General features: G+C 40.0%; 4 protein-coding genes and 3 long non-coding RNA genes across 16 annotated transcripts; 5 read left to right on the top strand and 2 right to left on the bottom strand.

Annotated features, from left to right (window-relative positions):
- Positions 1 to 17916: 17916 nt before the first annotated feature.
- Positions 17917 to 30535, top strand: vdac1 (voltage-dependent anion channel 1). Its single transcript, XM_037748889.1, has 9 exons — positions 17917 to 18053; positions 23209 to 23278; positions 25126 to 25175; positions 25631 to 25783; positions 26011 to 26063; positions 26633 to 26860; positions 27644 to 27794; positions 28465 to 28522; positions 29480 to 30535. Exons 2-9 carry the CDS (start codon positions 23209 to 23211, stop codon positions 29569 to 29571), a joined length of 855 nt encoding a protein of 284 aa, XP_037604817.1. The 5' UTR covers positions 17917 to 18053; the 3' UTR covers positions 29572 to 30535.
- A 2384-nt stretch (positions 30536 to 32919) lies between these two features.
- c17h5orf15 (chromosome 17 C5orf15 homolog) lies at positions 32920 to 42624 on the top strand. 5 transcript variants are annotated; one of them, XM_037748553.1, is made up of 4 exons: positions 32920 to 33083; positions 38504 to 38968; positions 39038 to 39723; positions 40834 to 42624. In XM_037748553.1, the coding sequence occupies exons 1-4, from the start codon at positions 32969 to 32971 to the stop codon at positions 40966 to 40968; spliced, it is 1401 nt and encodes a 466-aa protein (XP_037604481.1). In that variant the 5' UTR covers positions 32920 to 32968; the 3' UTR covers positions 40969 to 42624. The 5 variants fall into 5 exon arrangements, with proteins under 5 accessions (XP_037604481.1, XP_037604480.1, XP_037604479.1 ...); XM_037748552.1 differs by having other exon boundaries at positions 38504 to 39010; positions 39041 to 39723; XM_037748555.1 differs by having other exon boundaries at positions 32922 to 33083; positions 38504 to 38593; positions 38906 to 39723.
- Positions 42625 to 43183: 559 nt separating this feature from the next.
- On the top strand, positions 43184 to 44102 carry LOC119476270. The gene is made up of 3 exons (XR_005203982.1): positions 43184 to 43314; positions 43385 to 43448; positions 43771 to 44102. It is a non-coding gene; the product is annotated as an uncharacterized LOC119476270 (long non-coding RNA).
- Positions 44103 to 80033: 35931 nt separating this feature from the next.
- LOC119475235 (sporulation-specific protein 15-like) lies at positions 80034 to 81986 on the bottom strand. 2 transcript variants are annotated; one of them, XM_037747733.1, is made up of 2 exons: positions 81630 to 81986; positions 80034 to 81467 (listed from the first exon to the last, which is right to left on the bottom strand). In XM_037747733.1, exons 1-2 carry the CDS (start codon positions 81954 to 81956, stop codon positions 80049 to 80051), a joined length of 1746 nt encoding a protein of 581 aa, XP_037603661.1. In that variant the 5' UTR covers positions 81957 to 81986; the 3' UTR covers positions 80034 to 80048. The 2 variants fall into 2 exon arrangements, with proteins under 2 accessions (XP_037603661.1, XP_037603660.1); XM_037747732.1 differs by having other exon boundaries at positions 80034 to 81530; positions 81639 to 81986.
- A 16058-nt stretch (positions 81987 to 98044) lies between these two features.
- On the top strand, positions 98045 to 125347 carry LOC119476041. The gene is made up of 3 exons (XR_005203932.1): positions 98045 to 98173; positions 113656 to 113791; positions 125068 to 125347. It is a non-coding gene; the product is annotated as an uncharacterized LOC119476041 (long non-coding RNA).
- Positions 125348 to 153091: 27744 nt separating this feature from the next.
- Positions 153092 to 467481, top strand: fstl4 (follistatin-like 4). 2 transcript variants are annotated; one of them, XM_037748469.1, is made up of 19 exons: positions 153092 to 153103; positions 161515 to 161522; positions 173390 to 173480; positions 186160 to 186233; positions 254220 to 254379; positions 265900 to 265933; positions 331208 to 331450; positions 392099 to 392289; positions 396868 to 396988; positions 432631 to 432797; positions 437351 to 437471; positions 441876 to 442037; positions 447241 to 447375; positions 448052 to 448078; positions 450026 to 450144; positions 452433 to 452582; positions 456322 to 456429; positions 462972 to 463081; positions 463285 to 467481. In XM_037748469.1, exons 5-19 carry the CDS (start codon positions 254230 to 254232, stop codon positions 463985 to 463987), a joined length of 2541 nt encoding a protein of 846 aa, XP_037604397.1. In that variant the 5' UTR covers positions 153092 to 153103; positions 161515 to 161522; positions 173390 to 173480; positions 186160 to 186233; positions 254220 to 254229; the 3' UTR covers positions 463988 to 467481. The 2 variants fall into 2 exon arrangements, with proteins under 2 accessions (XP_037604397.1, XP_037604399.1); XM_037748471.1 differs by lacking the exons at positions 153092 to 153103; positions 161515 to 161522; positions 173390 to 173480; positions 186160 to 186233 and adding an exon at positions 238438 to 238742.
- On the bottom strand, positions 452469 to 563104 carry LOC119475609. 4 transcript variants are annotated; one of them, XR_005203835.1, is made up of 5 exons: positions 562842 to 563104; positions 505844 to 505905; positions 504898 to 505092; positions 468009 to 468076; positions 452469 to 452604 (listed from the first exon to the last, which is right to left on the bottom strand). It is a non-coding gene; the product is annotated as an uncharacterized LOC119475609 (long non-coding RNA). The 4 variants fall into 4 exon arrangements; XR_005203834.1 differs by lacking the exon at positions 505844 to 505905 and adding an exon at positions 453329 to 453524; XR_005203832.1 differs by lacking the exon at positions 505844 to 505905.
- Positions 563105 to 572252: the final 9148 nt, after the last annotated feature.

The following is a 572252-nucleotide window of genomic DNA, read 5'->3' as shown; positions in this document are numbered from 1 at the left end:
CAAAAAGCTAACAGGTTTTCCTTAAGAAAAGCACGGAAAGCTTGCAGAGACCATCTTTTCAGTCTCTTTTGGAAATATAAGTGTTTCTATCCATTTCGCAGCAACTCAGAAACTGTTCTCTTCAAGGTTAAGAGACAAATCCTTAAGTAAGAGCTACAGTAATATCAATTACTGATTTATATCAGTGGTAAAATTCCCCCCTCAGATCACCTAACACTAATGATTTCCTAAATTTCCCAAAATGCCTGCATATAATAGACCTGAAGTTTAAATAAAGCATAATCTTAACAGAAGAAGAGCAGATTTTTACACAAAAACAAGCAGCTTTCATCCCCAACTGTCACATTTCTTTTGGCTGCATTGCTTTCAGGTCTTTCAAAGTTGGACATCAGAGGAAAACATTTTTGTTTTCATTAGTCTTGGGTTAATTACAAAACATGTTTCTACTATTGATGTTTTAGAATGTTGAATATTGGTTTCTTATTTAACTCAATGAAAATTGCCCTGAAAAAAAATAATCAAATATATATATACTGATCTGATATTGTCTTAATTTAGCAATTTATAAGGAATATAAAACTACACCAAACAATGACATCCCCTGCAGAAATGTATGTATTTTAACAGCATCAATGTGTTTTATAATTTTTACTTTAATTAGTTATTTTTGGGGGTCAAAGGTTTGTGCATCCTATGAACAGTTTTAAATGACACGCTGTTTTAGTGGTCAAAAAAGTCAGACAGTTGTCGAAGGACATTGGCTTAGGCCCTCGTAACTTCCCTGCTGAAATTACCTTAAACAAGACAATCAATATGTATCATGACATTTTACTGTACCGCGACTCATTTAGTGAAGATGTTACAGTATTACAGTAAGATAAACATGTTTCTGTTTCCTCGCCTTGACACATTAGTGTGATTTTTAAAGAGTTTCTGCTTTGCTTCTTTAGTGAACAGCCTCTGTTGGTCATCAGTTCAGGTGGTCAGCCGCTGCTGGCACAGGGAGCAAGACTGACCTCTTGAGGTACAAAATGGAAATTAATCTGAATGCAGGCCCTCAGTCGAAGGCGTGAGCTCCACCACATCAATACAGCAGAAAGATGAGGAGACGCTTATGTTGTTTATGTCGAAGAAAAAGCTGCAGTAGCTCTGGTATTAATCTCTGTTGAAGTTTAAAGTTGCTCTTTGGCTATTAAAGTGTGCCTCACTGACAATAAAAGACTGTTTGTCTTCAGTGCTGGCAAAACTCACAAACAGTATTTTTTTTTAATCAGAAGATACTTTTTAGATGCAGTATTGAATTGTTGTTAAGATGGTCAAACTATAACTTTCAGCATCTTTCAGCATGAAGAAAAGCCTCTCATTATTCCAACTGCAAAATCAGAAAGCACATTATTCATTGTACCAGACTTTGAAAAATGATTTGGTCCCATCTGGGTTTGATCGCAAAATCTTCACAATACTTTTCAGATTTTTTTTTTTTTCTCTCATGAAGGGACATGTAGCGTATGAAACAGAAACCCCTTAGGATTTATGGGACATTTTACTATGGCTGGAACGCTAATGTATTACATACTCACACATCATTTTTATTGTGACTTCTGTCACATGAAAAAATATTGACGCCAGAAGAGTTATGACTCCGGGCTGCTCGGAGAGGCCGATGAGTTGGTTTGTAAAAACCTGGTTTATACTTGAAATGAAGTTTTACGCAGGCTATTATTGACGGAGGACGTTTTATGATCCAATTCGAGGACCTTTAAAACCCACTTAAAAAACACTGCATGAGTTCAGAATTTGCATTATATGGTCAATGACAAAAATCAGCAGGGGTTTCTTAGTGTTTGAATGGAATATCTAGAGATTTAAGACTTTCATATGACTCAACACTGCACGATGAACTAGTTTATGGTGAAACACAGGATATTTACATGAATTCCTCAGAGAAATGTTGAGGTTTTTGAATTCAAATAGAGTAAATAGAAATCTGCATATCGTAATTTGGGGCACAACATAATTCTTTCTGGAGAAAATACCTCTAAAGATGAATCAAAGAACTTTATCTTTACAAGCATTTTCTTATTTTCTTATCAAATCTTTGCACTAAAATTATTTAACAGCTGCTTTAAAGTCATATGAGTTGTAAGAGAGGACAAACAATGCATATCTATACATTTCAAATAACTATCACAAACTACACAACAGAACTGGAAATGACTGTAGAGTGGCTAAAAAGCAGAATATTCTTCATTCCTCTGCTGCAATTGATCCTTTTACTGCGCGGACTGCAAAGTGTTTGCCGATGTGCTCGTGAGAACTGTCAGAGGGCGATTTACACGTCAAGCTAAAGCAAAATATAATCCACTGATATGAAATCTCTGAGCCACTGTGCCGGCTCGGTCGGCCTGGATGTATGAGAAGCAGAGGCCTTGTAATCTTTTCACTGTGACTCGCTTCTTGTGTGCGACACGGGAACGGGGGGGTTAATTACATTAATCCAAAACAAATAAACGTTTGGCAGCCCTTGAAAGGCTGCGGGAAATGGTTGGAGATTGAACCGACTTTTGAGTCCCCAAACCTCAAGCTTTGATGGTTTGTACTTGACTCAGAGACTGAGAACACAGATTGGATATCCAACTGGAACTGAGCTAGTCCTCTCTGGCTCGCTCGCCTTCTCTGCGTCTGTCTTCCTCTCGCTATTTTCCTTTCCTCTCTTCCTCACCATTTTGCTTTTTCTCTTTTTGGCCATTTACTACTTCCTTTTTGCCTTTTTCTCTTTCACTTATAATCTCTTTTTGCTCTCTGGTCTTACTCCTTCTTTCTCTATTTACATTTTTACTTTACAAAATATGTGGAAAAAACATAAGAATGAAAACAGCATTAGCTGAATTAAAGTGAATTTTCTTTTTGGTGTCTTTTCAGCAAATGTGCTTTCTCATTGAAAACGGACACAAGAATGTTTTTTTGTGTGTGAAAATCTCCCCTTAACAGTGGTACATATCAATACAACTTTGTCCTAAATTACCCAGAAAATGTTCTTCTACCTCTTCTACCCTTTGTTTGTGTGAACAACTGATCATGATAACAACAAAAGTTGCTGCGTAGGAACAGATCTGCCTCACTTTTAGTCATGTTAGTTGCATCAACAGAATCTGGCTCTTGAATGGCAATCTTGGTCCACCACTGTGGTTCAAACTGAAATATCTCAACAATTATTAGATTGATCGCCATGAACAGACATTCATTTGTACTCTTTCATTTAATCCCCAGAGGATGAATCCTTTTTACTTAGTGATCCCTTCACTTTTCTGCCAACATCATGACCAGCACCATGAGGTTCACATTTGTGGTTATGAGTAAAATAAAATGTCTTGACAACTATTGGATATATTGCCATGAAATTTTGTTGACACATTACAATAACTTTGGTGATCCTTTAACCATTCCTCTAGCGCCACCATCAGGACAAAATTGTAATTTGTTGAATACTTTGGTTAATGACCGAATACCTGCAAAACTCAGCTGTACTTTGTGTTAAGTACTAATTATCAAATGTTAGCATGCTAACACGACTAAAATGGTGAACATGGTAAACATTATTTGTACTAAACATCTGCACCATAGACCGTATATAAAGATGGACGAAATGACAGCTCCACAAAAGTGAAGCCAAAACATCTTGATCGCCCCCTGGTGGCTGGCTGCAGTATAGGTCATAAACCCCGCCCCCTCCATGTTAGTGGATGGGACGTGGGCCAAACTAAAAAGTCAAAGTACACGTCAAATACATTTTCCCCAAAGATGATTTCTGTCATTTTAGGTAGTTCTTATCACGCTAATGTATGTTCACGTGTTAATTTTTTAGATAAGCTTGGTTTTAATAAGTTATTTGATGCTATAAAAATGCGGCGAGACGAACTTAGCTCCTGCCTGGTTTGAATTCCCCGTCAGTCTTGTTTGTCCTCTGAGAAAGAAAAATTGTATATATAATCTAATAGATATTATTCGCTGTTTACACAACTTCATTGTCAGGCCTTTGTTTTGGTGTTTTTTCATGGCGCCGTGCTTTCTCACTGTGACAGTAAACAATCACACTGACTTGCCTGATGCTTGTTCACAGCCAACAAACCCTATAATGAAAAAGGAACGAGAGCCAAACCCAAATCCTGCACATCCTGTAACCTATGGTTGTGACATATTTCACTCTACCATACAATAAGTGTGCGAGAAATAGATGTGAATGGGACTCTTCTCACAGTATATCATCCAACACTTGTGGACCAATCTTGGGAACAAACATTATTCTCCCAGGCCCTGTTGTTACAGAGTGTACTTGAGCATGTTCGGGGTCATGATGATGATTTATAGTGATGGCACACTGGAAGCGCTGCACAACCTAATTTGTTCTGGTTTTCCTGATTGGGAAGATTATAGGGCCCTAGTCGCGATGGCGACAAATGCGTCACCACACATATCTCCACATCGGCTCTGTCTCCTGGTCGTTATAAACACACACAGAAACAATCGGAAACATTTCTTCTTGCATGGCTTCTGGTGAGATTAGGCTGATATGGCACTAATTTGAATGTCATGGTGATGTATGGCTGTTGAGGGTTTGAACATTTTTGCGTTAAACATTTATTTGGGGTTTTGGTGTGTAACTGCCCTGTTGTGATTGACAAAATGTATTTGTCTGGGAAGAGTAACTGAGGTTTGAGGTCGCATCATGTGAAAATAAAGTCAGTGGGATCAAGGAAGAACAGAGCTGGTCTTTTCGCATTGACTGAGCTGAAAGATAATAATGTACTTCATCATAACTAAAGAAGCCTGACTGAATGGAGATGTGACTTTGACTATATGAATTACATCTGCCATAGCATGTAATTAAAGTTTTGATGTTATATATGATACCAGCTTGATTAAAAAAAGGAAACTGGTTTGTTTATGCCCTGGGAAAACATCCGAAGGCGTATTATATTGTTATATAACCCAGTTGCATTTTTTTTTTACGATTTATTTAAATTTTCATTCTCTGCTCAGGTAGACATTACTCCTCTATATCTTTACATAGCTAATAGTGTTTGCTGCTATATTAATGCTCTGGATATCGTATAGAGCACCTTTACAGGTATAGAACATATATAGACACCAAAAACATCCATTAGTGTTGGCTCAAACACTCGCTAAAAAAAATTGTAAAACGTACAACTGATTGTATATGCATTGCTTTTGAACTTATGAACGATCTGCTACTTAGATGTCACTCAGACTCAACAACTACAGTTCCCATAATGCCATTTTCAAAACTGAACTGTCAAACAAAGACTACTGGAACAGGAGCTATAGCTAACAGAAGTGCGGATATCGACTCATTTTTTAGAAAGGAAAACAACCCAAAAAGTGTAAAAAATTGGAAACCTCCCCATGATGCCAGTTTATACTTCCACCCATTTTAAAATCTTTACATTCGTTTGAACATCATATTATATTGCACTGGAGGAGTTCAGAGTGTTCTTTAAATATAAAAACCTCCCTCTTTAGCTTTTGACTAGAATGTTTTATGGCCTTTATTTAATTATTTATTTTTGTATTCTTGTTTGCAAGTGTATTTATGGCACGTTTTGTTGCACCTATCTCTGTCATCACCAACTTTGAATGAAAGTAATTTGATTTGACTTCAAACAGTTGCCCACCAACAGATGTTTGTGTATTGTTTTATGGAGAACTTTCTGGTATTGAAAGACACAGTTAGAGAGACAATACTCTGTCTTTTTTGTGTGCGTAGATGTGTTTGTAAGCATACGTGTATCTGCATTTGTGTCTATGTGCCTTTTGTTGTGTGTGTGGCTGTCTGTACGTTAGCTTGAGGTGGGCCTGGCATTTAGATTTAACTGTCAGCATCTCAACAAACAGCATTGTTTGCGCCCAGACAACAGTTCTGTCTGATTTCTTCACATCTCTTTCAGTTGAAAGCGCTCTTCACATCTACAGTAGATGCTTTGTGAAGACGCTGAGGCGTGTGTCTTAAGGACACACAGAATTACACAACCAGTGAAAGATCTCAGCACTGATCAGACACCCGTCTATGGAAAATGTCTTTTTACCACTTGAGTGTCACAAACTGTAACCTCCTCTCAGGTAGCTGTTAATGGAACTGATTTTAAGTAGAAGTTAAGTATAAGATATACATTCAAGTTGATATAACTTCATTTATTTATTTTCTATTTATTCTTTCAGATCAGTTTAGAGTTTATAAACATGAGTCTTTCTGACCGGATGTGTTTTGACTTGACATGATGAGTTGAATAAATATACTGCTGAGAGTTCACTAAACTCATTAAATTACATTTCTAAAGAAACATACTTCCCATCATACATTTTTGAGGGTTAAAACTCTCCAGAGACCTTTCTTTTTATAGTTTGAAGAAAAAGCATACATAATGGAGACTTGCTGTGTAAATATACGTTAAGATAAGTTGTTTCTTTTCATAATAATGAAAACAAAGCAAACCACAATATGGAGGTTAATATTGAATTCAGTCCCCAGACACACATGTTTCAATAAAGTCACTTACATGTTGTCTCTGGCACAAATTGAATCCATCAGCAGCCACAATGGTAAGTTATTTATGTCTTAAGAAAAACTCTTAAAGCTGAAAAAAATGTGAAAGGAAAACAAATCTGTTTATAAGTTTACTGTAGGAGCGTGACTGAACAATTGTTGATTATATTCAAGGAAGTTGTTTTCTCAACTTCAGTTAACTTCACTCAGTTGGTTTTAAATTTTTCAAAACTCACAACTTTGAACTGATGATTCAACTTTAGTTCAGTTAACTCACAGTTTAACACAGCAATACAAATGTTAACATCAATGCATTAAAGGTGCTAAATGAGAAATTGAGGGCATATCTATTGCTTCTCAACGGCTCTTTACCTTAAAGATATTAAAGATATATTTACTACCAAATCTCGACAAGACTGGCAACTACACATGTTGATAGACAAAGAAAAAAATACCTTTGAAATAAAACGAAAAGCTTCAACATAGTTCAAGTTACATAATCAGGTAAAATCAATATGCTTTTCGTGCAAGATTGCACAACAAAGTGCTTCATAGAGAAATTAGAAAAAGATCAATGGAGACATAACGAAATAAAGAAATAATGATAGTAGAACGAATAAAATAATGTGAATAAAAGAGACTAGATTAAAACTGTTATAAAATGAGTCTGCTGAAACCTAAACATTACGTCTTGAAATTAAGAAAGAAAAACAGATCCAGTGGGAGGGAGAACATTCGTTAAGAACAGCTCATGTTTAGATGTCCATTGAGTGATTTAAAAACAAATTAAAGATGTTTAAATTCTAAAATGCAACCAATGAAACATCTGCGCCTGCATTTGCAGTTTATCTAGACTTTTCCAGAAGAGAAAGAATTACAGTAGTCAGCTGGTGATAAAAGCATTCATCTGCCTTTCAGTATCTGGCTGCACTCCGGAGAAGATAAAAGGCAGTTTTGGTTAATGTTCTGATGTGAAATTCAAGTCAGGATCAAAAAGCACACCAAGGTTACTGGCTCGGGGCTCAACGCTCAGTGCCAGGGATTTTCAGTTAGTCTCTCTCTCTCTCTCTCTCTCTCTGTCTCTCTCTCTCTCTCTCTCTCTCTCTCTCTGTCTGTCTGGGCCTTTGCTCCAGTAATTAACCCCAGTAACTTCAACATTTGAGCAAAGTGTCAAAGAGCAACAGCGATCAGTCAGCAAACCACGCTCAAAACTAAAAAAGATATTTGAATAAAATAATTTCATATTAAAGAATGCTTTTCAAGTCATTCATTTTATACTTTGATCTACTGCTGACTGATTTTAAACACATACTTTATTACCTTGAGTGAGAGAAACCAATTAACCAAAGAAATTCTTTGTGGACTATCACTCATTTGCTTTTGTCGACTAATCGATTAGTTGATTTAAATCGACAGATCTGTAAAACTGAGTTTCTCCACAAAGAATTACACAAAAGCACCACTTTAAATCTTGTGTTTACCAGAGATGTGCTCACAAGTTTCTTAGAAATAAGTCATTCAGCATGAAAAAAGGATAAAAAACGACTAATCGACTTAAGAAATGTTAGTCGACTAAGAGGGGGCAATGTAGTGATCAATAAGTAATAAACTGAAGAAAGAAGCTTTTGTGCACTTGTACAGCTGGAGGAAGTATTTTTGTTTTCAATAAATTTCACTTATGTAGTTTGACTCACAGGAAATTATCTAGATTTTAAATGACATTAATTACAGAGTAGATTACAACTTTATAAGAACCAAAATGTTCCAGTTGTGGCGTCAGACATCTGAGATGTGAACTATAATCTCACTTTAATTCACTTTATTTTGTAACTTTGTTAATTGCTTGAAATAGGCTTTGTGTTGATGTATATGTTTCATTTCATGGAAAATTTGTAATTTTTACTTTCAGTAAATTTAACTTTCAGGTAGGAAGTGTTTTAAACTGGGAATTTCCCAAACTTTCGTTGAAGTAACCGTCTTAATGAGTGACATTTTGGTACTTTTTCCACTTCTGCTCTCTACAGTATCATAAAAAACAGGGGAGTTTCATATCTGATCCTGGCGTTTGGTGTGATCAGCTCTTAACCACGGTGCAGGCGAAATCTACAAAACTACAAACAAAATGAACCACAGCCCTACCTGCCAGGTAGCAACGTGGTAGTGATGAAATTCAATTTCCTCGGCTGCTCCCCGCCTGCCTCTCGGGGCTGTTTTATACAGTAGAAGGCACAGGCACACAGAGATACCACACCATCCTTTACCTCCTTTGATGTTGGCGAGGCACCTGAGGGGGAGAATATGGAGAATTTGTTGATTACAGGGTCCTGTATTCAGTACACACATTGATGCTGGGTGCAGTGAGGTAGTGTATGGCAGGAGGCTCGGCGTGGCAGTTTGAGAGTTTGTGGTAAAAGTGCTGGCAGGGCCGCAGCTCTCTTCTCTCTCTGCCAAGTTTCATATTGTGATTATCGATGGCAGATGTGAATCAGATACAAGCTTATCCTGATCAATGTGGCCAGAAATATAGGCTTTAGTTGGAGTCATTTGAAGTATTGGATGTCTTTTGATGAACGCTTTTATCCAGAGTGCCTAAAACAACCACGGGAGGTTCCCAGCCCAACCTCATAGCAGAGCTCTGTCATTACTTACAGCAGGTTTGTCTTTAAAGGTGACTAATGGTCAGTGTTCATTTAACTATGACAGTGTCACACTATACCAGTGTTTATAAGTGAAGTCTACATTTAGTTTAGAACAGATGTGAGCGTACAAACTGTTAAGTCAACACCATAGAGTGTATATATAGAGGGACGACGCGTCTCCACTTCCTCCCGCTGTAAGTGAAGCCATAATATCGGGAGATGCCATCTTGAGATTTTGACGTCATTTGGAGCCAGAGCCTCCGCAGTAGTGATCGGGAGGGCTGGAGCCGCGGTATCGAGGTCCCGCACACACAGCCGCCCGAGCCAATCACGAGCCAAGCTTGTTAGTGGGAGCCACCAAGCTGCTACGTTAGCACCACGGCAACTAGTAACTACATTTATGATCAAATTCACACATGCTCTATTACACAGACTCGTCACGGTTATGGAAAGTTAAAGTTACACCTCGTCTCTCGTACAATTGCAGAGAATCCGGCTCCGTAACTAACTCACTCAGAGCAGCTGTCAATCACAGACGCCAATCATGACATCTCATCGCCTTTTTAGAGCATCAAATAACTAATTAAAACCAAACTGTGAGGATTCCTGGACAATAATTCTCATTGTTTTGTGTTGTTAATTGATTTCCAATAATAAATATATACAAACATTTGCATAAAGCAAGCATATTTGTCCACTTTTGATAAGAGTGTCCGTTTAAGGTACATTTTGAACAGATACAAAATTTGCAATTAATTTGCAATTAGTCACGATTAAATATTTCAATTGATTGACAGCCCCACTATAAATGAATCTTTAAGTGAATACAACTTATTGCACTAAACTAAAAGTTGCAGTGCGTTAACTCTACATCTCATCCTTATTGGGTAATACTGCGTTCGCAGCATGGCAATCAATGCACTGAGAGGAGTATTGGGCAATGCTGCAGCATCACCTCAGTTTCCACAGAACAAGGCGGCAGGTGTCTGCCTGAGCGACACGGCAGTGATTATCATCAGTACATCTCTGCCAGGCAGATACTGAGAAAATGACTGTTAACCAGCTTACGCTACATTTCCTTGGACGCCATGAATGAGAGATAAAGATCGCTGCATCTGCTACGTACAACGCACCACACACAAACCTTATATCTCTCTCTCAGCCACACACACACACACACACACACCTATGCACACACACAAACACACCCTCACAGTGAGAGTGAGTCACTGCTCCACAGCAGCGCTCTGACCACAGTTGAGTCTTGACATTTTCTCATGCCTCCAATCTATTTACCAAAGTTCAGACAGGAAGGAACGCATCTCTCACTTTTCCTATCATGTCAACCACTTATAAACAAAACAAGGCAAACAAACACATGCATCTTTAAGTTGCTTTAATTTAAAACCACAAGGACAAACTGCTTGTTTCCAACTTGTTTTAAGTGATTGAGCAACCACCTGCCTTTCATTCACTCCCTGACATTTAAAAGGGCTTTCAAAAGAATTCAACACATTTGAGACAAACTTAAAGCTTCATATTGTTTTTGATTGATTTTCACAGGAAAACAATGCCTCACTGATATAAAACTCTCAACAATGTGAAGAGGAAGAAATACCGAAAGCCAACAGATCTTTATTGTTTAGCGAAACACATTGACATTGTCTCTGTCTGTAGACATTACATCACTGGGCTTGTCACAGGACAAGTTGTGGTTGGTTATTTATACAGAGCAGCACATTATTATCAGCTACAGTTAAATGACTGATTTGTCTGATGGTTAGAAATACAACAAACTATGAAGACAACACAGATGTGATATTCCAAATCTAATCCTTTACTTTTTAAAATGAGCAATTATGTTAAAGGTATTTCTTTAATCAGTGGTTTCACACAAGGATGTTGGAGATTATGTTTTGAGTCCTGAAATAATACTTGTTGAAAGACATCAGTTCATGACATGAAAACCAATTCGCTTTGCATCAGTACTTTTCATTTTGATGCTTTTGGACTGCGCCCAATGAGCGATTTTATTTATCCATTTGGACCTGTCATCCTTTTCACCGTCCCATTTGATGGCACAAATTTGAAGGGAGTGGATGGAAACTTCGAACCATTAAACCTTTTACAAAAACCTTTTAAACATGCTGAATGTTGCATTTGATCCCGCAGAGACGAAGGTAAAAAGGTTACTGGTTTCGGACTGTTTGAACACAGGAACACGAGTGAAGTGATTTATGCCCCTGTATTAACCAGACGCTGGGTTATGGACTTCCACGCTGGGCTGGAAAAAGCAACAGCATGCAGTGAAGTCACTGACTCATAAGAGAGGGTTTGGGATGGATGGATGGATGGATGGAGGGAAGTGGGAGAGGTAGAGGAGCTTGGACCCTGTGTGAACCACTGAATTAAAAAAAGAAAGAAAAAGAAAGATGACATACTGCCTTATTTGTCCATATGCTGCAAATTATGGCATCTGTTTACAATTTATTTTATTTACTTTGGTGATGCTTGGCCCGGGTTGATTAACATTTTCTGTAGTGTTTGTTGTCTTCTGGAGCGGGATTTGATTGGCACTCTGTGACGGCTGTTTGAAGTGAGCGTAGCGTTGGCTTTGAAGCTTGGGGGATGAAAGCAGAGCATCCAGATATGACTCGAGGATAATCTAGAAATGAATTTTGGCTCGCCTCTGAAGGCGACCGACAGGCGACAAACATGTTACTAGTTGTTGATTAAATGTTACTTGAGATTCAGTGATGCAGGGACATAAAATAGAGATGGAAACTTCTAAATACACATCAGGAAATAAGTTAAATATGTTTGTTTAATGACAACAAGCTGTGGATGCTGGTGGAGGAATGAGCCATCTCTCCTCATCCGTCGTGTGACAGCTCTTTTTATTTATGAGCCATGCTGTTTACAATTGGGACTTTAATTAATGGTATTAATCACTGTTTCCCATCATAGCTGCCTTCAGCAAATCTTGAAAACATTAAATTCTCCCAAACAAAATTGCATCAAAATGTGACAAAAACCTATAAGGAAAAAAGTTTGTAATAAAGCCAGTCGGCACTGTTTGAAGAAGTAACACTCTTGAAGCCTTTAAAGCTATTAAGAAGCAAATCTGCTGCAGCTTGTCACAGGTAAAAGTAACTCCAAAAAGTCTATACTTAAGTAACAGGAGAAATACACTAATCCGTATTTAATATTCAATGTACTTAAAAAAAAAAACACATGTTCAATATAAAGTCCTCCTGGCAAGTGAAAAAATATGTTTGGCTTTGACTTTTCTCTCCAAGTTAATCTTATAAACTAAATGTTTTGCATGTTAATCCTTTTCCATAAAGAATCAAGTAAACGCAGGCTCTTTGACAAATGTTTCTGAGCAGAATATTTTGCTTGCAGTTGAGTCTTAAACTAGTGGAGATAAATTGGAAACACTTGAGTGAAGCACAAACTAATAAAATATAGTACTTCAGTTTGTAGTGCAGTATGTGGGAGAAAAAAACATTATAGAACATTTTAGTTACTTATGGCAATTATATATACTATATAAAACAATAAAACAATGTTGGATGTAGAGCGTGGGTACATTTTGTTAATATAATTAAAAGTAAATCAGATTGTTGTATTCATCTATACATTTTAAATATATTTTATCACTGACCAGTGAAAACGTGTATCTCAAGATTTGGTCATTGGGAGCTTTTCAGATACACTAAATGATTAATTGTTCCTTTCTTCTGTTTTATTCTCTTATTTTTTTAAGACGAATAAACCATTTAAAAACTCATTAGATTGTCTGGAAAAACAAACAAACTGAAAATTGTGCTCTTTTTCTTTGTTCATGAAAAGTTGGTGTTTTTGGAGGTACATTTTTGTTATATTTAAAAGGTTTGCAAATTAATCTCGACCCACAAAAAATCTATAAAAAAGAAAAGAAAAGTTAAAGAATTAAATTTTAAATGTTGCTGAAACAGTTCATAAAAGACACCGTGGAGAAGGGACTGAATTAAAATGTGATTCTTCGTCTGCTGCTAAGCCACAGTGCATTCATTTCTCCGAAATACCCAACTTACTGACACCAGTGATCCTTTTCACATTGTTACCAACACTGACATCTACTGTCTAAAACTGAGCACAACCTCTCTTATAATCAACCCACTCACTCTATCAAATGTGTGTGTTTTTTTTAAAACTGTTTTAATACAAGCAGAAGCCCAGTTGCTGCAGGATCCTGTATTTGTCTCCTTGTTTCAGAAAATAGAACGGATGTTGCAATGTTTATTTTTACCATCAAACTGTTGACAGAACTGACAGATAAACTGGCTGCTTATATCAGGCAGGGGAAGTTTTGTTTATCAGTGGTTTGAGTATATTTACTGTGTATATCTACAGTCCCTTATAGTAGCAAAAAGAAATATCAGGGGTGAGCGTATAACAAATAAGAAGCAAATAAATGAAATTTTTAAATATTTATGGGTGAAGGAGGTGCAGGATTCTCAGAATGAGTTTTTTGCTGCCAGCTGTACCCGTTGCAAAGGAAGCACCTTAAGGGTTTGGCAACGTTCCCCTAACTCAACCACACTGCTGTGTTTCTGCGAATTCTGCACACAAAATTAAACTGCAAAACATTTCATAACCCAGCTCTGCATTCACAACCAGGAGGGAAAAGCAAGTCAGTTGCTTTACCCTCTATTTTACTTGTGAATATACGATTCACCTGACTTTAAAATCTGATATTTTTTGTAAGAATCTGATAGTAATGTAAAATAACAACATATCCGTCATAAAATATGTCTGTGTAACTATATCAGTGGAAATATTTATCTTGTGGTAATGCAGTTGTAATATTAATATTATATATGATACATACATATAAATCAGACTGTTGTGTAAAAGTGGCAATACTACAATTTAAAAATACTCTGTTTTAAGTAAAAGCCGTGTTGTAACCTTACTTAAGTAAAAGTAGGCTACATGAGCAATATCAACAAAATGTACAAAAGTAAAAGTACTTTATGCAGCAGAATGATCATTCTCAGTGTTATATATATTATATTATTGGATTATTATTACTATATATACACTATACTTTGTATCGGCTACTGTTGGGTAGGTTGATAAGATAAGATAAGATAAGATAAGATAAGATAAGATAAGATGAACCTTTATTAAGGGTAATTCAGGTGTCAAAGCAGCAACATCAGCAAACAGAGTGAAACACAGGAGAGGTAAAGGTATACAAACATTATAAAAACAATAATAGAGATATAAAAGATACAGAGTGAATGGGTGAACATAGTGTGTGCAGTCCGTCAATAAATAAATGTAGTATGTGCAATAAATAAATGTAATGTAATATGTACATATGTGCAGTCTATAAAGTGGATATGTAACAATAACATCCTATTTATACACAGAATACCTACATTCATGTAAACTATTAACCTGGAAATTCACCAGTAACTACAAGTAAATGTAGTGGAGTAAAAAGTACATTATTTGCCTCTTGCCTCCACACGGCTCTCAACATGGCGCTAACGGTGCAAACAGTGCAAACAACGGCAAAAGTGCTGACAGAGCTAACAGTGTTTACCTGGGGGAACCACAGGCTGGGTGCTATGCGCTTCCACGATGACGCTGTCGGTCTGGATGGCGTTTTCAGCGGTAACTTGCTGTATGAGAGCAGTGCAGAGCAGATGCAGGGACATGGCAGCCGGTCCGGCTATGTAAACAAAGCACAGAGAAACAGAGAGGAATATTCTTTTGTCTTTGAAATGCACTGTGCACATCATGTTGGTAGGTCATTCTGAGCGGTAGCTCTATTTCCCCAGCATAACCAGGGCAGCGCAGTCCCGTGGGAATGATGCACGTTCATTATGCCGAGGAAAATAACTCTGATTCGGCTACTCGTGAATTTAATAACTTTTATGACATAACAATTTTAATGTGGGCTATTTGAGTGTTCCTACTGGGAAGTTGATTTACCTAAAAAAGTCCATGGCCACAGCGGGTCGGCCCGGCGGTGTCAACAAAGCATGGAGAAACTCGGATTACGATTACAACCGAGAGCAACTTCATTCTCTGCTCAGGTAGACATATACTCCTCTACATCTTTACAGAGCAAATAGTTGTTTAATGCTATATTAATGCTCTGGATGTCGAATTTAGCATGGCCACCATAAAGAGTGACTTTATACCACAAGTGAAGTGAGTAAAAATACTAGCCGCAGGTTGTGAATGACTTTCATCATTTAACAGCAGAGGTCAACTTTGAGCTCATCTTGTGCTGCACAGATGTGATGTAACATTACAGCTGCTGAGAGGAGCCTATCTCCTCCTGTCATCTCCTCTGTTCCAGTACAGTTTGTTTAACTGCATGATGTGATGAAGGTGCAGGAGGCTGATCTGCAGTCAGCTGTTAAAGGGACATTTTATTCCCAGGGATGCTGCGGAAGGAGGAGTTGCGTGCTGCCAGAGGTCAACCACGCATGCGTCAAAGTACACAGCCGATATCAGAGAGAATGATGCTAACCGAAACACTTCATGCTATTTCCGGTTTCGGTTGTAATAACTTATGGCAGAGGAATGAAGGATAAAGGAGGACGGTCTGCAGGACAGATATTAATGCACACAGTGCACTTTCATAGACTAAGCTACTGGAGTTACCCTGCACTATACTCATTTTTAACAGTCTCTTCTGCACTATATTCACTTTTTTAATAGTTCTGTATCACAGCTGTTACCCTGAACTATATTCATTTTTGACAGTTTTCTTCATCTCCTTGTATTTTTATATCTGGTATATTTTTTTGTACTTTGCACTACTAACTTTTTTACTGCCTTTTTACTAACATGTTTTGCACTATGGAACTGTGATGCTGGAAACTTGAATTTCCCTCGGGATTAATAAAGTTACTATCTATCTATCTATCTATCTATCTATCTATCTATCTATCTATCTAGTGTTAAAAGTGCTGACCTGTGTTATTTGTAGCCTATATATCACTCTATAATATATTACAGGATGCCTATAGCCTGGAATTAACAGCAGCCAGCCAGACAGGCAGGTACACATGCACAGCTGAGGTGTGTGAGCTTTGCATTCAAAGTTTTAGGAGCAGTGTCGCAGTCAGGATGCTCCTACGTATCATGCAGCAGGATAAAGAGACACATTCTGAATTTCTATAGTGAATGAAAGACACTAGGAGATATTGGGCTTGGGGATTGGATTTTTTGTTTTACTATGCAATTAAGTTGTGTGGGAATCAACTTAACTCCCTGAGTCACACACAAAAAAAACATTACTACTACTACTACTACTACTACTACAAATAATAATAATAATAATACAAATTATACAAATTGTCAATATTTCTGTGTTTTAAATATGGAATGCACACAGTAATATGTGTAATTTGATTGTAATGTGATTATATTTTGTATTAATAATCTGAAACTGTAAAGTAACTAAAGTTGTCAGATAAATGTAGTGGAGTAAAAAGTCTAATATTTCCCTCTGAGATGTAGTTGAGTAGAAGTAGAAAGTAGCAGAACATAGAAATACTCAAGTAAAGTAGAAGTACCTCAAAATTGTATTTAAGTACTCAGTTACATTCCACCACTGGGTATATTTTATACTGTTGTGTTTTTTTTAAAAGCATTATTTACTCTTCCTGTTGAAATAAAATAAGTGTTGATTTGTTAACTGCAAAGAAGTAATGTGTTTTTGATACCTTCACTTTTTTTGCATTAATGCCACTAAGGCTGAAATGCTGAAGTGAACCATCTTGTTGTTTGTTTTGAATGTTGTATCTTTGACGATGACAAGTTTTTTATTTTTTATTTTATTAAATAAATTCAAATTTACAAACAACATGGCTCATAGATCGTTGCATTCAAGTAAAATGACAAGGTGCATACAGAACAAGAACAAATAAAATATGTAAAATTATACATGAAAATAATAATAAATTAAATTAAGGGATATAAGGTTGTACCTGTAATTCACATTCTTCTGTTATGCTAAGCAGTTTGCATTTTTGTGCATTTTTTTTCATGACTTTAAGGGCTTTTATGTAAGAAATAAACTCAGAATGAAACACATTAAACCTAGGTTTCACTTTCATATACTTGGATTTGTGCAAATAAAATTTTCCAAGAATGAGAATGTAATTCACCAGAAAGTCATCTTTTGTTATTGTCCTGTCATGGACCTTAAACAATGTCCTTTTTGAGAGAAGTTTCCCAGATGAGAAACTTTAGAGAAAAGCCAGTCATGTACATCAAGCCATAAAGCTCCAGAATACATACAATGAAAAAATAAATAAGTAGTTTCAGTATCATCACAAAATACACAGTTATTGGTTTCAATTCCAAATCGTTGTCGCAACAAATCACTGGATGAATACACTCCATTTAATACTTTAAAATGGATTTCTTTTGCTTTGGGAGTTAAGGGGAATTTTAGATATTTAATTGGTAACATGTGAATAGTTTCTTTCTGATAGATTTGTAAAATTGAGTTTCTGTAAGATACTATATGGTATGAGATGTGATTAAACATATTTCTAATTGTTTTGTTGGGGATTTTGATTTCAGTAAAGTCACTGCCAACTACTAAAAGTTGTGGGAGACGAGGTGTGATAGGAGTAGGGTTTGTTAAAATCCCTCTAATCAATGACGATGGCAAGGTTGCCTCAGCTTGCTTGCGTGACTTGTAACGTGACGTGATGACGTCACGCCGTCATTACGCAAACACCTCCCTGCTCTCTCCCCTCTCTTTCTCCTCCTCTTTGTGCAGCTGACAAGCCCCTTCTCCACCAGGACAGGAACACACACAGAGAGAGGTAAGTTATGTAGCCTATCTACTACTGAAATGCAACATCTTCACTGCTCTGCTCTGTCACTGCTCTCAGCTGGAGGACTCTGACCTCTGCAGCCTGGAGATGTTTAACCGGAGAGATGCAGCAGAGATGATATAGTAGGCCTCTGCAGAGCTGCTGGTAGCATGGTGTGCTAATGCTGCGGTCATTTGACAGACAGTGCAGGAGTCAGTGGTCAGCAGTTATAGTCAGGTAGCAGAAGTAAAAGAAGCTTAACTATCTTACTGTTTTACCCTGTTGACTCTTAACTGTGTCTCTTCCTGTTAACCTGCCTTAAGGTGTCTCTCTGGAGACAGTTGCCCGCTGTCCACCTTGATAGAGAGCTAATGCTAATCTGTTAGCAGGCGAGGTGCAGAGAGATGCTGCCTCTTCATATAACCTCTTTGTCTTGAGTCAAGCTGTGTTCACTCTACAGAGACTAGACTTTCAAATCAATCATAGGTCTGTATCACAGCTGGATTTCCCCTCAGTTATACTACAACTAAGGTGGTGCTGAAGGGCAGTGATACATCCTTAACTTAGTGCAGGGGTCAGCAACCTTTACTATCAAAAGTAAAGTCATTTTAGGCAAAAACAAACAAACTAAATCTGTGTGGAGCTGCAAAACATTTGAGTTTATAGTCTAAGTATATAGTATATAAGTCTAATGCAGTGAGGGGGAAAAAATCAGAGATTTCCAGAATAAAGTCATAATAGTATGAGAAAGAAGGCGTAATATTACGAAAATAAAGTCATAATATTACGAGAAAAAAAAGTCGTAATATTACGAGAAAAGAGGTGTAATATTACGAGAATAAAGTCATAACTTTACGAGAAAAAAGTCGTAATATTACGAAAATAAAGTCATATTACGAGAAAAAAAGTAATATTACGAGAAAAGAGGTGTAATATTACGAGAATAAAGTCATAACTTTACGAGAAAAAAGTCGTAATATTACGAGAATAAAGTCATAAGTTTACGAGAAAAAAGTCGGAATATTACGAGAAAAAAAGTCGGAATATTACGAGAATAAATTCATAATATTACGAGAAAAAAGTCGTAATATTACGAGAATAAATTCATAATATTACGAGAAAAAAGTCGTAATATTACGAGAAAAAAGGCTGAATATTTCGAGAATAAAGTCATAACTTTAAGAGAAAAAAGGCATAATATTATGAGAATAAAGTCATAACTTTACGAGAAAAAAGGCGTAATTTTACGAGAATAAAGTTGTTATATTGGGAGAATAAAGTCATAACTTTACGAGAATAAAGTCATAATATTACGAGAATAAAGTTCTAATATTAAGAGAATAAAGTCATAACTTTACGAGAAAAAAGTCGTAATATTCCGAGAATAAAGTTGTAATATTACGAGAAAAAAGATGTAATATTACGAGAATAAAGTCATAATATTACGAGAAAAAAGTCGTAATATTACGAGAATAAATTCATAATATTACGAGAAAAAAGTCGTAATATTACGAGAAAAAAGGCTGAATATTTCGAGAATAAAGTCATAACTTTAAGAGAAAAAAGGCGTAATATTATGAGAATAAAGTCATAACTTTAAGAGAAAAAAGTTGTAATATTTAGAGAAAAAAGGTGTATTATTACGAGAATAAAGTCATAACTTTACGAGAATAAAGTCATAACTTCCCGAGAAAGAAAGTCGTAATATTACGAGAATAAAGTCATAATTTTACGAGAAAAAAGGCATAATATTATGAAAATAAAGTCATAATATTATGAGAAAAAAAGTCGTAATATTACGAGAATAAAGTAATAACTTTACGAGAAAAAAAGTAGTAATATTACGAGAATAAAGTCATAAGTTTACGAGAAAAAAGTCGGAATATTACGAGAAAAAAAGTCGGAATATTACGAGAATAAAGTCATAATATTACAAGAAAAAAGTCGTACTATTACGAGAATAAATTCATAATATTACGAGAAAAAAGTCGTAATATTACGAGAATAAATTCATAATATTACGAGAAAAAAGTCGTAATATTACGAGAAAAAAGGCTGAATATTTCGAGAATAAAGTCATAACTTTAAGAGAAAAAAGGCGTAATATTATGAGAATAAAGTCATAACTTTAAGAGAAAAAAGTTGTAATATTTAGAGAAAAAAGGCGTATTATTACGAGAATAAAGTCATAACTTTACGAGAAAAAAGGCGTAATTTTACGAGAATAAAGTTGTTATATTGGGAGAATAAAGTCATAACTTTACGAGAATAAAGTCATAATATTACGAGAATAAAGTTCTAATATTAAGAGAATAAAGTCATAACTTTATGAGAAAAAAGTCATAATATTCCGAGAATAAAGTTGTAATATTACGAGAAAAAAGATGTAATATTACGAGAATAAAGTCATAACTTTACGACCGAAAAATTCTTATCATGAGAATAAAGTCATAACATTACAAGAAAAAAGTCTGAATATTATGAGAATAAAGTCATATTACGAGAAAAAAGTCGTTATATTATGACAATAAAGTCATAACTTTACGAGAAAAAAAGAAAATAACATGTAAAATTACTACTTTATAATATTGACTTTATTTTCATAATACGACTTTTTTTCTCTTAAACTTATGACTTTATTATCATAATATTACAACTTTTTTTCTCATAAACTTGTGACTTTATTCTCGAAATCTCAGATTTAATTTTTTCCTCAATGTGGCCCTAATACTCCGTCGTACCGTGGTACCATAGACCTACAACAATGATAAATAAAAATGAAAATGTAAACAGAAAACAGTTATTCTTATTTTAAAAATCCACAGGGAGCCACAGGAGAGGATCTAAAGAGCCGCATGTGGCTCCCGAGCCGCAGGTTGCTTACCCCTGCTCTAGAGAGACTAGACTTTTCAAATCAATCGTAAGTCTGTATCACAGCTGGATTTCCCTCAAATATACTACAACTAAAGTGGTGCTGAAGGGCAGCGATACATCCTTAACTTAGACTGACAATAACCTGATATTTTCAGGTGGAATTTCATTCATTCATTCATTCTCACTGTGTAATATCATTTTCCACCTGTGCAATTTTGTTAATAGTCTGTTTATTGTCAATACTGTATATACTGCTCCCATTTTTATACTTCCTTCTATTTAAATGGTTCATATTTTGTTACACTTTGTTTAGCTCTTTTTTTTTACTGTGTTAGCTGATGCAGCTGTTTTTTGCACTATCCCCTTTGCTGCTGTACACTGCAGATTTCCCCACTGCGGAACTAATAAAGGAATATCTTATCTTATCTTATCTTATGCTAGGTCAAGTGTAACATTTCACGAGTGGTAGTAGTCCTCATCATGCTATGGGATTGATGCCCTCTTTCTTTTGTAAAGTTAGTTGGTTTAACTGTTATATGAAGATATGTTCAACCTAAGAGTAATTACCCCAGGACACCTCAGTGACAAGACTTTGTAGGCATCATATATACAAGGTTGTCCTCTACGGGCTCTGACATGTGTGAAAGCTATAAAACTACTCAGGCGCAGGGTGTGTGTTGGCAGACTGTGTATGGGTGTGAATAGCTAAGTTGGCATGCCATTTGTGTACGTGTTAACAGGCACTGCAGATGCCTGACATTAGTCCAGTTCCTGTCCAAGTGCTTCTTTATGACCGCAGTACACCCATGATGACTGGGGTTCAGACAGAGGGCTGTCCAGGGGGGGCATCCTGAATGATGTCTAGAGGTGGACATGGGCCTTAGGACATGCCAGGAGATGTCAACAGACATTTGTTGTGTCAGAGCTGATGTTGCACTGTTATTTAAGAGGCCAAAAATTGAGGAGAAAATAGTGGCTTGCAGCAGAGAAACATCCGGGGCCCAAACGTGCATATGGGTACAATGCTGGAGCAAAAGGTTGGAGAGTTGTTGAGGAAAGGTGAGGGTGCCCTTAAAATGCATTGAATAGGCTTGAAAGAAAGGATTTGAAAGATTTTCTGATGTTATTTTGGTGATTGGCAGGGTGACTCTTTCAGGTAGAGCAAGCCTTAGCTCATTCATGTCATTTTAAAAGAAACTTCATGCAGAGATGTGCTCATAAGTTCCTTAGAAACAAGTCAATTGGCTTAAAAAATGACTAGTCGACAGATAAAAACAACCGAGCAGTTGACTAATCAACTAAAGGGTGCGACCCTAATTTTATCATGCAGAAACAGATATTGCAATACTGTAGAATAGTTGCAGTCCTTGGGATTTCAAGATGTGTTAATTGAGAAATTGTAATCCGTACGTTTTTTTATTCACCTGGTTCAAATTCCTGTTCTATCTACTATCAATATGCACATGTATGTTATCAATAGGCCTGCGTAACAACTGTACCCTGATAAATGTTGTGCTATTGAATAATGGAACCTACATCTATTCATAATACATAATGATGAAATAGACATACATAATGATGAAATGGACATGTCTTGCACAACAGGCTTTTCAGGAAAATGAAGGACAAAGAGGTTCACACATGAGCACAGCCAGTCCAGAGCGTTAGCAAATAGTCTGCTTTGTGCTTCAGTTTGTGACTCTCATTGTTGGACTCTCACACTTGGCTTCTTCCACTTTTAAACATCAAGTTTGATTCAGGAAAATGACTATAGTGTCAAAAATGACCTTTACTTTCCCTAATTTGTAAACTAGTGGGCAACAGAATGGGCACGGGGGAAGGAATCGATGAATACATTGGCAAAGCTTTTAATTTTAGTGTATTTAAAATACCCAAACTGGAAATTAACAGCTAATGCCAAAATGTGACACCTGCATAAAAGCTGCCCTCTGTGCTGATAGGAATGCAAGTTTGAACGAATATGTTCCTGTGTGTCTTGCATAAGACAATAACTTGATTAGATTTGTACCTTTCCTATGCATCAGTGACCTCCAGTTGCTCCCACAGCCTGCCTTCCTCTGTCAGCAGCACGGAATCACATCTGATCTGTCATTCTGCTACAGCGTGTCTCCCTCTGCTCTGTGACTATCGACTCTGGCTGTCCTAAAGCTGTAACACACAGAGAGAGGACAGCAGGGATGTCATTTCTCAGAGAGACTGTTACATTTCTTTCTTTTTTTTCTGCCTAGTTTTTTAGTCCCAGCCTTGATCATCCTCTTTCTCTTTGCAGATGATGGCTGTACCTCCCACCTACATTGACCTTGGAAAGTCTGCCAGGGATGTTTTCACCAAGGGATACGGTAAGCACCAAGCAGCCAACCACACTCACTTGTTTCATCAACATTTACAGCAGTATGATATAGAGGAAAAGGGGGTTTGAATCACAATAAAACACTGCCATGATGTGTAGCCATGATGAACTAAAGAGATGAAACATACCTCTGAAACAGAAAAATATATTTTCAGAAAGCAGAAATCAGCCATTCCCTGTGTATTAAATGCATTATAAAATACTTAAGCTTTCACATACTTTAGTCACTCTAATAGGGATGAATCTATGTAACAATGTTAATGGAGATAAAGCCATTTTATAACACAGAGAAACAGCCGCATGTAGTACGTACATATGTGCTTTTATTTAATTATAAAACCGCATTAAAGACTTGACAAAGCTCGTCCAGAGCCACAGATTACATTATAGAGCTGTTTTCACAGGCTTTGTAGTACTACCTGTGAGTTGTGCAGCGTTTTAGTACAGGGTATTTGCATGTTTCCACATGTCATTGTCCGATTGCAAAACCTTGGTGAAATATTAAGCTCTCTGGCACCATGATGGAGATGGAGAGCATTGGTAGCCTCTACCAGCTTAGCAGTTTTACCTTGTTTGTGCTAATGCTTCTCTAAATATTTAAAAAAAAATAAAATGTGAGGCTTTTTATCGCATGTTCGCTTCTTCATTCGTGAAGAGGGTAGCAGTGGTAGAATTTGTCTCTAGTTTTATTTCCACATCATTCTTCATACTATCTTTTTTTAATCACTATATACACACACTAAAAGAACAAAACCTTCTTTTTATATTGCACTGTGAAGTAATCACGGAGATTTCTTGCATGATCGGGTGTGACACTTCCTCTTAGGCATTGTAGAAATCCAGCCCCTACGTAATGTTCAACTCAATGCCCAATGAAAGCAAATCATTCAAACCAGTTGCTGTACTGTTTATGGCTTCCCACTAGCTGAACACATGTTGAGGAGTAGTTAGTACAGAGCCTGCAGTTGTATACAGTACACACAGCTGTGCTCCAAGGGTTACTGAATAATGTCCACCTAATATCGAGGGAATTCCCAGTTGTCGCAGAGCAGACTGATTCACTGCAAGTTTGGCTGTGACTGTAATTCATTACTGTTGGTTTCAGTGCAGACTTAGGCGGTGGCCACGTGGAACAATTGGGAGTTCATCACCTTCACAGAAAAGCCTCGAAACTGAGAGTAGTTGTGGAGCTGGTGACAATTTCATAGGGTGGAAACTGCAGCTTTAGATGACAGTGATGGCTAAATTATTAGAAGGTTTAGCGAGGGGGAAGCTGGGACGAGTTAGGAATCGCACCAGGCCTGAAAGTACATGAACGTGGAGATCTCTGGGTCATGTGAAGTGTGGTTGGGTGAATCAATTGATGGCTGTAATGCTGGGTAAGGCCAGGAATGGGGCTTCAGGCTCGAGCCAGGATCTGTTAACCAGCCTTCTAGCTATTATTCATATCTGACAGCACTAAAGCTCTCGCAGAGTTTACATCAAATCAATACCAACCTTCAGTCAGTGGCATATAAATAACTTTAAATGCACTCTGGAGGCTGATAAATGGCTATTTCACAGACATTAATCAATGACTTGATTTAATGTGTTTTAAATTATCTAAAGGGATTATTTGAATGTGTATTAATATAATTATAATACAATTTTGCATGGTTAATAATACTGGCATAAAAGTAGTACTTGTTTTGCAGGGCTTATCTGGTGATTGGGTTTTAAAAAAACCTGTTTCACTTCAATAATGAAAGGTTTCAGAGTGGTTATTATTATTGGATGTTACATTTGTATTGTATCCTGACATCATTTTCATCTTTTATTCAATATTTTCTGTTTCAGGCTTTGGGGTCATCAAGCTGGACTTGAAAACAAAGTCTGAGAATGGAATGGTAAGTCGTCGCCAGTCATTATGAGATTATCCGAGCTTCCACTCTAGGCTGCAGCCATCTTATCATAGCTTAAGAGGCTCCTGGCCGATAACTAAGTGGCTGGTTATCTGATCTCCTACAAGTTGCCAGGACACATTGGCCTCGGATACCTTCTTTTAAATGGACTTTGAGAAGATGCTGTAAAACAAACAAATATACTGTATGTCTTAGTTCATTATTCCAGACACACAAAAGCACCACTTTAAATCTTGTTTTTACCAGAAATGTGCTCATTAGTTTCTTGGAAACTGACTGAAGAAATGTTAGTCGACTGAGACCAAAATGACAGATTAGCCGACTAATCAACTAAGAGGGGGCAGCCCTAGACATTAACGATAAGGTGATTTTAACATGGTAATGTATCTGGCTATGTAGCCTGTCAGTACGACTCTAAACACCGATACTATCATCTGCAGGAGTTCACCAGCACAGGCTCGGCCAACACTGAGACCAGCAAGGTCGCTGGGTCCCTGGAGACCAAGTACAAGTGGCAGGAGCACGGACTGACCCTCACAGAGAAGTGGAACACCGACAACACCCTGGGGACCGAGCTCACCCTTGAAGACCAGGTTGGTGATTGGGTGTGGGGACCAAGACTATCTAAAATGTGTAGAAAAAGTGTGATTTCCATTGCAATTGCAGTAACAGGCCTGTAACTCAAGTAGTGGGTGCCATTTGCCTTGTTATAAATCGGACTGTAGTTTCATCTGATGAACAATTAATGCTAAAGTCGATCAGTTTAATTACTATGAACTTTTATTTTTTGTTTGCTAAATCTCGCTCTCCTGTTCCACAGTTGGCAAAGGGGCTTAAGCTGACGTTCGATTCCTCCTTCTCGCCAAACACCGGGTAAGAACAGCTCCATGAGAACAATGCAAATGTAGTTAATTTCAGTGAGAATTCAAGAGTTCAGTGGGATGAAGTCCAGTATTTCTTCATGCGGTTTTAGAGCTACAGTGACTAGGTTTACACAATTCATTGCAAAATAGAACTTCAGTCATATAATGAAGACCTTTTATGTCTTACTTATGGCCTAATTTGACCTTTCCTGGGTCATTTAGATGAATCAATGTAGATAATAACATTTTAACAAGCAAACATGTAAGCTACTTGGCCATTAAAAAGATGTTGCATTTCAACTGCTACACAGAAACAACATTTCACTAACATACAACTGCTGTTACATTTAGGTAAATGGATAAATTGTTCATTGCAAAGAGCAATCGTTTTAGACATTTTTGTCACACCGCCTCTAAAAATGTCTGTAAGCATGTGTGACTAAATGGTTGCAGTCTGTAGCCCTGATAAACTGCACTACTTTTTAGTTTCAGTGTCACAGCAGTGTGATGTTTCTAGCTCTGGGAAACCTTGGCCTCTGACATTAACAACATGTTCTCTCTGCTGGACATTCCTGCCAGCAAGAAGAGCGGGAAGGTCAAGACGGGCTACAAGTGCGACCACATTAACCTCGGCTGCGACGTCAACTACGACATCAACGGTACAGCCATCCACGGCGCAGCGGTGGTGGGCTACGAGGGCTGGCTGGCCGGCTACCAGATGACCTTCGAGGCTGGCAGGAACAGGATCACCCAGAGCAACTTCGCGGTTGGATTCAAGACGGACGAGTTTCAGCTCCATACAAATGTGTAAGACTACATGAAGCAGCAGATGGTCATTAGTATGCTAGCATGCATACTTCCATTGTACCACACACAATACCTTTCTGATGTCCTGTTGAACCAATGTGGCTTCTCCTCATCTTACTATTAGAGTTATGTTATCAATAGTCATGGCTTACAATGACAGGTAAGCAAGGATAGTAAATGTATACTATACTATAAAACTATACATTCTGATATTAGGTTAGAGTTTCTGTCCTGTGGTACTTGAACATAAGTTATAGGCTTAAAGTTCTAGCTATAAGTGAAACAACTTGGTCCAGACGACTGACCCTGACTACGGTTTTCTTGTCCTTGTCTGGCTGACTAACTTGTTGCCCATTTGGCTGTTTGCCGGGCACCCAGGTGCCTTGCAGTTATTTTTACACCTGGGTGATGGGATTTACTATATTGCAAGTGAGGCGGAGTGAGTGGTTGGCAGGCATGAAGGGTGAAAAGGCAGAGTGAGGTTGTGTTGGACATTTAGAGAGAGGGAGGGACAGGGCACAGTGTTAGTCTTGTTTCCTGCTGTGCCCCTGGTCAAGCCTGTCTGTTTCAGTCTACAGCTGAAGTGGTCATGTGAGGTCGGACCAAGTATAATGTAGGCTTTTACGTCAGTGTCCTTGTGCCCACCTGAGGAGCTCTTTAACACACATGCAAGATTTACAAAACCATAATTTCTCCCTTTAAGGGGTAAATATCACCTGTAGGGGAACAGCATTTGTGTAGCATCAACATTTACATATATTCCAATGTGTTATTTTTCCTCAGAAATGATGGCACTGAGTTCGGTGGTTCCATCTACCAGAAGGTGAACGACCAACTGGAGACGGCGGTCAACCTGGCCTGGACTGCCGGGAACAGCAACACCCGCTTTGGCATCGCCGCCAAGTATCAGATTGATCCTGATGCGTCTTTCTCTGTGAGTAGTGTGTAACCTGAAGTAGTAGTAGTTGTAGTAGTGGTATAGTCACGTGTTGTATGATGACAATGTCACTTTATTGGTCCCTGTTAGGAATTCCTGTTTTAACCTACTCACACTTCACAAGGAATTCATAGTGCAGGGTTTAGATTCTTAAACTCGCCTTGACTTCAGAGACAGTCTAGGCCTCTACAATATGAATCACAACTAGTCATGATGTTGCTCCTTTCAACACTGACTCACAATCTTTGCTGCATGTCCTGCCTAGCTGACCAACTTGGAGGGATGGATTCAAGTCCACATCACGTTTAGTTGTGCCTGAGAGAAGCTTCATCCAAGCCAGAATGGCCAATGGGAGGAGTGTGCATGCTACAGAAAAGCCCAGGCTAATATCTTATCACATTAGTCCTTAAATCCCAGAGCCAATTAGTGTGAATGGTTGTTTGTTGGTGTAATTATATATATTTAACTATTATTAATATGCTAATAATGAGGCCAACATGCCTTTCTGATGTGAGACTGTTTTAGTGGTGGCACTTACAAATTACAATTCAGATTTTAACATTTTGCTCGGAGCAGGCAATACATTACCCAGCATCGGCATGATATATTTATCATTTATCAATATGTGTTGATCTTTGTATGATTTTCATCTGTGGTTTCCACGCAGGCCAAGGTGAACAACTCCAGCCTCGTGGGCCTGGGCTACACTCAGACTCTGAAGCCAGGTGAGTGCACTCTGTATATAACTTAGGGGTCAAGGGCCAAAACACTGACCGTGTTTACAAAGACCACAATATTTCAATATTTACTCAATTTAGACAACACTGTGAAGCAGAAAGCACAATTTAACCATGGAATTAAGATGTGTATGTGGATTATTCCAACTTTAGCCATGTACAGAGTACACCTTGATCATATTACGGCTCACTAGCATGGCATTTTCAAACTGCTGGAGAATGCATGTTACTACTTCTATTATTCTACATTGATGCCCAGATGAAAATAGAACAGTTATTTGAAGTTTTGCACAATGCTTGTGAAGGGTTATTTATAGCCAACAACTACAGTCTCTCAGGGGTAAACAAGAGTAGCAACATTACAGAAAGATGGGCTTTGAGATTGAATGCTGGGGGGGGAATTGACATGATGGTGGGATCTTCGGTAAATCAAGAATGGAATAGTTCAGTAAAGCTACGTTCACACTACATGACTTTCAAAGTCGTCAGATCGCAGTACTGTTCACACCACACAACTTGTTGTCTTGTAATCGCGAGTCTTTAAGTCGTTGTGGTTTTCACACTTCATGAGAGACCGGTGACAGGGCGTCACACACTGCAAGATCTTTTATGAGTTAACGGTAAATGACATTATACCATACGTGAGACACATTGCTGGTGTTGTTGTTGGCATTTGTGTTTACAGAATAATCTGTTTCCACCGGTTTCCACACTCTTTTTAGTATTTATTCCTCTAGGTACAACAACAACAACTTTGCTCCATGTTGCAAATGCAGCACATACGGCCAAAGTCGTGTAGTGTGAACTAAGCATAAGCAACCTGTATAATCAAAATACAGTTTCAGACTGTGGAGGATTAGGTAGCAAAGAAATGTATAAATGTATACACTTCTATAAATTGCCTTTTCCGTGCCTGGCTTATGCTGATGTGTTTTTTTTCTGCAGGCATCAAGCTGACACTCTCTGCTCTCCTCGATGGCAAGAACATCAACGCTGGTGGCCACAAACTTGGTCTCGGCCTCGAATTCCAGGCGTAGGAGGATGAGGCAGACGTTCTTCAAGTCCTCCTAGCTCACACGCATTCCCCACCAAAAAGAAGAAAAAAAAATCCAAATCCTTTATCGATTAGCCAGCCCTCACAAAACCCCTGTATCTCCTAGACATGCTACAGCTGGAGGCAAGACAGCATAAAGGTCAGATCGTTCTTGCAACGATCTACCACTTTTAAAGGACCACTTTAAGGGAACATTATATTTTGACAATAAAGAGCAGAGTTCAGAACAAAACTACAACCGTTTAACAGAAAGTTTTATCTTGAATTGTGTAGCTTGCAAGGGAAAAGTTGAGTACAGTCATGTCGGCCTCACTCTTTGTCATTTCACTACACAAAGCTTTAATTTGTATGTCTCTGCTTTCCAATGCAGATCGAAGGGAAAGAGCAGTTTGCGTACAGTTGAGTAGTTACACCACCAGATGGTGCTGTTGCATAGCGCCATTAAGCACTCCTCCCTCAAAAGTTGTAGTGGTGAAATAACTGTTTGATTTTCACACTTCTGCACTGGAGAGCTCTCATGTCTGTCTTGATATATTATACTTAATGGGAAGGGTTAGTTGTCCCTGATGTAAGCAGCTGTCATTAGCTCTAAGAGACACTACACCCCTATGTGGACATTCTGTGTTTTCGTCTCACTTGTTTTTTTGTGTCTGTGCATTTGGTGTGAAAAATGTCTTTTGTTACATATAGTAAAAAGAATATTATTTTATTGACAGTCTTGCATAGTTTAATTCACATGTGAAGTCTTACGAAGGAAGGCAAAGACCTGTCAATTCTTCCTAGTCGAGCAAAGGAAAAGGAAACCATTCATGCACACAGTTACACAAATAATAATGATTACAGTGGACAGGAAATGGTAGTCTTCCACAACTGGTTATGGGAATCATGCTTAGCGTATTTGACAGTATTGTCATTCCTTGAATTAAATAAAGAACATCTTGAACCAGTTTGTATTTTTGGTCTTCTGCCTTTTGTCACTTCATGATCTTTTCATGACTAATTTCAAACCATGTTTATTTAATACTCTGTGAAAAAGCTTTTGACAGCTGAAGATCATTTAAAACTTGTTTTGAAGAAGGAGATTACATGGTAACTGTCTGATTTTGATATTGACTGGGATCATAAGGTTTATTTTTAATTCACCCTACAGTACTAGCAACTACAAATGATCTTAGATATTGATTAATCTGCTACCAGTTTTTTTTTTATTGTCTGGTCTGTAAATCGTTTTGTCTATAAAATATGAAATAGTGAAGAAGGCGTTTCATAATTCACAGAGCCCAAGGTGACAACTTTAAATTCAAAACAGTCCAAAACCCAAAGATTTACACTGACATGAAATAAAATCTGCAAATCTTCACATTTTTGCTTGACAAATGAAATGATAAGTGGATTGGATGCGAGGAAAATGTACACAGATCTTTGAACATGTTTGAAGTTGTAATTGGATGACTGACCTCGCTCTGTCTGGATCTTGTTCAAGACGACTACAGCATCACTTTCCCACAAATCCGGAAGAAAACCCTATGATGGATATTTGTTCTCGGCATGTTTGGCATTGGCTGGTATGAATATTCCAGGATTATGTTGTTTTGACATGATCAGGAGCGACAAATGAAGCCATGACAGCTGATTTTGAACAATTCCTTGTCTAACTTTTGTTCTGACATATGGTTTCACTAAACAAGGTGTGGAATGTGACTGAATAGCTCTTGAAATTGATGTTTGAGAGAGAACCCTGAAAAGGTGTAAGTCTCAGCTATGGATGGATTGTCCTTAACCATAATGTTGTGATTGAAGTGCTTGAGACCTCTTTAAAACATACTTATTATTGTTTTAACATATATTTCATGACTTGTCCTAATTTTACGAAACTGATGACATGTTTCAGAAGCTGTAAACAGAACATTATGCATTTTTTGCTTGGGGTCAAAGCTGTAAAACATGGTGAAATTTAATTTTCATATGTTCCATTTCCGTGATTGATATTGACAGTATTTCTTTATTAAGTACAACCCCTCCCAAAAGTCTAATTGACCCCAAACATACAGTATGTGAGGTCACTATGTAGGATAACTTTGTCTAACTTCTTGGAAAACAACAGAGCCCATTTTTGACAAAGTTTTCACAAAGTTATCAGTTCAGTCTTTGCGATCAATGTTTTATTGGTAATAAAGCATAATTATATAGTGTGGGGTTACAAATTGATAGATCACCAATAAAGTAAAAGAATATAATCACAAATGTCCATGTACTAATCAATACAAAATTGGCAAGCAGCTACAGAAAAAGAAAAGAAAAAAAACAAACAAAAAGGAAGAAGAAGAAAAAACAAAAAACAAACAACAACAAAAAGTTATTTAAATAAAACCTTCTGCGCCACCCACCCCCAAATCCCTCCCTTTGGGTCCATCCCATCCCACCCACCCTATAGACCTTGGGGACATGGAGAACAATTATATGAAGGATTTAATTTTAGTGATTGCTTGTTTCCAATGTGATATATTTTCCTTTTTTGCAGTAGTAGCCATCTTTGTATATTGACAAAATGTGAAGCTTTCCATCTGCAAGCTACTAGTCGCTTTGCAGCTGTAAGGCCGGCTAACCAGAGACGTCTCTGCTTAACACAGAGTTCCAGGTTGGAGCTGTCATTAAGTAACAGGACTTCAGAATAAGGAATTGTTTTTGACAATATGTTTGATAGCATCTCTGCAACCTTCTTCCAGAACTCTGCAACCCTCGGACACTCCCAAACCATATGAAAAAAAGGTACCTAATGCATTTTGAATTGAATGCAGTTTAATGCTTTTCCATATGGATATAAAGTCAGACAAAAAGAACAACAATTTAAGAAAAAATATTGATCAGAATCAGAATCAGAATCAGAATCGTATTTATTGCCAGGTGTAAGAGGTATACACTAGGAATTTGCTTTGGTTATGTTGGTGCAAGTCAAAACAGTATAATAACAGAAGAATATATAAACGCTAGAATAAAATAAGAATAAAAAATTGAAATTCTACTAATATACAACATACAAAATAAGTTATAAACAAAAATAAACATGATAAAAACAGATAGTGCAAATATTCCAGGAGTGCAAACAATCAGGTATCAGAGGGAGAGATGATTTTGTTGTTATTGTGGACCCCAAACAATGAGGAGCAAAGCAAACCAATATCAACAAAACAATGACATCAACAAATGTTACCAAGTATTTGAAGAGAGGGACCCAACATGACAAGCAACTGACATTAATTATTACAGACTTCATGCATCCACTTGTCATCATGACTAACCACGTGACTAACACACACGTCACACTTCCTGTATGTGTCCACGCTAAGCCCCGCCCTCTTCAGTTACTCACGCATCACAACATGGCGATGTGTAGAAAGATGGGTCGGAGAAGTATCTGTGCTCTTTCTCTGGTTGTTCTCCTCCAACTGTTATCCAGCGGCTGTCTGTCAGCTCCGGTGAAAACCCCGGCGGAAGGTATGTTACACCGAAGTACCTGAGATGATGACTTGTCTTGTTCTATTTGTATAAACCAACCAACAGCTCTGCTAGTTAGCTTAGCAGCTAGCTAGTGTCACATAGAGATAACGTTACTGGAGCTAGCTGGTTAGCACGTCATGCTAACAGGGTGTCAGGTGAGAGACGATGACAGGCTGTCTGTGTGACCCAGAACACTCTTAACATAGTCTTGTTTGTTAACTCCACTCCTTATCAAAGTATTACAGTACAGGTCAACAAAGTAATTTCCCAAATATAAACCGTTAAGATCTTATTTGTACGTTTAATTCCCTGATTTGGCCTTAATAACAAGTAACTTTTAGTAACTCCATAAAGTCATATTAGGGTCATAAAAACAATCATCTGCAAACTAGCAAACCTGGAAGTAATATTTTTCTTGTTTCTTTTTCTTGTTTTAAAACGTGACTGCTGCGTGGCGAGAACCGCTGTGAAATGTACCCTTTTTTTATTATTATTTTTTTTTTTTATTTATAAATTTGTAAATTTTACATTTTACATTTTTTATTTTAAATTTTTAAATTTTTTATTTTTTATTTTAAATTTTAAATTTTATTTGTTTTTAAAAAGAGACGAGGACAGGCTGTCTGGATGTCCCGGAAAAGTCTTAAAGAATATTGTTTTGTTAAAAAAACACTTTTTTCTAAATGTTTTTTTAATTTTACTAATTTTCTAATTTAAAATGATTTAATTTAATTTTTTTTTTTTATTTTTATTTCAACATTTTTGACATCTTTCCACAAAAAGAGACGATGACAGGCTGTCTGCATGTCCCGGAAAAGTCTTAAAGAATATTGTTTTGTTAACTCGAGTCCTTATCAAAGTATAATATAAATTTAAAATGTTATATAAGGTTTTAGAAGGTGACTGCTCCGTCGCGAGAACCGTTGTGAAATGTATCCTTTTTTCTATTTTTTTATTTTTTATTCAAAAAGTTTTTTTAATTTTCTAATTTTCTAATTTAAAATGTTTTAATTTAAAAACATTTTTATTTTTATTTAAAAATTGTTGACATCTTTCCACAAAAAGAGACGATGACAGGCTGCCTGTATGACCCGGAAAAGTCTTAAAGAATATTGTTTTGTTAACTCGAGTCCTTATCAAAGTATGACAGTACAGTTCAACAAAGTATAATATAAATTTAAAATGTTATATAAGGTTTTAAAAGGTGACTGCTCCGTGGCGAGAACCGTTGTGAAATGTACCCTTTTTTTATTATTTCATTTTTTTTTTATTTATAAATTTGTAAATTTTTAAATTTTAAATTTTAAATTTTTTTTATCTTAAATATTTAAATTTTAAATTTTAAATTTTAAATTTAATTTTTTTTAAAAAAGAGACGAGGACAGGCTGTCTGCATGTCCCGGAAAAGTCTTAAAGAATATTGTTTTGTTAACTCGAGTCCTTATCAAAGTATTACAGTACAGTTCAACAAAGTATAATATAAATTTAAAATGTTATATAAGGTTTTAAAAGGTGACTGCTCCGTGGCGAGAACCGTTGTGAAATGTACCCTTTTTTTATTATTTCATTTTTTTTTTATTTATAAATTTGTAAATTTTTAAATTTTAAATTTTAAATTTTTTTTATCTTAAATATTTAAATTTTAAATTTTAAATTTTAAATTTAACTTTTTTTAAAAAAGAGACGAGGACAGGCTGTCTGCATGTCCCGGAAAAGTCTTAAAATAGTATTGTTTTGTTAACTCCAGTCCTTATCAAAGTATTACAGTACACTTCAACAAAGTATAATATAAATATAAAGGGTTATAACGTTTTAAAACGTGACTGCTCCGTTGTACATTTAATTCCCTGATTTGGCCTTAATAACAAGTAACTTTTAGTAACTCTATAAAGTCATATTAGGGTCATAATAACAATCATCTCGAAACAAGCAAACCTGGAAGTAATATTTTTCTTGTTTCTTGTTTTTGTTAACTCGAGTCCTTATCAAAGTATTACAGTACAGTTCGACAAAGTAATTCCTCAAATATAAAGGGTTATGTAAGGTTTTAAACGTGACTGCTCCATGGCGAGAACCGTTGTGAAATGTATTCTATTTATGAATTTTTGACATCTTTCCACAAAAAGAGATGATGACAGGCTTATTACAGTACAGTTCAACAAAGTGATTCCTCAAATATAAAGGGGTTATATAAGGTTAATACGTTATTAGTACATTTAATTCCCTGATTTGGCCTTAATAACAATGTTTATATTAACTTCAACCTTACAACTAATGTTTACTTCGACCAGTTCACTTAAATGTCTATTATATACTGGAAAAACAAAGTTCGGAAACTTGTGTTTGGTGGATTATTTCTCTGTTGTTACAATGCTAATTGGCATTGTATTTTACATCGTTGGAAAGCCTGTTTATTTACCTTCACAATGATATCCAACTTGTAAGGATCATGCATTTGTGGGATGAGCAGCACAGCACATTAATGATATGTCACGATCTGCTTTCATGAACCACATGATACCAAACATAAATGTTGCAAGCAGATACTGATGTGATTCCAGGCTAAAAAGGGATATTGTAGGGAATAGCTCCATTAGTAATGCCAGATCACAAGACTTGCATGACAAATCTTATACCAATGCATGACTTGCATTTCACATATATAAAGTTGATGTGGATAAATATTTCATGCAAGTTAATTTGTAGAGAAAATTGTTGGGATGCACCTATACCGGATCAGATATCGGGCCTATGCTGACTCAAATAGTTGGATCGGATATCAGTGACAACGGGGCCGCTCTATTCAATTCAATTCTAGATTCAAGAAAAATTTGCCAAAATGCTCTGCAAATGGTAAACACATATTGACAAGAGTCAATTCCAACAGGAAAATACACCGTTTACCATTGGCAGAGCATTTTGGCAAATTTTTCTTGGGCGCTACCCACATAATCAGCTGTGTTGCTCATCCCACAAATGCATGATCCTTACATGTTGGACAACATTGTGAAGGTAGATAAACAGGCTTTCCAACGATGTAAAATACAATGCCAATTAGCATTGTAACAAAAGAGAAATAATGAACCAAACACAAGTTTCCAAACTTTTTCCCCCCAGTTTATATAACCCTAGTGTCACTGTAGTTAAAGTGTCTACTTTGTTATGCCCTGCAGGGGCTCCTTAGCAGCATTGATTTGTGGTGGTCAGATAAAGTGGCTTGTACCAGATGTGCTTGTACCGTGATGTACCGTGTTATAACCTCCTGTAATGCTCTCAGGCTCTGTGTTGCATAAATGGACTTTGACTGTAGTTTATTGGCTTAAATCTGTTGAAATAATGTCAGTGGTGTTGGTTTCTTTGCCTTTGTTCTCTATTCTTTTCAAATGGAGATGCCATTATTAGTTAGACGTGTTTGGGCGGATGTCAGGTTGCAGCATTGTGTTATCTTGGAAAAATCAAGTCTTTGGCCTATTTCTTTTTCATAATAATGGTTGTGTCACGCCATCGTTCTCACCATACTCACTCAAAACAGCTTGTCTCTACATGTATTATTGTGCTAGAGATGCACTATTACAACAAAAATACATAGACTGCTAGTTAGGAACAAACATTTTCCATGAATGGACTATGGCCTATTTTCTCTACAAATTACTTGCATGAAATATTTTTCCACATCAACTTTATATATGTGAAATGCAAGTCATGCATTGGTATAAGATTTGTCATGCAAGTCTTGTGATCTGGCATTACTAATGGAGCTATTCCGTACAATATCCCCTTTAGCCTGGAATCACATCAGTATCTGCTTGCAACATTTATGTTTGGTATCATTTGGTTCATGAAATCAGATCGTGACATATCATTAATGCACTGTCTTTATACGGTTGATGTCCCTTTAGGTTTTGTCAGGGAAGGGAACCAAAACAAAATGTTTGTACAAAGGGAGGATGACCTTTTTCTTGATCAGCCAGTAACCTGCTTAATATTGATTTAGCTTGAAATACAAATAGCAAATGACTGCTGAGTATAGCTCAACTGGTTGGGAATGTTCAACCAGCCTTAGTCTAAATTTACTGGCATTAATAGTGGCTAATTTGGGGAATTATCCGTGCATCATATGGGTTTAATCTTAATAAAACTGATCCAAGAGCCAAAAGAGTGAAACATTATAAGCATACTTTAATATTACATTTGTCAAGTGTGACCCAGCTGCTCAGTCTTAAAGCCTGACTTTCCTACATGCTGTTTAATGCAGCAAAGCCTATAACGTTAGCTGCCACAAGGATCTCCTGTTCAGCGATTATTTATGCTGGCCATGGCCCATGTGTATGAATAGTCCCTTTCTTCTCTTGGGGACGTCTTAACCCATACTTCAAGTCCCTAGTGTTCTCCTCCCGTCCCTTCCTAAGCAACGCCCCTTAGTCACACAGGATGAAATAATGTCGACACTTGTTGGTTAAATGGTGTCATTGATTCAGGAAGGCTGGCCAGATGCATGAGACGGAGTTCATCTCCTATTTAAAGACACAGTTAGAAACTGTAGAGATTAAAATACTTCATTTTTTATTATGAAACAGAAATGTTATGTCGGTTATACTTCAACCTTTATAAATTTAAACAGGTTAAACAAATTGGAAAACCTGGCAAACACTAACATATATTCAAACCCCCTGTTAAAAGATCTGTCAGTCTAATTGAGAGTAATGAAATATGTTGAATGCAGTGAATTACAACAAATAATATAATGGGCTGACAAAGGCTTTATGACAATATGCAATGACATATCACAGTGTTTTAAAGGATAGAAGTAGTCATGGGGATAAGGCAAGTTTGTATGTTTTCACACAATCGCACACAAACAAGTTGCTGTTTTAGTACAAATGTCCACTTTGTTTTTTTGCAACCACAAGTGACACGAGAGGGTGGAGCTAAGTACAACTGAACGCTGAATAACACCTTTTTAGGCGACCAGAAAGGTTAAAATTAACTTTCATGAACTGAAAACACACTGTGAAAGGGTTAAAGTTGTAAGACGAAAACACGTCTTTCTATACAATCTGACTTCTTTTTGCAACCAGAGGAGTCGCCCACTGCTGGCTATTAGAAAGAATGCATGTTTATTGGCTTCATTTCTCAGATCCTGAAGTTTCCCACTGGTCGCTTTAGATGAAAGTGTAGTTCTTAAAATAGGTTGAAACTGAAAACTCACAACTTGATTTTGGACTTATTGCATTATTAGCAGGAAGGCTTAGAAAGTGCTCAGTAAAGAACCCCTCCTTGATTGAAAATACATGTTTTGTTTACAATGCAAATGTTTCAAGTTGATCATTTCACATGTTTTAAGGAGTATTTCATCAACCTTATTTTTGTAACCTAATATATATTGTCTTGCATTATTCTTCCCTCTTACCTTACAGCACAAAGCCAAGAGAATAAGGGGGGAGACGCACCTTCTCAAAATCCTATTTTGGACACTGTGAACAAGAACGCAAGCGACACAGCACATTCGCCATCTCTGAACCAGAAGGCAGGTGAAGCACAGCCTCCGCCATCTCTGAACCAGAAGGCAGGTGAAGCACAGCCTCCACCATCTCTGAACCAGAAAGCAGGTGAAGCACAGCCTCCGCCATCTCTGAACCAGAAGGCAGGTGAAGCACAGCCTCCACCATCCCTGAACCAGAAAGCAGGTGAAGCACAGCCTCCGCCATCTCTGAACCAGAAGGCAGGTGAAGCACAGCCTCCGCCATCTCTGAACCAGAAAGCAGGTGAAGCACAGCCTCCGCCATCTCTGAACCAGAAGGCAGGTGAAGCACAGCCTCCGCCATCTCTGAACCAGAAGGCAGGTGAAGCACAGCCTCTGCCATCTCTGAACCAGAATGCAGATGACACACAGCCTCCGCCATCTCTGAACGAGACTGCAGGTCAAACACGGCCTCCGCCATCTAAACAGAGTCCAGCGGCTTCAACAGATCCCAAGAACCCTACAACACCTGCTGGCAATGACTCCACAACAACAGAAGCAGAGGCTCCTAAAGACAGCCACACAACAGCCATTGGACCAAAAACGTCTAAAGAGCATGTGGACACAAATCCAGTCACCATCATTGAGGAATCTGATAAAACACAGCCGCAAGGACCTGTCAGAAATGTGGACACAGTAACAGATGAGCCTGAAAATCTCCCAGACCAAGTTGAGGCAACCGATGGACCTGCTGCTCCTGAAGCCACTCCAGCCTCTAGTCCAGAAGAAATGGCCAAACCTGTAACAGAAGAGCTACCCTCCAACGTTTTGCCCCCGTCGACAGAGCAGGTCACCGAACCAGACCTGCTGCAGACCACTGACAAAGTACCAGCACCTCACATTGATCTGGATAGTTACACAGAAGGGGGCGACGATGACGATGACGACGACGACGACGAAACCTACAGCGAAACCGACATATATGAAAACAACAACGACGACGTCAAAGACAAGAGCATGAACAGGATACAGCCAGACAGGATGGAGGAGGAGACCCATTACAAAGGAGCAGACAGCTACAACACAGAGGACGAGGACTCCCACTTCTTCTTTCATCTGGTCATCCTGGCTTTCCTGGTGGCAATCGTTTACATCACCTATCACAACAAGAGGAAGGTGAGTGTCGGCATGACGACAGCCAGGCGACTGCTCAGAGATGATGAGCATTAAGTTTTGTTTGCACAGCGCTGATATTACTTCAGCTTTACCTGCTGGTACCAACACGTTTGATAACAGCTTCTCAAATCTGAGTTTTACTGTTTTTTCCTTTGTTATATATTGTGTAAGTTAGGGCGTTTTCATATTAGCCACTCTCCCAATGCTCAGCTTTCACATTAGTCGTATTGGTCCGTACCCGAGTACATTTGCGTCATCATCCACGTGTATTTGTTTATGTTGAGATCAGCTATTCTAGTAGCAGAGCATCGTAAAACACTATTCAAACTTGACAGAAACAAAACTCACCAAAACCGTCGTCTTAAGTCTTTCCAACAATCCCCAACTCTGGTTTGGTCGAACGAAACCCTTATTACATTGAGTTTAATGCGAAAATATGCCAGCTCTAAACTCTTTCTATTTCTGTCTGTTGAGCAGCTGAGCAGCTGAGCAGTTCTCGTTCTTCGGAGGCAGAGCATTAAATTAGCTAAATAAAATAACAAACCGCTCAATCCCATTGCCTACTATTGTTTATATTTTAAGGAACCTCTCGCCTGCCTTACTGCTTTATCACCCATGGCCGTGCAGTTCTGAGGATGGCGCATGCTGCGAGCATATACGGATGATCGGAGGAGAGCGGCGGCGTTGAAAAAAAAAAGCCCTTTCAAATCTACTCGCTGACTGCTGTTTCTCGCGTTAAAAAGCAGTCCACTTCCGTATTTTGGTACGGTTGGCTTTCACACCTGATACGAACTGTACCCGAGTACACATGAATCGTACGTCCAGACCACCTTTTTAAGTAGACTCCAGTGCGGATCGACGAACCGTGCCTGAGTACGGTACAGAGCGTTCACACTAATCAAACCAACTGGACTTTGGGGTGTCAAATCAGTAGAGAAATGTTCTATATTTTATATTATGCTGGCCCCATGCTGGGTTTTTACAGCTGAAGTAAGGATTCCAATCATGTAGTCTTTCATCTTTTTTTGCTAGCCTGTCAAGAAATAGTTTTACTTGATCAGCACTTGTACATTTAACAGATAAACTTTTTTTTTCCCTCCTCCTTTCCAGATCTTCCTCCTGGCTCAGAGCCGGCGCTGGAAGGACGGTCTGTGTTCCCGCAACACCGTGGAGTACCACCGGCTGGATCAAAACGTCAACGAGGCCATGCCGTCCCTCAAGATGACCCGAGACTACATTTTCTGATCCACGCTCTGAAGAACAATATGTCCAGACCTGCACAGAGCCGGTTGGCCTACCTGTCTTGCCGGTCGCACTGTTGACATGCCGTGCTTTGTCACGGAGCCTGATTGATGCTTTCTCTTGCTTTACAGGCCAACCGGAGAGCATTATGTCTTTGGAATAGAACTCTGTTTGTTCAGGATGTTTCTGTTGTCTGCATAGAGATTTTTACTTTTTATCTGTTGTTCTTATTTGTTATATTGTTTTAATGTCATGTTTTCTCAATGAATGACTTCTTGGGATTTATTATTTTGCTTTATTAGGGGTCTTATATTTTCTTTTTTGGGAGTGTTTCAGCCTTATGGTCCCTCTATTTTGTTTTCCCTCTTGCATACTGTCTGAATATGTTTAATAGTCACTTTAAGAATAGGAAGAACTTAGGTCATAATATAATGCTTAATTATAACAGTTGATTATTTACCCCAAGATTAATAATATACCTCTCTCTCTCAGCAGTTGGCCAAGATATGAACTGACACACAAGGAATTTAAAGCACTTGTGTCATGCATACTTTTGTACTGTAAAGGTGCAAGTATGCAAACAAAGCAGCAATCTAGGAGAAGCTGATACATCAGATATATGCAGTCATTCCAAAAACTGTCCACCGCTCATGTTGAAATGGTCCGTTTGTCATAGATCTTATACAGTAAGAAGTAAAGTACTGTAAACTATAAACAATGAAGCTTTAGGAAACTTGATTTTAAATACACATAGTCAAAATATTCCTTAGTTTTTCATATAATATGAATTTGATGTATTTTTTTTTCTAACAAAAAAATAAATCACATTTTCGCTAAAATTTCTAAATGTAGTTCAGACTTATTTCCAACTGTTTCCTGTCACACCTTTGCAAAAAATGCATATTAGCCTTTTGATTTTGATTTGACATTAAATAAGGGAAGTAAAATCCCTATTACATGCTGGGAAATTAAGCTGCACATTAAGTTAAAAAGGCTGAGGGGTCTGTTCTTGTGCTTAAGCCATTTAAATGAAGACCGTTCAGTTTGGAACATATTAATATAATGTGTGGGAGAAGACTTTCCCCTTGTTCATCAGTTTATATTTTACTCGTCTTCGGTACCTCTTCTACTTCTACTGCCCAGATTTTGCTATGCAGGAATCCTGGGGCTGGCCCTCTTTGTTTTATGACTTCGGTGAAGTCTCTATCAATCATTTATGGTCTCTATTGTGGCAAAATGTGTTCTTCCCTCACGCTCACACAGAACTTTTAATTATTTTTAAATTTGCACACCCTGTGTGGCCTGATGTTCACATGAGCAAAGACCACAAAAAAACAAGAACAGACCACATTTGTTTTTTTCTCTGTCACTCATAACTTCCTGTTTCTTCACAGCCACATTTTTCTGTCTGTTGCCGTGTCATGCCTTCAGTTGAAACGCCATTATTGCCACATGAATCCACATATTTGCTATCAATATCTCGTCGCCTTCTGCCAGTTGTTTTCAGCTGTCTCGTCCGTATATAAAGGTACAGTGGTAGAATATGAGGGGAGGAGGGCTCCTGCGTAAAGGTGAAGGATCAACACTGCTCTTGCAATCAACAGTAGAAACTGTACAATCTCTTTTTTTGTCAATAAAGCACAAATTGTGTACAGAGTCCTCCCTTTCGCTTTCATTTATGTGATCGATGCTTTCATGTGTGACCTGCTCAAGTGATTAATCTAAGATACTCTTCTTCTTCTGACAGATTTGTTTCTTTTAAAGTCAGATTAAGAGAGTATTTACATCACGGAGCCTTCTGTTATCTAGCTTTTTTCTTTGCAGTAAATGCTCAGTTTAACTGTGTTGGCATCGCCACTTTGATCACCTTTGATTGTAAAAGGCTCAGTGGTTGGCTTTTCATTATGACTTTGAATTTGTGGTTAAAAGCTGTTATATATTTAAAGGCAAAAAGTACAGACAAATCTACATTTAACAACAGTTGGAGTGTACTTCACCTGTGAAATACCATGCAGTTTATAATCTTTAATGATGAAATAAAACAAAAAACAACTGTGATTGTAACTGAAATGAACTGAGACCCAATAGGCCTTTTTCACAGCAGACGTTTTGACTTCTCATTTTAGGAAAAACACAGGTGTTACTAATAACACTAATGATGTCTCAGTGAGCCAGCATGCACAATACTAGGACCCTGAAATCAAAGCAGCTGAAAGCAATTCAGCCGTCATCATTAGCTTCATTATTTACACCTGTGCTTTCCCTACTGTGACATATCAAAATGTCTTCTGTGGAAAAAAGGCAGACGGCAGACTTCAGTATCAGGACTACTAAAAGGAAAAAAATAAGGTATGTCACCACAAGGAGGCACTACACACACACACACAAATATCTGATCAGACACAAACCTGTGTTTCAGTTGACAGATTTCCTGCTGTGTCCCTTAACAAGCTGAATGATGGCGGAGTCACACCACATGCAGTGTAAGAGACAATCAAAATGTTGCCTGAGTAAATGAAAATGTGAATTTTGCAACTGCTTTTCCTCTTCGTGTGACACAAATAACACATCAGCATACTAATTTGAGGAATTTGAGCTGGAAAAACCTGCCAACACCTTTTGTAATGATGTGTGGTGGGAACCATAATGTGCCACGATTACCCAGAATCTCTCAGAAACACCAAAAGGGAGGAGAACTGAGCCATGTGTGTGTGAATCTTTAATGTCACACAGCAACCACTGAGATGGATTTTCAGGACGGCTAAAAGTATAAAAAGTTTATCGAGGCATGTGTTTCTTTTAAAGTTGGTAAACAGCGGAGAGTGACAAGACAGATGGAAGCAGAGAGGAAGAAAGACAGACCATTGGACATGCATATCTTTGAGTAGTCTGGCGTTGATGAATGGCTGCCACAAGCTGTTCCTATACAGCAGAATGAATACTACACACCTACACTGAAACATATTGGCTGGTCAGAAACCAACAAATCTCTCTTAAATCATTCAAGTGTACTTTAAACTACAGAACCACATAAAGGAATTAATCCAACAAGTTATATACACTGTAAAAAAAATGTAAAAATTACGTTTCATTTGTGATTATATGTAAAAGGTCTTAGATTTACAGTATTTTTGTAATCACAATTGTAATTATCTGTATTTAAGCTTTTCTTGATCATTTTTAAAGATAATTATTCAGTTTTTTTAGATGTTTATGACTCTATTTTAACAATTCATTTATGTTAGAAGAAAAGGATTTCATGGAATTCTAAAAATATTTCTTGTAAAAAATACAGATTTTTTTTGCAAAACTTCTGAGAGTTAATGTAAATTTGGGCTTTTGCAACGTAAAATTCCATGTTTCATTTTTGATTTATATGTAAATGGTCTTAGATTTACGGTGTATGACTATTCTAACAATAAATATATGTTAAAAGTAAAATATTTCTTGTAATATTATAGTAATAAAGGCTAATTATATAAAGATAATTACTCTTTTTTTTACAGTTTATTTATGTTAATTAACGGACAGTATTTTTCCGTTTTTTAACAGACATTTTCTGGCGCCCCTGCTGCCGGAAAATTTCCATTATTTTACACTTTTCTTTTTTTAAAGTGTACACCCAGAAAAAGTTTCTTACTTCAAGGTTAAAAAAATTTCTCTTCAAAACAGTCTAACTTCTTAGCGTGTATGTGTGAGGGCAGTGGTCGAATGTAACCAAATACATTTACTCAAGTACTGTACTGAAGTAGACAAGACAATCACTCAAACCATCTTAATTTGGTATAATGATAGAAACTGAGGTTGGATTTGCGCACAATTACATATGAACCTTTTTGACATTACATCTCAGTTTCTGTAGGATGGACAGAAATATGTGCGACAGGTGTGACCCCCTTTGTGTCAAATCAAAACATCCTTTTTCAAGACCCTGAACTCAAGACCCTAGATAAAAAAGCAGGAAGTGATGTCTGCTGGGTGCGTGTGATCGGCAGATAAGATAACTGCGCTTTGTGGATATTTGTACAAAGTTATGCCAGGCGAATCTATCTGAGAGACAGCAGCAAATTAAATCTACCAGCCGGAAAATCTCACAACTACTTTTGATCACTGAAGGGTGAAACTCTTGACAATGGTTATCCAGTAGCTTTGGAAAAAGGGTTTTCTGACTTTCATAAGAAATTTCTCAGGAGACCGACATCCTTCAGTTGAGGTTCCTAAAAAAACATTAAGGGTAAAACTCACTTGATTTGTTATGAGTTTTCCTTATAAAATAGAAAACAGATTTTCAGGTATGAACTCTCTCTCAAAATGGGTGTAATATGCTGTAATGAACTCCAATCTTACACCATAAAATACTTTAAAATAATTTGTTGAGACACCCGGTGGAGTCTCTAATTTATTCTAACTGAATGACATGATGATTAATAGATGATTTCTCACATTATCTATTTCAGTGATCACACAAAAATACACAGAAATAAGGCCAATACTCTCTCCATCCATATGATAGATGTTCTGAATTATGAAAGGTGTCATTGTGGTTGACTACTTTAAAGGTGCTATTGAGTGATTCAGCCACTAGATGTCGTATTCTCCCTCCCTCGTTCTATTGCATTTATTTCACTACAAGTCGTTGCCACCATCAATCGCAGCCAATTATTTTTTTTTTCGACACTAACTGAAGACCCAGAGGTACCACGTGATACCAACGTCGTTATATTATTGGCTTACAAGCTTTGTTAGAAGTGGGAACCAAACATCAGATATCTACAGAGACAAACAAAACATTGATTTTGGACTCGCCAATTTTTTTAAAAATTATTAATTCATAATTATATTTTTTTTCATGAAAAGCCATATTTTTATTCGTCACCCTTCTAAAGGCTTTTGAGATGTATTATTTTTTTGTCTACATACAAATGTTATCAAAAAGACCCTTTAAAACAAATGAAACAGAAAACATCACACATTTTTGTTTGTGGCTTCATGAAATCAATATTTTATTGGTTATTCTCTCATGTTGAGGAGATAAAAGAATATCTAATACTGCTGAAAATCGTCTTAAATTTATGAATGCTTTTGTTTGAGCTAATTCTAGCAAAAATATCCTGGAGAGTGTCTTCATTATGACAGTAACACAGGTAGCTACAATGTTCAGGCAAGTATGGTTATCACCAAACAACTCATAAACGACAGTAATGGCTTTAAAGGGGACCTAATGGGCTTTTTCCCTTTCCTTTTCTTCCGTAACGTGGTGATGTCACCAAGTAACACATTTACATAACGCCTGCCTAGCAGCTAGTTTGGCACGCCCTCAAACAAAGCTAGTTAGAGCGGAGCTGGAGCGGAATCTGAAGAGTTTGGTTCAGATGACCAATCATAACAGTGGGCCAGCTGACCAATCAGAGCAGACTGGGCTTGTTGGGAGGGCGGGGCAGGAGCTCAAACGGAGCGTTTCAGACATACGGTGAAAAGAGGTGCTGCAGCACAGCCGTTATGAGAAAAGTAAAACATTTTTTGAACATTAAAGCATATAAACATGTTCTAGTAGTAACCCAAAATGCAAGTATGCACTTTAAAATAAGCGTAATAGGTCCTCTTTAACGGCTGCAGATTTACTATCTGAAAGTTTTCTTTCCAGCAGAGAGACAGATCACTAACTTCTTCCCATGGAAACAGGCAAAGCAACCTAAAGCACCACTAGCTTTATGGGAATAATTCACACAGCTGGAGCACATCTCTGACCAATCGGATTGCTTGTGTGAAACTATCCATCAAGGGCAGTTCTGACGGGTATTGACCGTTTTGGCTTCTCTGTAATAATTTCTGTATTTTCAGCATCTGCTGGATTACGTCAGACGCTTTTTTTTAACCCCATTCCAGCAGGTATACCCGCTTTTCACAGAGACGTCAATATATTGAGCCGCGTGAGGATACCTGAAGGTACAGCAGATAGAACAGTTGGGTTAAGGCCAGAGCTTATCAAAGCACACGCTGTAGTGATCAGATCGTGTGGTCAGGCCCATTAGCTTCCTCCTCAATGGGAGAGATCAAGGGGAAGACTCACACTCACCAGTCCTGCTCAAGACCAGATACTGTATGTGTAAGTGTCTGGTGTGTAGGATACTGTTCTATACAGCGGGATGGAAACCGAAAGGTAGACATAGTATGGGACAGTGCGATGAAGTCAATTCAGCAATTGGAGATCCAAAAAAAAGGTTATTGTATCTGGTCTCGCAAAAGATATTGTGCTGTCACTGTTGAAATAACTTTTATGGTACAACAGGAAAGAAGCATGATAATTTGGTTTATGGAGACTCTGGGAAATTATATTTAGGGAAGGAAAGTAAATGAGTAGTTATCTTTCCTCATCAGCTCACATCAAGACGCCCTTCATCCCCAACTGATCCCATTTATCCGGTCAGCAGCCACCAGTAATACTCTGTAAATGTGTGTGTGTGGTTGTCAGGAGGTTTTGAAAAACAGCAAATTGTCTTTTCAACCCTGGATTGATTACAAGAACAAAACTTCAGCGCAATATGCTGGTGTTCCGGCACAACTTCACCCACTTGCAAGGTGCATAATAAAAGGGAAGGATAAAAACTCACTCCATCAACATTTGTAGTAATGAAAGGCTGTTAGCCCCACAGGTCTGAAACGTGTCTCATAATTAAGTTTGTCTCGCTCAAGTGTTGCTGGAGTTTTTCAATATCCTGTGTTATAGCACCCAGTGCAGCAGTGTTACCTGAGTAACAGGGGATCCAACAGTTGTGCTGCGTGCATGTTGTGGCAAAGTTTATTCTCAGAAGAGCTCAGCTTAAAAGCTAAAAACATGCTGGCAATTAGGCCTAACTATAAACTCTGTCATGGAAATTTTCAAAATCAAAAAGGCACTTGAACCAAAATATATTATTCTAGGTCTATACGACCACCTGAAATCTCATTAGAAAAATAGACAGATACATATACAGGAAACTACTACTAGTGATTAAACTGAATCCACCTTCATTTAACAACTGAAAATTAAATTCAATGGAAACAGCACTCTAGAAATGGAAAAAATAAACTCAGAAATCAAGAACAAGATTATTTACAGCGGTGGAATAAATGGATTAAATACGAGGATCACAATTAAGCAATAATGAAGGACTCAGCCCTGAAGAGTCTCTCTCTCTCATATATATATTTTGTAGGCCTATTTATGTGTGCGCCCTGTCACGAGCCAAACATATTATATATTTTTTTTATTTAAATTTAATTTAATTTTTATGTTATTACTTTCTTTATTCCTTTTATTGTTTTTTTATTTTCAATCATTTTGACTTTTTTACTATAAAATATATAAACATTGTAGGAATGATATAAGTTTGAACCACATCAGATGTAAGTAAATGTAAATTTATGTTAACTCCTGCTCTCCTGCAATAAAGTATAAAACAGAAGAGCTCAGTGAGTCTCCAAGTTTCCAACTCAACAGAGGCGTCTCAAAGCGGAGCATCAGCTTCAGACTATCTGCACTCACATCTGAAGGCACATACCTCAACACCAATACTCAACAGGTCTAACCACATCTGCTGAAATAACCACATACGAACTGCAGGAACAAAGCGTCAAACACATAAACCGGTTCTGGTGTCTACGAAACTGTTCTCCTGCTTCATGCTGAGATGCTTAGAATGCCACAATGCCTCCTGAATGACAGGATGAATACTAAATCCACGAGTGGGGGTACTTTTGGTGGCTCAGAAAGTGAAAATATATGGCGGACGGGACCTGCCAAAATCAAGAATACATGAATAAATAAATAAATAAAGAAAAGACTTGATAAATAAATGACACACGTTGATTGACAGCCTCCTCATTTGCATAATGAGGCAGAAAATCATAAAGAAATGTAAACCGAAATGTGTAAAGAAATGTATAAAGAAAAGAATACAGAAATAAACAAGTTTGGGGAAATAAATAAGTAATAAAAATAAAAATTAATAATAATAATACATTTAAAATCAAATATAAAATAAATAAAATAATAAATGCAAAAATAAATAAATAAAAACTAAATGGAAAACAAATACATAAATTTAAAAATTTATAAAAAATAAATACATAAATTAATAAAATGGAAAATTAAACAGAAAGGTAAATAAATAAGGGAATTAATACAAAGATAAATAAATAAAGAGGTAAATTAAAACAGAAATATCAATTTATGTTGCATTTTATCAATTAGTTAATGGCTACATTTATTTTTAATATAATTTTTGCTGCGTATATCAACACATTTACATTTATTTATTCACTTTTTTTATTTTGGATTTTGGCAGATTCTGTCCTCCATATAAAAACAGCATGGTGTAAAGAGTGGGATTTTAGGTGACGGGCCTTTGTAAAGGCAAAACAATGGAAGCTTTAGAAGTTTCTGTTTCTTGGATGGACTGGAATTCATTCAAGCTTTCAGACGTTTGGTAGCATTTCAGGCAGCACTGTGAGCTGAAGTTCATGGAAAATAGAAACATAAAAAGTGGTAGCGTCGTCCTTCTTTACCTGTGTGAACCTGCAGAGTGCCTGGGTTACTTTTCCAGCTTCCTTTATGTTTAATTTCCTGTCTGTGTGTTTTCATGGCACAGAGTCTCCCAGGAACTACAAATAATAACCATTCCTCCATTCGGTTTTATCTCTCAGAGTTTTGTGTCTCTGTGTTGACAAAGCTTAACCGTCCTCGTTCTTTATCTTCTGCTCTGAGTGGAGCCTCTTTCTTCTCTCTGCGTTCAGAAGGAAAATACGGAGGCCGTCATCTGTACGGTTTTGGAGACGGGAGAGGATCAGCAACAGGCCAGAGAGGCAGGGAGGGGATTAGATTAGATGGAGCAGAGGTATCCAATTAGAAAGATGCATTGTGCTGCACGTACAGGACAGCATTATGAGAGGGAAGAGAAGCTTGAAAGTGTATGTATGGTGTGTATACTGTGTCCTTCATCACGTCTCACTCTCTACTCATCATTCCTCTGTCCTTCTCAAGTTTGTTAAGACTTGTTGCTGCAGAGGGAAATGTTACACTTTGGCGGCCCCAAGTGGCAACTGGATAAAACTGTTATTTTTTTTTTTTTTTAAGTTTCCATTATCCACAAATAATAATATTATTTAAATAAACTGTGACCTCCTGGGATCTACATAACTTTTCCTCACAGTGACATAAACCTGTTGAGTTCCTGCAGGTCACTATACAACATCAGCATTTAATGCAAAACTGTGGGCCCTCAGTTAGAGGAGATGTTTATCTTGTTTGCAACCATAATATTTTTTTTTTATTATTCCAAGGCTGCGGCTGGATTACTTCACAATCACTGTAAGTCACTTGGTTTGTAGAAGTTAGATTAAATACAAATTTGTTTTTGAAGAATGCACCACGTAAACTTTATTTACAGTAGCCGACTTCAAAACAGCAGTTACAAAACCATGACAAATAAAGTTATAAATCGTGAAAATGACTCCCACAGATAACTATCACCCAGCTTACTACTATGGAGTTCATTCTTTCAGTTTTCTGGCTTGCATACTCTGCTCTAATCAACCTGGTTTCCAGCAGCAGTATTCAACAGAACAGTTCTGATAAATACACTGTACCTAAATTGCAGAGTGATAAGTGACTGTTTTAAGAAATACTTGTATACTTATATTGATCCCCAGAGGGAAATTGGGAATCTAGCAGCTAAAGAGACAAAATAAACAATTGAAGGTCCAGTGTGTGACATCTGGCGGCATCTAGAGGTGCGATTGCAGATTGCAACCTCTCCAAGGTTGAGGTCGAGTGCCAAGTGTGTAGGAGAACTATGGTAGCCAACGTGAAAATGCGAATGGCCCTCTCTAGAGCTGTTGAAAGAGTAGCGCATTTTGAGAGTAGCAGAGCCAGTGTGTAGAGTGTGTACGTTGGAAGTGAGTGGTGAAGCAAGAGAGAGAGAGCAGGGGCGGCGGCGAATGTGTTTCAGAATATCAAGTGAATGTACAGTGGAAGTTGCAGTTTGTGCAGAAATAAATGCTGCAGCTCCTCAAGACCAACAGAGGTTTCCCATGTCTTAACGTAACGTTATCGACTCCGGCCCAAGCAGGAAAAGTTAACACAATGTCCCAGTGTCCACTCTGGGCTACTGTAGAAACACGGTGGCCGGCTCCACGAGGGGACTTGCTCCGTATGTAGAAATAAACGGCTCATTGTAAGGTAACAAAACACAATGATTCTTATTTTCAGGTGATTATACACTAAAGAAAAACATACTTAATAATGTTATATTCAATTTCTGCCCCCTAAATGTTACACACTGGTCCTTTAATCATCCATCCCTTAATCTGGAAGTCTTGTGGAGGGGCACATCCCAACAAAAGGTCAGTAGACGCCGAGAGGTCATTTTTGCCTCAGGAGCCTCCAGTGGTTGAATCCGGCCATTGGTTTTCACACACCGGGCTCATCGACTTCTCTGAGTGAGCCAACACAATAAAATCAGTTGCAAGAAAAATCATTTTAAATATCCTCACAACAGACGTTTGAAGTGCACCTGTCCCTTCCAGCAATAGACTCAAACCTGCAGTTTAAAGCGTTGATGTCTCAATTTCCCCCCCCTATCAGATCCTTCATTATGCAGCCTGTTTTAAGTCCTCTTCAAAGTTCTTGTCACAATCTACCTCACACTGCCTTTTTCCTCTCTCTGCACTCTGAACATTTTATCAGCCCTTGTCATTTGTCTTTTTTATCTGTATCTTTTCTCCACTCGAGGGAGTTATTCTATCCATCAAACCGAGATCCGAAGACTCTCGCTTTTAAATCTTTGACTGTGACTGCCTTCCCCTCAGACGGTTTGGATCTGAGCATTTCATTTCTGTCTCATTTTGCCTCTCTGTCTCTTCCTCTTCCTCTCTTTTCTTTTCTTCTCTCTCTCATCATGCGTCGTACCTCTCAGCTCCGTCTCAGTCTCGTATACTCTCCCTCTCCACGCTGTTCCTACTTTGATCTTCCTCTCCCAGCCTCTGATAAGCAGCCTGTTTGGTGGGGATATAAGTGTATGTGTGGGTATTTTTAGGTATGTCTCCTTTGCATTAATTGGCCCTCCTGTATTTGGCTTGCTCTCTGCAGTACTTCTCGGCTTTGGAGGAAACATTCTCATCCTGTTATCCTCTGGCTATAAGAGATTTTTGCCTGGGGGCTTTTATTACACTGATCCCAGTTTTCTGACAGAGACAAGTCTTTGCTGAATGTGAATTATTTTTAAGATTGCTCTGTGGGAAATTTGACAAGTTGTTCTTAGATAATTAGCAGAATAGTTCTCTGTAATTTATGCACATTATAGCTTACACTGATTTCTCTGTCCCGCCAGGTTTTAATTAGCGTGGATTTTGTGAAGAACCTGGTTGATTTTTTGACTAATTTATTTGTATTATTTTTTAATAATAAAAATGTAGTTTTCTTTTTTACAATGTGATCCCCTGGAATAAAAGAACAAATATAAAACAACTTTGATATAGCAGCTACTTTTCTACCAATAAATAGCACAACATTACATGGACATTCAGCGTGTCATGAGGACATATTTTAAGCTTTTCACGCGTCATTTGTACGCCACACAACAAAACTACTGTAACGCAGTTATGTTTAGGCAACAAAACCACTTAGTTAGGTTTAGGAAAAAACACCACCAAAAAATCGTGGTTGGACTTAAAATTTGTATGCAAACTAAGTAAAATCTGTACGAAAACAACATAACAAAAGTACGGAAAACATGTCACGTCTCATCACTAAAAAACACGTGACAAATGTCACTGACGTAACTTACAAAACAAAACACCGGTCTCCTGGTTGAAAGTCTAGAAAGAGGTCTTTCTCTCTTTTAATTCTACGTCGTTAGCTCTGAGCATAGCATATTTACGTGGCTGCGTTTACATTGCAGTCAGTACAGACACACAACACAGTCTCACGGCAGTTCCTGAAATAGTCACAAAATTTGATCTATTTGCTTTGTGTACATTGACACAAATTTCTTTTATTTTGTACGCAATTTGGAAGCGTAAAGTCGTGTTATTTGTACGCAGATTGAAGAGATCATGTTGGTAATCCAAGAGAAAATACATTTCCCTCAAAACATATTCGGTTATGCAGTTTAGTGTTAAGGGAATGTAATTTTGTGGGAGACAGGGTTGTTTTGCACATATACAAGGACACTCACGTATGCACATGTGCAAACATGAAAAAACACATTGCTGCCACCGGTTACGTGCTATTCTATCCATTAACAGTTGGTGACAGTAACGCACTGAGACAAGTAGAAATGCACAAAAGCTTACAGTTTACTCCCAAGAGGTTGAATCCTTTTTATATAAATTACCTTTCCTCTGATTCAGCTCCATTGTTCAGCTCGTACAATCGCACAGGATGTACAATCAGCTCGTAAAATCCTCAAGATGTTCCTTTTGACAAGTAAATTGAACCAAATTAGACTGACATCTGACCTACAGCCAAGATTCGACCCTCAATAAATAGGCCGTGGTGGACCCGCGGTGAGAAGAACGAAATAAAAGAATAAGCATACTGAGGGTTATGTTCCTTTAGCCCTCAGCAGTCTGTGATTCTGGATAATTAAGTACACCTACAAAGACCTTCAAAGACTTGAATGCTCAAAAGCACACAATGGCACACAGCTTCCTCCCGAACAATCTTTTCTTTTCCTCTCCTCAAAACCTCTCCTGGCATGGGGGAAAGTGACGTTGCATTCAATGTTGGCGCTTTGGAAATCCTGATACACTGTTCATACAGACCATGCTTGGTTGGATTGAATTTGTTTCCTTTTGTTTTTTTAAAAGAGAGTTTGTTGTTTTTGAGAGGTAAGATCACCTTGTCTCTCAGGTGTGAACATTCAGCTATGAGGTTTGCAGACATTCACTTTGTGTTTGTTCACACCTTCCACTGAATGTAAAAGGCAAGATTGAGGGGAATTAATTAATGAACAAACAAGATAGAGTCACACAAAGTTACAGCCTTTTAAAATAAAGAAAACTGCATCCAAGGTTAAACCACCAGCTGGTCCAACCTGACTTAGATATATTGGATCAATTGACCCCACTTTCAAATCAACATTTGTCACCTTAACAGAAACAACAAATGTCTTCCATAACTCATTGCTCTGACACGCTATGGATAATCCTTTCATTCAATCCATCTTCTAAGTTATTAGATGCTCTGAGGTATTTTAATATCCATAAATCGTTGCTACATTGATTTAAGTATGATAAGCCATAAGCAAAAATGAATATCACACAGTTTCTGTCCTTTTCCATCTTTTAACTCTGCGTTGAATGCTTTTCTTTTCCATTTTTACTGCTGGTATATGTTTTTTCCATGGTATTTATTGGTATTTATTGATTATGTTGCATGTTTTTCAGCAGCACTTTGTAAATTTGTGGACAATAGTTCTTTATACATAATGCTTATTAAAAATGAAGCTGAGGCAAGGAGAAAAACAAAGGGAGTTTCAATCAGACGTTCTGGTGGGTATCAGACTGACGCACACACACACACACACACACACAGTGTCTGTTCTTTGTACAGCGTGCTGAACCCTCTCCTCGCCCTTTTGCTTCACTTTGATGAGGGCACCGTCGCTGCACAATAGAACAGAAGGTGCGGAGGATAAAGCTTCTCTGGAGCAGGAGAAAAGAGAGAAAGAAGGTGTGAAGTGAGGCTGAGAGAGAGAGAGAGAGAGGTAGAGAGAGAGAGAGAGAGGTAGAGAGGGAGAGGTAGAGAGAGAGAGAGAGAGAGGTAGAGAGAGAGAGAGAGAGTGCTATTAATTTTCACTGTGCAAACTCATTTTTCACCTTTGGCCCTTGTGTATCACTTTAAAAAAAGTTGCTCTGATGTCCTTAGAGGACAAAAAACTGCCATTAAATTATGTATTAATATTATTTTCCACTTTTACTGAGTTTATTTTTTTAACCAACTTCAGTGGAAACCAAGCCGATCCCAGCTGACATTGGGCGTATGCGGGGTACACCCTGGACAGGTCACCAGACTATCACAGGGCTGACACATAGAGACAGACAACCATTCATGCTCACATTCACACCTACGGCACATTTAGAGTCAACAATCAACTGCACCACCGAGCAGCCCTTACACAGTTCATTTTATACTTATTATAGGAGCTGAGGTAGAATGTCCAAAATTTAAAAAAAATGTATGCCGTGTGCATTGATCGAAAAATGAAACCAAAAATGTCCCTCGTGATCCATAAGTGTTAAAAATTGGAACCAAAACTTAGACCTTTACAGCCACTGTTAGGCTGTAATATTTAATGTAAGAAAGCAAACTGTAAGACGGATCAAAGTTGTTTTTGATCCAGTGGTGGTGAAGTAAGTGTAAAGACTAAAGGGTCTCCTATGTTATGCCATCCTATATTAAAAGGGTTTATTATGTCATGAGCACGAAAGCGTTATGAGAAAAGGGTGCGTTTTTTTTATGAGAGAACTGCAAGCAAAAAGGTCAACATGTTGATACACCGGTGACATTTCATGATGCCATGTTTAGCGCTGGGCGAACAAAGACGTGAAAAATGAGCCGGAGAAATATAAGAAACTGAGTCTTTATTTGTTTGTTTCTGACCAGGCCACAAAAAAGTCATGCCATCATGCACATTATATAATAATAAACTATGCACATACATCATTCTGTGCAAGGTCAAACACTGAAGTGACAATAAGCAAAACACTGTGTGTGTGTGCACGCATGCATTAACACCAACTTGCACACACGCCACGTCTGCCATTGCCTTTTTCCGCCCGTGAAGAGGCCTTAATTGAAATGCAGCGAGCGGTTTGGCACGAGAGCGACAGGCCTATTAGATATCGCTCTCTGTCAGCCGGGGTTAGCTGGCGATGCTTTATTGCTCTGCTAAAACCCAAACACTAAAACAACTGCCAGGCCCCGCTCTGGTCAAGGAAACCATTTCATCACCTGACGGCAGCCATATAGCGGGAGGAATTATGAGAGAGGTGTCGTGGCAGCCGGCAGCATGGGGAGAAAAGTGGGGGAGACGGGGATAAGTAGGGGTGAAGGAGGTGATGTAATTTTCATAATGGAGGCGACGGCAATGCTGGAGCAGAAGGAGGGGCGAGTCTTTCTGCTGCAGTAAAGAGAGAAAATTATAGTTTGAATTCTAAAATGAGCTTTTCATTATTTCACTAAATTAGGGTTTTGGAGTTAAAGTGAAAGTTCTTACCCTTAATTATCTTTGGTTTCAAAATAGTAACAGAAGAGATGATTGTACCTTTAAAATATTAAACAGTGAGCAGTGACGTTTTACGGGAATGGAGCTCTTTCTTCTCTCATGCAGCTTTAAACTCTCATATTGTCACTTCTCTCCTTGCAGTTGCCTCTTATGAGGTATTTAGCTGCAGTTTGGTTCATTATTTATGTTTTTGGAAATATTAACACAATAAACAACAATATTGACATAAACATTCTGTAATGGGGGGAAAACCATTGGAAACGCTCCGGTGACTCTCGGTGGCCTGATGTTCACAGAGATCAGCTAAAAGCCTCCCGCACATGAGCACAATTTATCAAGCTCCCTCCATTCACCCCCAAAGGGAAACATTTAGCAAGAGTCTGTGATGTGTGAAGAGGTGAAGAGGAAGCAGAGATGGATAAATCTATAATCACCCAAAGCAGTGGTTAGCCGACTCTATCGGAAAAACGATAGTGTAGCCAATTGGTTCCCTCTGCCGTAATGAACCTCTGTCTGCTGCTTCATTTTTATTTCTGGCCTTTGCTTCACTGAGGGGAAGAAATGCAGCTGAAAGACAAACTCCCCCAAATGACTCTGACTCAGTGTGTTTTTAACCTTCCAAGTGAGCATACAGTGTCTTTGCCTTTTCTAGCTGTTGAGCAGGAAGTCAAGTCTCAAGTCATTCAAGTCTAAAGTCAGATCTCCAAAAGATCATTTAAAACATTTTCTGATCAAAGTTGAGTTGTATTAATTTTTTGTTTATGTAACCAAGAATACAAGAATAAATGTACTGGACTGCCAAACTGTGAGGCCTACCTGACAGTTTTTCTGGGATTTTTAGTGGCTTCAAATGGGGTCACAAACTTTCTAATTTTACAGCTAAACAGTACATTACAAGATGTTTCTGAAAACATTTGAGGTGAGAAATAGACATTACAGTAACAGAATATTGATTCATATTTGATCAGCGCTGCCTAGTTTGACCGTTTGATTGGAGTTTCCGAGTGATTGACAGCTGCTCAGAGACGGCAGACTCCAGCTCGGCTCTGATTGGTTGTTTTCCTCCGGTCTGTGAAATCTTGCAGATGCCATTAGGAGCACCGGAGGACACCGGAGAACACAGAGGCACATGATTTTTTTTTCAGATTACCTGTCTCATCATGCACTACTGTTTTATAAGAATATTTTTTTATTTGCTCCATTTCAACCCACTGCAGCTTTAAGGCCTCTGTGAATACATTTGACAGATGGAAACTGCAGTAAACCTCCTCCATGATCTGTATTTCCAGTTTATTTTTAAGCTGATTTCTGATTCTCTGTGGATCCACATTGTGACACCAGGGCAGTGCGGTATGTCGACTACAGAACAGCATCCCTGAGGTTTGGCAGTGCTGCGTGGACTCAGCGTCTCGCTGAAGGAAACCTGGACACTCAGGGTCAAAGCGAATCAAACCTGAGGAGTCACTGTCATGCTGCGACTGATAAAAGACTCAAACACCACACACACCACAGCATTACAACACACACACAGCAGTACACTGGGATGTTGCCAAAAATATCTTCTCTGTTACTGCTGCTGTGCACATTTAGTCTGGCTCTAAACATCCCATCTATCTTTGCGTCCTTAATTGCCACATATCAGAATATATATCAGAATTGAGTCGAGGCAATTCACTTCTACACCATCCCCGATCGCACTGATTGTATGTGTGACTGCAGCCTTAATCACAATGTGCTCTTAACTTGTGCTGTAAGATAAATTGCCTCTGGAAAGAAAGTTAATGTTTCTGTAATCTGCTCCCAGTCTCACAAAACCGCTCCAGGAATTAAATAGACTGTATTTTTGTATTACCATTGTCATTATATCACTGTCACTAATCTTACGTTCTGATCTTTTTTTTCCTTATAACCTTTTACAGTATTTAACAAATAATTATCTTTTTTTTTTTTTTAAAAGGACCTGACCGAGGTTTTACAATGACCATGATTTTTTAATAAGAAGATTATTCCCTTTCCATGTAATTACCTACTCCCTGACCCTTGGCGTAGCACAGCTCTAACATCACTATTATCATTCTGTCCAGCTTTCTCACTTCATCCACAGCCCCTAGAGGAAGAGCCTGCTCACACTATTCCCTCGCTCGTCGTCAGTTCACATCTTAGTAGCGTCAGATTCCTAAATAATCATCATTATAATGAAACTTTAAAGTGAATAAATTAACTCATTTGCCCAGCCTGGTCTCACCAGGCACTACGTAACTTACGTACGTAACTCAGTTTACGTAACAAACGTTCTTATTTCAACCTAAACCATGATCTTTTTCCTAATTTTGTTAACCGTGTAGGTGCGCAGAGAGTTGAAGGCAATTTGAACTAATACTGTCTCTGGGTTCCTTCTTGACGCTCTCAAAAAGGTGTTTAAGTACGGCTCAAAGATTGTAATAAAAGTGGGAGACCAGAGGAGTTTAAAAGTAGTAAAATGGCACATTTATTTACAAACTAACAATAGACGACAAAACAGATGTGGAAAGTCAGTAATCAGTTATGCATGAAGCATGTGTGGGTGTGTGGAGGAGAGAACAGAGAGAGCTCCGTGTCGAGGTCTTTAGTTTATCTTTTGGTGCCTTCAAAAGAAACTCGTGAGCTTGTGTTTACAACATGGGAGGTCGTGTACATGATGTGCTTGGCGTTCAAGTGGTCAAGTCATGAGAACACCACTGCTAAGGCTATATTAACGCTACTGTCGGCGTCTAGAAGCCACAAAGGCTAACAATTTAGCAAGCAAGCAAGTGGGTAACATAATGCAGTAAATGAAAAAGGCATAACAACAGAGGAACAAGATGAGGCCGTTGGAAATACTAATATTTTCCTCAGACCTATTATAAAATTACGAAAAAAAACAACAATGGCATCTGCAAGATTTCACAGATTAGAGGAAAACAACCAATCAAAGCTGATCTGGAGTCTGCCGTCCAGCTGCCGTCTCTGAGCAGCTGTCAATCACACGTAAACTCCGACCAAACGGTCAAACTAGGCATCAAAACCACTATAGTTTGGGTTAGAAAAGAAATACATGGTTGGGCTTAAAACTACTACGTTTGTACAGTGAAAAAGAAAATGAACGTTGTGAACACGGGACATGAACAAACAGCTGATTGTAATGTGGCTCACGAGAGACACGAACAGCAGCCTCCTGGATGAAAGCCTTGTGTTTGTTAGCAGTTATGTTCATGTTAGCAGGGCAGAACCAGGCCATGGGCTGACACTGGTTAAACGTTGAGGCACTGATACTGAAGAACTGAATGCTCTACAACTCGTTCTCACTGATCTTCGTGCAGTTGACCTCACAGTCACTTTGCAATCCTGTTAAGAAGCAACTTAAGTGCCAGCTGCACCCGAAGCTCTCCTCTCGTCTTAGAGTGGGCTACAGATGCTGTAATATGTTAAGTGAGTGGATAAAGAGAAGATAGGAAATTAAAGGGAAGAAGATGAAAGAGTGGGATGGCCGAGAGTAGAGAGGTAAATATGCTACAGAATGATGCATCAGATACTAATGTAGGATAATGCAGATTATCCATTTACAGAGAGGAAACAAAAAGGAAGTGAATTGTATTTTCATGTGGCTTGATATCAGCTGATACTACTCACAGTTCTGAACACAATGAAAATGTTATTAAGCTCTATATCAGCTTGAGTATTTCATTAAAAAAGAGTAAATGCTTCTGTGGAGCACTTATCAAACCAAAGAAACAAAATTAAGAAATAAACCAAATTTAAAGCTCCACAAGACAAGAATTGTGTTCAAAATTAGCCCTCAGTGAGGCTGCTGCAGATAATGCACACATCGGCAAGTTAATGTTACACAGAGTTAATTTCACTTATTTTTTACTGCCAGCGGTTGAAACGTCGTTGCATAAAAAAACAGCCCAGTATTTCCAGGAATTGTGTCCATATTGGGACGATTCAGCACCTCACGGTCATAGTGTGCCCTGCATGTATATGTAGCGAGGTGGAATGTAAAGGTGCAGAGGTCAGTATGGTGGATGGGCATGTAGTCCGTCAGATCTTTATACGGAAGACTGGAGTTTGCGTTCTGCACTGATGTGAAATTTGTGACATTTTTATTGACCATAACAACGTTCTTTCCCGAACCATAACCATAACCTAAAGCCTCGGTTATACTTTCCCAGACCATTCTCATTCCCAGGGCGTCAAATACTGAGGCTTTGACACGGCCGTCGGTGTGTGATTCCACCGCACAAGGCACTCTTTAGCACCGGTATGAAACGCAACGGGAATTCCATTAACTACAATGTAAAACAATCCGCGGCAACAGTAAACGCTCAGAGAAAGTGTGACGCTGTGGGGCATGACACTGATGGGGTTGATCAAAATGCGTAACATCCCAAATTTTCTCAAGAAAATTGCAGTTTCATATGTAAAAATATAAAATTGAGGTGAAAATCAGTTATTTTTAACAGTTACTTGACAAGGTCGTAGTTTCATAGCTGAAAGTCTAAAAACAAGACAGCTCTTTGTTACCTGCTTTTGAGACCTCTATGTATTTAGCCATTAGTGAACTCCAGTTCTCCAGATGACCTCTATTATTGTGCCAGCTGTGGTTGCTGGGAGACCTGTAAAAAGCCACTCCAGTGAAGCTGGTGTCAGATAGAGGGTACGCCACTCCCCCTGAGATTTAGACCACTTCTGGGTTCCACTTTAACACGGCAGCTGTTGCGGTGGCATCACGCGCAGCGCCGCTATCGCTTTCGACTGGCGACCGACAGATGCTAAGAAAAATAAACAGTGGGAGGGAGGGGGAGGACATTCTCTGAGCTGTGTGAAGGCAGTCACCTGAGGCAGATCAGACGCAGGAATGGAGCCAGGCATTAGCGTCATGAGGACAGGTATATTAGAGGTAAATGGCAGCCTGTAAATGCGTTAAGACAGTGGCTTAAAATCGAGTCATTAATGTGTTACTGCTTATTAGAGCCGCCATGTGTTCCAGCCTCAGGGACCGGGGGCTCACATGCACTGCGTGGTTTTACACTGTCAGCTATCTTTTTATAAATGTGAGGACAATTTCAATGCCGAGGGGAAACACAAATTTTACCTCCTTCAGTGGCTGAAACCTGATGCTGGTGGTCAAGCGAAGAAATATCCCAAATTAGCCACCGCATCTCAAATATCAAAATTCATTGTTCCTCTATTTTCAGGCAAATGGCAAAGACCCTGGAATATATACATTAATATACAGCATAACACACACATGTGGCACATTTAGATTTGAGTGTGAAAGTTAATTTTTGACCTAAAAAAAAACCCTCAACATGTTATCGGTTCATCTTTTTCATATTATTTTGCGCATCCTCACAAACACAGTGGGATCAATTTAACAGACTGGGATTGATCATCAGGTTCAGATATTGTCCGGAGTACTTAATGTGTTGCGCCTGGGCTGAGTGTGCAGGAGGCAGGACATGACATGGATTACACGGCGGTGATGGAGCCGGTTTGTAGTTTAGTCATTAACAACCAAGTCTTTTGCCGTTTCTTGAATTTGTGCGACGATTTCGGCGTCGGCCCTTACCGCCAGAAGTTCCAGAATCTTCTCGTCTCTCCAGTTAGACATTTTTGTTGGCGTCTTCATGTAAATGACCCTTCTTCTTAACCCTTGGATGTTTGTTTTCTTCTGGTTTTGTACCAGCCGCATGATAGAAACGACTCACTCGCTTTGTGTGTTTGTTGGACCTGCCCGCCCTGTGTGTGTCTTTTTGCTCTTTAAAGTGGGGGTAGGCAGAATATTTTTGGCATCATTGGGCAAAAAATCCATAATAACCTTTCAGCATATTGTAATTCAAGTGTTCTGAGAGAAAACTAGACTTCTGCACCTCCTCATGGCTCTGTTTTCAGGCTTGTCCAATGGGACTATTGGGGTTTTGAAATAATGGGCAGTCAGAACAATGGCACGGCACCTGTGGTGAACTAGTTTGTATCTGTGTCTCCTATCAGGTGGTTATGATCAAGTGTTTGGAGTGGGTGATGCCAAGGACTCAGGGGGGGCTTTGTTTTCACTTTGTGAACTTTGTGCTGATCACAGCAGCCTGCAGAGAAACAATGTTTAAAACAAAATCCAAAAGTTGTTTGTTATTAGAAACAAGCTGGAGACCTGACTGACCAAGAAAACTAATGAGAGACCATTATATAAACTAATTAACTCAATACAACTTTTGAAATAACCTCAAAAGGAAGAACTTCATCACCACCTACGCTTGAGTCTTAGTTGTAGTCTGTGTGTTTGTGATGGGCCAGATTTACCTCTGAAAGCCCAGGGCAAATTTGTGTCTTTCATCTAATTTGCTCACACAGTTGTGAATGTAATTGGGGCCTGATCTGCCCCCCAGGTGCTCTGTGCATGTGAAGGTGACCTCAGTGGGAGCAGTTCAGTGGTGGGATTTATATGAGAAGAGACATGATTATGTGTTGATGCTGCACAGACAGGCTAATTAATGAATGTTTACACAGGCTGCACTTCAACTCCACCTGAGAACAACCGTCTTTTACTTAAAGGGACTCCACTAAGAGTCAGAAATTGCTTGTTAACGGTAACACCTGTGGCCGTTAAGTCAACGACAGTCAGCGCCCCGTCGCTCGCGCTTGTGCTCGCATTACGTTGACACGAACGAGCATAGGTCAAAACAGTGAGGCGACACAAATGAGACTGAACGTGATTGACAGTTAAAAACACAATATCACTCTATATTTCACATGCTTGGCAGTAATGTTAGTTAACCAAACGAAGGTCCCTCCATGAATCAATAACCCGACCGATGTTGATACATGAAGTGTTAAAGACAATTGGAGGAAATTTAAAATGTAGATATGTTCCATTTTTTCATTATAAAAATTTTAGTAAATATAATTCACAGTATTAAAATATAAAAATAAATTAAGAAATAACAAAATGTAGGGAAAGTAAAATGATTATTATATTAAATTATTATTATTATTAATAATGATAATGAAAATGATAATAATAATAATAATAATAATAAATACAAACAACAAAAACAATCGGGGGTCTGCTAAACAATTGGAGTAAATTTGAAATGTTTAATGTTTAGTTTTTTAATAGTAGTCAAATAAGTTTTAAAATATGTATCTTTAAAAATATAAAAGGAGTTTTGTTTTTTTAAGCTATATCATTTTACGGATATAATATTTTGCTAAGATATTGATCAAATTAACCATTTAAATTTCATCTGCCAAAAAATTAGGATTGTACTTATTAACTTGGTTATTGCATTTGTGAGCATTTTAAACCTTGTGTACTTTCTGAGAAGTCACAGTTTATTGTTAAGAGCAAAGAAAATCCTTCAGTAAAACCCCACATCTGGGTGACCACTATACCTGAAACAAGTGAGCTCAGCCCAGGATTTAAGACTAACAATCAGCTCACTCAATGGGGCAGAGCCGATGCATTCACACCGGGGAGCTGCCCAGTAAACCCATCATCTTACTGGTGCAGAGCAGAGGCTTTCTAAAGGGCACCTCACCTCAGCAGAGGAGTGCGCCTCTTTTTTAACTCAACTTCCAGCTCCCACCAGGTTCAGATCTCACTATTGTTGTAAGTCAATGATGCTGTTGTAGCATTTATTTAGTTATGTAAGTTTAAACGCCACTGATTGCAGGAAAAGGTGTCATCATAGCATCATCCTTCTGTCGTCCTGTGTGATACCACTCTGTAAACAAGCCAATTACAGCTGCTAAAGCATTCGACTAATAGACCTTTGAGCATGTTGCTACATACTATTGCACATGAAATTAGGTAAAAACAAGAATACTTTAATATATTGAAATCACACGTGAAGACACACACACACTCTGCCATAGAATATTTGCTAATTAATGCATTATTTAGCTTAATTAATGGCCTCATTAGAATAACTGGTTATATGTAACGGTGATTATGGCAGGACATTAGTCAGCTCAATGGCATCTTGTTTATGGTTGAGAAGTAAATTGACCTAGCAGGAACATTAAGGACAAACGCTACAATTTCCAAGTTTTGATCAGGTGCAGGACTTAAAGATGGAATCTGCGATTCTCGATATTCACGAAATATTAATTCACTAAAGAAAAAAAAGTTTGGGAAACACTGTCCACATTAACACCCCAACACAGATGTGGAATAAAACAAAGGGAATTGTAAAGGAGAGTGGTAGATGAGGTAGTTAAAGCAAGAAGAACAAGAATGTGAGGAGACAGAAAGGGACAGAAGGAGAGTACAGAAGGAGATAGGAGAGGTGGGGACTGACTGTCAAGCAGGTGTATATAAAGATGTAACTGTGGAGGAAAAATGAGAGCGAGAAACGGCTGGATGGAAGCTGGAGAACAAACAAAACAGAAGCAAAGATGTGTGTATGTGATGAAGTGTGTGTGTGAGCCTTCTGCGGTATTTGAAACACCAGGAAACGGCATGTTTCTGTGTTCCAGTCTGCTGTTGTCAAACCCTGCTGAGGCTGCTGGGTGAGAGAAGCATGGGATAGCAGCTGTAGCTGTGACTGTACGCTGCGTGTGTGTGTGTGTGTGTGTGTGTGTGTGTGTGTGCTGTGAATGCATTCTTGTTTCTAGCCATCAATGTGAATGTGTGTTTCTCTCCGGTGTGTATGGGCAACCTAGAAACTATACTACTGGTCTAATTTTACCACACCAAGTCATTTTAGATGAGATAGATGTTTCTAAATAGAATTAGTGGACAACGTAGAGGTGGACATGTGGGAAAGGTCACGTCAACATGAGGGAGCAATATTTTAATGAACATATGTGCCATATCTTCCAGACGGCTGCGTGGCTCAGCAGATAAAGGGGGTCGTCCTCTAATTGGAGGTTTGGTGGTTCAATCTCCGGCCCTTCCTGGCCACATGTCGAAGTAGGGTGACCAGGTGTCCCACTGTACGAGGGACTGCACAGCATTTTTATCCCTTGTCCCACATATTGAGACGATGTCCCACATTTTCTTTGGCTCTAGTTTTCAAAAGTCAAACCACTGCAAGACGGACGCTTTCTAAAATCTTGCATTTATCCAACGGCTGTGAAGAAAGCGGGGGAAGGCTGTCATCACGGTGCTGTGTTTGCTGTCAAACTGCGCACATGTGGGTCAAGTGCAGGTTAACATTTCACCGTCTTTGCTACGCCACGCCCAACGGAGAAAATTGAGAGTCGCCGCAAAGTCACAAGTTATGCAGATTAAGGCAGAATATGATGGAAACTACCACAAAGAAAAGGAAGAGCAGCTAGATAAGGGGTAGAATAGTTAGATAGACATTATATCAAAATTGTAGACTACCTCTCAGCCTTGGTAACATGTCCCCCATTGTCCCACACAAACATACTCTTTGTCCCACATTCGGTTTGTTGGGATTTGGTCACCCTATGTCAAAGTGTCCTTGAGCAAGACACTGAACTGTTAAGAGTCAGGCCTTGCATGGTATCTTGTTGCTCCCAGGTGTTCTATTTATATAGCATTTTTTTTGGGATAAAGGTGCTATATAAAAAAAAGCACAATATAAACGTGTTTACCAAGTTGTAACATTTTCATATTGTACGTATCTGTAAATCAGTGGGCTACCTCCGGATAAGTGCCTTAAACTTGCCTTTTTGGAGGGAGGATTAAATGAGGGATGGCTTGGGTAAGCAAAATGGATTGAAGGAAGGAAAGTGGAAGAGAGAAGAAGGGAGATTGATGAAGGAGGAAGAAAAATGGAACACAGAGGGAAGGTATGTAAAGATGATATGGAGGCAGAAGGTAGGGGCTGAGTGATGGAGGGCGGTAAGAAAGGAAAGACTTTAAGTACTCAACAAAAAAAGAGGAGGCATGGAGCAGCTGTCAGTGAGACAGTAAGAGGAGGCCGGGAGGACGACTGTCAACACCTCGCTAGTCAGTCCTGCCTGGACGAACACAACTCCCTCTGCCCTCCCTCCATCTATCCCAAACACACACAGGAATACACACAGTGGAATTTAAAAACACCCGGAGACATTCAGATGTGTCATGAGCACATGTATACCCATATGTATTGTACCTGTCAGGGTAAACAACTTCTTTCTACAGGGCATTTGTCCCAAGTTGATGTGATTCTTGGTGCATGTTGGTACTTTACAGCTGTGGTTTTAATGAACTCCTGGTTGACAACTAACATGAAAACAATATTTTGTCATGTACACGTTACCTGGTCAGTTGACATGACAGCAACATGCTTCAACAATTTCAAAAGTGTGGTCACCTGTGCTGTAGTCAATGTATCCTCATACAACGCTCGTATGATATCTTATGAAAAGTTATTCCTCAGTTTTCGGGTTTTTTCCTACGAATGTCCAGCAACATGTGAGGCACGTGTCAGTTTTTGCTCCAGTCTTTTCAAAATAAACTTCTGTCTTCACAGGAAAGAACTTGGGTAGGTTTAGGCAACAAAACTATATGGCCGGGTTTAGGAAAATATCATTGTTTGGGTTATAAAATAACTTCGGAAGTGGTGCAACTTATGTAACATAATGGAAGTTATGTGACAAATAAATCAATGTTGACTTTTGGTTTCAACCGGGACACTAATGTCGGTCTTCTGGGCAAAAGTCCGGTATTTTTTGACATACTAATCCATCCCATTCGCCACTATTTTGATTACGTCAATTACACACTATTTGATTTCGTGGGATATATACAAATTACAGTGCATTACTTTTCATAGGTATAGCTATGTACAGTGTATGAGACCAGCCTGCCATTGCTATGTTGTAAAAGTGAAAGCGAAACTCAAAAGCAACACGTGCGTGAAACTGAATGAAGTGTTACATTTTTAACACAAACAAAAAGGCTTCTTTAGGTTTAGGCAACAAAACCATTTAGTTAGGTTTCAAAAGTGAAACCTAACGCTTCTGAACACAGAGACAATTGCACGTTGTTGGTTTCCCATGGGACGTGAACCCTGGTCACCTGCGTGAAAACACAGTTTTTTGTCTCCCATCCATCACCCCCGACCTCCATCTCATATGGCATTTCAAACTCTCAATACTACAGCACCCGACTTCTGCTTCTGCTCCTGTCATAATTACTACGGTTGCTAGAGGTCGCTGTCGTGTTCTTTTATACCTTCTTTTGGTGATCGACCATGCAAATAGATGATAAAACCTAATAATGGGTGCAGTAGGCCTTTTAATGACCCACATATGGAGCTTATAGTGACCGATAACACCAATATTTAACAGCCTGACAACAGTTTAATCGGCTGTTCTTTTCCTAATTCTCCCTCTTGCTAATTTTCTTCCTTCTTCCTGTTAATTAGTTTTTTCCCTCTCTCCTGATTTCTTTCCTCGTCTCCTATCCTTCTTCCTCTCGCTCGCTCTCTCTCTGTACTTTCCTTCTTCATTCCTCCCCCTTCATTTATAGCTTCTCTAGGGCATTGCTTTTTTTTTTTTCCTCCATCCTCCTCACTCCTGTCATCATCCTCAAGTAGAAAAAAAGGGGAGGAGAGGCATGGGAGGGAAGACGAGACGAGAGAGGGTGGGATGACTATGATTAAGCCATTAAAACAGTAGGCTAATTGAATTGACAAGCTGTTAAGTAATTGTCTCTATTTGTTCCCATCCATTATTCAGCTCTTGACTGCTGTTATGACAGCAGCCTGATGCTTATTATAAGTCTGCATGTGTGTTTTGTGTGTGTGTGTGTGTGTGTTTACTTGAGTAGTACTCTTTGAATTTCTCATTCGTCAAATGTCGACGCTTTGTCGCGGCCATTTGCGTTCGATTCTGCCGCACAAGGCACCCTTTAGCGCCAGTAGGCAACACACAGGGCTGTCCATTAACTACAATGTAAACCGATCCACACCAACAGTAAACACACAGGGAAGGTGATGTGGTGACGTAGTTAAAAGAGTGAAAGAGACACACAGGGCAGGTGGGAGGGGAGGTGGATGGGTCCAACAAACACAGGGCTTTTATTCAAGAGACCGTTGTTCATGTCCAATGCATCAGCTGTTCGTTCGTGTCCTGTGTTCACAACGTCAAGTCACATTTTCCCTGTAGAAACATAGTAATTTTAAGCCCAACCATGTTGTTTTTCTTAGACCTAACTAAGTGGTTTTGTTGCCTAAACTTAAGTAAGTGTTTTTGTTGAATTCATAACATTAAGCATGTGTTTACATGCAACCGAAAAGTGATGCCGAGGGATCTGACAAAGCGTCAGTATGTGACAAGTTGAGGTGTTGAACATACACAGAAAGCAATAAACACAAAGGGGACTTACATTGATGCTCTGGAGGGGGTCGCTCATAATGATGAACCTTCAGAGTATGATCAACCGTTGTTTTGGTTTCCTGGCCTGCAACTTTACTGTTTTGGCTCACTCTCGCCGCCCTCACAGCGTCGTTTCCAGCCGCAGTATATAGCTGTTTTCAGAGAAAAATCTCAAAATCCTACTGTTCCAAACAGTACACAGATGAAGTCATCGACCAGCTGGTGTAGAGCGTTCAGCAGCTAAAGAGACGAATAATTCCCTCTGCAGTTGGAGACCAAACTCAGCTAAAAGGAGAGTGAATATTGGACTTACACCTGTCAGGTGGCCAGTAACACGACTCAAAATGAATGATAATGTTTCTCTTTTACAGCTTGTTTCCATTGCCCCCAGCTGGCCAAAAAGGCGTATAAATAGCACGACATTACACAGACATTTTGCGTGTCATGAGGACGCATTTTAGCCTTTTCGCATGTCATTTGTACGCCGCCTTTTGTGTGTCTATTGTACACCACGCAACAAAATTACGGTTTTCGCAACAAATCCACTTAGGCTTAAGGAAAACATCATAACTGCGGAAAACACGTCACAAAAGTCACTGATGTAACTTGCAAAACAAAAAACAAAATTCCTCGCTAACGTCCTATGTTTATTGGACCCATCCACCTCCCCTCCCGCCCGCCATAAGCAGTCGTTCTCACTTATTATTCTACTTTACTAGCTTTGAGCATAGCATATTCACATTGGTGTGTTTACATTGGACTCAGTACAGACTACATGGTGTAAAAATGACACATCAAAAGCAAGAAAGGCATTCCTAGTGCACGCTAAATGCCTTGCACATTCTCGTGGCATTCATACGCCTTCTCATGCAAACGGGCTGCTTAAAATAGTGGTTACCAAAATATGTTTGGCCAGTGAACCATTAAAACAAAGCAATAAATGTTTCAAAAGGCTTGAATATTGGAAATTATTGACATTCACAAGAAAAACAACAAAGAAAAGGTTAAAATGATAAATATTTGTGCAGCAAGAAATATGTTTTTCTGCTTTCCTATCATGTCGATCATTTTGTGACCCCTCTGATTTATCCCGTGACCCCTTGTGGGGGTCCTGACCCCCAGGTTGAAAATCACTACCTTAATAAACCATACCAGCAAAATTGATGATTTTATCTCCCTGTTAGCTGTTAGTGTGTCGCTGTAATGGTGTCCGATACATTTTGATTTGAGGGCACCCTCCTTTTCTCATCTGCCCAGTAACTTCTCCATCTTTACAAAGACTACAGTACAAATATCACCAGTATTAGTGGTCTTATTGTACATATGTGTTTGTATTAATGGAGTGCGAAACAATGATGTGAAAAATAGGAATGTGGATATCATTTAATAGGTATGTTGACCAACAGGCACAAAAATGTTCCTGTCAGAAAAGTTTTCCTTTCAGAAAAAGCCTTGCTTGTTAATTCCAGTCACACTCTGTCTGTAAACCCAGTGAGCACAAACAATCAGGAAAGCTTTGCCTCTTCCATACTTCCAGCTGCCAATAATGAGTGACACTGAGCAGTATCTGGCAGCTCATTGGCTCGTTTCTTCTGCAAACTCATCATCTCAAGGCCCCTCACTGCTACACTGTGTGCACAGCCAAGGCTAGTGAGTTCACCAACAATAGCTGGCAGGTGTAGCCTCGCCGAGAAAGGAGCCAATTGTTTATAGTGAGACAGCTTAGTGAGAAAGGCAGATGCACACAAACGCACCAAGTCCCTCAGATGTGACTATTCACAACGTGTGCAGGTGTTGAGAGAGAGAGAATATGTAAATACAAGAGAGAAAACTAATGCAGAAACGTACTGTGTAGCAGGGATGGAGAGAGAATATTTACATGATAGAACTATTAAAGGGGACATATAATGTATATACTCATTTCAGGTTGTATTTAGGGTTTCTACTAGAATATGTTTGCATGCTTTAATGTTCAAAAAACACATTATTTTTCTCATACTGTCTGTCTATATATACCTGTATTCACCCTCTGTCTGAATCGCTCCGTTTTAGCGCCTGTCTCTTTAAGACCCCCTCCTGAAAAAGCCCAGTCTGCTCTGATTGGCTTGTGAGAAAAATATGGTGCACCTTTGCAAAGGTAGTTCTCAATCTGTGGGCGATATATTCTAATGAGCCTGTATATGACATAAGAAGGGGAGCAAAATCTGAATGACAGCCCAAGACGTCGTATTTATTTTTAAATGTGCAACAATTTCGGACGAGAAATACGGAGTGCAAAGGCCTAAACACAGTATATATCTGTGAACTGATTAGAACCAGTTGCTGTCACTTCATCAACTGAATGAAAACATACTCTACAATGTGTGTTTTACTTCTGTGTGTGATTGAGAGAGACGCGGGGGATACAAGTATCCTCATCACCCACATGGGTTAATGATCATCAGCACTCTCTTCAGATGCTCGTCCAACAGCTCTAACATGATTATCATTTTTAATCCAGTGGTTTGCATTCAGCTGCTGACTCTCATTCCTGTTCTCTCAGTACAATGTGAGAGCTCTCACCTCTGCTCAAGTACTCAGGATGGAGTAGTTAACTGAGACGCATAATGAAGAGGACAAACAGTAGACTAATATGATGAGGAAATATCCAACCACAGGGCTGGCATCACGGTTCAGAGTGTTCTATACCAGCCGATTAGACTGTTGTCAGGCTATAAAATAAGCATTATCAGTCGTTATAAGCCCCATAGATGTGGGCCTCCTCCACCCACTGGTAGGTTTTATCATTTATTTGCATGGTAGATCACCAAAAGAAGATATAAAAGAACACAACAGCGAACTCTAGCGACCGTACTAAGTTTTTGCAGATGAATATGTGCTTCAGAAGTCTTTAAACAGCAGTAGAGCAGCACCATTCTGAGTCATTCAAGCCAAGCTCTCCGTCTGCAGCCACTGCTCACGGCTTCACCTCTCTCTCATCCATTCCTTCAGCAGAGGTCAGAGGTCACAGTCAGCTTAAGATCAGTAGCTCTGGAGCTAACAGGGACTCTGAATTTACACTGAAGGACACATCGGCAAAATGGATGTCTATACGACACCGGGTCACCTGATGAATGATGATCTCTACACTGCCCTGATGCTTTATACTACACAACTGACCACTGTGTGTGTGTGTGTGTGTGTGTGTATACGTAACCACCCATATACACACTTGCACGATACAACAGTATGGGGACCCACTGGTAAAAACATCGCTCCATAGCATTACTAGTGGTCAAAAATGAAACAGAGTGCCTTTAAGGTTCAACTGTTACAAATAAAAGGCACAACTGAAACACTATATGCTATTTATGTCATCGTATGGCACACTTTCCAACACATTTTCTGTTTACCATGAATGCTGCTGAGCAGCAGACGAAGATCAGATTCCTGCTTATGCTTTGGTAAAAATCACATCCCACTAATTAGCTCTGGATTTGAGCCAAACTCTGTATGCCATCTGCAGTCCTGTCACGACGAACATGGTGCTGAATGTTTCCTGACCCTTTCCTGCACAGACTGAAACAAGCCCCCCCACGCGTTTCCAGATTTATGACCGCCTCAATACTTTCGGGCCACGTGGTTTTTGCTCCACAGCCGTGATAAATGGCTGCCTTTCGGTGTCCTGGAGTTTGGTAAAAGGCAAGCGGAAATCATGGGTGGGAAAGGACACTTGGGAGTAGTGTTTTCATCTGTTTCTGTGGGAGCGCTGTATAGCAAGGTGAAGGCAAGGAGAGGGAGGGGAAGTGGTGAAGGAGGTGAAATCGGTGATGATGGAGAAGAAGATGAGAAGTAGAGGAGCTCTAGCTGTATAGAAGGCGAATGTTGAAATGAAAGTGGATGGAGAGTAAAGAGAGAAAGAAGATGATAGTTTGAAAACAAGGAGAGAAACGAGGGAAAGATATAGGAAAGACGAAGTAGAGAAGAGGGAATATATGATGGTGGTTGAAATCAAAGGATGAGAGAGTTGGGAGACATTGATAGAACAAGGTGTTTTTGAGTGGAGAGTTCAACAGGAGAGGAAAAGAAGAGTGGAAGAGCACTATAGTGGACAAACAAAGAAGACGGACCAGTGAACAAATGCTGTATCATTACCCAGCAGTGATTCGATTATTCACTGTCCGGAAGCGTCGTGCCCTCCAGAAGGCAACGACTCGGATTTGGGTTTTATAGGATGTAGGAATATAAATGCTAATTCAGGAAACAGGAGTCTATATCTCCACTGAACAAAAGAGACGCAGAGAGACAAAGACAGGTGCACACAAAGACACACCATGCATTTACCCAGCATGCCGTTCCCCCTCTGAGCAGTTCCTATCTACATGCTTTTTATTTTGGGAGGAAATTCACTCTACCCTTGGATACAGTCTAAAAAAAATGTCCAAGACACTTTTTCCTTTTTTTTTTAAAAAAACCCTCTGTCGGAATAAGCTTTCTGGAAGCTACATTTCCAATGCGGTTGTGACATGAGATTAAGTTCATCTGTGGCGTGGTGAAGCAGCAGCGGCGGCGGCGGCGGCAGCGTGGTGTTGGTGTAAACAGCATTACCTCTTCCTCCATTCGGAGCGCTCCATGGCTGTCTGGGTAATTCCATCTTCCGGGGGCAAACAGCGTGGGGTACCTGCCACGGACGACTATGTGAGCTTCACGGCTATGGGCAGATAGTGCGCCTCTGCATGTTGCCTACATGTTGGGGGCAAGAAATGATCTGTTTCAGTGAGTAAGAAGCTCAAAGAGCTAAAAGGATTACTGGCAGGGAAGGAAGGAACATGTTACACACAGGTGGATCAGAGTAGGACTGCAAAATAATGCCATCACGGAGCTGTTAGACTATTTTTTATAATGTATGTGTGTCTTAAACAGTTTAGGTTCTCCGTGGGATGTTCTTATCATCGTCATTTGAACTGACTACTTTGAGGTGAAATTGAAATTCACCAAACAGAACAGAAAGAGAGGACAAAGAAAGTTTGACTTTACCTTCGATCAGTAACACAGGTATTAAAAACCTTTAATTTTTAAAGTGTAAGGTCCCTTAAAACAGGCAAAAACACCTCAATTTGTACATTAAAGGACCTGACATCTTCAATTAAGATGCAAATTTGAGGTTAATTAATGGATAAATGAATGAAATGATGTATATAAGAAGGTATACTGTATGGTAATGGAACACAACTAGAATGTCCCAAATTTGGCAGTTAGTACACAACAACATTGTTTAATACAAAGAAATAACAGGGCATGTGCTAATAGATGTCAAACAGGCCGGAAGCCATCAAAGTTTCCGAAGATTGATTTGTTTTTGTCTGAGCCGTCATAAGAGCTGTTACTGTTTTTGCACACGTTTCAAGTGTAAGCAGCTCTTTGTCACCGCTCTTGAAAAATGAAGTGATACACAGTGGCATTACTGCACACTTGACACTAGCGTGACATTGCTTCTGATTGTTGCAGCTGACCGCCGGCTGTTTGGGCTCACATACTCAAAATGCCTCTCATCATATGGGAGGAACGAGCCAGAGCAGAAAAGCTGCAGGAACATGGAAGTAATCAAGGAAATTGGCTTTAGGTTGTTCAGCTTGCTGGGGTCGGGTGGCAGGGGCTGGATCTGCCTCCCCACCTTACAGACACAAAGCACAAAACTGAATTTGCAGCCCGTTCGCACGAAAAGGAGTATGAATGCCACGATAAGGCGTTTAACGTACAATGAGTATACCTTTCTTAATTTTTGCGAGTGACTGTTACATTAAGTTCAAGTTTATTTATAGCACATGTTCATACAGTTCAAAGTGCTTTACAGGGGATAATACAGTATGTTCATTTGTTTCCTAGACCTTTTCTCACATTTCAACAAGTACAGGTGCTGCTAATAATGTTAGTAATGGCGTTCTGGTTCACTGACATGACTGACACACCGTAATGGAACAGAAGCATCATTAATCATCATCATTAATATTAGTAACACCTCTGCTTTTTCCCGCCTCGACATGTCAAAGTCTGATGTTCACACATTAGCTGATTCATTTTGCATTCAGGGTTGGAAATTCCTCCTGGTAGACCGTAAAGCAAATGTTAACAGATTCATCACGAGGCTTATGGTACGCGTCCAACAAGATCTGTTCTTTCCATGCTTCCCATTCGTTGTCTATGTAAACAGCCGTGCAATGCATTCTGGTCATGTAGCGCTGCGTTTCGAGTGACGTTGGCCGCTCCTCAATTGCATAAAGTTGAGGTCTGGGCTACTTTATGCAACTTAGAGGCGGCCCATCAGGCGTCCAATGCTTGGAAGCAAGGTGAACCCTCATGTCCAATAACGCCCCTGTGGACATGTACCATTAAGGTGCTACATACCTGAATCTTAACCAAAAGCTATATTCTATACAAAAAGAGTGTATTGTACACACACACACACACACACACAGAAGTGCACATAGCAGCGTGAGAATAGGCCTTTATACATCATAGAGTATAGTGTGCCTTTAAGCATTCCCTGTCAAGTCGTCACTCCTCCAACAAGCTGAAGAAATGTTTCATCATCACACTTTCAAAGGAGTCAAAATAATTGCTGAGGACAAGAGAAAGACTGAGGGGGAGAAAGAGAGAGAGACACACACACACACGCACACACAGATGTAAGGGATAATGTACAGCGTGCCGGTCATTATCGTGAAAGAATCCCTGACAGGAAGCGGAGGGGTCTTTCATCGCCCTGAAGGGGATTCTTTCACAACAATGACCCACTAGCTGTACATTATCCCGCTTATTACACGGTTACTTACTGAACAAATCAATATTTTGATTCAAAAACGGCCCGCCAGAGTCCGACCTCAGAGCTACGCCCATAGCAACGGTCTGTTATACAGAAATCAAAGAACGCAGAACGTAGTGATTGACCAATCAGAATTGAGTATTCAACACAGCCGCACCAACCTCCAGCAAATCTGTGTATCTGGACACAAAGTTGTCGAGAGTCAATCACCATGGCTTCAAGTTGAAGAGCATGCAGTTCCCATAATGGCCACTAGATGGTGTGGCTCCAGACATTATTTTTCCAGCTCTCCGCGGTTTATTTGACTTCTCTTAATTGTTCCATTAAGAACAAATTAAATGCTGGTGTTTTTGTATGTTTTATCCCATTTACTAGTTGGAAAGATATTCACAGATTCAAACTTCCCGGATCAGTAACTCATAAGAGAAATGTTGTTAAAACACAAACAAGGGCTCTTTCTATCTGTAGTAAGGTAGACAACGAGCTACAACCTCATTTTAATCACAACGAGCCGTCCTCCGAGCTGGACACATAACATTGGTCTCTGTGTGCAGCCGGCTGTGAGACGAGTGGATAAGTGGATACGATAGTTAGAAAATGCCATGAAATAGAAAGAGCTGATCATCAAGGAATTTGTGGCGGATGAGAGCTTTGTTTGCTAGAAAGTTGTGCTAGAATTTTACAGCGTGTTATAGATTTATTGTCTCCAGACACACTTTATAAACCCATACGGCTGCAGTGTCATAGCATGCTTGAATAGCTTCTGCCTCCCACTTACCGTAGCTGCTGACGTAATTACAGATATCTGCAACGTCATTTCGCCTAGTCAAAACTCTTATTCAAGATATCTCAGGTGTCAAAGGCACATAAATACTTCCTAAAATACAAAAAATGTTTTCTCTGAACAAAATCCATGTGGCTTGTATATATCGGAAAGCTCTTTGTATATTATCGCTTCCATGTTTGCCGGATTGACAGAGTGAAGTCTCTCCAGGAAAAATGTCCATGGAAATATTTATGAATCGCAGATTTTCCGATTTTGCCAACATTGATGCCCTGAGAAAAACTGATACTGACAGGAAACGTCTAGGAAATTGCAGATTTTTGGCGCCCCCATGAATAATGTCTGCTCATACCACTGGAAAAAGTTGCCTCATTTTTCTTCCTTTTTCCCGGCGCTCCGACTATGGCCCACTTTGATGTCCCTATGTTAAATATTGAATGTACATCCATATTTCACTAACTGGGCCCCAGAACAAGACTGAGGGCAGGATGATAAACATTGCCAGGGAATTTCACTTCTCTAATTGCCCAGAGTTAATCTCTCTTTCCCTGCATAGTGCCTTGACCTGTAGTAATGGAGCTGCTGGAGTCCCACGGTAAATATAAATAGGAGGGTGAGAGCGGGAGAGGAGAGAAATACACCAACACTGTAAAACATTTTAAGTGAGTTCAACTTTTAAAACATGTGCTTCCTCTTTGCCTTAAAATGTGAATTAATGGAGCTAGTATTAAATAGACTGATTAAAGTCTGCTCATTAGCTGCTGCTGTTGGCAAACTAATTAATATTTTAGCATGAGTTTAGTCCCATCGACAAGTTCCAGGTCAGTTCTTCATTTGCCGCAGTCTTTACGGTGCCATTGTTCCAATGACCTATTATTCTGAAACCCCAATAGTCCCAAAAATGTCCCATTGGACCAAAAGCCCATTTGACCGAAAGCCTGTTATCCCGAAAACAAACGACCATTGTTCCAGAGGCCAATTGCTCTGAAAATACAAACTGACGTCATCGGACCTCACCGGTTGCAATATTTTTTTCCTACCACGTTGAAGGCATGATATGCCCTACTCTGCTTCTGGTTGCCTTACCCTGATAATCTTCCCCAAAATTTAATTAATGTCACTCCTGCTGGGTCAGGCCTTCGCCAGCAGGAAAAAAAATTGGGAGGGTCCAATGACGTAGTTACGCTAACTAACTAACGCCAAGTACGTAAGTTACATAACAAAAGTAAGGTAAAATAAGTCAACCTGACTTGGTTTCACTCGGGACACGAACAGCGGCCTCCTGGGTGAAAGTTCTGTGTTTGTTTGACCGATATATCCCCACCAACATCCTCCCTATGCGGACTTTGTCGTTCTTTAAACTACGTCACCTGACTTCTTCAGAGGTAGCCCTGCACGTCCTGGCTCCAACGTGACCTCACAGAAATATGTGAAATGCCCACGACTTCTTAACAGTGGTGGTGGCACGTAATGTGTTAAATTACAGGCCGTCGTCACGGAACAAATTTACGTTACTTGGTTAGGTTTAGGAAAGAAAACATAATGGTTTGGGTTTAAAGAACTAGGTCTACACTCAATGTTGACTTCGGATTTCACACTGGACACAAACACCTGTCTCCTGGGTGAAAGTCCCGTGTTTGACGCCCGACCCCCGACCTCCTCCCTACGCAGACTTTGATCAACACGTATTTCTGTTTAACCTGGGAATTTGTGTGTCCACCATGACAAAGGATTCTGATTGACTTTCCAATGGCGTTGTTTCCGTTGTGCCGGTTCGTAATTTTTGCACCTAATGCACTGTAAAGAGGTTGTATTAATTTCACGTATTTCTGAGAGATCAGGCTGCTGGCTCATATTGTTGGTTATAGACGAAGTACAGTGCATTACTTTAAGTACGAACAATGAATGAGAGCAGCCTGATTTTTACAAAATATGGAAAATCACCAGCCTTATCCTTTTAAGTTTTTTTTTTTACATGAAATTGACAGACCTATTTTATTACATACAATTGTGTTTGATTTCACTCATTCCCATTATGATGTTTTACAGTGAAGCAGCAGGAGGGAAGAGAAAGAGGTAAAAGGGGGGTAAAATGAATTATTAAAGAACCAGAGAAGGAATACCTTCAGGAGCTGACTGCGGATATTTGTCTAATTTCATTTGACGCTGGGGGCAAAGCTTTCTATTTAAACACCTCTAAGTGCTAATGATGTTTGCATCATTAAAAATATTAAGTGGGGCCTGTGACACATAGCTTACCCCTGATCCAGCAACTGGGGAAAGGAACACTACACTGTAAAAAAATCCATTTTAACAAGCAGTATAATATAATGCTTCCATAAAAATCACACCAGATACATGACTTTTTTAAGACTTTTACATTTGCAGTTTTTTTTTAGAAACACAACAGGTCAGTCTTGGCAGATGTTTTAAATTGCTGTGAAGTGCAGTACGTACAAGTAAATTAGTTGTCAAGACGGGGACGTTTTTGTTTTTGTAGTGTATTGCCTCCCTGTCAGGACTGGCAGCATTTGACTGCAGTTTCACAGGGGTCTCCTCATCTATATTCATCTGAAAGCTTTAAAGATTTAAAGTGATGAATAATATCCTTCTGAATAATAATAACCAGACCCCTTGCCACTGCTTCACTCAATTTGAAAAAAAAATGGAAATACTTAATGTACTGTCCAGTAAAATCATGTTTTAGCGAATTAGATTAATTACTGCTACATTTTGATGAGCTCCGCTCCAACAGATAGGATGCATGAATATTTATCTCTCTTCTGGTACAGAAATATCCTCATGCGGTGGTTTTATGTTTAAATCATGACTGTGAAAGAGTGACTGTGAAATGAGTGAATTTGGCGGTCTCTGTCGCCCGTCCCCACGGCGAGTTCAGAGGTCATTGTTGATGCACTTTGAAAGCTTTGATGCATGAACACTAAAGGGTGGTCGGCAGAGAGGACGATCACTGTAAATCTGAATTGTAATGATTGCAGTAACAGTGAATGAATGTTATCTTGGTGTGCGTTCTTCTCTCTCTCAGCTCTGTTCTAACAGAAGTCAGGTTTTAATGTATGCAGCCAGCCTGAGTGACACTACGAGAGCTCATCATTTTATATTGTTTGTCTTCCTGTGTAGTTCAGTAGGATATTTAATAAGGGATGGGACACAAGCAGCCGGCTGTTTTTCCCTGCTGAGGAAAAGGGGGGCTGGCGGGGTAGGGGACGGTAACTGTCCCCAGCACGAAAAACAGCCACACCATGGGAGGGTTTTCATCTTTTTCATTGATTATTGATAAAACCAAATCCAATATTTTCTGATTTTGTGGGTAAACTGGGTCACTATGACTACAAAATGAAAAATGTGAAGTATTGAAATCATAAAAGATGTAATCTCAACAATTATTTGCTCCTTACAGTTAAACATATAATACTACACTTTATTTCTTATATTCTTCCTTTTTGAACAGGGGAATCACCACCCCGGTCTGCTGCTCCTTAGGCATAGTCACCGACTTCCACGCAATGTTGAAGAGACGTGTCATCCAAGACAGCCCCTCCTTTGCCTCCGTCACGGCAGTGGCTGCTGCTCTTCGGGCCTGTCGGTACCTTGCACCTGCCTCCGGAGTCCTGCGAGATATCACATCCCGGAAGGCCTCCTTCTTCAGTCGGACGGCTTCCCTGACCACCGGTGTTCACCACGGTGTTCGAGGGTATGACACAACTGTCATATTTCAGCTTTTTTTGTGAGAGGTAACCGGAGCACCCGGAGTAAATCCACAACAAAGAGGTGAGATGAGGTGAGAAATCATTTCATCCACATCAATACACCGTTATGGAGAGCAAAAACATGACAGCACTGTCATGTTTTTGTTTCAGCATTTTTGTGGAAGGAAACCGGAGCACCCGGAGTAAACCCACAACACAGCTCCTCACATGCTGTTCAGCAGCTGGATTTCTTGTTGTAGGATGTCACGCTCTCGGCTGATGTTCTCTTTCTCCGCGTTCGTCGCTTTGCACTGATTTTGTAAAGTTTCTTGTCTTTTCAACCTTTTATGGAGCACCCGGCTCTCTCGTCGAAGTGAATCATTTTGCTGGCTTATGGCATTTTTTTGTACCTTCAGCAACTGATGTATGGCCTCCAATACTTTCTCACTTTGGAGTCTGCTGTAGAGCGCCTGGATCTCGTGGTCAAGTGAGAGGTTTTGATTGCGCAATAATTCATTTTCTTCTGCAAGGATAGCATTCCTGTCTTTCAAAGCTTGTTCCTTTGTAATCGTTTTGTGCAGCTCCTGAAGTTCTTTATGCAGGTTGTCATTTTGGTGAGTTAGAACCTTTTTCTCTGCTTTCATTGATTTATATTTTGCTTGCAAAGCAGTTTTGTTTATGACCTCCTCGTTGAGTGCCTGGATTTCTTCTTGGAGATTCTGATTGAACTCTCTCATGGCTTCTATCTCGTCTGTCATAGTTTGGCAACTGTCTTCATGGTCGCCAATACATAGAAGCTTTGAGTAGAGCTTTCCACGTATTTTGAGAAGCTCTGTATTTCTGGTCGAGACGACTTTTTCTTCTGATTTAATGTGCCTGTTTTTCTTCTCCAAGTTTTCTTTGTTCTGGACCTTTCTTGTAATCGCCTGAACTTGTTGTTCGATGTTATCATTTTGTCTGCTCAATAAGTCCATGCTGCTCTTCCTCTCCTTCCACATGACTTCCCGAACTTTCAGTTCGTCATACTTTTTGGTTTGCTCCATGAGTTGTTGTTGCAGTGCGTCACTTTGTTTTCTGAGGACCACATATGATGCTGTCACCGTGTTATCCATTTCCTGCAAAGACTTTTCATTACGGATGTTTTTGCGCATGTCCTGAATACGTTGTTGGAGTTCGTCGTTTTCCTGGCTAATCGCCTCTTCCTCTGCCCGATGTGCATCGAAGACTTCATCCAAAGCTTCTATAGTTTGACGATTCTTCTTGAGCTCCTCGAACTCCTCTCTCATTGTGTCATTTTGGAACCTCATGGCTTCAATTGTGTCCCTCTTTGCATCACACCTTTCCTCCGAAGACAGCCTTTTGTGGAGCTCCTCAATCTCTTGCTGCAGAGCCTCATTTGCTCTCAGGTGCTCTGCTTTGTACAGCGTCAGCGTATTCTTTAGCTCCTGAATTTCTTGTCTCAAGTCTTTCTCAATGGCCTCTTTGGCCAAATTCAGAGCATTGCACTTTGCAATCAAACCTCTTTGAGTTTGGACACTTTCACGGAGCTCCATTAGTTCTTTTTCCTGACTCTCACGGTGTTGCAGGTCATCAGGTGGTTGGTCAACTGCTCCTCCTACTGCATTGTCTTGGTCAGTAGGATCTGTCTGCTCTTGTTGGTCAACTCCTCCTACTGCATTGTCTTGGTCAGTAGGATCATTGTCTTGGTTAGTAATATCTGTCTGCTCTTGTTGGTCAACTCCTCCTACTGCATTGTCTTGGTCAGTAGGATCTGTCTGCTCTTGTTGGTCAACTCCTCCTACTGCATTGTCTTGGTCAGTAGGATCATTGTCTTGGTCAGTAGGATCAGTCTGCTCTTGTTGGTCAACTGCTCCTCCTACTGCATGGTCTTGGTCAGTAGGATCAGTCTGCTCTTGTTGATCAACTGCTCCTCCTACTGCATGGTCTTGGTCAGTAGTATCTGTCTGCTCTTGTTGATCAACTGCTCTTCCTACTACATTGTCTTCGTCAGTAGTATCTGTCTGCTCTTGTTGATCAACTGCTCTTCCTACTACATTGTCTTCGTCAGTAGTATCTGTCTGCTCTTGGCTTGAAGCCATGCTCTCAATGTCTTTAGATACCGTGGAACCCATTTTCTGCTCTCTTAGAGTGCTGAAAGTACAGTTTTCTTAAGAGTGCTGAAAAAACAGTTTTAAAGTGTGTCCAATATTTGGCCTATAGCTGCATTCACGGCTTCACAGCTTCCTTTGAAGCTGATGATGTCTTAAAGTCGTACTTTAAGACATCATCAACATTCTGATGATGTCATAAAGTACAGCTTTGACCAATAGTAAGCAGTACTGTGCTTTGTAATGTTGCCCTAGCAACAGCTTTAGACCATTATACAGTTTTGAACGTAAACATTCTAAATGTGTCTCGGTTGAGTTCCAGTCGCAGTGTATGTGAATGACATCAGCTGACAGGAAGCAAACATGGACCAAAGCTGTTGCCTAGCAACGCTATTTCGCTGAAATGCGCTAAAACGAAGCGTTCCAGGGAGTCCTCTGCAGCTAAAAGTTGAATCATTTACTTTCACTATAATTCTATGGAAAATGGGTACAAACGAGTCTCCCCTTTACAGACATGCCCACTTTATGATAATCACATGCAGTTTGGGGCAAGTCATAGTCAAGTCAGCACACTGACACACTGACAGCTGTTGTTGCCTGTTGGGCTGCAGTTTGCATTGTTATGATTGGAGCATATTTTTTATGCTAAATGCAGTACCTGTGAGGGTTTCTGGATCAATATCTGTCATTGTTTTGTGTTGTTCATTGATTTACAATAATAAATATATACATACATTTGCATAAAGCAGCATATTTGTCCACTCCCATGTTTATCCGTGTCAAAACTGACTAACAAAATGAAACTATATATTTGTTACCCATTTTTAAAGGTTTGTTAAGGTACATTCATAAATAAATAAATATAAAAAATGTGTTACGTTAACGTTACGATTTTTTTAACAGTGTCGGTGTGAAACCATGTGTGGCAGTTGTCGCACTAGACCCACGACACCAATCCCTCCGAACTCTCCGGAGGGTCAGGTTCCCTGCACCGGCCACACCACCGAACCATCTGCTCCATTTCTTCAGTGGTGTGACCTACTCACAGAAAAAAATATATATATGTAAGAAAATTGTCTGATCTTATGGGCTGGCATGCAAAGACAACAATAACAATAAGTAAACTACCGGTGGATGTCGTGGGTCCAGCAGGCGAGGACGAGGAGCTTGATGACAGGGTTGTTGTCCGGTCTTGAGAGTCTGTATAAATAAGAGACAAAGCCTTACATGTTTTGCTTACTCTTCATCATGGCTCATGATACCAACATGTTAAAATGTTGCTTTCTGTTTTACAGTTTATATAAAGCATTTACAGTGGGAGAGAGAGGAAGGAGCTTGGGACCCTCGGAGGCCTGCTGCGGTTGATGTTGAAGGCACTAAAGAATAATCATATTTTATTATTACAACATTAAAATGCATACTCCTAATAATGTCTATACATCACAATAGTAAATCAATTTTGATATTTACATTGGGAGGCACAACAGGCTGAGGGACCGGCGTTGGAAAGGCCGGAGCTGGTGGCTGGAGCAGCCCCGAGGGGCACTGTTTTTCTGCGGCTGGGGCGAGAGGTGGTGAGGATGAAATTTAGGTGTGCTTGAGCACCCCTAAAAAGAGTTTAAAATTGTCAATGCAGTGTATTACTTTTCGTAGGTGTAGCTACGAACGGTGTATGAGAACAGCCTGGCTTGTGACAGCAGTGCAGGCAGCAGTGCAGTATTGCCGGTACATAAGATGAGACTTTAAATGATGGCTGCATGTGCAGCTTTGTGACTGTGGCGGTGATGAGGCAGCGCTGCCAGGTTTCTTTACGAGTGCAGCCAGCAGGCCTGCGGTGACTCCCGGCTCTCTGTCAGTGCTGTCCACAGCTTTATAGGACAGAGGTAGATATGGAAGTCTGAGAGGCTCATCCAGGGGTCGTTATGGACGTCGTATAGGAACTCCTTCCCCCTGAGGACACAAAGTGGAAGTGAGAGAAGGCTAGAAAAAGAGAAAATGTGTGTGTGCATGTTGTCTTTATGCCAGAATGGATGAGGCTCTGGCTCCGAGACAGTGGAGAAGGAAGTAATGCTCTCTTTCCATCACCTGAGGGCTGAACCTCTGAGGACAAGTGTGTATGTGTGTGTGTCAGTGTGTTCCTACCCCGAAGCCAAAGCCTTGTATCCTGACAGATGTCTCTGTCTCACCTGCTTCAGCGAGACGTCGTCATCCTGAGACAGCCGTTGAATCTTTGTTTGACCTCTCCGGGGGTTAATGGGAGGAAAGTGTTGAAGTGTATTAAGAAGACCGAAGATGTGTGGAGCAGAAACGAGATAACGTGATAGATGAGCAGTTTGTCAGAACGTCTGGTGATGGTGGCGTACATCTTTCATGTGCAGGTGCAGACGTCCATTTGCCAGTACAATGTTGAGTATGCAGAAGTACGTGTGATCTGTTTCAAGAGAGGTACTTCCACGCAGTGAAGTGGAGGTATTTCAGCTGAGGTGTATATAACACCTCTACATTCACAGCTATTGACTTTTGGGTATGAAATCATAAACTGCTTGTCCACTATCAATGAGTATGTTTACATGCACACACATTAATATTACGAATATGACAATATTCCGAATTTTTTATGGGTCAAGTGATATCCTGTTTGGATATTCAAAATTAGGCCTTATCTCAAATGGAGCATGTTGGATATGCCGATATTATTCATGTTTTAGGAGCATTCTTTGGACATATATACAGCCCATTCATAATATGCGTCTCAATTGGGGTTTTTACAGCAGTTTGCGACACACGGCCTCTTGCCTGTTTACGGCCAGCTTGGCCAACTAGCCGACAGTTTGCAGAGATGCATGCCCAAAAGAAAAACCCACATTTCTGGTGGGAAATTATAAAAGACTTGGATATCAACAGCATTTTTGATTTTCACAAATATTGCAACGCCGACCTTTTCAAGAAAGTGGTTGAAGGAATGAGAGAGGGAGGCTGTGTTTGCAAGTCCACAAATTGTTATGTTAATCAGAGTATGCACGGCTGCATGTAAACAGGAATATTAGAGGACTATTCATTGTCATTAGCGATGAAAATAGATTAGTAGGAATATTAATAATAAGGGCAAAAACTGCAATGTTTTGTGCATGTAAACGGCGTCATTGTTGCACTTGATTCAAACATGTCACATCCAAATGTCAGCAGCTGCCTGCAGTAATAACAGTGGAAGAGCTGGTTGTGTGTCTAGTGCATTGACTTATTAATGAAATCTTCTATATATAGGATGTTCTCCAAGAAGAATAAGAAATGTCACTCTGTTGTTGGGGCTGTGTCTCAGTTCAGCTTTTGTTTACATTTGAGCGCACACTTAAAAACATATAAATATAGCAGTGCATACTGAGCAGTATCGTGCAGACTATTTTTATTTTGTACCTCTGCTCCAGTTACATTTTAACACCTTGACACGATGCTGATAGCAATGCTGCAGGACGGGCTGATGATTTTTCCAGTAATGAAATCATTAGATGTTAACGTCAGCCTCGTACCAGATTGCAGTCTTGCAGATTGAACATTCATCTCTTGCAAGAATATGGATCTTCTCCTCTTCCTCTCTTCACTTTTAATCCACACCTCTCCTCTATCTTTAGAAGAGTAGAGTGAAGAAGATGCCTCTCAGTGTCACAATGCCCCCCTGGTCAGTTTCTCTGTGACAGTCCCTCTCTGTCGGCGCTGCTGCTGCTGCTGCCGTGGGATTCAGCAGGACGGAGGCCAGTTTGCAGCTGACAGCTGCTTGCGTTGCCGTTCACCTCCAGCTGGATGGATTTGCGCGGCCAAGACTGTTAGTTAGTTAAATGAAGCCCTGAAGGAGCATGAATGAGCTCGCCTGCAGCAGCAGCAGCACTCCAAAGCAGCCAATAGAGGAAAGTTATCTTCCATTCAGAGAGTAAAAACAGATAGAGACGCTTTCTGCTGTCGCCTCTGGGAACAGGGATAATGCAGGAGCAGGGTAGCGCAGAGACGGTGTATGCACAATTAAACAAAACATTTCAACGGCAGCACTTCGGAGCAGCCATTAAAAGAGACTTATCTTCAGTGGAGAATCTAACGGAAATAGATTCCTGTCAGTTTTGGGACAGGGTTACAGGGTGATTGGACTCGTACGCACAATTAAGCAAAATGTTTCAGGCCTACTGCTTCAATTCACTGCATCCGGGTACTGAGTCGGGTAGCGAACAATAGAAACGGCAGCAAAACAATCCACAACCACAGAGCCGGGAAGATGTACATACTGTGCATACAGTAAATCTGATAAAGGTAAACTGAAATCCAGTCACAGACATCTGTAATCACTGAATGTTATTAGATAGGTAGAGGTTAAGATTTTATTTCCCAGAAGAAGAAAAAATGATGTATATTTTAAGTCTTTAAAAAGGGCGAAAATTAGATTAAAAAAAATTAATATCACAAATATCCCTGTACAAATCTGATCATTATTTGCAGTGCAAACTCTGAGAAAGTTTAACCTTTTATTAACTTTGAGGGATCAGCAGCTTATTCACGTATTCTGCACATTTTTCTCTTCACATTTTAATTACATGAATCCCGTTTTGTGTTCGGCTTGCTGAATGTAGACCATATTTACTGTGAAACTGCTTTCTTGCTACAGAAAACACAACTTTCAGAGGGAGGCTGTACTGGACCAACTGAGCGTCCTGGCTGGATTTAGCTTCCTGACCTGCAGCTGTTGTGCAGACGTGGGGGCATCTCTGGGTGCTGAACTCACATGTTCATAAAGCACTAAAGACTTAGAAGTTGTATTGTAGAGTTTAACTGTGAATCTCCTACACTATTGACTTGAAGATGATATCCTGCAGGGTAAACAATAGAAGAAGCCTCTGAATGGGCCATGGGTCATGGTGTAAACAGTAAGAACATTTTTTTAAAAGTGGAGGAGTTTTATTTACAGTCTGCCAGATTCAGACTAGATAATATTTCCGTCCATTATGATGATCACTATGTCAGACTAGACGATTACAGAGTCATAAATTCTTGCCATGACTTGGCTGAGATACATGACAGACTACACGTTGGTCCCAGACCAGTTAAAGCTCGCCGTCTTTCACTACGCATGTGATGTCATCGGGAAAGAGGTACTAGGACAGAACGCGCAGTGGAAGGCACGTCGTGGCTTGACGTCGTGAGATCCAGACAACCCCGTCTCACTTCCAACGCGTCTAGTAGCCTGCCGCTGCTTGGTCAGTGGCTCTCGGCGTCTGATACAAACACACCGAGTCACCCTTTAGCATCTGTATGAGATGCACCGGGCTTTCTACTAACTCCAATGTAAACCTATACGCATCACTATTAGACGGTCAGAGAAACTGACGTAGTATAAAGAGTGAGAAAGTCAGCTTAAAGCAGGAAGGAGGGGAGGATGAACGGGTGGAACAAACACAGGACTTTCACACAGGAGAACGCTATTTGTGTCCCGTGTGAAACCAAGTCAACGTTGTTATTTTACCGTAGTGATGTTACGTAACTTCCAAACTTTACTAACGCCAGTTACGTAACAAGTGTAGTTATTTTACGTAACAAATGTACTTACTTTAACCCAAACCAGGATGTTTTCCTAAACCTAACCAAGGGGATTTGTTGCGTAAGTAAAGCTAAAATCTAAGTAAATCTATGTTGGAAGTTTAATTTGAAAAGACGCTGTACGCATGTAACAAAAAACTGTACGTTTCCTGTGTACACTGGAGTTTCTTTTGAAAAGACACTATGCATGTAACTAACGGAAGGTGACACGCCATCCCTGGGCCCAAAACTGACACTACTTTTCTCCCTAGAGTGTCATAGTTTGAAGCTTAGGGGCGGTGACCAAGCAGTCCCAGACAGACACACTGCACGGGATGAAACGATTGATTGTCACATCCGACACCCATTGTCGTTTCTGATCCTACTTGACGCCCTGTGTTAACCTCGGTCTATAATCCTTGTGTTAGCCTCGGTTGGTCTATTATGGTCAATTAAATTTTCAATTGAATTTTATGTATACAGTTTAGCGTCAAATCATAGCAGAAGTTATCTCAAAATCCATTATGATATACATTCTGCACAGTGTAAAGTTAATTGTCCTAAGTCCATAGCGTGTTGTGAGCTAACTCTTCGAGGTGGCCTCTTACGTGAAACTACTTGCACCAGAAGAGAGGAACGTCTTCTCTTTTTTTTTTTGCTAAACTTCCACAGAAACCAGCTTTGACTGATAGCCCTAATGGCAGCCGGCGATAATGTTGACATAACAACTGAACGGCAATCATTACTTCATCATCCCGAGACGACTAAATCGCCTGTCACTCGTCTTCACTTCGCAACTTTAAACAGAAGTGTCACTTTATTGACATAATTTATATGGATAAAGAGCCCCTTACAGTTGCCTCCTGGCTGGAATGAATCAACTGATCTCTCACACACACACACACACACACACACGCACACACAAGCTACGCACAGTCTCACCTCTAATTTCCCATTATCATCCTGCAACGCTTTTGAATTATTCATGGGATGCCCTCACTGTAGGGAGAAAGTGAAGAGCGGAGGAGAGGTGGAAAAATGGAAATGAAGTGGGAGGGTAAGAGGAAGAGAAAGAGAGAATTAGAGGTGATAAAAACAGCGGAAACAAAGAATTGATGTAAAAAAAAACAAGAGAAACATCAGCGCACAGGGGGAACAGAGGAAACACAGAGAGAAAATGAAGGTGGAGAGTCAAGGAAGGAAGAGGAATAGAGGACAGCGAAGAGATAAAGAGGAGGTGATGAAGAGTAGCGGCAGACCACCGGTGGGAGGAAACAGGAAAACAGTTTTTCTGCACGCAGGACAGGTAGATCAGATGTCCCCGGGAGTGGATGAATAAAGCAGACACGTCTGTCAGCTCATAAATTGTTCCAAATTAGCAGAGCTTTCATTTAGCATATGCCCGCTTAAACTGAAAAAGAAAGGATGGGGAGGTGGAGAGCAGGGCTACGAAGATTTACTTCCCTTTTTTTTCCCCCCCTCCGTCCCGATGGTCCACATGATTCTCTCCACCAACTGTAAGCAAGCCTGAGGACTTGTGCCTCTAAACTGAGTCCTGTCTGAATATTCATTGGCTTAATTTGCATAGCCCACAGATGGCGAAAACAGATGCTCGTTACGGCAAGTGTCAGTTTTCAAAAATTTGCTTTCATGACAAAACAAATAAAGCTATACAGGAGGATGGAGCGGCTCGAAGCCTCCTGGCAGAGCTGCCAAGTGTGTGTGTGCGCGAGACAGTTGACGCAAGAGAAACTTTTAAGCATTCGTGTGTCCATGTCTATACGTGCAGTGTGTGTAGTATCAGTATAGTATGTACAATATAGGCATAATAAACATAACCGAAGGAGTTTCTATTTGCTCTGATTACCAAGAATAACGTTAACGTTCTTCTTACGTAAAAGCTCTGCCTCTGGAAAAAAGATTTATTGAATACGGTGTCGAGTTAAACATTATTTCTTGTCTTCAATGTCCCATGAAGCTTTGTTCCTGCACAACGGCAGGGTATTAACAGTATTTCTGGAGCTATAGACAACTGTATCTGTACCTGTTTACATGTTATCTAGCAGGACAAAGGGAGAAAAGGCACATAGGACATTGGAAATCGAAATGGATCGAGGACCCTTTCAGCGTTTAATCATCATCAGCGTTGCATTGTGGACTGATCAGAGTTAAAGACCTGAGGGCAGACAGAGACGAGGCTAAGCAGGAACAACACGCCGCTGTGTAAAACACTTGTTCTCTGCTTGTACGTTCCCATCTGACCTATCTACGGTAATCTAACATTGTTTTTTTGGAAAAGTTAATTAACTGCTCTGTGCTTTTGTTACAAGAGCGCTGAGAGGTGGCGGGAATAAAGCACAAAACACACATCAACAGGAGCACAGAAGTGTAATTTAAAGCATAACAAAAATTAATATAGAGTTTGGTCCTTTGTTCAGGAGTGATATCTCACTACTTTACATGACTTCATTTTTCACCTGAGGACTTTGTCTCACTAGCACTAAGCCAAGAATGTGGCTTGAAGAGGTCTCGCTGTTTTGGTATCTCAACAGCGAGTTTCTCTTCTGTTGTGACAACTACAAGACCTCAAGAGAAAACATGCTATCACCTGACAAGAGAAGAAGTCAAGGTACAGAAGCCAGGATGAGCAAAGGCAGAGGTGGAGTGTGAAAACAAGAATACGAGTCTAAAGCCATGTTAACAGCTCTGTGAGGCTGGACTTTGGCACAGTGGTTCTTTTAGAGAAGTGCTAATGTCAGCATGCTAACATGCTGATTGTTAATTACACTAAACACAAAGTACAGCTGAGGCTGATGGGAATTTCATTAGTTTTGTGTTTATGGTGGCTAGTTGTCCGTTTTCAAGCTGCGTGTCCCGAGTCTGTAAAAAACCAAAATGTCCAAGTTTTCACCACAACTGAAATAATAATAATAATATTATACTTAAACAATGCAACATGCGTCTAGATTAAACACTTGTCTGCATGTGTGTCAATCAATCAATGTGTGGTTGTCAAGTCTGTTGCTATGCGCATGCATGAACGTGCAGTACACCAGCCCGTTTGCACTAAAAGGTGTGTAAATGCCATGATAATGCGCAAGGCGTATGCATGTTGTACTGACTGCAATGTAAACGCATCTGCACATAAATGCTACAGCAAGAGTTAGTAATGTAGTGAAAAAAGCAAGAAAAACCAGGAGGTGGATGGGCCCAACGAAAACCTTTTAACCAGGAGACTCGTGTTTTGGACCGTCGTTGACCGGTGTTTTGTTTTGTAAGTTGCGTTAGTGACGTTTGTCATGTAACGATTGTCACATGTATTGATTTACGTTTGTGACGTGTTTTCTGTAATTGTGTTACGTTGGTCCTATAAGTATTTTACTTAGTTTACGTACTTACTTTAAGCCCAACCATGATGTTTTCTCTTACCCTAACTAAGTGGTTTTCTTGCCTGAATCTAACTGCGGTTGTTTATTTGGTGTACAAATGACACGTGAAAAGGCTGTGAAATGAAATGAAATGTCCGTGTAATGTCATGGTATTTATGCGCCTTCCCATGAAACCAGGTTGGGTACACCTAAGGGTTCCGGTATGAATGGAATGGTAGAGTCAGAGGAAAGGTCAGGGGATCACCAAAGTCAGTAGGATTCATCCTCTAGAGACCGTGAATGTCTGAACCAAATTTCATAGCTATCCATCCGTTAGTTGTTGAGATATTTCAGTCTGGAACAAAGTGGTGGACCGAGCAACCGACTGACAATGCCATCCCCGGAGCGATGCTGCTAGCACGGCTTTATAATTTATTTTGCCAATTATGTTTAGAGGGGAACATTATTGCTACCTTAAATAATGTGCACTGGCAATGTATAGTGTATAGTATCCACTGTATAATGTATAGTACAATTAAGCATTCATGATATGGAATAGCCTTCGGTAATGACAAAGTACTTGTGCTCATGCTGCTTCTCTGAAAAAAACAATGCATAAATGAGGGTTGGTGGCTTTAAACTGTTAGGTCAATCCCTTCATCCCAAGCTATATGCAACCACAGCGCACACACACACACACACTCACACAGGAACCCAGCTCCAGCTCCAGCTCCCCTCCAGTAGCTTTGTGCTGTGTGAGCACACAAATGAAAATGCTTCCTGCAGAACAATTCATTTGCCACACCACACAGTTTCCTCTACTGCACTGCTGGTCATGAGTGATTTTACACGCTCTTTCTCTCTCTCTCTCTCTCTTTCTCTCAGTTTTTCTTTTTGTTTCATCTCTTCTCTTTCTCTCTCCTTGTTTTTCATTAAATTCAATCTCTTTGTTTCCTTTTTTTCTTTCTCTCACCTCTCCGTTTGCTCTCTCCCTTCATCCCATTCTCCATTTCCCTCACTTTTAGTTATTTTGTACTTTTGCTGCATTCAAGTGAAGTTGGAAATTCCCACCTGGGAAACAATGCAACTAACATGTTAAACAAAGCATGTTGACCCTGTAATTGTGCAGGCTGTTCTCATACACTGTTCGTAGCTATACCTACGAAAAGTAATCCACGTAATTGTGAACCAGAAGGGCAACAAACACCGCCTAAGAAGGAGGTCGGGATGGATGGGTGGGTTCAAAAACACCGGACTATTGCCCAGGACTCTCCGTGTGAAACCAGAGGTCAACGTTGATATATTTATAACGCCACTTCTGGTGTTGTTTTAACCCAAACCACCACCTTTGTCTAAACCTAACACATATTTTAAAATTTTGTCTTTTGAATCGAATACAGCACAAATCTTTCAGCCCCGTCTTTCCTCTCTTTGGTCCTCAAATAACTCAACCTTCTTTCCCTCTTCTTCCCTCTCCTGGTTCTCCAGCAGCCTGTCCCGTCCCGTAACACTGCCACGATGTGTAGCTTCTTTAGGATTTTAATTAAACACCCTTATGTGTCATCAACCCCTCTGGTGAGCAGCTCGCTCTTTAATTAGACCCGACGAACGCCAGGGAGGAAGACACACACACCTCACCGGTTTGTGTACAACTGCACAGGGGTGTGTGAGACTGTGGAGGTGGTTTGGTTAAGGATAAAGTCAGTGTTTTTCTGTTTGTGCATGTGTGTTTGTGTATGTAAAGGTCTGCTGCTCACTTTTTTAGGAGGGTCTCTGCAAACCGTTTTTGTGTGTGTACTGTGAAAACAGTCTCTCTGTCTAGTGTGCATGGTTTCAATGTGATTTGTGTTTTTGCATGCAGGCTGTGTTACTCCACTGAATGCGAAGGTGTTGCTCTTTAACACCCCCGATCTCATGCTTCTGTCATTTTTACAAGAATTTTCTAATTGTGGCCTCGGGATTGAGAGAAAAATCAACACGCCTATGATAATATCTCACAGTTGGCACTGTTCACAGCTAAGAAGGAAACATAAAAGTTGGCGGCTGTGAAACTTGCAAATGCAACTAAAATTACACAGTGTATTACTTTACCTTCTGATTGTTGTTAGTTATTCAAAACCTGCTGATTTTCTTCAAGAAAAGTGCAGTGAACGTACGACTTTGCAAAAGAGAATTACAACTACGCACAGTACGAGTACAAGGGAATTAAAGTAAAATCGAAACAGGAACCACTTCTGCATCTGTTCGGTTTAAATAGATTCATCACATATGAAATGGCAAACGTGTTGCTTCCCCTCAAGACGTACTGATGCGCCGCAAATGGTGCAAAATTAAAGGTGTTATAAAAGTTAGAGGCAATCCATAAAACTGACAGTAGCTTCCACTCATCTGCCAGTCAACTGTCCCATCTGTTCACTTCAAACAGAGCATACAAAGTACGACATATTACAGCAATTTGAGGTGAAATCACATTTTAAATACAACCTTTTTTAAATATAGCAGCAGAACTAAAAGTGAACGCAGCTTCTTCTCTTCAGTCAGTGGTCATATCTGTTTAGTTTGAGCACAATTTTAAAACATTATCTATCTATCAGTTGAGAAATTAGTATAGGAAATTAAAGAAAATGTTCTAATTGCTTTTCTAATGCTTTTGTTATGGGACAGTTATTTTTTTAAGTCATAACATTTCCAACAGCTATAAGCCTGAATGCAAGCTAAAATTAGTGATTGACATGGACACTTTTTGCAGTGGAGTGCAGTTAGCTAGACATATTTGTTCTGGGTTAGGGGATTTGGCTGTCCTTCCTTTCACACCGGCCAACTTCGCTCCAGAGCAGAGGCAGCAGCATGAAGCCCAGAGTACAACTTTGCCAAATTTCCTCCACCAGTAGCTCTGTTTTCCCCGTGCAGCCTCCTCTCATTTCCTACACTGTCCTGCACCACGAAGCACGCCAACTTTTTGGGCACACACTTCTATCTTTTTCTGAATGTGCTGCAGTATTGGTTTGGCATCAGAACTGTTGCAGGTTTGACTAACTTTCCTGTGAATTTGTTAATTACAAAACTTGTCCGTCACCAACTTGTAAACTGCGTGCCTAAGCTGTCGAGACTGATCCACTCGGGCTGGCACTACCAAACCCTGAAGTGTTCTTCCTAACTGGATCATTCTCTGGTCTGAAACAGAAGATTTTCACTCTTGTCCTCACTACTTGAGAACGAAGCCCTCATCTTTTAGCTGTGATAGCAGACTCTCTGAATGTTCAGATACATTTCACAGGACATTAGACATGTGACATTATTCGGAAAAAAATATGAACGAAAGACAAACAATATTTTGATCCTGTTTGAATTGCGCCATGAATCACACATATGATGTTTGTCAATTTAAAAAATAATTATGCGAGTCAAGAAAGTCACAGTTTGTTGTAAAACTGTTGATGTATAAGACAGTGAAAATCCGTAATTAGAAAGACTAAACAACCAAAAGTCGCGTAAGTGACGTCTGAAAACTGAAAATGCTTATTATATTTATAAAAATTGTATTGTTCAACACAGGCCATTTTGGTAGAATATGACAACAGAATAGAAATAATTTTGTTTTACTTTTGTACGGCACTTTGTAGGCGGATGTTTTACCGGGGTCCGGTAGTCACTTTCAGTCCAAAACGGCGGAAGCGTAGCTTTGCTATTGGGCACTGATATTGCGATGGAACGAAAAATGTACTTTCACTTCTTTTTAATATATGTTCTTTGATGATACAACGACAAACTGCGACTTTCTTGACTTGCAAAATTATCTTTTAAATAGACAAACATCATGTGTGTGATTCATGGCGCAATTCAAACGGTGTCAAAAAAGTATTTGTCTCTCGCCGTTGACTACCGTACATATTTTTTTTCCCAAATAAGGTACAATGGGAGGGGAGGGACTTTGCATCCCTATAGATAATGTGCAAATAATGACATTTACAAATTCATAAATACACACTAATATAGATGTTTAGAGTTATGCAGAGGGAATCTTCATTTCACATCTAAACTCAGTCACAGTATCTGTTTATAATTCATATCATTTATTCATCTTGCTTTGATTTTTAGGAGAGGTCTTTGTACAAGCACGTGTGTATTAGTAGGTGTAAAGTGCAACACGTATCGGCGTTGCATCATTTGACAATGATGATTGAGCAGGCGGACTTCACACAGCAGGTTGCATCTTTGGATCCAAACATAATTGACTGATGGAGTCTATGCTTTCACAGTGCAAATATGATGAAGGTCAAAAGCTGAGACACCGTGCCTCCATTTTTTGGCCATGAGAGTGTTGCATCTTTTGTGTGTTTGTATCAGTCCATGACATCTGTGAACACAAAAGGCCTCATCGAAAGCATCACAAACACTAATGCTACCTCAGTGGAAAGTATTAAATTATGACCTGCAGTGAGCGGGGGCAGATTGTGCTGCATGCACATAAAATCAACTAAAACTGCTGCTGTTGTTTGTTTAAAGTGAGACCTGAAGTTAACATATTGTGTTTTGTTTTATGATCAATATTTAGCCAGCCTGCTTAGTCACTTTCAGATGACGGATGAAAAGAGACTTAGCCAGCAGTAACGCATTTGTTTATCTACGGGAAAAAATGAGCATTGGAAAGTGTTCCGTGTAAATGACTTATTAGAGTCCTTACAGCCGCAATTTAGCATCGTGACTGATTTTCAATATGCGGCCACATTCACACAACACAACAAATTATCCGGCGTTATATCCTAGGTGTTGATTTTTCATTAACAGTATTTTTTCAGTCGCAATTGTTTGGAGATGACAAGTGTGGAGTGGAGTGTTGTTTGTCCTCTCGTGAAAGCGAAATGGCTCCGAGGTTCAGCTGTTGAAAACTATCAAAAGCTTGGAAGGGTGCAAACGTAGATAAACACTGACACAGTGTTGACTTCTATGCTCGCAGAGCTAAATTAACGCTGACGATTCTGCAAAAAGCAAAAAAAAGCTGCAGAGAGGAAACATGGAGACGGAGCAGGAACAACGGTGACACAGATCTAAATAAGCTGAACTCAATGAATCAATTTAGAGCATTTTAAAGGGATAGTTTGGGTGTTTTTGAAGTGGGGTTGTATGAGGTACTTAGTATATTTTAAATGCACATATCTTTACATTTGCCAAAAAATACCTTGATTGACATGAGTTAATGATGTCATTACAGAGCACGAGATGCCGGCAGTACAAACTTTAGGCTGTCTGTCTGCAGTGTCAGCAGCACATCTGGCCGAGCCGGAGACGACATGCCACCTCCGCTTCCTCAGCTCGCCCTGACAGTCAGGGGCTAATGACCTGGAAGGATACACAGTCCCTCTACATATGGGCCTCTCTGCTTGTGTGAGTGTCTGTGTTTTTGGGTGTGTGAGTGCACATGTGCAGATATTTGTGCACGTTCAACTTGGATGAATCCACACCTCTGCTCAGGTTGTTGGGTATTTGTGTGTGTGTGTGTGTGTGTAGCGCGTCTATGTAGGTGTTTGAGTGTGGATAGCGGCCTGGGACCTTTTCTTCAGCGCTTGGAGAGCCCCAGTGCATCTGGGCCTGTGGTCCTCCCTGCTAGCCGAGTAATTAGGACAGGACATGCTGACCAGTAGCACCCTCAGCTGGGACCACTGACAGAACAAGGACAGATGAAATTATACACCTGGATGCTTCACAGGGATTTTTTTTTCCAGTGTAGTTTGATGATCTAAGACCTAAAGTTGGTTTTTGACCCATTTAAAGGACAAAATTAATGTCACCTCATGTCACAACTGGCCATTTGTGGAGGGTTTTTCTTTCCCAGCTGTTTTATATTCGAGTATTTTGTTGAGCTGGAGCGCTCTTTTCAAAGGTCAGCATGAATAACTTATCATGGAAAACAAGTTCTGGGGAAAACTTATCACAAAGGTTTGCATAAACTGTGTGGGGATATGTTTGTAATGCCAGATCGTGCAAGGATGACATTCAAACTGTTTGTGTTAGGAAATCTTTTTTATTATTATTGCCACACGTAACCAGAGAATACCTTTGTTTTAGTTCCAAACAAATAACATAGTGTTTGTCGCAAGAATGATGCACGAAATCCAAGTAAACCTCCACCAAATCATTTTATTTCAAACAGATGATAAAACCTGCATCATCTTATACTACTTGAAATATGTAGTCATACTAGCAAAACAACAGTTAAAGAGTACCTATTATACCTATTATACCTATTATTTTGTTTTTTTTACACTTTCCTTTAGTGTGTTGTATAGTTTTTTTGTTCCGTAACGTGGTGATGTCACCAAGTATTTGCATAATACCTGCCTTGCAGCAAGTTTGGCACGCCCTCAAACAAAGCTAGTTAGAGCGGAGCTGGAGCGGAGTCCGAAGAGTTTGGTTTGGTTGAAACCTGAAAATGTGACGTATTCTCATACAACATGTTATATGATATGTTACGAAAAGTTATTCCTCCTTTTTTGTTCATTTTCCTACGAATCTCCAGCAACACGTGTCAATTTCCGCTTGTTAAATGCATACAGTATTTTCAAAATAAACTTCACAGGAAACAACTTCCTTAGTTTCAAGCGATAAAACTAAATTGTTTGGATTAGGAAAAGATTTACTTGGTTAGAATTAGTCAACAAAACTACGTAGTTAGGTTTAGGTAAAGATAGTAGTTTGGGTTAAAATAACACCAGAGGTGGCGTAACTTAAATACGTAAGTTACGTGACAAATAACGTTGACTTCTGCTTTCACACGGGACATGAACACCAGTCTCCTGGTTGAGAGTCTGGTGTTTTTTGACCCATCTATTCACCCCGACATCCTTCCTATATGGCGTTTGCTGCTTTTTATACTTCCTCTTTCACAATTACGTGGATTACATACAAATTGATTTTGTGGGATATACACGAATTACAGTGCATTACTTTCCGTACAGTGTATGAGACCAGCCTGGAAAATGAGGTACAGTCTTAAGTTATCGTTTACCAGTTTATTTATTAAACAATTTATCTGTTAGGATATACAAACTTGTTAAAGTTGTTGTTAAGAACCACGCTTACATCTAGTGATGTATGGTGTGTGAGTTTTTTTGCTAGTGATGTTGGTGCAGGTCATCTGCTCATTCATTGAACAGGTGTGCATCATTAGGCACATTAAGCCACGAGGGACTGAACACACTCAAGTTGAGGAAGAAAAGGTGAAACTCATCTGCAGCAGATGACCTTTTATTATTGTTAGAGAGCATCTGCGTGTACTTGTGTATGCCATAGCTGAAACTAAAAGTCAGCAATATCGAGGTAGGTAATCAGTTAACTGTTTTGTTTGTATATGCGTATTCTTTTAATGCTTGTACCTGTTCAGCTCACACCACGCTTGTTTGAGCAGATGGTAGGTTCCAGTTGAGCTCAAGCTAAAAAGGTTGCTAATAACTGGTCTCTAGTAGGAGGACAGCTTACTGAGAGTCTTTTCATTTGTTTATTCTACTTCAGCTTTATGTTTTACCGTCAGTTTCATACACATTTCTGTTCACAAACAAACCCCAGCCTGCAGTTGATGCTCATCAGCCCTTTAAAAGTTTCCCTGCGTGTGCCAAACAACATATTCAGTCCATTCATATTCAATGCAGTCTTGGAAAATATAAATTTTTGATGCTCCTCTCGCTTTATGTTGACGTCCTCACTGGGAACAAAAGCAGAAATCTGTAGTTATCACAGCACTAGCAGTACATGCCCAAACATGAACTCTGACTTGTACTCTCTGTTTTTATTACACGCTGTAACATCCCTCCTGTATATGATGACAGAAAGCTTTCATGTACCATAACACACTTTCCTTTTGCTTATATATATAGAATTATATTGCGACTGCAATGCAATAAATATCCCCATCAGTAAATCACACGTAAACCAATTAAGGCGTGTGACAGAGAAAACACCCTTAACTGTCGCGGGCTCGCGGGGGTCGGCTCCTCGGGCCCCCCTCCTGGCTGAGAAATGTGATTTGGGAGGCATTATCTCAGTGTTTTGTCATTGATTCCCATGATTGATCCCGGCCCCCGCTGGGCGGCAGGCTCTTCCTCTTGATTTAAAACCAATTATGTGATGATGATCTCGCGCAGAAGGCTGCTGTGAGTGTGATGTGTTTGGTTGGGAGAGTGGAGGAAGGAACAGGATAAATCACCAGACGGTGTTGGATGGAGCGCACTTTGCAGCGTATTTTATCTCTCTCTGTCTCCCTCCTTTCCTTCCTCTCCACTCATTTTGAATTCTTAATCAACAAATTTGTCTGTCAGGGTCAATATTATGTTTTTGTCTACTAAATGAAATATAAAAAAGGCCCTTGGGATAGTTCGGGTGTCATGAAGAGGGGTTGTATGAGGTACTTATCAGTGTATTACCTACAGTAGATGGCGGTGCGCACGCCCCCAGCTGGGCGAAACAGACAAGTGTTACTGCACGGTAGCAAAGTAATGTACTGCTGTGGACGGGGGTGGCAGCAAAACATATTTTTTACCTTGCTATCTGACTGCTCTTTCCAACGGGAACTGGAGTCATTGTAGCATCAATGCTCTTGCCAAAGCCACCAGACTCCATTGAAAAAACCTGTAATTTTACCTTGCAGAACACGGGAGTTGCTGGTCTACCGCTGCCTCCATCGGTTTGTATGTTTATGCTATTGCGGAACTTTGATGAATCCAAACTAACAAAAGTCACACAATAACACAAACAAACTAACCGACCGAGGCAGAGGTAGACCAGCAACTTCCGTGCTCTGCGAGGTAAAAATACAGTTTTTTTCAATGGAGTCTGGTTGCATTGACGAGAGCCTTTCTTTCAGGCGTCTAAAATACGTTTTGCTGCCGACCCTGACCACAGCAGTACATTGCTTTGCTTCCGTGCAGTACCTCCTATTTGCTTCTGCCGATCGTCATCTACTGTAGGTAATACACGGACTATGGATAACTTTGTTGCCTAAACCTAAAACACCCGGACTATCCCTTTAAGCTTTATGCCCCTTAAGTGCAACGGTAATCATGACATCCTGAGCATCCTGCCTGCAACACCCACAAAGAGACGGAGCTGCACGACCTCCTCTCATGAGTTTTATTTACTTGGTGATAAATCTCGAGTGAGTATTTTACATCTTCTCCATATGAAATCCCCCTCCTTGATCTAATATTCATGAGAATTAATCTTGGATTAACACAAAGCCAGTTTATTGCTTCACTGCCTTATTGAATGCCAACTAAGTAATTGCACATAACCAACGCAGAATTCCCCAAGCAATCACAAACCCGACAGAGACCTGCGCTGATTAACTAAAAAAACATGTTGCTTGGCGAGGATGAAATCATGAGAAGTTATTATTTTTTCTCTTTCTTGCTTTAATGACTCATTTACAGTCGCCCTATTTTTGTCCTCTTTGCCATCTTTTTGACAAGCCGCTGAAAGACCTCTCACCTCGTTTTCAACCCCGGGGTGAAGTGGTAACAAGGAGGGATCGAGTTGACATTTGCATCCGCAGGTTCATAAATCCTTAAGAGCTTATCTGGCATTTATTAAAGAGGGCATCTATTTCAATATCAATGTCAATTAGGATATTGAGACTATAAGCTTGCCAGGGAAAACAATCAAATAAACGGGATTTCATTGATTCTTATAGCTGCAAGTTTGCAATGAACTAACAGCGTCTGTTTGGGTGTGTGAAGGAATTAATGAGAAATGTCTCGTGGCTCACAAGATCAGATGAGTGAGATCGTTATGTTTGGACGACCTGACCTATTGGATGACTCTGATGGTGCTCTTGGCCCTTTAGCTTCTTACAATCGATCTTTTGTTAAGCATCTTTTGTGTGATTTTTGACAGCTCCTTTAAATGTGATAAACTGATTAGTTCAGATGTCAAAACTGCAAACCGTGAGGTACGTTGAATGTCAACGTTTCTGAACCAAAAATATGTTTAATAGCCTCGTATCACGCTTGCAGAAATGCAAAATGGCAGTTAATGTTGTGAAACCATTAGGTTTAGGCAACAAAGCTACTTAGTTAAGGTTAGAAAAAACATCATAGTTTGTGTTAAACCAATAACCAACCCGATTTTATGGGAAGCCATATAAATAGCACGACATTACAAGGATTTTTAACAGGCACTTACAGATACGAACACATCACTCCTGTGCTCGCCAATTTACACTGGCTGCCCGTTATGTTCAGAATAGATTTTAAAATTTTAATGATCACTTTTAAAGCATTAAACGGCCTTCTCCCAAATTACATCAAGGATCTATTGACCCCCTACGTGCCTGGGCGTTCCGTTAGATCAATGAATGCAGCTCTGCTGGTTGGTCCCAGATCTCGACTCGTGATCAAAGGTAACCGGGCCTTTGCGGTTAGAGCCCTCCGACTGTTGAACACTCTGCCTATTGAAATCAGACTCGCTACTTCATTACCATCTTTTAAGTCCCTTCTTAAAACTTTTTTTTATGGGAAAGCGTTTTTGAATAATTAATATGATGCTGGCTTTTTATCATCCCTCTCTGGCCATTTCATTCTGCTTTTTAAAAAAATGTATTCTCTCCCCTGATGTTTCTTGTTTTTATGATCCCTTTATTATTTGTATTTTATTTGTTTTTTTGCTGTTTTTGTTTTGTTTTTTCTGAAAAGCACTTTGTAACTTTGTTTAGAAAAGTGCTATGTAAATACTTTTTTATTATTATAAGGACATTTTGCGTTTTAGCCGTTTTGCATGTCATTTGTACGCCTCTTTTTGCGTGTCAAAACTACACTAGCAGTTAGGTTTAGGCAACAAAACCATTCACTGAGGTTTAGAAAAAACATCATGGTTGGGCATAAAATAAGTATGTAATCTATGTAAAATACTTACGTAACAGAAGCAAGCAAAACACATCGCTAACATAACTTCTAAATAACTCAACAACACTTTGGGACACAAACTCCGGTCTCCTGGTTAAAGGTTCTGTGTTTGTTGGAACCATTCATCTCCCCTCCCACCCACAATAAATAGTGTCTCTCACATTTTATTCTACGTCACTAGCTCTGAACGTAGCATATATATGCAAATGTGTTTACACATTGCAATCAGTACAGACCACATGGTGTACAAATGACATGCCAAAAGCAAGGCATTCTTATTGCACGCAAAATGACTTGTGATTTACCATGTCATTCATATGCCTTTTAGTGTGACCGGGCTGTAATAACATAACAACGTAACTACTGCAAATAAATAAACAACTGCCCTTAGTGGACTTTCTAACGTAACAAGCGTAACAACGTTATGTAACAGGCGGTAAGTCAGCGTTTACTTTTGGTTTCACACGGGTCACAAACAGCGTCCTCACCTGGGTGGAAGTCCTGTGTTTGTTTGACCCATCCACCTCCACTCCCATCTGCCCTGAGAGGACTTTTTCGCGTGTTATTCGTTATTATACCAAGACGTAACTTTCAATAACAGTCACTTGTTGTACTACGTCACTTGTTCTGACTGAATGCAAAAACATCCACATTCAACGTGTCCGTGATTTGCAGAAACGTACAATGCCAACATTTTTTCCTGCCGACTGGACTGTACAATAAGATGCTGCAGAATGCTGTAGCAACATAGAGACCTTTGTAAAGTAGTAAAGTGCTGACAATCGGAGCATCTAACATATTATATATATTCTTATGTACGGATATTCTGTTATTTCCGGATATTTCTTTCCAGACATAAAATATCTGATAATAACAAGGGACTGCTTTTTATAGGCAGTGCTGCTGTCTGTCTGAACATTATGTTACGGTGCGTTCATGCTTGGCTATGTGGGAACATCATCACCTGGGGGTAAACTGCTTAATGAAAAAAATATCTCATGTTCATACAATCTTTTGTTTAAAATGTCATTTTTAATTGCTTGTCGTCTTATCTAGCTTGTAGCTGCAATTCTGTTTGGCAAGTTTCACATGTTGGAGCTTCACACTGACTCACGAATGCACCACACATGCTCATGTTCATGAAGTGGATTTTGTGATTTTTCTTTTTTAAAATTCATTCTCTCTCTCTCTCTCACACACATACACACACACACACACACACACACACGCTCAATTTCCCCTCAAGTTGAGTTCTGCCAATCCACATATCGTTCCAGAAAAGTTAGCACTTACAATTCGCTGGAGATCCTCCTCTTATGGAGGAATGCCATAAGGGGTCAATTACAGCGAGTTAGCACCATCAGGTATTAAAGCATTCCCTTTCATCAGCTGGAAAACGTTCCTCCGCTTCCGTGTTAGTCCGACATCAAGCCCTCCACTTCCCCTCAGTCTTATGTTTCTGACAGATGTAGTTAACCACCGAGCTCTTGAGGAGCAAAGTGCTCGTTTTCTTTTATGTCGTTTTCTCCAAGAAAAACCCTGACATGGTGAAGAGCAGCTTCACACAGTCTGTTGGGGAAGATACGTAGAGATAATCTACTCTCCGTGCTCTATATGAGCTGCATTCTTCAGCTGTTTACGTTGCCTGTTTTTTATCCATCATCATGATGTTTTTATGCTGCTTTCATATCCAGGAAAAGACATTTTACTATCATTGAGTGCTTTTACATACACACTAGTATCCTGTTTTTTTGCTGAGCATGTACATATTCTGGTTTCAGAAACTTGGAAAAGCCTTTATCGTGGTTTTAAGGATGCTTTCACGAGCCATAGACTGTTAGTCTACTTCGAATCAGAGTGAAATTGATACTTTTGGTTCATATTCTATTTAGTCTGGTTCAGTTTCACAGTGCACAAATTAAAGTGGACCAAATAAAAAGATAATTTGCTTGTACGAAGGAGTGAATTTATCATTTTCATCTCTAGAGCTGCCACTTCTCTGCAGGGAATCACAGGCTTTGATATATTGCTTTCAAAGTTTTTTCACTTTGATTCGGCACTGACCTACTATAGTATGTGCACGAATCCCTTCTCTTCCAGTTTATCTCCAATGACTTTATAAATGTCGCTATTTTTGTGGACTTTATTTTGCATATTCTGTGTGTTCTCTTTGGCCCAGATGTCAAACAAACATCAGACTTCTGCAGAAGTCCAGGTCAGTCCTCTCCCACTCATGTTAACCTGTCATTTACCTGTGTCCAGGTGTCTCAACAAATGCACATTTTGGTTCAATTACGATTACTGTGTTCATGGCTGCCCAAACGAACCGCACCAGAGTTCAATTAAAACGGACTAAATGTTGGCTTGTGAAAGTGCCCTAACAGTACTTTGCGCCATGTTGAGACGTTAGCCAGTTTTTGTTATCATCCTTTGCCATGTGTGCACGTGTTTTGTCAACTCAAGTTATGCACGTTATCGTTAGTAAAACTAAATGGTGAAATTTAAAGTGAACGTCTGAGTTGTGTAATTCAGAGAATGAATTGTATTGTCGCTCTTGTTTTCCATCACCAGTGATCAGATGGAAAAGCCAAATCCAGAAGAGGTCACACAGCCAGAAACTCAAATTCATACTGAAATGTTGAGGTAACTAAAGACAACTAGATCAAAACCAGGAGTCTGTTATGGACAAAGTGTACAGGGATATGAATAACCGAAGGCCTTTACTACAAAGCAAGATTCGGAGTTAGCAAGGTAACTTCAGGTTAAACCCTGGGTTGATGTACAGAGTTTATAACCACTGTCGTAGGACCACTTAGCATGGTTGTTAGGGTTAGTTACCTCAGATAAGGAAAAGATACCCTGGGTAGGTTGAGCTCGCTAGTACAGGTCTCAGGTTTCCATGTGAACATCATATCCTGAATATCATCAACACTAGGATAAGAGTCAAAACTGGTGTGAACATGTAAACATACTCAGTGAGACTTTTCTCTGTTTAAATAAGGGCTTGAAAATACAGTAGATATTTTTTTGACAATGTAGAGGCAAAGCACCACATGAAAATGGGAAGAACTGTGTTTTTATCTTGAATATAATATGGGCCCAAAGGCAATTACTCATCACAATAGGCGAAATGTAAAACATGTGAAATGTCCAATAAAATAGAACTAAATAAAGAGCAGCATATCCAGTCCAGTTGATAAAAGCAAATCGGTATTTTCGTAATTTTGGATGTTACACTCCACACAATATTAAAAAACTAAATCTTCACCCGAAAATGTAAATACAAGAACTTCAGCACAGGAAAATAAACTCACTGATTCTTTCAACATGGTGTGACAGACAGGTCAGACCTGCGAGGAAAAATCCATTTTATCAGCAGCCACTCTTACTTCTTGTACTTTACCAAGTTCTTTTCAAGGATGGACACGTGCTCTCTAAATTACAGAGTCTGCACTCTCATACAGCATATGCTCACTCACTGCAAATGTCTTATAACCAAGGAAACACATATGGTATTTATTTATGCATCACTTTGGCTTAACAAGAAGACTTTTACTCTTTAATATGACCTTGTGTGTTTGCCTACCAGTCATATAACATGGACCTGACCTGCCACAGACGGAGAATAATCTGTAGAAATATAGCTCTGTGAGTGCGATGTAAAAGATGATGTCACATGTGGTTTATTAAGCCTAGATGCTCTCTGTTTAAAGCGATGCTCTGGTGGAGGATTAGTCTTAATCCACATCTGTGAAAAGAGCCGCGGGCATCGTAGCACTTGATGAAATTATTGACCCGGTTCATGTTTTTCGTTTTATGTGTCAAAATTGGATTTCTTTGGGTTACTGCTGGATGGTGGTTGTGTGTAGATAAACATGCTTTCAGAAGGGAGGTCATGCATTTACAGTGGTTTTTTATAGGGTAGAGAGCGTACAGTGCTAAGCAAACATGAGAGCATTAGTAATTTCTTCACATGCTTTAGATGAACTGTGTTTAGGTTCAACTGACAAGCGACCTCTTGCTGTCCTCTCACTGCTAGCAAAGCCGTAAATACTTGATGTTTTTATACCACAGCAAAAACCTTCAGGATGAAGATTAGAAAACCATTCACTTCAATAACAGATGATTTTGGCAGAGTAGGCTAATGTGGAGCTTCATTGTTTAGTTCAGTTTAGTTCACTTTTTCAAAATCGAATGTTTTTTTTTTTTGGTTTTAAGGGCAAATGTATGGTCAACACATTCTCACTCCACCAACTTGTCAAATACCGCAGCTTGGTCAAAGCCCCTCGGCATCAGAGACCAACCCTCTTGCGTTACTTTTGGACGGACCAGAGACGGCGTGCCAATATACACTTGTTACATGCATAGTGTCCTTTCAAAATAAACTTCTGTTTTCACAGGAAACTTTCGTGGTTGACGTTAACTTCAGCGACTCACGTGACTCACAGGGCTGAATATACTAAACGACTCACGTGACTGACGACTGACGTGACAAAATAAGTCACACGGGACATGAACACCAGCCTCCCGGTTGAGAGTCTTGTGTTTGTTTGCCGCTGCGCCTGCATCCTACCAACAGTCAGCTTTGCCTGCTTTTTAATGTGAGCATGTGAGCGTGTACTGAGTAGCTCACGGCCAACACTCTGCACTGCTCTCATGCGACGGGTATAGCTGATAACACTGTCCTGACCGACGGCGTTGTTGTGGAAGCGTATTTCACCCTTCCTCTGGTTCCCGCTCAGGTTAACACTCTCTCTGTCAGCACTGTTGCTGTTGTTTTCACTGTTAGCTGTGAGCCGCCGACTCAGCCGTCGCCATATTGAGAGCCAATATAAATGCTCCCAATCTCGCATTTAGCACCTTTAATGCATAGTGTTATGTGCTAAAACTTCAACCAAACCTTATCCAAAGTTGTTTTTGAACAGTCTTGTGGGCCATTTTGAGAAACACTGATCTATTTCCGTTTCGGTAGAAGGTTGGTAATCATCTGCCTTTGAATATAATCTCTCCAGAAGTTAAATAAAGGTGCCGACAGACTGAATACTAATATTAAAACACATAAGGACAAACAAAAACCCCTCTAATGACAGAAATAAGGAAAAAGACAGTTCTATTAACAGTAGGATGAAGTTTGTTCAACAGAGCTATTGACAGCTGCAGCGCCGCTAATGAGTCATCACTGGGAAGCCTGATATAAACAAGTCAACAACAATCTTAATAAAAAAAACACAATAAACTCCTCAGTCTGGATGGTCCCGGGGGTGAATGTGACCCAGACTCAACACAGACTTCTCATTGTCTTAATGATACTCTGAAAGCTCATTTGACTCTTGAAGAAGAGAGAGGGAGAAATTGAATGAATAATTTACCGTAATAAACGAAAAGAAATGGATCTTCATTTTACTTTATTGCTGAACCTTTTGGAGAATAGAAAAAAGACTCTTCATTAAGCTACTGTTTAATAGGCACATCCATCTAAATCCTACATCCGGCTTAATGGCAGCATGCTACTATTTATATTTGAATGTTTAAATCCCAGGCCAGCGTTGGATGTGGCATTTAAATCAGATGCTCCCTGCTCTATCTCATATTTAGTTGAGATTATTAAAATTTAATCATAGGTGCTGCCAAGATTTCCTTTTCATCTGATTGCAAAAAAATAGTCAGATATAAGAAGATATTTCTTGTCAGTGGTCATGAGGTAAAAGTATCTGTGTGTGGGTGTGAGTGTTTCAAGTTTGACAGCTTTCCAGTCCGTTATTGCCAAACGATTCTCCTCATATCTCTTTTAATAGAATTATGCCATATATATTATATTAGACATTTGCATGCATAGTTACTTTTACTTCAAAAGCCAACTTTGGCAAGTATCAGGAATAGCTAAGAAACAATAGCTGACATATGGAAAGACAGTGCTATTTCTGTTAGGGTGGCTGGAAGTGTAGGAAGTGCTACTTTTTCAGGACTTTGATATGAAGACGGGGGTTTGTGTCCTGAGTCCTGTGTGTGTGTGTTCAGGTTAGGCAACAAAGTAAACTCATTCTGTCTCAGTTTTGACTTTGTTAATATCAAATAACCAAGACCACAATCTTTCCTTAACCTGCTTTGAGTACGTGTGGTTTAGTTGCTTTGAGTTGACATTGTAGCCTACTGTAAGAGCTGATATTGTAGGGAATACAAATGAAATAAGTCAGTGAACAATCTGCAGAAATGTTCTGTATGTACATCTTGTGACTTCTTGTGGCAGATATGTTCATTAAAAACATTTCCTCTTTATGTTGATGAAGCAAGCAATGCAACATGGTTGTGATTCACCCCAGTGCAAAGTTTTTTCTTGGGCCCTCACTCCCAAAAGTAAGTGCACACAGGCATGCATACACACAACCACTCAAGACAACTGAAAAGCAAACAATTGCTATGTCAATATGCAACTCCCATCCTCTGATCAGCACCACGGACAGCAGCCGAAGGGCCGCTCATGCGCACATACAGACACACGGTAGTGATCGGAAGGTAACCCACGCGTTGAGAAACTCTTGCGAGATGGTTAACGTTAGGCATTGATCTAAAATAATTAAGGTTAGGATAGGTTGTAGGGCAGCGAGTCTCGCAAGAGTTTTTGCAAGTTTTTGCCAGATTTCACAATTTGCGGGTTACCTTCTAGACTCGACTCGGACACACCAGCCTCTGATCAGCACCACGGACAGCAGCCGAAGCACCAAATTGATCAAGTCAGTAAAAAGGGCCCAGCTACAATAATAAAACTGCACAACAATTGTCGTCCTACATGGGCCCCTGACAGCTTCTTGGCCCCTGTGTGGGTTCACCGGTTGCACCGCTAACATAGTGATATTATATAATAAAATAAGAGTACAATAGATATAAAAGAAAATTATCCAACCTACAAACCGAGCCCAGTGTTGCCAACTGTTTTCCAATGAAAAGCACTAGCTCCAGAAGTCCCTAAATCTAGAGAGAAAGTAAGTCTCTTCAGGCCTCCCTTCAAAACCACTCCCCCAAAATGATCATAATTAATGTAATATATCTCCACTCTGGCCCTGTTCAGACCTGGTATAAACATGCGCCTTGGGTGATCCGATCACAAGTGGACAGCTCCAAGTACGTCAGTTCACACCTGGCATTAGAACGCGTCTCCACATGCATCTCGAGTGATCACTATAGCGATCGGATCTCACCTCCCCGCTCTATATGCAAATAAACACGTACATAATTTCCGTTTGCAAGGACCAAATGCGTAGGTCCCCTGTTTGTCCACTGTCTCTGTCTCTGTGTGTGTTGTTGTTGTTGTCTGGGCGTGGCACTCCGTCTCACTCTCACTCCCAATCTACCTGCACACCTGCAACTCAGTCACTCATCAGGTCAGGACTGCATTTGTGAGACAGTTTTCTTCATTTATCACCTTTTTTTGCCTTCAGGCAGTTGTTCACTAAATACATGGCACAGACTCTTTGACCCTCACAGCAGCTAATTAGAAAGGTGAATATTTTATACATAAATGCTGCTGATAATTAACAGCTTTAAAACCGTCTGCTCTGTTGAAGTTAATGTCCTGGTGGAGAGGATTCATTCATTACATCCCCGTTTATCCTTAAAAGAACATCCTCAATGTCGCTGAGTCACTTTTCATCTACAGACCTTTTTTTCAAAGTGAGCGCGGCTGACATCAGTCACCATCATAACAGTGAGAAAATAGAAAAATATGTTTTGTTTTTAGTAGCATTCTTTGTAAGGTGGCACTAAAATAATGCAGAAAATGTAGAATAGTAATGTACATCATGTTTATCTGTAGTCTGACTTTGATCTCATTCGTCTAATTGACTTGTTCACCTACTTCAGCTAGAAACTGCAATAATCAGAAGTTGTGCGTGGGTTAAATTATTCTGCAGTGTTTTTATAAATATCTTAACAAGTCCTCGTACCTGAATAGAGAGCATACTCAGGGGCAAATTAACACTCCTAAAGTTTGTACAGATTCAGGATAGAAACAAGAATACCAAACTTCTGTTCAAACAGTGTTAATTATGTTAAAATGTACCTGCTAATTGTATTCCCACTCTGGCAGAGAGCAACAGCAGGCCAGATATTTGCAGAAAATAAAGCTGTGCGGTTTCTGCAGAGCATTTGTCCAAACAGCATTCTGTAATTCAGAAAATGGAACGATATTAAAAGTGTATGTCACCCTTGACAGTTTACGAGGGCAGAGTGGTCCCTGTGGTGTTTTCCAAAGTGTCTGAAATGTGTAATGCATTATTGATTAGTGCTCTCAACAAACGATACAGATAAAGTGTTTATCCAGCAGCATTTATTAGCTCCTCCACAACAAAATACCTGATAACACGATTTATTACTCGTAGCAATGTAGTCTCCAAATCTAGCAGAGGTTTTAAAGGAATATAAGACTGATATAAAATCGTTTTTTACATCTATTCTGCAAACAGACCAAAATTGTTTTCTGCAGTATTTATAGGAATATATTATTTTAAAATGGCAAGAGTGACAAATGTGAAATTTGTGAAACACTTTAAATCAAACATGCCTTACCAGCAGGTTAATCATTTAACATTGATGCACGTACAAATGCACAGCAAATGATGTTTGACCTTTTCACTAAGAGCGTTGCTGCAGCAGGAGAGTTCAGGCTCGAAGGAATAATTTAATTCCTTCTATAAGTGATGTTAGATAACAAATTACAGTTTAGACACAATATTTTATACAGCTGAAAGAGAATGCATGGCTGCTGACTATTTCTCTGTGGTTCAGATTAGGGCTGCAACTAACAATTATTTTCATTATTGATTAATCTGTTGATTATTTTCTTGATTAATCGATTAGTTGTTTGGTCTATATAATGTCAGTAAATGGTGAAAAATGTCGATCAGTGTTTCCCTAGGCCAAAGATGACGTCCTCAAATGTCTTGTTTTGTCCACAACTCAAAGATATTCAGTATACTGTCATAGGAGAGTAAAGAAACAGCTGCCTTTTTACACATCCAGCAGCAACATTAGCCTGTTTTCTGTGTATATCCACCCTGAGGAATGTAAATCCTGTCGCTTTGTTATTGACTCCTCCAACTCCTAGAAACATATCTGACTTTTTAACTGCTAAATGCTCCATTATATTCATAAACTAGTCACTAACTTTGTCTATTTGCTGTTTTGGTGCTGGGCAGGTAGCGTAAAGGTGTTTTATCAGAGCTTTTTCACTGAAAACAGCTGTCTGACGCTGCTGGAAACAAGGTTAATGAGAGCAGTGAGAGTGAACCAAACCAGTAAAGTTGTGGGTCCAACAATTAAAACATTGAGCTGAAAGAAGTTAAGAAGCTCTGCATAGCTGAGTGATGATTCTCTGTGGGTTTGTCAATACGAGCGACCCTTTTCACATTACACACTGATGAAACACGGATAATTGCAGCTTTAACAACTATTTAGTGACAATATAAATTGGATTCTGACAAGAGCATGAATTGGGTATTTTTATCTGTTCATTTTTAGGCGGATAAAACAACTTGATAAAGGTTAATGTATCTTTTTCTAATTACTAAAACATTTTCTGATAGAGCATAACTCTGAACTGAATTAAGAATGTTTTGGCATAAATTGGGGTTTGCAGGATGAGTCTGGTCTCAGCTTTATTATAGTATGTATTATATATAGAGCCTTGTAGATACAACCACCTTAATACTTAAGTCAGTTTCTGGCAGACAGCTGAGCATACATGTCATGAGGACCGGCTCTGCCTCTGCTGAAACACAAATTCACTAAATTAAGCTTGTATGTGATAATTTAGCAGCTTTGGTTCCTGTGGTGAGTAATTTCTAAAGTGTTTTATAAGCTGTCTGGTCTCCCATGAAGAAGAGTTTTCCCTTTAATCTTTCTCTCGATTCGACTCTTATCAGCTTGTTAAATGTGTGTTATCGGTCGTTATAAGCCTCATAGATGTGGGTAAGTGGGGTCTGCTCAAAACGTTCTCATCCCAACTTGTCACATGCTGCCGCTTTGTCACCACCTTGGCGGCAATTTAGGATTTGGCATCAAAACCACTTAGTTTTAAGGAAAGAATGACATGGCTGTGTTTAAAACGACTTTTTCTAAAGTGAAAATGAGACTAAACGGCGTGAACAGGGGACACGAACAAGCAGCTGATTATAAAGTAAAAGTGAGACTTAACACACAGGATGCGAACAACGGTCTCCTGGATGACTTTCAACATTACAATCAGCTGTTCATCCGTGTCCCGTGTTCACAGTGTCAAGTCACATTTTCACCGTACACACATAGTAGTTTTAAGCCCAACCATGTTGTTTTTTCCTGAACCTAACTAGTGGTTTTGTTGCCTGAACCTAAGAAAGTGTTTGTGTTTAATTCACAACATTAAGCATATGTTTACTGCGACCGAAAAGAGACGCCGAAGGGTCTGACAAAGCATCAGTATGTGACGAGTCGGAGGGGAACGTTTTGGACAAACTACGTGTAGTTGGTTTTACACGGGATGCAAACCCTGATCTCCAAAAGTGTTTTGTGCCTCATCCATCGCCGCTGGCCTCAGGGAGTTTCACACTGTCTCTTCTACAGCACCTGACTTCCACTTTTGCTCCTATCATAATTAATACGGTCACTAGAGGTCGCTGTCGTTTTCTTTTCCTTCTTTTGGTAATGACCCATGTCAATCGATGATAAAACCTACTAGTGGGTGCAGCGGGCCCCTTCTGACCCACATCTATGAGTCTTATAACCACTGATAACACCCATTTAATGACCTGACAATAGTCTAACCGGCTGTCCAGTTCTGTGGAGAAGACATTATGAGTCTTGAACAACTGTAGCGTGAAACCGGGCTACATCATTATATTCATTACGTAATATAATATACTGTTGAGGTGCAGTTGCAAGCAGGTTTTTAGCCTGCTTTAAGACAGAGGGCATAGCACAACACCTTAGAAATGTTACTCGTCATTACACTGACATGAAAGGTGGAAGGGAACAGCATTAAAACTCTCAGGTGCACAGCAGGCGCTGCCTTACAACCTCAAAGCATCAAGGTCATCATGAGCAGCTATAAGCAGGCAATCCACTTTTATCAGGATTGCTTCAAAGAGGTTTTCATTCCCAACCATAATTCAATAGCTAAAAGCTGCTGTAATTCACTTTCTATTTATGACGCTGAGTCTGCTACCCTTAAGGTATGTTATATAAACTTGCTTGACAGAAATAACCAGAGTTTATCAAACTGAAGTGACTTGTTCATGTCCCAGCTTGCACATAAAAGAGTCATAGTCGGTTACAGTAGGAGGTGATGGCTGTCTCTATTTTTCTCCCTGCATCTCTCTGTCTCTGAGTGGTGATAGAAATACCCACTTTCGGGCCCAGCAGTGCAGACGGAGAGATTCCCGGGTTTTCGCAGGTACAGCTGCCCCCCCTGGGGGAAGCAGCCCCGGCTATGCCTTTAGACTGGCTGAATGCATCGCTCAGCTACTTCTCCTTTTCTCTCAGCTGGATATCTATGGCTCATTCACCTTGTTGAGAGCGTAAGGGCACACGGAAAGAGATAGTGGGAGAGCAGGACGGAGAGATACTTTGTCAGCCAGTCAACCTGTGTGAGGTACACAAAGAGCCGAAGAAATAGATGGTTGAGAAACGCAGCCGGCACAAAAAAGCAGAAGGGCACACAAAGAAAGGACAGAGGCAATAAAAGGGAAGAATGAATTCATCTGAGAGATGAAGTTGCTCTATTAATAGGATGGGTGACCACACTGGTCACTGCCAATCAGCGCCTGTAAATCCTACTCCTTACTATTCAACCTGAGGTGTGCCGTCTCCTCCCGCCGCCGCCTCCTCCTCCGCAGACAGATGGTCAACAAAACCAATTAACCTTTCTTCTCCTCTCAGTTTCTCCTCCTGCACCACCATTCACTTCTCCATTCAGGCCTGCCCCTGGGGGGGAAGAGGCTGGCACAACCTGAGCTTTTCATCCAAGAAAAAGACCGCCACCCAACTGGACGCTGAGCATGGATCACACAGAGAGGTGAGTCAAGTTGTACCGTGTCCTCCAGAGTTATTGGCACCCTTGAAAAAGATGAAGCCAAACAGTCATAAACAAGAGCCAAAACATCTACTGTAGTAAGCGATACTTTTTATAGTGTTGATGTTAACAGTGAGTCTAAAATCAGATTGAGTATTCAGTGTCCTGCAGGGTTATTCTGAAAAAGGCAAGCGGTAGATATGGAGGATGTAATCTGCCAAAATCAAAAGTCCTTACCACAGCACCCGGGTTCAAATCCGACCCGCAGCCCTTTGCTGCATGTTGCCCCCTCGCTCTATCCACTGTTCTATCAAATACAGGCCAAAAAGCCCTAAAAGAAAATTTTAAAAATAAATAAATGAATAAATATGTCAATGAATGTAGCAAAAATAATATTAAAAATAAATATAGCCATTAATTAATTGATAAAATGTGACATAAATTGATATTTTTTGTTGTTGCTTCTTTATTTATTTATCTTCATATTAATTCCTTTTATTTATTTACGGATTTATTTTTATTAAATTTGAATCACATCTTATCAATTGATTGATGGCTACAATTATTTTTAATATTATTTTTTGCTACATTCAACTACATAGTTATTTATTTATTTATCGAGTCATTTTTTAATTTATATTTTATTTTGGCAGGTTACGTCCTCCATAAAAAGATAGATAGATAAATTGGTAGGTAGATTTGGAGTACAGCATATGAAGACAATGCCCTCAAATTTAAATGCCCATGACAGTATAAAACAGAAGTGTTGTAATATTTTACCTTAATGAAAATGATTTCATAAAGCGTGCAGGAAAGTTATAAAACTGTAAAGATGTCTACAGTAACAGCATACCTGGCAGGCTTGTTGTGGATTAGTCAAATAAACCATGACGGATAAACAAGACAAAAAGTGAGCAAGCAATTTTCTCCGCCTGAGAATATTTATTCATGCAGTTGCACACAAAAGAAGTTTCTTTTAACGTGGTACACTTTCAGAAAGATGTGTGATATCATTATTTGGATAGCTGCACACCTAATTAAATTCCCCCCTATTTATTTTTGGCCTAATTTCACTTGCATTCAACATGACGGCTCATAATTTGAGTCTCGGTGGAGGTTGCAACTCCTTATGATGATTACAGTCATTATCTTCTCATGCTGTGATTTATGGTTCATATTGACTTAGGCACCTTGTGCACACGCCTCCAGTCATGCACCTTCAGGCCTATTCAAATAAAACTTGAAACTGATGACGACCTTGTGGAAGTAGAAGACACTTAAGTGTTGCTATTTCTGCTTCATGTTACGTCCTTGGTGGAGGTTTCTTTACATTGTACATTTAAAAGAAGAAGAAATGGAGGGTACAATTAAAGAGACAGAGTTTTATTGTGTTATATCAATAACCACAAATCGAAGACACAAACAAGGATTAAGAGGGGATTTTGGATGTTGAAAAGAAGAAGCCAGGGTGCATAGTACAGTATATACAGAAACTTTGGGATGCACTATCATATCTCTTGTGTGTATTTTTAGGGCAATAGTTGCTGAAAGAACATTGCTGCAACTTATTTTCTGCAACATTCTCTGAAAATAAATGATTCGTCATTATAAATAATTGATTTGAATCAGCGGGCAACCCCCGGGTCTGAGAAGTGAAGTCAATAGGAAAGTGCCTTGAACTTGCATTCTTTCTAATAACCAGCAGGGGGCGACTCCTCTGGTTGCAAAAAGAAGTCTGATTGTATAGACGTCTAAGAGAAAAATGAGCCTACTTCTCACTTGATTTCTTACCTCAGTAAACATTGTAAACATGAGTTTATGGTCTCAATCGCTAGTTTCAAGTCTTCTTCAGTACAGCACGATGTTCATTTAGTAAATTATGGTCCCATTTTGAGTCAAATAGACCATAAAGCAGGGTATGCTTTAGAGCGTGGCTACATTGTGATTGACAGGTCGCCACCATGGCGTTGTCCGGTCTGGGAGTTGTCCGTGTTTTCATCTTCCAAATTTAACCCTTTCACTGTGTGTTTGCAGGTCATGAAAGTAATTATAACCTTTTTGGTTGCCTGAAAAATTCAGCGATCGGTTGTACTTAGCTCCGCCCTCTCGTGTCACTTCTGGTTGCAAAAACCAAGATGGCGATGGCCAAAATACCGAAATCAAGGCTTCAAAACGTCAGTGTGACTACGTCTATTTCTTATATACAGTCTATGATCTGAATCTGGTCTTTATGGTTGACTTGAAATTACTGTTGCATTTCTAGCCCTAGTTGTCTGTCTGTCTGTCTGTTGGTCCAACCCTTTGGTCTTGACTGAAATATCTCAACAACTATTGGATGGATTTAATGGTGATCGTCTGACTTTTATCAGGCTAAACTAACATGTTGAACACGGTAAACATCATCTAATCATCAGCATGTTCCAATCGTCATTGTGAGCATGTTAGCGTAATGACATCAGCATCAAACTCAATGCACTGCTGTGCCTACATACAGTCTCACAGAGCTGCTAGCATTGTTGTAGACTCTTGTCTCATCTTCCTATAACAAGGCAATGCTATTTCATTTGCTTACATGGAATGTCCCAAATAGATAAATTAATAAATAAATAAATTGAGGATTTATTTCCTCCCCTTAGTATCTCTCTGTTACATTGTCTTTGAATATGGCATTTCCTTCTCCTACCAGATAAAGTGTGACTGCAGGTTGGTGTGCTGGTCTGAGGGGAAAGGCTGCTCTTTTCTGCTGGGTGCAAAGGATGCACGAGGAATATTTCCTGGCTAATTGGTGCTGACGCATTCCGAGACCGTTAGACAATACGGGATTGACACAACAAATGTAGGACAATACCCAACAGGTGCAGACAGGCGCAGTGGTATTGACATTTGAGAATTGGAAATTGTGTTGAAAATCTTCCCTAATGAAATGTCATGGCATGTTTGAGCCCCGTTTGTGTGTGTGTGTGTTGCGGAGCACAGAGAGCTCTCTCTCTCTCCCTCTTTCTCTCTCTCTCTTTGTTCTTCTCCCCCAATAAGTCCCTTAAGACTCCCCAGTTGATCCAGAATGCTGCAGCACATGTAGGCTACTGACAAAAACTAGTTAAAGAGATCATATTTCTCCCGTATTAGCTTCTCTGTACTGGCAAGAATAGAATTTAAAATCCTACTCCTCACCTGCAAAGTCCTTAATGGTCATGCACCATCATATCTTAAAGAGCTCATTAAGTAGTACCCTATTATCCAACTACAACACTGCGCTCCCATGAGTACAGGGTTACTTGAGGTTTCTAGAGTCTCTATTAGTAGAATGGGAGCCAGAGCCTTCAGCTATCAAGCTCTTCTCCTGTAGAACCAGCTCCCAGTTTGACACCCTCTCCACATTTAAGAGAAAAGGCTTAAGACTTTCCACTTTGATAACGCCTATAGTTAGGGCTGGCTCAGGTGAGCCCTGAACCTGAATCCCTTAGTTTATGCTGCTATAGGCCTCGACTTGTGGGAGACTTCCCATGATGCACCGATAGAGATTGTTCGGGTTCAAAACTAAAGTTGAAATAGAATTCCCATAGTTTCAGACAACAATAAGTTTCAACGTCTTCTCTCTCCTGTAGTTTTGTGCTTTCTCGTCGCTTTCTGCGCCTATTTTTGCCTCCGGGGCTGTAGAGCATTGAATCAATGGTTGCAATCCACCTACTGCCCTCATGTTCCTGCTCAACAATTATTATTAAATATTATTATTTGTGTTAAAATGGCACTGTCACTTTCGCAGGAATGTAGGGTCTCCGTAAATAATATTATAAAGAGTAGAGTCTACATGAAAGTGTCCTGAGATAACTTCTGGTATGATTTGGTGCTATATAAATAAAACTGAATTGAATTCCTGTGTTTCTCTCTGCGTTAGACGAAGGAACAGACATGAGTGACGGCGATTGGCACAGGTGGGCATTGTTCGTTGGCAGAAGAAGACAGTTGAGAAAGGAGATGACAGCATCGGCTTAATGTGTTTTTCTCTTTAGGTCTCAATCACGCACACAAACTTTTGAGGCGGTCTCCAAACGTACACACAGTCACACCATCACTGACGCTCTGACACTGACACCCACATATCAACGTTTTTTTTTACACCAATACGCACACATGCACACACACACACTAGTGACGAGAGTGTGAATGAGACTGAGATGGGAGGATACTAATAGCGTACAGCACCTGCCAGCAGCTGATAAAAGGGCTCAACGGGTTACCAAATGTCAATGACAAAGGTAAGCCAGCCGTTCAATGGTGCGTAAAACTGAAAAGAACTTGAGCAGAATTGAGGGTCAAAGGAACACAGGACTTTCACCCAGGAGACCGTTGTTCGTGTCTCGTGTGAAACCACAAGTCAAAGTTGATTTATTTGCCACGTAATTTCCAAACTTAGTTATGTTAACCCAAACCACAATCTTTTCCTAAACATAACTAAGTAGTTTTGTTGCCTGAGCCTAACCAAACCTAAGTCGATCTATTCCTAAACTTAACTACGTAGTTTTATTTTGAAAAGACTGGAGCGGAAATGTGTTGTTGAAAGTCGTGTCTATGTACACGAGACTCGTGTCTATTTAACGAACTGCCGGTAGACTGTGTTGGTTCTCCAGTACCCATATTTAAATGCAGCTATACATTTCTTAATTTGGAAAACTGAATCAGTGCTCTTGGACATCCATTGAAGAGCTTTTTTTCCTGCCCAACCAGCCTGACTGCCCTTGGGGAAAAGCACTTAACCTCCAGCTGTTTCCGAGGATCAGTCAGTAGTAATCTGTAAATGCACTCATAAAGCTATATGTCTGGTGTGAATGTCTCCACCAGGGCACTGCTAAAAAAAAATGCACACTTTCATCATATCGTAGACAACCTAATAAATAAACTAATAAAATCCCACTTAAGAGGCTCCTCAACTCCCAGTGATGTGCAGCGAGTTCTCTCATTCATGACATCTACAGCTCTGTTTTCCTTTCACATCCACAATTGAAATTGATATTTGGACATAAACCCACACAGACAGATTACTTTCGATGATGAGGAACTAATTTTGTGTGAAATGTTGCAATATATGGTCCATTTCTCCCTCTCTGACAGATGAGTTTTGTCTCGAAGGAAAGAGGTGTGAGTGCAGCTGTGAGGAGATAGACGCTACACAGGCATTTGTGACGATGCTGTTATGTTATGTCTGTGCTCAGAATGAAACATTTTCTTTATCGGTGATCAACAGCTGCTTCCGACAACTATCTGGTGTCCGACCACACGCACGCACAAACACACACATACAGAAACACACCGGCGGCAGGCATGCCAAACGACTGAACACATCAATTCTGTCACACACTTGACAAACACAGTCTCACACACAGGTACACACAGACACACAAGCCCGCTATTATCAGACACTGTGTCACAGTGGCTGTGCAGGGAGAGACAGAGAAATCATTTGATAGAGTTTCAGACAATGTGCAGTGTCTGCTTCTCCATTCTTTTTCCATTACGAGGCAATATGCTCGCTCAACCTTGGCAGCAGCCAACAGCTTTTCTTTGGCAGACCGGCATCTGAGAACAGGACTGCCTATCTCCTCTCTCTTCTTTGGCTTCCTGGAATAGCTTGATTGATACGGCTCTGTGTGTGTGAGCCTGTGTGTGCGTGTACATACATGTGTGCATCAGTGGAAGTGAGACAGAAAGAACAAAAGTATTGTTTGGTAGCTCTGCCAAAGACATTTTGTTTTCTGTCCTGTGTGCTTGTTTGTCTGTTAGTTGGCAAGATATCCCAGAGACCAACCACATAACATGCTTCAGTCACATACTTCACTGACTTTTGGTTAAAAAGTTCAGTGCCAAATCACAAGTGATTGGTTTTTGGTGTGGACAGCACCAACAAGTGGCCATGTGTCAAATTTGATATTTTGGCTCATAACTCCTGAACCGTGAGACATAGGAGAAAAATTATTTCCCCTCTGAAATTTCCCTTTGTTCTTCCTGCAGCTTTCAGTGCAAGCCAGCTACTTCTGCCAAAGCAGATTGATTGCTGTAGGTTGTGCACAAAAAACAATCTGCGCACCCCAGTGTGGTCTCCACACTCTTTGTCACGCCCCTTGGCATCAGTTTAGCATTAGGCAACAAAACCACTTATAGGTTTAGGAAAGAACTGCATGGTTTGGCTTGAAACTACTACGTTTGTAAAGTGAAAATGAAACTGATTGTTGTGAACACGGGACACGAATGAACAGCTGATTGTAACGTGAACGTGTCACTTGACACACGGGACACAAACAGCGGTCTCTTGGATGAAAGCCCTGTGTTTGTTGGACCCATCCACCTCCCCTCCCGCTCACCCTGTCTGTCTCTTTTCTCTCTTTAAACTACGTCAACACAGTCATTCCCGGCACATTTTCTCCGAGTGTTTATTGTTGCCGCGATTGGGTTTACACTGTAGTTAATGGAAAGCCTGGTGCTTCTCATACAGGCGCTAAACTAAAGGGTGCCTTGTGCGGCAGTATCGAACACCGACGGCTGTGACACAGCGTCGGTATTTGACTCCCTGGGAATGAGAACGGGCTGGGTAGCGGTAATGCACCAAGATATCCAGTAGTAGTACTCCTAGTAAAACATGGATGTAAACAATGCAGGATTCAAACATTTAAGAAAAAGAAACCAACATTAAAAAAAACATGTGTTTTCTCTGTTTACAAGAAAACTCCACAGGGCACCTTTAACATGGCTAGATGACTGAATCCAAATCAAGAAGGTACTATACTGTCTCTGTCAACACTTGAAAACAGTCAGAACATTAAATTAACATAGATATGCATACAGAGTGATTTATGATGTACTTTCCCCTCCTTATACAGTATTTACTTATTTCTAGGTAAATATCTCCTCTTCCTGCTGCTGTAAACAGCTGATGGGAATTTGGCTCTTTACCGACAACCCTGTACGTCTCCTGCATCCATTTTTCATCTTTTTTACAAAATTAGGTAAATAAAATATTTAAATTCTTGTAGACATTGCCTATTGTACATAAACTACCATAACTCTTGAATGCATTATGCAATTTCAGCTTAATTCAGATAACACATGCACATATCCACGCCGAACGTTCCTGCAAAAATCCACACTATTCCCCCTATAGGTGGCGCTATAGCAACATAATTAATTAAAATGGTCTAACCTCAGTGGTCATCACATTTTGCACAATTCATCCTTGTACATAGACTTAATACATGATTTAAATATCCTCCCAAAATGAGCATGATTGTCTGTCATTCTGTGCATTTTGAGGCAGATCAGAATCTTCTAAACATCTCCTATTATTAATCTAACACATTAAGTGTGCAGCCTTGGAGGATGTGTATATAAACTCTGACTGCTTCCAAGTGTCTTTGCTTGTGTATTTCTGGCTGTGAGACAAAACACGTATCTGTGTGTGTGAGAGAGGAGGCGAGGGATGTGTCTCTTTATGTTGCTATGAGTATTTTTGCCTCGTGTGAACTTGTATGTCTGTGTGAGAGAAAGCATATATATATAAAATGTTTGTATGTGAGTCAGAGAAAAGAACAAAAACCTCTCTTTGTTCACTCTATCTGCCTAAAGTTGTGTATTTCAGTCTTTTAGTTTTTTCTATTTAAGTGATGTGGAGAGAGATGGAGACACTCTATACATGCTTCCTTTTTTCATCTAAACATGGCACGTGTAGTAGCAGCATTTCCACCATGAAATCCCTGTGGGCACAAGAAGAGATGATCCAGTGTAGAGTGGAGAGGGCAAACTAATATATCAAACGTGAGCGGTGTGAAGGATAATCTATAGTTCCTAACCAGCCAGAAATTTTACGTGAAATCCGGCCCCTATGGCAGCAGGTGAAGCTTCACGTCTAAACGTCTCTCTTTAGCTTTCAGACACCAGAGTGAAGACGCCGCTTGTGAATCACAACACGCATCGAGAAGCGCATTTACCTTTTTTTAAGTAAGACACCTGCTGTCTGAAAATTGGTGACATCTAACAAGTGTTTACTGGCATGGAAATTGTCAGGAAATATAGCTATCCTAAACTTTTTACTCATAAAATTGAAGCTTTTTACTTGAATTCATAATCTATGTTATAGCCTGTAACCTGGTGAGTAAAATATTATAAAAGGAAGGATGACGAAAGCTGTGAAAAAAGGATGCCAAAACGAAGTAAAAAGCAAACTGAATTTTTCTTAAAGCTGAAAAAAGTTTTTTTTCCTCATTTTTTTAATCTCCAATCCAAATATAGTGTTTGGAAACAAATAATAAGTGATCTGTGTTGTGTGCAGATGCTTTTCATCCTTTCCTTTCTGGTATCCTACAGCGCTTGTTTGAAAACCTTTACCAGAGCAGACTTCTCATTACAATAAATTGTCAGACTTAAAGGGTAAAGGGTTGTTGAAATTCTCGATAAATACGTGGGTGGGACTTTCCACTTTATTACCTGCATAATTTGCTGTGAGAAATTCTATATGTCACATTGTGTTGTTTTTGTCTTCATCATCTTTATCCACCTCTCCATCTGTTGATCTCAAGTATTACACAAACATCCCTCATTGTTCCTTTAATGGTTGGAATGACTCAAACATTAGACCTTTAAAAACGTATTCAAAGTTTCTGGTAATCTTGCTGAATCAATAAACTGACTGAACACTAAGTCCCATCGTGCCAATAAATCCTCTGAAAATTGGAAAACACCCTACAAAATATCAACAAAAACACAATCAATCCATCCTGCCATTTAGAAAATGTCATGTTCCCAGGAAAGATTAGCAGGGTGTGCTTAAGATAATGCCGGACCACTGTGTTTAAGTTGAGTCATTGTTTTGTTCCGATGAAGATGAAATATCAACTGCTCTACACACCTAAAGACACAATCCACAGCAACACAGCAACACAAGTTCTTTCACCAATGACATCGTTGTACTGCACTGGTTCCCAACGTGGGGCTCCTGATCCCAACCAGGGGTCGTCAAAACTTCACGAGGGGTCGGGAGGCCTTCTTGATTTTAAGGGGTGAAAGACAACTTCCTAAAAATATATATATAGTTGGCCTATATCTCAGCATTTCATTTATCTCTTTGAATAAAACTAAATTAAATTGTTATAAAATGTATTTAAAAAACATAATACAGACAAAACAAATCTATTAAACGTTACTAAAAATCACAGGAATACTCATCTATGATTCAAAATTCATCCAAATCGCTCATTTTACACAAACTTCCTGTAGATAATAAGTACACTATTTCTAGTTTATCAGTTGTTCAGTGTTGTTATTGTTATGCATTGAATATAATATGAAATATCCATAAAATATGTGACTTAGTCAGGGGTCATCAGTTTATTCAATGATAGAAAAGGGGTCTTTAACCGCTTCTTTAAAAACTTTATTTGAAAACTACCAGACCAAGCAGCTTTTTCTTACATTTGAGAATTCGTCAACCTTCAGTATCTCCAGTTTGTTCTGTATGAATCACACGTAGTAATGTGAAATCTCACTTTTGTTGTGAAGCTTAATGCTAAAACAATTACATGACATCAAAAGGTAAATGTATGGATGTTCCCTCAATTATTGAATTAAAGATAATGTTGTTTATAAGACCAAGCCAGAGACAGACGCAGTTCCAGTAATGGCAGGGATGCATTAATTGCTTCGGGAGGCTCCAGCGGCAGCCTTGATGCTCCTCTGTTTGAGTGCAACAAGCTCTCAGTTAACAGATTTCCGTCAAATTGCTCTTTACCTGCTTTTACGCACTTAATGGCAAATTTAATGGCGTTCACCTGCTCAGAGATCTCCTTCCATATGTCATGTTTTCGTGAGCATTTCCTCTGATTCTGCTGCAGAATATGACACATCTTGTCTTTTCCTGAGTGTTTGGTTTTCCATTTTTGGTTTATATATCATATGTTTTTGTTTACATGCAATTTTAGAGAAGGTTTTGTTTTTGCTAAGGGTGACCTCTGTAGGTCATAAAAAATTATAGGACTACAAATCCCACTGTGCTCCAGCCAATTAATAGTCAGGTGTGGGCAATTTCTGGCTGAAGACACCAACAAGAGACAGTTCTCAACTTGAACGTTTACCGTATAATGTATACCTCTAGATAATTTAAGTTTGCTTATCATTTCATTTGAGTTTTGCCTCTTTTGATTTGGTTTCGATTGTTGTAAAGGCCTATTTTTTTCGTTGAATGTATGTTGGAACAACCTTGATTTTTTTTCTATTTACTGCACGAGCCATTCGACATCAAGTCAGCCTGAAAAGCCAAACAAGTCACCACAACCGTGAGTAAAGCAAGCCAAATAACTTGAAAGATAACATGTTGGAAATGTCTATATCTACAAGGCGTCTAAAGTGGCTTTTAGAAAGCCATTAGAAGGATGCCGCGACATGCAATGTGATGGTAAAACTCATTGGATAAACAAGCAGAAAGTCTCTGGTTCTACATTAATGACTTGTCTGATTTTGTACAGTTTTCAGTAGAATTTTGTTCTTAATGTTTTGAATCATCTATTTGAATCACCTCTCTTTTTGTCCTGCACTTTTGTCCAACTGGGGTTTGATGTGCGCACTATTTACCTTATTTGCTTTGGATTGTTTTTAAGCATATATCTTGTCTCACTCTGAGAGAGCCATCTCATTAGATTAAAGCACATATTGTATTGGACAAAAAAAGATAAGATGCATAAAGGATGAGTGGAGGGAGAGAAAATACAAGTTTTTGTGAAATCAGCTTGGTTCAGACGCAGCGTTCCTTTAACCCACACGGCCATCGAAGGCTGCACGATGCTACAGATGAGTCATAACGCCGCTCATAAATTCTTCAGAGGACACAATCTGCACACTGACCTTTTCTTTCCCATCATTCCCACGTCTCTCCCCATCGGTTTCTCTCCCTCACACGCTCGCTCTGCCTCCGTCGCTCATTAATTCTCCAGTTTTATCATGCTGTCTCAATCTTTCACTTTCTCTCACACACTCGGATTGAGTTTTGTGCTCTCGCTTTCTACTCATCTCCACCTCAAACACTTTATCTTCACTCCTGCCACCTCTCCCTCTTTTCTTTTGCCCCATTTCAGTCCCTCACTGTTGCCCCGGCGCTCTGAAGGGCCAGTGTGACTGACACTCGGCTACGGTGGTCATCTTAACAACTTTTTGTCTCAAGTGACCTCTGAAGAATAAAAGGCTGGAGCTGTCTATCCAATCTCTCTCACCCCCCTCTCCGTCTCTCCACGGGGCCAATTTAGCTCCTCACCACCAGACTCACCACCACTGTGTGGCAGGCAGCTGGAGTCACAGGGGGTGTAGGGTGATCATTATCACCCAAGCTGCAAAAACAGAGCTGACCACATATTTTACCTGCTGTTACGAACCTAACTGGAGCTGAAACCTCGGAGCTGCTTTCACAGTCCTGAGTTTCATGGAGTGTGAACCTCAGCTGTGTTTTTGGAGGGAATTCTTTAACACCAAATCCTCAAGATGAGCAGTGACCATATCGGAGCTTCCCTACTCCTTCCCCCTGACCACATGAAAATAGCATAGCTGTGAGTATGTTAATTCCTGGTTAAAAGCTTATTTAAAGGAATAGTGTGTAACATTTAGGGGGATCTATTGGCAGAAATGGAATATAATATTCATAACTATGTTTTCATTAGTGTGTAATCACCTGACACTAAGCATATTTGTGTTTTCGTTAGCTTAGAATGAGTCCTTCATATCTACATAAGGAGCGGGTCCTCTTCCCGGAGTCCGCCATGTTTCTGCAGCTTCCACAAAGATGCCGTCGGTATCAGCTGTAACCGCCATAGGAGAGCAGTGCAGAGCGGCAGCCGTGAGATACAGTAGCTAGTGGGGCACGCTCACATGCAACGACATGCACAAAAAGCACACTGGCCCAGCTATGACAACAAAGCATGGAGAAGTTCTGATACAACACACACAGAGTAAGAGCGACTTCATTCTCTGCTCAGGTAGACATCACTCCTCTATATCGTTATATAGCAAATAGTTGTTTGCTGCTAAATTTACAAGAAGGAAAATGCAATAAATTGAATTTGTCTGGTTTAATTTGAAACACAATTAACTCTTGATGTGACAGCAGCCTATGTTTATTTCCTCATTCCAAACATCCACATGTCAGTGTCTCTATACTATCTTGCTGGCTGTCAATATTCCACGGCAGATAAAACATGTCCACAAGAATAACGTGAAGATATTCATCTGCTCAGCTGTATCTTATAAAATAACGTGCAGGCACATTTACAACAAATATCAGCCATCAATCACCGAGTCAACCAGCAAATCCAAACGTTGCTAATTGAGTCATCTGCTTCTGTCAGTCTTGATCTGATGGAGAAGCTGTCACTCGCTCAGCGTTTACACACACACACACACACATACTGGCATGCTTCTGTCCATACCCTGTACAGTATGTGTGCATCGCATGATAAAATGCAGGCGCATCCACGCAGGATTACAACATCTGTTCATATTACCATTATGTATGCGTGTAAGAGATTTAAGCATTGTTTGTGCATGCTTGTGAGGAAGTGTAGCAGGTTGACAGATTGAGAAATGCTGAGAGAGGGATAGAGAGAAAAGAGTGGAGAAAAGTAAGAAGTGAAAATGGTTTGTGTGCAGGGTGAAGGTGGATAATAACCCCGTTCTTATCTCTGCCCTGCCGTGTCGCGAGCAAGTAAACAGAAGCATGAAGCAACAAGCTGCTCCGGCCTCCCTGTGATGGAGGGAAATTCAATTTTTTTTTGTGTTTCCACAGGTCACAGCACTCTATGACCTTCCCCCATCTCCAGCCCATGAGATAGTCAACACAAAGCCCCACTGGCCTGACAAACAGAAACACACACAAACATATGATCTCGGCACACATGCTCCTTGTCTGTTTTGGTGATATGTAGTTATCAGCCATCAGCAGCTTCCTGCCGTTCTGTACTTTTGGAAAAAAAAAAATAACTGTTTGTTTAAAAAAGCTATTGGTTGGAGCCTATCAGGGTGAGAGAGTAGGGAAACAAACAAACACTATCATATGATACATCCAAAAGACACGATATGATATGATCCCAAAATAAACACGTCTTATTGCCACCATATATATTTGATATATACTGCGGTTACAGCTGATAACACGGCCCAACCGATGTTGCAGAAGCGTAGTCTCAAAATATGATTGCACAATGTGCTCTCAACATAAAAATTAAATAGGCTACAGTATATGTCTACTTGTCATACGAGTTAAATTAAGAGGAGGCAACCTAAAATCATCCCATAATCAAATGGATGCAGAAAAGTTATGTTACAATTAATGATCAGAGTTATTAACTCTTAAAGATGAAATTATTCTAAATTATTCCAATGGACTGCTTGTCGTCTCAATTTTTTTTTTTCATAATCTGAGTAAAATGTAAATTTTCCGGTCATCAGTGGATAACGATGTACAGCGGGATTGATGTAACCTCAGATAACATCTAATACTGAGTATGTGTGTCTTTTTCAGGAATGATGTTCTGCTGCACAGGGAGAAAACATTTCCTTCAGCAGTTTATTTTAAACAACAGCAGGTTGTCTGGAATAAACTGACACACCCTTTAATCAGCAAGAAACAGCCAGGAAGTGCAGTGCAGTTTAAGACCTTTAATAAATAATAAACAGCTAGCGCTGGCAAAAGTGGAAGACAAACTCCTTCACATATTATGTTGTTTGGGATGGGATTCACTAACTGCATCAAAGAAAAAGCACTCTCAAGTATTTATTAGCATCTGCTCAAGTATGTTCAAAGAAGTATGAAGGGGTTGTATTTAGAGATGCACAAAATCCCTTGTACTTTTCAAAGCTGTCCTCACTCTAAAGGCCCAAAACTCAAAGTGGTTCTCACAAAGATCGAAGAATATGAACACACACACACACACAAATTTCTATTACTTCACATGTGGGTACATTGAGTTACCATCTATGAAGAGTTTACCCCAACCTTAAACATAAGCATGTGTCCGCAGGACAGCAAAACATAACACTTAAAATGAAGGATTATCTGGAGGTGAATCTGGATTCCTGGAGTCTTTCTGTGATATTTCACTTGATTCCTCACCTGAAGAATAAATGTCACCAGCTATGGCTCACCGGGAAACCCGGCTTGTAGAGGTCCGGATATTTTTAAACCTCAGCAACAGCTTTCTCCTCATCCGTTGTGACAGCTACAAGACCAGAGGAGAAGACATGCTATCACCTGACAAGAGAAAAAGTCAAGGTACAGTAGCCAGGAAGGAGGGTCGACTGGTATTGATGGTGGAAAAGAGGCATATTTTGTCGCATTGTTGTTTGGTTTTACATACAAATATGGTTGGGGTGAATGACTAAACCTTATATAATTCTTAAACCTAAAATAAATCCTTATAGTTGTGGGAACTGATGATGAGAGTCCCCACAATGTTACAAGGTGAGTTTTGTCTGTAGAATGTGATGAATAAATAACACACATCATCTGTTCAGCCTATCCACTGATTCTACTGATTGGTTTGGGCAATTCAAACAAAAAATAACAACCTCTCCCAACCAGAAATCTGCTAACATGAACATGTCGGGCTGAAAGAACAAAATGAAACAAATAACTTACATCTGATTATCAGGCTAAGAGTTTATACTGTCTTGAATTAAATGCATAAATGTGGTCAAATTTTAATGAGCCAACATGAGCCCGCTTTATGTGAAACTACACAGGCTATGGAGAACACACACCCAACTTTCCTTTGGTGTTGCGATGGATACATCTGACTCAAACTCGCCTTCTTTCCTCTCTTTTCCTCTCTTTTCTCCCTCTCTGTCCGTCGATGATGAAAGAGCACCTTCACACGGCCCACAAAAGATCCTATTTATTGTCCCTGTTCCACAATGTGAGCGCTCTTTGTTTGAAAGTGGTCTTTCCATCAGCGCCGTACAAAAGACTCCATTACAATGTGGTATAGGAGGAAGACGGAGATTTAAGGGAGAAAAGTAGAAAAAGAGCCAAAGAGAAACAGACAGAGGTGAAGAAAGGGGTGCAGAGAAAGTGAGGGGAAAGACGGGATAAAGAAAAAAAGCTAGAGGCAAGATTGGGGCCCCGTGGCACTCCCGTCGCAAAATGCTTTCTGTTATCTTTGGTGCTGGTCTGAACAAAGAGATAGGGAGAACAGGTTGGCTCTGGACCCCAGGGTGATTTAATACGGAGCTTGAATCAGAGCCTGTAGATCAATGACCACACAGGGGAATAGGAGACTGGGGCATTTTTCCCTTTCTCTTTCTCTACATGAGGCAAGAGTTTCTCTCATTTTCTGTGTTTTCCAAGGCTGCACCCAAGCAGGTCTCTGATGGAACTAGCAGAACCACAGTGGGACCCGTGAGAAGTCCTCTGCCTCTGGCTGAAAGAAATCTGCTCCTCATTGGGGAATGAAGCAAGTTTTGGGACTATTTCTTTCTCTTGACAAAAAGCGCTCTGAATGTACTTGATGACCAGTCTGTGCTCAGCATACAGCACAGACAGATAGACAGTTTACTTTGGAGTGTTAAAGCATCATTTCCTTCATTTATCCGCGTTTCCAGGACTCATGGCAGGTCTTCTGAAATCCACTCAGTTGAAAAGACTGAGTGGAGTAATTGAATTCAAGGATCTGGTAATCAATCCGTCTCCGAGTTACATGGAGGATGTTTGTTTGTTTTTTCGGCATAAAATATGGTCACATTGAATTTTTTTTATGTACGAAAAACGAAACCACCCCCCCCCCTCTTGTATTGGCAGCAGAACTATCACAAATATCTCAAAATCTGAGCAAATGAAACCCAAACTATCTGCATGTCTTAATCCCACAAAGTGAACATGATGAAGTAGAGGTTTTCATAGGTTCATGTTCAACCAATGATGTTGTGCGGAACCGGTTGAGTTGCGCTTTTATTTATGAAACACGAAGGCTCTGTAGTCCGAACCAGGACTGCAAACTTTATTACTCCTCTCAACCTTGACAAAGGCAGCGCAGACCAGATCCACTCTTTCCGTTTTTAGCTTTCACAGTAAAAGCCCTAGACATAATATTCCAACACATTCTCTCTCCCAACTCGTCAAATACTGCCACTTTGTCAGTGCCCCCTTGGTCAGTGCGGCATGTCGAAAATCATCAAAAAAAAGTCATGTCAAAAACAAAAAAAGTCATAATGACTTTTTTTTGTTTTTGACATGACTTTTTTTGATGATTTTCGACATGCATGACTTTTTGATGATTTTAGGCATGACTTTTTTATGATTTTTGACATGACTTTTTTTTATGATTTTCGACATGCCGCGGCATGAATTTTTTTTTCAACGTCAGTCGGTTTCAATCCCTCCTGGGGATCATGAATACCTCATGGTAATCCATCCGATAGTTGCCATCTCTAGAGCCACGCTGATAGCATGGCTAAAAACACCCACAGTTCTATCTTATCTGTTAATTTCTGTCATCCATAACACATATAATTGACTTTTCATACCGTCCTTGAAAGAATATTAATTACAGTTATTTCCTGGAGCTGATGACCGTACGCTGAGTGCATGCCCGTTTGTCTGATGATCCACCTCCTGTATAGCTACCTCTACTTATCATCCATTAAGAGAATTATATTTTGAGTCAAGTAAACAAACAGGGTAAAGTTCCCTCTCTAGCTATCAACAGAGGACATCTTTCAAATCTCCTCTAATGAGTTTTCCTTTCCCGGCTCTTTGAATCGGCCTGTCTAATCAATGATGGGAGTCTTAATACACTACAATGGTCTATGGATTAGTGGAGGTATTTAAACATTGGTTTTAATTAAAGCTGTGCCTTTAAAGCTGGGATTGTCGGGGTACGACTGCAGCCGGCTGGCCCAGAGGAGGTGTGGAGGACATGACGGCTGAGAAAGAAAAGTGAAGAGTAAAAAAGTGAGAGGAAGTCCTGTGGTGATGAATCAAAGTCACCTTGTGGAGGTCTGACCACTCATTAGGCTGAAAGAAGAGAACATGCTGACCTTTGCCCTCTCATCTCCGAGATACATTTGTCCTGTTGCCCCAGAAATTAATGAACCGGGTCGTTCATGACCATTTTTTGGGTTCATTTGAAAACTTTCAGATGTGATTGTGTGAAGGGTAACAAGATGTACAATTATAAAACAAGCCTGTCATCAACAGAAAGATGACATTGTTTATTAAAAGGCGTTAAATGACCTTTGCAACGTTTTCCTGACTAGTGACCCTTGCCAATAATGACCGTCCTCTCTCGCCAGCAAAGGCACAAGCAGTGTCACATTGTTATTCCCCTGCAAAACTTCTCGGACGAAGTCAGTGTGGATGTTTGGGTGAACAAAGTGTGTGACTTTGACACCAGAGATTGCAGTTTGTATTCTGTCGCCCACCAACATTCAGCGTTGGTATCTTTCAAACATGGAGAAGCAGCGTTCAGTTTATATGCACCATATATCTGGAACAAACTCCCAGAAAACTGTAGGTCAGCTCCAACTCTCACTTCTTTTAAATCAAGTCTGAAGACTTTTCCGTTTGCCGCCGCTGCTTTTTATTAAATCATTTTCTTACACTGAACTGTAACTTTTATTTTCTTATATCCTATTTATTCTACTTTTTAACCCGTCTTATTCTTTTTGGCTTGTTTTTTAAATGTATTTAAATGTCTTTTTATGTGTTTCTTTTGCATTTTGTTTTGATGCTTTTGATGTTTTATGTAAAGCACTTTGAATATCCTATTTGCTTAAATGTGCTATATAAATAAACTTGCCTTGCTCAAGTTTGTGCAGTGAGACGGAGCAACGGTAACAGTATAACTAAAGCAACTCAGTCTAGTATATCATAAGAGTTCTTGGAGATACATAAACTAAGTAATGAGCCCTGAGAGAAATTGCTTTCTATTGATTCAAACTGTTGTGGTGAAAGGTGGGGAAAGGTTCAAGTATTGGAATATCATGAACACCGTTTATGATGATCTCCATTTATCTTACTTGGTCTCGCTCTGTTTAACATGCTGCCATAATGTAATCAGTGGCGTCCTAGAAATGCTGCTTGTACAGCGATATGCACAGTCGGTTTTCTTTTATACAGTATGTCCTTCAGTGTTCATATTCATTTCAAATTAAAGGCCTTGTTGTCGCTCCAAGATGCAAAGTATGACTGAGCAGTTGTGGTATTATGGTTGATCCAAGATCTGGGTATTCTGTTTTACCATTTATGTTCTGATGTGATACTGTAAATATACATCTTTAGTACATATCTTGGATCTTGAATTTGGACATTAAGTAGCACACAAATCTTATTTTTGTGTAATAAATTCTGATATGAATCTAGCATATGGTGTTGGTTTGTCCACACGTCTAACAAATTGTTTCAGAGCAACATATCTTTAAACTACATATATTAATGTGAATCCTGATGTGAACATTCATTGTCCCCAAAAGTTGGATCCAAATATTTTTTTATGACCACCTTACCTTTCCTCTAGCACCATTAAGAGGCCAAAGTGTCCACACTTCTCCACAAAAATGACCTAAATGTAGTGGTTAGATCATTCATGACATTTACTGAGCACATTCTCCCCAGAGGATAAATCCTTAGAGCAACTTTCTGCGCAAGAAATCCAATAATCCACCGGTCCCCAACCTGGGGCTCCTGACCCCCACTAGGGGTCGCCAAAGCTTCACATGAGGTCGCGTGGCCATCTGTAGTTTAAGGGGTGTAAGACAACTTTATTTTTTTTGATATACAGTTAACCTATATGTCAGCATTTCATTCATTTCTGTGAAGAAAACTAAATAAAATTGTTATTTTTAAAGTTTAGATTATTATTTAAGATATAAACAGGATACGCAGTGAAGACCTGAACACAAGTTATTTCTCTGATAAACAGACTCGTCCTGCATTAGAAAAGAACGCAGTTAAAACAACCAAAGAGCTAATAGAAGAAAGCATCAGGGAGAAGAAATCACTGAATTTTAAAAAAAGAAGCCTATAAAGTATGTGTGATTGTTAAAAATTATTATTAAAAAAAACAAAACATATAGAGAATTGTATTCAAATTTCCTAAAAATAACAGGAAAACTCATCTCTGATGCAAAGATTCACAGGAAATCAAATAATCTGCTCAAAATTCATCCAAAGCGTTTGTTTTACGCAAACTTCCTGCAGTTTTTGCGTTCAATATTTGGGTTAATTGTACAGTTTATCAGTTGTTCTGTTCTGTTATTGTTATGTATTGAATATAATAAGAAATATCCATAAAATATGTCAGTTCGTCAGGGGTCGTCAGTTTACTCAATGATAGAAAAAGAGGTCCCTTAAGGGAAAAGGTTGCAGTAATCTAATAACCAGATTAATATGTAATTTGCTGAGTTAATTTGCGCTCCCAAGAGGATGAACCCCCTTTAGATTGTAATACATACTGTACATCCCCAGATAAAACATTTTAGGCTCATTATCTGGAAATCTCTTTGAATAACAAAAATGTAAGAACCACAATAAATTCCACAGGGAGAAACTGGGGATTCAAAATGATAAAATAAAAATGTTAAAAAGAAGTAGGAGCACTTACAACAGCCCTGTCCACTCAGCTAAAGTCCTTTAATAAGGTAAAACAAAGGTATTAGTTGGTTTTCCTCTGTTAGAATATACATCTTAGAGACCTTGTAATGATTAGTGCTCCATCAGGAATTCAGGTCAGTCTGCAGAAATGCCTTTAAAGTTATCTTAAAAGAGCTGCCTCTCGTGTTCACTCACCCTGACTTAGAGGCCTCGCTGAAACATGGCGGTGAACCATCCCCTTCAAAGTATCTCAGGACCACAGGCAGGTACTCCCCAGCGGCAGTATATTGATCCCATCATCAGCCCAGACCTTCCCCTGCCGGCCTGTCCGCCTTCATTTAAATGACCTCTATAGAGCATCTACATCTAATCTTAATTAGATATTGAAGTCCGTTAATTAAAACATTATCTCTGGCGAAACACAGCTGGCCAGTCTGACGAGTTAATCAATGAGGATGAGAGGATGCTGTCTGCTCAAAGACGTGAGGGGGGAAAACACCAAAACACACTCTCCGGGCTCAAGTGAGTCAAATTAAACTGTTAAGAGGATTTGAGTTGCATTTTCGATATTTTGTTCAGATATTTTCTTCATCAATAAACTTTCAAGTTTCCATTTTATTCTGGTGATAATGTATTCCTATTAAGTCACTCTATGGGATTATAGGCCCCTAGTTTTCTTGTTTAAATGCATAGTGTGTACCCTGAGGCCCTCAAACTTTACAACACGTGACGTTAACATGCCGTTAAGTTTAATGGACTTGCATTGAGGCACCTCAAAGTTAGAAGTTAGACAGCATGCTTGAGATCTAACACATATTTTGAATGCATTTCATTTCCCATAAAACACAAAGCTGATTCTTTTAATACTTTGAAACCTGCATTGTCTACATCCATGATCATCCAACGCGTTCTCATCCCAATTCGTCACATACCGACGCTTTGTCAGACCTCTTGCCGTCACTCTTTTCAGTCGCAGTAAACAAAAACACTTGCTTAGGTTTAGGCAATAAAACCACCAGAGTTAGGTTTAGGAAACTACATGGTTGGGCTTAAAACTACTATGTTTGTACAGTGAAAATGACACTGAATATTGTGAACACGGGACACCAACAGTGGTCTCCTTGAGCCTTGTGTTTGTTGGACCCATCCACCTCCCCTCCCACTCGACTGGTGTGTGTCTTTTCGCTCTTAAAACTACGTCACCACACTCCCAACGCACTTTCCCATCCATCTTTCCATCCATCCATCAATCTATTTTCTTCCGCTTATCTTGGGCCGGGTTGCGGGGGCAGCAGGCTTAGCAGGGAATTCCAGACATCCCTCTCACCAGCAATGTTTTCCAGCTCTTCCTGGGGGACCCCGAGGCGTTACAAGATATATAAACTCTCCAGCGTGTTCTTTGTCTACCCCGGGGCCACTTACCAGTTGGATGTGCCCGGAAAACCTCCAAAGGGAGGCGTCCGGGAGTCATCCTGGTCAGATGCCCGGACCGCCTCAGCTGGCCCCTTTCGACGCGAAGGAGCAGCGACTCTACTCCGAGCTCCCTCCGGATGTCTGAGCTCCTCACCCTATCTCTAAGGCTGAGCCCAGCCACCCTACGGAGGAAACTCATTTCGGCCGCTTATATCCCCAATCTCATTCTTTCGGTCACTACCCATATCTCATGACTATATGTGAGGGTCAGATGGACTGATAAATCAAGAGCTTTGCCTTCCGACTCAGCTCCCTCTTCACCACAATGGTCCGGTACAGCGCCTGCATAACTGCAGACGCCGCACCAAACTGCCTATCCATCTCCCGCTCCATTTTACCCTTTCCCTGAGCGTTTAATATTAACGCGGATGGGTTTACATTGTAGTTAATGGAAAGCCCGGTGCGTCTCATACCGACGCTAAAGGGTGCTTTAACGCCCTGGGAATGAGAACGGGCTGGATCACCGCCACCAACACTGGAATAATGTGAAACAGCAGGAAGTCATATAGCGCCTTTGCCAGTTTATTTTAAAATCACATTAGGCAGCAGCCTTACTTTCTCACTTGCTTGCTTATTTCCCTTCTTGTTTTTTAGCTCATTTGCTCTCTAACAGTAATTGTCATGTAACTTTGTCCATCAGTGTAATCACTATCATCTCTGTGAAGATATCATACTGTGAATAGTTTGTTTTTTCTCTCAGGACTATTATTCGCTACAAGCCATTTCCCATCTACTATTTTATGGCCAATACAGAAACATGTGAAGAATACATAAAGTGAGAAAATGTTGGTAAAAACTTTAACAATTTACGGGGACTCGTGCTTGAAAAACACTTAAATAATGCAGTCCAATCACTGAAATATTGTTGAAGCGTGTCTGTTCACAGACACTAATTTGATTGGATCTTCCAGCTGATTTGTCATGAGTTTTCCACAGTGCAGTAGCAATCTCTTTCTTTTGATGACGGCTCAGGCAACAAGGGAGAGAGGCCTGTGCAACTGGAGATGCACCCTCTGTATAAGCAATGAATCAAATCAAATTGGACCGCGGTTTCAATCTGGGTTGTATTCTTTGAAGCAATCAATGTCAAACCCGGACAAACTCAACAGGTAAACTCACAGAGAAACTCATTTAATCACATTGTCCTTTCATCTTCTACTTCCTGCAACAACTGCAATCATTAGTCATTATATTGAACAATTCAGTCCAGGAAACTTGCTGTCAGAGAGCATCTATTTATACCATAAAATACTGCGCCTGTTGCCCCCTCTCTCATCAGTTTGAGCATTTTTGTTCAGATTTCAATGTGAACTGATTGGAAATTAATGCTTTAAGGCAGATAAAGTGTCAGGATGGCTGCTTTGTCATTTACAAGGAGCCTCTCCTTCCTGGGCTTGACGCACAGGACCTTTCAATCATGGTGATGAAATCTCTATCGCTGAGAACCTGGGTATAAAAGTCATCTAGCAGTCTAGTGATAGCTACACTTTTCTTGGTCTGTTTCAGGACTTGCTGGGAAAAAGAGACCAGGATCCTCCATGTTGAATTACTCTACTATCCAAGTGCCTTTATGTAAGGGACTCAACCCCAAACTAAAGAACATACTGTCTTGAAGTCCTGATATACTGTGTGAAGATAGAAAATAAATCAGCAGCTGCAGCTGAGAAGTAGCTGCATTTATTTTTTTCTTATGTTTTTTAAAATTAGATTAGATATAAGATTTGAGTTTTATTTTCAATTCAGTAGTAGGCAGGTAATGCAACTTTTTGGATACAAACCGCCTCTAAAACCGAAGAAGAAGAAGAAGAAGAAGAAGAAGAAGAAGAAGAAGAAGAACTTGCAAATATTAGCTTTTGCAAGTTCTTCGCAACTTTTAACAACAGATGAACTTTTTGTAATTGTGAGGGGGAAATTATTGAACATGTGTTTGTAGATTGTTTTCATGCTATTTGTTTTTTATTTAATTTACAGGAGAACTTCTCAAAACATCTTGAAAAACATACCATACTAACAAAGACTGAGATTTTACTCACTTCTAACAATCCCAGTTTTTCGGCGGATGAAATTTACATAATTAAATTGATTAATATTTTAATAATATGGCTAAAAAGGATACCCTCCTTTTATACATATAAAGATACTGATTTTAAAACATATTTGACTACGATTAAAAACTAAAAAAATTCTAAATTGAAAAAAAAACCTTTTTACATTTCACATTTGTTCCAATTGTTTAACAGACCCTGATTGTTTTTTATTTTTAATTAATCTTTTTCTTTCCTTACATTTTATTTGTTGTAAAATGTATTTTATTTTTATATTATTATGTATTTATTTTTATATTATTTTATTAGTTTATGTAACTACTGTATTGAACTTTCTAAATAAAGTATATATATATATAAATATATATATCCCAATCAAATTAAGGATGATATAAGGGGTGTGGTCTTAATTAACATTATTGTACCTCAGCATAGTTTTTTAATAAAGTGGCATCTATCTTAATTAATGATTGACACCACCTGGAGCACCCTAAGTGACACACCCACCTGAGATGACATGAACAGGGTCTGGCTAACATGCTGAATGCTAACATGCTCTGGTGACTTCTGCATTCATTTTTACCTGTTGTGAGGACTATCTGCTGTTTGAGGCTGTTAATCTCTGATGTGATGACAGAGACAAGTGGAGCTGGTTATACTTTGAGAATGAATTTGAGTGGACAAGTTGAACCAGGAGCAGATTATGGAGGAGTTCACAGTGTTATTCAGACAGGTGAGGTGAGTACCAACAACACACTGACTTTACTCTCCACATAAAATTGTCTAAAACCAATATGTTGCCTAGCAACTTAGTTGCAATGTGCACTACTTATTATGTAAAACTGTGCATTCTATCAGTTGCTGTACTATGTGCTTCATGGCTGCAGCTGCTGGGGAGTTTAGTCCATATTGTTTAGTAGCTTGCATGTCTATGTTGTCTGCTTTGACAATGTTTTATTTTACTGTTGATTCTGAAAGAAGTTTAATTTATTGTCAATCATTTTTGTTATATTGTCTGAGTTTTGTCTCTTTTCTGATCAATTCTTGTGAGGCTACTGAGGAAGGCACCTGTGTATTTGTATAATTGATAATCAGATGTATGTGCAGAGTGCTGAGTGTCCATCTGTTGGTTTGGACAGAAGTGGTGTTGTTGCAGATGTTGTTCCACCTAAAGTATCATATCATACACCTTTTTTTTAAATGTAAGGCTGTAAGGTTTACTCAGAGTGCATTTTAACTGACCTACATTAAGTACATTTTTAAGACCATAGCTGCATTCTGATAGTGTACATGAATTGTACATAAACTGTACATAAACTGTAATCCCTGCTCCCTGTTCAGGGATTGTAAATTAAGGGAACTTCCTTCAACATAATTTTTCCATTCAGAACACCCTGCAACGTCACCAACGCAGACATCACTTTCTCCGTGCGCTGGTAATGTAAAAACCTCGGATACTTGTTGCTGCTACTGAAATAAACTATTAAATATCTCCTGCCGGGACCCTGAATTAATAGTTAGATATCAATAAAATTATCGTCAAACTCAGCAATACTCAAGAGCACAACGCCGGCTGCGGCATAAGTGCTTATGGTACGGGTCCACCGGAGCGTTTTTTATCGCGAGGGCACGCGCCGCTTCCCAGCATTGGACGCTTGGTGGGCTGCCACTAGACACAACACACTCGGCACCTGATTGGACGAACGCTTTCCCTCCTTGGGATGCTGCTCCCAGCTTTCAAACCAGAAACAATATGGAGGCTCGTTTAGAAACTTTCTTCTCTTGTTTCACGAAAATAGTTCACCGAAATGTGTTTCTGAAAACATTTGAGGCCAGAAATAAGCCATGCAGTTGCTGAATCTATCTTTATTTTGGATCGACAACGTTTATTTTAAAAGATTCTCGGGAGTTTCGAGAGGCGTCAGACGCCCATGATTTGCATAAAGTAGACTAGCCCTCAACTTTATGCAAATGAGGAACGGCCGTTGTGACGCTCCATCTCTCGAATCGCACCGCCACGCTACCAGAATGCATTGCACGGCTGCTTACAACAAGCTGCAACAGCTTGGGTCCATGTTTACTTCCTATCAGCTGATGTCATTCAGGAAATAAACTGGGACACATTTAAAATGTTTACATTTACAACTGTGAAATGATTTATACACAAAAACCATAGTACAAACCTCAACTCTAAAGTGTAACTGTATGCAAAATATTGTATCTTTGGATACGATAATGCAGAGTATTCTGTGCCATTTCTGATTCTTCCGAATTTTAAATAGACAGTGTTTTGCATTCTTTGATCTCAGCTACAGATGTTTTGAATGAAAGCCACCGTGTCTTTTTTGTGTGGAGATAGAGGGAGCACATTGTGACTCATCTCGATGAGCTGTCAGCCTTGAAATGAGGTAAACAGCGTCAGTAAAGCCAGCACAGGTGTCGAGGAAGCAGAGACAATGATCGCAGCTCACGCTTCTCAGTATGTGTGTGGTTTCAGTTCATATTTAGCTTTGTTGTTTCCTTCCTTTCCTCTGTCTGACATCTATGTTGCCATGAGTGCAACATAAAACATCTTGCACACTATAAAATGTATACAACTCATAGGAGTCAGGGACATCCTTTACAATAGGAAATCTGAATATTTTAGGCAGTGTTAGAAAGTAACAAAGTACAATTCCTCAAGTAAACTGTATTCAAGTACAGTTTCGAGATACCTTTCTCGAGTATTTCTATTTTCTGCTACTTCTACTCCAAAACATTTCAGAGGCAAAGATTGCACTTTTTTGTCCACTACTTTCCTTAGATAACTTCTGTACTTTTGCAGTCAGATTAATTATACAAAATATAATCAACAAATAAATTATGATGTATTATCGTTGGTCAAGATAAGACTTTATTGATACCCAGGGGGAAATCCACAAGCTACCCAGTAAAGTAATTAAAATTACCATTACCAGCTGTAACATTAAAGTAATGTAATGCTTAAAAAAATACAGTATAACACAATTTCATTATTTTGAAATGGGCTATTCTGCTTAACGAGTACTTTAACTTTTGGTACGTTGAGTATATTTTTATGCTTATACTTTTGTACTTTTACTTAAGTACAATTCTAAATGACTTGTACTTGTAACAAAGTATTTCTTTAATGTGGTTTTGCTTCTTTTACTGAGGTAGAAGATCAGAGTACTTCTTCCACCACTACATTTATGTGCAAGCGTAGCCAGAGACACTCATAATGTGCTGGTCTATTACTGCAATGAAAGCTCTTCTGATTCCATTCCATGTTCACTTTTTGGCCTTTATATACCCTTTTTGTAACCACCCAGTAATAAAGGTGCAGATTGTTTTGCCCCGTCTTCTGTCTCTCCATATGGCCTGATGGGAATGGGAAACCTTCCTAAAAGCACTCATCTTTGAAGTGATAGTCCCCCCGTGTCTCCAGGGTGCTGCTCAGGTGCTGCTCTTCTTCTTTCATTTCCCTGATATGTTCCGGATTTCAGGAAAATTACCACCCGTCCTGCTGACGGCAATTTGTCTGGCATGACTCCACGACGAGCGGCCGTGCTCTGTTTCCTGATGTCGCCTGTGTGTCGGAATTGAAATGTGTGGGTCCGGGGACAGCGGTAGGGATGGCTTTTTGATGGGATATCACGCTATTCATTTGTAATTGTTGGCTTGATAAAGAGCTGCTCCATTGATCTCCCATCTCCTGCAAAATATAACAACGTGTTTGCGGTGAGACTTAAAAGGATCCACACACCAAAAAAGATAAAAAAGCTTCAAATGTCTTTTGCTATTTTTAATTTTATGCTCACAATATCTATCCCCTGAGCTTTAAAAGTAAAAATAGCAAAAGAAGCTTTTTGTCTTTTTTGATGTGCAGACTTTTTTTCATCTTCTTGCACAAAAGATTTCTGGATTTATACACCTGAAAAAAATATGTGTTGAGCACACTGGCTGTGTCTTAGTCTGTTTGTAGTGCCTCATGATTCTTTGTCATATCAACAATACTCCCTGTGCTGTGTATTAAGTGCAGATAATTGTTTTCATCGTGAAAGAAAAAACAATTTATTGTGATTTAAATAGAACAATGAAGTCTGGTTTACAAATATGTATTTAGACACATTCTGGACGCTCACATCAGTAGTTTGATAAATGCATATATTCATACTAGGACTGGGCAATAATTCAATATGATATGTCTTTCAATGGAATCGTATCATGATGGAATCATACACCGAGATATCGTGGTACACAATTATGTCGTCTAACTTGAATTTCTCAGAAAATTTGATGTGAAATATCTTGAGGGAATATCGTTTGAAGATTTCCTTTTGAGATGTGCGATTTTGTTTTTTCACATCACACTTGTAGTGGGCTCAGTTTTAAAGCTTGTGAAGATACTGGCATCATATGAAACTACGAAACCTAAGGAATCCATTGATGCCATTTGTGTCATACTAGCTTGTCGGGGAGGAGGTTAAATAACGCTCTGAACTTGTGCTAAATTTTGGTGTGGAAAACTGTCATGGTCATTTTCAAAGGGGTCCCTTGACCTCTGACCTCAAGATATGTGAATGAAAATGGGTTCTATGGGTACCCATGAGTCTCCCTTTTACAGATATGCCCACTTTATGATAATCACATGCAGTTTGGGGCAAGTCATAGTCAAGTCAGCACACTGACACACTGACAGCTGTTGTTGCCTGTTGGGCTTGAGTTTGCCATGTTATGATTTGAGCATATTTTCGATGCTAAATGCAGTACCTGTGAGGGTTTCTGGACAACATTTGTCATTGTTTTGTGTTGTAAATTGATTTCCAATAATAAATATACACATACATTTGCATTAAGCAATCATATTTGTCCACTCCCATGTTGATAAGAGTATTAAATACTTGAAAAATCTATATCTTTAAATACATTTTGACCAGAAAGGCTGATTAATCATGGACAATCATGCCATTAATCACTATTAAATATTTTAAATTATTCAATTACCAGAAAACATGCTACGATATATATTGTTATCGAAATATGAAATTACCTTTATCAGGAAAGAAGATTTTGCCCATATCACCCGGCCCTAATTCATATATATATATATATATACACACACAGAGAGACACACACAGTATTCTGCATTACAAAGATGAGACATTTCTTCAAAAGACCTGCTCTAAAAACTTCAAAAAAGTGTCTTTTGAAGGCAAAAAAAAGACAAATAAATAAATTAAAATACACCTCAGAAAGCAGGGAGAACCGCAGCCTGTCTTGGCCTGGTGTGTGTGCTGTGATCCCCAGTTTGCTGCCAGGTGGTTGAATGCCCATTAGTCTCCCTGTCTGCTCTGCTCTGCCAGCTTCAGGCTCAACAGGCGCTACAGAGAGAATAAATTATGATCCACCCACGGGCTATCTGCCTTCTCCGGCCCTGACTCACCTATTTACACTGGCCTTGCACTCGGGGCAAATTGCATTTCCCCTTCAAATGTTTGCCTTTTATTAATGTTGTGCAGCGTGGTAATTAATCTCCTCAACAAAGACCATCTGCCTGACCCAAAAAATGGAATTATGCTTTCCCCGTCTTGTGATTAAGATGAATATCACATGTGGAGTAGAAAACAGCATTAACAGAGGAAAAAACAGAGAAAATGCTTGTTGAGGGATGAGCCAGCCTGTCCTCCCACTCCTCCGCCTCCTCCTCTCTCACTCTTATCCTTTTTCTTCAACCCCCCTCTTCTGATCCGCTACCTGTGCTCACCTCTGCACTGCGGCGTTAGAGCATGTGAGAACAGATAAACCCGCGGTAATGAAAATGAATGCTACCACTTGGAGCCCGATAGGGTTCCATTATGAGGTTTATTTGTCGGGGGCAGGACGCCAGGCTCTGGGACGGGTTTTACTCGGCTCTCTCCGGGCCTGCTGGGGTGACAACTCCAGCGCCGGATAATCTGGCTGCCCTTCCACGACCGGATCCTCATCGGGAAAACTGAAACGTCTCTCCTGCTTTCTGTCACTTTCTTGTTTTGTTTCTCTGTTTCTCTGCAGCCGCCCTTATCAAACTGAAAAGCCTTCTTGCCATTCCTGTCTCTCCTACCTCTGTCTTTGTCTATTCTGTCTTGATGTTCCTCTGTCTGTGTCTCTGGTTTTCTAACTCCAGCCCATCATTAAATCAGGAGGGAAAGAAGAATAGTTCAGCTTGCAGGGCTTCATTCATCCGTCCTTATAATGTATCTCAGAGTTTTCTGCTATAGCACTTTGATCAATTCTGTAAATTACAGTACACTAATTACTACGTTTTGTTAATCTACATGTTACGTACAATATCTCAGACACCACTGATCGTGTTTTGATCACTGAGCAGTGCTTGAAGTGGAAAAAAATAAGTACCAGTACTCCCTTATTCACATGTTGGCGTGTATATTGGCCGGTATCAGCAATCTCTTGCGACTTATTAATTATTTCTTTAAGTATGTTATACTGCGTACGTCATAATCAGCTGTGGTTTTATTGCTATTATTATACTTGGGCTATGCATCTTCAATAGTTGGCCGATAATACTCCAATAATATTCCAACTGGAACATTAGTGTGTTGCATTACTTAATAGATTAAAGTGCTTTCCTGTGTTATTTGTAGCCTATACGGTATCATTCAGGCTTTAGGAGCAGTGTCCCAGTCAGGTTGCTCCTGCAACTATGCACTTTTACATCATTTTGGACCATTATTATTACTAGTTAGATGATTATTTTATTATTTACACATATCACAGCCTTTGTATAAACATTTAATTCTTCTGGAAATGTTTGCCTGAAGAGAACAGATTCAGAAAACTTTCAAATAATATTTCATTAATTGTATTTGTTCGTAAATTTAAAAAAAAAAGGTTATGACGAACGGTTCACTAATTATATAACAAAAAGGACTTGAACATTGTATTGATAAATTACAGCACCCTCGTTCTCACCCACCCCTCCTCCATGCCGTGCGTCGGCTCGTCCAGATGTTCCCCGCATAGTTTTGAAATTCATATATTATCTTATGAGGGGCGACAAATACGGTGGAGCTGCGCCGTTATTAATCTCCCCGAGAACCTGATATGGAGAGGGCAGAGAAGTCGCAAAAGAGTAAAATGAAAAAGTGCTGGTACTGTGTACCGGTGAGTACCGGCCCACTATGAGCACTGACTGTCATTGACAGAATGTCTCCTGTCCTCGTGTTCATGTAGGCAGGTGTGATGAAAACCAAACCAACTTGTATCAATCATGTACTTATGAGGTAGACATCTGCATTAGTACTGCCAGATGGAATTATAGAGATTTATTGAACAACTAAAACTAACACGGCTGTTCACCGCATTAATATTTTATTAAAACTACAGAATGCCTGCCATTTGACTCAACAACACAACCGAATATAGAGAGCCTGTCACAATCTAATATTAGAGACTGTATAAACATGCAGCGTATTTCAAAATAAACCTGCTAACACACTACACAGAATAACACATTTGTTGCCATTTTCATATTTTTAATCATGCCTGTGAAGACACTGCATACCATAATAGAGACATAGCAATAGAAGTATTTCTTTTTTTCTTCCTGTGTTGTTTATATGGCTGCAGCTAACGATTATTTTCATTGTCGATTAATCGATTAGTTGTTTGGTCTATAAAATGTAAGAAAATGGTGAAAAATGTGGATCAAGTGTTTTTCCCAAAGCCCAAGATGACGTCATCAAATATCTTGTTTTGTCCACAACTCAAAGATATTCAGTTTACTGTCATAGAGGAGGAAAGAAACCAGAAGATATTCACATTTAAGAAGCTGGAATCAGAGAATTTTTACTTTTTTTTTTTTCTTAAAAGATTCTCAAACCGATACATCGATTTTCAAAATAGTTGCCGAGTAACTTTGTAGTTGACAACTAATCGATTAATCGTTGCAGCTCTAGTTGTTTAATGTCCAGCATTTGCACACTGTGTGACGTGGCTGTCGGACTTGAGGACTACACAAAGCAGTCAGCGTTTGAATTGGGACATCACTTTGTTGCACACGCAGTGAAGCGCGACGGGTTGGAGGTTGAGGTCGAGGGTGACGGGGAAGAAATGGGACGCAGTGTTTGTTGCTCTCCTCGCCTCTTTCTCTCTCCTGTCTTTCCCCCATTCTCCTACTTCCACTCGTCTCATTCGACTCGTGCCGCCTCCCTCCTTCATTTGTTGTGCAACTGAAAAGCTCCTCTTTCTACCGCTTCCACTTTTCCTCTTCATCTTCCTTTCATCTTCCCCTCTCTCTCTCGCTCTCTGTTTCTTTGCCCCCCTCTTGTGTCACCCCGGCATTCAAGCCTCTTTTAAACAGCTGAGGGGAATCTGCAGGAGCTCTTGTTGCAGCTGTTGATCTAATAAAGACCCTTCAGAATGGGAGTGGAAACATCAAAGTCCGCAAATATAATAAAAGCCCCCGAAGGTATTGAACCGAGGCACCGTGTTTTATTTATGAATAGAATTCACACTTTACAGATATATGGGGCACGGGGTTTAAACCCACAGGTAATGATGTAAACCAATTAGACAACTTTATGTAGAGCGGTTGAGGCACAGCATGGTTATAATGATCTCCGTGCAAACACACACATCTCCATGCTAATCATATGCAAAGAACTTCTTTAATTAATCACGTTTAGTAGAGTGATACAATCCCTTCGCCTTGAGCTATATTCTAGACCCTGGAGTGGTTTACACACACACACACACACACACACACTTTCATCACATCCTATTACCAGCTGTGATCTCGTCATGCATCGGCCACGGCGAGGGGAAACATTAGTGCGTTCACTGGAGTCGCACATGCAAAGTTACCGTCTGGTTTGCTAGAAACCGTCCACCCTACCAGCCGATTATCCGAGCGAGTGGCTGCGAGCACCTCATCAGATCTCTGAAGCCTCGTCAATAATTGAGCGCTCACAAATCATTCATAAAGCAGTTGCTTACACGCAACACCCCACCAGTCGCACAGCACTGCTTTGAGGGAAGACTCATCTCCTCCTGCCCTCTATTTTTTTATGTTTTTATTTGTTTTTCTGTCATGTCTCTTAATAAGACGACACCGTGCTTGAAGCAAGGTTATATTAGTTTGGAATTTTCAATTAGTTTATATTTTTATTTAGGTTTGACTTTTCGATTTCATTTGAGTTCAGTGCCTGCATTGGACCAAAAAACGTGCCAGTACCCTAATTCAGCAGTCGCATGACATGATCATCGCATGTGTCTTGGTAAAATATACCACTTAAAGTATATTTCTGTATGCATTTCATTGCATACATTAGGCCTACATATGACATACATTTCCACAGTTTGTACATAAATGTACATTTGGTTAATAAAAACTTTTAATGTAACTATTGATACAAATCAAATTGTACACAAATTGAAGGCTATTTTATGCTACATGCTAGAACAAAACCAACTTAAAATATGATATCTGTTGGCCTACAGATTATTAGATAAATAATGAAAAGGAATACCAATGGTATTTTCAACACTGTTTTCTCAGCATTAAGCGAGCTATGTGTTTGCAGAGAGTTACGCAGGTGTTTAGGGTTGTGCACCTAGACCCACGAGGATGTGGCGGTACGAAATAAGAAGTACTCAATAAGGGTACTCGTGTGGACAAAAATCAGAAGTGCTGGAAGTCAGTACTGATGAGTACGGGCTCTTTTCAGACACTGAGTGCGTTTGCTAGGTTTAGTTTCAGTTTTCCCGTAGTTTGTTTTTGTTAGGAACAGGTATAATATCTCAGAAGTAGCTACATATACATACAGAATACATGTTTTGAGAACGGCGTAGGAATGGCCATAATGTTTAATGTTTAATCTTTGCGATACTTTAGTGTCCGATGTAAAGCAGTTGCGGCATAGCGCCATCTCCTGAAAGGTCAAGTCCGTTCAGTGTCTGTGGTTCGATGTCGCGAGAGTTGACAGAAATTCATGATCTCTCCTTTGTTTGGTTGTGAAATATTATAGCTTAAAAACTAAAACTGAAATGAATTTATTTTCATTTTCATTCTATTTTTATTAGTTTTTTTAAACAGGCAATATCGTTTCAAATAAGGCTGGCAATCTTCTCTCACGATATAGGTCATTTCATATCTCGATAACAATAAATATCACTTTATTCAGTTAATAAATAGTCTATATGAAATAACCACATGGTAAAGCCTATTTTTGTATACTCCTGTGTGAATCAAATACTTGACAAATGAATAATACTGAGTTTTTTTTTTTGCCATTTTAAGAACTTGAGTGCAAAATGAATATAGTTTTAAGTGAAATTATAGAGAAAAAAATAAATAAATAGGCCTAGCTTATATCACTATAGAAATCATATAGAAAAATAAATATGATAGACATTTTTATACCGTTTTGATGATATGTATCGTCATATTGTCCAGCCCTAACTTCAGTTTATTTTTAGTTTTTCTTAATGGCTGTAGTTTTTATTTAGTTTCAGTGTACTAACACTATTTCTCACTGCTTATTTCCATTTTATTTTCAGTTTTAGTTTACTATAATAACCCGTCGTCGAGCCTTGACGAAGCAGGATGTAGTGAGTCAGCAGCTAACCTGGGTTTGAACCCCGGCTGGGATGGAAAGGTTGCTGGGAAAGCAAGAGAGAGTTGTGTCTTACAGTATATGTGACATACCTGCAAAATAAGTGTGTGCATAAGCATTAAAAGGTTCGTAGAGAGCGTTTCTATACTCTGTGTGCATGTGTTTGTCGTGTGTGTGTGAGAGAGAGAGAGACTGTGAGCGAGTGCAGTAGGAGAGGAAGAGAATGTCTCCTCGGAGTGAGCCAGGTCTCACACTTGGATGCATCCAGCTGTGATGGTAATAGGAATGGGCAGAAATCTGAGGCAGACACTGCTAATGGTTCTCTCAAACTGGGAGAGATGGTGACCCCAGTACCACTCTCTCTCTCTCTCTCTCTCTGTAACACAGATCTCACACTCTCTTTTCCTTTCTCAGCTTCTTCCCCGCTCTCAGTATCTCCTTTTCTCATCATGCCCTTTATCTATCTTCCATCTCCTCTTCTCTCGTCTTCACCTCCCTCACTCTGCTTCTTCTTCTCCAGCTGTTCGGCATCCTCACTTCCTTGATCATCTCGTGTCTCCCCGTCTCCGCAACCTCGCCGCTCCTTTTTTTTTGTTGCCTTTTCTTCATGTCCATTAGTGTTTCTTTCAACTCCCTCGACACCTTCTTGTGTTGTTCCTTTTGCTTTTTGTTTTTCTATCCATCCTCCTCCCTTCTGTTTATTGATCTCGACTCAAATCCACCATTATCTTTCTCAGACACTTAATTACCTTGAATTGTTTTCACGAATGGAAACAGAAGGGGAAGGCGCAACAGGAAAGACGTGGAAGACATAGGTATATGAGGTGACTCAGCATTTACACAGCATTAATGTAAGTGGTTATAGTAGTGTAAATGCATTGTAAAGTAACAGACACTCTTGCTGTAGATAAATACATATGATGATTTAGTCTTTGTCAACTCTGAATGAAGGCTGTATTTAATGGTGAGCGTCCCCTGTAGGAGCCTAGAAGGTGGAGTTAAGCCTCATCAGGAAGAAACCTGCACTAGTGCTGCTCAAGTATGGCATCATAATCCCGATTATTTTGGTCAATATTGAGATCACAATTATTTAACACAATTACCCGCTGACTTTGGAAACATCATGCTTTTAAAAAGAAATGTCTGCAGCCTACATTTTAAAGATAAACGCATCAATCCGGTGCACTTTGAGAGCAGTAAAGGAAAGGGGTGCGAAGGATTTCTGACACAATAACAGTTTTATGTCGATTATCTTGTTTTCATAATAGTTGGAAGCCAAAATGTGATAAATCGCACCGCTCTGACCTGCACACAGTCGGACTCTTACTGGAGTCAATCAGTGAGTCTCTCTCTCGGGGGCATCCACTAATTTTGGGTGTTTTAAATTTGGTTGGAAAATTTGCACAAATTGCTTCAAGAGTCCCGCTAAGGGGAGACCAAACATTATTTTTTTTAATTTTAAAAAGAATTTATTCAAAGTAGAAGTTCATTAAAGCAGTGAGAACAGTTTTGGCTCGGCTGTTTACAACATCAGTGGTGGAATTAGTGGAAGGTGTAATCTGGGAAAGTTGCCACAAAAAGAAGAAACCAAATATAATCAAGACAAACAAACCCAAAACACTCTTCTCTCCACTCAATAAACTAAATAGTTTACTCTATTGTGAGTAGTAATTTGAGATTTAGGACACTTTATGAATCTTCGTCATCATCATCTTGCACCATGACTCATATAAGGAGGGTTGCATAAATGTAATATAGCGTTGTACTGTGGCATGTTTAGCAAAAGGTAAATGTGGTTGCTGTGGATATGTTTGTCATCATTTTAGATGGACTGGGAAAACTCTCCTCTTCCTCCTCAGTGTAACTTGAGTTCATATTGCAACGTTGGTCAGCATCTCAAGTAGAGCGCATTAATAACAGCAGGTCACATAAGAACCATTAGCGTCAATCTTACTGTCCTCACTAAGGTCATAAAAGAAATCCACTATGTAGCGCTAAAAGGAGCAAACAAGCTGTGATATTATCCTCCACATTTCTAAATGCCAGCAGCAATATGGCACATTAAAGTGGTTGAAAACTTAAGAGAAAAAAAAGAGGGGGGATTATATAACTTTGAAGATATGACCAGATGGCAGTCTCCCACTGTTGAATTTAAATGATGCACCTGAATCAACTTTTGAGTAATGCATAAAAATGGATTTGTTTGTTCCAATCAATGCGGTTTGAGAATCTGCCAAAGCAGAGCAGAACTGAGGCGAATCAATCTGCCGAGCTGCGTTGAATACCAGAGCAAACTGTGTGGTCACGCCGGCAGATAAATGCCACCACCTCCAGCAATTTGAACTCACTCGAACTTAAATAACAACTGCGGTTGTCCCGTTTGCCGATGCAGCTCCGTCTTTGCCGGATGCACAGAAAAACACATTGGTTCCGTAAACAGATGCATCCTCTCACATAAACAGACATCATGAACACATCACAGCATAATTGGGATGTAACCAAGTTTCAAAGGAGAGCGTACAGTATTATTATTATTGGTTTGTGAAAATGAAATGTGCCGCAGACAGAGAGGAGGTGCAAGAGAGCTAGACGCGAACCATTCATTGCTTTTCAATATGCGTCATTCCTAAATATTATATGCAAATATGGTAATATTAACTTTTCCTCGCCATGTTTAATTAAATGAGGAAGTTGTGCTTGTGCAAGTGTTTATTTCTTAAGCACGTATGTGCTGAGGTAACCACCTGCTTTCATCTCAAGCTCATGGTCAACAAAGAGAGAGGCTAATTTCATTTTCATATCCTCTCTTTTTTATTGTCTTGTTTATGCGGGGGCGAGCCCGAGGCGACAGCATGAATTATTATCCCTCTCCATCCATATTAAGCCCATCGCACATAAACATTTCATTAATTTCATCTTATAAATGCACTCTTTCTTATCTTAGCCCCTGATGTTTTTTATTCTGCAGTTGTTCGTTTGTCAGCTGCCTGAGTTTAATTTATTCATTATCTGCTTCCCCCCGTCCTCTTCGCGAATCATTTGCAATGACTACAATCATGGGCAGAAGTTTTAATGCTTTAAATTAGTCAGGGCTGTGATATTTTCTTTGAGCGTGCAATGATATAATAATATATCAACGGGCAGCGGAGGATAATGCTTTCAAAAAAGAAGAAAAATACGTGTAGGAAAGTAATTGGATTATTTCCATCATTTCATTTTTTTTTTCACATTAGGCAAATAGCTAAAGCGGTTATAGATAGGAATATTTACAATAAAGAATGGATCATGATCACAAGCAGAGCCTTTGCCTTGAATACAAACGGAGATGGGTTTTTGGCCTACAATAGTACATGTGAGTAGGAATTGAAAGGTCGGTTCTTATTAGCCTTACTACCTTACTTTCATTATCTATCAATATATTGATAATTTTTTTAATCAGCTGATTAATCAATCAGTCTATTGAATGTCAAGTAGTGAACACTAGCCATGGTTACACATCTAAATGGTTTATTTTGTTTGACTAACAGTCAAAAACACATAGATTTTTAATTTACATTTTATAAAACTAAGAAAAGAAGCAAATCCTTACATTTGACAAGCTGAGCGCTGAAACCTCTCGTGGTTGCACTGATTCACACTTATTAAAACATATTTTATTGACTCTTTTATACCGTTACCATTGTTTTCGCTACTTATTACAAATTGTTCCTCGCTTGTTTTGCAGCCTATAGCCAAGACAATGGCATGTATGTTTGTATGTATAACTATCGCTTAACAAATGACAAACTGAACCGAGCGCTGACTGCAACGTAGCACGTCTTCTTATGTCGATATAGGTAGAGAGCTAGTTAGCTGCAGCCAGTGGGAGTTTGTCTAACAGAGCTAACAGCTAATGGAACTAAACACACTGCAGGACTGACAGTTTCTGTTCAGAGGAAGCGTTACACATAGACTGTATATAAGAAGTAGACGTAGTCCCCGTGACGTCACCCATTGGTTTGTTGACTGCTGTTTTGAAGCCTCGAGTTCGGCATTTTGGCCGTCGCCATCTTGGCTTTTTTGCAACCAGAAGTGACACGAGAGGGTGGAGCTAAGTAGAACCGAATGCTGAATAAGACATTTTTAGGCGACCAAAATGTAACAATTAACTTTCATGAACTGAAAACACACTGTGAAAGGGTTAAAGTTGTAAGACGAAAACACAGACAACTCCAAGACCAGACAACGCTGTGGTAGCGACCTGCCAATCACAAGGTAGCCTCGCCCTGAAGCATCCCCTGCTTTATGTTCTATTTGACTCTAAATGGGACCATAATTTACTAAATGAACGTCATGCTGTATTGAAGAAGACTTGAAACTAGTGATTGAGACCATAAACTCATGTTTACTGAGGTAATAAATCAAGTGAGAAGTAGGCTCATTTTCTCATAGACTTCTATACAATCAGACTTCTTTTAACAACCAGAGGAGTCGCCCCCTGCTGGCTGTTAGAAAGAATGCAAGTTTAAGGCACTTCAGCATTGGCTTCAATTCTCAGAACCGGACGTTACCCACTATTAAACTACACCTAACTCGCTACTTGTTCATTTTAGTTTAAAAAGCATCTTAATAATACATAATTTTCCGTTGCATAGGCTCGGCACGGAGTCAACTTGCAATACACTGCTGGAACCCTGAGACACACACGCCGGAGATCTGCACTCTACTGAGTGCACTTTTCTAGTTAGATATGTGATCGTACAGAAAATCAAGGGAGAGAGTGGGTTATATGTCCCCAGCCATAATTGATGTTGCGGTTCTGTGTCTTAACCACTGAGCTCTCGAGATGCCCCTGATTGGAAACATTTTGCAGGTCAATTTTCTTGATTGACTAATTGTTTCAGCACTCTGTACAAGAAGAGTGAGTTCTGAGTGCTGAGAGTGAGAGCAGCAGGTTGGAGTTGAGACTGAGAAATACAAAACCTGGGGAGAAAAGCAGGTTTTACCTGTTATATTATTATTATTATTTAACAGCTTTTTACTACACTACACTCTCCACTAGCACCACACTGTTGTTGTTTACTATCGTCACGTGACAAACTACCTGCAATCAGTTCTTCTTCGCTGCTCTAAAACAGTAGTTGCCAGTGGCAGCCCTGATGCATCCAGGGCGACAGCACAGTGAAGGCTACTGTTTTGAAGCGGCAAAGAAGAATTGATTTCCTGTTAAACAAGTTGATTTTTTTTCTGGCTTAATAAATTATGGTATCGGATTGGTGCATAGACTGGCGTACTCGTCGCTACCCAATACCGATTTTTGGGCAGTATCGGATGCATTTCCGATACTGGTATCAATTCAAAATAAACTTTTATCATTATTATATTATTATCATTGATGATGAAAAAGTCTGATTCATTTAATATTTTTAAAACAGTAAAAAGTTTCTTTACAGAAACTGCACTCTTGGCAAAGTTGAATACAATGACTTCTCCATCTCCCCCTCACTCCTCCCCTGCTCGCTCCTCTCCTCCCTCCCTCCCTCTCTGTTAAACTCCTTCTGAATTATCAAACGATGTCCTTTCTTTCACATGGCTAGTTCTGGATTACTTACCTGGCTCTCCCTGCAGGCCTATTAAACACCTCTGGAGTCATGGTCACTGCCCGGCTAGCTCTGCATTCATAATGGTCATTAACTCGGGCGCCAAAAATGAATGGTGGAACAATCCAATTCAGAGAGATCTGAAAATGCCATTTACCAAGGGGCCTTATATTGATAGCAGGCAATTTCACATCTCATTCGCCAGAAGTGGGCTTATTGAATATGAGAGGACTGGGAGGAGAGAATTGCAATGTGGTTCCTTTACATTTCACCCGCATAGAGAAAGGCTGTGATATCTTTCAAGTCTGTGCAATCCTCCTCATGTATCACACATCGCCCTGGGTGGATCCATTGTTAGGGATAATATGTTTTTAAAAGCTTTCCTTTTCACTCGGCCCGACAACAGGATTTCCCATTCAGCGCAAGTCCTTTAACTCCCCGCCAACGAGACAATCACATTATTTCATTTTTCAGAAAGACCTGCGGCAGCGCTCTGCCACTCATTTCTCCCCTCCGCTGACAGGGAACGGCTGTCCTCCTTTAACCACTTTTCTCTATTCTGTTTCCATCAATAAAAACAGGGTTGGACAACGACGTATAATCCTTTCAATCCTTCCCTGATCTAATCTCCAGGATCTATTTAAATGTGAGCCTATACACCGGGGGCATTTGCTCCCTTTTAAACTGTCTCCTGGGTGAACATAAGAACCAGAGCAAGGGCAAAAGATTAAACTTTTTGACGCCGTCGCAAAAATGTCTAATTGACAAGATTTCTATATGGCTTTGAATGAATAAAGAAACATGGCCAGAGGATATGAAGCACCTTCAAACCCAAGAGATACCTCACTCTCTGGTGAGAACCCCTTCACTTTCTTCATCTCAGATTTTAATTACATGACATTATGAATCCCAAGTTTCTTTCAAGGGTGACATTGAGAAGAATCCTTTAAGGCCTGCAGAAAAGTAGCCAGGTGCTCTCTCTCTTTTTTTAAATGAAAGAAGAACTTTTGTCAGATTTATTTTAGATTATAAAACAATCAAAGATTGACATTATTACCTGCGCCAAGGCTGAAGGCCTAGGAAGGAGGTTATGTTTTCGCCGGCTTTGGTTTGTTTGTTGGTTTGTCCGTTTGGAAGATTACTCCAAAAGTCTGCGATGGATTTGAATGAAATGTTTTGGAGGGCTGGGGTGTGGCACAATGAACAATCCATTAGATTTTGGTGGCGATCTGGATCATGATCCGGCTTTGGGATTTTCTTTTAATAACTTCGGTCAGCCTGTGCATTAACACCACAGGCTTTAGGATATACGCAGTGTAACTGATAACGCTTTCATGACGCGTCACCCTGCCTCTTTCCTTCTGCCTACAGAGGTACAGAGAGAGAGCAGGGGTGGAGGGATGGGGGGACAACTGTAGATTCGGCGTTTTTTCACATTAAACTTGGTGAAATTACAGTTGAGTTCGACCAAAGCACACTTTGTGATTTTTGGAAAGAGTAACGACGACGGTTTAGGTGAGTTTTACTTTGTTTCTGTCCAGTTTGAATGAAGTGTTTTACGCTGCTCCGCTACGTACAGCTGATCTCAACATAAACAAAAATACACATGGATGATGGCACAAGCTGAACGGAGAGGGGGGGCAATCATACTCGGGCACCTTGGCGGAGGTCTACGCTCTCCGAGTGCCATTCTAGTTAGTTATCAGTTTATTATTGAAACATTTATTGTGACTGGGGATGTTAATAATTAACCATTTAACCGTTAACCGACATGGCATACGCAAATGCAGAGTTAATGTTCGGAGGTTATAATGTCCTGTTTAGTAAAATATGTATTGATTTATGTTGTGTTATAGTTTAATGAAATAGTCATTGTGCTCACAGTTTCCTGCACTCAGGCATAGTACATAATAAAGACAAGAGTTGTTGCCCCCTTTGGCCACAAGAGGCAGTATACCTTTAAGTGAGCACTTCTGTCAGTAATAAACAAAGGAACAGCACATACAGTACATGGTACTGTAGTGTAGAAAGACTGGACGGAAGCGGGTAACAATGTACTGCAGTGTCTGCGTATTTACCATTTTATTCCCGCTGTGTATGTTTTAGCGTAACTTAAGTTGTTGTAGTTGTTAACTTTCCATGGGACGCGTAGGGTCCCCTCGGTGCTACATTTTAAGTTTACGTTTGAATTACTTGAACCCATCTGTGAATATGCTGGTAATGAAACAGGGGCTAATATTGTGTGTATTTGTGTCACATTGGTTGGAAGCAAATTTTTGTTGTTCTGGTGTTTTAAAAACGAAGGCGAGACACATACATTAAAACAAATAAGGAGACAGGATGGAGTGATTAGTCTTTTCTACATGTGGCAACAGATAAGATGAGCCAGTTTGATGATTTTCCAAAATGAGTGACCAGTTTCATTAAAAAGCCTCTCCAATACATCCATCATGCTCAAATAGCAATCTGTTAGATTGAAAAAGAAATTAACAGTCGCAGAATTATTATCTCGGTGTCAGCAATTTCATGAAATAAGAAATTACTTTGAATGCTAAATTTTATTCTGTGGTTTATACTGCATGGGGAGGGACATTAATACAAATGTGGTAATTGGAGGTTTTTGTACACGCTAAGTACTTCTACCCTTATCAACCTGACGGGGTACCAACCAGGTGCTTTCTGCCATTGTTCTTTAATGAGTCAGTGCATGTTTACAGTACAGGTACTCGTGTTGTAAATGATATTGAAGCTGTACAGCATGTGAAAAACAACAATCAGCAAGGACACCACCGCTGCTAATTGTGTTCATTGGAATGCATAACCAGGCCGGAGGTACAAGCTGCTGGGAACTGAATCTGGAATTGATTAATCTTGGTGCACTAATCGCTTCACCTACCAAATGTGAAAATAATGTGCACACAAGTCCACATGTGGAAACTCCAACTGTTAACATGACATTGTTAACTAATTGCAGAAGACGATGGATCGGGGGTCGAATAACAAAACTGTTCTGACTGGACATTAGGACATCGTACAAGCAGCCAAACCCCCTACACTGCCTGTGAAAACATGATGTTCAATTGTAGTATACTGGCAGTTTAATTCAGCAGCATGTACGTGCATGAGAGAGCGTCAGCAGTGCTGCTGGTCAAGTACTGTATTAAGGTTTGATAATCACCAGCTGGATGCACATTTTACATAAAGCACTGAGCAGAAGTTAGTAGTACTTTATAGCGTCACAGCTCTGCCTCTGTGTTTTCTCCTCTAAAACATCCTGCAGCTGGAACCGCCAAACAGACCACAGAGCTAGAATACTATAACGGCTCACTATAAAACAGAACACCAACCGAAAAACACATGTTGACATTTTCATTCAATCATATTGTAGACTCTGCAGGACACACAGGCAGAGGGTAAACTGTAAATTAAGGAACATCTGAGTGATCCTTTCTAGTGTTTTTCGCCCACGGATAAATCCAAATCGTGTCCGGTGAAGTATTGTACTGTGGGGGCATTTTGTGCGTGCAGGACACAAAGGGCAGACAAAAGCCCTTTTCTTTTATACGTATTCTTACCACCTTGCCAGTTTTCAGTAGGAAAAACTAGTTCTCAAACAATATTTCAGCAACAGATAGTAAGACTGCGCAAACAATGTTGGCTTCCAACGATTATGAAAACAAGATAATCAACATGAAACGATTATTGTGCCGCATTCCGTTTCACAATGACGCTCTCGTTTTGTCTTGTGTTATAAATGCAGCGTACTCCTTTCCTTTAAGCAGCTGTGATAGGTAGATCGATTTTTTTTTAAGCCTGAAAACAGAGCCAAGAGGAGGTGCAACACTTGAATTACAATATGCTGAAAGATTATTATGGAATTTTTGCCCAATGATGCCTAAAACTGGTTGCCTACTGAAGCTTTAAATCATTTACTAGAGCACACATTTTTATTACAAGAGGACAAAGTTCTTCACAGATCTAGCCTCTTAATTTTGCGCTCAAAATGCACCAGATTTATGTATTTAACTTTAAAATGTGGGCTACAAAAGCTTCTTTCTAAATGTATGATGCTTCCAGAGTTTATCGTGTTAAATAATCGTGATCTCATTATTGACCAAAATAATCGTGATTTGCCATAATCGAGCAGCCCTATCAAATAACCAGCACAAACTGCTTGTGGATCGGTTTTCTAAGTTACTCTGATTATGTCTTAATTGGGAAAAATGAAGCACCATGGATAGTTCTTAAATATCGATTTTTTTTAAGTCTGTCACCTGTACCCCCTGTGTGCCCTTGAGCAAGGCACTTAGTGTTGAATAATTCCGGTACAGCTGCTCCGTTGCCAACACTACAAGACTCTGGTCAAATTAATGTCCCAGGTGGGAAGGAATGAATGTAAAACAGGACGAAGCTGAAAAAGAGATGCATGATCAGCAAAAACTTCTTCAAGGTAAATTAAGGTTGCAGAAATAGTGCAGAGGGCAGCCAAACACCTGGACTGGGCCGCTGCCCAACATCCTCAAGATCCAATCCTGTTCCCTTTTAGGAGGCAAGAAGCAGAAGTGATTCAGGGTTTGATTGGAAAGCCTAAACATATGGGTGATTTGGCATCAATGCAGTCAAGGCTAAGTATTGGGACTGATCTAAATTAGTGTTTTTGCTACTGAAGATGAAGCACGGGAACAGATAATGTGGTTATAATTACCGGTCTTTAATTTCCTCTTTGTGAAAACATGTCAAAATGATAAGGAGCTACAAAGAAAAAACAATTATAGTTCACCGTTCTGCTGCTTACTGTAAGTCTCAGTGTGTACTGTGACAGACAGTATCTTTTCACAGAGATTCAAGCAGTCTAATAATGCCCCTGCCATTACCGAGTCAAAATATTGGAGAACGTTAACGGCCTGTCTGGAAAACTACAATTTCAGTATCACCGGATCTTTGCACATTGTCCTTTTATCGCTATTCTAAAGCAGAAGACCAATAACGCTTTTCCTCTGTCTGCTGCCCTATTTTTCCTTGTTGCAGGTCAATTTCACTCTACATCAAAACACTTCACCTGTTTTTCTCTGTGGAGATACAGACCTTACAATATTAAAATGTTCTCATCAGCGAGGGGAGACTGTGCAAACAATAACATTTCGCTTTTTCATTTCAGCAATGAGCACATTTTGTTTAGTACTCGTACTTGAAAAGGTAAATTGATTGATTTTGTTTCCCGTTTTTGCCTTTCTTTGAAGCATTGACCCAACAATAACCCAGAATGTTATACTTCTTCTCTCTGCCCTTCTTTCCTTTTTTTTTCTACCTTAATTTCTTGTGCCTCATAAAGCTTCTTGCCCTAAAGGCTTCTCTTTTTGTTTTACCACTAGTCTATTACCTGCTTTCAGACTTACCAGAAAGAGGAGGAGAGCGCAAAAGACGTATAGAAAAGGATGAAACTTAGAAAGAAATATCCTAGAAGTGTCAGGTAGGGGTTAAGATGGCATTAAAGAGATGGTAAGTAGGGGAGATGGAGACAGAAAGAGCAAAAAAAAAAAGACAAAGAATGAGAGATTATAGAGAGAAAGAAAGGGATGGTGTGAAAGAGAATGAGGGAGGGCATGTGAGAGAAAAGAGAGACTCCTAACAGGGTTAATAGAAAGGCTCCTGTGTAAATGAGTGCACAGCGCCGGGGCAGCTACCTGAAAACGAGAGGAACAAGAAAAGAAAAGGAAGGTGAATCAATGTAACAAACAGGGTGAATGAAGGAGCCATGAACTATTAATGAGAAGCCATTTTGCCTGATGGGGGGGAAAGACGGGATAGAAAAGGTCAGTGAATTGCCAGGCTGGGGCGGTTTGCTGCAGAAACACACCAGAACACTGATGAGCGTCGTATGAGAGGGAACATTGACCACACTAGCCTGCGGGCACATCCAAGCTAGCACTGTGCAGAAATTATGGCTTATGGAGACGGGAGACAGGCGGGGAGGGACGGAAGTGTAGCAAGCAAGGACGTATGGGTCAATGCAGCAGCAGACGGCAGACGCTTCGTGCTGTGGTCGGCTCTTTATTCAGTGCAGTGATTGTCAGGTGAAGGTGCAGGGATGCTGGAAACTGCTAAGTAATCTCCGTCTTAAAGTTGTCATGTGAAGCATAATGAAACAGATGAATCACTACCGCATCTGAGAAATTATAATAAGTTTAAAGCGGCTCTAATCAATAATTTGTATAATATAATGTATGAGGACAATGTGAAAGAAGCTTTACTAAGCTTTACGGCGAGTTTCAGCTCATTGTTTTTCTGTCTGGCCCGCAACTTTACTCTTTTGGTTTCACTCTCGTCGCTCTCATAGCGCTGTTTTCGGCCACAGCAAGTAGCTGCTCTCAGCAGAAAACTTTAAAATCCACTGTAAATTACCTGCTCTAAACCAAGCAGCAGACAGACACAGTTATTAACTAGCTGGTGAACATAGTGGAGCATTTAGTAGTTCAAGAGCAAGATCAGTTCTCAGCAGGAAAAGACCAGGTGACATTCTCCGGCACTGAAAAGTGAAAATCTGCAAACCTATGCCTTGGTGAAATTTGGCAAGGACATAGATCTATGTCTTCTATAGTTGGTTATCATTCCTATCAATAATGAAAACATTACACTTACCAACTTATCTGCTGGGATCTGGCAAAGCAGCAATATGGCAGAAGAGAAGAGTGACTGAGACACACAAGCCAAACTTATTTGGAACTTGAAGAGAAAATAAATCCGTACACTAAATTTATTACACAAACTGTCTGCTGCAAACATCCTTCACAGTTTACAGACTCACTTTCTTGTTAAACTTTGACCTCCTGTACTTGCCGTGCTTGTACAGAAAGACTGTGTTCCTGTGCGATGGGGGTTTATTACTGACGTTAGAATGTGCTCACACCTTCAAATAAAGTGGCCGAGATAAATTAGCTTAACTGGTGGCTTGTTGACAATCGATGTTTTGATTGAAGTTGAATGATTACAATGTTTTTTTGCACACGAGATTTAAAGTGGTGCTTTTGTGTGATTGTTTGTGGAGAAACTCTGTCGATTTAATCAACTAATCAATTTGTCGACCTATAACTCGGTGGTAATTCTCTTCCCAGACATCTTTGTGAAAGGGTGTGAAGAATACAGAGACACATTAGATATGTTGTGATATTCTGTACAGAAACAGACCATGATCACTGTCGGGCATTGCAGCAGGCCCCTCTGTCCAGCCGAGATGGGAGGAAGACTACAACACGGGTAGCTACTCGGGGGATGAGATGATACGGACACAATATGATCACATTTATTAGAGGCTGCAGCCGCTAAATGAGCTGTGATAATGGAAATAAAATGGACCTACGGACATGTGCTGTATCCTCGGTCTTACAGTGTGAGTATTTGTCCGTGCGTGCACACAGAGACACCGAAAAAAACACCTGATGATGATGGTCAGAGATGTTGACAGGCACACACACACACACACACTACACCGAGCTGCTCAAGGACCAAGTCGACCTCAACCCCCCCCGAGGATCGCCCAGACCGACCCAAATTCAACCAATCCCTCAATTGCCACCTCTGTTATCACCCAATCAATAAACTCTGGCCCTCGTTCAATTTGACAAGCATCTACATGGGGAGAAAGGCAATCGCTAAGCACCGGCAGGTATATGATATTGACCGGGGGGAGATAAGGCTTAGCCTATTCAATCATGCAGGGGAGATTGGGCCAGTGAGGTTTAGGGATGGAGCCATTCCAGAGTGTCTGCACAGCCACTCGAGCAAAAGGCTGCAATAATGAAGAGCGCTGAGGAGCAAACAAACAGACAAATTTGTCCTTCCTATTATGAGGAACGTGTGATGGGGAGCAAGAATAATTGAGAGAGAGAGAGAGAGTTAGAGACACTGGGGATCGAACAATGACATTTGTAGATGTGTGTAGGTGTGAATTCTCGAGTCAGAGATAATTGCACTTTTTTGTTATTAAAATCTATCTTTCTGCAACATCTGTTCATCTGTAAACTACGGTAAAGGTTAGGGAAAGCGGTTACAGATGTGGTTGCATTAACTGCAGGTCTGCGACAGGATGCAAACACTAGCCATCCGCATGAATTCAGACGTACTACACGCACAACATGACCTCCGTGTCCTTGGCGAGGATTCAGAGCCAGAGCAGCAGTTTGTAATACTCACAGGCAGGGTTTTACAACTCTGGAAAGTTACCATGAAGGCAACTTATTGATGTCACGATACCAGGAATTTAGTAGTCGATTCCAAATCAGTGAAATTCCACGATACTCGATACCAATTTGATACCAGTAAAAAACAAAAGTAAAACTATAAATCCCATATACAGTACTTCAACATACATTCCTTTATTACCATTTGCATACTGTTTTTTGTTTGGAAGTTAGACAGGTCATATTACCCTCTCTATTATTTTATTGTGCTGTGAAAACATCTCCTTCAAACAGCTGTATTTATTCAAGTTTCTTGCCAAAAACTACATTTTACAAGGTTGCCTTTGAACACATCATGATAACGTTAGAATTCACCTTCGCCCAATACTCATTTTACTGAATAGAACCTGAATGCATCACATTGTAAATCAATTGCACCTCCTGTGTTGAAATCGGACGCATCGATAGTGAGTTTACTGCTTCCCAAACACATTTTCAATCGTCCTTGGGACGCCGTTTGTCTCAAGCCCTGGTGTGGAAAAACGAGTACCGTCAAGTTTTCAGAATTTTGGCATCTTATTGGTACTGAAGTATCGGTTGTCCTTGGCTTCCCTACAGCAACTATTTAATCTTCTGTGGTAAACAGTGGAAATACTGCATTTTCCTTGCCAGATGATGTTGCGTCAGCTCCCCAATTGCGCAGCTGCAGGCTAAAGTCAGTCTGAATCCATCCTTAATTTCTGCCTTGCTACGTAAAGGGCACACTACTTCCTGCATTGGCACTAGACGTCAATCTTGAGGTGCACGACCTTCCAACATGAACGTCATTCCTCTGGATGCTCAGCTGGTGTATGTCGAAGAAAGACAGGTACTGATATCCGGAGCTACTGAAAATGTGACCTTGCTACATCTGTTCTTCATACTTTGGTCTCTTCAAGGGCATGTGAACCTGACAGGAGTCTCTTGTTTTTGTTTGTTAAACACAAACAGATTTGAAGCTTTACTTACAAGCTGCTACAAGTGCTAACAGGAAGCTGGAGTTCCAACTGTACACAAAAGGGTCAACTCCGATAATTAAATGTTGGAACCTGCTGTCACATTCACAAATTGTCTGTCTTTTAGTCCTCACATTAGCACTATGAAGCAGTACAACCTAATTTAGTGCAATTTTCTGTAATAAAAAGGCTGTTTTATTTGATTATAATTAGTCGTAATGTACAAAAATCTATGTGGAATTCTGCAGTTAGTGTGATTTCACTTTTAATTTGTATTTTCAAAAATAGGCTGAATTACTCATTGGCAATTATATTCATGCATTGGCATTACCTGAAGCTATGACTACTTTAACTGGAGATCTCACAGTCACTTGTGTCTTGCCAGATAAACATGAACAGCAGCGAACAGAGATGAGTAAACAAAAACATTTTAGCATGACAAACATTTAGCCAATAACGGCAGAAGAAGATATCATGCTTGTATTTCTAGTGTTTGATTCTCAGAAGTCATTCCAGGGTGGCTGGCATTCATTAAGAGTGAATTTGCTTTTAATTGAGAAAAGACAGATAATACACAGCCAATGTGGTCAAAGTACTAAAAAGAAAATTGCTTTAGATCAAGGATTTTTTCTAATGCTGATTTCATTCGAGTTATTTATTTGTAGAATTTTTAGCAGTCTAAAGATACAAATATTAAGGTTTGAGACGATGCCAGTAAACATACAGTATCTACCAAAGTAATGAAACGAGAGACTTTTCCCAATTCTAAAAATAGTATAATTCAAATGAGGCTCTAAGAAAGGAAGGAAAGAGGAATCAATCAATCAATCAATCAATCAGTCAATTTTATTTAAAGTGCAGAATTACCATGCAGCAGTGCATCTGTTGCCTAATGTTTCCTGAAATGATTTATCAGGCGTTCTAAAGATTTTGTGGAGCGCTCAATGAAAGATTTGGCTTTTCATAGCTCATTATACACTTAAAGAGCGCTTTCACAAGCCAACATTGAGTCCATTTTAATCAAACTCTGGTGCAGTTTGTTTGGGCAGTTGTGAACACTAATCGTACTGTGGTGCGGACCAAAACAACCGGTCCGAGACCGTTTGCGAGAGGTCCCTTTCCAAGCGGACCCTAATGCCTAATCTCTAAAACGAACAGGACTTCACCCAGAAGACAGCTGTTTGTGTCCCGTGCGAAACTAAAAGTAACCTGTGACTTATTTTGTCACATAGTCTAGGGAGTCACGTGATCGCGAAACCTATGTGTAAATGGTATTTCCTGTGAAAACTTTAGTTTATTTTGAAAGGTCGCTATGTATGCCATCCCTGGTCTGTCCGGGCATTGATCAAACGGCGGTATTTGATGAGTTGGGAGTGGGATTGTGTTGATTTAAAATGTAATCGTGCTAGATAAAACGTTAAGGGAATACAAAATGTATTACAGGTTATCCAATTTTATGGCAATCCATCCAACACTTGTTGAGATATTTCGCTAAAAAACAAAACCCTTATGGTGGTGCTAGAGGAGAATTCAGGGATCACCAAAGTCGTAGGCTTCATCCACTGGGGACAATTATGTTTGTTCCAAATTTACAACCAATAGTTGTTGAGATGTTTCAGTCTGGACCAAAGTGGTGGACGGACCAACCAACATCACCATCTCTAAATGCGTTAATCATAAAATCTGAGTTTTAGCACTCATTTGGATGATGACAATTACATTAACATTAGATTAGGCCTTTATGGTTGCTGTATGAGGGTTGACCAGTGTGTACAGAACACACATATGTAATCACACTCAAATGCTAGTGAGGTGCTAAACTGTGATTAACTTTCTTATTGTAATTGTGTTATTATCCAACATGTAGAGTAAATGCCCAAACACACACACACACACACACACACACACACACACACTGCTGTCAATTTATAGACATGTGCATGTGAGACCCCTTTCTTTGTCGTTTCCTCTCTTTATCTGTCTCATTTGTTGTATCACTTTCATTTCCTCTCGCTCTTTCTCTCTATGTGTGTTTGTGTGTATCTCTCCCTATGTCTTTCTTATCTTGCTGATTTCTGACAGCAGAACATGGCCCACCCTCGTCCCAACAGGGCCCAATCAATACTAAGTTAATGAGTCACTTTGGAGGGGAATGAGGATGTGTGTGTGTGGGGTGAACATTCAGGCTGCTTTAGCGTCACAGTTGTACATTTTATGATGTGGTGCACATTAAGAGGGCGATGGGGAAAAGTGGTGTGATGCTGTGGGTTTTATTTACCGGTCCCTAAACTGTCAATGTAGCCAAAAGGTCACCAAGGTCACGGGGATTTAAGATAGGCTTGTTTCTATGTTATTGATTTTACTTCTTGGACCTTATTTGTCAAAGCGCTGTCTTCAAAATAATGGGCCTTATGCAAGATGCACTTGAAAGAACAGATTCCTTCTTAAGTGGCACGTACAAGTGATTTAAGAGGATTTGTTGCGTTCCACAATAAGTAACATTACCCAACAGTGTTTCCCTTTTTATCACCGAGACGCACTGTGACTCTGGTTTTAAGAACTGAAAAGGCCTCTAAATAACGACTTCACAACACTCTCATAAGCAATACACTTGTCATATTAGAAGTCAGTTTTCAAATATCTTGTTTCTGAATACAAACACTCCATTTTCTGCTCTGTTGATCCCCTTGTTGGAGCCTTTCTCTGAAGCTTTGAAAGCATATTTGTAGAACAGATTTGTCGTGGGACCACGGCCACAAACACAGCTGCCGAGTTGCGTTCTCCTCCCGGAGTTTGACTTCTGACAAGTGAACTGGAGCAAAGCCAAAGGTTCAGTAAGGGCCATTTCTTTAAATAAGACTGTGACACAGCTGAATGGGTAGTTAGATAATGATCTGGGCTTCAGCCAGCCTCGCTTGCTGTAGAATTAACTGGATGTGTGTAGATGAAACCAGGTGAGGCGTACAGACTTCCACAGGTAATTAATCTCTTCCTGAGGTCTGCAGATTGGATTTCCTAAATGAAAGCACATTGTGTTATCAAAGGATGCGTACAGAAGGCAAACACATCCTCACATATTTATGTCTCCTTAAGGAAATCCAAATATTAAGTCAGATAACGGACAAGAAACAATGTTTAAAAATTCATACCAGAAAAACAAAAGAAGAGAGACTGAAATAGAAGTACTGCCAAGGGAGGACTCATTGTTGAGTTATCATGTGCTCTGAAGTGACCACCACTGGGATGGCCATTAATCCTCATAGCAGAAATGAACTTTCATTTTTAAATATCAGTTTTTATTAGTCAGCTCGTGTGTCTTCAGAGAGCTGGAGAGACTCTGTGTCCTCATATGCATTATGAATGAGAAGGAGCCCTGTTATACTGTATGGCTGAGAGAGATAGAGGTCATCCAGGATTGGTCTGAAGTGCAGACTCAGGAAAACAAGCTGTCTTCAAGACCTTTCAGTCACTATAAAAAGACTTCCTGATGAATGTTTTCCTTAATGGACCATCTGTAGCTTTCTTTCGTCAACGGCAGGTCTTCCGCCTTCATGCTTTCCCCCTTTTTCAGTCACAAGATAAAACATGGGAACGATATCTTAATAGTAGTTTTGTGCTGACGCGATGCCAACTTTCTGCCAGATAAGTTGTCGTTTGATGTGAACTTTTAGGGGGGTCACGACGCCTCATTAAATGCATGAACGATCAGCGATCTAGCTGTTGGACAATCAGTTGGATTTATGGCATGTCAGAAATTTTGGTTGGCTGTCTTGCGGTTTGAGCAGTTCTCCGTGTCTGGTTTCCTGCTGTCAAAACTGTAGTGAACATTGTCGGAGTAGTGTTTTACATGTAGCGGCTAAAATTGTAGTCTTGACTGAAACTGCTGTGATATATAACCAAACTTCGCTGCAGAACAGACAAGTGATGGGAAGGTGGGTTCTTTTAAGTAACTCGGTTTGTGTCGGTCCATCCCACTCCCAACACGTCAAATACTGCTGTTTGATCACTGCCCCTCGGCGTCTGAAGCGTCTTTTTAGGTCAGAGAAACTGACGTAATATAAAGAGTGAGAAAGTCTGTGTAGGGTTGGGAGGGAGATGGAGGTTGGATGGGTCAAACAAACATACTTATTTGAACCCAAACTATGATATTTCCCTAAACCTAGCTAAGTACTTTTGTTACCTAAACCTAACCAAGAAGTTTTGTTGCCTAAGTAAACCTAAAAACTAAGTTAAGCTACATTGGACGTTTATTTTTGAGAAGACACTATGGACGTAACGAACGTAAACTGATACGCTGTCCCTGACACGTCCAAAACTGATGCTAGAGGGGTAACTCAAGCGACATACTGTAGTTTGTAGCGTAGGGCCATTGACCAAGCGTTGGTATTTGACGAGTTGTCACTGAGAATGTTGGTCGTTCACCCACCACTAGTGAACCAACTCATGAACGACTCTTTTGGTGGGAGATGTGTGCGAGCAAAATAGCCGTCATGAAAATACCTTTTGTGATTTCAGTCCAAATCTATCGTTCTTCTGCTCAGTGGGTGTGCGCTGAATGAGAATAGCTCTAAATGAGAGTCTGGAGCAGCGGCTCTCGGAAGTTAACCTGGCTCTTGCACCATTCAGAAACAGGATTTTGGATTCACTCCTGCTTGCGAATAGACTTAACGCATTCCTCTAAAAAAGTACAGTTTGTTCGCGAATCGAACGACACTAAAACAGACACCATATCGTCTGCATCTTCAAGACATCTGCTTTTTTTTTTCTTACTTTCAGTTCTTAGTAGAAATGCACAAAATAATGCTGCCTTTCTCTCTTTTTGTGAACATTGTTGAGGATGTGCTGTTTTATTTGAAAAAAAACTATGTTTCCATGGGTTTCCATGCTTGCGTTTAGTGTAAGCACCCACGTCATGGTTGGTCAATTGATCTGTACATTGATCCGGTTCTGCACAGTGTCTGCCCTGTGGTTGCTTTAGGTCAACCAACACTGCTTTGCTATAAAGAACAGGCAGAACGATCATAGGCTGTGCGTATCTCATGCCTGCAGTGCACTCTGACATGAGACATTGACAATTTGTCGAGGAGGAAAAGCACTACCACCTCTAGATACATAAAGCTTTCTGGTTTACTTACTGCTTGCTTACAATTATTAACACCAACAGGCCGGCTACAGCAAGCCCGCAGGGAAAAACATGTCCATCATCATCCGCACTGCTGAAAGTAAGCTACACTTTGTTACAGTACTTGATTGAGTTTGTAACACCGTCACATCATGATCGCTGGCAGTTGGCTTACAAAAGCCTAATAGGCAGGAGAAGGTGTGAGCTCTGTTAGGCTGTGGCTATTTCCTGGAAGCAGAAGTTACTGGAGCATGTCCAGTGCATACCAAACTGGAAAATGTATTGGTAGAAAACGTTTTTTTGTTTGATTTTTGCAGCACTACTCTTGACATACATCGTTCATGCTTTAGATTTCTGACTACGTTTTCTATCTACATTAAATCTACTGTATAGAACTTTGTCATTTCTGAGCTAAAATAAATATCCTCATTATCCGTACACCTGTGACATTAAAACTGTAATAGATTACTTTCAAGAGGTTTAAATGTGTGGCCATCAAGGGTTGCTTGCTTCCAAATGACTTAAATTACCACAAACAGCTTGCATGGGTCTCAGATAATTACTGTTATCAATAACTCATGTCTCACGCTCATTTCCTGTGACTCTGCACTGTTAAGCAACAGTCAACAATCTGTCAGTCACAGCATGGACATACAGAGAGACTTAATTACATTGCCAGAGGCTTTTGTCAGAGTAGCCTGCTTAGATTAGATGTCTACCATTGATTTTTAGGTATCAAACATTAGGCACATTTTGTAACATCGAAACTTTAAGAGACAACCTATTTCCTTTACCATGGAAAGACTCGTGTTGATGTGTGAAATGAGCCTTTTTCATCAGTAGAATTTCTGCTGCTCCTTTGCACTAAGCTCTGGTTAATACTGTATGTTTGTTCTTCACAAGATGAGTGCTTCCTTTATGCTTCACTGTCTGTGTGCTTACAGTCATCTTTTGCACATTATGTTGTCGTGGCTGGGATTAAGTGAATCACATGGAACAAATATTCAAAAAGATTTAATCTACACGCTTTTACATTTCATCTTTCTTTTGTTTTTTTGCCTTTTATGTGCAAAATCTTAACATATATGCAAACGAGAGAGCGGTTGGCCTGTGGGGGATGAAGTGAGATTGTAATCTTAATCTCATTGATATGTCACACCTGCACAGACTCCTGTTCATACCTCGCTCCGTGCGGCTTAGTCCAGCCCCTGGAATTGTCTAACAGATAACGGGATGAACAGACTGAGGGGACTTAACCTCTGCAGATGCTGTCCAGGAATTTGTGTTTGCATTAATGTGCATCACCCTCATGCCAGGATTTGACTGGAATGTACTATGAGGACAAAGGCTTTGAGACATATGGGTGGGTCAATCCTGAAGGTTTCATCACCATGTGCTCAGAGATGATATCATATGTACCTCTGTTGGCCTTTAGAATTAAACCTGCCAAAATGTTCAGTTCTGCATTTGTAATATGGTTTCTCTGTCTCAGCTGTTCTAGCTGGTCAAACTCTGGCATTGCTCTTGACAAACAATCTTAGAGGTGCTAAATACGATATCCAGAGCATTAATATAGCAGCAAACTACTACTTGCTATCTAAAGAAATAGAGGAGTAATGTCTACCTGAGCAGAGAATGAAGTCGCTCTCCCTCTGTGTGTGTTGTAGTCAGAGCTTCTCTGTGCTTTGTAGACATAGCTTGGTCGGCCATGCGTGCTTTTAGTGCATGTTTGTGCATGTGAGCGTGCCCCACGGGCTATCTAGACCCTGCAGTCCTCTGTCTGTATTTTTTATTATTTTGCTGTGATCGAGACGTTTCTGGGCTTCAGCAATAACGTTTAATATCTGATTCACTGCTTTGTTCTCACTAACACCGCTCCCTCTCTTCATTCACTCTGTAGCTCGCTTAACCATCGCTGCTCTCTCTCTCCCACCCTCGCTCATTTAGCCGAGGAGGTGGGGGCCCACTTTGAATGCCGTGTGTTTATGAACAGCAACTGACAACTGTTCCATATTATACCTTTAAAATGGCATGCAATTATGCATTAGCATAACCGTTGTAGGAAACATTAAACTGCACAAATTACTCCAGACAGCCTTCATTTTTCACTCGTTATTATTGAATCACTTGTGCCAGCAAAATAAAGTACAGTTAAATGAATAGTTCAACATTTTTAGAACACTTGCTTTCTTGTTGAGAGTTAAAAAAGAAGATTGATATGTGTCTGTTAAGTATTAAGCAGGAGACACATAGTCTCCTGCTTAAACCTGTCTGACAAGGTTTTGATATCTGACTAACATTTCTTTCAAATTGCCATTTTACAAATTCGTTTTATACAAATGATGCTGGTATAACGTTCCCTAAAAAGGAATAGCAAAGATAACAGATTGAAAACTCATACATACATCATTAAATCATTTAGAGATACCCATGCTAAAAATAAAAATGTCTAATTAAAAATACTACTTTGATATAACCATTTATATTCCTCAGGTTTTGGCGGTAACGTTGCAGTAAAACCTGTTTTCAGGCATAAAAGAGAACATGGTCACTGTGTGAAAATGTTGGGCGCACATGAATGCACAGACACACACAGACATGGGCCAAAGTACAAAAGAGACTCCCTCCAGACACACATGCACACACAAACAATTACTGTCTGTCACAGTGCATGTACTTTAGGGCCCGACTCTACAGTATCTACATGATTTATGAAGTCTTTTATTCCACTTGGACTAAGATAAAGGTGTGACCCAGTTTTTTTTTCCCTCTAGTGTCTGTCCGCTGTTTGGTTCTCTGCGGAACAATGTCCACACAAAGAAACCTTTAAGTGTCACCTACAATCGGTGAGAGGGACAGACTTGATAAGAGGAAAAATGTTCTTTATAATAACTAATTTCTGCTGAATTTATTAAATCAACTGGATAGATATATTGCTGCAATTTGTTTTTCTTTTTACAAATCTCCCATATTCACAAGTCAGTTTTTGTCAAAACCAAATAAATCTATATCTTAAAACAAAATTATGAACCATTTTTGCAGTTTTTTTTTTTTCATTTTACCCTTTTTTTTAAACTCATTTTAATATCATAGGAGGTATGCCACCCATTATGTTTTACTCATATTGTCATTGCAGAGCAGGTCATGTTATATCTTGGTTGTAGTGTAGAGAAATAGTAGGCCTGTGGCTGCTGGAGGAAACTTCGAATAAAATTGTTGAGGTATAGATGAAAATTTTAAAATATAAAATATTAAGAGATATGGGGCTGTTTGTGACGGTTATTCATTGACCATGAAATTGTATGAGGGGGGGGGGGGGCAGCTCAGGTCTGTAGTTTAAAGGGAAATAAAATCAGTTTTTCACAGTTTTATTCCACACAACCTGCAGCAGGTCCGTGTTAAAGGTCCAGTATGTAGTATTTTGGGGGATCTTTTAGCAGAAATGGAATATAATCTTCATAACTGCTGTATGTTTTCATTATTGTATAATCACCTGAAATTAAGAATCGTTGCGTTTTCGTTAGCTTAGAATGAGCCCTTCATATCTTCAAAGGGAGCGGGTCCTTTCCACGGAATCCACCATGTTGCTCTGCCATGTTTCTACAGTAGCCTAGAACGGACAAACCAAACACTGGCTATAAAGAGAGCCTTTCACATTTTTACGTTACCTGAAGGCCACCGTATAGTTCTCCGACACGCTTGGAAAAGGAGGGGTGAGCGGAGGGGTTCTCAGTTGGTTGTAATCTGCAACCTCACCACCAGATGCCACTAAATCCTATACACTGGACCTTTAAATAAAGTCTGCTGAGATCCAATAGATAATGCAGGTTATCATTTTGACAATGACCTCTGGATGTAGTAACTATCTCACTATTCAAAGAAAAAAATATTTTCATGGCATGTTTCAGCACATTTTTTTAATTGCCTTTAATTGATACATCACACAACCAGAAATCAAAAATATAGTTGCACAGTTAAGGACTGGTATTCTTCCTCCAAACAATTAACTATTATGGACAAATGTACCCCAGGGGTACTGAATCAGTTACAAGGGGATACAGGTAAAGTTTGTGTTGCTCAGTAGCTCAGCTAACTTTAAAAAAAGAGAATTACAGCCCAGCACCAGTCAAGAGCGATATGTACGAGAGCTGATGCACGTTGAGTTAGCGCCAGGACAGTGTTGCTGACTATTGTCATTAATATGTTTTGTGGTCACTGAATGTACCATACCTCACAAAGAACACAGTCCAATTTCTGGACAAAAGGCTGATACGTGCTTTAATGTCCTGCCTGTCTACCTGAGCTGAGGCAGACAGACTTATAATAATCAGGGATATTACAGACCAACCAGCAGTCACTGACAAGTGCTCCACTGTGTGCTTGCCATGCAGCTTTTCCACCAAGAAAGAGAGACAAAATGTTCCCTGTGCATCATCTTTTTTTTCTTTTTTGCTTCCCGCTGTAGGACAATAGCAGAGGGATTTCTGAGAGTAAACATTTCTGCTGTGTGTTAGAAGAAAAGGAAATGAAAGACAATGCATGCGGTAAAGCAGAAAGAACAAAAGAAAACAGCATCACAGACGTGTCTGCATTATAAATTAATGGATCGTGTGCAGATTGTTGGCGTGCCGGCAGAAAACAGGCGGGTTGTATTCTAATCCGATGCATTATACTTGGAAATGCATACTTATATTTTGCTGTTTTTAACTCTTAATTTAAAAAAATATTCTGTGTATACATTTATTGATATTATTAAGTGTATTAATTAGAAACCCCAGTCATGTTACACTTTAAAAGTAGGCTGCATGGTGCTAACCCAGTGTGAAAACCTCTGTCGGTCACTTTGGTGATAAAGAAATAAGTCTAATTTAGATTTTTACTGTGGGTCTTATTTTCATTTAGATTAAGGAAGACATCAGTGATTACTGAACGATTTCTATTGCGTTTCATTCCCATCATTCTGTCCCTCAGAGACAGAGAGAGGCACAGCATGCATAAATAAATCATACCGTATAGTCTTTTTTGTTTGGTCCTATATACCATGCATACTAAATAATGATCATTCATACATAATTGATGTATAAATAAATACATTGTTCTGTTCAATTGCAATATTGCTTAAGATGTAACATTTAAATTCTGGAAGAAAATTTCAACAATTCTGAACCATATTGCTGGAGGATCATCAATGTACAGTACAAACTAACATTAAAAGGGACCTATCATGCTTATTTTCAGGTGCATGCATGTATTTTGGGTTTCTACTACAACATGTCTACTTGCTTTAATGTTCAAAAACATACATTTTCTTATACTGTATACCTGTCTCTTTAATCCCTCCTCCCGAAAAAGCCCAGTATGCTCTGACTGGCTTGTAAGAAAAATATGGTGCACCTTTGCAAAGGTAGTTCTCAATCTGTGGCCGATATATTCTAATGAGCCTGCATTAGGCTTGCCGTGGTAGTCGGTGTTACCCGTGTTACACGGTGTGTTCGGGCATTAACCAATTACATCACTTGCCCACCGCTTCCACTGTCATTTTGCTTTTTTCACAGAAATAAAACCCATTTTGTTAATTTTCGCGTATCAGCGACACGATACAATACGATACGGTTACGTTTCAATTTATTACGATATATTGAAATACAGTAAGCAAGGTGATATATCGCGTTTTTTTAATCAAATTTTAGGAAAACTGTCATAGTGTAAAGAACACACCACCATATGCATAAAATCTGAGTAAAAAAAAGTTTTTATGCAATCAGAACAGTGGGATCTGCATTAGCATTTATCCCTGTAACATCCAGCATCATAGCACTACTTTGAGAGGACGCATCTCTTTGCAAATTAAATAAAGTAGTGACTGAGTTAATCTTTGCATGTAAACTATTAATTAAAAATCAATACAGTGTTTTTGAGAATCGATACAAAATCATAAAATATAATATCGTGATATTCAAGTTTTTCAATATTTTCTTACACCCCTAGTGTGCATGGCGCCGGCTGGAAGCCTGCGGCCTCGCAGCGAAAACTCAACCGGCGAGGCCAGACACACAGCCATCCAACATGAAAGATCACGGTAAGCTCTCTGCATATATTGACCGTCACCTTTTCTTGTAAAATTTGTAGTGTAATCTGTAACACCTGTGTTGTCACATGTTTATTAACTGATGGGAAAATGTCCTCACCGTGACTTCCCTAGCCTGCATGTGACATAGGAAGGGGAGCCAGATCTAAATGACTTGTTGAATCCCATGTTTTCTGATCTAGACAGCCCATAAAAAAACTCACTGGGTTGTCTTCACAGTTTGTGGGTTGGTAGGCGCTCTAGATACCCAAATGTACAAGCACAAGCATTGAAAAAGTGAGTTTTTGATGAAATGTCTCCTTTAATGTTCTTACTTGTCAGCAGAGTAAGTGGCATTTTGAGCTTGCATTTGTCAGGCTGTCTCTCAGTGAAGCAGATTTGAAGATCAGAGAGCATTGGTAACTCAATACAGAAACTGTTCTTCATTGTTTTTTCTGTGGTAAAGAGAAGTTCAACGGCCTTCGTAAAAACTTTTTCTGAGCTTTCAACTGCATCTCTTCATTCAGCGGATGGAGCTGGCTCAGGTGATATATGGAGGGTGAATTTTTAACCTCGACTACTTCAGTTCCGTGGCCGCCTTGATTGCTGGTTGTTGATCCAGACTTCCTCCCAAGTCAGTGTCTTTTAGTCTAGTGTTCACAGACAGCTGGTGTTGTCTGCTTTCCTCTGAACTCCTGATTACAATAATTACCAACACATTGAGTATTTCAAAAAGTCCACTTTAAATTAATCTGCTGGACATTTCCAGTGATTCTTAATGGTTATACTGATTATACCGTCCTCCTTGAGTGTCTAGAGCGTACACAAGCTGACAGCCAGACCAACTGCACTCCCAAAGACACTGAAGTCTGGACATAGCGTCCAAGCTCTACTCAGTAAAGCTGAGTCAGCTGTCAGTGTGCTGACTTGACTATGACTTGCCCCAAACTGCATGTGATTATCAAAAAGTGGGCATGTCTGTAAAGGGGAGACTCGTGGGTACCCATTGAACCCATTTTCATTCACATATCTTGAGGTCAGAGGTCAAGGGACCCCTTTAAAAATGGCCATGCAAGTTTTTCCTCACCGAAATTTAGCGTAAGTTTGGTTGGTACCAATGGATTCTTCAGGTATTCTAGTTTCATAGAAGGCAGAGCCCGCCACAACCTAAAAATTGCAAGTTGCGTTAATGCGTTAAATCTCAATTGTAATGTTAGTCTGAAAACACTTGAATTGAACCAAAATAAACTACTCCAGAGGACAATTGCGGTTCCTGTAGCAGGGTTGCTCTGTTGAATGAATGAAAACTGTATTAACCCCAGTTCTGCAAAAACAGATTGAAGAGAGACTGTTGAGCCGCCTGAGAGCCTGGCACTGTTAAATCTTCACTTGGCATTACTGAGGAAGAGGGGCATGCACCACTTGACTCACTTTCCCTCTCATTCTTGCCTCATCCCGCTTTTCTGTTACCCTCTTTTTCTTATTCCCTTGCTTTTTTTTTCTGCCTATTCCTTTCTTAAGTCTCCCGTTATCTTCGCCTCTCTACCTCCCATCAGGCCTCATGCTGGGCTTTGCTGAGGAGGTAAAGTGTTGGGTCCCATCTGGGCTAGTTTTAGCTAACATCTGTTGGCTGACTCTCTTCCCGCTCTCCCCCACTGTCACTATAGCTGGCCATTATATCACATAACAGACATGCAGTGTCATTAGACAAGAACTTCCGCCACCTTCTCAGTGTCTTCATCTGTTTTTAGTGTTTTTTTTCTTATTCTCTGACTGCATTTTTCCTTCTCCCTTTTCTGTTTTCTCCACTCTTATACTTTCCTCTCACATATTCTTCCTCCAATAATATTTAAAAACAGTCCCAGGGTTGCAGCTTGTCGTCTCATCAGCTTTCTGCCACCGTTTTTTTTCTTTTAACTGTAATTGCCTCTCTCTCTCTCTCTCTCTCTCTCACACACACTCACACACATGCTGATTAGTCTCCTGACCTTGATGCTACAGAAACAATTACTGAGTCAGCGTCATGCTAATTATGTGTTTACAACATCCCCTGGTGTGACTTTAACTCTCAGCTTTGCCTCCAGATCCTCTGCAGGATGGATGGTGACAGCTGCATATTTACAGTATTATGTACTTTAAACGTACATTACCATTCAGGGTTGAGACTAGACAGGGTATTTATCGATTGCAGTTGATAAAAAACCCACAAGGGATCAGAATGGAAGTCTAATCATTTAGAAAATGACAGATTGAGTTGGAAGCAGCAGCAAAATACCCAAATGCATCAGTCATGTAAAAGGCCTCCCACCCCTCCTACATATAGGAGCAAGACACCCATACTGACAAAGACGCAAAAATTGTAGTCGTGGTCGTCTCGTTGTGGTCATTTTGCATCTCTGTGGTTGTTTGGCGTCTCTTCGGTCATTTTGCATCTCTTTGCTTTGTGTCTCTTTGTGGTTCTTTAGCCTGTACTTGTAGTCATTTTGCGTCACTTTTGGGTCATTTTGTATCTCTTTGTGGTTGTTAAGCATGTAATTTTGTGTCTCTTTGTGGTTGTTTAGCGTTTACTTGTAGTAATTTTGTGTCTTTTTGGAGATGTTTTGAATCTCTTCGTGGGTTGTTTAGCGTGTACATATTGTCATTTTGTGTCTCTTTGTCGTCATTTTGCATCTCTTTGTAGTTGTTTTGACTACGTTGTGGTCACTTTGCATCTGTTTTGTGTCTCTTTATGGTCATTTTGCATCTCATTTGTAGTCTTTTGTAGTCATTTTGCATCTGTTTGTTGTTGTTTCGTGTCTCTTTGTGGTTGATTGGCAAGTACTTGTAGTGATTTTGTGTCTTTTTTTAGTCATTTTGCATCTCTTTGTAGTTGTTTTGTCTCTTTCTGGTTGTTTAGCGTGTACTTTTAGTTATTTTGTGTCTCTTTGTAATTATTTTGTGTCTCTTTGTCGTCATTTTGCATCTCTTTGTAGTTGTTTTGACTACGTTGTGGTCACTTTGTATCTGTTTTGTGTCTCTTTGTGGTTGTTTTGCATCTGTAATTGTTTTGCAACTCTTTTTAGTCTCATTGTAATTTTGCATCTGCAGCCATTCCACATCTTTTTGTTGTGGTTTTGTGTCTCTTTGTATTTATTTTGTGCCTCTTTGTAGTCGTTTGATTGACTGTCCAAGTTTCTTGGAGCAGCCTGTATCCACAACAAGGGACATTCTTTATAACTTGATTTATTGCACACGAAACCATGGAAAACCAATCCAGCTCTTGCCTACTTCACAATCCAGCATGTTGTTCATGCTTCACATGTGTGACATTCCACACAAACACAGATCCTTTCCCTTCAAAACAACAAGGAACAGACTGGAGCATTAATCAGACACCTGCTGCAGATAAATGCTCTTCCCGTTCCAGCCTCTTTTCTCTGGAAATATGATTACAGAGCAGAACCCGAGGCTGAGGATGGAGAACAGGTCTGTTTACATATCAATGTTCCGGTGGCCACAGCATGTATTCCTCTACAGATGAACTAGATATACCATATCCAATGTATAAAAGGGATTAGATTAGGCTCTCTGTGTATGCACAGCAGGAGCCATAACAATGCTATTAGGGCATGGAAAGATGAAGAGGCAGCATGGTATTGCGGGTTGGGTGAGATGATTTGTCTCCTTTTATGTTTGTGTGTTTGACTTGGAGGGGGGCTTTGCTGAGGCATGAGCCACCGTTTAACCCCTCAGTTGTATAGACCCCATATGCTTAATTATTAAAACACTGCTTATTTACCCATTAGTAATGTAATTAAGCTATTTTTATGTGATTTGTAGCGTATACTTAATCTATAAATTAATAAATTTTAATAAATTATTAATACATTTTTATTGTGATTTCTACATTAATAGCTTTTTAAGGGATAAAATCCACTTAAAATTGATCAAATAACATGGAAGACCTTAGTTAAAGGAATGGCTTTTTACCCCTTTAACAACTCCTTAAACTGTAGACATAATCCATTCAAAAGCCATCACATCCCAGTGATTGATCCATGAATTACCCCCGAATTGGGGGAAAGCCCTGAATTCGCACCTTAATTGAAAAATAAGGTCAGTTTGAGTTACAAATTAAGGGGTATCTGTAATGATTTTTATCATTTAAAACAACCTTAATTGTATGCAGAAAACCTACCAACAACCCCTTATTATATTATTATCCTTTTATTTATCATATTAACCCAAATGTGGGGTAAATCTAAATACTTGAATACTGAATAAAACATAATTAGACCCTTAATATAAACCAAAATCCCAACCTTAAAAACACTGTTAATTGATAATTGATGGATTTTTTTGTCAAATATATATTTCATGTACTACTGTCAAAATATTTTTTAATAAAAATAACTTTTTTAATCATAGTTGCTCCAATCTCACCTACTTCAGCATTAATTGAAATAAAGGTGTTTTAAATGGGTTCAGTTAAAGGGTCAATTGATTTAGGTGTTTGGTGTGTTTTGAGGGGTTAATTGGGGATTAATTATGGGTAGCTTAAGGAATTATTATTCCATATTGTCGTGCATGTTTGTCTGTGTGCTTGGGAGCGTTCACACATGGTTATGGGCTGTTCGACCACCATGAAAACACAGGTTGCTGCAGGGAAGCAGCTGCCCCCTCTGGGAGGATTCCTGTGGTTCATATTATCTCCATGGCTGGTTGCGCTGCAGAAAGGCTAAAAGTCTGTGTGCTGCTCTGCAATTTGCAATATTATATCAGTGGGGGATTTCCATTATGCAGTTAAAACCTCCTTGTTAAGACCCTGTGGTGTGTTTGTGAACAATTATCATCTGGTTTACAAAAACACACTGGATTTTAGCTGAAATCAAACACTCCCATATGAAATCAGGTATTTTACTTTTTGTGCAATCTACCATATCCCTGGCCAAACTTTAGATCTGCACTCCTTGGGTTTAGATCTTTATTAATATTTTTTTTATATATAAACCGTTAAGAAATAACTGTGTGTAATGAGAGTGGGGTTGCTCTATTCGACGTATTCTCATGCAACAGTTCGTATGGAATCTTATGAGAAGTCATTTTCCTACGTAATTCCAGCCACACTTGTCAATTTCCACTCCAGTCTTTTCTTAATAAACTTCCATCTTCAAAGGAAACAACTTAGTTAGGTTTATGCAACAAAACCACTTAGTTAAGCTTAGGAAAAGATAATGGTTTGGGTTAAAAATTACACCGGATGTGCCGTAACTTAAGTACAGAAGCTACGAGCGAAAGTCTTGTGTTTTTTTGTCCCACCCATCCACCCCGACCTCTTCCCTCCCGATGACGTCACGTTGACTACGTCCATTTCAGTCTATGCTCCAAATATATGCTGATGCTCTTTGTCTGCTGGATGTCTAACAAGGTTATTGTTTTGCTTACACTTTAGGGTTTTCAGGGCTGTGTGTCTCTGTCAGGTACTTTGAATTTTTTTTTGTGTCTCAGTGGCCAAGAAAAATCATTAATGCAGCTTCAACAAAATCCGGTGGTATGAGTAAGCATACTGTATATTTCCCCCCCTGTCCCAGCTCGTCTCTCCATGTTTCTAGACAGCTCATTATTTATTTGCTGTGATGACTCATGGTATTTTGTTGTATTTTCCATTGCGTTGGGGGAGAATTATGGTTACAGACTAGTGTGTGTTCTGCATAATGAAGGGGTCATTTGGTTCAATCTTTTTGTGGTGAAATGAGTCTCATTACAAACAATCTGACTCTGAATGTAGCGTATTTGAGTGTGTATATTTACCATGGGGGAGATATGCCACCGCTTATAGCCCTGTAGCCAATGAACCCTGTTATAGTCTCAAAAAGGTTGTACTTCATGGCAGTTTGTTTTCTACCACAAAGTATGTATATAAAGTTTTATTTACTGTACAATCTGGGCTAAATTCCCTAAAATAAATATTTGAAGTAATAAAGTTCAACAATTCAAAAGAACCATCTCTCTCCACTAGATGGTGATTATAAAAGAACTGCCCTCCAGACTGCAGCTCATTAGACCAAAACCCTTACAATCCCTCTCTACCTTCCGTTGAATCACTGAATTTTGCTCTCCCTAGCTAATTACCTGTCCACCTATCCTCGTCGCACTCCTTTCTTATCCTCTGGTATTATCTCCTCTGCCATATCTCCCTCTTTTTTCTATGCCTTTAGCTTCCTCCTAAATCACTTCCTATTCTTTTCCGAGTCCTTTGTTATCCTCTGCTGCACTATCTCCGTCCCTTTTTTCTGATCCATCCTCTCCGTTTCCTTTTTCCTCGTCTTAGTATCCAAATTGTCATACGACCAACCACAGCACCATCTAGCTACCGAAACACCTTAGCTGAGCCGTAACACACACACACACACACACACACACTCATCTGATATCTGTGTCTGTACTGCTGCTGGTTGAATGCTATGTTCTTCTTTTTGTCTCATCTGAATGTCTGAAGCTTTAAACTGGTGCTACATAGTCAAAGCTCTTTACCATCTTATTTAATGTCTTGTGCACCTGTACTGGTTACACATTCTGTGCAGTCAGTGGGGGAAAACTACAGATTACGTTGCTACATTACACCAAATCAGGTCTAACGAGAACAGAGCATCACGATTTTGAAGTGATTTACCCCCATATTAGAATTTAACATCTGTAATGTAACATCTGGATGATGATAAATGCTAGGGCTGTCACTTTTTCAATGAATCGCAGCTAACAGGTAATTTACCGTATAGCGTAATGCAACCCCAGACTGATGGATTTTAAGAACACCCTCTGCTGGACCAGGAGGCAATCTACTTCAAACGTTTTGCAAATATTGAATTCAAACAGGTCATTATAGTTCCAAGTATTAAATTTTTTTTCCCCACTGTGAAAAGGTTCCCTCTATACCTATTCACATGGCCAGATTCCCTACATTTCGTACAGCAATCACTGTCATCAGGCTGAGTCAGGCCACGGAGCCATCAATTAGTATGGCTATGTATTTCTTAGTTAATCAATAAGATATGAAGTTTTTTTTTTGCTTGCTGTTAGGCTCTTATTTCAGTTATGTTCTCAGCTTCTTTGCTCTTTTTTAAATTTCCAAGGACTTTTGTTCTTCTCCTTTGTTTCATTGTGATTTTTGGGTATTCAAACCACAGACTTCTGCTTACTGAGCCAGTCTTCAATTCAACATATTTTTTATTCTGCTCACCTCCAGCGCCAGACAGCCACACTAAAATCCCTCATTTATGTAGAATTTACCAGTAATGCTACAACCACGTTCGAATGACAGCTTGAATTTCTAATACAAAGTGACAGCCCTAATAGATACCAGTATCCAATTGGCAGGTTTTAGACAAATTACATGCATTGTGCATTCTGTACCACATAAATGATTAAACCACATTTCTGAATTTGAGATCACTACTGGATCTGGCCTACTTTAAAGTTGTATATGTTTATATCTTGTGTAATGGGGTGTCAGTAAGCAGCTCACTCCTCTGTGACTGCCTCCTCTTAACGTGCGATGCTGGCAGAAGTATTGAAAGTAATAAAATAAAAGTTGCACTTAAGTTTAAAGCATATTTTATGTGCTAATGAAGCCAAATATAATTCGCATAACTTTAGTTGTTGCAAGGGAAGCAGCGTTGTGTGTGGAGTCTAATTATGATCCACCAACTGCGAATTAAACTGGAAGTTTAATTAATAAAAGTGACACATAAATTTCAAGTCATCCCATCCAATGATCATAGCCAACAGCAGAGATTTATATGAGCAGTAATGTCTGAGTTGAGGGGAGCTAGAGGGCACGATGCTCCTCTTTGTTGCATCCTCACCTTTTGGTTAATGCTTCTGATAAGATGTGTTTTATACGTAAAATGTTAAATATAACACCCCCTGCAAAGACCTCCGCATCCCGGCTACATCATCCCTCCCTTGACAGTCTTTACTTCCACCTCGTTGCCCCCGTCCCACCTCTCCTCTAACATGCCGTCGGCTGTGAGGTCCTCTGTGGTTAACTAGCACCATCAGCTTGTGTTACCTTTCATTGTCTGCTAATTGGATTTAGTCGCTGTTAATTGTGTTCAGTGTTCTATCCGCTCACAGCTGTGCTGGCTGAGGTATTAAAGAGCTGTGATTACTCTCATGTCGCTAATTGTGCTGACGAGCAAATCGAGTCACAGGCGAGCTTTGGTAATGATGGTAAACATATTTGTCAATTTGTATGTCAGGGTTATGTGTGCAAATTAAAAAGGCTAAGGTGTGTGTGTGTACGGATCTGTGTATGTTGTAGATTTGTCACGATAATTGGTAACAAAAGAAAACTGTTCAAAGTACTGAGTTTTGGCGATCTCATCTGCTGTAGTGTCACTTGTCATATTTATTTTAAAAAGGCACACCTACTATAAGTAATGGATAATGCACAGCGAGCCGGTCATTACTGTGAAATAAACCCTGACAGGGCAATGCGGTGGACCCCGGCACAAAGGGGTTTATTTCACAACAATGACAGGCTCACTGGGCATTATCCCGCTTATTACGCGGCTACTTACTTAAAAAATCAATAATTTGACACAAGAATGCTCCGCCAGAGTCCGACATCAGAACTGTGTCCATAGCAACGGTCTGTTATACATTGCAACGGTCTGCTATAAAGAAATAATAGACCGTAGAACGTTGTGTTGCAAAGACAAATACATGTTGGTTGCTTAAATCCAGTGTTGACAAAACAATGTTTATAAAGATAATATTTGTCACTGCATACTCTTATGTGGCTTGTACAATTGTGGTGATTGATGTATTTTTTTTATTTCATATTTTATTGGGTGTTTTGAAATACACCTGGACCTGGGGCACATTCTGAGTGAATTGCAAGCAAATAGGGTCTTCAAAAAAGATTAAAATGTAGTGAATTTCCAGAACAGTGCTTTTAATGAATAGACAATAATTTGGCCTCAGTCTGTTCACTCATCGACAGCTTTGAAATACTCCATATGAGACAAGACAAGGAAGAGATATAAAGGGAGGTCATTGAATATAGTCTCTGTGTGTAGCCAGACTCAGTGTGTGTGTGTGTGTGTGATGTAAATCAAGCTCGTCAAATTAAAGCCGTCTCAGTAGATAGAGTTGTCATATTTTGACATCAGTTCAACTAGCATTAATAATTACAATAATCTGTCTTGTAAGAGATTTACAGTATATATATAGTACAGTATTTCTCGCAGCAGTACATTGAGATGTAAAATGAAGATTAATAACCAGAAGGTTGGTTGGCACCAGTTACCACCAGCCGGGAAATATAACACCTACTGTCACAATTGTCTTCACCATGGCTCTTAAAGGGACGATAAGTAATCTGTGACCTTATCCCTCACAAATTACCTTGATATTTTTTTACTTTGTTTTATTTTATTTTATCTCGTCAATTCAGTTTTTGCACTTGCAGAATATGTTATGGGGTATCATGAAGATTGTTCATAAATGTTTACTTTAAACATTTACTTTACATTTACTAAAAATATATACATAGATTGTGTGTTCCTACAATAAAAGAAGTAAAAATTGAATTATGATTAAGGTAAGGTTAGACACAATAAAAAATGACAGTGGTGACTGCTACACTAAGGCAACTGTTGAATTGCCCATCTACCATCCCTGCAACTGAATTTTTGGCCACTTGGGGGCAGCGAAAACAAGCTGTGAACACAACACTGACATATAATCTCCTTTTAAATTGATATGATAAACTTGTTAGCTATAGGGCTGAATATAAGCTCTGATCTCCTGATTCAATTCCAATATTCACTCTCCTTTTAACTCCTGAGGGAAATATCTGGCCCTCTAGCTGCTAAATGTCCCTCGAAAAAAATGTCCCATATAAATAGCACATTTCCACATGTCATGACAAAGCCTTTTTCCGCTTTTTTGTGTGTCATTTACATGCCACAGGCTTAACGACTCCACGTCGTAACGGTCACGGTTATGTTTAGGCAAGAAAACTACGATAATGGCCGCAGTTAGGTTTAGGAAAAACATCATAGTTTGGCTTACAATAACTATGTTAACTAAGTATAATACGTATGTAAACAACCTAACATAAGTACGGAATATGCATCACAAATGTCACTAACGTAACTTGAAAATAACTCAACAACACTCTGGGACACAAAAACTGGTCTCAAACACCGGTCTTGTTAAAAGTCCTGTGTTTTTCGGCTTTTAGAGATTTTTAGCTGAAAACTAAAATTACACTGATGAAAGTGGTGAGAGTGAACCAAAACAGTAAAGCCAGGAACTAAAACAGTGAGTTGAATGATGCTATAAAACATGGGAACGGCAGAGTTATAATTGTTATAATGAGCGACCCCTTTCACATACAAGTAGTCATGTGATCCATTCATTGATTGAAAAATATTGATTTTAGCCGCTTAAATCCCTCTTTTATAGAGAATTCATTGTATCATGACTGACACCAAGATGAGTGACCTTCCTTGCACAAAGAAAATGAAGGAAATGAGTCACTAGTGAAGAAACTAGATCATCTAACAACTAAAGACTGCAAAACCAAAACAGAGCTAAAAGGAGGGCGAGTTACTACTGGAGTTAAATATATAAAATAACCAGAGACACAGCTCCAAATGAAAGCTAAATTTGTTCCATATCTGCTTGATCTGTAAATAGGCAGCATGACTTGATGAACCAGTGGTGTGTCAGGGCTGTTTTCTATAAGATATTAAAGGAAATCTAACCTGTCATTCCGGGCAAGGAATATACAGATAACCTGAGAGAAAGAAGAGAAAAGCAATCAATGCTTTGCTGGAGTAATGAGTTTTCACAGTGTGACATGGTTAGACTATCTATTTATCTATCTATATATCTATCTATCTAATCTGTTCATCTTACCCCCGCCTGCCTCCCTCTCTTCCAGCCTCCCTCCCTCTCCCCTTTCCCTTTCGGTTCTTTATTAGACTCTTTAGGGGAAAACAAATAAAACAAAACACTGCATTACAGCTCTCTAATTACTCATTTGAAAGCACAGCCTCTCACAGTTTACAGGCCAAACACGAATAAAATGGAGGGCAGAAAATGTCCCACATAACATCAGTGCAAACATCACATCCATCTTGGGCACTGTGAGAAGCCTGATAAGTAATGTGTTTGTGTTTCTGTGAGTGTGTATGTATATTGTACATTAGCAAATGTGTTTTTTTGTGTGAGTGTGTGTCTGTGTAGGAGTGTATCAAGTATTGGATTTAGTGCGTGTGCATGCTTATGTGTCCATTTGTCTGTCTCATTGTGAATGTCTTAGCGAGGTTGTGTAAGTGTGTGTGCATGCATGCGGGTGTGTGTGTGTGTGTGTATGAATCACCCAGTATAACTAATGTATGCTGGCACGGGGTAAATGCGTAGGGATGGGGGGGGGTGGGGTGTAAAGCTGCATCAGCATTTACATCACTGTAAATGTCCCTGTAAAGATGCACACATCTCTGCATCACACACTCACTCATATACAGACACACACATTTGGATGTCTATCCTTGTGAGGACCTACGACACCGTGTATTCCCTAGTCTCTAATCGAAAACTTAACAAAGAAATCTAAATCTAACGGAAGAGTTTGGCATTTTGGGAAAGACTACTCACTTTGGTGCTGACCTCAGCTAATTGGGTGTCTGCTGTAGATTAATAATTAACATACTGGCACAAAAAATATAGTCCCGATTAGGGATGTCACAAGAACCTTCGGTACCAAGTCGATGCCCGAATTCTAAAAACGTGACGGTACTCTTTTTCTACAGTACGGAAGGTACTGTACGATGCCTGTAACGGTCATTGGTAGGGATGTGACGGTGAGGAAATTTTCCCACCGGTTAATAAACTTGTGACAACACTGGTGTTACCGATTACACCGGACATTTTACAAGATTACAGTCAATATGTGCAGAGCGCTGACTCTAATCTTTACCGTCAGGTGGCGGTGTGTCTGGCCTCTCCGGTAGCGCTTTTGCTGTGGGTCTCCGCTGCAGGGGTCTACCTGGCGCCGCTGCTCCGTGCACACCTCGCGGCGATTACCTCATTAACATTATGTTTCCCTTATAACGTTGAGATTAAACGTGAAATATTGCCAAATAGGTGCTTTGCTTTTCACTTCAACAACAAATTCTCTGCCATTCCCAGGTCTGTCAACTCTCTCGTCCCATGTGTGACACCTGCTACTCTGAGTTGACGAACTAGATGCATTCATGGTCAGTATGTAGCGTCCGTCGTCTGACAATCGGTTGATAACATGCCGCTGATACGCCAAAATGAACGAAATGGGTCAATTATTTTTATTTATTACTTAAAGGCTACATGCCTCTGTTTTTGTAATGTTCAAATGTATTTGATAAAAGAGTGCGTGTTGAATTACATGGGATTTATTGTTGTTGTTGTTTTTTTTACCGTGATATCGAATTGGGTATCGAGAATCGTGGAAATTCACTGGTATTGGTATTGACTACTAGATTTCTGGTATCGTGACATTCCTAGTCCATATGAAAACTGTCCACATTGTGTTTTGTGGATTATCCAAAGATGCTTGTTCTGGCAAGACATGTTGCTGGTGAATTCTTTAAATGCCTTTTTTTATTTTTTTATTTTGAGCACCACAAAATGAAATTCTGTTTGCTTCTATTGTATTCAGGTTGATGCAGAGACGGACTCATGTATCTCAAATTCTGGCCACAAAAACCCTTCATTGTCTCCATACTACTGAAGGTAAGTGAGACATTCTTTGTTGTAATTTGGGTGATCTGACCCTTTATACTAGAAACAGCTGGTTAAACAGGCAAAATGATGACCGGACAAAAATGTCTTTACTCCCAAAGTCCAAAGATGTAAATTGGCCCTCTCAAAGATAGAAGTACAAGAAGTATACAAACACATATACACATGGGAACTTGCATTTACAATTCCGTGAATACATCTGCATTCACATCACTCAAACACACACCCACTGCCATGGCTTTCACCGAGGGGTCACACATCTGAATCTGTGACTCACAGTAGTCTATCCTGTTACTCATTCTAATGTCTTTTTTCTTCTCATTACTCATTCTGCTTTCTGCTCAACCGTCTCCGGCGCTGCTCCCTCTTTCCAAACCCGATGCCACGGCTCCCCTGAGCCTGTTTAAGGATGGACTTTTTATCTAGTGTGGCCAATCGATGCTTCTTTCAACTGATTTCGAATAGGTTATTCAAGGCGCTCCAAACTGGCTCGTGTTCTGGGCGCGGGTGGACTTAATACAGAACTGGGAGAAAGAGGACTCAATCGCTTTATCTTATGGCCCACGTATCATTTGTCACGGAGATAATGAGAAGTGACACATGTTTTTACATAATCACAGCAGCTGTTGTTGTCCTAATCTGTATGTCAATGTCAGGTTGTGTTTAACAGCAACTTCAGAAGCTTTTCCATATTTCAAAACTCTGGCTGAACTTTGTTAATATTTCTGGATCAACGATGAACCCAACTGGGTAGGCTTCTGTTTGTCTTTTTTTATGCCTCTGCGCCGGCAACAGCCATGGCCAGAGGCATAATGATTTCATGTTGTCTTGTTCTTGTGAACGTGATATCTCAGGAACGCCAGGAGGGAATTTCTTCTAATTTGGCACAAAGGTACAGTGGACTGAAGGATGATGTGACTAGATTCTGGTGATCAAAGGTCAAGGTCACTGTGACCTCAAATCCGTCCCATCCTTGTGATATCTTAGGAACACCTTGAGCAAATTTCTTCAAATTTGGCATAAACGTCCACTTGGACTCAAGGATGAACTGATTAGATTTTGGTGGTAAAAGGTCACTGTGACCTTACGTCCATCCCATTCTTGCTAAAGCAATATCTCAGGAACACCTAGAGTGAATTTCATTACTACTTGGCTCAAATATTCACTTGGATTCAAAGATGAACTGATTAGATTTTGGTGGTTAAAGGTCACTGTGACCTCACAATACACAAATGTCTCATAGGATAAAGTTATGAAGTGATGACATTTTGGACAGACATGGAAGTGAATTTGCAACTTGACTGATTGGTGGAGGCATACAACCGCGAGGTGGTTGTTTGGTAGTTCTGTATTACTGCACTTGAGCCTAAATGTATCAGGATATACTTGGAATATGTTTTGGCAACATCTTAAATCTGGGAACCCACAAAATAGATAATCTGATCAACTAGTGCAGTGCCCGTTGGAATGGGCTGATTGCTTGGCCCCCGGTATTGCTGCTTGGCCCCGTTGTCGGAGGTGTGCCCGTTTTTCATGCTGTTTTTCCTCCGTAAAGTATTGCTGTTCCAAACTGTTGAATTGAGTAAATTGAAAGCAAACAAACCCTCCAACCTCTGTAGCAACAGTCAGTGTGAGCTGAGCTCGCTCTCTCTCTCTCTCACTTCCTGTCACACACTCTGTCAGATCTCTTCTTCTCTTACTCTTCCAGTCTTCCAATTTGCTTCTATTGTTCCCGGGGAAATTAGAATATGCAAATAGGACGTCGTCGGTGGCAGAGTAGTCATGTGCTGCAACCGCACACAGTGAGAATATTATTCCTCGTCGCCATGCTCTGGCTAATTAGCCTGATTTGATTGTTAATGCACTGCCAATTAGAGGTGGCAGGCGTCACTATGGCTCCGCTTGACAGCCCTCATTTAGAGGTGAGCGAGCAGCTCGGGCGAGATGAGCTCTGGCTGGGATCAGGCAGGCTGTTACACAGACTGTCTCAGTCAGTTAGCGCTAAGAGAGTGTGTATGTCTATGTGTGTGCAGTCTGACCAAAACTGTCTTTGACTGTCTTTTCTTTTGTGTGTGTGTGTGTGCACTTGTGTCGTAATGTGCTTCCATGTGTGTGAGTTGTTTTAGCCTGTCTCCATCTGTTACTGTACTTTTGTGCTTTCCGGTGTGTTTGTTTTGCTATAGATTCTCTTGGTAGTAAACACAGTGATGGGAGGTGATGAATAGAGTTAGAGATGCGTGTCATTGCAGACTTTAATGCACTTACTGTATGTGAGGCACTACACTTCCTCCTTCACATGCTCTGAGGCTTTTAGATGCTTTCTCACACATTGTCTGTCTTACTCTAAACTAACAGCATATTGCCATATGCATTGAAGATTAAAATGCATGTGTTTGTGTATATGCACAGTCATGCATTATGCACCAGCGCTATACTTTTAGATTACTGTTCTTAATGGCAGAGTTTCTAAAATATGAGCGCGGCCTTGTGAGGGAGAAATTCCACCCTGTGGTTCAATATTATGTCATCAATCTGCGAAGCTCAGTGGGTTTAGGATTTATTTTGTTGCTCTATGAAATATCGGTACCTACTTTCCCTTGAACTGCCTCATCTATTTCTGATTTGCATCGTGATTTGCTGCACTTTTGCCGCGTGATGTTCAACAACCCCCGAGGGAACGTGATTGGACTTGTTGCGCTCAGCATTACATGTACTGTAGATGCTGAGATCAATAGGGAAGGCACGGTAAAAGCAAGTGTTTTGACACAAACAGACAGGTGGAAAAATGAAGAGCTGAATGTATTGCTTTCCGGTCTGTTGAGACTCCTGTCAGTGGAGTAATTTGTATCTCTGCTGCGTCTACATTTTTCCCCGTATAACTGAGGGGAAGCCCTTACCTTTTTGAAAACTTTGAGAAACAGATGTAGAGATTTTGTAGATCATTTCAAAATGTCCATTTAAACTCCACTGTAGATGCACTGCTTAACGTGGCTGCACTTGTCAGTTATCCATGGAAACACTGAGGTCCCCCACACAGAAAGTCCTTATATGTTTTTTGTTATTTGGATTTTCATAGTGAGCTGATCAATTATATTTCCTGCATGTTTTATTTGAATAAGGCAACAACTAGGTCTGAGAAGTGAAACCAATGCGGAAGTGCCTTAAACTTGCATTCTTTCTATTAGCCAGCATGGGGCGACTCCTATGGTTGCAAAAAGAAGTCTGATTGTATAGAAGTCTATGAGAAAATGAGCCTACTTCTCACTTGATTTATTACCTCAGTAAACATTGTAAACATGAGTTTATGGTCTCAATCGCTAGTTTCAAGTCTTCTTGAATACAGCATGATGTTCATTTAGTAAATTATGGTCCCATTTAGAGTCAAACAAACCACAAAGCAGGGGATGCTTTAGGGCGTGGGTACCTTATGATTGACTGGTCGCTACCACGACATTGTCCGGTCTGGGAGTTGTCTGTGTTTTCATCTCACAACTTTAACCCTTTCACAGTGTGTTTTCAGTTCAAGTTAAATGCAACATTTTGGTAGACTAAAAATGTCTTATTCAGCGTTCAGTTGTACTTATCTCCATTCTCTCATATCACTTCTGGTTGCAAAAACCCAAGATGACGACAAACCAATGGGTGACGTCATGGTGACTACGTCCTCTTCTTATATACAGTCCACGATTAATAGTAACACATGAGATATTTTCAGGAAACTTCCAAACAAATTAGCAGTATTAGGATATTACAGATCTGTAAAATTAAGTGTATATTGGCCAAATTAAAGATCTAAATGTTGTTTCAAAATTTGCTCCATGCTGCCAGGAATATAATTCTGGTGGAAGAATACTGGGTCTATAATACTGTCATCAGTGTAAAACATGTGCAAGTTTTTAATTATGAGAAAAAAAGCAGAGGACATAATCTCAGTCCCCTCAGTGTTAGCTTTGGCTTTGAGCTGGACTTTACAGATGGAGAACTGACTTCAGAATCTACCGTCATGAATCTCCATTGTGCATAAAGTCAACTGATAGAGGAGATAGAATTATATCATCAATATTTTGTGTGTAATGATGCTTTAATATGATGCTGTGGATAAACATCCTGCCAAGTGCCCGCAGCATATGGTACCATTTTGACCGTGTGAGCTTAATATGTTCTAGAAGTAACAGGATGTCTGAGTGTGTTTTCATGTATGTGCTTGTGATTGGCTGTTTCCTTCTGTTAGCATCAACTGCTATGTGAAGGAAACAAAGGAAAAAGATGCACACCACTTCAACGTGTGACTCACACATAAGGCAGAACAGTTGCAGGAAAGGCTTATGGAAGCTACTTAGTTAATGTGGTGCCTTATGTGCTACACATGCACTTAAAGCTGAAGTAGCGAGATTGGAGCAAATATGATTAAAAAAACTTTTATTTATAAAACTGTCGCTATATCGTGACAGTAGTACATGAAACAGGTAACCTGAATAAAATCATGTGCCTCTGTGTCCTCCGGTGCTCCTAACGGCATCTGCAAGATTTCACAGACCGGAGGAAAACAAGCAGTAAGAGCTGATCTGAGGTCCGCTGTCCAGCTGCTGTCTATGAGAGCCGGCTGTCAATCACTCGCGAACTCCGACCAAATGGTCAAACTAGACAGCGCTGATCAAATATGTTATGTTATGTTACGTTAATGCCTATTTCTCGCCTCAAATGTTTTCAGAAACATCTTGTAGTGCACGGTTTAGCTGTAAAATGAGAACGTTGTGACCCGGTAGCCATGTTGAGCCTGAAAACAGAGCCATGAGGAGGGGCAGCAGTCTAGTTATCTCTCAGAACACTTGAATTACAATATGCTGAAAGGTTATTAGGGAATTTGTGCTCAATGATGCCAAACATATACTGCCTACTGCCACTTTAACAGCATATGTTGCATGAGTACATAACAAGAAAACATACAGTGAAGTTGAAAGCCATTTAGTGGCAGCTATAAAAGAGGCCTTATACCTATCATTACTGATATGTGATCAATATCATAACAGCTATCATCAATCATCTGTGAATGTTGTTGCCGTCACTGGAAAAAAAGAGATTCACAAACCTTCCAAATCTAAATTGTGAACATGTTGCTTAAATCTGTAGTAAAATACAACACATCCGCCTGATTGTTACTCACAGGGACTTTAAGAAAGGGATAACCCTTTCTTCTCTGTATTAAAAACAATCACCCTGTTCTGGTGATCATACTGTCTGTCTGCTGTTAGAAGTACGACAGCTAGACAGTTATAAGCATTTGGCGGATGCAGACGTGTCATTTCCTCCAGATAAATATCAAAAGAAATTTTCTTTTGAGAGTCTTTTTTTATTCTTCTTCAAGATAGCAGCAAACACTCTGCCCTAATCTCTAAATGCACATCTTGTTTTGTCCCCTGGAATATGTTCTGTCGTGAAAAGCCATGTAATGATGAATGATGAGGGCGAGAGAATGCCTGCAGACGGCGTTGTCTGTGGTGCAGAAACCTCCATCTACACTAAATCAAATATCGCCCCGTTTAAACATTCCATTTATTCACATGAATTATGGCAAAGACCCCTATGGCTCTCATAAGAGGGTGTGTGTGTGTGAGTGAATTACAGGTGGTGTGTACCTGAAGCAATGTCTTTGAACAAAAGCAGAGCTAATCAGACCAGACCTCTCGGTGCCTGCAGCCTCACCTTCATGAGGACACACACAGATCTCATACAGAGCAGGTCAATCACAGTCCTACACCTTCATCATCACCTGTATGGCCACAAGCCACAAGCTCCTGGTAATGACTGAACGAATGACTTTGGGGATACAAGTGGCTGATATGAGGTTTCTTTGAAGGGTGGCTGGTGCTCTGTATTGAGCAGAATTGGTTTGGGTTGGTGGAGAATCTCGTGAAGGGTACCTCAGTTACTCAAGCATGACCAACTTGGAACACGCTGATGGACTACATCTCCCAGGTGGCCATGGGGGAAATCTGCTGTAATTGTTGCCATCACAACCGTGATCCAGATATCGTTTAGTGGCAAGAATAATGGCCAGATGGGTGGATGGATTTATACTAGGGCTAGGGACACTAATTTCTTTAACATATTAACACAATTGATCTTCCGGAGGTTGTAGCGGACTCAGTTTTGAAGATAGAGCGATGATCCTGGTAACAAATTAAACTAAAAAACTTAAGGAATCCATTGGTACCAACCATGTCTTACTAGCTCATCGCGAAGTAGGCTAAATAACGCTCCAAACTGGCAAGGCCATTTTCAAAGGGGTCTGTTGACCTCTGACCTTCAGATATGTGAATGAAAATGGGTTCTATGGGTACCCACGAGTCTCCCTTTTACAGACATGCCCACTTTATGATAATCACATGCAGTTTGGGGCAAAAATCATGCAGTGCTGAGCTGCATCTCAAATTAATCCTCAGGTTCCCAGCTTTCACTTCTATGTGACATTTACTGTTGACTTTTTATGTACCCCTGAACATCCCCTGTCCCCTACCCCTCTAAAAAAGAGAGCGGGATGGTAAGGGGTTAAAAGACTTCTGAGAATAAGTGTGTTAGGATGAAGCGTTGCATCATCTCTGTGATGAAACACAAGCAATATTATCCATTGCAGAGGGTCATGCATACAGTTCCTTGAAGAAGCCAAGCCAGCGTAGCTGTTTGTGAATCATCCAGCCTGAATGTTGAGACTTTATAATAATGTCAGAGGTTGTATATTCAGCATAGTGTGGAAAACAAGCCTCCCACATGAAATGCAAACATTTGTGGTTAACATGGCGACTGACAGCTGACATTTTGCTTCTTATTATCATCTCTCATTCCTTCTTTATATTTACCATCACCTTGGAAACAGACCGAGATTGACATGTAGCCTTTCGATCAACAGATTCGTCTTCGGACAGAGACTGCATTCAAAAGGAGTGGTTAATATATATTCTGAATAGGCTATATATTCCTGAGAAAAGAAAATACAACCACACCCTAATTGTAAATATTTTCTGATTTCCATTTTCTTATATAAAAAAAGGCCAAGGCTGAATTTAAATGAAAGATTTCTCTTCAGTTGTCTTTAGTGTGTTTCAGATACAGAAAAACAACACCAACAAACCACTTAAAGCCCTAAAATACATCTATTGTTATTGCGACTGTCCCTGGAAGTTCAACATGGGTGAGAAAAATAAAATAAAAGCTTTATGTTTCATGCTAAACCTCTCCAGGAAGCCTCACAATTAGTGTCTCTTACAGAGTTCAAAGACGCAGTGGCTGCGGCTGATCCATCCTACGGGAGCTGCTGTTGCTTTGAATGAGTCTAGTAATAGTAATAAGGCCTTTCCCTGTCTGTTTATATTCTAGTATAGGCTAAATGCTGCTCCTCTCTCGACCATGTTTCATAGAAAATGTAAATAAAACTACATTAAAAAGTCCCATTTGCATTTCAGATATCTGCCTTTATGGGAACATATTTGGAATTGAGCTTGTTTGCTTTTTTGAGAGGAGCTATTAATATCAATCTAATGTCTATACGGAGCTGTAGTCTGGAGGTGTTTAGCCTAGCTAAGCATAAATACTGGAAGTAGGGGGAAACAGCTAGCTCTCGGCTCTGTACAAAGTTAAAGATACACCTACCAACACCTCAAAAGCTCTCAAAATTCTGTGCTTAAACCATGCGTACAAACGTTTTACTCACAAATCCAGGATTCATGAACGTTTTCTTACCTGAATTTGTTCTTACTCTGCGAACAAATTTAAAATTGCCTCAGACCGTACACACAAATGTTGAAGGCCCGGCCAGCTGTCGTAATGTAAACACACACACTATTTAACTAAAGGCATCTTGTATTAAAACTGCATTCATTAAAAAAAAGCTTTAAAAGACAACAATATTTAAAACCGTTAATTTTGTAATGCATTGGCCAAATGTATTAAACAACTATGAAATTGACGCCCTTTCATCCTCATCAGGTATTGTCATAATAAAAATATATATTTCAAAGCTTCTATTGCGTTTCTCAAATTAAGCTTTGAATGTCTGTCGTTTTAGTTCACCATCACCTTAAAAAAAAGGGAAAAAATAGTAGCAAAAAAGCAATTTTGACTGTAGTTAAAATGTTGTTTTTGAAAGGCTAAACACCAACAAATATTATCAATCAATTTAGAATGATTCACTAACATATGCACGGGGTTAAGAACATAATCGGCCGGTGCAGTAAAAAAACTGATGGAGCCTGTAGCATAACAGACATGGCTCCAGGCGCTTTAACAATATTTAGTAAACAGTCTAATTATTATGCATCTCTTTCTGTATTACACAGAGTGCTTACATCGCCAACACTTCTGAGAATATGGCGAATGTTTATATCTTCATTAATAAATTAAAGCAATTTTTTTGAATAATGAGCTTTGAGAATGTATATGATTAGTAGCATTTCAGCTTAGTAACAAAAATGTAAATGAGCTTTTTTTAATTAGCATGCAGAGTATTATTTATGTTCAAACATAAAGTATCACTGGGTTTTTTAGCAAAAACAACATTGTAAACATGCTCTATCTTTAATAAACCCACAGTGGGGAATATGCCTGTGAAATACAACAAGAACCGCTCATTTTGCATACCGACGTGTTCACGCCTGTGTGCATTTGTGTGCATGTTAATGAGGCCGCTTATGTGTGTGTACCTGCATGCGTTTTGTAAACATGGTCCTGTGTGAGTGTGTGGCCGTGCAGGCATTAGTCAGGCTTGTGTGTACACCTCTGATTGAATTTTGGGTTTGTTCTGCCTGGAGTGGAATCTTTATTTAACAGAGTGTTTGGAGAGGCACTCGAAGAAAGCCGAGAGAGAAGCAAACAGGGAGATAAAGAAAGACTGGGAGAAAGAGTAGAGATGCACAAGACTGGGAGCGCAACAGCCGTCTCTAATGAGAGCAAGTCGGGGAAGACTCGGTGAGCAGCGCAGCAGGGGTTGGCGGCCGGGGAGAGGCTGAACGTGTCGAACAACAGGGGGCAAGAAATAATTAGCTGACACTAGTGGCTGAATGAAACGGCCTCCCTGAGAAACAAGCACAAGGGAAGTTATCATAACACATGTTTACCACTCTGGCTGGAGGCCCCCGTGTATGAAGACTACACAGACACCATCAGGACAACGCTAATTGTCATTTAGGCTAACATTTACCGACATCAGTTCAAATCCCCGGTCGGGATCTCGCAACAGGATAGCAACACCGGCGGTAGCAGTGAGACATGAGGGAACAGGAGGGGGAGGGGCAGCGAGGTGTTTCTGGCTAAATTAATAATGATCAGATAAGTCTGATGTATTCTACAATATGATGCTGTCTTTAGTTCTGCAGGTACGTGGTCATAAAACAAAGTATTGGACACATAGAATTTTTTTATCGGATGATGGTGCTAGATTAAAAGTCAGGGGATTAACAAAGTTATTACATTTCATCCTGAGGGGGACATAGATGTCTGTACCAAATGTCATGACAATCGATCCAATGAGGCATTTCACTCACAACCACATAAGCCAGCTTCATCATGGCACCAGAGGAAAACTCAGGAGATTGTGTAGGGAAACATGAATGTCGATGTTGAGATATTTCATTTTGACCTGCTGGCGGCACAAGAGGAGAAGTCAGGGGATCATCAAGGTTATCAGAATTCATCCACTGGGCTCCATGAATGTCTGTGAAAAATTGCATGCCAATCCGTCCAATAGTTGTGGACATATTTCAGTCCAGACCAAACTGGTGGACTGACCGACCGACCGAGAACCACAATGCTGTTTTTTCACAGTTCTTATTGGATTTTAGAGTCCATATCTCTATCCAGACCACTTTAAAAAAGGTCCCTGGATCATGCTGAACTTTTCAAAAGAATCAGTTTTATTATTACGAATTTTCTCCAGGTGTAGTGAGGAGGTTATTTTTATCTAGCCACGGTTTAAATCCTGGCAAATTTCTGTTCCTACATTGATAAATCACAAAAGAACCAGTTTGTAATCCACCTGTATCTTTCTGTCATAGATAAAAGAAAATCAGTGAATAATGTCCTGGAATAAGTACCTGGACATTATTCACTGGAGTAAGATAGAATGAATCTATTTGAGCTTGATAAATTAAGCTCTACAATTTACTGAACATAAAGGAAAGACGCCATATTCATGCGCTTGTGTCTTGAGGCTCTGTGGATGTTGCAACACATTCTCACTCCCAACTCGTCAGTGCCCCTTGGCATCAGAGGCCAATGCACGGGTTGCATTACTTTTGGACGGACCTGAGACAACGTGTCAATATACGCTCGTTACATATACAGTGTCCATTCCAAAAAAACTTCCGTTTAGGAAGTTAGGTTTAGGCAACACAACCACTTAAGTAGGGTTAGGAAACAGTCGTGGCTGAAGTTAACTTCACTGACTGACGATACCGACGAGTCACGTGACTGACGACTGACATGACAAAATAAGTCAACATTATATTTAGTTTCACACGGGATATGAACAGCGGTCTCCTGGTTGAAAGTCTTGTGTTTGTTTCACCCATCCACCACCCCTGCCGCCCGTCCTTAACGGACTCTCACGCTATTAATACTACGTCAGTTGCTCCGACCGTCGAATAACGCCGCAGGTGGGTTTACATTGGAGTTAATTGAAAGCCTGGTCTGTCACACACTTTTGCTAAAGGGTGCCTCCGTCAGTCAGTTTCCAATGCCGAGGGGCAATGACCAAACGGCGATATTTGACGAGTTGGGAATGAGAACAGGTTGGATAAAGGCCTAATTGTGGACAATTGCAAATGAATAAATGTTGAACTATTTCTAGGTAGATAGACTATAAATTATATTTATTCATAGAAGCCTGAGGATGTTCGGGGGTGGCGTTGGTGTTTCTTTTTCCTTTACAGTTCCTGCTGGATATTAAGCTAAGTGGTGTCAGGTGTGTTAGCCACCTGGAGCTTAAATACGCTCTACCTGAGTAAGAGAGGCAGAGAGACAGACGGTGTGTGGTGATGACGGCAGTGGCAGAGGAGTCGGGGAATGGGAGAAAGAGCATTTTGGCTGCCCAATACACCAGCTTGGAGGGAATGTTGCGGTTTCCCCAGTTGACCACTCGTCAGTGACCAGCCTCACGTAGCTGATGCAATGCATGGTTAATGCTGATATTAATAGTGTCCTTGCCTGTCATTTGATACCTGTGTAGAGTGGGAATTCTAATGGAGTAGTCATATAGCCACGTTTCCATCTGTGCCACTGTGAATGAGTTTGGGGATTTCGATGTGTCAACCACAGAGAGTGCAGGTCATTAGTTAAAAGTGGTGACATTTTTAACATTGTCTGACATTTCCAGACATGGAGGCTGGAAGTCAGTCAGAGCTGGGGGTGCTGAGAGAAAGTCAGTCTATATAATGACGTCATACCAAATGCCACACGACATTCATGGTAATGGCCAGGATGATTTATATCTAATAGTTATTAACCGTTTAAGCAGTTTTACACAACAACTAGAACAGATACTTCGGTACCAAATAGATGCAGAAATTCTGAAAACGTGACAGTACTTGTTTTTCCCATCAGGACTTGAGACCGACGGCGTCCTGGCATCCCAGGGACGATAGGACTTATTGTAATGCGTTCAGGCTCCATTCAGTAAAAATGAGCATTGGGCGAAGGTAAATTATAACGTTATCATGATGTGTTCAAATGTAATCTTGTAAAATTTTGGTTTTGGTGAGAAACTTGAGGCGGATCATCAAGGATTAATAATAAATTCTTTGCCATGGTACCAAATCACATATCTTGTTGTACAGAGTCGCTGCACATTACAGTTAATTTACACAGTCTCGGTGTAGCTGACTGGTTTGAACTCTCTCCGGGGGTCTGTCTGAAGAAGATGATCAGTGCCTTGACGTCTTTGGTTACTTTGATTCACTTGAAAAACTCAGTGTGTTCGCGAACGATAGAAAAGCTCCGACTGTGACTCACATCACTTTGTAGGAAGTATTATAAATAGACCTTTGATACTTTGCTACACCTACTGTATATATTCCTGTAAAAAGGGGAAAAACACAAGTTTTTTTATTAACTGATGGTTTTTAGTCATGGGTGAGATTGAATCAAAGTCAAATTAATTAACTAATAGAATGTCAAAGCATGACTCATGTCTAATCTGATGGATTATTTAAAAAAAACAGCATAAATATGTAGATATGAAACAGGTAACATTGAGGGAGAATACTGTATTTCACTCCTTAGGAAAACAGAACGACTATAAATAAATTATAGCTAATCATACAAAAATGGAAGGAGTCTCTGTCTGTCTATCCTTTGATTTTCTCGTCAACCGTTCATCCAATCAGCTTCACCCATGGTGGGTATATTGCTGAGAACCCGAGGAAGTACAGTGTCGAGTGTGAAATAGTTTGGATGAGCGGTTCTCCAGATAGCTGCAAGCAGGAATACCGGAGGCCAAGCATTCAACCAGTTCCGAACAGGCATGTTTTGAACGGGCATTGCACTATAGTCATACAAACAAATGCAGCAGATTTGGAACAGATCTTTGAACATCATCATCACATTTCTTGGCTGCAAACTAAAGATCCACAGAAGTACATGAATGTGACCTGCAGGACGCAATGATGATGATGATCAGGCAGTGACATTTCATCTTTCCTTACTTTAACAGGATACCACACAGATATATGAAGGAAGCTTTAAACTGAGCGTCAACAGTATTTTCCCAAAATAGAGATATCCCTGTCCAATGAATAAGAGAGCTAATTTCAGATCAGACTTCTAAGAGCATCAGGCTCCACAGCCTAAGAGGGTTTTAACAGCCTATTGATGTTTGTGTCAGGAAAAATGCTCTTACACACACACACACACACACACACACATGCATGCATGTCTGCATAACTGCATGTAGGAATATGCATCTACAAATTAGGCTGTTTATCCAAGCATTTATACACGTATACACGCAGTCATGTAGACATACAAAGATACTCAATTAGACATCATCATGATTATTGTAGATGTTCTTTCTTTATACCCTTTTCTCACTGCTCTGTGTTGTATTACCCAAGGACAAGGACTGCACAATTAATTGAAATTTTATTGAAATTGCAATATATATATATATATAATCGCAGGAGGTGCAATATTTGTTGTTGCGAATTGTGTGTCAAAATACAATTTTAAATTAAATATTGTGATGCTGCAGCGATGTCCTGGCCTTCACATCATATTCTACAGACTTAAAAAAATATATTTTTTTGGTGCAGATCCCTGCAAAATCACACCATAATCATTTTAATACTATTTTAATGAAAATGAGAATAATGCTGAAAAAATTATCATTCCTTCTAATATCGCAAATCATATCGCAATCGCAATATCAGTCAAAATAATCGCAATTAGATATTTTTTCAGAATCGTTCAGCCCTACCGAGCTAGCTGTGTCTCCCTGTTTCTAGTCTAAATCTTTGCTAGTTACCGGCTCTCAGTGGTTTTATCTTCTCATCTATACCTCTCAGCAAGAAAGCGATTAAACGTATTTCCCAAAATGTTGAACTTTTTCTTTAAAGCCACTGTGGGTCTGATTTGAAAATTTAGTGGTGTTAAAACCTTCATGTTCCCTTCACATCACATAAACCAACACATTTTTCTTCACCTTTACTACCAGCTTAATATTCAGTACGTTTTTCTCCTGCCTTTAAGACTACACTGGGAGTCTCCCATCTCGCAGCAGGTAATCATACTGGCTCGTCCTCCCTTTACATCCTCTGTTCTCTTAAACAGCAGTAAGATGAAATGGACTAAGAGCTGATATCCATCAGGGGATGGGACCTACAGTGACTTTACTAGACACCGTGGGATCATTAGGGCCTTTAGACTTGATGGGATATTGTGTTTTTATGAGCTCTGTGCAGTAATCCATTAATAGGGCTGACACGCCATTAGGCTTTATTGATGTCCAATGCGTGGGCTCACATGAAAACACCATTATTTGTCATGATCAAAGTTTAACGCTGACACACAGTGATTTAATGGCGCCACAGGCTAGCGGGACCCCTGTCTTTAACCTTCAAGGACATCCAGGTTTGATGAGATACACAAGTTGTACAGTTAAACTGACACAGCTTCAGTTTTTAGGTTACATCCCTCAGCTAGTTTCATGTATTATTCCACTTTCTCAGCACTCTTCTTTTAGTGGTGCACCGAAAGGGAAATGTGTTCTTTTTAATAACAATCATGATATGATTTTATTTTTAGTGAACATGGATAAATTAGACTTAAATACTACAAAACAGCACATTCTTACTCCCGCCTGAAGTCCTGCTTCTGCCTTAAGAAACAATTTTCCTCAGGTTTCTCATTGCTGAAGCCTCATTTATTAAAGGAGGGTATATCTCTTATTTGTTTAGCGTTTTTTGTAATGCTGAGTTAATACATTTTTCACGGCGGTGCAGCATTCCTGCAGAACATCTTGCCTGTGCAGACTTTCTTCGCTTCCCTCTAGGGAAATCGAATATGTATTTGCCATTCTCTTAGGATTTTAAAAGGGTTTAGCAACATTAATAATTTGTCAAAGCATAAAAGAGGAAATGTGGCTTTTTTTTTTTTTTTTTTATGTGTCGCAAGTACTTGTGCCAGATAAGCATTTGGATGAGCGTGAGTGGAAGAGGTTGAAGAAAGGTAATGTGTTTGCAGTGAAGACATGATCATCAGATGGGTAACTGAGACAAGTGTGGAAACAGAGCAGATAGAGAAGAGAAAACCAATACAGGAAAACTAATTTGTTGACCTTCAACAGAGATCCATTCAAGATTTCACCTTCAGTCAGAGGCATCAGAGACCAACAGACTTTTTCCCATGATCCAGTGTATCGTAATAAATCGTAATATTGAATTGCAATACTTAAAAATTGCAATACATATCGAATCGGCACCCAAGTATTGTGATAGTATCGAATTGGGAGTAAAAGCCTGGTAAAAGCAATGCTCTTAAATGACATGTCATTGTCCAAAAGGGCAAATAAAGGACAAAAAAATTGTTTTTCAATCATTACATCGCAGTAATTCCTGAATGACAGGTCCTATTTAGCATAATATCACCCACCCAGAACGATGAATCACTTGAATTCAGGCAATATGTCTTTCTTATTTGATTTTTTTCCTCCTTATATTGTTCCTGATCTAATCTATTTCACCACATAAAAAGATAATCGCAAAGAGGAAACCTGGTATCAATCACCCGCCTGCAGTCATGCCAGGTGGCTAAGGGCATCCAAATGACACTGAAGCATGCTGGGACTTGTATGCTCCGTGGTTGCTCTGTTTGGCTAAGCCCTGTTGGTCAGGGTTAACTTCCAGACACCCCGATGACGAATGACAGTTATCTATTTTTACGGCTTGATATAGATCCATCAGCCTCCTCCGGAGAGCCCTCCTCAGCGTCTCACTGCCCTTTGGAGGAGATTTTCCAGGTCACCAAGCCAAGGTGAAAAACAAAACAATGCACATGAGTGCTCACACGTAATGGGAGGAAGCACACACTCGCGGAAATGCACGCAGACATGCACGCTTGCAGACGAACCGTGTCGCACACACCTCTCCCTCTCTTCTACTGGACATATGGAAATGTCAGTGCCTCCCGAGAGATGTTTCGCTAATGTCAGGACATGTGGCAGGCGTGGACCCGGGCCACACGTACACCCTGTCCAGCTGTGTCGGGGACTGCCAGCCAACCCCTGCATCCCCCCCTCGTGTACCTCCCTCTGCCTCCACCTCCAGGAGGGAAACTAATTGTGAACGTTATTGATTGCCACGGCAGATCTGCGCTGTCCAGCGGGTAAATAAGATGGATGGAGTTGTCAGGTTGTCATCAGGCAAGGTTTTTTGACAGCATGCCTCAGGGCGTGTTCAACACAGTCCAGGTTAACTGAGGCATACACTGAGCAGTGAGGCGGTGCAGTGCTACAGCTTTGACTTTGGACAGAAATGCACAGACTGAAAGGCATCCTACTTAACAAGACAACTTACTTTAATCACGCACAAATTGTAATACAAAGAATGCGTTATCTATTATTGATGACAGTTGTGTTTTAAAGGGTTTGTTCAAATTACAAAAACACACATTTTCTCACTTTAGTCGAGAGGTATTCATGATAGTTTTGGAGTCATTTTGCTCAGTTTTTGAGGTATCTGTCTGAGATTTCGGCCTCCACCCCAATACAGTAGAGGTGAATGGAATTTCAATTATAGTGCTCAAACCATTGAAAAATGACCTTCCAGAAACAGTGTCCCTGTTACTCTGGGGCCCATTTCACAAAACTGATTTGCGAGCACTGCTTACACGCATCACAAATGGTGGCAACGTAAGTTTTGACAAATAATTGTCACTTTCAAATTGCAGATAATTGTGTGAGTTCTACGGGGCTCTCGTATGCTTTGTGCATGAAGTATGCTGTTTATATTAATTAGTGGAACGTGTCAAAGTAAACCCAAGAGGAAACTATCTTGCATGTTTCAAATTAGGAGAAACAGGCCCCTGGATAATCGACAGAGGACAATGTCAACAGTTTTGATAGGGACCATTTCTTTTGTATGAAGTAGTTCCAATGAAAAATATTCACAGAAGTCTTCACAGGTCTTAAATTTTTCACACCAAAGGGACCCAAACCATAAATTATCCAAGGAAAATCAGATTTGATTATATTAAATCAAAAAGGAAACATCTGAGTTTGACCTGGGCCAACCCAACCCAACCTGACTTGGGTCCCAGTTCAGGTCCGGGATACCACTAATGCCTCTTTTCCACTGCATGGTTCGGCTTGAGTTGACGCGACTTGAATCAAATTATCTCACTTTTGATCACCATGGCCTTTTCTTTATTTCGTTTTCTACTGCAGATCGTTCCCCCTCAATGTAGCTGTGATTCTCAGCTAATCGCCGAAGTAACACACATGAAACTGCAACGCGAGACTCACTGAATCCTTTCACCGGCAACCAAACAGAGGAACGTCTGCACTTTGTCAATTGTACGGCGTAGTGTATGTACGGGGTAGTTTTGCAGGCTGCCATTTTTTTAAATGTGGGTCGAGTGAATACAAATATTGTGCTATTGACGGTAGCTTGGCTATTTAAAAATGGCAAATTTATGCAGGATGTCCTGTTTCCCGCTAGTGATGATTCTCTCTGACAAAGCAGTGCTCTGCAGTGTTTTGACTCCATCTTTTAGTGTCAACTTGCTTGGAACCTTGACCGAGGTTGTACCAAAAAAAGGTACCAGGTATTATCCACAACTTTTGCTAATGGAAAACCAAAACAGAGTGAGTTGAGTAGAGCCGTGCTGTGCCGTACCATGTAGTGGAAATATGGCATAAGTGAACCTGTAAAGACTTCGAGATCTATTAACCAACCCATTAACCTGTGTCCACATTATGAATCATTTACACTTCACAACTCCTGTTGTAGTGTTTTTGGTACACTCTTTTTGATCTTTTTGGGAAAAATGTATATTAAAATAAACATATTTTTGGTATTAAATGTTTCCATTTGCACCATCAGTGGATGGATCGACTCTAAATTAAGCTAAACCAGTTTGACTTTCACATCTTAACATTGTCACACACTCTTTCAAGAGAAGGCCATTAATTACTCTGATATGGAAAGATGCATATAAACATTTTTAATATATTGTATTTTTTTTCCCACGATGTAACTATGGAAACCAAGCTACATCAGTCTCATTAAACCAAATGAAGCAGTGAAGGAAAAAATACCTACCTGCTGTTACATCTGTTGCTGAAATAAAGAGCATGGAAGCACTCCTGTATGTGTGACCATGGCTTTCTACTGTATCTAAGTAAGCTACATTATTGAATCATAAGTATGTTGAATTTATTCACAGTTGCACAGATCAATACCTACATTACTGACCACCCTCCCCATGTGCCTTTTACTGCTGTATTAGGATTCATAAGGCCCCTCCAAAGGCAGAAGAGAGATGTGAATATGAAGCAGGGGTGTCAGTATTCCTGTGCCTCCTTTCTGCTCACCAGACTTTCCAGATTGTGTGCAAAGTAAACACTGCTCTGGCTGAGGATTGCTTTCTAAATGCTGTTGAGGATTTGAGTGATTATAAAGGAAATGAACATAGAGGAAGCAGAGATGCTGCCTTAGTTGACCCTGTCCTAATGCAAGCATCCAAGGCTGTTTTCCTGATGCATTTTGAGTAATGAGCTGAAGAGGGATCGAGTTACATATAACATGATGGAGAGGCACAACAATTAATGTGTGGCCTTGCGTGGAGAGGCCCCTCCAAAAGTTTCAATTTTATGACTCGTATACTGATGGTAGAGAGGAATAAATGATGACATCTATCTGCCCTACAAGTAATGCGGTTGCTGCTTTATGACCTCAATTCTCTGTTACCAAACTAGGCATTTTTCAATAATGCATCTCCATTTATTTATGCAGGGTAGATTGACTAAGCATTTTGCTTCTTCAGGCTGCCTCACATTCCTTCAGTTACGCACAAATGCGCCAGAGAGGGGCACTATGGCTGCAGTGTTTTACTGCTGTGTCGGATGGGCATGTTAAGGTTATGATCCCCAAATATTTGTACATAATATCTGCAGCTGCATCATCACAATCAATTTACCTGCCCAGCTTCTTTATTTTTCTGTCACATTGTGTGTTGAGCCTCGCAGCCATTGGCATTTCCTGTCTGCCTGGCTACCTTAACCCATTTGACTTATTTACCCTTGCTCACTGGCTACTTGTTGATAAGGGAAAACCTTGTTTTGCCCCAGGTGGAATTGACTTGTGTGGTGTTGGCAAAAAAACAGGAGGTGACAGGAAATAGCATGTGTAAGGTTGTGAACATAACCTGCAGGAGCTAGCAGGCTAACAACAGCAGTCCACAGTTGTGTTTTGACCAGTGGGAAACTTCGGTTCTGAAAAGTGAAGCCAATGAGGAAGTGCCTTAAACTTGCATTCTTTCTAATAGCCAGCAGGGGGCGACTCCTCTGGTTGCTAAAAGAAGTCTGATTGTATAGAAGTCTATGAGAAAATGAGCCTACTTCTCACTTGATTTATTACCTCAGTACACATTGTAAACATGAGTTTATGGTCTCAATCACTACTTTCAAGTCTTCTTCAATACAGCATGATGTTCATTTAGTAAACTATGGTCCCATTTAGAGTCAAATAGACCATAAAGCAGGGGAAGCTTTAAGGCGTGGCCACCTTGTGATTGACAGGTCGCTACCACGGTGTTGTCCAATCATGGAGTTGTCTGTGTTTTGGTCTTACAACTTTAAAACTTTCACAGTGTGTTTTCAGTTCATGAAAGTTAATTATAACCTTTTTGGTTGCATAAAAATGTCTTATTCAGCGTTTGGTTGTACTTAGCTCCACCCCCTCTTGTCAATTCTGGTTGCAAAAATGGATGGAGACGGCAAAAATGCCAAACACGAGGCTTCAAAGCGACAGTCCACACGGTGACTATGTCCACTTCGTATATACTGTATAGTCTATGGTTTTGTCATTAACCTCAATCAGTGTCCTTGTACTGGCTGCAGCCAAGCAGCATTCTTCTTTCTCTGGCGCTTGTATGATTTCACTGTGCAGTTATAGAACTAGAATATAAACAAAAGAATATTTCCTGAATGAGAGGTCGATCCGCCCCCCCTCTCTCAAACCAACTGCACAGTCTTGTCAAAGTTCAATCAGATTGAAGGAGACGGGTCAATTCGTGACCCCAAAGCAAATGTGTCTCAGACAGAAATGAATGCGAAGCAAAATCCAGTTTGACTGTCTGCTGAGTCAGCGTCTGGCTCTTATTTCAAACAAAAACACAAACTGAACAAGAAATCCTGACTTTTATGAGGATCTTTGTTATTAAATGTGAAATCAACCTAGAAAGAGACATCTTATAATTTAGCTTATTTGGGGTTGGTGTATGTTTACCATCTCCCATCACACAGTATTCGTTTTCTCATGGGAAGAGCTCCTGTAGACCCGCCTGCACTCCATGACTAAACTGTTGGGGATCGGCCATGAAATCAGTGACTACGTTTTACATGCACGAAATATTCATTTTTTTACCCTTATTCTGAAAAAGACAATATTCCTGCTGAACTGTTTATTTGGCTAATGGAAATTAATATTCCACCAATATTCCTGTTTACATGCAGCCATGTATACTCTGATTAATGTAACCGGTGGCAGATTTGTTCGACTATGTGAACACAGCCTCCCTCTTTCATTCCTTCAACCACCTTCTTGAAAAGTCAAGTCAGTTTAGATAGATAGATAGATAGATAGATAGATAGATAGATAGATGTACTTTATTGATCCCAAATTGGGAAATTATCTGTATACATGTCCAAAGAATGCACACCGGCTCCTCCGGTCACATGTCGATGTGTCCTTGAGCAAGGTACTTAACCCCAAATTGCTCCCGAAGGCATAGCCATCGGTGTGTGAATGAGTATTTAGATTAGATCCTGACCAGCCTTTGTTATCAGTGTATGAATGTGTGTGTGAATAGGTGAATGCTGACATGTAGTGTAAAGCGCTTTGAGTGGTCGGAAGACTAGAAAGGCGCTATACAGTATAAACGCAAGTCCATTTACCATTTACAATTTCAATGCTCCTAAAACCTGAATAATATCAGCATATCCCACATGTCTTAATCAGAAAATGCTCCATTCTAAATAAGGCCTAATTCCGAATATCCAAACAGGGTATGCTGTTTACATGACCTGTATACAATTCTGAATATTATAATAGTGGAATATTTGTGTGCATACAGTAAACATAGTCAATGTGATTGAATTCCACCCGGTTCCCATGTGCACTTTGTGTGCTGTGCACCTCCAGCCACAAAAATACGTGCCTTCATACACTCATGGAGAATGTTAACAACTGTACATTTACACATCAGGTTTATGTTTGACCTTTTCAAACCCACACAGGTGTTTTATTTATGGACATGTACAGCAGTTTTTTTACCTCTTAGGAGGAGGGGATTTTCTGTCGGCATCTCTGTAATGCAGCATTAATTCGCAGGTGTCTGTAAATTGTGGTAAATACTGCTGGTCCTGCCAGAACGCGCGCACAGTGACTCAGTGATCAGCGGTAATGGAAAGCTCCGGAAGACAGCGGGCATTTATGTCAAGCCAGATGAGAAGCAGCTGTAGACACTTGGCCGAGTTCGTCATCTAGAAAATGTTGCATAAAAAAATATACATTTACATGTTTAACTCCTCTTCCCCACCGGCTCCTATTTTTCTTCAAGAGGGTCCCGCATTGCTTTGCTCTGCACGACAGCAGCCCATTCACAGCAGAATGCTTCATTCTGCCTCAACTATCATTGGTGGTGTGACAAAAGAATTGAAAGTCAACAGATTATGTTTACTTCCAGAACAGAGCTTATCAAAGCGTCATTAGGCCGCTGCGATGCTCCCTTTTATATTTGCAGCTAATGATCCGTGTAATATCTGTCCTTTCCCCCCGGATGTGCTGTTTTCCATCAAGGCAAGGCTATTTGGAGTACTGTGTGTGGGCTATACGTGTGTGTGGGGGTGTGTGTGATCTATTTTTCAAATGATATGAATGACCCTTTCAAACAAGTACACAATCTTGGGACACAAGGACGCAATCTCTTTGCTCGGAAGAGGAAAATACTCACAGGCTTGCATACATTTCTACTTTTTTATTAACATGTGGCGACAGACCAACTGAACAGTAACAGGCCATGATCGGTTGGTAGATTAACTCCTACGCTCAGCTGCTTCTATAATGTTTAAGGAAAATAGTAAGTGGATGCACAATGGATCTTTTTCACAGCAGACATTTTGACTTACCATAGTTGTAAAAGCACTACTGAAATTTAGTGTCCCAGTAAGTTATTCCAGTGAGCCAGCATGCACAATACCAGGACCTTCCCTATAAGGAATTCAGCTATCTTTAATGGTATTTAATACACCAGTGCTTTTCCTATACTATGACATGTCAAAATGTCTTTCGTGATAAAGGTCTTTCTGTAAAATGGAGACATCAAGGTGAATACTGTAACTAAGCAACTGTTCTCTAACAAATTCACCATCATCAACTTTTAAAGTTGATCATATTAGTGCAATGCCCATTTGTGGCGTGGTCGTTTGGAGTGTGAGCCCGTTCGGAGCGGGCCGATTGCTTCACCCCAAGGAAATGCTGCTTGCAGTGTTGTCGAGACCTCTTGGCGTCACTTTTTAACACACTGGGTACCACTTGACGTCACTTAGATTTAGGCAACAGAACTACTTTGTTAGGCTTAGTAAAATATCATTGTTTGGGTTAAAATAAGTATTTATTACATAGGCTAGTTACCTAGGATACGTAACTTGACGTGACATGGGACACGGACAGCGGCCTCCTGGGTGAAAGTTCTGTGTTTTTTGACCCATCCATCTATCCACCCTGACGCCCTCCCTTTGTAGACCTTGTCGCTCTTTATACTACGTAACCTGACTTCCAAAACAGTTGCTCCAAGCGTCTACTACTGATATGGATGGGTTTACATTGGAGTTACCTGAAAGCCCGGTGCGTCTCATACAGACGCTAAGGGTGCTTTGTGCGTCGGTATCAGACGCAGAGTGCCGTGACAAAACGGTGGTATTTGGCGCCCTGGGAATGAGACCGGGCTGGTACAGCATGTTGCTCACTAATTATTAGGGTTAGACTGCTTCATTGTTTTTTCATAATCAGGCATGTCCATGTCCACAGCCAATAACATGGCATATAACATTCATATCTGATCACAGATCACAGATCTGAACAGCCCAAAAAGGAATTTTATTCTTTTTAAATTGGTCAGATTTATTGATTGTCCAAAATGGTATAAAATATTTCTAACCAGAGACTTGAAGCTACTTAAAAGCCTGTGCACTCAGTAGGCCATATAGCATGGCAGACTGTTACTGCTTATGGTAGTCGACAATGTTTGCACATTTTACACCCTTTAGAAAAATCCACCTGCCACAATTTCCCATGCAACTCAGGCATGTGAAGGGATGTAGGTGTCACTCATTCATCATGAAGAAAATGTTTATTTTTCTGTTTGAGACTTTGAGACTTAGCTTTGACCGCCCATCTAAACTGACCTTGACACACTTCCCGGCTCCGTACCAACACAGACTGCTCCTCTGACAGGAGCAGCTGGGCCGGGTGGGATGCTGCGTGGTGGTGGGCTCATGTATGTGTGGAGAGGTGGATTAACATGACGGCAGGCTGTACATATGGCAGAGATCAAACAATTAACCTGCTAGTGATTGGCCCTGCCATTAGGGTGCAGTAATTAGAGGTAAGTGGCCCTGAGACCAGACTGGAGTAATGGGAAAGCTCACTGCAGGGAGGAGTCAGACTCTCAACGGCTGTGCAAGTCTGTGTGACCTCAAGCTTCTTACATCTTGACACTTTACAAACTCTCTAACAGTGCCGTAATTTCATGTTTACTCAGTGTTTAATCCAGTGTAAGACCAATGAACAACTGGACCTTCCTCCACTACTGCAGTCATATTATATACTATAATGCATGTGGAAATATTGAATGTAACATACATTTTCATAGCTGTATAATCGATTTTGCACCTATGAGCATGCACCCTTATACCTGGTTTGTCTGCACGTATTTATCTTTCCTCGCTAGTTGTCAAAGTGCCCCCGCGCTGATGTTACGAAGACAAATCCATCCTGCTCTCCTGCACTCTGTGAATAAAGTGATTCTTCATCTGATTCAGATATCGATCCTTTTCGTAGGAGGATAAAAGTGTAGCTGCTTTGTTCGAAGTTCCGCATTAGAAAGTCAGCCAGTGAGTTGTTTAATCTTATCTATCCCCTGGGACTGTAATTGATGGAAGCGTGCTCTTACAGTGTAAAAAGATTCAAATCCGTTCAGTGTTGCCTGAAGGCTGCAGACGATCAATCTGCCTCGGACTATGTTATGTACACAGAGTTCCTCCATCTGCAAATGCACACGATGGTACATATTATCTACTTAGAGTAGCTGCAGAGTGTATAGCTCTCTCAACGCAGACGTGTGCTTATACTATCTGGCCCCCTGTAGGCCTAAATCCAGTTATATGCTGTAATCGTTTACATTGCTTATATTTCTCTCTTTGTCATAGGCCTATATTATACTATATGTTTTTAATTATAATGATTAAAGTCTCCATACTTTTCCTGATTAACACACCTCACATTGTCTTTAATATTCTTTGCTGCACTTTTATTTCCTTTGTTGCATTTGGGTCAACTTACAGCTTATTACTGTACTTTAATTGCACACTGACTGTGTTTTTGGTCCATTTTGTTAGTATATAATTTAATTTTATGTATTTTATTTCACACCCAAAAGCTTTAATGAAAAGGCGGCTGTTGTAGAGAGAGGGGGGAGTATGGTAATGTTTAAATATGTATATAGTTGTGCACATTTTCAGACAGTTTCTCCTGAAAGGCTTTCATAGAGTTCACATGAAATGTGAAAACAGAGAACCAACGATAGAATATAGAGGAGTAATGTCTACCTGAGCAGAGAATGAAGTCACTCTCCCTCTGTGTGTGTCTTGTAATCTGAGCTTCTCCGTGCTTTGTGGGAGCTGACTTCAGACCGACGGCGGCATCGTCAAAGCGTAGCACCCACCCTTCGGTTCCCCCCCGAGGTTAACATCATTATTTCTGTCGGCACTGTTGCTGTTATTTTCATGTTTAGCGCAGTTAGCACCGTTAGCTGCGAGCCGCTGGCTCAGCGGTTGCCATGTAGACAGCCATGCGGTGGCAAAAGAAATGCTCCCAATCTTGCATTTAGCACTTTTAAGTTCAGTGCATTTCATTCAGATTCATACAGAGGAGCGGGCCAGACACGGGACCAATAATCCAAATATACAACAAACAGCAATATCAACACTATTTGTCACGTGACTTGCATTCAATCCTGTTATTATAGTGGTAGGTAGCGATGACACCAGAGCTTGGATCCATAGACTGCATTTAACCAAAAATGTTATGATGAACTGAAAACACACTATGAAAGGGTTAAAAATCCCCCAGACTGGACAACGCCGTGGTAGCGACCTGTCAATCACAAGGTAGCCACACCCTAAAACATCCCCTGCTTTATGGTCTATTTGACTCTAAGTGGGACCATAATTTACTAAATGAACATCATGCTGTATTGAAGAAAACTTGAAACTAGCGATTGAGATCATAAACTCATGTTGACAATGTTTACTGAGGTAATAAATCAAGTGAGAAGTAGGCTCATTTTCTCATAGACTTCTATACAATCAGACTTCTTTTTGCAACCAGAGGAGTCGCTCCCTGCTGGCTGTTAGAATTAATACAAGTTCAAGGCACTTCCGTATTGGCTTAACATTTCGGACCCGGAGGTTGCCCACTGCTGTTTGGGTTTGCTGGATTGTCTCAGTGTTCTTCATCACCTTGCTTCAAATAAGGCCTTAATCATCATCTCAGCTCAAAGTCTCAAGGTTATGATGAAAGTGCCTTGGATAGCAGCATCCATTCAAAAACACTTGTTGTTGTGATGTAATGCTGACAGTTATTTTCTCTTTGAAAGCACCCAGATTGCGAATCAGTTTTAGGACTGAATGCAGAGTGATTGAAAGTTGGATGTTTTATACTAAACAACACAATACATGAATGCACTGTGATGTAATGTTGGTTGGAAAAATGCAAACAAACAGCCAGACTTTTTATACAGCTTGATTTATAAGTGGTAAAATCGAGCTCTTTATGCATTTTGTTTTGTCCATCTGCTCTGTAAATGACTTGTCCAGTTTTCTCCTTTGAGAACAAATCAGAAACCAAAAGGGAGAAATGTATATTTTATATCTTTGCATCAATTTGACTGAATGCCATTCCAGTATCTGTTCACGTAGATGGAGATCTTATTTCGATCTTGCAAGAAGGTCACTTTGGCTTGACCCCTGTGACCTTTCAGCAGGACATGCTCTAACTACCAGCCCATAAATATTCAGGTAAGGGAGTTTTTATCGTAGCAGCTGGAGCCTGAAAGAACCTACTGATTGTGTTTGGTACCGCAATGATTTTGTGCCGCCAAACGGGATGTAAGGTCACTTTGGACCCCCAAATATCAAGAGGTTGGGGGAGTTTCTCATGGTAGAGGAGGGAGTGCTTAAGGACACCAGCTGAGCTTAGGTGGGCACCATCTCATCTCATTGGCGTAGAGGAAATGATGCGATACCTCCCATCCCAAGGTCATCCCATGCTACAATGATTCCCACAAACAGTTTCCAGCATCAGAAATGCCCCGCTGCATGGAGAGCTGGGTGATTTCCGAGCCAAGCGGTGGCCATCTCGGGCTGTAATTCCATCATTTCGTGGTTGAAGGAAGTCATCTGTGGTAGCATGTTTGGATGTTGGAAAATCACTCATCGCAATGTTAAATTACTTTCTACGTAAATTACTTTCTACCTGAGCTCAGCTCCTGTGTGGGGGTGTTGTTTTTTATTTTCTGTCTACATATACACTGAATTGCATCCCTTATTTATCCACAGTATATGCGTTACTTGCCTCAATCTCTCCTTAGTCTTTCCCTTTAGTTACATGTCTCCTTCAATTAATCAATAAGATATTGTCACTTTCATCAGAATTCACCGTCACAGTCCGTCGCCTGAAAGCAGCAACTGTTCCTCATTTACTGTCTACTAATTGTAGATAGAGTCTCACACTGTAGGCTAAAGTTTCTCTGAACATTGATTAATGTTCCTCCGTACACAAACACAATCTCAGGCCAGAGACACACTAACTCCTCTCCCTTTAATTGCATCTGTATCCATAGTACGTCCTCACAGAGCTGCTAGTGTTGCTGGAGACTCTTTTAGCCTCTTCCCACCAAAATAAGCGCATGTATGCAGGTTTTTTAAATATGGGAAAACACGTGAGTTTGCCGTGCCGTTGCTCTGGCCTTTCTGTCTTTTTTTCCTGGTGTGTCACGTTCAACGTCACAGCTGTGCCGGCCACCACCAGAAGCAGGGTTAGTAAACAGTAAAAATGTTACGTTGGTTACTTTTTTTTTTTATCTGTTACTTATTCAGTCTCTCTTTCAAACTCTACAACCAGACTTGGTGATTGTTGAAACAGTGGAAAGACTAACAAAGATGAGTAACAAAGATGAGTAAATCTGGTTTGAATGAAGTGTGTTTTATGATGGTCAGTTAGGTGAAATGACTGTTGTCTGTCTGGAGTCTGGTGGCTTTGAGGAGAGCATTTTATAGTTTGTTTTCTATGCTAATAAATTGATGATTTTATCTATTATATATTCACTTCAACACGCGTCACATAGCATCGCACCGGAAAAAAGACCGAAAAGTAGCGTGTCCATCTGGGTGTCATGTTTCCATCATTGCTGATCGGAGTTGGAGCCAATGAATTGCCGCGACTACTGCAGAGTCATTTGTCCCGGGAGTGAATACCGATTGTAACCTTTCCCACTGAAGGCAAGTTTAGTTATGTTATAAACCATTACTGTAATAAAATTGGGAAAATGGGTAACAAAATAAGGCAAGTTGAGTGATACTTTATGGAAATAAGATTATCTATAACATAAACTGCATGTTTCCTTTATTGTACAGAAATTTGTACTGTTTGGCTATATGGCTTTGAACCTGCAAGTGTGCGTGTGTGTCCTTCAATGCTAAAGATGTGTCTCTATGGGCGATCAAAGGCCAATGCAAATAGGTGACACCTTTAATCAAACTTGACCAAGAAGGGTGTCACACATTACAGTTTAATCTGCATTAGCATAGATGATGGATTGCAATACACATGAAATGAAAGTGTAAGTGCAGCCGGGACACAGTAAAGATCAAATCATGTAAATAATCTCTGGAGGTGGTCAGCGATGCATTTGGCCAATATAACAACAAAGAGTGAAGCAATGTGTGTCTAATCATCATATAGGAGCGGCGTGAACGTGGAGTTTTCTTTGTGGATCTGACGGAGCTCTCACACCTCAAACAGGCAGCATGCAGCCTGGATTATCCGGGCGCTGGCACACGGGGGAACAAGCGAGACGACATGTTTACTGTCAATTTTAGAGGATGTAAATATTATGAGGACGTAATATGCATGACAGCCGAGGGAATGAGAAATCAGATTTCAGTGCTCACGGCAGAGGTACATTTTAATGTGAGCTGTGAAGTGTCATAGAGTCAGTAAATCTGTCTAGAAGTCATATCTGTCCTCTTTACCTCATATCTCTATTTGCTTTTATTGGGTTATTCTATCAGAAAAGCTATAATGCACTTCAGTTTTCTTTATCTTCTTTGTACCGACAGCAATACTTCAAAGTTTCGACTGTAATGTCGTCTGTTTTGATCTCTGTTTTCTTTCCTTTTTTCACCTTTTGACAATGAAACGCAATGGCATTTGCACCTAGGATGTGTGGGCAATCAGCAGCTGCAATAAGTCTCCTGTGGGATGATTTCATTTTAAGATTACGTTTCTCCTAAACTTAACCAAAGTGTTGGGTTAATTCAATTTGGGGGGAGTAATGCACTTTCTTCCTATTTATTCAAAATAGGAAGACAATAGCCAAGCTTCACATAGGATTAGTAGTATGCTTGTATTTATTACCCACTTGCAACCTTCTTAAACGTGTTCGGGGGCTGTTGAAGGGCGGACATGGAGGGAGAGATGTGAAGCAAAGATACTGTGTGAGATGAAAGCGACGAGTGCATGACGTTGTATTGTAGTTTGACCCATTGATTTGGTATCTTTGGTCAGCAGTTGGAGCTGCAGTAGTGCAATTGTATTCCTTCTCAGAGTCATAAGTCAGATAGATCTTAAACTACTAACAGACATGATCACATATTTTTAGATTCAGTGTGACTTCCAGAGGATATCATTATATCTTTTACAGTTTTCTGTAATCATGCTGACGAACAGACAGTCAAACCGAACCAAAAACATAACCTCCTTGCTTGGAGGTATCCTGCTAATAGCTAATTCGGCATACTTTTAACACCAATTTGACAAAATGTAAACAAATATAGACTACAATAAGCCCACAGCTCAAACTGATTTGGGTTGGAGGGCTGTAGTTGTCTTAAATTTTTCTGTTGGAAGATTTTTGGTGAAGTAGAAAAGTTTTTTTTTTATATCCATTCATTTTGAGCAGTGATGCGCGGTTGGGTTAAAGCAGGCTAATCTCACTTTTCAGTGAACTGCTTTGTACTGCTGGAATACCCCTTTGAGTTAACCTTAACCAGATTTCCTCTACTTGCCTAAACGTAACCACCAAACCGTTTTACGTTCAAAACAGAAAATAGATACAATGGCATGCCCGAGTGATACTGTCACATAATCTGATTCATACTATTGTTTCATAATGTGGTTTATGACAGAGTAAGGCTTACCTTCTGCATGTTTTGTATACTCATAAATATGACATTTTGGCTTCCTAACTGTGACTGACTATCTCTTCATTTTCTTTCCCTCCATTTTCTATGTTTGGTAGAAAAGCAATAAAACACCTGCTGTCTCAAGGTCTGCTACCCTTTCTTTCTTTATTAGTCCTCTTTTAACTTTTTTATAGAAAATTGATTATTTTTCTCCACCTTTTGCCTTCTCACTTTTTTCCACCACCAATTCTCTCACTCATGTCTCCCTTCCCTCCACCCGTCCTTCCTCTTTATCCCTACCTTCGGAGGTCATGAACGGTGGTTTTGCTTCTGTTCTCTCATCCCTTTTTGAGTCATTGTTTACTGCCAGCTAAAAAACAACTCCCTGTGGATCAGACTCTCTCAGGTAATGCCTCACCTGTTGGACTTGTCTCCTATTACCTCAATGAGTGGCCGCAGAGATTTATGTCGACTCTGCAGCTGACACAGGTCTAGAGCCGTATCGAGACAGCCAGCTGGCTGCTTTACTCTGCAAATAAGCCCAACTACTGGTGGGAACCAGCGTGAGAGGCAGGAGGGCTGGCACGTGAACACCTTCTCCGGCTCTACGCTGTCTCGTCATTTATCACAACTTAACGACTTTAGTTTTAATGTTATTGCCTTCTGGAGAGTTTCCTCTTTCACTCAGGTTATCCATCAACAAAGTGACATTGATTGCTGTCATATAATTTTGTATAAAGCAATCATGATTCATGACTGTCTTAAAGAGAGATTGGTATGAGTGATCTTTTTTTTACTTGCAGCAAATAATGTCTAAATAGCAATTGGATCCGTTCTCTGCTCTCCGTGAAACATTGCATCTCCCTGTGTGAACGTTCATTGTAATGAATGTGAACTTTCACAAGGTTTACATAAATACACAAGGACAAATATCAAACATGTTTTGTGATATTTATAAAGATTGAACAAGTGATCAATTAACTTCATTGAAGAGCTTTTTAGCATCTTTAAGCTCATTGTTTTGGTTTTATGGCACATAAATGTTCCGTATGATTCGGTTTCATCAGTTCATCAACTTCTAAAGAGACAGATATTTATCTCAGGATTTGGTGAAGACCAAAACTGAGCTAAAAGAAGAGTGAACATTGTCGGGTGGACAGAAAGATTGACTCCAAATGAATGATAATGTTGCTCCGTATCTGTTGGAAGTGTAAATAGGTAATTGTTTGCTATGTATAAGTCCCTTTGGACAAAACTGTAACAACTTTGTAAGGTGATGATATGTCAGTGTTTTGTGGTGTTTTCAGCTTGTTGTGGAGTTCCTCTGCCATCAAGTGGCCAAAAAAAATATGGATTAATCAACCCAATCTCATGGAAAGGAGTATAAATAGCACGAGATTACAAAAACATTCCGCGTGTCATGAGCATTTTTGCCTTCTAACAGCCGAAGTTAGGTTGAGGCAACAAAACCACTTAGTTAGGTTTAGGAAAAACCCTGTGGTTGGGCTTAAGATAAGTACATAAACTAAGTAAAATATATAACAAAAGTACTGAAAACATGTCATGAGCGACGCTTCAAAATATCTCAACGACACTTTGGGACACGAACACTGGTCTCTTGGTTGAAAGTCCTGTGTTTTTTGGACCCATCCACCTCCTGTCCCACCCACCATAAGGAGTCTTTCTCACTTTTTATTTTACGTCACTCTGAGTGTAGCATATTTACACGGATTGCACGGAAGAGCAAGAATGGCGTTGTTATTGCGCGTTCATATGCCATTTGGTGCGACCAGGCCGTATTAATGTGGCTATAAGTTAAATGACAATGTTTGAAGTCAACCCAGGAAGAAGTGTGTGTGCTGTGTGTGTGTGTGTGTGTGTGTTTGTGTGTTGTAATGATAAACTGTTGCGAAAATTGAAGCTGCCACAAATATCATTAATGACTCAAATACTTTTATGCCCAAACTGAATCCACACAGCTGCTTCCCTCCAACAATTATTCACCACACATCTTCTTCTTCATTCATATCTTTAGTAAATCTCTCTATTTCAGTATTCTATAAAGCGTTGCCAGATGGGAAATGTTACACTATCGTACCAGAAGCTTTAAATGATCATATTTTGTGGAAAATCATTGTACGCGAGCAAGCTGACGTAGCTATGATGCGTGGAAGGGGGTGTGTGTCCATAAGTCTGACAATAGCCTTTGTGTAATAGCCTACTAGTACAAAATTAAATTACCAGCTAAGCTAATTAAATAAATAACTGGTACATTCAAAGCTATCACTTGTGCAAACTCTCTTCAAATGAGCGTCGAGCAGCCGTTCTCGCGAGTCACGTTCATCAAACATCATAGCCTACACCAAGCATGATTGGCTGGAAAGAACATTACGAATGTTCAGTGTGATTCCAAGTAAGCCTGAAAAGTAAAAAATGAGGCATAGTTACTTAATCCTCTCTCTTTTCGGTGATATGTTGAGAAAAGTGGAATCCAGGTAGCAGTTGGTTTCCCTCATAATGTAATGCACTTTGTTGGAAATATGGTTACATGTGCACATTATCTTTCTCTAAAAGAAATGTTCCCTCACATTTTCCTTCCCTGTTCCTTTCAGGACAATGTGAGAGTAATAACACACTTTTATCACTGCCTCCACAAAATGTGCCAGAATTTCAGTCCCAGTTACAAGAGACCATTTTCCTCCACAGCTCCTGCATTTTGGCCCACTCTCAAGCCTGTATCTTTTATATGACACAGAGCACACAGCATTGTGCAGCACATGGTATACACCTATAACACAGCTCTGAGCTGAGGGAAGGAAAACCTCTCACACAGGCCTTTGTCCAATCTCCAATAAAGCCCAAATAACCTGTGTTAGATTTAAAGAGCCTCGCCTCTGTTGCCCTCTGCTCATCTTCACTCCCCAGATACAGGAGGAAGAAGACATGTAACTGAAGTACAGCCACTGTACACTTTCAATGATAAAGGGAGACACAATGCAATGGATGGCTTCTCATCTGTCTCTGTGTATACACTGCAGTCTGTTAGTGCCTGGATGGCCGGTAGTGTGAGTGTTTGTGTGTAGGAGGGGGTAGGCGGGGATCTGTGTGTAGGCATGCATGCAAGTTTTGGAAGGGAACAGAACGATTTTAACAAAGAAACAAACAAGAAAAGCTAAGAAAGATACGATTAGGAAAACAAACAACAACAAAAAGGTGTAGAACTTGTTAAAATACATTTTACGTGGATTTTTATATATTTTTACTTTCTTTTAAAGGAACACTGTGTAGCATTTCAGCGGATCTATTAGCAGACAGCTCATTCTCATTCCCAGGGCCTCAAATACCGAGGCTTTGTCACGGCTGTCGCCGTTTGGTACTGACGCACATGGCACCCTTTAGCGCCGGTATGAAACGCACCGGGCTTTCCATTAACTATAATGTAAACCCATCAGCGACAACAGTAAACACTCCGAGAAAGTGCGCTCGCTTTTGCACTCAGCAACTCTCACCACACAGCCTTGGAAAGGGAGGAGTGAGCAGAGGGGTTATCAGTTGGTTGCAATCTGCAACCACACCACTAGATGCCGCCAAATCCTACACACTGCACCTTTAATCCCATTGCAACTAGAAAAATATTAAAAACACCAGCACCATTTCACTTTAAGTCCCCCTATTCAGCATTTATATTCAGTATATATAAACACTGAATTCATGGTTTTGTATCACACTGTAATGTAGTTGTAGTGTAAGCAGATATTAGTCTTTATTAATGTATTTTCCAACAACAACAGCCATAAGTGCAGGCTGGTGTATAAACTGATAATTAATGACAATAGTACAACTAGTAAATGACAATATAGTAATGATATAAAATGTGTCTTCATAAGAGAAGTTGTAATTATTTACAGCTACATTAACAAATCCTTAAATCTACTTACAACTATATGATACTCTCTGAAATCCAGTCAGGTGTAAAGGTACTTCCACATAATCCACATGATCATGGAATTAATGCAGCTGGTATTAATGTATAGTGTGTGTGTGTGAGGAAGGTTTCATAATGTACAGGGTGTTTATGTACTATATGTCTGTGTATATGAGGAAGGTGTCATCGGCCTTTCAGTCGGTCAGAGTGACAAAAGCGCGCCCACCCACCGAGAGAGGAAGGGTCATTTTCCGAGAACGACCAATCACTGTTATCTGATTAAATCCTTCATTTTACAGCACAGTGGATAATACATTGACTGCACACCTGCTCCTTCCTTGTAATAGACTGGCCGCTTCAATATGAGCGAAAGTGCTGATCCTTTATTAAATTAACCTATTAAATGTGCTTCATTAATGAAGGGAGGGATATAAATGAAGTGGAGGGAGAAGCGATTAAATACGGGATTTCTTTTGGCTGAGATGAGATGGATTTTTACAAAAGATGGCGTGATTCTTCTTTTTACATTCGCAGGAGTTCTTCAGCTTTTTTTACATTTAGTTCGAGCCTCCGAAGCTCAAGGACACTTTTGACAGGATTCCTGCTGCTGATGGATATGTAAGGTTAGATTTACTGATGGCTGCAGGGGCTGAACGTGTCAACATAAAGTTAATGGGAGGGACTCTTTAGCTGCTCATCAATCCTTGGGTAGGATTCCTAAAATGTTGCACGTAAAGAGAATCCTGAGATTATTGCTTATCAGAAGTCACAGCGAGATGATCATCATAAGCAGTTTTAGGGTGTTCGGTGCTTCCTCAGCGGTTGCTAAGAATTTATATCACGACGAGCAGCGAGCGTGATAGATGAGACGGGACAGACATTGTGACATTATACCCAAACGTGACGGGTGAAAGTGCTGAAGGCCAAGGATAGCAGAGCTGTGACTAACACATAACCTTATTCAAAAATTCAAGACGAGAGGAGAAACGCAAACAAGTACATGAGCGAGCGAGCGGGGGACACAAAGGCGTGATGTACATATTATGCACATACTCTGTCTCTCTCTCTCTCTCTCTCTCTCGCTTTCTCTTTCTATGTCGCTCCCTCGTCTGCTTCTTTCACGGAGGTCTGTGTTTGTTCCTGAAATAGCAACAGAGAACAGACGACGTGGTGCAACCAAAAATCTCAGAAACTGACAGAGATGATGACATCGGACTTGTTTACCCGCACAAAATATTCCAGATAAAAGCAGGTATCTGTTAAGGTGATACTCAAAATGAGTTGTTTATGTATTTTTTCCTGTCCTAATCACAAACAGCACAAACGCATAACAGGATTAATCATTATTCAGAATATTATAATGGAAAAGGAACTTACACAAATACACAGGAGAGCATACGCAGTACAAGGTGTGTCAGGCCTCAGTATCCTGTGTTAAATTTACATATTCCATATATGATATTTGATATTTCCCTACAGTAAGTTATGTAGATTGGATGTGGCATTTACATGCAACGGTTAATGGTTATGTTTGTTCAGCGGTGGATAGAATATCTAATATCAAGTAGAACTAGTTTGAGAAATAAAGAAATGTTCTATACAGAACAGTAGAATAGAGTAGAATGGACATTGAACTGTTCTCCGTGGTCATTTGACTATAGTTCAAAAGAAAAGGGCGATTGTTGTTAGTTGTTATGGTGAACACACATCACACATCGTTGCTCCGCAGCTAAGCCGGCAGCAGAGGTCATCCAGCCCATTTTCATCCCCAGGCCGTCGAAAACCGACACTTTGTCAAGCCCCTTGGCGTGTGATACCGCCACACAAGGCACCCTTTAGCGCCAGCATGAGACGCTTTCAAGTAACTACAATCTAAACCCATCTGCGTCAATATCAAATGCTCTGAGAAAGTGGTTGGTGAGTGTGGTGACGTAGTTTAAAGAGCAAAAAGCTGAATGGGTCCAACAAACACAGGGCTTTTGGGAGACCACTGTTTGTGTCGTGTGTGAAACCAAAACATTGTTTGTCTTTGTGATTACAATGTTTAGTTACATTTTCACTTTACAAACGTAGTAATTTTAAGCCAAACCATGATGTTTTATCCTTAAACAAAGTGGTTTTGTTGCCTAAACCTAAGAAAATGTTTTTGTTTGAATTCGCAACGTTAACCACGTGTTCACTGCAACTGTAGTGGAGCGTCATAGTCTGACATGCTGGGCTACCCAGTGTGATAAAAAGTGACGTCAAGGGGTCCTGACAAAGCGTCAGTATGTGACGAGTTGGGATGAGAACGTGTTCTCCACAACTGTCAGCTTGCAAGTACCCTTTTGACCTGTGCATTAACGTTGTCATGGAACAAGGATACAGGTGCCACCATTGGTTTTGGGAATCCCAAGTACATGCATGACACCAAACTCTTCTTTTTATACACCTGTTATTGTGTCCACTTTACACTTTTCAACTCTCCTTTAACCTCCAAAACCCAACGTGTTATAAGCTCTGTTTCATGAAGCACAACTGTCTGCATCCTGTAGGTGGTGTCTGAGTGTGGCACCACACTGAAGGAATCTAATGTAATTTAGCCCTTTTGATTAGATTTTTGCAAATGATATTGAATTGACAAGTGAAAGCGGAACAGTTGTTTTTCATTTTAGCATATTAATTACAGTGAGGGAGTGACTGAACCCCAATCCTTCTGTGCCAAGTTGGCTCTCGGCTAACCATAATGACAAAGATTCACATCTACGGTATTGATCGGGCTCATGCTTTGGCAGGGCCACCGGTCGTTTATAATCCCTCCCCACAGCTGCTCCTGATCGCTCGCTCCTCTCCTCCGGTTAAACTGTTCGGGTCTCTCCACAATCTGGAGGGAAAATGTAAATAATATGCTACTGTGACTGCAGGGTTTTATTTGCATCTCTATTACAAAGAAGGTTTTAAATAGAACTGCTGTGTTCTCCAATGGATCATGGATGGAGGGACTATTAGAGTCTCAATGTGTGTCGGAGTGAAAGAACAAAACATCCACTTCCTCTTTATTCTGTTCTTAATTTGTAGTTTGATGTGCAAATCAGAGTGACAGTTTGGGAAATCATAGTTTACTACTCTTAAGAGCAGAATGTCGAGTATTGAGCACCAGAGTCTCGTCTGCCTATTAGGAAAAACACCAGCCACTATTATTCACACATTAACCCATCTTTGTTGTGTCATAGATTGTCCTTAATTACCACCAGGCCTCTTGTGTAGATTAAATTATAAGCATTTTTACTTACTGTACTACCTTATCGTAAATTGTCCTTATATAAAACAATCAGCTACAGTATAATGTAAAGTAAAAGCTGCTTTGATCAGGGATTTGGCTGTTTGTTGATATTTCACAGATGATTTATCATCATTTATCATCATACGCCATCGTTGTATGTGTGTGCAGCTAGAGTGATATTTATTTAGCTTTATTCCTCTCAAACACTTCTTCAGATCTTCCAAAAGCTGAATGATTTAAAGATAATATTTCAAACTAACTTGGTTTCACACGTCTAAAGTTATAAAGTATTAACCCTTGTGCCTCACTTTGAAATAAATACATCTGGTGTCGTTAGAGGACAAAAATGATTGCGTCATAAAACTGCTATAAAAATACAATATGTTAATATTATTTTACGCTTTCACTGGGTTAAATCTTTTAACCAACATCAGTCCTGATCAATATTACCAAATATTAATCATTTTCAGAATTTTAACCCTTTAAATGCCAGTTTTTGAGATGATGCCTCTGTGCTTTTAAAGGAACAGCGTGTTGTATTTCGGGGCATCTATTAGCAGAAATGGAATATAATATTCATAACTATGTTTTCATTAGTGTATAATCACCTGGAACTAAGAATTGTTGTGTTTTGTTAGCTTAGAATGAGCCCTTCATATCTACATTGGGAGCGGGTCCTCTTCACGGAGAACGCCATGCTGCTCCGCCATGTTTCTACAGTAGCCCAGAACGGACAAACCAAACACTGACTCTAGAGAGAGCTTTTTGTGTTTTTACGTTAGCTGAAAGCCACCGTAGTTCTCTGACACGCTTGTGAAACTGTGGTAACCTGAGCAAAACTGTGGTACCTCTCCTAAAGTAGTATGATAAGTAGTTATGATAAGGGAGGCGAGTGACGTTACCCCAGTTTTGCATTCGGCAACCCCCGTTACCGTAGTCTTGGAAAGGGAAGAGTGAGCGGAGGGGTACTCCGTTGGTTGCAATCTGCAACCACACCACTTGATGGTGCCGAATCCTACACACTGTACCTTTTTAAATCGCAGTTGTTGCTGTGAGCTGCTCCTGTAGATGAATCAGCAGTATGTGGAGCCTTTAAAGGAAAAGTTATAGGTTTTGATGTGTTAATATATACTGCAGTGGGAGGACTTGGCTTTAAGCCCGATGTTGGCAGGAATGTTGTGGCTTTGAGCTGACCCTGATCTCTGATCTCTGCAGTACAGTGAATAAGGTATTATATTAATATTATATTAAACATCATCATTTTAGAAACAGAGGATCAGCTTTTGGTATCATTCATCGTCAATCAAATAAAGCTTCCTAAACACTGGAACCGAGACAATACGAGGATGTAGAATTACTCCTAAGTATGCAGAACTGGTTGTCTGTCAGTTTGTGAATTGATTTAAGCATTTTATTGATTTCTTTCAAGGCTTTGCATGGGCGGTCTGAACTTTTGATCCTTTATGAGCCCACTGGGTCCTGATGACCCTTGGCCTTTCTTAATATTAATCCTTGTCGTACTGTCAGCTCTGTTTGTTTTAGCCCGTGGCAGGGCTTATTCATTTACTCTTTTACAACTATTTTACTGCATTGTTCATTAGTTCAATTTTATTTCCCCGTCTGACTCCTTAATTTTGAAAGACACAACCCTCTGTGCAATCCACAAACGAGTTATCTTAAGGCTTTAAAACCCTCCGATGGCCTCTCTCCTCCTTTTCACTGTGTACTGCCATTATAAATGAAGCAGATTTGATGAGTGAAATAATTAAGAGATCATAGCTCACAGTAGAAAGAAGCAGGTGTTGTGAGTATTTGATTTGAACTAGTCAGCAGTGCGCGCTGTGTGTTCTGGTCAGAGCTCATTAGGACTGATCTTGATCTGACACAAACCCAAAGAAGCCACCGAGTGACAGACTGCGAGGGCACCCGGGACAGTCAGCGTTTCATCTGCTGCTCCACAGAGCAAGACGCTTGCTGGTTGTACGTCTACATTTCATGTTGCTTCATTCAACAGAAAATGGTCGTATCAGTGATTTGTGGGCATCAGTGATGATATGAAACAACACAAAGTGCTCTTTTTGATTGAAAAGGAACTCGGAGATGCTTACTTGTACAGAATTTATGCAGGTGTGCACACAGATTTTAAATGCTTTATTTTAATCCAACAATTGCATTCAAGAATACATTATTAAAATATTTACAGAGTACGATTTTTTTACATTTATATGTAGAGAACACATACATTTTAGTAGAGATGGAGCAAGCCTTAACCCAGCGGCTCAATGTAACTGATAAAGTGGATGAAAAAACACACGAATACACACTGTACATTCACTCAGAAGTGCAAACACAAGCCACAACTTTGCACACAAACACACTGAAGCTCACGTTTAAAGGAACAATGTGTAACCTTTCGGGGGATCTGTTAGCAGAAATGGAATATAATATTCATAACTATGTTTTCATTAGTGTATAATCACCTGAAACTAAGAATCCTTGTGTTTTCGTTAGTTTAGAATGAGCCCTTCATATCTAGTAGTTCTCCGACATGCTTGTGAAACTGCGGTAACGTGAGCCGCAGAGTGCAAAACCGTGATACCGCCAGCTGGCATCTGACATCTGTTACTCCTAAAGTAGTGTTATTATGGTAAGGATGGCCTCTGAGCGAGACTGAGCGAAGGGGTACTCAGTTGGTTGCAATCTGCAACCTCACCACTAGATGTTGCCAAATCCTACACACTGTACCATTAAGCATCTACAAGCTCATAACATAGTCACAATTCCTTGCATACAAAAAGAAACTCATTTGAAATTCACATTTTCGCATTCGACATATCATTGTTGACATGTGAAAAGTCCAAAAACCACATTAGTATAGAGTGCTGCAGGAATGAATGTTTAATGGATTTTTAATTAGATGCCTAAAATAAGGTCTGTGGTTAACACAAGCTTAAGAGATTTTAACGTTTTGTTCTACGACACAATAGGTAAGTATCATAAACGTTACCGAACCCAGGGCGATGCTTACTTCCTGGTTGACCTTCAAATATACTTCATCCCTGCAGAACTCTATTTGTGTATTCATCACATATGAACCTTGACCTCAGAAACAGCAATGGAGGAAACCACAAGGTCACCATCTCTTGGTCTATTCAGTAGCTGTTCTGAAGCTTTTAGAACGATTCATAGCAACATTTCTAACTTACAGCCTCATCGGCAGGACATCATATGCCTCCTAAACCGTTACCTGAAAAACACATTTGTTTTATGATCAGACACCTCTAGGGTTAAGGTCTGGTTAGGTTTAGCTGTATTTTATTTGTGTATTCATCCTCTACCATGCGCTGCCCTCACAGTCTGGGATTATGATCTAACTTCTTTTATGTGCCAAATCCCCTTAGGCAGATCGTGCCTGTCTGGGAATTATGCTTCTAAATGACGGGAACGCAGTCAGACGCCACTGGGACTCATAGTCTTAATAGTGACCCTGTTATTTGCAGCTGTCCACAAGGACTGTGGTGCTTTTTTTGGAAATAAATTTTACTGGGAAATCCATTTTATTAGTCAGTGTTGGGTGGTGATTTCTTACAGCGATATTATTGCTTTTTCCACTAACAAATGGTGTAATGAGTCACAGGCTCTGTTTCTGTATTCATATTCCAGTAACCAATTCAAAAGTAGCAATGAATGAAATGGAAATAGGATGACTTTGTGAGTCCTGTTTGATTCCTGTGTTGATGATGAAACAAAAAAAAGCCAGACAACTGAAAAACAATCAAAAAACTGAATTTTTACCTGAGGTAAACAGCAGCAACAAAAACTCTGGTGAATTCTCTGGGCAGATAATATAGCCAGCGTCTTAACATTTAAAATGCGACACCAGGGGAACATTGTGCATCAACTTTGCATCACAGATGAAAACAGAGTCCGCCTCGCCTCGTCCTGGTGCATTTCTTTGAAATCTTAAGGAAAATCCATTTCATGAACTGGATGCAAGAAAGTCACACCTTTTTATACCTTGACAACTAGTGGAGGTGATTTGTGTCTGCTGGCTTTGGACTGAGAGAAAACAGGAAAATATATAATATGAGGATTTACAGCCTTTCTTGGTTAAACAGAGCTGTACACACCAAAAGTGCCCAAACAGGATAATGTGTGTGGAATATGATGGTGAGAGTGTGTCTGTTGCACTTGCTGAAGCTCTGCTAACATTGCTTTGAAAGATGGAACTACTTTCTCCTTTCCACATAAAAGATAGTAGCATTTATTACTGTTATATGGGAGGAGGTCGGGGTGGGTCAAACAAACACAGGGCTTTCCCCCAGTAGACCGGTGTTCGTGTCCCGAATGAAACCAGAAGTCAACGTTGATTTATTTGTCAGGTAATTTCCGCACTTCTTTGCGCCACCTCTGGTGTTATTTTAACCCAAACCACGATCTTTTCCTAAACCTAACTAAGTAGTTTTGTTACCTAAACCTAACCAAGTTGATCTTTTCCTAAACAGTTTTATTTTGAAAAGACTGGAGCACTTGCATCACATGTTGCTGGACATTCGTAGAACGCATGAAAAATGAAAAATAACTGTTCGTAAGAAGTCCTGTTTGAGGATACGTTGGTCTAAGTGACAAATGCTCACAACAATTTTTGAAATTGGTCCAGTATTGAGGGAGAACTCCAACACAGCAAACTCTGACAACACCAGTGTCCCGTGACACTCCTTTCTCCAACTCTCACTCAGGTTTCCACCGTTGTCTTCCGGCAACAAGTCACATGACACAATAACAAACAGACGGGATAAATCGAAAGGTACAAAGAAACGTTATATTTCTCTATAGGGTCCTTTCCATAATGTTTTCAGACACTTATGATAACAATCTGAACCTCTCAGTGGCAAAAATTTGAACTTTTAGTGGACAAGTGATTGCAGCCCGTTTAGCGTTCGGATGCCGTCTGCATTGTTTCACCTCAATACTGGACCAATTTCAAAAATCGTTGTTCCCATTAGTCACTTAGACTCAAAAACATGGGGAAATAGGTTGAAAAATACAGAAGTTATCCTTGAAGTATAAAAGTACAATGATACACACACACATTTTGCTCTTTCCATCCTTGTAAACAAATAGGCCAAACTTGAAAAAGCAGACAGAAGCTTTAGAGAAGTTGTATCTAGCTATACATACCATGACTGATTGTAGATCCATGCGAGAGATTGTAGTTCACACCTGATATTACGAAAGAGCAAATACACACATTTATGTTCTGTCAAACAGCGTGGGAAGAGGTGGCCATTTGCAAACTGAAAGCAAAACACAGAAATAGTTTGTAGGTAAAATGAAATGCCTGGAAACCAAAGTGATACATGCTGGTGCATAGTGACAGAGAGAGACAGAGAGATCATAACTCACCTCAGATAAGCACTGTGTTTCAGATTTGTTACCGCAAAGCTGTCTGGGTGATCCATGAATGTGTTTGAGGTGCAGGCTCACATCAGTCTGAGAGCCAGTCAGCAGCTGAAGCATGTCAGGCTGATGTAGGGACTGTATGTTGTTGGAGTGGGGGCGGGGAGGCTCAACCATATATATCACCTTCTAAAAGAGCAAGCACCTTCCCAGCATTATTATTTAGTTTGTCATTTTTGGAGGGGGAGGCACTCTCCCCTTAACTAACAGATATATAATCTCAAAAATAATACAACAGTATTGAGTTGGTACAAATCATCGAGCCATTAATAACTAAAACGTGTTTAAATAATTTAAGGTGGTGGACTCTTATTTAAACTAAATAATTTTCACACATTAGAAGTAGAACTAGCAATACCAAACGGCATGCATAATAAAACTGTGCCATGCCAGTGCATCATTAATGTAAAAATGCAAGTCAGTCACATTCAGTGAATGATTTAAATCTCACTCTTTACCCTGCCCGTTCTCATTCCCAGAGCGTCATATACAGCTGGTTTGTCAGACCCCTCTAGTGCTGGTATGAGATGCACCAAAGTGTTCCATTAACTACCATGTAAACCCATCCACGGCATCAGCAAACGCGCCAAGTGAGTGGTCGGGGAGGGTGGTGACGTAGTTTAAAGAGCGAAGAAAATGCACACAGGGCGGGCGAGAGGGGAGGTGGATGAGTGCAACAGCACAAGGCTTTCATCCGGCAGATCACTCTTCGTGTCCTGTGCATTAAGTTTCATTTCCACTTTAAAAACATAGTAATTTTAAACCTAACCATGTTGAGTTCTGGTCTGCCATTTGCACTTAGTCTGGCATTAGAATAAGTTACTTTCTCAAGTTTTGTAAAAACATATTTGACCTTGTTCGCACCCTACTCTGCAACTACATCCTACAGTACATGCACAGCTGCTTGCTTGCTTCACTTACATAATGGAAGTGTAAAACTGCATGAACTGAAAGTGCATCAACTCATTACTGTAAACTCTTTGTAAGTATGTGTACATGCTATATACAAGCTCCAGTTTCTCTCTATGTGTCCCTGCTTCTGTAATACTAACAACCCCTCCAAGCAGCTCACTCCTGCAGGTGTCAGAGGGAGGCAGGGCAGCAGAGCCATCAGGGAGAAATATGGGCTGTAAGCCGGAGCTGTAGCAACCATTACCGCCAGCGTCTTACTGCTGCTTTCATCTGTTAGCTCTATCTCAATGGTCATCTGGGGAACCTGGCGGCCGCGCTGCCATCAAATTGGAGCTGGGCAGGAGGAGGAAACAAAGACTATTATACAAGGTGTGTGTGTGTGTGCACGTGTGTGTGTGTGTGTGTGTGTGTGTGTGTGTGTGTGTGTGGGCACAGGCGTGGGACCAAGAGTGAGAAATGTAGTGCCTGTGCGTGTTTCTGCGTATGTGGGTGCACGGACGCATGCCTTTCTGTCTACGAGCTGCTGCATGTGCACAGTGAGAGAGTGTGTGTGTGTGAGAAGGGGAGGGGGGCTGCATAACAAATCAAAAGCCCTGGTTTGTCCATACGAAGCCTCGAGGCTACAAAGAGAAGCCAGCGCAACACTTTGTCTGCACTGCCTCTCTCTCTCCAGTGGCAGGTCGTTTCATTGAACAACAGCACTGCAGCTGATACAGTACAGGTTCCTCTGACAGCTCTATTTAACAAAGTACAGCATCAAGTAAATGTTATTAATGTCTTTGTGTAAGTGCACGTGTTCGTGTGTCAATTTGTGTGCGCAGGCAATTGTTTTGAGTGTTTACATTTGTGTCTGGCAAACAATATGTGGGTGCACAAAGTGGTTAGTGTTTGTGTGACAAAAAAATATATAGATTTAAAGTTAGATAAATTTGCTTTCTTTTTTAGATTTTTCAGAAACTAAAGCGCTGTAGGGTGACAGCTTACTTAGCGGCCTAAGTTGGGGCTTGAGACAAGGCCATTATTCCCAAAGGAGAGAGCTGCTGGGCGTTCTCCTGCAGCTCCATGATCCACAACAGAACACACTACATTGATTCCACAAAGTTTTTGCGGCTAAAGCTAAACTAAATTGACCTTTGACCCCAAATGTGCTGACCTCCACAATGAGTGTCCGGTGGGATTCGGACCTTAGATGGAGGCTGACGTTATGGTGACAAGGATTTTAAACTCTATACCACAACTTCAGGACGCTGGCGCCCTCCGCCGACTTTACTGTCGGCTGTAGCAGGCTCATTTTAGAGCTATAGAGTGAAGCTACTGGTATATCAGATGAAGCTGCATGAGCCACAGCAGCACACACTACATTGATTCTGCCAAGTTTTGCAGCTAAAGCTCAACTAAATTGACCTTTGACCTCAAATGTGCTGACCTCCACGATGAGTGTCCAATGGAATGCATGCCTCGGCGGGAGGCTGACGTTATGGCGGCTAGAGAAGAATGGTGGAAAAGTTCATTTTGTGCATCCCTGAATTCCCAGTACTGATCTTACCGGGTCTTGAGTACAGAATTTGAATCATGCTAGAAAATATTAGATCATACCAGGTTAGAAAATATATATATTTTTTTGTTTCCTGCTGCTCGTTATTTTGCGCACTACCTCGTGCAAACTATTTGCTCTTGCACATTTGTTCTGAAACCGCCGTAATGCAGCAAGAAATAGAGGATGAGAAAAGAAACTATGATCAAGAGAACAGAGAATGGAGGGGTGGACAGAGAAATATGCATTCATTCTCCTGCAGGGTGTACTTATTTTTCAGTCTGCATTGTGTCTACACTTCTTAATCCCCTCTGATGCACATCCTTCAGTCATGCAGTAGTGTCCTGCAATAGCCAAATCATGACAGACAATCCAGCACATGAGTATAGCTTATCCAATCACATGTGAATAAATGCAAAAACAGACATTATCTTCTCGTAAACAGTGGCCTTAATGTCTCTGATTGGTTGGTCATCGGAACTATACTTTCCTTCAGATCCTCCCATGATGTCTGTTACTGTGCAGTTTTGGTTAAGTTATATAATGGCTGTTAATAATGATAATAATGAATCATATTTATTTAACACTTTTTGGTGTAATAAAATAAAAGAGTGAAAACTACAAGATAGGGATGTCACGGTGAGGTTAATAAACTTGTGACAACAAGAAAAGAATGAAGAAAACAAGAAAAGATGGCACTCAATATCTGCAGAGCGCTTACTTTGATCTTTAACGTTGGATAGCTGTGTGTCTGGCCTCTCTGGTCAAGCTTTCACTGCAGGGCCGCAGGTTCTCACCCAGCGACACTGCGCCGCACACACTGGGTGTGACCGCTCCGTCCTCCTCGCGGTGATCGCCTCATTTCCTCCTAACGTTATGGTTCCCTTGTAGCATTGGGTTTAAATCCGAAATGTTGCTAAATAGGCGCTTTTGCTTTTCGCTTTGACACCAAATCCTCCGCCAACGTCTTGTCTGTCAACTCTCTCTCGTCCTGTGTTAAGTGTGTGAAATCTGACTTCTGCGACTCCATACAGAGCAGACACTTTCACTTTCAGTTTGTAGCATCCGTTGTCCGACTATGTATTGATAACACGGCGCTGATACGCGGAAATTAACTAAATTGTTTTTATTTCTGTGAAAATGCAAAACGATGGTGGGCAAGTAATCGGTGTGTGCCCAGTGTAACACCGACTATCACGGCAAGCCTACTACAAGATGAAGTCCAAAGCAGAGAAAGAAAGTCATAACTGGTTACAGATCTTTTTAATATACAACATTTTTGCCACATATGGGTTTACATTGTAGTTAATTGAAAGTCTGGTGCGTCTCATACGGACGCTTAAGGGTGCCTTGTGCATCTGCATCACATGCCAAGGAGTGTGACAAGCGCCATGCCGGTAATTTACGCCCTGGGAATGAGAACAGGCTGGTGTGTCTGTGTCTTGGTAATTGAATAAAAGCATTTAATGGGAAACCATGGTAACCTTTTTGGGGGTGCAACAGCAGAGAGGATGATGATTTTTTAGTTGGCTAACCCATATTATTCCTAATTCCTATTCCGGGTCCCATCTTTGTAAAAACATTTATATCTGCATACCTTTTTTAAATAAACAATGTACTTGAAAAAACATGTTTAGGAAAGTTTAGAATATGTGCAGCCTGAGAGTCCGTTCTACTGTAGGTGATGCAGACGTGTGTGTGAATCACATGGATGCTTGCAGTGGTGAGCTGGAGGAGAAGGACATAAAGAGGAGTTATGGCTCTATCTCCTGGTGTTTCTGTCTCTGAGGGAGCAGCTACGTGAGAGAGACCTTTTAGTGCTGACACATGCCTGAGTGCCTTTAAGGTTGAGGGGCGAAGATATTATGTTTCTGACGTACTGTATGACTGCGAGTACAAACACTTGTGAGCAAATGATGGCGGAGATAATGATGATGGCTGTATAGCTGCTCCATCCCGACATGCTAGTCTGAAACTCCGTTTGTTCAGCCATGGGTGTAGCTGTGGGTGAAATGCACATGATGTTCATCTTGTAATGCCATGCACGGGCTGTCGTCTATATGAGCCCCTCGAGGGTCGATTCATATTTGCACCATTTAGGCGTGATTGATTTGCCACTCAGGGTACGCCGACAGCGCTCTGAGATCGTCGCTGCATTGCAAAGAGAGCTGTTGGTTTTATGAATAGATCTGATATGCATTTGTCGATAATGTGGATCCGACTTTTCCCGCTGTCATGTTCCAGAGACAGGTTCAAAAATGTGTTTTTTTGTGCAGCCTGTCTGTATGTGTGTGTTCTCAGGTTGACCTTGTGAAAAAGTAAGAAGGTGTAAATTAGGAGTTCTTATGAAAAACACAACCCGATCTCACAGGAAGGCATATAAATAGCATATTAAGGACATTCTGTGTGTTATGAGAACGAACGTTATGTTTTTTTGCATGTCATGTCAAACAAACACAAGACTTTCCCCCAGGAGGCCACTGTTCATGTTCCGTGTGAAACTAAAAGTCAATGTTCACTTACACAGTCATTTTAAGCCAAACCATGATGTATTTTAACCTAACCCAGTAGTTGTGTTGCCTAAACCTAACTAAATGGTGTTGTTGCGTTTTTTGTTTTGTTTACAATGTTAACCACATGTTTAAAACTGTTTAAAACTGTGACTGTATTCCGGGGGGAAATATTTTTCTCTCGAAACGTAATTGAGAATGTGGTTTACTTGGTGTTTAAATTTATTTTATTAATTAATTATTTTTTTTATTAATTTATTATTATCATTACTATATGCATTTATTTATATTCTTAAATTAAAATATATATATATATATATTTGATATAATAATAATAATAATAATAATTATTATTATTATTATTACCTTTTTTTCTCTCCTTTTGTTTTTGAATAGTTTTTTTTAATTTACAGTTACTATCTGTTATGTGTACATATTATTTTATTTATTGTGGTTTACGTTGTTGTAGTCTTTTATTTTTTTTAAGGAAACAATTTTAAGAAATGACGTTTAGTGTATGGGGTCGTAATTTTGTAGCCGACAGGGTTGTGCCACCATAAAAAGTCTCTCTTCCTTTTTTATTCTACAACAACTGCTCTGAGCGTAGCATATTTACGTTGATGCATTTACATTGCAGTCAGTACAGACTACATGGCATAAACATGACATGCCAAAAGCAAGAATGTTGTTCTTATTGTCATTCTCACGCCATTTAGTGCGACTGGGCAGGGAAATGTGTTAATATATGTTAAATAAATGTGTTGTGAAGCCTTAAGCGTGTGTATTCATCAGGCAAGCAGACTTCAGGATTGAGGAAAACCCATTCAGACTGTATCCACTATGGTGCTGTACATCACAGTAAACAGAACAAACAACATTTTAGAATACTGAGATTAGTCAGGATCGTTGCTGCTTTAGTGCATCTTGGGAATAATGCACTGATTGTGTAGCCAGAATTATGCCACCACAGGGAAATATGACAAAAAAAAAAGATGTTTTATACAGTAGGCTACTTTTTTTCTGTCTGTTTCTGTTTGGGATGTTGCAAACAATGAAGATCTCTCTGGAAAGTTGTGAGGATTATAGCTGAAACCCCTCAGAGAAGGCTGCACACAAAAAGGCTGAGAGCTCCGACTGAAAGACGCTCAGACAGTCAGTGGACGAAAATCACCATAACTGCTCTGAGAAGCATTTGAGGGGAGAAATTGCTGCAAAAAATTGCTGGTGTTTTGAAAAAAAGATTACAGACATGTCCAAAGAGGTAATACAAACGTGGCGTTTCAAAGAAGGATCCTGTTACTGGAAATTTGTATGAAAAGTTGCAGACTAGACAAGCACTTTTTTTATTTTTTAAAACAATATTTCAGTATTTTTGCATAAAATTAGTAGGATATGATATCAAATTTTCTTCTTTTTGTCACATTCCTTTAAAGCTTTATGATGTGAAGTGAAGTCATGAGTCTTATTTTGCAAAAATTACCAGCTTGTTGGTGTGCTTTCTTTTCAACACAAGTCTGTTATCTTGCATAGTTTATCACATTATTCCACTCACTTTTTTGGTGACTTAGTGCAAAGACAGTATGTGCACCATGTGCGCAATACAGTAGAGCATGCGGATCAGTCAGCAATGAAACACAGATTATGTCAATTTTATGGACTTGGAAACAATAATGTTCAAACCCACTCATTCTTGACGCCCTGCAATATTGTCTGGGATATTTGCATATTTGAATATTCATAGATCCAGAATTTCTCAATGAGGGAGAAAGAGTAGATGTACTTCCAGCCCCTTTTCAAAGTTGTTCTACTTTTTATGTGGGAAAACCATGTTAAACAAACTATTAATCTTAGCAGAGTATATTTACTTACTTTAAGATATGTCTAGAGGGGAGCTTTAAGATTGACACTTAATTCAACTGATCTTTTATTTAAAGGCCACTCCATGTCTGGAAATGATAAAAGAACAAATTCAAACTTCTACTTTTATTCATTAGGAGGAAAAGAAAAACTGACCTTGTTCTCAATGGTGTTGAAGTTTTGAAATGACTTGTATTTAGCAGGAATAATGAAGCCGACACTCCAGGATGAATAAAAATATGTCCTTTCATTGCTTCATGTAATCGCTGGACAATGAGACAGGCAAGCACACTATGCTCTCTCAGCTGTCTCTGTCTACTAACCTAATGACTCTGACTGTGGTGCTGAAACATCTAAACATGCTCTGTCCCAACTAACCCATTGATACTAATTCTCTGGATTTGATGAATACAGTTTGAGTACTGAATGTGGTTTACATATAGTTTAAACGAGCAACATACTAAAAATAATGCCCTAACAACCACATCAAACACCCTAGCAACAACATCCAAGCATCATAGCAACCATGGAATAGCAACCAAATGACACTTTAGCAACCGACCAAAAAGTATATAGCGCTACCCTCTTAAGCATTAACCCTTTCACAATACATTTTTTAATAAAATAAGTATGTTTTAGAATTGAATAGAAGGGAATTACATTATTCAGCCTTAAATATTTTATTACAATGTTTCTGTTTTATGTAGCACGCTGCAGCTCTTCAAACAGCTACCTCCACTTCTACGTAGCCAACATCAACGCCCCACCACCCTTTTAATGGACTTCCTGCTAACTAACTCCCTCTCAGTCTTTGTAATTTGTCCAAATAAGTAGAAATCCAATAAGAAGATTTTAAAGAGGACCTATTATGATTATTTTCAGGTACATACTTGTATTTTAGGTTTCTACTAGTACATGTTTACATGCATTAATGTTAAAAGAAACGCTTTATTTTTCTCATACCGGCTGTGCTGCAGCACCTCTGCTCTGATTCGTCAGCCAACCCACTCTGTTGTGTCAACCAAACTCATCGGACTCCGCTCCAGCTCTGCTCTAACTAGCTTTGTTTGAGGGCGTACCAAACTAGCCGCTAGGCAGGTATTATGCCAATGTGTTACTTGGTGACATCACAATGTTACAGAAGAAAAGGGACTTCAAGAAAGGCGTTTCAGGCAGTTCAAGAGCATTGTTTCTGTGGCGGGAGAGTAAGTCCCTTTGGCGTGGATTTTGGGCTTTATAACTTTGCAGACATGCACAAAAACTTTATAACAAACTAAAGGAAAGGGAGAACGCACAAAAGCATAATAAGTCCTCTTTAAAATACTCCTGAAAAAAAGCAAAATTCTCTGTTTTGCCGATGATAAAGGAAGAGATGTGTTATTTATTAAAAGGCATGAAAAGAAAATATTATTTTTTTTGTAAATGATTTATTTGCACTGGCTCATAAACAAATGCACGGCCATTAATCAGATGTAGGAGACAGTTTTATAACAAGAGATTGTTGCAGCATTGTGCCACAAGGCCATTTTCCATTTCATCAGACATCACCATGTTATAGACACATTATCTGTAGATACTGTATGTACTAAATGTCCTGTTCTTTCTTTTTTTTCTTTCTTTCTTTCTTTCAGTTGAAGCCTACAACAAGTATTGCAAAGTCATGAATAAAGTTGCTCTCTTTCTTTTCTTTCTTTGCTTCTTATTTTTCTAACATTCTTTTTTCCCACTTTCTTGATAAATGTTACATCGAGCATAAATATTTTACTGCCGCATGCAATTTTGATGGAGACGCCACCATTCTCGTATCTTTTTAGGATACAGTATGTCGGCCTAATTGTGCCATGTGCAGTTATCCCTCCTCCCTCTTTAATACAAAGGGAAGAGAATATGAGTGATGCCCATTTCTGGTTACGTGTTAGAGGTTGGGGTGACTGCGTACTTCCTTAATGTTTCAGTATAACTGCAGTGAAAGTGTAGATAGGCCTACTGTACTGTTGCACTGCGGGTGTGTTTAAACGCTTGAACACAGCCTTAATATAAGCAGGTAATCCGCTGTAAACTTGCTCATCTGTGAAAGTGATTCGGACATACCTGCCTGTCCTCTGCATGTCTAATTCCTCTGTGAACATCATTACTGCCTCGTTGATTAGTGATGCTTCAAAGTGTTTGTCATATAGCCGACAGTCAGTGCGTAAGGAAGCCTTACGGGGGTCTGGGTGGAGAATAATCCGTGAAAAACAAAATAAAATATGCATATGATACTTTTGATAACATCTGACTGTTTGACGCTCTCGCTGGATGAATTCAGAAAACAGAAACATCATCTGTCACCATGTTCACCTCTTTGATTCTTACCTCCATTTTCATCTTTATTTTTTGGCTTTTTTTGAATATACACAACAAGTAGCCTGTAAATAATATTTCAGATAATACAGTTTGTAGTTTTAAAAATCATTCTTCAAGTGTTGAGTTGTGACAAATAGGCTCATTGTTTTTCATTTCAAACAAGTGTCAGTTTTTAACACATCATCTTATTCAGCAGATCACAGCATTATGAGTGACTCAATTTAACTGATTTGCATATAAAATAAAAGATTGCTTGGCAATCATTTTTATATTTTTAGTTGTATTACACTAAGCACACACAATTCCCTCAACTGTCACTTAAAAACTCAACTTCATGCATAGCTTTAACTCCAGCCTGAATCGGTTCCCTTACCATGATTTTCATCTTTATTTTGGCTTTTTTTTTTTTTTTTTATGAACAACATGCTGTATATGTCAACATTATAAGTAGTATAACAAAGTACTACATGTAGTGCCACAGTATCTTATTCAGCAGATCACTGCTTTATCAGGCTTGATTTAAATGTTGTAAGAAACTAATTTGCACATAAAATATAGATTGCAATCTGCCCACAATTCCCCTAACTTATTCAATGTAACTTAAAAACTCACCTTCATGCATAACTTTAACCCAAAACCTAAATCTGTTCCCAAATCCACATTTTAGATCCTGCATTCAAAAAAGGTCACCAACCTTGAAATTAAGAAACAAATCAAGTAAAACATCTTGCAAATAACCTTCATATTTTGGATTCTAGTTTATTCTAACATCTAAACACACATGCACACACTCACACACACACAGGTGTCGCTTCCCAGACTGTCTGTGTCTGTGTGTGTGTGTGTGTGTCTGCAGATGCAGATGCAGCCTCCTCTCCTCTCCTCTCCTCTCCGCATTCGGCGCGCAGCGGCTGACGTCAGGAGCGCAGCGGAGTGAGAGGAGTTGAAATAGGGCAGAGCAGCAGCGGAGCGCTGAGAGGAAGGAAACCAGCCTGGAGGAGCTGAAGGATGGAGAGCTGCTGCTGAGAGTTTGGGACGCGCTACTCCGTCGCTACTGACACACACACACATACACACACACACACACACAACCCACGTTAATTAACCTGAACCCCTTTAAACCCTGCGGAGTGTGGAGGACAGGAGTGGAACTAAAAGGAGCGCAGTTTGGTTGCGTCGCTGTGAGAGGAAATCTGTGGCACATTTTCCTTCCTTTTTCTGCCCTCTTGCCTCGGAATACCACAGGTAAGGAAGGAAAGCTGTGTTTACCAATGCGGGATAGGGGCTTAAAGGCGCATTTTATTGTGTTTTATAAGTTTGGTTGTTGCTGCCACTATATGGAGTGTGAGTGAATGGAAACTGTAAACAGGACAGCAGTGGCATGCTTTAATTCTGAATTAGTTTGTGAGGATAATATAGAGAAAGAGAGCTCCTGGATGTGCATGCAGACAGATGTGGAGGTGCAGTCCTCTTCTATAGCGCATGCAGGATGCACGATGTCAATGACAATCTGTGACAGTGTTTAACTCCATTGCTGCCTGCTATGTGTCGCCTATTGTCTGGGCGCAACACAGGCTGCAATTAATCATTCAATATGACCAGATGCCAGCTTCTTTTTTTTTTTTTTGGTAACCTCGCAGAGGAGGCTTCTATACCTGCACGGAAACAACAGGATTGATGGTGATGGATGGCTTTAAAGTGGGACTCCTGTGCACAGGATGCGCCAGGTTTTTGCTCGAGCAGCAGCAGCAGCAGCAGAGGGACTGAGATGATAACATAGTGAGACACGCACATCCCTCTCTCTGCTGGCGTGGATTCCCAGTCCCAACAAACCCCACCATCTTCACCCAGCCAGTTTCTTTGGCACTTCATCTTTTAACCATCTTATAAAGCCACATGCATTCTCCAAAAAAAAAAAAAAAACTCTCAGGGAGACATTCCTAAACAAGATTTTCTTGTCTGATTGTGTTAAATGAGCTGCTTCGGAGCTCTCTCTCATGGGAAAATCCTATCAGTGTCACCAGAGAGCCGGCACAGCGGCAGCAAAGCCTCCGTGACGGCCAGCGGAGTGGCAAATGAGGATTGGTCGGTGTGATCCAGCCGGAGCTCTCCATGGTGCTGAAAACGCTCCAGCCTGGAGCTCTCCATGGTGCTGAAAACGCTCCAGCCTGGAGCTCTCCATGGTGCTGAAAACGCTCCAGCCTGGAGCTCTCCATGGTGCTGAAAACGCTCCAGCCTGAAGCTCCCCTTTACTCCTTCAACCTCTCGCTCTCCAGCCTCTCTCTTTCTCTCTCTTGGCTTTGTTGGATTTCCCTCTCCAACCTGGAAGCAGATTGGAGCCGACATCCAGCAGCACAATTACGCCCATTCATCACTCTGCTATCTGTGGAAACTGGTTGTAAATCCCCAGAACCTTCAGCTTTAAGCAAGCCAACAGATCCTCCAACTCTCAACTCAGGCACGAAGCATGCATAGAGCATGCTCACATGCACAGCCCTGGATCAATACCTATAGCCCTGGCTCCTGAATGAGAATATTAATGGCAGCAGTTTAAGCATTAGTCATTCATTGTACGGGAAATAAACAAGCATGTAGACACCAAAATGTGACGTATGCTTCCTGGCTGAAAAAGTGACATTTTGTGTTCACTGATTCATTTGCCTTGGATTCAACAGTTGAATGTGGCTTCTAATCACCACTGAGGTTACCTGACTGCAATTAAAGTGGCAGTAGGCAGTATATTTGTGCCATCATTGGGCAAAAATTCCCTAATAACCTTTCAGCATATTGTAATTCAAGTGAACCTTCAGCTTTAACATGCATACAGCATGCAAACATGCACATGAGCCCTGGATCAATACCTCCTGAATGAGAATATTAATGGCAGCAGTTTGCACTATAGGTCTGAAGCATACAACCATTAGGCATTAGTCATTCATTGTACGGGAAATAAACGAGCAAGCATGTAGACACCAAAATGTGACGTATGCTTTCTGGCTGAAAGTGACATTTTGTGTTCACTGATTAATTAGCCTTGGATTCAACAGTTGAATGTGGCTTCTAATCACAACTGAGGTTACCTGACTGCAATTAACGAGGCAGTAGTCAGTATACTTGTGCCATCATTGGGCATCAATTCCATAATAACCTTTCAGCATATTGTAATTCAAGTGTTCTGAGAGATAACGAGACTTCTGCTCCTCCGGTTTCTGGCTTTAAAAAATCTAGCCTGTGATGGGAGACTTTGGCCAATCACAGGTCATTTCAGAGAGAGTGTTCCTATGACTGTGCTCTGGCTCGTGGGCTGTGCTTGGTATTTCCTCAACTATCTGCTTCCTCTCCACCTGGAAGCAGATATGGAGCCGACATCCAGCAGCACAATTACGCCCATTCATCACTGTGCTATCTGTGGAAAACTGGTTGTAAATCCTCAGAACCTTCAGCTTTAAGCGAGCCAACAGATCCTCCAGCTCTCAACTCAGGCACGTATAGTCTAGCAAACATGCATACAGCAGGCGCACATGCACAGCCCTGGATCAATACCTATAGCCCTGGCTCTTGAATGAGAATATTAATGGCAGCAGTTTGCACTATAGGTCTGAAGCATACAACCTTTAGGCATTAGTCATTCATTTTACGGGAAATAAACAAGCAAGCATGTAGACACCAAAATGTGACGTATGCTTTCTGGCTGAAAAAGTGACATTTTGTGTTCGCTGATTCATTTGCCTTGGATTCAACAGTTGAATGTGGCTTCTAATCACCACTGAGGTTACCTGACTGCAATTAAAGTGGCAGTAGGCAGTATATTTGTGCCATCATTGGGCAAAAATTCCCTAATAACCTTTCAGCATATTGTAAATCAAGTGTTCTGAGAGATAACTAGACTTCTGCACCTCCTCATGGCTCTGTTTTCAGGCTTTAAAAAAATCTAGCCTTTGACAGGAGACTTTGGCCAATCACAGGTCATTTCAGAGAAAGCGTTCCTATTGGCTGTGCTCCAGCTGGTGGGCGGTGCTTGGTAGTTCCTCAACTGTTCTCAACATGGCTGCAAGGTCACAAACTTTCTCATTTTACAGGTAAACAGTGCACTACAAGATGTTTCTGAAAACATTTGAGGAGAGAAATAGGCATTACAGTAACAGAATATTGATTCATATTTGATCAGTGCTGCCTAGTTTGACCGTTTGATCGGAGTTCATGAGCGATTGACAGCTGTTCAGAGACGGCAGGCTCCGGCTTGGCTCTGATTGGTTCATTTCCCCCAGTGTGTGAAATCTTGCAGATGCCATTAGGACATCGGAGGCACATGATTTTTTTCAGATTACCTGCACTACTGTCAGGATATAATGACCGTTTTATAAAAATAACTTTTTTGTAATCATATTTTCTCCATTTCTACCCACTGCAGCTTTAAAAGATGATTAAGCAACGCATAAGAGCATTACATTAGCACCATACCAAAATATATATGAACATATCACAGTTGAAGTCAGTTACTCCTGCAGGGTTTTTTCGATCCACATCGTGTCCTGAACCCTGTCAGAGCGGTTCTGCAGCTCACCCTGGGGTCACAGTCAGCAGGTTGAGAAATAATGATGTAGCCCAGAATAGTGACTCAGTCGGGCTTATTACAGTTTGCAATCTGGTGTGTAACTTATTAGCTGTCTCGCGGAGAGCCATTACAGCGCGGTGTCCAGCAGATTATGGCTGCTTGTTGTGCTTCAGAGACGACCTAATAGTGGGATGACTCACACACTTACAGATTGACACTGAAGACACACTAGCGTATAGCGCACACAGAAGAAAAAACCTCCACTGTAACATTCTCCCCTCGCTAAGCACTTAAAACCCTGCAAAAGCCAGAACCAGCTCGAAGCAGCGTGTGTGCATACATGCATGTGTGCAATATGTCATGCACGTTAGTTGGATAAAGCTAAAAAATTTCAAGCATGACAATAAAGGTCTAATCTTCTGTTGTGTATGCAGGCTGAGGAAGGCGTTTCACACGCTTCCACAGGTCTTGCATGACAGGCTATTGTTAGTGCAGCCGTCTATTTAACTCTGTCTCCAGGCTGGATTTAGACACATCAACATAAGCATGGAATTAACTTTTTGAGTGAAATATATGCTGTAGTCAGCTTTGTTGTTTGTGCTTATTAAGTTCATAGGGGATAACTGGATTTTGAGTTTTTGTCAGAGTTGCAGTGTTGATACTTGATCGTGGACAAATACAGTTTGTGCATTAATGTAACCAAACAGCGAGTGTTGAAGATAATGTATGCACATTCAGAGTACCGACCCAGCTTGGTCTTACGAATGTGATACTTTATTGACCCCAGCTCCTGAAAGGTCAGACTCAGCGACAGAACAACAGATAGGAGTTCAGTGTCTTGCTCCAGGACGTTTCAGCTGAGTGAGGGCTGAAAACAGGTTGTTTTGGTAAAAAGCGCCGTCTCTCTTCCCACTTGACTTCCCGGCAGCTCACATTCCTAAATGCTGAAACAGAGGGAAGCCTGAGTGCTGGAGGTAGATGCAGAAAAAGATTCACTGCCAACTTTCCTGATTCAATACAAAATAGTTTACATGCAAAGATTAACTCAGTCAATAGATAGGCGAAGTCCATCCCCTACCGGTGGACCCCATGGGACCTTATTTTGGGAAAAAGATTTACAGTAGTTAACGGCAATCACACATATGATGTCTGTCAATTTAAAACATCGTTTTGCAAGTCAAGAAAGTGTCAATTTGTCGTAGGTTTTGTCGTACTATCATTTAGTGTTGTGTGAAACTGCTCAGTGAACTACGTCTCTCGTCTCGCAGAATATAAGTCACCAACATTAGCTAGCTATCTAATTTAGCTATGTTCCATGCACAAATGAAATGTTATCTTACTTGTTAGGTTTCATCCAACGACTCCTGGTCTTTTTATCAGCCAGTAAGCGAAAGGACGAGTGAGAGCCGTTACACATGTGAGTACATCCCAGTACGAAACACACAGGCATCGTAGCTTCAGAGAGAGAGACGTCACTACGCAGACTTTGAATATTAGTGCTTGCATGAAGATGCAATGTTTTGACGGTTGTGACGTCACGTTTGTCATGTGTTGTGTAGTGACGGAAGTCTAACTTCAGAGCTAGTTACGTAGTATATACAGTGAGAAAATCAGTGAAGGTGGGCGGGGGGGTCAAAGAAACAGGACTTTCAGGAGACCCGTGTTCGAGTCTAGTGTTTTGTTTTGCAACGTTTTATAGAGAAGGTTATCACGTGTTTTACTTTGTTTACTTTACTTATTTTAAGCCCAACCATGACTTTTTCCCTTAACCCAACTAAGTGGTTTTGTTGCTTAATCCTAAGTGAGTTGCTTTGTTGCCCCCTGCTGGTACTGCATGTTAATACAGGCATGAAATATTCACGTCTCTGTGTGGCAAAACGTGGCGCTAACACACTATCCTCTGGTGGACAGGCGGATGTATTACACACACTTTTCTCCCTATACATAGAGTGGAAATGACCCAGTCATTTTTTATAAATTCAAGGTAGATGCTGCAGGCTTTAAGCAATCTACATATAAAGAGCCCTGGATGACAAGTCCATATAAGATTTAAGCAGAATAAATTACATTTTTCATATCAATTATAACTCCCCACTCGTGAACAGTGGAGATGCTTGGCATCACATCGTCTGAACCCCATGCAGAGCTCGCCTAATCAGGAGCAGGATTTATTCTCGCACAACAAAGCTATCCCCTCGGGGAAACCAAACCCACTTCCTCCTCCTTTTTTTTTTTTTTTTTGCTTTTACGCCTGGTGACTTTGATTTGTTTGGCTTTGCAAATTTCCCAAAGAAATATAATGAGGCGTACTCCAAAAACAAAGGTAAAAAAAAGCATTACAGATGGTGAGTCACACTCTTCTGGGCTGGCTCTTTCGCCATCCTGGTGGGGCTGACATGATTAGTTTTAAATTGAACTGATGAAACTCTTTCTCATGGGCACACTGGCACTCATATCCAGAGAAATCTAACATGATTAACATGAGGCCTATGACAATGACAAGCACTTAATATGACTGACACTGAAACCAGTAACTCGCACCATTAGCCACTGAATCCTCTTTATTCCAGAGACATTTTCCTGTGGCCGTCAGCTCACCTGATGAGTCCTCTGTACTCCCCGTAGACAGCAGGGCCACAAAATGTGGGCAACACGGTTCACTTGAAATTCTGATCACTAATGTTGAACTTCTAGAAATGACATTTACCGCCGCATCCCATATGAACACAGCAGCTGAGCTCAGAGCATCAGCAGCGCAGCTCTGAGCAAAGAGTGCTCGCTGCCTGAATGGAGGAAACTGACGAAAGAGTCAGCCGAGAGGGAGAAACACGTAGAGGGGTTACGGAAAGGTCACCTGGCGTATCTGTTTTCTGCAGTGAACTCAGTCAGCCATCTGCCTGTCCCTTTTATGCAGTCAGCCCTCACTCTGTATCTTAAAACTTGATAGTGGTTGTTTTGCTTTTGAGTTTGTTTTGTCACATCACATTTGGAAAGGTGGTGTGATTCAAGACTGTCTTGAAATGTTGCCTCACTCATTTCAATATCTAGTTCCTCCTGTTCACTGAAGACATTCAACACATCAAGTAGAGAAAGTCTGAGCTTGAGAAATCATTAGTGATCAGCTTCCTTTGTAATGAAAATGGTTTGTTGCTGAGGCAAAAGGAGAAGATGAGATACCTGCTGTATGAGAGGCAGCGAGTCTAAAGGAATAAATTCTATTAAAGCTCTTTAATTTGATGTTCTGATCAGCTCTGATGTAGACTGAAAAAAAGTGGTTGAAAGCTCTGAAATTGCTAGTAAGTGCACATTTGAGATGAGATTATCTTGTGACACATTCCGCTCCCAAGGTCAAGCAATATCTAACAAGGACTTTAAAGAAACAGTGTGTAGCAGTCAGTAACACAGTCATTTTTAAGATATAATAATATCTAAGTCTTTACCATATTACACTGTTTGCTACGATTTGATGGCACAAAACAGAGAGACAACCTTGTTCTTTCAAAGCTAACTGAGCAAACGTTTTCAGAAGTTCTGACTAATGATGTAACAAGTACAAGTTTGGAAGCAGGCTTTAAAAGTTCCCTTTGTATCATAGGCTGTATATAAGAAGTGGATGTAGTCAACATGACGTCACCCATTGGTTTGTGGGCTACGGCTTTGAAGCCTCGAGTTCAGCATTTTGGCCGTCGCCAACTTGGTATTCGGCCGTCACCAGACCGGATAACGCCGTGGTAGCGACCTGTCAAGCACAAGGTTGAGTGTGACAGCCTGTCAACGAAGCAAACACGCCACCAAACAAACCCCTGTGTGAACCTTAATATCCTAGCTACAGAGTCTAAATGCTTGTGTTAAAAATGTATGTTAACTTTGAATCTGTAGAGATAATTTGCGGGTTTTGGAGGATAAATTACTTGAGTACAGATGGAGTGATCTTGTAGCCAGCATTTAGTGAGCATTTACAGCAACGTCCATGAAACAATGAATGGTGTATGGAGGTATATTGATGTTTCAAAATGTGATATTCGAGAGGGAATCTTTGCCTCTTCACATGCATTGATTTCTGGCTCCTGCAGCCGTGAATGAAGCTTCAAAGAGCAACACAATTATTTGCGGCTTGTAGTGGTTCTTTAGTCGGTGATGGTTATACATACTGCCCGCATTTTTCTCCACAAAGCGCCTCTGAAGAGCCATTTATGCTTTAGAGGGTGTTTTTCTCGTCGTTACCAATGCAGACCTCTTTCATGATGTCTGCTAACACTGCGCCACAAACATAGTCCTGTTAGCCAGGTAGACCACCCTGTTCTGGCACCGCTGATCCCCCTGATATCCTATTTGCTCTTGCAGCCGTGTCATACAGCCTGCGGGGGATTTTTGGATTTAACAAGTCACTTGCTGTTTGTGTGTCTTTGCAGCCCCACCTGACAAGCAGGATGTGGGATTTAACACCCAACGGCTGCTGATCTGGTCACGAAAACTTGTCAGAGAAAAAGCCAAAAGTCAATATCAGTGTTGAGTAAGAACGGTAAAGAGGGAGAGGAAGAGAATAGAGTATGACACAGACAGGAGGAGCCTCTTATTCTTCCTCAGTCTGGAGATTGGGGCTTATTACTACCTCACAGCCTGAAGCTCTGTCTCTTCTATAGAGACAGAAAGTGGCAAAGAGAGAGTGTCAGACAATGATTAATTCTGAGGTAACGCAGAAGCTGATAAGGATGATATCTGGTCTTGCTAAAGCACCACAACCTGCATTGTGTTCTTTCTGAGGTCCCGGTGCCTTTTCTGAGAGGCCGACACTTTCTTTTCCTCTCTTTTACCGCAGTCTGAAAAGGCACACTTGCAGTTATTTCTCTGAAAAACCAATACATTAACTTTTTCTATTGCCGCTGCCATATGTTTTTTGTCACGTTTTAATTGCTTCAATGGCGTCCTTGTTGTTGCTCACATTGCTGTTTCCTAGTCTTTGTTTGTGTCCGTCTGGCTTATGCCTATTGTTAAGAGTTTTATTGTGCCTTTTTTCTTCTACAAATTGCTAGACTTTTCTTCCCTTTTCTCAATTGTTGTGATTTATTTATCCTTTCACCCAGTTCCCTGCATAATGTTTAAATCAAAGGACCCTGCACCGGCATGTTTTATCCCAATTACTACCAATCCTAAATGGTTTACTTCACAGCTATCCATTTAGCTTTTTAGATTTATTTCTTACTGCCATTCTAGAGAGCCATTGGTTTCCATTTATTTTAATACGGCACGACAATAAAACCAGCTATTAGCAGTTTCTGACTTTGGTGATATTCAATATTGTTCTTTTTCTCAACAAATCCCATAAAAAGACGAAAACCAACAATGAATTGATCCACCTACAACTGTTGTCGGTGGATCCAAAGCCTGATATAACTTATTCTTTTGTGCCTATTTAATAGCCTGACAACAGTGTAATCGACTATCACATTACACATAGTCATCTGATCTATTGTTAACATGAAATTATTGATTAGCTGAAATGTGCAAACACACTGGTAACGTCCTTGAATAAACCTGTGGGCCAGTTTCAGGACGTGATCGTTGAAATCAACCTCACCAGACTGATGAAGTCTGTATATTCCTGTTCTAGCTCCAACTGCTAACAGTCATCATTAATTAGATCTTTTCTTTCTTAATTAGTTCCAACTTGTCTGAGTAAAATCCATTTAATTGTGAGCTGTCTGGATCGTCAGCTTTCGACTGGCGAGGTGTCAACCCTGCCTCCTTTCTAAAGGGCAGTGCTTATGAGCCTTTTACATTACGGTGAATGGCAGTTCATAACCTTATCTTTCCAGGCTACTGTGCTGTATAAATCCTCTTTTGGGAAACACCCCTCCAGAGCAACCTGAGATTTATCACGTCTTGTCATAAAAAAAAAATAAATAAAAGAGAAAAAAGGATGCGTATCCTGTTCACCTGGAGTGTCTGTAAGATGACTGGGGTTAGAGCGTGTGATGCTGATGCTGATGCATGGCTGGCAGACAGACTGACACCCCTGGTCTCTTTAGTATCTTCCCCCAACCACACAGAAACAAGAAATATAGATGAACGAATCGCTGCCGCATCCAAGCGTCGTGAAAACACTTTGGGCAAAGGCGATCCCCTCGGTGGCTCTATTTCATGCTACATAGAAATCTGTCGGAGGACGCGGCTGTTTGAGTGCAGGCAGATAGGTCGGCGGGATGATAGCAGAGATTTTACTGAAGAGGAGCGTCAGTTTGAGGCAGCACTCAGAGTAACAGCATGTAGAGAGGTTTGTTCCAAAATGGGGCATGCACCATTTGGGAAATAAAGTGACACCCACTTTTACAAAATGATTGACAGCAGAAACTCTTCACCTTCTACTTTTACCGGGTAGCAGCTGACAAAACAGATAACTCTTTTAAAAAACGTTCTTCTCATTAATTGTGGAATATTTTCTAAAAATACATAGATGTCAGTAGCTCAATACTTCATATGCAAATGATTTAACTTTAGAGCATGTGGCGTTCAGCGCTCACAGATGTTATCTTTTCTGTCCCTCCCGCCCTCCTTTGTAATCTTTTTTAAATACTCAGCAACTTGCAGAGGAGGAGGCATGCTGAGTGGGGACTGATTGTCGTACTGGAACTGCTTGTGTAATTTGTAACTGTGACAGCAAACCTACCTGGAGCGCAGAGCTGGGACAGAGAGCAGGAAGGAGAGCTCAGACTGATCACTTGAATTTGTCTCAGAGCTCAGTTAGAGGCCTTCCCCTGCTGCCGGTACAGACAGAGACGGAGAGGCTGCAGGGCTGCATGCAGCCATCATTTACATGCCAGTTTGTAGTTGGAGACTCTGTCTCTTTCAGTCGGCATCCCCATTGGCAGGGCGACATCATTAGTCAGGTCCTTCCAAAACTCTTACAAATCAATGTTGAAATATAAATTAACTTTATGATGAGACAACGCTACGGTTTGGTTTGGTTAGGCACAAAAAATGACTTGGTTAGGTTGAGGGAAAGATTATGATTTGGATTGAATAAGTGCTTTGTTAGGGTTAGTGAAACATTATGTTTTGGGTCAAAATTACCACATTGTTAAGATTAGGGGAGCTTTGTTGTCACGGTTACAATAATGAACATTTGGTTAAGGTTAGGGAACGATGTGGTCATGCTTTTAAAAAAAAAAAAAACGTCATTGCAAACAGGAAACAAACAGCTGTGTTAAAGTCTGATGTTTTGTTGACTCATTTATCATTCATCAGTATTTTTTATGTATTTATTTGAACATGTGGGGCAATATTTCTGAACTATAGATCCTGGCTTAGGATGCTTGTCCTTTTTTAGACTGGGTTCAAAGCTCAGACATAAAAAAGATTAAAATAGTTTCACCAAAGTTCTCGAAAAACACTTGCTATTTCAAAAATTCACTAATAAAATACTACGTATTGAGTAATATCGAAAGGATACTTTAACAATCACATATTGTCTTCATAAGCCAGACTCTGCTCCTTGCAGTGAGCAGTGATCTTCCCGTATGTGTGTGTGTGTGTGTTGTTGTTTCCATGTTTCCATCCATGCATCCATTAAGAAATCTTTGCAGCCAATCAAAAAGAAGCAGTGGCTGAAAATGAATATTTTAACTCGACCTAGAAAGAAGCAGCTTCTGGCTGAATGTAGCTGACGCGTCTCAAAGGCACGTGAGATGTCACCTTCCTTCCCCTCCCTCTGACTGCCTCATCTTAAAGTGTGATGGCTAGCAGATGGTGCTTCACCGTACCTGAGCGCTGCACATTATAGGCATTTAGCTGACTATTTCCTTCAGTGTTAGAGTAGCAAAAGACAGGAAGCTTCAGTTTCCTGGACTGACAGCACCTCAAACAACCCCAACAACAAACTCACAACATATGCACCCTGAGACAGTTTTTGGTTGCTGTAATCTTTCTTCAAGTCCATAGACCGTAAAGTGAACCGTAAACTCCAGTGCAAGACCGCAAAACAACATTCATTAATCCATGCAAAAATACACTGCAGTGCTGTATGTGATGAGTAGTCCATTCCCTTCTGTCTTGTATTCACCTTTCTTTTTAAAACTTAATATTACAAGCTTGTTATTCAACTAATAACTGGCTGGTTCGGTTAATAATTTAAGAAAGCCTTCAAACCAATTTCTCTGCAGCATAATATAAAGAAAATGAGATTGAAATTTGAGAAAGTAAGCGATTGAAAAAAGGAGACAAGCCGTCTGCAGGCAGCTCTATACGGGACTCCTCGGGCCCATGACAAAACGTTTGTGTCGCGAAAATTGAAAGTTGTGAAGAAAGAAACATGAAAAATGAGCGATAGGGGAGAGAAGGTAGCTGCGATGTGAATCGACTGTATTTAACTTTCAGCACATTGAGTCTGTTTATAATGCAAGTCCCTCACTGAACAAGTGTGATCCGAGCAAAGTTGCCAAAGGGTGCACTGGTTTTAAAGAGTCTGTCTCTTTAAGCTTTTTAATATGCTGGTCAAATAATAGCTTCCTCGTAGAGACTTTCTGCCTCCTGATGAATTTCAAAATGGACTATTCACTCCAAAACAGCAGGGCTCTGTTGGTGTGTGTTCATGTGTACTCATGTATGAATGTGTGTAGCTGTGTGTGGCCAATGCCAGGGGGGGCAGGCAGCACATTAAGACAGTGACTGGCAGATCTCATTTGGTGTTTAATTTCACACGGGTGAGCTCTCATCTGTGAGGGGCCATTAGCCTCGAGGCTAGCTAGCTGGTAGTTCCTTGTCAAGTGATGTTTTCACACTGACAGGACCTGGTTTTGTGTATCGTGAAGGGGCTACATCCACGTCTGAGCAGTGAAGCCAATGCAGAAGTGCCTTGAACTTGCATTCTTTCTAATAGCCAGCAGGGGGCGACTCCTCTGGTTGCAAAAAGAAGTCTGATTGTATAGAAGTCTATGAGAAAATGAGTCTACTTCTCACTTGATTTATTACCTCAGTAAACATTGTAAACATGAGTTTATGGTCTCAATCTCTAGTTTCAAGTCTTCTTCAATACAGCATGATGTTCATTTAGTAAATTATGGTCCCATTTAGAGTCAAATAGTCATTTAATGCAGCTTTAAGTGTGTGAATGCAGGACTTAAATTTAGTTGAGTGTCTTTAAATTCTGCTATTGCTACTTTCACTTAAGACAAGGATCTGAATGCTACTGGTGGTTAGTATGAAAAAAAGCTTTTATTTAAAAGATATTGAAAAATTTAAAAAGTCAATAGACAAGTCAAAACAAGAACAAGATTGTTTTGTCATTGACAATTACCTTTTATTGAAAAATTGTGAAAATGAATGTACAATTACTTTTGATAAAATGTCTCAAAAGATGTATTTATATAAAACGCAAAAATAGATATGTAAAGCAGATAACTCATTTTCAGCTATAGCACAGGACCAGGATATTTACAGGTCAAGGTGATTGTAATATTCAATAATCTAGTGAAGAGCTGCTGCAGCCATTTAACACCATAAACACCTGCACTGTTTGAGATGCATCACGTGTTTTCGTGCCCTTGTTTCAGTTCAATTGCAAACTTTATGGGCCCCTAAGGGAAATTTGTTTTCAGACTGGTTCTGCAGTAAAACACACAATAAAGTCACATAATAAAGTATAAGACCGCAGTAAAAACACTAAACACATTACCACACACACACACACACATAACAAACAGCCGTGTCACACAGTGAAACCATTAAAGCCTGCATCAGCTGAGAGGACCACCCAGAGAAGTCTGATGGAGTCCAATAAATATTTCTCATCAGTGCAAAATGCCAAGTTTTTCTGGAGGACGTTAGACACTACAGGGGGTGGACACAATAACGGAAACACCAGTGCAATGCAATACAAGTACAATAACCCTGCAATAAATACTACTTATGCAAAGCTGATAGTATTATTTTATTGTTGCCACTGTGTCAGAGCGTTCTGCTAATTCAACACTTTCTTATTAAATGTGTCTTCAGTTTGTTTTCTTGGTGTGTTAGATTGCATTTCAATGTATGGTCGTCCTATTTTATTTTATTTTTTAATTAACTTAATATGTATTGAGTTTTTGTTTGTGCATACAACCAAAAGTACTGTGTATGTTAACTTATAGATAGAAAAAGTTAACACAAAAAGAAAAAAAAAACAACAACAAACAGAACAGTCATGGTTATACTGTAAGTGTCTATTATCAATGAAAAGTGTTTACGAATCCAGTATCTTGTAATTTATACAGCAGTTAGTCCATAAGCTTTTCCCACTGTGTCATAAATCATCCATTTCTTCCTTTTACTGCCAAAAACATTTTCTCTCACTCTAAGCTAGAAAGTATTTTTTTTCCATAATATAACTCTCTCTTATAATTTCTACCCATTGTGCTATAGAAGGGAGTTCAGTCTTATACCAGTTTGTTGTTCTTACTTGTGATCAATAATATCTTGGTTAAATATCTACCATTATAAGTGGCATAATCCTTTATGTTCCTCAGGTACATAACCATGCATTCCTTAGGTATAGCATATCCCAAAATACCTTTAATTGTAACATGTACGTTTTCCCAAAATGAGTGTAATTTATGACATTCCCAAAAGACTTGTGTATGTTTTTCCTTTCTATTCCCACATATCCTCCAGCATGATTGTTATGAACCAGTTTGCTTACTCTTTGTGTAAAGTAGCGGGTTCGATTTTTCCACCCAAACTCCCTCCATGTCCTTGAATTTGTTGTGCTTCACACATGCTGAGCCATTCCTCCGTTGTAATTTCAATGTTCAGTTCCCCCTCCCATTCAGCCTTAAAGTGCAGTACATAGTAGAGGAGGCTTTACAGCCTCTCAGATTTTGGTATAGCACTGAGATTACCTTGAATCTCGTCCCGCCGTTTGTGGTCGCCCTATTATTAGAGTATTAATATGAACGTGATTTAGTGATCTTTTTCCAGGTGAAATGAATGGCTGTCTGGTTCATTCACTCTTGAGTTTAGGTCATCCAAAGCAGTACCATTTAAAACACTTTTTAACATTTAATTATTAACTGACTGCTTGCCATTTTTTATATAATTTACCAAAGGAACTAGTCATTATCTGAAAAAAAGGTACAGCTACTTCAGGTGTTTTTTCTCTCTAGCGTCGCACACAACAGTACAGCCGGGATGCTTTGTATATTTTTTCCTGAAGATGTATATGTGTGTATCATAGCAGTGAAATTGATCTTCTGAGTTTACACACACTTCACCATTTGCGACTTCAGAGGGCTGTGTCTTTGTTGACATCAAAAGATTCCCTGTGTCCTTTGTAATACAGATAATTATTCCCATCAGCGTGGGCTTTGATGTTCATATAGCTGTATTACGCTGTGTATTCATGTGTGCATGAGCAATTTATGTGCGTGTACAGTATATGTTCCATTGGGTGTAACTGTGTGTCTGCATGAACAACATGTCAGGTATTAGATTCACATGTCCTTTATGCACTCTTAAAATTACAACTCCACAGGCATTTAGTAGAGGGATTGGAAAATGACACAATGCCAGTTAGATGCTATTGACACAGAGTTATTGGAATCATATTTTAACCTTCTTTAGGCAACGACATCTTCTCCTGTCATGTCATTCCTGGAAATGGAAAATGATTAAGGCTGTATGATCTCTCTAAAATTGTCTCTCCTCTGTCTCACTTATCCTGCAGACATTTTTGCAACAAATGCTGTATAGTAAGGTGCATACAATGACACACATTCCTAAACACACAATGAGTTTATTGAATGTGATTTCAGCTCATCTGTCTTTATCTTCTCTGTAGACAACACAATGATGTTTGTTTCACAAGTAAAAAAAAGTAATTAAAAATGCTTTTGAATGCAAATACGGAGATTGAAATAACACAAATAAGGAGAGAAGATTTACAGTTAAAGTTACATAATAATACAACTTTGAGAAGGTTCATTTTGTTATGCTGATAGCAGAACATGAAGAGGATTATGTCTCTGTTTTATAGTGCTCAGATACAGTAGAGACCAGTAAATTGTTCCATTCCCCTTATGAATATGAAAAGGACTAATAGAGCTGTGCAAATTGTTTTATTTTTGGAAACTGCAGCGGGTACAACAAAGTGAGTCTAAGGACTTTATGTACTTTGTGTTTTTCACTTTTCCACTCAGGTAGACACTCATGGGCAGCCTGGGTGTTTGGGCTGTGGCTGTGGCCGCACTGCTGGGAACCTCAGGGTGCTGGCTGGCTGAAGGGCACAAGAGCAGCAGGCGAGGCAGCGCTGATACAGCCACAATGTCACGCATCTCCTCCCAGGAACCACACTCCATGGTAAATATACTCTGCAATACACACACACACACACAATGTACTGCTTCCCACCGAGGACATCGCCTTCACTCTCTATCAAGCTAGGGAAACACTTACAGTGATATAAATCAATCATATAAACCGTAAATCAAATCAGGGTTGCGAGAGAAATGAAGTGAATATAAATAGTCTGACAAAACACATCTGTTGTCAGATTTAGCACAGCTTAACTTCTGTGAAACAGTGCACTGCTGTCTGTGCTTTTATTTTCGGTATGGGAGAAGTCAGCTTGTGCATTTTAACTTATTGGTACACCCATTTTAAATAGGATAATTTAATTTCCAAGTCAATGGACCACTGATGCATGTCGATGGTGTCATTGTGAAGCACTCTGAATGTTACTTTGATATGTAAAACAAAGAAAACATATCGTTCAGACTCAGACTCCAACACAAATTACACAGAAGCACCAAAACCTTTAACCTATCACTTTGCGGTTTTGGTGCTTCTGTGTAGTTTGTGTTGGAGTCTGAGTCTGAACAGCGTAGCCACACGCGAGCGCGCATGGGACACCAACCCGGATGGATTTATACGTGTAAGAAGTTACAAACAGTCCCTTTTAAAATCCAGCAAACCAGCTGAGTTTACAGTACAGCCAATACATATTTAATATATAAAGGATTGTGTTGTGTTAAGCTGTTGTTATTTGGATGCAAAATGTGTCAAAACATGAAACAATTAGTGTGAAATGTATCAGCAACAAAATGATCAGCTAGCTACAGACATAAATCATTTTTGTCTAATTTTGTCGAGCCAAGTTTGTGTTTAGTAATACAGTGCAATCAACACCTCTTAATGAAGAGGTGAGGACCTCCAAATTGCCACCACAGGGATCACTAAATCATATGAAAGCACTGTTTATAGATTAGATGTCTTTGACACACTCCGAAACAGATTTATGGAAAACGTACTTGCTGAATATAAGCGATCGTAATAAATGTAATGCAATATCTCTAACTCTAACAGATTTGAATGTAACCCTGCCACCATTGTTTGAGCTGTATCTTTATATGCGAGGAAGGACCTCTGTTTTATCCTTGAGGCAGTTGAGAGAATAGGGCCACAGGGTTGTCTAGTTATCTTGCAGTGGGATGGTTAAGTGGTAATAGGTCAGGTCAGGTCTAGTTGGCAGTGTTTTTATAGTAATTTGTAGTTTTATTTAACTGTGTTGGTGATTTTGTCATACACACATAATCAAGATGAAAAGGCTTACTGAACCCTGTCTGATTCAATTCATATAATGTACAATTTATATGTGTCTGCTTTTTAACCTAATAGTCAAGGCCACTGACTGACACTCACTTCTGTTTCTCTTCACGTGCACTGATCTGTTTAAGCTAAATAGACAATCAGAGTGATTTCTCCCACTGACGGGCGCCGGCGCCAATTCAACATGCTGAATCGACCGAAAAAACTCTGACACGGTCAGACTAGAGCCGACAAACTATAGGCCGACTGACGCTCACTGACAGCCCCAAATTGTCCGACGGCCGCCCTCGCCTTGATGTGTCAGGCTCTTTAGAGTAAAATAGACAGAGTGTGCTTTAGGGCGTGGCTACCTTGTGATTGACAGGTCGCTACGTGTTTTTCTTTCTTAGAACTTAACTAAACTAAACCCTGTCACAGTATATTTGAGTTCAGTTGTACTTAGCTCCACCGTCTTGTGTCTCTTCTGGTTGCAAACTACAGAAGTTTCAGTCTGTGTTTGTACTCCCTGATGATGTGTCTTAGTACAGCCATCTTTGCACATGCAGCTCTGCACAGAAACATTGTTGGGCGAAGTTTGGACATTCAGTTTGATTAAAGTACAATGGCGGATGAATGCCTACCGAGAGGTGTTTGTTGTGCATCTAACATGTTACACCTGCTCTGTTTAAATTGGTCTATTGTACGATCTTAATGGTTACAACTAACAACACCAAGCAAGTAGCTTTACATCTCCTGTTTTTTTGTGTCTCATGTTTAAACCCCGCTTTTGTTTGTTCATGTGTTTACAACAGTTTGAGATAATTGCTTAGACAATCATTGGCAGGTTTCTGAATGAGCTCGCCTCGTTGCATTTATCACGATGGCACACAAGAGCTTCACGAGCTAAAGAGAGGAAAAAAAAGACTTGCCCTTTGAGCAAACAGGTCCTTGCCAGCCAGCAAGAACGAAGCCTTTAACAAATGTTCTTTGCATAACAGAAACATAAAACCCTAGCAGGTTGTCAAAAAGACATACGCACAGACAGACACATACCACACAGCCCCGCGGTCCTCCTAATTCTTTGTGAAATGAAGCATGTACACCCCGTGGTCTGTTCTAAGTCTGACTCACTTCGGGCTTTGCCAAGTTGGCAGCAGGCTGTGGAATGTAATTTTGCCCTGGTGGTTCTATCCCCTGAAATCCCTTGACGCAAAAAAACAAATTCCCAGGCATCCGTCTATCTGTCCAGAATTGGAACATAAAAAGCTGTCAATTGGCACCAGAATTTAAAGTCGACCCTGGGGTGAATCATACGAATCCATGAATTCACATGATTATGCAGGATGCATTCTCAAAGCCGTCGGGAATGAAGAAGTTGTGCCAGATTTTCAGTTTTTTTCTATTTCTAAAATCCTCCCCAAAACAAAACAAAACATGTAAACAGAGGAACAATAGAATCGTATAGGGGTGTGACAGACTGGAAAAACAAGAGTGAGAAATGAAGCAAAAAAAAGTCCAGATGAAAGCCTTTTGATTTTGACCTCTTGTCAACTTCCTGGAGGCCAATTTGGATACTTGCAGAGCAAACAGAATGCCTGCAATGTGTTGACGAAGCCACACTGGGTTGGTGGCAGCTTTGGTACAATTAGGGCACAACTACTTTAGAGGCACAGTATTTATTTCTGAAAAATAACATTAATTCATGTCTTTTTTAACATTAAACAGTGCACAAACTAGTGGACTACTTTCTCCAAATCCTGGAGGTTGTGATTCAGTACTATTAATCCGGTAACCTTGACCGGCTGCAGAGAGCGCACACACACACACAGCCAACAGCAGCCAGGTTTAATTTTGGTCTCTCATTAAGTTACTCACAGAATTAACGTTGATTACCGACAGCTGCTGCCGGTGACGTTTGTCATTTTAACCAGGTATCAGAACACAGAGTCACTCACACTGGTACACACAGATACATTTTCACATTCACACTCTTCACCAGCAGTGAAGTGCTCGCACCGTAGAGCCCTGGTATATAGACCTTTTTCACACCAGAACTCCATCATTAAAAACATTATTTACACCTGTGCTTTTAAGTCAAAATGTCTGCTGTGAAAAAAGGTTGATTACCTGCTGCAGATGGAAAGATGCCACCGTTCTAAATAATCTTTGGCCAGACTACACAAATCTTCTTAAGGCCAAAAATTTTGAACAATAATACAATAATAATGGGTAAAGGGCAAGATAATAATAGCAACATAACCCAATTTCCTTAACAACAGTAGCTTTTTTGGGACTAAAAGAAGTGTTTTGATTAGGGCTGTCAAAGTTAACGCTATAATAACACGTTAATGCAAATTTGTTTTAACGCCACTCATTTTTTTAATGCAACTTGCGATCTTTTTGGTTGTTACGGGTCCAGTTTTAAAGCTACAGTGAAGATACTGACATCATATGAAACTAAAAAAACCTAAGGAATCCAATGGTACCAATCATGTCATACTAGCTTGTCGTGAAGGAGACTAAATAATGCTCCAAACTTACGGTAAATTTTGATGAGGAAAAACTGGCATGGCCATTTTAAAAGGGGTCCCTTGACCTCTGAACTCAAGAGTCTGCATTATTCTACACATCCATGCATCGGTATGCCATTTCATACCATGCACACCTCATGGCTGATGCTGCCATATAGTCTTGCTTCTGGTTTCTTGTATTGGTGGTGAGAATTGTCACGGGATATTACTGGCAGCCAAAACTGATGAGCATGTAGGGCTTTTTATATAGTGCATATTTGAAAGTGAGATTGTGATTTGGTTTGGGAGTGAAGAGGGAAAAGAGTGGAGTGGATTTGCAGTAACACGGAGAAAGAGGGAATAGTGCTCGTTGGATGAAAGGTTTAGGAGTAATAGGGTTATGCATTGAATGATTCGAGAATAAATGCAGGAACAATGAAAACGAAAAGAATGAAAATAGCCTTCTCTCCACGAGGGCAGGTTCTTCTCTTGGGTTTTAATTTTCAGGGCTACCCCCCACTACATTTACATTCTGATTATGACTTGTACCCGGAAAGCTTGAGTTTTTATTTCGTTGCAGTCCCAGAGGGTTATTTCACAATTTCTCAGGTTGTCTCCTGAGAATTTGTACTCAAAGCTGAAGAAAACCTTTCAGGCATACAGAACATGTGCAATGGTTACTATTATATGAAGCAATAATACTCCTCTCTACTATAATTATAGTGGTAGGTGATACTTTCTATGCTCAGCACAACCCTCTGGTACGTGTTTTCTTCTACTGTGGTACCTACTATATCTTAAACACAGTAAGGAACATCAGTCATTGGGGCCAAGAGGGCCAAAAGGTGGACACAGGAAGTAATGTTTGATGAATTAATCATTTGCTTGTGGTTGGTGAAGCAGTACAATGTGAGATGTTTTGCAAAATGATGTTGTAAAATCCAAATTTAAAAAAAATAAATGACAAAGAAAAAATAAGAAACAACCAGGGTAGTAGTTTAAGGGTGTAAGTTAGGCCTTCATAAATAAATCTTGGAGTACATGACACCAACTGCTATGCCATAAAGCAACCACTAAAAAGATGTTGTTTCCAGGTAGTGAAGCTACAGAATTTTTATATAAAAATAGTAGGGCTGTCAGTCGATTCAAATGTTTAATCCCAATTAATCGCATGATTGTCCATAGTATATCGCGATTAATTACAAATTTATTGCACATTTTTTATCTGTTCAAAATGTACCTTAAAGGGACATGTGTCAAGTATTTAATACTCATATCAACATGGGAGTGAGCAAATGTGCTGCTTTATGCAAATATATGTGTATATTATTATTGGAAATCAATTAACAATACAAAACAATGACAAATATTTTCCAGAAACCCTCACAGGTACTGCATTTAGCATACAAATATATGCTCAAATCATAACATGGTAAACTGCAGCCCAACAGGCAACAACAGCTGTCAGCGTGTCAGTGTGCTGACTTGACGATGACTTGCCCCAAACTGCATGTGATTATCATAAAGTGGGCATGTCTGTAAAGGGGAGACTCGTGGGTACCCATAGAACCCATTTTCATTCACATATCTGGAGGTCAGAGGTCAAGGGGACCCCTCGCCAACATTTAGCCAAGTTTGGAGCGTTATTTAGCCTCCTTTGAGACAAGCTAGTATGACATGGTTGGTACCAATGGATTCCTTAATTTGTATAGTTTCATGTGACGCCAGCATCTTCAAACTGAGCCAGCTGCAACCTAAAAATTGCAAGTTGCATTAATAAGTTAAAGAAATTAGTGGTGTTAACTTTGACAGCCCTAAAAAATACACAAAAATAAAAATAAAAATATATATTTTATTTGATCTTTTAGAGACAAGGAGTAGGCAGAGTAGAAAATATGAAATGAGAGACATTAACAGGGATTTTCTTGACAAAGAAGAGGGTTAAATTGGGCCATGGGAGTTAGGGGAAAGTCAAGATAATGGGGACACAGATGAATTAAGGTGATATATCATAACAAAAACATTAACAGCACAAACCCCTGAGACGTCTCTGCTGTGACGCTGATGTTGTCTTGATATCAAATGGATGGCCCATTGCATCGTCTAGACATTAACATTATTATTTGCTCTTGAAGGTCAGTATGGTTCTTAAGTGAAAATATCTCCCTCTTATTTGACTCTGATCTTTTCTTCTACTCGAAGGTTCACAAGAAGTTTCCAGATAGTTTAAATGCAGTCAAAATGATTTTAATCAGCAAAAAGAAGAAATTGAAGACATATAAAAAAGGTTTCAGATATCACAATCTGTCTCGGACGTTTGGTTACATGATGATAACCGAACCATCTCCATGACATTTTCATAAATGAGTTATTGTTATTGGTTTTGGAGGTTATTTGTGAAGGTGGTTGTGGTTGCATTTCAGTAGCAAATTGTTTCCCCTTACTCTTATGTGCCTTCTGTAGAGAGGCGATTAGCACATTCATTAACAAGTGCTGTATCTGGTGGCATATCAGAAGTGTAAAACTTTGTGAAGCTGTTGTTTATCACTTTTTTGCATGTAAAGCTAGGGACAAATTTGAATAAATGGAGATGTTTAGAGGACAGATCGTGCCAGTGAGCATCACTGGAAAACATGAAACCACTCCAGCTAATGATGCAGAGAAAAAAGCTGGAATTTGTTCTATTTTAGGATTCATCAAAGTTACGCCTGTGAAGGTATTACTACTCGCATACATTGCCAGTGTTTTTTGGCTCCTGTTCATTTTAGCTCATTGAGTATGTTGTCGGTGCACTGATGAATTACTGCGAGATAAGACAGGTCTGTTCTTTCTAAGCAGCAGACATCAGGGAATAAATATTAAATGTAGAAAGGTGAACTTTTGTGAAAACAGACACTGATAGATTCAGCTTTTCCTTTCCTGCTCCTCCTCTGGTTGCCTCTTCATCTTAATCAGACGGTATCTTTAAAAAGGTCAAAGTATCAATATGCTCCACATATCAGACAATAACTGCTGCTTAACAAACATATTGAAACTGCAACACTGTGTTGGCATACAGACGGCTAATTCGAGCAGAGAGTTTTGTTGTTGGGCGAGATGGAGAGAGAAAAAGTGGGCACATACAAACATATGGGTCCTTGAATGAAGAGGGCCTGCATAGCAGCACATATGAGTGAGCAAGGTGGGGAGGAAAAGCCAATTCGAGCACACTTTGTTACATACACATCTTGGCTTGAATTGCCCTGCTGTTCAAATTGCATTCCTATAAAATGTCAGTCTCTGTGGCAGCGATGTCAGATTCTTGTTTTGTGTGGGTGTTTAAATGGCATCCAATATGGAGGCATGTAACACTCAAGGATTTGTTTGTACTAGTTTTTCGAGAGGCTATAACAATCTTTTTGGAGTTTGTACACTTAAGCTCTGTTGCTACCACAAAACGCAATGAAGTAGGCAAACTTGACATCAATGACATACACCAACATGACATTTGGAGGGTTTGAATTCAGCTCACAGTACCACGACTGCTTCTTTTAGTATGTGAAGCCATGCAGTTGAGGTACAAATCTAGGTTCATCAACTCTTGCCAAGTTATGCCACAGCCACAAAACAAATATTAGTTTCTGATCGGCTGGCATGAATCTGTTAAAATCCTGTAACAGCACTAAATAGTACACAAGGTAAAATGACAAGTAACCATAGCAACAGGGCTGCTGCTTGATACAGACCTACTTGTGAGTTACAAACAAACTTTAAAAATATGGTTGGCACATTTTTCCTTCAGTGCTTTATGACTTGCTGCTTGGAGGTAGTTAAATCCCTTCAAACCCTCTGGATGCAAATTGTGTTCAAATTATGGCTGTCAAATAATTGAAATATTTTATTTTTGATTGATTAGTTAATCGCGATTAATCACACATTTTTTTTATCTGTTCAAAATGTACCTTAATGCAAATGTATGTATATATTTATTATTGGAAATCAACTAACAACACGAGACAATGATAAATATTGTCCAGAAACCCTCACAGATACTGCATTTAGTATAAAACATATGCTCAAATCATAACATTGCAAACTGCAGCCCAACAGGCAACAACAGCTGTCAGTGTGCTGACTTGACTATGACTTGCCCCAAACTGCATGTGATTATCATAAAGTGGGCATGTCTGTGAAAGGGGAGACTCGTGGGTACCCATAGAACCCATTTTCATTCACATATCTTGACGTCAGAGGTCAAGGGGACCCCTTTAAAAATGGACATGCCAGTTTTTCCTCGCCAAAATGTAGCATAGGTTTGGAGCATTATTTAGCAACAAGCTAGTATGACATGGTTGGTACCAATGGTTTCCTTAAGTTTTTGTAGTTTCATATGATGCCAGTATCTTCACTATTGCTGAGCCCGCTGCAACTTAAAAATCCCAAGTTGCGTTAAAGAAATTAGTGGCATTAAAACAAATGTAGTTAAAGAGGTATTATCATGTTTACTTTGACAGCCCTAGGTAAAATACTTTTTTACCTTAAACACCAATTAATGTTATGTCTGAGTAGCCCAACCTGTCCTGAAAATAACAATATGTGACATGCCTGAGACATGTAGTGACTATGCCATAAAAGGGGAAATAAAGGGAGAGTAAGTAAAACTAAAACAACCTCAGGCTCAAGAGGTTAGAATCTGTTGAATCTCCTGTCTTCCCTATTATGCATCTCGCAGCATCCCTACTGTTCTCATAATCTTATCACATAATCCCAACTGCACTGGGCGGTTAGGCTGTATGTAAAAACACACCCATCTAATCAGCCTCTATCACAAAGAGGATTTATGGTAGAGAAATGTATCAGATCCCCCCTAATTGAAACCCAGAGGGTTTGCCCTATTTGTTCAAATGAAATCCTGGTGGTAGTTTCTAGTTATTTACATTTCTCCACCCACTGAAAGTGTCGATGCGAGTGTTGCATTTTGATAAAAATACAAACCGCCTCCTAATCAACTGTGTGTGAACCCATCTACTTTGCCTTATCACGTGACAGTGTCTCTGATTATTACTAAACTATTATTTTACTCCGTAAAAGTCCCCTAAAGCTGAATGTGTAAAGGAATGTGACAAAAAGAACCCTGGAGAGTCACGGTAAAGAGAGGACAGTATTTTTAGAAAGAGGCACTAGCCTTTCTTTCACCTCTATGCTTGGTTTGATTCTCTAATCAATTGATCAAACAGCGGCACTCCAGATGATGGAAGGCGGTGCTGATGAGCACACTCAATTTTATCCTGCCATCATGAGGAAGCACGTCTGCAATTAAGATGGACAGATGGCAGAAAGAGAGAGGGATAGAGATGTAGAGACAAAGAAGGAGGCAGTGACAGGAGGCACTAAAACTGCTGTGTTTTTCGTGAGGCTCTCGGTCTCCTGGGACGCCAAGAGGGCCTCACAGACTCACACATCTTTTATCACTGAGCCTCATTACCGGTGACATCCACACTGAGGGACAAGAATGCAAAATGTCACAACACTTCAATTGCTGCCACATATTGGCTGCCTCAGAAGCGTGCGTTGCATTCGAAGACCTGCTTCTGTTCTATTTTTAAACGCCATGTCGATCTTTGTTTTGCCAGCGTACGTTAAATTGCATCTCAAGTTCAGATACATTTATGCAGGGCGACATTCACACTGCTGTAACAAGCACAAGTGATCAGTGGCTAACAAGCACACAGTGCACAGCAATATGTTTACAATTGATCCTTCGCTAAGTCCCGCCCCTCGAACACAGACTGGCCAATCATAGCGTAGCGACGACTATAGAGTGCTACAGGAATAAGTCCTGAATCCCGGAAATGAGTTAGCATTTTAGCAATTCCGGTTCCTTTGCCAAGTCAATGTGTTTTTTGAATGTATTTTTAGTTAGATGCCTGAAATAAGGTCTGTGGTTAACACAAGCTTAATTGATTTTAACGTTTTGTTCTACGACATAAAATACATCAATAAATATCCCACCCGTGAATTTTTAAGCCTTTATGTGCTTTTTTCTCTCATGCAATCGTTTCAGATTTCCTTCATTTTCAGGCTGGTTTGTCAATTTCGAGCTAGTCATGGTTGTCTCGATCACCAGGTGATGTGGTGGTTCACTATTACACTGTGATCTGCAGGCAATAGCTTCCACCTTTTATCTTTTTAACCTGTTTTCGCTACTGAATCAGTTTGAAATCCTGAATATAGCCTTTAAACGCATATTGTAAACCCCTCTGTCTTCTACTGTCTGAAATTGCTTTTTCTCTTTTTCCAAAAATGATATTATTTATGCAGTAAGTGCAGTAGTGACAGTGTTGGTTCCAAGCTTTCTCAAACCAAACATTTTCCATTCTCATCATTATTAATTCATAATGCAGGACGTCTTGTCATCACTTTTCTTACCTCCATTCACCTTTCACTTTTATATCCACACTCCTGTTGTCTGCCACATCATGATTTAATCTGATATAGTATTCAGAGGGGGCCAGAATATGCTCTAGTCTCACAGTTTCTTATCTGCCCCTGTCACTGCTCAGTGATGCTGCAGGTCAGGACGACTCTCCTCTCTTTCGACATCCTCAGCACTTTCTCTTTGTTACTTGTGAAACGGTTGCTTGGCTTTATCATCAGTTCTGCTATGCATTATTTTGAGGCTGATACAATAACCAATTATATATATATTATTATACTGTATATATCATATTATATATATGATACATTTTACAACACCAATATTTAGAGTCTTTACCATCTGCAGAATAAATAGCAAATGTGTTAGCTTGTTTCTAACAATTCTGTATTAACATAACAAGCTCTGTATGGCTGTGTAAAACAAACCAGGTGTAGATAAAGAGGGGGGCAGCGAGAAGACTCTTGGCAGAGCGGTCCAACACGTTGCATTTTTGCAGGTTCATTTTCTCTTTGTTCAAGTGGTTTACTTGTACTGTCTTCATCACTGGCAGATTTTGTTGCACTTACGATCGTTGCGATTACGATTAGGGCTGTCAAAGTTAACGCGATAATAACGTGTTAACGCAAATTTGTTTTAACGCCACTGATTTCTTCAACGCATTAACGTAACTTGCGATTTTGAGGTTCTAGCGGGCTCAGTTTTAAAGCTAAAGTGAAGATACTGGCATCATGTGAAACTAGAAAAAACCTAAAGAATCCGGTGGTACCAACTAGGGATGTGCATTCCAAGCAAAAATACTATTACTACTACAGCTGGACATGATTGTCCTCCATTTCGTCATCCAATCACATCCACACACAGAGAGTATTTGGAAATCCATGAATGAAAGTGACATTTATTTAGATAAATTTGAAGCTGCATGTCAATAACACCTAACTCGCAGTTAGAACTGACAAAATAAATCAGAGTTTATCCTTGCGGTATCAATTGTTTGACATCCTGATAAACATTCCAGCACAATATAGTGACAACTGCCATCGTGCAGCCTGTTGGGAAGTGTATTTCCAATTAGGGTGATTGAATTGACTCTTGGATCCGCCTTTGTAAAGGTCCTCTCGTCTCTCTGCTGTCATCAAACAAGATTGTGTATTCTCTCTCACTCCCTCTCTGTCTCTCTGTTCTTTTCTTTTTCATTCTCTTTCCGTCTGTTCACCTTTGTTTTCTGTCGTCGTCTTTCTCTGAACCCAGGAAGGGGGAAAAGGCGCAGTAACGAATGGTGCACCAAAAGCTGCAGAAAGGGCTGTTTTTTTTCCTCACTCCTCCAAGCCTGTAATAACCACTTTTGTGTGTGCTCTCTGTTTGCAGGAGAAGGGGAAAGCAGACGGGAACATCGATCAATGTGAGTACACTTACTGTGTTCAAACCAAACAGCATTTTTCAAAATATGCCATGTTGTGCTCCATGACAAAATCTTTTTTTTTTCTTCTGCTGCTACTCTGGCATACACTTTGGTTTTCTGATGGCTGGGAAATGCTGCTGGGAAGTAATTCAAATCTAAATGGCTCTCATAAAGCGGACCATGCAGCCTGTTATGGAGGAGACCTCTGGTGATGATATAACTGTGACAATCTGAAAAATCCTACTTGTTACTGCATCGCATTTATTGCTCTACTCTCCTCAGAGGAAGTGTTTGAAAGCATGTCAGATTAAAGCATTTCAATTGTCAGTGGATGCCAAGAGATAATCTACAAATGAGTTGTGGGACTGGCAGCCATTCTATTCAGCTGCATTCGACACAATCTGAGAGAAAATAGTAGCATAGTTTTAAAAAGGAGGATTTTTCATCAGTAACAAATCCACCACGTCCTGAACCTGACCTGAAATCACTCATTCCAAGTGACAACCCTTCTATAAGTTGAAAAATATATTTGTCAGGTGAATAATTATTCAGCTGTCAACCGTCTTCAGTCCCCTGTCAGAAATGATTAAGTAATGTTTGGTTGGCTTGGGCCTCGGGCTGTTTTACACTCAGACAGTTGATGCCGTATAAAGAAGATCAGTCACATTCCTGACTCTCAACCCCCACAGAAGTCTGGCTGCTGAGACTGCAGCAGAGGGAAGTAGCAGGGCATCATACCCGTAGAAACAGAATTAGGAGTAGAACGGACATTCACCAGCGGGATGGTCAGAGCGGCGGCCGTTTTTATGTGTACCGTTGCCATAGTGATCGTTGTAGCGGGCTGACTTTCGCATAAACTAATGGTACGTGTCCACGAGGGCGTTTATTATCGCGAGGGGATGCGACGCTTCCCAACATTGGATGCTTGGTGGGCTGTCGCTAGACACAGGCTGTCCCCACCTGATTGGACGAAGGCTTTACTGCCGTGGGCTGCTGCTCCCAGCTTTCAAACCGTAAACAGTATGGAGGCTCGTTTGGAAACTTTCCTCTCTTATTTCACGAAAATAGTTCACCGAAATGTGTTCCTGAAAACATTTGAGGCGAGAAATAAGCCACGCAGTTGCTGAATCTGTCTTTATTTTGGATCGACAACGTTTATTTTAAAAGATTCTCGGGAGTTTCGAGAGGCGGCGAGTCACATCGGACGCCCGTGATTTACATAAAGTAGACTAGCCCTCAACTTTATGCAAATGAGGAGCGGGCGTCGTAACGCTCCGTCTCTCGAAACGTGACGCTATGCTACCAGAAGGCATTGCACGGCTGCTTACATAGACAATGAATGGGGAGCGTGGAAAGCACGGAGGCTGTGGACACGTACCATTAGCCGACTTGCGGCAAGTCCCGGACTCACTGAGGAGAGGTTAAAGCCTAAACGAACAGCGGAGTAGTAACGTTATGAAGCACATAGAAACTGTCAGTGAGTCAAATAGAACAACTCACTGCTTCATCCACACGTTCTTGTCACAAAGGAGGAAAGCATATTGCTATCACCAGATGAGGGACACTTTTGTTTGGCTCATATTCTGTTACCAGTGTGGTATTGAAGCGTGGTGGAATTAGCAAAATAGGTAGCAAGCGGACAGATATGACTGACTGTTTAGCTCTTGGGCTGGTTCCGCCAGTGTTCGGTCGAGAGACAGAGAGAGGGGGCGAGAGAGTTTGACGTTATCGGTGACGTTATAACTGTGAACGTAGCGGTGCAGTGTGTGCACAGTTTGGATATTTATCGGTGAATAAATGCCACAACTCCTATGGCTTAGTTTCTCAGCCCTCGAAAATAGCGGCAACTTCAGCTCAGGCTCTTGTCACGAAGGTATGAAAAAACAGATAACCGCCCAAGACTATTGTTGTCAATGCAATCAAGGACTGTGGGTGTCAGAAGTCCTTGGTTGGTACATGTTGTTGCAGAGAAGATGGTCTCAACTGTTACATTTCATCTCTGGCAACCAGCAGTGCTGTTGTATATCCTTTGGTTGTTTTACTCCCGGCACTTCAATTGTTTGATGTCAGTTTGAGTTGTCGTGAAAGGTGTTGTCATGTAGCTGCATTGGCACCACTCATGAAGATGAAGCCTTTTTTTTTTTACCCCACATGTCGTGTATGGCCTAAGCATTCACATATACGTTTTTCTTTGCCTGCTGGTTTGTGTATTTTGTTGTAGTGTAGTGCGTGACAGTGAGATTGAGCGGTTTGTGTGCAAGTTACTGTAACAGCAATATTTCCAGGGCTGACTGCTTCCTATTTGACAAGTGACTTCCTCTGTAAGCATTAGGCCCATTATGATGTGTTGTCTTCATCTCCACAGTAAAGCGCTGTTTCTCTGCTTGCAGTGCACAGTTCTCTGCCAGCTTCTATTCGACCTAAACATGACCCCAGAGGATTTCTTTTGTTCATGTTTAGTATTCAGCATCTAGTGCAGCATGTCTTTTTTTTATTTTTACCTCTGGATGTCTGGTAGTTGATTTCTTTTTAGCATCATATTATGTGCAGAAATGTAGCTTTCTAAGTGATAATTGCTTTTCCTGGTATGTGAGCTTTCCTCACCTGCCTCTTACAATTCAGCTGCAGTAACAGACATCCCGCAATGTGAGGTGTTTTTATGGCAGGCGTTTTCATTATACTCTGCCCCCCTTCCTCACAGATGTTGATGCGGACATATGTGCATGTAGAATAGAAATGGACACCAGCATTGATGGGGATGGGGCTGATAAAAACAAACAAAGATAGCTCTGCACTAGGAGCTAAATGCAAAAAAAAAAACACTTCTCTATAAGCTTTTGTTGTACAGTAGCATATAAGCATGTGTTGGCAGAAAACATTTTCAGTATGAAGTCACAGGAAGTTTATGGGTTCACCAGAAGAGTAAAACAATGGATTAAAAGTCATGGCTTTGGATTTACTTGATGTATGTGATTTTGATCCAGAGCTTAAAGTCCAAGTGAAACGGCGTTTTCGGAGTGGAGGAACTTTTTAGTACTAAAAATTTAGTTCTAACAACCATCCTTTTTATTGAGTCTGCAATGCAAGAACTAAGAAAATATTATTTCTTAGAACGCTGTTTTGGGGGACTTTATTTAGCTCCTATTTCAGAGTAGGTACCCAGCACAAGAGGAACCGTGATTGATGTAGTGTACGGTTATTGGTCGAACGCAGCCAATGCACTACCGACAACTGACATTTTCAAAAACCTGTTAACCGTGTAAACAACAGACAACACAAAACACACAGCTCGTGATGAAATAAATGGAAAAAAACATGGACAAATGCACCGACGGTGAAGTCCCAAAGTCAACTTGTTCATGAGCACACACCACTGAGCCAAAGAAAGGTGACGTTACGTGGACTACGTCCATATTTCATACACTCTATGGTAAAGACGCTTCACTTCCTGCTCACTGATGTGAGTCAGGTCTCAGAGTGAGACAATTGCAATGGACAAGGTGATAACGGGGCATGATTATAGCTGACAGTCATTCTTTACATCAGCAGTGTGTTTGACGGTGTTAATGATGTGTATGGTGAATGTGTTAGATGTGTCAGCATGAAACCCTCAACCGGTGCTTTTGGACGTACTGTGACTTAGAGATCAGCTAGAATGCACAAGTGTCAAATGAATTAATTCAGAAACGCTTTATTGAATGCACTGTGATATTATAAGCTGTAATGTAACTAGCATACAGTAGCCTTTAGAAGATAAGGTTCCGTGCATATACAGTACAAAAGTATTTATTGATATCCACCAGGGCCACATCAGAGCCCGCAGACCCGATTATTACTGTAAGAGTGCAATCTCTTCTTACTGTGAAGATCAGTATATATTATAGGAAAACCTCCCCATCCATCCTACTTTGCTTGGTACAAAAATAATGGTTATTCTGTGAATATTCTCCATGTAAACAGATTTTTATAGGTTGTAATTTATACAGTTTGTTGGTGAGTGAGCTGTGGTTCTATAGGCTCACTAACAACCTGCACTGCCAGGAGGAGGAGGAGGAGGAGGAGGAGGAGGAGAAAACACAACAGACACACAGGAGGGCTCGTCATACTTTGCATGTGCTGTCTTTGTCAAGCCTGTCTGTGGTATCATTTATTCTCTGCATGTCGTGTGTGAACATATTTGCGTGTTCCTGATTTTGTCTGGATGACAGCATCAGCATACTAAGATAAGGTGCATAGCTTAGCAAAAGGCTCTGCAGCACTGCTCACATACTATAATTGACAAGAATATTATTCACAACCGGGGAATCGGCAAAATGCAGTGCTATATCTCACTAATGCCTGGCATTTAATGGCTTCAGTCTGAGCTCCCTACCGCCACATTACCTGAGCAGGTTTTATCAACCAGCAGTTATCTGTTAACATATCATGATGTCGTCTTCGGACTGTGGTAGAGGAGGTGGTTGCTCTTTGTGTATTTATTTTGCAATTTTCTAATGGTGAGGTGATCAGCCTATGGTTTGATAGGCTTTATTAGTGGCTATTTTTAAATTTCATGTTTTCATAGAGGGGTTTTACTAAGTACTGATGCTCTTAGTTGCTCCCAGTGTAGCCATACGTGTTCAGGCATACACTGATTACATTACTTGCCCATTGTCGTTTCGCTTTTTTTTAATAAAAAAACATGCCTACGTTCATTGAATGAAAAAAACTCTTAATTTGTAAAATACTAAGCCTGTTATCAATACATAGTTACCTAAGTTACCTAACAATAATCGCGATCCTGACAATAAATCTGCTGTTCGTGTAGCATGTAGGGCTGTCAATTGATTTGAACATTTAATCATGATCAATCACAAATTAATCCCATTTTTTTATCTGTTGTAGGATATTTGTCAACTTATCAACATGGGAGTGGACAAATATGCTTGCTTTCTGCAAATGCATGTATATATTTATTATTGGAAATCAATTAACAACTCAAAACAATGACGAATATTGTCCAGAAACCCTCACAGGTACTGCATTTAGCATAACAAATATGCTCAAATCATAACATGGCAAACTGCAGCCCAACAGGCAACAACATCTGTCAGTGTGTCAGTGTGCTGACTTGACTATGACTTGCCCCAAACTGCATGTGACTATCATAAAGTGGGCATTTCATTCACATGAGGTCAGAGGTCAAGGGACCCCTTTGAAAATGGCCATGCCAGTTTTTCCTCGCCAAAATGTAGTTTGAGTTTGGAGTGTTATTTACGCTCCTTCGCGACGAGCTAGTATGACATGGTTGGTACCAATGGATTCCTTTGGTTTTTCTAGTTTCATATCTTCACTCTGGCTTTAAAACTGAGCCAGCTACAACCTCAAAATTGCGTTAATGCGTTAAAGAAATTAGTGGCGTTAAAACAAATTTGCACTTTATAACACTTTATTATTGCATTAACTTTGACAGCCCTAGTTGCATGCATCAACAAAATGATTTAAGCTACTTGATGGTTTTAATAATTGATGCTTTTTCAGATATATATATATCGCTCCATGTGATAAAGGTGATGCAGTAGTAAAATGAGGGAAGGGTGAAAGTCTCCACCAGCCGGCAGTTAGGCCTGTAATGTGTCCGCCCTGTCATTTGAGGACAGCCGCTTTAATATTGTGAGCCTTTTTTCCCACTTAGTGAATGCTGATTTTCCTCTTGAGACTAATTATGCGCTGCCTGTTTGTATGCTAAACTAGATCCACTGTCAAATTCGGGCAATTGCATTTCATTTTCTTGTTTTGCTCTCCTTTTCCTTGGACGATGATCAGTGCAGCTCTTTGGGATTGTCTGTTTCCACTGCCATTGGCTGTTTTTTAGTTTACCCTCTCCTTTTTCTTTCTTCCTATATTATGTTTTTATGTTTTGCTCTACCTCTCCTTCCATTTTGTGTGTCTCTTATTTTCACTCATCCTCTCCCTCTGTGGCAAACCTTTTATTGTGGCGTCGACGCTCCTCATGTTGAGACAATGACATTAATCAAATTGGCCCAGTTTTACCTCTGGAACGCAGATGCTACTAGTGAAAATTGCTTTACTGCAAACATTGCATCTGAAGGTTTTCAGCTAGCTCAGACAGAAAATTCTCAGTAAGTGACATTTTACTGGCTGGTGATGCACAGCCGTCCCTGGTCAAAATGCCACCGTCTGGAAAATATGCAGTCATTGTCACTGAGTGTTCCTCTTTTCACAGTGGTGTTATTGTTGTCAGTGGAAATCCATATGGAAAAATTGAATATTGCCCATTTATCTTCCCGTGGAATGGTGATTAATTCGGCTTTGAGTGCTTAATTTATGAACCTTTGCAGAGGCCTAATCAGAGTTTGTTACCGTCACAAATTAAACAATGGGAAGAGGCAAAGCAAGTTAAGCAGTCCTGTGGTTCATTTAGATTGTAATTGGGTGAGAATTAGATGGGACAAGGTTGACAGAGAGACTCTCTAATAAGCAGCAAATGACTGCTGGAAGGAGGAAAAGGCGAGGCAAGTGGAGGAAGCTGGAAAGAGGGAGGGGGCAGGAAGATATGTTAGCTTGAAAGTCATCTCCTGGCTTAATTACAAATCCGATGTTTTAATTGTCTTTTGCTGTGACCTATTACCATATTGACTTTTACAGACTTTGCCTGTCTGCTTCACTGTCAATACAAAACAATATGAGGCTATTTATAGCTTTATAATGCTAACTGAAAGCAACAGATGGTTGTAGCGTCTCTACTTTGTCATGTCCTAAAAACAGTAAGGTGGCCAGTGTGTTTGTGTCAGAGGGTGAACCTGAGAGAAAGATTAAACAATAGATTTGGAGAGACATGGAGAAGGGACCATGGGTACCCATAGAACTGATTTTCATTCACATATCTTGAGGTCAGAGGTCAAGGGACCCCTTTGAAAATGACCATGCCAGTTTTTCCTACGTCAGTTTGGAGCGATATTCATCCTTCTTAGCGACAAGCTAGTATGAAATGGTTAGTACCAATGGATTCCTGAGGTTTTTCTAGTTTCATATGATACCAGTATCTTCACTCTAGCTTTTAAACTGAGCCGCTGCATCCTAATAATCACAAGTTGCGGTAATGTGTTAAAGAAATTAGTGGCGTTAAAATAAATTTGCGTTAACGTGTTATTATCGCTTTAACTTTGACAGCCCTGATTTTAATATTTAACATTTGTGATTCACACTTCCAACGTTGTCTTTGGGGACATTTTCCTGAAGTCATCATGACCTGGAACAACTGTATTTTGCTTTCCATCTATACAGTATCAATATCACAAAGAATTGCTTTAACCATGTAACCACACTGACTGACAACAGAAATTGCTGATGCCTCCACAGTCAAAGTGCTTCCTGATAGCTAACCTGTCACATGATAAAAGAGAAGAAGAATAGGAGGGAGGGTGGACATGGGGGTGACATTGCATAGCAGAAGATGGTACAGTTATGGAAGACAGGATTAAAAAGGAGAGAGAGAAAGCACACTCATGGTATGAGATGTTGTTGTTTAACATGTTGTTTTCCTTGGTGCTAAAAGTTTCCCCCGCTGCCTCGCTACAGACATTTACCTGCTGTATCCCAAGTAAACATAGAAAATGTGGAAAGACAAACTTGTGAATTTGCTGTGGATATTAAATTAGCTCTAAGCAATTAATTAATGGCTTATTCTTGTAGGAAATGTCTCTCTGATGTGATGAAAAAACAGCTGGTGATGTTGATGGATGCTCTTGTGAGGAAGAGATGGCTGTTGGCCAGTTACTAATTAAATAGAACAGCTAATGTCTTCAGCAGTCTATCGCAGGTATCTGTTGTATGAAGGCTGTTGAGGGAAATGGGATTGTGATGTGTTAAGCAGTGTTGAACTGATGGAAGTGATAGAGGTTACATGTGTCAGGCAGCCAGGCAGTCGCAGTAAGACAGAATTTGAAAGGCTGTTGAAGGCAAGGCAAGCTTATTTGGATAGCTTCTTTCAACCACAAGGACATTCAAAATGCTTTACATAAGACATAAAAATTTATTAAGACAAGATATAAAAGAGACAACAGATGATACTGTATAAAATGCAAAATGTAAATAAGAATTTGGAAGATAAAAATAAGCTAAAATTGAATAAAACAGATATAACTGGAGAATAAAAAGTTACAGTGCCGTGCAAAATAGGAATCAATAGTCCCACATTTTTTTAATCATAAAATAAATTTTGTGTTGCCAAACGAACAATGAAAATTATGTTGATAAAAACACTGTACCAGTTCAGTGTGGTGAAGTCCAATCCACATTCATGCCAACAAATGTAACTGGACTTCTTGACAGAAAACTCCACAAATCAAACTCATTCAGACTGATATCCAAGACTGAAGAAATAGGTCCGACCCAATACATTCGAAGGAATGACTGTCCAGTTGCAATTCCAACTGTAAATCAGCCCTGTAATGTGAAGCAGTGAGATCATCGGAGACCTTCGGGTTGTGCAAACAAATGCCGCTGATGCATTAGTATAAGTTGTACTAATTTATTGCCAGATAGTGAAAAAAAACTGCTTTTGCTATTTCTGAATTCATCAGCAAACACGTCACAACTCGTAAACTCTGAGCCTTCAGAAAAATGTCTGATTCCTAGTTCATGAATACCACAAGAGTGGGGCGTCCATACTCTTCTTGTGAACACGGTACACACGACCTTAACGATTTGAAGACAGCATTATGTATCAGTATTTATTCAAGCAACACGCAAACAGGCTTGGCTTCAGTGGTCATTGAATACATTATTGATCCAAAAGGCAGTGTATACCCAAGGACAGGTTTTTCTTTCTGTAGCCCATCTACTGCATACATGAGCTGAAGACATGAGTTGTATACCCCACAGACTCTCAAGGATTTTACACAGTGCAAGGAGGATTAAGAAAGAAAATTGCAGAGCAGATGTATAGTTGAAGAAGTGATAGAGTTTGAGGCTATCACCTCTAACTGTATTCAAGGTTGAGAAGGAAATCATTAAATCACTAGGTGAGAAACAAACCCACCCACATTTACATTTTCTCAGTCATGGATTTCTCACTTACCGAAGCAACGTAAATTAAAAGAACAACGCTGGGATGTAAAGCGATATATTATAGTCTGCTGTCGGTCTAAATGTTAACTTTCACACTTCATACACACAAGGTCTCGATTCACAGCCAGTTTAAGTGAGATACTGTCGTGTAGATTACTAACCTGGGGACATCCTGCTTAATTAGAATGTGCAAAAAGAATACATTTTCACCGTAACTCACTATCTCAGTCACATCGTAAATCTCTGTGAAATGTGATTTCATTAAGCTGTAGAGCAATAAAGATTACAAAGCGAAAAGTTCATTGAGTCATTGAGGACTTAATCAGAATAGTAAAATGAAACAGGCTTTGCTAAAATCAACCCACCTTTTTATAGACGCGGTTGCAAAATTAGAATATCTTCCAGAGTGAAGTTATGATTTGCACCATAAATCTCACAATTTTCACGTCGTCATGAACTTAAATTTGATCAGAATGATGGTTCATTTCCTCTCCGATCTAATTCACAGGCAGCCAAAGTTTCACGCTGTGATAATTTTTTGTCAGGAAAAAAGTCTGAAAGTCAAAGACAAAGGGAATTGTAGCAGCGGTGTAAGCTCCGTGTTGAACGTGCCTGCAGATACCGCTGAAGGGCTTAAGGAGGGCACACAGCCTCTCCAGGGACTAAGAGGGACTGACGGTGGCACTCTGGATAACACTTTACTCTGACTGGGCCAAGCTGCACCAGTGGGCCTACTTGGACACACACACAAACACACGCACACACACACACATGCTGGAGTGCAGATACAGAGAGTGAAAACAGACAGAAAGACGTGCCGGGCGAAGGTAGACATTTATTCAGAGGGATAAGAGAATCCCCACAGCTTCCTTTGATCTTTAATAAGCGTAAGATATATCACTGCATTATAATGATTTCCTATTTGGCTCAGCAAAACACGGCTAATGTGACAGCTATTTGCATGCCTCTAAAAAATATGGTTCCACGGGTTGATTTTTCACCACAAATTCTGCGCTCTCACGTTAAATCTTTAAATCCAACACTACACATACAGTAAAGTATGGAAACACTTTGGGTTTCACACATTGCAGGAAAAAGCAGAGCTACACATCATGTCTAAAGCTGCATGCTTACTCTGTCATGGACAGGAAATGTTATCGTATTGTGGTAATGTGTGGCCAGCCATCACTTGCATCTCCGTGGTCAGATCAGCCGACGCTACCACTGTAGAGCACCCATATACGGACATTTATATTAAATGCATTTAAACGGCCCCGATGGAGCTGACTATGGATGTATAAAGAGAACGGAGCTGACCGCAAGAGCTAGCGACGTTTTGGCAAAGTTAGTAGAAGTATACACGTGTGACTACGTCTGGTGTTAACAAACGGTCCTATATATACAGTTATGGAAATAAGTTTGATTGGATTATATTCACCAGTCGTATAAAACGTTACATGTCCCTTATAAATTAAAAGGGAATATTCTTTATTCTTTGATTTTTGGGTTGCTGGAAAAAAATGTATAAATAATGCCTGACAATGACTGATATATTTGACTTCAAGACATCTCTGACTACATACATGCTGAAAATCAAACATTCTTACTGTATTAATTTATATATTTTCCAAAATAAAAGTCCCTAGAAATGTATGATTCAACTTTTTCTCATGTTGTAGTGTTAAAAAAGTTAACAAAAATCACAATAAATTGTAATATCGAATCGCAATACTTATCGAATCGGCACCCAAGTATCGTGATAGTATCGAATCAGGAGATAAGTGTATCGTCCCAGCTCTACTGCCGCCAGCAGCTGGCCCTGCCAAGATCTTAATCTCGTGTTGATAGGGCTGCAACTAATGATTACTTTCATTAACAATTAAGTATTTTTTTGATTCACTGATTAATCCTTTAGTCTCTAAAATGTCTGTCTCCCACAGCCCAAGGCGACATCCTCACTGGCTTGTTTTGTCCAGCTGATTCATTTTTTTATATCAATCAATTAACAAATCTTTTATGTACTACAAATTACTTGTGTCCAAAATCTCTGTCAAATTTAATATGTATTTGTCGTCTGATTTATTAAGGGGTTTCCCTTTAATAGACAGGAAGCAGATTACTGTATTTACCATTTTATGTAGTCTAATTACTGTATAATCATCTGTAACTCTGCTTATGCTTTACATACAACTCACTGGGGGTCAAATCCTGGGTGATACCAGCTGCTGCTGTGTGAGTGCAAGCATCACCGCAAACCCTCTCAGATCCATTCTTTACCTTCATCCCCATGATTTTTACTGCCTTACCCATCAACAGAAGACGGCTTTATGAGCTGAGAACAAAAATGATTGCTTTTGAATTCAGATTATATGCCTCTGCGCTCAGCTCTTTCTTTTCCTGATGCTCTGTCTCTCTGCTCCTGCGCCTGCCCTCTCTCCCATCTCCAACAAACACACACATATATATATATACAAACACACCGGGGTGCACACACAGCCCCACGTACACATTAATATACAGGACATATATGCCTGCTGGAGTTTGAGGATAAGTTATTGTGATTTGGATCTCAACCAGCAAGGTCTTCCGTAGCACTTTGCAGAGGACAAGGTGTATTTGCATACCCCCAGGGAAGTGGAAATATTAATAAGCCGCTGTCAGGTCACATTTCTATGACTGAGTAAACACATTCACTCTTAAATACATTCATATACCTCAGACAGTGTTTCCCCCTATATTCATTCTTCAGTGGTTCACCGCCACTGCATAGTATTGGCCGATATATCGATATCAGAATATTTTTTTTAACCGTCAATGAGTTGTGTTTTCATATTGTGCTTTTCAGCAGTTTTTAAGAGTTGGTTTCACTGTTTTGAAATGGATGATTTCTCAGTTTGGAAGACATTTGAGATACTCAGGCAGGATTCCTATGTATCCTGGAAAACCTGGAAAAGAGTTGACCAATTTTCCAGTCATGGAAAACACATGGAAAATTAGAGAAAATGTAAAATGTTCTGGAAAATCTTGTGTTGTCCCGGAAAATGATTTCAACATTCTCCCATTTTCCCTTACCTGAGAATGAACAGTGAGGCTATCTGTCAGAGCTCCCCAAAAACGGATCACATTACCATCTGAAAGGGTTAAGTTATGATCCGAATCCTATTAACGTTCAAATGGTAGTTTAGGGACGAGAGAATTTTGAATAGGCGGCTTTTATGTTGTGGAAACGCTGTGAACACACTCCCAAGTCACGTCAGGTTGGATGACATTACAACTTAAATGGCGGAAACTCAGAATAATGTAAGTTATATTATCCTTCAAATGTAAATATTAATCTCTGTGGCAGTTTTTATTGTTATATTAGTCACAGTTTCTAAACATGTATGATTTCATAGATACGTTTTAGCCATAGACTGCACGTCTTTTAAATCACACTTGCACATATGAGTGTATACGGCACGATCCCTCTCTGTCATAGCAGCTAGATCATCACTGAAAAAGTCCTGGAAAATGATCTCTGGAACAGAGTGGGAGCTCTGTCAGGCGTAGTGCAGCTTGGGGCTAAGATGAAATAAATGAGACAACATTAAAAGCAGTGAGTCAGTAAGGACTCGAGACAGCGATCACACCTGTGCAACTTGCCAGAACAGAGTGAGATGAAAATGAATCAAATGGGCTTTGAATTTAAAAAAAAAAAAAGATTTTAATATAGCATTTGTGTTTCCTACATAATTTCCCTAAATATGACAAGCAATTACCATTGTCCGGGTTTTGGCAGCATGAGCGAGCCGGCTCTGCCAGGATTCTGCCTTTTGAGGGTGTGCTTTTAGAATCCAATATGCAATTTGAGATTTCTCTGAAGCTCTTTGCAGACATTCACTCCCTTTTTTGTCAGCGACAAGACGGCACATAAAAGCACCGTAGCTGCTGCGACAGACATTGTGATCTTAACAAACTGTACTGTATACCCATCTCCCGCAGAGAAGAGTCCACAGAAATAAACTCATGGACTCCCAGGATTGTCTGATCATTGTCATAGCATATATACAGGAATCTATTTTTAAAAAATGTGTTATGATCCCTGAAGCTTTTTGAAATGCATGAAGATTAATGAGAATCCTGTTGTGGATGTAATTTAAAAGAAGTCAGTGAGGAAATGGCACCCGTGGCTATAGGCAGGTGGGTTGCTTGTTCTCAGAAATATTTGCCACTTTCTTTGGAATTAAATCACTGAATAATTTATTATTCAACAAATTTAAATGTAAAATGGCTCGGGCAGCTAGCTACCAGCTATCGGGGGTGGGAGAGTTGGGGGAGAAGTGCAGCACCACCAATAATAGCAAAAATAATAAGCACTTCTTCTTTCCTCATTGTGAAGCTGAGGATTGTACCGGTGTCCAAAAAGGTGACTAGAATCATGCATATGTAATGTGATAAGGCCATGGGTTCTGGTGTGATGGAAGACGGGGTCAAAGGTCGTAGGTCATCGTAGGCATCACAAGATTAATTGTGATGTCAGATTTCTAAATCACCTCATATTATGAGGTTTTCCCTCATAATTAAAACCCCCCCACCGGGCAGGAGAGGTCGAACATTCTTCTCCTGTTTTGCTGATAAGTGCTGTTATGAGCAAATACATTATGATCAAGCAGATGATTAACTGTCTCGTAGCTCAGGTTCTCAGCCCTGATGCAGCTACGCTGTTTGAAGCTTGGTTGGAAGCTATATGGGGGCTTCAGTTGTCACTCAATTAAAAGTAATACAATTTAATTCATAACCAAGTAATGATAAAATAAGATATTAGTTGAAATAGTATTAAATTGCATGCTTTGACCTTTGAATCGCTCTGCGTTTTTATGCCTCTGCGCCGGCGATAGATGGAGGCTTGAGGCATTATGTTTTCGGGTTGTCTGTACGTCACGTCTGTACGTCCATCCGGTCCATTCTCGTGGTCAAAGGTCACTGTGACCTCACAAAACACTCCAGAAATCATATGCTAATTATGATGAAGTGATGACATTTTGGACAGACATGAATGAAAACTGCAACTTGGCTGGTTGGCGGAGGCATACAACCGCGAGGCGGTAATACTAGTTTCACTACAAATTCATCTGTATCATTCCTGTATCTGAAAGATCCAAGTATATTTTAAATCTGTGAGAAATACTGTACTCATATTCTATCACGGTTTTATAGTAGCTGCTGCGCTCACCATCATTGCCTGGAGGGTTACTTGGCCAAACAAATCCAGCTATTCGTTGATTTGAATGTTGAGTACATACTGTACGTTGGAGTTCTGTATGATCTTTTCCAAGCATCTCAGATCAGACAGCTGTGATAAATGTTGCATGTCAAAGTTCAGAATGGAGTTTGTGTGAGGAGTTTTAGTTTTGCTCTCTCTGCCCTCCTCTTTATCTTTATATCTCTATTTCTTACTGCCATGATCGTGGCTTGCTATAATGCATCACCACTCTGTCAACCCTGAATGATTATTCATCTTCATGGGTTTTCCTTACATTTTATGTACGTCTATATATACATATATAGGTGTGTGTTGATATATACATGATATATGCATGTATATATCAACACACACCTATTCCAGGTAGTTCATATACACTCTTAAACATGTCTATACATTACTGCCATCGTCCCTGTGCTCCTGAACCTCTATCATATATCTAAACTGACTTCCTTTCCTCCTCTTAATCGCTGCATTTAAGAAGTGGTTGTAAAAGAAGTCTCCTGAGGGAAGGCTGTGTTCTAACATTAAAGTCAACAACCATGAGCACCTTTGTGCACCATGCACGCATTAACAAATGTAATTTACAAGTAAAGGTATAGACCAAAGGCTGGATATTCTAGCGTGGATCTCTGTGTTGCTAACAACAAGGTAAATCGTGATTTTTTTTTTTTAGGGTTGGGTGAACTGGTTGAGGGCTATGTCATGATATAAATAAGGCTAGTTTTTATGATATCAATTCATATTATATGGTAAAATATATCTTAATATATAATATTATCAAACTGATATCAAGTTCAATGAACTGCGTTCTACTTACTGTAAATCAGAAACTCATTAATTTGGACAACCAAACTTTGTTATATCATAACAAGTTAACATCATATCATTACGACATTTTACTTTAAGTCAATGATAAAAATATTAAATTTCCATCACCCAGTCCCAGATTTTAGCAACCTCTTTGTTTTTTTATATGTGTTGTTTTTTTTGAAGATTAAGACGTAATGTACTGTGTTACGTTTTTGATTCTAAATCGTAAATCAATAGAAATTATTTTACGATTTCGACCATCGAAATCAAAAGAAGAATTGGTGATTCTCTATCTATTTTTTTTTTCTTTCCGCCCCCGTCTACTTGCGTGCATCCAAAGGAAAAAAACAACAACACTTCAAAGACGACACAGTGGATCTCACTGGTAGTCTGCAGCTAAAGACGACACAGTGGATCTCACTGGTAGTCTGCAGGTAAAGACGACACACCGGATCTTACTGGTAGTCTGCAGCTAAAGACGACACAGCAGATCTTACTGGTAGTCTGCAGCTAAACATGACACAGCGGGTCTTACTGGTAGCCTGCAGCTGCACTTTGAGATAAAGTGTACTTTACTTACCACTTTGTACGGTAAAGCAGGGTTCATGCTCGCCGTAGTGTAAAGCATCTAGGCGCTGACAGGGATGTCATGGTGCATTCAGAAACTCTAGCTGTGGTAAAGTTCCCTCCTGCCATCTAGTACATCTTCTTTTTGTTAAAAATGTAAATGACAGTTGTCAGGGCATAACATCAATGATCTGTTGATCTTTGCGAATCAAGACTCCATAGTCTAACAATGGCAATCAAAAATTGAATTGAATTGTTATCTTAAAATCAAAGTCAAATTGAATCATGGATTTGGAGAATCATGACACACAGAAAAGCTTATACAAATAGGTACAATACCATGAATATTTATCATCGTCTGACCTCATTACCTCAAAAAACACACAGCTCATTTGCTCATGTATGTAAGTGACCAGATTAAGAGCCACTATCTGAACATTAAAGATTAAAGACAAGAAATTCTAAAGGCCACTGATTTACCGGTAGTGCAGCAGCTGTAGTATTCCAGTCATGTCATTAAATTGAGTGCTCTGTGTGCTCTTTCATGGTATTTAGGGATTTTTTTCCCCTACTACTTACACAGGACCAATTGAGATCCGTTGAACAATAACAATCCAGGATCCATACAATTTCACACATAAAATTCCTCAAACTTCCCTCACAGCTAATGGCGGAGAGGAGATGAAGAGGCAATCACATCGATGAATAAAATATCCCTCACATCTCAAATGCTCTCTTAGGGGATAGATACGGTCTCCAGTCATATTCGAGAAAATGCATTTCATATTCAAACACAAATGGAGCAATTTGTGCAAATAGCATGGGTAATAGTGGGGCAGACTCCCAAGTGTGTGAGCGACGGCCGGGCCCTGGAGGAGAGGCTCTTCACCCTAAATGCATCAGCGACGAAACCCCAGGCCCACGGAAATAGGGCAGTGAATGAATTAGGGTGTCATTGGTTAAGGACATCAGTGAGAGGAAAGAGAGGGAGACACAGAGAGAGAGAGAGATCTGTAATGAAATTGCTACTTGCCATACTAAGCAGGAGCAGCAAGTATAGTGTGAAATCAGATGGAGCCGGCTGTGGCTAGCATGGTTATTTTGACTGTGTCTGAATGAGCTGTCTCTCGGTGAGCTAAGTGATAATTCAGCTGTCATTCTGAGTGGGCGGCGAGAAATAACAAATTTATCAGATGGTTGAAGGAGGGCAGGGATCAGAGTAATCAGCCCAACTTTGCTTTCTGATAACACTAATTAAAGAAAAGTTAGACGCAGACCTGCGAGCCAGCTCTCTATGCATGTTTTGTTGTTCCTGAAAGCAGTCTCATTAAAATTCTGTTGTGTGTTTGGAGAGGAATCCCACTTTATTATATTGCAGCGTTTTTAATTTCCTTTCCTAAATCTACACAGAGCCAGAACCTTTTTTTTTTTCAGTCTTTTGGGGAAAAAGTCCAAGTCAAGTCTCAACTTCTCATTTATACGTTTTTCAGGTTTTTAAACCTGAAAGGCTTCAGACATTAAAATGACAGCTTTTGAACCTTCTCCTTTCAATACTGGGGTTTGTGTTTTGCATATTTAGACTCAGTCATTTCCATTAATCAGCCTAAGAATTTAATATTCAAGCTATGCAAGGTCTGGCTGTTGCTGTCTTGTTAATTATTTTATTCATCTGGAATTTTACCAGGTCAAAACATTAGGGCTGTCAATCGATTCACATATGTTATCTCTTCAAAATGCACCTTAAAGGAAGATTTGTCAAGTATTTAATACTCTTATCAACATGGGAGTGGGCAAATATGCTGCTTTATACAAATGTATGTCTATATTTATTATTGAAAATCAATTAACAACACAAAACAATGACAAATATTGTCCAGAAACCCTCACAGGTACTGCATTTAGCATAAAAAAAATATGCTCAAATCATAACATGGCAAACTGCAGCCCAACAGGCAACAACAGCTGTCAGTGTGTCAGTGTGCTGACTTGACTATGACTTGCCCAAACTGCATGTGATTATCATAAAGTGGGCATGTCTGTAAAGGGGAGACTCGTGGGTACCCATAGAACCCATTTTCATTCACAAATCTTGAGGTCAGAGGTCATGGAACCCCTTTGAAAATGGCCATGCCAGTGTTTCCTCACCAAAATTTAAAGCAAGTTTGGAGCGTTATTTAACCTCCTTCTCAAATAGCTGGTATGACATGCTGGTACCAATTGATTCCTTAGGTTTTTCTATTTTCATATGATGCCAGTGTCTTCACTTTAGCTTTAAAAATTGACCTCAACCTCAGAAAGATTGATTGGGTTAATGCGTTAAAGATTATTATAAAAATAAATAAATAATCTTTCTGTGTCTCAAACACGAACACACACACACACAACGTGCTGCTGCGGCACTCAGTCCATCTCTGTCCTTCTTGTCTCACACCACAGACCTCACAATTGTGCTACTATAATGCATAAAGTTTGCAGTTTGCAGGTCGGGTCGGGTTCGGGTGGTTGATTAACGCATATTTTTACATGTTGGATGGGTGGATTGGCTCTCATAACGGACCGGTGGGTGCGACTGAACCGCGCATCATTAACAAGCGCAGTCAGGAGGACTCAAACTAACTGCAAAGCTGCGTTCTGAATCATTCAACCTGTGTTTTTCATCAGATAATGATGAGATCAAATTCGATGTAAAATAAGTTTGACTAAAATTACAGAAACATTTAAAGTAATCTGATGAGTAAACAGGACTAAGATATGAACTAAGATATCTATGAAGGATAAAAATGTAAAATGTGACTAAAACTAATAAGCATTTTTGTTTCAAGATTAAGACTAAATCTAAAATAGCTACCAAAATTAATCCAATGGAGAACATTTAAAACAATAATCAGTTCACTGAAGTGACGTATACACATTTCTAAATGATGCTCTTGGGTAAAAGGTACTTAGGTCAATCTTCTTCCTTAGTCATTGTGCAATTCATCACCTGTATTTTGCCTCAATAATTTGAAGACAAGCAGTACTTTGGTACAGGCAGATTTGCATTTATTGTAAATGGATAGCATATAATGACCAGATGTAGGAATGAAAGTCATCTACTAAAGGTTTGTACCCACACAAGAAAACCCACGTCGCAGTACAGTAAAAAAGAAAACAACCTCAGTACAAATGCCTTTATTATTCAGAGTGGGTGTTCCAGAGCGCTGACCTTAATCACAGTTTACCATCATTTTCAGATGGCTTTGATGATAGCATACGCATTCATAGTAGCACCAGCAACTGAAGACAATCAACCTTTTGCTTTGTTTTCTGTAGCTCGCTATCTCGGTCTCATTCTCTCTTCCGGTCTGCTGTTGTTGGCTCCTTTCTTCTGCTTTCTGCTACTCTCTTTTGATCCTTCTGTATGACTCTCCCCATCTTTTTCAGACTCACATTAACCCAGAGGGTGCATGCAAGCTTTAAACACCTCAAACTTGATTTTTCCAATAGCATCCATCTGCATGAAACATTCTTGAGACAATAATAATAGACAGATAATAATTGTTGAATCAGAAAAATCTGACTTAAAACAGTGGCCTGTTTATTAAAATGAACTTATAAACAATAAAATAATAGACACAGTATAAAAATCAATACTATAATAAATAAAATATCATAATGATCTCAGTCCACTAAATTCGTAATGCTTCGTATTGTATTTTTTATAAACTCAGGCTGCCTACACTTTCAGCTCATTCCTCTTACTCGTTCTCAAACATATATAAAAAGCTGCATCTCACAAAGGTCAATAGAATTTTTTAGAGATCATTAAAAGAGATGCTGATAAAAGGGCGCATGGAGGCTGCCAATAAATGCTTTAAATGTGCTGAGTTTAACAGATGCCCAGAGCACTCTGCATTTATCCACAGATAGTGATGTAATGTCTTCCAAGGGGGAAAAAAGGGCCTGGAGTACACTGATGGACTTGCAGCACTTAATTGTGCAAACAGACTACTGTTTCGACACTAGTATATCTTCATCAGAGTCAAAGTGGACAAAGGCATAAAGGCATATAGTCAACCCAGAACAGATGTACAATTGTCATTGGGTAATTGGTCCAAGTGTGGGAGTTACAATCATAGCCAATGTCCAAGTGCCAGACCCTCATGCACTAAAGTCACATCAGAAACAAAAGAACACAGATATATATTGCAGCTACAAAGATAGAAGTATAAAACAGTACAAATACTGCATCCATCAAGTGTAATGAATTAGAGGAAACATGACAAACGGCCTCAATGAAGAATGAGTTCAGGGTCATGTCATATGAGATGTCCATCTTTCTCCTGGTAACGTGTAGCCTTTCCACCCTGATTAACGGTCTTTTCACTAGTCCAACTGGCTGTTTTAAGATATATCTTTCATCTGTGGCTCAGTGCTTGGTTCAATTCTTAACAGAAATAAGAACATACCCCTGGTATCTATATATATAGATGGGGGACGGATTAAAGGACTGTGTTAGTATGCTTTTTAGTAAGGTTTTGGGCATGCTCATGTGCACCCTGACATAGATTCTATCTACAAGTCTGTGAAAGGATGATCTTCCCAAAGATATTCTCTCAGTTGGTGTTTTTGATGATGATGGTAGAAAACAATGTATATACTGTAGGTACAAAATCTCCCATAGGTGTTCAGTTGGGTTGAGATCTTTTGACTGTGAAGGCTATAGCATATCATTTACACCACTGTCTTACTCATCAAACCATTCAGTAAGCCCACATACCCTGTATTGAAGCATATGCATTTGTTGTTTCACCCATCTTTGTGTTTACAGAATAATATTTTAAGGGGATGTTACCAATCTAAACTTTGATTGATGCCATTCTCAACAAATATGAGTTACAAGTGCACACAGTGTTTTAAAGAGGGATCTCAGCAGTAGGACATTAGATGGGGAAAAGTCCAAGAAACCCATTTTTCTAATCAGCCAGTGAGAAAAGCCCAAGTTTAGCCAAGTTTAGTCTGTATTATGTGCCTGGTGACAGAGGCTAATGTGTATACAGGTGCATTGTTTAGTGCCAATAAAGCAATTTTAGGGAAATATAAATAATTTATAGTCCTGTCTGAATAGGTTTAGAGTTGCAGTCTTCTAATCTCTGTCTTTGTGGATGGTATAATTATTCATGCATGGAAATGTTCCTATGTTGTGTGTGTGTGTTACTGCACATGTATGGAGAAATGGGGTTGAACTGATGAAAAATATATGACAATCATATAATATATGGAAAACTGTGACCACATAGTGTCTTTTACATATTTTATTATCTCACGCTGGTTTCTGCTTAATATAAACACACCCTTTTATAGCTTCTGTATATTGTACTGCCTTATTTTATTTTATTGGGCGCAGAGCATCTCTGGAGACAGAAATGGTTGTCATTGTCTTTGTGACTTTATGATGTAAGACAAAAAAAGTAAGGCAAAGAGCTAAGAAAGGGCCGCACAAATATCCACGGCACTTCAGAAGCCTTTTCCTGTTGCTGGTAACTGGAGAGATGCAATCAAGTCATGCCATGAAGTCTTTAGGCTTGTAAACTTGAATTCTTAGCAAGCAGGAAGCGACTCCTCTGGTTGCAAAAATAATTCTGATTATATAGAAATCTATGAGAAAATGGCCCTTCTTTTCACTTGATTTAATACCTAAGTAAACATTGTAAACATGAGTTTATGGTCTCAATCGCTAGTTTCAAGTCTTCTTCAATACAGCATGATGTTCATTTAGTAAATTATGGTCCCATTTAGAGTCAAATAGACCATAAAGCAGGGGATACTTTAGGGCGTGGCTACCTTGTGATTGACAGGTCGCTCCCACGGCGTTGCCCGTTCTGGGAGTCGTCCGTGTTTTCGTCTTACAACTTTAACCCTTTCACAGTGTGTTTTCAGTTCATGAAAGTTAATTATAACCTTTTCGGTCGCCTAAAAATGTTCAGTGTTCAGAGGTACTTAGCTCCACCCTCTCGTGTCACTTCTGGTTGCAAAAAACAACATGGCGACGGCCAAAATGCCAAACTCGAAGCTTCAAAATGCTAGTTAGCTTGCCTGTTAACTTTCCAAGATCATGAATGTTATGCTTATGAATCTGCCTGACAAGTTTGCCACAATTACTGTCGTAACAATAGATTGTGTGATTTGTTTTTTTCTCTACGATTCTGAATCGATTCACAGATTAAAAAAAACATATTTGACGTTGTTATTAACATTGTGGTTTTTCATTGCTCTGTTGGTGGAATGGAAAAGGCAGAACTGTGTCACGAGGGTTGACATCACTCTATATACTGCCTTTTGTCCCTTGAGCCTTGGTTTGAGTAGCACCACTAATTTATGACCCATGCAAATCACCCATAGACATTAGTGAAGTGGGGCATCGTACTCCAGCATTAGCAAATGAATACACTGCACCACTTTACAAATCTTCCAACAAATTATGGCCAGGCTTAGGATATAACTTGGTACATAGTACCTATTTATTAAAAATAAATGAAAAATGCACCTGCACAGCAGTATAGATAACGAGGGGTTTCCCTGGTACTGGTTCTGCAGCAGTGAAGGTATTCTCCACTGCTTGGGAAATAACATCTGATGTAAAAACTATCCTCTGAATTCATATTCATTGACTGTGCTGAGATTAATAATGTTCTTTTAAGTTTTAATAGAAGGTCTTCCAGGCCTCACCTTCATTTTTTTCGCTATTCAAATGATTAATATTTTTCCAATATTTACTGGAAGAACGTTTCAAATATGTGAGCAAATAACTGTTTGATACCGTTGGACCTACCCTTGGTGTGAACTCGCAAACAATGGATTAATTTTCCGACGGGTGACTGGTTCAGAGGGTTCCAGGTGCAAGAACAAGACAACGCTAGACCATTCATATTATAGGGCTTCAGTTAATATTATAGTTCTTCAGTGTTATCACATAATGTAAGCCTGTTTGATTCATTATGCCCATTCAATTAGGATATTTGAAATTTGGGTAATGAGGTTCCACTTTACTGGCCATTGTGATTTAATTCTTCATTACAGAGGAAAGAGGGAGATTACTTTAATATCAAGTTAACACTGTCCTTGCGTCGCCCTATGTAGATCTTTATTTCATTTCATCAGAGCAGTCGAGCAATCGCTGTCAGTGCCGAGTGTGACTTTTTGGCTTTTGTCTAGCCTTTGTACGCTCCCTTTGTACATCGCAGGTTTTTGACACGCGATGATCATCCCATGCTGTCATCGCAGACTCATAAAAACCCTCCAGTTCAAAAGAAGCACTAATTTCTGCAAGCGACTCTCCACTCAGAGCGTGACAGAGACTTAAATGACTTAATGATCCCCCCCTCTCTTATTTCCTGCAATGGGAAGACACATTAAATTCGGACTTCTATTAAATCAGGGAGCCAAAATGCATTTGAAGTAATTTATTTGCACGACTCCAAACTTGTATCAGCTTGAAGTAATAACATCGCCTCTCTGCAAAACAGAATCTCTTTTGCTCATGGATGAGGCTAATTAACGCCCGCTGTGTTTCTCATCATTCTACTTCCCCATTCATTTGGCATATTAGGCAAAACGCTCTGAGAGATGTAATTACATTCATGTATCATTAATAGCATATCTCGGTGTTATTTAGATGGGGAATAGAGAATTATGGACTCGTGCCCCCTCTGCGTGTTTCACCGATAGATTGCGAATGACTTACACACATAATCTTTCAATAAAGTTATAAATACTTAAAACATTTGCCTAGAGGAGGAAGATAGTGATGAACTAAGCTGTGGGAGATAATGGAACACCATTTGTCGTCTTTCATTATTTGCATTTAAGAAGAAGAAAAACCTTGTTTTATTCTGGCAAAGCCATTCTTATCAAGGATTATGGGATATGTCTGAATTCATATCTATGCTGACTTTATACTTAATATTCAGAGGACTTTTTGGCCAGTATCAGTTTTTCCTAGATTTACAAATCACTATGCGAGCAGTAGCCTACCTGCGATCGTTAGTATGGAATAGAGTTTGTTTAAACATGTCTGCTGGCTCTGTTGTGGCTTTTCATCATGTTTCTATGGCATACCAATGAAGAAGCACATTTATAAAATAGTTCTACTTCCTCTTTGTGGTCAAAACACCTTAATAAGATGTGACATTCTTTAGGTATATCTAAGTTAAATAATTAATACGAGCCTCTGCTGTTATATAAAGCTGAACGGCATCACACTGAGCATGAGTCATATTTGAAAACTTAATGCAGCACTCATAGAAAAAATCTCTCTTTCATTTGGTGAGGTGTAAACTATGTATGGCACCATGTTTCATGCTCTATGTACACATCAAATAGAGTGGGGTAAAGGCTCAGGAGATACAAAAATGAAAGACAATTGGAGGCTCCTTGCTTGCAAAAATGAAAATACTTTTAAAAAAAGCTGTTTTATTTCTGCCTGGGGATCAATATTAGAAGAACCTGGGATATGTTGCTCACCTATCATGCATGCCTGCATGTTTTGTTGGTGTTACAGACACTTTGATGTTTGTTTTCTGCTCTGTGTGCACTTTTTTAATGTACCGTATACACATCAGAAACTTTAATAAATATTTCCACTTTAACTACCTAATATGGCTAAAAGCATGCAGACACCTGAACATTCCACCTCTCGCATTTCATAAATGCTGTTATAACGACCTTCACTCTTATGGGAAGTATTTCTACACAATTTTGAAACCTGGACGCAGGTATTTTCTCTAATACAGCCACAAGAGCATTAGTGAGGTCAGGCACTGGTGTTGGCAGATGAGGTCTGTTTTCTAGTTCATCCCGAAGGTGTTGGATGAGGTTGAGGTCAGGGCTCTTTGCCAGACCAGTTAAGTTCTTCCAAAATGAACTATTTGTGTAAAGACTCAGGGCCAGTTACACAGAGCACCTTAAGTTTTCTCCTTAAGTATGATTCTTAAGGCTTACACTCTTACTGTACTTACGAAAGGGTGTTGCACAGAATTCCTTAAAATGTTTCCTTGGTTAAGGAAACACGTTAAGGCATTTACTGCATTGAAACCGATTTTACAGCTGTGAAATTATACAGTTTCCATGGAGACCGTTTGTTGGTACTGCCAGGCCATTGTGCTACAAAGTTGGTTATTTTATGTTCATGATTGCAGACTAACTGGACATTGATTGAATGTTGATCTTCACACTCTGCGGGTGCTTGAATCCTGATGTGAGTTCCGTCCATCACCGTCCACACATTTGTGTGAAGCCAGCAACCTTAAAGAACTGCACCGCTATCTCATCCTCCTCTTGTTTTGACAGGAACTTCACCACGGTGTTCAGCAGATGGTAAAGGCGTTTGAAACTCGGTAAATGGCGCCGAACACCGTTGACCTGTGGACATGAAATACCTTGCATATTACTGAGCGGCAAGATCCCGTAGCATAAAACCGTAGAGCAATCAACAATTGCAAAGGAGCATCTTGTCCCCTCATCCCTGTGTGTGTGCGAGTGTAGACGTATCTCAAAATCACGTTTGCGGGCCGGCTCTCCACCTAAACGTCAGCGTTTTGAGGCTGATGTCTCCGCGCAAGTCTGTGCATAATGCGGTTTCTGGTCAAATATATATAGTGTAAAAGCAATTGCTCATCGTTGAGCGTATCCATTGGGTTCTCCAGGTCGTGGAAAACTCTTCTCAGGATGCGCTCGGTTTTTTCATTTATTGCCATAAACTCGGCTATGTTGCATTTAAGAGAGAAGTACCTTGTGATTTTTCCTTACTTTGGCTGCTAAGGTCTGTTTTGCAATGGTTTAATTAATTCCTGAAGTATAAAACCTTAATACTTCAGTAAACATGTTAAGGAAACCTTAAGGAGAAGACTTAAGGGTGTTTTGTGCAACTGATTTTATTTTAAGAAAACCTTAACTCGACTTAAAGAAAAATCTTAAAGCTTTGTGCACGAGTGCACGGCCATGTTAACATGAAGGGCCTTCCCCAAACACACAAATCTCCCTCTAGGACAATATAGACTACCTACAGCATCTATTGTCTAAAATATGAATGAATGCTGAAAAGAAAAACAGACTAAACAAACACAGACGTACGTGAACCGGGGAAACAGGGGTGGCCCTTGGTAATATTTTTTCAAGGAGCACAAATACTTGAAATTGAAGAGCTGGCACGCATTGGGCACTAATAAAGAGCTAGCTTGGAATATTGTTTTTATGATTATGCGTTTCTTAAGTGTTAGCACTTGAAAACCCTTACTGTAGTTCTGTGATGATTGTGGTGGTCTGGCCTCCCTGAGAAAAGAACAGCTCGCTGCTTCAGCTCTATAGCCAAGCTATATTGATCTCTATTGGATTTGGTCCACAACATACTCTCACCTAACTCGGAGGTTAACCCCCAAAGGCACCTTAAAGACTCTCTGAAGTTTATAGTGACTCTGCCAGGCAAGGAGAATGAATGAGGTATGGCTCATTCAGTGCCCAAAGGTAACTTCAGCCTAGCTAAATCACAGCGCGGTACTTCCAAAGTACTGGCTCCCAATTCTCTTTTCGTCTCCGTGAAAGTATTTAGAGGTAATAAAACCCATAAAAAAAACAATGATATTGAGGCAAATGTAATTTGCAAAGTTTGAGAATCAGCAATCGAATCAAAGTAATAGAAGAACAACATTACTGTAACATTGATTTTCTGGCGGTGTGATTGTCTGCTTCACTCCGATATGAGTCACACATTAACATTGCTATCTGCAGCATGTATTATACTTCTACCTACTTACTATAGCATTCCAATAAGCCTTAGACACATCACACATATCCAGGAAACTATATAACTATTATTTATATTCTATTATATTTAAGTTTACTGTTCAAAATGTATTTTATATTCATTGATGGTAACTTAGGTTTATTGTTCAAATGTAAATTATTCTGTCCATATCTTTGTCACAACATTTTAACACAGAATTTAAGGGATCTTTACCTAAAATGTTTAACTAAAATATGAATATAGGCAGATATATAATTCACCGTAGTTGATCTGTGATCCTTACGGAGAGTCAATTGTGAAATATTGATGTTGGTACTGGCCTCAAAGATGCTGTATGGGTCGAGCTGTGTGTAATCCTGATATACCACATTTGGAAACAGATTGTGAGATTATATCTGTCATATCCTTCTCCATCTTTAACGTCAGACCTTCCTCAATGTTTGGTTGTAGTGGAATTATATGACCCCTGCTATGAACTAAACAAAGCCAATATTTTCATTCCCTGTTTCCTCTCCTGATTTTGTTGAGGATAAGAAACAAAGTTAGTTGACAAGACAGCAAGGAGTTATGTTTGTAGCATGTTACTTGCTTCTGATTTATGGCATGAAGAGATAATGTGAGATTAATTTAGGCTTGGTAATGTAGAAATATACAAACAGAGTAGAGTGCTGTGAAGCTGCAGAGCAAGACCGAAAGCAACCTTGAATATTTCTGGGGTTACAAAGGTGAAATGGACAGCTACAGAAGGTGGGAGGCAGAACCACGGCTGGAGCTCAACCCCCCGCTGATAGCTACAGAGGCCCAAGCCAGATCTACAGCTGGGTGTATCGCAGAGGCATGCTTACCTTTAGGGCCCAGCAGCGTTGCCAGGTCCTGCTGTGCCATGCTGAGCCATGCTGGGCCGGCCAGGCTAGGTGTCTGTGCAGACAGACTTTGTTCACACTGGGAGATGAGCCGTGGACCAGGCGCTGCTTTGTAGCTACAGTTAATGGAGAGTGGCAAGCAGCTCAGAAAAGAGATTCACGACCTTTGCTTAATGTTTGTGCTAGCACACTCATGCTGCCTCCATATGTGTGTTGAAGGGCATATCTTCAGTCGCACACAGTAACACGTACAGTACGCACCTTTGCACATACACACCGTGCCTCTGGCTCTCTCAACGCTCGCATTGATCGGCACAGCAAGGGCTCTGCTACACAGCAAAATCATCAATGTTAATTTAACTTTTGAGAGTGTTAAAAATCAACGCCTCGCCAGTGTTTATATAATTCCACATCTGTCAGAGCTATTTAAATGTTTTTGAAGTTTTAAAGTAAAACAAAACTCATCTACTTCAGAGCTTCATGAGTGGGAGGACAACTTTCCACTTGACTCAGGTCACCTAGAAGTGATTGTGACATTAACATCAACACTTAAAGCTGAAGTAGGCGAGATTCGAGCAAATGTGATTAAACAAAGTTATTTTTATAAAACGGTTGCTATGTTCCTGACAGTAGTTCATGAAACAGGTTACCTGAAAAAAATCATGTGCCTCTGTGTCCTCTGGTCCTCCGGTGCTCCTAACGGCATCTGCAAGGCTTCACAGGAAAACAAGCAGTAAGAGCTGAGCTGAGATCTGCTGTCTATGAGAGCCGGCTGTCAATCACTCGCGAACTCCGACCAAACGGTCAAATTAGGCAGCGCTGATCAAATATGAATCAATATTATGTTACGTTAATACGTATTTCTCACCTCAAATTATTTCAGAATCATCTTGTAGTGTATGAATCGAACCATTTCCGAAAACTTTAATCATGGACAAAAGTTTTGGCGTCAGCGTGTAAGCGTGATTGACACAACTTGAGGTTGTATTTATTTCTTAAACGTGCGACAAATTCAGACATAAAATACGGATAAAATACGGATAAAACACTCGTATGATTTAGTCAACTAATCGATTAGTTGATTTAATGGACAGATCTGTTAAACTGAGCTTCTCCACAAGGAATCAGACCAAAGCACCACTTTAAATCTCGTGTTTACCAGAGATGGGCTCATAAATTTCTTGGAAATAAGTCATTCAGCATGTAAAAGCATAAAAAATGACAAATGGACTAAAGAAATCTTAATCGACGAAGACCAAAACGACCAATTAGTCAGCTGATCGACTGAAAATAGTGGAAAATACACAGTTTTATAGAATCAGAGATGATGGCTGGAGGCTTGCAGAGCACACATGACCAAGCCAGACCAGCTATCGTCTCCCTCCCTCCCTGTATATATGCATGGCTGGATTCCAATCGCGGATGAATATGGAGCTCAGCTAAAATTGATGGATGCCATTTGTCTTGGCAAGCAATCATACCTGCACCAGTATTTTTGGTCCTCTTTATTCTCTCTCTCTCTCCACCTCCCTCTCAAGAGAGAAGTCAGTTAGTGTGATAAGTGATATTTATAGCCATGATGGCAGCTGGGGAGAGCATGCACAGCATAGCAAGGCAGGGACATATCAGGAGAGTGGACCATTCAAAGGCATCTGGGAATCGGGGCTTTGTTTTCATTAATTGCTTTCGTCGTCACTCTTTTTTGGAGCCTCTCTCTCACTCTCTGCCACTGTCTCTCTCTATCATACAAACTCTCCTCACTTCTGGTTTGAAGGACAAATATGTGGCTGACTGCTGTTATCACTTTTTTCTCTCTGAAACATTCTGTCTGAAAAATATTAGAAGAAACGTGTTTTCACTGCCAGTATGGTATCTTCTCTTGGAGTTAACAGGGTTGATATTTTTAAGGTCAAGGGAGGCAAAAAGCCGTCTGGCTGCCTTGATTTCTGAGAGAAACTGATTTGCTGGCTTCACCTCTAATCAGCAGCAATCATAAGACTTGATTGAAGATGATAAATCACCTGTGATGATGGTCAGACCCTGATGATAGAGGGTCTAATACTGATAATGGCTGGGGTTCCTGTGGTGCTGCACCACTGTTGGCTCACCTTTGATCACCTGAAATACCTGGAGGCACCAAACGGTTGTAAATGTCTTTGCTTGTTTCAGTGCAGCCAATTCAACTATATAAGCCAAAGAGAATGAGGGGTTTTCAAAGAAAAATGTATGTTGGAGCGGCATCGGGTCAAAAGGAAAAATGATAGAAGTTGAAGCAATTTGTGTGTTGTCAATCGATTAACATATTTAATCACAATCACAAAAGATGATAGTACCATTTAATCATCATTTTCACTGTAAACGGACTGTATTTTCCTACATTACCGAGACTTTCTTTTACACAGTCTCCAACTCTGTCAATAATTTAGCTTAATAACATTGGTAATGTTTGGCTTCACTGGTGCCTGAGAGTGGCCCGTTTGCCATTTATAATCAATTTCACTGCTGATCCTATTTGTATTTCCAGCTCTTCACTATCTGCTTACACAGCATTACTTATTGCTGGGTTTCATTATCAGGTGTGCAGCTAGCCATGGCGCGGAATGAGAAGAGAAGCCTTGGCTAAAGTAAACACTTGAAACACTCATTTTATTTTCAAAGTCTGCCCGGTCTCACTGAGAATCGATTATTTAACGGCATTCCCCATCGGCTGAGCAAAAAGAGAGAGACATTAGAAAATATGTTTTTTTAATGTATCAGTTTGTTTTTATGGTATGGCAGATGAAAGAGAAATATATAATATGGTAAGTGAGATACTATAACCCTCAATTACGCAGCACATGGTATTCATTTTTCAGTGCTTTCATGTTAGCTGTCTGACACCTCATTATCAATTGGATGACCTTTCATAAATTCACCAGTTTAGGACCCAAGAGACATTTATTCAGAGAAATAACTGCAGCTGTAAAACGAGCGTCAACGTATATATGACCCACATATTAAGAATTAATAGTTATGAGAGTGTAAGGGTTAAAGCTGCAGGGCCCAGACAGCCGATACAGCAAACACACACTCTCTACTGTGCTGTGCATTTTAATTGGCTGCATCAGTAGATAAAGAAAGATGTGCTTTCACCCGATGGGCCCGAACTGGTCTCAGCTTTTAAAGTCAGTGCATGAGACATTACCTCTATTGCCCTCTTTAGCATGGCTGCAAAACAAGTTGAAAGTCTTACCATCTAATAATAGTGTTGCCTATATTATGTATTAAAATTATAGAACCTTGAAGATGTATGAATGTTATTTTTCAGCTACATGGATTTTCTTTTGCATGTAAACATGAATCAGCATGTCATCAAATTGATATTAGTTTTACACAATGTAAGCGTATGTGTACGATGCTGCTGGGATTTAGAGTATGGACTTTTCGTGCAGTTCTGGCCCTTGTGATGGCTTGACCCTGTCTGCCCTTTTTAGTGTAAAACTGTAAATGGCCCAAATATCTTACTTACTTACTATCATTTAGGTTAAAAGAGGGATTTTTTTTGTGCTCAGTGCTTTCTTCTGATCTCACATCTCCTAAACTGGGCATACATTGTATGATTTTAGCCTGTTTCTGGCCCACATTTTGAGCCGCATAACTCATTTTAGAGTCGGACCGCATTTCAGCTTCGTCGGGTATCGTTTGCAGGGGGAACGAAGACGTCGGACAGTCGGATATATTTCTGACATGTCAAAAATTTTGATCGGCCGTCCACAAGCTCTCGCACAGTTGAAGCAGAGCCACGAGCCGATTCCTCAACGTGGTGCCTTATTTCTGCTTTTCTTACAATCAGAGCGTAGCTATCAAGATAACAATGTAAAATAGATCTAGTAAAACATTGCTGGATTACCTCCAATTCTCTCTGCAAAATGGACAAACCATACTGTCCAGATCTTCCTCGCCACCTGCGAGTCCATGTACGCCGGCGCCTCTTTTTTTTTTTAGATGTTTCAGCAGACAGGATGGCACAGATGATCAAGGCAGCGTGTTTCTGCCTTGTTAGCATTGACCTCTGCTAGCAAACTAACTTTACCTGCCTCGGTGCTTTCAAACAAATCTTTACTGACAACTGTCAACAGCCAGAACGTCCTTCAGGGTCCAACGGGCCGTGTTCTTTTTGGCTGACGATCGGACCGTACAGTGTGAGCACATAAATTGGGAGCTTTGGCTTTACATCGCAAACGATCTACTCGTATAGTAGGAGTAGGAAGTACACAACAACATTTCTAAAATCGTACAGTGTATGCCCAGCTTCAGGTTTTCACTTACTGTAGAATTTAAGTAACAAACCTGAAAACAACCTTGGTTTTGTCCAACATGTGGGATGAAAAACATTACCTTCATAAAGATAAATGCACATTTCCTGTGAGATAAAGCATACATACAGAGGAAACAATGCTAGAAGATTGAACTGCTTACCCTTGGTTCTTTCATCCCTCCGGTAACATATGTTAATGTAACCTTCCCAAAGGGGTGGAAATCACAAATGGCAATTTATGCACAGTAAAGATACTCTTCAACATCGACTTTCTCCCCTACTTTTCCATTTGTATTCTGATCAAGTAATCAAATCCTGAGGGTTTATCTCACATACGGCACCACAATGTGTATAAACCAGAAATTAAGTACTTATTCAACAGCATTCCAAATGTCATATGCTGAGCTACAATTACTCTCAGGAGACTGGTCAGGAGGGAATCTGCGCCATGCTGAATGGTTTTGGTTTCACAACTTCTCAAATATTGCCCACAAAAAGGGCACATACCATTTGTGCTGACATCAAGACATGACAGTTTGTGAGGCCAGAAAACAAACTACCAACAGCTTACAGCATGGCAAACAGTGGAGACGAGTAAACAGTATTTATCTGTCATATAGCAATGGGGAATACAGATGGAGAATGTTTTGTACTTATTTGCCAATAATTAAAAGTTGTTCAAAGGTGGAAGTTATTTTCCACCGAGTGATGGTTGCATAGGGCCTATAAGAGTGAATGCCGTATACCTCTTAACACCCCTCTTGATATGCATGTCTTGTACACCTAAGAGCAAATATTCCTCAACACAGGGATGTAATGAAAACTTAAACCACAACATCTGCTGTAGTTTGATTATCAGCTGGTAGGGATTCTATTTAAAATCATTGACTGCATATAAAAAATGGACGTAGTCACTGTGATGTCCCCCATTGGTTTGTGTACTGCCGTTTTGAAGCCTTGAGTTTGGCGTTTAGACCCTCGCCATTGTGGTTTTTGGCTGTTGTCATCTTGGCTTTTGGCCGTCGCAATCGTGGTTTTTAGCCGTCACCATCTTGGCTTTTTGCAACGAGAAGTGACACAAGAGGGTGGAGCTCAGTACAACCAAATGCTACATTTGTAGGTGACCAAAAAGCTTATGATTAAGTTTTATGAACTGAAAACACATTGTGAAAGGTTAAAGCTCCCAGACCGGACAACGCTGTGGTAGCAATCTGTGAATCACAAGGTAGCCACATCCTTAAGCATACCCTGATTTATGGTCTATATGACTCTAAATGGGACCATAATTTACTAAATGAGCATCATGCTGTATTTTGAAAGTGACAATCTGCCTCTGCCCTTTGACATTTTGCCCATGTCATCTCCATTCAAGACAAAATCGCTGGGAAAAGTGGCCGGTTTTTACTGTATATAAAAAGCAGATCAAGGTGGTCTTGGATGCGAAAGAAAAGTCAGCACTGCGAAGCTTCTCCCGGGGGAAAAGTCTGGAGGGTGATAACAGCGGCTTTTATCACTAGTTGTATGGTTGACTGCATCCTATATTGTTCAGGGACAGGCAGACCCATCCATCTCCATTGGCTTTCATACAGTAGGCGGCTCTGTGGATCAGGGAGAGAGGATCAGCATGAAATGTCAGGGTGATTCGGTTGGCCATTTACCTTTTTGAGAATTGCTGCTGTTATTGTAGCTTCTCTCTTGTGATGCACCCCTCACTCCAATGGAAATTTAAAATATCACAGGGAGAAAAGTTGTGTTGGTGAGGAGAAAAACTTGGTAGCAAAGAGCTGTGTTGAAAAGATCATCTGTTTCTTTGAATAGCACTCAATTCGTCTCTACTTCTGTAAGTCTTTTTTCGTGATACAGCACTGTGGTCGTTGTCAAGACATTTCTCAAGTGATTTCTTGAAAGTGCATTACCAAAAACACCCCTATAATTAGATGATGTGATGTCTTTGTCCTTTCCTGTTGAGTTTGAGTTTTGTTATTTTTGTTCAGTAATGGTAGCCATTGCTCTTCAATGGTAGCTGACCACTCCATCTGTTCACTCCAGAAAAATCAATGATAACCTGTTTACTGGAGATGTTAGAGCAGAACATGTTTAACTTCAATACGCTGGCTAAGTTCAAAGTTGTATTAATCAGTGACAGAAAGGCAAAAGTTGTGGGTGTAGCACATATGAGGAAAAACAAGGAGTTGCTCCTGGCTGGATCAATTTATATAGTCAACTCAACCTCACCATTATGTGTACAGGGATGCACACACAACATGACAACATGGCAATCATTACATCGCTGGAGGCACACATTGTTTAAATCACATTATTTTAAAGTGATGTTCGTGGTTAGATTATCAATGCGAAATTTCATTTACGAGAGCACAACATCTTTCATTTTTAAACTATTTAATGTACCTCAATTTACACAAGAGTGGATCTAACGCTCACTGTTTTCAACAGTCGTCCCCAAAGATGTATCAGCTCTGTGATGGGAAAATATAATCTCAAATCAGCACTTGGCAACTCCACATACCTTTCACTGAAAACTGAAGCTTTATTAATCCTAGAATGTGTTACATTAAGGATAATGGGAAAAAACCTCTTTGTCCCATAGATAATTCTGCGGAGTAAACCATAGTTTGACATTTGTTGAAGCCCTTCCTTGTCTTGACAACTAACTGTATCACACTACTTTTCTTAAACACTCATACGTCTTTGACACACAACCCAGGGAATCATCAAAAGAGATGGACAAGCTATATTTTATTTCAGTGATGATCTGGAAATACTGTGTGCTTTGAAAAGGTTGACTATTAGCAGCAATTCAGTGGAGGAAAACAGAGCCGGCACAGGGATCATATTTCTGAGATTGAGTGGCCATAAATGTAGCAGCAATAAATAGTGCTTATACCAGCACTGTAGATAAATGTCCCCACCTTGAGAAGAAATGTTGTTTTCCTTTTTTTTATAATATGGTGGAGTAATGTCTACCTGAGCAGAGAATGAAGTCGCTCTCCCTCTGTGTGTGCTGCAATCAGAGCTTCTCCTGTGCTTTGTTGGCAACAGAAATGCTCTGAATTTTGCATTCAGCATCTTTAAGCGGCTGCAACTCAACCTTGAGTTTTCATAATGTGCCAATGATGATGGCTAACCACGATATGAAAGCAATTTCATCGGCAAGCGAGATCCTCGACTGGCTGAAATCACACATGCCGTCTGTTAACGGAAAAGCCTGCGTGGACACATACAGTACATGCATGGAGGCACCTCGGCATCAATCACCATCCAGCCAGAGTTTTAATAGGAAACAGAACAGCATAATAAATAACACAAGTCAAGCGTATACTGTTACTAATGATCTTTAGATTAGCCATTATGAGGAGCAAAAATGCTGCGAGTCACTTAATTATTCTCCGTGGATGTCGGGGCCATTGTATCACAAAATACAAGTCAGCCAGCAAAAGAAATGATACTATTGAAGAGAGAGAAGTTATGAACGTAGAGAGAGTATGTACTGTATGTGTATATTACATATTCTGTAATTGAACATTATAATTATGTGCTCCTGCAAATGTGTGTGGCCTTGCAGGTTAATATAAAGCCGCAGATAAAGATTTATGTGTAGGTGTCCTGATGCAATTAGGTAATGAAATTCTGTGTGCTCGTATGTACACGGGGAAGCTTTATATAATGTTGAAGAGTGCAGGAAGTTGTCACTATGCATGTTGAGCGTATAGTGTCTATGAATTTATGAATTTTCAGCAATATTATAAATGTGTTCTGTATTTAAATTATCTACATTATACTGTATATGTGTGGAGTTTTGCTGAGTAGACTGATAGAGCTTGAGAGAGCGAGCAGATGCACTAAGGATTGCTGAGAAATGTTGTAAAGTGTACTTCGCAGGCTCAGATATGTTCGTCTCCCTGCGTGCCCATTTTGATTAATGGGATGGCAGAGTGGCATAATGCGGAGATCGTCCCATAACTGAAAGGTCATAGGTTTTGTCCCTGCCATAGCCAAAAAGCAGCTATCAATAGCCATGTGTCCTTGAGCAAGACAATGAAGCCTACTCACTCACCCATTGTAAGCCACTCTGAATAAGAACATCACTTAATCCCCAAATTTCTGTCTTTTGCATGAGCCTTTTTGATAAATGTTTCAATAACCCAGCTGTGAGAGGAATCGGAAGTGATTCAAGGTTATTCTAAGTGCCATCAACACATCACAAGTATGATTTCACCAATTTTTCAGGTGGAGATATTATTTTTTTGATTTTAACAATTGCTATAACTGCTACTTCACCTCTCAGCTTCTGTTAACTTCGAATAATCACTCCAGAAAATAATAGATGTAATAATAATAATCGAACTGCTACACCATGGGGTTTCAAACTTTTTTTTTTTCCTGACATAACCCCACAAAAAGTGGTCATGCCCCCCACACAAGCCAAGTTGGAATTTTTCCCCCACGCATGTACTAGTTACCTTTGTACACATGAAAAATGCAAGTTAAACTTTGCCCAAACTGCCCAGTTTTTTAATACAATTGGCCCAAATCTCTCCCTCAATATTTACAATAAACTGAGAGGAAGATTTCCTCTGTCATATTTCATATTTGACTAACATGTTTGCTCGATGAGCATCACCCGTTTGTCTTTTCTTCCCTGTTGAAAAACCTGTCCATCTTGTTGTTTTGTTGTCTAAATCTTGACAACCTGAATCCAGCGTAAGAGCACTCTTCCTTGGCAAGCGTTCCCTCGTGAGTCGGCCTCAACTTTAGATGCATACCACATTATTTCCCTTGGTCATGTGCGCCCCTCCAACTGTGTCCAACTTTCATAAATATGTCATTTGTTTGTATCAGAAGTGATTTCTTTATTGGTAGCTGACTAGTTGTTTGTTTTGCTGTATCTCTTATTTAGTATCCGTCCCTGAGATATCCGTTTCTGTAGTGAGGTATGATCGATGCTTTAGCGTCTTATTGTTGTGCAGTGACATGAGACAATCCCAGAGAATAACCAATAGGGGTGGTAATTGATGCCAGTTTCTTCACTCTAGCTTTAAAACTGAGCCCGCTACAACTCGTAAAAGGTTCATACTTGATGTCTGTGTATCGATTCAATATTGCCATGCAAAATATTGCGATACTATGCTGTGTCGATATTTCCCCCCACCCCTAGTAGCCTATATATAGACTTACAGTACATACACAGGTATATTATTAGATTAGGTAGGTAGATGGGTATCTTAGGCAGCTATTTGTGACTTTATCCTTGCTCTGCCAGAATTCTTTCATCGGCTGCACTGCCTGCAAGAGACTTAATAAATCTGTCAGCATCAATTAGCAGCTATCATTCTTTTTCATCCTGATTCAAAGTGAGTATCATGACACTTTGATTTCATTTAGAGTCATTGCTCACCTCCATGAGCAGACTCTCCTCTCTTGCTGTTGCAGCTGATGATGAAGAGAGAGAAAACAATTAATGTCCTCATGCATGCGTGAGTGTATTCCAGTATATTCCACTGTATTCCTGTGGTGATGGTATCTTTTTGTGATGCCAGTTGAAAGACACAAAGGGAATGTGGGAAGCAGCAGCAAACACAGGGACATACAGTATGAAATGAGAATGAGATTGTAGACGCTGAGGAGGATGAGAAGGAGGAGGGGAGAAAAGGACTTTATTAAAAGTGTCATGTGATGGTGTTGTTTACTCCTGTAATCCTCCCACCCCTGTCCTTTGGGAGCCCTCTCTGCCAGGGGCCTGGGGACTCTGTTGTGGTGAGAAATGAAAATCTTTGAGTGTTTCTGCATTTTCTTTATGTTTATGAGCTCATGTGTGTGCGTGGCGTTTTGTAGTCTTAATATGTGTTATTGTTTAAGTCTGTTTTGCTATATTTAAGTATTTATTTCTGTTGTTCTCATACATGCATATATGATGGTATGCGTATATGTTCCCCAGGCCCTGCATGCTGTACATACAGTTCAGCCACAGTTGAGTGACTGCAAATGATTTCCTTTCTTTTCTCTTTCGATTTGCAGGAGAATATAGAAATGATCATCACATCTGACAGCATTTGTGGAAATTAAATGCTTTTCTAATTTGGTGCATTCAGACTATCCTCCAACTCATTTGCATTGCTATCCCAGATTTCCTTTGAGGACCCTTTTTTACCTCCAAAACAGCTGAAAAAACATCGACCTATTAAAAATGACAAGGAATATTAGATGAAAGAGCTGAACAAAATTGAAGCAGATAAGTGGATCTACTCGTTGCTGTCAGTTTCGAGGCTACAAAGTTGTACTAATGAATATTAATAACAGTTATCGGAACAAACTTGTCAGTGAAATAGAATATGACCAAACGCTTTAGGTGACATGAAGCTGCGAAAAAATATTTCTGATGTGTTTATACATTGTTTTTAATCATATATTTTTTTGATGAGTAACTTTTCAAAGCTCCCAGTTGGCAATAGAGAGACATTGTTTTACAGATGTAAAAGACTTGCAAAGTAAGGCTGTATTTTGCTCTCTTTCATAATACAACATAATATTCATTTATATTTTAGGCCTTTCTTGAGAAATAATAAGGAATAGTGCTTCTCTGTAGTCATAGCTGTGTCCTGTTTATTGGTCTGGTGTGAGAATGAAAAGGACTTGAGTATTAGGTGGTTGGTTCCTAAAATATTTCTCTCCATCCACTTTTGTACTGACCTGTAAATATGACCCTTTTCAAGCTGTAAAAGCTGCATTATTTGAATAATTTTCCATTTATCCAACATCAGTCTTTGCATTATGATGCTAAGAGACACCCATGACCTTGAATGGTGACCTCATTGTGTCCGTCTAGCCACACAAACAACTTTATACAGTACATGGTATTCAGAAATGATTGCATTGTTCTGAAAAGAAAGGTAAACTTTGTTAGTATAATTGATTGGGCTAATTTGATTGTTTAAAAAAAGGGAACACCGTGTTCAGCATTCGCCTCCACGCGGGCTCCCACCATTATGTCTATAATTCAATTAAAACCTATCTGGGATAACACAATAAAGCCATTGAGATCATTCCCATTGTGGTCCTCGTGGTCCATAATTAACATCCCTATCTCCTGCCTCGCCTGTTCAAAGAGAGTTAAGGGCAAAAGAAGGCCATGGGAACTCCATAAAAATGCAAATCTCAGTCACCTATTTAATGCAAATCACCGCAGAGGTCATTGTGAATCCGGTTTGATTCAAACTTCCTCATACACAATAGGCATTTTTTTTTTTTTTTTACTTGCCATAGTTCGCCTTGTTAGGAGAAAATGCTTTAATGTTACATAGTCGACAAACACAGAGAGTCAAAAGTTCATCTTTTGTTGATATCTCTGATAGTCTTTTTTTATGATATGCAGCTGACCTTTGCATGTGTCCCCTGTTGATTGTTTGTTTGCTCAAAGGCTTAATGCTAACCTTTTTTGCATGAACATATTCCAGTACTTGGAGGAGCATTCCTGCTTGATATTGTATTTAATAGGGTTGTGATTCTTATGTGATATTCTACTGCCTTTATTACCTTTTGTCAACATCTGTTTTATCTAATAAGATACAGTTTTCGCTCTGTTTGTCTCGGAGTTTTCATTCACATAGGGACCCCTTTGAAAATGGTCATGCCAATTTTTCCTCGCCAAAATTTTGCGTAACTTTGGAGCGTTATTAAGCGTTTTTTTCCCGACAAGCTAACATGACATGGTACCAATGGATTTCATATGATAGCAGTATCTTCACACTCAGCTTTAAGACTGCGCTACAACCTCAGTTAAGAGTTTAATAGTTTATATAATAAAAGATTGATATGTGTATCGATACAATATTGTCATGCAAAATATCACAATACTTTGCTGTATCAATTTTTTCCTCTTCACCTCTTGTGGGGTGTTCATAAAATGCACCCTATCAGTAAATTAGGCAATTTTTAACCAGCTGTACTGGACAACAGATAATCATTACCCTAAACCTGCTGAGAAGTAGGTGTGACAGCATTTTTTGGATTTGACATCATAGAAAAATCGTGGTTAAAGTTGTAGCTGTTTGCTGAACTTGTAAAATGCATGTGCGTATTTGTGATCAGCCCGACACGGGTTGTGTTCAAATTAATTTGAACGATGTACATGTTAGTTCATGTTTGTTTCAACTTGATTTTTTGAAAAAAGTGACAGTCCTAGTGTTTGATATGAACACTATCAACATTAATCTTAAGGAGACTGGGCTTCTTACTAAAGAGTTAACTGAAATTAAAAGAAAATAGAAAAGTAAGTTGACCAGTTGAATAATCCTCCCAACATCTTGTATTCCCTAAAATCCCAGTTAGGGGGTAGTGTAATTTAGAAACCATCTTTTGTTTCCACCGGTGTCTTTTGATAGCCGTGTGCAGAGAGCCAAAAATAGTTATTTAAGTGGAGTGGGTAGATAATCAGGACATAATATAGATGCTTCTCTGTTTGATATTTATTTATTTATCTTTGTAATTTTTTATCACACGTCTTTGTCACTTTTCCCTCTTTTTCATCTGTCCATCGTTCTCAGACTGTCCCCACAACCGTCCTTTTCTTTCTGAGTCTAATGTTTGGCTCCATACCGTCATGGCTGACTGTGTTCCCGGCAGGCCAGTCAGCCAGCTGGGCCGCCAGCCACTGATGGCCTCCTGTACCCACAGTGGTGGCGTCCAGCTCCATGTTCTCCATGCCAGGTGGGTCTCCGTAGAGACCCGGAGTGGTCGATGACTCACCACCACTTTATCCCCCCCACACTCGTCCCATCAGCTTTCATTTTTTCTACGTAATGGAGCTAATGTTCAGCCTTGTGGACAGCTAACAGGGAGGCCTGGGGCTTATGCAAACTTTATGATGGCGGAGACCGTCGTCTCCTCTGCACGCTGTATAAATGATGTGTCGTTCGGCGCTGCACTTATTATAACCCTGATTTCTGCTGAATTATTGATGATCAACAGGGTCAGGGTTTGCTTTTAGTGCTCCCCTGTGGGGCGTTGCAGGGCTCAGCGCTGCATCTGCACTCATAATATCATCACCACCCAGACGGCATAGAACAGACTCTCAATGCAGCCAAACTTCCATGTCACGAAGTAATGGGCGTGTAAGTGTGTGTGAGGGCGTGCATGTGTCTCTATATTTAAATTTTTATGTATGGTTGACATTTGAATGAACTTTTGTTGTTGCCGCCATTTCCCATGTTTGTTAGTGAGAGCATGCGTCAGGTGTATTTCATCTTCAGCGCCAGTGTTTTAGGAAAATTCACAGCTGATTAATTAAATTAACCTGCCTTTTGAAGCTGCTCACAGCTGACAGCCATTGCTAACCTTTGTCTGCCTCTTCCCCTAACGCATATAAACAATTGATGAAAATTGTGTCTCCTACTGTTTAGAGGGAATTAGTTGATTTAGACAGCTGTGTTGAAGCAATCACCAGATCAAAAATAGCTTTATGTTGCCTCCAGCTATTCAGTTCCACCTAATGCACAAAGGAACTTTCTGTGTACAACTCTATTGCATATCAAAGCTGGCCTTGTTCCTTTTGTTCAGGTCCAATAAGGTCCTTCAGTATTGACAACATTTCGACCAATAGGCCTCATTTACAACTTGAATATCAAACGCAGGGATATCCTAAATTCTAGTAATGACTCACTCTGCCAGTAAAACCACAGGGCAATAACAGTATATCTGTCTGAGCTCTGCAAAAGAGTAAAACTGTTCTTAATGGCTGTTACCATCCTCCCTCTGCCCTCTTATATTCACTACTTTCTAGCAAGGTAAAAGAGCTCTATCCACTATGCTATCAGTCATCGGGGTATTTAACAAGACTTATTATAAGGGTGTGTGCCTCTGAAGTTTGTAAGATTGCATTTTAATGTGAGTTCATACCTAACATAACTTTTATTCACCGCTTTACTACTTTGTCTTTTACTTTGTGTCTTTGCTTTTTTTTGCTCGTAATTTTAGTTTTTATCTGCTACGAATCATTTGCCATTTCTGACTCATTCATAATAAACTGAAGCTGAACTGAATTATTTATTAACTACTCATTTTATGGGACAAGTACAATCCTAAAAAACATTGTGGCATTTTCACTTCATGAAATGTTTAGTCTAACGGCAACGACAGAAGCCGATTAGAAAAAGCGGGACGTGTCAAAAAGATATTTGTTTTCACTGTTGGTGCAGGATGTAATGGGAACATCAATTTGAAGATATATCCTGGGTTTATAGGGATTTTTATTTAGTAAAGGTTTGTTTAGGTTTCCTAACTTTAAAGTTTTAAATGGCTGTTTTGCCAAATAGTCAACAGTTATTTCTAAATTGTTGTGAACTCAAGAGTGCAAGCAACTTCTCAAGGATTCAAGCAGATCATTTCTGTAGGCGTACATTCATGTCTTCCTCCATTCGCAGTATTCAGCAAAGTGTTACACAGTTGGCTGAGTTCCCACACATATGTTTTAGTACTTTATTGCCAAGAGTATTTACTTTTTAATACCAACACTGATAAAGTAACTAGAGCGTTTGTTATTTATGCATTTTTCATTTTAACTGAAAAATAACATTCCGAAGCGAACACGCCTTTTGGAAGCGAACACGGGCCTTTAGCAAGCTGTCCTGTTTTTGCTGAGCACGCACGCAGACAACAGCAAAAACAAGACGGCATTTGCACAAAAGATCCATTAGGATAGTCCATGAATATTAGATAAATACACTCTATTACACTTTTTTTTTTCTTGCATGACAGAGAGGGATGTCTGCTCTTTGTGGTTCTTTTGTGTGTCTATGTGTATTTGTGTGTTCCTGAGTACAGTCATTTTCTCCATAGCTCTCCCTCATAAGATATTTACATGGCCATCTATTATGGATTGTGATCTGATTGAAGCTGAGTGTTCCCATCATGTCCCCTCTGTGAACTCATCACACAAGCACCAGGTTTTAAAGAAACCGGATTCAGCCTCATTTTTGTCTCCGAAGCACAAGTGACGGCTATTGTGTTTCATACTTTATATCAAACTTCTAAGGTCGTTTTGTGCATCCTGTGTTGTGTTTGACATATTTTCTCTATTGTTGAATATGCGTAAATTTCTGTATGACTTGTCAAAAATTAGGGGTGGGGAAAAAAAAAGGTTTATGTATGTATCGCAATTTTTTTTTTCTTTTTTACGATTTTGAAATTGATTTTGAAATAGAAGAATCTATATATTTGCTTCATTCAAGATTGATTGGATTATATTTACCAGGAGTATAAAACATTATATGTCCCTTGCAAATTAAAAAGAAAAATAAACTCTAATTTGTTAGGGAAATTCTTTATTCTTTGATTTTTGGTTTGCTGGAAAAAAATAATAATGCCTGACAATGACTGATATATTTTCAGGATATCTCTGACTACATACTTGCTGAAAATCAAACTTTTTTACTAGATCATTTAGATATTATCCTTATTTTATTTTATTTTTTTATTTTTTTATTTCATTATACTTATTTTTAAGTTTAGGATTTAAATTTTTCCCATGATGAAGTGTTAAAAAACTTGACAAGAATTGCAATAAATTGTAATATCAAATCGCAATTCTTGTAGAATTGCAATACTTAAAAATCGCAATACATATCGAATCGGCACCCAAGTATCGTGATAGTATCGAATCGGGAGATGTAAATGTATCGTCCCAGCCCTAGTAAATATGCAATCTCAAAACAACTATTCTATTCTTTCTTTCTTTTATTATGGTGCAGTCACACTCCTGTGTGAGTTTTAAGTCGGCACAAACAATGCCCTCGGCATTTCCACCACAACAAGTCATGAGGAGTTTGCTGCTTGCGTTAAACGTATTCCCTCCTTCAAATTTAACTAAATATAAATCCAAGTTGGATTCACAGAATATCCACATCTCCAGGCAAGAGGCATCTTTCTGGCTTCATGTAAACAAACTGGCTGTTCCAACAAGCCCTAAATCCCTAATCCTCAACACATTGGGCCAGATCCACCTCTTTCTCTGTCTCTGTACACCTCTCTCTCTTTTCAAATTTATCTCTTTCCCCTCTCACTCTCAAACTCTCTTGTCCCCGCTCGCTATCTGTCACTCTTACTCACAGACACGGTCAAAACACACACACTGACCGCTCAGTGGTGGTCCCTCGGATGCTTGGCCTTCATTCATTTCACCAGCTGCCCTAAAGTCACCCCTCCACGGCTCCACTTTCTCCCTGGCTGATTTCCCCTGCTCTCTTCTTGCTCCAGCCTTTCTCTGTTCATCCTCCATCCTCCTCTCATCTCTCACACCTCCCTTCTTCCCGTCTGTCACCCTCTAGCCTTATCTTTTTCCCCCTCCGTCCTCATCTCTTTTTGTCTCACTCTTCCCACTGCTTTGTCATTCAGCTAGTCCTCCCGTCTGCCTCTGATTTTCATCCACCTTTCCTCCACCTCTGACCTGTGGCGCTCCTCTTACACCCCAGCTCTGTCTCATCTCTGTGTCCTCCTCATCCTCCTTCACTTTATTTTCTTCTCTTTTTTGCAGTATGGCAAATTTAACATGGTGTAGTTGTCTTCAGAAGTCAAATTCAGGTTACAGTACACCATCTGGAAGTGAGATACCCTGATTATAGTAAGATTTTAATGATGTTGAAGCCATCAAACCTAATTAATATTCAGTTTCTTTTAAATGCCAGCTCGGAGTGAGTGTACTGTATACATCAGACCGACAATACGTCATCCAGAGTAACCTTGCATGACCACGCCTCCTTATGGGGGAAAACAATCCTGTGTCCCTCATAGATGGTAACAGAGTAAACGACGAAACATGTCTCCAAACTTCTACTTTAAACAAAACAGTAATAGTAATAACGCTATGCCGAAAATATACTTGAACTCCCTCGCTGGATGCAAAGACTCACTCACCATCCGGAGGGCACAATCCACCGGTTACCAGCAGAAAACCATGGCCTCAGACTTGGAGGTACTGACTCTCACCCCGACTGCTTCACACTTGCCTGCAAACCGCCTCAGTGCGTGCTGAAGGTCACAGTCTGATGAAGCCAATAGAACCACATCATCTGCAAAGAGCAGAAACGCAATTCTGAGGTCCCCAAACCGGACACTCTCCTCCCCCCGGCTCAAGTATCTCGGGGTCTTGTTCACGAGTCAGGGTAAAATGGAGCGGGAGATGGACAGGCGGTTCGGTGCGGCATCTGCAGTTATGCGGGCACTGTACCGGACTGTTGTGGTGAAATGTCTATGCCTCAAAAGGGGGCGTGGCCTTGACTTTTTGCAAAGTACCTGTATGTGCCGGTCTGACGTATATAGAATATTGTTTATGCTGCAAGTATTTCAGCACCTTGAGTAAACTTTTCGATTCAGGGTTTAAATGTAAGCACTTAGTTCATATGTCATTAAAATACATTTGCATACAAAGTGTGTGTGAGATGAAAACGGATGCTGCAAAGGTGTGAAGACTTGCAGTTAAAGTGTAGAATGTAACATTCAAACAATTAAATGTAAAGCAATTTGAGTTGCATATGAAAGGTGCTGATTAGAAAGCACTCAAGAGTCTATGGCTCAATCCCAACATGCAGATCCACTCACAGACTCACAGACTTGGAGGGGCGTTCCTGCAAACTCCACAAGGGTTTAGGACTGTCCCACTGTCAAATCGTCAGATAATTTGAGCCCGTTATGCACACTTTCCGTAAGCCCGCATTTCTGTAGACTTGCCTGAGGGAATTACCCACAGTTTATAGCATTTTACGTGAAACACCGGTTTACGAGGGGAAGCCTGGAGTCATTAAAAAAAAAAACCTGCAATGGAAAAATTCTATTGGCTTTTTGTCGAGGGAACCAGGGTGATGCTAACTTCCTGGTTGGCCTACAAAAATATGTCATCCCTGCAGCACTCTATAGAGACAATGTGTAACATACCTTATTAGATGATGTTAAAAAAAAAAATCCTTTTAAAATTCTGATCTGCAAAATTCAATCTGATTAAAATCTGTTCTGATCTAGCCAGTGAACTTACAATGGAACTAAGTAATAAGGCCTAAATTAAGAACAGCAATAGACGAGGCATATGTCCCATCCTTTAATTTAGGGAGAAATAAAAGTGAACCCAACCTGATTCAAGCCCTGGGGAATTAGGCTACTGGCCCAAATCCAACAAGGTCAAAAGGTCACTTTACATGTCTGTCTTCCACCTCTTTTCCTTCACTTGTTCTTCCTCAGGCCCCTCATCTTGTCCCTCCCTACTCCCCTCCTTCGTTCGCTGTCTTTTTCCCCCTCCTGTCCTGCTGTCTCTCCTCACTTCTGGAGTAATGACAGCCAGCTGTCAACAGCACACCGGCTCTCCTGACCACTGAGCAGACCCGACAGCAGCACTGATGAGATCGCTCACTGAACGTCTCTCTCTGGGCTCAGCTCGGTCAGAGCTATTTAAGGTGGCGGTTGTCCTGTTTTATTTATTCATTAGTTTTCTTTTTTTTGGCCGTGGTTGTGTCTGGTGTGTTTTTCTGTGCATGTTTTTTCATGTGTGCGTGCCTGACCCTTACTTGGCTCGTTTATTTTTTTCTCCGGATGTTTTAAATCCCCCCAAAAAAACATATCTGACTATTTTCTCCATGATGCCTTTTGGGTACCTTGAGGCAAATCATCATTTAAACATTAGACCTGTCAGTTGTATAAGAGGGGGAGATGTTTTATTCAGTACTTCTAATTCTGGGCCGTTCCTTTTGTGGCTCTGTCTTTACCTGTCTGGTTCGACATTGTCTTTATCAGGTGTCTGCGGGGGTTACTGCTGGTCATGACTATTCACTTTGAAAGCATCAGGTGTGATTAAGATATTGCTGTCATGGCAGTGATATTAAAGACAAAAGTGTGTCATCTTAAAAACTCTGCTCTTTGGATAATTTGTTGGACTCTTGGCCAGTTACTTGATTTTTTTTGGCTGGACGGCAGGAGGCCAGCCCTACAAACGCAAAAGTCTGTCACAGGGAGTGATGAAGTTACACAATTGGTCAGCCGAGTGTTGGAGTTTCATCATTGGCCGTTGCTCTTTCGAAATGAAAAGGTGGGAACAGTCCTTTATGGAAATGAACCCATCCCGCACAACGCGGCCAGCTCATGAAACTTTGACCAAGCTGTGAAACTAGGAAAAACTAGGAAACTAGGACATGTAGTGCTGGATTGAAATGACCACTGACTATTTATATAACTTCACAGACTGACCATACACGGTTCAGCCATATACTCGGTTTTGACCGAGTCTTCTTTCATGAAAGGACTGTTTTTAGCTGAACTTTTGTCGGGCGCCCTGTTTCTATTTACTCCTGTCGCTCTCTTTGAAAGCGACGCAATGGACGAGGAATGTCTGATTTGTGAAGTTGAAGTGTGTTTGATATTCTAAACAATACCTCCTCATTTCACTACAAAAACCTAAATAAGGTACCTGGCTGGAGGGAGATCACCAGGAGATCGCCTGAAGGTTTCCTACTTGCTGTTGGCTATCTATCTTGCATGTCATTTCCAGTAAATATCACAATATAATACATGTATTCTGTTTAAAAAGTAAAAAAACGCCAGAAGATAGTGAGCACTACTCAACCCATCTTTTCAGTGGTTACGTCTTCAGTCTGATCTCGAGCGCACAGCTGATAGGTACGTTGTGTGACTCCCGTCATGTGGTGCGCGCGAGGCAGACAGCAGTGTTCCGTGTCTTGCCTACGGCGTCTTCCTCGTGGCGTGTCCTGTATGGAAGAATCTGCATTTGTTATGTTTCTCCACTCTTTTATCTAGATTTTTTCTTTTGTACTGCATACACTTGTTGTTTAATTAATTGTTTTTTAAGACTGACTTCACAGTTTTAGAATGATTTTTATGTAAATGGTCTTTTGACATGCTTTTTGTTTCAGTTATTTATTTGTTGTTAATATTGTAGGCTTAGTGTACCAGTCGTTTGTTCATAACAGACACTATAAGCAGAAGCTGGTGCCCTCACCCGGCCCTCAGTGGTCAAAAGGCTGCAGGAACTCTGCTATTAAAACTGAGAGCTCTGTAGCAGATTTTCGTCCAGCTTTTAGCCTTTAGCACTGTGGGTTACAGTGTATTTTTTTTAACCTTATTTTATGTTTCACAGAGAGAGTCTATAAAGACCTATGCAGCCCTCCAGATTCCCCCCCAGCTTTGTGAAGGCCTTTTAGTTCCAAGTTGAATCCTCTCTCTGTGGTTTATCATCTTTCTCCCCATGTATCTCTCTGTCTGTGCCATCTATCTATTATTCTTCTCACTGGAAATAGGCTGTGTACCACCAGTGTCATCATGACAAAAGCACATCTCATTGGTTCTTATTTATTTCTGAGGAAACCCTCTCAGTGAGCTCTTTCATTACCCAACTCAATATAATACACTTCTACCATCATACTTAATATTTTTTGGCTCAAAGGCAAAGGAAAGTTACTTTTCCCTTCTTTCCCCTGAAATCAGTCATTGTTGTCTCTTACATCACTTTGCAATATCCTCATCTCAGTTTTACAGAGCCGAACTCTTCTCTGCTTAATTGGATCAGTCTGATTAACACTCCTTGTGGTATTAGGTCTGACTCATCGTTCGTGTAATTGGATTTCTTTCTTTCGTCTGCATGTGCCATTAAAACAGACATAAGGAGTAGACAGATATGGAACACACTGCATGACGTCAGCAAAATCAGTCAAATACTGTATACTAAATAATCATATAACTGACAATCACATCCCCCCACAGTCTTTACAGTTTATGGACCCTATTTAAACGATCTTTAGCGCATGGTCTAAAGTGCATTTAGGGCGTATCCAACTCCACTTTTGCTAGTTAAGCAGCGCATAATCTGGGAGCAAAGTAAGGCGCAAGGGGCAAAAGGGTTGTATTTAGTCTCTTCATTAATCATAGGTGTGTTTTGGGCATAACATGAATTCAGCAAATTGGAGAAGCGAGCAGTTTTCTGCTGAGGAAACGGATCTGCTGGTGCGTGAAGTGAAAGTGTGCGAGCAGATGTATGTGGTGCTTGACCAGTGGACCCTCTGCCTCCACCGTCTCCCATTCCTCTGTCCCATCAACAAATCCATTTCACTGCATATGAACCTATTTAACCGGTGCAGGCGACACGGGGAGGCAAAAATCATTATATGATAATAAGCACAAGGCTAAATATGATAAATATTGAAAACTGTATTGCTTTCCGATGCAACCCCATGGGGGTCTCGGACCGGCTGAGCGGAATCCTCCAGAGATGCCTTACGCATGGGCTTGCAGGCGGGCACAACCGGAGAGGTGGTGCGTAACGCGCTGATCCATCAGCTTCAATACGCCGCCGTTTAGGGGGATAGGGCCAGCAAACTTTGAAGTAGCCTACGTCTACACTCGCACACACAGAGGTATGATAAGAAGAGACGCCACAGAGGCGTGTGTGCACCGTGATCAAGGTTGATCAATACAGATTGCCTGAGAGCCTGACTTATATATTATGTTCCATTATATTTTGAATTTTCAGTTGCTTTTGTATTTTCCTTTACATAAAAAAAAACGTTCTTGCGTCGACACTGTGTTTAACTGAGGAGGAGGAGCGCTGCTGTGCGTCCCCGTGTGTGTGTAACAAGCAGAGTGTACGCGTGTTGTTAACCTGCCTATGTAGACGCGTCTTACTATCTGAATAATGTGCCCTTTAAATAGCAAGAAAACACTGCACCAGACTTTAGACCAGGTTTTTGTTGGTCAATGGCACAATCACTTTCTGCTGCCTCAAGATAGCAATGCACCAACAAAGCACCTGACCACACCTCATTTTCAGACCAACACGCCCATGCACGTACAGATGGGCACTTGCATGGGTACTTACACAACGTGTGCGCTGGGCGTAAAAATGACAACTGTGTCGGTCTGAAACTACCAATGACAGTTGCTGTGCGCCGCTTTGCGCTGTATGCCGTGTGTAAGATAGGGCCCTATGTGTTTCAGCATGGCCTGATTGGAACATCGAAGGTTACAGCATTGATGCTGATAGAGATTTCTTTAAGGCCACACAAGCTGTTCTCTGAGTCCTTGAGTCCTTTAAAGAGTGTAAAGCTGCAGGCTATTGAATGCTCTGCGTCACAACTCGGTAAATATATTTGTAACAATACACTCGCGCGTTAAGTGCTAACAGGCCAGCGAGTCCCACTTGTTTATATATTGTCAGGTATATTATGAGTGCAGTCCAATACCATTACCATCAGAATAATGCTGCCTCAGTAATTGTGTATGAACCGAAGCCAGCTTTCTCAGCTGCTCCTTCCCTCTAGTTGTTTTTATTTTATTGCCTCTCTTTAGCGTCTAGACAAGGTGTAAGCACTGATGACAACGGTGCTGTAAATAGAAATTCCTTCACTCTATTACAATCTTGTATCTCAAACCTCAACGACAAAACATTAACAACTAGATGAGCACTGTTAGTTTGCACCGCAGACATAAAACATAAATAAATATGTAAATACATGAGATTACAGCAGGCAGTTGGAGATATATCCATCAGATATTTATGCAAGCACAATGGCATCTAAAAAATCAATAGGGGATGTACTGCTCCTATATCTGCACACACTGTTCGCACACATTCAGCATACATCCTCCACTCCATCAACAGTCTGTGTAAGTACAAAGCTCGAGATGAGGTGAAGTGAAAAGCTCTATTCACACAGGACTAATATTACCTGGGGGGACGCCCAGTGATTTGTAATAATAGCGCAGATCATCAGGGATTTTAATCTTCTGTGTCTGCCAAGACAGAAGTCCCCCTGATAATACTAATCTTATGCAAATGGTGGTCTCAAACATTGTGTATTTCTCAGCCGCAGATTCTTAATCTTTTTTATCTTAGATTTGAAATTGATTATTTTTTTTCCTGTCGTCATAAAAGCTTTTAAAAATACCTTCAGTGCGAGCTCCCAGCCAGTGTCCCTGGGAAATATATACGTCTGATACCAACGTTCATGCCAGTGCAGGATGGGTGGTGAAGCTGGTTATGGGTTCTACTTTGACGACTGTGTCTGGCCAACAACCGTTTTAAAATGATTTAACCACAATGATCTATCTCTTATTAACCAAACTGTTACTGTGATACTGCGATTGCCAGACTACTGGAATTAAAGTCACTTCTAAGAAAGCTACCTGTCGCCTGACATACAGCAGTGCATTTAATGTGCATATCATCACGTAGATTGTCTATTAAAGCATTTTACAGCCAGCAATTACAGTATATTGACGTAAAGAAAGAGTCTATGCTGAAAGAACCTTGATTAACATGCAGTAACATACAACTGCAATGTTTTATATAAGCATACAGCACATGAGTTATGTAATAACCAATCAACAAATACCATGGAAAGACCAAAATTAACAATGAATTGATCCTAACAGCAAGTATTGTCTATATATCCAAAGCTAGATAAATTTTTTTCTTCTGTCCTATAGAGCTTCATTGTTGTCCGACAACTGTTAAAAACTAGAGCTGTCAAAGTAAACTCCATAACACCACGTTAACGCACATTTTTAATGTCTTAATGTCAATCATTTCTTTAACGCATTAATGCAATCAATCTTTCGGAGTTTGTAGCTCCAAACCTACGATAAATTTTGTCAAGGAAAAACTGTCATGGCCATTTTCAAAGGGGTCCCTTGACCTCTGACTTTAAGATATGTGAATGTAAATGGGTTCTATGGGTACCAACGAGTCTCCCCTTTACAGACATGCCCACTTTATGATAATCACATGCAGTTTTGGGCAAGTCTTGGTTCATTTGAATTGATTGACAGCCCTATTAAAAACACATCAATGAGCTTTCTATTTTGAGTCCATCCCACCTACTTATTCAGAACACTAAATGTGTATTAATCTGCTCCTTAGAATAGACCCTCAAAAATATACTATTTACTCCTGTTTGAGTAACATTTGTTAACAATTACTGTGTGTTAGAGTCTGTTTTAGGAAATGACTGAGACTTTTTTCAAAAATGAAACAATTGTGTATATTTGTGACCTATTTTAAATATTTTCCAGTAGGAACTGAGTGCTTAATGCCACAGAGTAGGGACATTGTTGGTATTTTTGTTGGATTTGTTGGCTTAAAGAAACAAATAGCATAACACCAGCCTTAAAGGGACTCTCTGTAAGAATCAGAAATTGCTTGTTAACAGTGACACCTGTTGCCATTAAGTCAGGGTGCTGTTGCTCGCGCACATGCTGTCACATCAGTTGGTATTTTCCCAGAAAAACAGGACCGGATTCTTCACATTAAAAGCCTACAGGCTGATAAAGGAAACCCAGAAAGTCGCGGAAAGTCTCATTTTTTTATGTTATGTTATGTTAAAAAAATATTTATACATGTTAAAAATTACATACAGTCCCTTTAAACAAAGTGCGGTATTATAATTTTACTATTTATAATTGGTGTGCAATTTTGTGTGTCCCATTTTTCATGGGAAGCCAGCGTAAAATACAGCATTTATGATCAGTATATTATAAATCCAATCAGTAACACACAACAGGACCATGTATACTGCAGTCCATTTTTAACACTGAGTAAAGAGAATCATTTTTCTTTATCTGATGCCTCAGTGCTCTCTGATAAGAATCCTGTTGTGGCCAGTAATACGCTCCAAATGAACACAAAGGATTTGATTCACAACAGCATCTCAGTGTGAATAGAGCATTAAGTAGCCAAAGCCCACCCAAACAGAGGAAGCTTTTACAAACCATGTGAGACGACGTAGCCTCTTGATCTTCTCTCTCTCACCTTTGAGCCTCACCCCTGCGGCCCCCTCGCCCTGCGGGGGCTATTAGTCATCCTGGCTGTGGAAGCAAGGCCATCGGGGGCGCTTGGTCTCTGTTCTCCCAGAGCCCTGCGGCGAGGGAGGTGCAGGTGTGGTGTCAGCAGAAATACAGTATATACTGTAGAGAGATGTATAAATAGAGAGATAGATAGCGAGAGGTGGGAGCACGATGAGGCTGAAGATGGATCGAAGGGATTAAGATGTTGATAATAAACAAGGATGGAGTGTAGTGGGGGCATAACATGGGAAGGTTTTTACACCTAAGGTGAAAATGTATTTTTAATAAGGGAAAACACATATTTTTACATAGTAAATGAGTAAATTCGGCTATACGTGCTCCTGTCTTTCTCACACATGCACGTTTTGCAGACACACAAACACGGATGAAAATTTAATTTAGGCCTTGAAAATTGAGATCATATGGTTTCAAAGACCTGTGTGTATATAGGAAACAGGAGGGACGTTTCTTCTTTTCAAACACTTTCCATTTGTACGCTACAGACTCTTGAGATGAGAAGGGTTTTTCTTTCCAGGAGAGATTATATTCCCCACACTCACATGCTTGCTCATACCTATACTGCAGGAAATACTTTAAAGAGCTTATTTCATCCTTGGCCGTGCTGGCATTAATGTGAAAATATGAGTGTGGCAGCTGAAGAGGACTGATGCTTGAGTCCAATACTGCTGTAGCCTAAGTTGTAGCTGCAGCAGCAGCGGTGAAATGGCAGTAAATAATAATGCAGACGGCGTAAACCCGCTTCAATGAGTCTCGGATCAATCCCAGGCAGCTATGTGTGTCTTTTTCAAGTGTACTTTTATACATGTAAACACTTAGACACCCGTGCATACACTCATACACAACGTCGGGCAAGAAAAAGCAAAGCATACTCAGGAACTTTGATCCCTCTGGTGCAGACGGTGTGCAATTTGCATTAAAATTGACAGTTGTTTTCATGAACGAAGCGTGACACTCAGGTTAGTTTGTATTCAGTGTGAGTGTAGATTTAAATGAAACTTCTTGCATACATATAGCATGCAATTTATTTAGTTCTGAATCTGAATGAAGTCTTCAGAATGAGAAATTCTTAAAGGTCCCGTATTATGCTCATTTCCAGCTTCATACTTGTATTTTGTGTTTCTACTAGAACATGTTTACATGCTGTAATGTTAAAAAAAAACTTGATTTTCCTCATACTGTCAGCCTGAATATACCTGTATTTACCCTCTGTCTTAAACGCTCCGTTTTAGCACATTTTGTCCATGTGTACTTCCTGTCAGCTGATGACATTCACATACACTGCAACCAGGAATAAAGTGGGACACATTTAGAATGTTTACATTTAAAACTGTGTAAAGGGTCTAAATATTGTATATTTGTGACATCACAAATGGGAAGAAATCCTGACAGCGAGTTTCAAATGCAGAGTTTCTGAATACGGGCTGTGTGTATTTCCCTGTTGATTGAGCGTTTCGATACTTTCACAGTATTTATATGGGACTTAAGCCTACTTTATAATAAAAAAAAACGTGAACAATTTTTTATAATATGGGACCTTTAACGTCGGTTAACAGTTAAACGGTTAATTTTATAACATCCCTACTTAAAACAGTTGAAAATGCATTACCCAATCTGTAGAATTGTAGTAGTAACACTTCCATTCACCTGGAAAAAAATAAGAAAAATAATTGCAAATGCTAATTTACCAAACATGCGAGCCCCCCCTGACTTGAGCTCACCAGTTTGTCAGACTGTTACACCAAACAGTTGTTATTTCCATCTTTTCTTCATGCTTAATTATTGGGGAAAAGCCCAGATTCACAAATCATTTTCCTACCCCTGGGGAGGACTGCCCATGGAGGGAGAAACAGATACCTGTCATACCATAACCAACGTGACCATGTGACTGATGGCTACCTGGTGTGAATTCCAGCTCACTCTGGCCTCCCAGTAGTTCCCCCATGCTGTCAAAGCTTTGTACTCCCAGATGGATCACCAGCTCTTTTTGCCTTTATGCCTGCCTCAATTATACTCTGCTTTATTTTTCCCTGCTCTCATTTTCACACTCCGTATGGCAGTCGCACTCCAACTAGAAAACATGTTGCTTCATCCCAACATCAAAAATTAGCTAAATATCATAAATATGATTGATCTGTCTGTGTCAGTTTTGTATTTAACACTATTTTTAAACATCTTTTTCTGCTCAGCGAGTTCTTGGAACGGCTCCAGCCCCCCGTAGCGACCCTGAAAAAGACTCAGCGGATAGAAAGAAAGTATTAATATTTGTTTAAAATGGGGTGTAGCTCATGGCCGGCGTGATTCATCGCACATCTGTTACTTCACAGTTGAAAAGCTTGTAGTGCCAGGAGTGAACAGCCTTGAGTTTTAGAGTTGATTCAATGGGAAAAGAGGGCTGAGGAAGATCACATAATCGAGTTACAAGGTTTTTAACATACAGCCACATAAATATGTGCTGAGAAGATACATATCAAACCTGGTTCAGAGAATCAGACACATTCCAATAAAGCAATATGCAATAATACATTATCACGTTTGATCTTCTGGGTCTTCTTTACTAAAGAAATCCCCAACTATGTGGTATGTGTTGGATAATGTGGGAGCCCCAGTCTCCCAGGTCGCTCTTTCAAGAGAGCTGAGCCTGTTGGTGAAGCGGCAGCAGATAGGCCGGTATTGATCTTCTGATCCCCGTCTATCAGCTGAACCAGCCAGATGAGCCCGGTGACATTTTGTCTGAGGCACATACACGCCGAGTATCCCTGCTCTGTAGAGGCCGAGTCAGCCTTTCTCTCTCTGCCCCGCTCCATTACTGAAAGCCTTTTCACTGAATTTTCATATTTAGTGTTAATGACCTTATTGTTCACTGTGTTTTACCTCTCTTAATGCCTCGTCTTTTTCTTTATCTCTGTCCTCTGTTTGCTGCTTTTGTCCATCTCTGCTTATTTTCTTGGCTTTTTTCCTTTCCTCCATTACTTTAATTTAATTCCCATTTAATGTGTTTGTCCCTTGTAAGACGCAGTTTGTCGTTTTCTGCTTTCTCTTATTCAACTGACCATCCTCTACCTCAGTGGTTCTCAACCTGAGGTCCGGGGCTGCCAACGATCACAGGGAGTGAGCGAGGATTTGTTTGCTCTGAGGTCGTCAAAACTAGATTTGATGATACATGAACTGTATAACTAAAATGTTGATAACACACTTACTGCATAACTTATACAAAAGTCTGTATAGAAAACTATTAAAAATATATATATATTTTTTGTGCTACTTAGTAGGCCACATTCAGATCTAACCCAGTATTTCTGCACAGTTACAAATTAAGTTTAGGCGACACTAATATTATTGGTATTATTATAGTATTATACTATTTGTAAAATAATATTCCAGTATCCTGCGTAGGATTGTTTCCGACTCGTGTGATCCAAACTCAAAATATTCCACTTTAATCTGTATTTGTTGGCGTTTAGCCTTTCAAAAACAACATTTTCTCTCTGGTCAAAAAACTGTTTGCTCTCCCGCTTGCTGCACACAAAGGGAGGCACGCACTAAGTAATATTGATCAGAAAATATGGGTTAGGGAAAAGGGTGGCTCAGCTTTTCTTAGATACAAGTAGGGGGCTCTACCTCTCTACGTTTTTCTTCTTAAATGTGTCGTACTTTAATTCCTTTCTGAAATTTAACTCTGCAGCGTCCTCAGATTAAACAGACACAGATGAGAAATTTTTATTCTGCACTGCTAAAGAGATAAATGAGAATCTGATAGGTTGGGTACGTTGTCATGGTAGTAACATCAATGCAAAGTCAGTTCCCTCTATTACTTCCCTCATTACTGAAGAAATAACCACATTACACGTGTTCCAGCACACGATAAGACCTCATAAACGGCAACGGCGACCAGCTCGTCATTTCACATGATGACTTCTTCCATTTGCCTCCGACATAATCGATAATCTGGAGGGGAGGTGGAGAGCAGTGGGAAACATTAAGACATGGGAGGAACATAGAGTCGGCAAGTGTTAATAAGGGATGTGACAAGTACACTTAATCAGCTATGACCACCTCTTTTAGTCTTACCATCAGCCTTGCCTCTTCAGAAATCAGTGAAAGCTTCTCCACTGCCGGTGTTTTGTTTGCCACATTACAGCCTCCACCAGCTCTGATTCTAGTGTCCTTGGTGTGTGTGTGTGTGTTGGTCTGCGTAGGCTTAAGGTTTGCTGTAGGGACTGAGTATGTCCGAGTCTATAGATGCCGGCCATTAACATTACAGTACATTTTTCTCTATTCACATATCAGTAAAGCCGTTTCATGACTTGGCTGACTGAAATGGCCTCAGTGTCCATCCATTCAATCACATGTAGTGAACACCAAGGTACTGGCTAACCTGCTATTAAGAGAGAGGTCATGGACGTAATGGGTAATTTGCAGCACTTAATGGAGAAAAATGGCTCCGGTATGAAGTTTATATTAAATGTAATTATCTTCTAAAGTTACTACTTGGTGTAGTGGTGTTGCAGTAGTCGTGTCTCGACTTCAGAGTGAGTCAGGAAGAGACACGATGTTTCAAGGTTTCTGTCTCGTCTGTCGGTCCACCACTTTGCTCCAGACTGAAATATCTCAACAACAGTTGGATGGATTGCCGTGACATTTTGTTTAGGCATTCATGGTGCCCAGAGGATGAATCCTAATGACTTTGGTGATCCCTTATCTTTTCCTCTTGCGCCACCATGAGGTTGACATTTGTGGTATTTAGTGAAATGTGACATTTTGGAGCAGAGTGTCCCAATTAATGTCAAGTAGACAGAATTACTGGATTCTCTCTGGAAAGAGAAATATAACTTCTGTTGCAATTAACACTATACATGGGACCAGGATCAATAGATAGTAGGGCTGTCAACTGATTAAAATATTTAATCGCAATTAATCACAAATTAATCATTTTTTGCAGTTCAAAATGTACCTTAAAGGGAGATTTGTCAAGTATTTAATACTCTTATCAATATGGGAGTGGACAAATAGGCTTGCTTTTGCAAATGTATGTCTATATGTATTATTGGAAATCAATTAAAGCACAAAACAACGACAAATATTGTTCAGAAACCCTCACAGGTACTGCATTTAGCATTAAAAAAATGCTCAAATCATAACATGGCAAACTGCAGCCCAACAGGCAACAACAGCTGTCAGTGTGTCAGTGTGCTGACTTGACTATGACTTGCCCCCAAACTGCATGTGATTATCATAAAGTGGGCATGTCTGTAAAGGGGAGACTCGTGGGTACCCATTTACATTCACATATCTTGAGGTCAGAGGTCAAGGGACCCCTTTGAAAATGGCCATGACAGCTTTCCCTCGCCAAAATTTAATGCAAGTTCAGAGTGTTATTAAGCCTCCTTCTTGACAAACCATTCCTTAGGTTTTTGTAGTTTCATATGATACCAGTATCTTCACTCTAGCTTTAAAACTGAGCCCGCTACAACATAAAAATTGTTGCGTTAAAGACATGATTTCAGGGTCAGATATTGTTTTAATAATCAAACATCAGTCCTAACAGCTGCATGATGCTCTGTAACAGGTCATGTGTCAATTCTTAATAGACAAATGTTTGCCCCTTTTTTATAAACCAACAATATACTCTGCAGTACATTCTGTCTCTGCTTATTTGTATTCCAGTTTCTGTTGTCTCTCTGTTTGCTCAGGAAAGTAACATCATTTTGGGCACAATGCAGCAAAATGGACAGTTTGTTCTTATCTGTCTGTGTGTGTGTGTGTGTGTGTGTGTGCCACAGCATATCTCACCTAGCACCGAGGGCTGCAGTCGTCGATTGATATTCCAGCTCGGCGCGCCGTGCATGTCACAAGTGCTTTGTCCGACTGCGCGTCGCAGGGGAGACGGTGTTTGACGGCGCGTCTCTGAATTTAATTATCCACAGCTGCTTCGGAGCATATAGAATGATCTGTAGGATCAGCAGATGTGACATAGCTTTTCTTGGGGCGCCAAAACACATACATAAACACACGCGTTACAGACACAGGTGCACTATGCTCACACGAGTGAAATGAAAAGACGACACGAGGACACTTTTGGGGGCTGAGTGACATCTAACAAAAGCTGTCTGCTGGGCAAAAAAATGTCCACTCTCAGCTTCTGTAAATGTCACACACTGATATCCTGAAGGGTTTGTGACTGCAGCTCCTGTGTTCCCGTGGATCGGTGTGGTTTATAACATGGGAATGCTGCAGGCAGCGAGTCCCGCATCAGCAGGGCAAATGTTCTTCCAGTCTAATTAGCTCGGCAGTGTCCCTCCGTCTCTCTGAGGAGGACGTCTCAAAAAACAACAAACTCCCCCTCTGTGGAGCTGGATTAAATACAAAATAAATAAACTTTGTTGTGATTGCCTTTAAATGTTAAAGGGATTTAAAGAGCTTGGGAGTCTAGCCTCAGGTATAAATATATTGAGGCATATTTTAGTTGCTAAATAGAGCGAGGGTTTAGACACAAGCGCTTTGCTTCCAGAGTGAAGTGACATATATTGACTCGCTCTTTCTCTCTGCCTGTGTGTGTTCTTTATGCGAGCGTGCTGCTGTACACTACAGTGCATGTGTGGTTGTGCGCCTCGCTCTGGATTCAAATTACCAATGGCTTCATCACAACGATACAGCGACGGCTGAGACTGACAAGATTGTAGCTTCTCCCAACAAATGAAAAGTCAGTCAGTCAGGCAGATAGTCATGCTGTGCCTCCAGTTATGCTCTCATCCACTTAGGCTTGCATAAAAGGGAAATGAAAAGGGGGAAACTTATCTTTGTCTGTCGAAAAATGTCAGAAAGATAAGGCAAAATGCTCTTTGCACTGTTTTTTTTTACAAATCCCTCATGTTCCCATGCAATTATCGACAGTGTTCCTTGCAAAACACGTCCTGGAAATCTCTGATTATAGTGGACAATGCCCGGTCTCAATTTCCCCGAGGCCCGGCAGAGCTCAGCACCAGACGGGTATTGACAAAGAGACAGAGAGTTTCCACATTAAAATAAAGAGAAAGTGGAACCAATAAAGAATGAAAGTGAAAGGACCAGAGTGACAGGATGTGAGGCTCGACACCGGATGGTCAGCCTGGCATTGTCTTGGCACCGCCGAGTGTCTGAACTTGTAAGAGCCGTTAATAAGCACTGTGCCTGCAGCTTAGACAGGGAGGATTATCAAACGACACTTTTAGCCTCTTAAGCATCCCACAATTGCAGCCAACATGGTCCAAGAGAACACGAGACAAAGGACTCGCAGCGAGGATGAGCGGGAGCACCAGGACTTAGCTAAATGTCAGACGGCTTGTGTATTGTAGATGCAACTTTTATGAGCTATTGTTTCTGTTGTTTGAACGTTCGTGTTCTCTTTTCTCTGAGCAAAATGGGAAAGGGCACGGGGACTGAGAGGAGAGGCAGGGAGGGAGAAAACAAGAAGAGGAAGGAAGGAAGTACAGCCACCGGTGGGTAACTGCCGCCGGACGGTTGTTGCTAAGCGTTTAATCTCCCACGCTCGGAGAATACAAACGATCTTGTAATCGTCCCCGACCTTGACATGAACAGCAAGGTCGCAAGGGAGCCGGGCTACTTTGCATTTCCCACAGATGCTTTGCCGAGACACGAAGAACAATTAGTAAACTGGATAAAAAGGAATTGAGTCTGTCTTACTTCACTCCTCCTCTGTCGCCCGCATGCTCCCCTCGGGGTAGTTACCTGGCACACCCCCAACCTCTAGCACATTCCTAATACCTGATTGTGATGAAGACGTAGTCAATGCTACCAAGTCAGGTTAGAAGACAATGCATGTGCCTATAGTAGAGCATCAACGATTAATTTAATTAACTAACTTACTATTTTTATAATCGATTGATCTGTTTGAGTAATTTCAGTACTCCTCTATGACAGTAAACTGAATATCTTTGAGTTGTGGACAAAACAAGACAATTGAGGACGTCATCTTGGGCTTTGGGAAACACTTTGGATCGAAATTTTTCACCATTTTCTGACATTTTAGAGACCAAACAACTAGTCGAGGAATTCAGAAATTAATCGACAATGAAAAAAATCATTAGCTGCAGCCCTACAAAATATATTTAAAAACGCCCTTCAGTAGTTTCCAAGGTGACGTCTTCAAATTCCTTGTTTAAGCTGATCTAAAACCTAAAGATACGTATATTACTATCATATAGTACTAGACATTTTTACAACAATATAATTTCTTTTGTAATACTTTTCAATAAAAGCTGCAAATCCTCACATTTAAGAATCTGAAAGATTTTTTTGCTTAAAAAATTACGTGCAGGATTAATCGATAATCACAATGGTTGCAGATTAATTTCCTGTTGATCAACTAAACCATTAATCAACTAATATATGCAGCTCTATAATTAACAATGCGGTGGCTGGTTTGATGTATTAGCTTCCAACCTGGGGGTCAGAACTCCCGATGAGGGGTCGGCAAGATAAATCGCAGATGATTACCGGCATAGAAAAGCAAAAAAAAAAACACGGTTCTGCAAGAATAACGAGTCAAAAAGGTTGTAAATCACGGGCTCAAAAATAATCATTAGCTGCAGCCCTAAACTATAGAGAAAAATGCTCATCATACGTCTTCAAATTGCTTCTTTTCATCCATAAAAACCCTAAGATTTTCAATGATATGAAACAGAGGAAAGATGCAAATTTAATTTTTGTTTGAAAGAAACGGTTAATAAATTATTGAAATTGTTTTCAATTAACCGTAATGTTGATTGACTAATTGATAGATGAACTAATTGTTTCAGCAGTATCAGTGTGTGTTTGTTTTGGACGATGTTTGCAAGCACAGATGCTGTTTATTAGACAGTGACTGAACACAAGAGTGAATGCCTGCCTGCAGGCACCTCAAAGTGAGTGGGAGGGTGCTAGTGTGTTAATCATGGCTGTCTTGAATACCATCTTTTGGGATATTCGAAGGTATTCGAAGCTTGGCGGCGCAGCAGGCTGACATGTTCCTCTGTCTGTCTGTCTCCACCCCCCCCGTTTCAGTGCCGCTGCCGCACTACTGTACACACACGCACCACTACACACAACAAACAGCGACATCCGTCTGAGAATAACTAATAATAAATCATGTTGAGTATGAATAATGAATAGTGTTGTGGGATTATTCCTTATTTCATGGGCTATTTTGGGATTTATACATTATTACATACTTATGTATGAAAAAAACAAAGCATTCGAAAAGTGATCTGGAGGGTGAATACCATGGCAACGGTCGAAGCTTCGAAGCATACGGGTCAGCGGTGTGTTTTTGTGTGTGTGTGTGTGTGTGTGTGTGCGCCTTTATGTCATTAATGGACTTTTGTCCTCCGACAACAACGCATTACCTCTATTACTGAATATGCTGAGAGTTGAGATATGATTATACTGCAGGCAAATTCAATTTCTGTTTTCCGCAGTTTGATTATAAAAGCCTGGACGGGGCTCTTTTAAGTTCAGCCAGTGTGGGTTTCGCCTTATTCCACCGAGGGAAAATAGAAGTGACCCCTTCTCAGCATCTTAACAGACTCAATACAGCATCAACACAATGGCCAGCAAGTGTATTCTTTTGGATGTGTATTCACTTCTGCGTAACAGCCCACACAGTGTCCCATAACTGAAATGTAATGTTAGGAGGAAGCAACTTCAGATTTAGTTTTATCTGTTAGAATTATTATTTCATTTCCTCCGTTTTATAGTCTTGTTTTCCCTCTACCTTGACATTGAGTTTATTCATGTGGTGTATCTTGTTTCTCTCTGCGCTGCAGCCACACAGTCACCTTCTTTATATTTACCCTGGTTTCCATGGCGAATAACACAGCTTGTTAACATCAAAGGTAAAAAAAAAAAAAAAAAAAAAGAGGCAGACAGAGTGCTTGAAATTTTAAAAAGATGAAACAGTGCAAAAACTCAACCGGGTCAATTAAGGGTGAAGCTTTGCTTTTGCAGCAAAACTTCAACTTTTTATTTGATCTGAGAACAGTACATTTTGAAGGATAAACACTCGTCCAGCGGCCTGTAATGGCTGCGGTCCTAAAAAACATTTGTATATTCTGTAACAGCTCGGACAGTGTTGTGTGGGAGTTCAGGGATTAAGGAGGGTGAGAAGTCTAACTACACTACAGGCACACAAAAGGAAAATGGTGGAAGAAAACTCAGCGTAGAACAAAACTGACTCTCAAATAGTCATTTAACAGTTCATTTATTTGCATGTGAAGATGTTTTTATTTTAGGGCTGTCAAAGTTTAAGCTAGAGAGAAGATACTGGCATCCTATGTAACCAGAAAACCTAAGAAATCCATTCGTACCAACCATGTCATGCAAGCTTGTTGCGAAGTTAACGCTCTAAATTTACAATATATTTTGGCGAGGAATAACTAGCATGGCCATTTTCAAAGGGGTCCCTTGACCTCTGACCTCAAGATGTGTGAATGAAAATGGGTTCTTTGGGTACCCACGAGTCTCCCCTTTACAGACATGCCCACTTTATGATAATCACATGCAGTTTGGGGCAAGTCATAGTCAAGTCAGCACACTGACACACTGACAGCTGTTGTTGCCTGTTGGGCTGCAGTTTGCCATGTTATGATTTGAGCATATTGTTTTATGCTAAATGCAGTACCTGTGAGGGTTTCTAGACAATATTTGTCATTGTTTTGTGTTGTTAATTGATTTCCAATAATAAATATCTACATATATTTGCATAAAGCAAGCATATTTGCCAACTCCCATGTTGATAAGAGTATTAAATACTTGACAAATCTCCCTTTAAGGTACATTTTGAACAATAAAAAATGTGCAATTAATTTGCGATTAATTTCGATTCAATATTTGAATCGATTGACAGCCCTAATTTATTTACACATATAAATACACAGCAATCTTTTTAATCCAATAAACTCTGAACTGGAGTTGCTTTGCTGCCAATGAATTCAGCACTGCGTGGGCGCCTGCGTAGGAGTCGTTCATGTTTGTTAATATTGATTGAGCTTTCTCATGATCATATGAATAACGTGTAAACTCAGGAGAAGGATTTCAACTCCATTTTTATGTTTTAATTTATTACCATTGACATTTACCAGATGTGTTTGAGAGGCACCAGACGCCCCTGCTCGTACCTGTTCGAGCATGTCGTTTTAACGGCGATAACCTCAAAGGCACATGGGAGCCATAAATCCAACCAGTCTGATCACAACGAGAGATAGAGGGGTCCCGGTCAAGCTCACAGAGTCAGGAAAGATCAAACCGAGGTGCAGCGTCTGGCTGGATCAGCAGCTTTTTGGCTCGCTTTAAGTGCAAATAGATTAAATCAGGGGGGAGAAGCAAGGTGTCCTAGGCAGTGAGTGGGGATGATGGGGATGCTGGCGTGTGCATTTGTGCGTGTGTGTGTGTGTGTGTAGGGCACAAGCAGACACATGGTTGACACATGAAGATGGTGAACTGTGTGTGTTGCCTGGAGCTAGAGTTCTAGGTAAGGCAGAAGGTGTGTGAGCTCTACTTGCGTGTTGAGTGCAACCTCCACACTCAGGAATGCATATCTTTGTGTGTTTGTATACGGATGTGCACATGTATGTGTGAACGAGTGCTGAGAGGTGTTAATAAGGACACCTGGCTGTTTTCATTTCCAAAAAAAGGTTTCTCCTTGTTAGCACAGTCTTATAACTGTGATCGGGAGGTGTTTGGCTTGAGTTTACGCTTTTTCTATTTCTGGCGCACACTTCTACTAACAATTCATCTTGTTACTGTGTTGTGATTGATATGTTTGCTTTGTTTTATTGTACTCGCATATATGTGTTTAAATCTGGATGAATGTAAGCCTTGTTTGATTCGCATGAACCAGGAGATATATCGGAAAATGCGATGTATGTGTTTGCAGTGGATTCATCGTCAGATGTAGTATTTAAGTGCTTCTAAAGAATGAAGTGGTACTCCTCACAGTTTTTTGAACATTCAGAATTGCCCCTTGACGTGATATCATAGTGGGATAATATTGATATTCAGTGTTTTGTTTGAGGTCTTAATTAAGTTTGCATAGTGCAGATAAGGTCTTTGGTTGACCAGCTGTTCCGCCTGGCAGGAGAGGGGGGGTGGTGAGGCCCCTGATACTGCAGCCAGGCTGAGTAGTGCATCATAATTGATGCTATTATAATGTTATTGAATCTGTTGCTGAACCCTAACAGCATGTTTCATTAGAGGCTCATGTGGAGCACTGGAAACCAAACAAAGTTTAGTACTGAACAGCCACCGGTGACAAATAGTCACACATTAGTTTCAGAATCCTACGTGTACGTCGGTGTAGATATATGCAGCAGGGAGATGACTTTGACCAAAACCATTTGCTGCTAACATTTGTTTTGCTTTGTGGCTTTCAAGAATGAAGGTGACAATGTGAACCCACTCGTTGCTGTTCAGGGAGTTGTATATTTTACTTTCAATTTGGGTATTTTATTTTAAAATAGGGTAAATCTGCTGGATCAGCAAGGACGCAATATTTCCGTCTGTCCCACCCCGAAATCTATTATCTGTGCTCATGGGACGGTTGTATTTTATTTTTACATTGTGCAACTTCGGCTGATCTCGACCTTCTGTGTGACTCTATTTCAGAGAGTAATAAAGACAAATAAAACATTGTGGATATAGGAAGTTTCCTTCTCTCTTATAAGATTTTATTACTTTGCTTATCTACCCTTCCTCCTGTCCTAAACAAACCCTTCCCTCTCTCTCTCTCTCCCTCTTCCAGCCCTCTCTGACCCGGACGGAGATCCCTGCCGTAGGACGTACTGCGGACGGGGTCGACAGTGCGTGCTGATGGCAGAAACCGGCCGCGCCGAGTGCGTTTGCCAGGAAAAATGCCGGCCCTCCTTTGTGCCTGTGTGTGGCTCGGACGGCAGGTTCTACGAGAACCACTGCGAGGTTTACCGCACCGCCTGCCTGGAGAGGAGACGGATCTATGTGGTGCACAGCAAGGACTGCTTCTTCAAAGGTACCTGCTCGACTGTTGTTACACTGACACACGGACGCTGCAGAGGGCTGCTACACACTGACAAATAGATTCTGTTCAACAAGTTATATGCATGCTTTAAAAAATCCAATTAACTGGGATACTGGGAGTATGAGTTAACTTGAGGTTTTAAAGATGCTTTTAATAACATTGATAACATTCAGCCACTAGATGTCGCATTCACCCTCCCCTGTTCGATTGCATTTACTTCACAACAAGTCGTTGCCAGGCACTTACCGTCAATCTCAGCCATTTATCGTTTTTTTCCACACTAACTGACGACCCAGAGATACCACGTGATACCAACGTCATTTTACTATCGGCTCCCAAGCCTGGTTAGAAGTGGGAACCAAACGTCGGATAAACAAAACATTCATTTTGGACCTGCCAACATTTTTTAAATGATTAATTCACAATCATAATATATTTTTTCAGGAAGATGTTAGATAAAAAGATGTTATCTGATATCCTGTGAAATCATATCATGACTCTGGAAGTGTTTTCTAGTTTAACTCCCCCTTAAGAAAAACAATTGGTAAACATCATTTAGGTCGCAACTGCTGCTGTAACACAGGATCACAGCGGTACCGTGCTGGGGCTGTTTGTCTTTGATGTCTGATGGCAGTGTGCTACAGGTTAACACTTTTGATGCTTTTTGTGAGCGAAAATTGCCCTCAAATGATGTCGCGGTACCTGTGAGGCATACATTTGAAGGCTGCAGTGGGGCTTTGACTTTAGATGATGTTGAAACGGTATAACAGAAATAGAGTTGTACACACAGACAAAGCAAACGTTCTGTAACATGTTGCCATCTGTCAAGCTCTTGTCACAAGCATCAATCACCGCGGAAATCACGCTGCGTCTGTCAGCCGCCTATTCAATCGTGATGAAAGAATCAAATCATTTGTGTTTTGGCGCTGAAGGCTGTGGCTCAGGGTCAAGTTTGTCTCCTAGCTAAGCACTGACATTGGCACTCAGACACTAAACATTTTTATCAGTTGCTGTATTCACCTCCTCGGTGCTTTGCTGCTGTCATCACGCTCCTTTCAATTCAGGTCAGTACACTTACTTGGCAGTCGGTCCTAATCACAAACACTGGCGTCTAAATCATGTTATAGTGGCACCCTTAAAGTTGATTTAATGATCAATCTAATGGTGGAATTTTAATGGTGTGTTTTCATTGAGAAGATAAACAGTGTACAGATGTTATTAACAGGCTTTTCATGCTGGGACTCCATCCAAGAATTTACACTTCCTGTGTCATAAACCGGATCTTTAGTCCGTGCTCATGCAAACATGTATACATACAAATTAGGGCTGAGATGATACACTTTTTAAGTATTGCGATTCTGCAAGTATTGTGATTTGATATTACGATTTATTGCGATTTTTTAAAAATGAACCATGGGAAAAAGTTGAATCATACACTTCTAGGGACTTTTAATTTGAAAAATATCTAAATTGATACATTAAAAATGTTTGATTATGAGCATGTATGTAATCAGAGCTGTCCTGAAGTCAAATATATCAGTCATTGTGAAGCATTATTTATTACATTTCTTCCATCAAACCAAAAATCAAAGAATTTGACCTCACAAATTAGTGGTATTTTTTTTTATTTATAAGGGACATATAATGTTTTATACTTCTGGTGAATATAATCCAATCAATCTTATTTCCATATATGTATTTTTCACCAAGTCTAATGTCAGTATATGGGTGCTCTACAGTTGTAGCGTCGGCTGATTTGACTACGGAGATGCGAGTGACGGCGGGCTTAACCTACCGCAATACGATAACGTTTCCTGTCCATGACAGAGTCAGCATGCAGCTTTAGCCACGATGTCTAGCTCTGCTTTTCCTGGCAATGAGTGAAACCCAAAGTGTTTCCATACTTTACTGTATTTGTAGTGTTTACCATTTTGGATTTAATATGTGAGGGTGCAGATAGTATCCCCGTGGATTCTCCGCCGTTTTCTGTTTTGTCGTTTTGGCTCGCTGCGGTTTGTTTTGGTGACGGATACGGAACAGATACGACGTCAGGTTAGTCCGACTACGAGTCATGACTAGTACGGTAGACTCCTTCTACCTCAGCATAGACTCAAATAAAGCAAATATACTGATTCTGGCATAAAAAAAAATATTTAAAAATCATAAAAAAATAATCCCAATACATAGGTGAATCGTTTTTTTCCCACGCCCTTTTATAAATTCATATAGAACATCCACTTACACGTGTAGCTATTGAGACACAAATCTTCCCCGCTTTTACCTCTACTTCATCAATATCCTGGCTCTCACAAATTACCACTGGGTTACTGTGGATCACCAGCTCTCTATAGTAAATCACTAGAATCTGCACTCCTTTGCTATCACTCATTAGCAAAAGTGCTCTCTCAGCATGAACAGTCAGCATTATTATCCAACAAACAGCCTAGTCGCTTCATCATGACTTCGATTTAAAGGTAACAGGTCTAAGTAGGGCTTCTACTAGTTTTATCCACACACACTCAAACAAAACTTTCAAATACTGCATGTATGCATACAGTATGTACAGCGTACCTGTTGGCATCTCCTCCTCTTTAAATTCAGTTTTCCAGGTCAGACTGGTATTAAAGGTTTCTCATAATCCCGTAGATGTTTAAACAGAAAGTAAGGCTATAGTTATTTAGAGTGCGTGGTTTCATGTCAGCGCTGTGCAAAAAAAAAACACACGCTCACACACACAAACATGGCAGCACTTTTAGTCGTATCACGTTAGGCAGGGGAAGGATTCCTGGCAGACGCCACCATGCATAGCTAATCCACATTAGGGATGTTCAGTCGGCACATTAGGCTTAAACTCGAGATGTCTGAATGCAAACCAGCAGGAGAGAGAGCATTTTTGGAAATCAGTCAGATGTCACGGGAATCATGTGTGTGTGTGTAATTGTGAAGTAATTATTACACCTGACGTACAAAGACATGATTGTAAAGCATGTCTCACAGTGTGCTCCGCTGGAGTCATTATCCACAATTATTGTTGTTTTAGTAGAAACAACAGAGACTAGAGAGGTGGCGCAGTGGGTAAGGTGTGTCTGGCAGCATCCCTGCTGGCCTGCAGGTGGCCTTATTCCACTCATCCGTACTGTCTCGCTCAAAACTCTTGGAAATAACAACAGATCCTGGTTTGAACCCAGTCGTTCAACCTTTTTCCTTGACTCCTTTTTCTATCATTGAGTAAACTAAAGACCCCTGACTAAGTGACCCAGTTTATGGATATTTTATACTATATTCAATGCATAAAAATAACAGAATACAGAACTGTCAGTACTTCACTTAGTAGTTACTCCAATAATCAAATACGTGAACATAAAAATGACAAGAAAATCTATCTGGCACAGTCACTGCACTGGCATAACACAACCATATTCTATAGGCAAACAGCTATTGCTCACTGGGTGGTGTATTGTACCCTTTCAGTGTCGTCTTTCTATAGAACAAATTGAGTAAAAAATAGATGAAACTACATTTTCCCTCTCTTTTTGAACACATTGATTTATTTTTTCTCCCACCTTCTTCTTTTTTTTTTTATTATATATTTTCGGCCCATTTTTGAGAGGCTAGAGCTTACTAAATGCTTGATGGCAAAAAACATTTTTTTACACTCAGTCTGAGAACTAGACCCTCACAGAGGAAAATGGATCTCTTAGTTCCCTACAGCTATGCATTAAACCATGTGGCAAAAATCTTTTGGCTTTTTTTTTTTTTGGTAATTTTGCTTTCAAATTTGATAAACCTAAAAGCTCTGCTGTGAAAGCCAATTTCCTTCAGCTCAGGGCTATGGTCAAAGTCGCAGTTTCAAATTTGGCATGTACTTATGCAGGCTTTCATCTCATCGTATCTGGATTATTGTGATTCACTGTGCATAGCCAGTCCAAAACTCTCCACTTTGGCAAAAGAAAAAGGAACCACATTTGTGCTGTGCTGACCTTTCTTCACTGGCTCCCACTTACAGAGTTGATTTAAGGTTTTGTTTATTCATAAAGGCTTTGAATAGGTCGGCACATAATCACACCCTCCTCTGTCACAGTTCCACCACCAGGTCACTTAGGACATCTGACTTAGGACATTGTGTCATTGCTACCTATAAGGCTACAGAATACCATCCATCACTCACACTTTACTCATCTGAAATATCATTTGCACGTTGTGGCTGTCAAGCCTCGCAAATTCCATTATCTTTGTGATTCACACCGTGATCTGACCAGTGGGCGACGTCCGGTTCTGAAAAAGTGAAGTCAATGCTGATGTGCCTTAAACTTCATTCTTTCTAATAGCCAGCAGGGGGCGACTCCTCTGGTTACAAAAAGAAGTCTGATTGTATAGAAGTCTATGAGAAAATGAGCCTACTTCTCACTTAATTTATTACCTCAGTAAACATTGTAAACATGAGTTTATGGTCTCAATCACTAGTTTCAAGTCTTCTTCAATACAGCATGATGTTCATTTAGTAAACTATGGTCCCATTTAGAGTCAAATAGACCATAAAGCAGGGTATGCTTTAGAGCGTGGCTACCTTGAGATTGACAGGTGGCTACCACGGTGTCGTCCGGTCTGGGAGTTGTTCATGTTTTCGTCTTAGAACTTTAACCCTTTCACAGTGTGTTTTCAGTTCACAAGTTAATTGTTACATCTTGGTCGCCTAGAAATGTCTTGTTCATCGTTCGGTTGTACTTAGCGCCAAACTCTTATGCCACTTCTGGTTGCAAAAAAACAAGATGGTGACGGCCAAAATGCTGAACTCAAGGCTTCTAAACAGTAGTCCACAAACCAATGGGTGACGTCACCGTGACTACGTCCACTTCTTACATACAGCCTATGGGTCTGGCGAAACATTTCCTGGAGACAAGTATCCTGTAACAAGTACATTGCACAATGGATGAACTTTTTTCCATTTGCCTGATTGGACAAATCTACCGCTCACTTGACTGTCAATGGTCTAACCTCTATTCTCACATTCTGCCTAGAGTAACTAATCCACCAGATTTGTGTTTTTCCAATACTAATAATTGTCTTTTTCTTTGACACGTTTCATTTGTTGTTCATGGGGTTCAGCAGTTATGGCGAGTAACACATTTCTTCATCAAACTACTGTAGACCTGTTGAGGCAAACAGACTGTGTGTGGGTACGCAGATATTCCCTTTGATGCAGCTTGAAGGAGGCTGTAGCCTGCGTCTGACCTGATAGCACTGCTGTACTCTGTGTTTGGAAATGGATTTGTGGTTTGTGACAGGCAGGAGAGGTGATTGCATATAGGGTGAAAAGGATGACTTTAAACCTCTGGATGGGGCTCTTTGTTCTGCCCTGTCACTGGCTTCTTTGTATTTACATATAGTCCGTTTAGCTGCTACTTTAATCCATATTGACTTAACAATGGGTGCACATAGTAGAATACCATTAGAATAACAATGGAAGAAGAAGAAACACTTGCCATAAAATGCCAAAGCAAAGAATTAACTACTAAAAGGGACACAACAGTGTTAGGAACCGAAACAGGATAAACAGTTTTTCGTTATTAGTACCTTTTTCAATAAGCTAACTTCTGTTTTCATTGTGACACTTTTCAAATTTCCCTAAGCTAGTTTAAGCCATCCCTTTTTACAGAGACCCTGCTAAAGAATCAGCAACACACACAAGTGAAAGTCACCACGTCTTCTCGAGAATGGCAAATTGATAAACAGCTTCAAAGTTAAGAGTTATTTGACCCCCAAATGGCTTCACTAGGGGCACATTGTCAATAAAAAAGATGGATATGCCAGCTGCTCTCAAACCTAATAACCCATTTAGATTGAAATTGCCAAAAGTCATAAAACAGGTTTTCCTTGAGGATGTCTTTTTTTTCACCATGTGAAAAATGACACCAAATAATTGATGCCATAGAAATAGATGTTTAATAGAGAGACAGTGCCACCCCTTGACTTTTCCAGTTGATGCAATTAATAAATGCATTTACAGATTTGGGTTCTCATTCATTTTAGTTTATTTTGAATGTGTAGGTTTGGTCTCTCTACATAAAGTTGAGAGTGATTTTTACCAAAGTCTAATACACACTGAAACTGAGTAAAACGCAAACATGCACATTGTGGCGTTGTGCACTTGATTAACTAGGTAACTAACTAGTTATGGAAGGTCATTTAAAGGTCCCATATAATGCTCATTTTCAGGTTCATACTTTTATTTTATGTTTCTATAAGAACATGTTTTCATGCTGTAATGTTAAAAAAATATATATATTTTTCTCATACTGTCTGCCTGAATATGCCTGTATTCACCCTTTGCCTGAAACGCCATGTTTTAGAACATTTCAACGGAATTGCGTTGCTAGGCTACAGCTTGGGTCCATGTTTACTTCCTGTCATGTGATGTCATTCATTAGGCTTTGTTGGAAATTTCATACTATGCACTACATACTCAATAGGTGTTCAACATTGTGAATAAACAGCAGTATGTATCTTTTCGGACCCACTGAGCAGTAATTGACGTCGTCACTTCCTGAGAGCCTCTGTGCCAGTTGGAGACGTGTAACCACGGTAACCCGTGCCAACCTCATGTGACCAAAACGCCGGTTTGTGAGAATCAAAGTCTGAATTAATTTAAAATATATATTACGCCTAAAAAAGTGAAATCCTTTACTTACAGTTAATTTGTCCTGTCCGTCATTGTCTGTTATCAACATTGTTGTTACTACCACATTGCATTGTGGGATATGTATGCCGCCATAGCATCCAACGTTGCATACTGCAATATTTCACCGGAAAATAGTATGCAATTTGCGTATTACTGGTTTCATACTAAGGTTTCGGACATACTAAAATATCTCACATACTGTTTTAGTGTACTAAATAGCTTGTTAGTTTGGAATTTCGGACGCAACTTTACACTGCGACAGGAAATAAAGTGGGACATATTTAGAATGTTTACGTTTACGTGTATAATGGTCTAAATATTGTATATTTGTGGAACCATAAATGTACAGAAATCATGACGGTTTCTGAATACGGGCCTTGTGTTGAGCTTTTCCATACTTTCACAGTATTTATATAGTACATAAACCTGCTTTATAATATGAAAGACTCACAAAATCTCACTTTTTACAATATGAGACATTCAAGTTCTCAACCAATCACTCTGCTAATTTGTGAAATTAGCTTCATGAGCACAGATGTGTCACTTCTGACCCTGGCTTTGATTACATCCCCGTTCCTCTGAAACCATTGGAAAAAGAACTATCACAGTTGATTAATTGCTTTCGTCTTCCTGATGAGTAGGAAGCTCCAGCGAAGGCAGACCAGACAGACATCTGTTTCCATTTGGTCATGTACGGCGCTCAGCTGGGGGTCTTTAATGTATCCCGATATAGCCGCTCTACTCGGGGACAAGTGGTGATACTTGGTGGTGATGCTGTTGACTCCCAGATCAGACGGGTGATGTGTTGCCATCCGCCAGACACAAATTAGTCACGAGTCTCCCCAGGCTCACAGTGAGCTGCGCCTCAGTTATAGGACAGGGCACTGATCCACTCATTCATCCATCTGGCCATCCATCCATTGAGCCCGTGATTCACAACCTTTTTGACTTGTTGTTCTTGCAGAAGCTTGTTTTTTTTCTGCTTTTCTAAGCTGGTAATCATCTGCAATTTATTGTGCCGACCCCTCAATGGCAGGTTCTGACCCCCAGGTCGGAAACCAATACATTAAACCAGCCACCACATTGTTAATTATAGAGCTGGAACTATTAGTTGATTAATTGTTGTCGCCAACCACCATTATTTAATCAAAAAAAGTAAAACATTCTCTGGTTTCAGCTTCTTAAATGTGAGGATTTGCAACATTCATTGAAAAGTCTTACCAAAAAAAAGTTTTATTTATATTACTATATAATAGAAATACACCTATTTCTAGGTTTTGGATCAGATAAAACAAGGAATTTGAAGACGTCAACTTGGAAACTTTGGAAATATTTTTTGTAGGGCTCTAATGGTTATTTTCATTGCCCATTAATTTGTTGATTATTTTCTCAATTAATCAATTAGTTGTTGGGTCTATAAAATGTCAGAAAATGGTGAAAAATGTCCACAACTCAAAGATATTCAGTTTACTGTCATAGATGAGTAAAGAAACCAGAACATATTCACATTTAAGAAGCTAGAACCAGAGAAAAAAATTACTCAAAGTGATTATTAATTAATGAATTATCAATCAAAATAGCTGGCGATTAATTTAATAGCTGTCATCTAATGGATTAATTGTTGCAGCTCTAATTTTTTGACTTTTTTTGACAGTGTTCTTGAGACTATGAATTCCTCTTTCTTTTCCTCCATTTAGCTATCCGTCATCCATCAATGTTTGACACATTTCACACTTTAAGAGCCGCCTCGACCGTTCTGATGACTCTTTATCATCCCGCGTTGTTCTGTGGCAGCTGTGGTTATTGCATTAGCCATCAAAGCTGTCCCCCCCCCCCTCATCTTCCTCTCTCTCTCTCCGCCCCCTCCGCAGCCCGTGGCAGCGCTCTGCCTCCGCCGTCCATCTTATTGCTCGCTAACCCTCTGCCCCCTCCTGTGACTGAGGCCATTAACTCGGTCACACAAACACACGGCTCTCATAAGAAGGGTCCACTTTTGGTGTGAGTTTTAGCCCTGCAGCTTTAGTTGTGTACATAGAGGCTGGATAGGGTCGCAGCAAAATGCTTTTAAAGGTGGCGAGTATACCGACCATGTGTGGGCGTTTTGCAGGATGTTCATAATCTCTTTGTTTGGCGTTGTTTCTGCTTCACGCTCTTTCTGTGCCAAAACTTTGTAGGATTTGACTGACTAAAATGGTTTGTGCCAAACTTTGTTGTATGATCTTATTCTCGCAAAACTGACTGTGATTTGAGAGCTGCTATAAAATGCACTTGTTTTCACAAAAGTGGGTTGCAGTTCTGCTATATCACTATTTGTCTAAATTAAATGGTGGTGTCTGGTGGTATTTATACGCTCCGGAAAAACTTAAATCAACATTACAGTTAACTTAAAGTTATTCTCCTTGATTCTGGTGCAGCGGTCAGACTTATTCTATCTTGAAGATTATCATTTCTTGAAAATCTTAACCAGTTGATTTGTATTTTGTACACAACTTGTTTTATGAAAATAACACATCTATTATTACAGACTTTTATATAAGAAGAAGACGTAGTCACCATGAAGTCACCCATTGGTTTGTGGACTTTAATTTTGAAGCCTTGAGTTTAGCATTTTGGCCGTCACCGTCTTGTTTTTTTTTGCAACCAGAAGTGACAGAAGAGGGTGGAGCTAAGTACAACCGAACGCTGAATAAGATATTTTCAGGCGACCAAAATGTTACAATTAACTTTCATAAACTGAAAACATACTGTGAAAGGGTTAAAGTTGTAAGACAAAAACACGGACAACTCCAAGACCGGACCACGCCGTGGTAGTGACCTGTCAATCACAAGGTAGCCACGCCCTAAAGCATCCCCTGCTTTATGGTCTATTTGACTCTAAATGGGACCATAATTTACTAAATGAACATCATGCTGTATTGAAGAAGACTTGAAACTAGCGATTGAGACCATAAACTCATGTTTACAATGTTTACTGAGGTAATAAATCAAGAGAGAAGTAGGCTCATTTTCTCATAGACTTCTATACAATCAGACTTCTTTTTGCCACCAGAGGAGTCGCTCCCTGCTGGATATTAGAAAGAATGCAAGTTTAAGGCACTTCTGCATTGGCTTCACTTCTCAGACCCGGAGGTTGCCCTCTGTTTATTAAAAAAAAATGACTTGATGAAATTGAGATTTATTTGACTTACATATAACCAGGTAGTTAGTCAGGTGTCAGGTAAACAGCAGTGAGTCAGTGTTCCATTCACAGAAAGCTGAACTCTCTACATCTTTGCTGTGACATGACAGATTAGATTGGTTCACGTGTGTGCACTGTGCGATTGAAGCGTGACCTGCTTGAGTTATGGTTCATGTAAAATGACCCTCATTCATTCTGCTGCACCCTTTTAAGTGACACCATTCAGCGCTACATCACAATGACACATTTTATAAACTCTCACAGTTGGGATGCAAAGTTGTTCAGGTCATACACGTAGCGCACAGTTGGATCAGAAGTTTCCGTGCAACTCTCTGTTAGGTTAATAAGGACTAAAGCCGGGCTGGGCTACCAGGTGTGACACGTCCATACACACACACACACACCTAACACCCTGCAGGCCTCCCCTGACAGCCCTTTATTTGTTACAGTGGGCTTATTAACGACCAGTCCAACTATTCCCATCTTTCTTTTCATGTTTTTTTTTCCCCTCCAACACCTTTCTCCTCATTTTCTCTCCTCAACAGTCACGTGGGTCTTACCTCATTAGGTAGATTTCCTCCCCACAGATTCATTACGGTGGAAGTATTTGCCGTATGGAATGAATGCCCTGTCCCAGATAGAGATGTCCCCTGGTCCAGCTCTGGTCCCCTGCCTAATAAACATCAGTCTCCCCTATGAAAATAGAAAGCTCTCTTTGTCCACTGTCCCCCGTTGTTGTGGTTGTGGGACATCGTCAAGGATACTGCACCAAAAGAACAGTGTTTTCCTATCAGCCCGTATGTTGAACAAGCTACACCTGGTGTGGTATTTCAGAAAAATAAAAAGTAGATTTAGTGTACTATTAGTAGGATGGACTAGTGATGAATGGTGTATGGTATCAAAACACTTGATAAATGTTGTTTGAGTGTAACAGAAAACAAACACCCATGTCTGTAAGGCATTATAAACATACTTAAAATTGTTTAATAGTGCTGTATAATTATAGTTTTAAGCTTTCCTAAATATTCATAATGCTGTATAACAATAATAATTATAATCACATTTATAATGCATTTTAAAGTGATGATTATAAGTTACTCGTGTAAAATGTATTTTTACTTTATTTAAAACAAACAATGACAACCTAAAATCACACTATAATGCATTATAAAAGTATTATAATGTATTACAACAATGGGAATTATAATACACTATGATACTTTTAAAGAAAAGTCAGTGAGTGACCAGCAATTATGAACAATTAGTAAAGGTGCTTCACTTGTTGGCAGGACTAAATGACGTCAACTTTGTAGGTCAGTTTTTCTCTGAACGGTGTTTACTCCCTGATGGTGAGACACAAGTTTGTATTTTGCACTTAAGTTTGCTTTGAGGAAGATTTCTCACATCAGGATTTGATCTGGGGGGAATCTAGTCTCAGTTAAGGTGCGATGGGAGGGGCACACTTCTTTATTGGAGGCCGTAGGCTAATATGCACAGTTGACCATCTCCTGTGACTTCTGCCGCCTGTCCAGCATTGTTGGTTCTAGTCGGGCCTCGGCGTTAGAGAGTCTATGAGAGAGAGCAGTCTGTGAATCTGTGATGTATACCTCCTTATATTCAGCTTCCATCTTTTCTTTTCCTCTTCCACAAAGCACATGACCACAGGCTGATAAGCCAGTCCAAAGCAAAGTAAAATAGTGTCCCTTTTGACACTTTTGAATCTTCATATGAAAAATAGTTGTTTGTTTGTCACTGATGAGTGAGTGTTTTGATTGGTTTGCTCCCACTGCGATTCCTCACAAAACAATAAGAATGAACCCAAAAAGACAATAGAAGAAAGAAAACTGTATCAAATCGTATTTGGCATCCTTCGTCATCTTTTGGCTGAACGAGCTTGGCCGAATTACCGATGACCGCAATTAGTCAGCAATCTCTAGCAGAGAGCTGGAGAAGCCAAAGCTTTATTTGTGTGCTCATTTCTTTTCTGACCAATACAGCAGATTTTGTGAATTTCTATGATAACAGAGTATTTGTAGAGGAGCTTTGTTTGGAAATCCCTTTTGATTCATAAACACCTTTTAAAAGCTTTTTAAATGTTTTATAAGCTGCATCTTTATTGTGTCATATAATTGAAATTGCAGAAGCTTTCAGTTTGTTTTGTCCTGATCCTCATTCACATCCCGCTAGCTTTCTTACTGCACACTCTGCTTTTTGTTCTTCTTATTCTTCACCTCTCTAACATAGACTGCCTACTCATCCTTTTTCTCGGTCTGTGCCCACACACACACACACACACACACGAACACAGCAAATTACAAACATACACACACTCTCAGGGATGAAGACACACTACTTCTGTCATGACAAAAACAAAAATAATCTCTTCTGAAAGAGAGTGTTTATTCATGCCTAAGAGATTTTGACATGCTTGTCACAACACTGGCATTGCCTATCACTTTGCCTTTTCAGTGGTGAGCTGTACTCACATGCATCGTGCACAATGGGCACCTCGCATCGGCTGCACGGCTTTAGCTCTTGACGCATGATGCCCAGCCTGGCGCGTGCGGCTTTATTGATAATTGAAATGTGAGATGCGAGTGAATACATTGGAATTGCAGTCTGGATTTCTTTATTTCTCGTTCTATCTCTCCAACACATACACGCACACTCGTTCTCTCTGTTGTTGAAGTAATTAACAGATCCCTAATGTTAACTCTGTTCGGGGGAAGCCATTTTTGGCACTGCGTCTCATCGCTTGTTGAGTTAACAGGTGGTACCGCATCATTTTTGGAGCTCTCTATCTACATGGTCTGCTTTTATTACCGTTCATAATACCACTCTTTAAAGGCTGTTTGGCAAACGCCTCTGAACAACTGAGAACATTTGAAAGTGACAAATGAATTAATTAGGCCCATCCCCTTCACTTCCCAGTTCTTCCATCAGTTTAATGGCTGCATAAAAGGGAAATACATATGGCTGCCAGTGCTTCTGGACCCAACTATGAAAACTTTGCTTATCAGATGTGTTTTTGTCAAACTTGGGATCCAATTACTAACAAGAGATTACTGACGTCTCTCACTGCAAGAGCATTTTAGACGGCAATAAAGTAATGCATTTACTGTTTGCCAGGCGACTCCTGCTTAGTAAACTGCCTTTTATACAAGATGGAAACTCATTTCTCTGTCTCCATGCAGATCTATTTCTTCCCCTCAGCACCCTCCTCTTACAGACCACTTTCCTCTCCTCTATCTTTCGCCCTCATTTTTCTCTCACTATGCCCCCAATATGGTGCAGACGGGGATTTGAGTGACTCTGTCAAGCTTCTCTCTACACTCCCCGGTCTGTGTTAAATTGGTTCAGAGCTTAAGTAGAGTGTGAGCCTGGAAAAAAAATAAAAAATAAAGATACAAGCATTACCTCGAGGCAAAGTGACCCTGGGTAGAGAAAAAAATAAGTGATACAATACTGTATGTCCCTGACAAACACACACACACACACACACACACACTCAGGCTCTGAGGCTAAAATGTATAGCTGTGTTCACTCTTAATCCATCGCAGCGTCTATAAAGATCTCTGCTTCCTCATTGAAGTGAATGTGTAGCTGCTGCAATTCTTCATCTCGACAATAGTTCCATTGTTATTGCCAATGTGTTGCTTTGTGTGAAGTGTTTTTCTTTCCACCTTGTGTATGGAAAATATATTCTTTAGCCAACTTGGATCTTGACATTGGTATACTGTGTTATCAATATAATGCAACACAACATACACAGAGTGTGAGGTGAGACAGGAAAGACATCATTACCATGAGGTAAGGTGGGTAGTTGCCTGGGGCAACAACTAACAAGGCCCTTGATAATTATATATATATGCAGTATATATAAAATTGCTCCTATCCTAACTTATACACAGTTTGTACTCCGCAATAACTTTCAAAGTGCTTCTTTTATCACAGTCAAAGTACGCTTTTTTGGTGCAAACCCTTTTCACAGAACTGCTCTAAAAAACGAAAATTATAATACTAAGAGTACCCTATAATCAGCACATCAATTTCATAATCAGAACTTTTCCTAGGATAAAATTTCAGCCAGCCTAACAGCTATTTATGCACTTAGTAATCATTGGCTAATTTGTGTGATGGGAATCTAAGAGCAGGTTATCTTGTGGTTTTGAGAAGTTTCAGGGGACCTTGATGTCTTACGCAGAGGCGTTTATTGATGTTTGATCGAGGAGAATAGGGATCAGCAGTACAAGTGAATCTCCCCCCCCGCCCGCATTCTGAAGGTCACTTCCTGGCGGGCGGTATTTAACCCTTTACCAGACTCTTGAGGCTCACTAGGTGTCCAGATAAGGTTATTCTTTACAGAGATCGATATGTGTGAAGACTCTATTGGATGTTGGGCCCTAACCAAGAAGCTATGACTACCTCAGTTAACCTGCGTCACGTTGTGTGTCCCTCAGATCACGTGCAGTACATTCTATGGGGAGAATGTCGTAGGTTATCACAAAGGGATTCAAGTTAAACGATACTCAGGCCTTGTTCAGACCTGGCATTAACATGTGTCCTGTGTGATCCAATCACAAGTGGACAGCTTTAAGTACAGGTGTGAACGCACTCAAGACGCATTGAGGATGCATTGAGATCCGATCGCTCAGATTACATTCAGAAGTGGCTTAGATGTGGCGAAAAGCTGGCTTAAATTGAGCTCGCTACAAGCTTTAAGTACAGGTGTGAACGCACTCAAGACGCATTGAGGACGCATTGAGATCCGATCGCTCAGAACACATTCAGAGGTGGCAACAAGCTGGCTTAAATTGAGCTTGCTACAACCTCCGGAAGATCGAATAGTGATCAGGCCCGATGGCGGGCAGTCAGATTTTTAAGATGTTAATTAAAAATCAATACATTGTTTTGGAGAATCAATACATTATCGCATAACATACTGCAATATCGCGATACTCATGTGTATCAATACTTTATCTGTAGATGTAGTGATCCCCAGCGCCCTGCCAGAGCTTTAATCTAAACTCTATATGGACACTCAGCCTTATTCAAAACTCAGTTACAAGGACATTCATTTTCTTTATTCTAGGATTATCATTTTGTCACACATATGATATATTTCACAATTATTTTTAAGAGGTATTTTTCAAATAAGATCCCTGTCTTGTTTCATTGCCTTTAAAAAGCAGCAAGCTAATGTCAGCATGTTTCCATCCTATTGGCTTGGGTAAGCTCACATTTTATGTGGTTCATTTATTGGTTTGCTCATATGAAATGGCTCTAAATAGTGTCTCTCTTTTCCATTTGACAAAGGTCAGTCTCCTGATACGAACGGTCGATTTAATGGCTGATGGCGCACGCTGCCGTGGAGCAACATCAGAGGCCATCTGTAATGAGGGCGTCTTTATTTGGCTTTTGCTGTGCCCAATAAACAGCAGTACTGAATGAATTGCTGACGCGTTGTTTGTGTATATGAACAACTTAGCTGAGTTTTACAGCAATGGTAAAAAAAATAAAAATACACTTGCTGTTTAGAAAAGCAGGGTGGCATTGACACGGTATTCTCCTGTGGGGGGAAAAGGCATTTTCTGTATTTCACGGTCATTTCATACCATCAACACAAGAAGTTACTATAGCTTCAATATATTGAGTGACACCATGCCCTTGGTGCTGATTATTAGCGAGTACAGCATCTCGGTACCACAGGGCCTATTTGCATCATCGAGTCACCGTTCTACCATAAGTCGCTGACTATGGAGAGTGCTGTAATTCTAAGACCCAAAGGGAGTAACAACCCCAACAGCTGCCTCAGGGAAGTTATCAGTCCGTGTTATTGTTTTCAAGCTCATCCCACATGATTTCCTCAGAGAACAGGAGCGGTATGGATGGATTCTGCTGACCTTTTTGTTTTAGCGCCTATGTTACAGGTGTCACTGATGCTACCAGGGACCAACGGTGTTCTCTCGAGGTGAGACTCCATCTGGTCACAGTCCCATTGCTGTTCGTACGCCTGCTGGCGTCGCTGCCAATTCAGCTACTGTAATTTACTATTCACTCTCTAATTAGATGGAGTGTTTGTACCGGAGGGCTGACTTTTATTGTCTTGCGTTTTTACATACAGTATTTCATTGACGCTTTTATATTTTATATGTCTCGCAAACAAATATATATAACACTTGTTATTTCTGGCAATTCATAACTACGGAGATTGGCAATAACATCATTAGGCTCCTCTGAGAGTACTTGTTGTTTTTCTTTTTACTTTCTTTATTCATCTATTTTCGTATGTATTTGATAAATTACAATTCTTAACCATAAGATGTAGAGCGGGGGTGATTTTGATGACCTTCATTACTTGTGCTCATTAGCGTTGACAGCTACACATCAGGGTATAAAAATATATTCTCACATTTGACCAAAAGTTATTGTTGTAAGAATGCAATAGTTGTACAACATACCGAACTGACAGTATATAAAAGGGTCAGTTTTTCTTTTTCTAGTTTGGCAGTTACATGTTGTACTCCTCTCCTTGTCAGGTTTCATACTTGTTACGGCTTCTAAGAGATGGTTTGGCATTTCACTGAGCTAGTTTTTCCTCTCAGATATTTTGTTATACATGTAAAAGCCCAACACTAAAACCTTTAAACAGTGATGGTTGAAACAGCCTATTTTAGGTAGCGTTAGCTTTTTGTGTTTTATGTGGCAAATAATATTAATATAATAGCCAAAATTACCATTCAAATATAAGCCGCCAATACGTTATGACTAATTATCCTTGACGCTTCAAAATTGTATTATGCCATACATATGAAATCCAGTATCAACAACAACAGCAGCCCTTCAGTGATAGTGTTTTAAAAAATACTTTTTCCCAGTTTTAATGTGTTAATTGTTCATTTATCTCTGGTTATATGCCAAATATATGTCAAAAAACTGTATTTTTATATCAAAATCTGATCAATATCCCTGTCTTTTTTCTCTTCCTGTAAACGTTTCATATGTTGGATGACTCATCCTGCACTCGGGGGCGTTAACAAACAGTCATTCAATCAAATGAGACTTTGAGCGACTAGCTAGCCAATCGTTTGTGCATCAAATCAATACACGTTCTTTGATCGTAGTAGCTAACAGAGGATTATGGAGAGAGACAGGAAGAGGTGTGTTTTTGTGTATCAGTGGGCAAAAACGTTGTTTTCATTTCCAAAACAATGTGGCTGATGTCTAATTCATTGAAGGGAAACTTTACAGATTTTCAAGCGACTCTTTGTCACTGCAGCGCGGCAGTACATGCAATGTGAACGTCTACCAGATGACGAAGCAAAATGACCAGAGTTTTGCCTCCGGGCGCAGTTCATCTGCAAAATCTGCAAAGTTTCCCTTTCATCTCTCCCAACAGGTGAGGGAGGTGTGTGCCCACTTTTTAGCAGCCCAATCAAATGTGAATGATTTGATTTAAATCCCTCTTTTTACTGTAAAACCGCTCAGATATTCAGTTTCATCGTGAGTTACGTCACAGCACAGCAGTTAGAGACGTTATGGCAACTTAAAGGATACATTCTTGACTGAAATAATGCTGTTTGTACTACATAAAGTGGGAGTGGATTAAACAACCGTGTTATTTAGTTGAGCAGGCCTGCTTGAGACTTGACTCCGCCGCTGTAATTACATTCACCCCGTGCAGTCCAAGTCGTGTACATTCTTTATGTAACATTAGACATTTAGTTTGCAGGGGAGTGAAGTGTGATCCCTGGCCTCGCTCATTATCATGCAAAACAGCTGCATTATTCAAGTGCGCTGCATGGCTGATGGGAGATCTCTTCAGTGATGGATACTATTTCATATGAATTAGTCACTGCACTTCAAGTGAATTACTTACAGCTGGGTGGAAGGCGACGGTTGCTTATTACTCGTGATAGTAATGCCGCAGTTTGTTTGCCTCACTACTTCTGCTGCTCACTCATCTGCATTCATTTTCTGTATTTTAAGCATTTGTCTGAGCAAGTGATTAGAGGCTCGGTGTCTTTCTAAAGGCCACTTTATAGAGCATTTGTCTACTCAAGTGGTCAAACCCGTGACCTTACTGTGACAAATGACTCTCTAATCTCTAAATGACTACCGCTGTTCTTCCACACACAATCCACTGCAACACAATTTGTTTGTAGCAGACCCTTAGTTAAGACACAGATCCACACGCTTTTCCCCGTGTGTGTGCGTGCGCGTGTATGAGCATGTAGTTAATAGCTAAACTGTTAATTGGCATCATTACCATTTCTTGAAAACGTGGCCTACTTCTAATGCCGGTTGCAATCCCCACCTTTAATGAGGAATACTTGTAGTGTTCACAAACCATGTCATGGAAACTTCTTTTTTGTCCTTAACTCAGGAATATTTAGTAAGAAATAATTCACACTGCATGTTTGTGCAGGTGCTGCTTCACTTGCATCATCTAATTTAAACTCTTAACGCATTTTAAAACACAATTGTTGATGATCATAGAACACAGTATACAGCAGTGTATTTGCATGTTCAGGGATTTTTCTTGTTGTACATATAACTGTGATAAAAGTGAGACACTGTGATTTTATTCGATCACATAACATTGTATTCTCTCTGTGTCATCTGTGGTGATTGTAGGATTTTTAAGATGTCTTGACTTCCACATTCGTGTCTTTCCCAATATAATATATCTTAAATGGTTAAAACGTGGTCTCAGTCTAGGCAGCATACGAGACCCTCTACTCTTAGGTCCCCGTTCTGGATGAGGAAAATTCAGAGTAAAGAAAATAAAAAACTTGAAATTGGGAAAAAGATGGGAAAAACCTCAGCAAAAGCAACAAAGGAGGGATCTCCCTTCCAGGACGGGCAGACATGCAGTGTGCACACTCTATGCACAGACTAGACAGAAGTAGTAGCAGTAGTAGAGATACAGAATGATAATATTTATAAATAAAGTTGATAATGCATGAGTTATAATCAGGGGAAGTAAATATGCATTACTGGTGTGTATGTAGGGATGTCACAGTACCAGAAATTTAGTAGTCAATACCAGTACCAGTGAAATTCCACGATTCTCGACACTCAATATGATACCACGTTAAAAAACAAAACAATAAGTACTTCAACATACACTCCTTTATTACTGTTTGCATACTGTTTTTTGTGAATTTATTATTAATTCTTGATGATCCGCCTCAAGTTTCTCCCCAAAAACTATATTTTACAAGATTACATTTAAACACATGATAAAATTATAGTTTACCTTCGCCTAATACTCATTTTTCCTTTTGTCCCCGGGATAGAAGTCTTGAGTCTCTGATCCAATGTACTTACGGTACCTACTGTACTATAGAAAAATGAGTACTGTCACGTTTTCAGAATTTTAGCATTGACTTGGTACCGCCATATCGGTTCTTCTGACATACAGTATGTATGTAGCACAGTGCTCTGGTTTATAATGATAGCAAGTATTGTTAGTAGACATATCAGCTTCAATATGCAGCTTCCAAAAAATATCTTCACATCAAAAAATATCAGTACCTGAGTTGTTTATTTTTCCCATTTAGGTCATTTACATGTTGAAACACAACACATCCTGAGCGCTGATGTATTTGATCATACTGTCTAATACCTTCTGCCAATCTTCTTCGCCTCATCCCATTCTTTTGTTTATGCATTGACAGTAACGGTAACTCCCCTGGCAGATGATAACAGAAACTCTACGTGAACACTTCTAATGTTTTAATGGCCCTGTTATCTCGTTAGACGTAGTCACATCCATTGTGGCCAGAGCTGCTACGTTATCTGAGCGAGACGCAGGATGTTATTCTTCTCGCCGTCCGTCTTGCACTCTGTGTGTGAGCGCCAGTTCACAAGCAGAGAGGGTGATAATTGAAATCCTGAGTGGCAGATCACTTTCATAGTAAACAAACACTGCATACTTTAGCTGCAGTAATTGCTTTTGAAGAGCGGCTACAGCAGTAGTCTGGAAACACTCTTGCAAAAAGGCTCGCACACACTAAACACACATGAAAAGAAAAAAAGAAAAATCCCAAACACAGCTCTTTCCTGCAGGGTCATTTGCCATGGAACGCTGCACTAGTGGTTGGCTTGGGAGCTTCAATGACAGGGCGAATACACTCTTCCTCCCGTGACTGACACACACTCGCTGGCGTCCAGGCCCCTGAGCTCACAGAGCCACTTCCATCTCTGCCTTCTTTCTAGCGCAAACGGAGCAATGGAGCAGCCATCCCTGCAGCTACACCTGGTCTCTCTCAGCCTCTTCACTCGTGTGTCCCCGGAGCCCCAACCTAGCTCTCCAAACCCTCCGCTCTTTCATCTCCTCTCCCCTCTGCTCCTTCCCTTTATCCTCCCCTCTTCCCCACTCCTCCCTCCGTCTGTCCTCGCTAGTTATTCACTCATCCACTTCTCTCTCCGTCCCCGAGGCCCCATCCTGGTTGTTCATGTTCTCCTTTTTTATCCTCTCCTCTCCTCAGTCATCTACACTCCTGTCGTCTCCTCTCCTTTTGTTTCCTCTCCTCTCCTATTCTCAGTCATCTCCTCTCATCAGTCCTCTCCTCTTGTCTCCTCTCCTCTCCTTTCCTCTCCTCAGTCCTCTTCTCTTGTCTCCTGTCCTGTCCTGTCCTGTTCCTATTCTGTCCTCTCCTCTCCTCAGAGCTCTTCTCCTCGGTCCTCTCCTTTTGTCTCCTCGGTCCTCTCTTTTCCTCTCCTTTCCTCTCCTCAGTCCTCTCCTCCTCGGTCTTCTCCTCTCCTCTCCTTTCCTCTCCTTTCCTCTCCTCAGTACTCTTCTCCTTGGTCCGCTCCTTTTGTCTCCTCGGTCCTCTCCTTTCCTCTCCTCGGTCCTCTCCTCCTCGGTCCTCTCCTCTCCTCCTCTCCTCTCCTCTCCCCTCCTCTCCTCTCCTCTCCCCTCCTCTCCCTCTGCTTGTTGTGTTATTAAACCTCGTCACACACCTTTCTGGATCACAAGTTAACTAACAGTCAAACATGACTGTTAAAGTATGAGGTCTGGTCAAATGGCAACAACTTGTTTCTTCATTTATTCGCGCTGTGTTTTCCTCCTGTGCCTTTTTAATCCGGCTTCAGTCTAACATTAGGCCTACTTATACAAGAAAAACTGAATTTCTCGCTACACCCACTGAGATTGTTTCTGCTTTCAGAGCAGTCCTGCGTCGGAGAAATGTTTGTATTACTAAAACTTTAATCTGCCTCAAGAAATCTCTCTTCCTTTGATTTCCACTCTCCTCTTTTGCGTCCACTCTCTCCTGTAGGCCTCTACCTCTGTTCCTCACATCTCTCCTCTTATCCTACAGTATTTCAGCTCTACTTTCCCTACTCTTTCCTGACTTTATTGTTATCTTTTCCCTCACCTTCCCCATTTTTCTTCTCCTCCTCACACCCTGAAGGCGAGCCCTCTGTAGTTAGTAAGTCAGTGCTCCCTCCTTCCCTCGTGTTCCACCTCAGCTTAAAATGACTGTCCCTCTGCTACATCCCAATCCGTCCTCCAACCAGCCTGCAATAATCTGTCTAACACAAAGAGACACTTTACATCTCCCGAAGCTCCGTGGCGGCGATTCAGGCCACTGCGTTGCGTCCCCAAATGGTTCACAGCTACAGAGAACAGAGTATTGACATTAACCTCAAATATCTCTCTCTGAGTCGTATATTAACTTATTATACTCAATGTGGATATGCCTGTGAAGTAGCTCTCTCGTAGAACTCAAAGACATTAGAAAACTTTGGAAAGTGGCAGATTTTGTTTTGTTATTTGAAAGCCGTATTGACATGTGACATTTGAATTATTATTCATAAATTAAAGTGCTTTAGTTTTTGGAATAGTGTGTCTACTTTTTCAAAGAAAAGCTGCCGTGTAGCGTTTTAGGCTTGGTATTGTTTACCTTGGTTTCTGGGTCAGTGTCATCCTTCCGAACTTTATAATTTCAACAACGCTGTAAGGGTGCACATTTTTCTAATAAATAATAATAAAACATTTTATTTGATAGCACCTTTCAGGACACCCAAGGACACCTTACAAACATATAAAACAAATACTCAAAAAGATAAAATCAGCCAGTTCTAAATAAAACCGCTAATGACTTCAGTAATTGGCTTCAACCTGAAGGAGTTCGGGGTCAGTTTGCAGTCGTGTTGCTCACTCTATAGCTTTATTCTCCTTAGGTTGATTGTTCCTGTTGTTGACTTTACCAACACATTCTCAATCCCAATTCATCAAATAACACCGTTTGGTCAGTGCCCCTTGCCCAGAGACCGATGCACAGGGTTCCCCTCTTGTGTTACTTTTGGACAGACCGGGGACAGCGTGTCAATATGTGCTCGTTACATGCATAGTGTCCTTTCAAAATAAACGTCTGTTTCACAGGAAGTTAGGTTTAGGCAACAAAACCACTTAGTCAGGGTTAAGAAACGGTCGTGGTTGACGCTAACTGACTAGCGACTCACGTGACTAGCGAGTGACTTACCGCTCACATGACTCATGCCACTAGCAATCACGGAACTAGTGATGACATGACTCAAGGGAGTACGTGACAAAATAAGTCACTGGTTACAAAACTGGACACAAAAGTCCTGTGTTTGTTTTAAAAGTTGCATTGACTGTGTCGTGGCTGCTTCCTTATTAAAAAAGGCAGTAATCCGACCTTCACTGTGCACGGTATTTAGTCCTCGTCTTGGATGCTGTGCTCCTGACTGAATGCACAAGATGCTTAATTACTCAAACAGGTGCTTGCCACTGAGGCAGAATTGAAGCTTCAAGAGCACTCAATTAATTGAAGCCCATTATCAATAACAGGCTGTGAATCATCCCTTAGATCTTCCTCTGATTTAATTTAGAAACACACAAGGATCAACAGTGTTAATTAGAGATTTACAAGAAGGAAGGGGCATCAGAAATACATGTGAGCATCTGGTGTGATTAATTTAAAGCATGCTCTCCAAACAACATACGCTTTTACTCACTTCCTGGTCCGTGGCTGAGGCTCAAATGAGCTATTCATTATATATCATTAATAGGTAATGTATTTCATGGCTCTCTTGAGAGAGCACACACATGATGGACGTGTTTAGACATTAGGAGGTATGAAGAAAACTGAGGTGATGCCGTCCTCTGTCCTAAAGCTAATTACATGTTTGCTCTGACCTTGTGTGGAATGGGTTAACCTAAACTGATGTGCACACACGGGGAGCTACTGTATAGCCAGCAAAGACAGACTTGCATACATATCTACATATCAATGCTTGCACACACTTGCACAAATACACACATTTTTCTAATGCGATTACCTCGGCAGACATTTATAGACCCAGTTAATCTAACAGCAAGAGCGGTGCACCATTCCATATATTTGTGTTTAATTCCAATTAAACCTGGGCTGTGGACAGACTAATTTTCTAAACCAATTACTCTGGAAGGAGATAAAATGCAGAAGCAACCTTTGAACAACCTTTTTCTCCATGAAATCTCTAACCGAAATAAAAAACCCAGATATACAAATCTCCTGGTAAGCCCAGCTACATGGCAGCGTGGTTGCAATAAACCGCAGCTGACATTTGTCAGATTTATGTGTGTGGGAAGTGCAGCTCTGCCTGACAGCCTGCAGTCAGTCTTTCTTAGGCTAAAAAACTAATAGAGGTAAAGCTAAGTGCTCTCCAAGCTCCATATTAGTAACTATTCAATGTGATACACTGTGAGACGGCACAGCAGCTCAGTACTGTCCGTGGATAACTCCTACCTCAGAATAACAGAGTCCTGTGTTCAATTTATCTTTTCTCAGGGTCCATAAACATTAATTTAATCTACAGTAGATTACTTGGCGGTATGTGTTTGTAATATAATTCAATATATTTTACCTGGATTATTATGGTATATGTTTGATTATTAGCATATTACAAAAATGATACTTAACGCTAACGCGCATCTGACGGAATCCCCCCTGGTTTTCTACGCTTCACGTCAATTTGTGTCATGTTTAGTGAAGCGGTTTCATCAGAAAAAGGTTCTGTCGTCATTGCAGTTTTTAAAACATCCCGATCCTTCACTGATTAAGACCTTGAAGCCTCCCCAAAAATTCAATCTCTTAACCCATCACCACCCCTGCAGAGGGCCCTTTGGCTCCAGGTCTTTGATCAGCCAAGCCAAGAGCAACCTAAAGCCCTGCCTTTGACTGCCGTTAGACCCCCGTCTTGCCTCATGGTGCGTCTCCCCCGCTGGTGTGAACCATAGACCTGCTGGCTGGCAGATCCAGAGCTCTCACCTCATCGGATAAAGGTGGATATCAATGTGGATATAAGTCTTGAATTGTGGGTTTCATACGTTTTTAAAAACAACACCTTATTTCCTAATCTCCTTGTTTGGAAAGTTGCCATTGTAAAATGAGTCATCTTGATGACAGTTGGGGTTGTGAGTGTGTGTTTGCGACCTCCTTGGTCTGTCCGTATTAACCTCAGACTCCACAAGGTTAACAAACTCACCGCAGGTAACTCAATACAATGCACACTGTCAATAATCAGATTATGTGGACTACATGGGCAGCAGAATGTGCTGTAGTCACATTCTGCAGCCCCTGTCATTGAGATACAGTTACAGTTTAGGGGAAAGGTTTGCGTAGATAGGCAGCTCACTGACAGCTCTGTGCCAAATAACAAGGGATGCCATACATTAAAAAAATACAGATTGGAAAAGTATACCGTTTTATCCACTATTGCGAAACGTTACAGGTGTGTAGTTGAGATCAAAATGAAGGTGGGGTTTGAAGATGGGTGTGGTCCGAGCATTGGGGCCAGAAGTAGGGGGGTAGGAAGTGGGGAAGGGACCACTTTACGCCCCTGGCAGGATTTGGTGTCGCAGCTGGTGTGATTCCATTGCAAGATGGTCTGTAGTTTTATTCAGTTTGAACAGACAGTAGCGTAAGTGTCAAAGACAGACAAAATCCTCCTGCTGGGTACCGAGGTAACATTTTGCCCTCTGGCAACTTTGGTGTATTTTCAGTACAGAAATAAGGAAAATTTGAAACATTTCTTTATTACGCTGTACAAACACTGAACAAACACTTCTCAAAGAACAGGTCATAATAAACTTTAAAACTGAAAAGCTATGAAATTGAGAATGAAACTGCTTGGAAGCAGCGGGGATAAGGAGTTGGGCTCCGGTTTGCTTTTTCCTCATCATGGTGATGCCGTCGAATGTGGGTTAGCATGTTTGATCTGTTTCCATTCAAATGCCCTACAACGGTGGAACAATGCCAACACACTGTCCTTGTCTTGTACACAACTCGCTGTTGTAGCTGACCGGGAACCCGTAAGTGGATTTACCAGCTGTAGCGTTTCGTAGTGTGACTGACTCGCACTCCAATCAGCTTGCTCTGCTAACCTCAGCACATGTCGATAATGGCGCACAACTTAGAGTTTCCAGGCACAAACTTTTGCTTGTGAACTTTGGTTCAACATTTGATGCATCAATCTACATTGCGCGTATTCTGCGTGCGGCTGCATGCACTGAACTGTCACCCCTGTACTGTGACGGTTTAGCACGGACACAAGAACCGTCCCAGCCCTAGCGTCACATATATATATATACAGGGTGTGTGTACTTGGAATGGTGCTCTTCTGGAAAACGGCAAATTGTCCTTTTTGAATTGGAAGTGAAGTTACTGTATGCCCACGTGAAGTCGTTGCCTGGGTTTTGTTCATGAGCAAAAACAACCACTCCAACCTTCAAATCATCACATACACTGCATTCTACTTCACAGCTCATTAGCTTCAAGTCACAGCTGTCATGACAGTAATTATGTAGAATTAGTACGTCTGCTATACAGTATGTAGACAGAGTTTAAGGGCATTGATAAAGTGTTTCCCTGCTCGGGAAGATATCAAACAGCCAACATGATCCTTTGCTGCAATGAGTTTGTTGCCATGGGAACAGATGCAAATGACAAAAAGGAAGGAACACCTTGCGTACTCCACAAATATGGTATCTATTGATGCACACCTGGTGTATCGGAGAAGCAAATAAAGAAAGCATGGGCGCCATACAGTATGCACTGCATTCGTCCTTGTGGGAAACATCAAGTGTGGTATTTCAGGCTGTCTTTTCACTCACATAGATATGAAAATATATACAGCATACATATACCTGTAAATCAGTGGAATAATGTGAAACAATTGGCAGGAATGTGTATTGCGAGATACTTGATAGGCTACACTTCCTTGACTTATTTTTTCGGGGCTTTCATTTTAGTGGTTCTGCAGTACATTGTGTGTGTATATATAGAGAAAGTAGGGCTTAATGTTGAGTGTTTCTGCTGTGTTGGGACATTTCATCTTGTGTATGTAAAAACCACAAATAGCCTATATAATGGGATGCCACTGCCTCACCCCATTAATTTGTGTCCCTAGTGTCACACCAATAGCTAACGCATTATACAGAATCTTAACAGCCTGTGTAAAAACAAACTCTGTCCTACTGGTACACTATATTACATAATATGTCAATTACCTATTGGACTTTATACTGAAACCAACACAGTGGCCAGATATTGCTTATCCAGACATCTATGCACATTTGATTGAATCACGTTAGGCTAAGTGATGTCTGTAAATAACCAACGTGTTAATAGCCAACTGTTTGATCTATAGGCTGAGATTTAGTTGTAGACGACAGTCTGATGCTGCTATAACGTTAATGTATGACTGTATAACTGCAGCAGCCTCCCACTCAAGTTGACGTTGGCTAGCCATGCTAGTCACTGTCACCATCATCATTTAGCCATTTTCCACACTGACAGTGAATATTTACGTATCGTATGTGCCTCAAATCTCAGTGTGAGGGCCTCGGTTAACCCGCTACATAACAGCTTTTCCTCATTTTCTCTTCTGTGACAGCGAGTTTCTTTCCCCCAAAAAGGGAGCACAGCCTCAGTGATGATGCGCCACTGGTGGTCTATGGCTTGGAGCCATAAGGCCCCTCTGTTATATCTTTTTTAAGACACGGCAGGGGAACAAATCAGAGATCAACGTTTTTGGATTTATTGTTGGTTCAACCAACTACGCAGCAACTCTTCGGCATGGTGTTATTACTATTGCTGGTTTGTTTAAAGTAGAAGTTTGGAGACGTGTTTAATTTTCTTCTCTTTATGCTGTTACCGTCTATGACGGACTCGGGGTTGTTTTCCTCCAAAAGGGGGCGTGGTCATGCAAGCCTACTCTGGATGACGTGTGTCTTATCCAGTACTAGCAACATATTCTTAATTGCATTGACATGCTAGAATAATTGCTCTGTATTCCATACCAATACACAGTATATTTATAGTTTTACGTTTATCATTTCAAAGATAAGACAACTCTAAATGCTGTTACTGAACATCTATGGGGACTTCTTTACTCCTCCATTACCCTCCCTAAAGCCTCAATTACCGCAAAAGGCCAAGCTTGTCACTATGTAAGGAATGTTAATTTCTTCTCTGAAATGGCAGATTGTTGTATGAAGCATTGCATTTAAAATGCTGATTTATCAAGGTCTCATGAGGAAGAGAAAGTTGTAAGGAAAAGAGCAAGAGAGTAAGTGTGCAGGCCATTTAAGACATGCCAAAGACGTCCAAGCCATTTCTGCAGTGTAGATCAAATAGATTGCATTTAAGCTCCGCAATGTATGGAATTTCTAGAGGCACTGTAGATTAAAAATAGAAAAGAAAAAAAAAAATGCGCTGGTGGGTGAAAGAGAAATCAAGAATTGATCACATTAAACTTGACTTCTATGCACTTTGCAGTGCTTAGTTTTCAGCCAACTTTGTGGGTTGCATTAGGCCAAGACTTTCTCATATGTGGCATCAGTGTAATCTTGTTAAATCTGTCTCTGCAGGAGTCCAGAGATATGGGGTTTATCTGTAAGTCCGCCTCTGTGCGGCCAGTCGTTGAAGGCCCCTGTGGAGGGTTTACAATAAGCGCCAAATACAGAAACCACCCACCACTCTTTGTAATAGATCTTTATCTTTGGGAAATCTCTTTGAAAACAGAATCCAGCTCAAGGAACATAGAAAAAAAACAAACATTTAAAAATCCAATGCTATTGAAGAAAAATTCGCTTACAAATTCTTGGACCCCAGAGGTTCAGTTACCGCTCCATACAGAGAATAACCTCTCACCATCAGCCATGCAGGGCTACTATATCTGTCTGTGGAAGGGGACCAAGGAGTCCCATCGCAGAGCGGGGTGTGACCTACTCCACAAAAGCCCTCGGCAACACATGTGGAGCCCCGCTTAGAGAATAGTGACCTGAGGTCGCGCAGCATGAAGGAACACTCTTTGAAGATCAATGTCCACACTGAATAATGTGAAGTCTCTAGACGATTGCGTTCTGTATGCCTTTCTCATGAGGTCCTTTCCTTATTGTCCTCTTTGAGGCTGCTCTGGCAGTTTTTCTTTACCTGAGGTTTCTCTTACTTTCTCCAAATCTAACCATCCATTGATTCCTTATTTATCTGTTTGACTGCTTTTGTTCTGCCTTTCTCATTCTGTCCTCCCACATCCCGTACAGAACATCATCATTAAAAATGATTCCTCTTTTCCAAATTTAGGTTTCTGTTGAAATAAACTCTCATGTCTTTAGTCTTTAACCTATATCGCAAACCGCTCTGAATGAGATGTACAGTAGGTTGAGATGAGTCCATTGAGACAGCCCTGTTCATTCCTTTGATCTTTCATTACACCCGTCTTTTTCATTGTGTTGTTATGAGTTCATACAATTTTATCAGTGCAGACACACAATTCATTTTAGTTCATCTTTATTTTCAGACTGAAAGCCCATTAAGACATACAATTCATACAATAAATACAAGGAAAACATTGATGTTTTAATAAACGACAGTTATACCAATGTATCCAGTTGACTGGTATCGTACAACTCTTAAACTAGGCAGCATGACAGCGTTCTGAGAATCATTAAGTCGACAAATCAATTTGTACATTCGATCTGTTTGCACTACACCACCTAGGTTTTTAAGTAATATGCAGTCATTATAGGCAACCTGAAGCGTATGCCCGCCTTTGTAAACACAGCTGTCTGTCAGGTATTATGAGGCCTAAAATAATAAGAGACTGACGGTGTCTTCTTTACTGTATGTGTTTCTCGTACCTTTATGTTGTTGCGGAATAGAAAGTATAGAAAAAACTTTGCCAGTGTGCATATGGGAGAAAATCTACGGAAGTCCTGATGGCAAGTGAGAAAATAATGCTGGTGATCCATTTTCTAAATTGTTGTAAGTTTCCAGTTGTTGTCTGTCCTCTGTTTAAGACTTAACAACAGGTGAAAAAAGTTTTTACCAGGATAATCTTTCTAATTTTCTTTTTTTTTCATCTGTGAAAACAGGTGATAAAAAAGTTTTGGCAGGTGATTGTTTTTGTTTTGTTTTTTTGTCAGGATAATTTTTCAAGTGTTTGGATTAAATAGAACTAAAAACATTCATGTTTTCTTCCAGGTGAGTTTTAATTTGCATAACTAAAACTTTGTGTTTAGAGTGCATGAAGAAATTAAAACTCACCTGCAAGAAAACATGAATCCTTTTAGTCCTATTTAGAACATGAAAATAATCTTGACAAAAGAAAAAAAATCAGCTGCCAAAACTTTTTTTTTTCCCCACCTTTTTTCACAGATGAAAAAAAATGAAACAAATAAAAAGTAACTTAAAAAAAATTATCCTGCCAAAAAAAAACAAAAAAACAAATCACCTGGCAAAACATTTCCCCCCACCGTGTTTCACAGATGGAGAAAAAAAATTAAGGAACTTAGAGAAACAATAATGGATCACCAGTTTTTTTTTTTCTCACTTGCCTCTCATGGCTTCTTCTCTCAGCCGATCTTAATGAATGTATCTGGGGATTTTTACACCATTTGCGGTGTGCCTCTAGGGTTGGCAATGCTGCTCAGTTGTTCGGTCGGCCGTCCACCCACCACTTTGGTGTAGACTGAAATATCTCAACAACTATTGGACAGATTGCTGTTATTCTGCTTAATATTGTCATCATCCGAGAAGGATGCAAGGTCCAATGATTATTCTTAGCCTCTATAGTTTTGTTCATTGTATAACTGAATGCGTATAAACCATTTGAATATATTATTTTTATCAGTGGTGACAGGTTGAAAAATGGAATGTTTGAAAGCATACTGTGTAACACGCATGTCCCTTGGGTCTAGCTAAAAATAACCCCCAGATAAAAGATACAATTTCCATTTTGAAACAAAGCGAGTGACATTTACAGTTTTGCATAATCCAATCCATAGTCAAAGCAAGTCAGACTAGATTTTGAATCTAAATGTAAGATTATCACACCTTTAAGAAATACAGTTTTTGCAGTGCACATATAGTCCAAATAGCCATGCTTCTCTAGACCTGGGAAGCTTCTTATTCAACTTTCTTTAGCTATAAATCTTGTAAAGAAACAAGGAAGCCGGGCTGCTGACTGCAAAAAGACCAGTGTGGTCAACTGTTTTCAGCCAAAATATATTGATTGTCCACCCAGTGGAAAACTTTCCCCAGTGGCTGTGCTGTGTATAGGAAATGAATGGATTTCACTTGAATGCAGGCTAATAGTATGGATTTAGTCATGTCCTGCTCCTTACCGTCTCTCCAGCGCTTGTTGGTGTGTACGGATACCTACCCACACCTGTGTGTGTGTGTGTGTGTGTGTGTGCACTGGTCCACATGTACAGTAGGGAAGGCAGTGCCATGAGCTCATTACAGCAGCTGATGAATAGATTTCCGCTTGGATGGAAGAGGAGGCAGTGGTGTGGTTTCCGCCTGAGGATGTTCCTTCCCAAAGAGCAGGTGGGACACCAGGACGCAGCCTCTCTGAGCTCTGAACACTTCCCCAGGTAGCTAATGCTGGCCTCCAACTAGGCAAACACCGTTCATCATGATAAGCCTGCTGGCAAGCTGATAGAGCACTGGGACAATATTTGGAAAGCGTTATCCTGGATAGTCTGCGCTTTGTATGTGTGTGTGAGAGAGAGAGTGCTTGTTTGTGTGCGCATGTTTTCCAAAAGGGCTGCTTCTTTTTTCACATGCTGTGTTTCCCAGAGAGCTGCTGTAGGCATCGGTGTGATTTGTGTTGCTGTTAAGTCGATGGCTCACTGGAGAAGATGCAGCTGTAGATTTACATTCTCTTCCTTGATGTCAATGACACTACAATTCTCAGCTGTTATGAATCCATATTTACAGCGTGATGCAAAGACAAGATGTATATGAAGTGTGCATACATTGTAGACGTCCCACTTTTACATTGACTCTGCTGAACTACTACTACCAAAAACACACAAACGTGGTTATTCATCCATGTTTGTGTGTTTTAGGCTCCCAACAAAACTTATAACAGGAGGTGAGACATAATCATTTCTTTAGTCAGGCTACTCACTTTTGAGGGATTCTAATAAGTTAAGTCAAGTTTATTTGCGTAGTTGTACTTAAAGTTACTCTGAGGAACTTTGAATCAGTTATGAAACAGTCTCAATTTAATACCGATGCCTCTATATGACCTACAGAAGCAACCCTGTCTCCTACAATATTACGCTGCCGTACAACTAAACTGCATTCTCAATTACGTTTCAAGGGAAACATATTTTGTTGCAGATTACGGACGCAGTTTTAAACCGTTTTAAATTTGTGGTTAACGTTGTAAATTGAAACAAATTGAAACAAATTGAAACAAAACACACAACATTACTTAGTTAGCGATTGGGTTTGGTAAAAAAAGCATGGTTTGGCTTAAAATGACTGCGATTTGCATGGTACACTAACGGTTATAGTTTGACCCATCCACCAATGCTCCCAACTGCCTGGACTTTCTCGCTTTTTATACTCATTATTATGATACGTTACTTCCAATAACCTTTTTATTCAATGTAACTTTCATTAACGATACCTCGATGTACTATATTACCTGCTCTGCGCGTTGTTCGTTGTACTTCATCACTTACTGCAGCCGTCTGCGGACTTACTAATGTACTTGTGATACATCAAAGACAAATTAAATCCACAACAAAATGCATTCCCTTCCAAACGTAATTGAGAATGCATTTTTAGTTGAATGGGAACAACAAATCATGCTGGTTCACCAGAAACTCCTTCAGCTCAGACCCCAGCGCAGCCTTGGACCTGCAGTCGGAGCTCCGTGCCCAGCAGCAGCAGCGGCTCGCCTCGCTGCTCAGCCGGTCCCCGCTGGGAGCCATCAAAGACACCAGCGTGGTTGGTTATTGCTGGGCCCACTGGAGGGAAGGGACGCACGGGAGAGAACCAGAACCAGGACTGCGTGAGGCAGACTGTCAGACCGTGCTGCAGTAAAATTTGAGGTTTTCTAAAGGGACTCTGGTGTTCGGAAACACGCCGCTTTTGTCCACAGAGACCGCCAAAATCAAATTAAAGTTCCTCATAGTAGCTTTAATGTCTCTGTATTTGCTTGACCAATAAACTGAGGCTGATGAGATAACATTACAAACAGTAACATTGCGGTACATGCATGCTCCGTTTTCTGTGCTTGTGTATGCAACTTGAATCTCACACAAGAAAGGCGTACTTCGCCAGAAACAATGCAAACTGCTATATAGAGAGGTAATTAGAGAACGTAAATACATTGAAGGACATAACTTGCGAAAAATTTATAAGGCATTACAGACTAAGTCTGATTAATTAATTCAACAAATTATGAATTACTAATTCAGATATACCAAATTAAAATCCATCTCAGACCAATATCTTGGAGGAGATTATCATCCATCTGGTTCTGCTGTCTTGTTTTTCATAGTGGTTGCTTCTCCATCTTCATGCTCTCATTGAACAATGATTTTATGTGAGTGTCGGCACAGGAACTGACTCTCTGCATGAGGGGATCGCTTCATTCATTGTTCTGTGAACGGTAACATGTCTATCAGAACAAGTCACTGCTTTCAATATTCAATCTTTAAGTTTCTTTAAAAAAATACATTTAAATGTGCCAGACATGTTACATTCTTTCCAGTTTTCACAACACACTTTCTGTTTGTGTCTGTATTTTAGTATCAAGGTCGGTCCCTTTGTGTTTTGTATTAGGTGTTTTTTATTCAGACAGTGGGGAAGTAGCAACAAGACTAAGCTGTGGGAGGATTAAATCTGAGGTCAGCAGGGAAACATAGAGGGGGCTCTTAACCAATCGACTTTCTCTGGGCGTTATATGAAACATGACCGGTTCAGGTGGATATTTCTTGGAAGGATATTGTTGTCTTAATATTCCTCCCAGTTTCTTCCCCATCTCAACTCTGAGCTTTCAATGAACAAGGAACAGTGGTGGTGTTATAGGATAGCAGCTGGCTCTCCACATGATGAAAACACTGATACTGGGCTTTGATGTTCTAAGCCTTTGTGTGGTTCAGGTGTGTAGGCGGCGTGTGTGTTTGTGTGTTCACTATGGTCTTAAAGCCATGTTGTCATATTTTGTTGCTATTGTGCTTGTGTTACCAGGGATCTGACCACATCGTTGTTGACTTTTATATTAGAGACATTTCTTTAAAACTTGCATATGCACGTATCTTCTTTCCAGCCCAACTTGTGATTTCCAGTGTGTAGCCAAAGTGACATTTGAAAGACTTCCATTATAATTACTGTTTGAGGAAAGTCATTATGCAGTGACATGGTACAGTAATAGTATTGGTTTAATGTTACTTTTGGAGTCATATTTCTTCTGTGAGTGTGATATCTTAAAAGCGAAGCTACTTTGGCAAATTTATTCCTACTCATTTACTGTTGGCTGGATTCAAAGAAGGATGGCAGCTGTGACAAGTCCAATTCACTTTGTCCCAGGTGCAGGGAAAGGCTTCTAAGCAAACTATAGCATTGGAAAGACTCAGATTCCACACCTTCGCCCAGCATGATGAAGTAGTCTGCTGTAATATCTGAAACAGTAAAGCTCAGTCTCAACATAATGTGACTGTGCTTTGAATTTGTTAGTAGGCACTTCGTCTTTGCCTTTAGTTCACGTTGTTATGCAAGCTTTTTTCAACCGTTGCTCTGTGGGATTGCTTCCTGTAGTTGATCCAGATTTGAACAAGAGCAAAACCTGCAGTTTTCGGTGAATCAATACAGTCATTTTGTGTCATCGAAGTCCATTGTTTTCACCTGTCTAAGTGAACCAGAATTAAGGAGTAGACATTCTTCAAATTGGCCCATGAAAGGTGCCTTTTAAGTCAGTCAGTAAAAGTAAATAGCCTTGCTTGCTAATGGTTATTGGTAATGTGTTGCCACCCTCTAATTTTAGTTCTGTCACCACTGACGGCTTTGCCTTCACATCAGTACAAAGTCCTCATGCCACTCGGTCCCCAACGATGAAATGACCTTCCAACTCCATTAAAACTGCAGAGTCACACCCCATCCTCCGCTGGAGGCTGAAAAGCTTTCAAAAAGCAGCTCACATCAGCAACCACGAGCTACTAGGGGTGGGGGAAAACATTGATACAGCATAGTATCGCGATATTTGGCGTGGCAATATTGTATCGATACACGGACGTCAAGTATCAATCTTTTGTTATATTGACTATTAACCTCTTTACTAGATATGCACCGATTTATCGGCCGAACATCAGTATCGGACGATATTTGCCTTGTTGATGTTGTTGATAAGAAGACATTTGCCGATGGCAGTGGCCGATTGTTATCTGTTGTCTTGCATCAATTTTGCGCCGGCTAAACGTTGTGTTGGCTGCCGAATCATAGTCCCGCAGCTCTGCCTTGGGTCCGCCGGACAGCTGAGGCAGTGATGCCCAAGGATGGACCTCTTCATCACCATCCGCTCCCTTGCGGCGTTCTGCCGCTACTAGTCCACTAGTTGATCGCGTGAGGCATCGTTCTCTCGGACTATTCTGTCTTTCAAAGGTTGTAGAGGTTCAGAAGCTCAAGCTTGAGTGAAGGTACTGGTGTCATATGAAACTAGAAATCTAAGGAATCCATTGGTACCAACCATGTCATGCTTGTCGAGAAAAACGCTAAATAACGCTACAAATTGCTCAAAATTTTGGCGAGAAAAAACTGGCATGGCCATTTTCAAAGGGGTCACTTGACCTCTGACCTTAAGGTATGTTAATGAAAACTCTGAGATGAACAGAGGGAGAACTGTATATTATTAGATAAAACAGATGTTGCATCATTTGAGGTTGACAAAAAGGTAATAAATCGCAATATAGCGTATCCCGACTTAAGTATTGTGATAATACCATATCATGGGATCTCTGGTGATTCCACTCCTACGAGCATCATCATATCTCCTTCACCCTTGAAACTCTAATTGCTCATAATAAATCCATTCCCTTCCTTAGCACTTTTTCCTCTCTTTATTAGTACATTATTCTGTGGTCAAAGGAGTTGAGTGAATTTGCTTAGGCTCAGATTTTCTTATTAATGATTGTTTGCAATTTGGTGTACTAGTAATAGATGATTTTCTACTGTTGCTTTCACTGTAAGCTACACTAATTAGAAATCTTGTCATAATATGTTAAACTCCAAAACAAGATGAAAGCGACATGAAACTCTTGTTAAAATGGGTAACTACAAAATGCAATAATAAAGCAGTGTTATTCTTAAATTTTTCACTTTAAGTAATTCATAATCTCTTGGTTCCTGGAAGTTATTTCCCCAGAATCAATTATGCCTGTGACCAAGAGCAGACACTGATTATTTTCTACAGACGGCTGTTTGAGAAAAGCATTAACCCGTCAAAGAAATTATTCCAAAATGTTCCATGTGGAAGTCAGAACACACTCTCATTATCAGTGCCACCTTTTCAGCTTTGTGTGCGTTCCTCCTGGGCCAAAAGGTAACCCTTTTCCTTTAATAGCCGGCAATTGGGCCTGAATCGTGCATGGAAAATGAGCTTGAAAGCACCATTTGATGACATTTAGTATTAATGTTTCCTTGGAAGATGTTAGATCTGGGATTCTCGGACAGATCAATCTGCATATATTCACGGCAATTATATGGTAATTTAAGAGGGAAGCCTTGCATTCATGAATACTGCTCATCAATCACAATGCCACATTTAAAATTCAGATTCTTGCACAGTACAAGAACATGTGAAGCTGATGGCCCACTTACAAAGTGCATGGGAGGTATACAGAGTTTACTCAAACAAAGATACATTTACTTTTTAGGACTTAAACCCATCACTTCTTCCATCTTTCCTGGTACGACTCAGGACTTAATGTTTAATACAAAACTTAGTCACCAGAGGCCCCACGATACAATATTCTCACAATATTTAAGTCACGATACTTTCTTTTTGCGATTTGGAAAGGGCTGTCAATCGATTAAAATATTTAATCGAGATTAAGCACATGACTGTCCATAATTACTCACAATTTATTGCAAATTAATCGCATTTTTTTTTTTTGTTCAAAATGTACCTTAAAGGGAGATTTGTAAATACTAAACTAAATCTATCACCATGGGAGTGGGCAAATATGCTTGCTTATTGAAAATGTATGTATATATTTATTATTGGAAATCAATTAACATCACAAAACAATGACAGATATTGTCTAGAAACCCTCACAGGTACTGCATTTAGCATAAAAAGTATGCTCAAATCATAACATGGCAAACTGCAGCCCAACAGGCAACAACAGCTGTCAGTGTGTCAGTGTGCTGACTTGACTATGACTTGCCCCAAACTGCATGTGATTATCATAAAGTGGGCATGTCTGTAAAGGGGAGACTCGTGGGTACCCATAGAACCCATTTTCATTCACATATCTTGAGGTCAGAGGTCAAGGGACCGCTTAAAATATGGCCATGTCAGTTTTTCCTCCCAAAATTTTGTGTAGGTTTGAAGCACTATTTAACTTCCTTAGCGACAAGCTACTATGACATGGTTGGTACCAGTGGATTCCTTAGGTTTTTATAGTTTCATATGATACAAGTGTCTTTACCAGTATCATTAAGTGCTATTTTAGGCTTCCACAGTCACACTTTTGTTTTTGAGTGCACAACACAGACGGCCACTAAACGTGACGCTGGACACCTTGAGGAAAGAGCAAACAGTTAACCCAAGATTGATGTCAGTTCCCCCCCAACAAAGTGGGTTTGAAACTGTTTACCTGGGCTGTAAATTACATCTTGGGCACGACAACTGGCAACATTCAGAATGGATCACCAGGTGCCCAGACATCTGTGTGATACCCTTAAGGGTTAGAGCAGTGTGTGTGTGTGTGTGTGTGTGTGTGTGTGTTTGTGCACATGAGTTAAATTTGCATGAGTTGTCTGTGTGTGTGTGTGTGTGTGTGTGTACAATGATGTGAGTGACTTGTGTTGTTTACAAGAAGCCACTGAGAATGGTTGTGCCAGCAGCCTCTGTACTAAAACACACAGATGGAATTTGGGGAAGTGGCAACAGGATGAAGAAATAGCAGAGGGGAGGGAGGAAGGAGGCGGGAGGGATGGAGGGAGGAAGGTGCGGGAAGGAAAGCAGCAGGGGAGGACCACACACAAACAATGACAAAGTCAAAGTGTGTTTCATTCTGATTAAATCATGAAGTGGCTGCAGTAGCAGCAGCAGTCGCAGGCATATGCCCAATCATGGACGAGCACTGCAGCACTCTGAGGAGAAAGAAATCACACACGCTTTAGTGATGGAAATTAGAGGTGGGAGGGAGTCGGATAAATAGAGAGATGCTGTGAAAGGAACGTGTGCGTGTGTGGTCTGATTTCTACCATCTTCAGTCTCTCATCTGTTCAAGTGGCACTCCATCAAAAGCAAACAAACAAACACTGATTTATTATCTATCTCATCTCACACGCGTCCCCAAAAACCTGTAGACACTGTTTCACATTTCCATTTTGACTACGCATTTAATAAAAGTCACAGTTTTGGTTTTGTCCTCTATTGATGTCATTGAATTACACCTTTACTTTCTGTGGTGGTAATTGAATCTGGGTGTAGTTTAAAAGGTTGTGTACCTATTGTATTATTCAGAGGGATCGTGAATAATGTGTCCGGCAAAGCGAATGTGACTTTTTAGTCAAACATTTAACAAACAAATTGCTATAGCAGAAATAGATTTTGAGGGATTATATAACAGAATAGGGAGGATGCACTGTTAATGTAATGTCTGCATCTTTAATAGCTCTGGACTTTGTAGCCTTTTGAACGTGGACAATTTTTCTTTTTAACCTTTATTTATCATTACACTCCCCCTCGGGAAGCGCCCGGTACAGTCTCAGTCGAATCCACTAAACGGCTCCAGTGGAACAGGTGGGTGGTTAAGCGCCTTGCACAAGGACACCTTGACAGCACTGGTTGAAGAGAGGGGGGGGTGAGTATTACTCATTATGTCCTGCAACCCACCAATTTTTTCCTGCTCTGTCCAGGGAATTTAAAATGAAAAACCTTCTCATCACAATCTTGCTTCTCATTCAGCCTCCAGTTCAGATTTTCCCAGCCAGGTTGAGGATTTGCACCAGCAGCCTTGTTTCTATCCTGCCGCTTTGAGGACAGTATGTGTATAAAAACCAAGGTGATTTTCAGGCTGAATTACTCTTAACACCACCCTGCTAATCCTGCAACAAGCACAGCAATACATCATGCAACCCCCCTACTTGTAACACATATTAACCAGACATATGTTTAGTCTCCCTCTGGTTATGGGGAGGAGACTTTTGTGAGGAAAAAAGTGGCAACAGGTGTTTAAAGGTCCAGTCCTTGATCCTGTTGTAAACAAACTGTCCTTGTTGGTGCATTCAAGGACACTATGAGAACCAGAGACTTGGGAGTGTGCTGCAGGAAAGCAGTTTGTCTTTTGTGTTTGATTCTTCAGTTGTCACTTTATTTGCGTCCTTGAATGCGTTTTCAAACAGTCCCCACAGTGATGCAGAAGCATTTCTAGACAATATATGTGAATTTGAAAAAAAAAAAAGCAACAAAATGGAGTCTCTGCAAGTTGATTTTCATACCGTACTGTACTGCAATGAACTGAAACCAATAGCTGCCTGGAGGGAAGGAAGTCAATCTAAAAACTAATGGCATACTTTGAAAAATAGCTAGAGGTAATGTGAAACATACATTATTTCTAGTCAATGAGCTAAAACACAGGTGTAGTCTTTTAAGGCTTGGTAAAACCAAAATGAAGGCCCGGGAACGGTTGACAATGACTGACATTTCAGTGTGTTTTGATGGTAGAAAGCCTTTTGTTGGATACAGTTTTAAAGCTGCAGTGGGTAGAATTGGAGCAAATATGATTAAAAAAAGTTATCTTTATAAAACCGTCACTATATACAATAGAGCATCTGAGACAGGTAATCTGAAAAAATCCTGTGCCTTCGTGTCCTCCGGTGCTCCTAACGGCATCTGCAAGATTTCACAGACCGGAGGAAAACAACCAATCAGAGCCAAGCTGGAGCCTGCCGTCTCTGAGCAGCTGTCAATCACTCGCAAACTCCGATCAAATGGTCAAACTAGGCAGCGCCGATCAAATATGAATCAATATTCTGTTGCTGTAATGACTATTTCTCACCTCAAATGTTTTCAGAAACATCTTGTAGTGTACTGTTTAGCTGTAAAATGAGAAAGTTTGTGGCCGCCATGTTGAGACCAGCTGAGGAAATACCAGCCGGAGCAAACTTTCTAATTTTACAGCTAAACAGTACACTACAAGATGTTTCTGAAAACATTTGAGGTGTGATTGGCTAAAGTCTCCGATCACAGGATAGATTTTTTAAAGCCTGAAAACAGAGCCAAGAGGAGGTGCATAAGTTTAGTTTTCTCTCAGAACACTTGAATTACAATATGATGAAAGGTTATTATGAAATTTTTGCCCAATGATGCCAAAAACATTCTGCCTACTGAAGCTTCAATGTCACTAAACTGTGGAGTGTGAAGAGAATGCAAAGGTTGTATGTGGTTATAGTGGATTCAAAGCAAAGTACAATGAAGAGCATTTCATGCAGTTTCTTGTATCACACGCCGATGTGTGTTGAGCTGGTTGATGCAGGTTGTTGCCATAATACTTGGGCTGTACTCGGATGGGCTGTTCAACACAAAGATCTGACTATTTGTTCTTTCTTTTCTCTTCATATAGACTATCTGGCAATCAGAAATTCCATTGGCATGAGTTTCAGTGATGATTTCGACCACATTAACATAGTCAACTGTGGTAATATGCGGTCTGCCACAGTTTCATAATGAACTCATTTTTGAAGAATGATAATATGCGGAGCCGGACCTTTCTTTAGCGCTGACACAGCGCTGTGGAGATGGGCCTGGCTATGTGAGACTATCAACTTCCCAGCTCTTTAACAAATTATTTTCAGCCAGTAAGCGTTTTTGAAGGATAGAGATTTTTTTGTTGAATCAAAGCTGCCAATATTTTAGAGAGCCAAAGATTCCTACTATTTTTTTGTCCTATTATTAGGTCAGATAAGCCGCATCAAACAGCATATAAACTATCATAGGGCGCTAAAACTCCAAGAGTCTATTAATTCTAGGGGCAGCCCATACTGCAAGTTTTACAGACTGCTATCCCAGAAGTGGTTTATAAATGACCCATGAAAGGGATGGCCAACAACACAGGCAGGCTGACATGCAGGTCTTACCCTGTCAGACATCAGTCCCATCTGTTTTCTAAGGAGCTTTTGTCTGCTCAGTTTATATAAAACAAAGCACTTTTCAATTGCTTTGTTGGACTCAAATCAGGAAATACAGATGGCCCCATTTCACCCCCTGTAGCTTTGCATGAAAACCAGATTTTGTTATTCCTAACTTCAAATAGCATCAAACAGATTCAATGATACTGAAATGTTATACAGCACAGTTTACAATGAATTATTAGTAGAGGATCGCAGCACAGATTAACCCCGAATTGCCGCAACAATGTTGCACTGAACTTTCCAGATTAGTTGTTTGTCAAATATTTTAGTCATGAAGTACTATGACACTGTTTTTTTTGTTTTTTTTTGTTTGTGGTGCTCGGTACTCTCAATCTTTGCCATCCTAACTAGAGTTGGGCCGGTGTAAACATTTTCAAACCGGTTTGATATTAAGCCACAACACCGGACCTGTATACCAAATTTTACCTCTATGTGTCACACTTTACACAGCAGCTGCGTGTCACAAAAGGAGAATAGCTAGTCAACTTGGCTTGGGTCTTGAGGAGTTGTAGCATTAATTCACTGACATACTAAACTGTACACACACTGCACTGCTACGTTCACAGCAATGTTACTATGACTTCATTCACCGTCACATGCTCTCTCTCTCTCTCTCTCTCTCTCTTGCAGTCTCTTGACCACACACTCGCTAACGTTACGGGCCGTCGGGATTGCAATACACTGACGGAAGTCTGTCTTGTCTCGTCAATCAAAAAAACACGTGAACTTTCTATTAAACAAACACAACGTGCGCCGCCACCCCTACTGAAATGTGATCTCCTTCATGTTGCCAGTGCTATGTCAAAGTCACCGGCATTGGCTCGGCAGGTACGCACGTACGGACTAACACACAGTTGCTCCGTTAGTCCGTTCATAAACAAACATACCGGTAATATTATGTTAATCATGTTGTCATGTTGCTTATTACTAATGCAATACAAGCTGGATTTAGTGATGAGATAGATGACATCTGTACAGCTTGCTGTTGTTGGCTACTTTTTAATTTGTCAGAACATGTCATAATGACAAATGCCGGTTCAATCGGTTGGCATAACATCATACCGGTGTAAACTCTTACGCTGGACTGGACCGGCAAAACCGGAAATCGACCCAACTCTAATCCTAACCACGATGGCTCTCTCTGCTCCTGCTAGCAACCAGTTATTGTATTCATTCCAAACAACATGCTGCAGAAAATGCAATCAAATGCATCATTTCCTGTGGATTATTCCTTGGAGAGTGCGCAGAAATAAAACGTTTGATGGCTGGGTGGAGGCTAACTGTCATGTCAGAGGATGATGGGGATTAGCAACCCGCCAGAGACAATGGCAGGGAATCTCATGATTATTGATATGACAATGTTACAGACTGTTATTTTAAGAGGTCTAGTCTGTTCATTAGTCTCATGTGGTCACCTATTGGTTGTCATGATCTCTAACATTCCCTGTTTTGAAACACCTGTTCCCTGGCACTGACAATATTACCTCCTCTTGATCTTATCTCTGGCAGTGTGTGTGGTCTGTCATTTCTAATGGGGTTAGACGACAGTACATCCTCTACAGTGTTGTTACTGTTCTCCCCTTTAGCTACCACTATTAGCAAATCCACTCATTTAGAAAGATGAGAGGCTTCTCAGCAGGAAGCTAAATTGATATGCAACTAAATTTCACATTTGACTTCACATCTTATGTAAAATATGGTTCAGGAGGCAGAGTACTGCCAATTAGGTTTTAACTGGTGTCAGCAAGATTTTTAGTGATCTTAGGAAGTAAGATTTTCTCACTTTCTTGAACTCAACTTTTTTTTTCCCTCACGTCCTCGTCTGCCTCATCTAACAAGTCTTTACTCTAATCTTAAAATATTAAGTCTGTCCAACTGTGAACTTCACTTCTTTGATTCATCTAGCATGATAAAATACCCGACACTCATCTGCTAAGGCATTTTAAATCTGATGGAAGAAAATGAAACCTCACACGACATTGTGATTCAACTAAGATTGGATACAGAGTAGAGAAATGCATTGTTTCATAAAGTATTACTGAATGAATCAGCTCATTCAATTGAGAGCACGACTAAATGAAAAGCATTTATTTTGAACAAGAATATCATAAATGCTAAGCCGAGATAAGTAGACTTTTAATTTTTATTGACACCTACAACTAAAGCGTGTCTGATTAAGACTGTAATTTGATTAGAGCTGCTGAGAACACCAAAGTATCTGCATTGAGTGCTGGATTAACATAATCTATAAATGGCTGTGTAGGATACGGTGGAAATTAGATCAAATTTGGAGCAGCGCTTTAATGCAATTTTGAGTACTTAATTAAAGCAATATCAAGATGGATGCTGCTGAGAAAGCAAAGCTGACGCAGGCCTTAAATGTGTATTAATTAGAAGGGAAACAAAATGTGGCAACATTTACCTGCTCAGTCTATTTTTCTATGAAATAATGTCTTTGTAGAATCGTGTTCACAAGACAGAATGACAGAAAACCCCACTGTGCTAAATCATACGTGACCATGAACTTGCTGCCACTCACTCATGCCACAAATGACGTCTTTGCGCTCTGTAACATTGATGTGATGCACAATACAGTAGATATTTCAGTGAAGCAATATACTTAACTTGGCATTTCATAACAATACTTTCCAAAATTGCAGATAATACTCGTCTTATTGAGGCTTTTGAATGCGAATTATTGATATGTACTTCCCTCTTCCACCCCTAGAGACCATGACAGTTAATCCACTGTTTGGGATGGTAATTGCTCAGATTTTCCTTCTTCATTATTCATTAATTGCTCCCTGTCGATTAATTATTCCAGATGATGAATAAGCTCCAGAGACATAAGAGTTTGCTATAAATGCACATCATGCCTCTGTACTGTATACGAACACCAAGCAGCTCCCAAAACAAAGACGGCTCCCTGCTGCTGCAGTGTGAGTTACTGTAAGTGCCAGGGTGCCACTAACCATTTTTAATGAGACCTCTTTTCATAGTTTCACTCTGCCTGTAGTTATACTCTAGGTTCAGAGAGAGTTGAATCTACGGTGTAATTACTCTTAGTGTGTCTGGTGGTATAATACCCCAAATTATACACTGAAATAACTGTATCCCTGAAATCCTGCTCATGGTGGTAGAGGGATTACTCAGATCTTTTACTTGAATACCATGATGTAACTAAAAACTGTCCTTTCAAAGAAAAGGAAAAAAGAGGCATAAGGAAGGCACAAAATGAGGAAAAGTAAAGCAAAAAGAAGGAAATAAGGAAGGATAAAGGAAAGGGGAGACTCATGATGTGCCCATTGAACCCATTTTCATTCACATATCTTGAGGTCAGACGTCAAGGGACCCCTTTGAAAATGGCCATGTCAGTTTTTCCTCACCAAAGTTTAGCGTAACTTTGGAGTGTTATTTAGTCTCCTTGGCAACAAGCTAGTATGACATGGTTGGTACCAATGGATTCATTAGGTTTTCTAGTTTCATATGATGCCAGTGTCTTCACTAGTTAGCATAGCTTTCAACTACAATCTACAAAGCTACAACCTAAAAATCACAAGTTGTTTTAATGCGTTAAAGAAATTAGTGGCGTTAACATAAATTTGCGTTAACATGTTATTATCGTGTTAACTTTGACTGCCCTAATTATTATTCTCATTATGAATCAATATATTCATATATTTTTCATTCATTGTTTATTAATTAATTTTGTTAAATAGTCCAAAGTGACGTCTTCAAATTACTTGTTTTGTGCGACCAAAGTCATTCCATGTTAACTGTGACAAAATGGCTGAATGACATTATTCTAGAGAAATTGAGCTTACCCACCATCTTTCATCATGCACATGGGCTTTGGTAATTAAAGAAAGTACAGTGCTGAACTGTTGTTCCCTAATGCTCTCAAATTAGTCACTGCTACAAGCAGGAGTACTCTAGGGTACGTTGTGTTACACCATACTGTACTGTACTGTACATGTGACCGACTGGCCTAAATCTGCTCCAATGCTTCCCCATATTTTAATATACCCTGACCGTTAATTATCCCGTTTCTCTTTTAGTCTCTTTAGCTACTTGATAAAAATGTACCTGAACTTTGAAGGTTGAGTCGTCTCTAATAGACACTTTCAGTATCATCAAAAATATGCTCACGCATGTTGGCAATGGAAGTGGCATTTTGCCGTATCCACCCAGATGAGTGAGCAACCTTTAAACATCGAATTAAAACTGTTACCAGCATCAAAATGTCTGGTTGTTGCATGTTCGGTTGTCATTATCGATATTCCAACAGCGGACTCCATTTCTACAGAATTCAAACAGGATTATACCGTTTCAGAGCAACATGGTGTTTCGGTTTACTGAGTTGACGTGTTAACTGGTGATTTTAAACTGAATGTGACCGTGGTTGCTCGTTGTAACTTACTTAAATGGTTGACGTAGATAATAGACACAGATGAGATTGAAGTTGATTGAAGGCTTTTACGAGGACACCTACATGTTCTGTTCATGTTTTCAACATCTGCCGTCACTACGAGCAACCACAACGCATTTGGCTGTTAACACGCACACTCGTTAAACCTAAACATCGGCGTCTATAGCTGCAAGTTATTAAATGTGTTGACCACCACTGGACCAAGTACACGATCAAAAATGCTTGTGTTTGTAGCGACCAATTTAAAACTCAATTAACTCAAAACTGAGTCTATATCATGGTATTTGACGTTCTGTACACGACTACAGATAACGTTGTAAGCATCTAGTGACATGTATGCTCGTAATTTCTCGCTGGTGTAACCTTACACACTAGGTTTCCACTAAATACATGTATATATCGGACCAATTGCTTAGGTCTTCTACCCACTCACTAATAGCACACAGATCTTGAAAGTCAATTTGTTTAGGTTGTATTCGCGATATTTGGTGGTTAATGCCCTTGCGTAGCTCGACAAGCACTCCGTCGTACTTCCGTTGCCAAAATGTATGCGCACACCTACTTATGTCATCATTGTTCATGTTGTTCACTCACCACTGCACCAACAAACTTCATATTGTGGGTGGCTTTGAAACCGTAATTTGTTTTTCCTAATCAGCGTGAAACCCAAATGCCTGCACTTACAGTACATTTCTTAGCTTCAGTCTGATATGAGCCGTAAGTCGCAGCAGCAGTGAACATAAAAGACTATATTATGAACAAAGCTTAACCCACTCCCTCTTTTCTGTTCCTCAATATCTCATCATGTATTCTGTGAAGTGTAACAGAAAAAAACACACTACATCACTTGACCGGAGTAGCAATTTATTTGAGAGTTGCATGGCATGGCATGCCATGAAATAAATCAACACATCGGAGCTCAAAGACAGCTCGTCTTGGGTTTTTGTGTGGTGAGTGACAGTCTCTGGCATGAGGGGAGGGATATGGAGGCTTGGCCCAGGATCCTGAGGGGGCAGAAAGCCAATGGGTATTTAAATAGCTGTAGATCCAAGGCTTTGAAACATGCCATTCCAGTTGACAAGCTGCTGACTGAAGGACTGGCTCCCACTGTTATGAAATTGTTATGTCGGAAAGCCCTTCATCCCTGATAGGGATATTGTATGAATTCATAAAGGGTACAGTTAGGAAAGGAAATATCCCAACCAGACTCAAAGTCACCAATTCTTTTTTAAGAAGCAATTCTCTGAAGGCACACAGAGTTGAAATGTGGTACATGTTTTTTTAACTGTGCAGCCACTATGATAAATTTACCTGTTCTACGTTTGTACTGTGGTCATTTCTATAAATAATCTAGAAGCGGAAAGGTCAGAATGAGTCATTGTCCATCCAGGTAACCTCATTATTAACGGTAAACTACTAAAACTTTGAGAAAACACGCTTCTTGTATTTCTTTTTCCTTTTGTTTTGATGACTTCCCCCAACGGTGGCAGATGTGTGTGACCCAGATAGCTTCACATAATGAACTGAGGAGGCGACGTGCAAACGGGAAAGCCATATCAACAGAAGCCAGGCAGGGAGTTCAGAAATACATGTGTTATTCGTCTGTGTTTTGTTAATTTCCCCCTTCATTAGTTCTGTTTTCTGCTTAATGGCCTGCTCTGCTACTATTTCTACCTGCTGGCAGAGAGAAGGACTCCAGTTGTAAACCTCTAATGAGTCAATATCGGTCCACAGCTGCCAATGTACCTTGGGGCAAACCATTTGGCATGCAGTGCAATCAAATGCACTCTGACTTCTTGTTCTGTTTGATTTATCCATTTTCTTTTCCTTACAAAAAAATAGGACATGGAAGACAATATGGTCTGAACATTAAGTCATTAAGCAGAAAGGAATTTGTGATTTTGAAAATTTAACAATCTCAACACTCACATTTCAACAATTGTAGGCAGTATTGCAACACAGAAATGTTTTAATGCTCCAATGGCTATTGTAAAATACTGTGAAACACTATGAAAAAAAATATGTTTTGCTACAGCTCCCCTTGCCCTACCAAGGACAACGTTATGCTTTGTATAGGAAGTCATACAATCATCAAAACAGTCAGCATGATCTCCATTAGTTAATAATTTCTTCCACACATTACGAGGAAGTAATGGAAGAAAAGCTAAATTTTCCACTTATACAGCAGGGGGAGTTTTAAAATTCTGAACATTTTCAAGGTAGAAATATTACAAATATTTTGCTTTACAGTCTTTCTTGCAGGCTAACTATATTGCCTACGCGTATGTTCTATTAATTAACTTTGGCAAATACGTTTTTAGGATTTGAAGGAGAAATGTGAAGGTTACCTTGATTACATTCATTACATTTTTACAGTCCAGAAAGTGTGAAATCCTTATATTGCACAGCTATAGGGAGGAAGTTGGGGTTGGATGGTTTTATGTACAAAGCACAGGACTTTGACAGGACTTTGGTGTTCACATACTCCTACCCATGTGTTGTTAGCATTTAGCTACTACCATTTAAGGTCTGCATTGACTAACCCTAACCAAGTGCTTTGAGTTCCTGAACATACCCATTAAAGCATTCAAGAAATCATGCTTTAGTCGACAGGAGCAGATATTGTACGAAAACAAATGAATTACATCAACAGTGAACGTTTAGTAGATACAGTCTGTTCAATATGAATGTTTGCTTTTTTAGTTTAATTATTGAAAATGTAATCTGGGAGGCATTACAGTACATTTCCTATAAAAAGCAGTTGCTAATGCAAATTAGTTGTATATGAACATGTTTTTTTAGAAGACAGAGTTGTCGAAGCAGAACTGTTTTAGAGGCGGAAATAACATGAGTGGTGAAAGGTAGACTTGCTGGACTGAGCAAAAGAACAACATCTTTTTTTAATGAAGATTAATATTCACCAAAGTAGAATATGACAGCACATCAAACACAAAAATGCAACACACCAACATATTCACAACACACACACACACTGACACAGAAAACCTGAGCTACAACTATTTAACCTGTAACATTTGCTTCTCAAAGTAGGTGCAATCAACTGTCCCCAATGACCTAGTAATGAACTTAAAGAATGAAAAGACGGGACAAAATATCTTAACCTTTATGTACCAACAAGTAAATGACTGCACCGTAATTATTGGGAGGGAAACAAATGACCACATTATCAACTGATTGTATTGTCTCTCATTAGCTCAGGGGGAAACATACTCATTATAATTGAGGGCTGTCATCAGAGATGAAATTAGCTCCCTATGTTTGCTTCGTCTAATGGTAATGAAAACACCATTGCTATTGCATGATTGTAGAGACTCAAATAATGCCGACCAATTCATCTTGCCTCTTGGGAAAACATCAGAGACCAAATTAATTTCCCTTTTCATGCAGTGGTACAATGAAAATTGGGTTAGAATTAAAGAAAAGGCACACACTTCCTGCATGCAGCAAATTTTCTGCTTGAGCTATTCAGTAGCATTATTCAATTCCCATTTTAAACAGCACTGCAGTGTATATATATATATTTATATACTCGTTTATCTATCTCTCATTTCAGTATTTTGCCTGGCATGGTATGGCTGCATCCAGCCGCTGGCAACTAGGGGTGTAAGAAAATATCGATACACATGAGTATCGCGATATTATGTTGTGCGATACTGTATCAATTCTCAAAAAAATGTGTATTGATTTTTTATTAACCTCGCCGCCATTTGATCTTTCGTAGGTTGTAGCAAGTTTTAAAGGTAGAGTGAAGTTACTGGCATTATATGAAACTAGAAAACATAAGGAATTGGTACCAAAATTGGTACCAACCATGTCATACTAGCTTGTCGAGAGGAGGCTATAATACACTCCAGAGTTACGCTAAATGTTGGCGAGGAAAAACTGACATTTTCATAAGGGTCCCTTGACCTCTGACCTCAAGATATGTGAATGAAAATGGGTTATTTGGGTAACACAAGTCTCCCCTTTACAGACATGCCCACTTTATGATAATCACATGCATTTTGTGGCAAAAACCATGCCGTCATCTGCATGCAGTATAAATAAAGTTGTTTTTGCCTATTCATAAATGTTTTTTTTCTGGTGTGTTCTTTATGCTATGACAGTTTTCCTAAAATTAAATTAAAAAAATCGCAATTTATTGCCTTACTTACAGTAATACATCACAATATTTTGAATCGGTACTCCTGTATCATGATACATATCATATCGCCAGATTCTTGCCAATACACAGCCTTACTGGCAACTATATAAATGTTGGGGTTAGCCCAGAACTGGAATGGGCATCCCACCTAAATGAATAAAGGAATGAAAAATCAGGGCTGTGTCCAGGGGCACATCCGGCCAAATCTCCCAGGAAAATCTCCCATAACCCCCCAACCATCCAGAGCTTTCCTCGCTTTGACAGAGACCTAAAAAAGAAGTCTGGTAAACTAGACGTTTGAATGATATTACACTTCACTGTCACAGTGTTCAGGGTTCGTTGCACTTTCAGCATCAGTTGATGTGTAGTTAGATGTTGAAGCTGCTACATTTATGTGGAGAAAGAGAAAAAGAATCTCCTGTCAGAAGAGACTCCCACGCAAAATACTTCAGCCTTTGCCACTGAAGCAAAGTTGTGACCTATAGAGAAAAAAAATAAAGAATGAAAGATGAAGAGTCTTCTTAAGGCATACGTTCACGGACAGAATTTAGATGAAAGATAAAACTCTCAGATAAAAGGGATGAACCTTTTTCTCCTTGACAGAGAGGAAATAATAAGAGCCTTGTACTCAGCGTACACCCCTGTCTTCCTCTTGTTCCTTTTTTGTTGTTTTTCTAGTGTCAGTACTCTGCATCACTGATCTGCACATACGTATGTGGAAAAAAATAATCACTCACACCTGCCAACTACTTGATCATTCTCAGTGAAACGGCGAGGACAGCATACGCCGTTCATTGGTGAAAAGTTTCTACTTTCTACTCACTGCAACTTTTTGTTCCACAGTTATCTTCAGATTTCTGTGGTTTCTGTACTTCAATGATGCTTAGTTATGTCTTTACTGCCCAACAAATCATTTCATGAATTGTCATGGAAATGTTTTAAGATCTTTGATTTCTATGATTACATTTTGTAATGAGGTCAAATGATATCAGTGTCCAAGTCATAGTTAGTTGCCTTGACAATTTGTCTTTCTTGCTGTGTTATCTGCTTGTGGCAGAGACATGACTGTTAAAATGGACTCATTGGCAAGTACTTGATGATGGGGTAGTAAGTATGATATAATGATTGGAGTTGACTATAAAGAACAATGCCATGCCCAGAATTCTTAGCCTCCATCCTTGTTGATTAGCAGGACACAGCATGTTTAAATGTATGTATCCAAGACTGGGTTACCAGCTGGAGTTAAGCCGACAACTGCCCCGTGGTGTCCCAAAAGTTTGATGCATGTCAGTTGGTTTTGGTAATTTTCTTCTTTTTTACTTGAAGTCAAAGTTGTTTTCTTTTGACCATGATTGCGGCCTTTCCCTAACCCTAACCAATCAAGTTTTGTGCCTAATACTAACTTCTAATCTCAAGCCCAAGCGCCAACAACAGCTGTCAGTGTGTCAGTGTGCTGACTTGACTATGACATGCCACAAACTGCATGTGATTATCATAAAGTGGGCATGTCTGTAAAGGGGAGACTCGTGGGTACCTATAGAACCCATTTTCATTCACATATCTTGAAGTCAGAGGTCCAGGGACCCCTTTGAAAAATGCCCATGCCAGTTTTTCCTGACCAAAATTGAGTGTAAGTTTGGAGCGTTATTTAGTTTCCTTCGCGACAAGATGCTATGACATGGTTGGTACCAATGGATTCCTGATGCCAGTATCTTCACTCTAGCTTTAAAACTGAGCCGCTACAACCTAAAAATCGCAAGTTGCATTCATGCGTTAAAGAAATCTGTGGCGTTAAAACAAATTTGCATTATCATCACGTTAACTTTGACTGCCATACTAAAAACACAGAAGCAGTAAGTGACAGAAGCCTCAAAGTGAACTAACAAGGCCCTGATAAATCAAAGTTAAAGAGTAACTTAACACCCACCTCCAGGACCCTGTGACATCACTGTTGGAGTGGTTTCCCACGTGATGCTGTGTGTGGTCAGAGGTGAAACTGACTTGAAACTTTCATGTATGGAGGGCAAAGACAAAAAGGTCATATTTACACTTTCTCCCATAAAACCAAAGCCTAACCATAAAACAGAAAGTGGATCTGCTAATGGAGATGTACGGAAAGAGTTAAAATAGTTTACTTGTTACTACCTCCCACTTTGAGTTTCTTAAAATCGTCCATCCTTTCCCGTGCCTCTGAAACTTTCTCAGCAAGGTCACTGCAGTATTTGGGCAGTGTAATGTGGGATGTTTGTCCAGGTTTCTATGTCGTCAGTGGGGTTCAGTTAGGCCACATACAGCCCGAGGTGGCCGTCTCCACGTCCAGTCCCCACACCCAGGCAATTTAAAAGCTGTATACTCTTGGGATCATCAGGCAGCAGCTTGCAGGCCTCAGCAAGGACTGTGAAAGGCCCTGAGATTACTGGAATTTACGCTGCAGGTGTAGCAGAGAGAGGAGGATGGATGCTAAAAATGTAATCAATGCCTGAGCTTGTTCCCAGTCTCAATCTATTAGCGGAATTGCAGGCTTGGTAATTATTTTCTTTCTCTAAATCCGCTTCACCAGGGCTGAGGGTGCAAGTGCAACTGTATTTACATTCTTTGTCTGATTATTCTTTGTGTTATTGTTGTTGACCCTGCACTGAACAAACCACTTGAGCCACTTGAGTATCCATTAGGCAATACTCCGTTGCTGTTACTGTCAAAACCGCATGCAGGTAGGAGGCAATTTGCTGTTCGACCAGACTGCAATTTGTGAGAAACCACGTTGTGTTATTGAGCATGAAAAATGTAAAGCAGAAAATAATATATTGCATTGACTGTGGTTATGGCATTGTACATTTCTGCGGGAAATAGCTTGCAAAATGTCCAGGGAGAATGAAGCTAACTGGGGCTATTGGATGGGACTCAATATCTCCAGTTGTGCTTAAAAGCCCAGTGGAAAAGAAAGGAAATCAGTTTTTTTTATTGAGCTGCACTAAGCATGTTTGGAGTCTTTATTGTTTTATATTGGTTTAATGTATTAAATGTATTTATTATCAGCTTGACCGATAACAACATAAAATGACCCAAAGATGCATGTGTAAGAATATTATTACATTTGGGTCTTATTTTTGTAGCTTTGGCCAACGTTTCTGTCCGTTATGATAATGTTGGACTCGCTCTCACAAGTGTGCACACAACTACTGAAAATACGTTGTTGCTGGATTAAAAAGGTTTATACTTGAATTGTAAATCCTGTTAAATTTGAAGATGTTTTACCAAGTTGTTGGTGTACGATTTATTATTTTAATAATAAATAACAATTCAGTAAATTTATATCTAAGAATATATTTGTTACATTTTGTTTTACAAAGTTAGGAAAGCAATGTTTAAGTCAAACCCGATGTTGCCTTACACATAAAAGAATGATCCCAGTCACTTCCACACAGTGAGCCATACAGCTCATTAATAAACACTGGTCTGAGATTTGTACTCGATATCGGCCGATACCCAAATCACAGGCATTGCTATCAGTATCGGGACTGAAAAAGTCGGATCGGTGCATCCCTAATGCGTGGTGTGATGCTGATGTTTCAGTTCTATTGATTCAGCAGTTGGGTGCTTGGGAGTTCTTTCTGTCCCAGCATCTGTCATCTCTTTAGAGGCCAATGTCACTGTGAATGACAGTGTTGTAGTACAATTTGAGGAGTGCGTATGGTTTGCATGTTCCACATTTTATCTATGTGTGTCATGCAGTGTGGGACTCACTTGATCTTGTCTCAATCCCTCAATGTCTTGGTCTTGTCGTGGTCTTGGTATGCTTTGTTCTTGGTCTTGACTTGGTCTCAATCCCTCAGTCTTTGTCTTGTTTTGGTCTTGGTACACTAATTTCTTGGTCTTGACTTGGTCTTAACCCCTCAAAGTCTCGGTCTTGTCTTGGTCTCGATACACTCTGTACTTGGTCATCACTTGGTCTCCTGGTTTAGGTGGTCTTGACTCCAACACTGGTGAGCAATATGTAACACAAAATATGAAGCCTTATTGATGAGATCCCAGATATCATCAGAATACAATGAGTTGAAACCAATAATAAAGATTTTCTGCATTGTGGGCATGAATACCTCCATTGAAATAATCCCTGAAAGTCTTCAAAACAAACACCTACAACTCACTTAACACACAACCAAACCCAATACAGCCTCCATGCAGTGCACTATAAACTAATCAAGTGATTAATTAAGAGCTGATTAGGAAGAAAAAAGCAGTCTTACAACCCCCTTTAAAAAAAAAAACAACCAAAAAACAGCTGTACCTGCTGAGTAAATCAGCAACAGTATGATTAAGAACCGCTTACATCGTGATCATTAACTCTCAAAGGGGAATAAAAGAAAGGTGTAAAATGTATTGACACTTATGAAATGGGGGCTCAGCGGGCTTTTTCACAACACTAATTATTAAAAGAACAGCAGCAACAGCAGTGTCAACAATAACAATAATACTAGTCATTTTTATAATAGTAAGTGTTAACTTGGTTCAGTGGGGAACTTCATCCAAAGAGGGCAGCAGTGCAGTCGCTGCAGCCTGTGTGCTGTAGCTACTAAACTCTGCATATCCCTGTAAGTTATACTTCTGCTCAGACTGACGGGATTCTCTGTGAGAGCGAGTAAGTAAGAGTGAAAGAGAGTCGGATCCAGAGAGAGAGAGAGGGGAAGAGATATAGGGCTGATGTGTATAGTGCTGATGTGCAGTTTGAGGAGGCAGTTCTAGACGATAGGCTCGCAGACAGGCAGGCAGGCCGGGAGTGAATGCTACTGTACTATTTCTCCTTCACTGCTTTGCCAATAGCTTTGGTGTTGCAACGAGTTTCTCATTTAGTCAGTGCCAAGCTGCACAGACTCTGATAAGGCTTCCCGAGCACACACTGATCCACTCTGCTGAATGTATGGTGAGGCAAGCTGGCAGACAGCTTTGCCTGTACTCAGGAAATCTAGAGACTTCATTTTAAATCAGCGGGAGTTATGTATTAGCTGAGGAATGTGGGAGTCACTTTAAACTACGAATCATCACTTTTTACTGCTTTTGACGTGGGATTATTGCTCGCACTATCAATAACAAGCTCCTAAGAACAGTCCCATATGGGATATTAATTTAGAAAGCAAGAATGTTGTTTAGCCTGTCACTCTGGCAGGCGATACTTCACTCATGGTCAGCCGCGACAGCTCCCAGACGATCATATCAGCCAACTCCTCCAATCCCCGACAACATTGAAACAGCCAGTGAGGTCTTAATAACTTGACAGCTCATACTCTTACTCTGCTGATCATTCATGCTGCTGCTGCTGTTGACCCAGGTTGCTGCAAATTCCCTCCACCTCACCAGCCTCCTCCTGCTGTTCTTTGTAGATGGATGCTGTGCAAGCTGTTTCTGAATAATGGCTGGTTGGTTTTGTGCCATGGTTTCATATTTATGGAAATATATGTCTATGGGGTTTTTTATTGCACTTCCCGCAGAATATCTCACATGCTACTCGGATTCATCCAGAGGGCGTCCTTGGTGTCTTTTCTGTCAAATACAACCGTAATTTGCTGTAACAAATGCTACTACATTGATTCTCTGACACATACGTCTGAATTTTGGGATGCAGCTAAGGATTAATCGGAAGTTCTTTAAGAAAAGATTCTGTCGTTTAGTCTATAAAATGTCACAGGACCCCATATAAATTCTCAGATTGTTTATTTTGCCCAACCAACAGTCTGAAATGCAGACATATTCAATTTACCGTGATAAAAAAATTATTTAAAACGCAGAAAATCCTCACACTTGAAAAGCTTGAGTAGGCAAATGTTTGGCATTTCACCAGTTATGGTGAAAATGGAAAATGTTCTTTCTGAATGCATGATGTGTCTAAAGACAATGCGTAATCGTTTTAAATAATTGTAATCTCAATATTGACCAAAATAGCAGCCCTACTTACAAGTTAAACATACTGACTATACAGTAGGATGACTATTGAAACGAAAAAAGGTAAAGATGTAAGTGTTTTCAGTCCCAGAGGAAATGCTGGATAAACTATGAAGCTCACAGTAAGCCGATTTAAAGCTGCCAACGGCGATTATGCAATATGAGGCTCTCCTGTGACTTGCGTCACCCTTCCGAGATTGGCTCAGCTCTTGTAGACCTTGTTGCCCTCGGGAGCAAAGAGTGTCCATCATATTCATAATTATCTGGAAGGGAGGTCTATCACCATCGCATATTAGCGGCACACAGACGGCATGGCAGTAAATAATCCCATCATTTCAGCCAGAGGAGGTCAGGCAGACATAAATTTAACGCAGAACACTTTTACATCCTGGAGGGCATTGTGGGGAGGTTTCATCATCGGAAGGATTGATGCCTTGGATTCCCCGTTCCCTTCCTCCATCTTTTAGACGGAGCCAAGAACTCATCCAATAAGTGCAGCTTTTTGATTCATACACATCTGAATTGTAGTGGATGTCTGACTGCTTTGTACCATTTCACTGGAATTCTGAAGAAATTGTTCTTGCGAGCATTGTACAGCAAACAACATCTTCCTGCAGTGAATTGCACAGCTATGTAAAATGCTTCTAGTAATGAAAAGTTAACAGAAAAATAAGGAGGAAATATAAACTGTCATAGGCTATATATTATTAAACTACAGAACGTCATGCTGCAAATTGAATTTTAAAATAAGATTTTTACACAGATTTGACCTCGTCTTCCACACAAACTCAGTCATTAGTTGTTGTTCATCAGCATCTCTTCTTCATCTTTTCATTTTAAAGTTTCCATATACAAGATCCAGAGCATTAATATAGCAGCACACAACTATTTGCTATGTAAAGATATAGAGGAGTAATGTCTACCTGAGCAGAGAATGAAGTCACTCCCCCTCTGTGTGTGTTGTAATCCGAGTATCTCCGCGTTTTTCGGACATCGCTGGGCCGGCTTTTTAGTGCATGTTAGTGCATGTGAGCGTGCCCCACTGGCTCGCTCACAGCCGCCGCTCTGCACTGCTCTCATATGGCAGTTACAGCTGATAATGCCATCCCGACCGACGGCGCCGTTGTGGAACAGTAGCACTCACCCTGCGGTTCCCCCTCAGGTTAACTCGGTTAGCTGCGTCTGCAGTGCTGCTGTTGTTTTCACTGTTGGCGCCAGCTCATCAGTCGCCGTCGAGAGCATGCGAAGGCAATAGATGTGCTCCCAATCTTGCATTTAGCACCTTTAATACGATATAAAACAGAGAAAGCAGGTAACTGAAAACAGCGTCTTCTGACATTTTTGCATGAAATATTGCTTTAACTATTAATTGCTTATCAAAATAGTTTGCAATCATTTTTCTGTCGATCGACTTATCATTGCAGCTCTATCAAAAAACGCATATTGCCAAGAAGTGAAAGTCAGTTGTTTGTTCCATTGCAACTTCAGCACCCAGCAGCAAAGCTACAATTCCGCCATTTTGGACTGAAACCGACTACCGGACACCTGTAAAACATCTGCCCAAAAAGTCCCTTACAAAAGTAAAACTAAATTATTTCTATTCTATTGTCATATTCTACCAAAATGACCTGAGTTGAACAATAAAATATTATAAATATAATAAGCGTTTTCAGTCCAAAATGGCGGCAGCGACTGTTGTAAAAAAAAATACCGGAGTTTCGACTCTTTGTGGTAGAGTTTACACAATGAAAGAAATTCACGTTGACATACTTAGGAGCACACTCGCACACTTCCCCACCACGTTTTGTGTTTGTTTGTTTTTTTACCTTTGAGAGGTTTCACCCCTTTAAATGTGCATGACTTTTTTGTCCTCTCAAACAATCCGTTCCCTTTAGCATGACAGGGACTTTCTCCTTTCCTTCTTCCTCCCTCTGTTTGTTTTCCCCCTGCCTGACATTTATAAAGTGTGAGCTCGGAGGACGCTCTGAGCGGCGGAGAGGAGCTCCGTCTCCGGGACATTGGGCGTCCATGGTGCGAGCAGCTTCGGATCACTCACTTAAGCAGCTAACATTTCAAACGGGCAATAAAGAGAGCCCGGTTCCCTCTAGAACAATAAAACAGTGTTAGAGTCAGGGGTGGATGCACTGTAATACAGACAGATATTTCTCTGCCACTGCTGCAGCTGCTGTGCTCAGCAGAATGAGAGAGAGACTGAATCAAAGGACGTTCACACCAGCAAAGAAAGAGAGCGTGATTCACTGTAACATCCAGGTGTAACGTTCACTTTCTCACCACGGACAGAGGATAGAAGGTGAACCTGGAGATGTAAAGAGGTCATTGGGGCGTTAAAGTCATTTATGACCTTTATCAACCTCTGCCAGTGCAGCAACATTGATGGAACATGTCTCCTCCTACACAAGTCTTTAAAATATCCTTTTCTTATACGTGTAAAACAGTAAGTTAAATATCTTTTCCTGCTATTTTTCCCTCTGTGTAAGGAGGGCAGAGTAAGTCTGAGCAAAGAGAGGATTGTTCTCTCCATATATGACAAGATGCAAATCACCCTGGGGGTGTTAATTTGTTTCCGTCCTTCCAGAGCAGGGACAGGGATGACAGCTAGGTGATGATCCCTCATGTCTGATCCATCTCACGCCCCATTCGCCCCGCAGGAATAACATTGAACAGGGATTTAGCCAAGACCTTGACATGACTGGCTGCTTGTAGAGAGGAGTGCACATTGTCTTAGTCGTGTGGGTGTGTAAGACTTCGTGTGGTAATAAGTAGAAGGGTAGCCAGTGTTGAGACCCGTGTGTCTCATTGTGTTTCTTTGGCTTTTCGTCTTTGCTTGTGTATTCATGTGTGACTGTCAAACAAATCATGCAATCCTCCCAGAAATAAACGGGAGATAACTGAAATTTATTGGATTGATGACTTCCTTTCTGTTTTCTGCGTTGACCTCGACCACCAAGCAAAACATCCAAACACTTTGATAGATGTACTCGATTAACAAGTCTGAGCACTACAAATTAGAGGCACTCCTAACCTAAAGTAAAGGAGCTCCCGTCTCGTAATGTCATATGCGCTGTCAGTCGCTCCTGTATGCAATTCATCAAAGTTGGGATGGCCCAAAAATTGTTGTTCTAAACTGCTTTTGTAGGGCAGCAAATATATTTTAATCCACAGCTCAAAATTGTCCTCACCAAAGTCATTATGTAATCCTGTTTGAGTGACGTTTCCTAAAAACGACAGTGCCCAACTGTTTTAGGAGATAATTTAGCCTGCATTAAAAATGAAACTATATGTTTGTGACCCAGATTTATGTCTTTAGTAGTAACCAATGGGCTCGGGGCTGAGTGTTGCAGACAATAGGGAAGTCAGAACATATTGATAGATGGACTTATTTGTTGGTTTTGGTCTTTTCAATATATTTTAATGCCCCCATGCCGATGATAGTTTCGGCCTGAGGCATTCTGTTTTCGGGTTGTACGTTTGTGCGTCCGTATGCTCGTCTGGTCCATTCTCGGTAACACAATATCTCAGGAACTCCTTGAGGGAATTTCTTCAAATTTGGCACAAACGTCCACTAAGACTAAAGGATGAACTGATTAGATTTTGGTGGTCAAAGGTCAAGGTCACTGTGACCTCACAAACACCTTTTTGTCCATAACTCAAGTATTTATAGGCTAATTATGGCAATTTTACACAAATGTCTAACAGGATAAAATGATGAAGTGATGCCATTTTGGACAGACATGGATGTAAACTGCAACTTGACCGGTTGGCAGAGGCATAGAACTGAAAGATGGTAATTCTAGTTTAACATTTTAAGAAAAATGTAGAACAATGCCAGCCTCATCTTTTAAGATGTTTCCAACATAGCTACGAAGAATCTTGATGGCAGAGATCTCACCAAGTCGTCATACCTAAATGATAAAGTAGGTCTTATGTCACTACATTTCAGAATGACCCACATGAGTTTGTAGTGGTCCACCCTTGAGGTTAATTATCTGGTGAAGTTAAGACAACTAAAACCACTTGGTCAAGGTTAGGGAACGATCACACCAATGGTAAGGAGCATTAAAGCTGTTCTGATGGCTTTAGGTTGCTTTATGTTGGGTTTTCCATTAATTTGTCACCAACCTGAGGTCTCAGGCTGTTTGAACAAACCACCATCCCTTTTCTCTGCCATGAGACGACAGTCTCATTTTAGTTTTTTCGTTTTAGATTTTAGACAGAATGCTAAGTTTCATACATGGAGTGCAGTACGTGTAATAAAACAAGTCACGTTTTTTTCTTCACTAAAGGCCTGCTCGCTGTCCCAGAGTCAGGTCAGTGGAGAGCACGTAGTCTTAGAGGTCATTGAGGACTTAATCATGGTTCACCCTGAGTTTTGCTTTGAGATGAGGAGGCATTTTGCACACCGGGAAACATTTTATTCGTGTCTGTGTGTACATATGCATAAGCGTGAACATATGTGCGTCTTTAATATGCACTTTAACATACAGTACCACAGCGGGAGATATTGTCTTGCTGCTGTAGCCTAGTTGAACCTGTGTTGTCTTTGCTGCAGTGACAGTTGTGCTAACAACTGTAGATGTGCTTTGGCAGCACTCCCCACTGCTACGAGTTTGGAACCAAAAGAAGATGCTGGGACTAAACTTCTCCAGTCTTTCTTTTAGGTTCATCCTGTCCCCTCATTTTGCATTCATTAGCTTTGATAGTTGTTGCGTTGTCGGAGGAGATTAGGCAATGAGATCCATTCCTGTGTACTCTCAGAGGGGGGTCTCCTGCTCTGCAGCGATCGGGCATGGACGTCGCCTAATGATTTATTCATATGGGAGAGTGTTTCACATTTTGTTCTCTCATCACCACGCTTCTGACTTGCACGTAGGCCCCTCCACCCTCCCGCCAGCGTCTCTCATGCTGTCATCTGGCTCAGGTGATACTAAAGCGAAGGAGAGACACGATAGAAAAGAAAAAGGCAAAGCTGCTTCCCTGCTCTCCATTAGTATCAAGTCCTTCACAGCATGCCACAGACGTGTTTTGCATAATTATTGATTTCAAGTGTGAAGAAAAAAAAATGCTGAGTGCTGCCCGTGATTAATTTGTGGTCTCTCATTTCCTCTGCACATCCTCATCAGGCAAAGCCTTGCAGAAAATCAGCCGCTAGACGCCTAGTCAGGTTTGAAACATGAGCTCTAATCCCATAGCAAAGGAGGGAACAGAAGCTCGAGAGGGTCTAAATGAGGATGTTTACCTTTTGTTTTCATGTGGATTCAAGGATTACTTGTAATTAATTGGACCCCCTGCTCCGAAAAGCTGTCAGACAAATTATGCAAGCACAAAACTAACATTTTTTAAATGAGTAAACACTCAAGGACACAAACACACATGCTTGCACAAATACACACATTATCTATCCCTCTTGCCCTCTTTTTCCTCTCATCCCTCTATAAAGCACACAAGTACATTAAATCCAATTTGCAGCTGCAATCCAAAGGCTTCGGCTTGTATAATTGAGGTTAATCAAAAGTCTTTTCTTCCATATCTGTGTGTTTGCTCTTGCAGGCAACGCATGCACCATGTCGGAGTACAACAGGCTGAAGAGCATGCTGCTGGATATGCAACCCAAAGTGCTGAGAACCCCAGAGCAGAGCCAGCAGAGAGACATGGAGGAGAAGAGAGCGTTGGTGGACACCATGTTCAAATACCTGGATGTGGACCAGGATGGCCGGCTGGTCAGTGATGAGCTGGAGAAGGTGGGTATCCAGCTGAGATGGCCTGATGAATAGGACAGCTGTGTGGAGACAGATGAATGGTAGACTGATTGAGAAAGTAGGGATATGTCTGGAATAGATCTTCCTGTGAAGGTTTTGTAAGGGGTGTCGGATTGTGGGATGCGTTTGCTGTATACCATCCGTGTGTGGAACAGTTTTTCTGAACTTTAAAACATTTTTTACCGTCGTTTGATTATGTGAGTATAAAGAGACTCATCAACAATAACACAGATTTCAAACCTCACTCAAGACATTTGCAGTTTAGGGATATAAGAAACAGAAATCTTCCCCTACACTAAAATGCGAGCCTATCCCTGCTCACATTGTACGACAATCAATCAGATATTTTCTTTTGTGGGTCTGCCAACCAGAGTTATCACTGAATGTTAAAGACCATGTGGTCAGACTATAAAGTAGTGTGATTGGCATGTGGCTGGAACATTTAATCATCTTGTTTAACCTCTTCCACTCCTTGAGGGCGCCGGCCGACTTTACTAAGGAATCCATTGGTACCAACTGTCTCATACTAGCATGTCGGGAAGGAGGCTAAATAACACTCTGAATTTTGTCAACATTTTGGCGAGGAAAAAGTGGCATGGCGATTTTCAAAGAGGACCCTTGACCTCTGACTTCAAGATATGTGAATGAAGGTTCTGTGGGTACCCACGAGTCTCCCCTTTACAGACATGCCCACTTTATGATAATCACATGCAGTTTGGGGCAAAAACAATGCAGTTATTGTTATTTCCACCCATTCTAAATTGGTTTCTGCACACTGGGGTCCCTAAACAGTCTTGGAATTACATAAATCGGGTATCACTGTAAAGCTGAGACTCTTGTGGATCCAATGAATCCAACTGTATTCATGTGTGATGATGTTAGTCCCCATAGTGGCCATTTCATTGGAGTTAGACCATTTTTTGAAATTTGTCAACTTTGTATCACTGTATAAAATGAGCTGTGGTGACCTCTAGGATAATCACAGCCTCATGAAACTATACAGCCACAAACTACAGACCTAGAGTATGTAGAGGATGGATGGCTTTCCTAGGTAGATTGACAATAAGGGGGTTTCTGCTCAGTTTCCAGAACAAAACTGCTCGCCATCCAATCATGGAAAAATACAATTCTTGCAGAATTGTTCTTGGTGTCTTAATGTGGTATTTTATAGGGATCATTGATTGATTTTATCAATTCTGGAGTGGTAAAAAATTATAAATTTCGCACCGAATCTGTGTAACAAATGGTATCAACCAAAAAATTGCTGCAACAACTTATGAAACATAAGTGAGCATGGGAATGGCCATCATAGGTACCCGCCTTGAAAAAGACAAAAATGGTTCTATGGTAAAGAGGGGTGGAGTGGAAATTAACAATGAAAAATATCTACTGAGGTTATCTTCCCTCCAGAGTCTGCTGGGAAACAGTGGGGGATCTGTAGAAAGAATTGGCATTGACATTTGCATGGTGAGGAAATTAAATTATTGTGGGCATCATCTGGTATCAGGAAATGGGCATCAGAGACGGGTGTTAATTAGACTCCTCCCAACCAATGCTGTGATCTCCGTGACTTCTGCCAGAGTGCAGTGAACCATGTTAGTGTCACCGCTGACTGCAGACTGCAACCAAATGAGTAAATTGTCAATTGCTTTACAGTCTTAATATCTAACATTTTAAATGTGCTGTAGCTCTTTCTCGTTATGTGGAAATTGAAAGAGAGCAAGACAGAAAAACAAGCTAGCTGAAGATTAATAAGTGCAACTTAATGTAGTCTCAAAAATGCCACAGTAATTAATCTTCTGTCATCTCTCTGCAGTTGTGAATGACAATGCACTTTGTCCCCTTTTAAAATTATAAAGATTGAGTGATTTTTGGCCTAGTTCTAGCGGCAGAAATAAAAAAAAATTCCTCTCTGGCAGAGCTGCACTTAAAGATCCAACAAAAGATTTTGATCAATCACAGCTGGTAATTACTAATGCTGACATGTTGCCAGGAAAAGACATTCTTATCCTGAAGGAATTCATAAGTGCAGTTTCACAGAGATGATGCTTTTAAGTCCCAAAGGAGTTCAGAGATGAGTTCCAGTCAATCCATTCAGACTGTCTCCGTTTTGGGATCTATCTTTTGTCACAGATGGTCTTAGAGGGTATAAACTAGTTCTGTACTTTGGGACTGAATATTTTACCCAAATGCCCAAAGACGGATCAGTGTGCCAGTGAACACATGGCTGCAGTGTGCTGTCGGCCGCAAGAGGAGAAAAAGTTTGTCACATCCCTTAATCTGCCATGTCACATGTGCAGCTCCATATAGAATCAATTGGAGGAGATGAACAAGCACAGCGGCTATATTTTTAGGCTTTGAAATCATAGCCAAGGGAATTAAACATTGGACTTACAGGACCTCGGAACAGCCTTGATAGCATGTTGGCCTAAAAACACCATGAATGTTTCAAAGATAACTTAACAGAAAATAAATAAATGAGTTGTGTTTCTTGAAATTAAATGATTTTAATAAATACAGTAAAAACAGCTTTGTAGTGTGGCATCACTCGTAATACAAATTGCATCACGTCTTATATTACTGAGCACAGGTTTAGTTTGATCTGTCTGTGCATTTTTAATAAACCTGCCTGGTTTGCTGTCTGCCTGCAAGACTCCCCATTGACTCAACTGCTGACTCTTGTTTTCTTCTTGAGATTTTAGCTTTGTTCAGGGAGTAGAACAAATAACACGAGTTATTGAGAAAATAGTCGAAAGGCAAACAATCCCCAAATCGATTAATTAAAGCTAGTAACTTTAATAAAAAAATAACCTTTTGCTATATTTGCTCAAACTATCACTCCAGTATATCCTGACAGGAGTACATGAGACAGATAATCTGTGAAAAAATCAGGTCCCTCTGCCTCCTTTTAGTGCTCCTAATGGCATTAGCAAGACTCCACCACGCCGAAGGAAAGCAACCAATCTGTGCTGAGCCAGATTCAACTTGACTAGAGGTCAAATTTGTGTGTTTGTGCCTTTTAAAGCAGGTTAATTGTGGTTGAAAAGTGAAAAGCTACAGGTAGCACAGATAACTGTATAACAGATAACTGATAACTGTTGAAAGAGAAAATGAAATGCTTTGAAACCACAGTTATATCTAGCAGAGACATCTGCATATCGCTAAATGATTGTTTACTGCGATAGTTCCCCTATTTCCTTTGGTGAAGGTCACACACATTCACCGTAGTCTGTATCTTTGTTCTACAAACACATTCATTCAATTTGCAGAGATATTTTCTGTTGTTTTTTTGTATTTTATACATTCACCAGTTTTTTTTTCCTGCATATGAAATTCGTTTGATTGGCAATTACCACAAAAGTATGGGCGCTTAAATAAAATGATGAGGCGAGTCGTCCTGTTTAAATGCTCCATAAGGATTTAAATGCAGAATTCAGCCTTCCAGCACGAGCAATCTTTTTGACAAAGATGGACCTGCATTGAGCATGTGGCACTTTTACTAGTTACTGCTATGTTTTTTTTTACAAAAGCAGCCGCTTTAAGAGAATATAGTGCAAATGGCGTTACTGAGCAGACGCTGAGCCTCCTGTTTATCTCCCTAAAACTGCTTAACATCACCTATTCAACGATGGCTCCCCTGAGGAAGACGCACCTCTAAAGTGGAAGAGAGGGCTCGTAAATGACAAACAATGGAGGAGTGAGTGGTGCGTCGTCCCAGGGGAGCATCTTTGAATTAACTCAGGTGCAGTGTGCACAAGCGTAAGCAGTAAGAGTAGACATATCTTTCAAATGGAAAGCAATCAGAAACAGCACTTACATGACAGATTACATATTTAAACCAGCCCTTTCACACAGAATGAAATTACTCTCAGAATGAGTCAGTTTCCGTGATTCGGGTGTTTACGTACATGAGGCATTTACCGACTGATGGAAATCTTAGACTAATTATTGGTGGAAGGAAAAGCCCGCTCTAAACACTACTTATAATGCTAACTGTATTCAGGCTGGCAATTTATTTCAAATCACTATTACGTCTGCCGGAAACCAAAATGATCACTTCTTGTAGCACTTGGAACTGCAAGATTTGAACGCTTTCATGAGAAGGATGTACTGTAGAGCGCCGCAAATGTCCAATTTAGGTAATATAGAATAAATCTAATATGTAAGATACTGCATATAGGGAAATGTATAGTTTCAATTACGAGGACGATTCTGTGATTCTTCATTTCTGTACTTTTAAGAGACAGACTGAGCGCAGCCAAGGCAACCCTATTAGAAGAATACTGAAATGTTAAATGTGTGTGGTATCTCTCCCTTTAAAAATGTCAGATTTACATTTATGCCGACTGTGCATAATGTGGTTCTGTCACAGCAGATAGGTTAGAATAAAAGTGATGAAGGCAAGAGAGAAACGATAAGTAAAAGCTATGATCAGGTGTGAGAACAGTGTAGCTGTGTGTGATAGTTGCCTATATCGCCTGGCTTTCCCACATGTTCTCTTTTAATGCAGCCATATGATTGAACACAGCATGTGTTTATTTGTGTGTGTGTGTGTGTTAGATCTCTATGAAGGAGCACCTGGAGGACAGCCTGCTGGAGTGCACCATGCAGGACCTGCTGCGTTACGACGACTACAACAACGATGGACACCTCAGCCTGCACGAGTTCTACACAGCTTTCCGTGAGTCTTTACTCCCCTCGTCCTTATGTCCTTCCTCTTCCTCTTTCCTGTACTGTCAGAAAACAAAGAGACCATTTTATCCTGTGAAACTATCCATCACACTTGACGCATATTTAGAGTCTGTCTTTGTGTAAAATATAAAACAGTGCACAGTGCCAATACATTTCTTTATAATTAACCAATCCTAAGTTCCGCCCCACTTAGTTACTGTCACTAGGTCGGACAAGCTTGACAAAAAGAAACGTACTTCAACATACTTTGGGACGGCACAAAGCAGAGATAAGGAATAAGTCAGACGAAATCATGCAGGTTTACTGGAAAATCAGAACGACCTGCAGTCGGAGCTCTGGCCGAAGGTGGAGAGCTTCCGACCAGGAGCAGATCTCCGCCTCGCTGCTCCGCAGGTCCTCGCTGGGAGCCAACACCACGCTGCTAGTGGCCCAAGCCGTATTGCTGGAGAACCAGAACCAGGACTGAGCGGGGAAGACTGTCAGACCTTGCTGAAGTTAAATGAGAGGTTTTCTAAAGGGACTCTGGTGCTCTGAAACACTACCGCTTTTGTCCACAGGGACCGAAGATTGTGACACCTTTGTCATGTGACTTACATAGTAATATTACCTTTGAACAAAGAAGCATATCTAAGTATAACCCAACAGGAAAGGAGAAAGTTGACCAAGGTTCTGCCGATTTGCTCAGCTGTTATTGGAGCAGAAAGGGTCAATTGTGCAAACTTAAAGCTGCCTATCTCCATTTTCTGCTAAAACTACATGCACGGTTTTCATTGTTTGGTTAATTAGTTTGTTTTTGCAATACATATTTCACCCATGTGTTTTTTTTTAACTAAAAACACACAGCTTCCTCTCACCATGGTTTAGAACCCAGTGACCTCCCATCCCATCAGCCTCTCCACAGCAGCCATCAGGATAAAAGTGTTTCAGCCACAGATAAATTGATAATTGCACAGTAGCCCATGTGCCCAGACCCAGCCATGATTACAGCATCCGGAACAGCCGTAATAGCCTCTGGGCTTTAGGCTGAGCGGCAGCTGAGAGCACAGGCAGGTTCAACCTTATTAAGACCAATAATGACTATTCCACCACTAATTTTACCGTAGCATCAGCACCAAAATTGCTGGACGCCATGGCAACCTGCTGCAGCTCCTGTTCCGAAACTTTATTTATTTTTTTCTCTTCCTCATCTCTCATCAAACTGCAGTAAAGTTACCTGGATCTGAATCCAAAAGAGTGATAAAATCCGGTAAATTTGATGAATCCAGCAGTTAGCTGTGGCAGGTGGCCATTTCTAAAACTCTACCTTCAGCTCGTGCAGGTCCATTAAGCCTCACCACTAATTTAGCCTCCTAATGACTGGTTTTAGTGGGAGCCATCCTGCTATTATTCCGTTACACTCCCATCACCTTCCAGATGGGCAGTGAGCAGACATCGCACGGTATTTATCTACCTACAGGCCGGCCTGCGGAGTTGGAGGACGTGTTTGTCAATGCATTTTATGTTTGACAAGCAGTTGAAGAAATGGGCTGGGACCAATAAAACAAGCTATTGATCAGATGATGCTCAAGGTTAACTGTTGGGCCGCAGAAAGGCAACACCAAGTGGGAGTAATTATTTTTGAGTGGCGCATCTGGTGTTCTGGATAATGTTGATGGTGTTGAATTGTGTAAGTTTGCATGCAAGTGTGTGTGTGTGTGTTTTCCTGGGATGCAGTCAGTGCTCTCCCCAGCGAGTGGTCTGGGAAGCAGAGCAGCCAGGAATCACAGGTGTGTTTAACAGGGTGGAAATTCATAATATGCTCATAAGCTTGGAAAATAGAATACTAATAATAGACCTGAATGATGTGCGAAGGGATTTTTTGCCCCGGTTGATTATCTACTGTCTGATCTCAGGCGAAATACACTTGAAATCCAAGCTTCAGTCATGTTTTGGAGACCCTATAACCCAAAACAGAGGGGTTGAAAATGTACTTGGGAATCCTTCTTTAGTTGTAATGGCTCTCCTCTGTTGATACTCTCTCTTTCTGTTCTGCAGCTTTGATGTAAGAATCAAAACCATCAGGCTGTTTCCCAAAAAGACGACTGCAGCTTCATTCTTGCTCCCACAGTCACTGAACTTGTGCTGTTAAGAAACACTGATTGTGTTGCTTTGTTGTCGTTGCTGTATTTAATGTATAAACCCTGACAAGCGCCGCTCGACAAACCTCTGTTCTGTTGCTCCCAAATCTCTCTTTTTATTTATTTTTTACCACAAATTGAATAGAGGGGAATATAATTGGAGAATACTCCAGAGATGATTGCATTCTTATTGATTTTTTTTCCCTTTTATTCTACCCTTTACAAGACCAGCACGTTGTTTTATGTACTTTTTAACTTTTCTCTACTGCCTCCTTGGCACCTCTGTTAAATAGATTCTAGTTAAACACCTATTTCTATCTCCCAAGAGTATGGATTTATAATTACAATCAAAGAATAATGGTAACTGCATGTTACTGATGTAGACTCAAAGACTACTGGCAATTACAGGGAGACGGCAACCACATTTACATGAGTGTCTCTGACATTTAGATGGTGTTCTTATCCAATCAGTACAACCATGGAATAATCTTTAATTACTAAATTATCAGTAAGTAATAGGGATGTATTGATACATGGATATGGACGATAAGATATTTAGATATATACAGATACACAGATATATTAAACATGAGAAATGTGGCACTTTATAGTGAACAACAGGGGGTCTATATTTATTCTTTTTATTGAAAAGAACAGATTGTTTTTCATTTGAATGTCTGGAAGAGCCCAGTAATAGTGGCTTTTTTTGTGAGTTGATATAAATGTATCTGATTAAGTTAAATGAACATATAGTATGATATCGTCTCATATCGATCGCAGGCCCTTAAATTGAACTGAATTGAATAGAAATCGTATCGTGGCAGACTTTGTGATATCGGCAAATATCTAATCATTGTCCAAAGAATCAATATTATATCGTATCGTAATGAAGCTGGTGATTTATATCCTAATAAGTAACCAGCAGTAGGGCTGCCACCTCTTACTGTAGTCAATTAGTCGACTAATCAGTTGTTTTGTTCTTAGTCAACTAAAATTTCTTGAGTTGATTAGTTGTTTTTTTTATGCTTTTTTCATGCTGAATGACTTATTTCTAAGAAACTTATGAGCACATCCCTAGTAAATACAAGATTAAAAGTGGTGCTTTTGTGTCATTATTTGTGGAGAAACTCAGTCTTACAGATCTGTTCAACAAAATCATGTAATTGCTAGTCAACTAAGGATTTTTTTGGTCGAGGGCATCCCTAACCAGCAGTACAGGTTAACCTCACAAAATGATGGGAAGGGATTCAGAAGATATTTCTCTAGATCTAATATATACTTTATGATAGAGAAGAGTTCTTAGAAGACATTGCAGCCGTCCAGAGGCAACAGTTATATTAATGAAAGTCAGACTGGAGTGTCTGGCTCGACTGATGGGGAATTCAAAGTCAATCACAATTTAATAGCTATTACCGCTATCAGATCAGACCTTAAGGCTACTTTGGAGTACACTGAAGAAAAAACATTTACATTTATTGATTCCAAAATGCCAAACTTGCTACAGGGGCTTTAATTCATCATAAATCTTGGAAAGGAAAAAAAAAAAGCTTGAGTATGCAACGCTACAATTTAAATTCTACTCGAGCTGTAACCAGTGATTATTGTAGTTATCAAGGAAGCTGTTTGTAGTTGTTTTTAACTTTTCTTTTGTTAGAAATTAGCAACAAATGCCCATCACAAGTTCCCACAGCATAATGCGACATCCTGAGATTGCTTCTTTTGTCCGACCAACCCAATGTTCTTCAGTTTACAGTGATTAAAAAAACCCCAGAGAGGATTATGCTCTAGCTAGCAGGTGTGAGTAATCAACCTTCTCTTGGCCATAGAGCATATTGCAGGACAGAGATAACAGCGTAATGGCTTTAAATCAGCGCTGTAGTTTTCTAATGTTGTATGCTTTCACAGGGCTCCGTTTCCTAGCATTTATTACAGTGTCAACATTGTGCAGAAGGGGACGGCTTATACATGTGCCCTTTGTATCCGAATTAGAACCACTGTAATTACACAATAATGAATGTGCAGGAAATTGCCTCGCGGACGTTGGCACTGATGCCGGGGTCGAGGTGATTCACATTAACCGTTCTGAGAAAGACAACCGTGCATAAGCGCTGAAGCTGATACGGTAGGTGAGCGAGCTCATTGAGAGATATCTGAAGCCTGCAGATATAATATATATATATACGGGCACACAAGGTCAGAGCTCCTCGGTGGATACATGTGTAGTGTATAAAGGTGCCCTGCGGTGATACGTGGACCGCGTGCATTATGGTGAGTAACCTTTTGTAAATGTGCAGTCGGAGATAATGCGCTAGACTTCATAATATTGGCTTTTACAACTTTTCTGGAGTTTGATGTGTTCATTGAGTAAACTCTGAGTCGAACATGTGTCCTTGTGGTTGGAACGTAGACGGTGCAAATACCATTATAAAGCAATACAGAGTTAAAAGAAAGGGAAGACACTGGACATAGAGCAGAGTGATTATTCAGTATTTCTCATCCTCTTTCTCTGGTATTGTATTGCAATGATATATTCATATACTTTTGCAAAATGCAGCTGTTCAAATGAAATGATTCTAAGACAAATGTAAGTACAAACTAGAAGAAGCTCTTATTGAAAGTTTCCTTTCACATATTTGAGTTTTATCTGATGTTAATGTTAACTTTAAAGGTGCTCTATATGATATCCAGAGCATTTATATTGCATCAAAGAACTTTTGGCTTTGTAAAGATATAGAGGAGTAATGTCTACCTGAGCAGAGAATGAAGTCACTCCCTCTGGGTGTGTTGCAATGGGAGCTTTTCCGTGCTTTGTTGACATTGCCGGGCCGGCCGCACGTGCCTTTTAGTGCGTGTTTTTGCGTGTGAGCGTGCCCCACTGGCTTGCTCACAGCCGCCGCTCTGCACTGCTCTCATACGGTGGTTACAGCTGATAACGCCGTCCCAACCGATGGCGCCGTCGCAGAAGCGTAGCACTAACCCTCCAGTTCTCCTTCAGGTTAACACTGTTAGCTCTGTCAGTAATGTTATCTTTGTTTTCACTGTTAGTGCTGTTAGTACCGTTAGCTGCGAGCCGAAGGCTCAGCCGTCGTCATATTGAGAGCCGTGCAGAGGCAATAGATATGCTCCCAATCTCGCATTTAGCACCTTTAATAAAGGAATGAATGAATGAATATTTTTATGTATGTGTCATACACCAAAGTGTCAGTGCAGTGCAGTAATATATTCTGTTGTAGCTGCTCAACTGTACGTTTATGGTGTGATTCTCTGCTGATACTAGTTTAATTGTATAGGGACTGTTAGTCTGTTTATAGAAGTACTCCAGGTGAATGGGGAAGAGATTTATCTGCTAGTTGTGTATCACAGGCGACTACACAAATCTGAACGCCATTACACACCCATGTTAGCATCGACACACCGCCGCAGCGTTATCAGCCATTACTCTTCAATTTAATGAAATGAATCAAGAGGCCTTAGTTGTGTTATTGTGGTCAAAAAATTCAAAGATTAATGCAGAAACTTTGGGACTGTTGGAAACCCTCCAGATCCTGCAGAGACCAGCATGAAAGCAGCAGAACAAAAACAAACAATGATGGTCATGAATTCAAACTAATGCCCCAAAACCGTTTCCCAATGTCAGCCCACTGGCTTGTTTATTTCACTAAATCTTCATGATTGACTCTGGGTCATCAAGCCAGCAAATTGGGAGAACAACAGAGGAGTGAAGGAGGAAAAACAGCAGAAGAAAGAGGAGATGTGAGAAGAAAGCAGCAGGGCAGCAGCAGGAAGACAGCAGGACGATAGTGGGATGTTTTAAAGACAGAGATGAGAAGAAAAGTGAAGGAGAATTTTTTAATCTCTCAGTTCCCTCTTTGATTGCCATCATCATGTCCTTACATTGAAAGTATTTAATTTTGAAATATTACTGAAAATGATGTCAAGGTTGCTGAATTCCTCATCCGATCGATTTATAAAGTTTGACTTAATTTATTGGATTAACGGAGATTTACTTGAGCACGTAACTATACAGTTGTAGACCTTGTTAACAGAACCATTAGTTGTTAAGGTGCTGTGCAATGAGCCAGTGGTTCTCCTTTAATTTAACTGCAAAAACACACAGCTGGTGAGCATCTAATTAGGACCGGGCCAGTTTTTCTCTTGTTCCTCCATCTTTCTCCCACATGCAGTTCTTCCCCTCCAACCTTGTTCTGTTTTCTTCATCCACTGTGAATCTATTTGTTTTCCGTGACTCCTATTAATATGGAGATGCTGGGCTGCACCGGCAAGGCCACTCAGCATGTCTGATCATGAGAGTGAAGTAGCAGAAATACTGAGCGAAGAGGAGGAGGAGGAGGAGGAGAGGGAATGAAATAATGGAAGGGGAGATAAAAGCCGGTGGTGGAAGAAGAGAGAAGAGGCTCTTCTGCCTCTCTGGAGGGGAATGGCCAGCAGGAGAAACGAGAGAAAGTGGAAACAGAGGAAAGAAAATGAGATGGTTGTAATTGTTCTGCTGGTGAGAGACATATAGCTTTAAAGGCTGGTGTCAGATAAAGGTCAACTACAGGTTTGCTGATTGAAGAGAGGGATGCGTACAGGTGTGCATGTGTGTGTTGAAGACCTTATGTACAAGCATGATTATATGCATATGTTTGTACACCTTAATGTGTAAGTAGGGCTGCTGGAATTTCCCCTGTGGTGATAATGTTTGGCTCAACAGCGCGATATGCCTTATTATTGCCTTTTTGTTTTTTTGCAAATTGTTTCATTTATCCAGATTTTAGTGCAATATAAATAAGCTTAATTGTTGCTTTTTAAATGGCAAATATGACAGTTTCAAGATTAGTTAAATTCGTGTTTATTGTAGAACACAGAAGGGTAACGAAGCGCAGCATTTATTCTGGTTGCAATGATTTGGGATATCTGCAGGTGTAAAAGTGTTGCCCCTTGTTAGGAAGTCAGACCAAGAGTACTTGCTGTAGATGAAGAGAACACTGAAGCAAAGAACATATATTACCAAGAGGTGAAGGTCAGCAGCAGAGCTACGCTTCCGCAATTTTGTAATAGTAAAACGTCCGGCTAAAAAGTGCCATACAAAAATAAAACAAAATTATTTACATTATATTGTCATATTCTATCGAAATGGCCTTTGTTGAACAATAAAATATAAATATAATAAGCGTTTTCAGTCCAAAATCGTCACTTTGCTTCTATACTCTTTGGCTGAAGCACATAGGGAGAGAGGACAGACCTACCAGTTCATATGTATCAATTTCTCCTCCATTGTTGTTGTCATTAAGCACCTGTAGCCGACATGTAGGATGTGACAGTTGGTCTTTGTGATATTTGCCCCGCCTCCATTGTGATTGGACGGCTGGCAAAAAGTTGTACATAAAATGTTGAACATTTTTCAACTTTCAGCGACCAGAAAAAAACACCAAACATGCAGCTCTCAGCGCAGAATAGACGCTCATCACCTCGTCACGCTGCTGGTGTTTGTAGCAAAGTGTAAATACGCAGCGTTCGCACTGCAAAGAATTAAAAAAAGAAAACATCTGAACAGTGATTTTGGCGGTTGCTTGTCATCCTCTGCGGTTGGCTTGTAAATAGCGCGGTATATTACAATAGCCCTATGTGTGAGTGTGTGTATCTCCCTGGTGGTGTTTGTATTTGTACATGGTGCGCATGTGTGTATGTGCATGTGTTACTACTGTATGTTGCTCTTTAACAAACCACATGTCAAATTTGTGTCTTTAAAACAAGAATTTGTATCTTCCTTGGTCTTTTCAAGCCGACCTAGAGTCGGTGGCGGGCAGTGCACCACCACGGAACAAAACAGAAAGCGGCACAATAATCACTTCATGTTGATTATCTTGATTTCATGATCGTTGGGAGCCAAAATTGTAATGGAAATTGAAATTATAGATAATAATAGATGATATTGTCATCATAAAACTGTATTAACCTCAAGTGGGGATGCCTCTGGAACATAGATACCTTAGGTATATAAATAACATAGGTACCTGAACACTACATCTCAGAGACACCCACATAAAAGCATCCATCTATCTTTACATATACAGTATGATAGATGGACATATGGGTCAGTGCATCAGTGGGGTATTCAGAGTTGCTATGGCAGAGGGGAACTTTTTCTATTTTAGTTTTCCATTTTTGAGTAGTCATTGTGTTGTGGTATCAACCCTGTCCCCTAGAAATGATATAGTACTAATTTGTTTTGCCATTAACATTGTGGGAAAAAACATAATTGGTGCCTCAATTATGTTCACAGGCAGTGCAACGTTTTAATACCGCATAGCAGTTGTACGGAGGTGGGCAAATAATACCGGAGTTCACATCCTGAATCCCTCGAGTGGTTAAGTTGTTGCAAATTAGTTGCATATAAACATCATTTGTAGGAGACGGGGGTTGTCATTTCAGCACCACACTCGCACAAAAAACTGAAATCACATTTGAAATATTTAATTTGAATCGTATAGCAGCGCAGGTTACGTATAATGCAGCTTGTGCAGCGGGATAAAGTGTTATTCCCGCTGGGCTCTGTTTCCATTTTACACCTTGTATGTATCCAACGAATCTCTAAGAGCGTCCCGATGCCTCCGCAGCGAGATAATATCTGTGTGTTGCTGCCTGGCAGGCTCCCGTCAAGGTTTGATCTTTCATGTTTCTCAAGTTTGCCCTTAATCTGCACAAATGATCTTGCTGAGATCAGAAATCACTTTTACAGGGGGGGCCTGTCGTTCTCTGACAGCCAAGTGGGTGAGAGACCTCCAGCGAAGCTCTCAACAACAAAGTGACTTTGAACTGGAGGTCTTGGAGGTTCCCTCTGCACCCACACAATAACGTCCCCTCCGCCGTCTCCTCTCTATTGTTTCCTGTCCACGTTCTCTCTATCACATCCTCGTCTTTTCTCCGTTTATCTTCTTTCCGTTTTCGCTTGTCTTCTGCACTTATCTCTCTTTACTGTTCATTTTCCTTTCCTTTCCTTCCCTCCCTGCCCACTGTCCCCTAGCTAGTGGCTGATGCCTCATTACCGCTCAATGGACCTTACAGCTAATTGCCGGTGTGTGTATATGGGGCTTTCTGGCACCTTCCGAGTGTCGTCTCTGTTCCTGGGTAATTACCCAGTGTCAGGTAGCGGCAGTAACAGGTAAGGGACTGTTGGAGGCTATGGTCGCACTTTCCCATGCTGCACTGAGAGAGAGAGATTTACCCACTGTAAAAGTGTATCTGATAAGGTGTATCGCTGTTTGTTGTTTAATTAAGAGATCCATGTTTCATGTGATCTACAGTTATTTTGCCTCTGGAATTGGGATAGTTCATTACGGTTGTAATGAAACAGCATATTAACACAATCTTTCATCTTTAACTGGATTTCCTGGGGATATTTTGATGACAAACATAAAGCAAACTGTAATCCAGCGGTATATCAGTTAGGCAGTGTTTAGTTGGTTGAGTCAGAGGGGCGGCATTATTGTTTTCAAAGAAGTAAAAAGTGAAGTTTCTTTTGCCCTGCATGTTTCTTATTGCAACTCACAGTGACGATTTCTTGTTCAATCAAAAAAAAAAAAATCACCACTGTTACAAATATTACAAGTAGGGCTGTCAAAGTTAACGCAATAATAACACGTTAATGCAAATTTGTTCGATCTTTAAGAGGTTGTAGTGGGCTCAGTTTTAAAGCTAGAGTGAAGATGGTGGCATCAAAAATAGAAATGGAACTAAGGAATCCAAAGCTACCAACCATGTCATACTAGCTTGTCGGGAAGGAGGTTAAATAACGCTCCAAACTTACTCTAAATTTTGGCGAGGAAAAACTGGCATGGCCATTTTCAAAGGGGTCCCTTGACCTTTGACCTCAAGATATGTGGATGAAAATGGGTTCTATGGGTACCCACGACTCTCCCCTTTACAGACATGCCCACTTTATGATAATCACATGCAGTTTGGGGCAAGTCATAGTCAAGTCAGCACACTGACACACTGATAGATGTTGTTGCCTGTTGGGCTGCAGTTTGCCATGTTATGATTTCAGCATATTTTTATGCTAAATGCAGTACCTGTGAGGGTTTCTGGACAATATTTGTCATTGTTTTGTGTTGTAATTTGATTTCCAATAATAAATAAATACATACATTTACATAAAGCAAGCATATCTGCCCACTCCCATGTTGATAAGAGTATTAAATACTTGACAAATCCTAATTATAACACATTTATTAAAGTGAGATACAGTTATATGCCATTTGTTGAAAGCAGCAAATAAAACCGTTTCCATCCACTAGATATTGTTTGAATTAATTTTACAGTATATCACAGTTACAGTTACAGTTTATTGATAGCAATATAAAGTGCCACATGTACACATTTATATGCTGATGTAATGGATTATTTCTTATAATTGGACAAATGTATTATAACATAACCGCTGCAGCTTCATCTCTCAGCTTTCATCATTTATTTTTAGCCGCTTCCTGTTAAATATATGTTGCCAGTTCTGCATAATTACCTCACACAAACAGACACTCATTCACTCACTTACTGTTAGTACTCATGCATTTCACACAGAGTCACGCACACATAATCACATATCACCATACAGTGGTCATCAGGCAGTCCGTTCTAAATAGTGAGAGATGCCCAGTGAGTCGTCATGGCAACTGTGGCTGTCTGTTTAATGTCCGAATCATTTGTTTAGTACAACACTTAGCTGATGCAGCTAATTCCCTGGAGTCTCCTCCGGGAGAGGACGTACAGAACAGTGATAATAAAGAAGAGTACAGTAAGCCGTATGAACCCTGTGCATAACCAACAATTACGAATGTGATTTGTGTGGTGTGAGATAAAGACTATATTGCCCCGGAGTTTAAACACTGCAGTCGGGTGGAAATATCTGGCACATATGAGGGGGAAACATATAAGGAGAGGAGAGCAAAGGAAAAGCAAACATGAAAGTACAAGAGGACACTTGGACGGTGTCTGTTGAGGCCCTTGATGAAGAAAGAAGCAATGATTTACGGTCTGCATCCAAATGAGAAAAACAATGAGTGCTCCTCAAAAGATATCTAGAGACAGTCGGGCATCAATTTATTTTATGATATTGCAAATACACTTAATCTGCGCAGCATCAGATGCACTGTGAAGCACTCTTCAGTAAACCCTCATCTGAGACATCTATTCTTTGTGAACATCTGCCAGACTAGACGTATATACTGTTTGTGCAACGGTGTGATAGAAAAACAAAGTATAGTACGTCTGGGTGAAGTCACACAAACCACAGAAGAAAGTAACGTAACTTATAAAAGAAAACCCCACTGGTCTTGAACAGCAGCCTCCTGGTTGAAAGTCCTGTGTTTGTTGGACCCATCCACCTCTCCCTCCCATCTGCCATAAGAGGTCTTTTATTTAGCTTTTTATTCTACATCACTAGCTCTGAGCGGAGCATATTTACACAGTCAGTACAGTCTACCTTGCGGACAAATGACTGGTTGTTCAGGCTTTCATTTGTGTTCCACAGCAGAAAAAAAAACTAACTTTAACTGACTAAAACTTAAAAAATAAAGTAAATTGTTTTGGTGTCAGTCCAACAAAACCAAATAAAATTCAAGATGTTATATTCTGAGGACGGGGGGCAATGATCAACTGGTAAAACTGGGTCTGTTCCTCTTACTGCACTATTACGTTTGCTCTCTCCACCTAAAACAACAGCTCAAATTCAGACATGTTCTCTGTGGGATATTGAAACTAATTTTAGGAAACACACTGAATTAATAAATGAAGTAGATGAGGCAAGTTGAAGGAAAGTCAGTGCACCCAAAATCCAAATTACTACAGCAAAAAAGGATTTAACATCACAGATGGATGATGTATAAAACTGTAACAGTTGCAGGCAAATTTCCCCTTTTAAAAAGTAAGTTCATTAAATAAGAAGTTCAGTTGAGGTTACCATTGTACTGCTTTGCGCTATAAGGTAAAATAATCTGCCGCGAGCAGATTGCAGCCACAGATTGGGTCTTAATGTGTCCCATAATTCATCCTTTAACCAGTCACCAACAGGATATTTGAATATTTCAAGTATATATTGACAAAACTTCCCAGAACTCTTTCATTTAGTTGTGAAGGCTTAATCTAAATCAAGCACCTAAATTGGGACAATCTCAGCAGGACGTCTTTGTTGAGGAAGAACAAAGAGAGGAGTTAGACAAATGCCTGCCTTGGGTTTGTTAAACACGGTGCAATAAAGTAGAAATTGTAATTCACTCGTCTCTGCTTCTCATATTAGCTGAGGAATCTGGGCCTTCTTAGTGCGGATCATGTTATAATGGGGGGGAAATGTCACAGTACATCTGGATCATATAAGGCTCATTAAGAAGACATGATTTCTCATTGGTGACACACTCACTGTTCTAGCAGATATCTAATATCTCTCATAATTACACATGCTGAATAATCCCATCCAACACTTGCCCCCCCACCCCTGCTTCTTCATTTCCCTCATCTACATGTCTCTACCCTTCTTTCATTTCCACCACTTTAATTTCATCTTTACGTCTCTAATTAGCCATAGAGATGTAAATCCATGCTTTGCAGGGACTCCAGGGGCTTTTGCTTTGACCTATTACCCTTTTCGACATTTCTTTTCTGGTCCCCCCCATCTCTTTGCGGCTTTCTTGTTTCTATTTTTCCCCCTTTCTCTTTCCTTTGCAACCGGCGGGTCCCGAGGGCGGCAAGTGTGTTCCAACGCGCCATAATTCACAAGCAGCAGCCCCCAGGCTGTTAGTGGCGCAGCATGTGGTCTGCTTTTATCTCTCTCCTCTAACTCCCTCTCTGGCGAGGAAATAATTCATTATCATGCCTCCATTGATTTGCTCTTTCTCTTGCCTCTTTGGAACAATCCCCCCTTTTCTCCCTCTTTTTTTTTTTTATTGCAATTTCAAACAAGTGTGCGTCCATATGGATGTGGGTTTGCTTCTCCGTTTGTGTGTGCTTGAATGGGAGTGGTGCTCATCCTCCTTTTTCCTCCTCTCATCTCCTCAGCGAAATCCCCTCCAGCATCCACCTTCATCAGCTTTGAAAATGTTCTCTCAGAACAAAGGAGATAAACACAGCAGAAAAAGGGAAAGGAAAAGTAAAAAAAGGCTTTTCGTGCAAAGAAAGAAAAAAAAAGAATATAGCAGCAGATTCGTAGGACAAAAAAAACAACCCAACAAGGTTAGAGTACAACCACATAATCTGTTACAGCTGGATAACCCTAGCTTTTGGGTACTCTGCTTTTGCAACACTTCTGTGTGAGAAAGTAAGATATATATCCCATAGATGCACTCAGAGGGGGTGTTGTTTTCTTCGGGCAAACATCTGTCCTGTGTAAATCATCAGCGAGTTGGTCCAGATGGCTTGGTTATAGTGATAAGGTTATGTTTTAATAAGAGCTGTTTTCTCACGGTGGAAGTGAACAGAGGCCAACGCTGACGTCACTAAGCTGAACTCGGCAAACAAGACAACAAACACTCCGATCTTATAAAGGGATGAAAGAGAGTGGAACTGGATAAAGGAGAGGAAGAATGAGAGTAAATGCGAGTAGATGTGATGGCTCCCAGCTGAAATGCTTATTTCACAAACAGCTAAACATCCAAAACCCAAACAAACACCTTAGGGGCTGTTCATTTTAGTTCCTCCATACTCAAAAGGATGAAACTGTGTTTTGATCAGAGTAGGGACTACAAAACGCGGAGGAGTTGCATAAAGACGCTAATGTTAACCTGGTGCTGCTGCCTGTTTACATGTGTTTACCAGGGAGGATGGGGAGAATGGGATTTGGGAGAGAGATGGAGAGGATTTAGAAGAGCAGGTGATCAGGGATGTTACGAAAACCGGTACCAAAAGAGAAGCTATTTCTGTTTAATTTGTCTCTATAGATGTAGTCTCATTACTTCTGTTTTTATCTCACATTTAGCCTTGTCAAACAGTAACCTCTCTTTCTCTCTGAAGAAAAAAAAACAAACATAATTTCTCTAAATTGTACCTTAACAAATCAGATTTAAAATACAGCATCTGCACCAGTCTGAACCTACGAGTCCATTGAGCTCTTTAACCTTGGATCAGGGACTATGAGGAAGAGGAGGGGGGGTGGAGCAAGAAGAGAGGAGAAAACAAGAGTAGGTACTCCACAGTTGCATGTGTGGTTTTGGGCCGCAGTAAAGATTGTGGTTGGAAGATGTATAAGAGATGACAAGGACACAGGAAGGTAGAAGTGAGGATGAAGAGAGGAGTGGGTCCGGCCGAAACACAAAAGTCGGTACTGGGAGGGAAGAGGAAGGATGAAGGGCAGATGGGTAGGACGCGGAAGATCACATACATTCCTTTTCACAGTCTTTGCACACATTCAGGGCAACAGTAACGCGGTGAAGAAAGTGAATGAGTCATACTCCCTCTCGACTCCCTGAATAAGAAGTGTCAGGTTGCACTTCAGTAACACTTAAGAGACACAGTACAAGAGTTTGGCAGCAGCATCGGGCTGTTTGCAGTTGTGAATTTGTGTAATTTAGTACATTTTGCACTCCCAACAAGCAAGCAGGCCTCCTCAGTCATGTTTATCTTGATCACCAAGGGTCCAGATGCAATAAAGGAAGCCAATAATTTATATACGCATCTGTGGCGCACTGCAGGTATCCAAAACATGGCATTTGTAGGGAGATAAATCCACAAAAAACAGCTGTGCAGCATGACAGGACAGGACAAACAACACCAAACCCCCAAAAAACTGTAGGAAAGATTTACAGATAACATTTCTCACTGATACATATCTTGTTGAGTTGAAGGTAGTTTAATGGAAAACCAAACGAAATGAAACCTGACAGATTTTTTTGTAGTTTTAGAGAGAAGTTTCGATTAATTTTCTCGCAGTTACCATACAATAAGCCTGAGCCTTCTTGATCTTTTACAATTACATCACACCCTTTAGAAGCACCCACACCTGCAGCCAGTATCATTTAACAGCTTTCAAAGAATTTCCAAAGCCAGAGTTTTTTGTTCAGCAGACCTTGAAAGTGCAGCTTTGACAGCTTCAGAAAGCTGGAACAGTCAAACATTTTGAAGTGTGTACGAAAGAGAGAGAGGGTGATGATAGAGGAGCAGGTAATCCCAAATCTCTAAAGTCTTTATTCTCCGGGGTGCGGTCTGATTCTGCGGCTCAGCTCGATGCTGCACGCTCCCAGCAGAGTGTTAGTGTTACTCAATATCTCCTGTAGCAACAAGCTCCTATTCAGCACAGCCTTCTAAAACAACAAGCGCTGAGCTGGCTTCAGGGTTAAAGCTCAGAGGCTTTTTTGTACCAAGATGATGCAGTGTCTTTTTTTTTTCCAGGCTAAATCCCAGTTACAAGCTACAGGCAGGTGGAACACCTTGATGTGATGTTGTACTTTCACATCAGAAATCCCAAAAAGAAATTCAGAAGCTTTTGAGTTTGATGCTCCGGTGTCACGAACCAACATATCCTCATACAAGGGTTCATATGATAGGTAAAATTATTCCTCATTTTTCATGCGCTTTCCTACCAATGTCCAGCAACACGTGACGTACGTGTCAATTTTCACTCGTTACATGCATACAGTCTTTTCAAAATAAACTTCCGTCTTCACAGGAAACAACTTGGTTAGGTTTAGGCGACAAAACGACTTAGTTAGGTTTAGGAAAAGATCGTTTTTTAGGTTCAAATAACTCCGCAAGTGGTAAGAGGCGGCTGTGGCTCAAGGGTTAGAGCGGGTCGTCCTTTAATAACAAAGTTGGTGGTTCGATTCCCGGCTCCTCCTGTCTGCATGGTCACATTTCATCTATGTAATGTTTGTATCTGATTAAAATACATTTTAAGTTTAAAAGGTCTGAATCAGCCATGGGTAACCTTCTGATATGTCACCATTTTGCAGCATGCAGAGTTGTTGGACAGAAAATATGCCTTTGGTCACACATGAAATGTTAGTGTGACAAACATTAACATATCCTATCTTCCGTGAACACACAGGTCACTTGTGTCTTGAGGTCTGATCCGTATGGAAAAGGTCCAGTTGGGGATCAAATCCAAGTCCTTCTCACTTTAAGCCGACAGTCGTACCCTCCAGCATCCGTGCTCCCTGTATATACTTTAATCATTAAGCATGCAGGAATTTAGCCTGAAACTTTAGTAATTATTTTCAAAACCCCTGTCATGCTTGGAGGATCCATAATAATTTAGCAGTGCGGTGTATGCATGGTGTAGACAAACTTTATTCTCCCATAATTCATTGCACAGTAGGGAGAGAGAGCGACAGAGAGAGAGAGTACTCCAGGGGAAAATATGGAGCAATTAATCAACTTCATCAGCTCATCAGCAGCTTTTTAAAAACCCTGTTAGTGGTTATAATGGTGCCATGTTACAATGCCTGTTTAGTTCACTTTTCTGCTAATTAATCAGCCCACATTTTACCGAGGTGTAAAAGAAAGAAGAAAAGATATTTTTTTACTGGCGTGTGAACAACAACAACAAAAGGAATATGTATTGTTCAAATTCAGGTTGTGATCTTTATCAGATAAAAGTGTTTTTTGAATATTTTTAATGAAGGTTTCTGTTATGAGAGCATTAGTGTTATGAAATCAGTTCAGAGACACAGATTTCATCAACAGATGTAATGTGGGCCAGCAATTAAAAGTAAGAACAAGGCGGTATTGGTGATGTTTTATATCATACTGGTGTATGTATTCAGAAGTTTTGATATGAGTCAGTTGTTATTATTTGATCCACAAATGCATTTTCCAATTGTCTTATGCCGTGTACACCCTACACGAGAATCAAGCCGATTTACTGCCCGATTCCCCCCTCTCGACAATCATCAGCAAAGCCCCGTTTCTTTTGATAGTTCTAAAGATTATCCAGATATTTCTGTGGTGTGAGGTATGTTAAGATTGTTTTTACATCCCCAATCGGCTCAGAAATCCATCCTGGCCGCACCCATTTTAAATCGTAAATATTAAACATGTTCAATATTTACGATCAGATATCCTGTTGAGTGTGGGGAACCTCGAGGACAGCCAATGACACAGTAACGTGGGAAAGAACGATAGCCAATTGAGAACCAAGCTGACTGAAGCGGAAGGACAACAACCCCATACATGGCGGCCGCGGCTAAAGCATGAACTAATGCAAAACGCGAAGCATAAAGTAAGATGAACCTCAGAAATGGAGGACCGACTGCTTATTTAACGTGTCTCCATGACCTCATCCATCCATCATTCGTGAATTATCAGTACAAAGTAGTGCAAAAACTAACATTGCTAATTCTTCCTGCCCGTCGTCCGCCAACGATTGTTCACACTAGAGTCACTTTTGATAGGGAGACATTTAGCGAGGTTTCCGTTTGTTTTTAGTCGGGACTCTTGTTGTTCATGAATGTAATCTGTTAGTGTGTGGTGTGCTGTTTTGGCCAAATCGTTGCTCTCCACACACTATAGGAACAAAACTGTTAATTTTAACATAACATGTCAAAACACATCTGTTAAGATTTGATAAATCTTTTAGTGTGAGCCAGCCTTTATGTAACTTGTGTAAAGTAAAATGAGCCTGAATTCCTGGAACTCACAGAGATGTGCAGGAAAAGTCTTGATGGTTAATGGGATAAATCAACCAACTCTCAACTCGACTCTATTAATCTGCAAATGTCCATTCATAATTCTACAAAGTCAAGGCCTTGTCATCAGATGATAAAGAATCCCAAAATGTGAGCCAAGTAGATGATTTTTTTTTTTCTCCCATTAGTATTTCTATCAGAGACACTCTGAAGGCCGTTCTCTCCGAGGAAAATCTGCTCTCCTGTGTGGATTCTTCTTTCAGAGGCTCTTTATTCAGTGGTATTTAACTGCTCAATGTCTGGTTCATGCTCCAAGGTTTGGTTTATATTAACTTTAATATACTGTATTAACACTAAGTTACACTCTTAATAGCACATCACTTTTACATGTACTCCTCAGCGTATGAAAACAGTTTAACTATGCCTTTAGAGCAGATTTTTCAACTCTTGAGAAAATAGTGTTATATATCACTCGAGTATCTTGGCTTGGACTTGAAGACTGCAAATTCTTAACAGAAAGTCTGTGTTTCAAACTAAGAGTGGAGTCGAAAGACGTGGGTGTTTTATACAGCAGGGAAGGTCTAAGAGATACTGTATATATGTTTGCTGTTGAAAAATCTAGGGCTGCTCACGATTAATTTGTTGATTACTTTCTCGATTAATCGATTAGTTGTTTGGTCTATAAAATGTGAAGAATGTTGGTCAGTGTTTCCCAAAAGTTCCCAAACTCAAAGATATTCAGTTTACTGTCATAGAGGAGTAAAGAAACCAGAAAATATTCATATTTAAGGAGCTGGAATCAGAGAATTTAGACTTTTTTTCCTTAAAAAAATGCTCAAACCAATTAATCGATTATTAAAATAGCTGGTGTTTAATTTAATAGTTGACAACTAATTGATTAATCATTGCAACTCTAGAAAAAATCCATAGCGTTACCCATAATAGCTTAATACACCCAAATGATAGCTTGGTTGATGGTGGACAAACTTCTTATGGTCTCACAGTATATAGTATATCGTCATATATATCATCATAATGCTCAACCCTACTAAGTTGTAGATTTGGCAACATCCTTAATCCTTAGTTTGGCTAATAAGTGACTCGGCTACTTGCCAGGCTGGGCACAGGCATCCCCCCGGTGTGTTGGAAGCTAATTATGAAAAACCTAGCTGAATTTGGCAAGATGCCGTTCAACAAGGCGTCTAAACCCAACTGATCCAGTGTAGCTGCTCAGTAGCTTGCAGCAAAAGAAGATGCTGCTTTTACTTGACAACTCCCAGGTGTGCAGAACTATATAGATGTGATATTTAGCATTGTTGAGAAATAATATGTAAGCTCAGCAAACCTTCCTTAGAATGGAAAGTCAAACTTCATTGTACATCATCTAAAAAACAACCTGCCTCTATTTCAGCATTTGCAACACAGGTGTATCTTGTTATTTTAGCTGAAAAGAGCTCAAACTGTGCCAGTTCTCACCAAGCTGTGTCTGCTGTCAAAACATACCAATTACTCATTTCCCAGCCATGTATTTTGCTGACATCTTTAGTCATAAAAATTGTTCTTAAAAAATAAACTCTCAGTTTATTTAAAGGTGCAGTGTGGAGGGTTTTGGAGACATTTTAGAAGTGAGGTTGCAGATTGCAACCAACTGATATGCCAAGCATGTAGGAGAACTATGGTGGCCGACGTGGAAACGTGAATGACCCTATCTAGAGCCAGAGTTTGGTTTGTCCGTTCTGGGCTACTATAGAAACATGACCGTCTCCGTGAAGAGGACCCGCTCCCTATGTAGATATAAGCGACTCATTCTAAGGTACCGAAAACACAATGATTCTCATTTTCAGTTGATTATACACTAAAGAAAGCATACTCATTAATTAATATGATATTCCATTTCTGCCAATAGATCCCCCTAAATGCTACACATTGTTCCTTTTAATGAAATTTTTCTTCATATAGAGAAATGTCACAACAACTATTTTCCTTAAATTGCTAGGGTCTCATCAGTGTGCGTCTCTCACAGTGCAACATACTGTATGGATGTGTAGTTTCTACAGTGAAATTGACACACACATTATGACAAACTTACACCAATCAGTAATTTGATAGTTTTACTCAATATGTGTGACCATTAAACACAAAACAAATTAGTTTCAAACATAAAACGTCAAACATTGGTTTTTAATTCTGTGATTTTATTTTGAAGGGCAGATGCCCAAACTGGAAATGTTATTCTTGTCTTGGCTAACGGGGCTGTAGCAAGAATAAAGCTGCTTCACTTGATACTGCCTGATACCTTTTTCTCTAATTAAATTTTTTCTGAGGCCACCTCCCCTGATTTCCAATCATATCACCCCGTACACAACATTTTTTATTTGACCTTACCCCTTTTGTTCTAGCAGGCTGTTTATACAACACGTGGTTCGGTTGCGGTGCGTCTCTTGTGTATCTCATGGAACAGATTTGCTCCAATTTTAATCAATACAGTAGTCTAGACCAGACTCGCACAGGTGTAACCCAAAATATATTTTATACATAAGGCTAATTTTATCTTTTAGTTAAGCACATATCTACACCGATGCTGTATCAGGACGCGAGACACTGTATGGTTCATCCTTCTATAGTGCATAGCGGTGCTGTATTTTTAGTCTGAGTCTGAGAAGTGATGCTGAGGTCCGAGGATGTCCTACAGTGCACACTGTGATGGAGCTGCGGTGCATTTTAGTTTTTAAAGTGGAGGTAACCCCAGAGGTGTTGTTAAGCTGCTGCAATTTACAAGTATTAACCCACTTAGAAATATTAGATCTTCCTATTCTTAAAATGTATTCAACTGCTAGCACAAATGGTGAGATTTATCACTCCTATTCTCCTGTACTTTATTCAACAGTGACCTGCCTGCAGTACCAAAACAGGCTAGATGAACAGCTTTAGCCTCTTCATTAAGAACCACTTGAATCTTATGTGGAAAATGAACATGAACAACCTAGTTTCTGTACTTTATAGAAAAGCTGCTTGGTGGTCTTAAAAATCTAGAGTGTAATGCTAGATAAGTGTTTTTAATTTGTCACACAGTAAAACAGCACTCATTATTACTTCGATACCAAGTCAATGCCAAAATTCTGAAAGCATGACGGTATTTTTCTACATTACCATAGATACCGTAGATACCATCAGGGCTCGAGACTAACGCTGTCCCGTCGTCCCGGGGATAATAGAAAATGTCTTTGGGATGCAGTAAACTCACCATTGACGTATGAAGGGGATGCAACCTATTTTTTTCCTTATAATGCTTCATTGCGTACAACAAATCCGTGTTGAAATCGGCAGGTCGAGAGATAGTTAACGTTAGGAAGGTGCCACTTTATGATGTGTTCAGGCTCTATTCAGTAAAAATGAGTATTGGCCGAAGGTAAATTGTAACGTTGTCATGATGTCTTCGAATGTAAACTTCTAAAATGTAGTTTTTAGTGAGAAACTTGAATAAATACAGTTGTTTGAAGAAGATGTTTTCACAGCAATATAACACAGATAATAGAAAGGGAATTATGAGCTGTTTAACTTCCTAACAAAAACCAGTATGCAAACAGTAATAACTGAGTAGATGTTGAAGTACATGGGATTTATTGTTTTATACTTTGTTTTTTACCGTGATATCGAATTGGTATCGAGAATCATGGGATTTCACTTGTATTGGTATTGACTACTACATTTCTGGTATCGTGACATCCCTACTGACTATGGTGTTGTCAATGCAAAAACAGGACAGATACATTTGTTTTAGTACTTTATTTGAGAGAGACTATTTATATAGTCTATAGTCTATAGATGTAGTCTCATTACTTCTGTTTTTATCTCTCATTTCGCCTTGTCAAACACTGACCTCTCTTTCTATGTGAAGAAAAAAAAACATAACCTCTCTAAATTGTACTGTAACAAATCAAATTTAAAATACAGTAGTGTTTTGCTTTAACCATTTCACCAGTTGGAGTCTACGAGTCCATTGAGCTCTTTAACCTTGGAGTGTTTTTTTCAGGAAAAAAGCCCTCATGAGAGCTGCATGAAAAAAAAATATTGTTTTTTCTATCTTGCTCTTATCAGACCAAACAGATCTTTTGCTGGGTGGTTGGTTGAGAAAATTTGCATAGATGTTATTCCCTTCACATGAACGGAGATGCTTGCATTTAAACGCATACAATCCTGTGTGGATGCAACACACACATACAGCTCTGGGTAGATCTCATTGTGCATTCTGCCTCTATCGAGGCTGACCCTCAGGTCAGGTCAAGCTGTGGCTCCTGCAGTGCAGAGTTCTGCTGCAGGCCACTAATCTCTCTCACCCTCCTCCTCCCCAAGGCTGAAAGGGCTTTGAAACGAGAAAGACCACTTAGCCAACCCTGTCAGAAAATGCCTTCGCAGTTTACAGTGGGAGGCATAGCTAGGGAGAGAGAGAGAGGGAGAGAGGGAGAGAGAGAGATGAGGGTGGGTGGGTCTTTTTGTTTCCATAAAGATGAAAGATTATCCAGATTGTCAGAGATCTTATGCTGCTATCAGATGAGAGTATCGCTATAATGAATTGGGCCAAATGAAGTATGGGAGATTAGCTCCAGACTGTCAGCTCGTTGCCATTAAGCCTCTCAGAGCAGGATGACTTCTTTGGCCTTTGAGACTTAAAATGTCAGTTCTATCAAACCAAAGGGTGTGAAGATAACATTTTATCCAAGCTGTATGTTGAACCTGATTTTTTTTTTACTAAATGCTGCGTATCTACTCTTCATTTTTTACCATTTTATTTCAGACTGTACACTTTTAAATGGATCGTGAAACAGATATTGAAGTTATACAAGCCTCTTCATGTTTGTGCCTGCAAGCAAATAATTTAATACTGTAGAATTTCAGAAAATAAACTGGGTACATTGTGCCGATAGACCATGATATCGGGGATTTACGATGGTCAGAACGATCGCCAACAGTCTATAGAGTACTACTGGGATGACGTATTTTTGTAGGTCAACCAGGATGTTGGCATCACTCTGGTTCTCTCGACAAAAAGCCAATGGGATTGTTCCATTGGGGTTTGGTTTATTGCAGAAAATAAGCTCTGTGGCAAACACACGTTTGTGATACTTACACATTTTTTTCAGCAAGATAATCTTAACAAATCAACACCACTTTTATGATTTTTTGTAAACGAAATGCAAAGGTAATTGACTTTTATTGTTATACATTATCACATATCTTTGAGTTATATCACATAAAGTTTCAAGATCAAGGAATTTAGAAACGTAAAGGCTTCTTCTCAGGAAAGCACAGATGTGTTCTGTAGCTCTATTAAAAGACTCATGAAAAACATGAAGGCCTACGAGCTCTATTTTTTATCTCAGCCAGTGTAATTTAAAGCCAGAGGGTCGCAGTATCTTTGACCTTCAGGAGTCATAACATAAGATATATTAGAAAAGCTGTGGAGAAATGACTTGCAATGTGACATGCTTGGGAGCCAATTTTGGTGTAACTTTCCTTTTTAAATAATATTATTAATATGTGCTGATTTACAGGCTTGGCATTAAAGGGACTTTACAGAAAAGGTTAATGATTCTGTTTCAAATGACGGACCTGGCTATAAGCAGCAAAATAATGCTAACAAGATAAAAAGTTAGTATCTGCAGAGTTTGGAGGTCCTCCACTTCGGTAAACATGTCTGTGAACCCTCCAGACAGACAATTAATCTGTTCATTTTCCCGACAGGTTACTCCTGCCCTTAGGGATTGAATGACACAGTAAAGAGTGTTCTGCCCTGTCATTACCCAACTGATGCCGGTTCATTATTGAGCCTCGTCCTCTGAAAATCCACTGTCACCTTGCAATGAGCTCAGGTGCTTAGCAGCAACACCCACCTCAGAAATGGGGCTCAGTTGTTGGCAGCCTGTTCCTGCAAAATTGGTCATTAAGTAATTCGGAGGAGACAATTGTTTCCTTTAAATGGCCTGGGAAACCGGCAGTTCCAGGCGACTGTGGTGGATATCTTTAGCAATACATTTTGTTGACAAGGAGGATTATTTTTAGTGCTTTTTTTATTTAAGGCGTTTGCAAAGGTGTTTACATTTTTGTTGACTTTTTAAACCTGTCATTTCCCAAAAGACAGGAGTGTAATTTAACTGTCCATGGAGTCGCACTGTGTGTTCTGTACTGGGGAATGCTAGAAGTTGATTTTCATAAAGCAATTTCATCAAATTATCATGAACTCACCATAAACTAACTTCTTATCATTTGTTCTCATCAACTTCTAACCAACATTAAACATCCATTCCTTCACAAATAAGGATCCAGCTGCTGTGAATAGGGATGTCTTGATCAAGTTGTTTGCCCCCAATCCCGATCCGAGTCATTTGATATTGAGTATCTGCCAATACCGAGTCACAATCTGATACTTGCACAGTGCACACTTCAAGTATGTACAAGTTATTAAAATAGATGCATATGCTTGACAATTGGATTGGGAGCATTTCTATTGCCTCTCAACAGCTCACAACATGGCGACAGCGAGCCACAGCTCGCAACTAAAGGTGCTAACAATGCTAAACAGTGCAGACAACGGCGAAAATGCTTACAGAGGTAACGGTATGGGTGCTACGCTTCCGTGACAACCGACGACGTTATCAGCAGTAACCGCCGTATGAGCACGGTGGCCGCAGAAAACACAGAAAGAGGGAGAATGACTTCATTCTCTGCTCAGGTAGACATTACTCCTCTATATCTTTACAGAGCAAATAGTTGTTTACTGCTATATTAATGCTTTGAATATCGAATTTAGCACTTTTAATTTAATTTATTGTTACTTTTCACAAAATAAAGTATAAAATAACAAACCCTCTCTGTAATCTTTTTGGCCTTGTCGCTGTCTCGAGGGAATTTCTCTCTCCCTTTTAAATGTGTCCTCTAGTGTTTGTTGCTTCGGGGCAGACTTAGCCTGAGTTACCTGAATGAACTTTATTCCGTTGAGAGTTTATTTTTGTTGTCTGTACATCTTTTGCATAAGATTAGCCACATTAATTAATTACTCTTATTTGCTTTTTGCTCGCGGGGCTTTTGTTGCAACTGCAGTGGCGTGGTGAGTGGGGTCGTCGCTGTGCTGTCCGCTGTTAGATGAAAGCAAAACGTGAGAGACTCTCACACTGAACACTGAAAGGAGTGCACATAAATTAGGCAAATAACATAAATGAACGGTCTCATACTGTGCTTTGCTGTCATTTATGGTTGTGGTGTTTCGTGGGTCGGGGCTCAGCTCCACTCAGAGGATTGAAGAGTTGATGGCGGCTGCGTTGCTGTGCATGAAGCTTCGCAAGCAAACGCACCTGTGTGACAGCTGACGTGAAATGAAGGATGAGATTGGGCTCAATATAGCCGATACGATCAGTTAAAAAATGCCAAGGTCAGCCCTGACGCCGATCTTTGAGATTGGATCAGGACATCCCTTGCTGTGAAGTGATGTATTCTCAACCTTACATTTTAAATGCTTATGCAGCCACAGAAGGAGAATGAGCAGAGCCTAGATCTCCTGCCAAACTGCTGCTCCTGCCTTATTAATACAGCACGGAACACATTGTTTTAAAATACATCTTCCTGCACATACTCCTACTATACACTTCCTCCACCGCCTCACTCTCTGGCTTCTCTTTGGGATCCTAACAAGGCTTGTTCGCTGCCTAGTTAATGGGCCCTACTAGAGAAGAAGCACCATCGCGGCTTTGGTAGCAAGTTGAGAGACAGCCAGGCACTTTAAGTAGAACGACAGGGAAGAGAGAGAGGATGATTAAGACCGGGGGGGGGAAGGAAAGAGACGGAAAGGAAGACTGACAGGCAGTCAGAGAGTCACAGAGATAAAAAAAAGAGGGTGAGGGACTTTGCGGAGGACAAAGACGGAGAGAAATAGCCGAGGATGCCAACAAAGCATCAGAGAGAAAGTGATACGGTGGGTGAAAGAGAGAAGGAGGCGGAGTGAAGTTAGAGGAGCAATGAGGAGCGGCAGCAGAGGATTCCTCTGTACCTGTGGAGGAGATTAAGGGTCTGCATCCAGTGTGATTAATGAGCTGGCCGCTGATTGCTCATCCCCATCTCCCTCCCATGAATAATCACCACCCCGGCACTCTCAAAGAGAGAGCTCCAGTTATTCTGTGTGTGTGTGTGAGAGAGAGAATAAGCGCTCGTGTGTACATAATAGATAAGGCTGAGTGCGTATGAGAGACAGTAAATGAGCAGTATGTATGTACAATACATGATGTGATATACAGTATATGCATAGAATTAACTGCCCGAGAGTGCATGGTTATTGATTGACTGAGAAAATGGGTGCAGTATGATATACAGCCTGACATTAATTCAGCATGTCAGAGTGCTTGAAACATTGATGATGTATTTTCTAATGGCTGCGGCCCACCTGCAGAGAGCAGCGCTCATACTGGATGCACAGTGACACACCGAGATCATTTGTACACACTGTGGGCTCCCAGTGGGAGTCCTGTCTCCCTACATGTACTGTACAAGCCCGCCAGTGTCAGTGTGTTCACAGAGGACATCATCACAGGCAGTCGTGTTGAGACACATGCGGTTAGTTTCTACTAACTGTAAAGTGTGCATCTTTAGATTGAGTTATTCTCTGCCTGGGCAGACCGTCAGAGATGTCGTTTTACTGTTTATATTGAGGTGGCTATCCTTTTATTATCTGTTGTTGTATTAGACCAATCCGGGCAACAAATCAGTGAGCAGAACTGCTTAATGGTAATATTGGATATTGAGGACTTTTGCTCAATATGATGAACTACTTTGATTTTTTTTAGGTATGTAATTCACTGGATTTGCCAGAAAGAGACAAGCCGAAATTTAATTTCCCCAAAAAAATACCACTGTATATCAAAATATACTGTATTAGGAGTGTACAGACTAATAATTTCAAATCTGATTGGTCAAGTCTTGCCCATCGTCGACTGATAGGCCAATCATGTTTTTTTTCTCATATATGCTCATATATCTGTTTAAGCTTTATGTATCTATAGAAAAATAGCAAAAACAACAAACTTATTGGCCGAGATGCACGTGAATGTATCGCGTAGCTGTTGTTTCAAAATAATGGAGAGCGCTGTTTGTTGTGTGCGGTGTATGTAAGTGTGTCCAGAGTACTGAAACGGAGGAGGTCGATAGCTCGCTTACTTTTCATGGTTGTAAATAGGACTTTCAACCCCAGTTCCATTCCCCCCATTTTGGCAATCCACAGACAGAAGGGAAACAGTGAAGGGACGCAAGCCGTAAACAGCTATTTCTATGCACGGGAGGTGCGTGGAAATAGCTGTTTATGGCTTTCTCTCTCTGCTGATTTAAGAGAATCCTTCATAAATTCAAAAAAAATATCTAGTGCTCTGATAGTGTCATGTTCTTATGTGTGTATGTTCTGATTAATATATATATTATTTTATTTGATTATATTCTGCACATGTCAAAGATACACGTGTGTAATATATAGGCACACCTTGATGTACAAATTCAACCTACATTTTTAAGCATCACTGTCAACTACTTGGTTGCATTTATTGCTAATAGCTTCCAAGCATTTTTCATGATATTACAACACAGGAGAAGATGATTGCAGGTGCCAGCATGTGTCCCTGTGATTGGAAGTGCACTCTGTGGTCAGGAACCTGTGTTTATCCACAGCCTGACACACAGTACTGTTGTGCTGCATTGCCTGGTGGTCGAAGATTGCCTGTTGTCATGACTTTTTTGGTGGTTGCATAGCAACAATGAGAAAATCCATTTTGTTGTCTGTTAAAACGTGCCTTTAGTGGAGGGCTAACCCGAGTGTAAGCACGACACCGGCATGAGGTTTCTCTGAATGCTACAAGTCTCCGTCGCTAAGTAGTTTGGCAGCTTTGCAGGAACATGTAGGAAGTGCGAAGGCTGGCAAATCAAGCCCATTTACTGTAGCAGCTGCTTTTCACTCAGTGATGAGCTTAATGATTAATGCCTGAATCTTAATTTACCAAACGAGACCGAATGAGGATATTTTTTTCATGAGGGTCAAATATGAATAATCGAGTGTGCCGTGCATATATTTGCATGCATGACACATGAAGGGAGGAGGATGTACTTGTCAAGTGAGTGACACAAAACCCCCCACTAAGGCTCATATTCAGAGAAAGAGAGGTTTTGTAATGTGAGTTGTCTTTCTCTGTGTGTGTGTGTGTGTGTGTGTGTCTGTGTGTACATATTTGAGTGTGTGCGTCCTCTCAGTTGTAGTAACAGGCATCAGCTGGGCTCTAATCCAGACAAGAAGGTGGAAGTAAACAAGCAGTCATTACTGTGGTGGCGTCTCACTTGTAAACCGGTGTGCATTTTGCTTTTTCACGGCTTGACAATATGTCCAGGTGTTCCTGTATTGCAGGTTGATATGCAGTCGCTGAAATGCTGTTGAAATATTGTTGGAACAGCTAGCCGTGTCTAAAATAACTTTTTTTAACAAAGTTTAGCTCAGTTGTGATAGAAACATAGACATCTTTTTTTACCTACAAATCACCATAATGCTTACCGGGTGCTGACATTAGCTGCTCCAATTCACACATCTTGGTCTGAAACATCTGCATGTAAAGCCTCCATAACCTCACTGATTGTTGTATCATTGATTATAATAACCAAGGTTATTAAACATTGCATTGTACAAGTAATGGACATATAGTGTGATAGTGTCAAACACTCATACCAATCTAAAATACGATGTTATACATTCAATTATTATCTGTTATATGGGGGTGTTTACGGCTTCTCCGTAGATTATTGTATGTCGTACAACATAGATACTGTTTCTACATCAGTGGCCACAAAAAAACATTGTGTTAACACATTTTTGTGTACCATAGTATGTTTAAGGTGAACAGTTAATGACAATGGATAGCCTGCACTCCAAATATGCCTGTAGTGGCGATCGGCGTGTGGTAAACTTTGCACAAGATCCATGTCTGACTTTCTTACGAGCTATTCTTGTTTGAGAAAGTTTCCGCACGTTGTGCACTGACATTTTTACATCGTTTGACGATATATGTCGTCATATCGCCCAGCCTTATCCTCAGTGAAACATACTAGATGCTCGATTGTTTGACCCACAAATCAACGTATCTGTTGATGCTTACCAGATGCCTGTCAGCTTGTTTTATCGCCTCCTGGCCTCGCTCACATCCCACCCCTTCACCTTTACCGCTTTTTCCATCTGTCTTTCTCTCTCTCTATCTCCTCCTCGCTCTCTGCCTCTCTCTTCCCCCTCTTCTAGTCTACAGTCAGGATGCTATCTGTCCTACCCTCTAAAAAAGTCATGGTGTTCTGCTCCTCTGCTTTGTGGCTTGATGTCTTACTCCAGCTCACAGGGGGGGGCTGGTCTCATAAAAGTGGAAAGGGACAACTCTCTCAGCTGCAGTCTTGAGCTCGCCACATTAGTTATTCCCTGGGAGATCTCCTACGTGCTCTGCATCAAATTTGTCTCTCTTCCTGTCTCACACGCTCACAAATTTTGACTCCTTCTCCTATGCCCCTGTGTCGCCTCGGTCCATCTTTCGGCATGTCTTTCTTTCATTTGCTCATCCTCTTTCACATTCTCTCGCATTTGAGCTCTTTTCACCTATTTTTTTGTTCCTCTTTTCTCTCGCTGTCTTTTCTTTCTCATTACACTTGTTTTATTCACCCCGTTTTCCTACCATTAAAGGTCCTCTCCTTGTCTCTGTCTTTACATCTTTCTTTCAGTGTTTGTCCTTGCTCCCACTCCTTTCTATATCTCCATCTCTCTTCCTCTCTTTACTCACACTGTGCTGTTCAGAGCTGGATACAGAACCCCCCGCCCTCCCCCCCGTTGGCCCTGTCAGCCCGTCCATAGCTCAGTTAGCAGCGCTGATCGATCAGTGGAGCTCCTGAATTCCCCTGAAAGTCAATTACTAACTTACACATTGGAGCTATTTTGGGAAAGAGGAGAAACTGTAGGAATCATTAAGTAGATAATGTCATGACAACCTTCCCCAGCCAGCCAGGGCAGAGCAGGCACTGCCTGTGGATATAGAACTTGTCTGGGTCATCTGATAATGGCACACAATATGGGAGAATGTTTGAACAGATTTATATCGAGTCGCTCTTAAAGTGGAAGTCATCTTTGTGGTTGAATAGCTGCAATACAAAAGCTGGCATTAGATGCTTTGTCAGATTCTTATTCTTATTTATTTATTCAACAATCAGATTTATCACGATTTGTATCATAACTTTGCAATTTTTAGTCAGTATTTTACGAAGGCGAAGCTCTTCTTTGGCTTTATCATGTTAAGAAAAGATTCAACACTGATGCATTTGAAAAGTTAGGCTCATTTATTCTTCTTCTCAAGGTTGGGGTCACAGTTACATGTATATCTCCAAAAGCAAACAGATTAGCTAGACAAATCAGACATGCCACAATAACATCAAACTTAATAAATAAAAAAACACTTGCAAAAATTAAAATAATCAAAGACGCTATCACAAAGACTCACTTACTGTTAAAATGATAAAGATTCTAAAACATAAATCTAAAAAAATACCGTAAAAGGTTACAAGCATGAAAGTGCACATCTGACTTTATATGCCTACAACCTTAATAAACAGCTAGTAAAACCTAAAGTTATCTGGCTGTCACCCTAGGATTTTAAAGATTTTGAGCCTTTAAGGTTCTAATTTTGATATCCAGAGCATTAATATAGTTGCAAACATTTATTTGCAATGTAAAGATATAGAGGAGTAATATCTACCTGAGCAGAGAATTAAGTCTCTCTCCCTCTGTGTGTGTTGTCATCGGAGTATCTCCGCGTTTTGTTGACATCGCTGGGCCGACCGCGTTTGCCTTTTATTGCATGTTCGTGCATGACAGCGTCCCCAAACTGGATAGCTCACGGCCGCTGCTCTGCACTGTTACAGCTGATAACGCCATCAGGAACATTGGCGTTGTAGCGTAGCACCCACCCTCCGGTTCTCCCTCAGGTAAACACTGTTTCCTCTATCAGCACTTTCGCCGTTGTTTGCACTGTTAATGCTGTTAGCACCGTTAGCTTCGAGCCACTGGGTCACCGTCTGTCACGTTGAAAGCCAATGCGAGGCGATAGAAATGCTCCCAGTCTCATATTGAGCTCTTTTAAATTCGACTGTTGGGTTTCCAAACCAGTTAGTGATACCATAACATAGGATGAACTCTAAGACCCCCCTATCAGCTGATGAATTAGATCTGAAGTCTTATTATACTGTTATCCGATCTTGCAGATGAGGAACAGTGTCGCCTCCTTTTAAAGGGTGTTGAATGTTCGGCTCTCTCTGTGAACATAAAACTAAAGTTACAATGTGTGACTATCTTTATCTTCCACTTGTCTGTTAGCTTTAACACTTATTCGAATATCAACACTAGAGACCGACCTGCACTCAACAGATGGCTGTTTTTAATGATAGGTAACATTTAAGATGTCCTTAAACGACATAGACCTAGAAAAGTTTAATCAACACATTTTCTAACTAATATTAAACACCTCTTTTTCATCAAATAATAATAACAGATCAGAACATTTCTCTCCCGTTTCTTGGTCTCATAACCTCAGTGGGTTGAGTTTAGATGGCATTAGGATTAATTTCCCTTCTCTTCCATCTTTCACAAAGTTAGATGTGTTGGGTTTTTTTTACTATGGCCTTTCTGCCAGATGTTAAAAGTGAGGACTAATACATCAGCAGAGAGTTTAAAAGTTTAGATTCACCTCATATGAAGGGTTGGCAGACTTGCTGGAAATATTCAAACGCAGCTGCTCATTTTGAATAAATGGAACAGGGTTACAGCCCTGTGAGCTGAAGGTTATCTCTTCACCACTGTCAGTGTAGTAAAATTAAGGTATGTATTCCAAAACCAGATAAACAAAGTGCTATCTGAAACTCTCAACATTTCAAACCATACGGAAGGGCCGCTCAATTATGGCAAAAATCCTAATCACGATTATTTTGGTTGATATTGAGATCACGAATATTTAACACGATTACTCATTGGCTTTGGAAACATCATGCATTTAGTTAGAAAGACAATTTTATAGCCTTCATTTCAAAGTTAAATGCACCAATCTAGTGCTAGGCTAGATCTATGAAGAACTTTGTGCTATTGCAAACAATTTTGTGCTCTAGTATACAATTTAATCATAGGCACATAAGAATGGCTGTATAGATATGAATGGTGAAGACACTGGGAAAAAGGTCACATCCACAAAGCATGGTAAACAAGACAGGGTCTGTGTTTCAAGATGGTTCAGGTGGGTTGCTGACATCACCACGCTGAGGACAGTCTGCCCCAGTTAACAGTCACTCTGGGAGCAGGGAGCTCCGTCTGTCCCCGCAGGAAGAGAAGACATATCGAGCACTAAGCGGCGTGGTCCGGGCGAAGGGAGGAAGTAAAGCGCCACCTTCACCTCAGGCCTTTCCAAACCGAACTAGAGTCGGTCGCGGGCTCGCAAATGCCCGGGGAGGGCAACGAGCAGCCGTCCCTGACCCACCAAGCGGGGCGAAAGCACAGCACTTTGAAGGAAATGGGTGTGCTGGATTTATAACACGAGACAAAACGAGAGCGTCATTGTGAAACGGAATGCGTCACAATATCCATTTTATCTTGTTTTCATAATAGTTGGAAGCCAAAATCGTAACTGAAACCCAATTAATTGCACAGCCCTACTATTAGGTACACAGAAGTCTATATAGTCTATTTATAGTGACCTATTTTCTCTTTTTTAGTAGCAGTTATTTGACTTGGAATCGACTTGAAACGAAATTAAAAACCTCTGGTTGCTTTTTTTGCATGTCAAATCAATATCTCAAGATTGATGTCTCAACTTCATTGTGGCAACACTTGCTTATTTGCTGTAGCTGTTAAAAGCATCCCCATCCTTCACAGTATGCAGTGTTTTATCTGCCAAAGTTTATTAATTATAGTTTGCACTTCTGCTCTGACTGAACTTTGAAGAGACAGTCCTCGCCAGCAAACCTTTATTGCAATATACCTATTTTTATACCTTGAAAAGAATCAATATTGCAGCATACTAGATGTCCAACTGAACAGTCGGCTGCTGCAGAAAGAAACCACATGTCGTACTTCCTTGCACTGTATTCGATTTAATGAGAGATGTAGTCTTGTTGAAATGCACAGTACCACCCTGGAACCACCCCTCCAAGCCATGTCAGATCAATGCACTTCATCCCTCATCTGTCCACATGGCACTCAAAGCCTGTTCTGCCACCCAAATCACCGCTCTGCTGAATTATAACTTTGTTGGACCTGGCAGTGTACTGTACCCAAGGCATTCTGAAATATCACTGACAGACCGAGCTGTCAACTCAGCTACATCTATCACCTGGAGAGCTATGTGAAACGGACAGCTAATAGCCAGGGGTCTTCTACAACAGCGTTTGTCAAAGTCTGGATCTGGACAGGAAGTTCCCCACAAACATTTCACAGTCTGTTAGCCATCTACTTGAAGTCTGTTTGGACAATGAAATATGGTTCCATGCGGGTGTTGAGATGAAGCTTTGTGATACTGGCCTTATCACTGTCGTTCAGTCGTCAACTGTAAGTCTTAAAGGCCAGTGATTACATATTTTTGTTCATATAGATTTGTGTGCCATTATAGGTTAGATTTCATGGATGCTTTTGGTAGATTAATGTAAACTATATCGGAAATACATCAACATGTCAGTGCAGTTTATTCTGAAACAACTTTGCAGCTTCATTTGTGATCTGAGAGCAGCTCCGTGTTGGACGGATGCCATGCCTGGCACTGCTTTGCTAATTATGGGAGCTGAAAGAAATAAACAACCCCTGCTGTGGAAGGACAGTTTGACAGTAACAAGATGATTGGTTAACATAGTTTGTGGCAAAATAAGATTAGTTTACAGTAAATGAATAGCAGGAACACTCAAATCAGCTGATTGAGTTAAACGCTTAGGAAATGTGGTATGCATATCATTAAGCTCTATTTCTTTACAACATCTGAAACCCCATCAGTAAAACGATGCCATCGCAATGGCCACATGTGACCTGCTCCATCATAAAGAAGAGTCAGCTTTATGGTAAATACCAACATTATCTTTTTACGCCAAATATTGAGATCTGCTCAAAAGTGACACCCAAAATTTCATAATGTAGCCTACACATACCTCCATGCATACATGTGCATGTTGATGACACACAAACAGTACAATAGATAGATCTATAAGCCTATGTAGAAAAGAATCCAAAATGTATCGAATACAAGTGATAAAATACTGAAAAATATACAGTACATATGATATAATATATAGTATATAATGTGTATTTAAATATAATAATAATTAAAATATAATAATGTGAAGAATATTTAATGAAAAATATATAAAAAATGGAGCTATGTGCACATATTTAATGCAGATTTTTTCTATTTTTAAGGAGAAGCTAATTTTATGTTGACTTGAATGATTCAATTTCTTTTGAAAGCCGTAATTATCAGTACATACAACATGATATTTATAATGTAAATATTGGAATGTTAGTGATTCAACATAAATAGACATGGTTTATATAATTTTGTATGTTTTCTCAGGGAATTGCTCACCAACTTGAACAAGTTAATTAGTCTGAATTAGTGTGTTTGCTCATGTTTTTTTTTCTTCTTTGTGCTGAATGTATTAGCATTTACTTTGTAAAACACAGCATTTGTATTATCTATGACAGATTTAAATACCCCCGCTCTTCTCCGTACGTATACCGTTTGTTGTCGTTGCTGTAATTAGATCCTTAACGGTTTATCTTTTAGGAATGTCAGTACTGGAAAGTCATGCAGCAAGGGCAGTTAGTAGTATCAGTCCGGTAAATGCCCCTCTGTGAGGTTTATTCAGTGCGGATGGCTCCATTTAGATTTCTATCAGGCGTCTGTGTCTCTTTATTTATCGAGCCAAGTATATCCTGTCCCCAGTCAATATTGACCCAAGGTCACACACTGACATGTGTCATGTCATGTGCCGACGTGCCTGAACTCCACATTCACACAAATATCTCACTGTCATCGGCATATTTATGATCCTCTCCCAATGGTATACACATTTGTTTTTACAAAATTATAACAAAAAGCATATTTTGACAGAATAGCAGCCGTGGATTTTTAAGAGGTTGATTAAAAATGTGTACAGTGTTTTGGGGAAAATCCATATTTTCTTACACCCCTATTGTAATGCAATGCAAGGTCATGAGATAGATTTAATAGTGAGAATAAAAGGCACTCACTGTATATATTGCAAAGCCCACTTTGCTGCAAAGACACTGATTGATGTCTAGTTAAAACATCGGGCTCAATGTAAATTTAAACTGACAATATGTTCATTCGATGACAAAGTTTCCAGACTGTAAATGTGACTGTAGATTTCGTGCCTAGCCACACAGCTTGGCGACAGTCTCTATTTATGGCGCCAAGGGGGACCATTGAAGAATAATTCTTAATTTGCCGTAAAGGTGAATTGAATTGGATGGCCATTTCAATGAACATAAATTTCCCTTAATGAGAAGAATGATATTTGGCTAGCTCTGTGTCCTCTGACACGTGGTCTTTTTTCATACTGGATATCCTTCACTCCCGGACAGCTGTTTATCCTCCCTGGTCCACTAGTAATGAGATGGATAGTTACAGCTTGGCTACAGTTCCACTACATCAGCACACTCGTTCTGATTTGTGATTTTCTCTGCTTCCTTTTTTTCTCCTCCTTTCTCCGTCTCATTTTTCTAAATCATTTCTTCTTACCATCTTCTGTTATGTGCCTCTCTGTCGTCCATTCTCTAATCGCTTCCTTTCATACTCTCATCCTAACAGAGGTTGTCCAGCTGAGTCTGGCGGAGGACCAGTGGATCAGCGTATCCACGGTAACAGTGGGACTTAGTGCCGTCCTTACCTGTGCCATCCAGGGGACGCTGCGTCCGCCAATCATCTGGAAGAGGAACGGCATCATACTAAACTTCTTGGACCTGGAGGATATCAACGTGAGTGCTTGTTGTTATTTTCTTCATCATGGTCGATGCTGCAGTTCAGACCTATTTAATTACTTTTTTAGAAGGGCCAGATTTGAAAAACACTGAAATGCCAAGAGCCCGGACATTTACATTTCCTATGTCTGATCTGCAAAGCGAGGAATTTAAATGTGACGTGGAAACCATAAATTCAAGACATGAGGAAGGAAGTGTGGCAAGAAAATAGTAACAGGTGGAAAAAAATTCAAAGAAGGACATGAAACAAGAAGACAGCTTTTACTCCCCATCTCTCTCCATGAAACAGTAGAATAGCAGCTTGCTCAGTGCTTAATGAACTGTGTGGCCATGCTCCTGTTCAGGCACATCTGCACAGGTGACAGCACAGCGCTGGCCTTGCTTTACCCACCACCGGATCACAATGCACTAATTGCATGTTAATGAGCGGCCTTGTTGGTCTGCTGCAGCGATGAGCTGATAAACAATGTCAAGTGTTAAGGTGGAGACTGGAGGAGAGGCGATGGCAACGGAGGTCCCTCAGGGCCTCGACCGTGCATAATGAATTTCTACAGAGCGCAGTGATCTGAGTGGAGGAGGGAGAGAGAGAGGAGCCCCGACTGTGTTCGACTTTCTTTTCAGTCAAATCAAAGATGAAGCAAAACATCCCGAAATTAATGACAGAGATAACCTCAGTACTTTGTTGTGTACTCTGGCCGCCAATGCCAGAAAGATGAGAGAAAAACATATTTAAAGGAATATGTCAAGTTTTTGTGGCCAGTTTGAACAGCTTTCTCCTGCACAAAATATATTGTATTTTAATAACGATAATAATAATAATTAGTTTAATAATTTAATAATAACAAACTTCCTGGCTAAATAAAAGATAAATAAGCAATAAACTAATGAAAATGGAGACATCCAAATAAATTATACAAAGTCCGTAAAGGGCAGTGTTAATGTACATGCCATTTGTAATTAGGGCTGCACAATTAATTGAAATTTTAACATAATCGTAATAGGCCTTATGCAATTTTTGAGCTGCAGAAGGCACAATATATTTCTTTGTTTGGTACATATCACAAAAAAATCCTCTCAAAAAATCATTTTGATATAATTTTCAGTGAAAATGACAATAATGATGTAATAAATTACCATTCCCTCTTATATCGCAAATCATATCTCAATTGCAATATCAGTCAAAATAATCACAATTACATATTTTGTTCTATATTGTTCAGCCGTATTAATGATTTGTCATTACCATAATGTTATTTGTGTTAATATGAAGCACTGGATCTATAGCGCATGAGATATTTTAATATCTATATTCAACTTGACAGATACGTTTACCAGTTAGCAAATATTATACATTACTCCTTCAAAAGGACGTTTGACAGCACTCCAATAAACTCATGTTATATTACACTACACTACTACGATGAATCTATGAAACCTCATCAGTTAGACTAGAAAAATGTCAGCCGAATAAGAGGAAGAAGAGGATGACAGAAAGAAATAATGACAAAAAAACAGTGGCCGAGAAAATAATAAAGGACTTCTTCTTGTTAAGCTTTTTTTTCCCGACGTTTTCTACAAGTCGACTCTGAACAATGCAGGTCAAAGAGGTGACGGGGTGAGAGGAGGGAGGGGATCTCACTCCCCTGTCAAAGACCTTTCAGCCCACCATTTTCCTCTGTTGAACTGTGTTGAATGGAAACAGCTTTGTTTAGAGAAGATTCATTTGACAGTGATGGAAATCTTTCTGATCTCTGGCATCTAACCCCTAAACCTGAGAGCTTGAGCCTCCATTACAATCAGTCTCATTTGTCCGCTCTCTCTTAGTCTCTCTCTGGTCTTTGTTCTCCGTCTGTCTCTCTCTGCCCACCTTCCTCTCCTCTCTATTGTTTTTCATTGTGTTGTTTCTGTCTCTCTGTTTTTTTTACTCTCAATCAAAACTGGGTATTTTACATTTTGAGTAGAGTTGTGTTCTCCAGAAAGTAACTGCACTTTCTTTATCGGAGGGTTCAGACCTGTTCCTTCACGTTTGATTGCATGAGAGCAAAAAGACACAGGCTCTACTACAAACAGACGGCACAGTAATATAATCTGCCATAGCGGTTTATACTGTAGCTACTGCCGTCTTGAGTGAGATTGGAAACCGATTCTTCAGAAATAAAATGAATAATGTATATTTCTTTTATTAAAAACACTTACTACACAGCTACTTTTCTTCACGTGTGCGTCGCTACCACTTGGTAAACTTAAAATGAATGTGGCTCTTGTTTATTGCTTCCGTATTATTCTATCTATTATGAAAAAGCAATGATGATTACTAGTGGAGAACAGGTCAAAGGAGACATAGTGCTGCATCTGAAATGAAAAACTTCAATGAGTGACTTGGATGCTATTAATTTGAATGTAGCCACTGGCCATCATCATGGATAATTCTACTGCTCTTTCTTATAAAAGCATATAATTTAGCCTGAATGAAAAATAAAAGCCTGTCATCTTCTCTTAAGAGGTTTCTCCTATAGATAATCACTACATTTCATGAACTACTATTTCCAGTATGTAAAAAGCTGTGCGGACTAAAATCTCCCATTCCCATTCATGTCTTCTTAGTCACTAATGACAACCAGACACAATACAGCTTCAGTGCTCAGAGTGAAAGATAACCTGGATGTATTAGTCAAATACAACAAACTCATCTAATTAATTTTTGCCTTTTTGATACTACGCTGTACCCAAATCTGTATTTTCCAAGTCGATTCTGGGTAGCCAAATCAATAATTTGAAACAAAAACGGTCTGCCAGAGTCCGACATCAGAACTGCGCCCATAGCAACAGTTTGCTATAAAGAAACAGCAGACCGCAGAACGCCGTGATTGACCAATCAAGAAAGAGTATTCAACAAGGCTGTGTAATAAAGGATTATAAGATATACTGTATTATTCATGACCTCTGCCCAGTTATTAATCACATGATTGTCCATAGATAATTGTGATTAATCACAAATTAATTGCACATTTGTATCTGTTCAAAATGTACCTTAAAGGGAGATTTATCAAGTATTTAATACCCTTATTAACATGGGAGTGGACTAATATGCTTACTTTATACAAGTGTATGTATATATTTATTATTGGAAATAAATTAATAACATAAAACAATGACAAATATTGTCCAGAAACCCTCACAGGTTTGTATTTAGCATAAAGAATATGCTCAAAATCATAACATGGCAAACTGCAGCCCAACAGGCAACAACAGCTGTCAGTGTGTCAGTGTGCTGACTTGACTATGACTTGCCCTGAAACTGCATGTGATTATCATAAAGTGGGCATGTCTGTAAAGGGGAGACTCGTGGGTACCCATAGATATATTGATGTCAGAGGTCAAGGGCCCCTTTTGAAATGGCCATGCCAGTTTTTCCTAACTGCTTCACGACAATCTAGTATGACATGGCTGGACTCAATGGATTCCTTAGGTTTGAGCCCTCTACTAACTAAATTTCGCACATTGCGTTAATGCATTAAAGAAATTAGTGGCGCTAAAAACAAATTTGTGTTTGACAGCCCTAGTTTGAAGTTAGTTTAGTTCGCAAAAAAGTCCGATGATTCATCTCACATTATGAGGTCGGAATCGGGGGCACCTCGATTGATGATTCAAATAATCAGGCGAGGAGACAGCCCTACCGGATACCCCTTTTCTCACAAGAACCACAACTGAGAGTTTTTAAACTAACGTAAATTTGGCATAACCTGCCAGATGTATTAAAGTCGTACTTTTTAGCCCAAGTGGCCCATTCACTTTTAATTGTCCTCGCCGGTGTAGTTCTATCTCTCACCTTAATTGTAAATTCTGAACTTTAAAAGCTGCCTAAACTCCCCCGTCTATCTTACAAGAAAGTCTTTCTGTCACACTGCGACCCCTCTCTGTCAGGCCACATTAATTTCTCGAGCCCTCAGAACGAAAGCAGACGTTTGTGGTTTCCGTGTCACGACAGAGCTGCATCAGGACATCTGCTCTGCCACTTGGTGGGACAGCAAACTATTTAATGCCTTAATCCGCCCTAAGCTGTGGCTGGAACCCCCTGGTGACTGCCGAATGCTGCACCAACAACAACCAGCTCCATTCATCAAGCTAATGGGCTTTATATTTTTAACCCTTGCCATTTATCAGGCTGAGGCAGCGTGATGAGGGGAGAGAGGAGGATCAAATTCCCCAACGCCTGCTTCAGCTCAACAGGGAAACCATTGATTCATGGTCTCTCTTCCTGTTCACATCACTCTTTTTCTCTCTTGTCTTTTCCCATCACTCCCTGCTGTTGTGCGCCTCCTCTCCCTGCTCTCTCCAAGCATCCTCATGCATTCTATCAAGCTACCTTCATTTCTCCCTCACTCCCTGTGGCTCCTTCCTGCACCCCATTCTTCACCACTACTCCCTCTCCTCTACACCTCCTGTTCTTCCTCTTCTCCTCTCTCCTCATGCTCCTCCTCCCTCTCTCCGTCACACACTTCTCTTTCTTTACTTAATTTTCCGCTCCCATTTCTTTTCTTGTATTACAGGACTTTGGGGACGATGGCTCCCTGTACATCACCAAGGTGACAACCATCCACATGGGGAACTACAGTTGCCATGCCTACGGCTATGAAGACCTCTATCAGACACATGTGCTGCAGGTGAATGGTCAGTAGTGGCTCATTTCTTACTTACAGTGTCGGACAAAATGCTTTAGTTTTGTTTGTGCTACTTTGGTTCCCCACAGAGTTTTCTTATTGCCTTCACTGTTTACAGTGAAGAACACTTGAAGAACAGTCTCAGAGGCAATTAAGGCAACATGCAGTTGATTGAAATGTCTGGAAACAAAGGATACTATAGATACCATTGAGTGCAGCATTGTCATAATGTGGTTCCCAAACTTTTCCGTTCTTCCACAACCTTTTCAAGCACCCCTCATTGTACCCCATCCATATATAAAACACAAAAATTAGCAAAAATACAGTCTCTATGGTGGATTCTTGACACGTAAATTCACACAAGACACGGTAATCCTGCAACTGGCAATGTTTAGGCTTGGTTTCTGTCTTTTATCAGTAGATTTGGTCAATTGGGCCTCCATATTAATATCACTTGGAGATCACTTGGCAAAAGCTGACATTTATGCGCATGTCATGTTAGTTATTGAGACAGTAAATATACTAAAGATCAGCCTGACATATATTCGTAATCCTATTTGTGTATTTGTTTTCCTTCTAGAGCCAAATATCTGTAATTTCTATTTTGTCAAGTTAACTGACTTACTCCACAATCTTTCCACGTATCCTGTGGTTAGTGCAGAAGTAGCTCTTGGGGTATATGTACACCTGGTTGGGAACCACTGGTCATATGAGAACAAATAGTAAGTTAAAGCTAGGGTTGGTAATCTTTAGAAAGTAGTAAGAATATGCTAGATTTTAAAAATTATCCCCGCCCAGTGTTTCCAATTATTTTCCAATGAAAGTAGCTAGCAGCACTAGTTCCTAAAGTCCCTAAATCTAGCAAGAAAGTCGCCAAGTCGGCAACGCTGAGAGTCCGTCACTTCAGGCCTCTCTCCAAAGCCACTCCCCCACAATTATCATTATGAACGTAAACAACGAACATGGCTATTGGTCGCACTTACAGCTGTCAAGCTAGCAGCTTGTGGAAGATTTTGATTGCTGTCGGGATGTAAAAAGAATTTCAACAAATATAACACAACATGTTTTTGAAGAAGTTTACCAACTCCAGCTTTAAGTAACTAAACTTTCTTTATATAGCACATTTTTCACAGTAGTTAAAAAGTGCTTTACAGCAGGGAGTAAAAGAGAAGGAAAAAAACAAGACCGACATAAAGAACAAATAAGAAAAAGACACCAACCAAAAAAACACAAAATAAAAGGTCATAACATCAATTAAACAGAGAAGAGTTTGAATTTGGCTTCTCTGAACTTTCTGTTTCAAAGTCAAAGAGCAGCAGCAAATGAACAATCTCAATCGATCAAACAGGCTTCTCTACCACTGCAGATTTTCAGCTCTCAAATGTTAACCGTGACACATTTCACTATTTGTTACCTTTAATGCAGTGAAATGACTTACTGGGGCTGTCAAATGAGCTGCAGTAATAATGCATTGTATGAACATTTACAGAGAAAGCGAACAAACAAAATGCTAAGATTAATAATAGATGCAATACTGTCTTGTTTTTCCAGCAGTGTAGTGTTCAACATTGAAGTTTTTTTTTCACTTGCCGTGAAAAATGGCCATTATATTTTCCCAGAGCTAAGGTGATGGCTCTAAATGTTGTGTTTTGTCTAGCCAATACTCAAAAAACTCAAAGTTTACTATCATATATGACAAAGAAAACATCAAATCCTCACATTTGAAAAGATCGAACCAGCAAAAGTTTGAAACTTTTATCTAAGCTAAATTTCCCTACAGATAAAAAGTATCTATAAAGCTGTGTTGTTCAAACACGCGGCTCACAGGATCTCAACCGTCAAAGCAAAGTGACTCTTTTGAAATGAAAAACAAACAATAACATTGCATACGTGAGGTTGAAAACTAATTGTGTGTGCATGTAGTATTCACTTGGAGAAAAGCTACTTAAGCTAAAACACATCTGAAAAATACACTCACACTGATTTTGGCAGGCTAAACTTATTAAAGCACTGTCTTGCTCATATTAATCATCTGAATAAGGGTCTTCCTCCCCTCTACCTTTAGATTTGAGAGTTATTGCTATTTGTCTCTCTAAGGAAAGTCCAGGGAAGAAGGATTTTAAAAGCCCCCCTACCTGTAATATAACAAATCAGCTTCTCTAATTTCTGTGCTTTTGTCTCAGGGTGGCAAAAGAGGAGGAAAATGTACTCAATTAAATCTCTTTATAGAGAGAGAGTAGGTGTGATTCTTTTGTTTTTAGTTTTGTTTCCTTTGAGATGCTAATTGAAAAGAAATGCAGCTGAATTTAAGACCTTGAACTAAAGAGGGAGAGTGGGGGTTGATGGGAAGGGAGTCATGGAGACAGACTCGGGTCCTGAAGGGCGAGTTATCAGGAGAGGGCAATTACCAAATGTTTGTGTGGGGGATTCAAGGTATTTCAAGCGAGATAGGACGAGGTGAGATAAGGTGGAATGGAAGGGAGCCAAGTGCCACATTAAACTAAGTGGGCGGTTTTGCATTGTGTTGTATTAAAGAGATAACACACACGCCTCCGTTTTTAGTGTGATGAGAGGAGTGACGCTGCAGTGCCCGTAGTCGCAGTCTCGTGCTCTGTTTATGGTATCATATAGGGATGCACAGTATGGATTTATTTCAGCTGATGAATCTCATGGCCAATAAAGATAGAATAATTATCTCTTTTTTGTATTTTAATAAGAAGTTCATAACCTGTAGTTTCTGCACATCTGAGGATAAGAAAGGCTACGATGCAGTGAGCAAAGATTGATGATTTAATATCCCATCGTTTGGACCTAACCAAATCTAACTGACATCACTATTATTAGCACAGCAAAAATAAATGTTCATTTATTTTTTCTAGCAAAGTAGATCAACAAAATTGTATTGCAAATTGCAATCGTGTTGTCTTCCCCAGACAACGGTGAAAACCATCCACAACGGCGACAACATGTTTGGCTCTGTAGTCAGCGTCAAAGACTGTGTATAAGAAGTGGACATAGTCAACGAGACGTCACTCATTGGTTTGTAGACTGCCATTTTGAAACCTGGAGTTTGGTATTTTGGCTGTCGAGGGGAAATGTCTCTTTGGTGAAACTTCTAACAACTCATAGACACCTGAAACCTGACAAGGAGCCCCAACTGCTGCTTATAAGGGTCCACAAGTCAAACAGGTTGGAAACCACTCGTTTAATCTTTAACAATACATTATATTCTATAAGCTTATCAAAATTTTAATGAAAACCTTAATCTGGAAAGTAATCCATAACCATAGCTATATGTACTGGAGTAAAAAACTGTAATAAGTCCATGTGGAATGTAGAGGAGTAGAAGTATGAAGTAGACAACGTATCCTCATACAACAGTTCATATATCTTACGAAAAGTTATTCCTCATTTTTTGTGCATTTTCCTCCGAATGTCCAGCAACACGTGTCAATTTCCACTTGTTACATGCATACAGTCTTTTCGAAATAAACTTCCATCTTCACCGGAAACAATTGGTTAGGGTTAAAATAACTATGCACCAAAACCATTTATGTAGGTTTAGGAAAAGATCTTGGTTTGTGTTAAAATAGCTTAGAAAGTGTCTCTACTTAGGTACAAATAAATCAACTTCTGGCAGCAGTCTTCTGTGCGAAAGACTGGCGTTTTATGTTCCACCCATCCATCCCAACCTTCTCCCTACGCAGCGTTTGTCGCTCTTTATACTTTTCTGGTTCACAGTTACGTGGATTACATACGAATTGATTTTGTGGGATATATACAAATTACAGTGCATTACTTTTCGTGGGTATAGATATGAACGGTGTATGAGAAGAGCATAGTACCATATTCACTTGAGTAAATACACTTAGTTACATTCCACGCCTAATAATACTTAAAAATATATAATAAACTTGGAAATAATAATGAGGTGAAAGAGAAACCGAAGGAAAAACATAAATAAGTAAGTAGCAAGCAACAGATACAACATTAATATTGCATAAGGGTTAAGGGGGAAGGTTGAATGTCAAAAGGTTCCCAGCATCAAACCCAGAAAACAACATCTTACCTGTTCCTGTAAACTATTACCTCATATTTCATTTCCCCCCTCGATTCCTCCACATTCATTTGTGGTCTTCTCCCCGGAGGAGGTGGTAAGTGGTAGATACGTCCAACATCTATTTCATGCAGGACTCGAGCTGTAATAAAGCAGCCCCGGAGCTCTTGGATTCTTGTTATGTGTGAATATATTCCATGCTGGGGTGAGACAAATTCCTCTCTGCCCACTGCGTGTGTGGGTGTTTGTGCTGTATTCCCTCAGGAGTTCCCATGAAACTGTGTGTAATTAGGTTTTCACTCGCCCCTCTCCTCTCTCCCTGTTTGTGTCTCTGGTTGTTTGTGTTTGTGCGTCCAGTCCCTCCAGTGATCCTGGTCTATCCAGAGACGCAGGCCCAGGAGCCCGGCGTATCTGCCAGCCTCCACTGCCACGCCGACGGCATCCCAAATCCCAAACTCCTCTGGCTGAAGAACGGCATGGACCTGCTGCCCAGATCCTCCAAACAGCTCTCCCTCATAGGTGAGCAGTTTTTGATTGTTTCGGGGAAGTGCTGTCAGCGTATTATGTGTTTTAGCAGATACCGTATGTCACATCTCATTGGTGCAGTGTTTTTGAATTGCACGGTGTTGCGTACCAACAGCACTGCAGCATGCCAAACACTGCAGGAAACCAAGACGGTGCACGTGGAGCTTGAAAATCAAGCTGGTGTCCTGTCAAGCTAACTCCTTTTTTATTGAAAACTCAGCTGTAATATTTTTGTTCTGCAATCCATATCAAGGTGATGAAACCAAGATTGCGGTCACCCCTCTTCAACTGTCTTTGATTTGCTCCCTTGACAAAATAAACATATGTGTTCTTTAGAAGTGAATGCAAAGAGAAAATAAAATTAAATATACGGTGTGTGTGTGAGGAGATGGCAGCTACTTATCCAGGCTATACGAGTGTTTCTAAAGACACACTCTCAATATAAGAGAGAAGGAGCAGAGTGGAGCATGACTTTTCTTTTTACTGCCTAGTTCTCATTAAGGGAGAGTTTATTGGCTGTGTGTAATAGCCTGTTATCAACCCTCAGACGCTCAAACCTGGGAGGATCTGCAAGGTTCGCCGACACATAAACACCGCAGTGGCTACGTTTTCAGATTTGCCAACTGATGTGGGCAACGGCGAGGGGCAGGAGTCCTACTCATAGTGATTATATGCGCTGTTTTCATTAAAAACATTTAGTTAAGTGAAAAGAATAGAGAGGAAAAGTACATTAAGTAGTTTCCATTTCCATTTTTGTCTAGCCATGCGTTAAAAAAAAGAGATCAGAAGAGCCGAGTTTTGCTATCATTTCCACATTTCTGAATATAATGTCAGGAGTGTAATAAAGACACTGTAAAAGTGCTGCCTCTGTCCTCATATTTGGCTTCTGTAAAATGTGAACCACACACTGACAGTTGGTAGTGAGGAGTATTGATTGTGAGCCACAGTCAAACAGTAAAGAGAGAAACTGCTTTGTGTTGCTGAGTGAATGAAACCGTGTTGTGGAGCGGTCCGCACCGCTGAAACCACTCGAGTCTGATATTCCCTGTTGTTTAGTTTGTTATAGAGCAAACCTCTTAACACAGCTGCGGGGATACCTTGACGTGTGACATTAGCTATATATCATTTTTCTGACCCAGATGCGTTGTGGGAAGAAGGCACAACACATTTCCATTATCACTGTAATCACATCCCCCGTTAATCAAGGTCAATGGCTGGCTGCAAGCTGCATTTGTGGCTGTTGAGTGAAAACTGTGAGCTAAATGCCTTTAACTGGTTTAGTAGTAATTAAAGAGGAAATCGTCTTAAGTGTCATGAAGACAATTTACAACACATCAAGCAGGATCATGGATGGATTTTCATGACTATGGGCCCATAGTTTGGAGCAGGAAAAAGCCCATTAGCTGGCCGATAACTTCTGCAGAAGGCTAGTCGGCTATTTTGCATACACCGTATTTAATAAATACATTATTTTGTCACTCTGAATTTAATCATTCCTAACAGAACTACTGAAGTGTGATTTGGTGGATTACATCGTTGGAATATGTTCTATTTATTTACAATGGGCGATGCGCTGTTCTGTCCTGTTGCGTGTCCCGTTACATTTTTAAATGCCACTCTTACAAACCATTAATGTTTGTGTATATTCCTGGCGTAAGGTGGATCCTAAAGTGTGATTTAATGTCATGAATGGATGGTTACGTGGCTGGATTAACATATCAGCGCTGATTAATCGGTCTAACTCTCACCATCTATAATGTTACACATTTGATTTTTTTGGTCTATATGTTTGCCGACAGAACGCATCAGATAATGTAGTGGGGATAGCAGAGGCACAAGAATCAAATCACTTTGTGATCCTAGCTAAGGGTGTTTTAAGTGGCAGTTGACACTTGACTCAGCATGACCTCATTTCCACCCGATTTAATTAGTTAAAGTTTCTACCGACTTAAAAAAAATATATTTATGGACCTGATCAGACAGAGAGTGTTTTACAGGTAGAAAACACTAGACGCAGGGCACTACCTTTTTGAGCGATTTTTGCAGTTTGTAGCGTCTTTTTCTATTTATTGTTGCTAGGCAACCATCGAATGAGTGCTAACGATAGCTTAACAAAAACCATGAACTGTACACTACCTAATAGTTAATTGTATAGTTTAAATTAATGAAAACAACTTACCGTAAATCTCAAGTACAGCACTAATTTGCCTCCTGCTGTTTTCTGTTCAGATCATGATGGTTGGTAAACTCATAACCAGTAGCTCCAGGTATCCAGCAACAGCCTAAAGGCCTGATGTTTTTTGTTCACATCATGGTAACTACAGTTGGTAAAGTCATATAGCTCTGGGTATCCAGTGAAAGTCACCACAATGAGAAAAAAAGTCAGTTTTTTTTCCACTCTGAGTAGAATTCTTTTCAACTCGAGGCATTCAGGGCGCTACTGTAAAGACGCAAAGCACTCAGCGACTCAAAAGCAGCACGTAATACGCTTCACTCTCAATGAAAACAATTACAAAAAGCCGCCCCAGGCCGCTAAAAGACACTCTGTCTGATCAGGGCCTTAGCCTGCAGCAACAGATTTTTCTCCAGTAGTATATTTGTACACATTCAGCAGATATGGAGAAACATTTGTATTCATTTGAAGTCTTGTTCTGGCCACCTGATGAATTTATGTCCACTTACTACTCAGAGAAATATCTGGCTCTTCAGTATAGCTACTAAATGCTCCACTACATTTACCAGCTAGTTGCTAAATTTGTCTTTCTGCTGTTTGGTGCAGAGCAGGTAGTGCACAGTGTTTTTTTTTTTGCTGTCTGTTCTGGCCAAAAACAAAGCTGAGAGTGAACCAAACAGTAAAGTTGCAGGCTGGAAAAGTAAAACAATTAGCTGAAAGATGGTATAAACCGTTGTGGAACTATGGTGAACTGTAGAGATGGGTACATAGCCCATTTTCCCTTGCAGTAATAAGCCCATGGGTAGAAGTAAAGAGGACTAAAAGTCCTAATTTAAGAAAGAAAAAAAAGACACACTAACTCAAAATCCCTGTCATCACCAACTGCTACCAGCTTTGCAAAATAAGGATAAAAAGACTAATTTAATGAGTGGTTGATTCAGTGGTTTTCAATAAGAATTGATCAGAACATAATTATGAATTAGAAGTAATTAAAGTGGTGTCTCGTTCTGTGAAGGCCTGCTTCAAGGCACTTTTCACTTCAAAGCTTTTCACTCTTTTCCCCTGATAAAAGAGAATTATTATCAAAATCCGAAAGACATTTCACTAATGTGAAAAGCTTTGCGTCAACTTCTGTAACGTCTTGTTATTTTACAACCCAGTAGGCTTAAATTAGAAGATCATTTCCAACACTAAAAAGAGAACAATCTGTGTTTTTGCAAGCGTAGGCTTTATTGTCATTTGGTAAATATTGTTCCTGCAGAAAGACAAACACTTAAAGTATGTTAGCTTTAACTTTTAACAGTAGAAAGTAGAAAAGAAGGATGGAGAAACTGAGAGCAGGAGAGTGTGCATGTTATATAAGTTCATAGAGGCTACAGATGCATCAAGAGATGCACAGAAACGGATGAAAACTGGAGCTTTCTTTCATGTTCTTACACAACATGGCCCTTTAAGAGCCCCACTGTGACACCCGACATCATTCACTCCCCCCATGCTGTAAAGTGTGTGGTGATCAATATAGAGCTGCATACGGTACAGGAAGGATCAGAGTGTAGCTGTACATCACAGAGCTTGATGCTACAGCAAACATCAGAGAGTCTGCCTCCGACGACGACCTCTGTGTCTTCACATGGCCGACATCACCTGTCACCTCCGTCTAGCGTCACCTGCAGCTGCAGCCTCGAGGCAAACAATGCAGCATTGTACAGTATGTGGAGAAAATACAAATGAAACTAGACTTGAAAGACAAAAAGGCTTTTGAAGTAGAATGTAAAGTATTAATGTTATGTATGTTAAGTATGTCATGTTGAAGTAAAGTAGTTATAGAATTTTTTATTAAGCAGCTGTGTGAAGTTACAGAAAGTTACTTTACTGGTGTGTCTTTATTATTCAAACACACTCAGTCTTAACGGACAGGGAAAGAGCCTATATCTGTTGTTTATCTGTTTATAATCACGTTAACGGCCGATGAGTTGACTATGTCACATCCACAAGGTATGAGTTTGCTTTTGTCACATTTGAAAAATGACAAAAAGAGTTTGTTATAACACCTACACTGGCTACATTTCAGGTTTCTCTCTTTTGAAAGAGATGTTAATACTTAATGACACAAGATTAAGCAATATTTGCACCATATTCATTTTTTTCACCAACCCAAAACAAACAAATAGACCAATTCTGGGTTACTTGAGTCAGTGTATTACCTGAAGTAGATGACGATGACAGGAGTTACCACACGGGAGCAAAGAAACGTACTGCGGTGGAAAGCAGCAGCAGAAAATGTATTTTAGACACCTAAAAGAAAAGCCCACCTAAAAAGATCAATATCAGTTTAAGTGTGTGCTATATTTTGAATACTTTCAACACTTTACCTTGCCGTTTGGCAGAACTTTCCTTTTCCAACGGGGAATTGAAGCCGTTGTATCCATCTATGCTCAAAGCCACCAGACTCCATTAACAAAAACAGTAATTTTACATCGCATAACACAGAAGTTGCTGGTCTACCACTGCCTCCATCGGCTAGTTTGTTTGGGTTATTGTGTGACTTTGGTGAATCTGAACTAACCTTTTAAAACGCCAAAGTCACACAATAACACAAATTAACTAACCAATGGAAGCAGCGGTGGAGGGAGGCTGAACGTTGTTCATTTGCAAATACTATCCCTATTGTACTGATATAAGATGGTTGAAAATTGGCAAAGTTTTCCTTTTTTAACTAAACATCAAAAGAGTAAAATTCAAACAACTCTTAATCCTGTTTGTTTTGTTATTACATTTCTTTTGAAAAAGAAATAGAAGTTCCAGTTAGTCTGGTCCAGATATTTGGTGTGTGTCTAATGTTGATAATTAGTCTCACTCTAACACACTGAACAGTCTAGAGTCTGGATGAAACCACGCCAGACATGTTTGTTGTGAAGCCTTGTATTATTAATGCACCAAATGTATATGTAATGTACCCCCTAAAGATTTCAAACAACACACGCAACACATTTCTTTTCTTTTTTGTCTCCTCTCTTCTCATAGCAAACGCCAGTGAGCTCTTTATTGGCAGCGTCCGGTACGAGGACACCGGAGCCTACACGTGCATCGCCAAGAACGAGGTGGGAGTGGACGAGGATATCTCCTCTCTGTTTGTCGAAGACTCGGCCAAGAAGACCCGTAAGTCTTTGTCAAGTTTTAACTTTTACTGTAGAAAATTTAAAAGAAATATTACTTTTGTCAAAGACAATGCCAAAAAGAAGAGAGCTTGTAAGCTGGCGTGAATCCTAATGGCATGGCTGCTTGTTAGACATAATTGTAAGTAGTATTTAAGTGATGTAAGTTAGACAAAGGTATAACCCTTTCATAGTAATGCTGAAATCAGACGACACAATATAAGCTTGATAATGTCCCAACCCAACAGACGTGGGGAGTCGGGAACCAAAAAAATGAACGTCTGGCGGCACAGTTGCTCATTTTATCTCATATTTTATAGGACAACGGGGACGAGCACTCAAATCTGATATTTTATGCTCCTTTGATATTTGGTCTTTCATTAGGTTGCATCATTGTGCTGAGTTAACCATCGCCACCAAGAAAGAGCTTATCGGGCCGGTTGAAATTAAACAGAATAATCGATGACTTCCAAGTGATCTCTTGATTTAGGAGGAAATATGATGCTGTCAACAGCAGCGAGGAACATTTTGTAGCTGTCAAATATGTTTTGTCTTGGCGTGGCATGAGATAAATCACCTCCTCTGTTTCTGTCTCCTTTCTCAGAAGGTGATTTCATGTTTTCCTCTCTTTTTTCTCCCCCTCTTTTCCTTTTCTATTGCTTCGACGGCTGGATCTGCAGTTGCGAACATTCTGTGGAGAGAAGAAGGTAATACATTACAGTCCTCAAAAGGCTTTTGTACTCTTGTGAATAGGAAATATGGTGGGCATGTTTTGTGGCTCTTCGGGGCCTGCAGCCGGATATATCTACACTTTTCCAAGATGTTTGCCGTATTGTACAGAAGAACCGCAAAGTTGTTTTCTCTCCAGCAAAACTTTACTTCAAATCTTCCTTTCTTCCGTGCATGCCTAAGGTGTTTCATCCTTTCGCTGGAGTGCTTTCTAATCGGTTTCTCAGATCACCTGGGGAGGACACATTTGCACAAGAGCAGGAATTTTTATGCTTTTTGCAAATAATACCACAGACCCAGTGTGGTGGCTATAAGAAACACAACTCTGTGGTTTTCAGCAGTATACAAATCCATCCTGCTTTTATACTGTATATATTATTACCACATCAGCACGGACATAAGTACAGTTTTACTACTGCACTGGAAAACCCACCGCGGTTTAGAGTGCAATACAAACACAATGTGTTTTATATACTGTACATCATCGCTCAACCCAAGGAAGACAGTGTGGTTGATAATGCAGTGTAAGCATTTGGATTATTTGTGAGCACTTATCAGCAACGCAGAGTTGCCTCATTAACACAATGTGTGTGAACAAGTGTTTGTTTTTGTGTCATTCATGGATTGGCTGCACATATATTTTGTGTTTCTACTATGTTTATCTCACAGCATTATAGTGCAAAAACCAGGGATGAAAGTAGGCCAGTACGATCCAGTACTATGTACCACTAAAAGATCAGTACCGGACAGCAACTGCCTGCTAAAACCCACATGCAACCCACCACTCACGATCGCATTTCCAACAAGAAAACACATCTGCCAACATTAGGTCAACATACAGTTAGTTACCTCCGCCAAAGAGGTCATGTTTTCGGTTTACTCGAGCGCACTCGCTTGGATCCGCGGGGTCTGACTGCGCTCGTCATGCAGACAAGTGCTCCACGAGTAAACGCCAGGCGCTATGCGCTATGCGTGGCAACCATGGAAACGGCATCTGTGCACTACTGTAGGCTATGTATCCGTGCCGGTACAACTGTGTGGTGTATCAAATATCCCTAATCACAGCTTCATTTGTTCACACATGTGGCAAATGCTGTTTCACTTTCATTAACATTGCCAGATATGGCTTTTTTCTGCATTTTTGTGTTGTCGGAATAATTGGAGTTACAAGTTCCCGACTTATAAAATTCACATGAATGCCCCCCAGTCGGAATAACAATTCAAAACTTATACACAAATTATTCTGCAGCACTTTCACCATTTCAATAAATAATTTGCTAAACACGATGTCAAGTGTTTCTAATTTGTTTCTACACCATACGGACATTGAATCGTGTGTTCAGGGATGCATGAAGCTGGGGGTTGGAGGAGAACAATATCAAGCGATTTAAGGTCGAGGTAGCCTAGTAGTACCGGCAACAACTTCAATCTACTCTCACCCCTGGTTTTAACCGCCTGGCAAATCAATCATCATCGTAGTTTTAGTCTGTGCATGCCGCAAATGTGTTTATGTGTTTTATGCTTATCATCTCTGCTCATGTGATGTATTCCTCACAGCAGTAGTAGTGTGTTGCTCATCCAAATGCCTTTACATCAGACTGTGATGCTTGCTATCTCATCAGCAGCTGTTCACACAACAAGATGTGAAATGTTTCTTCTTAGAGACACTGCCTTTAATGTGATGCCTCTTCTTGCTACAGTATATTGTGGACAGGTTGCTGACAGGGCCCTTTGTAATGGCTGGCAGCCACACACTGCCCATCCCCGTTAACTCGCGATAGCATGCTAACAGGAGTCTCGCTGTGTGTCCTCCAGCAGGGAAATTGAAATGCCCATCACAAATGTCAGATTAGATGGGAGGGGGATTTTCTGCTGTTTTTAATTTGTATTTGTTGCTTTTTTTTCTCTCCTGTCTTCTCCTCCAGGGTTGAGTGTGGGGAATATGTTCTATGTGTTTTCTGACGAGGGCATCACTGTCCTTCAACCCAGTGAGTGCGAGATCCGCAGACACATGAAGCGGTCCGAGAGGATTGTTGCTACCTATGTAAGTGCACGTTCTGTCATTTTTTTTTTACTGTCAAGATGTAATAGTGTAAAAGATTCAATAAGATTAAAGTACATTAAAAAAATGGCCACGTCAGGTAATGACTTGAGTAGCCTATATTCTAGTTTAAAACTGCCTCCATATATTACTAAATAGATTTCAGGATGGTGGCGTTTGTAACTGCTGAGCTGATGCCTTTGCAAATCAAATTATGTGCAAGACAGAAAGATGTCGCTTAGTTTTTTACATTACGAAAGGCACTCACGCAATCACGACATATCAGGTACACCGCTAAGAGCATCTTACTCCCCAGTCAGTAATAGGTCTTAATTAGGTTGTTGTACCATTCTCCAAACAAGCACTGCAAGGTACATGTTGTGTTCTTTAAAGTGTAACTACACCCCCGAATCACTTTTTTTCAGCTTAAAACCAACGTGTTGTTGATGGTTTCAGGTCCAAATCTTGACATTATAGCGCAAAAGGGAATGGGAATGTGACGTCACCGACAGCAAGTCGGACATTTTTTGGAGGATAAAGGGTATCCGCTGGCTGTTTACCCACAGGGGATAAATCACAGAGCTGTGTCAATCTTTACTATTTATTTATCCGTCTATCTTGTTCTATTCTATAGTTATTCAGTGTGAAAGGAAATTGCCAACAAAATGAAGCCCATCATTCCTTCTTTTCCCCTTCCTGTTGTCGGAGTGGGGCTCCTCACCTTACTAATGTAATGGGATTACTTGTGTGTCCATTAGTCAGCAGCTAGCTCTGATAGACTGTATAAAGTCTATACTTCAGACCCTGAGGTTTTTAATCCACTGGAGAACATCCCTCTCCCAGAGCAATGGGCTTTAGAAGGTAAAAGTCGCTTGTTCCTCAGAGCGATTTGGGTTTTACAGGAGCCTGTAATTGTATTAGAGATCAATACAAACTCAATAAGCCATGTGTTAGCCAGTTCCTGCTGTAAACAGCAGTTTCTCCACTTTGGTGGGGTGGAGAGGAGGTGGGAACTCTTGAAACATAACCTTTGTGTATGTACAGTATGTGTGTGTGTGTGTGTGTGTGTGTGTGTGTGTGTGTGAGAGAGAGAGGGAGTGTGTGCATAAATGTCTTGTCAGCAAAGACGGCAGGCTGCAGAGCCTGTAGAGGCGATATGTTACTTGAGTCAGCCGTGTTTTATGAATTTGTTGATGTTTTCAATCTGATTTCTAATCTAAAAGTGGAAACAAGTCATTATGACTATTATTAGTAGCATCAATAATAAAAGTATTATTGGAATAAAGCATGCAGTGGTGAAAACATCAGTATGCACCTTTGGTAGGACTGGGTTATATGGTTGAAATCAATATTATTATATTAATAGTTCAGTCCTTTTGGCTTGAAACCTTTTATTAAACCTTTATTCAATTGAATTTGGGTTTATTTATTCATATCATGCACTGCACTGTAGCTGCACTGTATTTTTATTCTCCTGCTTAACCCGTCTTATTCTTTCATCTTATTTTTATCTTCTACTTTACTTTTCTCTTTCTATTTTTATGTGTCTTTGTATATTGTCTTGTGTTTCGTTTATATCTTGTCTAGATGCTTTTTATGTCTCATATAAATACCTTTGAATTACATTGTTGTTGGAAGGTGCTTTACAAATAAACGTGCCCTGCCTCGCATTAACAAGAATATTTTTCCAATAAAAATAGATATCACATTACACTAAGTGCTGCAGATAGTAATAATGCGAAAATTAAACAACAATTTTGAAAGATGAATTGTTCTTTGTTAAAAGTAAAAATGAGGATTTGTAGATTTTTTTCTGTTTGATTTTGCTCATCTTTGGCTTTTGGACTGTTGTTTTGACAAAGGAAGAAATTCAAACATGTCCCTTTGGACTCTGGGAACTTTTATGAACTTAACAATAATCGTTAATTGAAAAAAAATAATTAACAGATGAATCAATAATTAAAAGAACTGATGCAATGATCTGTGTTCCGGTGATTATTAATACATCAAATAGGGCATCAAGATGGTTTTGGGGTTAAGATGTGTACCATGTAAACCACAAAGAATTTTGTAAATTGATACCATGATATGATCATTTCATCACAACGCGATTCACATTTAAGTAGATAACACAATTTTTTTAATTATGGCCCACCCGTAATCATTGCTGAGGCTTTACGGAGTAAAATGCATCATACTGCTGATCTATAACACACCAGGAACCTTTTCCTCCCACTGTTGCTCTTTTCCTCCTCCCATCATCCTCTCTGTTCTCTGTTGGTTCTTCCCAGGAGGAGATGTGCCCTAAAGGTGAAGGGGTGTCACCTCAGCACTGCGTGTGGTCCTCAGCAGTCAACATCAGGGATAAGTACATCTACGTGACCCAGCCCCTCCTGAGCCGACTCCTGATTGTCGATATTCAAGCGCAGAAGGTTGTGCAGGTGGGTGGAGCAGGTATCAGACCTGGCAAACACACCAAAGTCCTATTATAATACCAGGCCTAACTAGCTCTACACTGCAATACAAGATCATCAACTGTTGAGGATGCCTACTTTTTACCTGCAACACAAAACTTTAGCATGATATCATAAATGTAGTTGGAGATTTTAAATTTGCAACCAACTCACAGAGTGGTGACAAAATGTGAGGAAGTGCCCTCTAGGGTGCCCTTAAATGGAGAAAACATGATAAAGTGCACTCTAGGGTGCCTTTGCAGTAGAGAAAACATGATAAAGTGCACTCTAGGGTGCCCTTAAAAAACTGGAAGATGCGATGCACTGCCATATAGGCTGCCCTACATGCTAGAAAACTCTCTGCACGCTGGTGACCTTTTAATTTAAAATTACTATAAGTTTCGAGTGTTAAATCTGAAAGAGTTGTCATTGTAACCTGCTAGAGTGGAAAGCTTGACAGGTGGGATGACTTAATGATGATTTAAGTTGATAAAACACAGCTTTACTCCACTAATGATGGCTAAACTGAATTTGGGCCCCAGTCTTGGGGGGGAGGAATTAGATATATTCAAAACCTATATACACTTCCAGTCGATATACATCCATACAGCCAATGTTTGGCTACATGTCAAACAGCATCACCAACGTGAGGTGCATTGCATTCATCTTGCCACGCTATTGAACTGCCACCGATGTAAGAAGACCACATGCAAGGTAAAATAAATCAAATGCACCTCAAGCGCCTGAAACAATATGGTGCCCAGGTGGGTGCCGGCTGCCTCGCCATTCATCTTGCCTGTAAGGGCTGTTTAGAGACTGAATCCCTCAGGTGTTCTTCCCAGGGTCAACATCATTTATACTGAAGTACGAGATGAGAGGAAATAGGCCCAACTCAAGGAGAAGGAGGCGGGAGAGCAGAAGGGAGAAAGTCTGAGTAGAGAGAATGAGAGAGACGGCAAACTGAGTAAGCAGCAGTGCAATAATGTCTTTATAAGCCTGCAACTTCACCTTGTTATCAGCTTAAGGTTTAAAGTGGAGTTTTTTACCACTCCACCTTTATCAATAATGTCAGTTATTTGAGAAGTTTTGTTCTAAAAATGATCGAAAAGATGAAAAGATCTCAACATACTGAGAGAGCTCCACTTAAAACTAGACTAAATGCAAAAAAACTGTTAAAGGAGCAGTGTGTCGCATTTAAGGGCAGAAATGGAATATAATATTAAAGAGGACCAATTATGCTTATTTTTAGGTGTAGCCTTGTATTTTAAGTTTCTACTCCAACATGTTTACACGCATTAACGTTCAACAAACGCTTTATTTTTCTCACAATGGCTGTGCTGCAGCACTTCTTTTCACCCTCTGTCTGAAACGCTCTGTTTGAGCTTGAAAAGCCCAGCCGCTCTGATTGGTCAGCTGGCCCACTCTGTTGTGATTGGACAACCGAAACAAACTCTGCAAGCTTTGTTTGAGGGTGTGCCAAACTAGCCGCTATAGGCAGGTATTATGCAAATGTGTTACTTGGTGACATCGCCACGTTACAGAAGAAAAGGTGGGACTTCAATCAAGGCGTTTCAGGCAGTTCAGGAGCAGTGTTTCTGTTGGGGAGAGTAGCTCCCTTTGACGTGGACTTTGGGCTTTGTAACACACTAAAGGAAAGGGAAAAAGCACAAAAGCATAATAGGTCCTCTTTAATAAGTATGTTTCTTTAGTCTATATTCACCTGAAAATTAATCGTTGTGTTTTCGTTCGAATGAAATGTTTATATCTACATAAGGAGCAGGTCCTCTTTACAGAGTCCGCCATGTTTCTGGAGAAGCCCAGAACGGACAAACCAAACACTGGCTAGGGCCAAGTTTTCGCGTCAGCCACTGTAGTTCTCCTACACACTTGGCACATGAGAGAAGTTATTTGCAATCTGCAACCTCACCGCTAGATGTCGCCAAATCCCACACACTGCACCTTTAATTGTTCTAATGTACGTTCATTTTCAGTCAAAAATATAATCACAAGGAAAAAGAAAAGAAAGTGAAGTGATATAATGAAAGGAGAAACAGAGGTGCGTTCTGACACGTGAGATGTTCTCACAACATCTAAAGTTCAGGTCGTGACGTTTGGTGTACTGCGGCCCACCAGCTGCCACTTTTTCTCTCTTTTTCCATCCATCACTGTAAGACTGCTTTCCTCCCCTTCATCGCTCTCTTGTCTCTCCCCCTCTCTCTTTCTTGAAGACCCTCTCTGGCCTTTGGGTGCAGGAGGTTAATGCATCCTCCCTTTTTTTCTTTTCTTCTCTTTCTCTGTTATTTCAAAGCTCTTTTTTTTACAAAGCACATTTGTAGCTTCCTTTCAACAATGGCCTTTAGAACAAGAGAGAAGATGGCAGAGTACAGTGAATGCACTCTATCCACTCTGACAGAAGGAATGCATGGACAATATCTTTAATTATTACACGGCGTTGTTGAATACTAAAGGCTAAATATTAATGATGCATAGTTCTGCACTGGCCTGGGGGGGCTTGAAATTTATGTTTTATCCCTGCAGAAAAGGTTTGGGAACCACTGAGTTAAAGGATGTTGGACTTTTAGAGGTGGACACAAAATCTAGTCCATTTCCTCCCAGTCTGCTGCAATGTGGCCTCACCTCGGCTTTACCTCTGCTCCCATCACGTAGGAAGCTAAACGCACTCAAAGGCAAATTCAGAGATGCAGTCCACCATCTCGACGTACTGTACATACACACATGCTGAGTTGACACTTGGCTGACCAGTGCAGAGCAGAGGGCTGGACCTCCCATTACTGAACACAGAGCTTGTGGTCTCGCTCCACTGGTGAGGGTGTCAGCAGCTCCCTGTCCACCCAGCCAGAAGCAGGGTAATGGATTGTGTTATTCCTTGTTGTTGACATTGCAGCAGACCTGAGGTTGAATTCTCCCCACCCCCACATCTCCCTCTCTCTTTTTTCTGTCTGCCTGTTCTTTTCTCTCCTTTCTCCTATATTAGTTCTTCTATATTATTTCTGTTCTTTCACCTGATGTGTGGCAGATATCCTCACTAAAAACCTCTCCAGCAGTAACAGTGGAAAAGTTCCCATGCTGTCAACTTATCTCCTTTACTTTCTGGCATTTACACCTACTTAGTACTCCATCTCTTCCAAGATGTGATAACACCTTACCCCTATGTGTGTTTCATTGTTGGGTAAAGGTTTGTTGGGAAGTGTGCTGGGGCCTGTTTCACCAAATTTGCAACAAGCAAGCTGCTACTTGCAACTTCCTCTTAATTTTGACACATTTAACTAATTAAAACAAGCTCCATATGTGCAACCTATTAATGGGCATGCAAGAGGACTTGCAGATAAATTCGCAAGTGAGTCATTTGTGAAGTGGGAAGCTGGCACCATTTGCGATCTGTGTGTAAGCAGCGTTCGCACATTGATTTGGGGAAACTGGCCCGTGGTCTTTTACGCATCTGCAGTTCTTACAAATGAGTTTTTTGCATTCAACAAGGTCCAGATTTTATTCTCTCATCCATTAGTTTATTTGCCCCAAATTTAAAAATATCTGATGTTGACCTCTCCTTTATATTTATGGTAGGCGAGTGACATGTTTCTGTGGCTTTCACTTAAACATCAGCTGGGCTTTTGTGACTTTTTAGCACCAACGGACAGAAATGTAATTTTATTTAGCTCAAGAACAATTCATTTAATGTTTTCCTCACTCTGTCCATCTCTTCTAGGCTGTAACAACAGATCCTTTCCCAGTTAAGATGCTCTATGACAAGTCACATGACCAGGTTTGGGTCCTAACGTGGGGTGATATGGACAGAACACACCCAACGCTTCAGGTAAGAACGTTTTGTGTGTACATCTTACATCTTAGATGTAGAGATATGGTAACTTTTTACTGCATTACATTTATTTGATAACTGAAATTACTTTGTAGATTAATAATACGATAATCAGCTGCAGTGTTAAGGTGTTGAAAAAATAGAATATACCAAAAATATTAGTAAAATATCCAAAAAATATAAGTAAAATATCCCAAAAAATAAGTAAGCATCCCAAAAATGTTAGTAAAATATCCCAGAAATATTAGTTATATATCCCAAGAACACCAGTAAAATAAATACAAATAAAAAAAGTAAAATAGCAGAAATATATTTGCATAGTGTCAGACAAAAATGTATTAAAGACCCAAAATAATATCAGTAAAATATAAAAAAAAAAATTTCAGTAAAATATGAAAAAATAAAATCAGTAAAATATCCCAGAAATATTAATAAAATATAAATAAATTATCAGACAAACATTCGTAAAGTATCCCAAAAAATAGTTAAAATTATGTCCATCTTTACCAGCTGCAACATTAAAGTGATGAACACATTAATGCATCAATAATTATGATTCAATAATATAATATATATTATTCTGCATAACGAGTATTTTTACTTTTGGTACTTTAAGTTTATTTTGATGCTTACACTGTACTGTCACTTGAGTAACTTTTACACTGTGGTATTGTTACTTTTACTGAAGTAAAACATTGTGAGTGCTTCTTCCTCTGCTTACATGTCACTGTTTAGGAGACACTATTTGGTTTTGTCCCTTCCTGTTCACGAGAATCCCATTTTGGAAAACGTAATGGATGTGTTGATTAAAGTACAGGAAGTTTGTCTCTATTGCAGCCTCATTTTTAAATCAGGCTGGTGATTATTTACGTAAAATCCAGCCGAGTGCAGCTTTAAAAGCACAAAATAGCCCTTCTTTATTATTGTCTTATTACCACACCGCCCCATACCTACTTTTGCTGTGTGTTTATTTGTGAACTCTGATGAGCGATTATCTTCCCGGGAGAATATAATCTATATAAGCTTTAGAAAGTTAGCCGAGCGAGGAGAACAGCGCCTCATAACTAATTGAGCTCCGTTGTGTACCTGCGTAGCCTGTTTATGTGATAAGTATTTGCGTGACAACATCTAATCTATGTATGTTTTAGAGCATTTACCAAGCCAGCAAAACAGCAATTCGCAGCTGCGGCGTTGTCGGCTTGTGCCCGGCGTCCCTTTGGACCACTGGTGTTGGAGGCTTCACAAATGAGAAATGATCACAGGTGTGGTTGTATTTAATCCACCTCGGGGGATTGGGTGAGGCGAGGGAAGAGAGAGGAGGATGCAGAGAGGGTTGAGGAGGTGGAGGGGAGGGGAAAGGGAACAGAGCTGGTGCCCGAGGGGAGAAGTATGGTGCTGTTTTTATAGGGCCAGTATTTATATGTGTGTGTTTGCAACAGCGAAGGACACTGCTGCCACGAGTAAAGCCACCGAGGGATCCCGTTGTAATCTCAGTAATAGACACAAACATGTTTATTGTTCTCTTTGTCCCATTGGAGGGACGGATCCCATTATAACCATGTGAGGTGTTGTGTTCAGTCTTTACTGTTTGGGGAGCTGCTGTGTCTATTCATTATGGGGATTGCAGAGGGATGATACACTCTCAAATCTATGAGTCTTCAGAGGATCTTTGGAGTGAAATGACTCATTTTATACTCAGAAAATCACTTCAATGCATAAATGATTTTTCTTTTTCTTTTTGGTGCCGTTTGCATTGTTGGTTTTGAACACTAGTGATTTCATGTAAATATTTCATAGTTAATCAGTGGTTGTGCAGCTGTAAATGGAATTGCAGTCATTTGTCAAATTGTCCTATAAATAACACTTCTTTGTGATGATGTCATGTTTCCATTTTTCTCAATTTTCGTCAATTACTGCCGTTTGAGCAGCGCCCCTCGGCATCGGAAACCAACGCACGGAGGAACCCTTTAACCCGACAGTATGTGACGAACTGGGCTTTCAACTAACTCCAATGTAAACCCACCCGCGGCGTTATTCAACAGTCAGAGCAAGTGACTTAGTATTAATAGTGTGAGAGTCCGCTAAGGGCAGGCGTGAGGGGTGGAAGACCACTGTTTGTGTCCTGTGTGAAACTAAAAGTAACGTTGACTTGTTTTGTCACGTCAGTCATTAGTCACGTGACTCGTTGGTATCGTTAGTCCCATAAGCCACCTGAGTTGTTAGTCACATGAGTCGTTAGTCACCTGAGTCGTTAGTATCGTCAGTCCCGTGAGTCACATAAGCCTAACTTCCTGTGAAAACAGAATTTTATTGTGAAAGGACACATATAACGCATATAACGAGCGTATATTGACACGCCGTTCCTGACATGTCCAAAATTAACACAAGAAGGGTACCTCATGCATTGGTCTCCGATGCCAAAGGGGAACGGCGGTATTTGATGAGTTGGGAGTGACAATGTGTGACTGTTATTTCCAGATTCTTTAAAAAGAAACTTTAATGGGAGATTATTTTGGATCTAAAGGTGCCACTATGGTCTGGCAACAAAACGTAGTGAAAAGACGACCACCTGTGTGTGGGTTTTAACAGTCTCCTACTGATTTACAATCTGCATGGCCAAGCAGACCGCATGTGTGTGTGCAATCAGTTTTCTTCATAGTGTGTAGGTGTACTAGTCTAACGGGGGATTTGTTTCTGTGTCTCAGTTAAGGTGCACACTCGTGGTGTTATTTCTAAACTTCTCTCAGAGGTTATTGTCTTAAATGAAGCAGAAAATTCTATGAAAATATGTTTTTCATCACAGACAAAACAATTTTCTCCTCATATAATTTGAAACAATCAGAGTACAGAGAGCAGCTTAGCATAACATTTTATGGCTGAACTGCAGAGAACACATTTTTGTGTTTTTCATTTTATTCATTTCCCCACTTCCTGCAGTTCTTCAGGAGTAATGAATAATTAGAGAGCAGGGGATGAATCACTTAAAAATGCAATTGCAGGGAAACGGCATAATGGGATTGGAGGCCACGTGGATCACACCACAAATAAATGGTTTGATAATGTCATTATCATTTGGACTGAAAGTAATTGACCTGTTCAGCAGCAGCCCATCACTACCGGAGGCGCCGTTTCGCTCCAGCGGATCATACATGTGTATGAGTGTGTGTCTGTCAGTTTGTGCGCTCACGATGTGTAAATGTGCGTTTGTGAATGTGTGGTGTGTGTGTGTGTGTGGTATTTTTAAGCAGCCAAGTTTAAGGATGGCTCAATATCTCTGTGTAAACATCAGAGGGAGTGTGATTGTCAATTCATTAGAGAAGACAAATGGAGGAATCTCTGCCGGGCAGAGAGAAACGTGGCCTTTCAGACTGTCAGTCCGGTCTGCGTCTACGTGCCACGAAGACATTTAACTCACAGGCTTTTTGTTTTTCTCTCTGCACACAAGGACACCATATTTCCCATCTGTTTTCCCCTCATTTATCTCTCTATTAGGTTTGCCAAATATGTGTTTAAGACTGATTATTTTAATAAATGAACTCATTATTACGACAACAAGTTGTCACAACAGGAAACTACATGTATTCAATTCAGGCCAGCAAAATCATCTCAATTGTTTTACAGTTTCTAAATGTCCTGGTTAAAAGTTTTGTTTTTTATTTGGTTTATCCCAGTTCCCTCTTGTTTTGTTTATCTTTTCCATATTATTGACCCGTCACTTATCAGTCGTATCTCTCTTGTTTAAAGAAGTAGTTAAGTTTAGTTCTAAGTTTATAATTATTTGGGTTTTTTTACATGAGTGGCGATACAATACCTGAATATTGGAACTTATATCTACGACGGCATATTAGGGTCATTGTAGGTAAATAAAAAAATAATAATTACAGAGCCGAAGGAGGGGGGTAATATTCCGAGAAAAAAAAATCTGATTAAAGTGTTAAATTTACCGGAAAAAACGTGGATATTCTCTGAGTTTAAAGTGGCAAATCTACGAGAAAAAACTTACAGATTTGCAAGATTACAAAGTCATGAATTTACGAGAAAGAAAAATTGGAAAACTGAGCGAAATGAAGGTCCCGAATGATTCTATTCAAATTCTCGCATGTAACCTTTGTTGCATTTATTATGCTGCAAGCTGTGCAATAAAGGAAAAAATACAAAAATACGATTTTAAAACATGACATAAAGTGGAAATCGTGAAGATTTTCATTTAAATAAATAAATGTCTGTTAAGTGACTATCTTTGCCCAATGAGGTAACAATGGTGATTGATGAAAGTATTGCAATATTTATATATTTGCAGTATTATGAAATTTCGTGTCTGTGGTGACATCCCAGTTTTTTCTCCACTGTATACACACCAAAAAAATTTAACTATGTACACAATGAAAACTTGAAGCTCATGAACAGAGAAATACATTTTTTCCATGTTCATATATCAACAAAAAGACTCCAGATTGTTAATCTCTGAGCACAATTACATTGTTTTCACTCAAATAGAAACTCTAAATCAACCAGGACTGAAATCTTAAGGATTGACACTTTAAACCAATTAATATCTGATGAAAGAACAAGTTGACAAGACCACGAATCTGCAGACAATGGATGGCAACTAATGAAATTCATTTAGTGTTAGAGTATAATACATGAATATCTGGTCTGCATATGAGCAAACATGTCTCCTTTTGTTCTTTCATATGCATGCATTTATAAATCTATGATATACGCCTCAGGGAGTAAAACACACAAAGTATTAATTTAACTTTTAAAATTCGGCATTGATCTTGAGCAACAAGCCTTTGAGCCTTCCAGGGAATCCATAACGGGCTTTATTGCTCCCCAGGATCAACGAGACGAGTGATTCTGACAGTATATATGAAAAAAAAAATATGTGCTGCACTGGATAATATTAAAGGGGGCTTGTAAGATTTATTGAATTTCCTAAATTACACAAATACACTGGAGAATTTTAGGAGTCTCGTCTTATATGGGTGTTCTGTAGTTAGACGGGAAAGTAAAAAAAAAAGCTACTCACGGCTTCTGCAGAGTGAATGCTGTTGAAAAGCAAAAGCCACTCAGTCAGAACCAAATCCCCCTCAGGTATTAGCCAGCGAGGCAGGGGCAGAGTAAAACTCGATTGGGCCTCGTTGCTGAGTGTGTGGATATGAAATCCAAGCATGAGCGATGACAAAGAGAAGCCAGTGGCATTAAGTTGAGCGCACCTGCAGCCCTGGAGACCACAGCAGCTGCCTAATAATACATGAGCGATACTACATTGAACCTCATTAACTGCCGTCATTGTATTCTGCAACTGTTGTAATGACTTTTTTTTTTTTAATGAGGATTCCTTTTCATGTCTCACAAGCAGCGAGAAGCCGGCAGATCTTCTTTGTTAAAAATGGATGAGATAGTCAGGAGGATGGAGAGCTTTTGAGGAGTGTTGCAGCAGCAGTGAAGCAAAAGTAACAACTCTGCAACTTAAACTGCTATTTTTATTTCCCTGCATTTGGTAGTTGTGAGGGAGGAGTGTGGCGTCTGGCCCCCCGCTGGGCATCAGGTAGAGGTTCAGCTTTAGCAGCGTAGGCGTAGACATCAAAATAGATTTCTCGCTTAGTTCTTTCCTTTTAAAAACAATATTCTATATCTAAACCTAGAGCCGAGTTTTTTTCTGAGTATATAAAGTCTGAAGGAAAGCCGGAGCAGGAGTCGACTGTTTGCTTTTAATAAATCCCACATATGAAGGTGCCGTAAACAGCCTCACTTGTCCTTGACTGTGACCTGATCATGCAGGCATGCATGATGAAGCGTGTGTCACGGGCAAGGCGGTGCATCGGGAAGCCCATCAAAAGCGTACGCACTTTACAAACGTGCTGATTCAGTGTCAGGTGTATGACATGAGAGATGAGGCTTTTATTGTGGTGTCGGCTGCTAAGACAACCATCTTTGAATAAGATGCTTTATCAGAGGACCGAGGTGGGGCCACGTTCCATCAGCTCCAGTCATACCGTAGAGATGTTTATCTGTTCCAGGATATATGGGCGCGTCACCTGGACAAGCTGCGGCTGTTAAGACCTGAGATATGAGCCTTTATGCTGATGAAAGATAAAAGGTCACAGGGTTTAACTATCACAACACGCAGATTTTTCTTTGAGCGGGACAAACAATACTGGAGTTTTGAGGCTGATATTGATATTTGAGAATCTAAAAAGTAAGTTTTTGATAAGGATCCTTAATTAGTTTAACAATTGAAACATAAATTTGTCGGTGCTCTGTGGTGTACAAACTATATAATTGAGACACTGTTTCTAAATTAACATTTCTTTGAAATTCATGCACTGCAATTTCTTACTTATTAGCATATCTGCAATTATTTTCTGAAAATTGGTGTAAAGGCCTTTATCCTGTATATTTAAAGCCATGTCATCTTTATTTTTTGAAGGTCTCTGCTGCTGTAAATTGGAAACCGTCGATGTCTATATCTGGTTATTATCTTTTTTTTTATAGGTATTTAATATTCATGCTGTCATGTGCGTTGTCCACAGGTAATTCCTCAAGCCAGTGTGGGAGAAGTACATCACGCCATCCGCACAACTTTCCAGAGGGTCAGCGACTTCTTCATTCCTCCAACCAACCTCATCATCACCCACGTGAGGTAAAGCAGCACACACGCCACATTCATCCACCTCCGACCTTAAAACACAGGCGACCTCATTGCTCGCTCATCACAGCTGTCCTTCTGAAGTGAAGGAGAAAAGAGCAAATGAGAATCCTAATGAGAATCTCGATGTGTGTTAATCACTGACCCCAAAAATCTAGAAAGGCTATTAACCTTTCCTCTGAACTTTGTCGATTTAGGTTTGCCTTTGTCTTCCTCAAAAACGAACCTGCGGTGCACAAGATCGACCTGGAGACCTTCCACCGCGTCAAGACCATCAGCCTGAAGAACTACAGCTGCGTACCCGTCAGCATGGCCTACACGCATCTGGGCGGCTTCTACTTCGTCCAGTGTGAGAGCAAGAGCCACCTTAAGGCCCCGCCCCAGCTCCTCATCGACAGCGTGACGGACGCGGTGATCGGTCCAAACCTGAACATCACAGGGCAGCCGTTTGTGTCGCCTGACGGCCGCTACATTGTGACGCCTGACACGCAGAGCTCCAAGGTGATAGTACAGACAGTGTCGTTCCAGGGGGAGCTGGGTCTGAACCGGGAACTGGACGAGCCCGTAGCTGTCTCTGATCTGGCTTTCCAGCCTTCCTTCACGGAGTCCAACCAGCATGTGGTTGTCGCCACCTCAGGCTCAGGCACGGACCTGCTATTTGCCGATCTGTCCTCGGGCCGCACCGAGGTTCTCCGGAGCCTCAAGGAGCCCCTGGCCCCCCAAGCCTGGCCCTGGGGGGGCCCCAACAGAGTAGTGGTCTCCAGCGGGTTGTTCGGACAGTACCTGGTGACGCCGTCGGCCGAGTCCCTCTTTGTCCTGAACGGCAAACAGAGAACGCCACACTGCGAGGTGTCAGACATCAAGAGAGGGAACACAGTTGTCTGGGTCGGCGAGGTATGAGTAAAAAAGAAAAAGCAGAAAGTCGTAGGATTAGGGACAGACGTAAAAAAAAAAAAAAAAAGGAAAAATCAGGCCAAATTACCTATTATAAAGATTTATGTGAACATAAGTTGTGGACTCAACCCTGGGACTGAGCGAGAGGGATACATGCCTGGGTTTATTGTAACAAAAGTACACTTAAAAATAGAGAAAATTGAGAAAACATTAAGAAACCCTGTTGTGATATTTCTATTGGGAGAAAGTGTCAATGCCGTTCAGTGCAACAGTGATCTATGTGCACTTAACTATACAGAATTGTACATTATTGCACTTCCTTCCATGTTATCACAGCAAATAGGTACCTGAAGAGGGGTTATTAACGAACTATGAACTATGCACAATGCTCACTTTTTTTAGAGTAAAAAGCTTTCCGATTTTGTTTATCTCAACAATGTTTGTCGTTTTTCACCAGTGCTGCATATAATCACCACAAACTGTCCGTCTGTCCTGTCTGCCTTTAGTGTATGTGTGTTCTGAGTCCTTTTAAAAGCTACCAACCCATCCGTTTATTCGCCTTTGTCACCGTATTGTACTGTATCCTCCCTCTGAAAGCTTTCATTCTCCTCATGCCGGCAGAGGTTGGCTTTATGCACATGTGTAATTCCCTCTATATTTACATTGTCTATCCAAAGAGCCCGGTCGGTCCATTAGCCGTCGTCGATGGATGTTTCCCTCGCAGAGGAAGCCTAACCAGAAATGAACAGTCCATCTTGTGGTCTCTTGCAGTGGTATAATCTGTCCTCCGCTGTCTCTCACTGTTATTCTGTACCTGCAGCACAAGTCTGTGCTGCGGAGCCTGAAAATGCCACTTAGCAGATTCCCTCAGGGTAATGACTCCGGTGTACGCTGACCCCACATGCTGAGGCCGTGCCAAAGTGGCATCAACTCCGCTATCTGACTGGCTGTGAGCATTTATACTTCCTCCCAGAGAGCCGTGCATCAAGATCAAACTCTGAGGCAGGTCACCATGTGGTAGTTATTCCGCTTTATTTAAAGGACTGTAACACACAGAGGATATATTTTATTAGTGTCTGTCTAGTCGGCAACAAAAACTTGTTTTTGGATTTGTTATTTTTATCTGGATAGCAATCACATATACACAGGAAAAAAAATATGCTCCATCTCAAAAACCTGTTTCAAAAGTAGGGATACATTTTTACAGACATTTTAAACATTCTTCTTTAAACATTCTCCCCATTAACGTGATAAAATGACAATAATTGTACAGGTTTCTTTATCATTATTATTATTATTATTCAAAATTGTATACCTACTTTTGAAAAAAACCCGGTATTATCTGTCTGGAGGCAGTGACCGAATAAACACCAGCAACTCTTCGTCCTTCAAAATCGCAGTTATGTTCTTTCTGTGGTCGAATCGTCTTCTGTGTAATTTGCGCTCGCCATTTTGCACTAATCGTCATAATGATGATCCATTAGTAGCAAGACAACGCCGCTGCTTCTCTGCAGATGTAATAATGTTATCAGATATTATAGTCGTCTCTTAAACAGTAGTGTCGAGGTCTTTACGTGGATAGTTAGCTCAGACGTCCGACTTTGGTGCCAGTCTTGGGGCAATGGCTTTTTCTGTCTTTCCTTTTTTTTCTTTTATGGCTGCAAAGCCTTGCTCTGTACCTCCGAGCCTAAAACTACAGAAAAATATGAATGTCCTCTAATATTCAGCTGTCAATATCCGTATTTTTTTTTCTCATTTTGCGAAAAATATACATATATTGCAGAAAATATACATACTTAAGAAACTATTAAACTATTACTAAACTACTAAACATTGTATTTCTAGAATTTGCTGGGTTCTACAAATAGTCGGCCCGTCTAAATCTATGTTTAATTGAGATTTTGTAACCAGACAAAAATGAGCTAGAAACAAAAAAGTACACCAAGACATATTCCAGAACAAAAACTATGTCAACTTGCTGTTAAATTGAATAAAAATAGTGGACGATAGAAACAGTAGCACTAATCCTCAGTCCGTGCATGGAAAGAGGAAATACTTTCTTGATGATCTTGGGAAGCTCTCTTGTACATACAATATGTAATCACTGCACAAATACTCACAGCCTTTAGGACTTTGTGGTTGATGGCTTTTCTTTTGGCACGTCAAACTTGTTAATTAAAATCATAATTATCTCTAATACAGATCTAAAACGCCAATTTTAAGTTGTAGAAAAAGTCCTTTAAGAAAAGTGTAAGACTGTAAATCCAGCTGGAGTCTTGTGAATGGAGTATATCTGCTCACGTGGTCAGTTTTTTTTCCCCCCTAGAAACAAACAGCAGCCCAAATTCTATATTAATCATCATCTCTTAATACGTAGTTGTGCCTGTAACTCCCCCGATGCGACGCAATGTGTAGGGTAGAAACTAAGCTGCTGTGTGAGAAAAAGAAAAACGCAGGAGTGAAGCCGATTTGTCGTTCTCGTTTGTGATTTAGGTATTTGCTGCTAATCTGCCACGAAAACACGTTCTGGCATTAAAGCCTGTTTGATGAACTGTTTGAAGGCAATGACTTAATGATAGACCACTGTTGCACTGAGGAGAGAAATATACTATCTGACATTATGTTTGTTGAATGGAAATTTGTCAAATTGGTAGCCCAGTTTTCTCACTGTATCGATGAAAAAAGTGTTAAAAAAAAGTAGGCTCTGATGCTTCCTGAAGTCACGACCCCATCCAAAGTCACTCCCCAGAGGCTCTAACTGAGTCATCTACAGTATTGGACAGCTCTGAGACATGCATGTAAAGAAAATAGACCTTCAACATGATCATCATTGACCTCTCAGTGATCTCTCACAGTCACACACGGTTTACAGTCGCTTGTGAAAAAAAGTCACTTTTCCGCCCCCGTCATCGTCACGTCCGTCAGCTTATCTCTTAAAGGTCGATTCAGCAGTGTGACATCGCTACTAGAGCCAAGGAGAGCAAGAACAAAGTGACTGCACCTGCGCTTGCTGATATAACCACATCACTGGCTAGCTCATGTTGTTTGTTTGGATCTACCTTCAGTGTCACATGACTATTTCCGTACCTCTCGTCGAACCCTCGCCTACAGGGGGGGGCTGCAGAGCTGAACCGCTTGGTGTGATAGACATTGATAGGAACCACTGTTGTAGATAACATTGTTCATGTTTAGAACACGTTCAGACATGACAAAACTGACTGTACAGTTTTCTTTATGCATTTTGTGTGTTCTGGTTTATGAGGGAATTGTTTTGTAAGAAAAAATCGAATTAAATATATTGTAAAAATCAGTCGTTTCATGTCTTTAAAATTTATTGATTGCATTTTTTTCCATATTAATTTATTGGGAGTAACATCAGGTGTACAGAAACCTACAATTAGAGCACAAATGTAAATTATTGTCCCTCCATATTTCGGTATTTTTCCCCCAAAGCCCCCTCCCACCCAACCCTCACCCACTGCCGATGCAAAAAGGATAAAGAACAAAAAACTAAGTTAAATTTAATTTAAAAAAAGAAAAGAAAAAGAAAATAAGATAAAAAAAATAAATGAAAATAAAATAAATAATAAAAAATAAAGTACACATTGACAGTAATGATAATTATAGCAATTGTTTTCAATATCACTTCATAATACAATTTATAATAACATAATTTATAAATGGTAAATTGATAGTTAAATAAACTTTGTTAATAGTTATTTTACTGTTAACAAAGAATTAAATTATAATTAATAATGTTTACTAATTATTAGAAATATAATTATAAAATCAATGTTTTGATTATTGATCATTTTGAGTCATGTTTTTAAGAAAGAATAAAAAAAATTCTCTGGTTTTAGATTCTGAATTATATATATTTTATGGTTTCCCTAGTCTTGAATATTGTTGGGTTTTAGACTCTTGCTTTGACAAAAAAAAAGATATTTCAAGATGTCATCTTGGGCTTTGGACTGATCAATAAATAATCAATAACCAATAATGAAAATAATCCTTAGTTGCAGCCTACCTGCAGCAAGAGTTCTTGGTATTTAATCACATTCTTCCAACAGTCAGTCCTCCTTGAACGTGTTACACCTGACAAGGTGAGACAGAGAGACAATTTTAGCATCTAGAAAATTATTGGACGTTTGCGACAAGTCCCCGTCTACAGTGTGACATCCATCCCCCGTCCCGTTGTCAATTATGGTCTTAGTCCACTGATGAGCAGGCATCGAGCCGGCCTTCACTCCTGTATAACTTAATGTAATCTATTGTCTTTCCGTGCTCAACACGCTCCGACAATCCATTGACCATTACTGGCTCTGCTGAGGGACGCTGTCAATACACACTCCGTCAGTGTCAGAGGAACAGAAAGGCAGAAATAAAAGACTTCCTGGAGCCAAACATCAGTGAGGTAGGAGAATCCGATCACACAGACAATTACCGTCCTGTTCACGCCTGCTTCAATTTCCTATGAATCAGAACAGAGCGGAGACAGGAAGACACCGGCTTTCATCCAGTCTGCAGAGCTTACTGACATACAGTATCTAGGGAAAGACCACAACATGGTCACACTTCAAATCATCACTATTAAATTCAATTCTATGTTTATATACTCTATAGTATACATTATATACTTGAATCTGAAGTCCTGTTTAATTTGTTGCTGCATTAAAAAGGTTTACACCTGAATTGTATTTCCTTTAAAGGGACTGTTTGTAAGAATCAGAAATGCAGAAAAGACAATAAAACCTCTGTTGGTCTGGAGGAGCTGCAGCATTTATTTCTGCACAAACGTCCACTGTACATTTACTAGATATTCTCAGAGCTACAAACTCTCCTGCAGTGTGTAGTGAGCGCGCATAAACGTGAGAGTGGAGCGAAATAGCGAAAATGAGCGCGGCGTGTGAGTGAAGGCAGGAAGGCAGCAGAGCAGAGGAGCAGAGACTCCGGCCCTGGAGACCAAAGCTACGGTCTCCCCCGCGTCCTCCGACCGCGCCCAACACTGTTTAATAGACGGGCTTCGCTAGATATAACTTTGCAGTTTTGGTGCTTCCGTCTAGTTTGTGTTGGAGTCAGAGTCTGAACAGCGTAGCCACACACGAGCACGCATGGGACACCGACCCGGATTGATTTATACGTGTAAGAAGTTACAAACAGTCCCTTTAAGCAAGTTGCTGGTGCTCAATCTTTTTTTTAAATAAATAGCAATTCATTTAATTTATATCTATGTATTTATTTGTTAAATTTAGTTTTACAAAGTTAAGAAAGCAATATTTAAGTCAGCTCATTAATGAAACACTGGTATGGGATCAGAACACTCCAGTAGCTGGAGATGGGACAGCGTTGCATTTGATGTAACAAAGATTGTTATAGTTTTAGTGTAATGTGGACAGGAGATGGACCAGTGAAGGAGTTAATACCATGTGAGGACAGTAGGGGGCGTTACCACTGGCGATGGAGACTGGAGATGACGCCTACAACGTGCGTGCCTGTGCGTAAACAGTCACATGGAGACGTCTGCACCGCGTGCTGTAAGTTAGCAGGCAGCATGTTGCTGCTAAGAAAAGACACATTTGGAGCTCTACAGGAGGACTACAGCCAAGTGTAAAGACTAAAAGGAGTCTGCTGAACTAGTAAGTTAAACCTCGGCCAACTGTGTGAATGAGGCCTGAGATAAAAACTTTCCACAATGCTTTAGGAAATCAAAAAAGATGGTTAAAATGAGATTAGACTGAAGAAGAGCTGTGCCATTTGTTTTTCCACGTGGACTACTACTCTTCTAATGGAGGACTGGAGTGACGGTTGTAAATGCTGGAGCTTATTTTGAATGTCAGGGACTTTGGAAAACTGTGCGTAACTGCATTAAAGAAACGCACATTCACAGTTATGGACTCTGTGCCTGAGAGCTGGTTACATGGAGAGGGGAGAACTGCGCACAGCCTCGTGTGTCGACTAGATTGGAGCGACGGTCAACAGGAAGAGACTGAAACAGCCCTGCCATGGTGACAGGTGAGCTTCCCACCAGGTTTACCCTTTTACGCACAGTAATCCATGGCTCCTTCTGACTAGGAGAGGAGCTAACCAGGGCTTAGCTAAGGGTTAATAGTTACTAGTTAATAGTTTTTATACTGTAAGTATATACTTGTAGCCCACTTTATAGTGTATTCAAGTACACTTCAAAGTATACTCTCAGTAAACTACTAGAATAGTTTTTATCCTGCAAGTATACTTGTAGCCTATATATGTGTAGCCCCATTTTCAGACCCCCCAAACTGGGACCCTTAATTCTACTGCACATTCATGCACATGCACGCGCTAATATGCAGTTGTTTTCATCAGGATGGCTAACTTGGTGCACCAGTGGCTAGGGTGACCAAATGTGGGACAAAGAGTATGTTTGTGTGGGACAATGTGGGACGTGTTACCAAGGCTGAGAGGTAGTCTACAAATTTGATATAATGCCTATCTAACTTAAATAATGAACATTTCTATTCTGCCCCTTATCTTGTAACATATCTATGCTTTGCCAAAAAGCATCCACAGATCGGCACATCTCCTTTTGACATAAACATGTTGTATTCCCCTTGTGTGAAATTGAAAAATAACTGGCAAATTTCACAAAAAACTCTGAGAATTGCCTTCCACCGGCTTATAAATACTTACATATAGTTTCACAGTCTTTGTTGTAGCTGTTTTTCCTTTTCTTTGTGGTAGTTTCCATCATATTCTGCCTTAAATCTGTATAACTTGTGACTTTAGGGTGACTTGCAATTTTCCCCATTGGGCATAATGTAGCAAAGACGGTGAAATGTTAACCTGCACTTGACCCACGTGTGCGCAGTTTGACAGCAAACACAGCGCCGTGATGACAGACTTCCCTGCTGTTTTCATAGCCATTGGATAAAAGCCAGATTTTAAAAAAGCGTCTGTCCTGCAGTGGTTTGACTTTTGAAAACTAGAGCCAAGTGATAAAAATACTGTGCAGTCTCTTGTAAAGTGGGACACTTGGTCACCCTAACTGTGGTGCATTTGAGCATGGGGTGAGGTCTGAGAGAAAGCTTTATTATAGGTGGGTGCATTAGAGGCTGTGACAGTCATGACTTATCACATTCACTACTTTCTCCTCCTTTAATCACAGAGCTATCCCTGTCATGACACACTGACAGTTTGGGAGTCCCGTAGAGAGTTTCCCTCGGAGGAAACTTACTGTTGTCTGGGACTATGGAAATTATTTTTCAACTTTAGTTTTGAAGCTGAACCATCTCTATCACATCATTTTACTTGCCACAGGCTATTATAATTAAAAATGTGGAGCTCAGACGACACTTTGGCCAGGATGGAGACACCGGGTGAAAGACTGACAGGATCAGACGTCCTGAGGCAGTTATAAGTGGAGCGAAAAGTTTAAAGTGATTCAACATTTTTCGCATACTTGCTTGTTGATGCGCAGAAGGAACTTTGTAGAATAATTAATCAAAACGACACGTTTGATGTGCACGTAAGCACGGGGGGTTCTGTGGTTCAACAGTCTGATGTCTGATGGCTTGACAGCGCACAACATCACTTAAGTTAGAGACTGGGGTGGGTGCGCTGTTCTGGCTCTCTGTATATATACTTATCTCCTGCTCACAAATTAATGAATGAGTGGGACAGAACATGATGAACATCTATGTAAGTAAAGTATTGTTATCATTATTTTAATTGTGGTGAAAACTGGGAAAATTTGTTAGTGACTGTTAAAAACCAGGACATTTGTGTGTTTTACAGATATTTGTCAGGACTTGGGACAGTCCAGTTCTGCTGCGGTTGAGATGGTGACAGTGGAGGCCATGGTGATCAAAGAGTCCTAGATCCGCTTTTCATCTATCATTTTGTGCAACATGGATATTCTCCCTTCCAACTCTGAGACTTTTTTGGATAGGCAGAAGCAGCTGTCGCATCTGGATGGTGAGGTGAGTGGAGACATGATTTATGATTAAGTCAGATGAGGCTGAGGAAACAAAAAAGGGGGAAAAAAATCATAATATAGTATGCCCAAAAAAAAGTCATAGTATAGTATGTTGAAAAAAAGTCATAGAATAGTATGTAAAAAAAGTAAAATAAAAGTCGTAGTGTATCATCTAGAAAAAAAAGTCATAGTATGTCGAAAAATAAGTCATAGTATACTGTAGTTATACATACTATACTATGACTTTTTTTTATTTTCGACAAACTATAATATGACTTTTTAAAAGATTTTGGACACATCTGTATACTATGACTTTTTTTCATGAAAACTACGACATACTATACTACGACATTTTATAACATTTTTCAACATATTATAATAAGCCTTTTTATGCCATATCTTATGACTTTTTCCACTACATTTTTTGACAGACTATACTATGACTTTTTATGACATACTATACTATGACATTTTATAACATTTTTCGACATATTATAATAAGCCTTTTTATTCCATAATACACTATGACTTTATTCACTACATTTTTCGACATACTATACTATGACTTTTTTTTCATGAAAACTTCGACATACTATACTATGACATTTTAATGACATTTTTCAACATACTATACCCCAGACTTTTTATGACATACTGTACTATGACTAAATTCACTACAGTTTGAGATACTATACTCGGACTTATTTTTTCGACATACTATGACTTTTTTTCGACATACTATACTATGACTTTTTTTTCATGAAAATATCGATATACTATACTATGAAATTTTATAACATTTTTCAACATATTATAATAAGCCTTTTTATGCCATAATATCTTATGACTTTTTCCACTACATTTTTTGACAGACTATACTATGACTTTTTATCATAGTATAGTCTGTCGAAAAATTTCATGCGGAAAAAAAGTCATAGTCTAGTATGTCGATAAATTAATGAAAAAAAACGTCATAGTATAGTATGTCGAAAAATTTCATTAAAAAACGTCATAGTATAGTATGTCGAGAAATTTCATTAAAAAACGTCATAGTATAGTATGTTGATAAATTAATGAAAAAAAACGTCATAGTATAGTATGTTGAAAAATTTCATTAAAAAACGTCATAGTATAGTATGTTGAAAAATTTCATAAAAAAACGTCATAGTATAGTATGTCGAAAAATTTCATAAAAAAACGTCATAGTATAGTATGTCGAAAAATTTCATAAAAAAACGTCATAGTATAGTATGTCGAAAAATTTCATAAAAAAACGTCATAGTATAGTATGTCGAAAAATTTCATAAAAAAACGTCATAGTATAGTATGTCGAAAAATTTCATGCGGAAAAAAAGTCATAGTATAGTATGTCGAAAAATTTCATAAAAAAACGTCATAGTATAGTATGTCGAAAAATTTCATAAAAAAACGTCATAGTATAGTATGTCGAAAAATTTCATAAAAAAACGTCATAGTATAGTATGTCGAAAAATTTCATGCGGAAAAAAAGTCATAGTATAGTATGTTGATAAATTAATGAAAAAAAAGGTCATAGTATAGTATGTCGAAAAATTTCATGCTGAAAAAAAGTCATAGTATAGTATGTTGATAAATTAATGAAAAAAAACGTCATAGTATAGTATGTCGAAAAATTTCATAAAAAAACGTCAGTATAGTATGTCGAAAAATTTCATAAAATAACGTCATAGTATAGTATGTCGAAAAACTTCATAAAAAAACGTCATAGTATAGTATGTCGAAAAATTTCATGCGGAAAAAACGTCATAGTATAGTATGTCGAAAAATTTCATAAAAAAACATAGTATAGTATGTCGAAAAATTGCATGCGGAAAAAAAGTCATAGTATAGTATGTTGATAAATTAATGAAAAAAAACGTCATAGTATAGTATGTCGAAAAATTTCATAAAAAAAGTCATAGTATAGTATGTCGAAAAATTTCATGCTGAAAAAAAGTCATAGTATAGTATGTTGATAAATTAATGAAAAAAAACGTCATAGTATAGTATGTCGAAAAATTTCATACGGAAAAAAAGTCATAGTATAGTATGTTGATAAATTAATGAAAAAAAACGTCATAGTATAGTATGTCGAAAAATTTCATGCGGAAAAAAAGTCATAGTATAGTATGTCGAAAAATTTCATAAAAAAACGTCATAGTATAGTATGTTGATAAATTAATGAAAAAAAACGTCATAGTATAGTATGTCGAAAAATTTCATAAAAAAACGTCATAGTATAGTATGTCGAAAAATTTCATGCGGAAAAAAAGTCATAGTATAGTATGTTGATAAATTAATGAAAAAAAACGTCATAGTATAGTATGTCGAAAAATTTCATAAAAAAACGTCATAGTATAGTATGTCGAAAAATTTTATAAAAAAACGTCATAGTATAGTATGTCGAAAAATTTCATGCGGAAAAAAAGTCATAGTATAGTATGTTGATAAATTAATGAAAAAAAACGTCATAGTATAGTATGTTGAAAAATTTCATGCGGAAAAAAAGTCATAGTATAGTATGTTGATAAATTAATGAAAAAAAACGTCATAGTATAGTATGTCGAAAAATTTCATAAAATAATGTCATAGTATAGTATGTCGAAAAACTTCATAAAAAAACGTCATAGTATAGTATGTCGAAAAATTTCATAAAAAAACGTCATAGTATAGTATGTCGAAAAATTTCATAAAATAACGTCATAGTATAGTATGTCGAAAAATTTCATAAAAAAACGTCATAGTATAGTATGTTGATAAATTAATGAAAAAAAACGTCATAGTATAGTATGTCGAAAAATTTCATAAAAAAACGTCATAGTATAGTATGTCGAAAAATTTCATGCGGAAAAAAAGTCATAGTCTAGTATGTCGATAAATTAATGAAAAAAAACGTCATAGTATAGCATGTCGAAAAATTTCATAAAATAACGTCATAGTATAGTATGTCGAAAAATTTCATAAAAAAACGTCATAGTATAGTATGTCGAGAAATTTCATTAAAAAACGTCATAGTATAGTATGTTGATAAATTAATGAAAAAAAACGTCATAGTATAGTATGTCGAAAAATTTCATGCGGAAATAAAGTCATAGTATAGTATGTTGATAAATTAATGAAAAAAAACGTCATAGTATAGTATGTCGAAAAATTTCATAAAGAAACGTCAGTATAGTATGTCGAAAAATTTCATAAAAAAACGTCATAGTATAGTATGTCGAAAAATTTCATAAAAAAACGTCATAGTATAGTATGTCGAAAAATTTCATGCGGAAAAAAAGTCATAGTATAGTATGTTGATAAATTAATGAAAAAAAAGTCATAGTATAGTATGTCGAAAAATTTCATGCTGAAAAAACGTCATAGTATAGTATATTGATAAATTAATGAAAAAAAACGTCATAGTATAGTATGTCGAAAAATTTCATGCGGAAAAAAAGTCATAGTCTAGTATGTCGATAAATTAATGAAAAAAAACGTCATAGTATAGTATGTCGAGAAATTTCATTAAAAAACGTCATAGTATAGTATGTTGATAAATTAATGAAAAAAAACGTCATAGTATAGTATGTTGAAAAATTTCATGCAGAAAAAAAGTCATAGTATAGTATGTTGATAAATTAATGAAAAAAAACGTCATAGTAGTATGTCGAAAAATTTCATAAAAAAACGTCATAGTATAGTATGTCGAAAAACTTCATAAAAAAACGTCATAGTATAGTATGTCGAAAAATTTCATGCGGAAAAAAAGTCATAGTATAGTATGTTGATAAATTAATGAAAAAAAACGTCATAGTATAGTATGTCGAAAAATTTCATGCTGAAAAAAAGTCATAGTATAGTATGTTGATAAATTAATGAAAAAAAACGTCATAGTATAGTATGTCGAAAAATTTCATAAAAAAACGTCATAGTATAGTATGTCGAAAAATTTCATAAAAAAACGTCATAGTATAGTATGTCGAAAAATTTCATACGGAAAAAAAGTCATAGTATAGTATGTTGATAAATTAATGAAAAAAAACGTCATAGTATAGTATGTCGAAAAATTTCATGCGGAAAAAAAGTCATAGTATAGTATGTCGAAAAATTTCATAAAAAAACGTCATAGTATAGTATGTCGAAAAATTTCATAAAATAACGTCATAGTATAGTATGTCGAAAAATTTCATGCGGAAAAAAAGTCATAGTATAGTATGTCGAAAAATTTCATAAAAAAACGTCATAGTATAGTATGTCGAAAAATTTCATAAAATAACGTCATAGTATAGTATGTCGAAAAACTTCATAAAAAAACGTCATAGTATAGTATGTCGAAAAATTTCATAAAAAAACGTCATAGTATAGTATGTCGAGAAATTTCATTAAAAAACGTCATAGTATAGTATGTTGATAAATTAATGAAAAAAAACGTCATAGTATAGTATGTCGAAAAATTTCATAAAAAAACGTCATAGTATAGTATGTCGAAAAATTTCATAAAAAAACGTCATAGTATAGTATGTCGAAAAATTTCATAAAAAAACATCATAGTATAGTATGTTATAAAATTTCATGCGGAAAAAAAGTCATAGTATAGTATGTCGAAAAACTTCATAAAAAAACGTCATAGTATAGTATGTTGATAAATTAATGAAAAAAAACGTCATAGTATAGCATGTCGAGAAATTTCATTAAAAAACGTCATAGTATAGTATGTTGATAAATTAATGAAAAAAAACGTCATAGTATAGTATGTCGAAAAATTTCATGCGGAAAAAAAGTCATAGTATAGTATGTCGAAAAACTTCATAAAAAAACGTCATAGTATAGTATGTCGAAAAATTTCATGCTGAAAAAAAGTCATAGTATAGTATGTCGAAAAATTTCATACGGAAAAAAAGTCATAGTATAGTATGTTGATAAATTAATGAAAAAAAACGTCATAGTATAGTATGTCGAAAAATTTCATAAAAAAAGTCATAGTATAGTATGTCGAAAAATTTCATAAAAAAACGTCATAGTATAGTATGTTGATAAATTAATGAAAAAAAACGTCATAGTATAGCATGTCGAAAAATTTCATAAAAAAACGTCATAGTATAGTATGTCGAAAAATTTCATGCGGAAAAAAAGTCATAGTATAGTATGTTGATAAATTAATGAAAAAAAACGTCATAGTATAGTATGTTGATAAATTAATGAAAAAAAACGTCATAGTATAGTATGTCGAAAAATTTATGAAAAAAAACGTCATAGTATAGTATGTCGAAAAATTTCATGCGGAAAAAAAGTCATAGTATAGTATGTCGAAAAATTTCATAAAAAAACGTCATAGTATAGTATGTCGAAAAATTTCATAAAATAACGTCATAGTATAGTATGTCGAAAAATTTCATGCGGAAAAAAAGTCATAGTATAGTATGTCGAAAAATTTCATAAAATAACGTCATAGTATAGTATGTCGAAAAACTTCATAAAAAAACGTCATAGTATAGTATGTCGAAAAATTTCATAAAAAAACGTCATAGTATAGTATGTCGAAAAATTTCATAAAAAAACGTCATAGTATAGTATGTTGATAAATTAATGAAAAAAAACGTCATAGTATAGTATGTCGAAAAATTTCATAAAAAAACGTCATAGTATAGTATGTCGAAAAATTTCATAAAAAAACGTCATAGTATAGTATGTTGATAAATTAATGAAAAAAAACGTCATAGTATAGCATGTCGAGAAATTTCATTAAAAAACGTCATAGTATAGTATGTCGAAAAATTTCATGCGGAAAAAAAGTCATAGTATAGTATGTTGATAAATTAATGAAAAAAAACGTCATAGTATAGTATGTTGATAAATTAATGAAAAAAAACGTCATAGTATAGTATGTCGAAAAATTTCATGCGGAAAAAAAGTCATAGTATAGTATGTCGAAAAATTTCATAAAAAAACGTCATAGTATAGTATGTTGATAAATTAATGAAAAAAAACGTCATAGTATAGTATGTCGAAAAATTTCATAAAAAAAGTCATAGTATAGTATGTCGAAAAATTTCATAAAAAAACGTCATAGTATAGTATGTTGATAAATTAATGAAAAAAAACGTCATAGTATAGCATGTCGAGAAATTTCATAAAAAAACGTCATAGTATAGTATGTCGAAAAATTTCATGCGGAAAAAAAGTGACGTTTTTTTATGAAATTTTTCGACATTGTAATGGAATTTTTCTACATATTATACCATGACTTTTTATGACATACTATACTATGACTTTATTCACTACATTTTTCAACATACTGTACTAAAACTTTTTTTTTTTTTTTTGACAAACCATAGTATGACTTTTTTTCGACAAATGTCGAAAAAAAAATCATATGTTACGTACAGTATGGCATAAAAGAAGAGATGAAACGCGATTAAACTCATTAAACTTTATTGTAATTGCAGGGTACAGGTACTGGGACAACGAAATGCAGTTTAGCATCTAAACAAAAAGCAGTTAAACGGAATAAAATACATATAGAAGGGCTATGAATACACAAGATATATACAGTATGAGCATTATGAATAGTTTTAACAGTACACTCAACAACACACATATATATATTTATGAGGTATGAACAAAATAAGCAGTGCAGGTATAAATATAAAATGCATAGTGTAATTATAGGTAATATAAACAGTAGACTATTACATATAGAATAAAGGTGACAGCTGAGGGGAAAAAGCTGTCACTGAGCACGATGGTCCTGTAATGGAAAATTCTTTAGCGCCTTGCAGGTATCACCAATCTCTGCATTGCTTTCCGGTTTGAGCAGTTGTTGAAAAAACTCATCGTATACTATGTCGAAAAAAGTAAAAGAAAGTCATAGTATCTTATGTAAAAAAAAAAGTAAGTATATATGTCGAAAAAAGTCAGTGTCAGAAAAAAAGTCATAGTATAATATATATAAAAAATGAAAAAAAAGTCAAAATATAGTATGTCGAAAACAGTAAAAAAAAAAGTCATAGCATAGCATGTTGAAGAAATAGAAAAAAGTCATAGTATGAAAGTCGAAAAAAAGTTTAAAAAGTCAGTATATATGTCGAAAAAAAATCATAGTATGTCGGAAAAAAATATTGGTATAGTATGTAGAAAAAAGTAAAAAAGTAAAAGAAAAAATTAATATTTCAGTATGTCGAAAAAAAAAAGTGAAAGTATAATATGTCTAAAAGTTTAAAAGAATGTCATAGTATGTCGTTAAAAAAAGAATAATATTATAGTATGTTGAAAAAAAGTTAAAAAAAAAATATAGTATAGTATGTTGAAAAAAGTAAAAAACAAGTCATACTATAGTTTGTCGGAAAAAAAGTCATAGTGTAGTATATCGAAAAATAAAAAAGTCATAATATAGCTTGTCGAAAAAAAGTAATAGTATAGTATGCCAAAAAATGTCATAGCATCAATCATAAAAACTTCAGAGTATAGGAAAAAAAAAACCTTCCTTCAGCTAAACCAGAATAATTGCATTGAATTTCCCCAGCAGAAATATAAAGTCCCCAGTCGGCGCCCTTTACAAGACGCAACTCAGAGACACCAAGAAGGCCGGGTACTAAGAGCTGCTGTGTCATGCATAAGCACAAACAACAGTCAGAAACTTCCTCTCAGCGATGCACAGTCGCATAGAGGCATAGAGGCGACCCTCTCATTTGCCAGGGGAGAACTACAATACAGCAGTGCTGACCAAGGGACTTGTGAGTATCCCCAAACCCGTCTGCTGACTCGCACCATTGGCAAATCCGGAAAAGACCCGATCCCTGCAAGTGGTGTCCATGGAACTGGTGCCCACAGGGCTGTGCCCGGCCGAGCACCAGACACTCGCCAGCAAGCTCCACTACCAGGTCTGTCTCCAAAAGAGGGCCCCAGTTTCTGGGCGAGGTGCTACAACTCTTTTCTGGACAATTCATATAAAGTCAGTGAATCGCTCTTGGTCTGGCCCCTCCCCTGAGACCACTTTGCCTTGGGAGACCCTACCAGGAGCTATTGCTCCCGACAACACAGGTCCCAGGGTCACTGGGGCACACAAACCCCTCCACCACGTTAAGGTGGCGATTCATCGGAGGGGGTCATAGTATAGTATGTCATAAAATGTCATGAAAAAGTCAGTGTAGTATGTCATAAAAAGTTATAAAACATCTTAGTATAATGTCATGAAAAGTCATAGTATGTCATAAAAAATGCCATATTGTAAAATAAAGTGTCATAGTATAGTATGACAAATGCATAGAAAATGCCATAGTATATCTTAAAACATTGTCATTGCATATCATGCCATAAAAATGTCATAAAAAATCATACTGGTGTAAAACCTTATTAGCTCCCTCAAGGTTAACTGTTCGGCATTACACATAGGTCACATGTGACTTAGAAAAACAACATGAGAAGTTGATAATCACCATAAGGAACAAGAAAAAGATGGAGTGCCGTTCTGATTGGGCGGAGTATTCTTGGAAACTGGCCATGTTGAGATGGGAAAGAGCTACGGCTCTGAACAAATACTGCATCTGTTAATATCAGCTTATATTGTTCCATAGAATCACAGTTTCTTTTGCCTACGCTCTAATTAATAAACAGTAATTAAATCATTTTAATTCTATTCATGTACCATCCAAAAGGCTGTCATTTGAACTAAATCAGCCTTAAAATATCACTTCCCTCTTCAGTATGAAAAAAGGGAGATAATTATGGTGCTGGAAAGTGAATTATTATCAGTAAAGAAAGAGTTTATAGTTGAGATTAGCAAAAACAAACATCAAATTGAAAAGTGAGTTCTGGGAAGCCATAAATCCAGTCAACCTCAATGTTGTAATTGTAATGCAGTTATTTATTGCTATTAAACATCTCACTCACTGTCACTTTAACTAAAGAGAATTCAAATGGAGAGAAAGCCTGGTTGTCTTCTTGTGTGTGGCAGAGTGTGAATCCACAGTGTGCCATCACCAGCATGGTGAGTGCCAGTGAGGCTCAAATTGCCTCAGCAGGCTCATTTGGATGAATCTCACACTGACTAACAAGGTTGCTAACATCCAGCACCAAACCAGACCTGGGTCAAATATTACTTGCAAATATGTTTTTTTCTGGTTGAACAGTTGAGTGCAGTTTGACACATATCTGCCAATAACTGTTAGAAATCCAAGAAATGTTATAAATGAATTTTGGATAATTATTTAGTTTCATTACAAAGCTGTTTCTACCGCATCAATCCAATACTCATACATCCATATACAGATACAGATAGACACTATCTGGCTGACATTCATCCTGGAGTACTGCTGTGTATTTGATGCTTTATGCCTCTAATGAACAAGATCGGTGTGAAAGCATGACTGGAGCTAAACCAGCCCAGTTTAAGCAGAGACACACCTGTGATGTTTTCATCATCGGGGCTAGTTTGACCTCTGCAGAGGTGGAAAAAGTATTCAAAAGATTTACTAAAGTAAAAGTAGCAAAACCACAGAAAAAAATATATATAATCTAAATTTTTAGTGCAACAACATCTGGAATTATATGATCAGAGCTTGAAATCCTACTGAGATATTACAAGAAGCTACATGCATTACTAGAATAATTATATATAAAAAATAAACAAAAAATGATTACTCTATTCTTTGTAAACAATACAACGTAACCATAGCAACTTGCATGACGATGTTGCTGCGGCGATGTCGTATTGTTTACAAAGAATACAATAAAATATATTAAATAAAATTATTTTGTGTCTATTTTATGTAATTATTCTAGTAATGCATGTACCTATAAAATGCAGCTTTCTTTTAATATTCTATTGCAAACTTACAGAAACGGCAAAATGTAAAAAAAAAAAAAAAGTTAACTTTTGACAGCGATGCCGTCTACCGTTAACATTGCTGCTCTTCTCTGCCGGCCTCACCTAATTTTACAGTCCTACACTCGGCCACTATAATTATCTCCAGTTTGCCGTCTAAAAGCTGAAAGCTGTGTGAGGCTGTACTTAAAACACAATGCAGGGTTTTTCCTGCATAAAGACATTTTTTCAGTTTGGATGAAAGCAGAAAAAAGAAAAAGGTCTAGATGCAGGAGGTTGTGTCCTCAGCATCAAGTCTGATACTTCAGGCTGACTGTTGTGAACACAGCACCAGAACACCCTGTCATGTATCATTCACAGCATCCAGGGGGAAAAAACAACTATGGCACGGTAACAAGTGAAGACACAGAGAGCTGTTTCACAGTCACTTTCTGTGCATTATTGCTGTTGAAAACATTCAGAAAGGAAAACAAGAGTGATGTTTTCATCATTAGGGCTGCTTCTCACAGTGCAGAGCATCAGAAATCCAGGCGTGTTCTGCCAGGAATCTGTCATCAATGCATCATTTATTGCAACTAAAAAAATAAACAAACAACAGAGATGAATATGAAAAGACATGTGGAAACCTATACAACCTTCCGCTTCTGCTCACGCAACAATCCGGGGCAAAGACACAAGGATTGGAGCACAGATGTGAAAAGGGAGACGGCATTGATGTACCTGTATGGATTTAATGTATGTCGCATAACGAGGTACAGTATATTCTATTCAAAGTCTGCCAGGAATACATTAGAAAACCAATACATATCAAATTGGCACCAAAGTATTGAATCGGGAGACAAGTGTATTGTCACATCCCTACAAACTAACTGGACAGTCATTTGTCCAGACCAGGAACCAAGATAGGACTAGTGTTACCTCTAATAGTCAAGATCAAAATCAGAAATTCACAGGAGTCTCTGATGAATATATATTTCACTGTTTCAGAAATAACTTCCAACACATCAGAACAGTAAAATTCGTTTCTGATGTGGCATGTGGCCAGATCATTAATAAGATAAAACAGTGATGCCTTCCATCAAAGGGGCTGGTGCTGATGTAGAAAGTGAAAAGAAAACCAGGAATTTGTCAAGATTATGTAAGCCATTAGAGCTGAAGTATAAAATAACAACGGCCATAAATATGAAATGTCACAGGGAAGTCTACGGTGCAGTTGGTGTCTGCTTACGGCTGATGTGACACTGTGAGACAAAATCACTATCATTACAGCAGAGAGGTTAGTAATGATGACAGGTATTAGTGCACAATGTGATGATGGTTATGATGAAGTGTGTGTCAGAAATCAAAGTGTGTTTCGGTCACTAATGCGCTGTACATACCTGATTCATGGGAGAGAGAGAAAATCATCATCATCCCAATACTAAATATAGAGAGTCAAGGTGAGGTCCAGTGACTACAAATTTGTATCTTTAAAGTCAAATTGAAATTTGAATTCTCTACACTTTTTGTGTAAGGAAATACACTCTAAAATGATATCATAATTTTACAATTTTTAACATATTTGCACGAGCAACTGGGGGCTGTTTCCCATATTTGACTGGCGGTTAAAGCTGGGGTCGGTAAGATTGGAGAAACCAGCAAGAGTAAGCTAGATTTTAAAAATGTATCCAACCGAAATGAGCTGTCGTGTGTGTGCACGGTTTATGTAACTTAAGTCCAGTTCTGCACAGACACTATACCACTGGTGGCCCTAGTTGGTAAGCAGACCTACATTACGCTTTCACAAGTTGCCAGAAATACTTTCACTTCCATTAGAGGCGTATTAATGACATATTTAGTCTATGGCCGAGCTTACTATTTGTGTCCCTTGAGAGCTGCAAGCTGCAAACAGCTGTTTCAACGCGCCTCCCCTGCTGATTTTAAATTATTTTAGTGAGTGCTGTAATAAATGTATTCTTTAAACAGTAGCCATATGTTGTTGTTATTTTGCCTTTCTGAGGCTGTTGCATATTCATCCTGGCGCCGGGCCTGTATTTGTCAGGACTGTGTGCGCCGCGGGAGAGCTACTCTATCTAGGGTGTGATCCAGCACCTTGGAGAGCGCCTCGGTGCTCAGTCCTGACAGTAGTATTGCTGTCAGAATGCAGTGAGGTTAAATGGATAAAGCCCTTTTCTGTATTATTTGGAATGACATTCTTTTGCAGTTTCAAAGAGTGATGGAAATTTACTTAAATGGTTTCAAGCAGGATTTATTTTCCATCTTATGTCACAGTCATTATGGCATTCTATCTTCCCCTACTTCCAACGTCTCTGGCGCTTCTTATGTACTGTGATTTAAGACATCCGTCCATTTACAACCAACAAGCCCCTCGCGACAAATCTCAGTAACGACACTGACAGTTGGAACCAAAAATTCACGCCGACTGGAGAACACTAATAGATGTAATAAATTAAAATTTAAATGTCTTCTTTTTGGTTATTAGAATTAGATTTTGACAAAATATGTACATAACTCAAAAGAAACACCAATTATGTATATGCTGATTTCTAAAAAATAATAATAATAATCATTTTAAAAAGGGATAATTGTAGAGATGTCTTCTACCAAAGACATTCTTAGTTGACTAACACCACTAACCGATTAGTGGATTCAATCGACAGATCTGTAAAACTGAGTTTCTCCACAAAGTATTACACAAAAGCATCACTTTAAATCTTGTGTTTACTTGTGCTCATAAGTTTCTTGGAGGTACAGTAAGTCATTCAGCATGAAAAAAATGACTAATTGACTAAAGAAATCTTGGTCAACTAAGACCAAAACGAGCAATAGGTCGACTAAGAGTGTCCAAGATAATTGATCATTGTGTGCGTCTCCATGCGAAGACATACAACACTTGAGTTCAGTTAGAAATCACTCAGCAGCAGCAGCAGACGGGGAGCCGACCTCCTCACTGAAGGGAATATGGATGAAATTTGCACCAATGAACCTGTGCAACCACTGAGACTGTAATCCCTCTTCTCTACATGATAACACAAGTTTTTTTATAGAGCGGTGGAAGGCAGTGTTATGTTTATCTTTAAGTCTCTCTTCAGAGGCGGCGATAAGAAATAGCCGTTAAATCACAGGAAAACAACAAGCTTCTTCTTTTTCTCCCTTTTAGAGGCAGAGAGGTTGTTTGTCAAATCCAGCACCTTGATTCTGTTTCACAATGACACAGACTATTAAACTGCATATTTCAGCACTTAGAGCTGATGTGGGGTTATGATGAAAACATTGCATTTACTTTTTAGGCATGTACTGTACCTAATGTTCCTGTCAAGAACCATTTACAATAATTGCAAACTAAATTGCATCCATTATCCCCTCACAGCCTTACACATACAACAAATAAGTTCCATTATGGCAACAGCTAGTGGGATCTAAGTCGCATAATTTAGATTTAGTGTAAACAAGGCTAAAGACTATTTACATTTTAATGAAGGCAATAGATACCTGCACACATTATAATACATGCATGCATTATCCAAGTTTATATTCATTCTGTTAAGTTAGAAATGTTATGAGGTGTTATTATGAACATTATGGTGCTTTCTGTAACCATTAAATGACCAGACAATTTGCTGATTCAGAGGAAATTTGCTCAGTTCCATTCAAAGATTCATAGTCACTGCAGTTCTTTCACTTCTTTTATGCTAATAAACAGGCAAAAGGACAATATCAAGACCAGTCTAAAGAAATTCCCCATCACATCAAGCAACTGGGAGCACATTACACTGGACAGGCGCTCCTGGAAGAAATCCGTGCAGGAAGGAGCTGCACGTCATGAACTCCGCCGTGTCGCAGAGACAAAGCGACAGCTGAGCCCTAAACAATGTTCACTGGATGTCTCTAGACCCTAACTTTACCTGAAGGAGACAAAGAGCTGTCACAATCACTGTTCATTATACCGCTTTTATTCAGCATTTTCTGCCTTAATTAGGCAGCGCGCAGTCGAGAGGTGACAGGAAATGAGAGGCGAGAGAGACAGTATGACATGCAACCAAGGTCCCTAGCCGGACTTGAACCGCGGACGCTACGATCACATTGACGTTTTTAGGCCGGGGGATACATAATTTAGTCGGACATTTTTTGGAGGCCAAACATTCAATGATGGATTTTTCTTTTATTGGTATTGATAAGGTCAGTTTGGGAACCAGAGGACATTAAGTTCTTTCGGAAGAAGTTAAAGAGGCTTTCTGGATTTACAATCTCAGAAGTTTACATCCATGGGGAATTAATAAAGATTTTAACATTAAAGTGTTTTTATAGCTACTTTTTTATAATTATTTAATAAAAAGTTTTCACCCCGGTTTTAAATGATATCCTTATTTTTGTGATGATATTTCGACTGTTATTTTTCATGTTTCATTTTGTTGTATTTTTATGTTGAAGTGCAGCATCCTTTAGAGGCTACACCTCAATTATATATGGGTCTAGCCCCCATTAGATTACTGACAAAAATTTTGCCTTTCTTGTAGAGTATATAAAGTCAGTCCCCAAACAGACAGAGTGGGTTTTTTCGCAGCCTGGGGTGGCTTTTTGTAATTGTTTTCAATGAGAGTGAGGCGTTTCGCCCTGAGCGCCTCGAGTTCAAAAAAATTCTACTCGGAGCGAATAAGAGCCTGAGGTCATTAGCTTTTCATCTCATTGTATTGAACTTTGCTGGATACTTGGAGCTATATGACTTTACCAACTGTAGTCACCATGATCTGAACAGAAAACAGCTGGAGGAAAAATGTGTGCGTTACTTGAGATTTCAGGTAAGTTGTTTTCATTAATTAAAACTGTACTATTAGCGGTTTGGGTCGCATACAGTTCCTGGTTTGTAATAAGGTAGGCTAATGTTAGCATTCATTTGGTGGTTGCCTAGCAACATATAAAATAAAAACACGCAGCAAACTGCAAAAAAAATGCTCTGTCTGATCGGGCAACAAAAAGGCAGTGCGTTGTGCCTCGCGTTTTGCTCTGTCTGATCAGGGCATTAGTCAGCTAGTATTGCCACCCCATTCGACTGTTATCAGGCCATTAAGTAGGCGTTATAAGTCACTATAAGCACCATAGATGTGGGTCATTAGGGGCCTACTATGTTGTAAAAGTAAAAGCGAAACTTAAAAGCAGCACCTTCTAACATGTAAAACAACTAAACGTAACGTTTCGCACACAAACAAAAATGCTTCTTTAGGTTTAGGCAACAAAAATACAACTTCTTTAGGTTTAGGCAAAAAAAAAACTTGGTTAAGTTGAGGAAAAACATTGTTTTGAGTTAAAATAACTACAAACACAAAGACAAATGCAAGCTGCTGGTTTCACACGGGAAGCAAACTCCGGTCTCCTGGGTGAAAAGGTAGCTAGAGGTCGCCGTCATGTTCTTTTATACCTTCTTTCGGTGATCTACCATGTGAATAGATGATAAAACCAACAAGTGGGTGTAGTAGGCCCCTATTCACCCACATCTACAGGGTTTATAGCGACTGATAACGCCTATTTAATAGCCTGACAACAGTCTAATTGGCTGGTATTGCAGAGTTGTTCACTTTTAAACCTCTCTAGGCCACCAGGACGCCCACCACATGCAAAATAAGTGGAGAAGATTTGATAAATTGTTACACTTGCTATTGTAAAGCATTATGATCATACCTTACAACTGTTGTTACAATATTAAAATGATTATTAAGGTTCACAAATAATCATTATGCAGGTATATATAAAACAAGTCAATGCACTTTGTTCATTTCAACTGGAATGTGTTTGATTTGATTTTCTCTGAGAAAAAAATATATATTCCTCATGTTTTCTGCAGATGATGCAAAACAGTCCCATAGAAAGAGTATCTTTCAGTTTTTTGATAAACTCAAAAATAGCAGTAACAATACTCTGTAAACAGACTCCTGCAGACACAGAAATGTGCTTTGCTGTGGCTGTGGCCCAAACCTATTTGGAACTACTGAGGCTTCTGGCTTATCCCACTTCAATAGGCAGCCATCCAGAGAGAGAGCTTCTTTATACACAGCAGGCTACTGTGTGCTTCGTAGGCGGGAAAGAGCAGACACGTTGGGTTTAATACATACACACAAAGCTACTTAAAAAACGGTAGAAGCATCCCTAAAACCCAGAATAGATGAATCTAGTCCACTATGGTTTTTAAAGAAAGAATTCATGGTGGTGATGATTCGAATTTAGAGCAGTTGTTATTTTTTTTAATACAGTACTGAAGTTACATAAATTATTCTTCAGTCAAATCCGGACTTCACAGGTTGTTGGGTGCTGCGTTTCAAAACGGCACTGTGTTGAAACAGCCAGACGTCTACAAATCTTCTCCTGTAACGCTTCCTTGCTATCAAAGCAACTACATTAAGGCAATTTTACCTCCTGCACTGCACTTATATTAGTGATCTGTTATTTCATTTCATTTCCTAGTCTGAAATCAGACTTTTTTTTTTTGTTCTTTGAGTTGCAGTGGGATGTGAACATCGAGCAGACATTATATTTAGAGCAGAAAATCATACGTTTTAATGTGCTATGTTATGGTTCACTGACACTTCCAACGCTCTTTAGTTGGTAGCAGAAACACTCATATTAGTGTATAGCTCCTAGCGAGTGCCATGCATGTTTATCATAACTGAACACAACCCACCTACCTCGCATACCGAAGCAGAACACAACGTTTGTCAACTGGGAGGACTCATAAATACTTTTGACAAGCTCATCTTATACTTGCTCCACAACAAATAAAATTAATTTAAATGATTTAATTAGAATGATTCTGACTACTTTTACTCCGTTATTTAATCTGGATAATATTAATATTTTTTTTGGATGACGTATCGCTGTTCTGATGTATGGATATGTAATAAATGAAGAAACTCTTTCTCCCTCCCTCCCTCTCCAATCCCACCTTCCCTTTCTCTCTCTCTCTCTGTTTACTTTTGCTAATCAACTTTGAGCTTGTTTTCTTCCACATCCCAATAAATGACACGTTAATCCTGCTGAGACAGCCGGGTGGAAATAAGTATTGAAAGGAATTAGCAAATGACATTTTAACAAGGATGTCTGTGGTGATATAATGAGGCCTAATGAAAGTAATGTTTTCGCTGATGTGCTGACAGCATGGCATTCTCGCAGCTGTACCCGTGTCTTAGCCTCATGGGACGAGTAAAAGAGAAAGCAGAAGGAGACGTGATATGAAGACAGGGACCGATGAGGGAATATAAATTGCACATAAATAGCCTTTGTCCAAACGGAGAGAGATTATATGGTTTAGGAAATGAATTCTGCCTGAGTAAAGCTACAGAAAGATCATCTTTGTTTAAGATGATCTTAAACAAGTCTATAATTTAAAGGATGGGTCCATTATTATTACTATTATTATGATTATTAGAGAGGTTCTTATATCATTCTGTAGCTTCCCAGCGGTGTATGTATGTATTCAATTCCGAATATTAAAATTTTGGTTGAAGTATGTATGTTTTAGTGTCAAAATGCTATTTTCCCAAGCCCTTCTAAAAAAACATTTCCCACGTGTCCTGACGTAAGTTTCTGCATGATGACGCTGCTACATATACAGTGTATAAACAGCCCCTATAGTGTTAGTGTATTAATGTTACATACAGTAACTTAGATGGCGGTGGGCATGCTACCAATTTTGAGAGGCAGACAGGAGTACCGGCACAGGAGCTAAACAATGTACTGATGTGTGGACGCCACGTTAGTTCAGATCGGAAAGTCACACAATAACACAAACAGACTAACCGATTGATGCAGCGGTAGACCAACAACTCCCGTGTTCTGCAAGATAAAATTACTGATTTTGTGAATGGAGTCTGGTCTGGTGGCTTTGAAGACAGCGATATAACGGCATAGTTACAGTTCCCCTGTCGAAAAGGGCTGCCTGATGGGGAGGTAAAGTGGTGAAAAGACTTTCATCAGACTTATTACGTTAGTTATCTGACCTATAACTTCACTCAATCAGTCTTTTTCTTTTTTTTTACTGTGGTTGGTATTTAGCTCTTGCACAAAGCCAGGTCTCTATAGCTGCTTGGTGATACACTTACACTGTCAAGTGTTAGTGGGTAATGAAGGACTACAGCGGTAATTTGAGGTCAAAATACATCTTAAGTAGATGTGTTAGAAGCAAAAGCAGAAAGATGGAACAAAAAAAATACAGGGGGATGTGAAAGACAGTGTGGGGAAACCAGAATAAGTAGAAATAAATTACACATGTCAGAACTAATCAGTGTCACAGACGTTTTCAGTCACATAGATTTGTCAGTCAACTTTCAAATTCTTTGCTTCCATGACACGGCAAACAGCGCTCACCCGGCACAAGTTGCGGGGTAAAGAAATCATAGAATGCATTTTCAAAATCTAATCTCACCAGTTCTGACAGAGGAACAAGGACCCAACAGCAGACGAGTGGAGAGCTGAGGAGAGAGAGGCAGGGGAGAGCGGTGTCCTCTAATGGATTTTGTGAAAAGAATTGCATTTTGGGCACGCTGAGGTGTAGCACTTAGATATCCCCAAAGAGTTAGCTCGAGCGGGGGTGATGCACGTAAGCTCGGGAGGTCTGCGCAACAATTGAAAACCTTGACCTGCTCATGCTTTCTACTAAGGCTGGAAAATTATAGTCATCCGAGGGTTGTCACAAAAAGGAAATTAGTGTTAAACATTGTAAAGGCAAAAGTCTGAAAGCCACTTAAGGAATATCGTCATCATCAATTACATGTGGCATCAGGGAAATCAGACCCTAGTTAGGGATGTAATGAAGTTGCATGGAAGGTAATAGGTGTAATTTGAAATTCAGCCCATATTTACGAACAATGTGAAACAAAATAATTTGAATTAGAGGTACTTAATTGGCTATAAGTAAGTGGATGAATTTTAATATATTCTTCCACAACATCTCTAAACAGTCCTATTTGTTCTCCTCACTCAATACCAGGATGCTCAAAGGGATATGCTGAGGTTTACCAGATAAGATTTGGTGTGACAATGACTTTGACCTTTGACCACCAAAATCTTATCAGTTCAGTCCTAGGGATGTTAATAATTAACTGTTAACCAACATTAAGAATATTTACAGATTAATGCTATCAGTAAAACGGTTTAAAGAAATATTAAAAGATTAAGAGAATAACTGGTCCACCTTAACAGCCCACTTTAAGTGAGTCTGAGCCGGTATTACAAGACACAGGAGCTTGGCTTGGGTCTTGAGGAGTTGTAGCATTTATTCACCGACAAATACACTGTTCACACACACTGCACTGCTATGTTCACAGCTACAACGCCACCGACAACCCCACACTCACCTCCGCCACAAACACTCAGTCTGTCGGACACTCGCTAACGTTACGCCGGGCTGACAGACCGTATGTGTGTGACAACGGCGAGCACATTAGTTATCAGTAACGTTATAGCTGTGAACATACACGGTTTGTTGGACCCTCGCGATCGTTACGCCAGACAGACACACAGCTGACAACCTCACAGCTAAATAAACTGATGCGGTGGTGGTGGCAGACTTTTACTGGGAAAGTGGCTGCATGTGTCCAAGACAATACACGCAGCATCGTGGCTGCTACAGTAACTCTCCCGGACGGGTGAACTGGGGACTCTGTTGTCTGTTTTGCGCATACACTGTAGCTGGTGATAAATGCTGGATTTAACCTGTTTGTGCATTGGCTTATCATTGCAGCTGGGCGACTTGTTAGGCACTAAAAATAGCACCGCTGCATGCAACGCACCAATCTTGTCGGTTAACGGTTAATAATCAGTTAACAAGGGTCGGCTATCGGTTAGAAAAAAACTTAAAATTAGCATTTCTAGTTTATCCTCGGGTCCAAGTGGACGTTTGTGCCAAAATTGAAGAAATTCCCTCCAGGCATTCCTGAGATATCGCGTTAACAAGAATGGGACAGATGTATATATGTGTACGGAGAGACGGACAACGTAAAAGCACAATGCTTCCGGCCACAGCCGTCGCAGAAGCATAAAAAACCTGTAGATAATTGATGATGATGTCGTCTCTAGACACTCTCCGCAGCAGCTCTAAAAAGTGAGGATAAAGTGGTACTTAAGCACCCCGGAATTTGTCAGAAGCTCTCCAACAAAAAACACTAAAAGGTGCCAAAAAGTTAAATCTTGTTCCATCTCCGCGGCACAATTTGACTCATTGGTTGATAGCTGTGTCGCAGCCAAGAAAAGCGGTGGCGTGTCTCCCTGTCAGGATCATCTCATCCACATGTTTCTGTTCAGACAACTCAGCATAAGCATGTGTAATCTTCAAAGTGAACCCTGCTGCAATTACACCCCTGAGTCTTTAAACACCTACTGTAGGAAAAGAAAGTGAAAATGTTGGCTATGACTTCAGCCCTGGCTAAACTATTCTGTGAGACGTAAAACTTATATTTTCAGCAACTGAGCAAACTAATTACACTTTATTCGTAGGACTTTACTACAAAAGGTGTGACAGCTTGGTTTCAAAGCATCGGTATCGCAAGGGCAACATGGTTTAGCATGTTAATTCAATATAGTGAAACACTCTTCAAAGTATCAAATCGAACACATACTGTATGTGGGCCAGAAATAGATGTCAGACGCGTGGGAAATGATAATTACTTTGTCAAACAGTCTCCTGGTAACTGTAGAGTTCTCTGCTAATGTTACAGTAAACAGTTCACTTCACCAGTGAAGCCCTCAGCTGCCCTCATACAGCTCTGACAGGTATTTAAACACTTGAAAGTTTCTCAAAAAGAATCGTATTATCACCTCGTATAAACCTTAGCCACACATCTCGCATTTTCTAGGTGTTACTGCAGATTGCATTTATCAAAATGTGGTTTATTGACAACAGGAACCAATTGGCGAGTAGAAAAGAGCATCCTTCCTGTGCTATGTTGCCGCTAAGTGTATTATTAGTAACGGAAGACTTGACAGGTATTTCATGTTTGCACGATGATGACAGAACCAAATCGGAAGTACAACAGTCATAATATTGACAGTTTCATTTTCTTGTCGCACAGACTTAGGTTTGTCCAGCGTGCGTGAGCGATCACTGCCAGCTGATGTTGATTCATTAGCTCTTATCGTGTCTATTCAGTGCCACTGACGATCAATTAGCCTCGAGTCTATTTGCTTGACAGGTGTGTTGAAGAGGGAAACCGTGTGATGTCACATTAGCCTGTTCTTCAACAGTTAGCTATTCACAGGCAGACAGGTGTTTCACGTTTTCCTTTTGTATTCAAGTTTGCTTTTCACTGCAGGTTTTTTCCTCAACTGAAGAACAACTCACCATATCTGGCTGAAATGACTTCATAAAATATGCTCATGATTCATTTAGAGGTCTCTGATAGGACAGACTATTGAGAAACTGTCATATTCTGCATGTATAAAATATGCCCAGACAAGTGTCTTGTACAAGCAACAAACGATGTGAAGACCTGATTCAGGGAAGGACAGCCAGGCTGAGCCCACTGCGAACGCTGTAGTGCCACACCCATGGAGCATGACAATGACGACAACAATCATGGTCAACACAAAAAGTGGGACAACGAGAGAGAGACATCCACACCGAGAAGAAGAAGGAGTGGAGTAGTGAAACACAAAGCCACTTACCAGGCCGGTTAGAGACGGGATAGAAAAGCAAAGTGCTTCTTCTCAAGCCAAGAGCACGAGTGTGCCAAGACAGCAAAGTACGAGGACAGATTGAATCTGTCACTAGCCGAGGTGATCGGGCAGGGAAGAGCATGAGAAAGAGCTTAGTCAAGGAATCACACTGACTGTGTGCATTATTAACCCTGAGCAGTGACAGCTGGTTTGTGTCTCGAGTTTCTTTCTTCACTCAGCGGTCCAGACCGAGAGTGGACGTACATCAGTGGCACAAAAAACACATCTGGATAGCATGAGAGACTGCGTTGGTATGGTATGCTTTAGGGCGTGGCTACCTTGTGATTGACAGGTCGCTACCATGGCGTTGTCCAGTTGTGTTTTTGTCGTAGAACATATATCCTTTCAGTGTGTTTTTAGTTCATAAAAGTTAACTGTAACCTTTTTGGTCAGCTAAAAATGTCTTATTCAGCGTTCGGTTGTACATAGCTCCACCCTTTCGTGTCACTTCTGATTGCCAAAAACCAAGATGCCGACAGCCAAAATACAGAAATTGACGCATCAAAGCTCCGCTGTGCCTAAGCATAGCATGGCTGTAGACTCTTTTAGCTATTTGGGTATCTCTTAAACTAATCACTATTCAAATTATATTCTTCTTTTAGAGTCAAGGTCAGTTACATTTATTCATTTGCTGTTTGGCCTAGATGTTTTGTCTGAGAAGGTACAGAGTCTCAACGCCTTCGCAGGGTGGCACAAATAGCAACAACAACAAAAATGTGTTATTGCAAACTTGACCAGAGTGTCCGTGAGATTACCTAATGTTTACATCCATCCTTGCTCGTTTTGAACAATCAGCCCATCTGTCACTTCTCTCCCCAGCCCAGAGAGAGAAAATGGGAACAGAAAAAAGCCCAAATTGTTCTTATTGGTTTATTGATGTGAAGACAGGCAGTCAAAAATACCTGATGAGACGGAGATAAAAGAACAATGTACCTCAACAGAACAGGAGCACTCAGATCAAAACACATCGAGTTGACTACAAAAGGAGTGTCGTCCGTGTTTACGGCACCTTTTCTTTAAGAATTGACTTCTGTGATTTGATTAGAACAAAAGCAATCCATGTTGTCCGGTTTGTGCCTTGTAATTACGAGGGCTTATGATCCTGGAAGCTTTCCAGAGAGAGGATGTGTCAGCTTATATGGGTTTGAATACGGCAGTCAATAACTCATCAGCAATGACGGAGCACAAATACAAACAGGCAGTCATCTGTGAACAGGAGCTCAGCTGCACATCCTTTCACAGTGACACACACCTTACCTCCAAATACAATTACACACCGTCTAACACTCACAGAACTAGATACGCAAGGCCACATATCCAGTCCTCAAACACACAGCTACTGTATGTACACAGAAAATACACAAACGTAGACAGGAGTGAGATGTGAAATCCCAGAATACTGCAAATGTTTGACAGCAGCACATAACAGAGGAGCCAAAACAACCAGCGCCAAATGATAGGGAGGAAAAACGACTGATCCTCGAAGGACTTTACCAAGAGCATCCAAACATTGCCAAATGTGTGTCTGCAAAGTTTACCTGGAGTTCACAACTCTCTTAGCTATAAAGCTACAGAATACACACAATGCCAGTCAAAAAAAGCCAAATGTACTCATCTATGCCTTGGATTCATTTACTAAATACATAACCAAAATCTATATAAAACACTTATACTCCAAACAGAGCAGCTGAAAATGAAGTCTTCTTTACACATCTTTAGAATAGTCTTGACTGTTTCTATGAGAATGACTCACTTCAGTGCTGGAGTTCCATTACTGGGTTACATTTGTTCTGCAGTTGTAGACAAAAATCTGGACATTTATTTAATTTAATTTTATAGACTAAACAATTAACCTCTTCCACGCTGGCGCCCTCGCCCGACTTTACTGTCTCTCAGGCTGTAGCAGGCTCAGTTTTAGAGCTAGAGTGAAGGTACTGATATCATATGAAACTGGGCAAGATACTAAACAACGCTTCTAAGTTGGGCTAAATTTTGGTCAGGAAAAACTGGCGTGGCGATTTCAAAGGGGTCCCGTGATCTCAGACCTCATGATATGTTAATGAAAATGGGTTCTATGGGTACCCACGAGAGTCCCCTTTACAGACTTGCACACTTTATGATAATCACATGCAGTTTTTTTGCATGCCGTATAAATGTGTTATTTCTGCCTGTTCTAAAAATGGTCTATATGAATATTTCTGCATACTGGGGTCCTTAAACAGACTTGAATTACATAAATTGGGTATCACTGTAAAGCTGAGATTATTGTGGGTCCAATGAGCCCAACGGTATTCATGTGCGATGATGTTAGTCCCAAAAGTAGCCATTTCATTGTAGTGAGACCATTTTTTTGAAACGTGACCTCACTGTATAAAATGACCTGTGTTGACCTCTAGGATAATCACAGCCAAACGAAACTTTACAGCCACAAACTAGAGAGCTAGAGCATTCAGAGGATGGTTGGCTTTCCTAGGTATATTGCCAGTAAAGGGGTTTCTGAGCAGTTTCCATAACACAAGTGCTCGCCATCCAATTGCCGAAAAAAATGCAACTCTTGCAGAAATCACAGCATGGCTTTTTCTATGGTGTTCCTCAAGGTCTTGGTGTCCTAATATGGTATTTTTGAGGGATAATTGATCATTTTTATGAATTCTCAAATAGTAAAAAATAGTTAAATTTAGCACCAAATCTGTGTAACAAATGGTATCAACCCAAAAATTACTGCAACAACTTATGAGACATAATAGAGCATAATGTTCTAAGCCATTATACACTTTCAAAATGTATTTTTCTGATTTATGACTAGAACAACTTGACACACAGTGCTGAGCTGCATTTCAAATTAATCTTCAGGTTCCCAGCTTTCAGATGATGTACACCACTTCCATGTGACATCTACTATTGACCTGCTGTCTCCCGCTAAAGACCCCCTGTCCCCCCCTTAAAAAAGACAAAAAGGGACTGACTGATAGTGAAAATAATCCTTAGTTGCAGCACTGATCAACACATCTCTCAGCCCACTGGACATCAAAGCATATATTACTCAATGACCTATCATGGTCATTTCGTGCTATAGGCAGATGTTTGCCTTCAAAGACTGCATATAAAAAACACTGTTACAGCATAAAATGAAATTTAAATTCTTAACGTTCTTGACTTAATCCAAAGTGATCTGAGAACATCTTTGGCATGCACGCAGGGCCGAGGGAAAACTCTCTCTGCTCCGCACGCTTTTGCAGAAACAGCTAAACCTTCCTTAAGTAAGACTCTTTGTCCTGTTTGACAACAGAGCTGCCAGGAAGGGACACAGTCGGCCCTCGTAGCTTCTCCTGAGTGGAGAACACAGTGACAGCGTCCTACACTGCAGGGCTGATGTGGGTAAGAGCTTCTACTGTGGAGCAACAACAAATAAAATTCTAATTGAACAGAACAAAATATTACCTGTTTTCATAACTGGAGGCAGTATTATTTTATGTTCTTACATTGCATATTTCATACGCGAGTCACATATTATTGAGGAAGGAACAAAGTTACAACACAGCTGATTTTCTGTGGATCTTTGTCACTTTTTGTGTGGCCGCTTGTCAGCATCACACATCTGTTAATATATCACTTTCATCGATTAAACTATTGACACTCAGCTGAAGCATTTATCATTACGATCTTCAGAGATTTTCACAGTAATTCATGTGCCAGGACATAATGATGAAAGCACGCAAAATATATATCCAACAGAGTAAGCAATTAGTTACAACAAATAATTCACACAGAGCTCAATAGTAGAATCATAAACTTTACTTTAGGCTCTGTTTTGTTTATTTACAGCCTCGGAGACCTAGGCACCGATTGGTAGAGAGTGCACTCGAGGCGAAATACTTTGAGTTTACATCTTAAAAATTTAAATCTCCACCACTGGTCTGGAAAAAAAAGGAACATAGAAGAAAATGGAGACCTGTTGGTACTTCTGCAGTGATATATGTGTACTATTGGTACTGATTTTAATATTATTATTAATATTACTATTATTCGGTGGGTTTTTATTTTCCATCTTATGTTATGCTTTCTATTTCATCTTTTTTTCATTTTGTTTTTATTTTTATTTTATTTTTATGAAGTGTGTTTTATTTGCCATCTTATTTTTCCTGTTTTTATGTGTAAAACCCTGTGGGCTGCATTTCTTGTAGGAAAAGTGCTATACAAATAAAGTTGTTTATAATTATTATTATTATTATATTACTGTTGTTGTTGTTATTATTATTATTAAATTACAGACATTAGAGGAAACCACTCTGAGGGAGTGCAAGTAGGAAAGAAGTCAGTATATTATCATCTTTCTCCACAGATTTTGTAAAAATAATTCAGAGAACTGTCTGTTAACAAATAGAAAAAAAACATGCAAAAACAATTTAGCAGCCAAGATGTTCGTCTCAGATTAAAAGCAACGTAATTGAACACTGAATTTATTCATTTTAGGTGAAACTAAAGAGACACCACACCACAGTACACCTCAGTAAGGTGATAATCACTCAACCGTGTAATATGGGTAATAAAGTGTTTTATGAAAAAAAGAAGAGAGTTGCCAGGATTTTAAATAAAAATGCCAGAAGCGACCTAAAATACATTTATTTCCCCACATTTGTATTTTTCTTAGCCTTGCAAGATGTCTGTGACATAAAATTAACGACACATATTTGAACTGAAGTCACATGAAAAGATCGAAACCAACAATGTTTTGGTCTGTGTCTCAATACTTTCAGACTTTCTGACATCCTGACTTTAATCAAAGATCACCATATTACCTAAAATCCCTGTTTTTCTCAGCTACAAGAAAAGATTCCATCTCCCAGCGTGACACCAACTCACTCAATTTCTTCTCCTTTGATATCTTCAAACCCATATGGCTGGAAAATCATTTCATAAAACACCTTCTCACAACAAAGAATAATATACAGATGTCAACTGCCTTGTCAAGGGGGGTAAATGATGAATGCAGTTCTGTGCCTGTTATCGGATTTCCCTCCTCTGATGGCTTCTTTGGGCCTTTAACAGGTTTTACTGAATGATGCATGTTGAGACAACAATCCCCGCCGACGCTCGGAGGCGTTGTCAAGACGAGCTAATGCAATTTAGTTATCAAAAGGCAAAGACGACAGGGAAGAAACAATTCACCACACGTCAGAGAGGAAAATATTGTGAAACACACAAACGGAGACAGAGATGGATGTAACTCTGTCAATGCAAGCATGTATTGTCTTCACAGGCACAGATCTTGTTGGATGTTATTAGCAAAATGTGGCAAAATGCTGTGTTCCTGTTATAGAGGAGATAATATATGTCGGCTTTTTACTGTCGCAACTTGACAAGAATTAATATAGTTTACCTAGTGATCATGGAGAGTCTATATATTACTTTAATTTCCAATTACACTTGGTCTCTTTTTATGTCTTGGGCAGATCGGATACCTATTAATATCAAAAAGTCAAGTGGAAACACATTCAAGAAGCTTTAGAAATTAAAAGCTTTTGAATTCATCTCAAATAGTAAAAAGATGTGAATGAACCCATCTCTCCAAATCCATACTATTTACCGTCCCAGAACAGAGCTACGTCAGCAAGTGTTATGTGGAAGTAGTCGCTCTAGGGGTCTGTCAATCTCATTATGGCAGGCATTAATGATATTAGAATTATCTGTGCCGCAGCCAGGGGTGAAAGTAGGCCGGTACGGTCCGGTACTCCGTACCACTAAAAGATTCAAATTATTCTGCAGCACTTTCACAATTTAAATAAATAATTTGCGATACATGACAGTGTTTCTAATTTCTTTCTACACCATACAGGCAATTTAATCGTGTGTTCAGGGATAGATGAAGCTGGGGGTTGGAGAAGAAAAATACCAAGCGATGAAAGTTGCCTAGCCTAGTAGTACCGCCAAGAACTTCAATCTACTTTCACCCCTGACCCCTACTAAAATTTGACCTTGAATGTGTTGTTGGTTGTTAACTAGCTGCCACGTTTTCAACACAACTTATTCAGACAAGAGACTTTTGAGGAACTGCTACAACTTGCAAAGGCAGGAGTAATGTGACAGATTTCTAAATAAATAGATTTATTGTTTAATATCTAAAATGTCAGGAAAAAAAAAAAGCCCATCGCAATTTGTCAGAGGCCAAGGTGACGTGGCTTATTTTGTCAAAATTATCAAAACTATTGTTTCATTTTCTGACGAGTGACTAGTCAATCAAAGGGATTATTGTTTCAGCACGAGACATGAACGGAGTATAGACGGCATCAGAGCCTGAAGTTGTGTAATTTTCCTCGATGAAAACATCTAATTACCATGGCAACACATATGCACAAACATAATTATATATATATATCACATACCCATAACACATGTGTCAGGATTCAACTGCTTATCATGTAACACAGTCACAAAGCTGAAGACTTTTGTTTCTTCAGAGGAGCCCTCACAAAGGCTGCTGAATACAATCAGCATGCAACAATAACCATTATACTCAACGTATTCTCATACAAAGGTTCATATGATATCTTAAGAAAAAGTTATTCCTCCCTTTTTGTTCGTTTTCCTACAAATGCCCAGCAACACATGTCAATTTCCGCTTGTTACATACAGTCTTTTCAAAATAAACTTCCGTCTTCACAGGAAACAACTTCTATAGATTTAGGCAAAAAAAATACTTAGTTAGGTGTAGGAAAAGATTTGACTCTAAATGGGACCATAATTTATTAAATGAACATCATGCTGTATTGAAGAAGACTTGAAACTAGCGATTGAGACCATAAACTCATGTTTACAATGTTTACTGAGGTAATAAATCAATTATTTTCTCATAGACTTCTATACAATCATACTTCTTTTTGCAACCAGCGGAGTCGCCCCCTGCTGGCTGTTAGATAGAATGCAAGTTTAAGGCATTGGCTTCACTTTTAGACCAGGTTGCCACCTGACTGCAGGTGAATACTGTGGTATAAATGAATGACACATTTCTTGAATAACGCAAATCATGTTTTTTTGAGAGTCAAACACATAAAGTTACACTTCACTTCAGTAATGGATTGATTGAGATGTTTTTCTTTCCTATCACAAGATTCCTGTGTGAAGCCTTGAGGGCAGATCTTCTGAATTAACACATCGGAGGTTTAAAGAAGCTGTCTTCCTCATTGTTATCACTGGCATCCTCACAAGCTCAACCTTAATTGGCATACTTCTGTAACAGACAGCACTTCCATTGTATAAATTTAGATACCAATCCAAAAACTCACAGGTCTCTCGAGGCGTGCGAGGCACAGAGCTACTTCCTTCATGCATTTTAAGTATGCGTAGCGAGCAGGCGAAAAACCCAAATCTGAGCACATTTTCTGGGTCGGTTTATTTTCTAAATAAAGGCGTCTGTTGAAATCTGTCAGCAGCAGCATGATTGAGAGATCTGTGAGGGACCATCCGTGGTCTGAGTCCAAATCCCCTGCACTTCCCCAAAACTCAAAATCCCTCATCCCCTCCAATCAAGCCAAGCAAGCTGACAGGTTTTCCTCTTCCTCTGTCACTTTATCTCACTCCATCCTCCCCCCTCTCTTTTTCTTCGTTCAGTTTCTGACCCTCTCTCTGATTTTTCTATCAGTGTGCCACTTAAGCCATCTTTCACTTCTGATGTTGTTTTTGTCTTCCCCTCTTTCTCTTAAGGAGGCATAGCTGTACGGCCAAGAGAGCAGAGATCTGGAGAGGGTGAGGGCGGGCTGATCCGAACTCACAGGCAGACAGCATGCTTCACTTTGTGCCAGGGTCTGGCTGTGTGCGTGTGTGTGTGCGTGCGTGCGTGCGTGCGTGCGTGCGTGCGTGCGTGCGTGCGTGTCTTGGCAATCGCTCTGAGCCGCAGGGCCAAGTCTGCCTGTGTGTAGACCTCTGCATGGGGCTCTTTAGTGGTTCCCAACCTTTTTTTGGCAGGTGAGTCCACACTGGGGATGCTCCTAACAACTAATTTCCCTGATGTTTAAACGGAAGTTTAAACTTGGACTAGTCGACTAGTCCAAAAGTAAGAAAACACACAGAAAGAATTTAGCATAATTTAATCTATAAGGTTAAACATTGTCTGAAAATATTGAGTATATTATAAGAGCTATTTGAAATCGTTAATCACATTTTTCTAGGGCTGCAATGAATAATTATTTTCATTCTGTTAATTCTATTTTCATTCTGTTGATTATTTTCTCAATTAATTGATTAGTTGTTTGTTATAAAAATGTCAGAAAATGTCCATCAGTGTTTCCCAAAGCCCAAGACGACATCCTCAAATGTCTTGTTTTGTCCACAACTCAAAAATATTCAGTCTACTGTCATAGAGGAGTAAAGAAACCAGAAAATATTCACATTTAAGACGCTGCAATCAGAGATCCAGTAATCAAACTAATTTACCAAAAAATGCAATCACAACTAATCGATTAATTGTTGCAGCTCTACATTTTTCAATAACCAGATCAGAGCCGAGAGCCATTTGCTGCAGCAAGAAGGAGCGGCGGTGGCTCTCCACAGCAACAGCTGCGACAGCATATATCAATATGTAACTTAAATGTGTACATTAATGCAAAATATTATTTGCATTGTAATATAAGTTATACTATTCAAAGTCGTCCATTGGATCAGGCAGCAGTAGTAAAGTATCAAGTATGGAGAACCAAACCAGTAACACATTTTTGGTTTGTGAGTAGGGCTGAAACATTTTGAAAAAAAAAAAATCTAATTGCGATTATTTTGACTGATATTGCAATTTGAGATATGATTTGCGATATTAGAGAGAATGGTAATTTTTACAACATTATTCTCATTTTCATTCAAAAACATATTAAAATGATTATGGAGTGATTCTTCTGTACCACATGTAGGGCAGGACATCTCTGCAGCGTGATGACATTTAATTTAATTTTGATACATGAAAATTACAGTGGGCCATATTGCAATTTTGATAAATTTCAATGAATTGTGCAGCCCTATTTGTGACTGAGGCTGTTTGGCTTTATATGTTACACTCTACTTCACCACGGTTTCTCCCTCATTACTCCTCCACTCTACTCTCTCTCACACTCGTACTCGCACACTCATCCACGAGTACAAACACTCCACAGGAGCCAAGGTCAATACACTCTCACAGGTGTGCATCTGTAGATGGTAGGTGAAAACCAAATGAGGTTTGAGGTTACTGGTATAAAAAAAGTCAACAAAGCTGCAGTAGTAATCTTTGCTTTCATCTTACACAGAGCTCCGTCTTGATCCAGATGCTTATTATAGAAAAGATTGCAGTCTCTGAGATTAGAGCTAAAGGAATCGAGAAAATTGAATGAAATCTCTGCGGGCTTCATATGTTCATATTCCTTTCCTGCTGTGCGTGAAAACACTTCCAGTATCATGAAAATCAGAGTTTCCCAGAGTGGTGCATGCAGGTTATCTTCAAAATGCAATCACTTACAGATTACTGATGGTTATTACTGCATATTGTTTTAAGAAATCAATTTATTTTGTCTGTAATGGAAATATAATCTATGAGATCCTGTAATTACTCTCCCAGTGCCTGAAGTTAATGCAATTCTATTTGAATAAAAACAACAAATATTATCAGAAATGATAAAAGAAATTGTAAAAATTTGATTTACATCCCATGTTTTCAGAGTACTAGCACTAAAATGCAATTTTGACATCCTGTTTTTTTGCGTACGTAATCTAATTTAAATGCAACAGATACAGTAAACCATCGTAGTGTAATCTATTTTCCCTTAAACCATGAATTCATTTTTTGTGAACCGTTATCTCACGTATAGCTGTGTGATATCACGAGTAATATTTAGCGCTGCCACATAAAATCAGCTTGCTTCTAAACTAGAACACAAACACATCTGCTGCAGCTTGCCTCCTAGCATGGCAAGGCTCATTACTCTTTGTAAAGCAGAGTCTTCCTGCACCCAGTCAACAAACACATGATCCATCTGTGGCCTTTTAAGAGGAAATGTCAAATCAGCACGTAGGAGAAGGTCAGGACCAGAGCAGTTGATGAGGCATCACTGCACAAAGAAAAAAACAAAACAAGTGCACCTGGCAGTTCACTACACCGCACAAAAATGTCCATCGTCAGTCATTTAGTCTGGTATTGATCCGTAGAATTGTTTTTTGAGTCAGGAGATGATAGCTGGAAACATTATAAATCACTCCGCTAGTATCAAGAAAATGTCACAGAGGAAGTTGGTGGAACATGGTGACTACACGAGGAAAAAGTTAAAGGGACTATTTGTAACTTTCAGAAATGCTTCTTAACAGCGACACCTGTGGCCGTGAAATCAACGAAAGTCAGCGTCGTGCTCGTGCTTGTGCTCGCTCTAAATAGACATGAACGAGCATTGCTCAAAACAGTGAGGCGACACACATCAGCTTAAAGCACAATATCACTCTATATTTCAGCTGCTTGGCAGTAATGTTAGCTGACCAGACGAAGGTCTCTCCATGAATCACTGCTGATACTGTGTTTGCTTCTCCTGCCTCAGCGCAGACTTCAGCAGCGGGGCTCCCCAGCGAGAAACTCGTCTCCCTCCGCCCGCAGCCGGAGAGAGCAGAAAGACACCGGCAACTGGTCGGTAACGAGACGGTAACGTTTCTCTCTGCGGAGCCCCGTTACTTCCCAAGACACGGGAAACCTCTGTTGGTCTGGAGGAGCTGCAGCATTTTATTCACGTTACCGCAGTTTCACAAGCCTTTCGGAGAACTACGGTGGCCTTCAGGTAACATAAAAACACAAAAGGCTCTAGAGCCAATATTTGGTTCGTCCCTTCTGGGCTACTGTAGAAACATGGCGGAGCAACGTTGCAGAGTCCGTGAAGAGAACCCGCACCCCATGTAGATATAAACGGCTCATTCTAAGCCAACGATAACACAACGATACTTAGTTTCAGGTGATTATACACTAATGAAAACATAGTTATGAGTATTATATTCCATTTCTGCTAATAAATCCTACACACCGGACCATTAAGTATCGTACAATTCTCATGTACTTGCACTTCACTTGCAGATTTAGAGGTTTGCAAATGTTTTTCTAGAGTACTATTACATCAAGACTTAATTCAGCATGCTTTGCATGTCTACAACAAACCCCACAGCATCATGTTTCCATTTATTTTTTATGTTGACCTGAATAAAGCCTCACACTTCAGTCTGAAAGAGAGAGAAAAAAAAAGAATAAGCAACTTTCATTTATCATAAGGAGCCTTGAAGGGAAATATATATTACAGAGAGAGAGAGAAGGGAAGCTGCTGTTGGTCCAACAGCCGAGCTAAACCTCATTCAATCACACCAGTGTCTGTGTTTGTTTGTTTTTCCCTCTCTCCTTCACTTATAATGCTTCTCTCTCCATCTCCCTGCCAGCATATCTTCTGTCTTTCTCACCTTCCTTTTCTCCGTCTGTCTCTCCCTGTCTGTGTGGCTGTCCTTTCAGATATATCCAAATTACAGAAAAAAAAAAAAAAAGCTTAGTGAAGTCCAACAGCCTGGAGTTGTGGGGACTTTCTCCTGAATTATGCTATTTGTTTTTCTCAATCTTAAAGGCCTGGCGGGTCTGCTTTCAACATTTTCACACATGTCCTGCAAAGGGAAGAAGAGAGGCAGATAAAAAGGAGGAGCTGGTGATGGAGTGAGGGGAAGATGGGGGGGAAGAGAGTGTGCCGTGTGTGTTATTGTGTTTCTATACTTATCAGGACCAAATGTGCTGAGTTAAATCCTTCAAAGATGAAGACTTGGCCAGCTCTCACGTCTAAAAAGGACTAAGTTAGGAGTAGGAATCAAGGTAACATTTCTGTACTGTAGGATTATAACAGCGGCAGCGGCAAAATGCTACCGGTGAGTATCCCTCTGCCATTGCTCAGCACTGAAACACAATCCTAATTTAGCAGGAATACATTTTAAAGTTTGGAAAATAACCAACTCTGACATTACAAATACAGAAACCAGTAATACTTTCATCTAATATCAATTGTTTTATTATTTAAAAAATAAAAAACGGAAGTTATCCTTTAAAAGGTAATGCATTTGTAGGGCTGGGAATCATCCGATACTAGTGTTTCAGTTCCAGTACTATACCAAAATACCATACCAAAATGATGATTTTCCATATCTTACTACCTTAATTCACTCTAATATAAACAAAACTCTTTTTAATTATACAGAAGCCAATCTTCTCAAACATCAAATGCTGTCTGAACATAAGCAGCAACAACATTTTGCCTAATTAAAATACTGCAAAATTATCACTTAAAAACAAACTGTCTGATCAAAGAACATGTAGCTTGCTCTGTGTGTAAGACATATGTATATTTTTGCTGTGTTTGATGCCTACCAGTGTTTATAACGGGCAGATTGGCCACCTGGAGGACGGGGTGTTTTTTCTGGTTGACTGACCTGCAGCCCGGCAGTGAGCCAAGAAATGGTTATTAAAAGGGTATGACAACAAATTACAAAAACAGTACAAATACATAATTCAACATTAATGATGTTGAATTATGTATTCACTATCATCAGCAGACAAATCTACCGGCTCCAAAAGTGCGTCCCATTTCGTTAACTTCATGTCTCTGCCAACGTTTGTTTGTCCCTCGTTATCCATCGAACCTTGATTTGACATTGACTTAATAAATATGCTGTGTGTGTGTTCATACATCTACTACTGATTGTGCATGAAAATTGAACATGGGAAATTTTAAAGAAATTGCTGTCACAGATATGATGGCTGCATGTTTAGTACACAAGAACAATTGCTATACAGTATATGTAGATAAAATAATATAAGCCTTTATTGATCCAAGAGGGAAAATCCGATTGTTGCAGCAGCAAAGACAGAAAGTACAGCTAAATAGAGAAAGTGAAAAATAAATAATAAGAGGTATATCAAACTAAAACAAGAGCAGAAAAAAAAAATAGAAACTATACGAGAGCAATTAAAGACAAAATGACAAAGCAAAAGTGACAGTGTTGTGATGTGATTAGTAGCAGTGGAAGTGGAAAAAGATATATTTGAATTTGACTATAATTTTGGGGTTAAATCCATAAATTGATGGTAACATTTCATATATATAGTTTGTACAGTATTTTGTTTGTGTTATTTGAAATTGTATACAAACCAGACTAGGAGTCTACAGTCAAACATTTTAAGCTATGCCACTGCTGAATCTCATTTCATTTTAGAGCTAGATCACCTAATTTGACTGCTTGGTCCAAGTTTTGTGAGCCGGACGTGAGAGCAGGCCGTCTGCGGTCCAGCCAAAAATACTCTCCAGTTCTGATATAACTGATGCTATTGCAGAATCTACACTAAACTCTTCAGGAGGCGCCGTTGTTGCCTCTCTGTGTTGCATCACACACACAACTAAACCTGCCAGTTAGCTGCCAGTAAATCCTCACACGACACTGATTGGTCCAGACACAAACGCATTACTTGAAGCCTGACAAGATGGATTTTCGTGTGATCGCATGATATCATGATAATCCAGCTGCCGTGCAAGGTAACCTCATGACAATCGATCCAGGAAAAGATGGAAACAAGATGAAAAGTCAAGGTATCATCAAAGTCTATATGACTCAGATCATGGAAATCTATCAAATACTTGTCGAGTTATTCTAATGTGGACAAAAGAAGAGGATCGACTGACGGACCAACTAGAGCCACGGTTGCTTCATTTATACCTACGTGTTCTATCACTTTCACATTTTGTATTTTCTGCCTGTGTTCCTACATGAAACAACGCTCATAAAAAAACATTGCATCTGCTTTTATGAGATATTTGTGTATCTGTATCCATGCCTCAATACAACAACAAATACATTACCAGATACAATGAGCATTATAGTATGTATAGTATGAGTGTCTGTGTGTTTGCTAGTCCCCATTCCTCATGCAGCGCCGCCACCCTGACTCACAGCCAGACACATATTTCATGGCTTGATGGTTTCTCTGTGTGATGCCGCGGCCTGATAGCTTATCTGTGGAATCCTCCTCACTTGCCTGGAGTTTAGTTCAATACAATGCGGGAAAGAACAGCCATTGACAAAGAAACCCCAGCGAGGGGAGAAGATCAGATACCGGGGCCTGATACGCCGCTCGGGTTGAGAGGCTCGGGTCAAAGCGGGACAGGAAAGAGGCAACTGAGATACGACCACCATCATGTTCCTGGTATAGACATCATACATCTACTTCTGTTAGCATTGCAGTTTCCTTTTTAAGTCTGAAAAGGGAGATAATATAGTGTTTGTCATTTTCCAAATCCCACTCCTCCATGTCTAGCTCCAGTTAGTGCTCACCACATATTTACTTCTGACCACGAAGCCACCCAGCAGTGACATTCTCCAGCTGAACACCAGTCACACGACGACGTGCAATGTTAAAAAGCAAACAACGGAGCGGCAGGAAAGTAAACAGCAGCCAGCAGTTTCAGTGAAGTTGTTCGAAGAGTGTGTGTGAACAAACACAATCAGTCAAGCTGATGAGCTCACATTGAGCAGATGTCTCTGTTTCAGTGATATCATTTGACAGATGGACCCGGATTCCAAACGCTGGCTATCAGGTGAAAGTTGGACGTGTACTTCCTGTATTTCATAAGGCAAAAAAGGAATGAATGGTAAAGTCACTCTTTCATATTCCAGTGGTAAATGTGTCTTGGCAATGAGTGAATGTCTCTTTGGAAGGAGACTGTGTTTGGTTTTATACCAGAATATCACTTCATCAAGTTGACACCTAATCGACATATTGTAGTGCTGTAACTGCACCTAAACTTGATAAACCAACTTGATCTGTACACTTTTTAATCATTACAATTTGGTGTGACTGACAGTAAAATTTGTAGGTAAATTTGAATATTGCCTGGCAAATACTGATACCAAATATGATACCAAATATGTTCTGAGAAAGACATTTTATTATCAAGAAATAAACTTGTCAGTGCTCTTTTTTTGTGTCACTGTTTTATTGTAAACACTATCAAACTTACAGTATCTTTGGCATTTCTTGTCATCACTTATCAGCCATTATGATAATACATCAGCCTAGATGTTTTACAGCTACTGAGTACTTGGGACAGATGCCAGAACGATGAAATACAACTTTTTATATAATTATTTTGCAGTATTCTTTTTTCTTTTTTTCTCTCTATGCATTTTGTTTTATTTAGTAATTTCTTAATCATGTGGCTCGTGTGGTCACCGCATTTTTATATGAGCTCTTTCTTGTATGTTCGCATAATGACCTTGTTAAGTGCTTTGTGATGTACAGTATGTCTGTGAAATGTGCTATATAAATACATTTTAATTACTTACTTACAGTATGATTAAAAAGGCTGATGATTACACTCAATTACATTGACAAGGTCATTATTTTGAAATAAACCCCAATAGGGCCCCCTATTGGGGTTTGATTAACAACAATGACCCACTCGTTGTATGGTTTAATACACTAAGAAATCAATAATTTGAAACAAAAACGGTCCTCCAGAGTCTGAGTTCAGAACTGCGTCCATAGCAACGGTCTGTTATACATAGCAACGGTCTGCTATAAAGAAATAACAGACCATGGACTGCCTTAATTGACCAATCAGAATTGAGTATTCAACAAAGCCCTGTATTAACGGCCTGTAATGGACTGTAAATTGAAACGTGTTGGGTTTTTTTGTTGTTTGTTTTTCATATTGTGGAGGCTAAATTGACGGACATACGTTACACATGAAGTCAGAAAAGACAAGGATGTTTGAAGGAATATTCTGGACTAATAGGGCAATACTAGTTGAGCTATATTTTTTTTTTGCAACTGATGAACACTGGCAGTCTATTTTTGTCACATTACCTACTACTAGGGACAAGAAGAGGTGACGGTAAGAACACACGGGCAAAGTTGAAGACAAACGAGGGAAAAGCAGGGTAGTGAAGGACAAACAAGATTTTGATTTTAACCTTTGTGTCTGCAGATGAGGGGTGGACGGTGCTGAAGAGAGGTAAAACTGTGGTAAATTTATCATGAAGATACTCGTAGGGGTCTTCAGGTCAGCCTTATCTGTGCACACACACACACACACTACTGCTGAACCAAAACTCTACAGCAACACACACACACACAAGCCTGAAGTCAATATCACTGCTTCTGCTGCTGCTGCTAGCTGCTTTCCCCCCACTGACACACACACTGGTGCTTAAAACTCCAGCCAACTTCTCAGGGTGGCATTGTTCAAATACACAGCTGCCCCGGCTCTGATTAATTCATTACAGGGCCAGGCAGGCACAGTATACTGTATGTGTGTGTGTGTGTATGTATATTGTGTGTGTGTGTGTGGAGCCGAGGAGGGGGACAAAGACAGAAACAGTAGGGAGAAAAAGAGAGAGAATGAGAGAAAGATGGCAACAAAGAGGAAAGAGCAGGGAGGGAGGGAGGGAGGGCATGCAGAGATAAAAAATAATATTAAAAAAACGAGTTAGAGGGCTAGAGAAAGAGAGCGAGAGAGAGAGAGGGAGGGCATGTCGGGTTCGGATTATTAGTGCTCCCTAGTGGTCAGCTGGCGGATTTATTCATATGATTTATTACATTGTCCCTGCTCTGGGATTTTGTGTTTGTTCCCACTCACATTCCTCTCATATTGTATTTATCATGTGTGACTTTGAAATTGCCGCTGCCATCGACTTTGAGCCTCTTAAGCAGGCTTGACATATACTTCCATCCCTCCACCACACCCACAACCTCTAAACAACCCCCCCCCACCCACCACCACCACCACCACCGCCAGCTCCCCTCAAGCCGACCCACACATATAAACGACCCAACAATGAATTCTAAGAGGCAGACTAATAAAGGCAATTGTCTTGATGTATGTAGCTCTTAGGCAGGGTTACTGTGTGCCAATGGACAATGTTTTGCCGAGCTCCGTCCCCATTGTTCCATTTGAAACAGAGTTAGGAAAATACCCCATTTATCGTCCGTCAAACAATGGCCTCATGTTTCTATATAAATGTTAATGCTCTCTCCCCGAGCATGCAGTTTAGTCCACGGGGGGTTCTCTGAATACAAGGAAGAAGGAGCTGCAGCCAACGGAAGAAAAACTACAAGGCAGTTTAGAAACAAGAAAGTAATCCAGCTTTCCACTAAAGCCCTTTTTGTCAAAATGTCATATTGGATTAATAAAGGCCTAACATGGTCATTTTGGAGTTTTATTTTGTCCGGGCGAGGAACCAAGGGGATGAATGAGAAGACTGTTTAAGTGGCTGTGCACATTCTCAAAAGTAGAAATACCGCCTCGCGGTTGTATCAGTCAAGTTGCAGTTTACATCGATGTCTGTCCCAAATGTCATCCCTTCATCATTTTATCCTCTTAGACATTTATGTGAAATATTCATAATTAGCATATGAATTATTGAGTAAAGGCCAAAAATGTGTTTTGTGAGGTCATAGTGACCTTTGACCTCCAAAATCTAATCAGTTCGTCCTTGAGTCCGAGTGGATGTTTATGTCAGATGTCATACAATTCCCTCCAGGCGTTCTTTCACAAGAATGGGACGGACGTGACGTCACAGTGACCTTGACCTTTGACCACCAGAAACTCAAATTTGACATCTAAATAAGTCAATTAAATAGCTTTAGGTTCAAAGTTAGTTCAGATTGAAAGGTCATTCTTCATCTTGGAAACAGTAGTTGACAAAACAGTCTTAACACAAGTCAAATTCAGCTTTTTCAACTATGGTTACTGAAGTCAAGAATGAGCTTTTAATCTCAACATTTCAGTCAACATGGCCAAGAAGTCGAGTCTAAAGGGCAACACACACAGACTTGAGTAAAAACATCCACGCCAATTGTTTTGTATGTGACCCTGTTAACCAGCAGCATCATCATGAGTTGTATCTTAACGCAATATAGGTCCTATTCTCCAGCATGAACGTGCATTAACTCTTCAAAAAGCCAGCAATGTTATCACAAGCACCCCTCAGATCATTTTATTCTGGCTTCCTCTGTCTGTATGACACATTCAATGTGTGCAACAGGCATCAACTGACACAATGTGTGTTGCATCTTAGTGTAAAGTCTCAATTCTACAGCCCATTCACTTACTAATCAATTTTAGTATTTGTTGCATAGTATAAAGTATAACTGACAAGTGACTTCCTCTTACCAAATAATTACCTACTTATACATATATTTAGCAAACGCTTATTTCAAATACACTGCCTACCTCAGTCTCCTCCAACTGCAACAGAAAACTGCAAACTCACCTTAAAATCAGGAGCTGCAAACAAACTCAGCCCGTGAATGTTTCTGCCCCTAACGAGTACACTCAAGATCAAGACGAACTTGAAGTAAAAACAAGCAGCGGGTCCACAGGGAGATCTGAATTTCTTTCTCTCTCCTCAGTTCCCTCACTCCTTTGCTCATCCTGTGATCTATTCCCTTCATCCTTCCATCTCTCCTTCTTCCCTCTTTGCCTCGGAAAAGGCATGCAGGTGAAACTTTTTTCTCCACAGCACCTTGGAGACGGACAGGCGTGCTAGAATAAACATTTCATAATGGAACTATTGATTTGCCTTGGGTGTGTTTTTTTTTTTTTATTATTATCATTGCAGGTAGAAGTATTCTCAAGGTGATGGAGATGATTATGTGAAGGCTTTATTTATTTATTTGTTTATTTATTTCATTCAATCAATGAAAGCTGAGAGAGAGGTGAGAAAAAAAACACAGATTTATCAAGAAGAATAAAAACATCAACAAAAAAAAACACGTCTTAACAGTGTGTTTTATCTTTTTTTAAAACACTAGCAGATTTTCAACATTTCTGTCTCATCCAGTTCAACTTTGTCTTGTTACTTTGAGGCAAAGACAGCAAAGTTGAGATCAGGCTTTAACCTTCGGGTCTGAAAAGTGAAGCCGATGCTGAAGTGCCTTAAACTTGCATTCTATCTAATAGCCAGCAGGGGGCAACTCCTCTGGTTGCAAAAACAAGTTTGATTGTATAGAAGTCTATGAGAAAATGAGCCTACTTCTCACTTGATTTATTACCTCATCTTGGGCTTTGGGAAACACATACGGTATTGACATTTTTCACCATTTTATACACCAAACAACTAATCATTTAATCGAGAAAGTAATCGACAATGAGCATAATCGTTAGTTGCAACACTATATACTGAATGTAAGCGTATAGTACATTTTCAATAGTACAGAGGGATACATCCACATCTGTCAGGCAGGTACAGTTTGTGTTGACTTCATTATTGTCTGTCTACATGTCAGGCTGAATGAACATGTCAGTAGCATGTTTAAGCCGTCACCAAATTGCACCGAGCTTCAACAGTCAAGAGATAGAGTCAAGACATTTCAAGTGGCTGGAGAGGCTACTTTAAAGCCTGGAGTGGAAGATGGACTCCCTTCATCTTTCTCTCGCTCTCACACATCGAGTCCTCAAATTTTCTCCCACTGAACCATCCCATCTCTTTCACACACGCTTCCCACTATTGCAATCTATTTCTTTTTCTCTCTCTCTCTCCCTCTATCATGACCACTCTCTCTCTCCCCTCATTCTCGTTCTTACTTTCCTCCTTTCTCTGTATCTTTCTCCAGCTTTGTGCTTTGATTTTTTTTGTCCCTCTGCTCCACCTCTCTCCCTCTATTACTGTGTAGCTTCACAGGCTCTCAGGGTGCTTTGTATCCCCCAGACACAATGCCATCCATTCATATTACATCAAGAGACGCTGACACCAATTATTTGAAGGGTACATAAGGCTGCACAACCCCATGATCCAGAGGATGAAGGGGGGATTAAGACAGATGGACAGAGAGCTGGGAGAAAGACGGAAGGAGGGACAGATGATGGGAGATTTATGCTTGGGTTTTTGGGGTGAAGATATATGTAGAAGGTCTGGTAAAGTTTTACAAACTTTACTGGACTGGGACCAGACTGGCAGCTCAATTCAAGTATGGTAAACTGATCAGGATAGCACTTTATTCAATATTTGTCGCTGTCCATTGACGGGTGGTACTGAATTAAAGTTGCCGTGGTATATTGTGAAGGGTGGGGATGGCCTTTAAAACCTCTGTAGCCCCGGGGCTTCAAGTCATATTAAGGCGGCCCTGGTGATGGTGAGTTATGTTATGTAGTTCGCCCTGTCAAGGAGAAGCCATCGCACGGTTAGCAGTTTCACTCAGCCCCTAAATATTATTTATTATGTGAGTCAAATATAATATCACTGGATGTGATCTAAGCATTTGTTTCCTTTCTAAAGCATATTGCAGTGGCCCTCATGGAGTCTCTGAGAGAGGGCTACTCCTGTCTACTCTCTGACTCTACACATACACTACAAAAAGATGATGATGATGATATAATGATAATACATAAACATATTTCACTGCAGACATTACACAAGCGTTTTTTTGCTGATCTAGGTTTCTTTAACTTCGAGAGCATCCGACATTACAAACTACTGAAACCGTAAGAAAAAAGATTTCACTCTTCTCACATCGCATCATCTCTCAGAGAAATTCTCCCCCTCCTCCCCTCCATCCACTCATGGCACATTCATCTCTCAAAATTTGTTCTCCCTCTCTTGACTTGCTGCTCCATTTCTCCCGTTTTGTGTGGGCACTAAGTCCTCCTCTGAGGCGACTCTCATTGTTTTCCATTTGGGACGACGCGAGGCTCTTCAGGCATCTCCAGGCGGGAGAGGGACAGAGAACCAGGGCCAAGGCCGGGAGCCAAGGATCCGTAACCAATCTACCATGATGCTTCGCTCTGCAGTTCTGGGAGTGAAGTCAATCTCCCGCTTCATAATTTCGTTACACACATTCAAGCTCAGATGTGCACGCGGCCACTAGAGAAGTCCTACTTTTTTCCTCCACTCCCTCAACCTCAGCTGTTAAAGTCCCAGTGAAACGGAAGTAAGAGCATCTTTAGCCTCTGTACTGTGACGTATTTCCCAGTGAAACAGAATATTTGAGCGGTGTACAGTTACAAGAGTGATTTAAATCAAATCCTTTGCATTTGATTGGACTGCTAAAAATTGGGCAGGCTTATAGTTCAGCATGATACAAAGCCACAGAGGACTGTTGGGACCACAAAAGCACCTCACCTGTTGTTAGATCAGGAGGAGGACGAGGGAGAGAGAACTTTGCAGATTTTCCACTGGCTCTAAGTCACTGTAGCTCAGGCAGTACATGCAGATGAACGGCGCCCGGCCTCCCTCCATGGCCCCAGCCCTGCAGTGACACAGAGACAATTGAAAATTGGCAAAGTTTCCCTTGAATGAAGTAGACATCAGCCACATTGTTTTGGAAATGAAAACAAAGTTTTGGCCACTGATATCCAAATACATTTCTCTTCCTGTATCTCTCCATATTTCTCTGTGAGCTACTACAACCCACAAATGATAAAGTGTGGTTTTAAGTTGTGGTTAGTGCAGGATGAGTCATCAAACATTTGAAACTATTTTATAGGAAGAGAAAAGGCAGAGATTTTGATTTAAAAATACTCTGATACAGATTTTCTTTAAAACATATTTGGCATAAAACAAGAGATAAATGAACAATTCACTCAAGTCTTTAAGCAAGAAGACATGCACGTGCATACAAAAGACGCATCACTAGTGCACACAAATTATAGGCTGTAAAGCTACCTCTAGCTGCAGCTGTTACTACTGTAGGTGACAGGTAGCGTATGGCATGAGTTGTGACATCTGTCAGACACGCACACAAATGACAGTGTGGGTCTTTGTAGCAGAGTGTCGCTGCTGCTTACAGCACTGCCACACGGCCTAATTATAGAGCTGACTGGCTCAGAGCGGCTCTATCTCTTCTCTCATTTACGTCCAGGAAAAAGTCCTCAGGCTGCGGCAAACAGACACTTGACAGATTCTGGAGTTTTGTTTCACAAGCCGTTTGTTTCCGTTTCTTTGGCATCCCCCCAAAAAAAAGTACAATATGAGGAGTTCCGATGGAGCATCTCCCACTGTTTAGGGTCAAGTTTGATTTAACCCAGCTAGTTCTGAAAACACTCTCCCAGTCAGCAGACGCAATAGATAAAAATGATAGATCAAACACAGATGGTATGCCCCCTGCAAACACACTCCCTAGAAAACCTAATAACAGCCTATTTAATGGGTCAACCCTATGATGGGGTTTATGATGTATTGGGCAATCTCCTGCTCACACCCCGCAGCGCTCCAGCCCTTTTCTTCCCTTCGTAACATTCATAAGGACCAACTCGGCCTGAGATACAACAGTCTGGATGGACTAGAGACAAAGATGGAGGTGTGAGAGAGAGAAAGACGGTAGGGAAGGATGGAAAAAGCAAATGAAAGGGAGGGAGAAAGATCCGAGACAACATCTATGGTGAAAGGAAATCCATTTTATACTGGTACTGGCATGTGTCTCTTTTAGTAATGATGTAGCTAAAACCTCAATTCTTGGAGGCCACCAATTGTGACCCCGTCCTCAGTTGTTTAAATAAAGAATTAAAGGAGCGTTATGTAATACATAACCTTGATTCCCCTTTGAAAAGTGTTTGGAATTAGAAAAGCAGCTCGTCTCCGGTACAGACCCCCAGCTGTTCTGTTCTTTGGGAAAGTATTTGCTCCGTGATTGGTATTGATCAAAAACACTATCAACCCCTGCAGAGGAAGGTTTGGCAGGGGTGAGATAGTTATTCTTTGCTATGAGAAACCAGAAACATTTATCTATTTCCCTTTAAGTGAAACTGAAATCCTTACAAAGTCTGATAAAAAAGAAAAAGCCCAACTCTGGTGTTTGCTAGGGATGCACCAATCTGACTTTTTCTCCCCTGATACAGACTCCAATATCCAAACACAGGGTATCTGAGGATACACAATACAGATCTGATACCGGTGCTATCTTCCTACGGCATTTAAAAATATATAACCCTTCCTTGCTACATGGAACTTACTGGGATGATTCATGTGTAAGTCCTTTATCAATCTTTGTTGCACGTGGAAGTTACTCTAACGTCACGTGCAATGTCAAAACAACCTCTAGACAAAAAGCCCAAAAATAACCATCTAAATTGTATCAATTTTTGTTAGCATTAACTATCCGTGAATGGTATTGTTACCATTTCCATTTTCACAGTAAACACCTGTCGTTGCCTTCACACTAAAATGCATTTAGCACGTGCAGTAAGTAATGACTAACAGCAGTAACTTCATACATCAAAAGGAGCAGAACTGAACATATGTGTGGATCTGGCGGCTTAAGAAGGTCAGTATCAGGGCTGATACCCGATCTGACAAATCAGATCCTTGGCAGCGGATCCCTACTATTTACAACAACAGAGTTGCAAAAGTAAAAGACGCTGAAAACTTGAGACAAGAGCCAGAATAAAACTAGTTTAGAACATACAACGCTGACCAAATGAGTCAAGTGAAAATGTGTCTAGTTGGTGTGTAAGGTCAATCAGGAGTAGAGGGAGTTTCTACCCTCTTAACAGACACACAGAATAGTCACACATGCACCCTGCAGTAGTTACGACATATTGCCTCATGGTCCCTTTGGAGTTCCTCATGTTTAAAACACACAATTTCCATCCTAAAAGCAAAGCAGTTATTGATCATTAATTTAAACCCTGAGAAGATTTAAAAAAAAAAAAAACACTAGTGGATTTTTAATATTTCCGTCTCATCCAGTTCAACTTTATCTTGTTATCAAATTTTCACATACACAATCTCAAACAGTCTCAGTGAAGATGACGCAAAGACAGCAAAGTTGAGATCAGTCTTTAATCTCCGGATCTGAAAAGTGAAGCCAATGCTGAAGTGCCTTAAACTTGTATTCTTTCTAATAGCCAGCAGGGGGCGACTCCTCTGGTTGCAAAAAGAAGTCTGATTGTATTGAAGTCTATGAGAAAACGAGCCTACTTCTCACTTGATTTATTACCTCAGTAAACATTGTAAACATGAGTTTATTGTCTCAATCACTAGTTTCAAGTCTTCTTCAATACAGCATGATGTTCATTTAGTAAATTATGGTCCCATTTATAGTCAAATAGACCATAAAGCAGGGGATGCTTTAGGGCGTGGCTACCTTGTGATTGAGAGGTCACTACCACGGTGTTGTCCATCTGGGAGTTGTTTTCGTCTTAGAACTTTAACCCTTTCACCGTGTGTTTTCAGTTCATAAAGTTATAACCTTTTTGGTAGCGCAAAAATGGCTTATTCAGCGTTCAATTGTATTTTGCTGTATAAATTCTACTACATAAATTCAACAATAAAATTAAGGACACATTAAGTGTGGACAGGAGAAATGGACGCCGTTTCACTGCCTTTGGGATTGTGGGGAGATAGGAGAGTTTTGGTGTGAGGCATCACATGCAGTAAATTGGATGATAGGCATAGAATTAATTACATAAGTTGTTTATACTAGGAATTTATCCAACTAATCCTTTCATACCCAAAATAAGCAGGCTTTAATTAACATGTGCTTCCTCCATGCAAAGCGTCTCATAACTGTATTTTGGAAAAATATAAGGAGACCACACTTTGGCCAGTGGCAGGTCTTCCTGATCTCTTCAATGGAGATAATTTCATATATTTCTAAAGGTAAAAGGGAGGCCTTTGATACTATCTGGGAACCTTATATTTACTTCATAGAAAATAAAAATATGTCTGAAGCATTACAGGAGGCTGAGGGACATGTTTGAGTGATGAATGGCTAGCTATAAACAGGGAGGTAATGGTTCATTATTTATTTTTTAATTATTACTGTTGCATGTTCTTTTTTATTTATTTATTTATTAAAGTTTCATTTAAAAAAAAAAAAAAATCTTTATTTTTTATTTTTATTATTTTTAGTTGTCGCTGTGTTCCGTTTGTTTTTTTCTGTCGTTGAATGTTTCGTGCAGTGTTGTGCCACTTGTTAAAAAAAATCACAATAAACAAAGTGGTGAACATTTTTTTTCCAGTGAACCCTCAGCCTAACCTAAAGTTTCATCCTGTTTGTTCTTTTTGGGCTGACCAAAACCGTATTCACAAAAATGCCCTCACTTCAAAAACCGAATACTGTGTCACAACGATAACAGCACAAGAACACACACACACACATAGTAACACACAACCTAAAGCACACACACAATTACAACCAGATACACACTTTCCTGCTCACACACAAATAGAATCTCGGTATTTCTTGCTCAGCATTCCCTTTACGTTGACCACACAGATATCTACACCAACTCACTCAGACTCAGACACACACACAAACACACAGCTTCCTGTCTGTGCTCACTCAGATACTGGCCACTCAGTGATGTATGGGAGGTCAGTGGACTAAACACTTTCTTTCTGTAGGCTGCAGGCGTGCAGGGGTCTGCTTGGTCAGCACACAACTGCTCACCCTTATCAACTGATAGGGAATACCTGCAGGACTGCCTCAGATAGAAAGTCATGATGACTGTGTGTATATACTTAAGTGTGTGTTTGTGTGTGTGCCTCCAGGACTAACTCAGAGAGTGAGTGAGTGAGAGTGTGTGTGGGCTGGTGTGTATCAGAGGATTATACGGAAAGAATTTCTCCTGCCAGTCTGCAGCTTGTTTTGTTACACGGCGGGAAAAAAAACATCCCATAAAAAGGCAAATCGTTTTGACTATCAAGAGGAATTGACAAGGGATTAAGGTTCATTTTAAAATTTTGCTGGCTGCATTGTCAAAAGGCATATCATATCATAAATCCCAGCCTCAGCGGTATAAACAGTTATTGAAGCATCCATATCAGAAACCATCTGGATCAACATTAAACCCCTTTGAAAGCTTTGATAAGACAGAAATGCATCATATTTATATGAAGACATGCTGTTGTTTCATCATTCACATGTCACATGTTCACATTTACTTAATTTGTATGGAAAAGGTCCTCAAAGTACTGTGTGAAGCCAGAAAAAATATGCACAATTAAAGCATCAGGTAACTTGCAGGGAAACTGCCAATAATTCCCCATTGTGCTCAGCAACATGAATACGTTTATATTCAACATTAAGTCGCTCTTGTTCAAGTGTTATAAGCCTCAATGATCCCTGCTGTGATGGACGGAAGCTGTGCTTTTCATCAACCCTTTATGGAGTAGATAATTTACTCTTTAAGGTATTTAAATTATTAGTTACAGTGAACTTTTTTAATAGCACCAGAAGAGTTGTGTTAAAATTCACATCATTTTTTCATTTCTGCCTCCAGGCGGAGGTCGTTGGTGAGAGAAATCACTCTGATTGGCTGTTCAGCTTAAGCGAATCAGATCACAAGAAGAGAAACGGAAGTCAGGAGAGCAAGCCAACGAGTAAAGTCGAGAGGAAAGACACAGAAGGCTCTTCTCATTTTTCATCTCAACTGATCATATCAAGACACGGATATTTTCACAGCGACATGATCATCTTGAGTGAAGCTAAGTGGTGAGTGAGAAGTGGTGTGAAAATGGTCGGCAAACGCCGCTTTGTTTTATGTACGCATCTAAACAACAGCTTGTTTATCCGCAGTCCTCGGTCTTCCGGTTTCCCTGTGACAAATACAGACTACCGCGACCTGCTGATGTGGAGAGTTATTTCATCTCGCGCAGGCACAGAACGTACGTGGTAGTTGGCCGGCAGCTGTAGTCTTTGCGGTGTTTTCAAATACAACTTTTCGACATGAGGCGACGCAACGGTCAGCCTTCATCGCCGCTAGTTCTTTGATGTCGGCTTGGTGTGTCTGGGCCTTAAAGCACTGAAAAATAAGCTACATCAGGCTTTAGATACACAGGCAATAATTGTAAGTAGGATCAATTTATGCAGTCTTTTCATGAGGGTTTATTGACAGAAAGAAAAATACAGAATATCAAAAGCCTGATCCTTTAAAACCACTTGGAACAAACAGGTCAATACGCTGTGATGATGTGCCATAAGAGAGCCGTGGAGGAGCCGAGCTATGAAGCCGAGCTCGGTCACATCCCTGTGGAGAAAGGCCTGTCACATGGACTTTGCAACGGTGGAGACAAATAAACATGTAAAGGTCCACATGGCTGTCGTTGTCAAAGGCCAATAAAAAGGGATTCTGAGATTTGTATCACATATGGCTTAAAGATAATATTGTGTGAATGCGAACAGGTGGGCGGTGTACTCCACAACTTTGCTCTGCCTATTAGCTGTGCCCTTTTGTATGCTGGTTTCCGACACCACACAATGTTTCTCTGTCCTCCCACTGAAGTTTACTGGCTTCAAGATTTCATTTACATGACAGAAAAAGATAATGATTTCATCCCTTTGTGGTACACCTCCATTAAGTTTACGGCTGTGTGAGCAATTACTTCCATGTGGTTTCACTGTGATTACATAGCCCGGTCTGTCTCGTAATATTTTGTGAAACAATGAGTATGGTCTTAAAATGCAAATATTATGCATAAACTGTGGGAGAGAAATCATTCTCCACCACAAAGAAACATTTTTTTGGAGTAGGCACCTAGAAAAAGAGGTTGTAGTTTGATAAAGTGTCCAATACTGCAGTGGAAAGTAAAGATGTAGAGGATGGGATGGCAGGTAGGAGTATTTACATCCGAGTCCAACAACCTGGGATAAATTATGGGTTCTATAACTAGGCTGTTACTCACCGAACCACATTGCGTGTATCCTTGAGATCTAAAAAAAAAATGTGTTGAATGCATTTCCTTCTTCCTCATAAAACATTTGCAAAGATGATTTTTTAAAAAGTATTCTAAATGCAGCATTGTTTACTTAGCAGTCTTCCTCTTCCCCGTCTTTGCTGGCGTATCTAGCGTAGTTTGGTTTGTTACTACAACCTGTGTATTGCATCACACTCGCACGTAACTGCAAATGATGTAGTTTGTCCAAATCTGTTGTATCTAATAAAATACAGTTTTCACTCTGTTCATCTCAGAGTTTTCATTTGCATATCTTGAGGTCAGAGGTCAAGGGACCCCTTTGAAAATGGCCATGTCATCTGATTGTTAAGAGGTTAAAAGTTTATAAAATAAAAGATCGATACTTGTCGTACATGTAACGATACAATATTGCCATGAAAAATATCGCGATACTATGCTGTATCGATTTTTCCCTACACCCCCAAACAGGGACCCACTCGTAAAAAAACAGCTACACACTAGAGATCAAAACCTACACTGGGAACCTTTAACAATAATCAAAGCAATGTGAAAAGTGTCACTTGCAGTAACTATCCCACAGAGACTTTTTAAACTTTTGAGCCCAGTGTAGCCAATTATTTTAGTTTTAAGGCACATCTACCACTCCAATCAAGCAAACTGATAAACCCACTGACGGCTACGATCTGTAGTTGTACTCATTCTCACCTTTCTACAATGTAAATATAAAAATGGGTATTCCACTGAGGCCAATTAGCATGTGAAAATCTTCTCTCAGTGTGACAACTCCAACATGCTGATAGTTTAAAAAAAAAAAAAAAAGGTCATCAGGCAACACGTTTTACACTAAATTAGTTGAAAAATTCATGTTGTCATGTACAGTTTGTGATTTCTTGTTTGTACATGTTCCCAATTTATTATAGCTCTCACAGGCAATCAACTATATCATGTGGACATAAAACACAGACATCATTATTACAACTATTCGCATCACCACCATCATGTTAATCACCAAATTTTAAACAGAGAGGAGAACAGGGTAGAAGACCATGAGATGAGATAAGGTATAATAAAGGTGAAAATAATGTTTGGGTGATGTGGAGCAAGGATGGCAGGAAGGGGCAAGCAGGACTCATTATCGAGTAGCACCTCTTCTGGCTGGTGTTGACAACAGTGCAGAGTGGGAGGTTGAGAGAAGAGAGAAAAGAAGAGAATTATGGGAACAAGGTGGGATGGGAGAGACAGTACGATCATAAAGAAGGAGTAGAAGAAGAGGATACAATTAAATTTTGAGTTTACTTTCTGCTGAAGGTGTTACCAATGCCTTATTTTCACCTCTATTTATTAAAATATAAGAAGATATGTAGTCTCAAGACAACCAGTCCCTAGATGAGGTGGGAAGGATAAACTAGCACACCTACTACAAGTTGGTACTATATTGGTATTAATTCTTGTAATATTAAAGTCATAATCCTTAAGACTTCTGCCCTGGTTGAAGTTAAAGACTGTAACAAGCAGAAATTGGCACGTGTTGCTGGACATTCATAGGAAAGCACACAAAAAAATGAGGAGTATGAACCGTTGTATGAGGATACGTTGATATATCATACATTTCTATATACCATATTAACATTTGTATCCTATTTCATTCTTAATCTACAGTGTGGCCACTAAGAAGGCTGGAAGCCCCCAAACTGCAGTGTGAGCCAGAAATCTAAATCGATTGTTTCCAGCACTGAGGGAAGATTGTTATATAGCACCAAACAAGAATAAATTTACTTATTTTTGATAATAATGCATAACTTCATTTTAGTCCCACTATTCAAACCACAGAGTCTGAATGTCACCTTGGTTTTACTCAGCAAAATTCAGAATCACCCATTATCAAGGCATATTATCGTCGCTTATCTCTGTCCTCACTGTTCTGAACAAAATTCAAATGAAGCAATACCTGGGAAGGAGAGGACGGACAAGCGGCAGCGTCTTTGCGACAGGGAAAACAGGATGGTAGATATGTGGACACATATAGAGGTGATAAAGAAAAGGATGCAATAGAAGAGAAGTCCAAGGCCTTTTACTGCTCTTCTTCCAACAAAAACGTTGAGATGAAATTACTGAAAGTTCTTATTCATATGAATAAAGTACATAGTACATTTTGTATCTTGATTAAAAATCAAAACATAGAAAGTGGAAATGAACCACTTTCTGTAGGCCAAAAGATTTTTCCTGAGGAAAACTAAAAAAAACAAGTTTGCTATTCAGAACAGCAAATGTGAAAACCTTTGAAGAGCTGGCTATAGGTTCAATCACCACCGTGTTTTATCAATAGGTGACAGAGGGGAGCAAAACAGGAATTAATTTATGTGAAAATGTCACATATTATTACTTTTACAGGCTTGGGTGCTCAAACCTCAAAACAATGCTGCCGCCGTCAGAGTGTGTGTGCCAGCCACCAAGTGACACAGATTGTTGCACAAACCCAATTATGTGCTGACATCAACAAAACACAGCCTCTGCAGCGCTATGAAATCAGCCTCCAGTCCCCCAGAGAAAACAGCACAGACTGTACAGAGCCGTAGTCAAGATCGGTTTGGTCAAGTTCACGTCAAGTTCTCGATTGGAGATGAAAGCCTGACGGGGGTCTAAAGGCGGTCGAAATACGTCAAAATACGTCAAGACAAGACCAAATGGAGTCCCTTTCCAAGACCAAGACTGTACTAGAATTTAACCTGTGTTCAATTCATTCAAGAGTTCATTAAGTAAAGCACAAGGAAGAGTTGTGAAAACTAATCAAATGCACAAATGCCAACTGCAAGATCTCACAGATCAAAGGTAAAAATGATTAATCAATAATTAAAATATTAAAATCGCTGTTGATTAATTCTGTTATTGATCGACTACTCCTTTCAGCACTACAGCAGATATTGTATAATATGTATGTAACATTCCCATAATTCATTCATGATCACTCACTAAAAGAAACCATTTGCAAGTGTAATAAGCCCGACTGTGGAAGCTGCAGCAGGTTTTCCTTTCCTCTACGTGGCTGAAAAAGCACTTGCCCGTATCATTATCTGCCATCTTCAATAGCAGCTGGCATATCTGGAAGCTGGGAACTACTCAAGCTAACCATACGGTGTTTACATTTTAGGCATTTAGCTGTCACTCTTATCCGGAGCGAGGAGCGACTTGCGATGAGAGCAGCAGAGGAATAAATTATCTAGGATCAACAACACTGCAAACAGCCAATACTGGCTGGACAGATAATTCTTAGTGAAAGGTAAAAAAAGTAAGTGCAATAAGAGAGGAAATGTTTTTTTTTCTTCTTTCAAGTAGAGTGTTAGAATGAGTTGAGGAGATATGGAAGAGGGATTATGACTATTCTTTTTGCCGATATGAGTTTCTGTTTCTACCGAGGCAGTTCAGAAATTCCCATATGGAGCAGTTTCTACAGTTAAAACTGAATTGAATTAGTCAAATAACAAAGACACCATCTCCTCATATGTCAATAGTGTCAGAACTTAGCTCTTTACAGTCTCCGTTTCCAGGATAACTTCCTGAAGACTAGTTACTAGTTAGTTGGATCCAATTATTCGACCGTTTGTTTATTCGTTCGTTGGGATAGGTATTCGGTTTTTAATTTTGGGATTCTGATTTTTTTTTTCTCTTTTTATCCTCTCAGGTTTATAAACATTCATAAACAATAGTTTAGAATAACAGAATCCTTAAAAATGAATGCCTTTAGTTGAACTGAAAGACACGTGTTGCAGCGCTATGCTGTCCATCTCAGACAAGAACGGATTAATGTCTGGCTGAGTCTTTCCCGAGTCCTGTCGTGGAGACGAGCCAAGCCAGAGCCCTAGCCGCCATTGCTTATGTTGGAGCACAACCGATGGAAGGCTAAGGCCGAAAGGGTTGAGAGGAAGCCGTCGCAGGCTACATTACGCGCAAGCTTGTAGCCGGGCACTGCGGAGACAGCAGGATCAAAACGCCGCCGTTTAGGGAGAGAGGGCCCGCAAACGTGACTTCAAGGTACATCCACACTCGCACACACACGCTGACAGACACTAATGGACTGATCGTGACACAATTTTGTCCGAAAAAACGTGTGTGGGGGAAGTCTCTGAGTGTGTGACGGAGAAATTGAGCAGTCTGCTTTAACGGCATGAGTCCGTGCTGCCTACTACCCGAGAGATTAAAGCACTCCTCCTGTCACGGCAGGTTGAGTTCCGCTTCCCCCGCTCAGTTTGGTTTGTTTAGACTGGCATGAAAGTTGTCATTTAAACTTTGGAGCGAACTAGACAACCGGACCAAGAGGTGCATGAAAAGCTGGGTCCAGTTCCAAGCTCTGGTGCAGTTCACGTTTTGAATAAAACTAGAAAGCGGTCTTATAATCAATGTGTGTAATCAACATGTTTATTTATGTGCATTTGGTAACGCGTCTGCACCTGAGCATGTGAGTGTGAAGATATTCCCCGATCAATCAGAAAATGTAAAAACAGCGGCGTGTTGTGTTTGTGTCCTCTGTGTATTTCATCAGTTCCTCATTAAAAAAGTGAGCGAAACGCAGAAACCCCCCAGAAACACATGAAGTAGAGTTCTGGTCTCGACTAATAACACTCCGAGCTACGGGTGTGAAAGTGAAGTGATCTCTTGTTTGTTTTTCAAATGAAACAAAGTGTTTTGCTTGTTTGAAAAGTAACTTTTTGAAATCTGAAAAAGCATTCAGGTCGTGCCAGGAATGTTTCCCATCATTGTAATTATGAAGATATTATCCAGCACCTCTCCAAATTTCACACAGACATCTTAAAAATACAGTAGAGATTGAAGGTTTTAAACACTTTCTGAGGAATGCATCCGTCATCTCCGACTCACGTGTGTGTTGTGAGGCACAGCTGCAGAGGAAGTCAGTCTTAATCAACGCTCAGCCATGGCCATCATCGTTGTCATCATCACTATTAAGAGCGAGGGGAGCTAATTGGCAGAATATGTCTCTGTTTTCTGGCTAAGACTGCAGCAGCATCATGAGACCAGGAAATCTGGTGGGAAACAATTTGGAGAGTGAGGAAGGTTTCTGTATCCTGTTACTGTATGAAAACAGACAATGGGAAGTGCATCTTACATGCTGTGTATGTTTTTATATATGTGAATGCATCCTTCTTGTGGATGTGTCAGTTAGTTGATGGACTGGGACGGGGTTGTGGCTCACACCAGTCATGGACAGAGGACAAAGCAGAGCAGGCGAAGCAGAGCGGGGCAGCAGCAGTCTTGGAGGACATGAACTCCTGAACTTTAGAACCAGAAACATCTCTGCCACTGGGAGGAAGACCAGAAGGGGGAGTGTGTCCTTGAAGCGGCTTTGGCACGCTGGCTGCACAGTACGACACCCACACACTCAACGCCTCCTTCTCCGTCCATGTGTGTCATCTTGCTCTTTATTACTTTATATTTATCTGTCTCTCCTCTTTTATCTGTCTCTAATAGCCCATCTGTCTCTTTCTGTCCTCCCCTCTATCCATCTTCCTCCTGCTCTCTCTGTCAACTGGTGACTATCCATCAAGTCACTCCACTAACTAACTGACCTCTACACACACCACTCACCAACCCGTGTACCTTCTGACTGCTCTGAGAGTTGTTGCTGTTCTGGATGTTTTTGAGTGTGTGAAGAGATTGGTCACACACACAAAACATACAAACTATCAGACACTTATGCAAACACACACTTATACTAAACACAAAGCACATATAATCATACACTCTCTGGGACACTAGCATCATAGACTGTATATAAGAAGTGGACATAGTCACCGTGACGTCACCCATTGGTTTTTGGACTGCCGTTCTGAAGCCTCGAGTTCCGCAATTTGAGCTTCGCCATCTTGTTTTTTTGCAACCAGAAGTGACATGAGAGTTTGGAGCTAAGTGCAACCGAACGCTGAACAAGACATTTTTAGGCGACCAAAATGTTACAATTAACTTTCATGAACTGAAAACACACTGTGAAAGGGTTAAAGTTGTAAGACCAAAACACCAACAACTCCCAGACTGGACAACGCCGTGATAGCGACCTGTCAATCACAAGGTAGCCTCGCCCTAAATCATACCCTGCTTTATGTTCTATTTGACTCTAAATGGGACCATAATTTACTAAATGAACATCATGCTGTATTGAAGAAGACTTGAAACTAGTGATTGAGACCATAAACTCATGTTTACAATGTTTACTGAGGTAATAAATCAAGTGAGAAGTAGGCTCATTTTCTCATAGACTTCTATACAATCAGACTTATTTTTGCAACCAGAGGAGTCGCCCCCTGCTGGCTATTAGAAAGAATGCAAGTTTAAGGCAATTCAGCTTCACTTTTCAGAACTGGACGTTGCCACCTGACTAACATGCATTAACACACTCAGGATGATATTATGCGTAGGCACGCACACATGCACAAACGCATCGAAATGCATAATTTTAACACATAGACACACATTATCTGACTCCCACACAGACACTACTACAGCAGAGGAACTCGGTCCTCTCTCAGCAGTCTGTCATTTCATTGATCTGAAGAAGTGGAGCAGAAAAGAGCGGAAGGTAAAATGCTGAGGTGAGGCTGTGCTCTGCTCAAACTGCTCAAACTACTAAACATGCTTCACAAAGAACCGTGTGTACCACTAAGCCACATTTTATACAGAGACGTGCCGGTGTAGCACACACACAGTCGCTCATATTTACTAGCATGTGAACTTTTGTATCTGCCACCAACATGGAAAGTACTCCTTAAAAACAAAACTCATGTGATGATAACATCTACTACACTTTAGCTCATATTTTAAACATCTAGTGACAAACTTTAAAATGTTCCTTTCCTGACATTTTCCTGAATAAGAAATGTATTTTCTGGCTTTAGCCAATTTCCAATTAAATGAATAAAGATTATATTCTCATCAGGTCCAGGTAGGTCTGATACCTGAGTGGATCCAAGCCCAACTGTTGAGGCATAATGCTGCTGACAGTGTTGGTGTTCTCTTTGTTTGGTACTTTTTGGCTCCGCCACATTTTGGATTGGGTCCAATTCTCCTCAGGTCTATCTCAGACTGGGTCTCACTATCCTTGGCTCCGTTTCAGATCAGGTCTGATATATATGCTTTAGGGCTGTGCAATTAATCAAATTTCAATTACAATTTTGACTTCCAACAATTATGAAAACAAGATAATTGACATAAAACTATTATTGTGCCGCATTCTGTTTCACAATGATGCTCACGTTTTGTCTTGGGTTACCCAGCGCACCCTTTTCCTTTACAGTGGTGTGCTCAGCGGGTCAGGGACGGCCGTTCGCTGTGGGAGGATCTCCTTGTGGGAACTCTCCCTGGCGCAGCGACCGGCTCTAGGTCGGCATGCAAAGTCTTGAGGTGAAGGTGGTGCTTTACAACACCCTTCGCCCTGCTTAGTGCTCGCTGTGCCCTCTCTCCCTCCGTGTAGGGACGGGGCTCCCTGCTCGACTGTCATATATATACTTTTTATCACGCTGGTATCGGATCGGTACTCGTTATCAGCCTCGTACCTCAAGTTCAGGTATCAGGAAGGCAAAAAATGGTATCGGAACATCTCTACTAATAAGCCTGTAGGGTTTGGGCAGGGTTATCCTCAAATCTGATTCAGATCATATCAGAAAGACTTCACGTATGAATGCCTCTACAGCTCACTACCAGCCACTGTGCAACTGTTGTGAAAAGTGATGCAAAAAAATGTGCTGCAAAACAATAAATAAATAAATAAGGACTTTGGAGAGTCAACTCAACTGTCTCAACTGTCACTACATCATATACGGAGAGGAAAAACAGATCCTGCATGCTACTACTTAAAAAAAATTACTTTACTTTGATTTATCAGCCAAGAAATATTTCCACACAATATGCTCCCATCATCTCCGCCAAGCGCTCTCTCTGCCTTAATAGTGCACACTTTCTGCTTCATAGATCTGCATTCCTTTGACCTCAAAAGGCATTAGTCTCCATTTCCTCCCCTTTTATAACATCTGAAAGCTCCGCTGCACCCGTGGGAGCCAGCTTCGCATTCCTACGGGAGCGCTGCGCTATCCGTCTTGGCAAGAGGACGTGTTTTTTTTCTACACATGACAAGGCCATGAAATATGACATTGACACACAGAAGCTGGTGCTTGTACAGATAGGCAGAATACAGCAGCGATGTTTTACAAGCAAAAAGCGTTCTGACGGGAAGGAACTGCTGGCCGTCACAGCTGCCGGTGAGATGTGAGGTACGGGTGCCATTTCTGTCACGCCACACTGTATGTAAATGACAGCCCACGTCAGTCAAGAGCGCAGAGTTAAAGAGATAGAAAGTGAAAAGACGAGTGGGGGTGTAGAGCGAGGGAGAGGGGGAGCACTGACACACTGGTCAGTGCATTTTAATGTCAATTAAAAAGCAGCACCATGACAGGAAACTCTCCATAAAGCCAGGGAGCTGTGACGGAGTGACTAATAGCAAGGACAGAGCAACGCCTCCCCTTCTTTCCTCCTGTTTATGCCCTTCTGTTTCTCATTTTCCTTCCAACACACTCTCGTTCTTTCTCTCATTTTCCCTACATGTTGTTACTCTCATTTCTTTCCTTCAATGACTCCTTGATCCTTTTATGCTCTCTAAGTTCTCTCCCCACCCTCAAGGCCAAAGAAGAACATGGATATGGATGTGGCCTTCATATGAGTCATGATAATGGCTGTCCCTCCTCTTGACCTCCTCACCTCACCTTTCAGGTCCACCGAGAAGAACCAAATGCCAACTCTAATTTGAATAGAGCCCATTAGCTTCCCTCCAGTAACTTGAAAAGGGGGAGAGAGGCTCTGAATCACCATATTACACACATGTGTTTCTTCCACATCTATAGATGGGCTTCACGCCGCTGCTAGGAAGTGAAGGAGCTCAGCTCTCTCGCTCAGACGACTGCATTTGTAAACAGTTTTAATAATATGGAACATGTGTCATTTGAATTGAGACATTACGCATTACATCATTTCAGAATATTTTCCATCTATCTCAAATTACTGCTGTTATTTATTAGGTGAGATGTTAGATATCAGTTTATCAGTGTTCTAAAAAGGTTGAATGCGTTTTTAATAGGGCTGTCAATCGATTAGCGTAATATTTAGCGTAAGTTTGGAGCATTTTTTAGCCTCCTTTGCGACAAGCCAGTATCGATCGTTGGTAGCAATGGATTCGTTCGATTTTATAGTTTCATATGATACCAGGATCTACGCTGTAGCTTTAAAACTGAGCCCTCTGAAAGATCAATTTTGAAATTAGTGGCATTTAAACTAATTTGCATTATCACATTATTATATTGTAAACCTTCCATATATGTATAAATACATGCATTTCCATGTGACATTGCACCAGCGATGACTGGAGATATACGATGCAAGAAGTGCAAGCCGTTGAAGTACATTTAGGCTAATGCATTTTCCTCAAGGATATGTCAACAGGGATGGACATCTGATACCACACAGGACAGTCACTCTCCATAGTCACCAGGTAATGGATAGTTGTTGATTGATGCTTTACTGGTGCTTTCACTGATGCTTTATGATACCTGAAACATAAATGGGCTTCTTTGTCCTCGTGTTCAACGTTGCAGTTTGACAGCAAAATCGTAACTACATATAGCTCATTCGCTACATTTAGCAAGGCAAATCAATCTGGCTTTATGCTAAAAGCCTCGTCTTTGCAACGATAAAAAACTACTCATTTATTCCTCAGCTAATTGCTTTTGATTTATCCGTTGCCATGAATGTTTCATGGATGTATGAAGACTTTCAATGTGGTGCCTTTTGTTTGATGAGGTTTTGTTGTGTTCGTTAACAATGACACAAGCTACTGTATGTGGTTGATTTCAGTTTCTAAAGTGTGACAGTTAATTGCATTATTGTCTTGTATTGACTGTTATCTCTGTCAGCACTGTTGCCATTGTTTCCACTGTTAGCACCGTCGCCATGTTGACAGCCGTGTGGAGGCAAAACATATGAGCTGAATTTCAAATTTAGCACCTTTAAAATCCAAAATGCGTTATACTCTGTCAATGGCATGTATGAAACAAGTCTTATGAGCCTTGAGGAGCAGAGACATTACTCTCTGAGTGTGAGTAGACTGAGATAAATTGAATATTGGGCTTCCAGTCTGCACCACAGAAGTAGATGATTGGGAGTTTAAGCTCCGGTTGATTCTTGGGAAAGCTTGTTGAGTCAAGTTGACAGCCCTTGGGAAGAAGCGGTTATGTGATGTTAAAGTGATGTCTCAGAGGAAATATTTTAGAAAATTTGGCAATGCACAGCTGCGTTTGTTTTTGCTTAGTAATCTCGTCTTGTATTGTGCATCTGGCTCTTACTGGTCCCAAGAAGAAACAGAGGCCACGGATGCACTTTGATATCTCTAATGATTATATTAATTACCAGCTGCTCCACAAAATCCCCATTTCCCTTCATTCAAAATGTTTTAATTAAAGAAAAAGGGGGAGATATTAAACTGTCACTCCATAATCAGGATGAGAAAACATTGTCTTTCCTTTTTGAACAATTTTACCCTTTTTCGGGTCCTTACTTCTTCCACTCCTTCCTTTTCTCTTTGGTCAACTCTAACTCCACATGCAAATCAAAAATGTTTCTCTTGTACTCTGGTGCCCACCCATGAAAGGATATTAAATCAAATACAGGCTTTTACAACTTTAAAAAAACAGCAAGGCACAACATTTCATTTCATATACAATCAGCCTTGAATAGGTCTATGGATTATGATTCTCAGGTGTAACGGTCTACCTTTCAGTCTGAATGTCTCTCCCTACAGACTCAGTCTGAATACAACTGGAAGCTTAAGTTACAGGCCAGCAGAAGCATGAAGGATGCAGGTATTCAAAGGACTATAAGCACCATTGTGTGCCAGAAAATTGTGTTTGTATGCATGTTTGTTAGAAAAATGCATATTTGTGTGTTTCCAACACTACACACCAGCCAAAGACTCAGCCTTGGCCAGATCAAACTGGAGCATTATCTCATAGAGGAGTGTGGCCATTTGTTACGGATGTGTCAGATAAGCTGAATAACACAACAACAAAGAATTCAGTTATTTCTCCTGTTAACACTGGGGAAACTGTTTGGCCACTTCAGAAGGCATGACAGCAAAATAAAGAGACACAATGTTGGACAAATACAGGCGCACAAGTGGTGATCAGAGCTGGGGATCTATCAGGCCGGGGCAGAACACATTGTACGCCTTTATCTCCCTCGGTGCAACGGGAGATATGGCAACAGGTCAGCGCGGAGGGAGCTCAAACAAGATGCCCTCCCCTCCTTTGCCTTCCAGCGAGTGAAGGCAGACAGAAGGAATATATGATTGGTTTCTCTGAAGCGTCTGAAGATAGTTCTGTCTGGTGTTCAGGTGAATATTAGATTACTACTGAGCATTCTCAAGGGACTTGTGTGAAATGTAGCCACTTAGAAGGAACGGGATCATTTTGCACAGGTACACAGTGAATTTGTAACACGTAACAGAATCAGAGAATGTTGAAAGATAAGTCTTTTTATAGTTCAAATGCAGACACAGGGACATGGGATGAGAAATCTACGGTGGGATTCATTTTCAGTTGAATAAGATTATTTATACGCACGTCACATAGGTGCAAGGTTATCAGAACAGTTTCAGTAAAGAAAAGCGTAACGCCTACACACTACTCCATCCCACAATATTTGTATTGACTTTCAGTGTGTTCCAATCCACGTATTTTCTGAAGTATACTTCAATGTAGTGAAAAAAAGTAAACGTAAATGCCTAGCAATGCCTAGCAATTGTGAGCGACATGCTCACAATTGCTAGGCATAACTTTAAATTGGCATTATCATTTTAGAATAACTACACACTCTTGTGCAGTGAGGTACACTGCATACAACTTTAAATGCCAGTTTGAATTCTGGAAGCAGGAAACTGACAGGAAGCAAAAGAAGTGCAAAAACAGTAAGGATTAGGGGTGTCCCATGTCGATTGTTGAAAACGATGATAGAGTGGCTGCCAAAATCCTTCCTTCCTCAACTGATTCAAAATGACCGTCCTCCCACGGATATTATACATTACACTATAAAGCACTACGCAAAACATTATGGTAAACAATCAAATGAAAACTGCTGTTATTTTCTCAATGCAGAGATATTCATCTATCAAACAAAATATTGAAACTGCTTCACTCATTTTAATGTAGGCCAGCTTTAAGGGGGGGGAGGGAGGGTATTGGTAGACGCTCAATATTAAAGGACTCTAATGGGCATTGGGGACAAAAAACAGATTAGTACATCCCTAGTGAGTATAAATCCTCCATGGACTATCTGATGGTCTTCAATAAAAAGGTAGGTAGGTGTTCTAATAATTGACATTGTAGTTTTTCCATAATCCTGCTGACAAACAGAAACAAACAACACGGTGACATTCTCTTACATGACGGGTTACTATCCAAACACCAACAGTCTCTTTCGTACCAGATTACCAGATGGTTAGTCACCATGGACAGCTGATAGAGGGTCCCATGGACCAATCTGTCACTTGGCAACCAACATTACCAGCGTTCAATCACTTCCACATACAATGACAAGAAGAGTGTAGAGGAGGCTGCCAATGGCCGAGTAGGAAGCGATTTGTCTTAGATTAAGCCTCCCACTCTGTTGCAGCATACATCAAAACAAAGCTTTATTGTTCCATCTCTGTTTACAACACAATTACAAGAGGATTTATGCCGCTACTGTCCCCTAGCTTTGCCTTAAGTGCAGAGTTTCCGCATAGTTGGGTGTCCTTGCAGAAGTGCATGCTGCCCGCACACCTGGCACAGCAGGGGAAACAGATTAGGATGGCATATGCAGCAGTTACTGGACGCCCTCCGCAAATGTCTGTCTAGGGACGGGCAGTAAAACAGGGATGTACAGAGTCACTATTTTACACCATTTTACACACACTTTGCTCAAACTGCACACACACACACCGAGTCATGGAGGATGTGGACACACAGATATGAAAATGTATTTAAAATACACCTACTTCACAGTTGGTCAAGATGATAAAAGTTTTTGATAACAAACACAAGCCCGCGTCTAAATTTGACTACGCTATTTTTTTTATCCCTGTTTGGAGATGTGCAAAGTAGGAATGCACGATATATGTTGGGCCGATACATAATGCAGATTCTAACTCATTTTGTTGGACAATATATTGTCCCAGAAATAATTGCGATAAAAGATATAATTTTCATTTTAAGACCATTTTCTGACACTGATATAATGATAATGTAATAATATCATAACGCAAGTATACCCTTTAATATTTAGACATTGGAATTGGAATGTGAAAAAATATTAAAATATTCTAAATAAATAAAGTATATATAAAATCAAACCAAACAACCAAAACAATAAATAAAATGGACTATCAGGCTCTGTTAACAAAAAATGTGCAATGTCCGCGCAATGCCCAAGTCTTATAGTAGCAGGGCAAACCCTGCTCTGTATTCTGGCATCGTGTTGGCTAAACGGTTTGTGACATTATTGTGTAAACAAACATGCATGTAAACACAACAGGCAATATCAAGGTCAGCAAAAATGATTGAGGTCATGTCCATTTATTGTTTGATAAGTCGATATAGTAATTATTGTGACAGGCCTACTGCCCGCCCAAGTAAGGTCTATGTGTGTGAAACCCTGCAGAGTTATGTTGCAGTTGGTTCAGTTGGTGTCACAACTACAAACAAAAGTTGCCAAGAGCATTCAAACAGGGATCTCCAGAGAGCAGAGTACTGAGAGATATGGATATTTAGCACAAGATGATGTCAGGATCATAAGAGTGTATGGATTTTAAATCAATTAGCAAATATCGGAGCCGAATGTACGAATAAACGTTTCTTAAAAAAACACTAACTCCTTTCTCGAAATACAAAGTCTAAATTTGTCAATGGTCTCAACAGCTATGAGAAAAGTAATCTCTTTGTCTCCTTTTTTCACATCATTCCTCGTTTTCCATATTTCTCTATTTCAATCTGCATCGTTCCTGACAATTATCCTCTCTCTCAACCAGGTTGATAATTATTCTGGGAAATAACAACCTCCTGGTTACAGATGGATACTATTTAGGGCTGAAAAAAATCTAACAAAACAGCCAGAGTAAGTTGAGGTATGGACTTTGAACGTTACCCAAACGTCACCCACTTGTAACCATGGCCCTCTGCCGTGTGATCCTATCTGGGTAATTTACTTAAAATAATAAATGTCAGAAATTCCCCCAACTGTGAAAGTAATATGGTGACACATACATGGTGAAAATTTGGCCAAATTGCCTTCGGCCATGCCATATCACAGCCATCTGAGCCACTTAGCTGCCACATGTGGCCCACGAGTACATGTTATCTGTCCTCATCAAGACTAATAGCCTCCTTTTTAAGCTGCCTTATGGGCCTGACCTTTTCCACTATACTGAATGGGCAAATTATTCTTGATTTTGTAACCTGTGACTTTTTTCTCCTTCCTTTTCTCCTCCCCCAGAAAAGAGAATGTGCTGCAACACACCGAAGCCCCAGTCAATTCCACGGCTGCCGAGTCATACATCATATTTTGAGTGTATGGATTTCTAATATCTCGCTACAGCAGTCAAGATGATGTAACAGATATGGACTCTGAGCACATATCAAATAGATTCCTTGAGGATATTCAATATGGCTGCCAAGAGACATTTGATCAGATTATTAAAATAGATAACCTCATATACCTTGAATTATACCGTGAAATATCAAAAGTACCGCTGGGGGTAATAAGGAGTAGCATGGCGTCCATTAATGACCATTTAAAAGCAGAAAGAAACAGGAATAAGGTGTTTCTCCTGTTCAATGGGATGTTTCCACTGCTGCCATTTTGCATCCCCAGTTGAATTGAACACTTGAACACTGAGCCTACGGTCATAAAGATAGAAAATAGCTTCCTCAGAACACAATGTGGCATGCCACAGCTCACATAAGCATGAAAGAATATATTTCAAGCCACTACACAACATGAAATAAGATGTTGTAACCAACAATAACAGATAACAAATCACTATTTGCCCCAAGATGCCTAATTGAACCCTTCAGACCTCTCAAAATCCAGAGTCCAGTGATGCAGGCTAGCTCCATGTTTGCCTTTGAACACAACATGATATGAAAGCAGAAACAGCACAACCGAGCGAGGAGAGGGGCAGCTTCACTCCGCTTAAAAGGTATTTGCACACCAAGTCCGTATTTTTCGTCTGTCTTTAAGTTTTTGGAACAGGTTTGACTCGTTTGTTCGAATAAAATGGGTTTTATCCGCATCTGTCAAAAGGCAAAAGAGGGTTGTTTGACCTCTCAGAGCCACCATCCGTGCAAACGTCATCATCCAAAATGGCATGATAAACATTCACTTGGTCTCCCAGCACAAAGCACTTTATCATGAAGAAATAAAAGCATACAGACATGCAGAAGTTAAAGATAGATTGTTGCAGAACAGCTTGGAATCGGGAATGATCGCAAAACAAAGTATGTACGAGGATTAGACAGTAGTGATTGTGCTCTAGGCAGATTAACGATAGACTCTCGCTAATGTCATTAATTTATTAGCCCCGTTTGGGACGAGCGCTATCCATTTCACCGACATAATTAATTTAGTTTTGTCTCGTATTGCAATTATTTGCAAAGCAATAGAATAATAAATTGCATTGGACTCAGAGTGCAAGGTTTCTGTGCGTAACATATTTTATCGGATGACGGATTAAAAAACGTATAAGAAAAAAACGGGCTTAGTGTGCGAAGACCTTAAGAGTGAAGCTAAGAAAATCTACACTACTACCTCGCCTACATCTGGCACCCGTCTGGTCATTACACAATAAAAAAAATAGCTCCGTCTGACACTGCAACAGCAAACAAACACCAGGCGCCATTACAACATCCCAGACCAATGCGATAAAGTGAAGGATTCTGTTCCATGTAAATGTATGGGGCTCATACACGTATACTTACCAACCAGACCCGGCCTCCCACTAACTCCCTTTCCAGGCATGGCTCCAGGAGGGGGATTCAGTTTCCCTGGATGAGATGGATCACATAATGGTTCTTGAATCACTCTTAGTCCGGGGTCTCGCATGGGACCAATTTGCATTGGGAGAGTCTACCAGGAGCTATTGCCCCCGACAACACAGCTCCCAGGGTCCAAGGACATGCAAACTTCTCCTCCATGTTAAGGTGGCAATTCACAAAGGGGATAAAATGCTGGCCTTGTATCTGTTTAGAGAATACACCAGTGGATTCATCACCACTGTGTACAGTACAACCCACAGGACAGCAACTCTAAAATGTAAAGCAGTAGCTGAATAAAGCTATCAGTAGACAAATGACTAAGGGCGATTTCACACCTAAAAGTCAGAGTCAAGGTTAGCGTTTTTTCTCACATTATTTGATCCTGTTAGTTTTGGTTCCACATTGCATTATGCGAGCGCACTAAAGAACTATACATGACTTACCTACGTCCTGTAGTCATCACCTACGTAAACTGCATAAACTCCCTATAGACCCATTTACAGCCGACGTCATCGGTGTTTATTCATGGGCGAATTGAAACCTACATTTAATACTACTTTACTGCTAATTTCTTCTCTGTTTGGCGTTTTGGTCCGCACCGTGGTCCGGGGAAGGTTTCACACCTGTAACTTTGGTTCGGATCAAACTGTAAAGTCAGAAAGTCCTGACCAAACGATGTAAGTGTGAAAGGGCCCTAAAAAACCCGATGGTACTTTTATTATAGCTGATTTAACCCAAGCAGACCGTAAAAAAATATTTTTTCTAAATTCCACCAGCATCGGCGTCTTCAGCCCCACTACAGGAAAACTAGAATTACCGCTTCACGGTTGTATGCCTCCGCCAATCAGTCAAGTTGCCATTTGCATCCATGTCAGTCCAAAATGTCATCACTTCATCATTTTATCCTATTAGACATTTGTGTGAAATTGTCATAACTAGCATACGAATTCTTGAGTTATCGCCAAAAATGTGTTTTGAGAGGTCATGGTGACTTTGATTCTTGACCACCAAAATCTAATCAGTTCATCCTTGAGTCCAGGTGGACGGTTGTGCCAAATTTGAAGAAATTCCCTCAAGGCGTTCCGGAGCTATTGCGTACACGAGAATGGTAGGGATGGATGGATGGATGGACGGACAACCCATAAATATAATGCCAGCCACAGCTGTCACCTGTGCGGAGGCATAAAAACACGCTGGACTGCATTTATCAAAACTGCTGAATGCCTCGCCACCCTGACCACATTTTCCTGCCTTTCCTGCCAGCTCAGTCCCTGCTCATCACAACACTTCAAGCCATCAGAAAGAAAGGATATTGTATTGATTGTGTGCTCCTGGAGAGATGCTGCAGCTCCAGCTGTTCACGTGTTCAGGGTGGACAAAAAATGGAAAATGGAAGCATGATGGTGGATTTGAAGAAAGTACAAATAATCCTACGGGAAATCACGGCCAGACGTGCAGCAGCGCTTGTGGCGCCTTGGGGAGGATGCCCCAATGAGGCATATGAAAGGGAAATGCTTAGGTATGCTGAGTTAGTATGGAGCACTCTGGATAGGGTTGCCCTATGGAGGTTAGATGGTGAGCATTTTCAGGAAAGTCACCCTGTATGCTCAGATGTTTGCTGCATTCTCACTAGTTCATTGTGAGTTAGGCCAAAGCATACGATACATGTATTGACTTTTCCTACTTTTTCCTTCCTCTGACATTTTACATTGAAGCTTTTATAGTTTTCCTGACAGTGTGTCTTCTCTGATCCCCACCTGGTTTCATCCAAGTACGGTCTGCCTGGCAGCTCAACTTGGAGCGCAGCAGGGGAGGTTTGGGTGCGGGGCGCTGCTCACAATGCAGTGCACTTTTCCAACACGTAGGCCTTTCAAATCTCTTAACAGCAGTCTACCAACAGTCAGCACCAGCAGACAGAAAGGTGGAGAGACAGGAAGTGAAAGAAAGAGGGAGAGATGGGTGGGAGGGCAGGGAAGACACAGCCACAGCAGGACGTCCTTCACTATGGCAGACTCAGGGAAAAATGAGAGGATGAAGAGGCTGATACAGGGAAAAGCAGATTATGCTGAAAAATAACCTCCCCCTGTTTGTCTTTCTATTTAATAAAAAAAAAAAAAAGTATAAGAAAGAGTCATGTGATTGGGGGGATGTCCTGGGTTGTTGCAAACTCAAAATGTTCAGCTCACCTGTCATCCCTTGACTCATTTACTTTCACTCTAAATAGCCACTTCAGCAGCTAATACATTGCCCTGGGGGTGAGTCTGGCTGCTGCTGAGTGCAATATTGTGTTTGTGTTTGCTTTTTAAAAGGCGAGAGAGCTGGTGCTACGTTAAAAATAACAGCCACTCCTTTTCCAGTACATAATTGCTGACAGAGGAGGGGAAAAAAAAACAGAGAAGAAAAAAAAAAGAAGGACTTCAGGCTAGATATCACAAAGTGCTAAAGTTATTGAGAGAATATGGGGAAGGAGTAGGCCTAACACGCTCTACTGACTCCCACTGGGTGCTTATGTTAGTGGGAACTCCATTAGCAACGATTAAAAAGCCATCGCACTAACAGCTTGTGAACCTAAATAATCACAGGGTCCCGTTTCATTGATGCCTCCCTCCCATTTTCTGATGAGCCAGCAGTGTTGTTGCTTTCACCTTGTGGTCCCTAAAGGACTCTGTGATCGCCATTACGTGTGCGGAGGACTTAGGGGGAGACCTCGTCAGGGAGCCGAGCCGTGGCTCTCACTGAGACGCACTGAACCCCGTGAGAGATGCCTACACTTTGCACCAATCTTTTTATCTACTCTTCCTCAGTGGCCTCTTCAGCATCATTTCCCCCCACTGTGTGCTAGTGAAGCTTGCAGATATGGTAAGTGATATAAAACAACCTTGCAATCTACCAGCAGTACCTTCCGTATCCATCCCTAGAGCCGACACACAGACGAAGACCGAAGCTGAAAGCATCTGCACATGATTTTTTTCCTTTCCTTCTGCCTCAATGAAAATCATTACAAAATTGAAAAATAAAAGTGGAGTGAAGACAGCCTAGGTGCTGTTTGAGCGGAGACCATTTCTTTGCCTGAATCCACCCCACGGCCACGCTTCTTTACAGGTTGTTTGTGACCTTGTATAACCTCATACACTGAACTTTCTCAAACTCTCACTCCCATCAATGCACCCGTTCTTTAGTTAACCCACTGGCATACTTGGAAGACATGCAATGACACAAAAAGACAGTCATTATTTCTACAAAAGAGATAACATAAAAAGAAACACCAAAACTAATTAACAAAAGATTCCAGGAGTGAGATCTCAGCCAGATTTCACGGCTCTAACTGGCTGTAACAAAATCACATTTTTGGATGTCTATTAAATAAAATTATCTCCTTTGGCTGATAAACTAGGTGATCATCTTGTTCTAGGACATTAGCATAATTTGAGTCAAAAACATTGTTTAAATGCCAAAATTGGGGTATGTTGTTCTGCAGACATGGTTGTATTTTGTGTAAGAGCATAATTCCAATTACTAGTCTCCTTGAATCATTAATTGTATTATGTAGCTTTGTTGTTTTTTTATTGGTTTAACCTCTAAAATCGTGGTTTTAAAGGATAAAACTGACAAAAACATAATATCTTTTTAGCATTGTGTTAATATGAACAAAACCCATGACGAGATAAAAAAAAAAAATGTAAGTCCTCCTCTTAATACTTTCAGACATCCCCAGACTGATTGTGACCTAAGGATGTCTCAAGACCCGATACTTCGGTAACTAGTCAATGCCAAAATTCTGAAAATGTGACGGCCTTTTTCTACAGTACCGCAGGTACCGTAAGGGCTCAAGACTAATGTCGTCCCGTCTTCCCAGGAACGATAGAACATGTGTTTGGGACGCAGGTAACTCACTATCAATGCATCAGGGAGACGCACCTTATTTATTCCCTGATAATGCTACATTGCAAATAACAAATCTCCGTGCAGGACTGTGCTGCTTTCCGGCTGCTAACAGCTAATGTTAACTAGCTCTTCTCCTGCCGATTTCAACCCGGGAGGTGACATTGATTTACACTGTGCCTTTGGGCAAAGGTAAATTATAATGTTATCATGATGTGTTCAAATGTAATCTTGTAAAATGTAGTTTTTGACGAGAAACTTGAGTAAATACTGTTGTTCGAAGGAAATGTTTTCACAGCAATATAAAATTACCTGTTTAACTTCCTAAAACCAGTATGCAAATGTAATGAAGGAGTGTAGGTTGAGGTTCATGGGATTTATTGTTTTACTTTTGTTTTTTACTCTGGTATCGAATTGGGATCAAAAATCGCGGAATTTCACAGGTATTGGTATCGACTACTAAATTTCTGATATCGTGGCATCCCTACAAACCTGTAAAAACGGGTAATAAATTTATACTTTCATTTGTAGCTAGGGTCACATTAAGATTCCCCTGACATAGGATTAGTTAAATAAGCAATTTTATCTTGCTATCATAGCCTGTCACATACAATAGATAGCCTAGTAATTGAGGCTAAGAAAAATACCACATAGTATACTTGCTTTTACCAATTATTAAACCTTTTCGGACCTCTACAAACTGGGCCGATCTCTACCCTGACTGTTCTACTCTGACGATTTTCAATAATGTCGCCACCCCTCAGCTGAGCAGATCTGATGATGTAGACGCCAAGGCAGCGTGAGTTTAATGCGGCGAGAGCGGACAAAAGCTAATGGACGGGCAGGAATTTAGGAGACCAGAGTTATACATCTTTCATGCTCTCCTAAGCATGGACCAATTTGAATATTCCTGATATGCTATTTATGCTCACTGCAGCAGCAGGGATACGGAGAGAGACACAGCGATAGGGAAAGCAATGGAGAGAGGGAGGTGAGTGTGTGTTGTGATGTGAGATGCGTGTGTGCAAAAGACAAGAGATGCATTATTTAACCGAGATTTCATTGGAACTGAAATACCATCGTAATAAACCAAAATGAAGCAGAAACTCTAGCTGTATCCAGATAGTTTTTAGTCTCATGTACACTGTAAGCACTTTCATCTGAATTTGAATAGTTTAACAGATAAATATTTCCCCAGTGCTGTACTTATTTCATCATCACATTTTGAAGAGATAGTCATCACTGGCGAAAATACTGTCTAGTAAGCAGTGAATATTACACACATTTACTAGAGGATTCCAACCCTGCACATTGTATACTGTACTGATTCCTGTTAAATTAATGAATAAAAATAGATTTTTACCTAATTGGTGAGGGAGTGAATGAAGCTCTCTCTGTACTCTACATACTTTAATAACTTCTGCTTTGTTAGATTTTATATTTGCAGATATTTCACATTGCATGATCAAACACAGAGGCAAAACTTCAGATATCCTTTAGTCACACAAAGCCCGAACTTGCTTGAAGTAAATCCTTTTAAATCTGTGAGGAAAGCTGAACAAAGTGGACACGCATGCAATTGAGTCATTATCTGGGATGGGAAACCAGACTGCATGTTCTGGTTTGTTCTTTTTACTCATCTTCACTCCCTCTCCTGTGTCAGCTGCAAGCACATCAGACTATTAGACTGCCCCCCTTTTTTTAAGTTCAATATTGATCTTGGATGCCAATGCAGACGCTCGCAGTAATTGAGTCTTATCTTGATGGTTGTAAGTTTAATGAGGTTGGCTGTGGCCGTAGATCCACTTCGGGCTGGTAAAAGGGATAGATGGATGGAAGGGAGGGAGGGAAGGATCGAGGGATTGGAACATAAGCTTTCCTGAAAGAAGCGGGTCCAAGGCCTGACAAATGGTTTTGACTGAATCACACGTTGGTGGAAGACGGTGGAAAATCCGCTAGTAACAACTCAACCAGTGATCTCTGCTGTCATCTGGGTTGTTGTCAAACAAGTGAGAGCACACAAAAGCACTAGACGGGCAATTTTTATGGACAGGAAAAGGATTACTGGGCCTCCAATAGAGAGAAATGTAAACATACAATGTAGTAGGATTGCAAGAAGCAACAATATTGAAGGACACTGTATGTATGTGAACCTTTGTTTGCATTATGAAAGATAGTGCACATCTCATAGCAGCATCTGACACTACAAGATTGGAAATTGTATTTGAGATTTTGGTTGTTTGCCTTTCTAGTGACATGAAATGATTCAATATGTCATCACATTGGATGTCTGGCCTTCATTTTCACCATAAATATTCTCTGCAAAGATTGTTTTCTCTTGGCTTAGTGCTTGCTATAAAACCATGTGCATAGCCTTATGTGCCATTGTCACTGAATATACCTATAAGGTGAATGTATCTTCAGAGAGATATGTGCTGCATCATGTGCTATCTATACTGTATGTAAATCCTGCACAATCCCCCTGGCTCAGCATGTGAACAACGGTTGAGTGAACAGATGTTATTGATATCTCTGCACCAGCGGTGAAAAAAATTCATGTGCATTTATTATACTAAATAAAGACATCATCATTTTAATGCAGCAAACACACTCCATCTACACATTTTCTAAAAAGCAGACTAAACACCAAGCGGTTCATTGGCTCACATTGAACAACAAGTCTGCCAAGAAGGTCAATATCTGTTTCCATTTAGATTATTTGTAAAATCAATTGCTCATGAGGAGAGTGGATTTAATGAGTTGTGATAACGAGTGCAATCCATTTTTCCCTGATCCTTCAACAAAATCGACCACACAAAATGTTAAATGCTCAATGAAACTGAAAACATTTCATCTCCATATGCATTTCTGTATCTACATTATGTAAATGCAGCAGCTAAGTACGTAGTAAAAAAAGGGAAATGTCATTACGGATCCTCTGCTCATTAGCACCCATCAAATGCTTGCTGGAAGAAGATGATTGAGCATAAACTGTCCCTGCCGAACTCACCGACTCTGGGTCAGCCTGTCGACCTGTCTCTTGACCCTTCCACCTCAATCCACACACCCCCCCAAGACAGTCCACATAATGAGGGGCAGTGAGGCGGCGATGCGCAAAAATGCTCAAAATGTCTAATTCATTTAATAGTCAGCCATCTCCTCTGTGCTTCCTGTGGACCGCCACCAAGGGGCTCAGTGTCATTTAGAGGTGAGAGCAGCATGAGCCAAACCACAGAAAAATATTACTTTTATTCAATGGATGTGATATGATTGACAGCCTCGAATTGCTTTGCCCGCGACCTTGGAGGACTGCTGCTCAGACTGAAGTTAGCATTTTGTGTGGGTGTGAAACTGTGGCCCTGCAGTCAAGTCTCATACTGATGCTCCTTGTTTGCCTCTGCTTTGTATTATTCTAACCGACTAAATGTATTCACAAGCACTAAATGTAGAGAATATTGGGAGCTATAGCAGCTATGTTGTAGAATGACCAGATATGACAGTTTCTAGCTTATAGACTTATAGGATATGGGGTGAATGAGAGATTTTACAGTGTTAGAATAAATTAGTTTAATTCTGGTTTGTCTCTGACCTTCTTGAGGATAAAACAAGCTGCAAACAACTGCTTTGAATTCCCCTTTAACTGCAGTTCATATAAATGACTTGGCATGTGCAATTAAAAAGTGTAAAGTGTAGAGGCGGAGGTAGCGATGCACCGATGCTGGATCGGATATCGGGCCGATACTGACTCAAATAGCTGGATCGGATATCGGTGACAATGAGGCCGATCTATTCAATTCAGATCTATGTTTATATACTATACATTATATACTGGAATTTTGATTCCTGTTTAAGTTTTAACCATTTTGTTTCTGCATTAAAAAGGATTACACTTGAATTGTAATTCCTGTTAATTTTGAAGATTTTTTTATCAAGTTACTGGTGTATGATTTATTATATTAATAATACATAACAATTCAGTAAATTTGTATCCATGTATTTATTTGTTACCTTTTGTTTTACAAAGTTAGGAAACCAATGTTTAAGTGAAGCCTGATGTTGCCTTACACATAAAAGAATGATCCCAGTCTCTTCCACACAGTGAGGCATACAGCTTATTAATTAAACACTGATATCAGATCGATACTCGATATCATCGCTATTGGGACTGAAAAGTCGTTGCATCCCTACTTTTAATTAACGATTTGGTTGCTACGGTTCTCAACAACTTAATTGGCTGTTTGAAAGTTTTGGAGCTGCAGCGTATTTATGTATGCATCATGTCTATTTGTTTGGGATCAGTACATCTAGAGGCAGTTTCTCTTTTCTCTGCAAGAGAAAATGGTGGCAGTAGTGACAGACAAGCGCTTTAGATGTCACACACACACACACACACACTAAGGAACATTATGCTTGTGGTGCAATGAAAACATCTATCCTCAGGAGAGTATGTCCCAGTGGCCTCAGCCAAGTGTGTGTGGGCTGATGAGGTGAAAGTAATCTAAATGGTGTTCTGAGCAGCAGAGGTGGCACACGACACACACACTCATGGTAAATCGTATCATCACACCCCCATTGTGGCATATGGGCCTTTCCAGAGGACGCCATTGGGGGTGGAAATATCGAAAATGAGTTGAACCTCCACTGAGATGGGGGGTCACTGCCTTTCTTTGCAATTTTCTGTCCCTTTCTCTCAGGGGTCAGTAATTGAGCGTAGGAAATTGGAGAAATTGCCACGAAGTCGAAACAAAGTCACAAAATAGCTTTATTTTCTCAGTTACGTATGAACAGGGAAAAAGCCAACAGGGAACAGATGAGAGGGCCAGAAGGTGGTTTTATGTCTTTCCATGTTTGCACAAAACACAAAACAAGTGTGTACATTGTGTACGTGTGCGGGGTTGGCACGCGTTCAGTGGCAGTAATTTCCCTTGTCATATGTGGCTGTGTTAGTGAGGATGCTCTCGCTGGTCCCTGAGCTGGTTTCCAAATGTAGAGCAAAGCATCTCCCGACATGCTACCGCAGCTTGGCGGCTAAGTGAGACTTGTTTTCATCTTCAAGGACAAGGTGACCCCTCGCCATTGACACTAAAAAAGGGAAACATTGAGAGCATCTGATCTTCTGGGGATATTAAGCAAGACAAATAGGCATCCTCCCATCAGCATAGCAACAAAGAAAAGTGTTTGATGCGGAGTGGGAAAATGGGAAAACTTGCAGGTGTTGGCACTGACACTGAAGGACGTTTTGGTCAAGGCTGTATGGTGGCTTCAGCCTGAAAGAAGCAGCCAAATAGCGCGTACATTGTGAAAAATTAAAGTTTGAAAAGAGCTTGTATGAGTGATAAATTGTGGAGTAAGGGAGTTTTTAAGGGGCTTTATACAAAAAGATACAATGCAAGAGTAGAGGTTATTAGAAATGACAGTAAACATTTAGATATAGCAGTAATGACATAATGCTGCACAACACCAGCAGAGAAAGAAAACACTGATCACAGTATCAAACTATTTATCATCCCAAAATCGAAAGATCAAAGTTTGAAAGTAGATTTATAATGTACTTTGAATCTTGGCAAAAAGATGTATTTTGAGATTCACCGTTTTCACTTATCCCTTTTTAGAGGGACAATTTAATTTTTGCTTTATCCATCCCTGGGCTTGCTGATATATTCATAGAAAACAATAAGTGTTCTACCACATGCATACAATCTGAATCTTGGCAATTTCTCTCCTCTGGCTTTGCTGTATCTACAGAAATGTAATCTGTGTGTCTGTATTAAAATTCATGAGGACAGATAAGGAGGGGACTTTCATTAGCGTGGGATTCTGAAGCTGGGGGGGCAGAGAAAGTAAAAGCCAAAATACTTCCAGCAGCACTTTCTAGGATCCAATCTGAGGTCAGGAAAGTGAGGTCAAGAAGGTTTAGGGCTGCTGGTACAAGTTTCACTGGATTACATGTGCCATGGAGTGTGGTTCAATAAGTGATCATGCTATTTACCACATCTGACCTGCCCTGATGTGTTGCACTGTATGGAGGACTAATTTGGCCAGTAGAGGGCACACAAAGCACAGTGCAAAACAAATAACAGCAAATGAGAGATTAACACAAGTCACTTTTAACTAACATAACACAAGTCAATATTAGTGGATATTCTCTTTTTCCCACATAAGCCATGTAGTGTAGTATCACACTTCACTAGGTGCTATATATTCTAAATTTTGCAACAGCACATATAGATGAACAGCCCCGTCTATACTACGGGTGTAATGGACCGTAGTTATTCCTGGAATCACCTCCAACGGTTCGGTACACATGTGAGCCAAAGATTAATTACACAATTTAACCATCATAGTGTGAAATTAATTTTACTGATGAATATTATTGGACAATATTCTGTAAAGATATGGGATCCGGACATTGGCATTAATACTTTCTAGTTGCCGATCCCTGATGATGCGTCACTGAATTGAATTCAAAATGGCTGACTTCCTGTCGGGTTCTGGGTATACCTCCAAGAGGCTTTTTTGTGCGTCTCCACATGTTACATCTGCCTACCAAATTTCATACATGTAGGTGAAACTGGAACAAGGGGCTCAATTTTTCCAACTTTCTAGGGGGCGTTAGCAAGCCATTTTGCAACATCCAAGCCCGACACCCCTAAAATAACAAATTTTACTCCACGCCTGATAAGTGCGCAACTTTAAGGCCCTCAAAAATTTGATTAATTTTAGGAAAAAGAAAAAAAAGGATAATAATTTCACGAGTTTTGTGATCCATTGCACCCCTAGTCTATACCGTAGCAAGCACTGTAACATGAAAATATGTCAGAAATCAGCTTTAATGACGGTCATGCATGCCGTGGTATTTATTCTAAAACATGAGGACATTCAGGTTCAAAGTCTCGTATGAATTGGTCCTTTATAAATCAAGTTTTTACATAGCTGACCGTACAATACCCAACGTGACAGCAGGTGGGAAGGTGGAGCAGAAAAACAGCTTAGGGCCCCAAAACTATGTCAGCCCTGTTTTGATAAGTCGACTCTATGGAGAAAACAATGTTCAACATTTCCCTCACAGCTGGCTGAGCACCCATTACGATGTAGAGAACATGTGATGGACGTTTTTCACACCAAAAATTGCCCCACGTGAAAAATAAAGCCATTACAGCGGGGCTGCTTGTTGAACGGCTCATTCCGAAGAGCAGTTTTCTACAGTGGTATTTTCACAAACTTATGATTCCATCAACTCTATTACTGCAGCATCGCACCCAAACATTCATGGTAGAAACGTGCTAAATGTTGCCACACGCTCATTACCTAGCAGCTGCAGCTTCTCCAACATTTATATTCTTTGTTAGCGAACATAAATGGGTATATCAATAACCATTTAGCCAAGTGATATTGTATATCAATATCGGCTGGCTCTGATGTTTTGGCAGGAAGCCAGTTCAACAGTAATTTCTTTTAACTGAATAAAGACGTGAGGTGCTGCTTCTCCTTACTTCTATGGAAAACTAATAAGGTGCCCACAGTCTTTGTCAACGCTCTGCATGTGTGGCACTGACACACACACGGCTAATTAATAGCGAGGACAGGAGTGGAGTGCCACGGTCCTCTCTGTTTTAAGCGTATGTCATGCTGTCACCAGAAATTTGTTTTGTGGCGGGGACTCGACTGTGACTGCAGGCTTCCTGACAAAGCTTCAGGCGCTTGGTTTCTAAGCACCAGCTGGTCACTTATTAGCTCTGGCATGCATTGGAAGTGCTATTGATGCAAAGTTAATGGAGAAAAACAGTCTGAGCCTATTTTCTCAGTCCACAGCCAGCGCTGGCAGAGAGCTACAAATACAGGTACTATTACATCAGTTAAACCCTTGAAATTTATGCAGAAGTCATTACAAATTCTGAGTGTCTAATTAAAGGAATAAATGCAATCATCTGATTAACACACTTTTAAAGATCGTCTCATTACACCTTAACTGGTTTGAGGAGTAAACCCGACCTTCCTCATGAAATTTATGCAGATGTAAGCCCGAAGCAGGCAGTGAAGGCGACATCTGACACAGCGATATCCTTGGAAAATTGAAGAAAATAATCAGTAAATGTTCCAATTACACCCATGTGAATAAGACTCAGTGTACACTAGCTTATTCAGAAGTGATGATAAAAAAAATTTTCATACGATTGGCTGATGGTTAGGCTGCAATTTATCCGTCAATCATCGTTGAACCTCCTCCACGTGTGGTCACAAACTTTTGGCAGTGACTGAAAGAAGGATTTCACAGACAAGTGGCCAAGATGATATTTCTCTGCAGGGTGTCCGGTCTCACTCTACGTGATCGAGTGAGTGAGCTCAGCGAGAATGTTGCTTGGGGAAAAAAAAAAAGGTCTGCTCTGCACTTGCACATCTATGATCACAATAAGCAACTAAAAGACAGACAGATGGTTTCACTTGTTAGCAGTGAGAACTAGAGATTTCAGAGTAAATACTATATGCATCCAAGAATTCAGCTCAAGGAGAATACAATGTCAATGGTCCAGATCACGATCTGAAAATTACTCAATAAATAACTGAATTCATGAATAAGAAAAACATATTTCTCTTTTTTTTTATTGCAGCAAACACAAAAAGCTTTTGTTTTCCATAACTGTGCAACCGTTCGTATGATATCTTAGGAAAAAGTTATTCCTTCTATTTCATTCGTTTTCCTATGAATGTCCTTCAACACGTGTCAATTTCTGCTTGTTACTTGCATACAGTGAAACTACTCAGTTAGGTTTAGGCAACAAAACTAAACAAAACTATTACTAGATCGTGGTTTCATCTCCTCTCTCGAACAATTCCTAAGCCTCCATGTTAGCCCATCCGCTAACATGGAGGGGGCTGGGATTTGTGACGTATACTGCAGCCAGCCACCAGGGGGCGATCCAGATGTTTTGGCTTCACTTTTGCGGGAGCTGTCATGTCATCCATCTTTATATAAAGTCTATGGGCCAGAGGCTCAAAAGTACATTAGCCGCTACTAGCATAACGCACACAAATCTCTAACCAAACTGTCAGTGCTCGAGTTGCATCATGGGTAATGTAGGCACCCGGTTTTGACAAGGAAGAAGAATGAGTTTTGCTGTATCGGGTGTGATGCTGTAAATTAGCTGGGGCCCAACATCAAATCCTGTCTATTGGTAAGTAATACCTAAATAGCAACTCTCTGCTAATGGCAGTTTCAAGGGATTACAGAACAAGAGGGAGACTAAAATAACTTGTTATACAAGAGGGGAATGAGATGATTTGCATTATCGGCCTGATAATATCAAGAAGCCATTATGATGTCATCTCTGATGGTGTCTCTCTGTTACATGGACTGAAATAAAGTGAATTTGTACTTTTACACCAAACAATTGGGCTGTGATAGTGCTCCTTAAGCAGGTGGCATAAATCAAGCCGCTTGGACGGTACCCTAAAACTGGGTAAACGCATTTATCAAGTGCAAATGCTGTTCATTTTGCTTACAGTGAAATTTCCCACACACTTACCATCTTTACATCCTGTAGATTGCCAATTTTATGCATTATATGGCCCTCCACGGACTCATTTCTGGCTTGATTTATCAATGAACAGGTTGTGGCACAAGGATGGTGGACATTTTGGCTTTATGTTAAGATCAAATCAGTGACCCCTGTTTTCACTAGACCAGTCTGCTATGTGCTACGTCATATTCCAGGTGTGGCTCCACACTTCACCTTTGTAAACTTGACCTCCACCTCTCTATCTTTCTCTGCATAGCGCACACAGTAACAAAGATATATGCCCTCGAAGCACACCCCACTGAGATGAAGTGTGAGCCCGACAATAGAGAGGAGGTCTCAGGTGTGTCTTGTGGTCTGGTGTCGGTGACAAATGCCACCAAGACAAATGGCAGGGAAGAAAAACCGGGAATGCGTGGGCGGGAGAATAGATGTGAGATAAAAGAGCATGAGTGAGTTTATGTGCGTAAGGAAGAAAGAGAGAGGTGGTGGCAGGCAAAGACAGAAGAAAATCACTCCCGAAAATCAAAAAGACAGAGTCACATACAGTATGTGAACTGAGGTCTCGGCAGGTGGTCTACAAAGCCAAAGTCAAAGTGAAAACAGCTCTCAGTTATTCTCCATCATTGTCGCCCTCCTTTCTCTCTCTGTGTGGCCCCACCAGCTGTTCTGTCTTTGCTGGTTTCAGCCATTTGCCAACTGAATTTTTACATAAACCTCTGACGAGATAAAATGCAAATTAGATAAACCTGCCTTTTTGTTCAGAAAAGAAATCCTGTGTGCCTTTTTACCTTAGATTATTATGGTTCTTTATTGTCAGCTGCTGTTAGGATATAAAAAATGCCATGTCTAGGTCATTATTAATTAATCAAATGCATTTCCAGTGTTATTTTTTTTAAATAATTTCTTTCCAGTTTCCATCATTATTTTCTTCTTTTGTCCTCGAACACTTCCAACTATTTTGTCTCTATTCCCCTTCGATCTATGACTCTTTACTATTCTTTCAGAGTCTCTGTTTCCTGTCTGTCTGTCTCTTCCATCCTCTCTTTATGTCTCTTAATGCCTCTCTCGGTCTCGTCCCTTTTCATGCCTAAAAATTTCACATCCACGCATTTCTAATAGTTTTTCAATGGCTTGCCACTCTGTTGTTGTCCTGCTCCACTCTCTCTCATTTATGTTTGTTCATGCTCCCTTGTCACACAGGATAGATGCAATGAAAATACACACAAGCTAGTCATGCCGAGGCACGATATGCAAATGTAGGATGATGAGACAAACATTGTTAGAAGTGCTATCCTGAGTGTGTTTCCTCCATCTTTGTTTAAAATGACAGAAAAAAAACATGAGTCCCTCTCCATGGTACTGAAACATTTAAAGCCAGTCTGTCTGTCTGTGTCTCTCTCCATGGTAAAACTCAGTCACTCTCTTCACTGCAGCATCCTTTATTCTTTTTGTATAAATTGTTTCTTTATTCAATCAGAATTCAATACTACCACCACTACCACTGTGACTAGTTTTGTCACGATGAAATACTTAAAAATATCAATATTTGATACCCTTTTTGATACCACATGGAAAAATTCAGGGCATAACATTTTAGATTATTATTAAAAAATAGATCGGCCTATTATAACACGGCCAGTGTTGATGCTCTTCCTGAAGAACATTTTGTAGGATTTTAAAGATAAATCTGGTGCACTTTGAGAGCAAAGTTAAGATCTATGAAGAACTTTGTGCTTTTGTAAACAATTTAACCATAAACACAACACATGTGTAGATATGAATGGTGATGACACGGCAAAAATGGTCACACCCACAAAGCCTCGACCGTGTGAGACAGACAGTGTCCAGAGACTTGTGTCAATATTCTTCATACGTTCATATTTATCAAATCACACTTTCAACTTTGAAAACACGTTTTTTCACCACAAGCTTCATATGATCCCCAAACCCACAGAAAGATAGGCAGCTCCATTCTATCTGGTCAGTATTTCTCGGTGCCCCTTTTGAAGCAGAAAACGCTGATTTTCATTCTAATAGCCACAAAAACATCTATCCATTAATTTTGATTGCACCTTTTGGGTGAACTGTTCCTTTAGGCATAGAAAAACAAATCCAACTTCTTTCCCCAAGTGTCGCCAAAAAGTCATTTTCACAGCCCTGCTGTGAACCAGGCCTTTCTAGTTCGGCAGGACCTCCCTCTGTCTCTGTCACACTGACTGCTGTTTGATCTGGGCCTGGCCCCCCTACTTTGGCAGTGACAGGCATATTTCAATAATGCAGGTGGCACACGGTGTGTAGACAGACATTGCAGGGGGGGTGGGGAACTGTGGGACTGCAGGGTGTGTGTTTGTGTCACAGCAGTTACAGCTTCGGTGAAAAGTTTGTGAGGAAGGAGAGAGGGCCCTCTTTTGTTGACTTAAGGCAACCACCATCAAGCATGGGTCGATAAACTGCAATTTCTGTTCACCCATGATACATCTCACCCCTCCTGATTGTGTTGACTTATTACCCTTCAACAGCTCCTCCTTTCCTGCATTCACCAGAGGTTTCCCAGAGGTTCTTGCCCCCTTTTCGATCCTCTCCTTTCCTTTCCTCAAACCTTCCCCATCATCTCACCCACTTTCTCCTAATTGGCAGAACTAAGGTGCTGCAACACTGAGCAGCAAATCTGACCTGATCACCTGTAAGCCACGAGTGCACTCAGACATAAACACACACACCGTGGAGTCATTAATCAAAGCAACAGTGCACCGACTGACAGAAACCCCAGCAATCAAAACTGTGGGGTGGATTGATATTTTCCCATGAAGGTCAAGGAGTATCACAATGCAACATTTCTTCATGAGAAGTGGGTACACACAAATGTGCTTTATACTCTTATCATACACACACACTCGCACATGAGTTGCAAAGGAGTTCCTCCCTCTGAATCACTGGCAGTCCCTACTGTCTGGCACAACTCTTTATAACCTGTCGGTTAAGATCCAATTAGGGAAAGTTGAAACACTGCTGTTTGTTTTCTCTATTCAAGGAAGTGCACTGGCAATCAAATTATGCCGGGAGATATTTATAAACTAGTTACACTGATATGTCTAGAAAGACATAATTCATTATTCAAAACATTTTGATTAACTTCCTCATGGTTATAAACATTGGGAGAACAGTCCCTGTGCTGTGACACATCCAAGACTATATTGCTAGCAAGAGCCAAGTATGAAAGAGGTAAAGACTTAGAAATGGGAGGGCTGGATATTATTTGGCAATTCAAAATGTTTTCAATTTTTTAATCATCTCAATGTTGTGTAGATAGCTTTGCCATCAGCTCATAAGATTGTCATCAACAATTTCTCTGCACTTCTCTGTGTCATGCCCATTAATAGGGGTGCAATGATCCATCCTTCTGGATCGATCTATCGATTGAATGATCAATGATCCAATATCATCATCGATGCAAAGTGAAAACATCGTTACATATCATCATCTTTAATATACGCCTTTATTTTGAAATTCCCATGGCACGTCTGTTTCATCGTTTTCGTCCAAGCGAGTGTCCAGACGACAGAGAGAGAGAGAGAGAGAGAGAGAGAGAGAGAGATAGAGAGTGTGTGTGTGTGACAGTGAATAGCAGTAATGTTATAGCTGTGAACGTAGCAGTTCAGTGTGTGTAAATTGCATTTCATTTGTCCGTGAATAAATGCTACAACTCCTCAAGACCCAAGCCAAGTTCCTGCGTCTTGCTTGCTACCTGCTTGTGATGGGGGTTAGCCCCGATGTTAGCAACAACTTCAGCTCAGGCTCAATTAAGGTGGGCTGACCTTTAAGGTGGACCAGCTATTGTCATTTTATTGACAAGCCGTTCACCAGCATTGACCAGCAACCAGACCTCCAGCAACAGGAAGTCTATTTTTATACTTTTTATTAAAACGAATAGATTGTTTTTATTTAAATGCCTGGAAGAGCCCAATAATACAATTGTCAAATCATAATTTAGTTGTTTTTGTGAGTTGATATAAATGTAACCGATTGTGTTAAATGGGCATATGATATCGTCTGACATCGATCGCAGGCCCCTGAATTGAATCAAAACCGTATCGTGGCAGACTTTGTGATATCAGCAAATATCGTATCGTTGTCCAAATTATCAATATAATATCGTAATGAAACTGGTGATTTACACCCTTACCCATTAAACTTTGTGTGATGGCTTTAGTGCAGTGGTTCCAAAAATGGGAGCCAAAATTAATTTTCTCTTTCTTATAGTACATTTTTTAAAATGTTTCCCCACATTATATAAGCCAACATTTACATTTTTATATTGCATTTTCAAATATATCAAAATGGAAGGAATAAGTAATAATCTAGTGGCTTCCAGGAAGGTAGCAGAAAGAGTAAAATCACTTTCAAACGTAATGAACCCATCTATTTAATAAGTGTTCCTTGATGCCAGAAGGGTCAGTCGTCCTATAAGCATAGTGTCGTTGAGACCAAAATAGGAATAACACGTGGACACTTCATCAAATCGTACCCACTCTCACCCACCATTCCCCTCTAACATCCAATCTAGGTTTCTAATAAAGACCTCTCCCTATGTAGAACAAGGATTGCTTATATGAGATCTTGTGTACTGGTAAATAACTCTGTGTTTCATTTATAACAAGACTGTCAAGTCCCTGGAACACACCACGCGCCTGACAATACCTCAACCTTTCCAACTCAAGGTCGTGGATTAATTTCCTTTTCCACGGCCCCATGAGCATTCTGGTATTTGCTTCATGGCTCCATCTTAAAAGGCTGCAAAGATTTCTCAGAAGCGAGCAGAAACACATCTAGGCTATACATGTGGTGTGTAATCAGCACGTGTCATACCGGAGATTTCTACAGTCTGGATCACTGGTTCAACCTTCTCTGGTACACTCTGGTCAAAACCATTAAATCTGCAGCCATAACAAATTATGAACTGCCTGCAAATGAAATGTCACACACAAACAAAATATTGATCGCTTGGAAATGTCACATAAGACCTTACATCGGTAGACAATAGAGCCAGTAAAGTGCAGAGAAGTTGCTTTACCTTGTGATGTCTTATGTGGCATAAAACTGCCCTTTATTTCTTCCAATAAAAGCTAAAAAACTTTCAGTAAAAACATTCAAACACAGACTTTATACTGGAGCGAGACAGATAAATTGGCTGTACAAATGAACATATAACCCTTTAAGCCGGGCTCAGACTGCAGGAGGTTTGGGCCAATTTATCCTTGATTCCCCCCTCCCCACAATCGGAGGACAAATCTAGACTGGGAAATCTGGACTTGGTCGGTACCGATGTTCGTCCCAGATTATATGGTAATGTGAGGCATTTAAAGATACAGTTTTTAGATTCAGTATTTTCCGAGCGGGACCACAAAAGCCAATGAGCCGGAGCAGCTGACGGTGTTGCCAAGCAACGTTAAACATTCTAGCCGTTGAGGCTTACATTAGCTCCCTCTGGCACGATAATCTTAATAATATTGTGTAGTGTGTGCATGTTTGAGATTAGAGAGAAGTACATCTGTAAAGTTTCTCCTCATGTGTGTGATGCAACCTGATTTCAAAATCAGTTAGGATTTTTAAACTCCTGTAGTCCGAGCCCGGCTTCAGGAACTACAACTGTGGATATTAATCTGATGTAGGTCATTTGAAGTAGAAGTTAAACCCAGAAGAGCTCTGCCTGAATACTCCTGGGGGTCAGGGTCAGTTCCTGTCAAGCAGTTCAGACGGTAGAAGTGTAGTAGGATCTAGCTTTGATCCCACAGTTCACAAATGTCAGTGAGGATCTATGAGTGAGGAAAAAGACTTTGATGAAAATATTACAATAACAAGAGCGAGTGAAGGGGGCCTGAACCAAACAAGGACTGATGGGGGCGCCAAGATCATAGAGCTAAAAGGTTAGAAAACAGACTGTGGTCCTAAATAGGGTCAGGAAATATGTGTTTTATAGTAAAGTATAATACAGCAACTACTGCGGAAGTACCCTTGAGTGAAGTCAATCCTCAAGTTGCTCAGGGGACAACAGAGTTATATCTGTACTGGGTAGGGGTGGGGGGAAAAATCAATTCACCTATGTATCAGGATTTTTTTTTACGATTTTGAAATCAATTTTTTAATACCAGAATTTATATATTTGCTTCATTTGAGTCTATGTGGAGGTAGAAGGAAGTTACCGCTTTTATTGTTATAGTCTGAGTAACGTGACGTCATATCCGTTCCGTAACCGTCAACTAAAACAAACCCCAGCTGGCCGCAACGAGAAAGTACAAAACGGCGGAGGGTCCACGTGGATACTATTTGCACCCTCACATATTAAATCCAAAGTGGTAAACACTACACATCCAGTAAAGTATGGAAACACTTTGGGTTTCAGACATTGCCAGGAAAAGCAGAGCTAGACATCACAGCTAATGCTGCTGGTTGACCTCAGGACAGCTCTGCCTGCATAAATGCTGAAAATCAAACATTTTTACTGTATTAATTTAGATATTTTTCCAATTAAAAGTCCCTAGAAATGTATGATTCAACTTTTTCCCATGGTCCAGTGTTAAAAAAAGTTAACAAAAATCGCAATAAATATCAAATCGGCACAAAAGTGTTGTAATAGTATTGAATCGGGAGATAAGTGTAACGTCCCAGCCTTAGCAATGGGTAGACACAAGTCAAGAATCTAAAGTAGGGTGCTGCTGAAAAAGAGCATTTGTTCTCAGCCAGACATTCCCCAGATAAACAGATTAAAAATGGCTGAGTAGCAGATCAGTGACTGAACCGGCCAATTTCATTTCATTTCAAACACTAGATGACATAGAATACATTAAATTCTCGTGGCAGAGTCAGAGTCGGACGCAGAGTCGAGTCCAGTCATCCAGTGTTGTGAAGCACTTCAGAGTCTGCAGCAGTCTGGGCTTCTCCGTCTATACTGAGTTACTGTAGCAGCACAGACAGAGCAGGCCTCCCACAGGATCCTGGGTAATTTAGCAGGTAATGAGCACTCCGACTCTGTCGCACAGAACGTCTCATATCTGACTGTGTGGAATGAATACACACGCACGTGCACGCACACACACACATTACCATAATTCAAGTTTCTATAAACCTATAAACACACCTCGGCGGTATCTGACAACTGCTGCAATTTTGCATGCCCCAACAAGCAGCGAGTTTGCATTTTAATTAGCAAACTGTTTCTTTTAGGCTACAACTTTTACAAAAACAAAACATGCCTGGCCTATTAATTACTAATTGTACAAAACTGGACTCGAAACATCCCCCATATATAACCACGTCATATCTTTCCTATAAATCTGGAAAATATATCATTCACTCCCTTACCCTGTTAGTGTCGGTTCAGCCCACCCGCAGAGCCTATATTGGGCTCATGTTTTACCTGTTATATCCATGTTTTATTGCCATTGTTCATCACATTACTGTGCTGTGCTTAACTGTTAGTACGCTACCCTTTACCACTGGTTCCTCTACACCACAGAGGTGTAAATGATCTCACACATGTTCCAAAAATATTCCCTCCACAATGTGAGGAGACAAAGAGAGAAAAAATAATAAAGAGAGAAAATGTAAGAGACCTGACATATAACGTCATGTTATGTTAAATTTAACAGTTTTGTTCCGTAGTGTGTGCCATGTGTTTGCACTACTTTGTGCTGAAAATTCACAGAGAAAAAAGAAAAATAATGGAAGAAGTCATGGAGACACGTTAAATAAACACTTGTGTTGTTGCCACTAAATCAACAAGTTGGTTCTCCCTTTTCTTACTACTTTAGGAAATTACTGGCATTAAAATGAATTTGCGTTAACGTGTTATCTTTGACAGCCCTGCTATTTACGATTTGAAATTGGTGCAGCCAGGATGGATTTCCGAGCTGATCGGTTGATGTAAAAAGCACTCTTAATATACCTCCGTCATAAGAATAGCTGGAAAGATAAACTTTAGAACCATCAAAAAAATGAGGCTTTGCTGAACATTGTCGAAGGGGGGAATCTGGCCCAAAATTGTAAAGTGTGTGTACTGCATTAGAAGGACGCTAAAAGAGTAGGAAAGGACTGAGAGACATCTAGCGAAGAAAGTTGGATCACCAAGTCTATCAATCAGAAGTGGAGCATGAGACTTCAGATGGCAGAACACTGCACGTGCCCTTGGGCAGATCAACAGCCTTCGTCTGCCCGGATGAAAATGACTGTTGCATTGAAATGACTCCAAATGGCTGAATGCTATACACGGGTCACTGATGGGCTAGGTGTGTGTGTTAGTAGAGAGAGCTGTCTTAGCCAGAGGCATATAGTCTCCATCCGATTAAACAGAGCAGGACGAGGTGATCATTCACCTCCACTTGCCCTTCTAAGGTCTCGGCGCACGCACACACACACACGCACACACAAAACAAGGAATAGGGAAAGAAGAGGAGGTGCACATGAACCAGCACCGACTACAGTTTTGGAAGAACATCAAGCCTTCAACACGTCACCCACCCATTACATATTTGCCCTTGCGTCGTGCTTGCCGTCTACGATGTTGGTATCTCTACTGAATGGCTACTTAGCATATAAGGGCCCCATGTTGTAAAAATAAATCATTAATTTCACTCAATCCAAGTAATTTTGAATTAATGATTTGTTTAGTTGACAAAATGTTAAAAAAAAAAAAAAAAAAAAAGCACATCACAAGTTTCCGGAAACCGAGACAGCAAATCCTCAAGATGCTGGAACCAGCAAATCATGTTCTCAGGACTGTTGTCAATTCATTTTCTTGACTGAATCTCTGCTAGACCAATAGATTCAGAACTAAAGGAGAGAGGCAATCAAAGTTAAGCACTCCGCAAGGTCATAACTCATCAATGCAACCACCTGAGCCGCCTCACATACACACTCCAGAGCTCAAACATCGACTGAAGTCTGTTCATGCACCGAGACACCATTTAAAGACAGACACTGCTCTCTGGGACAAATTAAGTTGGTTTTTTTTGCCATTTCTCGTCAAAGCTCATGGTCTCAGACGGAAACGAGTCGAAAGAAGGAGTGGGAGGGAGGATGAAGAGGAGGAGAACAAGGAAGAAGCTGATGAGGAGGAAAACAGAACGGTCGATCCATTTTGTCGGACAGCTCTTGAGATCCAGTGTGTACACAGCTACATCAATCACAACAGTAATCTGGACCCACAGTCAGTGCATACTAACAGCTGGCTGATTGACTGCCACACACACACACGCACACACACACACAAACCCATAGATGCTATAAGAAGTGCATACGCAGAATCACAGACCGATCCAAACAAATGCATACATAAATAAAAACAGCCACATCTTCAGTCTTGCACACACACAGACCCAAACATGGGTGGTTAAGGTATAAGCAGCACACTGAAGATGTCACAGTCTCCCTGCTAATGAGATTCGACATATTATTCCCTCCTCTGCAACACTAAGGAACGGCAGAGAGGCACTGTGCATCTTAACAACAACACAGGCCCGGTCTGGCTGAAAACATAACATTCTTTCCCGGCGAGGGGAGCGTGTTTGAGTCAAATTAAGTTAGATATACACACACCCACACACATTTCAAAAGCCCTGCACACACACACACACATCCTAACAGTCACCGTGTGTCTCTAGGAGGTCCAGTCAAACGCAGAGTGGTGGTGAAAACTAATGCTGAAACCAAGGTTGAAGTCTACCAACTCGATTGTGTGTGTGTGTGTGTGTGTTTATACGTGTGGGTGTCTCCGACTAAATGATATAAAAGCCTGGTTTGAAAACACAGACAGGCTTGTAAGTTGAAATAGTTGCCTCCGGGCACTGTCGTCATCCATCAATCCAAAATGGCACTCACATCATAACGTTTATATTCCAACTTAAAGGGAGAGAGAGAGAGAGAGGGGAATAGACAGAGACGCATTCGAAAAAAGGATATCAAAATACTCAACTTCATGTGAGAAAAGTGTTAATGTAGGAATCTCTGCTTATACCAACAACGTGTAATTTTATGCAAAACACTGAGCTTTTGATTCTAAACTTGAACAAAGTAAGCGCTACCTCTCTTAATTGGTTCACCGTGAAAGAAATTCTGCTCTACGATTAAAGCTGGGAAGCTTTTAGAGGTAGTGGGTGAAGCAACACATCACAGGGTTTTACCTCAATATATTATTACCGCTTCTGTTAAACTGGCCGCATGCTGTAATGAAAGGAGGGAGCCACATCTGAAAGGAGCGCTGAAAGAGATAGAAGGACAGCAGGAGAGAAATAGACTGGCCTCGCTGGTTTTGGTGGATCATAATCGTGGACTGAAATTTAAAAAGAAAGAAGAAGCCTACACAAAAAAAATAATAAGACTTCTTCAACATTATGTGGATAATATTCCAGTCAAAGTGCAAACAGATCTATCCTTGGCTGCGGTTGAAAAGTCACACGTCCTAATGTCTTTTCCTGCGTACAAAATTCCACACTAGCATGCTATTTAATACGCTAAATCAGTATGCGAGATATTTTAGTATCGGACGAAGCCAAGGAATCCGACTGCACTTTCACTAGGCTCCGTAATTATGATGCGACCACGGCGGATGTTATGACGTAGGCCTGCCGTGGTGACACTACAATGTTCCAAAGATGGACTACAAAAGAATTTAACCAGCTCTTATCATGGCTGCTACTAACTTGCAGGTCATTTCACTCCGTTAGGAACCTTCCTAAGCAAAACAGGCCATTCGACCGCAGCCCGTCACTCCCCGGCAAGCAAACACCAGCCTCAACACAGCAGGGGCTGAGGAATGACCTTAATAAACACAGCCTACCTGCCAAAACCTCAGTATATAGTTATCACGAGTCTACTATGTGAGGGTCGAACACTTTCCTAACCATTACAGGAAATAAAATAGAATCTCTAACAGAGATCTACACCCAGCAGTCGCCCCTGATAAACATGTTAGCTATGCAGCAGATAATTATTAAAGGGACTGTTTGTAACTTCTTACACGTATAAATCAATCTGGGTCGGTGTCCCATGCGCGCTCGGGTGTGGCTACGCTGTTCAGACAAGACTCCAACACAAACTACACGGAAGCACGAAAACCGCAAAGTTATATTTAGTGAAGCCCGTTTTGAAAAACAGTGTTGGCTGCGGTTGGAGTACGCGGGGGAGACCGTAGCTTTGGTCTCCAGGGCCAGAGTCTCTGCTGTACTCTGCTCCTCTGCCTGCCTGCCTGCCTTCACTCACATGCCGTGCTCGTTACTCGCTCAGCTTGCTCCACCTCACGTGCATGCGCACACACTACACACTGCAGAAGAGTTAGTAGCTCTGAGAATATCTAGTGAATGTACAGTGGACGTTTGTGCTCCACTAGACCAACAGAGGTTTCCTGTGTCTTGTGAAGTGACGGGGCGAGTTACTTTATCGTCTCCGACCGGGTGCCGGTGTCTCCCTCCGACCGCGGTCGGGAGGCTGAAGCAGGAAAAGCCAACACCAGGATCAGCATTGATTCATGGAGAGCCCTTCGTCTGGTCAGCTAACATTACTGCCAAGCAGGTGAAATATGGAGTGATATTGTGGTTTTAGATGACGTGTGTCGCCTCACTGTTTCGACGGATGCTCGCTCACGCTCACATTCACACGGGCAAGCGCGAGCAACAGGATGCTGACTTTCGTTGACTTAACGGCCACAGGTGTCGCTGTTACAACCAATTTCTGATACTTAAAAACAGTCCCTTTAACAATAATAACATTTTTGAGCCATAAACGCATTAATAGAAGAGTGTAGCAGCAGGAAAACATAGCTCAGAAAGCACATATAGGGATAATTATATGAAGAATAAAGCAAGTAGTCACATAAATCCAATGCTTGGGAGTGAAATATCCTCTAATGCCTAGCAGGATGTGTGGAAAAAAAAGTGTTAATGTGATGATTATTACCCAGAGTATGTGAGAGAAAAGCCAATCAGCCACAGGAACAAGTATGTGAATGTGTACTCTAAACAGTGATGTTTACATCCTACAGAGCCACACACACACACACACAATGTAAAAACATGCCACATTCAATTCAGCCCATAACAATGTTAACAAACAGCTTGAAAGCATCATATCACACATGGCAAAACAACTGCCAATAAGGAAAAAAAAAGCTCAATAACAACTGTACAGCCAAAACATCAACATACATTAAGTTAATTAGCTGAGTACTTACAGTCCAGTAGCTCTGTGAGGTGAAACAGCCATGGTAACCAACAGGTGGACGGGACACTTCTGGCTTGTTTGTTTCTGGTAACTGCTCCACAGATTCAGCTATTTTAGCCAAATCAATGATTTCACCCATTAAACTTGTGTGGTTTCTCGTTATTTTATCTATTTTCTTTTCACTTCTTGTCTCACAAGCACGAGATGTGTGGCAAACAACTGTGAGAGTGCTGATTAGCAGCACCAGACCACCTGTTCAGAGTGGGCGGACCATTGATTAAAGGGTCAATTCACAATCTTTGATTTCTATCCCAATCAAAGAGTATATAAACAAAGAGATGATACTCTTTACAACAGCCTCTGCTGCCATTTTTGACTCAAAATTGCTTGTTATATTTATAATATTGTATTGTTTAACACAGGCCATTTCGCTAGAGTATACAACGGAGTATTAGGGCCACATTGAGGGAAAAAAAATCTGAGATTACGAGAATAAAGTCATAACTTTATGAGAATAAAGTTGTAATTTTACGAGAAAAAAAGTCGTAATATTACGAAAATAAAGTCATAAATTTACGAGAAAAAAAGTCGTAAAATTACAAGAATAAAGTCATAATTTTACGAGACAAAAAGTTGTAATATTCCGAGCATAAAGTCATAACTTTATGAGAAAAAAAAGTCATACAATTATGAGAATAAAGTTGTAATTTTACGAGAACAAAGTCGTAACATTACGAGAATAAAGTCATAAATTTACGAGAAAAAAAGTTTTAATACAAGAATAAAGTCGTAATTTTACGAGAACAAAGTCGTAATATTACAAGAATAAAGTCGTAAATTTACAAGAAAAAAGTCATAATATTACGAGAATAAAGTCATAAGTTTACGAGAAAAAAAGTCATAATATTACAAGAATAAAGTCGTAATTTTATGAGAAAAAAGTCGTAATACGAGAATAAAGTCGTAAATTTACAAGAAAAAAGTCATAATATTACGAGAATAAAGTCCTAAGTTTACGAGAAAAAAAGTCGTAATATTACAAGAATAAAGTTGTAATTTTACAAGAAAAAAGTCATAATATTACGAGAATAAAGTCATAAGTTTTACGTGTTATTTTAGAGGGGAAATAAAGCAGCCTGCCGTCTGTGTGAAAATGGAGAACGTGGAGTATCTTGTGAAGTTATACTTTAGTAAAGGTTTCACAAATAAGGAAATACTTAATCTCTTAGCACATCAGCACCACATTATCATCAGTATCAGGACCTTGAAAAGATTGTGCAAGAAACTGCGTTGTCCTCTCGCCCGTTTTGTTGGCACTCCCTGTGCTGTTGTATTGTAATGTATAATGGTCTGTAATATCACTATGTTGATGATAAAATTAAAACAAAGACAGGGCTAATGTAGGCCTACTTGTTACCAGGGGGTAGACCCATACACGAAAATATTGTCAGCTACACACAAACATTGAAATACTTTTTTTATTTTATTAAATTTTTTTAATTAGGCCTGGCTCTGTCCATAGGTAACAAAATGCACCCAACAGCACCTTGAAAGCTCACTAATTAACATCTCCTTTGTTTAATCCATACATAAACTGAAGTGTAAAAACCATCGGTCAGGACAACACAGTGGTTGTTACCTATAACAGTAAAGACAAGAGGAGAACTAAATAAATGAACAGACTTCACTCATTATATGATACCACTCTTTTATTAGGCTACTTAGTCGGAGTCTGGTATTACATGAAGCACTTATAAGCATTATGAAGGAGTGTGAATTAATGTGAACAGACAACAGCTGCACTTTGAAAAATATCAAGAATTTCTCAACGGCATAGTTAAATTTCATATCTGTTGATTTGTGCATTCATTAAGGACCTGAGTTAATCTTATAAAACCAAAGCTTTCGATGTCTACTTAAAAAACACTTTAACTCAAAGAAAAACAACAACAAAAATCCCCACTGAAACAATCCGAATCTGTACTCACTGACTAGTGCAAAGGTGTTTTTGTACATTAGAGAGCGTGTATCGCCTTCTAACCTTGAGCCATACAGATATTAAGATAGAAACAAGATATGTAACTCAAGAGACTGACATGCAGAGGAGGCTATCAAACACAAGTGGGCCTTCAGGAAACAACACTCAGCTTGTATACATATTCTACAAATTTATGCTGGTATTTATTTATTTATTTATTTTACTTAATAGTGTACACACTTCATCTAAAGATCTGTAGGAGGCTATGACTCAGATCAGGGAAATACACACAGCGGGGAATACTGTAGTAGATTTCAGCAGAACCAGAGGGTTTACTGAGAGCCAGAAAGAACAGGGATTTGTTTTTTTGGAGGATGGACCAACTCAGGAGAGCAGACTTTGCTCTAAAGCTTAATGTTTGTTTGTGGAGCAGCCCAAGAATCATTGCTGACTTCAAAGAGGCCAACAAACAACAACAACAAAAAAATGGATCTTGCACGTTTCTCAAGATCCAGGTAAGCTGTGAAGAACTGTTTTTTGCACAATGTGACCTGTGTTAACTATGGATGATAACACTGATGCCATGTTGCCGTGACATATATAGCGTGCATATAGCAACAGCCACAGATCTACCATCTGCCACAGATCCTATAACAGTCCTTAACAGCACTCGTGCCAGATGATGGTTCAGCTGTCTGACAGTGTTTTGCTATATAGATTCTTATGTATCACAACTTGAATATTGAGTATCACGTTGTTGTGGCTGCTGTGCCAACATGTAAATGTAGTTCTTGTGTAAGTGAATGTGTAATCTGCTTTACGTTCGCTGTGTGGTTGGTCTACAACAATTTGAATGCAATTTAAGGTGACTGTATACTCAGTCAAAACAGCTAGTGGGATGCTCAACATTTTTGGGACATTTAAGGTTAGGCAACTAAAACTGGGAACTAAAATACTTTAAGGTTAGGGAAAGATTATGGTTACTGTTAAAGCAGCAGTGCGTAGAATTGGAGGAAATATGATTAAAGAAATATTTATATAAAACGGTCACGATGGTAGTGCATGATTTTGGTAATCTGAAAAAAAAAATCATGTGCCTCTGTGTCCTCCGGTGCTCCTAAAGGTATCTGCAAGATTTCACAGACCGGAGGAAAACAACCAATCAGAGCTGAGCTGGCGCCTGGCGTCTCTGAGCAGCTGTCAGTCACTCATGATCTCCGACCAAACAGTCAAACTAGGCAGCGTTGATCAAATATGAATCAATTTTCTAATACGTTAATGCCTATTTCTTGCATAAAATGTTTTCAGAAACATCTTGTAGTGTACTGTTTAGCTGTAAAATGAAAAAGTTTGTGACCCGGCAGCCATGTTGAGATCAGTTGAGGAAATACCAAGTAACGCCCACCAGCCGGAGCACAGCCAATAGGAACGCTCTCTCTCTCTCTCTGAAATGACCTGTGATTGGCCAAAGTCTCCCGTCACGGGCTAGATTATTTATAGTGTGAAAACAGAGCCAGGAGGAGGTGCAGAAGTGTAGGTTTCTCTCAGAACACTTGAATTACAATATGCTGAAAGGTTATTATGGAATTTTTGCCCAATGATGCCAAAAAATATACTGCCTACTGAAGCTTTAAGGTTAGGGAAAATAAACAAAAATAGTTACCTTTCAAAAGTGAAACTTAACAGTTGTGAACACAAAGACTACCACATATTGTTTGTTTCACACGGGATGTGAACTCCTGCCTCCTGAATGAAAACCCTGTCTAAACTAAAGCACCTGACTTCTGCTTCTGCTCCTGTCATAATTACTACGATCGCTAGAGGTCGCTGTCATGTTGTTTTATACCTTCTTTCGGTGATCTTCCATGTGAACAGATGATAAAACCTACAATTTGGTGTAGTAGGTCCCTACTGACCCATGTCTATGGTGCTTATATTGACTGATAACGCCTATTTAATGGGCTGACAACAATCTAATCAGCTGCAGAGAGAGAGATGAGATGGAACAGCAGTGGACCCGACCCTGACCCATGGGGCATCACACACCTCTTAGATTGCTCAGCTACCAGCACGTCCGGCTGTATTCTGAATTAACATGCCACGAGTAAAGTTGTAAAATGTAATACAGGTCAATTTCAAATCAAATTCCTTGTGAATCTGTGTGAATAATAATTTATATGTCAAATAAACTCTGGAATGGGCCTTTCATCCTGAGCATCAGACTGGGAGGGTCTCCGACAGTGGAGCTAAATGAAGAGCAGGATCAAAGACCTGGCCATGGCTCAGAGGCACCGGAGGAGGTTAGACCTTCAGCATCCTATCCTCTCCTCTCCTCTCCTCTCCTCTCATCTCCTCTCCTCTCCTCTCCTCTCCTCTCCAAGCTGCAGAAGGGCCTTCTTCGTATTTAATCACCATCGGTCTCTACTTTTTCCTCGCTCCTCTCCTTAACTCCGTTGTGATCTCTCCGTCTTTAATCTGCTCTGCTACTTTCTGATCTGTTCTGAGATGCCTCCCTCCTTCACTCCCTCCCTCTTTCTTTTCTCCTGACATCTAGTTCAAAGGAGGGGCCTCCCACTAAGTACCCCCCATCACCTCTCTCATCCATTTCTCTGCAGCTCTTCCGCAGTCTCCTCAGCGGGGGGTATTTAGATTTTCCCCCTGACACTCTCTCGGTCTCACTTTCTCTCTCTCTCTCTCTCTCTCTGCTGCTGCTGCCTCTATCTGTCTCTCTTCCCTCTTCGACTTGAACTATGCTTCTGCAAAACTACACGTAAAAGACTTCACGGACTAACGCAGAAAAGGGTTTTATGGGTATGGGTTCACTCAGAGTACAAGAGTTTCAGTGATCTACTTTTTTTTTTCTTTTTTTTTTTATATAACCATATTCTTACACAATTTTACTTTTTACTTGAGTACAATTTAGACCTCTTTTTGCAACCAGAGGAGTCGCCCCCTGCTGGCTATTAGAAAGAATGCAAGTTTAAGAAACTTCCACATTGGCTTCACTTCTCAGACCCGGAGTTTGTCCACGAAACAGAAAGGAAAAGAAATATAAATGTTATACTCAAAAACCCTAACGTTGTTGAATGCTTGCCTCCGCGCAGCCTGGAGAAGCATACTCCAGCCTTTACACTTCGTCCACACTAAGCCGACTAAATCTAGAAATGTTCATAATGTGTGAAACCAACATGCGTTCACAACAGCACCATTTCTTGCCGTTTTTGTAAAGATTCATTCAAGAGCCTAAAGAAAAGTAAAATCAGGCAGAAAGACAACCTTTTTTTGCCTCCTCCAACTTTCTATGTAATCACTCATTTTAAATGTCAGTCCACTCTGGAGACTGGTGTGTACAAAAGAGCCAAAATGGAGAGAAAAATATGCATTTTCAAATTTGTCTGGCTGAAGTACGCTTCAATAGGAGTGCTTGCTGGATGGTCGAACAGCTTTGGAAACCCCCTCTCCCCGTACCTTTCAGACATAATACGGAGGGCCATCCAACCATTTCTGTAACTTTCAGAAACCAACAATGTGTCAGACAACACTATGAATGAATGCCTTCCTGCCCCATCTCCTCCCCTCTGCTCCTCTGTTCTTTCTTCTTCAACGTCTGCTTCAGGCAACGGGGACGTCCTGCTGAGACAACAGTGAGAGAGAGAATACTGTGAGTTTATGTGTGTTTGTGTGGAGGCAAAAGGTGAATCTGGTCGATCATCCTAATCAAACTCTTGACCTTCACCTCCCCCTCTGAACCATTTGACCCTGACTCCTTATTGGAAACTGGCGTCCAGCTATACTTTACTCTGCTGCTGTTACTCACACTTCAAAAGTGCAGACAGTCAGTCAGTCTTAGCGTTGGTAAGAAGGACACTCTTGCACACACACACACACATTTTTGGAGTGATCCTTTTGCCGACCTTGCTTAAGAAGGACAACAGAGGAAGTGAACTGCAGCTCACCTCTTGTTCAGTAGTAAGATGTTTGTGTGTGTGTGTGTGTGTGTGCGTGTGTTTGTAGACTGGAGGGTGACAGGAAGGTATGCAATTTTGACTTTGTAAACAGAAAGTGAACAGTAAAGTGTATTTGTGCATGATAGATAGATAGATAGATAGATAGATAGATAGACAGACAGACAGACAGACAGACAGACAGACAGATAGATAGATAGATAGGTGTTTACTCTGTAATTTACTCAAACTGCTTTCTCCCAGGCATCACACTCTGCTGGTTAAGGTAATGATATACAGATGATGGTGATGATGATGATATTTGATGATGATGATAATGATGATGATGATCATCATTATCATCATCATGAGGCCCTTATGTGCAGCCGCAACTGCTTCTTCTACAGTTAGGGAGGTTAGATTACACTCCCCAATGATTTCTCTTTCTCACACACACACGCACAAACACGCACACACACACACACACACACACACACTGCAAAAACAAAATCACACTTCTTTAAAAGGCATGACTTTCATTGAAAGTGACACTCACACAAAAACACACACCGGGCAAAAGTTAGGCACACTCTGCACGCCCACTAAGTCAATTAAATAAAGCACACAAAGTGAGGCAGCCACCCATTAAAAACAACAATTAAATCTCAGTGTGGAGGAGTGGCAGCCATTCCCCCCTTTAGGAAGCAACATTTGCTAGTTAAGGGATGAGAGGAGACTTTTGCACACAGGGCAAAGACAACTGAGACAGATATAATCATTACCTCCACAAAGCCAGGATCACATTGTTCCAATGTTCCAACACGGACAACGTGTTGGTAATTTGCACCTTAATAGGATGGCCGATCTCTGGGGGGGTGGGGGAATATGCTCCCCGAATAGCCTTCTTTCACAAATCCTGCAGAATGCCTGTAAGGGTAGAGATGTACAAGGTGAGCTTTTCCACAGGCGGTGTTTCTCACAATGCAGCACTGTCCCCCCATGGATATCTGTGGAACAGCAGGAGAGCATATTAGAGTCAGCTCTAATGTTTCACATTTAGGACTAACAAGTTATCTTCAGAAACATAACACATATCAATGAAAAAGATGACCAATTATGTTTTTGTTATTTATGGACAAACACAAATACGCCGCTAAATAAAATACAATATATTTGACCACAGTTTTGATATGAAAGAAAATGACACTTGGAAATCAATATTGTGATTTCAGATGAAACTTTCAAATCAGGACACATGGACTAACGATTTGAAAGGAAAGTCAAAATAAGATGTTTAAAAGCCCCTCTTGTTATGTTGAACTATAATGACTGATTTGTGTTGGATGGGTTGCATCTTGGACCGCCAGAAATCTGCAGATTTGTGTCCAAAAGGAGATAAAGATTACACTTATATAGATCAATCTGACTCTGAAACCAGCACTTTTTATCCTTCCTGACCATAAATCAGACAGTAAATTGAGTTACTTTGAGGATTTTGCTTCTGGTTAAAACCAACTTTAAAGATAAAAAAGAGGAGCAGAACGGTTTGAGTGTTAAATCACAAGTATATTTAAAATATGTGAACAAGACACAATGAGTCATAAAGCAGATGTCATTGTGAAATCTGCTGCTTGTGTCAAAGGCGAACAATCCTCGCAAATTGAACTAAATTAATCCAAAAGTAAAGTGAGATTCAAGAGAGTCACATTGACACCTAAAGGTGGATAAGACAAAGAAAGGAGTTTGAAGGATTACTTACAGGCTTTTTAACATCGGGTTACATTCAGTGGGCTTGTCAGGTCATTTATCTGAGCTGCACCGCTGACATCGTTGAGGTCGGTGAGATGCAAGGACGCTGAACTCAACCTCTGTACAGCTGCAGGAAGCCTTGAAGACGGGTGACAAATGGCCAGAGCGACCTCGGGAGGGTGCCACCTCAACATGTTAGTCCGTGGCTCACAGATGGTCCGGAGAGGAAGACCTGGGAGTCCGGGAGAAATTATATAAAGAAAAGAAAATCAGCTTTTCTTCATTTATATTCAGTACAACAAAAGTGCTTCTGATTTTTGTGTTGAGTTCAGACCACTGCTGCTCCTCTGTCACTGCTACTAACTAAAAATCTGAAGTGACACTTCCAAGTAATCAATATTTTTATGAGTGCTGACAAATGCCTGGACACACACATACCAAACTACAAAGAGTTTTACTCCAAAGTAACTGATGCAGCATCTGAAAAACATCAATCATTACACGTTCTAATTTAACTTCATGTTGTGAAATCTATAGGTGAAACCTTCCGTACACAGTGGTATCACATAGTTGAGACTCTCACTTGGGGCTGGCTTGCAACATTGCTAACAAGCTAACAGGAGAAGTGTTGATTTCTACAAAAACAAACACTGAGTGTGAGACCTTATTGACACTCTCAAGATCTGAAAAGTGATCAAGAGGAGAAGCTGCTAATTAACCAGAATCCCACATGTCAAAGGTCAAGTCCTGCCCGGTTAACCAGTTGCCAACAGTTTTTTTTTTTTTTTTTTAAATTGTCTCCTTCAAATCCTCCAACTTTATGGAAATTCAATGCTAAATTGCTTCTAACATTACTCCAAGATAACACACTTTTCCTTCATGCATACAACAATAACAAGACATAAAGACAACAGAGAAAAACATACAAAAAAAAGTTTGAAATACTGGAGGACAAACATCATATTTATGTGATCATGCAGAAAGCGAGACAGGAAAGGTTACAAAGAAAAAACAACTTTTCATTTATGTATGTGAGAGCAAATGCACACTCACACATAACGTACGCTCAAGGGCAGCGCTGAGACTGTACCAGTGACAGAATATTTTCCAAACTGTTTTGCTTCACAAATTTTCATTTAGACAGGAATATGCTAAAAACCAGCCCCCCCGTGTGTGTGCACAACCCTCAGGTGGTAAAGTTTCCGTTTTCCCACCTACTGCTCTCGGCTCTCGGCTCCTGCTCCTCCTGACAAAGTCACAACTTCAAAGTCAAAACAGAGGAGATGTGTGACACACACACACACACACACGCACACACACTCACACACACACACATTACGAGGCCCGAGCGTTACAGTTTTTCCACATTTCCTCCGCTGCCATCCAGTGGGGCTCTTTCGCCCTTTGTGATGTATAATTGAGGCTGTGTGTAATTTCACCGACTCGTTTCCAGTCGAATCCCACTCGGAGCTGAACTTTCACTTCTCTCATCCTTCTGGAATATTCTCTCTGAAGTGGAGAGACCGGCTCTTTGAACGTACTGGTTAACATGCCTCCACCCCCTCCGCCCCTCACCCACCCTGATCCGTCTCCATCATTCTAACTTTATCACAGATTCAGATAGAGTCAAAGTCAGATTGTGCAAAAGTTTTATTAAACGTCATTCGAGCTAGTCAGACTTTCTGGAACTTATGTTGTCCTGTGTGGTCACTTTATTGGACACTAAGAGGGAAATACTTAAAGGGACTGT

This window comes from Sebastes umbrosus, chromosome 17, assembly GCF_015220745.1.
Source record: "Sebastes umbrosus isolate fSebUmb1 chromosome 17, fSebUmb1.pri, whole genome shotgun sequence".
In the NCBI taxonomy this organism is placed as follows: Eukaryota; Metazoa; Chordata; class Actinopteri; order Perciformes; family Sebastidae; genus Sebastes; species Sebastes umbrosus.
The sequence above is the reverse complement of the archived record's forward strand: the minus strand, read 5'-3'. Positions and strand labels throughout refer to the sequence as shown.

What these genes read in the sequence shown, in the direction of transcription:
- c17h5orf15 (XM_037748551.1), top strand. Translation starts at nt 32,969, where the DNA reads ATGGCGATGTGTAGAAAGATGGGTCGGAGAAGTATCTGTGCTCTTTCT. An exon ending in GGTGAAAACCCCGGCGGAAG is followed by an intron (nt 33,084 to 38,503) that starts GTATGTTACACC and finishes CTTACCTTACAG; the next exon opens with CACAAAGCCAAGAGAATAAG. An exon ending in CCTATCACAACAAGAGGAAG is followed by an intron (nt 39,724 to 40,833) that starts GTGAGTGTCGGC and finishes CCTCCTTTCCAG; the next exon opens with ATCTTCCTCCTGGCTCAGAG.
- vdac1 (XM_037748889.1), top strand. Translation starts at nt 23,209, where the DNA reads ATGATGGCTGTACCTCCCACCTACATTGACCTTGGAAAGTCTGCCAGG. An exon ending in CAAAGTCTGAGAATGGAATG is followed by an intron (nt 25,176 to 25,630) that starts GTAAGTCGTCGC and finishes TATCATCTGCAG; the next exon opens with GAGTTCACCAGCACAGGCTC. An exon ending in TCCTTCTCGCCAAACACCGG is followed by an intron (nt 26,064 to 26,632) that starts GTAAGAACAGCT and finishes CATTCCTGCCAG; the next exon opens with CAAGAAGAGCGGGAAGGTCA.
- fstl4 (XM_037748469.1), top strand. Translation starts at nt 254,230, where the DNA reads ATGGGCAGCCTGGGTGTTTGGGCTGTGGCTGTGGCCGCACTGCTGGGA. An exon ending in CCCAGGAACCACACTCCATG is followed by an intron (nt 254,380 to 265,899) that starts GTAAATATACTC and finishes CTCTGTTTGCAG; the next exon opens with GAGAAGGGGAAAGCAGACGG. An exon ending in AGACTCGGCCAAGAAGACCC is followed by an intron (nt 447,376 to 448,051) that starts GTAAGTCTTTGT and finishes CTGGATCTGCAG; the next exon opens with TTGCGAACATTCTGTGGAGA.
- LOC119475235 (XM_037747732.1), bottom strand. Translation starts at nt 81,956, where the DNA reads ATGGGTTCCACGGTATCTAAAGACATTGAGAGCATGGCTTCAAGCCAA. An exon ending in AAGACAATGATCCTACTGAC is followed by an intron (nt 81,531 to 81,638) that starts CAAGACAATGCA and finishes GATATTACTAAC; the next exon opens with CAAGACAATGATCCTACTGA.